The 565,527-nt window shown below is 45.9% G+C and overlaps 5 protein-coding genes, 5 long non-coding RNA genes, 1 other non-coding gene and 1 pseudogene across 34 annotated transcripts; 7 read left to right on the top strand and 5 right to left on the bottom strand.

Moving 5' to 3' along the window:
* Positions 1-39,039: 39,039 nt before the first annotated feature.
* Positions 39,040-42,889, bottom strand: LOC123381238. Its single transcript, XR_006588030.1, has 3 exons — positions 42,684-42,889; positions 42,110-42,324; positions 39,040-39,528 (listed from the first exon to the last, which is right to left on the bottom strand). It is a non-coding gene; the product is annotated as an uncharacterized LOC123381238 (long non-coding RNA).
* A 9,983-nt stretch (positions 42,890-52,872) lies between these two features.
* Positions 52,873-118,925, bottom strand: CDHR3 (cadherin related family member 3). The gene is made up of 19 exons (XM_045052264.1): positions 118,782-118,925; positions 109,395-109,597; positions 103,286-103,451; positions 100,143-100,240; positions 87,870-87,964; positions 86,971-87,075; positions 81,500-81,648; positions 79,093-79,282; positions 72,653-72,824; positions 71,023-71,125; positions 70,039-70,137; positions 67,925-68,151; positions 65,815-65,986; positions 64,028-64,278; positions 61,702-61,883; positions 58,991-59,004; positions 57,287-57,318; positions 54,915-54,963; positions 52,873-53,462 (listed from the first exon to the last, which is right to left on the bottom strand). Exons 1-19 carry the CDS (start codon positions 118,825-118,827, stop codon positions 53,161-53,163), a joined length of 2,655 nt encoding a protein of 884 aa, XP_044908199.1. The 5' UTR covers positions 118,828-118,925; the 3' UTR covers positions 52,873-53,160.
* On the top strand, positions 60,903-65,887 carry LOC123383846. Its single transcript, XR_006594131.1, has 4 exons — positions 60,903-61,091; positions 61,380-61,492; positions 61,643-61,906; positions 65,769-65,887. It is a non-coding gene; the product is annotated as an uncharacterized LOC123383846 (long non-coding RNA).
* On the bottom strand, positions 95,088-96,251 carry LOC101082136 (annotated as a pseudogene).
* On the top strand, positions 98,851-141,191 carry LOC123383845. Of its 2 annotated transcripts, none has more exons than XR_006594130.1 (3): positions 98,851-99,031; positions 100,233-100,383; positions 140,543-141,191. It is a non-coding gene; the product is annotated as an uncharacterized LOC123383845 (long non-coding RNA). The 2 variants fall into 2 exon arrangements; XR_006594129.1 differs by lacking the exon at positions 140,543-141,191 and adding an exon at positions 121,531-121,677.
* A 57,068-nt stretch (positions 141,192-198,259) lies between these two features.
* ATXN7L1 (ataxin 7 like 1) lies at positions 198,260-446,503 on the top strand. 13 transcript variants are annotated; one of them, XM_023250261.2, is made up of 13 exons: positions 198,260-198,480; positions 199,004-199,072; positions 284,507-284,611; positions 389,164-389,386; positions 412,211-412,494; positions 415,658-415,740; positions 416,606-416,862; positions 428,958-429,150; positions 433,597-433,718; positions 435,154-435,459; positions 438,010-438,949; positions 442,157-442,231; positions 443,802-446,503. In XM_023250261.2, exons 1-13 carry the CDS (start codon positions 198,300-198,302, stop codon positions 443,841-443,843), a joined length of 2,880 nt encoding a protein of 959 aa, XP_023106029.2. In that variant the 5' UTR covers positions 198,260-198,299; the 3' UTR covers positions 443,844-446,503. The 13 variants fall into 13 exon arrangements, with proteins under 13 accessions (XP_023106029.2, XP_023106030.2, XP_023106031.2 ...); XM_023250262.2 differs by having other exon boundaries at positions 443,805-446,503; XM_023250263.2 differs by lacking the exon at positions 284,507-284,611.
* LOC109497424 lies at positions 285,303-286,276 on the bottom strand. The gene is made up of 2 exons (XR_002153612.3): positions 285,843-286,276; positions 285,303-285,478 (listed from the first exon to the last, which is right to left on the bottom strand). It is a non-coding gene; the product is annotated as an uncharacterized LOC109497424 (long non-coding RNA).
* A 10,953-nt stretch (positions 446,504-457,456) lies between the features above and the next one.
* On the top strand, positions 457,457-457,562 carry LOC111559599. Its single transcript, XR_002740728.2, has one exon. It is a non-coding gene; the product is annotated as a U6 spliceosomal RNA (small nuclear RNA).
* Positions 457,563-462,017: 4,455 nt separating this feature from the next.
* EFCAB10 (EF-hand calcium binding domain 10) lies at positions 462,018-474,191 on the top strand. 4 transcript variants are annotated; one of them, XM_023250267.2, is made up of 5 exons: positions 462,018-462,204; positions 468,245-468,394; positions 470,285-470,449; positions 470,562-470,649; positions 473,465-474,191. In XM_023250267.2, the coding sequence occupies exons 1-5, from the start codon at positions 462,096-462,098 to the stop codon at positions 473,502-473,504; spliced, it is 552 nt and encodes a 183-aa protein (XP_023106035.1). In that variant the 5' UTR covers positions 462,018-462,095; the 3' UTR covers positions 473,505-474,191. The 4 variants fall into 4 exon arrangements, with proteins under 4 accessions (XP_023106035.1, XP_023106037.1, XP_023106036.1 ...); XM_023250268.2 differs by lacking the exon at positions 468,245-468,394 and having other exon boundaries at positions 462,040-462,204; XM_006929129.5 differs by lacking the exons at positions 468,245-468,394; positions 473,465-474,191 and adding an exon at positions 472,240-472,317 and having other exon boundaries at positions 462,047-462,204.
* On the bottom strand, positions 472,109-502,390 carry RINT1 (RAD50 interactor 1). Of its 4 annotated transcripts, none has more exons than XM_045052269.1 (15): positions 502,220-502,390; positions 501,725-501,770; positions 497,319-497,503; positions 492,727-492,968; positions 489,103-489,276; positions 488,854-489,003; positions 488,113-488,269; positions 485,445-485,555; positions 485,120-485,345; positions 484,462-484,599; positions 482,732-482,907; positions 477,799-478,013; positions 473,733-473,937; positions 473,540-473,658; positions 472,109-472,614 (listed from the first exon to the last, which is right to left on the bottom strand). In XM_045052269.1, the coding sequence occupies exons 1-15, from the start codon at positions 502,259-502,261 to the stop codon at positions 472,422-472,424; spliced, it is 2,379 nt and encodes a 792-aa protein (XP_044908204.1). In that variant the 5' UTR covers positions 502,262-502,390; the 3' UTR covers positions 472,109-472,421. The 4 variants fall into 4 exon arrangements, with proteins under 4 accessions (XP_044908204.1, XP_011278638.2, XP_044908202.1 ...); XM_011280336.4 differs by having other exon boundaries at positions 473,733-473,913; positions 482,732-482,931; XM_045052267.1 differs by having other exon boundaries at positions 482,732-482,931.
* Positions 485,239-506,843, top strand: LOC102902565. Its single transcript, XR_002740447.2, has 4 exons — positions 485,239-485,369; positions 498,770-502,603; positions 502,796-502,983; positions 504,558-506,843. It is a non-coding gene; the product is annotated as an uncharacterized LOC102902565 (long non-coding RNA).
* Positions 506,844-507,507: 664 nt separating this feature from the next.
* Positions 507,508-565,120, top strand: PUS7 (pseudouridine synthase 7). Of its 5 annotated transcripts, none has more exons than XM_045052279.1 (17): positions 507,508-507,745; positions 518,907-519,339; positions 521,501-521,585; positions 521,759-521,860; positions 524,024-524,168; positions 530,203-530,220; positions 531,686-531,797; positions 533,341-533,418; positions 544,663-544,791; positions 545,682-545,807; positions 554,578-554,639; positions 555,737-555,897; positions 556,938-557,064; positions 558,318-558,419; positions 560,913-561,042; positions 562,331-562,422; positions 564,546-565,120. In XM_045052279.1, the coding sequence occupies exons 2-17, from the start codon at positions 518,939-518,941 to the stop codon at positions 564,602-564,604; spliced, it is 1,929 nt and encodes a 642-aa protein (XP_044908214.1). In that variant the 5' UTR covers positions 507,508-507,745; positions 518,907-518,938; the 3' UTR covers positions 564,605-565,120. The 5 variants fall into 5 exon arrangements, with proteins under 5 accessions (XP_044908214.1, XP_023106040.2, XP_023106041.2 ...); XM_023250270.2 differs by lacking the exon at positions 564,546-565,120 and adding an exon at positions 562,967-564,070 and having other exon boundaries at positions 507,510-507,745; XM_023250272.2 differs by lacking the exons at positions 544,663-544,791; positions 564,546-565,120 and adding an exon at positions 562,967-564,070 and having other exon boundaries at positions 507,509-507,745.
* Positions 565,121-565,527: the final 407 nt, after the last annotated feature.

A 565,527-nucleotide genomic window follows, 5' to 3' on the forward strand; every position in this document is an offset into this window, starting at 1 on the left:
GTGGTGATTTATGATCCGAACTGAGAAGGTGGCTGTGTGACCCAGGCAGAGATCTGAGATGAGTGTATAGAACCTTAATGACAATATCATTCTCAAGAACCAGAGAGTGCTTTCCTTTCCCTGTCTCCTCCATGGCACTTGATTCACTCACCTCCTTAACCGCACCCTAGACCTTTTTACCCTAGCTGTCCCTTCTCTTGATTTTTTGACCAAAACCTGCCACCTTTTCAATTCCCTCATTCTGACCTTTCCCACTGCATCCTTTTCTCCCCCTCTCCTCGGGTTTCACTTTTCTTCCCTGCCTGGTGACTCCTCTCATGCCAGTATTCTCTACTTCCTTGGCTAGCAGAATCCCAACCACAGATCATTCCGTCAGCTTTCCCTGTTCTACGTTAAGACTGCTGAGTATTGCTGGAAAGGTCATTTGGCTGTGCAGATTGATGCTACTTCAGATGTCTAGAATTTTGCTGGGTCTCCTTAGCAATTCTTCCCAGGCAGGTCTCACCCATTCACCATTTGTATGTGTCTCCTGAGGCAGTGATAACAAATTACGATAAAGCGGATGACTTGACACAACAGAAATTTGTTCTGTCTCAGTTCTGGAAGCCAGAAGCCCCAGATCCGTTTTCCTCTGTGAAATCCACATGTCAACCGGGCTGCTGCACCCCCTCCAGAGGCTCTCGGGGAGAGTCCATTCCCGACCTTACAGCCTCTAGTACTTGCCAGCTTCCTTAGCTTGTGGCCGCACCACTCCAATTGTTGCCTACGTGTTCATGTTGTCTTCCCTTAGGTGTCTGTGAAATCTCTTTCCCTCTCCTAAGGATGATTATGATGGCAGTACAATAGCTAGCCCTGAAATATACCATCTTATAAATAATGACTTAGAATAGAAGGAAATGTCAGAAGTCAATGGATAATAGAAGCATCATTCAATAACTGATACTGAGAACATTGGACATTTAGGGGAAAAGCAAGTTAGATTCTCATGTTACTCTCCCAAATAAATTTCAGATTGATTAAATAAGTAGATGCATACTATTTAAAGGAGACACACAAACGGCTAATGACCTTGTTGGAAAACAGTTTCGTCCAACAACTATTGATCAAGTATCTGCTAAGTGCTAGGCACTCTGCTAGGTACAGGGGATACAAATATAATGAATATACTATTCCTGCAGTTGAGGAGCCTGTATTGTGCTGGGCTATTTTGCAATGCATCCCTGGAGTCTTGAAATTGCCAAAGGTAAAATGTTTTCTCACTACACTGGTATGTAACAATGTGTATCTTCTATAACTCATCATATCCATTTTTGAGGCTCTATTAATATAATCTTAGATAAATTTCTGGTAAATTCATTTGCTTCAGGTTAAACTCAGTGAATTCAATTTATAAATTTCCCCCTCTTCCTCTCCAAGATGGCATTTAGATTCTGGAGAGCTTACATTTACATATTATCATAGCTCTGAAAGGCACCATCTGTCCCTGATGGCCTTGTCCCCCCTCTGGTCTTGGATGAGGCCACCCCTAGCCCCCCATCACCCACCCCCCCCCCACCACCACCACCTGTACCAAATACCCTGAGAAGTTCCAGGAGCCAGCAACTGGTCCTGGGAGCTGGGTCTTCCTCAACCTCACCCTCGAGGTCCCTTCAGGTCGGTCTGCTTTCTCTCACTCATTTTCTCATCATACTTTTCTGGATGTTTCTGTACTGCTCAGAAACCTGATAGGCTGAAAATTATCCCAAGCCCCCTCTTCCCACACACACTTTACCAGCATTTCCATCCCACTGCCCCACTCAGCAGAAACGGGTGCTCTCTGACCTCAGATCCTCACAACTGTCTGGAGCTCTGTCATCTATTACCCAGTGTGTCCTCACCAGGTGCATCAACAGGGGCTCCAGCCCTTGGAGACTCCCAGGAGCATCCAGCTTTCCCTTTCCCCCCTCCCCCAGCCCTGGAAATCTTATTCCTATTTATTTTTCTATGTCTTTTTTTTTTTCTAATGTCATAACCAAGACTCAGTGTGCTCAAAGGGCCCAAGCTCATTAAGCCTTTTCTCTACCAAAGACTGCAAAAATATTTTTTGAATATATAGTACCTGTGCATTAACTCATTTGGTTCCCTCGACATTTCTCTGGAAACAACCCACCAAGTGTAGTGTCTGAGCTTCCTGGGCTGGTGGAACACCTTAAAGGTAAAAGGAAGCAGAGGTGGTAGGGTAACCAATGGCACTGGGAATTAAAACCAGTGTTCATTTCACCATGAAGATTTTCCTTTGGCCCTAGTAATTCCACTTTGAACATTTTTATTTATTGCTTATTTATTTTTTAAGTAAGTTCTGTTCCCAACATTGGCTTGAACTCATGACCCTGAGATCAAGAGTCGCATGCTCCACTAACTGAGCCAGCCAGGTGCCCCCACTTTGAGCATTTTAAAACAAGTGAACAGAAGTGCCTGGGTGGCTCAGTTGGTTAAGCATCTGACTCTTGGTTTTGGCCCAGGTCGTGATCTCACAGTTGGTGGGTTTGAGCCCCATACTGGGCTCCACACTGATGGTTCAGAGCCTGCTCAAGATTCTCTCTACCTCTCCCTAGCTCGCTCGCTCTCTCTCTCTCAAAATAAATAAATAAAAACTTTTAAAAATAAAATAAAATAAATGAACAGTGATGTGCTTTCTATTCTTCTCTCTCTGACAAAAGGAGAGTCTCGGGTTTGCCCCAGATTGGAGCTCTACGATCAGGAAGGTTGACTTGTGGGCTAAAGAAATCCCTTGCATCTTTTTTTTTTTTTTTAGTGTCATTATTTGTTTTTATAATTTCATGGAAAGACATTTTTATGTCTTGCAAGTTATCCAGTGATACCAGCCTAACTGCCCGTCTTGGTTTCTGGATAACATCCCCAAGATGTGGTAAACACCAAATATCCATTCTTCCTTTCTATCTCAAATTAACCAAACTCCATTTGCCCTTTGCCACCCAAGTAAAAGACTACTTCCCAGCCTCTCTTGCACCATGTGTAGCTTGATGGCTAAAGTCTGGCCAATGAAATGAAAACAGAATGTTGTATGAGACTTCAAAAATCTCATTAACATCCAATCTTAAATAAAACCCTTAAAATAAAAAATCATGCTAAGTAAGAAAACACTGGACATTTTCCTTTGAAAATTAGGAATGGGGGCGCCTGGGTGGCTCAGTTGGTTGAGAGACCGACTTTGGCTCAGGTCGTGATCTCATGGTTTGTGAGTTCGAGCCCCGCGTCGGGCTCTGTGCTGACAGCTCAGAGCCTGGAGCCTGGTTCTGATTCTGTGTCTCCCTCTCTCTCTGCCCCTCCCTCACTCATGCTCTGTCTCTCTCTGTCTCAGAAATAAATAAACATTAAAAAAAAAAAAGAAAATTAGGAATGAAGTTAAAATGCCTGCTCTCATCACTTCTATTCAGCACTTTATAGAGGTCCTGTGCAACACAATAAGTCACAAAAAGGAAATTAAACATAAGGATTGAGAAGGAGGAAATAAAACTGTCATTATTTATAGATGATATGATTGTCTAGATAGAAATCCCCTCAAGAATCTAAAAACAAATTATTAGAAGGTTTTGATAATGATAAATATAACAAATTCAATTTCATTTCCATATACTGGGCACAATTTTTAAAATAATTTATTTGTAAATATTAATATTATTTATTTACAATACTATAAAATGATAAAAATTCTAGGGGAGAAATCAACAAAAGATGTGCAAAATCTATACATAGAAAATTAGGAAATTTTAGCAGAAACATTAAAGAATATCTCAATGGAGAAATATCCCATCTTTATGGATAGGAAGACTTTATCATAAATATGTCAGTTCTCTCCATATTGACCTCCACATGTACTACAATTACAGTAAATTACAGTAAAAAATCTAATCAATTACAATGAAAAGATCGCAACAAGTTTTCTCATAGAACATGAGTAGTTGATTCTAATATATATGGACGAGGAAAAGGCCAAAGATAGACAAGATATTTTTGAATAAAAGAAAAGAATCGGGGAGGAGTTAAGATGGCAGAGTAGTAAGAGGACTCTGGGCTTGTCTCATCCCTCAAACACAGCTAGATCAACATTAAACCATTTTGAACACCTCGGAAATCTATCTGAGGATTAAGAGAACAATCTGCATAATTTGAGGGAGAGGACATGACAGCTTCTCTTAACAGACTAAAACACACCTAGGATCTAGCTTCCTTTATCTGATTTTTTTTTTAATTTTTATTTCATTATATTATTATTATTATTTTTCTTCCTCCAAAATGACAAAATGGAGGAATTTACCTCAAAAGAAAGAACAGGAAGAAATGATGGCCTGGGATTTAATCAATGCAGATATAAGTAAGATGTCTGAACTAGAATTTAAAATAACAATTATAAGGATACTAGCTGGGCTTGAAAAAAGCATAGAAGACACCAGAGAACCCCTTTCTGCAAAGATCAAAAACTAACATCTGGTCATACCAAAATTAAAAATGCTACAACCCAAATGGAGGCCATAAAAACGAGGATGGAAGAGGCACAGGAGTGAGTTAGTGATATAGAAGATAAAATTATGGAAAATAATGAGGCTGAAAAGAAAAGGCAAACAAAGGTCAGGGATCATGATGATAGATTTAGGGAACTCAGCGACTTACTAAAACTTAATAACACTCATATCATATGGGTCCCAGAAGGTGAAGGAAGAGAAAAGGGAGCATAAGATTTATGTGAGCAAATTATAGCTGAAAACTTTGCTAATCTAGGGAAGGACACAGACATCAAAATCCAAGAAGTACAGAGAGCTCCCATTAAATTCAATGGAAGTCAGCCATCACCAAGGTATATCATATTCAAATTCACAAAATACACAAAGGAAAGAATCATGAAAGCAACAAGGGGGGGGGGGGGGAAGTCCCTAACCTACATGGGAAGACAGATCGGTCTCACAGCATCTGTCCACACAAACTTGGCAGGCCAGAAAGGAGTGGTAGGATATATTCAACATGATGAATGGGAAAAACATGCAGCCAAGGATACTCTAGCAAGCAAGGCTGTCATTCAGAATAGAAGGAAGATAAAGAGTTTCCCAGACAAATAAAAACTAAAGGAGTTGGTGACCACTAAACCAGCCCTGCAAGAAATTTTAAGGGGGACTCTCTGTGTGGAGAAAAAAAAACAAGACCAAAATCAACAAAGACTAGAAAGCGCCAGAGAACATCACCAGAAACATTAACTCTACAGGCAACACAATGGCACTAAATTCATGCCTTTCAACAATTGCTCTGAATGTAAATGGACTAAACACTCCTATCAAAAGACATAGGGTATCAGAATGGATTAAAAAAAAAAAAAAACAAGATCCATCTGTATGCTACCTACAAGAGATTCATTTTAGACCTAAAGACATAGGCAGATTGAGAGAAAGCAGCTGGAGAACCATCTATCATGCTAATGGACATCAAAAGAAAGACAGAGCAGCCATACTTATATCAGACAAATTAGATATTAAACCAAAGATTGTAACAAGAGATGAAGAAGGGCATTATATCATAATTAAGGGACCTATCCATCAGGAAGATCTAATAATTGTAAATATTTATGCCCTCAACTTGGAACACCCAAATATATAAATCAATTAATAACAAACATAAAGAAAATCTTTGATAATAATACAATAGTAGTAGGGGACTTTAACACCACACATATCACAATGGACAGAATCTCTAAGCAGAAAATCAACAAGGAAACAATGGCTTTGAATGACACACTGGACTGGATGGACTTAACATATATTCAGAACATTTCATCCTAAAGCAGAAGAATACACATTCTTTTGTAGTGCCTATGGAACATTCTTCAGAATAGATCACATACTGGGTCACAAATGAGCACTCAACAAGTACAAAAAGATTGAGATCATACCATGCATATTTTTGGATCACAACACTATGAAACTTGAAGTGAGCCACAAGAAAAAATTTGGACAGTCCTCAAATACATGGAGGTTAAAGAACATCCTACTAAAGAGTGAATGAGGTTAACCAGTAAATTCAAATAAGAAATTAAAAAAATACATGGAAGCAAATGAAGGTGAAAACATGAGAGTCCAAACCCTTTGGGATGCAGCAAAGGCAGTCGTAAGAGGAAAGTATATTACAATTCAGGTCTATCTCATGAAGCAAGAAAGGTCCCAAATACACAACCTAACCTTACACCTAAAGGAGCTAGAAAAATACGAACAAATAAAGCTTAAAGCCAACAGAAGAAGGGAAATAATACAGTTTAGAGCAAAAATAAACAATATAGAAACCAACAAGCAAACAAAAAACGAGTAGAACAGAGGAATGAAACTAAGAGCTGGCTCTTTGAAAAAATTAACAATATTAATAAATCCCTAGCCAGACTTACCAAAAAGAAAAGAAAAATGACCCAAATAGGTAAAATCAGAAATGAAAGAGGAGATAACACAACAAACACCACAGAAATACAAGCAATTATAAGAGAATATTATGAAAAATTATATGCCACAAACTGGGCAATCTGGAAGAAATGGAAAAATTCCTAGAAACTCACAAACTACCAAAACTGAAATAGGAAGAAATAGAAAATTTGAACAGACCCATAACCACCAAAGAAATTGAATCAATAATGAAAAATCCCCCAACAAGTGTGCCTGGGTGGCTCAGTCCACTAAGCATCCGACTCTTGATTTCAGCTCAGGTCATGATCTCACAGTTCATGAGTTCAAGCCTCTCACCAGGTTCACAAGGAACCTGCTTAAGATTCTACCTCTCCCTCTCTCTCTGCCCCTCCCTTGCTCGCTCACACTCTCTCTCTTAAAAATAAAATAATAAAATAAAAACTTTGAAAAATTTCTTAAAAAACCAAACATTATTAAAATGCCTATGCTACCCAAAGCAATCTATATATATAATACAATCCCTACCAAAATACCACCAGCATTTTCCACAGAGCTAGAACAATCCTAAAATTTGTATGGAACCACAAAAGACCCTGAATAGCCAAAGCAATCCTGAAAAAGAAAAACAAAAACTGGAGGCATCATGATTCTGGATTTCAAGCTATATTACAAAGCTGTAGTCATCAGGACAGTATGGTGCTGGCACAGAAACAGACATATAGATCAATGGAACAGAATAGAAGCCCAGAAATGGACCCATAACTATATGGAAAGATCTAAATGTAAGACAGGAAACCATCAAAATCCTAGAGGAGAACACAGGCAGCAGCCTATTTGACCTTAGGCAGAGCAACTTCTTACTAGACACATCACCAAAGGCAAGGAAAACAAAAGCAAACATGAACTATTGGGACTTCATCAAGACAGAAGACTTCTGCACAGTGAAGGAAACAATCAACAAAACTAAAAGGCAGCCTACGAAATGGGAGAAGATATTTGCAAAAAATGACATATCTGATAAAGGGTTAGTATCTAAAATCTATAAAAACAAAACAAAACAACAAATAACCCAGTGAAGAAGTGAGCAGAAGACATAAATAGACACTTTTCCAAAGAAGACATACAGATGGCTAACAAACATGAAAAGAATCACCAGAGAAATACAAATCAAAACCACAATGAGATACCACCTCACACTTGTCAGAATGCCTAAAATCAACACAAGAAACAACAGGGGTTGGTAAGGATTCTGAGAAAGGGGAACGATCTTGCACTGTTGGTGGGAATGCAAACTGGTACAGCCACTCTGTAGAACAGTAGGGAGGTTCCTCAAAAAAACTAAAAACAGGGGCGCCTGGGTGGCGCAGTCGGTTAAGCGTCCGACTTCAGCCAGGTCACGATCTCGCGCTCTGTGAGTTCGAGCCCCGCGTCGGGCTCTGGGCTGATGGCTCAGAGCCTGGAGCCTGTTTCCAATTCTGTGTCTCCCTCTCTCTCTGCCCCTCCCCCGTTCATGCTCTGTCTCTCTCTGTCCCAAAAATAAATAAACGTTGAAAAAAAAAATTAAAAAAAAAACAAAACTAAAAATAGAACTAGCCTACAATCCAGCAATTACACTATTAGATATTTACCCAAAGGATACAAAAATACAGATTCAAAAGGGTACATGCACCCCAATGTTCAAAGCAGCATTATCAACAATAGCCAAACTATGGAGAGAGCCCAAATGTCCATCAACTGATGAATGAATAAAGGAGATGTGGTATATATACAATGGAATATTACTCAGCCATCAAAAAGAATGAAATCTTGCCATTTGCAATGACGTGGATGGAGCTAGAAAGTATTATGCTGAGTGAAATAAGTCAGTCAGAGAAAGAAAAATACCATATGATTTCATTTATATGTGGAATTTAAGAAACAAAACAGGCGAATATAGGGGCAGAAGGGAAAAAGAGGAGAGGGAAACAAACCACAAGAGACTCTTAATGACAGAGAACAAACTATAGGTTGACAGAGGGAGGTGGATGGGAGATGGGCTACATGGTGATGGGTACTAAGGAGGGCACTTGTTGGGATGAGCACTGGGTGTTGTATGTAAGTGATGAATCACTGAATTCTACTCCTGAAACCAGTACTGCACTGAATGTTAACTAACTAAAATTTAAAGAAAAGAAGAAGAAGAAGAAGAAGAAGAAGAAGAAGAAGAAGAAGAAGAAGAAAAATAATAATGAGGGGAATTATCCTAGCAGATATAACGATTTATTATAAAGTTATAGTAATGAAGGCAGTGTGGTAATGGTGTGGAACAAAAAAACTCACCAATGGGTAGAATAGAGAGCCCAGAATCAGACCTGTGCATATTTGAATTTTTAAGACACGTTGGAAGTTAGAAAGTGGGGAAAAGAAACACTGAATAACCAATGGGGCTGAAAAAAAGAAATCTGAATTTACTTCACATCATATACAAACATCATACCAAGAAGCATTAAAAACTTAAATGTCAAAAGCAAACCTTAGCCTTTAGAAAAAAATGTTAAGTGAAAATCTTTCTGATCTTAAGATTGGGAAGAGTTTTCTAAACAAGATACAAAAATACACTAATCATAAAAAGGTGTTATTAACAAATTCAGAGACATTAAAATGCGTCATCAAAACATGTCATCAACATACTGTAAAGAAACTAAAACTTACAAGTGGGAGAAGTTATGACAACACAAAGAATTAGCATGCGGAATGCATAAAGATTCCTACCAACAAATAAACAGAAAAGTAACCTAATAGAAAACTGTGCCAAAGATTCAAACAGATTTTACAGAAGAGGAAATAGATACAGCTAATTAATATAAAACACAGCTCAACCTCATTATTGGAAAAATGTAAATCAAAACCACACAGAGATATCATTGTACAACTATTAATAAAAGTGACAAAGTCTGGCAACATCAAGTTTGAAGGGAGTGTGAATCAATGTGATCACATTGCTGGTAGAGGTGTAAATTAATATAACCACTTTGAAAAATAATTTGTCATCTGAAAGTTGTTTCAGACTTTAAGACCCAGTAATTCCAGGGGTGCCTTGCTGGCTCAGTGGCTGGAGTGTGCGAATCTTGATATCAGGGTTGTGGGTTTGAGCCACACGTTGGGTACAGATTGCTTAAAAATAAAATCTTTAAAGACCCAGTAATTCCACATCTAGTTCCCCTCCCCCCAAATTAGGCACCTGTGTGATCTATAAAGTAGATGGGATAATGTTCATAACCAAAATGTTTGCATTAGAAAAAGAAATAAAGGGGTGCCTGAGTGGTTCAGTGGGTTGAGCATTTGACTCTTGGTTTTGACTCAGGTCGTGATCTCATGGTTAGTGGGTTTAAGCCCCGAGTCAGACTCTGCACTGCCAGCTCTGAGCCTGCTTGGGATTCCATCTCTCCCTCTCTCTCTGCCCCTCCACCACTCATGCTTGCACGCTTGTTTACGCTCTCGCTCTCTCTCTCTCTCTCTCTCTCCCTTTCCCTCTCTTAAATAAATAAAACTTAAAAAAAAAAACAGAAAAAGTAATAGAAACAACCAAATATCTATTGGCAGGAGAAAAGAGAAATAAAATTTGGTAGAATCACACAGTGGACTATAACACAGAGGTGAAAATTAACGAACTACAGTTTTACTAACCACATGGATGTCTCAGAATCAATGTTGCGTAAAAAAGCGCAGAAGACTAAATACGGTGTGGTCCTAATTTTATTAACCAAGCAACCAATTTTGTCTTTATTTAGGTGCACAAGCATGTTTGGAAAAATTCACTTTCAAAAGGCAAAGGAATGACCAACACCGAATTTAGGAGAGGACTGCAGGACACAGAGGGCAGAGGTGGTGGGTCAAGAGAAAACATTGGGGATATGCTAGTTCTTGGCTGGGCATTGCTTTCAGCAGACATTGATTTACAAAGAAAAACAATACGAAGTAAAATATGGCCGTGCATGCCCCAACAATGCGAGTGTGCCGTGAATCAAGAGTTTTAACTGCATTCTGTGCATTTGAAATCCATTTTTTAAGCAATTTTTTTTAAGGCTATGAAAGCTGTAAAAGAAATTTTCCTTAATCCCACTACCCAAAAGCTGCAAGCAGCTCCTCTTAAAAGTCACAGTTAATGACCTGGAACATGCTTTTATGGCTTTCCAATGAAGTGTGAAGTGTCACTGTTCTTGTCAACAAACAGTCAAGCTGCACTTCCAGCAACTCTAAGGTCAGGGGAATGATTTTGAAAACCTTGGCTGGGAACTTTAGGAAAGAAACAAAAAAGGTGTCAGCTAGGTCTCCCTAGGGACAGTTTGCAGTTTATTTTTAAAAATCTGGTTCCAAAAGTCTCATTTAAATTCTAGAAAAAACAAATAGGAGTATTGCAAAGTAAATGTTTATTTTAAATGTCAGAGTTTTAGGTCACATTTATGTTGTACCATGCCTTGCACTTTTCTTCTGTGTGATTCATTATTCACATTTTCTTTAAAACTTTGTATAGCCCTCAGTTTCCCCATAAAAACACAGAAAGGCATTTTGATTTAGAAGTAGCAACCAGGTTGGGGCGCCTGGGTGGCTCAATCGGTTAAGCGTCAGATTCTTGACTTCAGCCCAGGTCACGATCTCACAGTTTGTGAGTTCGGGTTCTGCATCAGGCTCTGCGCTGGCAGTGCAGATTCTGCTTAGGATTAATAAAATAAAAATAAATAAATAAAAATAAACTTAAAAAAAAAGGTAGCAACCAGGAACACCTGGCTGCTTCAGTCGGTAAAGCATGTAGCTCTTGATCTCAGGGTCATGAGTTCGAGCCCCACATTGGGAATAGAGCTCACTTAAAAAAAATTAGAAGTAGCAACCAAAAAAGGAGTTTGGGGGGAGCAGGGCTAGAATATATGTGCATTTAAAGCAGCACCCTCCCCCCCGCCCAAGAGGCCAGGGAAGCAAAACAATGATGTCCACCATCTTGCGGGAACACTATGCTATGGTTCAAAGTGAATGGACTTAGGAAGAGAAAGGAAACCCATACCATACGTCCCTGCTGTGGTTCCAACCAGCTATGCATTTAGAAACCTATTTCCCCATCTGTTGAACTCGGGGACCAACACCTGCCTTCCCTACCTCACAGTTAGGCTGATGACATAACACATGTCAACAGTCAGTAGTCAAGACAGACACATCAGGTCAGGAGGAGTAAAAGGAGCCCCCCTGGGATGCACACAGTCCCTTTACACCCACTTTATAGGAGCATGATTTTACTATGGATAATGACCATGGAGTTCAAAGTGAATTTATTTTTGCATTTCTTTTTATGTATTTATTTTTTAATGTTTATTTAGTTTTGAAAGAGAGCACATGCGAGCGCGGGTGGGTGGGGGGAGGCAGAGGGAGACAGAGGATCCGAAGCAGGCTCTGCCCTGACAGCAGAGAGCCCAATGTGGGGCTTGAATTCACAAACCGTGAGATCATGACCTGACCCAAAGTCGGACACTTAACCAACTGAGCCACCCACGTGCCCCTATTTTTGCATTTCGGATAGAAGTAATCAAATCATATCTAATGTGTTTGAGGCCCGGTCCCTAATCAGGAATGTAACTCCAAGTTTATAACCTTGGTCCCATGGTATAAAAAAAAAAAAAAAAAAATATATATATATATATATACATATATATATATACACACACACACATATATATATACATATACATATACATACATATATATGTATATATACATATATACGTACATATATATACGTATATATACATATATACGTATATATACATATATATACGTACGTGTATATATATACATATATACGTACGTATATACATACATATTTTTACATATACCTATATATGTATATGTATATATATGTATGTATACACACACACACACACACACACATATATATATATATATATATATATATATATATATATAATCCACTTTGCAGAAACCTGTTTTATGATATCCAGTTTACATGGTGGCTTCTAGAAAAATGTTATGGCAACAACCAAGGATTGCCTATCAAGGAAATATTAATTACATAGTCAATGTAGAGCAACACATCTGGGCTTCACTTTATACAGTAGATGGGAAGATGGGAAGAAACAAATACTTGTCCCCATTACTTCACATTATCATTTCAAAAGCACTTCATCTTCCTTTCCGCTTGATCACCCTTTGAGGATGGTACTCCTGAAATGTCAGTTCAAAATCTCTCTGCCCTTCAGCCAGTTCCTCTGACAAGTAAGTTAAGGATCAGTAAATAAATCCTTAAATATCCTCAGGAAGCTGCCATTTGAAGGAATCCTATTAGAAACTGAAGAATCCTTCTGAAATGCAAATACCTTCCTTGTTATTGAACTGGCCTCAAGTTTTCCACGGGGCTTTCCGGGGCTTTCCTGGGCAGCAACCCCCTTGTGGAGCCCAGGGCTTTCTTTCAGTGGCCCTCATTGTCTTTCAGGAAAGACGAGGGAAGAAGCATCCTAGAAAATCTTTATCTCTTGTTTTTTCAAGAGGAGTAGGAGGAAGATCGAAAATAGTTAGGTCTGGCAGCTTAATCTGGGTTGGCTGTTTTTGCCAGCAATCTGTAAAATGTGTTTTTCAAGGATAAGAAGTTTGGGCCCCAGGCCAAAGCTCATGTCTGTCATCGGCAGGAAGATAAACGATCCCTTTAACCCACTGCTATGCTCCGTTTACCTTTGTGCTTGAACATGAACACCATGCCTGCCGCAGGCCTAGAGCTGCTCAGAGGGGACCCTTTCCTTCATGTCCTGCAGGTGGGCGAGTGTAGCAGGGCCCACATTTTGTGGGGTGAAACCAAACCAGCACCCGTTCCTGGGGTTGGTATTTAGTTTCTCGTGCTAAGACGCTCAGAAAGAGAACTTGAAGCACTCCTGCTTTTTTAATGCCCGGAAAGGTCATTTCCTAAGGGGTCGGAAGATATATGCCTACAAGGTACCAGTGGCTGCCAACCACAGAGTCTCTGGGGCAAGAACTCTCTGGGTGGAATCTGGCATTCATTCATTATGCAAAACCTCATTCTAGCCTGTAGCTAATTTGTGCCGTCCGGCTCAGGGCTACACCTGGGTCTTGAGGGGATGTCTGCTAAACCATGTTTCCTGTTTCCTCTAGAACTTACCACAGCAGCGGGGAAGGTGTCAGCTAGGAGTAGAGGGTTGGAGGCGTGAACAAGAGATAGTATTGACCACATGGCAGGGGCTTGATCCCTCCCTCTTCTCGTCACCCTCCCTCCCTCCCCTGGAAAGCTGGGGTGGAAAGGCAGGGGGCTCCTAGCTCCTTGGAGAACTGCTCAAGGCAAGTTCTCCTTTCGCAGACCAGGCAAGGATGGGGTTCCCTGCCTCCTGTTCCCCACCTAGGCCCTGAGCTTCTTACTCCTGCCCTTGAAGACCAAGTGGACCACCCTGGCAGAGAACTGAAAGAGAGAGAGAGAGAGGGGCTCTGACCGACACGCCCTTTGAAAGAAAGACAGAATGAATAGGTCACCTGCTCAGCCCAGCTCCCCCAGACCCTGCTTCTCAAGCTGGGCTACTGAGTATCTGAGAGGACAGACTGTGGGCCTGGAGGATATGGCGGTGTTGCAGGACTTTTTTACCTAATACCCAGAGTTCGTTGTCTCACTGCTTCAAAGAATGAAGAGGTGGACACGAAATGAGCAGCAGGCAGAAGTTTATTAGAGTATAAGATCAGAAAGGAGGAATAGTAGGAAAGCCCTCTTTCCTGAGAGGGGACATTCGAGAGTGAATGCTCAAGGACCTTGTTATATAAGGTTCTGGTCAGCACCCCCATCCCTTCCCCCTCGTTCGTTCTCAGATTCTACCTTTGCTGGCTGGATCACTCTAGGTACTGGATTGTCATTCCTTTTTATATATGTATATATTAATTTTTTTAATTTTGAGAGAGAGCGAGAGAGTGTGAGTGGGGTAGGGGCAGAGAAAGAGGAGAGAGAGAGAATCCCAGGCAGGCTCTACGCTGTCAGCACAGAGCCCGATGTGGGGCTGGAACTCACGAAACCACAAGATCATGACCTGAGCTGAGATCAAGAGTGGACACTTAACGGACTGAGTCACCCAGGCACCCCCGGGTTGTCCATTACTGATTGGCTCCACTCCACTGTGTGAAGAGTCAGACTGGTCATACTGTCCCATGGTTTAGCTAGGTATTGTGGTTTAACTAGGTATTTTGATTGTCAAATTCCTGAGAGATACCTGAGGGGGAGTAGGTGGTGTCTCTTACATTATTTTTTTTTTAACGTTAATTTATTTTTTTTTAATTTTTTTTAACCTTTATTTATTTTTGAGACAGAGAGAGACAGAGCATGAATGGGGGAGGGTCAAAGAGAGGGAGACACAGAATCCGAAACAGGCTCCAGGCTCTGAGCCATCAGCACAGAGCCCGACTCGGGGCTTGAACTCACGGACCGCGAGATCATGAACTGAGCCGAATTTGGACACTCAACCGACTGAGCCACCCAGGCGCCCCAACGTTAATTTATTTTTGAGAGAGAGACAGAGCATGAGCAGGGGAGGGGCAAAGAGAGGAGGAAACAGAATCTGACGCAGGCTTCAGGCTCCAAGCCGTCAGCACAGAGCCCAACATGGGGCTTGAACCCACAAACCATGGATCATGAACTGAGCCGAAGTTGGATGCCTAACCAACTGAGCCACCCAGGCAGCCCGTGTCTATTACATTCTTAAGAGGGACCTTATGCCCAAGGGGGTTTGCTGTAGTCAGACATTTCCAGCACCTTAGGCCCTAACTTTTCCCTCTCTGCCTATTTTGTCCTATCTTTTCCTATCATATTGGGGTTGGAAGGATGAAATGGCATGATCTCAGGTCTACTCAAAGATTCAGAAAGGGGGAAGATTGAGTTTTTAAACCTATAATGTTGCTTTTTAATGACACTTTTTTTTTTTCTGATTGTGGGTCCAGCTAAGTCCCCCATCATTTGTATTTAAGAGTCAATGACCCAGAGGTGCCTGGATGGCTCAGTAGGTTAAGCACGGGACTCTTGATTTCTGCTCAGGTCATGATCTCATGGGTTTGTGAATTTGAGCCCCACGTGGGTTCCTCGCTGAGAGTGTGGAGCCTGCTTGGGATTCTGTCTCTCTCCCTCCCTCTCTGCCCCTCCCAGGCCCGTTCTTTCTCTCAAAATAAATAAATAAACTTAAAAAGAAGAAGAAGAAGAAGAAGAAGAAGAAGAAGAAGAAGAAGAAGAAGAAGAAGAAGAAGTGACCCAATAACAGAGCTGGCCATTCGTGCCCCATCTTGTGGCATCCACCTGGCTAAACGCCCATTCTCACGGAGCTCCCACTGTGTGCCAGGTGGGGAAGGTGCCATTCTCCACTCAGAGAGCTCCAAGTATAGCTAGGAGGAGACAAGATCACAGTGTCCTTCAGTGTGAAAGGCTGGGACTCTGACAGGATCTGCAGGGGGTCAGGGACCTCAGGGAGAGCTAGAAAGAGGAGGCAGAGCACAGGGTCGGGTCAGGAGAGAGCTCGCTACTAAGCAGTTAGGCTACCCTGGTCAGGCCCCCTGCTGTTCCCGGGCCTCTATTTCTTCACCTGCGGGGTTAAGGAGGTAGAGGCTCTGGGGATCTCTGGACTCTAAGCCTTTGCTGGCTTGATCTGTGGCTCCTTTCACCTGCACCTCTGCAGGGCTGTTGGCTCTCAGAAGACAGAGCCCAGCCCCAGGGCAGTCCAGGTGGTATGTGGTAGAGGTGAGATGAGCCGGGCTCTGTCCTGACTCTCTAGGAAGCAAAAACAGCCATGCTGGGCCCAGGGGGTCCCAAACTGCCTTGGGGGTGGGGGAGGAAGTCTGTTGGCAGCATTGATTCTGAAATCCTGCCAACCCGGCTGATGAGCAGGCCTGGTGGAATTCAGGGCATGTTCTCGACAGAAAAACCAGAGTGGATTCTCTGTGGCAAAGGTGCTGAAGATTTGTTCCCCAGCCAACCCCACCCTAGAGAGCATGCGCCCACCGCCCCCCAGCCCCTCAGCCCTCTCTTCCCATTCCTTGCTAGGCAGCACCTGAGAGGAATTTCACCTCATCTGGGCAGCTAGGGGTGGGCACATCTGTAGGAAATGTCACATCCCCTCCCCCACCAAAGCACACACACCATTTTGTGTAAAGGTGAGACTTGAGGGGCTCCTCCTTCAGAAGTGCACCTGTCTGTCTCCTCCAGGCCATTTTCAAGGCCTATATTTACTTCCTAAGGAATTCCTGCCCCTCTGTCAAGATTTAGCCTCAGTAGCCTCCTCCTGTCCAACGAATGGGCTTCCCTAATCCCATGTACACATCTCCACTGAGCTTAAGAGCACCGCCTTGCGGTCTATCTGTGGATGTTTCTCCCCACCAGGCCCTGAGCAGGTTCTCAAGGGTTCAGTGCAGGGCATCTATCAGCTAATACCGAGGCCTCTACCAATACCCAAGTACTGGGAATGTTGCAATCAATTCCAAGCACTCTGTTCTCAACTATTCTCATATTACTTTTTATGGTCTCAGTTCCTTCCACAGCAGTGTACTTTACTTATTTAGACCTCATCTGTCTTATTAATGATAACGGTGGTGTTGGGTCATCTGGGGTGAGAAAGTCAGGAGAAAAATGCTGAGGCTCTGGCTACTACTGTTTCTAGGAGTAACAAACTGTCTTTCTCTGGCCCCAGAGTCTCATTTCTTCCACCAACACCCATGAAATTGTGGCAGGCTAATTTATTGGCCTATAAGTAAGGCAGAATCCCAGGCCCTTCACAGTTCTTGACGGCACTGGGCGTTGCAGGTAGAAGAAGCAAAGCCCCTGAGGCCTGAGGGAGCACAGTCTGTTCTAGGAATTGCCAGATCAGAATGACTATGGCATACACTTGGGGCAAGGAATTTCTTCCTTCAAACTTCTGCCCAAATATCACCTCATTAGAGGTGATCTTTCTTGACTATCCTATGGTCATCCTGTTCATCTGGGAGCTATCGAGAGCCTTTAAAGTATTTTGTGTTTACCTTTCAGGGCAATGATCCCTTTCGCAGTGCGAGGAATTCACTGAAAGAGAGTAAGACCGTGGGAGGCTGGAAAACCAGGAAGGAGATTGTTGCATAATCTAAGAGGAGCATGCTGGTCTGGATTTAGGATGTTAGAAGTGGAGAGAAATGGATGAGTGTTAAAGCTCTTAAGGATGTCAAATTGACAGGACTGGGTGATTGACTGGAGGTGGGGTGCAGGGAGTAAGGGCCACGCTTCGGAGGAGAGTTTCAAAATGGCAGAATTAAAAAAAAATTTTTTTAACATTTTATTTATTTTTGAGACAGGGAGAGACAGAGCATGAACAGGGGAGGGTCAGAGAGAGGGAGACACAGAATCTGAAACAGGCTCCAGGCTCTGAGCTGTCAGCACAGAGTTCGACGCGGGGCTCGAACTCACGGACCGCGAGATCATGACCTGAGCCAAAGTCAGACGCTTAACCGACTGAGCCACCCAGGCGCCCCTCAAAATGGCAGAATTTTTGCTTAATATTGTCTGCAAAACTGTGGGGAAAGCCTGGAAACATTGCTTGACATAAATCCAATGGCAAGTGGTTTGTTGCTGATGCCAGAGTCAGAATATGGCTCAGCAGAGAAGACGCCAAGGAGAAGCAGGTTACGGGGCTTTCTGAGGTCTCAGGCCAGCACCAGGTTGGACAGTCCCCATTTAGCTTGACCTTTTCACACCTTCTTCGATTTCTCTTTTCTTTTTCGATACTGTTATTGACATAATAAAAATGTTCAACTTTTGTTCACATGCCGTAGAATGGGTTCTCGAGTGCATACCTCTATGAATCATTAGCTATTCATACACTCATAGAGCCACCACTCAGACCAAGATGCAGAACATCCCATCTCCCCAGAAAGTTCTCTGTGCCCCAAGGTGACCCCTAGGTCACCACTGTTCTGATTTCTATTATCTTAGATTATTTTTTTTTTAATTTTTTTTTCCAACGTTTTTTATTTATTTTTGGGACAGAGAGAGACAGAGCATGGACGGGGGAGGGGCCGAGAGAGAGGGAGACACAGAATCGGAAATAGGCTCCAGGCTCCGAGCCATCAGCCCAGAGCCTGACTCGGGGCTCGAACTCACGGACCGCGAGATCGTGACCTGGCTGAAGTCGGACGCTCAACCGACTGCACCACCCAGGCGCCCTATCTTAGATTATTTTTGATGACACTGGAACCTCAAGTAAATAGAGTCAGATGGTATTTACTTCCTTGTGTATAGCTTCTTTCTGTCAGTATGACTGTGAGGTTCATGTTATTACATGTTTCAGAAATTTGCTCTTTTTATAGCTGTGTCATATTCCATTATAGAAATATACCACGATTTATTTTCCATTCTCCTGTTGGTAGGCATTTGGGTTATTTGGAATAAAGCTACAAGAACTTTTCTTGTTCAAGTCTTTTGTGTCCGTTCTCATTTGACAGTTTCAGGGATGCCTGTGTTTGCCGTGTATGAATGGGGGTTATTAAAGGAAACCCTTCCTGACAAGGCCTTGCACTTGCTGTGGGTCTCTGCCTGAGGTAGTAGCCTTAGGGTCCAAGGAGCACTGGACAGGAACTCAGTTCTTCATGACCGAGGCTAATGTCATCTTAATTGTTTCTGTTTTATCAAAGATCAAGAGGATTTGGGCGAAACACACTAGTGATCTCGAGCCACTATTTTCATGCACTTAGGAAACTTGTACATACTTCCCAAGGACCAGAGTGGGGAAAGGAGATGAAACCAGGTTATAGGATGGGCCCTATGGACCCAGAGAGTGTCACCGAGCTACCCACAGCCTGTGGCCCTAAGTCGAGGAGATGGTTTTCCTGTATATAGAAAATATTTTCACTTTTGTGGAATCACACAGTGGACCCATGACAAGGCTTCAGATGAAAGAGATAATCTCCTCATTTATGTTAAAGGACTTCTCACACCCCTGATTCCTGGTAACAACATGACATTCTCATAGACTCCATTTCCATTGTAAGCCCCTTCCCAAACACTTCTGATCTCTCAGACAAGTCCACCAGTAAATGCGGAGAGATTCCTAATGCTAGGTTCCTTCTCAGGCATTGCAGATTTTTTTTTTTAAGTTTATTGATTTATTTTGAGAGAGAGAGAGAGAGAGAGAGAGAGAGAGCAAGCCAGCAGGGGGTGGGGGAGGAGAGAAGGAAAGAGAGAGAGAGAGAGAGAGAGAATCCTGAGCAGGTTTTGTGCTGTCAACGCAGAGCCCGATACAGGGCTCGAACTCTCAAGCCATGAGATTGTGAGCTGAGCCAAAATCAAGGGTCAGACGCTTACTCGACCGAGCTACCCAGGTGCCCCTAGAAGCCCAGATTTTAGAGGAGAAAGGGAATTCTCCTTGATTAAGCCCTGGCTATGTGCCAGGCATTGTGTGAGGGAGTTTCTATTGCTTTTCTTATTTAATTTTCACAGCAACATAGTGAGATGGAGCGTTATCTTTCCCCTTTGACAGATGAGGAAACACAAGTGCCGAGAGGTTAATTAACTTGTCCAAAGTTACACACCAAGCCAGGATTGAGCTCAGATACATTGGACTCTTTCTTGTCCAACACATGCCCCTTCGAGACTGTGTGTGTCTGGCCAGACCCCCTAGCCTGACTCATACTATCTCTGGGTCCCCCCTCCAAAAAAAAGTGCTGTTCTTTCAAATGACTATGTGGAATTGTACTGTTCTTTTATAACTTTATAACATGGAAAATAATCATAGGTCTTGAGAACCCAGGATCACATGTGGCCCAATGCCACATGAATCACATGTGGCCCAATGTTAAAAAGCTTAATGTGATACCAGGGTGTGATGGGGACTTCCACAAATCTGCAGGTCAAAGGGGATTCCCTTTGGGGGAACTCTCTTAAAGCGTAGAACATTCTACTCAAAGCATAGACATCTCCAGAGCTGGCTTCTGTGGCCTTTCTCTCACACTACGTCCCCCTCAGAGAGGCCTGGGAACAAGACTTAGTGCCCCTTCACCACAAGGGAAAACTGCATCCTCTGGGTGGGTGGGGGCAGCTTCCGGTCATCTTCCCAGCTGCCAGGATGGTGTGGAAGGGCACAGCCCAGCTCGGGCCTGACCCCACTGACTGCTGACAGCCCCACAGAGCTGTGATCAGGGCCGCCCCGCTCCCAGGAGCCCTGCACATTGTCCTTCAGTAGCAAAGCTGTCATATAATTTCATGACATTTCTGAGGGTAGTGAATCCATTTCCCCTCCTGTTTGCCTAGAAGAAGAGCTTACGTAGATTAAAGCCTCCGGGAAAGTCATAGAAAATCACTTAAGAAAACAAGAGACTTGTAAACACGAGTAGTCTGCACGGCGCACGCTAAGGTTGTGAGAGGCCTTCCAGAGGAGGGAACAAACACGCCCCAGATCATTCTAGGTAGGAGCCCCAGGACCCTGGAGTTCAAACAGCAACAGTGAGCCCTGGAGAGAGAGGAAGAGGGTGCTTCAGACTTGGCCCTCAGACGTACTTGAGAGTATCTTAGGCAAAGTCACTCACGTCACCATGGGCGGCAGGGCCCTGTCTGGGGACAGTCTACCAGGAGGCCCCCTGTCCACTGGAGGTGTCGGCCTGCTTGCTCTAAGAGACAAAGGACACGGGTTGGGACTGGGAAGAGGGAGCCCCTGTGAGGAAGAGGGGCTACAACAAAGTGAATTCCAGCCGCTGTAGGAGGCGAAGGGCCCCAGAATGGCCAGACCCAGAGAGAAAAAGCGTCCCAAGAGGCCTCACCCTCCAGTCCAGCCGAGTGTACCTGGGAGCAAGCCGCTGGCTCTGGCGGCCCTGAGCAGTTTTCCCTTTTAGAGAAGGAAAAGGAGGGGAAAGGCTGCGAACGCTGGCCTGGCTCCCAGAACCCAGGCTGCTGCCAGAGTGGAAACAGCTGCTCACCCGGGCCAGTGGGCTTGGCCAGCGCAGGTCAGCACTGCCACCAGAGCCAGAGGCGGAGCCCAGGCCCTGGTGGCTGGCCCCTGTCCCTCACTTGCCACCACCACGCCCACCCCACCTCTTCAAGACACGGCTCACAGCCCTGGGCTGGGAGCTTAGGTCCCCGGAGGACCCTCTGGTCCTCTGTGGGGTTCGGCCCAGCGGTCGGCTTGCCCTCCCCACCCCACCCCTGTGAGGGCCTCCTGCAAAGTTCATACCCCCAGCGCTTCCCGGACCCACAGGTACATGGAGGTATTTACTGCCTGGTTAATAATGAGCCCTGTCGGAGCCCATGATTTGAGGCCCAGCGCATCCGGGTTCCAGCTGGAGCTGAGAAGCTGACTTAAAAGCCTCCTCTCTCAGGCTCGGGCTTCCTTGGACATAAAATTCGGCTAATACTTCACGGACCTGATGGGTGGGTTAAACCAAGTAACCTATGGCGAGCAGGAGGGGACCCAATAAATAAATGAGAGTTCATTTTCCAGGCAATTGGAATCCTCCTAAAAAGAGCGTGAGAAGCCAGTTGAGCCCATGGGGGGAAAGCCCCCACTGGTTTTAGGGTCACATCTGTCAGTCTGGGGAGTCCATGGCCCATCTGCCTGGTGCCCACTTAGCTCGGAGAGGGGACTGGTACTGAGGCTGTTTCCCCGCTGGGGAGGCGTGTGTCACCAGGCCCTGTGTAAACACAGCACGGTGTGAGCCCCTACCCTGTGGAAGGGCCTCCTGCACCCCAATCCTGAAGAGCTGTGCCTTCTCTGAACTTCTCATCTGTTGGTGGGAGTGGGGGAAAGAGAGGGATAGGTCTTTTGAATATCTTTTTTTTTTTATGTTTATTTATTTTTAAGAGAGAAAGAGACAGTGTCAGCTGGGGAGGGGCAGAGAGAGTGGAAGACACAGAATCCAAAACAGGCTCCAGGCTCTGAGCTGTCAGCACAGATTCCGACGTGCGGCTCGAACTCACAAACTGTGAGATCATGACCTGAGCCAAAATCGGACGCTTAACCGACTGAGCCACCCAGGCGCCCCGGGACAGATCTTATATAATTTTTTTTTTTTGGAACAGAGTGGAGGATTTTCAATACACGTGTCCTTTCAGGGAGAGGGAATTTTCACCCCTGATTGTCCTGTCTAAACAAGCCTCCTGGTGATTCCTGCTGGTGGGACTCCACATGGCAGTCCCTGCAGGGTTAATGGATGTGCATGTCACTTTAAAGATTACAAAGCACACTCAGTACACTATTCCTGTGATCCTCTCTATAAACCAGGGGGGCAGGCAGGAAAAGAGTTCTCCCCTTTTTACAGACTAACGCATTGAGTCCCAGGGAGGTCACATGGCTTACTGCTGGAAGGACTGGAAGGCATTCCCCTGTGCAGAGTTGACCCACTACAGGCAGGGAGGAGGGAGTGTCTTTGTTCAGCCTCGTGCCCTGAGCACTGATAAGACATTTTGCAAACACACACACATGGACATACACGTGCTCTGTTTCTTCCCAGGTTTGGCTTCCTGTCACTACGGGCAGGGAAGGGACATGGAGAGTACCCTCCCCCATACTGCACACCACACTTTGGGAAAACAGTACACAGGGGCTGCGGCAGTGGTGGCTTCTCTAGAACCTGAGACCGCCTTGAATCTTGCCCCAGGCACGTTCAGGCTGTCCCCACAGAGCTGGGGTCTCACCTGGGCAGTGGAGCCACAGGTGCTCTATCTCAGGCTGGTGGTGCCTGCCAGGGGCCAAGCCACGCCCAGGGTAGGGGCTAAGCCACGCCCAGGGTAGGGGCTGAAAGACGCCACCAGGCAGCCACTGCCAACGCCAGGCTGTGGTGTGCAGGGCAGGTGAGGCCGTCTGCACAAAAGGGGGATAGTGGTCATTTCAGACCCACTAAACTCCTCTCGTCACCCATACGTTCAGGGGCCACACACCCGCTCACTGCGGTGTGGTACAGCCCAGGGGCTGCGGAGTGAGTGTGGAGGAGGGTCAGGGCAGAGTCAAGGGACATAAAAACAAAGACACCAGAGTCCCCTGGTTTCAGATTCAAATCCTGACCCCCTTTCTTAGCAGTGGGTCAATCTTGGGAAGTCACAGAATCTCCCTCTTTGGCAGTTTCCGTATTTGGAACCTGAGGAGTCATAATAGCACCTACCACATGGGATTTTAGGTGATTCAGATGAGATAACGCGCCTAAGTCACTGGACGCAATGCCTGCTTGTGCTGATTGCTCCGTCCACGTTCATTGTCACTCAGTGGTCAGTGAAGTTATCTCTTTTCACTGCTCCCTGCCAGGCAGGTAGAAGCTGTTCTCAGAGCTGCTCATCACATTCCGTGTCATAGGTTTCACCTGTTATTTTGTTTATGTCCAGTCTCCCCAGCTGGAATAGCGTTTCCATGAGGGCAGGGGTTTGTGACTGTTCACGGATGTGTCCTCAGTGCCTAGAAGACCATCTGGCGCAAGGTGAAAGCTTGATTTGTTGGCTGAAAGAAAGACCAGAGAAAAGAGAGAGATCCTGCGAAAGAAAGCAGTAAAATCTCTTTGGAATGCAGTTGACAAGAATGGTCCATGGAGCCACTGCAGACCAAAGAGCTATCCTGCCTGCTGCTTTTGTTTTCTGTTTGTTTTGTTTCTGTTTTTTCTTTTTTAATTTGGCTTTAAAAAAATCATGATTATTAGAACTCATGATGTATTGAGAAACATTTGCAGCTGGAATAAGAATCAGGAGGTGATCTGCTGCCTGTGGCTCCGTTGAGATGAGCTGGTAAAAAACAAACAGAAAAACTTGCATTGGATGAAGTTGTCAGGTTCTAGATTTTTTGCTCTTTCTGCTTGAGGCTGAAGGTCCTATCACTTCCTCTTCACTCCTGGATGTTGACTCTGTCACTGTCAATACGACATCTTCTTTAAGAGGTGTTCTGTGGTGTCGTTCTGTAAGAGGCTTGCCTCGGCCATTAGAGCCAGGCCAAAGTGCGCGGTCATTAGTGCTGTGTTCCTGCTGCTGAACTATAGCTGGCGTTCTTTTAGCTGCCTCCTGGATCACCGAGTTATTATAAGAGGATAAAACTCAGGAGGGGCCAGAGGGAAGAGATGCACAGGACAAGGTACAGGGAGAGGGTACCCCCCTCTTCCATACCTTCCAGGTGTGCCTCTCCCCCCGAATCTCCATATCTCTATGCATTCACCATCCCCAAGACTCCCCTGCCTGCTGTTTATATTTATAGAGACCATGGCAACCGTGCTGGCCTGAGCTGGCTCGGAATCCACATGTGGTGGGAGATGAGGGGGATGGAAAAAGGAACCATGATCCAGGTTCCCGAGAGCGGAGCAGCAAGGGAAGCCGACAGCAACCATGGCGCCCCCTCAGTCTCACCACCTCCTAAGAGCAGCGAGTTTGGAAGCGGTGTCCAGACCCCACTGCTTAGTGTTTATTTGTTGGACACCTAATTATGCAGACATTCCCTACAGGCCAAGCTGCATCTAGTTCTCGTTCCAAGTGTGGATATTCATTCAGGATATTCTTTTAGCTGCCTGTTTAGTTCTTCAAGGCTGTGAACCAGGTGAGTCCCACAGGAAAAGTGCAAGCCAGACTCTGAGCGGGCAGACCAAGGGGGCAGTTTGTGGGAGGGGGGCCCCTCAGGGCCGCCACGGTCTGCACGTGCTCCTTGTCACACGGGGCATCCACTGCAGCCAGTGGTACAACGCCACTGCCCCCGGGGAGGAGGAGGCGCTTGGGGTCAGCTGGGGGGAGTCCCTCTTTCACCTGGACTTGATCTGGAAAGTGCTAACTGTCAGCAGATTTACTTTGTCATAGTCTGCCCTGAGTTCCCCATGGGCTTGCGGGGTGAAGCAGACTGAGTTTCTGTTTGAAAAGATGTCCTTACGGCCCCATTGGCCAGGCTGAAACCTGAGAGAAGAGCCACCAGAAGGCACTGAGAGTGGGGGTGGGGGAAGGATCTGCTGCCCACCCCCCAACACGGTGAGAGGAAGGGAAAGGGCAGGGGTCCCACTCAGGCTCTTGGGGGGGAGGGTGCTTCGGGGGACGATTTAGCAGAGGCCCTGCAGAGCCCAGCAGGTCAGGCTTCCCAGGGAAAGGCCCAGAGTCACTGAAAAGGATGCCTGCACTAGAAAAACGCATCTCATCGTGGTCTGGGATTGCATTTCCCGGACACTGCCATGGCTGACATTTCCATATGTGTCCTTAGCCCTCCGTATTTTGACTTCTGTGAAATACCTGCGTGTCATTTTTGCCCATTTTTCTATTGAACTGCTGGTCTCTTTCCTACTCCCTCCATCCCCACCTGTTGTCCCCAGACCCTTGATCTATTCTTGAGTCTAATCCTTTGTCACTTAGGTGTTATACAGGTCTTTCCCCAGTTTGTGGCTCTTCTTCCGAAATTCTTTAAAGCACCTGTGATAAACTGAGGTTCTCAGTGTAGTTGAAATCATGAATCCTTATGGCTTGTGATTTCGTGTGTGTGTGTAGTTCCATTTTTTTCTGGTCGGATATCCCCTCAGGAAGCTGCTGCCATATAGGGACCTGTCCCCGTGCCCCAAGCGGGGGGATGCGCAGGCTCTCAACTACCTTGACACCAGGAACACCACCATATAAGGGTCCCGCACAACTTTAATGGCGCCACGGCCATCAGCCCGCACAACGATGGGCACTGGGCACAGACTTCTGCCCCTGTGCCATCCCTACTCCTGTTCTGGGTCAGCACAAAGGCGCCAGTGAATTTGAGTCCATAGGGATCCGTGGGGAGGAAGCGGCAACGCATCCTGGATGGTTTGGATCCAGCATCCAAATGGGGGTACTCGAAATACTGTGGCCAGCACAGAGCTGTCTGCTCACCACATGCCAGGATCTGCCAGGGACCATCTCACAGCTAATGACAAGCCCTCCTGTCAGGGCCACAAAGCAGCGCTTTGTGATGGCCGTGGTAGCCTGCGTCCTCCCAGGGCAGGGCTCCAGGCGGGGCTGGTCAGCCCAGGCCACGGTGGACAATGGAGCCACAGTCGGGTCAGCGCTGGCAACGCCAGTCAGTGTGGAGAATGGTAACCAGAAGCAAGCTCGCCAGCAGCGGCCAGGTCCACCCACGCCTCCCGAGCAGGGTGGCAGGCAGGGCATGATTCCCCAGCGCAAACGGGGCGACCTGTGTCTTGAAAATCTGCTCGGCACCCAGGCAGGCTCCACAGACACCCGCCTGGGCCTGACTTTCCTGTTCTGAGTTTCCCACGTCCAGCAGGAAGCCCTTTAAATATTCGGTGGCTTCGCCCCGGGCCCTCTCCTGGAGGACATGCTTAGGCAGTGAAGTGAGGAGAAGCTGAGCAGAGGCCCGGAAAGGAACGCCAGCCCTCAACCTCTCCTTTCTGCTCGCGGTTTGACTTGAAAGCCTCCTGGGGGAACCACCCACCTGCAGGTCTGACCACCTGAGGTTGGTGCTGGGGTTTTCTGAGCCCCGCTCTCAGGGCAGGACGGGGAAGTCAGGCTTCCAGAGGTGACACTGGTTAATGGGGTATTTAATTTGGTATTTTTAAAACACCAATAGCAAATAGAGTAGTCGCAGGGTTGTTTGTTTGTTTGTTTGTTTGTTGAAAGATGCAGAATTGAGAATTTGCATCTTTCCTGTCCAAGGAGCGAGGAGGGAGCCTCGTCTCCGTCTATGGCCCCACCTGAGCAGTCCCGGGCCTGGTCTCACTTCTGCCTTCTCGCTTTGCTGCTGCCCACAGCGGCTTCTGCCTTGGGGCCATCCCCTGCACGACCCACATGTATCAGACTTCTCCACGCCTCCTCTCTCTGGCCACAGACCATGGTTCTGACCATTTTGAATATAGTTTCCCGTTTAGTGCAAAATATTTGACCTACACTTCCCCACCGCATTGTAATGGACTTATATGGAATCTAATATATGTTAGACTAATTATATGTTAGACTTATACAGAGCATCCAATGGGTGACAAACAATATACTGATGAAAAAGGCCATGAATTCAGTAACCGCATTAAGCGCAACAACATTTTCCTTATCAAAGGAGCATCCGGGCACCTTTGAAAAGGAGCAGTAGGGGCGCCTGGGTGGCGCAGTCGGTTAAGCGTCCGACTTCAGCCAGGTCCCGATCTCGCGGTCCGTGAGTTCGAGCCCCGCGTCAGGCTCTGGGCTGATGGCTCAGAGCCTGGAGCCTGTTTCCAATTCTGTGTCTCCCTCTCTCTCGGCCCCTCCCCCGTTCATGCTCTGTCTCTCTCTGTCCCCCAAAAAATAAATAAAACGTTGAAAAAAAAATTTATAAAAGCAGCAGTAAAATACAAGCAAGATTTGTGGTCTGTTCGGTCTAAGGACAGCCGGGAGCGTGCCTGTGAGTTTGCAGATGCTCACAAAAGCTCTAGTTTCTTGAAGGGAACCCCAGTGTCCCCAGGCCTAGAAGTTCAGGGCACTCCCTGGGCTCCTCCACCCGAGAGGACAGGGCATACAGACCCAGGTCTCCAAGGCTATGGATACAATCCAGGCTGCCTGCCACCATCTGGCCTTGGGTGGAGAACCAGTTGGACCGGAAGTTCTTTGCTGGTTTTTTGTTTTGTTTTGTTTTCTTTGTTTGTTTGTTTGTTTGTTTGTTTGTTTGTTGGAGGGGGGAGAGAGGGGACCTAGACTTCTTGGAGTGAAACTTTGGAGATTTTCTCTGAAAAGTGCATTTTCCAATTCAAGGGATTCCCAGAATCTTGTGGATGTTAAGGACCCCACGTGGCAATCAACTAGATTGAGAGATCTCAGAAGTTCCAGTTCTAAGAGTCTGTGGTTTATGATTTGCTTAGTGCCTGCTGGACTTTGATTCCCTGGAAGAATGCTTTGAGTGGTGGCTTTGGTCTTTGCCTCCTCCTCTACTATCAGCACGCTGGGCCAACGGTGACTGTGAGGAGGGGCATAGAGCGACCGTTCTGACTTCATTTCTTACTACTCTCCCACTTGCTTGCTCTGATCCAACCACACGGGGCTCTTTACCTTCCTGCCTCAGGGCCTTTGCATTAACTGGTCCCACTGCCTGGAGGTCTGATTTCGAAGCCATTTGTGCGAGTGCAGTTTGTACTGTCATATTAGGACACATTTTTATGAAGATTTTTTTTTTCAAGTAGGCTTCACACCTGGTGTGGATCCCAGTGTGGGTTTTAAACTCTCCACTGTGGGATCAAGACCTGACCCGAGATCAAGAGTGAGACACTTAACCAATGGAGCCACTGAGGCGCCCCTATGAAGATGCTTTTATTCTCATTTGACCTTAGATTGAGAAAATATCACATGAGTACATAAAATAATTTTTTGAGGGGCGCCTGGGTGGCTCAGTCAGTTAAGTGTCCGACTTCAGCTCAGGTCATTATGTCACAGTTTGTGAGTTCCAGCCCGCGTCAGGTTCTGTGCTGACAGCTCAGAGCCTGGAGCCTGCTTTGGATTCTGTGTCTGCCTTTCTCTCTGCCCCTCGCCCGCTCACTCTCTGTCTCTCTCACAAAAATAAATAAACACTAAAAAAAATTTTTTTAAAGAATTTTTTGACATTTGAGGCAGCTTTAAGATAAAGTTAGTGGGGCACCTGGGTGGCTCAGTCGGTTAAGCATCCGACTTCGGCTCAGGTCATGATCTCGCGGTCCGTGAGTTCGAGCCCCGCGTCGGGCTCTGTGCTGACAGCTCAGAGCCTGGAGCCTGTTTCGGATTCTGTGTCTCCTTCTCTCTGACCCTCCCCCGTTCATGCTCTGTCTCTCTCTGTCTCAAAAATAAATAAAATGTTAAAAAAAAATTTTAAAAAAAAAAGATAAAGTTAGTGAAGATAATAGAGAGTATATTAGTCAGCTCTCATCACGTTTTGCTGCAATAACGAACAACTTCACAATCTCAGCGGCTAACAACAACAAAAGTTTTTACCCCCAAGTTATTTATTCATCGTGAATCAGCTGTGGCTCTGCTCCAGACACTTCTTCATTGCAGGATGAGGGGCTAATGAGCTGCTGCTCAGTTTCTCATTTACTCCCTTCAAGGAGAGAGTGACACTTAACAAAGGAGCCAAGGAGCCCCCCACTTCCTTCCCATTAACGACCTTTAAGAGGAAAGGAAGTCCAAAGGGTTGTGGGTTAGAAACTTCCTCCAGCTATCAGGATACTAGGCTCTGTCCTACACAGTAGGACTGAAATGGTCACTGCCCCAAAGCGGGAGTGGCCTATGGCCATCGGGGAGGGGAGCCTTTCTGCCTCAACTGCCCAAAGATGGCTCCTGGATGTGATTAGAAGGCTCCGGGCAAAGGCAAAGAGGAGGAGGGGCAGAAAGAATGGTAAGGGAAACAGAGGCCAGGAAGAAAGGGAAAGAGGGGGTCATAGCACACGTGTACTCTGAGAATCCAGGCTTCTTCAGCTCAGAACAAGTGGGGCCAGCACAGAGAGCCCCAGAAGCTCTCTTCTTAAAGCAAGTGCCAGCAGCCTGCGGTTACCCCTAAACCTCTGCCTACCCCTCACCTGAGCCTCCTCCCACAGGGAATGAATGGGCATTAGAGCTAGAAAAGCATGGGGTGATTTGTTTCTCCTTCCCTTGAAAGATCTCTTTGCTCAGCCACGGGAAAACAAGTTTCAAAGTGGATTGGGAAAGGGGGGTGGGGTACAGATATGGAAAGAATGAGGAGGAAACAGATGGTGCCTGCTAAGGCGACCAGATTTTTTCCCCCAGTTAATCTGGGAATGACCTAATTTACATAGTATTTGCATAAATTTCCATTTCAAATTAAAGCTGTCCTCACTTCAAGTATAAGGGAGAAAAATCTAGGAGATGGGGCGATCTACTGTAATTGAACTCAAGGAGACTTCTGTGAGATGTGGGCCAAGCTTTTAAACCCTGGCAGATGAGGAAGGAAGCTTGCCTGTTGTCCGTTAGTGGGGAGGGGGCTGGAGGAACCTCTCTGCTTCTGAAATTAGAAAAAGTTACCTCAGGTGGGGCCAGAGAAGTGGTAACCTGAGGAAATTCAACGTCTTCTTTGGGAAGAACCAAAATTAGGAATGGGGTAGAAAAAAGTAGGGACTCTGTCCTGAAGCCGGGGTGATGGGCTTTGGGCCCAGCACGTCCAGACCCAGCAGACTGGACGCCTGTATGGAGAGCGGGCGTCGCTTCTAGGCCTCCCTGACACGTGTCTGGCTGCTTGTCTCTCCATCCATTCATTCTCATCCTCACCCATGCCAAATCCCACCACATGCCCTCATAGACGCACAAACGTATGTGCACACACAGGAACCCTCACACACACACACACACACACACACACCCAGTCCCAAATCTGGAAACGGGCGCCATGGAACCCGAGGACGTGCAATCCCCTCAGCACACCCAGATTTTCCCAGGTCAGACAGGGGCCCACCAAATGTCCAGGCCCCTCTCTCTGTGTCTGGTAGTAAATAGATCCAGGCAGTGACTCCTTAGGGCAGGTCAGATGGGACAGCCACAGTGGAGGCCAGGATGGTGTCATACACCATAGGGATGTGCCAGCTGCACAAGATGTTCCCATGAACAAAGGCCCTCCAGTGGCCCTGAGTGGTGCTTGCTTACGTGCAGGCTGAAGGTCAAGGTGGACTTCCGTTCCAAGTCCCCAGTGCTGGACCCTGTGTCTTCAGGGGCTGTGTCTCCCTCCCTCAGCCTACTGATTTCTCTGCACAGAGGATCCCTTTCTAGTTCCCACCCTCTTAAGCCCAGAGAATGGAGGTGAGGGAGCCTTGCTCCTTCCCGTAGTGCTCCCCAAAACAGTTTTTGCTGAGAGTTTTCAATGCTTCCCCATCCTTGAGGCTAAAGCCAGAGAGGGTCCCTGTCCCCTCAACCCCCAATTCTCTTGAGACAGGAACACAGAACAGCCTGGCCGTGGGAGACCAAGGTGGGGGTGTCTCCCGGAGGCTTTGGCCTTGAGTTTGAGGAGTGGGAGGGGTTTTCCAAAAAAATAAAAAAGGCATTTATGAATATTTCAAACGATTCTGCCCCATACTTTGTTAGGAAGTTGTGACCTAGAGGCCTTACAAGCTCAAAGTCAAATAGAACAAGACTAGAGAAAAGAGTTGCCAGCAAGATGAGAGGGAAGAGAGGGGTGCCTGGGTGCCTCAGTCAGTTGGGCGTCCGACTTCGGCTCAGGTCACGATCTCACAGTTCATGGGTTCGAGCCCCGCGTCAGTCTCTGTGCTGACAGCTCAGAGCCTGGAGCCTGTTTCGGATTCTGTGTCTCCCTCTCTCTCTGCCCCTCCCCTGTTCACGCTCCGCCTCTGTCTCAAGAATAAATAAAAACATCAAAAAAAAATTTTTTTTAAAGATGAGAGGGAAGAGAAAGGTCAAGTGGAGAAATCAGAGTCCAGTGCTGGCTAATTTTTCAAAAGGCGCTCTCTCTGAGCCCCAGTCCAGCCCCAGCCTCCAGGCCAGACCACGCAGTGCCTGAGAGTCAGGAGTCTCTGAGCAGCTGCCCAGGCTGTCATGTGGTTCTGGTTCCTCCACCACACCAGCCTGATGCTCCTGCTGGCCTAACGGGGGGCTCAGAGGAGACCATGGCAGAACAGATGTTCGAATTAGCTGGTCTTCAAAAGGTCCCACGGCAGCAAAACCATTTCTTTGGGGAGTCACCCCATCCCTAGCATAAGAAATGCCATGCTTTGAACCCAAGGCAAACCCTCGCTGGAAAGGGCCCCACAGCAAGTACTTTAGGCTTTGCAGGCCGTGCCGGGGTCTGCATTGCAGTGTAAAAGCAGGCCACGGACAGCACGCAGACAAACGAGTATGGCCGTGAGCCAATCATTAGAGACACGGAGATTTGAATTGCATAGACTTCTCAAATGTTGTGAAATTATATTCTTATTTTTATTTTCTCCCCCCATTTAAAATCATTCTTAGCTCACAGGCCTACAAAAAACAGGCAGAGGGCTGGATTTGGCTGAGAGGCCGTACTTTGCTTTGAGCAAACCCCAAAGCAGAAGGTTGGGTCTTCATCAATGCAAATTAAGAGGAGGTTGATAAGATTTCTAGAAGAATCTAAGCAGAGGATGTCTTGAATGCACTTAAAATAAGATTCGATGGCAACTTCTTCCTGCCACACACAGCGTTGGTTACCCTTCTTCCTTTCCGTACCTTGATGTTTCTCAAACCGACATTTGCCATCCATTAGTGGGATGCAAAATTCATGAACAGCATTTTGGAAAACATAGGATAGAACGAAAAATATATCAGAGTCCATCACACGTAGCAAAGCTTATATCTTACAAAATGTTGCCAGCCGTGTGTACGTTCGCATATATACACTTAGATGCCTACGTGTGAGCCAGATTGTAGTGTCAGACATATTTCTGATAGCGGATCATGGTCAAAGCCAGTGCTCTGATGAATACTGGGAAAGAGACAGGTTCAATTTCCAGCTCTCCGAGTCTGACATTTCTCTCTCTCTCCCCCTGCATCCCTGTGCGTTTCTTCTCTGATCAACCCTGAGAACCACTGGTCAGATGTCCTCACCATGATGCTCTGGTACAGGGGGTACCAGGGACAAAGGCACAGGCCACACCTCACTGCCGTTCTCTGCACTGCACCGCCACACTGAGCGTTGTTCGCTCAGCACCTTGGAGACAGAGTGCCTGGTGCTTAAGGGAAGCTTGGCAGATGTGTGTTGGATGCATCCCAGACAGCAGGGTTACGGGCGCAAAGGCTCTGCGGCTTACGCGAGCACAGTGCGATCGTGGAACCCAAAGAAACTCACTGCGAGAGACCTTAGGAGCTGTCTTCCCAGGTATCCCACCGCCTGAGCTTACACAGACAGCTCATTAGGGCTCAGTGGGGTCTGAGGCAGAATGCACTCCTCCTCTCCTTTGACAGGGAGCAAGGCTTCTTTTCCAAGGAACATGAGGTCCATGCAAACGTTTGGAAAAGCTCACCTTGGCACGAGGAGAGGGCCATCTGCATCCCTCAGTGAGAAATGCCAGCTATCACAAAGGCTCAGAAAGATGTAGAAGTGTATCCCAGCAACCCAGCAGAATTCTCTGTTTCCCGGAGAGTTTGAGAGGTGTAAGGCAGGCCGTGATGGGCACAGGCAGGGGTGGGCTTGGCGGGGCAGGAGACTGAGGAAGACTGTTCCAGAAGCACTGGCAGAAGCAGCCACAGCTCTTGCCCTTACAGCTTGCAGAAGTCCTCTTCCTGAGCCCCTTCCAGATCCCTACCCTTCCTCTGGCTTTGTGCCTCCAGGCCTGGTGACAGCCTTGAAGGTGCTGTTCACAGTCACTTGTAAGTGCAGGGGCTGCAGGCGGCCCCAGAGAGTGACTGCCACTATCTGGGTTTCCTCCCTTCAGGAACCGGGTTTGGGACAATTCCATCACATCACACAGCAGAGAGGAGGGAATAGGCTTTGGGAAGGGAGAGGGGAAATCACGAGGCCAAAGGAGAGCAAGCAGGCACAAGCAGGCACATACCCGCCATTGTGCCATCCTTCCTGGGGGTCGGCGGGGAGGGTGAGCTGGGGCTACAGGCTGGGTCTGCGTCCTGGGTCCGAGCGGAGGGCCGTTCACCCAGGGGCGTCTGGGCCAGTACACAGGCTACCTGGCTTCAGGCAGAGGGAGGTACTGGCATTGTCTCGGGGTCCCCACTGCTCCCTGGGCACCTTGATGGGCAGACAGGAAGCATCGTCGTTGGGGGAGCCCTCACCCAGCCACTTTGGCTGGGTGAGGGAGACTGGTCCAAGCTAGCTCCCACCCAAGCATGCAGAGAGATCTCCCAGAGACTCCCTCTGATGCCCTCGCCTTTTGCTCTGTTCCCTCCCCACCCCCGTTCCCCAAGGTCCCAGGAAACCGTGCTCCTTGGCATCTGAGTTGCCTCCTGCCCAGACAGCCTGTCCATTGAGACCCTCCATTTGCCAGGGCCTCCTGAGTCCTTCAGGATTTTGGAGAGGCTGTTGTGTGTGTGCTGATGGCCTCAGCCACAATCATGTCACACAAATTAATGGGACTCATGACTGTCTAGAGGCCACCAGGCTGGTGGCCCCCCAATGTACACTTGCAGTGGACCCCGAGGAAGCAAGATGTGGAGACCCAAATTTTCCCTTCCTGCTTTTATTTTTATTTAAAAAAAAATTTTTTTTTAACGTTTATTTATTTTTGAGACAGAGAGAGACAGAGCATGAATGGGGGAGGGGCAGAGAGAGAAGGAGACACAGAATCGGAAGCAGGCTCCAGGCTCTGAGCCATCAGCCCAGAGCCCGATGCAGGGCTCGAACTCACGGACCGCGAGATCGTGACCTGAGCTGAAGTCGGACGCCCAACCGACTGAGCCACCCAGGCGCCCCGCTTCCTGCTTTTAGAGCCAGTGTTCGGTTGCAGTATTTTGTTCTGTCTTGTTTTATTATTTTATTTTCGTTACGTGAAACAAGCTTCTGGTGCACAGGTCTTCATTTTAAACACCTCTCCCACCTCCTGTGGGTGTTGTGACCCCCCCCCCCCCCGTCCTATCTGGTGTGTTCATTTGAATATGAACTTAATGGACGCTAAGTAAGTCAGCAAAGATGCTGTTTTATGTGGTGGAGCAGATGTGTGTCTGAGGAGACGTGCTTATACAGGCAGCATCACCCGAAAGGCACATCCAGGCAGTGCCCTGCCGCCCATTGGGCCCCCAAGACAAACCACAGGCACAGCCAACCTTGGAAGGTGCCCCAGAGGAGGCTCTCCTAGGGAACCGAATGTGCGAGTGCCCCCCATCTCCCTCCCTTCCTCAAGGTGCTAAGGACAGCCCCTGACCTCGAGTGGCACGTGCCAGTCCAGGGTTGGGAAAACAGCCTGTGCTCAACAATTTTGATGGATTAAAACAAGTGATAAATCTTTTAAGTTCCATCCACATGAAGTTCCAGCACTTTTAGGGAATTCTGGGAGAAGCAGGACAGGCCAAGGAATGCTCCCGCAGTCTGGACTGACTCATCCTCAGGGTTGAAGAATTTTTGCCTGAGGTCTGACATTCCCAGTTTGGAATTTGCATAGACCCAAAGGGATTCCTTAGCGCAGCTGAAAGCTGGAGCAAACTGGCTTTATCCTCGGCCCCCATAATCCCCCTGCAAGGACAAGGGTGTGGCCCAAATGTTCCTATGGGCTTTTGGGGCACTTGTCTTCTCACCAAGCACAGATCTCCCCTGCATCAGGTACAGAGCAAAGTGGTAGAAGGACAGAGGTTCCAGGGCTGAGCCTAGCACTGCTCCTAATGGGCTGGGTCACCTTGTGGTCTCTGGGATTTCCTCCCTTTATTTGCATAACAAAGGGGCTCACGTAGAGGACCTCAAAACTTTTTGCAGATTTAAAACTCCATGGACAGTTTTCTGTCTCTAAACTCTGCCCAATGCATGGTATTGTTCCGAGATTGTCATGAGGTGTGTGAAAGCCCCAGACAAGCTCTTCTAATGATGACAGGTCTGTGAGCCCAGGATCGCCTGGGCCATCACCTCGCAGATACTGTTCTTAATGGATTTGCCAGCTCCTTAGATCTGAGATTTAACAAAAGCCTGGCTGAGCCCAGATTAGGTTTTTTGGAGAGTGGACTTGGGGCCTGTTCTGTTGAACCACTTTTGCACAGCCAGGAAACATTCACAGACCAGGGTGGACAGAAGCAATGGGGGCTCCTCCCCGACGTCCATCCCTGTACTGAAAGTCCTGTGCATCAAGCAGCAATCAATATGCACTAAAAGAAAACCCCAAAGTGAATAGTGGTGGGTCACTCAGTGCACACTTTCAAGTGGGTGAATGTCCAAGTCCAGACTTGCATGTTCCAAGTTGGCCATTGTCTTGGCCTTCTTCTCTGGAACCAGTGACGTTTGGCCTGAGGCCCCTGGAAAGGCAGGAAGAATAGAGTCCAGAGGAGGATCCCATAGCACCGGCTGTGAAGTTTCTGTCACCTTCACTGGAAGGGCCCCAAAGTGTGCAAGTCCCAGCAGGTCTCTAGGAAAAAGGGATGATGCTCCCTAGGGAAATCCCACCTAACTAGAAAAAACAGTGAATTTTTACTGCTTATTGTGTACATGATCTCATTTAATATACACACACCAGTAGGGGGCAGACTTTTGCCATCGTTGTCATCATTATTATCATCATCATCAAAATGGAAGCACAAAGGTGTTAAATAACTTACTCAAGGTCACAAAGAGCCAATATTTGACCACAACTGTATCTTTTTTTTTTTTTTTTTTTTTACTTAGAGGAAGTTTTATTTATTTATTTATTCGTTCACTTATTTATTTATTTAATATTTAAATCCAAGTTAGTTAACATATAGTGTAATAATGATTTGATTTCAGGAATGGAATTTAGTGATTCTTATGTGTAACACCCAGTGTTCATCCCAACAAGTGCCCTCCTTAATGCCTGTCACCCATCTAGCCCTTGCCCCCCACCAGCAACCCTCAGTTTGTTCTCTGTATTTAAGAGTCTCTTATGGTTTGCCTCCCTCTCTGTTTTTTTATCTTATTTTTGCTTCCCTTCCCCTGTGTTCATCTGTTTTGTTTCTTAAATTCCACATATGAGTGAAATCATGTGATATTTATTTGTCTTTCTCTTACTGACTTATTTCACTTAGCATAATACACTCTAGTTCCACCCATGTTGCAAATGGCAAGATATCATTCTTTCTGATCACTGAGTAATATTCCATTATATATATATATATATATATATACATATATATATATATATATATATATACACACACACACACCACATCTTCTTTATCCATTCATCCATCGATGGACATTTGGGCTCCTTCCACACTTTGGCTATTGTTGATGTGCTGCTATAAACACCGGGGTGCATGTGCCCCTTAGAAACAACACACCTGTATCCCTTGGATAAATACCTAGTAGTGCAATTGCTGGGTCATAGTACCCATAGTACCCTCCATTTTTAATTTTTTGAGGAACCTCCCATACTGTATTCCAGAGTGGCTGCACCAGTTTGCATTCCCACCAGCAGTGCAAAAGGGTTCTTCTTTCTCTGCATCCTTGCCAACATCTGTTGTTGCCTGAGTTGTTAATGTTAGCCATTCTGACAGGTATGAGGTGGTATCTCATTGTGACACCAAGTCTATCTAGTATCAGAGCCGACATTCTTTATCACTAAGCTATGTCTTCTCCACAGTGGGGACAGGTCAGTTTGGTGGCATTCACATTGACTAGAGACCATTTTTTTCTCTTGAGACAGTGTTTGGCAGCAAACTGAAAAGAGTCACCAGAATTTGGTGGATTAAATAAATAAAGTTTGAACAAGGATCTGGAAGTGTTAGAGAAATGAGCTATTGAGGTTTGAGAAGTCATGTCTCTAGGATTCTAGGAGCCTTCAAATACAAGGAGGAATTAGACTATTGGGACAGCATTCTAGGCCTGGGCAGAAGTCAGTCCAGGCAGAGAGGTCCAGGCAGAGAAGCCGCTTTCCCAGTATAACACTCCAGCCCAACCAGGGACAGTGCCAGGCCAAGGGAAACTCCAAGTTGACATGGCCTGAGATAGGTCTCCAAGGTATGAACCTCCTGGGTTTTTTTGTGGTTTTGTGTGTGTGTGTGTGTGTGTGTGTGTGTGTGTGTGTTTCGTTGTTGTTATTTTTTAAAAGACGTTAAGTAATCTGTGCCCAACATGGGGCTCGAACTTACAGCCACGAGATACGCTTCACTGACTGAGCCAGCCACATGCCCCCTCCTGGTGATTTTGAAAGCACTTTGGCTTGAAGCTGGAGCCTCTGGAGTTGGCCTTTAGAGGGTTGATGGAACACTACAGAATAAACCAGGTGGCAGCTGGGTGCTCTGTGTCAGGGAAAAGGAGTATTAAAATGATGCTCAGCAACCCCTCTCTCCCCAGAGTCCTCCAGAGAGCATGAACCTGGGCAGCCTTTGGCTTATAGGAAAATAAAATGTGTGATGCAGAAAGAACAGAGGTGTTGAAGGTGAAGCCAACCCTTTACAATGATTATGAATGTCCCCACTCCTTTCGCCATCATAATTTTAGGATAGGAGAAGGTACCAGACACGTGGATCATGGAAGCTATCATACCCATGATTCCTAACTAAGAAAAACTGCCCCAGTCACAGCCCCCAAGGAGGGAAGTGCTTCCAGCTGTTTCTCATCCAGTGTTTGAGTGCTTTTGCCACGTGACCCTCTCTTGGCCACGTGTGATTGGACAAGAGTGATGCCTCGCCCAGGATGTGCTACCCACGGACTGGCTGGTACTGTCTGATGAAGCCCAGGTCAACCAGCCCTGCCCAAATGAGAATTCGAATCAGCAAGTAGATCAATCAAATTATATCTTTCCCTCTTAGGGAATTGATTTTGGAAATAAAGAGAAAATGAGCCAGCTGGTAGCAGTACAAGAACCCTTAGAAGAGGTGCATGAGGAGTACAGTCACTAAGTCACACTGATGCCAGAGCAAGTATCCCTGCACGCGGGTTGGCAATGTACCCTCACAGGTGGGTACCACATTGTGCACAGGATGGAGGATGTACCTTTTTTTGAAACCAAAGATGTATATTGCTAAACAGTGTTTGTCAGACAGAATGTTGAAAGGAGTGCCTCAGGCAGAATGGGAGAATCCCAAGTGGCCACATGGGAGGGGAGAGCTAGAGCATAATGACAAAGTGTGCAAAGGAGCCCCAGGTTTCATAGAATGTGTGCAAGTTTGGTCCCGTGAGTATAGAAGACAGCAGTTGGGGCCATAGCACTTATCCTCAAATAAGGGATATTTGAGGGCTTGAAGAGTAACCAAGTGAATGGGATGACAAGCAGGGATGTCATTTAATCCCTTTAAAGACTTGCCCCAAATTCTAGGATATGAATGTGCACCACTGTATTAGGACCCTCTTGGTTTCAAGTGACAGAAACTCAACTCAAAGGAACTTACGAAGGAACTAGATGGCTCACATAATGGTTCACAGAACTGACTTTAGTCATGGCTGCATCCAAATGTACAATAGCATTAGGAGTTAGCCCTTCTCTCTTACTCTGCTTTCCTCCAGGTGGCTTTATGCTTTGTTTGGCAGGCTCTTCCCACACTTGACAAGGTGGTCAGCATCGGCTTCATGCTTCACGCTTCCCTCCTTACGGCTTAGCAGCCTCAGCAGGCAAAGGGTAATTCCTAGAAGTATTGCACAAGTCCCAGGGACAGCTGTCATTGGTCTGCCATGGGACATGTATCAACTTCTGAACCAATCACTGGGACCAGGGAGAAGCTGCAATCTGATTGGCCTGGCCTGGATCATGTGTTTAGCATGATGTCAGCCCCACCAGGACACAGAGCCTAATATAGAAAATGGCTGTTACTGGAGGGATGTTGAACCGGCACTAACAACAGATATCCACCTTAGCCCCAAACAAAACATCTGAGTACAATCTCTCTGGAGTAGTGATCCTTGAACTCCTGACGTTAACCTCCTATAGCTAATGTTGAATAATTTTCTGATCCCAGCTCCATGAGAGAGGACTAACTATATTTTTGGTTTATTAATAATGGGTTATTTATTTATTTTAATGTTTATTTATTTTTGAGAGAGAGAGAGAGAGAGACAGAGCATGAGCGGGGTAGGGGCAGAGAGAGAGGGAGACACGGAATCCCAAGCAGGCTCCAGGCTCTGAGCTGTCTGCACAGAGCCAGATGTAGGGCTCGAACCCATGAATCATGAGATCATGACCTGAGCCGAAGTCGAACGCTTAACCGACTGAGCCACCCAGGCGCCCCAGTAACGGGTTTATTAATGACAGTTTTTATCTACAAACAATAAAATGCACTCTAGTCTCAACAGAAAAAGAATGTCTTAAAGGATATTAGTAGCTCCTGGAATCTCTGGCAGAATCAGAGAATGGGGCGTGAGACTCTGCAGCCATGAATAATACCCTGGTCCCCACCCAGTCTGTCCAGGGACAGGCTTGAGCCCGCTGCCCTGGCCTCTTCCTACCGGGAGCATCTCTGCCCCTGCTGCCTCCAGGGGTCTCCATGTCCCCTGCCGTGCTCCACCCCCCATCAAGATGCAACCCCATGCAGCAGCTGCTTCCTTGCTTTTCATTCTTCCGTATTGAAGGTTCGTGTTGTTACTTCCAATTGGCAGAGCCTGGGACACATGCCTCTGTCGCAGCTGCAGAGTTAGTCTGGGAAACTGAGTTCTGATCTCCACCCTGGTGAAGTAATGCCTGAAACATGGCCTACTTTCTTAACTTAGAAAGGCTATTCAAGCAATGCTGGGCTGGCACCAGTATGAGCCACATCCACTACACCACACTTCAGACAGTCAGGTCTTCTGTGTCTTCTGGGTTCCAGAGAAATCAAGCCATGGGGCCAAGACTCTTTACTGCCACATGCGTCCTGCCAGTAAAATTGGTGCGTCTCTGATTTTTGCAACCAATGGAAGGCAGTTAACACAAGTAATTTGGCCATCACAGTCTGGATAAAATGCAGTGTGGGGTAGTGTTCCCTTCCCAGCCAGATTGGATCACAGAAGCTTGAGATTTCTTCTTCAGAAGGAAAGTCTTCAGGGAGGATTTTGAAGGTGCCCATAAAGCATGGTCACGAGGAGCCCTCCTAGGACTGCCAACCCACAGACATTTAACGGGCCTTTTTACAGGCTTTACAGATGCCACATCCGGCTACTGTTTAACCACAGACCATCCCCAGACATTGACAAGAAGCTTCCCCATGTGATAAATTTCCTTCAGAGTTTGGAAAGCAGCACTTTCCAGGAGACTTCCCTCCTCTGGCTCCCCACTGTTCTCAGGAGCTCAAGTTATTCAGTTAAGAAATAGATTTTGAGGGGCACCTGGCTGGGTCAGTTGGGGGAACATGGGACTCTTGATCTCAGGGTTGTGAGTTCAAGCCCCACGTTGGGTGTGGAGATTACTTAAATAAATGAACTTAAAAAAAAAAAAGAGGGGTGCCTGAGGGGCTTAGTTGGTTGAGCATCTGACTCTTGATCTTGCTCAGGTATGACTTTATGATTTATGGGATTGAGCCCCGTGTCAGGCTCTGTGCTGACAGTGCGGAGCCGGTTTGGGATTCTCTCTCTGCCCCTCTCCACCATTCGCATATGTGCACTCTCTCTCTGAAAACAAACAAACAAACAAACAAACAAAACCGAAACTAAACAAAAGAAATAGATTTTGAGCATCAACTATGTCCCATGCATTGTACTATTGTACTAACACTGGACATACTCTGCCCCAGGGAGCCTTCAGACAAGTATATTAGCGGAAGATTAACTGCAGCAACATGATGCAAGGCCAAGAATGAAAATGTCCAAGCACCATTATCCAGAAAGAGATGCATAGTTTTCATTTTTACAGGCTTACTGATCAGGGTCAATTTGGAAGCTGAGGTCTGTGACTTAATACAGGAGTATAGTCATTATATTTTCCAAACATGTAGTCTGGTAAAGAAAGGTCTCTGATCAGATCACTCATCTGTGTAAAAGCTTTTTAAAGGTATCACCATTATATACGTTTAATTATATTTAACAAATGAAAATGATAAATTCGGAGGAAATTATGACCACCTCCGAAAATCCAGCCAGGGCAGTCAGTTGGATGTACATAACTGGCCTTCCACGTTGGGGATGTGTGGAATTCTCCTCAGAGTACAGAAATGTTCTACAAAGAAAAATATGGGATTTGACAGCAAGGGAAAAGAGGAAATGTCTGGTCTAGACCCCAAATATTCTCTCGCGACCTACCACAGGTCTGGCCGTTTCCACGCGGTGGCAGGTGCTCAGGAAAACCACTAGGTGTCGCTGTGAACCCGCGAGAGCCTGGCCCCGCGCTGCGGGCCACATCAGCCTGGTCTGTTTTCAATCAACACGTTGTCAGTTTTCCTCCCGGAGGCCCCAGGGGTGTGCTAGGAATTTTTATTTCTTGAGAAATCCTGTGATTCAGCTGTCCTTTGTTGGCCCTGCTTGAGAGAATGAAGACCGCGCTTGCTCTACCAGCCCCCAGGCAGGAAGTTCCAAGGGAAGGGGTCTCTGGACCGCCAGCTACAATGCGACCTCTTTCTTTCCTCCTGGGAGCAACCCTGGCCTCTGCCTTGCTCTCCCCCTCCCTTTTTGCCTCTTCATCCCCCTTTTTTATCTTTCTCTCCCAGTGCCCGTTGACACTAATGAGCCCTCAGGGGCTCTGTGCAGAGAGGGTACCATCCTAGAAGCCTTGTCCTGGTGAATTTCAAGGCACCCAAACCAGCTCCCACATAAACTAGCTTGCAGATGCCATCCTCACCTTACACCTCCCCCTTCCCCTTCTGATTCGAGCCCTGACCTTGCCCCCTCCTTCCAAAGCAGTCACGAAATTAAGGCGGTGTTGCAGAGGGAGCAACAAGAGGCTAAGCTATCTTCCCAGGAATTCCTGACCCTAGTTCCGGCATAAAGGGGTTAGAAGCTGCACCTGTTTTCAGACCCCACCTCCCTCTGCTACTTACTGGCTCTGAGACCTTTGGCCTTACTTCGCTGTGAGAGCTTTCTGAGCCTCAGTTCTTCATAGGTAAATTTGATAGTACTTCCAGATGCATATATTAAATAAAACCATGAGTACAAAGGACCCCAAGGGACCTTGCACATTGCAAGCATTCTATAAATGCAAAGTGATTTTAATTATTATTACATGGACACTTACACAGACACATTAACACACACTCAGCCAGGGGCGCCTGGGTGTCTCCGTCAGTTAAGGGTCTGACTGTTGATTTCGGCTCTGGTCGTGATCTCACGGTTCATGAATTCAAGCACCATATCGGACAGTGCAGAGCCTGCTTGGGGTTCTCTGTCTCCCTCTCTCTGTCTGTGTCTCCCTGTTCTCTCTCTCAAAAAAAAATAAATAAATAAATAAAATAAAAATAAATTATCAATAAAATTAACAAAAAACAAAAAACCCCCACACACTCAGCCAAAGGTATAGAACTTAGGCCCTCATCTCCTGAATCCATGGCAAGATGGTGTCTTAAGGAAACAAAATCTGAGGACATTTAGTCAGAGATGCCAGCCACTACCACTGATTCTAACCCTCTCTACTCACGTCAACAGTGATGAAGTTGTTCTGAGCCCAGCTGGGAGCTGTCTTGGTCAATAGCAATAGCTTGCTTGGCAAAATGCCCTGATAGCAGTCCTGGGGCCTTCTGGGAAAAGGCCACTTGTGGGTGGAGACTCACTCCCCCCTCGAGAAGGTTTGGTACACCACTCCCTGGTTTCCAGCTACCACACTGCTACTGTGGGTTTTCGTGGGTGACCACAGGGCAGAATCCTGACTGTGGGTACCCTGTGGCTGCTGTGCAGGCCCTGAGGCCACATACCCTGGAAAGCTTGGGGAAAGGTGGAAAGAAGGCAGATCCGGTCTGTTACCAGAGGCATTTCTAGACCACTCTGTGGGAAGAAGCTAAATGGTAAAAAGAGCCCCTGCTGGTCCAGATTAGTAACAGCAGTCCCATCTGCCTTTAGAAGAAGGGGACTGTTGCTGAGTGACCCAGATCTTGATTTACTGTCTTTGGAAGGCACTAGAATACTCATAGCCAAGACGAGACTGCTTTTGTTGAGCAGCAGACAGGTAGGGAATGTGTACAGAACACAGAAAGAATAGACTGCCTTTTAGCAGCCCAAAGGCTCATGCTCTGGGCTTGGCAGGACTCCGGAGGCCAGGGGCCATTTCAGATCCCATCCCAAACCAGGCCAACCCAAGCCAGGCGGGAGATGACACTCTTGGATCACACCTGCTGGTCCAAAAGCTGGTATTAACACTGCACCCGTGCACTGGTATTGATTTCTGCAGCCCAGAGAAGCCTTAGACTTTAAGGGAAGAGAGTCATTCCGTGGATCCACCTTCATGTTGAGTCATCTGACACCTTTCCCCACCGGCAGGCAAATCGCTGAACTCTTCCCACTTAGAAGCTGGTGTCCTGGCTCCTTGACCTCTGGGCAAGTTTCCTCATCGCTCCAGCCCTCAGCTTTCTCATCTGTAAAATGCAGGTGACGGGACCATCCTCAACGGAATGCTGGGAGGATTAGAGTTCGTGTAGGCAGCGTGCCCAACACATGTTAGACACATACCTGCCATCCTGAGGTTGGTGGACACATAGTCTGCAGACCACTCACGTGCAGAGGAAGCTGCCATCAAGAAGCTCAGTGAGGTCAACCCACACTCCAGACCACCCCCAGACTCCTCATGCCACAGTAGATAGGATCTGGGAAGGGCTGAATGCCCCATACCACAACCTGGATGGGGCGAGGGCTGTCTCGCTTTCTTTAAAAATTTGTGCAATCAGGCGCGCCTGGGTGGCTCAGTCGGTTGAGCGTCTGACTTCAGCTCAGGTCAAGATCTCACAGTTGACGAGTTTGAGCCCCACGTCGGGCTCTGTGCTGACAGGTCAGAGCCTGGAGCCTGCTTCAGATTCTGTGTCTCCCTCTCTCTCTGCCCCTTCCCTGCTCATGCACTGTCTCCCTCTGCCTCGAAAACAAATAAACGTTAAAAAAATTTTTTTAATTTGTGCAATCAGAACACGTGTCTGCGTAAGAACTTGTACATGAACGTTCATTGCAACATTATTCGTAACAGCTGAGAGGTAGAAACAACTCAAATATCCACCAACTGCTGACTGGATGTGGTATGCTTATCCAGTAGAACATCACTCAGGCACTATAGGGAACGAACTACAGCTGTCTGCTGCAACAGAAATGTATCTTGATAACATTATGCTAAGTGAAATAAGCCAAAACACAAAAGGACAAATATTCTATGATTCTATTTATGCAAAATGTCCAGAGTAGACAAATCCATAACGATGAATTAGGAGGTACCAGGGCCTGGAACTGGGGAATGACTATTTATGGGATTGGGTTTATTTGGAGGGAGATGAAAATATTTCAGAATTAGATAGTGGTAATGGTTGCACAACTTTGTGAAGACACTGAAAACCACTGAGTTTTATGGTACGTGAATTAAATCACAATATGAATAATGAAATTGTCACACGCACAAAAAAGGACCGCTTAGCATGCCAGCTGGAGTATGCTTTGACCGCGGACGGATAAACGAGATGGGCAGTGTGGGAGTGGAGCTCTCGTGAGCCTTGCCTATAAATCATCTTAACCAGCTTCCCTCCCTCAGCTGTGCCTGGTTCTGAAGGGGCTACGGCAGCTGCAGAGTTTTCTCGGTGCCACGGAAATCAAAGGGCTGCTGAGGACGCTGGGGCTCAGCCTGAATGCTCGCCTCCGGCACCGGGCCAGCCTCAGATGCAAAGTTCACAGGCATGCTTTGCCTTGGTCTTAAGGTTTACAGGGATCATGTTTCCCAAACCAAAAATCAGGGCTGATAATTATGGTTTGTGCTCATGAGGATAGTAGGATATACCATGTGAAGTTAGAACTGTCTCTAAAAATCTAATCACAAGTAAAGCTCCAGTTTTTGCCGGACATACTCATCTCCCTTTTTCCCTCTAAGCAGACAAGTTTCCTAAGAACTTAGATGCTCTGGGGAGTCACAGGGATCAATTTTTTCCTACAGCCCAGGTCTCCAGGTGAAAGGTATTTGATCATGGGGCGCCTGGGTAGCTCAGTTGGTTGAGCCTTCGATTTCGGCTCAGGTCATGATCTCACAGTTCATGAGTTCAAGCCCCGCATCGGGCTTGCTGCTGTCAGCACAGAGCCTGCTTCGGATCCTCTGCCCTCCTCTCTCTGTCCCTGCCCCACTCGTGCTCTCTCTCTCCAAAAATAAATAAACATTTAAAGAAGAAGAAGAGGAAGAACTGTACAATAGTCAGCCGTTGTCTGCGACTTTGTTTTCTGAGATTTTGGTTACCTGTGGTGGACTGTCGTCCAGAAGCAATGATTCTCCTTCTGGTTTATCGTCAGAAGTTTTGGTGGTGGTAGCCCAGTGTCACCGTGCCCACATTCACGTGACTTCATCTCATGTCATCACAAGAAGGAGGACAGGACAGTAAGATTTTTTTTTATAGGACAATAAAATATTTCGAGAGAGAGAGAGAAAGAGAGACCACATTCACATAACTTTTATTGATGTGTGTATATTGATATAATTGTTGTATTTTACTATTAGTTATTGTTATTAGTCTCTTACCATGCCTATTCTATAAATTAAACTTTATCAGAAACTTTATGTATGTATTGGAAAAAGTATTACATACAGTGTTAGGTACTATCCGCCATTTCAGGCATCCATGGGTGGGACTTGGAACATATTCCCCACGGGTAAGGGGGATGACTGTCCTTTTCAGACTGAGAACAAATGTCATGCAGTGCTCAGGTTGAATGAGGTGCCTGCAACGTTTCCCAAGGCAGGGCACAGACTCCAGACCTAGAAAGTCTATGCCTGTTTCCTCTGTTTCATCGAAGCCCGTTTGGAATGTTGACAGGAAGTTCAGTGCAACAGACACACTGAGGGGTTCTCTTTTCTTGCCCAACATACACATGACCACCATCCTCGGAAAGCGACAGATCTCAGAGTAGGCATGGGGACAGTCGCATTCAGGAGGAACTGTTCAGTGTTATCTGAAATAACTGTATCTGGTATCTTCCGTTGAGGGAGTGGTTAAAGTCTCCTGGGGCACCTTTATCTAATACGGAATAGGGCCTGAGAGAACTCAGGACTTCTTTCACTTATGAGACACTCATTCAAAAACGTTCTGTAAAATTTCCACATACCCACCACCTCCATCTCTGACATCCTGGACCAACCCACCGACATTCATATCTGGATTAATCCAATAGCCACTTAATTGGTCTCTCTACTTCCAGCCCTGTCCCCTGCCTCCCAGAAGTCTATTCTCAAGTCAGCAATCAGAAAGATGCTTTAAAAAAAAATAATGAGGTGCCTGGGTGGCTTGGTCGGTTAAGTGTCCGTCTTCGGCTCAGGTCATGATCTCATGGTTTGTGAGTTCGAGCCCTGTGTCGGGCTTTGTGCTGACAGCTCAGAGCCTGGAGCCTGTCTTCAGATTCTGTGTCTCCTTCTCTCTCTGCTCCTTCCCTCCTCATACTCTGTCTCTCTCACTCTCAAAAATAAATAAACATTAAATTTTTTTAAATAAATAAGTAAATAATGAAAAAATAAATTACATCGGGGCACCTGGGTGGCTCAGTAGGTTAAGCATCCAACTCTTGATTTTGGCTCAGGTCATGATCTGACAGTTTGTGAGACTGAGCTCCCCATTGGGCTCAGCACATAGTACGAAGACTGCTGGGGATTCTTTATCTTTCTTTTCCCCTGTCCCTCACCTGCTTTCTCTCTCCCTCTCTCAAAACAAGTAAATAAACTTAAAAAAACCATAAATTATATCGCTCCTCAAAACCCTGCAAAGGCTCCCATCATACTTGGAGTAAAAGCCAAATTCCTTACAAGGGCCCACGAAGTCCTACGTGATGATCACACAATTCCCCACCCCCTCACCATACACGCCCCACAGGTGACACATTCCCAATCTTTCCCCACAGATGTATGGCCCACTTCCCCACAAGCCTCCCTCTGAAGTCACTTCTGGGCCTCATGCTCATCACTCTGTTCCTCCTACTGATCCTTGGCTTGCCCTTGCCTTTGTATTTTCAGCCTGGAGCCTCTTCCCAGTTACCTGCATGGCTCTTTCCCCACTTCCAGCAATAGATTCTCATCTTATCATGGGGGCGTTCCTTGAGCACCCTCATTAGAGTGGCTATCCCCACCCTCCATAACCCTGACCCCATTCATTTTTTTCAATGGCATTTACCACCATTAACACTGTGGATGGAGGTGTGTGTGTATATATATATATATATATATATATACACACACACACATACATATATGTATATGTATATACCCACACCATATATATACACACATATTATATAGTGTATATAATGTACAATATCTATATATATTATATATAGTGTATATATAATCCATTTGTCTATCATTCCTGTGGAAATAAATGAAGACCAACCATACGAGAAAAGCAAAGGCTACTACTTATTCATAGCTCACTGTAGCAAGGGAGTCAGCCCCATCGCTTGAATTTTAGCAGAGTTACTAAGGCAGGGAAGCTTAATACTGGACCAAAGTTGCCTTGATTGGAGGCTGTTGGCATGGGGAGGCCGCGGGTGAGCTAACTGGAAGGGTGATTGGTGAGGAGTGGATATTTGGCTTTCTGTGGTTGGTCCTAAACTGGAAGTGGATATAAAAATGAGGGAAGGTGTCAGTTATTAATCAAGTCCTGGCCATTGTGGGCAGATTGTTACAGAAGTTATCGTTTACCTTCCTAGATTGTTACTAGAGCTCACAATCTGGCTTCCTGCAAGTCTGACTTACAAAAGGCTGGCTTCCTGTGCCTCTGTTGTAGATGGCGGGGGAGGGGGGGGGAGGGGGGCGGTTTCCCGCAGGTTGTGTGTCAGAGTTCTGTTTTTATATATGGTCCGGCCACTGTTCATTTGCATCGTCAGTCTCTCATCCTTTGCCAGGATATGGACCAGCGAGAACATTGTTTTATTTACTGCTATCTCCCCAGAGCCTGAAATAGTGTCTTGTACCTAGTAGGCACTCAGCGACTGTTTGCTGTTGATTATCATGTTTGTCCAGATCTAGTGAGAAATGCTGTGACTCTGCCACGTGACCTGGGTAGAAAACTAAAGGCAAGCTTGCATGCTTCAATCCAACTCTACAAATGTTTGTTGAGTGCTTGCTGGTATCCAGTGGGCTATCTATGGCGTTATTCACTCAGGTTACACAGGACAAGCACCGGCAGAAAATTGATTGAAGTCTGAGACTCCGAATGCTTTGGCCTTTGCTCAAAATTTTTCTTTTCTCCCACCTGGAACTCATCTCTACCTTTAAGCCCCTCAGGGTCCAGGTCTCCCATTATACTCGGAGGCTGCGGTGGCCCACACCTGCTCTCTCCAGCACTTAGGACCTCGGCAGCTCCTTTAGTCGTCGCAAAGCACCTGTGTGGTAGCTGGCTGTCTTCTCCATGAGGTGGTTATCTTTTCTGTTGGATTTTGCCCTTTTAGGGCAGGAGCCACATCTCGCCCCCAATGCAGGTGACACACAGGAAGGTCTCGGGGGTCTGAGTCTCTCCCCATCCCTCCTATGTTTGACCTTTTCCCTGAGTTCCACATCAGATGTCTCACTGGCCTCAGGATACATCTATTCTCTACACACGGAAGTCCCAGCTGGCTCGGTGCTGCCATTTGGAGATGTATGCCGGCCTGGTAACCCCAGGCTGGGGGCCCCCTACTCAGGTATCTCAACTGTTTTCTTTTCTTTTTTTTTTATGTTTATTTTTGAGAGAGCAGGAGACATAGCATGAGTGGGGGAGGGGCAGAGAGAGAGGAAGATATGAATCTGAAGCAGGTTCCAGGCCCTGAGCTGTCAGCACAGAGCCTGACAGAGAGCTTGAACTCATGAACTGTGAGATCACGACCTGAGCCAAAGTCGGACGCTTAACCACCTGAACCACCCAGGCGCCCCTCAACTCTTTTCTGACAAAGGGCTCTGCGTGAAGTCTTTTACAAAAAAAATATTTAAATGGTTCTGAGTTATCTGTTCTTCCAGGAAAGTTTGGGTTCATCTATCTTTCGGCTAGAACACTCAAGGAACCAAGAAACAAACAGGCCAGGATGGGATTGGGAACAGAACTTCTGGGGATGGCCTATCAGCAGAGGCCAAGGTCAGCCGTGGCAGACAGAATGCAAGCTTCTTACGGGCAGGGATTCGGGGCAGCTGTTTACTAATGAATCAACACCTGGCTCACAGTAGATGTCCCATAAATATTTATTGGACAAATGGGAGTTATAAACATGCACATTAAGTTTGGAACGAGAAACGCCAAGTTTCAATAGAGACCACTTTCAATGTTCACTCATCTCGTTGCTTCAGTCTCCTGAGCCATCACACTGCATTAAAAGGCAAGTGACAGGGGCGCCTGGGTGGCGCAGTCGGTTAAGCGTCCGACTTCAGCCAGGTCACGATCTCGCGGTCCGGGAGTTCGAGCCCCGCGTCAGGCTCTGGGCTGATGGCTCGGAGCCTGGAGCCTGTTTCCGATTCTGTGTCTCCCTCTCTCTCTGCCCCTCCCCCATTCATGCTCTGTCTCTCTCTGTCCCAAAAATAAATAAAAACGTTGAAAAAAAATTAAAAAAAAAAAAAAAAGGCAAGTGACAGAAGTATCGATGTGAAAGAGGGCTCTGAGGAGCGAAAGTGTCATTGCCCAGTTTCTCTTCGTGAGCCATGCGTGCTTGTAACACCGTGCCCCCCACTGGAACTCCGTCATTCGCCACGTGGTTTCAGATCCCTCAACAGTTATGGGTCCCTTTGTGGTCTAATCCCTGAACATCTCTGCCCCCATTTTATGACTCAGAATCTGGGGCAACTCGACATTAGCTACAATACGTCCGTATGTGTTTAAGGCCCTCGAAAGGGAAATGTGAGAAAATCTGCACAAGATTCGTAGGACTCCCCGGCTTTTAGTCAGATAATTTTTTTTTTTTTGCCCCGTCAAACCCGGTAAATGTTAGAAAACAAATGGCCTCAGTCCTGGGCCTCAGACTTCTAATTTTCTTCATCTGGCAGTCAAATATGCAAAGGGAAAGAGCAGGTTTTCTCTTGGCCGAAGAACATTTTGCCCAGTGCCTCTGCTGACCCTGTGTCTTGGCTTCCTTGGGGCTCACATCTTGGGCTTTGGAAGACAAACGGCTCTTCCCGCCCATCACCAGGGGAGGATCTGAGCTCCTCAAACAGACCCCAGCCTTCAGGAGGTCCCTCCCTGTGCCCGACTTAAATCCCTTCTTCTGGCCGAGAAGCCTGATTCCCTCTTGGCCTGTCATCGCTGGAGAAGGGGGAACAGATGCTTGCTGCTCTCCTTTTAATCATCCTTAATGGGCTCATAAACAGTTATTAGGTCCCCCTTCAGCCTTCTCTGAGCCTCATTTTACTTGCATTGAGGCTGAGAGCTTCTGAGGAAGGCATTTTACTCAGGGCTGCACAGACTTGTGGAGTCTTAAATGGGTAATCAGCCACTTCACCCACTTTAACCTCCACAAATGAACAGCTCTGCCTCCTTTTGCAAAATTTAAATCTATTCAAGGGAGTTCCCCGGCAACCAACCCTTATTAATAAATCACGCCTGCTCTAGGCCAGGACGGGACATTTTTTTTTTTTTTTTAATGTTTCTTTCTCTTGAGAAGTCACACGGGTGCAGAGGCACACAGTAAATACACAGCTGCTCCCTCGAAGTTCTGCATTTGCAGAATCGGGAGTTCTCATCTGGCTCCCCAACTGGGTGAGGGGAGAGGGGTGCTGTTCTAATAGACTCTCGCCCGGTCCTTTCTTGTGGTGGTTGGACTAGGAACACAGCAGCTGGGGGTGGGGGTGGGGGTGTTGTTTCAGCTTTGAGAAAGAGTGATTGCGTTTCCGGAGAAATTTTAACCCAATGGCTAAGATTAAAAGGGCCGACAACACCAATTCCAAAGCAATTGGAACTCTTGGGCGTTGCTGGTGGAAGTGTAAATCAGAGCCACCAACTTTGGAATTCTTCGCAGATCCCAGCAGTGGCTCTAACAATTCCCCTCGTGGGCACATGCTCAGCAGACACGAGTGTTTATGCTCACCAAAACACCTGCACAAGAAAGTTCATAGTGATGGGATTTATCATAGTAAAATACTGGAAGCGGCCGCCCAAGTGCAGAATGGATAAAGAAACTGAGGCATACTCCTGCAAATGAGGAGGACGCACGGTGGAGGCGAGCTGGACTACTAATCCGCAGCGCAGCACGGATGAATCTCACAGACGTGATGCTGGGTGCAACAAGCAGGGCACAAAAGAGCATGTTTCGTGTGATTGCATTCCTGCGAAATTCCGAAAAGGCGATACTAATCTATGATGATAAAGATCAGCATAGCGGTTATCTCTGAGGGGAGCCTGTTATGAGTGGAATACCTTAGATCTGTGCACTTTACTGAGTATAAGTTACACCTCCATAAAAAAAGAAGAATAAAAAAAGGTGTGCGTTGTGTGTTCTTCTTCCTGGATGAATAACTCATTATATATTCATCCATTTTTTTTTCCCCCTCTGGCCTGCTTCTTTCAAAAAAGATTGCTCAAAATTTATCAGGGAGGCAATCTGAGTGATACTACACAAAGGGCAGGTAATCGAGATGAAACCAGGTGTGAGGGGAGCCCTCAGCATTCATGTCGGAAGTCCTAAGCACTTCCTAGGGGGTGAACCGAATGAAGCTTCCCAGTAGTCACCACGAAGAAGAAACACGGTTCCTCCTCCAATAGCTAACGGTCCATCTGATCAGAGGACAGAGACCCGAGAGAAATTTCACCTGTGCTGTCTCAGAAAAAGGCAACTAGATAATCAAGCCCCTGTCTGTTTAAATTTTTTTTTAATGTTTATTTATTTTTGAGACAGAGAGACGGAGTGTGACTGGGGGTGGGCAGAGAGAGAAGGAGACACAGAATCCGAAGCAGGCTCCAGGCTCTGAGCTGTCAGCACAGAGCTCGACGCGGGGCTCAAACCCATGAACTGTGAGATCGTGATCTGAGCCGAAGTCGGGTGCTTAACCGACTGAGCCACCCGGGCGCCCCGCCCCTGTCTGTTTTAAACATTCCATTTGGGACCCTGGATCTCCCAGTCCCTTCAGACCATGTTTTCACCCCTAAGGCACTCCCACACCTGCCCTCATGGAATTTAGGGAGAAGCAGCATCCCCGGGCCATCAAAGTCCCTTCGCTGTGCTGCACTGTGGGCCTCACAACCAGGTACCCATTACTTTCCTGGGTGCAGTTTGGGGGAAGCCCTGCTCGTGAGGGCTGTGTTTCTGCTCTTGGGGGTGCCGAGCTTGCCATCCTGGTTTCTGGAACTGGGGCTTGCATCCTCAGCCTGTGCTTTGCCGCTCAGCCCATCTTGCTCGCCGGTGCTCCCGGGTGGCCCGGCCCCTTCCCCTGCGACAGGTCTACTTGGAGCAGCTCCGTGGGGGCTGGGCTCTTGCCACCTTGGCATTTGGATTGAGGGATCTTTCCACTTTCTGGTTCCGGTTTTTGAGTTGAATTCATATACTGCCCCAGTAACTAGAGGGGAAAAAATACGCAACCACCATATAAACGAGGGAATTCAGGATGCTCTCTTCCTCCGTCTCCAGCCCGCTCAGTTCGTACCCTGAGGGAAAGCTGAAAGGCACTAGGAGGTGTGAATCAGGGCACAAACTTTGCCAGCCCGCCCTTTCCAGGAGCTACAGGGCTCCAACCCCACAGGTAGCAAATATCATGCCTCCCTGGGTGAGGAGGCTCAGGACAGGCTCTCGGTTGTGAGATCAGAAAGCCATATAAATCTTGAATTCCGTGTCAGTTCTGGATAAATTCAGTTTCGTTTTTAATGGGGTTACCCGTCATGTTCTGAAGGGTTTGTTTTGAGAGCCCCCGGAATCCCAGATAGAGAAAGGAAGTCACCACATAAGGAGGAAAGGGCTTTTTTATCTATGTTAGGTTAGCAGAGATTGGTAGATGCGGACACTGAGTCTGGCCTCTGTTGAGATGGTGCAGGGGAGCCATTTTTATTGTGTCAGCGTGGCAGACACTAATTGGTGTGTTTATTCACATTAGTTCAATTTGCTCATCCCCCCCCCCCGCCCCCGCCTTTTTTTTTTTTTTCTTCCGTCAACCCACAAATGTAGGTAACAGCCTTGGTCCTCCCTGGCTTTTGCCCCAGAAGCTGGAGTTTCAGGCGATCCCGGCTCTTGCCATTTCCCGGCGGCAAGAGTGGCCTCTCGGCAGGGGATCCCACCAGCACTTATGCTAATGTGGGCACATTATGGTAACAAGTACCTAATAATAGAGGGAAATTTAATTCCAGCAGCAGCAGCAGCCTCTCCTGGAGAGGAGCCATCCTTCCGAGAAGGACCGAGCCGCTCGCATGTGAGGGTGGCAGGGAGCCAGCACGCTTGCCTCCCGAGTTTGGTTTCCTTCCCTTTATTCACATCTATAATTGAGCCTTTGTAAGTGGAGGGATGTGTGTAAAGGAGCTAAATTTGGAGCTGATTTCATGGGGGTGACGGGAGCTCTGGAGGCCAGCTTTACCTTATGTTCATCTTGCCGACCAAGAAGAAATTCTTGGCCCTGATCTAGGGGGAAAAGGAGCCAAGCCTGCCATTTCTCCCTATCTCTCACTACCAATAGGATGGTGTGAGGAGCATTCAGAAAGGACCGGGGAGGTGGTTGAGCTCCAAAGAGCAGGCAGAATTCAGTCCGCTGAATTGGTTTGTGATTTGGGAAGGGAGGCGAGAGAGGGCAGGAGGCGTCAGGTGGAAATCCTCTGAGGCCTCACACATGGTCATGTGCTGGAGCGTGTGCCAGCCAGCTCTGCTCAGAGGTGATCTCACGCTGTGTTGCAGCAGGAAAGGTCAGGCGACATAACCGAATGATGGACCAACTGAGTTGAGGGCAGGAGATTGGATGGGGTCCTTCATGACTCCACCAACCTGGAATGTGAAAAACACCTTTCGTATGGCATTGCCAGTTAATTACCTGGGTCGATGGCTTCTCCATCAAAGACAGAGTTCATCTGGATCGTTTCCTATGGAGAAGAAAGAGACAGCTTCAAGCACAACCCTACACTCCTCCCCCCGGGGCCAGGCCACTCATCTTCACAGCCCGCGTACCTTACCCAGGGCCTTCTTGACACTAGTCTATTTGATAGGCGCTGTGCTAAAGGCCGAGGACGCAGCAGTGAACACGACGGGTGTGGTTACTGCCTGCACAATGCTTGCAATCAGTGGGCGCCATTGACAACAGGTGGACGATATAGAGTGATAAGGTCATGAGCGGGAATATGGCACACCCTGGGGGCCCGGGCGGGCGGGAGGACATTCATCTTGCCCTGAGTGAATGATAGGCTACAGCTTCACGGGAAGTGGAGCAGAGATGCCATACAACCCTGGCTGAGATCTACTTTGCCTGAGCGGGATCTGTCAGGCAGATGGGCAAGGTGGGCACAGGAGAGCACTCACATGCTCCCAGCGTTGGGCTATGACTGCGACCCCTTTCCTCGGCTGATACAATGTTGCCGCTGGGCGTGCCCCCCTTACCGAGGCCTTGTGCTCCTTATCTCTTTCTTCCCCTGTTCTCTGTGCCTCCCTCCAGGACCCGACCTCTGTCGGCACGGAAACACCCCCTTCCCTCCCAAGGTGCCCGCCAGTGATGCCCTTCTTTAGCACGCTGATGAGGACTGTGTTCAGAGTCTCGTGGCCTTTCCAGCGCCAGTTTGCGTCACACAGGCCATCATCTGCACACTGGCCCATGGCTACTTCACTCCAAAAACAGAGGAAGTGGAGACCATCTGGGTTTTATCCATTCAAACAATTCAGCAGCTGCACTTCTATGGTCATGGGGACTACTTATTTAATTGATTGATTTAATGTTACATATTTCTAAGGTGCTCTCTGAGTGGCATCACCAGGGGTATTGCCTTAGACAATGAGGCTAAGGAGATAAGAGATCAGCTCTTTCTCACGCTCGTAGACAGGCCCGTACTTGTAAACACTTAGGTGATGGACCTGAGGCAAAGATTCTGGTGCCCTGGACTGTCTTCTTCGTTGTGCATGTCATTCCCCAAATGTATGGGTCCGGGATCACAACAAAATCTTATTATCGGGGGCTGAGGGAGACTTGGGGAGTCACCTTCAAGTTCTGTCACTTCTCAGTGGGCAGATCAGGTTTAGTAAAGAAAAACAAGGAGGGGGGCACCTGGGTGGCTCAGTCGGTTAAGCATCCGACTCTCGATTTCAGCTCAGGTCATGATCTTGCAGTTTGTGGGCTGGAGCCCCACATCGGGTTCAGCACTGCTGGTGTGGAGCCTGCTTGGAATATTCTCTCTCTCTCTCTCTCTCTCTCTCTCTCTCAAAATAAATTAAAAATCTTAAAAAAAAAAAAAATAGGAGTGCCTGTGTGGCTCAGTTGGTTAAGCATCCAACTTCAGCTCAGGTTATGATCTCACGGTTCATGGGTTCAAGCCCCACATCGGGCTCTGTGCTGACAGCTCAGCACAGATTCCATGTCTCCCTCTTTGGATTCCAAGTCTCCCTCTCTCTCTGCCCTTCCCCTGTTCACGCTCTCTCTCTCTCTCTCTCTCTCTCTCTCTCTCTCTCTCAAAAGTAAATAAACATTAAAAATCTTTTTAATTAAAAATAAATTTTAAAAAATTTTAGTAATAAAGAAAGAAAGAAAGAAAGAAAGAAAAGGAGAAAGAAAGAAGGAAAGAAAGAAAGAAAGAAAGAAAGACAGACAAACAAGGAGGTAAGGGTGGGGGGAGACTCTCCAACTATCTTGTATCACTTTGCATTTATGTGACTCTAACAACTTTCAAAATATTTCCCCACCTGCAAGCTCAGGGCAAGTGTTGCTCCCATTTTACAGATGAGGAATTTAAAGCTTAAAGAGGCCAAGGGAGTCTGCAAGATCATACAGACAAGTGTGCAGAGCCGACCCCTGGCCCAAGCAATGTTCTGTCTCCATCACTTTTCCTCAAGGTTGTGGAACAGCAAGGAAAAAATAAATCCCACTGAAGGCTGAAGTTCCAGTTGTGGTCTTCAGCTCTTCTCCCCTAGCTCAGTCTCCCAGAGAGCTGGTGTAGATAATAAACACCACTATTCCATATTTATGAAATCCCGTTCTTCTGCAAATATATCAGCAGACATGTTCAGTGGAGGGAACAAATTCTATCAGGAGCTCGTCACACAGCAATCTGTTCCAGTGGCCAAATGCAAGCGTCTCCCTGAATGATAAATACCACCTCCCCCCACCCCACCCTCGTGGGGCTGTGGCAGGGTCTGCCTGAGAGGGGACGGGAGTGCCCCACCACACATCACCCACGCCTGTTGCCCCATGGCCAGCACACTTACCACCAAAACCCCTCTCTTTGTATTCTTCATTTCTGCAGGGAATAGAACAGACAGAAGTGAAGCTTCTTGGACACTAAATTGACCTTAAAATTCTACCTCCACAATGGGATTTCTCTTAAACAGGCTTTGAACTTAGTATTGCAGACATGACAAGGAGCTAGTTCTCTGTAGACATGTTTATTGACAGCTTTCTACCTTCTCAGAAAAATACACTCACACACACACACACACACACACACACAACAATAATAATACACAGAATTTTAAAAACGATTTTACTCTTTTCCTACTTATTGCTATTCCTGGACCTGGGAAATTAGCCTTTTAATGAAAGATCAGAAAGATCTGGTTGATACATTTGTTCATAATGTGGGGATTCTTTGCATCCATTCTCTATGCCCTTTAAAAAAAAAGTAGCTAGGGTGGTGGGTGACAGTTTGTGAAGCTCTCATTAAAATCATTTCATTTGATATGATCAATAGCCATTATAATCAGATTTCTAACCCTGCTTAGATGTGCCTTGTGCTTGTCAGAGGCGCCTGCCTATGGGGTGAGTGATTAAAGCAATCTTTTTTTAAAAATCCACTTTCCTGGGGTGCCTGGGTGGTTCAGTTGGTTAAGCATCCTACTCTTGATTTCAGCTCAGGTCATGATCTCAGGGTTGTGGGATCGAGCCCTGCATTGAGCCTGCTTCAGAGTCTTTCTCTCTCCCCCTTTCCCTCTTTCTCTAAAACAACAACAACAACAACAACAACAACAACATACACACTTTCCAGTTCTCTGTCCTGTCTCTTCCCATAGCCTGGATTCCCCTTGAGGCAGCAACTTTTGGGGCTGGGTGCGGACATCCCCTCAGGCTTGGAGTTATCCAGATGGACCTCGCTCAACTCATCCAAAGTCCCAGCTCTCCCTGCCCATCTGACTGCACCCAGCCCCCCTTTCTGACAAGCCTGATCCAAATAACTTGTGGAAATGACCAAATCCATTACAGTCTGAGCATAAAGTGTCATTTGTTCTTGAAAAAGAGGCATCTGCCCAATACAGAGCATCGGCTGTCCTCAAGAGGAGCCACACGCATCCACGTGCAGCAGCACAGTAGACGCTGTGTTTAACTCACAGACAATTCACTCCTGTCCCGCTGGAGGGGAACAGACCTTTAGGCGCTGAAGTTCAGCTGAGTGGAGGCAACTCTGGGTAGGGAACAGGCAGAACTAAAATGAGAGATCTGAGGGACGCCTGGGTGTCTTGGTCGGTTAAGCATCTGACTCTTAGTCTCGGCTCAGGTCATGATCTTACGGTTCACTAGATGGAGCCCCGTGTTGGACTCTGAGCTGACAGCACAGAACCTGCTTCGGATTCTGTCTCTCCCTCTCTCTCTCTCTGCCCCTCCCCTGCTTGCGTGCTCTCTCTCTCTCTCTCTCTCTCTCTCTCTCTCTCAAAATACATAAAAATTTAAAAAATAAAAAATAAAATGACAGGAGAGATCTGACACACTGATGGCACCATGCACCCCACCCTTCCCTTTCTGCAGCTACTTCTGACCTCTGTTTCTTTCACCCACAGATGATGTGGCTGAAAACTCACCAAGACAGAACTGCACCCTGATTCTCTGCCAGGTTGGAACCCTTTTATTTAGTACAACAGAGCAAGCAAAAATCAACAATAGTGAGAGCCACAAACAAAGAGAATAGGCCTGGTACATACCTCCTTTCTTCACCCTGCAGAGGGAAGAAAAGGGATGGACAAGAATTAACCTAAGAGTAACCTGCACTGGCGCACATGTGATAACCTGGGGCCTCTGGACAACTGTATTCCTTGGGATTCAGGGACTGATTAAAAGAGGGGCCAGCCATGGGCACTAAAATGAAGACCGGGTTCCTACCCCTGCTCCAAACACAGCAGTTCCGTCGCCGTTGGTTTGGTACTAAAGAGGTTCTGGGAGTTCAATCAAAGTTTGAAAACTATTGCTTTATAGAACATCAGGGGATACATTTTCTCTGACAGCACAGGTGAGGGCATGACCAGCCTGCCTGGCAATTCTCCTGCCTCCTGTCTCTCCCCAGCAGCCAGCTGGAGCAGAAGGCTTGGCTCACAGCAGGAAGCTTCAAGGGCTGGCAGTTAAACCCTGTTTTCCTATAACATGAAGACATGGGGGTGGATGCTGAGCCCCTTCCCATGATAACCTTGGGTTCCATGATTCTGTGACTCTTAGTTTTTTTTAATATAATTTATTGTCAAGTTGGCTAACATACGGTGTCTACAGTGTGCTCTCGGTTTTGGGGGTGGATTCCCACGATTCATCGCTTACATACAACACCCAGTGCTCATCCCAACAAGTGCCCTCCTCAGTGCCCACCACCCATTTCCCCTCTCCCTGCACGCCCCCCCCCCATCAACCCTCAGTTTGTTCTCTGTATTTAAGAGTCTCTTATGGTTTGCCTCCCTCCCTCTCTATTTGTAACTATTTTTCCCGTCCCTCTCCCATGGTCTTCTGTTAAGCTTCTCAAGTTCCACAGATGAGTGAAAACATATGATATCTGTCCTTCTCTGACTGACTTATTTCACTCAGCATAATACCCTCCAGTTCCATCCACGTTGCCGCAAATGGCAGGATTTCATTCTTTCTCATTGCCAAGTAGTATTCCATTGTATATATAAACCACATCTTCTTTATCCATTCATCAGTTGATGGACATTTGGGCTCCTTCCATGATTTGGCTATTGTTGAAAGCACTGCTATAAACAGTGGGGTGCATGTGCCCCTATGCATCAGCACTCCTGTATCCCTTGGATAAATTCCTAGTAGTGCTATTGCTGGGTCTGTGACTCTAATTTTGTTCTTTGCTGTTGGATAAACGTTGGCAGCCACAGGGTGCAACGAATTTCCAGAGAGGCCAGGCCTGGGTCTGTGTTACGAGCTAGTTTTTCTTTTTTGAGTCAACCATGTTGAAAACAATTCCCATTTAGAATGTAAGTGAGGGCAACCAGGTTCCAGGTACACTTAACCATAAATTGCTTGAGAGTTGCAGTGTCTACTGGATGACTCCCTTTAAGAACTTCTGCCCAAATCCCATTACAGAACACCACCATCCTCACAAGCTTAAGTGTCACTCTTTTGGAGTTATTTTCTTCTTCCAAATCAATTTGCGAGTACAGCCCAAACAAAAATGCCTCTTTTAATTTCAGCAGTTGCTCAAGGATTTCTTACCTTGAAGTCAAGGTTGCCAATAGCAACAAACTTCCCCGATAAATATGGCAAGATGCAGTGCACATCTTTATGCTAATGCCTTATACTTTGGTACAGTCTTTTCATCCTTGGGTTTTACATGATTTGACAGTACTAGTGAATCTTCAAAATACCTTTAAAAGGCATGTGAGATCTTATCATCCCCCCGTTTTGCCAAAACTCAGATTCCGACCCCCTGAGGTAGTTGAACGTGGAGCTGAACTTGGAATCTGGAATCCTGAGCTCACTGGGACTCAGCCACAAAAAAATGATGCAACAAGACTTTTTAAAAAATATTATATTAAGTATAGGAACGGTGCTAAGTGCTTTCTTTGATTTTGCTCATTTCATTGTTTAGTCCTCAAATAAGGAACTGAGATTCACAGAGGTTGTCACTTGTCTAAAGCCCAGATCCAAACCAGGCCGCGTCTCTCTCCAAATCCTGGGCTCAGAACCATCATGCTGTCATTGCAGGAGCCTCTGAGACTCAAGAAACTGGGTCTGGAGAAGCGTGGGACAACTGAGTGCTCTCTCTGATGTCTCACTTCAGCCAGTAAGAGACACTCCACGGAGTACAGGGTAAGAGGCGGGTTAGTGAGCAGGAGGGAGCAGGAGGGAGGGGAAATAGGCCTCCACTGACAGCCCTTGAGAGTGAGAGATTGGGGTCACATGCGAAAGAACAATGATTATTTAGTCACACAAAAGCCCAGTGAGTCACTGGAGCCAAGAGCTTAATTCCCTTATCAGTTTTCTGCGCTTCCTCTAATTCCATCCCATCCTTTAAATATTCTACAAATAACAGCACAGCATATTCCTTCACTACTCACAACCAGGTTTTTGGTGTTTTTTTTTTTTTTTTTCCTGAAGCTTTTATCCAGGGCAAGGTCACCAAGGGGTTGAAGCCCCAATTTCATTGAGAACGCATCAAGGACAGAGCAAGTGCCCAGGAAAACCAAAGCAGGCGTTTCCTGGCCCCACAGGTGATGAAGAGGGTACCAGGACTGAGGGGCGGGGGGGGCGCTGGGATCCCCTCCCCCCATCCACTTTTCCTTCCTTCATGCCAGCTGCCCTCTCTGCCCCTCTCTGTCCCGTGGAGAAAGCCTAATTCTCACCTTTCCCTCTCCCCACAGCCCCAGAAACAATGTCCTAAAGGAAGTGGTGGAAAGGGCCCAGCCCGCTGGCAACTTACAGAGTTTTCTGGGACTTCCCAGCCTTACAGGGACAGTGTCTGTGGATGGCTTTGGCCAACTGGACGAACAGGAACACCAGGAGGCCCAGAAGCAACATGGAGCCCAAAGTGATGACGAAAGGCACATACCATGCTGATGAAGAATAAACGTTTTTTCTCAGGACCTGGTGGATGACCTGCGGCTTGAATGACAGAGTGGGGGACGGTGAGTGGAGGGTGGTTTCGGGTGACATATTTGACATCAGCACTGTCTCGTGCTGAGTGTTGATTCTGCTGTTTGTTCCTGCTGTCTACACCAGGCATCTGTGTGCTCAGACTTCTTGCTGCAACCAACCCATCACCTTATTTATAGTCTTTCCAAGCACCCATGAGATCAAAACCCAGAAAATTTAGGAAACTGAAAAGCAGCTCCAAGCCTATTTTTATTCTCTTTCCCCTCTTCCCAAACGCTAAAGATCCCATTGGCTTTTTTTCCTGCCAAATCATGGCCTCACCCCGGGACTGATACAGCCATTGTCTCTCACTGGGAAGGCATGTGCCACAAAAGCTGTTCTTTTTAACACTTTGTAGGCTTTTCAGTGCTCACTCACTACAAGCTACACTTTCAGATGAGGGAGCCGACATCACAGTGAAACCCCAAGTTTGGCATTGGCTTCCTAGAGAGGGAGATAGATAACAAATAAATTATGGAGATTTCGGGGCTGGAGATGTCACAGTTGGGTCAGGTTGTAAGTCCCCAAAAGGTGGAAACTCCTTACTCAGGGGAGTCACTGGCTCGTACCACACCTGAAAGCCCTTAAGACTTTCTTATGCCTCCATCCGTTGGGGTAAGATTGACTCCGGCACATGGGAAATTGGCACTGACCAGCTCCTGGTGGGGCTCGGACAAGCAGAATTTGACCGCCTGTCACAGGTAGCTGTCTAAGGTTCTGATTACTTGTCTTCTAGGATCTGCAAGTGTGGGACCGCTGACTAAGGGCACAACTTCACTAGGAGCAGGAGGAAAGGGGACAAAAGAGTCAGCATAAATATAAGCCAGTCCCTCCCAGGAGCAGGGGGAGATAATCCTATTGCCAGATTCCAAGCCTCTCCTTTCCTTCACACCCTGGTCTGATTATGGTGCCTGCTTGTTTCTTGTTACCATCTACTGCAATCTGTACTTAATGTGCTCATTTCAATACCTGCTCGTAATCTGTCTCCCTCTCAAGATCGGTGGCTCTCAAACTTTAGTGCACATCGAATCCCCTTGGAGGCTTATTAAAAACACAGATCACTGGGCTCCACTCCCAGAGCTTCTGATCCAGTAGTTCTGGGGATGTGGTTGGGGACTCCAGGGCCCAACATCTTTCCCTGGAGGTCATGGTGATGATCACATTGGGCGAGGTGTAACTCCTTTTCAATATTCTGGGGTAGGCCTAAGCATTGGCATTTCTAACAGGTTTCCAGGTGATGCTGTTGCTGATGGTCTGGGGACCACTGACCTATATTATAAGCTCCATGACAGCAGAGATCATTTTTGGCTTGTTCATCAAAGCGCTTGGCATATTATAAGTATTCAGTCAATATTTGTAGATCGAACCAATGACTTCTTTTAGAATAGAGGTGGGGAGTAGGTACAGATTGGCACACAGGGACTCTTCAAAATAAGTGGAGAAGAATATACCTGGCAGTTACCTGCCTTTATGGACACTGACTTGCAATGGCTCTTAAGAGCAAGCACAGAAGGGGTTGCAAAGGGAGCTGCTGGCTGCAGGCCCATGAAAGTTGGCTCCTGTGCCACAAGCACCATAGGTGGTCAATACCTGACCTATCATAAATCGGTGCATAAATGCACATCCTTCTTTCCCAACATAGGTTCTACAAGTCCAAGGTCTCACTCAGATCTTAAATGTTTTATTTTTTATTTTTTTATTTTTGAAGGAGAGAGAGACAGCATGAGCGGGGGAGGAGCAGAGAGAGAGGGAGACACAGAATTTGAAGCGGGCTCCAGGTTCTAAGCTGTCAGCATAGAGCCCGATGCAGGGCTGGAACTCACGAACCGTGAGATCATGACCTGAGCCAAAGTCGGACGCTTAACGGACTGAGTCACCCAGGTGCCCCACTCAGATCTTTTGTTTACCACCCAGTGATGACTCCAATCCAGCCTCTCTCTCTCTCTCTCTCTCTCTCTCTCTCTCTCTCTCTCTCTCGCATGGTTGGCATTCCTGGCAACATCCTAACACCTCAACTCTTTTTGGCCCCTCCCATATTTCTCCTGGGTCCCGGGACTCCATCTATGTAAATCACAAGGGATGTATGTGGGGAGTCCAGGTTCCAAAGCCCTTACCCTGGAGGTTGTGGTGGCAATTGTGGTTGGGTCAGGAATGACGCTAATACTCAGCGTCACTGTCCCTGTTTCAACACGAGCCTTAGCTTTCCTCCTGCCAGACAGCAAGTTGCCATCAGTTATGTGGACGAGTAGTTTGTAGTCCCAGGTTTTGTCAAGCCCACTGGCATAGTCAAAGCGTGTCGCAAGGAGCAGGCTTGTCACGTTGGACCCAGCGCTGGGAGAGAAGGTGAAGTGACTGTTGACATTGCCTAAATGAGATGTGAGACAAGGATTGGGGGGAAAGGAAGAAAAGGGAGAAAAACAAGGGCTTAGAAGAACACCGCATTCCATCGTTTCCTCAAACACGCACACCTCAGGTGTAGACTGGTGTTTCTGATGCACCAGAGTCAGGTCAGTGATAGGACATGGGCCTTAACCACACCAGAGACCTCACGGGTACAGGGAAACTCTTGCTCACAAAGAGTGTGGCTGTGACAGGAGCAAAGCAGAAAAGAACAGCACCACACCTGTTCCAGGAGAATGGCTGCCATCTTCCTGCACACCAGGCGGAGATTTAATAATCCTGGGGCAGCCTCTCTAGCCAGTTCTTGCTGTCAGCCTTTATTTGGTAATGCTGTGTAACTCACACTCAAACCAATGGGTGGGAGGGAAGAGGCTAGAGGGGGCCACGTCTCCAGCCATGAGCCAAGTTCACTCCGTGGCCTTTCGTGGAAACTGGCTGGCCACACTGGTGGCAGATGTCCACGGATCCCCCAAAGGAAGGTACCTCCCAGCTTGACAAGGGTTGCAGTCCCGGGTCCTCCTGAATCTACCCCACACCCGCCTCCCCCACAGCTCGGCTGGGGCTCAAGGCTCAGCTTCGAGTGCCCAGGGCGGAAATGCTGCCACCGAGCAGTCCTTGCTCATTCCTCTGGTGGCTCCAGACTCATTACCGACTGAAAACCAGTAAATGGAGCAGGAGATGATGCAATTTTTACTCCCTTAGCAGTGAAGAGCTCCATCAAGGCCTGAGGGTTCTCAGTATGGATTATTTTCATCTTCGGCAACAGCAGTCTCCAGGCAGTCTCTGCCCCTGGGTTTTGTGACATGGCCTGCTCGAGAGGCTTCTTGCTGTTGGAGTTTCTGCTCTGCCAGGGCTCAGCCAGCAGCCGAGATGGATTTTTACTCTCTCACCTGGAATTGCTCTGCTGTTTGGGTTTAAGTCTCTGGCCCCAGCATTTCATTAGATGAGCTATTTTTGTCTAATTTCCATTGAGGGGTGCTCTTTTTTTTTTCCCCCACAGTGGTATATTTTTAAAGAGAGAAAATGAATGGAGTAGAAGAGAATTCCTGAGGACACATTTCAAAATGCATTTAATCTATTTAATCTATTATTATCCAGAGAGAGGACTGGGATTCCCTGCCCCCACTACTAGCTTGCAGGAAAGAAGTGGTTGAGGAGATGGACCAAAAAAACAATTTTTTTTAAACTACATTAATATGAATCACGAATAATGATGGGCTGGGAATTGTAGAGGATGGGGGTGCCATCAATGGGGTTCAATCTTCCTTCGGCCTTTGGGCAACCACGGATGGGAGCCTGGGAAGAGGTAGGTGAGACAGGGAAGCCTGAGTGAGGAGTTATGAGGCACACGACCATGATGCTCCTCATCCCTGCTTCTCTCACTTAAAACACCACCACCCACACACACTGTGCCCAAATCCGTGTGTGAGCACAGACCCCCTTCTCCCTCAACAGCTGCTGAGGCCTCCAACCAACACCAGGACCCTTGGAAACAGCATACCTGAGCCAATGGAGTAACGAAAAGACCTGGGACTGGAATCAAGGTCAGTACACGTCAGCTTGAAATTCTGAATGTTTGTGCCAACTCTCAAACCCACTGGGATGGCCAGGAAATAAGAGTTTGGGGTACAAATTGGCTTTTCATCATTTTCTTCAAGGACGTTCACAGTTACCTAGAGCAGCAAGAAGGCAGCCATGGTTAACAGCTAAAATTTACTGAGAACTTTCTGTGTGCCAGGCACCGGGCTATGCGCTTTTGGTGAGCCAGCTCATTGAACCTCGCCTGAGATAGAAAATATGGTTATTCCCATTCTACAGATGAGGAAACTGAGGCTTAGAGAGATTAGGGAGGGGAACTTCAGGCCGTTCAGTTTGGTGAGTGTCGCAGTTCAGGCAATTTGAACTCGGGTCTGTCCCCCGCCCCCGACAAATGCATCCAGACTCATGGGCTCATCCCCAGATGATGCTGAGTGGTTTTCCCAGTAATGATTGTAAATTTACGGTGATGCTCTATACTTCCTTGCCCATCACCCTTGTGAATGGGAGGTTCTGTCTTTAACTTTGGATCATAGAGCAATGGTTCTCGGCCCTGGCTCCACTTTCATGGGACCTCTCCAGACCAAACGAACTGGACTCTCTGGAGGGTGGGGCCCAGGCACTTTTTTAAATGTTCTCCAGCTGATTCTAATATGCAGCCGGGATTGAGGACCACTGGGATAGAAGGAGTCAACCAGGCTAAGCCAGGATCTCATCTGTAACCTGGACTATTAGCACCGCTCGAAGCTGGTGGCCCTAACCTGTCACAAGCAGGAGCCAGCCTATTCTCCTTCATCGTCGCCTTTTATGCTTGGTGAATTGGAATACGGCCTGGGACGCCTGCCAGCACAGAATCACAGGACGTCAGCCCTGAAAGGGACGTATGTGATCATCACCCTTTTTAAAGGCTTATGAATTTTGAATCATATTCATTCTACCTTTGAAATTTGGGGATTTCAGCTATTTCTGAGCCCGGGAATAAATTGAAATGTTCACTCTAGTTAGCTCCCAAAGTGGAGTCCATTCATTTTTTCTCAAAAACCCAGCCTAACAAACACTACAATTATCTTCAACTTGGCCCGTCTTTTGCTCAGCTAGCAATGCCGAGCCTCACACATCATTAAAAACGTGTCCCGTTAATTCAAAGCCTCTCATCAGAGGGACTGGACTATTCAGGCGATGGGTTATCAGGTGGCTCTCCATTTAAGAGAGAGAGAAATTGGACACAAAGATAAGCGTTGCTCAGACCCCCTTGGAAACTTGGGATCAAAGTTGAGAAATGAACTCCGTCTCCTGACTGAAGCAGTTGTTCCCTGTGTCACACGGGGCTGCCTGCCACTAGCTATGAGTCTATGTTGCCTTATGCTTCCTCACTTTACTGATGGGAAAGACCAAGAAATAGTTGCGTCTTCGTGGCCATCATATTACCTTCGGATAATCCGAACCACAGACAGCACAGACCTCTTCAACCTTAGCTACTCAAAGGGCAGCCACGGACCAACTACATCAGCATCACGTGAAGCATGTTAGAAATGCAGATTCTGAGGCCTACTCAGACCTGCGGACTCAGAATCTGCATTTAACCAGATGCTCAACACCAAAAGTTGAGAACCAGCATGGCCCTGGGCAAGGTGCATCACTTTAAGGTCTACCCTATCTGATGCAATGCAGGTGGGGTAGGAACATGACAAAACTACCGAGGAGGGGGGAAACACAGGGCTACAGTACCACATCCCACTTCTGGATGTACGCATCCCACTGCTAGCCTATGCCCACTGCAAAAGCGAAGAGAGATCCGCAGATGGAAGCTTGCCCCACACAGCGCTAATCAATCTTGGTGACCTCCCAAGAGGTCTACGGATGCCACAACCTTGGGTCTACGGATGCCAATCTTTATTTCCCGGGCTCTGCTAGGTGTGTCCGTGTGTGCCATCCTGGAAACCACTAGACATTTCCTGTTACACCTGCAGGATGGGCTCCATTAAGGTTCCTCATTGCTACAGCCACGGAAGGTGCCAGAGAGAGCCCACGTTAGCCAGTCGGGCTGCTATGAACACACCAACAGCCCCACTCACCGTGACTGAGCTTGTGTCCTCACTGCTGGTGGCCTGGATTCTGAGAATATAGACGGGGGTTGTTTCGTAGTCAGCTTTAGTCACCAGCTGGAGTTCTCCTGTCCGGGGATTGATCCAAAATATGTTTGGGGACTGGAAGCTGGCCCCTCCGGTGGAGATGGAGTACACGACGCGGCTGCGGGGGACGTCTTTATCAGTGGCGTGCACTTGTCCAACCCGGGTTCGAGCTGGAAGAATAAAGCACCTGAGATTAGTACTGCTTTGGGGGGTGAGGGGAGGCTCCATGAGCACACATTCTCATTGCCATGGGCAGAAAGACTTTTGGAGGTCTCTGCTGTTCAAACTCTGTATGTTTTATGTCTTCTATTCTATTAAAATTAAATCACGCTAATGAACACCCACTGGGTAACTGGCCCTAAGATCCAAGCAGTAGAGTAAGGTGTAAAAGACAATCCATGCCTTTATATAGACTCCAAGCCTGCCAGTTATGATGTGATCATAAGCAACACAGCAAAGACCATTTTCATAGGTCCTCACTTTGCCGCCCTGTTGTCCAAATGTCTTCTGCAACTTTCAAATTTTCTGTGTTGAGCATGAATTGCTCTTATAATAAACAAGATAAAAAATAAACAATTTTTATTTTTTAATGTTTATTTATTTCTGAGAGAGAGAGAGAGAGAGAGAGAGTGTGTGTGTGAGCGGGGGAGGGGCAGAGAGCGAGGGAGACACAGAATCCGAAGCAGGCTCCGGGCTCCGAGCTGTCAGCACAGAGCCTGATGTGGGGCTCGAACTCACAAACCACGAGATCATGACCTAAGCCGAAGTCTGATGCTCAAACAAGCCACCCAGGCACCCTGGAAAAGAAACAATTTTTAAAAGGGTTTAGCAATTGATGATGATTGGAGTAGAGAATTTTAAATACTGTTCCATTTTGCTTATTTTACAGAGCTTGTTGGTGGGGCTGCTGGAGTTCTGACTTGCTTGTTTTGTAGAAGATTTTTCTCATATATTGCACTCCTCAAGGGCTGACACCCCTTATTTAACTATATGGCCCCAGCACTAAGTGCTTGACCCAAAGGAGGTAATCCATAATTGTAATAAGATCTGTGAATTTATAAGAAGACTATTACCGCTGCATTTGTTGGTCACTGGATAAGATATAAGGAATTAAAAGGTTTTCTTCAGACCCTCTTTTTATGCTTTGTTTAAAACTTAATGTCAGGAGGGGCGCCCGGGTGGCTCAGTCAGTTGAGAGTCTGACTCTTGGTTTCACCTCAGGTCAGGATCTCACGGTTCATGAGTTCTAGCCTCAAGACGGGCTCCGCAGGGATTCGGGATTCTGTCTCTCAAAACACATAAACTTTTAGGGGCTCCTGGGTGGCTCAGTCGGTTGAGCATCCGACTTCGGCGCAGGTCATGATCTCATGGTCCATGAGTTCGAGCCCCGCGTCGGGCTCTGTGCTGACGGCTCAGGGCCTGGAGCCTGCTTCAGATTCTGTGTCTCCCTCTCTCTCTGCCCCTCCCCTGCTCATGCTCTGTCTCTCTCTGTCTCAAAAATAAATAAAAAAAAGAAACATTTAAAAAATTTTAAAAAAACAAACTTTTTAAAAAGTAAGTTTTCTTTAAAAAAAAGAGAGAAATCAAGGTGTCAACAAAGGGCAAAAACAGGGAATCCTATTATGGGAGATAAAATGTCTTTATTTTGTTTTTAAATGAAGGAAACCTACAAGTGGGAAATCTTTTCTCTATTTTTAAATTTCTATTCTCTGAGCGAGCTGGATAAAAATCACAGTGGAGACCAAGGGAAAACTTAGGCTACAAAAAAGGGAAGATTAGCAGAATCAGGCACGCAGACAAGGAAGCAATCAGGGGTTTGGAGAAATGCAGTTTAAACAATAGTTTTCAAAATCTAGGTTTCACCTGAAGGGCTCCTCAGCAGTGAGGACAATTTAAAAAGAAATAAGAGGTGCAATAAACACGGATGAGCTGTGAGTTGCTGTGCACAACACCACGTGGAGCCCTTGTGCTGGAGGGAACTTCCCCTCTGCTAAGGGTGCGTTTGGATGGAGGAGTCTATCAAGAGCACTGGGGTCTGGGTCTTGTCTGCTACTTACCTGGCCTTAATTCTGACACATCAAATACGTAGGATGGGCTATCAAAGACAAGAGGAAACTCATTTTCTGGCTCCGTGAGTATGTAAATGTAGATGTTATCTAAAAGCAGAGATAGAAAAAAATTTTTTTAATTGTAATACCCCATTCTCACTCATATGTTTATTCATCATGTTTAAAGCACCCGCTGTGTACCAGGCTCTGAGCAAAATAAAGAGGGTGCAAGGTGAATGAGACCTGGTGGGTCCTGCCTTCACAATGCATAGGGCAGTGGCCCTTTACTAAATACATGTACAGGTCACTGTGGACACCAGAGGGAGGGCAGGCTGGCTCACGGGGATATTTAGAGTTACACAAATGGGGCCAGGGTGGAGTGGGGGGGGGGGGTTCTGGGCATGCGCATGGATACCGAAGTATAGAACTGCACGACTCTCGCAGGAAAACTGCAAGCTGGTGGCCTTGTTGGAAAAAGGGGGAGCTTAGGGCTGGGCAACCAGAGCTGAAACCAGAGAGTCAGGCAGGGGCCAGAGATGAAGGTCCTTGTGTGCCAAGCCAGAGACTTTGAATTTGAACTTGACAGCTACCGGGAGACACTTGGAGGGCTTTCAGCGAAGAAGTGATATAATGGTATTTGCATTTCCTGAAAATCACTGTCAGAATGCGGAGTGTGCCCCGGAAAAGGGCAAGACAAAAGCCAGACAGAAAGATCCTTCAAAGACTCTTAGTGTTATAACTGAGCCAAGAAAGAAGAGGTTCTGCATTCTAGCACTGCTAGCAGATGGGGGCAGGGCAGGAGAAAGGACCTGGAGACCGGTTACACGTGCCTGGCAAAGGACAGGAGGAGGCTGGGCTGATTCCCAAGTGTTTGGGTTTCTGAGGTCTCCTTTTGAACACAAATGTCTACCCCAATACTGAGTACTGCCTAGCACAGTTTAGTTGTTGCTACCTGAAATAAAGCTTCATGAAGTCGATAAAAATGATACTTGCTTTTGTGGTAAGGAGGGGCAACATCCTGAACCTGGATTATCACAGCATACGTATTGCCAGCTGCTAGATTGCTTGTATTTTCATAATCTAGGTCACCAATCAGCTAGATTAAAACAGAGATATCACATTGCACAGAGTAAAAACAATCCTTTTAATTCAACCAACAGAGAAGACATTTTCATACACTGTTACTGGATATGTAAAACCTTTCTGGAAAGCAGGTTGCCTATTAGAGGAGCTTTAATGAGTTACATCCATAGCTTTGCTCACTGCTGGGGAATTGATTCAGAAGAATTTACCAGGAGAGGATCTATGTTTCAAGACATTCGTCAAGCACTACTGTCCAACAGTAGGGGCTCAAGGTCTCAGCTTAGTTGAAGAGAAACACAATATAGAATCCCATATGCAGGGATGTTTCCATCATTTGAAATATTTATGCAGCTGGGGCGCCTGGGTGGCTTCAGCAGGTTAAGCGTCCGACTGTTGATTTCAGCTCAGGTCATGATCTCATGGTTCGCAGGTTTGAGCCCCACATCGGGCTCTGTGCTGACAGTGTGGAGCCTGCTTGGGAGTCCTTTGTTCTCTCTCTCTCTCTCTCTCTCTCTCTCTCTGCCCCTTTTCTGCTTGTGTGTGTGCTCTTTCTCTTTCAAAGTAAATAAATAAACTAAACAAATAAATGAAATGAAATGTTTATGGAATATACATAAAATCTATGCATGGAGAAGACAAGAGGGTAATATATCAAAATGTTAGTAGTGGCTATCACTGAATGGTAATGCCATTTGTGTTTTCTACATTCTACAGTGAAGATGTATTAATTTCCTAAACAGAAAAAAGTAGAAATTATCTCTCAGCTGACACGTGTGCATTAAATTGGTCAGACTTTCTTGGGGGTGGAACAAGGGCTTGGGATGAGAGGTGGAGACAGGATGCCTGGGGGCTGCCTGTTCTCCTCCCTGAGGCTCTATCTCTGAGGCAAAGACCTCCCCCTACTCCCAGACCACGCCCCCACCTTCTTCTGCCTTCCACTTTCCTCTCCTTCCCCGTCACCCTCTGGCAGGAGCCCTGTAGGGAAAGGTGCACAGCTCATTGAGACCCGCTTTTTACGGCCAGCCGTCTGTCTTCCAATTCTGCTTCTGCCCCTGTGGAGACGCTGTGGAGTGGGGCACCTACACACCCCCATTTCCTCATTCTCTGTTGGATATCCAGTGGTTGCACGATGCTGAATTTGGCAAGATACACTCAGGGCCCTGGGCTGGCTTTCTCTCCCCTCGGACCTCTCTGGGCCAGAGACGGGCACTCAAGGAAACAAAAGTGCACGAGCCCAGAGGGCTTTAATGTGACTGCAAGCACCGCACTGAACAGACATGCCAAATTGCAATCTCAGGAAAGAATCCAGTCCTTAGCACCCCAGGCACAACTATGCATAACAAATGATTCCCGGAACTTGGGTAAAATAAAGAGCAAATGGGGAAACCAGAGTCACTATTAAGTTTGTCGGTTACCGGTTACCGTCGCTTCGAGGAAGGAGTTACCTTGGAAATTGCTCTCTACGGGGCAGCAAAAGCACTAGGCATATCACACCAGCTCCCCCGATGCCCTTTCAATGAGGCAACGACCATGAACTGACCACGATTTTCCCAGAGCCAGCTGGATCCTGTGAAAATCTGCCGCTAACCCCCACTCCAGATGGCGAGCTGAAGTTGAATCGGTTGTTTGGTGCTTCGCTGTCATCGTCAGAGCAGAACTTGTTCAGGTCCAGGAGCGACGTCCCCTTGGCTGCTCTTTCAGGCACCATAATGCTGGCGAAAAGACACGATTCAATATTTTCCCCCAACAAATGGTGATTGAGTGTTGCTCCTGACAGGGGCCCTGGGCTAGACACCTCTGCTTTAATTTCCGTTCAAAGCCAGTCCGCAGTCATTGTGGTTACCGCCTAATGGGTTCCCTGCTCTGCCCTTCCCTCCTTTCAGACTATTCTTAACACAGCAGCCGGAGGGATCCTGTTAAAATGTCAGGTCACCTCACTCCTCTGCTCCTAAATCCCACACGGCTTCTCATTTCACTCCAAGTCCTCACTTTGATCCAGGGGGCTCTTCCCGATGTGCGCCCCTGCCTTGCCTTACCTGTCTGAGCTCATCTGCTCAAAGGCTCCTTGTCTGCTCCCACCTTGAGCCTCCTGGTGGTCCTCCAACTCTCCCCATGCTCTGGCCTCAGGCCATCCCACTAGCTTCACAATGCCCTTCTTCCCACATGTCCAAATGGCTCACATGTGCACTTCCTTTAGTCTCCAATCAGTGTCACCTTCTCAAGAGGCCACCCTGGTGACCCTCTCTGAAATGTCAGCCTCTCCCGCCCCTTGCTCCCTTTCCTGTTCCCCTCCTTCATTTTTCGTCCTTAGCGTGACCGTTTTCCAATACACTACATGGTTATTTATTTATCCTGTTTATCTCCTATTTCTCCTCCTGGAAAGTAAGCTCCATGAGGACAGGGACCTCTGTCTGCTTTGTTCTTGGCATGCTCACTAATGTTTGTTGGATGAATGAATGTTGACCCAGGAGACTAGCGCAGCTGTGAAGAAGAATAATAGGGAAATAGAAATTCTGTCCTGCCTGCCAGGGGTTTATGACCCGGTTAGGGAGAATCCTGGACCCCTGCACGCCTCACTTCCCATGATTTGAAAATTGGGTATTCTGTCACCTGTGTTCTAATACCTCTGATGTCCTAAAAGCATCTCCTAACACCTTAGTATCATTCACCCAATAGAAGTGTGTGTTTTTTTTTTAATGTTTAGTTATTTTTGAGAGAGAGAGAGAGACAGAGCATGAGCAGGGGTGGGGACAGAGAGAGATGAGACACAGAATCCAAAGCAGGCTCCAGCCTCTGAGCTATCAGCACAGAGCCTGACACGGGGCTCGAACTCACAGACCGCAAGATCATGACCTGAGCCAAAGTCAGACACTTAACTGACTGAGGCACCCAGGTGCCCCTAGAAGTGTTCTTTTTTTTTTAAAATTTTTTTTTAACGTTCATTTATTTTTGAGAGAAAGAGACAGAGCATGAGTGGGAGAGGGTCAGAGAGAGAGGGAGACACAGAACTGGAAGCAGGCTCCAGGCTCTGAGCTTTCAGCACAGAGCCCAACACGGGGCTCGAACTCATGAGTGGTGAGATCATGACCTGAGCCAAGGTCAGGTGCTTAACTGACTGAGCCACCCAGGCCCCTAGGGGTGTTTTTTAATTGAAGTTTTTATTTATTTATTTGAGAGAGAGAGAGAGAGAGAGAGAGAGAGAATGAGTGGGGAGGGACAGAGGGACAGAGAGAGAGGGAGACACAGAATCTGAAACAGACTCCGGCTCTGAGCTGTCAGCACAGAGCCCAACATGGGGCTCGAATTCACGAACTGAGAGATCATGACCTGAGCCGAGGCCAGATGCTCAACCGACTGAGCCACCCAGGCTCCCCCACATCATCTCTTAATGGCATCTAATGTGGGATCTGGGCTCAACAGATGTCTGAAGAGAAACATCTGACAGCAAGGATGGTTTGGGGCTGTTGAGGATAACTGGGCTTATTTCCTGGAAAGCATTTTTTCTGACAGGTGCATCTTTGGCAAAGACAACCTCTGTTTCAGCAGAATCGGGGTCCAAATATTTTCATTCCTGTCTTGACTGTACAAAGTCATAGTTTTATTCATAAGTGCTTAGAATAGGTATCACTTATTAAACATCAACTATATACTGTATCATAACAAGCAATTTAAAAACAGTATCTCTAGGGATGCCTGAAAGGCTCAGTCAGTTAAGCATTGGACTCTTGATTTCAGCTCAGGTCATGATCTCAGAGTGGTGAGATTTAGCCCTGTGTGGGGCTCCATGCTGGGTGTGGAGCCTGCTTAAGATTCTCTCTTTGTCTTTTTCTCTCTCAAAACAAACAAACAAACGAACAAAAAACTCAAGGGGCATCTTGGGTGGCTCAGTTGGTTAAGTGTTCAACTCTTGGTTTCGGCTCAAGTCATGATCTTGCAGTTCGTGAGCTCGAGCCCCACATAAGGCTCTGTGCTGCTTGGAATTCTGTGTCTCCCTCTCTCTCTGCCCCTCCCCTGCTCATGCTCTCTCTCTCTCTCTCTCTCTCAAAACAAACAAACATTAAAAAAAGGTTTTAAAAAAAACCCCAAAAACCAAAACTGAAAAAACAAACAAAAAAACACTATCTCTAATTCTCTGACCTTCAAGAGCTTTGGATTCTTGTCTCCATTTTACAGGTGAAGAAAGAGTGGTTCAGAGTGGTTTCAAGACCTGTCCAACAAAGCTGGTCCAGGCAGGCATGCTTCTCTATTGTTTGTGTTAGTAAATTCTATTTAAGGCCCATCAGTGAATCTCCAGGCCCACAGACAGTTTGGGGATCTGGACCTCGACTCCAACTCTCTGGAAGCCAAGGTGATGCATCATCCAAGGAATCCAGGATCCCGAAGCCAGACCTGTCACGCACTCCGCCTCTCAGGGCTGCCTAGCATGTTTTCATTCTTCCCTGACGGTCAGAAATTTTCCCCCAAATGTGTGACTTGGAAAGCCGCTTCCCCCTCATTCATCAAGCCCTGCCTCAAAGGCCGCTGCCCTCCCTCCCAGCCATCTGACCACGTTCCCTTCCCACGCAAAGGTGACTAGCCCAGCAGCAGTCAGAGTGTGCTGACCTTCTCCGCCTCTGGCTCACAAACCGCTTGCGAAGCGCCTTCAGCCAAGCGCAGGACAATTTACAACCAGAGCGGGGGCTGTCACGGCGCCTTTGATGCCTCCTCCCAGCCCAGGGCTCATTCATCACCAGCCTGGGAAAGCCGCAGGGGCCTCAGCGCTAAGGGCTATCTCCATCTCTAGGCCGGCCAGAGAGCCTGCGGGGACCGTGTGACCCAGGGGGGCGGCCGGGGGCTGGGCACACAGCTGCCTACCTCGGACCCACTGCCTGCTGGCGCCCTCCCACTCTCTTCTACCTGCTCTCCCAGACTCCCCTGCCGGGACCATGCCAAGAGCCCTGAAGAAGGAATAAATCTTCAGGGACATGTGTTGTCAGAGCTGGTGGCTGCACCGTCCTGTTCTGTGTGGTTTTGACCCGCCTGGGTGCTCTGGCATGGTGGGAGTGGAGAAGGTGGTAAGGGTAGGTGGTGGGTGATGCCCCTGGAGTTTGCAAATGGGGCCAGGTTTTTGGAATCGAGACTTCCACCTCCGGGACTGCAGAAGGAGCCCTTCTGTGGCCCCTCCTCACATCTCGGCTTTCACAGGCTACCTGCAGGTTGGACAAGCCCTGAGGAGCGACATTGCTTAGAGCTACTTCAGTCATCAATACCATTAGTCCGGTTACTCCCTGGCATTGACCTTCAGGGCTAATTTAGAGAGAAGATTATCAAGAACAGAGCTCTTCATGGGCTTGCCCGGACAGTCGAGAATATTCACATTGTGGTTTTGCCAGCTGCTATGGAATGCAGTCTGCAAACCGTCATTCCACATGCCCGGGGAGTCTGGATTGCAGGAAGCCACAGGACGCGCTTGCAGAAGTGCACCAGGAGGGGAGGAAGTGCACAAGGAAGGTTGGAGACAGCGTGGTTCTCTGCAGTCATTGCTTCTCAGAGTTCTGACGCCTCAACCCACACCCTCCACTTCTCAGGGTAGCGGAGCAAAGAAAAGCAGGGAGGACCCAGCAGGGCAGGGCATTAGGACAGGAAATCCTCCCGCCCCCGGTGCACAGAGCCACCCAAGAGTGCTAGCATAGATTTCAATTTTCAAAGAAAGTGTGACCCCACATGTCATCTCTGCTCCATCCCCCGGGCCCAGACTCAGTTTCCAGAGGTGGGTTCCATTTCTGCGTGTGAGAGTGTGGAAGTCACAACCCTAACTACCCAAGGCAACCATTCCCACCCATCAAACAGACTCTTAGGTTAGGGTTGGGATAGAAGCCTATCACCTGGTCAAGGCTATTATTGACTTCATGGGGGCCTCAGCAGGCAGCAGATGGCAAATTAGGATAATTCTAGGAGGGTTTGATAAAGGGACTATTACAAAGGTGCACACACTGGGTTTATGGAAATCCCAAGGGAAGAGCAGGACTCTCAGGGCGGGTAAGAGTGGAGCTCCTTTACCACCTCTCGGCCCAGAGGAGCCTGTGGAGGGAGCAGTTCCCGAAGCTGGAAAGAGACAGATGGCTGTGCAGAGGACTGGCTTATAGGATATGGAGATTTCAGGAGGTGGGGGGACATCTCCAGCTAACAGGCATGGAGCCAGATGGGTAAATACCCCGACTTTACTCTGCCCCTTTTTCCAGGGCTTCCCATTGGCCAACCAGAAGCTGCAGGAACGGGGGCCAAGCGCTAACCACATGGGTCAGCCCCCCACAGAGCAGGGTGGTGTAGTGTGGAGGCTGGATCTGGAGACACAAGTAGGATGTGTCCAAAACTGGGTTTAATTGTTCTGATACCAGACTCTAGGCCACACTGAATTTTAGCATCATGCTGGGCATGGCAACGGAGAAAACAGGGAGACGTTCATACCCATAATAAAGGAATTTATTTATATTTCTATTGCTAACCCTCGACAATCTTTGCCCTTTGTCCTAGGGTCCTTTGTCCTTTGCATGGCCACACTATAGATTGGATCTGTGTCCAAAGTCACCTGGAGCTTAAAAAGTGACCTTGCAAAATCTGTCAAAATGAACTCAGAGGAGGACTCTCACCGTGGGGACCTCTGAAAAGGGGACCTGCTTGGACGTGATTGAACCCTGCTCCAGATGTAGGGCACTCTCCAGATACCAGTGTCACTGTGGAGGTGCCCTCCCGCCCCCGTAAGGAGCCACCTTCATCGTTCCAAAAGACTGGAGACTAGCAAGTAAGAAGCCACAGAGAAGCAAGTAACCCCGGGAATACTGATATGGCATTTAGACAAAATACTTAGTAGGGAGATAGTGCCATTTTCAAAAAGGCGTATTGAACCAGACACAAGGGGCCTTATTTTTATTTAAAAAAATTTGTTTAATGTTTATTTATTTTTTTGAGAGAGAGAGCACAAGTGGGGGAGGAGCAGAGAGAGAGAGACACACAGAATCCAAAGCAGGCTCCAGGCTCTGAACTATCCTCAAGGAGCCCGGTGTGGGGCTCGAACTCACAAACTGTGAGATCATGACCTGAGCTGAAGTCGGACACTCAACCGACGGAGCCACCCAGGCACCCCAAGGGACCTTATTTTTTTTTTTTAATTTTTTAATGTTTATTTATTTTTGAGACAGAGAGAGACAGAGCATGAATGGGGGAGGGGCAGAGAGAGAGGGAAACACAGAATCCGAAACAGGCTCCAGGCTCTGAGCGGTCAGCACAGAGCCCGACGTGGGGCTCGAACTCAGGACTGCGAGATCATGACCTGAGCCGAAGTCGGACACTCAACCGACAGAGCCACCCAGGCACCCCAAGAGACCTTATTTTTAACTAACACTGAATAGATTGTGACACAAAGAATAGGTCAAAATGTGCAAAATCACTTGTTTCTGCATTTCCCCCCTTTTGGTTGCCTTTTGTGTATGGGCAACTAAGTGGTGTAAGGTGAATTAGACGCTTTGTTTTGTTTTAAGTAAATACTTGGTTTGATTTATTCCTATTCCTAGTGGTGTGTTTCTCTGGGAGCTCCCGGCTACTGATCCTAAGTGTCAAGTATCTATTATAACTGCTAACAGCACTGTCTTGCCACTGGAGGCAAAATAAAGAAAAGGCACACTCCAGAGAGGGTCTCACAAATCCCCGTGGTACTTTTCACCAAAGAAAGTGAACACGCTATAGAAGAGAGCAAGAATTTTTTTTTTTTTTTTTTTTGGCCAGAGTACAAAAGTGGAGGAAGGAATCAATGTAAAAGAAAGAAAATAAAGAGAAGGAAGAAAAAAAGGATCAAGAAAGAAAAACCTATCAAATCAGACACCTCAAGTATGTTGGCTTACGTTCTTGAGGCCTGTCCCAGGTGCCCATGATTCTTTGATTCCTGTCAGAGAAGCCACAAGTTTGAGGACCACCAAAGAGGGGAGCCGCCCCGCACGTGACTACCTGAAGGTGAACTTGGTGCACGTAGGAGCGTTGTCATTAATGTCTTCCACAACGAAGGTTATCTGCATGCGATTCTCTTGACCCCCCGAGGGTCTGTCCTTCACCAGAACTTCCAGAGAAATGGTGGGATTTTGTCTTAATTGACCTGCATCTCGGTCTAGCCTGTGGGCCACTTGGATCGTACCGGTCACTAAGGAGGCAAATGCAAGGACATCACTCTTTGGAGACTTGAAGGCGATTGGAATGATCATTGTGATAGGAGGACTGGCTTGCATGGAGAATACCCTTTGTACAAACACGTGTTTACAAACTCATGTAAGTTCCTGGATTAGACATTGATCGGGGTGCTTAGCCTGACCCTTCTAGAACTTTTCACCTCTAACTTCAGGGTTGGGCCCCTGGCAGCTGTTCCTTACCTATAGCTGACCAGACCAGCTGACTCCAGTTTGACCCACTAGTTCTCTTACTGGGGAATGTGTAACAGAGAGACACAAGTCAGGCTAACAGGGGAGTTACAGGTCAGAGACCAGAACTCTAGCTGCAAGGGTGGTCGGGGCAGAGTCAGTTCACACCTTTCCTGTGCCTCATGAGCTACCCAGGGTCCTGCTGATATGTGTCCCCTACCTTTTTTTTTTTTTCCTCGAGCTTGGTTTGGCTTGCTTTCGTTTCTGTTACTTGCAACCAGAGTCTTTTTTTTTTTTTACTTTTTTTTTTTTAACGTTTATTTTTGAGACAGAGAGAGACACAGCATGAATGGGGGGAGGGTCAGAGACAGGGAGACACAGAATCTGAAACAGGCTCCAGGCTCTGAGCCATCAGCACAGAGCCTGATGCGGGGCTCGAACTCAAGGACTTTTTTTTTTTTTTTAATTTTTTTTTCAGAGTCTTAATACACTCCAAAAACCCACTGCGTTTGTTAAACATTGCATTTGCAATACTAGAGTGAACAGAATTCTAAGCCATGGTTGTTCATTGCTATACCATCAGACAAATGAGGTCCTTGATGACAGGACACTAGAAAGTTTTCAGAGATAAGGCACAATTATTGCCTTGGCCTGCCTCTCCTAGGACCAGACATCCTTTGCTGTAAAGCCTATGTGGCAAATAGCACATTGTGTTTCTGGGATTGTCTGATGCTGGGCTCCACAAAATCATGTAAAGTGAAGTCCTTTGGAAGGACGTGATAGAAGCTTAAGAGGTGATGTAGCCTAGGAGGGGGGCTCTGGAGCCACAGCCTTTGGTCTGTCTGTATCTCTGCTTCACAACCCACAAGCTCTGAGGCCTTGGACAAGTCACTTACCCTGTCCAAGTCTCTCTCCAAGCTTTATTTTCCTCATCTACGAAGTGTGGGTTATGATAGCATATTGGCTTGCTGTGTTGAGTTCTTAAGATGGAATACATGTACATCACCTAGTATATAGCACCTGGTGTATGCTAAGACCCCAATAAAAGATGGCTAACACAGGAGGGGGAAACTCTCCTTCTCCACACTGACATGTTTAGATGGGAAAGTAACTCCCAGCAACCCAGGAGATTGATCTAGATTGATGCAGTCCAACATGGTAACCACTAGCCACATGTGGCTCTTTAGCACTTAAATGTGGCTAGTCCAAATTGCAATGTGTGGTAAGTACAAAATGCTTTAAAGACTCGGTAAAACAAATGATCATGTTAAATATGCCACAAGTAACTCTAAAATATTAGTTACATGTTAATGACAATATTTTGGATGTGTTGGGTTCCATAAAATGCCTTATGAAAGTTCGTTTCGCCTGTTTATTTTTACTTTTTAAACATGTGGCTACTGAACTTTAAAATTACATATGTGGGCAGGGGCACCTGGGTGGCTCAGTCAGTTAAGTATCCAACTCCTGGTTTTGGCTCAGGTCATGATGTCACAGTTCATGAGTGCGAGCCCTGCATCAAGCTCTGTACTGATGACTCGGAGCCTGCTTGGGATCCTCTCTCTGTCCCCCTCTCTCTGCCCCTCCCTTGCTTGCACTCTCTCTCAAAAGATAAACATTAAAAAAATTACATACGTGGGCTTCCACTCTATTTATTTTGGACAGTGCTGATGTGGATTCTCTTTTCAGAAGACTTCAAGGTACCCTCAGGAGAGTGCACTCATCCATTGTTAGATACCCACCTGCTTCAACGGTGAAGTAGTGATGTGATATAGCCGGCCACCCTGGGGCCCCCATTCAGAGTCCCCGGCCCCTCTGCCAGCTGCTTTTAATACACCTATTACCCCGGTAAGTTATAATACTCCAGACAGAAAGGGATGCCCCAGACCAAAAGACAGATAAAATATTTGTAAAACAATCCAAATGGATAGATTAAAGATGCACAGAAAGGTGAATGAGTGTGTGTGTGTGTGTGTGTGTGTGTGTGTGTGTGTGTGACTTACACTGGTTGATCACGAAATAGCTGTTAGCAGTGGTGATGCTGTAGAGAAGGAAGCCGGTAGAACCTTTATCATCGGGGTCCTCAGCTGTGATATTGGCCACAATGGTGCCCGCATCCAGCTCCTCGGGAATCGAGTACACTCGTGCTGGGCTGGAGCAGAAGTACAGCAGACACAGCTAATTTTCAGGGGCACGGGAGGGAGGAGTCTGGGAGGTGGGTATTTTGGTTAGTGCTAAATATAGCACTGAGCTTTTGAACTTGCATCTGCTCACTCAGAAAGAGAACTCAGCAGCTGAAAGGAGGGGTGGCCGGCTTTTGTATTTCCAGAGCTCCCGTCCCTGTGGATGCGAAGAAAGTGCCACGCTGTTACTGCAACCATTTACAGTGGCCTCGGCCTCTGACTCTGCACACGCTTGATGCCTTTTCAGATCAGCCGGGGCATTAACATCTTTCGCAATAAGGATAGTTGGCCTATCCAGCCATCTTCTCTCCTTCTGCAATTCTTGTGCAAAAGCTCCCTGAATTATTTTACGAAATCCATCTGGACACAATGTCCACAGCTAACAGATTCCTGACTCCCACCCTATGGCTGGCACAGGAAGCTGTGATAATAAACTGCAAACACTTTTTATTTTTTCTTTGTCTTTTTGGTTATTTTTTAAATAATTTTTTTTAGTGTTTATTTTTGAGAGAGGGAGAGAGACAGAGTGAAAGCAGGGGAGGGGCAGAGAGAGAGGGAGACACAGAATCCGAAGCAAGCTCCAGGCTCCGAGCGGTCAGCACAGAGTCCTACACGTGGCTCGAACTCATGAACTGTGAGATCATGACCTGAGCGGAAGTCGGACACTTAACCTACTGAGCCACCCAGGCGCCCCTCCACCCCACCTTTTTTTGCCTGAGGAGGCAGAATTTACATACAGAACTTGTGCACCTTTCTGAGTTGCATTTATCTTAAGGTCAGGTCTCTGAACGGAGGAATGAGCCCCCCTCTGGCAGAAGCCAAGGTCAGTGCACTTGTCCTCCATGGATGACTTCTTACAAGATACCACCAAACCGCCAACCCACCCATCTTCCTCAGACTCCCACTGTCTTTGGAAAAGGCTGATAATAAGACAGAGAGGTTCAAGGCTTTAACTACACAACTTGGGTACATTGAGTAATTTTGAATGCACCAAGGAAGGTTTATTGTTTGGAATAACCCTGCAGGAAATCTTTTTGCCAAGGGAAATCATTTCAGTGGGGCAAATAATCACCTCTGATTTACCAGTTTTGTAAGTTAGGATTTTCCCACGTGGGATCTTCCTTTAGAGGGGAACTCTATATTTCAGGTTTAAATGATCGCATTCATTTCATGAGCTCAGAATTTTTCTTCGGTTCTGTCTCATCCTCTCTGTAGGGTAGATGGGACCAGAGGGAAGAAGGAGAGGGATCCTTCAGCCAGCATCAGAGGCAGGCAGAGAGAGGCTGCAACCAGGCTCTCTCTCACCGGGGCTTCCTCCTGAGTCCTGAGCCTGCCCCCCACCCCCGACAACATTCCCAAGGTGACCTCCTGTTGGTGCTCCCCATTGTTGGGGGGACAGTAATCTTGTTTAGGCCAAGAGGCCACCCCAGTGCTCTAAACCTCTCCCCTCCCAATGCCTCATGGAGGCTGCCCATTGATCCATTTACTTGCCTGACCCCCTTCTCAGTGAATCTGGGGGTGGCCTACTGATGGGTCAGGAATAGCTAAGTGGGGTGTGAGGGGCAAGGGGCAGGAAACAAAACTGGAGCCAGAGGGGAGAAGGAGGTAGCCCCAGCTCCCAAAGCCCCTACGTCCGTTATGTGAGAGTCCCTGTTTCTAAGGTGTTCTGTTTTTTTCTTTGGTTACTCTGAGTGGGTTCCGTTAACTTCCAACAAAGAGATTTCGAGGACCTCTGTGCTACCTTGCCTCTGCTTCTTTTTCTTTTTAATTTTTTTTTTCCAACGTTTATTTATTTTGGGGACAGAGAGAGACAGAGCATGAACGGGGGAGGGGCAGAGAGAGAGGGAGACACAGAATCGGAAACAGGCTCCAGGCTCTGAGCCATCAGCCCAGAGCCTGACGCAGGGCTCGAACTCACGGACCGCGAGATCGTGACCTGGCTGAAGTCGGACGCTCAACCGACTGCGCCACCCAGGCGCCCCACCTTGCCTCTGCTTCTTAACGTGTGGTCACTGCATGGTCCACAGGCTCCCTGGGGATTCTGGATCTGAATGCAGAACTCGGGCCAGCTGCAGACCACTGAATCGAGATCCGCATTTTCACAAGATGCCCGGGGATTTGTATGCACTTTAAAGTTTGAGAAAGAATTCTGGGGCGCCGGGGTGGCTCAGTTGGTTAAGCGGCTGACTTTGGCTCAGGTCATGATCTCGCGGTCTGTGAGTTCGAGCCCTGCGTTGGGCTCTGTGCTGACAGCTCAGAGCCTGGAGCCTGTTTCAGATTCTGTGTCTCCCTCTCTCTGACCCTCCCCTGTTCGTGCTCTGTCTCTCTCTGTCTCAAAAATAAATAAACGTTAAAAAAATTTTTTTTTAAAGTTTGAGAAAGAATTCTCGTAAGGAAACAGCAGAGGTGACAACCACAGATAGCCAACCTGTCATAGGACAGAGGACACCTTGGGAGGAGAATCTTCTTCCTCCTACCCTCCCTTCTTCCAAGACAGTGGTTCTCAGCTGGGGGTGATTATGTTGATTGTCACAACTAGGGGGAGGGGCTGCTATTGGCATCTAGGGAGTAGAGGCCAGGGACGCTGCTGAATACCACAGCCCACAGGACAGCCCCACCCCAGGAAGCATCCAGCTCAAAATGTCAAGAGTGCAGTTGTTTAAGACACCCTGTTCTGCAGCCCCATCTGGTCCATGCTGGGCACTCCAGGAAATCCGGTCCCTGTGAAGGGAACCAGTCAGGCTATTGGTGAGTGCAGAGCTCCTCAGGCACACCATTCTCTCCTTTGCTGACCTGATATTGAGGCTGGCAGAAGGCAAAATCTTTGGTTTATTTGGTCTGGGCACCCATGACCCAAGTAGGTATAAAATACCATTGAACATGGAGGTGTTACCCTCAGCCCACAGCTGAGATCTATTCAAGAGCAGCAAAGCCAGGTGTCCTGCAGCCACTGACAAGGTTAAGCTCTGATATCACTTACATTCCCACACCCTCCTCTGCTGTAACACCAGATCACCAGGACCTGGACGAGGGGGAGACAAGGGCCAATGGCCACACTCACAGGGAAGGGCATGAATCCCAGATGGCCTCAGACGGCTTCATCGTTACAAATGACTTTGCGGTAAGTGCATAGAGTGCGTGTGCCCCGCGAGACCCTAGGTTGAAAAGGACAGTGGGTAAATACAAAAGAAATGGGCAGCAGGGGACAGACTGCCCAAGTCTAAGGTAAAGTGCTCTGCAAAAAACAACAAGCATTGTGCTTGCTATGTAGAGAGTAAATAGAAGTCAAGTACTTTTATAATAACGTGCTCGACTGTAATAATAGCAGAATCCTAGAGTACACATCTCGAGTCCACAAAGCATTCAGATGTTTGTCACCACCCAGGGAGACAATGGTGAGCCGCTTTCAGCAACGCAAACAGTACCTGCTTTGGCTGTATTGATTGCAGGACCTCACCAAAGGGTAAAGATAGAAGACTTGTTTCCACATTCCACAGTCCTACGTCACATTCCAATTCCGTGTACTTGAGTCAGTTCGAGGATTGAATTGCGTTAATTCCAAATTAAGTAACTTAATGGGTGGTCCTAGCACTGGTCTGGGGGGAAAGAAGGGTCATGGCTCACAGGAACCAGAGTCAGGACAGCCACTCTGCCCCCGTGCTTCCAGGGACAGTCTCTCACAGACCCATCCCTACCCACACCCATGGATCGCTGTTTGAAACGGAGTGAAGTGATTTGTTACAAAATGCTTAAATGGTCACAAAGATCACGCTATCTGTCTGGAATGGGGCCCAACAGGTGCATTTCCAAAAATGAGAACCAGAGTTCCAGACCTATTTCTGGGGGTCCCTGTAACCAGCCAAGGTCATGTTCTCTTTCTGCTGAGGCCACTTGCTTTATTTTGGAAGACACGGTCCAAACCAGATAGTTCTGCGCCTTGGGAGAACTTCTCGTTTTCCCCATTGCGATTCCCTTAGCCTGCTCCCCCACCTCACAGATGGGAAGGTGGGGGTGACATTGCAGAACACGTTGGCTCTGGCCCTGCGGCCGTCACCCGCCTCTGGGGGTTCCTGATAAATCTGCATTGCTGTGTTGGCTAATACTTGAGTCTGAATCCAGGCTGGGATGTCACAGCTATTTATAAACTGCCTGTACTGTGCTCCTGGAGGAACCCGTCAGCAGAAATGCATTGCATCATCCTTCTGAGCTTAACCTGGCAACGGACGTTGATGGGAAGCGTTATGTGGGAGTGTATCTGCTGTCGCTCCCTCCACGTTGACATCCGGCAACAGGGCTGCAGACGGTTAGCATCCAGAAGTTTCACAACTGTGGCATGTTTTGCCAAATGGTAGCAGGTTGGCCTGCGAATGGGGTGGCCTTTATACCTCCCAGTCTCAGAACACTTCTGCAAGCATTCCGTGTAGTTCTGGGGCCCAGTGGCTTTTCGTTGGTGGAGTCTCCTGAGCTGAATTTATTCACAGCCATTACATCAGTTATTAGCACTTAGCAGGCCGGTGGTTCTGTCAGTTTCCCCGTGGCTGGCTCCGGAACCCGCCTCAGCAACCGGGGCAGGAAGAGTCTGGTAACCAGCAAGCCAGGCTGTTTGCAGGGTCATATGCTAGCTCAGAATGCCACTTTCCCCTCCTAAACCCCTACCTATGACAGGCTTGGGGCTCCCCTTTATGCCTGGGCTGGTGCAGGCCCATTCCCACAGGCTCCCCGCACCAGACTCACCTCACCTCTGCCGGGAGTAGGAGCTGCCAGATACAGCCACATCTCTTTTCTGGATCCCCCTGGCCCGTGGCGGAAGACACTCAGAGCACCCCACAGTGGGCAGGCCTCCTAAGTATCATCGAAAGAGACCTCTCCTCGGTCAGAGAGGATAAGGTTCTACCAGTGGTCTTTATAGAGTCTTGACTGACGACGCGTGCCCTAGGATCTTGCTATTATTCATGCTGAACAGTCGATTATAAAAGTACCTTTTACACGTGCCCAGTGGCCAGCTGCACTCCAGGGGCACCGTGTCCGGCCCCTCCTCCCTCCCCAGCTCACCCACAATCCCCGATGCGGAGGAAGGGGAGCCAAGGTGGAAGATGGCAGTCCAGAGGCTCAGGGAGAGCGGACACTGAAGCTCTCAGGTCTCTTGTGTCTCCTCCGGGCCGGGGAGGCCCGGGAGGCTTCCTATCGGGGAACTATCCCTCTGTCTTGTATGAAATGCGTCTGAGAGAGCTGGGCCGCCTGGGAGAGATGATGGCTGTGGCCCACGGAGCCCTGCACGCCCTCAGGCCTACCTGGTAAAGCGAGGGACTTCATCGTTGATGTTCACAATATTCACGTGGAGCGTCGTGGAAGCTTGGAGCCCTTGGCTATCTCTTACTCCAGCAGTGAGGTAGAAACTGGCAGGGAAACATTGCGTGTCAGCAAATCAAGCTTTGCTGACATTACCTTAAAACGGAATGGGGGGGGGGAATGGGGAGGGGGGGAGGGGGAAAGAAGTCTGCTCCTTTCTGGCCACCTTCCTTCACCTGCTCACACAGAGTCCGAACTGCCACGCCCACCCTTCTTTCCTCGCCTCTAAAACCCACACCTCCACTTTTCTCTCACCCCATAGTCCTTATTCCCCGGGGGCTGCTCACGTCTGCCATGTTGCACACTGGATCTCTGCTGTCCCTCACGATATCCCTGCAAACAGGTATCGTGCCCATGTGAGGAAACCTAAGTTCCCATGGATTAAGTAACTGGCCTGGTTCTCAGACCAGGCAAGGAGCCAAGAGCCAAACCTGGGTTGGACCCTTGTCACCCTGTGTGTTTGCATCCTCCAACCCTGGTCTCTCTTCACCTCTTTCCTCAGCTGCCTGCTCGCCTCCACCCTGCTGCTGTGATGTCAGAAAACAGCTCTGATGGCAACCTCTCCCAAGCCGGAAAGGCACCTGAGGCAAGCCTCCAGGTTCTTGGAGACACATCTCCCACACCTCCATTCTTGTTATCTGGAGATGAAAATTTGGGAGCGGGGAGGAGGCTTTCCAGAGAATTTTATTCCTTCTTTCTTTTGGGGGCTCACTACCCTCTGAACTCAGCAGTAAAGCAGCAAACCGCTCAGGGCCTCCCTCACTGCCCTCAGGCTGCACGATGCGTGCTGCTGGACCCTCACATAAATAGTCCTTCAAGCAAGGTCATTGGCAAAAGCTACCTTCTGTGTCCTGCTTCAAAGTCAAATTCTGTTGTGGAGAAGAGGGTCCCACTAGCAGACAGTCTGAAGTTCACTGAGGGGGATATCAGGAAATACTGAAAAACAAGGAAGCAAAGAATGTAACTAAGAGTACCTATTCATCTTTCCCCTGGAGACTAGTTTGTTCAAATCTCATTTTATATTCTTGGCCCATGGAACATTCCTGACGCATCGGGAGGCGGCCCAATGTATAGTTCTTGGACTTACCGGTTCCTGACTCAAGAAAGCTCTGGATCTGCTGCTCTGAGCCTCTGACCTGAGAAACCACACCCTGAGGAGCTGGTCCCTAGGTCCTGCCTCAATTACAGATGAGTGTAAGGGCGTCCTGTCTATGCCCTCTGTTTCTGAGTCTAGTCTCCCTATCCCTGTTGCCATGTTCTCATGTTTGCTTCTCAGGATGATGTCTGGCTTTCAATCTAGGTCTTGGCTTTAGCCAACACTGTTTAAACACAGCTACCATGCATTAGGTAATAGGACAAGACTGAAGTAAACAAGATCTGGTCTCTACCCTTAAAAGAAATTAGGATATAGTGGGGTGCAAAAACGCTCACAAACCTTGTTCACTGAAATGACGGAAGGGAAAAGGGAAGGGACAGGTGGGAGAGAAAAAAGAAAGTTAACAGGGCCTCAAGTCCAAATTGGAAGGTGGTTTAGAGCTATAGAAGGGCTGTTTTAGAATCTGATCTCAGGTTTATGGCCACTGGTCAAGTCCTTGCACATCTTGGGGAGTTAAGAGTCTCATCTTTTATGGCTCCCAGTGCCCAGCCCAGCTCTCTTGGTGGCTCCCTGCCTACCACCACTCTTTCTACCTGGGAACCAACTGCAGGACTAACTACACAGCCCATTAAGGGCCAGGCCACGGGAGGACCACCTCCGTGCTACCCATGGGTGCTCATCAAGACTGCTTCTATGCTCCCATCATGGAGTCAACAAAGCAGACAAAGGACCTGGATCAGAAGAGCTGAGTCCAAGTTCTGGTCCTCACCACAGGATCTGGGACAAGTCCGTTCCTTGCCTATAATATATGGAGAAGACCACCAAGTGCTCCTCCATGTTATTGTGAGGGTTAAATCAGAGTGAACACTTGAAAATGTGAGGATCCACAGCAACACTCGAGGCTTACGTATTTATAGCCATTTGTTCCAAAGGGCTTTAAGGTCTGAAGCTTTCATTATTTCCTAGTAGGATGAGACATGATCTATCCTAAAGGCCTTAGGTCTCTGGATCAAATAATCAGTGGAGATTTTGCAATCAGAGCCACAGCCCCTGAAGTCTAGAATCAAAGGAAACACAGCCAAGGTTTCCAACCTGGCGATTTGCTGTGTCGTGTGATCACAGCTGAGCTCCCCATAGGAGAGAGAATGCACAGAAAACAGATTAAAGGTCTTATCAGGGGCCAATAGAAGGTTTTTAACCACTTCCCTGACTGCACTAAAACATATTTTTTACACACAAATTAGGAAAGAAAGAAAAGTATTTAAAAAATACCCAATATTAGTCACCTGTAAAATCCCATCATTTTCACGAATAGCCTTCTGGGTTGTTTTGTTTTGTTTTGTTTTGTTTTGTTTTGTTTTGTAAGTAGTCTCCATGCCCAGAATGGAACCCAGCACAGGGACCAGCACAGGGCTTGAACTCATGACTGTGAGATCAAGACCTGAGCTGAGATCAAGAGTCAGACGCCTAACACATTGAGCCACCCAGGTGGCCCAATTCTTTTTTTATGCAAACTTATACCCTCCAGAACATTGAGATGATGCTCTAGTCAAAATTACATTCTCTTGTTCTTTTCATTTGTGTCTGGAGCACTTCCCCATATTCTTAACTCTTATCTTACAGCCTGATTGGTTAATGATGGCACAGCATTCTACTGTAGGGCTTATTTTACTAAGGCTTTCTTGCTGGTTCTTACCCATCCTTAAGGGGAAATATTTGGGCAGCACCGAGGAACACCCTTCTTCCAGTCCCCAAAATTGTATAAGCAGCTTGGCAGCACTCAAAGGTATGATGTTTAAATCCCAAGCCCCCACCGTCTCTCCAGCTCATAGCCTGGGCAGCAGTTGCCTAGGCCTGCAGCTGTCTGTACACACAGAGCAGTTCTGTGTCTTTGAGCAGAGCCTTCCCTGCAGAGAATCCTCACATACCCATAGATCAGAGGCTCAAGCTGTACGTGACGGGATGGCAGGATTTATAGAGCCACGGGGGGTGTTTACTATGTGCACCTGATTCAAGATGCCTTTCCAATGTGTTTAATGTTCTGGAAGATAGGTCTCCCATTCTGGTGAGTCTCCAATAGCAGAAATTCTCAGGCTACAGAGATGATACACACATCCTACTCTCCAAAAGCCGATGGTCAATGGGGGGAACATAAAAGAAGATGTGAGAGACATGCTCACAGGGAGATAAATATAGGATACGATATGGGAACAGACAAGGGGGACCCAGACCCATCTAGAACAGAAGAGTCAAGTGCGGTGGCTCTGGAGCCAGACTGCTGAGTTGGATTCCTGGTTCTAGTACTTTCCAGCTGCGAGAGCTTATGCAACAAAGAGTAATAATAATAGGGCATGTCCAACAGGCTATCATGTAAAGTTCTAGAACAGTGCCTAATACATGGTAAGCACCCAATACAGGTAAACTACTACTGGTGGTTAGAATGTAAGATCCATGAGAGGAAGGGCTTCATTTTATTCATTACTATCTCTAGTGTCTGACACATAATAGATGCTCAATAAATTTTTTTCAATCAATAAATATTTGTTAAGGGGTGCCTGGGTGGCTCAGTCGGTTAAGCAGCCAATCCTTGATTTCAGCTCAGGTCATGATCTCACAGTTCATGGGATCAAGCCCCACATCAGGCTCTGTGCTGACAGCACAGAGCCTACCTGGGATTCTCTCTCTCTTTCTCTCTCTGCCCCTCCTCCCCTCATGCTGTCTCTCTCTCTCTGGGTGTCTCTCTCTCAAAATAAATAAATAAATGAACTTTAAAAAATAAAAATAAATATTTGTTAAATGTTAAATATTGGGGTTTTCCTTTTCCTATTTTCCATCTAAGACCAGCATTCCCACCCTAAAAAATTTTTAAAGCAGGCAACAACAATGACAAAAATCTTGCCAAACTTCAAAAAAAAAAGCTGTTTTACTTGGGTAATGCTAGGCTGGAGTATGAAATCTTCCCCAGTCCTGCCGATGTCTGGGCAAGCAGGAAAAACCCAGCAGCAGACAGAAAGCGGTGACGACTGTAGGATCAGGAACGTAGGGAATTACTTTTTCATTTATATTAAGAGTTTGATTTCCTGGAATCCTGATTTTTTTTTCTTTTAGCACCAGGCTAATTTCCTTTATCCTTGAACCTACGAGCTTGTGTTAATGGGAATAGCAGGCTGGTACTTAGAAGGGAGATAATATCCATAGACTAAAAATATTGTGTCATGTGGCCATTTGCCAGCAACTCAGCAAAGCTTTCTGTAAAACCTGGCATTCTCTCCCCTTTTTAAAGGCTTGTTTAATCAAAGCTGCTCCCTTGATATTCATTCTTGGAAAACAGAAATTAAATAGAATGAGGACCGATTGCACCCCCTCTCTGCTCCACTACTGGCTGAGAAAAGTCCTGAGTAATCAGATCAATTCGGTTAACAAATGCTTGTCAGACAAGCGCTTCAGTGTCCCCGCTGGGAATATTCCTTTACCACCACCCCAGGCTTCTCTATTTGCAGCCCCTTGGCAGCTACCGTTTGCTCTGGGACACAAAGGCTTCAGTGTGGAAGACAACAGAGCCCGAGCTTCCTGCCCCATTCCCCCTTTATTGTGCCACTAGCATCAGGAGAAAGGAGGGCGGGAGGAAGCTGGCCCAGTTTCCTGAAATGTCAGGCTCCCTGGGGAGAGCTCACCACCTCCGCCTGGGCTCCCTCGCTACAGCTGGAGCTGGAGGCAGATCGGGATCCAACCTGTGCTGGTTTGCGGCCCTCAGTTGCTTTCAGGCCTGCAGTGGAATCAAGTGGGCGAGCATTCAGCCTCTAGTCTCCCAAGAACAGAGCAGTCAACCTCCAGGGGCCAAGTCTCCAGAGGGAAGGAAGGAGTCCTATCCCTCCCAAGTCCAGTAGCTCAGCAAGCCACACGCCCCCAGACCCACCCGGAGGACCAAGGTCGTGCGACACCATCTTCCAAGTGGGCTGTGGCGAGTTATAAATGTGATGCTGCGCGCCTGTGGTATTTTTCAGCGTAAGATGAATATCGTATAAAAGGCTTGATCCCTGTTCCCCCCCATCCCAGCTCAGAGGTGGGAGGTGGGGGGCAGGAGTGGGAGGGAAGGGTACCTAGGAGGGGAAAAAAACACCATAACAATCCTACTGCAAGCCTTTAACTTGTCTTGGCTTGTGTGGTATTGTTAGGAGGGTGAGCTAAGTGGGTTATAGGCAAATATTGGAATGTTTTTAAGAAGAGCCATATTTACAAATTCAGAATGCTATAGATGTGTAATCCTTTACTGGTAAAGCTGCCAGCGATCTATCCTCTCATATTCCGTCTTTCTTTTTCTGTAATCAGCCTGGGTCGTACTCGCTGATTCAGGCTTCACTGATCTTAAGGACAACAGTCCCCGTCCGCTCAAGGAAGTGTCTCAACATATGAACAGTCACCAGTGGTGATGTATTTGGAAGGGGAATAGTCCAATACCACTGTTTGTTTGTTTTTTTCCTTTGTGGAGCATTTTAACAAGAACCTGGAGTAAAACTCATTTTGCAAAGACTTCTGGCAGTGACTCCTGAGTTAGCAGGCAGATGCCAGGGGGGCACTGAGCACGTGGTGTGTGTGTGTGTCTGTGTGTGTATCTGTGTGTGTGTGTGTGTCTGTGTGTGTATCTCTGTGTGTGTGTGTGTGTCTGTGTGTGTCTGTGTGGTAGGAGTGGAGACATGTGGGAAGCAGGAAGGGCACTGTCACTCGGGACATCAAGGGACAGGACACCAAGGGCAGAATTTGCCAGAACGATATAGAAGGGAATGGGCAGGAGTTGGGCCGGGAGATCTCAGTTCTCACTAGAGTTACAGGGCCCAGGCGGAGGTCTCAGCTCGTCCGGAAACAAGGCGCCGCTCGAAGCACCTGAAAAGTCCCAGCCAGCCGGCCCCGGCATAAACGACCACTTTATTCCCAGGAAGATGGAAAGACACAGCTCACTGCCACTTCTCAGAGCCATGTGCAAGATGGAGGCGGGGAGAGAATTACTTCCCCTGTTGCCCTCCTGGTGGCCCAGCCAGTAGCAAGGTTATTGCTCTTTTAATTTAATCCTTTGTCTGCCCTGGTGAAGACAAAGCACATTTCACTTTATGCAAAAGTCCTTCCCTAATGGAAAGGCCAAGAGAAAGCTCCTTAATGGAGGAATTGCTGCTCTACATCACTTTGCCTCCAGCTGCGAAACTGATTAACGTCCTCAGAGTCTCCGAGGAGGCTTTGCTGCAGTCACGGTGGCCATTTCCGAGCAGAGGGGGAGGTGGAGCATGGGAGTTGGGTGGGAGGGGGTTGGATCTCATTGAACCTCCTTCAAGAAGTAGAGACAGGGCTGGGGGAGGGGGCCCAGAGGAGAAATGCCAGGAAATGGAGTTATTCACATACACACCACTCTGAGCCCAGTATTAACGCGTGCCTCTGAGCGTGCTCCACCTGTACCCCATCACGACACAGAAGGTGCACGGGGAGGGGGAGCTGAAGCTGGATCCAGGCCTGCGCCAAACAACACAAGCCACCAGCCACGGGCACCTGCGACTATTGAGCATTTGCAATGTGGCTGGTCTGAAAGGAGGTGAGCTGTAAGTATAAAGGACACAATGAGTCCAAAGACCCACTATAAGCAAAGGATGTAAAATATCTCATGAATCGGGGCGCCTGGGTGGCTCAGTTGGTTAGGCGTCCGACTTCGGCTCAGGTCATGATCTCACGGTTTGTGAGTTGGAGCCCTGCGTCAGGCTCTGTGCTGACAGCTCCAAGCCTGGAGCCTGCTTCGGATTCTGTGTCTCCCTCTCTCTCTGCCCCTCCCCTGCTCATGCTCTGTCTCTCTCTGTCTCAAAAACAAATTACAAAAACATTAAAAGATATCTCATGAATCGTTTTTATGTTGATTATGGATTAGAAACGATAGTAGTTTGTATATGAGTATTTAAAATGTAAGAAGTATATTAAAATTAATTTCACCTATTTTGTTCTACCTTTTCAATGTGGCTACTAGAACATTTAAAATGACACACACCACAGTCATTTCTGGCCCGCATGCCAGCTGTATTGGGCGGTGCTGGCCCAAACAACGTACAACATGCTATTAAAATTTCCTTAAAAAGGTGGGAGCAAATGCCAGAGGTCTCTGCACTAGCCCGCACTTGTATGCTATCTGTGATACACTTTCAGTTCATTAAGCTGCATAGACGTTGCAGGATTTGTCATTTTAAGGGAGTTGGGGTTTCTGGAGCTGTCCTAGAGCTATTTTTTAATCCGTTCTTCCTCCTCAGGGGTTCCCACCAGCAAGGCAACTCCTTGGAACCCATCAGGTAAGATGATAGGCACAAACCAACCCGGGGTGGCTTCATGCACATGCTTTGGTATCTTGTTTTTCTTTTTGTTTTGTTTCTTGTGGGAAGTCATGTATTTTAGTCATCACTCGGGCAATCTGAAATGGCCCCCTTCTCCCTGAGCCCCTACCATTGATTATTCACCATTGATAAGTCTGACCTCTTTCACCTTTTGATCACATTATAGACCACAGTCACCAAACAGAAAATACCACATCATGTATTGAAGGGAGTGGAGGTCCCATAATTGTCTTGCGGATCACATCTTCGCCAGGTAGATGGTTTGCTGCGTGATGATGGCAGGGGAGTGGCCAGTTTGGGGGCAGGGGGGCGGAGGGGTCTCAGCCATCCCCTTTTACACTCTTCCCTCTGAAGTCCCCTTCCAGCCAGCACCACAGCAGTCTGCATGTGACAGGCACATCTTCCAGGTGCTCAGTGCAATGACCAGCCATCAGGTACTTTGAAATATCAACCCCTAGTTCGTTCAGACCATTGCAGTACCGACCCAGTGCCCCTAACAACAGGATCCCCTCTGATTATGGTTCATGATACCATTTCTTTCTTTCTTTTTTTTTCTTAATTTATTTCTTTTGAGAGAGAGAGGGCACGAGCGGGAGAGGGGCAATGAAGAAGGGCAGAGGAAGCAGACTCCAAGCTGTAAGTACAGAGCCCACGCAGGGCTCCATCCCAGGAACTGTGGGATCGACCTGAGCCGAAATCAAGGGTCAGATGCTTAAGCCACCCAGGCCCTACATGATACCGTTTCTTAAAACACGCTCTTCCGGAGACCTGTTTTAGGATGGGTCCCCAAATGCACAGGACTCCTGGACAGCAAGGTTGTAATTGGCACCCTTCCCATCTTTATAGGTGCCGGTCACTATCCATCCAGTCTTGCCCACTGCATGGTTCTCCCCATGAACCCTGGACCGTCCAGTACTCAGTGTCATGGTTGACATCCCAGCCGGCCAAGAAAATGACACAGTTTACGTAGGCCCTGTCTGGGTTCTCGACATAGATGCCGCCTATGTAGTTATCCGTCTTCTCTGTCGCCCTTGTACTGCAGCCGATGGGCCTTTGGTGTAGATTTCTGCCACCATCTCTCTTCTGGAGAGGGAGCCATAGTCGCCAACCTACTTGAGGGTGTAGTTCTGGACGGCATGGCCATCTTTGAGTTCCGTGCAGGTTCCACATTGGTTAAGCTCCCGGTCATTGTCATACTCCCAGTCCTTGGCCTGGTAGCTGTTGCAGGCCTCGTCAGGGATGCCTTGCCGGTGGGTGTACCCCCACACCTGCAGGTCGTCGCCCCTGCGCAGGAGCCCAGGTTGCAAGCGTCCTTGCAAGGGTCCTTTACAGGCTGTGCTGCCAGCATGGCGGCGGTGGGGGATGGTGAGGGGAGCACGCCCCCTTCCTCTTGCTGTGGATCCTACCCGCCATCCTGGCTGTGGTGCTGCCATGCACCCGGCAGGCACCACAGTATGGGGGGACGGTCCGGGCCCCTGGGGAAACTGGCATAGTTGACCCTATCCACGTTGTTCCAGTCCCAGCTCTTGGGTAGATCTGACAGGGACAGGTGCTCATGAGGCCCAGGCTGTGTCCTGTGCCCCGGCTTGGACAGCTGGTCCCTCTGCGGGGGTCAGTGGCAGCTCCCAACCAACTGAAGTGGGGCCAGGCCAGCGTGCCTCCCTCCCCCCGATGTCACCCCCCCCCCTCTCCTGGCAGCATGGGCAGCAGCAGTCACAGCCGCAGCCCGGACAGTGCCAGAGCTCCCGGCTCTACTTTGGTGTTCCATTAAAGCCCCTGCTTGCTTCTTCAGTTCTGTGGTCCTCAAAGGGTACAATGTCAGAATCACCTGAGCGGTTTGTATTCCAGGAGTCCATGGTTTTTTTTAAAGCAGCCTGCAAATATTCTCACGCAGGGACCTGAACACCTTCTGAGAAACCATCCCAGCCTCTCTAACCAGAAGACTCCCCCGGGGTATTTGGCAAAGTTGCAGATTCCCAGGCCCATCCCAGACCCACAGGATAGGAAACTTGGAGAGATACTTGGGAAATTTGGGAAAACATGCCCATGGTTTTCAGCCCTGGCTGTTCAAGAGATTCACCTGGGGGCTTGCAAAGCCTGATGCCTGGATCACACCCCAGGACAGTCACATCCGACTCTCGGCAGAGTGGGACCCAGATATCTGTTGTTTTTTTTAGGTTCCTCTTCTGGTTTCAATTTACAGCCAAAGTTAAGAGGCACAGGTTCTGTGAATAGTAAATTAACCCATCTCCTTTCTCCTTATATAGAGCAAACATGTCATTTAGTACCTCCAGAGCGTCCAGAATAAAAAGTCTAAGTACAAAGGCCGTGCTGTGTCACTTCTTGAACTGCTATTCCTTTCCAATCTGAGAAAGGGTTCTTTCTTTTTTTTTTTTAATTTTTTTTAAATGTTTATTTATTTTTGAGACAGAGAGAGACAGAGCATGAACGGGGGAGGGTCAGAGAGAGAGGGAGACACAGAATCCGAAACAGGCTCCAGGCTCTGAGCTGTCAGCACACAGCCCGACGCGGGGCTCGAACTCACAAACTGCGAGATCATGACCTGAGCCGAAGTCGGCCACTTAACCGACTGAGCCACCCAGGCGCCCAGAAAGGGTTCTTTCTACATCATGCTCACTGCTTCTGCAGGCTGGAACATTCTGCACAGCTGTTAGTTCTAGTGCAGGTGTTAAATACTTCATTAACACTTTCTGCTGCACTTGAAGGGCCCCCTCCTGAAAATAACTCCTAAGCACACTGTGAAAGCTATGGGTGCAGCTAGTTCCAGGCCCCCAGCCCCTGCGGCTGAGCTCAGACCTCTTTGGATGGCACTACGTATTCTTTTAAGGGAGCAACGCCTGCTGCATTTGTTACCCACCTGGCTGCTTCCCTTGCTCTGAAAGCATAACAACTTGATCCAGGAGGGATTTTTACCTTATTTTTTTTAATGTTTTTTTATTTATTTTGAGAGAGAGACAGAGACAGAGCATAAGCGGGGGAGGGGCAGAGAGAGAGGGAGACAGAATCTGAAGCAGGCTCCAGGCTCCGAGCGGTCAGCACAGAGCCTGACGTGGGGCTCGAACCCACAAACTGTGAGATCATGACCTGAGCTGAAATCAGCCACCTACCAAATGAGCCACCCAGGTGCCCCAGGAGGTGTTTTTAAAGGGACTGCCATGGCCTTATCCCCTCTGTATAATTTGGAAAGATCTATTAAAGATGGGGATTTAAAAATAAACCTTTTTCTTGGCAGTTGGAGAGTCCTTCCACTTTGCCCCCACTGCATCTTGTACAGACTTTATAGCAATTACCTTATTGAATTATAATGATTTGGTGTGTGCACGAATGTCTCCCACCCAGACTGTAAACTTCTTGAGGTACAAAGATGTGTGTTACTCATCTCTGAGTCCATAGTATCTAATAGAAAGCCGGGCACATAGTGGATTCTTGGTAAATGTTGAAATGAACTAAATGTATAAATGAGGTACTATAATTTGGGTTGCCGACCCATCTGAAATCCTTTTTCCCTTGGTCACCATCAAGCCACAGTGCCCGTAGGACACAGTGCTGGCCAGTGAGGAGTAAACAGAAGTCCTCTGGTTAGGGGCTCCAGAAGGGTCTTTGTTTTCCTACCAAAAAAGGTACAGGCTGGGCTGGCCTGCTCCCTTCACCCTGTAGCCCTTCCTGCTTTTTTTTTTTTTTTCTTCTTTCTGCCTGGAACTTAAAGGTAAAGCCTGGAGGTACAGTAGCCATCTTGTAATCATGAGGCAAACAGAAAGAGGACAAAACCAACATACTGTGGGTGAAAGAACAGAAAGATAGAAAGAGCCCAGGTTTCTGATGGCAGCAGATGAGCCAGCCCTGGACTGCCTGCCTGCCTCTGGACTTCGTATGGGAGGAAAAACAAAATCCCACATCCGCCACTGTGATTAAGTTTTCTGTTGTTTTCAGACCAACACATTTATAACTTACATAGCAAGTATGTTACTCATAAGTGTGCGTTTAAAGCACCTAGTGTGGCTCTTAGCACATAGTAGGAATCCATTAAGTGTTTGCATATTCCACGTATTCATGCAGATAGAATCTTGAATAAATTATTTTTGGGGGACAGAAGGGTCATCTTCTGATGATAACAGTCTATTCTGTAACTTAAGATGTGCCCACTAATCTTAAAACAGCTTTGTTTCAGACCCTGCCGACTGTATCATATTAGTGCTTGAGGTTATCCCCAAGGCTCGCTTCCTCGTGTTAGAAAAAGTAGCCCTGTTGAGGCTGCAAATCACAGAGCAAACAGCCGAAACAGCCTCCCGGTGTTACCAGTTCCCCGAGTGTCATATTTCAAGCGCTCGCTTCTCTGTAAGGTAGGATTTGCCGGAGCAATGCCTGCTCCAAGGTTAGCGGGCTGGCGGGCTGGCTGGCTGGCTCTGGTTCTTTTCTTTCCGACCTGGGCTGCCCAGCTGCAGGGCGCACAAGCCACTTCAGGGGACAGAGCTGGGAGCCACAGCATCCCTGTCCTGGGGATACGCTGAGAAGCTCCTTCGCCCAAAGGTTAGCGTTTACAAGAGCTCCACCGGCAGCTGCCTTTAAGGGAGTGGATTTAAAAGGGAGAGAAGCAAGATCTCAGACTGAACCGTGAGGGAAGGTTCCAGGGCCTAGACTCTGGTTTTTCTCTGTGGGATTCCTCCTGTTCTTTGGAATTTCTGGGACTTTTTTTTTTTTTTTAACTTGGCTCCAAACAGCTTGACCTCATCTCTTGAAAACAACTGTTAATGCCGGCCTTTGGGATACACATTTTCCACTTCTTTTTTTTTTTTAATTTTTTTTTAACGTTTATTTATTTTTGAGACAGAGAGAGACAGAGCATGAACGGGGAGGGGCAGAGAGAGAGGGAGACACAGAATCGGAAGCAGGCTCCAGGCTCTGAGCCATCAGCCCAGAGCCCGATGCGGGGCTCGAACTCTCGGACTGCAAGATCGTGACCTGCGTTGAAGTCGGACGCTTAACCGACTGAGCCACCCAGGCGCCCCTCCACTTACTTTTAAAAGAATATAGCTGGGGGGGCTGGAGTGCCTGGGTGGCTCAGTCGGTTGGGCATCCGAGTTTGGCTCAGGTCATGATCTCACCGTTCATGGGTTCAAGCCCCGCATCGGGCTCTGTGCTGACAGCTCAGAGCCTGGAGCCTGCTTCGGATTCTGTGTCTCTCTCTCTGTCTCTGCCCCTCACACTCTGTCTCTCTCAAAAATAAATAAACATTAAAAAAAATGTTTAAAGAATATGGCTGGATTTGTATTAACTTAGAATTTAAAAATACTGAGCAGTTTTAATATGCCAGGCACTTGTGCTAAGTGGCTTCATGTGCATGATTTAATCCTTACAGTCCCCCAGCTGTGGAAGGTGCTTTTGTTCTTCCATTTTTATAGAGGAAGAAATGGAAGCTCAGAGAGGTTAAGAACTCGTCTAAGATCACACAGGGCCATGAATCTTATCCGGGGTATCCAGAGCTCCCTCACCCATTCCAACACCCCCTGTACTCTATGCTATGGACAGCACAGTCCTCCCATATCACTGCCCCAACGGCCCCCCACCGCAGGCCGAGGCTCCAGGCTCCTGGGTCAAAGGCAGCTTGGAGAAGCCCTTCTTGTTTAACAAGGAGACTTACACTGAGGGGTATGCTTCGGTTTGTGTCTTCTGGATCGAAGGCCTCCACCTGATAAATGAATCCAGGATTTGCTCCTTCCACTATGTACAGGTCTAGACCTATATTGGCGTCCAGAGTGGAAGAAGACACATTTTATTAGACAAAGCAAATGAGGAATTACGAAACCGGGACCAGCCGTACATGGCCGAAGGGAACCGAGTGCACCGGCATCATGGGAAAGGCGGACGCGGTGACGGAGGCGGTGAGTAAGCCCACCGGCCGGCGGGCGTGAGCGGACCGCTTATGGGAATTTATAACGCGCTCGGTGGCCAAGCTGGCAGCACCTCTCCCCACCTTTCCTTTGCTGAGAGGTGACCTTGGGGAGGAGCCTCCTGCAAGAGGCTGGTTCCTGATCCACTCTCACGTGCAAATTCCTCTGAAACCTAACCAAGGTCACCTCCGGAAGTGAACTTAGCATGTCAGCTGAAATGAATGATGTGCAGGAGGAATAAGGGAGGGAGAGGGCTGCAGAGACTCAGGGAGGGGACCAGAAATTGGTTTCATCTACTTCAGAGTTCTCGCAGCCAGGGGGAACAGCTCCTTGGCCCCACCAGCCTTGCCTAGGGGTATCTCTCTCTCTCTGAGAACCCGTCCTTCTGAGAGAGGGCTGAGAACGCGCACATCCACTCGCTCTTTGGAGGTATTGTGGTGAGGACTTATGTTTTCTCCCTTATCTTCATAACACTCTGTAAGGAGGTATTGTAATGATCTCTACTTTACAAATGAGGGAATGCGCTCTGGGAAGTGATGGGGCTGTCTCAGCTAGGAAGGAGGTGAGGGCATAAAAATTCAAACCCAGTCCACCTTCCATAGGAGCTCCAGCTCCCATTCACCTTCGTCACTGCTCGTGCTTCCATTCAAGTCAGTATTTACTGAGTTCTCACTACTGCACCAGACACGGATCCATCTACGCATTGGGAAGGCAGCGGTTCCCCAAACCCAAAGCCCTGCTCTCACTTGGCTTCCATTATAGTGGGAAGATCCAGACAAAGGAAATGAGCAAAGTATGTGAATGTTACGGAGCGATGTCACGGGGAAAATCAGGGAATGGCGTGTTGTGGGTTGGGTTCCAACGTGAAATGGAGTGGTTGTGGAAGGTTCGCGGACACTTGAGTCAAGATTCTTAAAGAAATGAGGTGCCGCCATAAATATGGGGGAGGGGCAAAGAGTAAATGCAGACGCTGACTCTGACAGGTGGTGCCTGGGGCACTGACAGTCCGATGAGGAGGCTGGGACTGCCATAGCGGAGGAGTAGCAGGAAATGTGTGGGAGAGGACATGGTGGAGGCTGGAGCAGTCTTGCCAGTTTGGATTGCCTTAAGGAGTCTCTGGCTCTCGTTTTAAGGGAGATGAGAAGTTCCTGTAGGGTTTTAAGCAGAGGGGTGCCTTGATTTAACTGATATTTCCCGAGATCCTTCTGGCTGCTATGCGGAGAACAGACTGGCAGGGGCTAGGGCAGAGCAGGGAGACCAGTTAGCCGGCCATTGCAATAAGCCATGCAGTCATGTGTGGTGACACTTGACCGGTGCCTTGTGCCTTGGTGGTAGTGACGGGGATGCCAGGCAGCGGTCAGACTGCGGGGACTTGGAAGGGGCGAGATTTCCCAACGGTTTTGATGTTGGGTATGAAGGAGAGAGGAGTCATGGCTGACTTTGAAGTTTTGGTCCAAGCAACTGGAATGCTGGAGGTGCCATTAGCTAAGAGGGGAAAGACAGGAGAAGCAGATTTTGGGGGGTGGGGGGTGGTGGGGGTCGGGAGTGGAGTGGGAGCTGAGGGTTTGGTTTGGGGGCATGTCAAGTTGGAAATGTCACGTTATGACACCGAGTCCAATGTGGGGCAGATTTTGTATACCACCAAGCAATCCTCTGACACTAGCTGGCAGTTCTACAATTCGACTCAACTCTGATACTATCTACCCAGAGACAGCATTCAGATTCCACAGGCCAAGAACTCAGTCCCACGAGACAAGTCCACCCCCCACCCCCCACCACTTCAGATGTCAATTTCCAGTTCAGGTTGTCATCTGTGCTTCTGACCCACAAGCTGTAAGTCTGAGTTTCCCACCATCCCCTCTTGGGGTTTGGTGAATTTGCTAGAGGGGATCACATGACTCGGAAATATTTTACTTACTAGATTACTGGCTTATTGCAAAAGGCTATAACTCAAGAACAGATAGATATAAGAGATGCATAGGGTATGATATGGGGAAAAGGGTACAGAGTGTCTATGCTCTCTGGGTACACCGCTCTCCAGGAAGAGAGAGTTTGTTCACCAACCTGGAAGCTTTGCCAACCCCACCCTTTTGTGGTTTTATGGAGGCTTGATTACAAAGGCATGGCTAATTACATCATTGGCCATTGGTGATTGAGCTCAGTCTCCACCCCCCTTCCCTCCGCAGAGGTGGGGACAAAGTGGAGGATGGGAGTCAGAGTTGCAACCTTCTAATCACATGGTTGGCTCCACTGGTCAACCTACTTAGGTTTGGGTGACCTGGGGACATTCCAAAAGTCACCTCACAGCATCCCAGATGCCTACTAGACATGGCAGATGGAGATATCGGGTAAGATGGCTAGATGTTTGAGTCAGGGGTTCAGAGGAGAAGACTGGACTAACATGGAGGTTGTCAGTATGGATGGCATTCAAAGGCATGAGCATGGGCAAGATTATGCAGAAAGTTACCCTATGCTCCAGTCCTTTATATTGTCCCTGCTCTGCAGCAGAGCCCAGTCACACACTGCCCTCCAGGCCTCCATGGGGAGAATTAACAAGTGAGTCAATGCCCGCAGCACACAGTGATGAGTCTCTGATGGGCTCATCCCAGCTTCCTCCAGAATGATCCACTCGAGGTCCCAGAGCCTCACTTTCCTCCCCAGGTCTGAGAGATTCCCAAGAGAAGCGACAGAGGTGAGGGGCTTTGTAAATCGTTGGGCATCATTATTGGAAGTCCTGTGCTGGAGGACATTTCATTTATTCCCTGCTCATTAAGCAGATGCCTTTTCCAGGGAAACAGCTGCTTGTTTACTTACTTGTCTGCTTTGCTCAGTCCCCCCAGGGACCTCCCCTGTGCCACCGTCTGGCCATACCGCACACCCCAGTGTATCTTACCTTTTGCCAAGTTGCCTTGAAACTCAGGCGGCTCGTTCACATCTGTTACCTGGACGGTCAGGATCTGTAGGTCAGTGACACCAACGTCATCCTTAACATAAATCTGCAACTCAAATATGTTTGGTTCCATTTCAAAGTCTAGTTGTTCCTTCCCACTGGTGACAACCTAAAAGCAAATGCAGAATTCTTAGTAACCCTGTGGAAGAAGATATGTTTGGTATGCATGCATTTTGCAAAGGGATGTTACTAGGAACGAAACAACCAGCATCCTTTCCCTCACTGTCAAAGGAAGGGGTTGTTTTTCCTTAGTCCGTCCAACAGAAGCCCCATGACACTCCACTAAAGGGGCTCCTGCATGTGATGCCACTTTTCCTGGGAAAGAAAAATATTTAGGTGACATGCTGGTTCCATCCACTGGAGATGGAAAGCCAGGAGTTAAAACCCTGCCTGTCACTACTTGGGGTTGGCGCCTAGGCAAGTCTACTCTGAATGTAGTTAGGTTTTCTGACACTGTACTTTCCTGTGATTGCTGTTAAGTTGCATCTTGGCGTAGCACGCCATGCTAACTTTCCCAAGGCCATGTCCAAGAGTAAACAAGGGAAGGATACATCTGCAGAAATAAGGAACAATATATACTTACATCAACACCCTGTTAGTGTTTTTGTACATTTCCACACATCCTTCCACGATTGGAAACTTGTCCTCTGAATTGTGTTTTGGAAATGTGGGAGGGATACCAAGAACCAGGGATAGAGAGACATCACCAGAATCATCAGCAGGAACCCGGGAAGTCCATGATGGGAGGGTTCTGCTGAGGCTAACTGGAGGCCAGCTGATGACCTCTCATGTCTACATGCACACTCCTGCCACCAGCTCAGACCACGGAGTGCCCAGAGTCCTTTCGGACATTTCATAAATCTTTTAATTATCCTAATGGAAGCTTTTGGTTGTTAATATGAATGGGGCCAGGCAGGCATTCAGTATCCTGTCGTGAGGAGAGCACTTAGTTCCAATCTCACTTTCATGGCTGAACTTTGGTGTGACCTTGGGGAAGTCCTGTACCTTTCTCTGATTTTTCTTCCACATGATTATAAGCAGGTAAATAATCCTCGCCCTAGTTAAACAGGTGAGGTATAGGACAGGATATTATAACAAAGAATAGGGGGCAGAGTTCATTGTGAGCCGTGTTTAGCCAGGGAAGGCTTCATGGAGGCGGCTATGGGTTTCATGTTTGACTTTGCAAGATCTGGGCTGCAGATCTGGGCTTGTTGAGTGAAGACAGCCACAGATGGGAATGAGTACGTGCAGTGGAGGGAGAAAGTGTGGAGGAGGGCTGAGAGAGACAAAGATGTAGTCTTGTCACTACTGTGAGCAGGGGTCAGCCTGGCGCCCACGTATGTAGAGATGACCTGTCTCTGCGTCTGACGCCTGTAAGGAGAGAGGCAGCATAAGCGAGGCGTCCAGAGCATAGACTCTGGAGCCAGGCTGACTGGCTTTAAAGCCCAGCCTTCCCATTCCTTAACCCATCTGTGCCTCCATTTCCCCATCTGTAAAATGGGGACATTAAGAGCATCTACTTTAGAGGGTTGTTGTAAGGATGAAATGAGTGAAGCCACGGAACACTTAGATCACTGTTTAGCACTGAGCAAGCACCCAGCAAATGAGAGCCAGAAACCGTGCAGTGAGCATTTGTCCCCCAGAGCAGCTCCCTCTGTCATGACCCATTCTGTTTCCTTGATTTAGACCCGAGCTTCCTGCTAAGCCCGGAGGCCTCTCCTGAACCCCAAGCTTGAGCAGATCCTTTACCACAATATTACCTACTGACAGCTCCGTGTCCTTGGGAACTAGCTCTGATTCCCCAGAGGAAGGAAACAATACAGTCAAAGAAAGAGTCCAAAATACTACATTTTGGAGTCAGAGGAACTGGGTTGCTACCAACACAAATGGGGGAGTTGTTTTTGCTGTTGCTACCAGTATTCATTAAGTGTTTACGTGCCGGGCTCTTGCCAAGCCATTTTGCCGAGTATCTTATTAAGTCGTGGCAACAACCACAGGTTGGTGAAGGTTCCCTGTGTTTCACGGGTAAGAAGACTAGGCCAGGGAGGGGAAGGTGCTCCAAAGGTCATTGCTGGGAGCAGTGGAGCCTCCATTTGGTTGCAGGCAATCTGGCTGCCGAGTTAGAATGAAAGACAATGTTTGGTCTCAGGTATGTTAAATCTGAGGTCATTCTGGTCAAAGCTCAACAAATTTGCTGGTGACAGTGGGTGAGGAAATAGGAGAGTCTGGCTGAGAGAGAAAGAGGGGCAGGTGCAGGCCTCCACACGACCTCAGAGCAATGCTTGCATGCCTGCGCAGCTTCTCAGAACTATCCTTCTTCTTCTTCTTTTTAATGTTTATTTATTTTTGAGAGAGAGGTGAGAGAGAGACAGAGAGAGAGAACAAGTGGGGAAAGGGTAGAGAGAGAGGGAGACACAGAATCCAAAGCAGGCTCCAGGCTCTGAGCCATCAGCACAGACCCCAGCGTGGAGCTTGAACTCATGAACTGTGAGATGATGACTTGAGCCGAAGTCGGACTCTTAACTAACTGAGCCACCCAGGCGCCTCTCAGAGTTATCCTTCTTGCTGCTGTTATGGGAGAAAACTCCATGACTAACAATTGGCCACATGTGGCCAAATGGGGCTCTGACATCTCTCTTGCTGGGCAATAGTGGGCCAGCGCAGAGTAGGGACTGCGAGCTAGGGTTCTTGGGCCAGCTTGCCAGATCCCAAGTCTCAAGTTGGCCACCAACTAGCTAAGTGAACCTGGGCACCCTGCTCGGCCTCTCCATGCCTCCGTGCCCCACCTCTAACATGCAAATAATAGTAGTACAGCACTCATGGTCCTATTGTGAGTATTACATCAATGAATTCACAAAAAATTTAGGGGGATTCCTGGTATATGATAAATGCGCCATACACATGAGTTGTTATCATTAGATCATTGTCACAAATTCTCCTTGCCTGCCCCCTGTCCCCAGAAGTCTCAGCAGCTGTGTTTGAAAGTAGAGAGGCCTGAGCTCTGGCGTGATTCAGAGGTCACCCTCCGAAAGCCCTGTACAATGAAGTCCCAAGGCCAACGGTAACCAGACCTCTGGACCAGAGACCCAAAAACCTCACCATTGGACTTCTCCTGCAGACTGTCCAGTCAGCCCAAGGAGGAGTCAGGTTCTACTGTGGTGGTAGCTCTTATGAACATTTGGGGTAGGAGAAAAGGATTTTTTTTTAATGTTTATTTATTTTGAGAGAAAGAGAGCATGCATGGGGGAAAGGCAGAGAGATGGGGAGGAAGAGAATCCCAACCAGGCTCCACACTGTCAGCACAGAGCCCGACACAGGGCTGGATCTCATGAGCCGTGAGTCAAGAGTCAGACGCTTAACTGACTGAGCCACCCAGGCACCCTAAGATCTTTTTGGAGGGGATAGTTGATGCCATTGGGTGGTTTCTGGGGAGAAGCAACCAATTCTTAAGAATAGCTTCAGGACTGGGGCGCCTGGGTGGCTCAGTCGGTTAAGCGGCCGACTTCGGCTCAGGTCATGATCTCGCGGTCCGTGAGTTCGAGCCCCGCGTCGGGCTCTGTGCTGACAGCTCGGAGCCTGGAGCCTGTTTCAGATTCTGTGTCTCCCTCTCTCTGACCCTCCCCCGTTCATGCTCTGTCTCTCTCTGTCTCAAAAATAAAAATAAAAACGTTAAAAAAAAAACAAAGAATAGCTTCAGGACTTATGAATGCGTGGCCAGTCCTAGTGCTGGCACAGAGTCCAGGAGGGCACCAGGGCTGGGACAGTCCCCTGAACACTGGAGCCCACATCAGTTGAGGTGCTAATAAAATTGCCATTTCTAGAGTTCAGGAATAGGATGGAATTCTTCCTTGACTGATAGCCCTGTGTGAATCCCATCAAACATGGAAAAGGTAGGTATTTCCACCTGATTTGGGGGCTTGCCAAAACAGCAACAATGTGCATGGCAATGTAAGAAAAAAAGCCTAAGATTGGTGGTCAGGTGACCTGAGTTAAGTGCTTATTTCATCTTTAATGGCTATGTGATCTCAGACAATTCAGTTAAACTTGCCGTCTCTTTATGATCTTAGTTCTGAACTGGAATAAAGCATTTTACTTTTATTTGTTTGATTTTTTTTAAAGAGAGAATGCAAGCAGGGGGGGATTTAAGGCTCCACACTCAGCAGAGAGCCCAATGCATGGCTCTAACCCACCACCCTCAGATCATGCCCTGAGCTGAAATTAAGAGTTGGATGCTCAACCGAGTCACCCAAGTGTCCCAGCAATAAAGCACTTTAAACAGTGATAATATCAGTGTCAGTAGTAACATCAAGAGATCAGGATGCATATCTGAAGCAGCACGGTCACCATCATCATTAAAGGCAGTAGACTATCGAGGCTAAGGGAGGGAGCTCTTAGTGGGAACAACCCAGATGTCTGTCAGTTGATGAACAGGTGGGCAAAATGTGGTCTGTCCAGATGGTAGAATACGATTCAGTCACGAAAAGGAATGAAGTACTGACACACGATACAACATGGGTGACCCATGAAATTTTTTGCTTCAGGGAAACTGGCCGGTCATTAAAGACCACGTACAACGCAAATCTATTCAGAGACAATGTCCAGAATAGGCAAATCCATTAAGACAGAAAGGAGATTAGTGGGTGCCAGCAACTGGGGGAAATAGGAAAAGGGGAGTGACTGCCGATAGAGTAGGGGTTCAATTGGGCATGATGGGATGTTCTGAAATTAGATTGTGGTGGTGGTCTGTGAAACGCTAAAAACCACCGAATTGTACATTTTATTTTTTATTTTTATTTTTTTAAACATTTATTTTTGAGAGACAGACAGAGCGGGGGAGGGGCAGAGAGAGAGGGAGACACAGAATCCAAAGCAGGCTCCAGGCTCCGAGCTGTCAGCACAGAGCCCAATGCGGGGCTCGATTTCACGAACCATGAAATCATGACCTGAGCCGAAGTCAGACACTTAACCCACTGAGCCACCCAGGTGCCCCCTGAATTGTACATTTTAAATGGGTGACTTCTATGATGTACACATTATATCTCAATGAAGCTGTTTATAAGACTAGTCAGAGATATGAAGTCAGGCTACCTGGGTTCTAGCTTCAGCTCAGCCACCTGAGAGCTGTGCAACCCAGGGCAAGGTATCTCATATCTCTGTTAAATTTTGCTTCGGTTTCCTGCATCTGTAAAAAGGGCTAGTAATATAAATAAAATCATTGGGTTGTTGGAAGATTACAAGAGTAAACACATGTAGAACAGGTTCCACAGTGTCCAGCCAATACCGCATGCTGTGTAAGTGCAAGCAATTGGCAGGGCTTATAGGAACAGATGAACAGCAGCTGTGGAAGATGAGCCAGATGTCAAGGGCCAGGTAGACAGGGCAGGTGAGTCACAGAACCAGCATCTGGGGCCCGGGAATGTACACTGGATACTGAGGTGAAGACCTCCTGAATGGGGTGCTGAGAATACCGTGTTCCTGCGCTCTGGCCCTCAAGTCATGGCTCCTGAATGTGAACGACTGAGTCTAAATTATCCACGAGGAAACAGTCACACAGCACAGCTGCCCATTTAGACTTGGATTTCTATGAAGGGTGTGTTCTTCCATATTAAATAAGTCTCCTCATAGATTTCCTTCTGAAAAATCACAGAATTCGAGAAAAGCAGCATCACCGGACACAAGTTCATCAGCGCCTGGCTTTTGAGGAGACGAATACCCAAACTATGCCACCTAAAGAATTTAGTTACTGTCAGTACACTTCTAACGCCTGATATCATGTAAGGGCAGTTGGCAATAAGAAACAAGACTTTTATTTGTAATAAATTGGGCATTTGGTCACTGCACTGGATCGAGTGAAGAAAGAAGGTCCCAAGTGCTCTGGCGCATCTAGCACAGAGGGCTTTACGGTGCCCCAAACAGCCCTTGTGGATCTTACTAGAGGAGAGATTGAACCAGGGAAAGAGGAGGAAATGATCACTGATCTGGAATCCCATCCACCCTCAGCTTCAGGACCCCTCTTTGTGGACAACTCCCCCTGGGAGTGAGATGTGCTTGCCTCAAAGTCGATGCCTGACAGCCAGTTCACTTTGAAGGCATCAGTGAGGGGGCTTGAGTTGATGATCAGGGGAAACCCCGGGGTCACAGGTGCCAGCGATGCTGATAAATTCACAGAAAACTTGTGCACTGAAGTCTCAGGTGGAGAATTCTCAGCCACGTTGCTTGTAGCAGGCAAATGGATTAGGCGTAGCGCTTCTCTCCCTGTGGGTTTAAGAAGGATGCAAAACAACATGAACATAAAGCCTTGTGCTGGGAAAAAGGACTTAACAGCTCGCTCTATGGTTTCAACTCGTAGCTCGGGGCAACGATGGAACCTGGTCACTCTTGCCAGGACTGGAAATGGAAATCTGAGATCTTCTGGGAGCCAAGAAAACCACCACAAAACAACCATGAAATCTGCTTTTGTCATTCTGTAAATAAAGCTGCCGCGTTTCTCTTGTCTCCCCGCACCCCTTCTCTTTTCTTTGTGAAGGGCTAGAGAAACAGAAACATGATGCCTTTGGAGACGGACATTCACTTGAAGGACCTAGTCCCATCATGACTCAGGTAGCTTACAAGAGTTTATTTGCCTCGTCTGTGTCAGTGTTTGATTCAGAGGTCATCAAAAATGGGGCGATCATGATTGGCAAGCCCCAAAATCATGTTAGATCTCCTTACATCTGTAAGTAATCTCCAGGACAATTGTTTGTTATTGTTGGATGCTGGGGGCATCATGCAGAGAGGGTCAATGAGTACATCTTGATTGATACATTAACTCCCATTTCACAGACAAGAAAACATGAGACTCAGTGAAGGCGCGTGCATTGCCTTGGACTGCACGTCAGACAGGGACTTTGACAATTTAAGAGAAAGTATGCTTCTTCCAGGAAAATCCTGGGACATTCTTAGGTCTCCTCGATACTCTGCAAGATCTTGCCAATATAGAGGAGACCAGCAGCTCCTGCTCTTTCATGCTTCCATGGTGATGCTTACTCAGGGTGTGTGTGTGTGTGGGGGGGGAGGTGAAAATTGTCCTGCCCCAAAAAAACCCACGTTCACTCAGAACCTCAGGATATACGTGATTTGGAAATAGAGTCTTTGCAGATTAACTGGTTAAGAGGAGATCATTCCAGATTAGGGAGGGCCCTGACCCACCAAATGATGTCCTTATAAGAAGAGGACAGAACACAGAGACACAGGAGGAAGAAAAGCATGTTATGCTAGAGGCAGGAATTGAACTAATGCATCTACAAGCCAAGGAGAAGCAAGCAAGCACCAAAAGCTAGGAAGCACACATGGAACAGATCTTCTTCAGAGTTTCTAGAAGGAACCAACCCTGTCCCCACCTTGACCTCAGACCTCTGACCTCCTGAACTATCGGCATTTCAGTTCCTGTTGTTCTAAGCCATCCACTGTGTGGTAGCTTACTGTGACAGCTCTAGGAACTCAGTACACTTCTCCAGTTGCCAAATAAGTGCATAAGGTAAAATCCTTTCTCTCATTTACTCCTTGAAACAATCCTCTCGCATAGGCATTAATGTCACCATTTTACAGATGAGGAAACTGAGCTGAATAATAACAAGTAACAGAACCAAACTTTATGCTGAAGTCCTACTTGTTAGCCAGCTTCCTGATCGTGGCCACCTTTAGCCCTGGGAGACGAACCACCTGGAATTCTGGGAGGAAGTACAGGGGTCAGTAAGAGGATCAGTCCTACCAAAAGGTGTACAACTTCTAGAAACAAACCAGCCATGGAAAAATGCTGGCTTTTGTAAGAGAATGTTTTTATTTCAAAATTGGGGGCGGGGCTTCAGAGAAGTAGATGCAAATGTAGGAAAAATGGAAATATAAACATACTGATACAAGCTTTCATAAATCTAAAATCATTGGGGCACCTGGGTGGCTCAGTCGGTTAAGTGTCCAACTTTGGCTCAGGTCATGATCTCACGGTTTGTGAGTTCGAGCCCCGCGTCAGACTCTGTGCTGACAGCTCAGAGCCTGGAGCCTGCTTCGGATTCTGTGTCTCCCTCTCTCTTTCTTTCTCTCTCTCTCTCTCTCTCTCTCTCTCTCTCTCTCTCTCTCAAAAATAAATAAACATTAAAAAAATTAAAAAATAAATCTAAAATCATCTTAGTTTAGAGACTAAAATACATTGTACACAAGTTATTTTTGATTGCAGGATTAGCCAGTTTTATGGACAAGGACTGTGCAAGGGCTCAGAAAAAACAGCTGAGGTTTAGGGTAACATGGATATGGATAGATTTTTTTTTTAAATCTGTCAAAATGACTTTAATATTATAGCATTCTTGTAATAAAAATTCGGAGCAAGGGGTACCTAAGTGGCTCAGTTCCTTGAGCATCCCAACTCTTGATTTAAGCTCAGGTCATGACCCCAGGGGTCAGGGGTCAGGGTCAGGTCATGGAGCCTGCTTGAGATTCTCTCTCTCTCTCTCTCTCTCTCTCTCTCTCTGTCTCTCTCTGCCCCTCCCCGCCTCTTAAAAATGGAGAGCAAAATAGTAAGCTTGGAATATTTAGAGGCAAAGAGTTCCCAAAAATAGTTTTTTTATTTAAAAAAAAAAATTTTTTTTAACGTTTATTTATTTTTGAGACAGAGAGAGACAGAGTATGAACGGGGGAGGGTCAGAGAGAGAGGGAGACATAGAATCTGAAACAGGCTCCAGGCTCTGAGCCATCAGCACAGATGCCTGACACAGGGCTTCAACTCATGAACCGCGAGATCATGACCTGAGCTGAAGTCGGACACTTAACCGACTGAGACACCCAGGCGCCCCCAAAAATAGTTTTTTTTAATGAGCAAATTAATCAATTGCTTTGGTGCTTAAGTTATTTTAGGCATAATTCCCTCTTGCTCTCTTTTTCCACAGTGGAAAATCATCAGGGCCCCCCTCCCTGTCCCCAGCTGTTCACCAGTGTTTCCTCTGTTCAGCAAGACAAGGGTAGTCCTAATAAGTAAAATGAAAGGTTGCCAATTTCAAGGGACCCCACCCCCCACCTTCGCCTGCTCCTTCCCACTCACCCCAGTAACCTGGGCCTCTCCAGTCAAGAGGAAGGAAGCTTCTGCTCATATTTAAGCAAAGCTAGAACTCCCTCAGTTTTTCTCCAGAGCAGCCTGCAGTTAGGGTGTGCCCAAATGAATAGACTGAAAACAAGTAACCACTTGCTTTTTCTAAGCTCCTACTCATCAGGCATTGTGTAGGCTTTCCTGCCTGATCTCAGCTGTTCTAAACACAATCCTGCCATGTAGGTATTACCATCACCACTCTGCACATCTGTGATTGCACTCAGTAAGGGGCTGTGGCAGGCCTGGATCACTGCCTCTGGATCTTCTAGATGACAGATGGTACATACCAACTACAGACCGTCTGTCACGTGCCCGTCGGGTGACCATGCATGTAAGGCACCATGCATCCTGATGGTGCTGGAGCCTGGTAAGAAATTGGCCCCTCCACCCAGATGTTAGATGTGGCGATGCAATCTGTAAGAGGCTGTTTGGGGGAACAGCATAAGGAATCGTGCTGGGGTATCAGCTTGACATGGGCTCAGGGTGTGAGAGGCTTGCTAGGTGCCGCTCGGGGCTTTCCACGGCCTCGCCCTGAACAGGCAGCTTACCATGGCCACCAACCTTGGCGCGACCACTCTGATGAACTGAGAAGGCCGGTCAAGCCGTGATCTTCAAATATCTCCCACTGATATCATTTAGTTTGCTTTGCAGAGAGTGTTTCCACTGATCTTGTTGTGTTCATTTTAACTTTGATAAGCCCTGGGTTCTGGAAACTAATTCCATGAAAGAACCAGCCTTCCAATCCCAGGCACCTGACTCCAAGCACAAGGCTCTTTGCACAGCCGCACACTGCCCCCTCCTATTTGTAGAGCTTTCATACTCCTCTGGGAATGGTCATATTCTACAAGGTAGTGAGGGAGATATTTTGAAGGGGGAAGGACAGAGGGAAGGTTAGAAGCCAGGGAAAGGCTCTCCCTAAGACACCACGCGCTTGCCTTCTGAAGCTGGTCTTCCAAACTTTCTCTGGCGGTCTGAGCAAGAAAGAGGCTTTAATGGAATTTGACTTACACATGCATCTTAATTAAGGATCAAATTAGAATTGCTTGAAGCGTACACTTTGAAAAAGAAAGAACACGCGGAAGATTTATTATCAGTCACCGAGCCCACTGAAACATCTCGCTTGGGGTTGGGATCTGGATGGATGATGCGCTCACTTGTTTCGAAATGAGCGAAAGAGCTGCCTTGCCAGATATGGACCAACAAGGCCTCCTCCTGGAAGCCCGTGTTGGAATAATTAAGGCCTCTGCAGCCTCAGTTGTGGGGGAAGAAGCTGGCCACCCTGGGCCTCCGACACCAAAGTGACCGTGTGGTTCAGGAAGCGTGGGTGATGCCATCTTCTCCCTCCAGGAACACAGCTGCTCTCACAGTGTGATTTCAATACAGGGCAGTCCTTGCCTGAGACCGTCACTCAGTAAGTGCCTTTTCTTTCTCTCCACTAGCTAATCAAAATGGTAGGGAGAGAGATCAAGCAGTGTTGTGAAAAAAGAATGAGATTTGGAATCGGAGCTCTTGCTTCAAGTTTCAGCTTTGCCACTACTTAACGTGTGACCTTGGGCTGGTCCCTTAACTTCTCTGGGGCCCTCTGTCCGCTTCTATCTCTCAGGGCTATGGTGCTGCTCTAATGGTAGCCATTAAACAGAGTTCAATTGCTAAACAAGACTCATAGAACCCGAGAGAAAACGCTTGCAAATCTACAGTTGATTACAGAAAAAGGAGGCAGTATAGCAACAACATTAAGTGAATATCTGCACCAGGACTAAAGGTAGCCTCATGTCTTGAGGATCAGAGAGGCCAGGCACCAGGTTTTTTCATCCTGTTTTCCCTAAGGGTCATGACAGAATGCACTTGCTCAGATCAGAGACCACTGACATATCTAATGATACCTCACAACCTGGGAACCCCAAATAGAGTCTCCACTGGACATTTTTCTATTCTGTTGGTCATGTAGGCACCATCTTGTTACATAACCAGCTTCCACAACAGGGCCTTCCAAGCCAGGTGCAAATCATCAATCTCACTGTTGTCAATAAACAATGCTTGCAGGACCATACAAATAATTCGGAAACTCCCAGGACCCGTGGGAGCGGCACCGTTAATCAGTGTGCTTCTTGCCTTGAGCAGAGGTCAGTTGTGTGCAGGAACTTCAGTGAAGCAACTCAGGCTAATTCCAGGCCTACGAGATTTCATTCTCACAGCAAAGATACCATGCACTGAAAACGCATATACTCGCCAAACCATCAGGCATTATAGAATATTGTTTCAGTATATGCAATGTCTTCCTGTGCCTTTAATTTCCAAGATGTATACCTCCCTAGGTGAGATTCTCACCTGTCTTCTTTGGGGAGCTGATCCATGCCAAGCAAGGCTAATAATAGCGGGGAGCCCCAAGTAAGATACAGAAGAAAAGATGGTGACTCTACTCGCGATTCTGGAAATTACACTGGGCCATAAGTAGCAGGAGAAAGATGTATGTGTCTCAGAGCAACCCTCTGGTGCTGGCCCGAGAAGGGCTGGTTTCTGGCAAACCTCTTCCAATTCCATGGGGGTGGAAATACAGATGGATTCCAGAGACAAAATTCTTGAACTTGAGAGAGGAAGACAACGAGATTGCCATGGGAAGGAGGTAGGGGGAGTGCCGAGAGGAGGAACACCTTTTGTTCCTCTGAGGTTGACTCTACACAGGAAAGTGATGTTACAGAAGAAGTAGAAGCCTTTTACAATGTTTGTTGGTTCCCGTATATCAGATTGATCAGCCAACGGAAAGACTTTCAGGGGATGGGCTCCATGTTCCTGCCTTTTGAAATGATGAGAGCATTAATAATGAAAGGTTGCACCCAGTTCCTCAAGGAGCCTGAGACAGTGAGCCTTAGTCCTCTTTTTGACTTCCCAGCACTGCCTAGCACAAGATCAGGAGCAATGGCCAGCCTGGGGGGTCTTCCTAGAGAGACATGAGCTAGCCTCATGCCTGGTGCTCTGCGGAGAAGACTCAAGTCAATGGCACTGGTACCTTTTTCACGTTCATGTGGATCTTCCAGCTACCAAGGAACCCTTCTTTCATTAAACACCCTGGAATTTTTATTTTTATTTTTATTTTATTTTTTTTTCAACGTTTTTTATTTTATTTTTGGGACAGAGAGAGACAGAGCATGAACGGGGGAGGGGCAGAGAGAGAGGGAGACACAGAATCGGAAACAGGCTCCAGGCTCCGAGCCATCAGCCCAGAGCCTGACGCGGGGCTCGAACTCACGGACCGCGAGATCGTGACCTGGCTGAAGTCGGACGCTTAACGACTGCGCCACCCAGGCGCCCCACACCCTGGAATTTTTAATCCCCAAGAGAGTAACACAAATGTTACTTCCCTCGAAGAACTTTCTCAAAATGTAGACAACTTTCAGCGGGCAGTGGATTTGAATACACACAGGAACACTTGCTAAATCCTCCAGCTTCAGGAATGGCGCATGGTCTTTTGGTACTGATAGAACCCGAAGACTGTTTCATCTCAACCCTTTTCCACCGGCGTGCTTGGGAGGTTTATCTGCTTTATGTTCTCGTGGGGCTTTCCTCTGTAAGACGTCGTGGGAGTGCGACACTGTAACATCTGTAGCATCCTGAAGAGAAACTGTTTGATTTCTCTCATCTTAACAGGGGGTGGGAAGGACAGAAGCTAATTTAAATGACAGTACAAGCAGGCATCTGATCTAAATTTCTGTGTTGTGGGGGAAGGTATCAGTAAATGCGTGTGTGTGGGGGGGGGGGGTGGGAAAGACCCAGAAAGGGATGATGATCCATGAAAACAACAAATATTTATTGGATCCCTTATATATGTATGTGACATGCGGGGACCACACAGCAGTAAGAGATACAAAACCTGTTATTGCAGGGCTGACATTCCCCTTGAGGAAACACGACAGACACATAACGGATGAATTCTAGAATAACTCATACTACCTTTTGTTAAGCATTCATTTCGTGTGGGGCACTGTGTTCAAACCTTGGCATACATCCCATGTGTGGGCAAGAGGAGCTCCACGGTACAGTGGGAAGAGTACCCACCAGGAGTCAGGGCAATCCAGGTGGGCTCTCTGGAGGAGGTGGAGCTTGACTTGGGTGTTAGAGGATGCAGAGAAGTTAAACCAAATGAGAGGAAAGAGGATATTGTTTGAGATTATTATGGTGATGCCTGCTTCCAACACCCTGAAAGCAGGTGCCAGTGTGGCTGCCTCCCCCCCCCCCCCCAATGTGACTCTAGTGTTTGAGAGGGAGGATAAGAATCGGGTTCTCAGACTCACAAAAGAAGGTGAGAGGGAAACAGTCTGCATCACAGCAGACCTTCCAAAAACCAAGATTTTCCCTTTGGAAGCAAAAGCGTGGTATAGTGCATGGTCTTTTGGAGATGGGGGTGGGGGTGGGGGTTGAGTGTGGTTTTGATAAGAAATTTCAAGTATTTATTGCAAACCTTTGTGATCTGTCCCTTTCACACGTCCAATAATAAGATTCCAAATGATCATATCCACTATGAGACGTTGGGTTCTTGCTAAATTCACTCTTTCCTCAATGGCAATGTCCCCTCTTAACTCAAATGATTGTGGTCCTAGAAGCCTATATTTCTGGGAAAATCTCAAATGTTTACTTCAAGTGAGAGTCTGAGCTGCTCAAGACCCAGCCTCACAGTCCCTCTACCAAGTAGAAAATCGCAAGATTCAAGAGGGTTCAATTAGAGGAAACCCAGTCATTTATTTATGTTATTAACAGACCAAAAGGGAATGCTAAATGGTCATTTCCATAAATCTGGAAAAAGCATTTGATTTAAAAACTATTTTGATTTAGAAACAAATACCTGAAAAAAGAATAAAAGTTATCTCCTTAACATGTAAAACATTTCTGTTTCACACCGAAAGTTAACATCATCCTTAATGGGGAATAAGACAAGAATGTACACTCTTTTTTTTTTAAGTTTATTTATTTATTTTGAGAGAGAGAGAGAGAGAGAGAGAAAGCACAAGCAGGGAAGGGCAGAGAAAGAGGGAGAGAGGGAGAGAATCCCAAGCAGGCCCCGTGCTGTCGGTGCAGAACCTGATGTGGTGTCCAGTTTCATGAGATCATGACCTGAGCTGAAATCAAGAGTCAGACACTTAACTGACTGAACCACCCAAGCGCCCCAACTTATCATTGTTTAACAACAGCCTGAAGGTACGGGCCTGGTAATTAGATAAGAGGAATAAATACAAAGTAGAAAAATAGGCAAGGAAGAATATAACTGTTGATTGTTTTCAAAACCTAGAAAATGCATAAGAGTCACCTGGAAAACCATTACAAATAATCAGGTACGTCATTAGTAGGGTTCGATCCATTGTACAACAATCAGTTAAAACATACAAGAGAAGATAAGATTCCTTCCACAAATACAGAAAAAGGAGAAGGAAAAGAAAGAACTAGAAGGAAACATAATCATAATCAGAATGTGCAAGATCCCTGTGAAGGAAATCTTAAAATAATCTGGAGGAAAACAAAGACTTAAACAACTGTCTAGAACAGTTGAACAGGAAGGCTCACGTCATACGTAATAAGCACTACCATTTACTAAGCATTTGCCACTCCTCTCAGTGTGTTCCTGCATAACTCATCAAATATGTAAATTATCCCTAAATTAATCTGCAAATTTCACATGATTGAATTCCACACATTCTGCATATACTACCTATTCAAAAATAAGATTTAATTTAAAAGGCTCAATTTCCATAATCCAGGCTGACAACATTAAAGAGATCACCCAGGATTCTTGAAGCTCTTGAATAAGGAAGAGGGACTACAAGAAGCAGTAGGTTCAATCCTTGGTGCTTCATCCGAAGACATTGTCTTTGCTCAAGACGAAGACAATGGCCCCTTGATACCTCAGTTTTCCCATAGGATGATCTGCCAACTTCAAGTTGCCCCCACAAGACTCCAGAGAAAGGCCAGAGTCTCCACAAAGACTGACTTGACATACGCACAAAGCTCTGTAGTGAAAACCATTCTTCCAACCTTACACCCTGGAAGGACAGGCACAGGCCAGTTACCAAGGGGAGAAAATGAAGTCTGCACAGAGACTAGACTTTAGTCTAGACTGGAGACTAGACTGTAGCTTCTTTTGGTGTGCCCCCTTCCCAGAGCACCTGCCCAGCCTCCTCAGGCTCCCCGTCATTGCATTATCTCGTTCGCCAGTGCCAATAAGCCCACCGTTGAGCAAGACCTCCCAGATGCAATTTCCTCCTCGGGGACGTTATCACTCAGTGGTATCATGCAAACAGAGAGCAGCCCAAACAAGGGACAAAATGGAGCTCCTACCTGACATGGCACCCAGGAGAGCCAGAAGAAAAACTGCCCCCTGCATACTGGATAGTTCGCTTCTGTATGCACTTCCAGGATATTACCCAGTAGCTGAATCCCGCCCGAGACCCAGCATTTATTCCAAATGCCACTCATCTTCCCTTCCTGGCTTTGTTGCCATGTGAGAAAGCAAACAGAGGCTTTGGTGGTAGCTCAGGGAGACTAAACACCACAGGACTGTTTGTTCTTTGATTACCTGCTTCTGTGACCGCATGGTTACCCAAGAGGCCAACCAGCCGGCCCTGGTGAGCTCAGAGTCCCTCTTAAAATTCTACACCCACCGTGTGTCTTGACAGAGAGCCCAAAAGAGAAGTGGAAAGAGCAAAGAAAGCAGAGACACAGAGATGATGCTAAAAGCTGGGCATAAGCATAGACATCCATGATAGTCTCAGCCGCCCTATAACCAGATGTCTTATGATTCTTTTTCTTTTTTAATTTTTAAAATGTTTAAATTTTTCTTTTTATTTTGAGAGAGAGGGCAAGCAGGGGAGGGACAGAGAGAGAGGGAGAGAGAATCCCAAGCAGGCTCCTTGCTGTCAGTGCAGAGCCCGACGTGGGGCTCCAACTCATCAAATTCACAAACCACGAGATCACGACCTGAGCCGAAGTCAGACACTTAATTGAGCCACCCAGGCTCCCCAGGCATCTTGTCATCCTTGGAGGCCGGGTAGTGAAGTGGGACTTTTTCTGCTGCCCTGAATTGATGAGTAGGGCTCTGAGTTGGGACCAGACCCTTCTCAAGGCAGACTGGCTGCGATAGACCTGGCCCTTTGACTGCATCCATAACCACCGTCCCTCTAGCCCTCAACGTGGTTTGTGGACAAAGATTACTGGAGTAGTGAGGCAGACTTCCGCCTGCTGGGAGTGATGTGGCCCATCCCTTGGGGCCAGGTGCTGCCCTATATGGTGCTTTCGTGCCCCATGTGGCCCCATGCTAGGCTCCAAGGCGTGGTGAGCGAAACATAGTCGGGCTGGAGTCCAGAGAAGGAGCAGTGGCAGGACAAGGGTGGGGCTGGCGCGGCCTGACCTCTCGGTGTGGTGCAGTGAGAACAGTAGTTGACATAGCAAAAGGAAGCCAGACTTAGACCCTCTCTCCTGCTCCTCACACCCGAGAACTGCCTGTGGCAGGAGGGGGCCCAGCAGCCCAAGGTTGGTGGCCCCAGTAGGGGGGGCATTTCCCACAAGTGAACCAGCATTTGGCTACTCAGAGGTCACCCCTGGCCATTTAGTCAGTATGAGCCCGTGGAAGGCCACAACCAATCGAGAGAGACAGAACGAGGCCAGCTAGGGGGACTCACACATCCCTTTCCCTCCACCTCCTCGGAGTCCTGCCCCAGCACAAAGGGAGGAGGCCTGACCGCACCTCATGTCCAGGCTCCAAACTCTCAGAATCCCAGCTCCGGCTTCAACAACCTTGAAATGAAACTTGAGTCAAGTTGGGGATCCTGGGGCGCTCAGTCAGTTAAGCGTCCGACTTCAGCTCAGGTCAGGATCTCAGCTTATGGGTTTGAGCCCACATGGGGCTCTGTGCTGACAACTCAGAGCCTGGAGCCAGCTTCAGAGTCTGTGTCTCCCTTGCTCTCTTTGCCCCTCCCCCCCTCACATTGTCTCTCTCTTTCTCTCTGTCAAATAAATAGACATTTAAAAAAAAGAAAGAAACTTAAGTCAAGTTTGAGATGGAAGTAAAGTCTATGATGGACTGTGAATAATTAGAAGTGACCTGGAAGCAAGACCTTAAGGGAGATATAATGGAGGCTGGTAGACGTGTTAGTTCATATGCCCCTGAACCGAGGTTGCTCTATGAACTGCTTGCAGCCTCTTCTGGGCACAAGGAGATGAGGACTCAAAAGGCTAAGTGACCTGCCCCTGGTCAAGCTGCCAGTCAGTGGTCAGGCTGGCATTCGCCTCTCCTGCTTCCCAAACCCAGGGCGGTGAGGCTGGTGTCCTTCCTTTCCACCACATGCAAGCCTTCGTCAAGCCCCTTCCAGACACCACAGGGTCGCCTGCAGCCTCTTTTCCCAATTTTGCTGCCACCGCTTTGGTTTAAGGTCCTGGCCTCTGACCTGGACCATCTCAATAGCAGCCAGTGCGTCCTATAGGAAAGTGTCAGGTTAATTTCCCAAAAGTACCCCTGCTCCCTCTGTCCTGCTTAACACAACAAGCAACTTTTCCCTTAGGAAAAGTTGACTTTTCCTGTACAAGGCAGTAAGATTCGGAATGTCAGCATGTAAGTTCCTGTCTGAAATAGGTAGATGGCAAAAAACAACATAACACCATAGGTTTTTCTGTGTGACCTTAGGCAAATTACCTTCCTTCCAGAATCTCAGTTGCACCTGTATAAATCAGGGAGAATAATCCCTGTTGTATAGCATTCTTGCAAGCCGCACATGAGATAATGAAGGGAAAGACACTGGCCCGTGGATGTGCTCCAGCGATACTATTTTTTTCCCAATAGGACATCTCCAGGACAGTGGCAAAGGCGAAAACATAGTAGGTACTCAATAAACACGGGTTGAAAAAGTATGAGTTAGTAGTTGCCAAGTTACCAATTCTCACCTCTCAGTTTTTCCTGTCATATTAGTTACTGTAAATAATCCATTTCATTATGCATAATTAAAGCTGAAGTGATGGCTCAGATGAAGTTATGGAAAACGTCAGAATAATTAAGCCTTTGAATTAAAGAAACTCACATCTGTTTAATTTTCAGCCTGACTGCACAGCGTTCCTCATGTTGCCGTTCTCACCAGGATATGGAGAATCTCCACTTCCTTCCTGGTCCAGGGATCATAAGGGTCAGGTTTTGGGGGGAAAAAATTTAAGTTTATTTATTTATTTTAAGAGAGAGAGAGCGAGAGAGAGCAGGGGAGGGGCGGGGGGGGGGGGAGGGGAAGAATCCCAAGCAGACCTTTCAGCACAGAGCCTGACACAGAGCTCGAGCTCACTAACCGTGAGATGGTGACCTGAGCCGAGATCAAGAGTCGGACACCTAACTGTCTGAGTCACCCAGGCACCCCTCGGATTTTGGAACTTGTGGGTTTGTTCTGTGATTACAGCTTCTGTTTTCAGTCCTGAGGTTGTTTCTGCCACTAGGGTGTTCTGTGATCTGTTCGTAAGCTCCTATCTTCTTCTGGAAGCACGAGGTCTGGTCCCAGGGATGCAGCTGGGCCAGAATCCCCTGGAGGCAGGACCCCGAGTCCCCTTGCTCTCCTGTGCCTGAGTCCTCCTGGTCCCACCAGGGTCTGAGACAGGTGATGTGAAAGAAGTGCCTGGAAGGGTCTGGAACACTTGGGGCAGGCTCCCCTGCATGAAAGACCTTCAGAGCCTTCTCCCATGTCGTGTCTGGCCCAGCGGTGGTTTGGGCCCTTCAGGTATTTAAAGCAACTCTTCTGGGACCCAGTTACTGTGAGAGTCTAATTTGCCAGTAAGGAAGTTGTGTTCCAAAGATTTGTTGACTTAGAATTTGGAGCATGCTTTCCCACAGATTAATTGTTCGCAGCCCAGAAACCCTTACATCAGCCATTGAAACATAGACGAGGTGAGGGAGGCAGAGAGGCATTTTTAAAAAATGAGCTCCCTCAGCAGTTCCATGGGCACGGGGCGGGGCGGAGGGGGGGTGGGTAGGCGGCCAGTGACCACTGGTCACCTTTCTATCACTGGAGGAGGGATTTCTGTCCATGACTCATGTTCATCCAGGACTGGAACTGTTGGCTTCTGGGAGCCAGGCTCAGGGACATGGCGCCCAGACTCCCCCACTGAAGCACCCCTGCATGGAAGGTCCCCCTTAGGAAGAGAGCCCTCGAGGCCGAGTACACATTCGCAGCGACGGTGGCCATGATGATGGCCTGCGGCTCCTTGTAGGTGTGGACACCAGCCCCCCTGTCTTCTGTGCGGGCCCACCGAGGCGACGGGCACCTCTCTTTTACACCACGCTCCCCAGTGCTCTCACCATCGCTGTCCAGTCGGCCCTGGCAAGCTTTCCGGGGCCAGAGAAGGTCTTCAGTCTCACTGCTTCCCAACTGCTTTGCGTTTAGCACTGTGTCAGATGTGCTCAGAAATGGGGAAATTACTGGATTTGCTTTCTATTCCCTTGCGCTGTGCCCTTCACTCCCCCACCCCAGACGCGTGAGAGCCCCTCAGCCTTCAGAGGAGGCAACAAAGAAGTGCCACAGCCCTCCTCATTCCAGAAGCCCCGGAACACTCCCTCCTGGCCCTGAACAGCATGGGAGGGGCTCATCTGAGGCCGAGGCCCTGCAGAAAAGGAAGAATAATTTCCCTCGACCCTTGTGAGCCCTTGGCTGAGACCCCTGTAATAAAAGATTGACAAGAGAAAAACAAACAGAAGTTTATTAATGTATATACCTCCTGGATACATGGGAGATAACCAGGCGGAAATGGGTAAGTCCCCAAGGGTGCTTAGAATTCAGGATTAAATACCATCTTAATAAGGAAAGGGGAAGAGGGATGTACGTGATTGTAGGAAAGAGAAATAGATTTTTCAGAAAGATGAATGAGCCCTTCCTTAGAAGAATGGATGAGAGGTATGATAGTTGGTGACCGACTTTGTGTGGTGTAGTGTTGACTTCTAGTCTCCTCCCCTGTGATAAGAGTCGAACTTGATGGAGTTGATGGGACTCCCATGGAGGTGATTTATGACATTTGGGGTGCTTTGGAGGATCTGTCTTTAGGCAGATGAGGAGAATTCAAAGAAATCCTTGCCCTGCATTTGTTGTTTTTCAAAGTGCCCTCAGATCAAAATGATCAATATTGCTGCATTTCCAGGGATGGCGTGTCCTGAAATCCTACAGTCATATGTTGGGGTGACATATTCTGCCACCCTGCAGCCCTCAGGGCCCACTGGTGGGGCCTCTGCCCTGGCCCTGGGGTAGAGGTGTGAATGAGCATGACTTCCCTTAGCTTAGCCCCACCTGACTCTAGGGAACAGAACTCTGGTCACCATGGGCCTGGGCTTGGCTCTCACTTCTGGGAAACTCCAGATCATTCTTATTTTCTATAATAGCTTTACTGAGATACACTTCATATACCACACAGTGCACTCATTACAAATGTACAATTCAGGGGCACCTGGGTGGCTCAGTCAGTTAAGTGTCCAACTGTTGAGCTCAGCTCGGGTCATGACCTCATGGTTCATAGGATTGAGCCCCACATCTGGCTCTGTGCTAACAGCAGGGAGCCTGCTTGGGATTCTCTCTCTCTCCCTGTCTCTCTGCCCCTTACTGGCTTGTGCATGTGCATGAGCACATGTGTGCTCTTTCTCTTTCAAAATAAATTGGGGCGCCTGGGTGGCGCAGTCGGTTAAGCGTCCGACTTCAGCCAGGTCACAATCTCGCGGTCCGTGAGTTCGAGCCCCGCATCAGGCTCTGGGCTGATGGCTCAGAGCCTGGAGCCTGTTTCCGATTCTGTGTCTCCCTCTCTGTCTGCCCCTCCCCCATTCATGCTCTGTCTCTCTCTGTCACAAAAATAAATAAACGTTGAAAAAAAAATTTTTTAAAATAAATAAATAAACTTTAAAAATAAAATAAAATGTACAATTTAGTGGTTTTTAAGTATATTCACAGAGTTGCGTGGCTATTGCCATAATGAACTTGAGAGCGTTTCCATCACCCCAACCCCCGTAGCGCCCATTCCCCATGTCCCACCAGCTCCCTCCCACAGCTCCAGTGACCTCTATAGACTCTGCCTCTAGACTTTCCTATTCTGGACATTTCATATGAATGGAATCACATGCTATGTGGCCTTTTTGACGGGCTTCTTTCACCTTGCAAAATGTTTTCAAGATTCATCCCTACTGTAGCATGAATCCTTTACTTCATTTTGTCTTATTGCTGAATAATATTCCATGGTATGGACATCCCACATTTACTTTGTCCATTCATCAGTGGTGGACGTTTGGGTTTTTTTCTACTTTTTGGCTATTATGAATAATGCTGTTATGAACACTCGTATAAATTTTTGCAGGGACATATGTTTTCATTGCTCTTAGATAAATACCCAGGAGTATATCATTGGTGGGTCATATGGTAACTCTGCCAGATCTTTCTCTTTTTTTTTTTTTTCCTATGGTTGGGAAAAAACCAACCAGTTTTTACTGGGGGCCCCAGGTAAGGGGGCCTCTTCCCTGTCAACAGAGACACTCGACAGTTTCTCCAGCCACTCCAAGCTTGGACCCAGGGGATCCTGGGATGCCTGGCACATGGGGTTCATGCCTATCATTTCAGAGGAGCACTAGGTGGCTTGGTTGATCATGATGGTGTGATTATTGTGGGAGCTGAAACGGGGAAGAATTATAGCAAGCCACTGATGGTGAAGGACATGACCCACGCTGGCTCTTGGCCCAGACATTCTTGAGGAACGCTGTGCATCTAGCGGCCATCTTGGCCTGCCAGATCATTCTTGTGGACAAATAGCTAATTTTGCCTTGAAGCCAGCTCCTTCTCCACTGTCCTTTGTTGGCCTTCTTAGAGTCCCTTTCCCAAGCTATACTCCTCCTCTTACTTAGTTAGTCCAAGTGCGCAAAAAAGTAAAAGTAATTAATGAAAAGTAAATCTTCCTGACCACTCCTGTTCCCCAGAAACTGTTTCTCTCCTCAGAGGCAATCATTATTGTCAGAATCTTGTGATCTTTCTAGAGGCAATCTGTGCATATGCAAACATATACTAATCTATGTAGTCTATGCTTTAGTACAAATTAAAGCATATGACATACTCTGGACTTGGCCTAGTTTTTTTTTATCTTACTGTATTGTGGAAATTCTAACATTTTTTTAAATGTTTACTTATTTTTGAGAGAGAGAGACAGAGTGTAAGTTGGGGAGAGGCAGAGAGAGAGGGAGACACAGAATCGGAAGCAGGCTCCAGGCTCTGAGCGGTCAGCACAGAGCCCGACGTGGGGCTCGAACTCGTGAACCATAAGATCATGACCTGAGCTGAAGCTGGACACTTAACTGACTGAGGCACCCAGGCACCCCTATATCGTGGAAATTCTAACATACCAGTACATGTAGAGCAACCTCATTCTTTTTAATAACCGCATACTTGTCTGTTATATGGATGTCACTTTTGATGGTTGTTTGCTTTGTTTCCAATCCTTTTCTACTACAAATAATGCTGCAATAAATATCTTTGAACATACCTAACATCACACCTGTGAAGGTATGTCGGTAGATTAAATTCCAAAAAATGGAATTGCTGAATTGAAGGAAATGTGATTTTAACCTCTTGATGGATATTACCAAAATAGTCCTCAAAAGGGCTGTTTCATTTTGTGCTCCTACTAATAACATGGGAGCATGTGGGAGAGTTCCCCCAAACCCTTGCCCACACAGTGTTACCAGACATTTTATTTTTTGCCATTCTGTTAAGTAAAAAAACCAGTGTGTTATTTCAATTTGCATTTCCCGTGTCATGAGTGAGGTTGAACATCTTTTTCCAATATTTGCCTCAAACAACTAGAAAATGTAAAAACTGTGTTAGAACTATAGAATTTTAGAGGCTGAAAGGGCCACAGAGATCTTCTAGTTGAGTATTATACAAGCCTTGCATTTTCTAGGTAAGAAAACAGTTCAAATGTTTTACCCTAGCTCATGAGCCATTAGCAGAGGACCATGAATGGATGGATGCCAAGCTTCTGCGTTCTGAGTCCTGCTGCCTTTCTCCCACTCTAAAAATGTTGTTAATAATAGTAGGAAGAGAACACCAGCAGCAGTAAGTGACTGATGTGTGTGTTACTTCATAGAAAACACTTTCATGCGCAGATAATGCCTTCTGCTGTGACTACTTCATTGACCAATGCTTAGAACGTGCCAGTTAAGTGTTCCAAGCTGCTGCCTCTCTCCCTCAACATATAATGTGAGAATATAGACATTCTGCCACAGAAGTCGGGCATGCAGAACAGTGGCTGCCTAATAAGCAGAGAACTGTGGCTGGACACGGTTCTGAGGAAGGGCCTGAAGAGCAGGAATGGATGGTCAGTCACTGGCTATTTGGACATGATTATCACTGTCATCACAGAATTTGCTGGGGCCAGCACACCTGAGGTCTCCAGCTTTGGGGAGCTCTGACTGAGAAGATAGTGGTCAAGAAGGAAGAGAAAGCTCTGCCAAAAGGTGCTTAAAGGGCCCTTCAAATGTATATATGCATGAATCTGCACGTGTGGAGGTGTCGCCATGAAATGAGACTTTTCATCTTGAATTCTCATTTGAACTGATATAGAAAACCTCACCCAACTATTTTCAGTTAAACCTACCCAGCTTCAGTGACTTCCTAGCCATTCTGGTTTCATAACTAAGTCACAATCAACATTTTATTCCCCCTCTGTCTCCTGTCCCCCCTCTTTCTCTTTATCCCTGAGACTAACACTTATATCCAGCTCCTTTCATATTCGCCAACATGGCGGCGAGGGCTTGGGATCAGGGTGGTGGCTGGGCACCTACTTCTTGGTGCTTTGATGCCCTGCTGCTTCAGATGTACCCCCATCCTGCCTGGTCTCCGAGACCTCTTCCCAGGTTTTCTGCACTCCTGTCCATGGGCTGCAGCCTTCTGACATAGTGTTCCCTCCTTCTGGGCTCAAGGCCCCATGGGCTTGCTCCTTCCTAGATATTTTCTGTGTCTCACTCAGGAGCCCTGGGTATATTCAGATGGCCATCCACACCCTGTCAGACATACAGGAAGCTCAGGCTAGCTTCTAGACCTGTATGGCATGCTGCCATTTCTACCCTACTGTTACTACACAACAATGAAGCCCCTTATGGTCTCCCTGGACTTCATCCAGGGAACAGGTCCTCTCCATTCTCAGATCTCCAAACTCAACAGGAGCTCCTGTGTGCCTCCAACAGACACACCCACATCTCTGAAGTGGCTAGTGTGGAGGCACTGGGAAGAGGCACAGCTTCCACACTGCATCCAATAGCCTCATTTCCTTCATCTCTCCTCTCTCCACTCAGGGTAAGGGTTTCATCTGTTAGCCCAGAAGTAGGGGGGGTGTGGGTGGAGATAAGACAGGGAAAAATGGGTGCTGCTTGCTCACATCTTCTTTCAGATTCTTCTGCCTATGGTCAAAGAATACTTTATGGGAAGCTAAGGCTGATGCCACCACGAACCACAGACTAGGGGGCTTCAACAACAGAAATTTATTATCCTACCATTCTGGAGACTGGAAGTCTGAGATCAAGGTTATCAGCTGGATTGGGTCCTCTTGAAGGCAGTGAGGAAAAATCTGTTCTGTGCTTCCCTCCTAGCTTCTGGGGGTTTACTGGCATCACCCCCATTGGTGTCTTCATCCTCACATCACATTCACCCCGTGTGCATGTCTGTCCTTGTGTCCATATTTCCCCTCTTATAAGGACACCAATCATATTGGATCAGGGCCTATGCTAGACTGCTCTTTAGCTTAATTACATCTGCAAATAAGGTCACCGTGATAGTTAATTTTATGTGTCGACTGAACTAGACCATGGCATCCAAATATTTGGTCAAACATTAGTCTAGATGTTTCTCTGAAGGTATTTTTTACTTGAGATTAATATTTAAATCAGTTGGCTTTGAGTAAGGCAGACACCTCTCCATAATGTGTGTAGGGGGTAAATCCAATCATTTGAAAGCCTTCACAGAAGACTGACCTCCTAGGGTGCCTGGGTGGCTCAGTTGGTTGAGCATCCGACTTTAGCTTAGGTCATGATCTCATGGTTTGTGGGTTCGAGCCCCGCACTGGGCTCTGTGCTGACAGCTTGGAGCCTGGAGCCTGCTTTGGATTCTGCCACCCTCTCTCTCTGCCCTTTCGCAGCTCACACTGTCTGTCTACCTCTCTCTCAAAAATAAACATTAAAAAAATTTTTTTTAATTAAAAAAAAAGAAGGCTGACCTCCCCCAGGCAAGAAGAAATTAGAGAAGCAGCCTGCCTTTGAACTCAAACTGCAACTCCTCCTTGGGTCCCCAGCTTGCCAGCTGTCTTTGCAGATTTTGGACTTGCCACACCTGCACAATGACCTGAGCCAATTCTTCAAAATCAATCAATTTCATAGAGAAAGAGAGAGAGGTACGGATAGAAAGATATGCTGTTCGTTCCGTTTCTCTAAAGAACCCTGACTGCTACTAATGTAATTGTATTCTGAAGTATGGGAGGTTAGAACTTCAATATATATTTTGGGGAAATTCAACCCATAACAGAAACCACTCAGGGTGCAAGTGAATGATGTGTGTGAGAATGGGGGCAAGCATTTCCCTAATGCCATGCATGTCCCACCCTCCAGGAATGCTGTCACTGTCAACAGCACCATTTTCCAGTCCCACCAGCAATGTGTGAGTGTTCAATTTCTCCACATCCTTGGTATGTCTTTTAACTCTCTTAATCCATAGGTCCCCTTCTACCATTTTTTCCCTTGGAAATTATTTGTTATTTGTCAAACTAGACCATTTTTTTTTTCCTATGGGTATTCCCTCAGTGTCTATTTTAATGATTATATTCACATGTATTGTTTCAAATATTTCCATCATCCGTATATTTCCTGTTATCTCCCCCATCTCAAGCAATGCAACCCCTCCCTCCATTCCCTCCAGCCACACTGGTTTTGTATCTCTTCAAGAATACCAAGCACTTCCTGGCCCAGGGCCTTTGCATATGCTGTTTCCTCTGTTTGGAACTTTTCCATCCACTTTCAAATTGCAGATCTCCAATTAAGTGCCTCTCTTCAGAGAGAGCTTCCTTAGTCACCCTCCCTCCAAGCACCTTGAGTCCTTATACTGATGGTTCTTACCACACTTCACTGTGTATTTCTTCATGATGTCATTTGCTGACAGCCCATTAGACCACAAGTGCCATGAAGCAGGGCCCACATCTGCTTGGTTCACGACTGGAGCCCAGTGTGTGTCACGGCACCATTAACTTCTTAACCAAATGAGTGTGTCTGCCGAGAAACGATGGACCTGAGCTCAAACCAGGGGTGAGACTGTGTAAACCTGTCGTCCCTAGATCCCAGACAGAGGTTCTCACGCAGAAGACAGTTCTAAATGAACGACCAATTACAAGCACAGGAATCAATTAAAGCCCTGTTTACATTTATTTGTTAAATTTAATGTTAATAATCACTTAATGTTTGAATTAAAGTCAGGCTCTCTGTTTACAGCCTCTATTGCACGTCAAAAGTTGATATGAATTCCACAAGCTTAAACTGCTCGATGCCCAGGGAAGGGGTCTACCTTCCTCTTCGGATGTGAAGGGACAGGCAGTAACAGTTCCTCTCATTTTCCCTCAGTAGAACCTGAAGAAGCTGCGTCTTGTTCAATCACAAAGTAGGTGGGGGCAGAGCCGGCAGCCCAGCGGCTTTGGCATTGGACCTGGCTTTGAACCCTGCTCCCCCACTTACCTGCTGTGTGATTGGGCAGGTGACTTAAGCCCCCCTGACCCTGCTTCCTCGTCTGCACAGTGGGGACAACAGTGCCTTCCCCGTTGCAGAGCTGAGTGTGAGAATCAAAGGAACCATCCATGGAAAGGGACTAGTCCTGGCAGTTGTAGCCATTCAGAAAGGGCATTCCTGTCTTCCACAGCGAGTCACAGAGCACCACCCGGCTCCCATTAGCTTTCTCAAGATCTCCTGCTTCATGGGTTGGGATGCTTTTCATCACACACCCCGCAATCATAAATAAACAAAAAAGAAGGCACTTTCCCCCTCAGATGAAAAATTATTTAACCTTAGGGCACCTGGGTGGATCAGTCGGTTAAGTGTCTGGCTCTTGGTTTGGGCTCAGCTCATGATCTCACGGTTCATGAGTTCGCGCCCCACATTGGGCTCTGCACTGACAGCATGCTTGGGATTCTCGTTCTCCCTCATTCTCTGCCCCTCTCCTATTTGTGGTCATGCATGTGCACGTGCTCTCTCTCTCTCTCTCTCAAAATAAATAAACTTAAAAAAATTATTTAACCTTTACAAAAGAACTACAAACAAGACCCTCATGGATGGATTTTCTAATTACTGTCATTGTTCAGACACTTTAAATCTTTTCTGGAAGTAATTAGGTATTTATTATAAATAAGTTATATGTTAAATTTGCTCCACACTCAGAAGCCGTGATAACTGAGTTCATAGAGATGGAAACAGAAATATTATATCACGTGATCTATAATAAGAAAAGCAAGCATTTATACAGTGTCTTCTGTGTACCAGACCCTGTCCTACGTGCTTAATATATATTAAGTCACTCAGTCCTCACATCAACACTATAAGACTGTCATACGAATGCTATGCCCCGCTTTGCTAGTTGGGGAAAAGCAGGCCGCGGGGAAGTTCAGGAACTAGTCCAAGGTTACAAATCTAGAAAGCAATGGAGCCAGGATTCAAACCCGAGCAGTTTGGGCTTACAGCCTGGGTTTCAAATCACCGCACGAACAGCCCGTGTGTCTTAAGTATTGAACTCCACGGAAAAACCACATACGTAAATAGCACATGGGGCCTCTCAGGTAAAACAGTGTCTCCCTCTCCTACCGCCTCTCCCGCAACCCTCCCCGCTAGATTCACTGGAAAGAAAAGTGACTGCAAACAGTGTTTGTGGTGGGGAGGGGTGTAGGGGAAGAGAATGGATATTAAATCTGGTTTGGTTTGGTTTGTTTTTTTCTGTTTATTGTTTGCTGCTCTGACAGGAAGTCCCCCTGCCAATCACTGAGCAGCTGGGGTTCGGTCACCAAGAAGGAATGCGTGGAAGAGGTTTCTGGGGTCTGGGTGCTCCTGACTCAAAGGGTGAGGAGACAGGCTGCTTGGTGTCTTAAGCTCAAGGGTCTCCTGATGGACCACCTGGCACTTACCAGCTTGACCCTAGGGAAAAGAGGCAAGATAAATGAATGCTTGCTGTGGGCTTTGTCTGGGGACATTAGAAGAGCCCCAAGCCCTGGTGGTTCCCAGGACAAAGGCTCAGAAAGGGGGGCTGTGAAAGCAGACGTGGGGTCAGCCAGACCGGTGCCACTGCAGCGAGCGAGGGGACCCTTAAAGGGCAATGGCTGATCTGAGGGCCACGGGGCCCCTTCTTAAGGGTGTGGGCTCTATGGCCAAGTTGGCAGTGGAATCACCCAGAAACCTAGACAGACACCTGGGGACAACAAAGGGCGGCAGCCAGAGAGCCCCCTGGCCCTGCCCTACCATAGGTGGAGGGCTCCTGGCCGTGTGGGAAGGGCAGTCTTACCAGCCTAATCACAGAGGCCTGGACCCCTTGGCACTTCATGGTATTCACCAGAGCAGCTGGATTGAGGCAAAACTGAAAAGAAGAAATTTTTTATTCAGTGTCCTCCATTAGGGACACCTCTCCAACGGGCCTCATGAGAGAATATTCTAGCAAACACTTAACTAATTATTCATGGCAGTCTATAAGTTCTCTAGGCATGTGAACTTGAGAGGGGAGGTGGGGAGGAGAGTGTCAGGTAAATATAGGTTTTCACTCAGATCTCCCCTCTTCCTACCCTGACAAGGGAGAGTCTGTGAAGGAACAATAGGCCTTTTCTCTTTGGCGTTTCTGAGGTCTTCGATTTGGCAAAGTCCTTTCTGCCTGAGAGGTCTCCACTTTTTTCTGCATTTTCTCTACCCCTGTTAAAGGGGCACAGGGAGAGGGGGAAAGGGCATGGGGAATGAGAGCGTCTGTCGGGCCTGGGCAGGGGCTGCCCATCTCTGCCCTCGGCAGAAGTAAGCAGCTCCGGTAGGCTGGACACAGGGCTCTCTTCGCCTCATCACTGTGCCTGCTTAAGGGTGCCTGGCTGATAACGTTGGTTGACACACCAGTGTCCCTGGGAAACCCCAGGCGATGCAAACAAGCACAAAAGGAAACACTGAGAACAGTCTGAGGTTTCTATGTACTCAGGCTGAAGGACAGCTCTGCTTTCATGAATCAAATCCCTGGGTTGATAGCTTATGCTGACGTTTAATTGTTACAGCCGGGACGGAGGCCAACGTGTCCCTGGAGAGTCCACCTAGAACGGGGTTCTATGACTCACAGCCTTGACAATGGGTGGTCTGTGAGGAGGGAGAGACACCACCATTCCAGACAGGGCAGTGCCCAGAGGTGGTGGAAGTGGCCATGATTGAGGAAGGTTCGACTCAGAATGTGGATTACAACGGAGAAGGTGGTATTTGCAGCAGGTGAGGTTTTAGAGAGGGAGAACAAGACATTGCTTCATTGACCTAATCACAGAGACATATTCTGTGTGCGTTCAGATATTACCATTTGAATGTACGGCCTTTGGCAGTAACTGGTGGATTGGCTTAGTCAACTACGCGTATGTATGTGGTATGCATGCACGTACCTGTGTGCGTACATGTGCACATGTGTGTGTGCACACACAGCGTGCAGATAAGGGGATTTTTTGGCAAGATACTGCACTACCAGTCGGTGGGCTTGGCAGAGACACCCCAAGGTCAGAGCCTTCGCACCTTCATCCTCTTCTTGGAGGAATTCGTCCTCCCAGGATCCCTGGAAGGAGAAGCTTCATTTACCCCTCTCGTAGCACCCCTGGCCACAGATGTCTGGAACAGGCCCCCAGGCCATAGACAGGGCTGCGCCAGTCATATTTTCTCTTTCCTTTCAAGGCATTGACCTAAGAGACGTGGAGATGGTCAGGTGATGGTGGTTACATAGAATCAAGATGGGGGAAGTGTGAGGCACCTGGCTGACTCTGTCGGTAGAGCATGTGACTCTTGATCTCAGGGTTGTAAGTTCGAGCCCCACGTTGGGTGTAGAGATTCCTTAAAAATAAAAATCTTTTAAAAAAAGGATTGGGGAAGTGTGCTGATCAGTAAGTAGAAAGGGAAAGAGAAGCAGGAGACAGAGGCAGACACTCAGATGAAAGCAGAGAGAAGAGTCTGTGCACCCATGAGAGAGGCAGGGAAGCTTGAGATCCCAACACCCCAGTTCCGCTCGGAGTGACCCAAAGAGATTTCCCTGCGAATCTCAGTGTCCAATCATTTAACCCCCATTAAACTCAAACCAGTTTGAGGTGTTTCTGTTTCTTGTAAGGAAGTAATCCCTAAAGCAGTATGATTGGACAAAATGGGTCGGTGTCCAAGACCACGAAGACAAGCGTATTGAAATGGGGGATTGTTAGGATGTCTGTGATTTTGACAGGGTAGAGTCGGTCATGTGATGTGTGTGCCGGTTCATTTAAGCTTTGAGCTTTTACTCTAAGGGCCGTCAGTTGCTCTAATGGAAAATTCCACTCTAGGGCAGTCAGCTAATATTTTATCAGAAAAGTCACACTCCAGAAATAGTCACCTCAAGTGCTTTTGTGATCGATGTCTCACTGAATACCTAAGGCTTTGTTAATTAGCATAGTGAATGTCAGAAATGGAGTTTTATTGTTTAAATTAGTGCATTGGTAAGAGGTACAATGAATATTAGAAATGGACTCTCTGGGCACCAGGGTGGCTCAGTTAAGCGTCCGACTGTTGATTTCGGTTCAGGTCATGATCCCACAGTTTGTGAGTTCAAGCCCTGCATGGGACTCTGCATTGATAGTGCAGACAGAGCCTGGTTGGGATTCTTTCTCTCCCCTCTCTCTACCCTCCCCCACTTGCGCTTGTACGTGCACGCTCTCTCTCTCTCTCAAAATAAGTAAATAAACTTAAAAAAAAAGAAAAGAAATGGATTCTTGTTGGTGAAATTAAAGGTATTCAAGATACCTGTGGATTGTCTATAACATTTGGGTCTTGTGCCATCCTTCACTGTTCCATGAGCGGCATGGTAGAGACATGGAGATGTGTGGCCCAGGTCCCCCTTCCAGGAAGGGCTCTCTGTAAGGAGTGTGGTCAGAGGGCATCTCCAGCTGCCCACTCCTCCAGGGTCAGCTTCAGCTGTAGAGAAACTCCTTGCCCACGGCCACTCTACTGGGAGCAGCCCTTACCCAGTGACTGACCCCAGTAGGGATAAAGTCCCAGCCATTTAGACACAATGCAAGACAACCCTGAAGGCAGCATTCAGTCCAGTGCTCAACATTGGGATGCCTGATGCCTCCTTGGATATACATCATCATGCATATTTTCCCTCTGCCCAGTCTCGATTCCTTCCCCCCACCTTTCTGAAGAATTTACCTTAAATTGTACTGAATTGAAATCCTTCTAACTGAAGATTCAAATAAAGCAGTTATTATTAATTAGTTAATAATAACTATTATTTGATTAGCATTCATAATACATGAAGTTATTAGCATTAATAATTCTCTTCAATTTGTGAACTATAGAGCTCCATTAATATGAACGTAGATAAACACCGAATGACATCATACTCTCGATAAACTAGTAAGGGGAAACAAGTATAATAAGTATAAATGAAGGGGTGCCTGGGTGGCTCAGTCAGTTGAGCATCCAACTTCAGCTCAGGTCCTGGTCTCGCAGTCTGTGGGTTCAAGCCCCACATTGGGCTCTCTGCTGTCAGGGCAGAACCTGCTTTTTCCTCCTCTCTCTGCGCCTCCCCCGCTTGTGTGTGTGCGCGCGCTCTCTCTCTCAGATATAAATAAACATTAAAACAGTAAGTATAAATGATGTTTAAAGATTATCTATACTCCTTGATATTTGATTTTGAGCTTTTTTTAAGAAACAGAACTAGCTGGCCGTATTTGTTCACTGGTTTCATGTCATTTGCGTTTGTTTCTGATGCTGGCTCCTTCCCCTGCTTTTACAGGGTTTGGTCCATGACAAACATTTTCCACCCCCACCTCTGTCTCGGCACCTGCTCCCAGAGACCCAGACTGGTGACAAATGGCATAGGGAGCCCCTGAGGCTTACAGCCCTGTATTAGTGTGCACATATTCACTGTCATTCGGTTCATCCCAAATCAACATGTTGGCAGAGTGGTTTCCTTCTAAGGACTGCAGGGAAAGCATCTGTCCCCGGCCTCTCTCCTTGGCTTGTCGATGGCTGTCTCCTCTCCATGTCTCCATGACATCTTCCCTCTATGCGTGTCTGTGTCTGTGTCCAAAATTCTGTCTGAGATCTCAGCAGAAGCACCATTAACAATCCTATTTCTAGCAGCATTCTGCTCACAATGATATGCGTGTTCTCTAGGATGATAGAAACTGGCTCTCTGGCCCTTTTCTTCCTGAACTCCCACCAGAACCCCTTTAACATTCGCATCGCCACCAACGACCTCCTCAAGGCGATCTAGGCTTTTTCTGTCCTGTGCTTTAAATTTGTCCACCCCCTATCCTTACCCATTCTAAAGCCACTTTCACATTTTATTTATTTATTTATGTATTATTTTTTATTTGAGAGAGGGAGAGTGCACATATGAGCGGGGGAGGGGAGGGGAGGGGAGGGAGGGAGGGAGAGAGAGAGAGAGAGAGAGAGAGAGAGAGAGAGAGAATGAATATTAAGCAGGCTCCACGCTCAGCATGGAGCCCAATAAAGGGCACGACCCACGATCCTGGGATCATGACCTGAGCCAAAATCAAGAGTCGAATGCTCAACTGACTGAGCCACCCAGGTGCCCTACTTTCACATTTTAAGACATCTGTCACACCTGCATTCCACTTCCCCAATACCAGAATCTGTATTAGTCAGTGTTCTCCAAAGAAATAGAACTAATACGAGATGAAGATATAGATATAGGTAGATTGAGATTTATTTTAAGAAACTGGCTGTTATGATTGTGGAGAGTAGTAAATCTAAAATTCAAAGGGTAGACTGGGAGACTGGTGATTGAAATGAGTTATTGTTGTAACTCTGGAGTCAACTGATGAGTCTGAAGGCTGGAAACTCAGACAGACTCTCTATTTGCCATCTGGAGTCAGAATTTCTTCTTCTTTGGGGTATCTCAGTCTTCGCTGTTAGGTCCTTCAACTGATTGGATGAGGCCCACCTACATTATGGAGGGTAATCTACTTTACTCAGAGTTTACTAATCTAAGCGTTAGTCACATCTCAAACATGCCTTCACAGTAACATCTAGACTGGTGTTTGCCCAAGCAGCTGGGCACCATAGCCTAGCCAAGTGGACACAAAATTAACCATTACAAATATGCACGCTTAGGGATGGCCCCTGAAGCTTGGTCCTGTACAGTCCAGTGTCTGTGCATTGGTTAGGGGGAGCTCTGGCCACCTGTTGCTGAGTCCCAGTATAACAGAATCCTGCCTCTGGGGTGCTGTTGCCCCACTTCAAGTGACCCTCTCATACAAGGCAGTAGTAAGAGCTCCTAAAAGAATAGAAATCTGAGTCTCCATTGAGCTTACCAAAAGTTCATGTAAACTATTTGAACCCATTAATAAAAAACAAACACCTATTAATAAATTTCTGTAATGCATTACCAAATCTGGTAGAAGATTGGTCTCTTTACAAATTGGGAGCAAAGTGAGGGGTGCCTGGGTAGCTTAGTCCGTTAAGTGTCTGACTCTTGGTTTCAACTCAGGTCATGATTTCATGGTTCATGAGTTCAAGCCCTGTGTCAGCCTCAGCGCTGCTGGTGTGGAGCCTGCTTAGTATTCTCTCTCTCTTTCTCTGCCTGTCCCCTGCTCGCTCTCTCTCTCTCTCTCTCTCTCTCTCTCTCAAAATAAATAAATAAAATATTAAAAATAAAATAAAACAAAAAACAAACTGGGAGCAAAGTTATAGGGTAGCAGTTCACCCTTATTTACGTCAATCTCTTTCAATAGCTATCATCACCACCAGGAACCTAAGAGCATCGTGACCAAACTGACTTATAATAACAATAAAGTGAGCTCATAATAATAGCTCATAATGACAATAATGTGTAGCTTCACGTTAGCTCAGAGACTCTCACATGACTTACCTTCTCATTTCTTTCAGGTCTTACTGTTCAAATGTCACCCTTTCTGAGCAGCCTTCCTTGATGAATCTAACTACAATAGCCATTGGACATGCGCACACAGCTGCACACACGTATGCCATTACCTGTCACTCTGTGCAAATCCTGCTTCCTTCTTCCTGAACTTGCCGAAAAGAAATCGGCACTTATCAAACCTGAACTATATTTAGCAATTTGTTTGTTTTGTTTTTCTCCTCTGCCGGTGTGTGAGCGTCCTTAAGGCACATGCCCTGCTCATAACTCTCTCCCTGGAGCATGGAACCAGACTGGGCATATGTTAGAAGTTAATCATTACGTATTGATTGAACCCATGAACGGACCTATGCGGAAAATCTGCACCTGTCAGGTTGTAGCTATGATGCACTGGGGCTTGACGGCACAAAAGATGTGCTTTAAACCAAGTGGTTCACTGTCAACTTTTGGTTCTGTAACTCTGGATTGCCACCCTTTCCCCTTGTTGTCCTCATCCTCTTGAACACCTTGCTTCCTGGTCTTCCACATAAGCTCACCTAGGTTCAATTTCCGGTCCCCAAGGAACAGTTCATCTGACCAGCCCATTGCATGAGAACTTTAGTAAATGTTGTTCTATGTGGGGTGGTCTGTTTTGACTCTTCATGGGTCAGCTGGTATTTATCAACACAAACACTGAAATACAGTGACAGGTTGCCAGGACAAGACCTAGGGAGTGGGGGCAGGGCTGCAAAGCAGAAAGAGTGTGCTAAAGAAACTGATACAGCAAATGAAACTCCAGAGGTACCTTAAGTTCACATAGAAGGACGCCCTGTTTTCAAAATTGGTTAAGTAGATAAGAAGCAACTACTTATCTACCAAAAAACTAGTATGTCAAATACTAATCGTTCTTCATTAAAGCAACTCTCTTATGTTTCTAAGCCGGGTACCAGTTTGTTAATATACTTGTAGCATGTAGACACAAAAAAGGAAACGAAAAGAAATGCATCTCTCGGTAGATCTCTCCTAGAATCGGTTGACGTGAAGTTTTAATTTTCAGCACCTACAAATTTAATAGCAGCTTGTGTGACTAAGTAGTGGTGGTGATGGTGGAGGAGATGGTGGTTGCAAAACGGTAGGAGAAATAATAGCTAACACCTCTGAACCCCTGTATAGACTGTGCCTGAGAGATGCGCTGTTGGGGACCCCCCCTTCCACCAGATCTGGCTTCAGACTTCTCATCTCCAGAAGTTCAGGTTTCACAGAACGCATTGGGACTAGCAGTTGTGCAGGGTTGACCTTCTGTCAACAGGTCCTTGCCTTTGCTGAGCTTAGATTTGGAGAAATGTTGCCATCTAGTGCCCCACAGGAGCCTTCACTCTTTCAGATGAGAAACCAGCCTCCCCCCACACCCCACTCCCCCCCCCCGCCCCCCCGCTTGGCTGGTCCTCTCCTAGACCAGAGGTCAGACACATCACAGGCCATTACTGGTGAGCACTGCCCCCTTACCTACAGTAGGAACCGTGGAAATGTCTCCAGAAAATTTTTTAATCCCTTTTCTCTTTACAAAATGCATAAAGAGAAAGAGCTAGATAGAGAAAGAACAGTAATAGAATTAAGATTTAGTCACGAGTCAACACTTATTGCGCATAGCATATTAAACTCAGTGAGGAATGGGGAAAAGACATCGAGAGTTCTAGACACTACAGTGAACTACATGAAGGGAGTCTTCGCATGGACTTCTCTTGCACTCTGGATCACCTCCTTTCTGAATCCCTCATATCCCTTTGGGCCCACCAAGCTCTAAACCTTCCCATCCTTGCCCCCCTAAAGCCCCAGTCTATTCTCTCAAGTTCATCCTCTTGGCTTTCTGCAGTAACAGCTAGTACATCCATCAGCTACACTGCATTCTGGGTTCCTTGACCTCCCTTGTCAGGTGCAAGAGGGATATTTTTCATGGAAACCCTCGATGACTTCACAATGATTAGCATTTCTGTAGAGAGGCAAGTGGCAAGCCAGGCTGGTGGGGGAGCGGCTTTGATCAGGAAGCTTTCTGTAGTTTCTCTCAAACCCCAGTCCTGCTCAAATTTCAACCATGATCCTATCTTTCATGGTGGATATATCTTTTTTGGAGAGAGGTAGAGAGCGAGCAGGGGAGGGGCAGAGAGAAAGAGAGGGAGACAGAGAATCCCAGGCAGGCTCAGCATAGTCAGCACAGAGCCCGATGTGGGGCTCGAACTCACAAGCCGTGAGATCATGACCTGAGCTGAAACCAAGAGCCAGACACTTAACCGACTGAGCCACCCAGCCGCCCCTCATGGTGGATATATCTTGATTTAGATTTACATAGGCATTTGTTTGCTCGATGTCAACCTCCCCATCTAGTCTGTTGGCTCCATGGGCGTGGGGACCAGGTGTGTTTTGTTCACTGCTAAATGCCCGGCTCACTGTGCCCAGCTCACTGGAATTCTCTGAAGAATGCTGGAGAAAAAAACCGGTGCCCGTCTTTAGTGATATTTGGTGCAGGGGGTGGAGACTGAGAAGAATGGCATAAGACACTGGGGCTGTCTAGTCGGAAAGGACACTGTCTAGTGTCATGACTGCCCAATTGTTTCCCCAGAGCCCTAAGTTCACTTGATCTTAAGCAGGAGCCCCTTTCCCGTTGGAAAGAAGGCCCCTTTCTCTGTCTCCTCACCCTGTCGTCCCCTGGGCCCAGGCAAGCCTTGAAAAGGCTCAAGGCAGCACAGTGTGAAAACAGCTCATTCATCCGGTCCCTTCATCTTACAGACAAAGAAACCCATGGAAAGCAGAGAAATGGGGAAAGGTGGCTGAAAAAAACAAAACAAACAAACAAACAAAAACCCCTAGTGTCTGTCAGAGAAGGGAATTGCTCTGTCACACTTCACCCCTTACAGCTCTTCACCGTCACTCCAGAACGCTCACCAAGACTTGTTTTCTCTCCTTCAGGAATTCACAGTAAGAAGCATCCAGGCTGGCCTGGAAACAAAAGCAGCCTGCAGAGACGTCAGGGGCTCAGTGCAGAGAGGAACCTGCAGCCACAGAGGTGGCTTTGAGGGTCCTGATGATGAACATGGTGTGCACACATTTGGGACACAGCAGCCACGTGGAGACGTGAGGACAAAGGCTTTTCTGTCCTTTGCCACCCGTGAGGCAGTGCTTTTCTGAGCAGCTCTGATTATAAATCCCTGTCCTGCTATGATGGGTAAACTTGGCAGCATTCGAGATCTGCCTTGTGTCTTCACTGTTTCTCAGTTGGTTTGGGTTTGGCAAAACCCCAAATGCATTCTGCCAAGTACTCTTTCCCTTAATTTCAAATCCCCTGAGTGGCTTAAGGGAAATTTCATCCATATGTTTCTGAGTCATTTGCTGTGAACTCATCTTTTGGTAAAAGAAATATGTTCTCAAGCCAGCACAGTTCAGAGAATAGCAAAAGTTTTAGGCTGAAATGGGTCATGCTTTCTTTGGGAAGAACCTCCTAAATTGTCTCAGTATAAGAAGGACGGAAGAGAGGAATATTTCCTGTTCTCATATTCCCTCCTCTTTCTGTATGAATTCCTTTAAAATTTTTTTAAAATGTTTTATTCATTTTTTTGAGAGAGACAGTGTAAACAGGGGAGGGGCAGAGAGAGAGGGAGACACAGAATCCAAAGCAGCTCCAGGTTCCGAGCTGTCAGCACAGAGCCCGACGTGGGGCTCAGACTCACGAACTGAGAGATCATGACCTGAGCCAAAGTCAGGCACTTCATCAACCGAGCCACCCAGGTGCCCCTGCATGTCCTTTCTTGAGGCTAACTTGAAAACCTCTATTATTTATAAAGCTGGTAAATGCCATATTCACATTTGGATTCTAAACGAACCATACATTTGTAGTTTTGAACACAAATTCTCATTTTTAACCTACACCGTAAAAGAAACAAGCAATTATTGAACACATACCACACAATGAGTGCATCTCAGCAGCCTGGTGAGATAGACATTATCCTCGTATGTGAGGAATCTGAGACTTAAAAATATTAAGTAACTAGAAAAGGCGTGTGCTTCCTAAAAGGCAAAGTCAGAATTCAAATCTAGGGCTGACTCCCAAGTGCACGTTCCTTCCACCTGTGCAGGCTCGCGTTCATGCACCGAGGGGAAGCCTAACACGCTCCAGTTGACAGGTATCATAGAGCTAATGAGGGATTCTGACCAGACGTGTTTTGTAAAGTCAACAGGGACTAGACTTGACATTGCCGCAAAATAGTTATCCTCTTTTCTGTTGCCTCAGGAGAATTTAAAACCTGCCTTACTCACTGTGGTGAGATGTCATATAAGTGACATGTCATGGAAATTGTCAGTCTTGTAAGTGAAGTTTTCGATATTGCTAATAATGAAGACGAGGCTCCGGGTAGAACTATCAGCTTACGGGAATTATAGACAATAGAGGAACATGTTAACCAACACCATGCGAATGCAGTCTCAAAACCCAGAATGTTGAAAACGCCGCAAGACAGACAGCCCAGGGTCTTCAGTAAATAAATAGCAAAGAAAAAAGAAACAAGATCAAGGAAGTCTATAGATTCAAAAAAACAAGACATTTCAACTAACTGCAAAAAGACAAGACATTTCAACTGAATTCGGTGTGTAGATCTTACTTGGATCTTGATTCGAACAAACTAAGAATAAAAAGAAATCACAAGATAATCAGGGAAATTTGAGCACTCCCTGAATATTTTATATTAACAAATAGTGACTTTTTAGATGTGATAATGGTTATTGTGATTATGTTTAAAAAAGAAAAGATAGGCTGTTTACAGATGAAACAATATGATGCCTTAAGTTTGTTTTATTTATTTATTTTTAAAGCTTTATTTTATTTATTTTGAGAGAGAGAGACAGAGAGAGAGAGAGACAGAGTACAAGCAGGGGAGGGGCAGAGAGAGAGGGAGAGAGAGAATCCTAAGTAGGCTCCATGCTGTTAGCACAGAGCCTGACACAGGATTCGATCTCATGAACCATGGGATCGTGACCTGAGCAGAAGTCAAGAGTCGGACACTTAACCAACTGAGCCACCCAGGTGCCCCCAAAGCCGTAAACTTGTTTTAACGTAATGTGGAATGTGAGGGGCGGCAGACAAAAGGACACTGGCCATGTGTGAACATCCATTGAGGCTGAGTGATGGCACAAGGGATTCCTTACATTAGACAGACACACATATGTTTGAAAGTGCCCACAATAAAATTTTAAAAAGTTATTATAGGGGCGCCTGGGTGGCGCAGTCGGTTAAGCGTCCGACTTCAGCCAGGTCACGATCTCGCGGTCTGTGAGTTCGAGCCCCGCGTCGGGCTCTGGGCTGATGGCTCAGAGCCTGGAGCCTGTTTCCGATTCTGTGTCTCCCTCTCTCTCTGCCCCTCCCCCGTTCATGCTCTGTCTCTCTCTGTCCCAAAAATAAATAAACGTTGAAGAAAAAAGTTATTATAATTATGATAAGAGTCTTTAAAAAAATAATTCCTATATTTTGCTTCCTGGATGAAGTTATCGAGAAAACAATTTTGAGTGATCTCAGGCTAACAGTAAAGTGAATGTATGCTGCCTCTCTGGCATCACATGAAAATGAGAATAAAAACTTTAATATATATTTGTTTAATGTTTATTTATTTCCGAGAGAGACAGACAGAGCATGAGCAGGGGAGGGGCAGAGAGAGGGGGAGACATAAAATCCGAAGCGGGCTCCAGGCTCTGAGTTGTCAGTACAGGGCCTGATGTGGGGCTCGAACCATGAATCATGAGATCGTGACCTGAGCTAAAGTCAGACACCCAGCTGACTGAGCCGCCCAGGCGCCCCAAGAAAAGAACTTTATTTATTTTTGAGACAGAGAGAGACAGAGCATGAACGGGGGAGGGTCAGAGAGAGGGAGACACAGAATCTGAAACAGGCTCCAGGCTCCGAGCTGTCAGCACAGAGACCGACGTGGGGCTAGAACTCACGGACCGCGAGATCATGACCTGAGCCGAAGTCGGCCGCTTAACCGACTGAGCCACCCAGGCGCCCCGAAAAGAACTTTAAATTACGTTGTATGTCATCACGTTTTCTTTTCTAACTTTTTTGATGGGCATTTTCTAAGATACACTAAGAGAGTACATTATGTGACCTGCTCCCATGACATCCGACTCTGGCAGTGTCAATAGCCACCTTGTTTCATCTGTTCCTTTCCTTCCCCCACGCCCGGTGGATTATTTAAAAGCAAATTCCAACACTTACCATGATAAGTAAGAGGTAACGTATAGAATTGTTGAATCGCTCACTGTTTTGTATACCTGAAACTAATAGAACACTGTATGTTAGCTGGAATTCAAATAAAAAACAATCAAAAAATTCCAAGCATCATTATCATTTCATTTGTAGAACTTCTGTATGCATCACTTATTTTTATCTCAGATTCATGGGATTAACAGACAAGCCTCAGATGGATTTGTAGAGTGTAGGGTCCGCCCGGAGATACCCGGAGATAATCTTGTGGATTTGGAGGCACGAGGAGACAGGGGCTGGCAGCTGGGGGAGGTTTCGACGAAGAAAGGCAGCAGGTGCCGCGTAAACACCGAGAAGGGCGGATCAGAGGCTCAGAGCCATACCTGGGGGCTGCAGTGTCAGGGAGGGGACTCTCCCCTCTGATGTCCAGAGCAGGGAAGGGCTCATTATGGAGGAGAGTAGGGTAACCCCGGTCCTACCTCTATGCTCGCCACCTGAGAAGTGTGATGCCAACACATCAGAGCGGCCAGGGAGCGTGCCGCGCTGGGACAGGCAAGGTTTGGGATACTGAAATTTGTTCACTCGAACTATCAAAATGTTTGTTTCCACCCCATTTGATAGAAACTTCCGTAATGGTAATACACACTTCTCTGCCTCCTCAAGGAGAGAAATTGCAGGGAATATTCAGCCTCTTCTCGAGGACTTAAAGGTCATCAAGGACGGTTTTGTGTTGAACTCAAATATGGTCGTGCCTCCAGAGACTTGAGAATGATTTTGCATGTGTGCCCCTAGGCCAAAGAGCCACTAGATTTTTCTATCTTTTTTTGTTTTAACAGGATTAGATGGAAGTGGAAGACAATCTTCTCTCCCATCAGCTGTACCTTTTACAGCTATCAAGGAACCTCTGTTCTGCTTCTGACTTGGGGCTTCTGAAGATTGCTACACCTGGGTCGCAGGTAAGAGTAAATTGGCTGTGAGAATCCAAAGGGCTCACCTCTGAGTCAAGTGCGTGGGTTTTCTGCCATCTATTTTGCATTTTCAGAGCCTCCTTGTGGCTTCCTTGTTAGTTAGTAGCTGAGTCCTGGGCAGTTAAGGCTGCTGAGTAGGTGATATATTCCTTCTGCATTGCTCATAGCTGTTTGATACAAGACCAAAAAAAGAACCTAAATCAGATCTCAGCATTTTCTGGAGATCAGAAAATGTGGCAAGGCAATAAGTAGCCTGAAAATATAGCACAGCATGGTAAAAACATCCTCCTAGAAATCCCAGGATCTCGGTGGGAAAGAGTTTCGAATGGAAATAGTAATTTTTAAAAGCATGTCTTATTCTAAAGAAGTATACGTAACCAAAAGAGACACAGAACTTAATTTTAAATAAGAACACATTCGACTATATCAAACTTCAGTGAGTCAAAAAAATATATCTGTAAGTCTGAGAGGGAAAAGATGCTCGTCCATGAAGTGAATGAAAGACGCTTTCCCAAAACATAATACGAACCTTTGCATAAAGACTGAGAGCAAGGCCAGAGGGCCATGACCCCCCCAGAGATCCATGACAAGAGTCAGTCACCCACATGAAAAGCAGGTGGTCCCTTTTCCTGTTACCCTGCTGACAGTTCCCCCTCTCTCAGCAAGGAGACCTTGTTTCCCATTTCATTTTGACCAACGACAAAGTGTAGTCAATGTGCCGGAGATGAGAGACATCTCAGGTCAGATGCTCACGGTGTTCCGGGGTTCCTCAGGACAAGAGATTGGAATGAAAGGTGCTGGCAGACAAGGGGCCTGGATGTTAGAAAGAAGGTTGTCAAACTGCAGGGAAGACAGAAGACATTTATGAACTGAGGCCTTGTAGCAGTGACTCTCAGCCTTTCCCGTGCAGCACAATTGTCTGGGGAACATTCATTCATTGAATTTCTCTGGTTGAGGTATAATTTAAATAAACTGAATGTACAGATAGTAAATGTACAACATTTAAGACCCACCCCCCACCCCCACACTGCATAGGAATTTGGACAAATGTATATGCTTTGTCACCCACCCTTTTATCAAGATATAGGACGTATCTGTCCTCTCGGAAAGATCCCTGATGCACTTCCTGGTCACTCATAGGCTGTGCCTTCCTCCAGGCAACCTCTCTTCTGATTCGTTTCTTCTTATCTTGGTTTCAACTGTTGTTGAACTTCATATAAATTGAATCACAGAGCAGGCACTCTTCTGTGTGTGGATTCCTCCACTTGGCATCATGTTTTTGAGGTCCATCTATGTTGTCACACGAATCAGGACCTCTTTTCTGTAAGTGAGCAGTGTCTTATTGTATGGATATACCACAGGTTGTTCATGCCGTCCGTAGTTGAGAGGCATGTGGGTCGTTTCCAGTTTGGGGGTATTATGAACGTAGCTGTGACGTCTCTAAGTGTATGTATGTTTTCATTTCTCTTGGATAAAACCAGATGCAGTGTTTTTGTCATTAGGTGGGTGTATGTATGTTTCACTTTGTGCAAACCTGCCAGACCAGTTTCCAAAGTGGGTACACCACGCTGGTCTCCTGGCATGACCTGTGACACTAGCACTTTGCATCCTTATGTTGTCTGGTTTTCATTTCTTCTTTGGCCATCAGTGGGCATCTCATTTCGATCTCACTTCACCTTTCTCTGATGCCCAGTGGTGTTTTCACATGCTTATTGGCCACTTACATATTTTCCTTTGTAAGGTGCCTCTGCAAGCTTTGTGGCCAAAATTTTAATGGGTCTGTTTGTCTTTTTATAAGAATTGCTAACATATGCTGCATAAAGTCCTTTCTCAGATACACCGTGTGGCAAATACTCTCTCCCAGTCCGTGACTTATTATTATCATTTTCTTCTTCTTCTTCTTCTTCTTCTTCTTCTTCTTCTTCTTCTTCTTCTGCTGCTGCTGCTGCTGCTTCTGCTTCTGCTTCTTCGTGATGTTTATTTATTTATTTTGAGAAAGAGAGAGAGAGAGTACAAGCGGGGGAGGTACAGAGACAGAGAATCCCAAGCAGGCTCCACATCAGCAGCTCAGAGCCTGATGCAGGGCTCGAACTCATAAACTATGAGATCATGATCTGAGACGAAAACAAGAGTTGGACACTTAACTGAGCCACCCAGGCGCCCTGACTTATTTCTTCTTTTACTTAACAGTCTCTTTTGATGAGTAGAAATTTTTAACTTTGATGAAGTCCATTTTTACATTTTTTTCCCTTTTATGACTATTTGGAAAAACTTAAAATAAAAAAATACCCATGCCTGGGCCCTGCCCCATAGATTTAGTTCAACTGGTCTGTGTTGGGGCCAAGCATTGGTGCCTTTTTTTTTTTTTATGTTTATTTTTATTTATTTTGAGGGAGAGAGATAGAGAGTGCATGGGGGAGGGGCAGAAAGAGAGGGAGACAGAATCCCAAGCAGGCTCTGTGCTGTCAGTGCAGAGCCCAACGCGGGGCTCAAACCCATGAACCAATGAGATCATGACCTGAGGTGAAATCAAGATTTGGATGCCTAACCAACTGAGCCACCCAGGCACCCCAGGCATCCCAGGCATTGGTACTTTTTAAAGGTTGCTCGAATCCTTCCAACGTGCAACCAGGGTTGACAACCCCAGCACTAAGAGGAAATATGACTTGAAATATAGAGAGCTCTAAAAAATGAAATTCTAGAAGTATAACAAGGTATAATCCAAATGAACTTTGAGGAGGCACCTAAAAACTTCTCTGTGTCAGCATGGGGTCCCTTTCGATGAGGGGTTTGGGAGAGGAACACAGAGCAGGGCAGAAGACAGTGGTGATGCTTGTGCAGCTCCAGCCTCGGGCCTGGGAAACACTCAGAGAACAAAACATGGACCTCAAAAAATTGTGTCTGGGACAAGAAGACGAACAAGAGGGCAAGGGCTCAGAGTAGATGAGGACCTTACCCAGCTGCAGTGGAACTGCTGTCCCTGCCATCTGGAGGCAGAATCTACAGCCCCAGGAAAACAGAACACGGATGCTTAGGAGGGAACAGGAGCTGAAGAGGATGGGGACGTGGGGAGGGAGCCCCAAGCAGCTCTGATAGAGTCACGGTCTTCGGGCCCCATGAGTTACAGTCTGGGGAACTGGGAGACCTCTCAGAGGTAACTGAGGAATCACGCTGTGATCTCTGAAAATCATGGACTAAGGGAGCAGTGCCAGAAAACCCAAGAGCAGAAAATGCTCCCCATTTCAGAACGAGGGCTGTCAGAGACTGTCAGGTCATGGCAGTGTCCAGCATCTGCCCCCAGGATGTGCCCTTGAACCCTGGGCAGGCCCAGGCAGCTGTCCGGGAAGCCTGAACTCACCCTGCCCACAGTAAAGCAGGTTTGACTACAAATGCAGTTGACAAGGCTCTCCTCACTGGGATGAATCTTATGAGCACGGGACTTGGCCCAGCCCTGCCCCACTACACTTTTAGCTTCTCTTATAGGCGTAATGATCCTATGATGAATTATTTGCATTTATTGGGTACCTATCATATGTTAGGCTAGTGTTTCTCAAATTCTAAATTCTTGAGTCCTCAAGAATACACATTCAGCCCAGACAGAGATCCCAGGATCCCTGTCTGAAAAGCACTGAGTTGAGAATTAAGAGGTAGTGAATGGAGAGCGGGGAGCCTGGGTGGCTCAGTTGGGTAAGTGTCTGACTCTTAGTTTCAGCTCAGGTCATGATCTCATGGCTTCATGGGTTCAAGCCCCACATGGGGCTCTGTGCTGGCAGCATGGAGCCTGCTTGGGATTCTCCCTCTCTCCCTCTCTCTCTGTCTCTCCCCCACTCATGCTGTCTCCGTCTCTCTCAAAATAAATGAATAAACTTAAAAAAAAGAACTGATGGCTGCATAAATAAACTATGGTGCCCCCGGACAGCAGAATATTATTCAGCACTGAAATGAAATGAGCTATCAAGACACACACACACACACACACACACACACACACACACACACACACAAAACATAGAGGAATCTCAAATGCATGTTACTAAGTAAAAGAGGCCAGTCTGAAAAGGCTAGATACTCTATGATTCCAACTACACAACATTCTGGAAAAGGCAAAACTATAGAGACTGTAAAAAGATCAGTGGTTGGCAGACGCAGGGTGGGGAAAGGAGGGATGAAGAGGAAGAGCACAGTGGATTTTTAGGGGAGTGTAGTTACTCTGTATGATACTTCAGAGGTGGATACACGTCATTGAACATTTGTCTGAACCCACAGAATGTCCCCAAGAGTGAGCCCCAGTGTAAGCTAGGGACCTTGGATGGTAGTGATGTCAGTGTAGGCCCACCAACAGTAACAAAGGTACCGCCCTGGTGGAGGGGGTGTTGATAGTGGGGGAAGGTGTGCACATGTGGTGGATGGGGTATATGGAAACTCTTGTTTTCTGCTCAATTTTGCCATGAGCCTAAAAGTCCTCTAACAACCGAAGTCTATGTTTAAAAAATAACAACAGGGAATAAAAGTTTTGTAGAGAACATCTGGACTCCTGAAAGTACAGCTGTGAACCCAGTTGAAGAGATAGTGTGTAAGGGGCTTCATAAGCGTTATTTCTAATTCTTACAATCACCAGCAGCATGCATGTTATTCTTCTAATTTTAGAGATGATTTAACTGGGACAGATTTAAGTAAGTTGACCCAAATCACGTTGCTGGTATCTGGCAGGACAGGATTAAACTTGAGTCTTCCATAGAAATGAAAAATCCACGCTCTGGACCATGGCATCCCCCTGTCTCCCCCTGCCACCTCGACTTACCTGCCTGGCTTCAGCAGCCTCTCAGACCCTTCTCAGCCTACCTGTGTTTGCATGCTTCTTCCTTCATCCCAACCGTGTTGCTGCCAGGACCCCTGATCTGCCCTCAGTCCAGTCCTCAGTCTTAATTCCCAACCTTGCCGACCAAATGCTCGCCAACTTCATTCGAAGCTCACCAGCCCCTTAACCAGCACCTCTCCTACCTCCAACTTGGATTCTACACTTACTCTCACCTGTATGCCCAGCCAATGCCTCTCGCAGCCCAGCCCCACTGCAGGAATCAGGGCCCGGTCCTGGTTTGAGGCACAGTCATAGATCCAAGGCACAGATTGAGCCATGGAATGGCAGGACTCCAGCATAACTAATGGGACCAGGTCTCCGTCACTTCCAAGAAGTGATGTTGTCATAATATCTAATATCAGTTATGGACTAACGTTGGATACCATCTATGAATCTGAGGTGCTTTGCTTTGTGAAGAGGCTTATATTCATTTCCATCTATCTCTGATGCCTTTTGGAATAAATGGCTATGATGTCAATATCTTGAGTGGTAGCTCTCAAGGAACAGGAGAAGGACAACAGTCATCAGCTGCCTTGCAAAGTAAAAAAAAAAAAATGTGAGCCCGATTTTGGCATTATTATAAAAAACAACCATCCATGAATTACAGCATCAACAACGCCTGTATCATGACCTCTTCTCTTTCCTAAGACAAGGCAGCAGATGGTCCATACTTGTCCGGGAGCCAGTTTCAATAATGCTTATTCTATTTGTCCAAGATGGGTAGCAAATATCTGTTACCTGTTTAAATACCTTCTGGAATTTTGGAGAGCACATACCTATAATATGATGTTTCAACTTTTTAATGAGTTCATTTTAAGTATAATTGCCATTCTAACTTTGTATGTGAAGTCAAGTTCATAATAAAGCTGTTATAATAGGGGGAAAAGTGAACAAAGGGTCAGCCAGCCAGTAGGAGTTAGAATTGGTGGGCGGAATTCCCGAGTCCCTGGTGGCAGCCGTTACATCTTTTCTCCACAAAGGTGAAGCAATGCCTTCTGGAAGTCAAGCAGGTGCTATGCCATAGCAAAATCAGGGATCATTAACTGCGTTCCATCTCCATGTGTCGTAGCTATGGTCTACTGAGGGAACTTGGAGAGCCTGTGAATGTCAAAGGTATTCTCCTCTGAGCCAAGGCTAATGATGAATGTCAACTCCACTAAGGATTTTGTGTTTGAGAATTAAAACATGTTCAGTCCTCGGAAACTGTGATCCTGACTTCTTTGCCCATGATGAACATTACTACTGAGCTCAGACTGGTGTGCACTGGGATACAGATCCCTTGGTAGCCACCTCCTGCCCCCACAAAGAGTTCATCAAAACCAAGTTTTTCCATCTATCTTCTTTGCTCATCTTTGTGAAAAAATAGCGCCAAGGAGCTAAGGCTATAAAATGGCTAGGAGGCTTTCGATGCCACGGTCTTACATGTCTGCTGCCCAGTTCACCAGGCCAGTTTTTGGCAGGCAGGTTCGCTACTAGATTACACTCTCAGAGGCCTACCCAGATAGGTAAGGGGTAGAATCAGACATCATAGGCTCTGGGCTCAGCCTGATCACTAAGTAAGATTTCTATGCTCACCAAGCAATGATTTTATTATAATTTGCCTTCATACAGCATTGTTGCAAGCTAAGGATGCACTAATTAGTGAACATGAATATTCTATCTTCTTAACAGTTACAGTTTTCAAAATGAGTTATTTAATCATTCTCCACTCTATAAAAAGTGAATTTGTTTCCCATTACCAGTATTAATGATTACCACAAATAGAGCAAGTTCAACAATACAAACTTATCATCTTAGAGTTCCACAGGTCAGAAATCTAAACTCCAGGTGTGCAGGGCTGTATTTTCCCAGTGGCTCAATGGGGCAATCTATTCTCTTGCCTTTTCCAGCTTCTAGAGGCCGCCTGCATTCCTTGACCCATGGCCCCTTCCTCTGTCTTCAAAACCAGCAATATTACATCTCTCTGACCTCTCCTGTGTTGGTCACATTTCTTTATGGACTGCAACTAGGAAAGCTTCTCCACTTTTAAAGACTCATGTGATTACACTGAGCCCACCCTGATAATCCAGGAAAACCTCCCCATCTCAAGATCCTTAATCATGTCTGCAAAGTCCCCTGTCCCAGGTAAAGTAACACATTCACAGAACTGTTCTGCCTGCCACAAAGATAAAGAGCAATCTTAATGCCATTCATACTTTCAGTGCCTCTCATAATCCTAGGATTTGTGAATTCGAGTTTATGAGATTGGTATCATGTATCTCAATTTTTAGAGGAGAGGTCCACCTTTCATTTATTAGACTTAATAGCATCACAGAACAAATTGTTTGTCAAAGAGTATTTGCTGAGGCCCGCAATATGAGGTGGGATTATCATCTAAAGCAAAGCAGTGCATGATCTTTTAGGGAAAAGATTTCAGTATTTATTAATTTCTTGCCTCTTATCTAAAAGGCCCTGACATGCCTCTGGATTTACAGGTTAAACACAAAACTAATAGAAGTACATTTTTTTAGCTGGTGGAAGTCAAATTTCTGGATCGTATCACCTTCAAGCATGGCATCCAGATGGATCAACACCATCCCCTACACCTCTTCCTCACTCAGCTCCAAGATGATCAGTGTTTATGCTCTGAGGCCCTCCCATAAACAAAACAGATATCAAAAATGAAAACCTTTCAGGACTCATCTCCTGGATCTTTAAAGACCTGAAGAAATGATTTACCTCTGTTCTGGCTCAGCAAACTTCCCTGGGAGAAGGATAACCCCTTTATCATCACAACTAACCCTCTCCTATCCTCACCTGGTTTAAAAACCACCAGCATGGTGACCTTGCAGGAGAAAAACTTTCTACAAATTCTTCTCCTTCAAGGAGATCTACCAGTGCTGTCCAACAGAATTTCTTCAATGAAGAAAATGTTCTGTAATCAGCACTGATCAATACAGTATCCACTAGCTACATGTGGCTACAAAGCATTTAAAATGTAGCCAGTGCAACTAAGCACTAATTAATTTTGATTAATCATTTGCTTTTTTAATTTTTATTTAGTTTTGAGAGAGCGCAAGCAGGGGAGGGGCAGAGATGGGGACAGAGGATCTAAAGCAGACTCTGTGCTAATAGCAGAGAGCCTGATGTGGGGCTTAAACTCACAAACCATGAGACCATGACCTGAGCCAAAGTCAGATGCTCAACCGACTAAGCCACCCAGGTATCCCTTGATTAATCCATTTAAATTTAATATAAACAGTCACATGTGGCTAATGGCTACCATATTGGACAGGGCAGATCTAGACCATCTGGGAAGAAGGAAAACTTGGCCATCAAGGTCACATTTTGATCCTGTAGATGCCATCTAGAGGGATAGGAATCAGGCACTCTATCATACCATGCATGGATCACTGCAAACCCGAGCATTTCCAGAGTCTGAGATGCTGAGACCAAGCCTCAAACCCACTGTTTCAACATCAACACACACAGCATCCTGAGCATCCAGAACTGTAGATTTTCTGTGCTGGCCCAGAGGACCTTGCCAGTTCATGACAGTAGGCTCAATGCACAAGAATGCCCAGAAATTTGCCACAACTCAGCCTTGCTATCTTTGCATCTCTCAGCAGAGAGCAGCAGCAAAAGGCCCAGACCATGGCCACTGCTTGGCCACCAAGACAACTCCAGGGTACACTTTCTAACACCCAGACACGGTGGCTGCACCTTATCTCTCAGTTGGCATCCACCATTACATTTTACAAATTGGAACTTCTAGCCATTCTAGAAGGAGATGCCTTCTTGATGCCACAAAATGGACATATTCAAGGAGTGTTCTTGGGTCAGCTCTTCATCTAGACTCTGACACATTCCCAGTAATTTGACCCAGTAACTAGTTGTGGGTGTAACTGGTGTTATCCTGAGCTCCCCAGGGTAGAGCCTGTCACTACAATTCATCAGATTGGCTAATGCATTTGCTAACACAGTTCATTTTCTAGTAGGCCTGCAAGAAACTCATGGTGGCTACATGTATGAAACTCATTTCATTTTTATGGATCCTCCCAATTGGGTTGCCTGGGTCTTGGAGCCTCAGTTTGTACCTCAATTTTTGCAAAGCAAAAATTAAAGATGACTTTTTCTCTATGCTCTACTACCACCCCCACCAAGCTATCACTTCTCCTCACAGTTAAATTTTCCCTCTAATACCCATTTGTTCTGCTACATTTACGCCAGTTCCTGCCAGCCCCCAAATCTCTTAAAGCTATCATGATAAAAATAACTACCAGTACAAACGTCCCATTGATAGGTCAATTTATATGTAATCTTACACCAGATCAGGCCTGTCTATAAGATTAAGTTGAACAAACTGTCTCCCTGAAGAAATTCTCCGTGTTAGAAACCTAGTACAGATACTCACCAAAATGCCCCAATTCTGCCAATTCTTCCATGTACCCAAAACTCTAAGAAGATGAGTAACACCTCTATTTCCCATCGCATAGGTCATACATTCTGGGGGACTGCAGCCATAGACCTCCCCTGAGCCCCAAATCCACCCCTTTCTTCATCATCCCCTCCTCTTGGCAACCAAGCTTGATTCTGAGTCATGACCATAACACCTGGCTGCCTCCTCTTCCGGTAAAGGGTATGAAAGGATTCAAAAAAGTTTCAGTTCCTGATGAACTAGGAGATGTGACCTAGTATTATACCTCCTACGTACATAACCTCTAAATAACAATGCCCTTCTGCCAGTAAGTATCATGACCCAATAGACTGAACTTGGATAGGGGAAAATAATGTCTCAAGGTAGAGACCATGTAAAGGGCTGGTCTTTAAAAGGGGCTGTTTTCTCATTAATATTGAGTGTATGAAGAGATGGAGTCAATAAATATTTTTTGTTTACCTCAATGTGCCACGCTCTATGCCAAGCACTAGGGATTCCAGGATATTCTCTGGCCCTCAAGAAACTCACATTCTAGAGGAGAGGCAAGCAAATATATCAATTATTACAATACAGAGTAATTATATCCCATGAAAGAAATAAGATAAGGGCACTCGGAGAAGGTCACATTCTTTATAATGGGGAGGGGGAGCAGGTGGTAGGCAGGGGAGACATGCTGAGTGGAATAGCAATTAGGTAGTTGGGGGTAAGGTTGGGACAGGTATTTCTGGCAGCAGAAGGAATATATTCGGTAGCATAAAAGAGAGCATCCATGAAATGACTACCCAGAACACAGACTACCAGAGCCTGAGGTGGGCAAAGTAAGGTGGGGTGGGGCTGGGGGGCAGGGCGGTGGGAAGTGAGGCATCCTTAAGGAGGAGCAGTTATCTCCTGCTAATGAGCTTGATTTTATTCTGAAGGTCATAGGAAAACTACTGAAGGCTTTTTAAGCAGGGGAGAGATATAATCAAGTTTGTGTTTCAAAATAAGGACCGAATCCATAGTGTGGAGACTGAATGGGAAGCCAAATCCGGAGGCAAGAGGATGGATGAGGTGGCTACATAGTGATTCTCAAGAGTAAGATGACAGGGGCGCCTGGATGGCTCAGTCAGTAGAGCACGCGACTCTTGGTCTTAAGGTCGTGAGTTCAAGCTCCACATTGGGCACAGAGATTACTTAAGACGCACACATACACACACGAGTAGGATGACAGTGGCCAGGATGGGGACAGAGCAACAGAGAGAAACAGGCAGTTTGGGGAAATATTAGAGGTATAAAGGATAGAGCTTAGTGATTAAACTGGCCATGGGGAAGCTGAGGGATCACAGGAACTCTAGGAGAACCCCACATTTCTGGCCTGGCCAATTGGGTAGTTGGTACCATTTGCTGATTCAGGGAATGAAGTTGTTCCATTACAAGACCCATCCTCATGTCAGCACCACCTTCCTGACTCTTGGGCTTTCTTGGTTTCTTAGTTTCAATCGAACATCAGCCCCCAGTCTTCTCCTGCTCTGCTATTTTGCTCCATGAAGGAACTTGTGCCTTTGTCCCATTCTTGATCTTCCCTGGCCCCTTGATGCATCCTTAGAGTGGATCCTAAGTGACCGATAGTCACGTCTCCACTGTAATTAACCAGCCCGACTTATGCATTCAACCAACCCACCCACGTTGTCACTGAAACTGCCTTCCTTCATCACCCTGTTGGCCTCGGTCCCGCCTTCCACTCCAGGCTCCATGGCGACACACTCCAGTCTGAACCAGTCCCCTTTCAGAGCCACTCAGAGCCCAATAAAAAAGTGAGTTGATATCAATCCACAGCAAAACTCTAGACTAGACTATAAAAGAGATATTTTGTGAACTTTAAAGAGGAAAGGTGATGATAACTAGGAACTCATAGGGTTTGCTAAGAATAGAATTAAATACTTCCCTTTTCAGATAGGCTTACTAGATTAATTAACCAGGAAAACGCTACGGACAGAAAAGCATTCTACCAAATTTCCCTTGTCCTTACAGATAAGACTGAATGCTCATACAATGAAGTGTGTTTGCCTTTGACTGGATAACTGTAGCCTGGGAATATGGATTAATTTATTAATTAAATGATTGATTAATCCCCCCTGCAGGTGCTCAAAGACTCTGTCCTTGGTATTATCTTCAACAAAACTTTTATCGGTGATTTGGACAAAAAGAGACATTATAACTATTAAAATATGAGAATGACATTGAGCCAGATAGTTTAATGGGCTATCAAATTGGGAGTCTAAAGGATATATATAAGTTGGGATGATAGGTCACAACCAACAAGAAAAATAATGGAGATAGATATGAAGTGCCTCTTTGAAGAAAAAGAATTCCATTTGCGAGGATACAAAATGAGTGAATTGAAAACAGTTGAGTAAAATGAACAAAAAACTAAGGGCTTTCTTGACACCAAAGTCAAAATGAGAAAAGACCTCTTCATTCCCCCTGGTTCCTCCAAGCCCACAAGGCAGTCAGAAGCCAGAGCAAAGGAGACAGAGTTCCCCTCTGCTCTGCACATAACATCCAGCTTTTAGTAGCATGCGTAAGAGGGACTTTGAAAATTTGACTCACTCCAGGGAGTAGGATGGGTGGGGTGCTTTTATACACTTGAATTTAATACTCAGCATCTATTTGCATTTTTTAAAAAAAAGAAAGAAAAATTGGGAGCATAGAGTGTTAGTTAAGAGTGAAGAATTTGGAGTCAGATTGTTCAAATTTCAATTCAGCTACTTATTACTTGTGGGAACCAGGCAGGACACTTAACCTGACTGACCCTCAGTCATCTCTCTCTCTCTTTTTTTTATGTGTATTTATTTTTGAGAGAGAGAGTCAGAGCATGAGCAGGAAGGGGCGGAGACAGAAGGAGACACAGAATCTGAAGCAGGCTCCAGGCTCTGGGCTGTCAGCACAGAACCCAATGCAGGGCTCGAACTCACGAACCGTGAGATCATCACCTGAGCCGAAGTCGGTGGCTTAACCGACTGAGCCACTCAGGAACCCCTGGCCATCAGTCATCTCTTAATACTGTAAAGATACCTACTGCATCAAGTTCTCATGCAAGATCGTGTAAAAGACATACCTGAACTCACTTTAACCATATTCAGGAAGGAACCACCCGGACTTAGAGCCCAGAAATGAGAGATTTTGAGAAGGAAATAGTGGCTCTCTTTAAGTGTTTGGGGGAGAAACAGGAGAAACGTTTTTCTGTGTTGCTCTAAAAAGGACCACTGAGACCTATAGGTAGAAACTCTTGTGGTGGCAATGCCTTTCAATTCGCCCTAAGGAAGAACTCTTTCAACTCAGACCACCTGTGAAAAGCAGTGAGCATGCCGGGGGCTGGAGGTGACCCAGGGCCAGTTGCACAACCACCTGCCGGAGATGATGTTCAAGGGAGCCTCGCCCTGGGAGTTTGGGTGGGTTAGTGGTTCTGAAACCAGGCTGATCATCAGAGGCACAAGGTTTCACGTCCACATGCAGTCCAGATGGGTCTCAAATGGTCAGGGGGCAAGGATATGCATTTTAGAAAAGTTTGCCAAGAGACTGATGAAAAGCCAGGCCTGGAAACCGCTGGATTATGACCTGTTTCCTTGAGTTTGAGAACCTGTGAGATGATACATGCTGAGTTGAATTTTGAAGAGGGAAGCTAGTGTAAATGAAGGCCAGACTGTCTGTGTAGGAAATAGAGAAAGGACCAAGAGGCTCACCCCGTTCCTGCAACAAGGCACACACGGCCAGGATCCAAGGTGGCCCTGCCGCCCTCTGACGAGGGGATGCTTAGGTAGATGTCAACTTCCTACAAACCACCAGCATACATTTTGCTTGAAAACCATGGTCACAAACAATCTCTCCCCAGCAGAATCGTACGACGTATTCCGTTTTGAGAGGCGAACTAGGTCTTAGACAAAAAGGGAGAGAAAGGGAGATGCCAACATGCTGTGGCTAATGAAGGGAATGGAGGAGAGGTGCAGGCTTTGTTACTTTTTAATTGGAAGAAGATGTTATTTTAGGCGATGAGACATTTAAGAAATGCCATTAATTGTTTATTGCTGTCACTGATGAGAAGAAGGTGGACAGGCAGGGAATGGACTTTTTAAAATGAGCCATCTTCAAAAAGTAAGGAGGAGCTCGCAGGCCTAGGGGGGCGTAGGTTAGAGTATTAAATACTAGTCAGTTACTGGTTACGGTGATAAGCCCTTCCCTAGTTATCCTAGCTCGGTAAGCACCTCCAGTTATACTATTGAGATAATCGTATTATAATTATGTGGATATATGGATATAGATATGGATAATATTATAATTATGTGGATAATAATATAATGTTGAGATACTAGCTTATTCTCAGAGCAGCACTTCCCAACTTTGGGCCAATGACATCTAAAGAACTCCAGAATATGCAAATGTGCACCGAACATGGTTTGTAGCTGCGTAATCGGTCCCCTGCATATTTTCACTACGATTTTTGAAAAATTTAAATTGTATTTATTTATTTATTTTGAGAGAGAGAGAGAGGGAGAGCGAGCGCAAGCTGGGGAAGGGCAGAGGGAGCAGGAGAGAGAGCACCCTGAGCATGGAGCCCAGAGTGGGGTTCGATCTCATCATGACCAGAGCCGAAATCAAGAGTCAGACGCTTAACCAGCTGAGCCACAAGGCGCCCCCTATTTTTGAAATTTATGTGGATAGCATTGGAATTAATAAAGCACACATGTAGACACGTAAAAACATGACTGAACTCAGAGCAGCTTTTCATCCCTAAAATTGTCCGGATCAGTGGGGACCGAAGTACAAATACTAACATCTGGGCACGCACAGACCTCCCCTGCTTGCAGGAGTGAAAACTGAGCTCCATGGTTTAGGAGGGGCCCATTCGTGTACATTTTCCTCCCATACACTCTGCAAATAGCTTTCTGTTGGTTCACGTGGAGCTGGCTCTTCAGGTGTCAGGAAACGGGAGACTTCCCTTTGTGGTGGGAAGGCTGCTCCCACCACGTAAAAATCTTCCTATATTTCTCCAGCAAGCAGCTCGCCGAGGCTACCAACATAAGTGAAATACAGTGTAATTTCGTTTATTTAAAAAAGACTCTGCTATTAGAAAGCTGAAGGATTATTGGGAAGAGGATTGCCTGAATTATTCATTGCTTCAGAAAGTAATCATTGATTTTTCTACCATGTGCAAGGTTTGTAAGCCGCCCTCCAGGAGTTTACAAAATAGAGGGGATGCCACCAGAAAAGGAATGAGGAAGAAATGTCATGCATGCCAAAACGTTGGACCCAGTAACTTATTACCTTCTATTAAATTAGATGATAGCTGTACGATTTATAAACCTTTTTCAAATTATGCAATTCGGTGCTGGCACGTTGTGGAAAATGATACATCCACCCCCTGTGGTGGCCCCGTAAATTGATAGAGTCCTTTACCAAACCAATTTAATGGTGCATTCAAGAGCCTGAAAATGTTCAGGTCCCTTGGTCCAGTAATTTATGGGAATTTTATTTTGAGTAAACAAGCCAAAGGAAGTTAAAGTTATACGCAGGAATAATTTCATGGAGCACAATTTCTAATATTGAAAATTTGGAAGAAATCAAAAGGCTTAACAATAGAGGAATATTAAAGTAAATCATAGCAAGGCTACTCAATGAAATACTATGTAGCTATTAAAACGTCAACAATAAAGAACTATACAGACACAAATGCAGAAGGTAGAGTACTGAATGAAAAAAAGCAGAATGTAAAATTGTACCGATGCCATAATTATGGTGGAATAAAAATATATTACCTATGTTACCTACAAATAATGGCTAAATGGAAACATGAAAAAATCCAAATGATTTTATTGTTAGGAATTCATGTGTGAATTTATCTGTTTTTAATCTTAGAGTATATTTACATCATTATAAAGCTTAGTACACAAAAGCAAATCTGAGCGTGAGCACAGAAAGGATGTCCCTCAGGCTCACAGTCTCCTCCACTTGCATATGATGGATTCGAGAGGCCATTATCACTAATTATCAATCTAAAATGTCCCTCCCCTTAGGTGGAGAGAGAAAATTGAACTTCCAGTACAAGGCTCTGCAGTGATAGGTTTGTCACACCAATAAGGCACTGCGTCTCCCTTCCAGTCCAGAAGTAGGTACGCCACAGTGTCTGACTCTTGTAACCGGGAAACCAGCCTGTCTCATGCAAGCCTCACAAAAACCCTACGAAATGTGTTCTTTCCAAAGGACGAAACAGACTCTGGCTTTCCACAGGCAAAAACAAATCTCAGAGAGGTTATATGGTTTGCCCAAGGTCACACGGCAAGTTGGTAGTGGAACGGATTGTGGAAAGGATTCCAAGGCCTCCTCATTCTGTTCTCGCGACCACTTGCCAGCCGGCTCTGAAGACGAAGGTGCATTGTCTGTGACAAAGCCCTAGCCAGTGTGCATGTAGGACGTCAGCCCACTTGACCCTTGAGATTTTAGGCCAGTGCTCTCAATCCTGGTGGTACATTCGAATCGTCTGGGGGTAAATTTAAAAAAAATTGGTGCCTGGACCTCACCTCCAGAGATTTCGATTTAATTGGTCTTAAGCGTAGCTAAGACAAGGGTGTGCTATAAGAACTCCCCAGATTCTCCACAGAATGAGGGCTGAGAACCACTGGCTTAGTCCCTTTGCATTTCCAGACTTTCTCCTGGAAGCCTTTCAACTGGCTCCACAATGTGAATTAGAACAGCACTCCATTCACTTTTTAAATTCTTTTATTGTAGTGAAGTACACCTGACAGAAAATGGACCATTTTAATCATTGTAAAGTGTGCGGTTCAATTGTATTAAGTACATTCACAGTGTTGTAGAACTATCACCACTGTCTAGTTCCAGAGCATTTGCGTCATCCCAAACGGAAACCCAATAAGCAGTCAACCCCCCATTCCCTCCCACCTGCTGGCAACCACCAATTTGCCTTCTGTCTCTATGAATTTGCTTATTCTGGGCATCTTATATAAATGGAATCATGCAGTATGTGGTCCTGGCTTCTTTCATTTAGCATAATGAAAGAAGGTTCATCCATATTGTAACATGTGCCAATACTTGTTATTCTTTTTTATGGCTGAATAGTATTCCATTGTACAGATATACCACATTTTGCTTATCCATTCATCTGTTGATGGATATTTGGGTTGTCTCCATCTTCTGGCTTCCATTCACTCTTCTCCCCAAATCTGAAGTCCTTTAGGGCACAGAAGACCTGGAGAGGAAGAGCTTGGAAGAGCCAAGGCTTGGAGTAGACGTGTAGTTTTCAAAGAGTGATCTCCTGGGATGCCTGGGTGGCTCAGTTGGTTAAGTACCTGACTTCGGCTCAGGTAGCAATCTCACGGTTCATGAGTTCATGCCCCACATCAGGCTCTGTGCCGATAGCTCAGGGTCTGGAGCCTGCTTCAGATTCTCTCTCTCTCTCTGCCCCTCCCCCACTCACACTCTGTCTCTCTCAAAAAAAAAAAAAAAAAAAAAAAAAAAAAAAAACATCAAAGTGTGATCTCCCAATCAGCAGCACCTAGGAACTTGCCAAAGTGCAAAATCACCATCCCTGCCCCCCCAAATCTACTGAACCAGAGTCTCAGGGGGGTTGAAACTCTATGTTTCAACAAGCCCTCCAGGTGACTCAGACACAGGCTGGCCTTTGAGAACCACTGTGTCACTGACACTGCCTGGGAGCTCCAACTTGATGCGTGTTTGCTGCCTTCACTCAGGTCAAGCTGCCCCACGCTGCGAACAAAGCACCTTCGGGGCAGCGCTGTCCAGCCCTGAGCAGCCTCCCTGGCGGTGCAGTAATAACACCCCGTCTGTCGGGATGCAAGCTGCTGGTGTCACTGGAGTTCAGCGGTGCGTGAGACAAGGTTGACACGACTCCCTTGTGTTATCACAGCTCTCTGTAATAAACAAACACATGTTGTAAGAAAAGAGACATAGCTGTATCCTAGCAGTTTTCGTCGCTGAGTGTCTCTTACACAGGGAACCACAATCAACACACTCACTTCAGAGAAGCTACCAGAAAACAATTGGCAGGGTCTCCAGAGTCGTGGGCTTTCTGCTTCTCCTTCCCGCCTGCGAGGATCTCTGCTCTTCCCTGCTCACCTGTCCGTCCCGTGGGCCATGTGTCACACCATGTCCACACCTTTGCTCAGGCTGTTTCTCCTCCTTGTGACATCCTCCTCCTCACTCCCCACTCATCAAACCCCATCCATCCTTCATTATTCATCCGACTTCCACTTTCTCTCCTGAAAGCCAAGGCGGGGGGCATCCCAGCCAATAGCCATCTCCTCCCCTGGTTTTGGTGCCTCATTCCTTATTTATCATATTGTATGGCCATCTTTCATTTGGGGTCATTAAAAAAAATAGACTTAAATTTTAAAAAAATTTTTTTAAGTTTATCCATTTTGAGAGAGAGCATGAGCAGGGGAGGGGCAGAGAGAGAGAATCCCAAGCAGGCTCCACACTGCCAGTGTAGAGTCTGATGAGGGGCTTGAACTTATGAACCATGAGATCATGACCTGAGCCCAAACCAAGAGTTGGACACTTAACCGACTGAGCTACCCAGGTGCCCCAATAGACATTTTTTTAGAGCAGTTTTAAGTTCACAGCAAACTTGAACAGACAGTATGGAGGTTTCTCCTCTACCCCTTGCCCCCCTCACACACACAGCCACCCCCATTTTCAACCTTCCCCACCAGAGTGGTACCTTTGTTGGTGAACACACAGTGACACATCATTATCACCCAGAGTCCATCCTTTACATTAGGCCTCACTCTTGTACATTTCATGAGTTTGGACAAATGTACAATGACACGTATCCACCATTACAGGATCACATAGAATAGTTTCACTGGCCTAAAAATCCCCACCTACTCATTTCTCCCTCCCCACAACCCTTCAGCAAGGACAGTTCCTTTTACTGTCTCTGTAGTTTTGTCTTTTCCAGGATGTCACATAGTTGGAACCATAAGGTACACACAGTACATAGTCTTTTCAGGTTGAATTCTTTCACATAGTAATATGCATTTAAGTTTCTCCCATGTCCTTTCATAGCTTGAAAGCTCATTTCTGATCACTTTTATCATATTACTATTTTGTCCTTAGTTTGTGAGATTTTAATTCCCAGCTATCCTGTAAGCTCTGGTATATACAACCCAGCAGGGGGGAGATGCCGTTTAAAACCATGACTGTGGCCACTCCCACACAGTAGGACATAAACTATCTTACGGGAGAGAAGCACGTTATGTGAGCCTTGATGAGGCTTTATGGCTGAGAAAATCAAGCTCTGGGCATGGCCTGGGAAGTAAAGGGGAAGATGAAGAGTGAACTAGATTCTGTTTTGTTAAGGAAGGAACTGGAATTTGATGATTGGAGCAAGTAGTGAGCTGAGCAGACAGCAGCTCCCCAGAAAGAGCAAGCCTATGAAGGTCCTGCCAAGCCAGGGCCTTAAGGGAACATGGTCAGGGATGCTGATAAGGGACAGGACATTTGGCTTTTCTGCTACTGCCTATACTATGCTGTGCCCCAAGCCTCTGCTCACACCAAACACAAAGCCTAAGGCACAAAGGATAAGGGAACTGGGGCTCTGTACAGCTGAGGGTTACAAGGGCAGGGAAAAAGCAGTCACACCTAGGCCTGACAAGCCTGGTGGGCTAAGCAGGAGACCGCTGGCCATCAGAGACAGTCTGTGGAAATCCTGAGGAGGGCCCAGCTCTCACAGAAGGGGAGACAGGACTCGGCCAATTAATCTGGATCACAAGAAGAGGAGGAGCCCAGAAGGCTGGACCTTTCTGGATCATTCTGCTGTGATGGTGGTTAAATTGGCAGACTGGGGGGGAGGGTGTGCGGAGGAGGAGGAGGCTTTAGCTGTGTTTCCTGCCAGGTGGTTTAGGGGGTCTAATATATTAGGCAAAACACAATAAAAGGAATGTGTATTGTGGATCTAATGGGTGCCATTCATGTTTTTTGAAATAGTCCAAACAGGAAATTAAGTGCCTTGATACTTTTGCAGACTAAAATTACTACAGCCATGATAAGAGACTTTTGAGTCCTTAGTCATCCATATGTCTGTGCATTCAAGTGGACGGAAGATCCCTTTCTAAGGTGGATCTTGGACCTATTCCTCTGTTTGCCCTCCCCTTTTCTGAGCCAAGGTCGTGAACACCTTCAGTTCAAGCCCTTCCATAATCTGATAATCTGTTGGTTCTATCTCATCTTGGCTAATGGAGAAACCACACTGCACCACACTAACTGAATGCACGAAACATCTGCCCCTCAGGAACTTCTCAGGATTTAGACATTTTCTTTCTTTTATTAATTTGAGAAAGCACACGTGCACGAGTGCACGAGCAGGGGAAGAGAAGACGGAGCGGAAGAGAGAATCTTAAGCAGACTCCATGCTCAGCACAGAGCCCAATGCAGGGCTCGATCCCACAATCTTGGGATTATGAGCTGAAATCAAGACTCGTACGCTCAACCAAGTGAGCCACCAGGTGCCCCTAGACATTTTCTTGAACTCACCGCTATGCAAGACCTGTCAAAGGCTCAGCTGACAAGGACTGTTACAAGGATGTTGAGTCTAACCAGTTTTCCAGAGCAACAGAGGGGCATTGGCACGGGTCCCGGAGCCTGCCTGCCTAGTGTAGGGCAGGCTAGGGATCGTGAGCTCCGTGACCCTGGGTAGCTCTCTTAATGTTTGTTCTGGGTCTCAGTTTACTCATCTGCAAAATAGGGATATCATATTACCAATCTCACACAGTTGGCGGGCTCAGAGCTCCCAGTGGCATCTCGAAATGCTCAGTAAGCATTAGCTATTATCGCCCCTGGTAAAGCACAGCAGCCAAGGACTCTATTACGTTTGCTCTCAGTGGAATGCTTTCCATTGGATTATGCTGTGGCTTGTTGCCATTCGCCTCTATTAAGGGACAGCCAGTGGCACTTGTTACTGGGTTTACTCTAAAGAAGCTGTTGCACTGTTTACAACATTGCAGTGTCCTCCTTAGAAGGACTCTAGAGAATCTTTCTTTCCACCTTAGCCTAGGAAGTTGCCTCTCCTGAGCACTCCTTTCTTCTTATGAGCGCTGTGAATGATTTAACATCAGGTTCTGTCCTCGCAGTGGCCCTGGGAAGGCAAGTGCAACTTTGCAGTAAGTATTTGTATACTGGCTTCACAGCTGGTTCCATTTTATGACCCTGCCCCTTGTTTTCCTTATGAGGCATCATTCCTTGCCTGGGAATAATAATAATTAATAATAATAATAGGGGCAGCTGGGTGGCTCAGTCCATTGAGCATCCGACTTCGGCTCAGGTCATGATCTCATAGCTTGTGAGTTCGAGCCCCACATCGGGCTGTGCTGACAGCTCAGAGCCTGGAACCTGCTTCAGATTCTGTGTCTCCCTCTGTCTCTGCCCCTCCTCCACCCATGCTCTATCTCTCTCTCTTTGAAAAATAAATAAACATTAAAAAAATTAAAAGAAAAATAATCCACTGAATGCCTTCTGTAGGTCAGGCAGGGGCTAGGAGCTTTATGTGATCTGCCATTGATGTTTGCCAAATTCCACTAGGAAGACATCATTTCCAATGTCTACATAAAGAGACCCTGGGCAGGAACATGGTAAGATCCATCCAGGTCCATGGGGAGGGGAATGGGTGCCCCAGGATTCCAGCCACACTGTCGCACATGCCTAACTGATGTTCTTTCCTAGAATGGGAGTCAGTTGTGTGTTCTGTCACAGTCCCTTAGGGAACAAGGCATGGTACAAATCAATGAATCACATTTTTAAAAATTTTTATTTTTGCAGTTTATTTTTGGGGGACAGAGAGAGAGCAGGGGAGGGGCAGACAGAGACAGGGAGAGAGAGAGAGACAGAGAGAGAGACAGAGAGAGAGAGACAGAGAGAGACAGAGAGACAGAGAGAGACAGAGAGACAGAGAGAGAGAGAGAGAATATCCCAAGCAGGCTCCACACTGTCAGCACAGAGGTCAACATGGGGCTCGATCTCAGGAACCGTGAGATCAGGACCTGAGCTGAAATCAAGAGTCAGTCGTATAACTGACTGAGCTACCCAGGAGGCTCAATGAATCACATTTTAAATGATGCTTTCTCTTGCTAGTTCCCTTATTTAACTACTGGCACTATGATTGTGGTGTTGGATGCTTCTAAGTTCCTGACCCACAGCCCTGGTGCAAGAGCACAAGTGAATTCTGCTCCTGGTGCCAGGGATATGATTTGTCTATCACAGGGGGTGTCTTCCTGACTCCAATACCAGGACTGACGGGGTTTGCGTATTCTGTGTCATCCACTACTCGCTCCAGCCTAGTTATGTCATCAGGTTACTTCCCACGTGAAAGGTGGGGTCGGGAGATGTTCCCACGTGTCCCTGGACGAGGCAGCATGACATAGCAGTTAAGACCCAGGCTGTGAAGTCTCTTGCTCAAATTTGAATCCAGGACTGCTTCTTCTCACTGTGCCTCAGTTTCCTTATCTATAAAACGGGTATAATAAAAATAGCAAAACCTGTTCGTGGGGAGGTAGTGTAGTATACTAGTTAAGAACACAGAGCCCAGTGGTCTTCGAATCCAGGCTCTGACACTAGCTGAATGACCCTGAGCAAGTTTTTTAAGTTTTATGAGCCTAGATCTTCATCTACAGAATGAGGGTGCTGGTAGCTACTCCTTCAGAGGAGAAATAACACAAATCAATGTACACTCAAATAATTTAAACTACGCTGGGCACACAGTAAGCACCATGTTAACTGTTAGCTATTATGATTGCTATTATGATACCTGCAAGGTGCTTCGAGTGGTTGGCAAATGCTGCTTGCTAGCATCCCCCCAAGTAGCACTCGGAAACTTTGGTCTCCTCCAGTGTGGACAAGGGCACAGTCTGCATGGGAAGCTTGAGTGTGAATCCTCCCAAGCCCTCTGGCCCTGCCAAAGCAAGGAGGGAAGGCTGGAAGGAGGGCAGAGGGGAGGACAAACCATCTTGGATGCACCTGGAGGAAGCTTTCTCAGCTTCTCAAGGCAGACAGAGCCTCGACCTTTGAATTTCCAAACTCAATAAACCCAGAAGCTCAACGCTTAAGCAGTATGTGCACAAATGAGCTCCAGAGCCTGACCACTGAGGATGTATTTCTTATGCAAATCCACATGAACGAACAGAATGCATTCTTCTTCCTTTTCTAAATAACTCAGCCTGGGAACAAGAAGGCATCATCTGGTTAAGCAGGGGTGAGGCTGTGGCCCAGGCAGGGTCCGTGCCAGGCCTCCCACCACCTGCTCCTCACAGCTCCTGTTCTCCTCTCTGCCCTCCTGAATCGCTTTCTCTTACTGCCTCCAGCTACCTTGGCAAATTACAGACGAGGTCAGAAATAGACACAGGGGTGTTAGAAGAATTTCTAAGGAGAGAAAAACATCTACAGAAACAGAAGCTGGAGTTGAGCAAGAAGAGAATTTTAAGGCTTCAGGTAAAGAAACAAGCATGATAGAGAAAAACATAGGAGAATAGGATCCAAGAGTCAGGATGTATTGTTATGTTTATTATTTAACCCTTACTAAATGCTCACTGTGCATGAAGCATACACGCAGCATCTCATTTGATCTTTTAAGGAAGACAGATGCTATGATCCTCATCACTTTACAGATGGGGAAATTGAAGTTTAGAGAGGCTGGGAGATTCGCGTGCTCATCACTGTGCCCAGTGTGAATCAGGAAAGATTGGGGAAGATTCAGAAAAGATCCATGAAGGGGTGCCTGGGTGGCTCAGTCAGTTAAGCGGCCGACTTCAGCTCAGGTCATGATCTCACGGTCCGTGAGTTCAAGCCCCGCGTCGGGCTCTGTACTGACATCTCAGAGCCTGGAGCCTGTTTCAGAATCTGTGTCTCCCTCTCTCTGACCCTCCGCCATTCATGCTCTGTCTCTCTCTGTCTCAAAAATAAATAATCGTTAAAAAATAAATAAATAAATAAATAAATAAATAAATAAAAGAAAAGATCCATGAAGACAAAGAGGGATCTGAAATGCACAGCTTTCATCAAGAGGCTCGAAATCCTAGAACCGTTTAGCACGGTGAAAGAGGGCTGGGGAGAGGGTATAGAGGGGAGGAAAACTTTGTAGTGATATCCATCGTCCCCTTTCCCTTTGCGTAATGGGTCCTTGAGTGTCCCAGGGACATGGCTGGGGGAATTTGCCCCACCCCCAGTTCCAGGAGAGGGCGCTAATGTGCTTAAGCTAGTCAGCACTGACCATCTCCCCCACCAGCTCTCCCACAGTGAGTGGTGCAGGGGTGAGTGGAAGACCCACTTTGTACCGATAAGAGGTATGTTTCCTGGGGTCTTCTGAGAAAAAAGCATCCGTTCCCTTTGATGGAAGCTCCTCTCTTCACCCTTCCCCCCAAAAATAACTGTATCCACCAGGGTGGAATAAGGAAGCATGTGGCCCTGAGTGGCAACAACTAACAGTTGCTTTCAAATATCCACTCTCCCTTTCTTCTTGGATATAAGAATGATTGTTCTGACTAGGCACCCTTGAGTCCAGCAGAAGATTCTATTTCCCAGTCTCCCTTGCAAGTGCTTTATGTGGCTCCATTCCAGCCAATGAAATGTAAGCAAAAGGGTTGTATGGTACTTCCAATGAGTCTCTTTACAAGTGAGAGGAGGCAAGGCTTTCTTACATTCCTTCCTCTTGCCTAGAATTCAGAGGTAATGAATGATGACAGTTCTAGCAGTCATTTTGGACCTTGAGGTGACCTGAGAAAGGGAGCCATGCCCTAAGATGTGCAACATCAAGTTAGACACCTGGGCCCACGACATGATGGAGCCACCATGCCTGCCATGGACTGCCTGTCTCTGGAATTCACTTACACGCGGGAGAAATATACATCTCTCTTGTTATAGCCACTGTAACAGTGGATTTTCCATTTCATAGAGTAGACTCAATTCTGATAGATGGACCCACACTTCTGCTTACAACCATCTTGTGGCTACAAAGGGAAGCAGACATGGAACAGGGCTGGTACCAGGGTAGCAGAGCAGAAACAAAAGAAACTAGTTCTTTCAATAGATCATGGAGCTGCTGGATCAAGCTTCTCCTAAATCTGACGTTCATCATAGGACTTTGTATCATACATGAACAAATACAATTGCTTTATTCTTGAAGCTTATTTAAATTTAGAGTTTTGCTACTTGCAGCCAAAAGCATCTTAGTAGCTATATACTTACCAATACTCTTCAGAAGGTAATACATTGGGACACCGTATTTCATTTCCACAGGAAGCAGTATAAGCAGAAGTGTATTTAAAGTGCATCTGGGGGTGCCTGGATGGCTCAGTCAGTTAAGTGTTCGACTTTGGCTCAGGTCATGATCTCATGGTTTGTGGGTTCGAGCCCCACGACAGGCTCTGTGCTGACAGCTCAGAGCCTGGAGCTTGCTTCGGATTCTGTGTCTCCCCCTCTCTCTGTTCCTCCCCTGCTTGCACTCTGTCTCTTTCTGTCTGTCAAAAATAAATAAACATTAAAAAAATAAATATATAAAGTGCACCTGGGCTCTCTTTACAGTGGACTCATTAAACACATGAATAATACCTGGATAATTTTTTTTTAAACCACCTAACATTTATTGAGTCCCTGCTATGGGCCAGGTATTTGATGTAAATTATTTTTCATCCTTGCAATGGTACCGATTGGCAGAAATTCTTATTCTAGTTTTACAAATGGTGAAATCAAGGCCCAGAGGTTTAAAGAAGTTGCTCAAGGATTCTGCAGCTCCTGTTGTTTAAAAAAAATTTTTTAATGTTTATTTATTTATTTATTTATTTATTTATTTATTTTTTAACATTTATTTTTGAGACAGGGAGAGACAGCATGAACGGGGGAGGGTCAGAGAGAGAGGGAGACACAGAATCTGAAACAGGCTCCAGGCTCTGAGCTGTCAGCACAGAGCCTGACGCGGGGCTCGAACTCACGGACCACGAGATCGTGACCTGAGCCGAAGTCGGATGCTTAACCGACTGAGCCACCCAGGCGCCCCTAATGTTTATTTATTTTTAAGAGAGAGAGAGACAGCATGAGCAGGGGAGGGGCAGAGAGAGGGAAACATAGTATCACAAAGCAGGCTCCAGGCTCTGAGCTGTGAGCACAGAGCCTGATGTGGGGCTCGAACCCATGAACCGCAAGATCATGACCTCAACCGACTGAGCCACCCAGGCACCCCATAGCCCCTGTTGTTTTAATCTTTGCCTTTGGGAACCTTGCAGCCTGGGCAATTTTGAAGAACATTTGTATCAGACTAGGAAGAGGGGTCTGCAGTTGGGTGACCCAGCATATCTTCCTGGTCAAAGATACAATCGTCCGCTCTCTTTCTTGCCTTGTCTTGCCCTCTCCCACTCTCTGGCCTTCTTGGAGGAATGGCGTATTTGGACACTTGGACTATCTCTTCCTCTTTAGGACTGGACCAGTTGTTGAGAGCATATGTCCTGGATATTGAATCCAGCTCGTTGTCTGTCTTAACACATTACTCTGTCTCCCTAGTGTTTGTTCCACTGCTCTGCTAAATGTTTGAATATTTCCTTTTCGTTTAAGATTTACAGTTGAACATTATGATCCCAAATGGCCTTGGCACCAGGTAAATAGGGCTGATTTAGTGCATCTAGACTGAGCATATCCAACATCATCCAATTCACACCGAGTTTTCGGGCCCTATTTTGTTTTGTGTTTGTTTGTTTGTTTTCTGCCTGTACACTGAAGAGTTTTGTATAATATATACTGAAGCTAAAGCATGTCACGTTCATTTGCTGACATTACATAGTTCAGTATAAAGCGAACGCCAGCTCCAGAGGTGATGTCATGTGATCTGTACTACCTGTGACTCTACACTGTGTAGAAATGATCCCCTTCTGTTAAATATTTTCAGGTATTTCAAAGTAAAAAAAAAAAAAAAAAAAGGCCAGCTAAATAAAATAAAATTTCTTTCCTTTGGCCCAGTTGCCATGTTGCTTCCTTAGATAAGTCACTTTGCAATCATCAAATGAGGTAATATCAGTGAAAGTAGCATGTACAGGAATATATAAATATCAGTCACTGCTATTTCTTAGAATGCTCATAACCTCAGACAAGTCAGAGTCTCAAACCTTTCTATACATAAGCCACCACAGTATAATTTATTGTGGAACTCTCAGTACATAAAATAATATCCAAGCAGGGTGTCTGGGTGGCTCAGTCGGTTAAGCGTCCGACTTCGGCTCAGGTCATGATCTTGCGGTTTGTGAGTTCGAGCCCTGCGTCGGGCTCTGTTCTCACAGCTCAGAGCCTGGAGCCTGCTTTGGATTCTGTGTCTCCCTCTCTCTCTGCCCCTCCCCTGCTCATGCTTTGTCTCTCTCTGTCTCAAAAATAAATAAAGCATTAAAATAATACCCAAGCAAGTTTCCCAAATATACTGATTCTCTGGAATGCTTACCACTCCCATGAAACACTTAAGAGCTTCACTAGTAGCCAGTAAAAGAAGCAATGGGGATCCTTCTGCATCCAGGAAATAGGTACTTCCCAATAAGCAACTTAAAAGCATGAAACTCTATCTTAAATATATTTTATATGCTCATACAACATCTAGCAGGCACAATTTAAATAGTGTATATTCAAGAGCACGAGAAGACAAGCCACAGACTGGGAGAAAATACTAGTGAAAGACACATCAGATAAAAGACTGCTAACCTAGGGGCATCTGGGTGGCTCAGTTGGTTGAGCATCTGACTTCGGCTCAGGTCATGTTCTCACAGTTCATGGGTTCGGGCCCCGTGTCAGGTTCTGTGCTGACAATTTGGAGCCTGGAGCCTGTTTCGGATTCTGTATCTCCCTTTCTCTCTGCCCCTTCCCTGCTCACACTCTCTCTTGCTCTCAAAAATAAATAAACATTAAAAAAAAGTTTTTAAGACTGTTAACCAAAATATACAAAAACTCCTAAAATTCAACAATAAGAAATCAAACAACCCAATTTCTTAAATAGGCAAAAGATGGGAACAGACCTCTCACCAAAGAAGTTACACAAATGGTAAATAAGCATATGAAAAGATTCTCCATATCTTCTATCAATAGAGAATTGCAAAATAAAACAATAATGAGAAACTACTCTATACCTATTAGAATCGCCAAAATCCAGAACATGACATCACCAAATCCTGGCAAGGATGTGGGGCAACAGCAAATCTCATACATTGCTGATGGGAACACAAAATGGTACAGCCACTTTGGATGACAGCATGGCACTCCCTTACAGAACAAAATATACCTTTTCCATATATCCAGCAATCACGCTCCTCAGTGTTTACCCAAATGAATTGAAAACTTCTTTCTACGGAAACCTGCACATGGGTGTTTACAGTAGCTTTATTCACAATTGCCAAAACTTGGAAACCACCAAAATGTCCTTCAGTAGATGAATGGATACATAAACTGTGGGGTATTATTTGGTGCTAAAAAGAAAGGAGTTATTAAGACACAGAAAGACATGAAGGAAACTTAAGTGCCTATTACTGAGTGAAAGAGGTCAATCTGAAAAGGTTACATACCATATGGTTCCAACTATGTGACGCTGTGGAAAAGGCAAAAGTGCAAAGACAGTTAAAAGATTTGTGGTTCACCAGGGGTGATTTTCAGGCCAATGATATTATTCTGCATCATACCGTAATGGTGGATACATTTCATTACACCTTTGTCCAAACCCACAGAATGTACAACCCGTGACTGAACCACAATGAAAGCTATGGATTTTGGATGACAATAATGTGTCAGCAAAGATTCATGAATTGTAACAAATGTAGCACTCCGGTAGGGGATGTTGGCTGTGGGACAGGCTGTCCACGTATGGGGGCAGGGGGTCCCTGGGAACTCTGTACTTGCTCCTACATTTTTCTGAACTTAAAACTGCTTGAAACAATAAAGTTGGTTTTGCCAGGTAATCGCAAAGGCTCAACCAAAGCCAACTCCAGCTAGAGACGCCACTGTATGCCTTCATTATCCTGGAGGGTGGTAGCACAGTCTGAACAGCACAAAGTAATGCGTTTCCACTGGACACAGTCATGGAAATAGAAGAAGTTTCTGTAACCCTGGAAACAAAGCCAGACATATCATTTCAGTCTAAAGGGCCGATTCTAAACAGCCCTAATGCTATCCAACGCCATTGTGAATGCCACACACGTAGTCCCCACACTACACATGCCGATCGTAGGAGGTGAGGCAGGAAAGTCCGTATGTAAAGATCAGCACCTCTGGTCTGAAATTAAAGAAATAAGTGTGGGAGAACATTGAATGCAAACCCTTTCTCTTCTAAAGCTAAGAAAGCTATTTCGTTGCCAGTCAGAAAGCGTCTTTACAACTACTGTCAGCGAAAAGACTCAAAGAAAACAACCCCATAGGGAAAATCATTTTACTGTGCTTCAACAGTTCTGAGGAAGTTCATGAACATCCACATGAAAGTGTGGTCACGTAGCTTACACATCAGGGTGTGCACTGAACTCGGGAGGTTCCTATTTTAGACGAAAATAAGCTTGGAGTGCAGCTCCCTATTGGAACCTCTACCAAGACCCAAACTTAGAGTTTTGGTTTCTTCGAAAGGACCCTGGGAGGCATTAGTCCAATCTGCCCACCAATGCAGAAATCTCTACTAAACCATATTCGATAAACCATCTTGCTGCCTCGGGCTTAGAGGGAGAGAATTTGTTGTGCCCTGAAATTCCCTATTTCACTGTCAGGACATTTTTGCTCATCGGTAGCAACACCTGCCTCCACCTAACGTCTAAATATTGTGCTATGCCCTCCTTCTAGAACCAGAGAATATGAATGATCCTCCTTCCTGGCTCTAGCCCTTAGCAGCTGTGTGTCCTTCAGCAACTTACTGAGTTCCTCTGTGCCTCAGCTATATGCATATGATGATAGCACCTACCTCCAAGGGTGGAAATGAGGATGAAATGTTAGCACAATGCCTGGATTATGATTAGCACCCCATAAATTAGCTGTTATTATAATTAGCTATTAGACACAATAACCCTTCCAATAACTGTGGAATCATGATTCCATTATTAGGCTTGCGAGGAGGCATCCTCAGATTCCTTTAAACCAATGATTGTCAACCTTTCTATGGAATACTGGGTTTGGGGGGCCATACACTTGAAGGATTTAAATGGCATCCACAGCTATCCTGGGATTCACCTGTTTGGGTGTGACTGTACTTCCCTGATAGACTCTCAGCAAGACAAGTTCTCATGTGTTCTCATTTCTTTGGTACCAGCTTGCCATCAGGTTCTACCTGTGACCTCTGACTTGTGACCAGCGAGAGGCTGGACTCTGACTGTATACATCACGTAGTGCTCAGTTCAGCAATCTCACTTTCTGGAATTGCATAACAACAGAGACACTAAAAAATAGGTAAATAAGTTTTACATCTTGCCAAAATGGGGCAGCACGCTTTGGTAGAGTTCAAGGCAATGAAGTAAGCCGTCACGCGCCAATTAAGAAGTGCTGTCTTAAGCAACGAGATTTATTTGGAGGCCACCCTGGGAAATAGAGGAGTCCAGAATCTCTGCCTCAAAGCCAGGCTTCATGGAGATTACTGCTCAATCCAGGAGCTGGAAGGTTGCTTAGGATACAATGCGCTCTAACAACTGGGTTATAACAGTAAATAAAATTGCCATCTGTTGAGCTCTTAATATGGGCCAGGCACCATGCCAAGCATTTTATAAGTGTTAGTTATCTTTTTTTTTTTAGACCTGTTTAAATTGTGAAATAAAATACTCTTAAAGTGTTCAAAACAAATGTACAGTATAATGAACAATCACAAAGCAAACTCACATAACTACCTCCTGGGTCAAGAAATAGAATACCTTCAAGCACTGCAGAATCCCTCTGCCCCAAGTATCATTGCTGTCTGTCCCAGAACCTTCCTGTCCCTTTTGTGATTATTGCTTCCCTCCTTCTCTTTGTAGTTTGCTCAACAATATATGCTACACAATATAAACTCCATTATATATACTTCAGGGCTACCAATTTTTAAATTTTAAAGTAAAATCAAATACAGTGTATTATCTCTTTTGTTCAGTATTGTGTTTGTAAGATTCATTCATGTTGTTCCTTATAGCATAGTTCATTTTTGGTGCTATATAGTACTCCACTGTGTGACTATATCATAACCTATCTATTCATTCCATAGTTGATGGATCTTTGTGACGTTTCCAGCATGAGGCTATGAGGAAAGTTACAGACAAGCTTGTATATATGTTCCAGTGTATATGAGAGGTTCTTCTGAGATACATATATCCAAGAATAGAATCGCTGGGTGGTGCAGTATGCATGTGTTCAGGTTACTAGATGATGCTGTTTTTCCAAAATGGCTATACTAACCTACATTCCCACCAGCAGCATTTAGATTTCTGGGTCTCCACCCACATCTTCCTCATCAGCACTTGTATCATCAGATTGTTCAGATTTTGCCAGTCTGATATTCGTGTGTAGGATTTAATTGTAGTTTTAATGCCTAGTTTTTTAAAAAGTTCAAATACGTTGATTCCTACTCCATACATTCATCTCCGTCTTTCTGCGTTTGCTCAACATTGCGTTTGTAGGATTCATCTGTGTTGTTGCATATGGAATCTCGCTGCATTTCCCTTATTAATGAGGTTGATTGTATTTTCATATTTTTTGCCATGGGCTGTTCTTTCTGTAGGCGCTTGTTCAAGTCTTTTGCTTGTTTGTCCAAGGCTGTCTTTTCTGTATTGATTCGTAGGAGATTTTTTCCAATTTAATCCTAGATACTGGTTCTTTAGTGGTTTTATGTGTTGCAAATACCTTCTTTCCCTCTCTCGTGTGCATCTTTCATCCTCACAACAAGCCAAAGAAGATAATGTGATGGCATCTATTTCATAGTTGAGGAGACAGAATGGAGCCATGGGAAGGTCACCGCCTTGTTGGGGGGGGGGGGTCAGCCTGCTAATTAGCCTCAGAGCTGGGAAAGCAAGCCTCCTTCCACCCACCTTGCAGCCTGGCTGATCCCCCAGGCCACGCGGGGGCGCCCCTCCAGACCTCCCCAGGCTTCGTGCTCCCTCTGCCGCTCTGCCCCAGCTTCCCTCCTCGCTCTTCTTCCTTCCTCGTGGCTTCGGCTTTCTGCCCTCTCCTTGTGTGGCCTTTCCAATGACCCCGGTTCCAAATGCTTCTCTCGCTGGGGTCTTTCCGACTCCCAGAAGGAGGTCGTCAGTTCCATGTGGCACTGTCCCCGTCAGGGGTGGGCTGCACTGCGGACCACACTGTGGCCGGGACTCAGGCACTCTCCCGGGCCAGCTGGCTGTGGCCAATGTGGCGGAATCGCGGGGTCAGCCGGCCTCAGGCGGAGCCACGGGCATGGGAGAAGGTCGGGGTAGAGGGACCCCTCCACAAAGCAGCTGTCTTCTCCGGATTTTCACTTCTCGGGCTGATCCTCCCCAGCTCCTCTGACATCTTATCATCCCCATGACAACTGCCAATCAGTGTGTCCCACACACCTGGGAGTCTTCCAGGATGCCACCTAAGCCCAGCCTGGCCTCAGTTCCTATCAATTCATGGCAAATCCTAATGGGCCCAAGTCATTCTGAAGCCTACCCACTCACTCCAGGACAGCCCCCCTGGAGCCTCCACCCAGCTTCCGCCCCCCCGGGCAGACTACCACCAAGCCTACCCCGAAGCCAAGAGCTACCTCACCTTCTCTCAGCCTCCTAATCTGTTCTCCGCACAGCAGCCACAGAGATCTGTTCAAAATGCTTGCCCGATCATGTCGGATCGTTCAAAACTTTCCACTGGCTTCCATTTCTCTTGGCATAAATACCAAAACCCATAAGATGAACCCCAAGGCCCTGCAAAGTTTGGCCCTTCCCCTTCTTCACTCTCCCCCTTGCTTCCTGCTCTTTGCTCCCCTGGGAAGCCTTCCAGTCCCATTGCTAGGCCAGGCACAATCTCCCCACAGGGCCTTTGCACTTGCTACCTGAACCACCTGGCGTGCTGTGGTCATCCCACACCACGCCCTGCCTGGGGAATTTCACACCTCAGCAGTTCGGGCCTCTCTGACAGACACGGATGATCTCCATGTCCTTGCAGACCCACTATCTCAGTCGTAGGCCAAAAATGGTTCATGCAGGCAACAAGATAGTATTGTCTTCTGCCTATCAGACAGGCAAAGATTGTGATCGTTGATAAAATCCTGTGCTGAGGCCATAAGAAAACGTGTACTCTGATTTGCATTCATTCAAGTACCACCCGAATGGTAGCAAATATGGCAACAGCTATTACTTAAATGTTTCATACTCTTTGCCCCAGCATTTCTACTTCCATGAATATATCCTTCAGAAAGAAATACTCCCACCAGTTCATGTAAAAGCTTATGTGGAACAAATGTTATGGCAACATTGTTTATAACAGTGAAAAGTGGAAACAGTACCCCTACCTATCAACAAGATGCTGGTGAAACTGTGAAATATTCATGAAATGGAGTATTACTCAGCCATTTAAAAGAACAGGGTAGATCTCTTTGTATCCATGTGGAAAGATGTCTAAGATAGATCAAGCTGAAAAAAATTAAAAAGTATGGTTCCATTTTTATGTTTTTAAAATACATGACAGGTATATTTTTAAAAGTTGGAGAAAATGCACCAATCTGTTGACAGTGGCTATCTCTGGAGAAGGAAGATGAGTTAACAGGGCATTTTTATTTTGTTATATATATATCGGTAAAGTTTGATTTTGCTATTTTATTACCACAGTTTATAACCTGAGAAAAAATTGGGGTGCTTGGGTGGCTCAGATGGTTAAGCGTCTGACTTCAGCTCAGGTCATGATCTCACGGTTCGTGGGTTCAAGCCCCACATCGGGCTCTCTGTTGTCAGCGCGGATCCTGCTTCAGATCTTCTGTCCCCCTCTCTCTCTGCCCCCTCCCCATGCGTGCTCTCTCTCTCTTTCTCAAAAATAAACATTAAAGATTTAAAAAATCTGAAAAAAATTTAATTCAGAGAAAAAGATCATAGTTACATAATTAAATCTGTAGGATCTCTCTTCTCTCTGAGATCAGCAAATGCTTTGTCCTATTCAGTGTCGTTTCCCCACAACTTAGCCATTGCCAGATACATAGAAGGTGTTCACTAAACATTTATTAATTGAATGAATGAATGAATGAATGAACGGTTTCTGTGGCCCCCGTAAAATGTGGTACCACTGAGTACTCCAGAAACAGACCATGGCTACCTCCTTTCTTGAGCTGTACTCCATGCTTTAAAAAGTTAAGGTGTTTCACCTTTTTACAGCTGTCCCGTCAGGTCGTTTGCTGATATTGAGCTCTAGGGCCTTCACACAAGTACTGATTTAGGCAAATAAGTTTCTTGACCTTCATGTCAGGGGTTCACATTTTGTCCCTGTCAAATTTGATCCTCAGAGTTTTGTTCACACCTGCCAAAATGTTTTAAAACCCAATCCCTGACATTTAGACAAATATAAGTCCTACCAGCTTCATGTTACTAACACCTGATTAATATGATTTGTATGTTAACTTCCAATTTAGTTATAAACAAAGAAAACTGCACAGGACGGGGTCTGCAACCTGTAGCCCTCTGTGAGAGGTGGCTCTCCACATTGCCTTGGAGGAATCTGGTCTTTCTATGCACGATTAAACTCAAGCACCTGAAGTTCATTCCTACCTCAGGGCCTTTGCACTTACAACTCTCTCCATTTGGAAAGCTTTGTCCAGATGGTAATTCCTTCTTGATATCCAGGACTCAGCTTTAAGTTTATCTCACTAATCAGAAAGGCCCTCCTACTGCCCAGTCTAAAATAATTCTCTTCCCAACTCCAGATGGCCTTGTTTTGTTTTCTTTAAAGCTCTTATCAATAACTCAAGTTACCTGGTTTATATTTTTTTAATGTTTTTTTTTATTTAGTATTTTTTTGAGAGAGACTGAGTGTGAGTGGGGGAGAGGCAGAGAGAGAGGAAGACACAGAATCTGAAGCAGGCTCCAGACTCTGAGCTGTCAGCACAGAGGCCGATGTGGGGCTCTAACTCATGAACCATGAGATAATGACCTGAGCCAAAGTCGGATGCTTACCTGGTTTATATTTCTTATTTAACTTTTTATTACCTGCTCCCTCCTGCCAACCCAGTGTCAGTGGGGACACCGTCCGTCTTATTCATGCTCTGTTTCCTGTGCCTGGAACACTGTAGTTCCTCAATAAATACATGCCAAGGGAATGAATAAACCAACGTGGTCAGATACCTGTGACTCTGCCTATGTGAAAACTGTCCTCTAGATCCTTGTCCCCATTTTATCTGCAAGGATGTTTCATTAGCTTTTTGGGGCTGCTGTAACAAATTACCACAAGTTTGGGGGCTTAAAACAACCACAATTTGGGGTGCCTGGGTGGCTCAGTTGGTTAAGCGTCTGACTTCTGCTCAAGGCATGATCCCATGGTTCGTGGGTTCAAGCTCCACATCAGGCTCTATGCTGGCAGCTCAGAGCCTGGAGCCTGCTTTGGATTCTGTGTCTCCCTCTCTCTGCCCCTCTCCCGCTCTCTCTCTCTTAAAAATAAACATTAAAAAAAATTTAAAAAACCAACCACAATTTATTCTCTCATAATCCCAGGGGTCAGAAGTCCAAAATCAAGGTGTGAAAAAAGGCAGCACCCTCAGGAGGCTCTGGGAGACGATCTGGTGCTGGCGTCTTCTAGCCTTTGGTGGCTGCTGGTGTCCCTCGGCTCTGGGCTGCACCACTCTAGCCTTCAAAGCCAGCACCTTCAAATCCCCGTCTGCTCCATCTGTACATCATATTCTTCCCTTTTTGTGTCATTGTAAAATCTCTCTCTGCCTCCCTCTTAAAAGGATGCATGTGATGGCGTTTAGGGCCCAGCTGGATGATCCAGGATAATCTCTCCAACTCAAGATGCTTAACTTAATCACACCTGCAAGACTCTGGCATATACTATCGTAGGTAGTGCTGTCATGGGGGTCAGAGATTAGCACCTAGTGTCCTTGGAGGCCACCGCTCAGCCCCCTGCAGGTGTCATTTGTGACTCTGAGAAGTGCCTTTGCAGAATGGAGACCCATCACGTGTCTAATTCTCTGGTGGCACCTGCCACATAGGAAAGCTCATTAAATGGAAGTTGTTCTGCTCTGCCACTCCCCGCCCCAGCTGCCAAAAGCAGGGGGAAATGGGCCTATAGTTCCTTTAGTATAGCTGGCTTCCCCAAGTCTCAGATTCTCGAGAAGCCAGAAGGGGCTTGGAAACTGCGGCATCTTTTCATGAGTGATCTCCATCTGACGTGCTGCCAATACCCGTCGGGAAGGATATATGATTAGTGAATGGGTAACAAGACTAAAATTATTTACAAACAAGCCTTGCCCACTAAAGAGGGTTTGGGCTTTGCTCACATTTGGTTTCTCTCCTCTCCAGCACTCTGAGGATGGTTGTGCCAAATTCATGCTTTGGCCTTTGCGATACTGGATAAGAGAACAGGGGGAGACCAAAGGGCACTGATTAGGCAGAAGGGAAATTAGTTTGTCTTCCCCTGATGTACTTCATATAAAAGTTTAGTCTCTGGAGAAGGGGCCACTCCAATCCATAATAGGGTCATTCCATAGTAAAAACTGTCTTCAAATCCCCGGTCTGGCTCCCAGAGTGGCCTTGAAAGCCTGGTTCCCCGCTGATAGGAGCAAGTTATCTGCACGCGTTACTTGTTAATAATTCTTTGGCAAAACCAGAGAGCAAAGGCCTACTGATGTAGGGCCTTGGTCCCCACCCCCACACTCCCACCATGATGGGGTTCTCTTGAGAAGCTGTCAGTTGGTGGGGTTTGGTATCCTGAGATTGCATCTGGGCTGGCTCCTGAAGTCCCCACTGCTCAGCAGCAGGGGAAACGCTCTGACAGCTGAGAACAGAGGAAGGTCGCCCCATCTCATCATCATGGAGGTGCTGACCATCCAACTGACATTCAACCCTCACTGGTCCTCAGGACCGACTCTCCCTCACCCTACAGGAAGGCCCTTGGATGAAAGCAGAGAGGGGTTGAGGACCATCAAGTGGGCTTCCATGAGGTCTGTAAGTGGAAGAGGATTCTCTTCTCTCCCTGCTCCCTAGAATAAACACTGAGAGGGCCACACGGACATGGGAGAGGGCCGAGGAGAGAGCAGAATGCACGGGTCTAACTTGAAAGATGAAGAAGGGGTTGAGGCTCAAATGTGGTTCAGCCCAGCATACCAGCGTAGAAGCCCAGATACAAGCTCACCCACAACAGTCCCATCGAGAACAAGATGTGCGTTTGCCGGGAGGGCCCTCCTTATCACAGAGTAGTAACACTGCCGTGGAGCCCAGGGACATCATTCCACGGAATCTACTTGCTTCAGGGGAGCAATGACAGGCCATGGCCTTTCCTGTCTCTGTTGTAATCAGAACGTGGGGTGGATGCCACGGTTTTCTTGAGAACACATCAGTGCAATTATAAAGCGTATCAGTGGGGCAGTGATTCACTCTGCAAAGAATCTAAACAAACTAGTCCTTTCTAATTTCCAGCACAGCTTTTCATGAAAGGAGGCATAACTTGTTTTGTGGTTGAGGAAAAGAATGCATATCGCCAGTTCTTACTTGCAGTAACTTATCTGTGAGGTCTGTGAAGTGATTAAACCCCTTTTTGGGAGATAGACTGAACTGGAGAAATGGAAATAAAAGTATGCCTCATCTAATACAGTGTCTGCACTGGTAAGTTTAAAACAAGGAGCTCAAGGGGTTTGAGAGCATCAGATTAGATTATGAAAATTTCTCAGGTTAGTTTTGTTGAAAACTTGGTGGTTTAAAAAAAGTACATACCCCCACAAAGGAAAAGGCTGATAAGTATAACTGTATAAAAAGTAAAAACTTCTGAATCCATGCATACGCATGCACACACACAAATCTGCCAGAAATAAAGTTAAAGGACAAACACTAAATCAGGAAAACATCTTGCAACTTATAACACAAAGGTTTATTTTATTTAATATGTAAAGAGATTTCACAATTCAATAAGAGAAAGGTGAACACTCTGATAGACAAATGAGCAATTTACTAAAAAAGAAATAAGAATCATCAATAATCAGAGATGCAACTGAAATAAATAAGAGATGAAGTTCTTTCCTATCAGGCTGAAAGATGAAAAACAAGAAAAGATACACCACAGATGAGGCCATGAGTGGGAATTTTCACACATGCTGGCCAAGTTTGACAATTTCAAAATTTTAAATGCATATCCCTTTTAACATATTAATTTCATTTATAAGAAAGCATCCCAAATAACCATGAGTATGAGAAAAGATTTAGCTACAGAAAACATTCATTACAACATTGCTAATAATATATATACAAAAGAACCTAAATTCCCCAAATTATGGATTTAAATACAGTTTAAGAACAGCCATTTACCAGGATACAATGCAGTCTTTTTCTTTTCTAAGGTTTATTTATTTACTTTGAGAGAGAGAGAGAGAGAGGGAGGGAGGGAGAGAGGGAGGGAGGGAGGGAAGGAGGAAGGAGGGAGAGCATTAGTGGGGGAGGGGGAGCGACAGAGAGAACCAAGCAGGCTCCACCCTGTCAGTGCAGAGCCCGACACAGGGATTGAACTCATGAACCATGAGATCACGACCTGAGCCGAAATCAAAAGTCCAACCCTTAACTGACTGAGCCACCCAGGCACCCCTACAATATAGTCTTTAAAAGTGATTATTTAAAAAGGGTGATTTCATCTATTTGTTGACTGTTATTATATAGTTCTCAACATATAATTTTATGTGGCATCCATATCTATATCTGTATATATGGAATGCTACTCTGAGTAAAGTCAGTTTGGAGACTGAGATTTAAAAGTACAAGGGGCGCCTGGGTGGCGCAGTCGGTTAAGCGTCCGACTTCAGCCAGGTCACGATCTCACGGTCCGTGAGTTCGAGCCCCGCGTCAGGCTCTGGGCTGATGGCTCAGAGCCTGGAGCCTGTTTCCGATTCTGTGTCTCCCTCTCTCTCTGCCCCTCCCCCGTTCATGCTCTGTCTCTCTCTGTCCCAAAAATAAATAAACGTTGGAAAAAAAAAAAAAAAAAAAAAAATTTAAAAAAAAAAATAAAAGTACATAAATATATGACAGGGGCACCTGGGTGCCTCAGTCAGTTGAGTGCCCAAGTCTAGATTTTGGCTCAGGTCATGATCTCATGGTTCATGAGTTCAATCCCTGTGTTGGGCTCTGCACTGACAGCATGCAGCCTGCTTGGGTTTCTGTCTCTCTCATTCTCTCTCTCAAAATAAATAAACTTAAAAATATACATATATTTATTTATATATATACATTTATTTATATATATATTTATATATATACTTATGACAGATAAACAGATATATAGCTATATATATCAAAATATTAAAATTTATTTCTATATTTGTGATAACTCATTTATGCTGATTGTTTTTCTTCTGAATGTTTTGTAAAAATTGCTTTGTATGCAAAGGGAAAAAAAATACAACCATTTCAAAAAGACACACTGCACTTGTGGGCAAATACCCTTGAGCTAGAAGCATCCCTTTTGGTCACTGAGGATTCACAGAGTAAGCAAAAGAAGTCCATGGTGAATCACTTAGAATTAGGATAGCCATATAATTTATCACCAAAACCAGGGCACTTTTGAATCTGAAAGGAGAAGCTATTAATAATTTTGTATAATCCAGGACTCCCCAGGCAAACGCAGCCGTGTGGTCAAGGCTTAGACAGAAACTTAGAATAAAAAGTCTGTTTAACTTGCCTTTGAAAACGACCCACAGTTGGAGGATTAGGGTAAACCCCAAACACAGAGAGTTCCTTTTTATCAGTACAGTTGGGTGCAATTTCTAAACATGCCGACCAGATGGCTGAAGAATCTTGAAAAGTTCAAGTTTCTCACCTGATGAGCTCATTCAGATCAACAGAGCCCTAATTTTGGAGATTTGCTCTTGATAAAAAGTATTTCTCAAAGAAATATGCCACTTGCCTCAGAACATACAGTATTATACTCATGTTATCTCATACTGTAGATTTTAATCTTGGAAACATTGTGTAACACTTTTAAACCCTTCCTGATTCCAAATCCCCTTGTGACTTGCCTGTTTTCCACTGAGGGCTTTGTTTTACGGAATTATTGTCTATGTGACCTGAGGCTCTCACTTAAGGCCACTGTCCCCCACGCATACTCTGCACTAGCTATTCCTGTCCTTCCTCCCCGCCCCCCCACCGTCTTTCCCAGGGCCAGCTCAAATTTCTGCTCTGTCCCAAGCTTTCGTGGCCACAAGTAACCTGTCCTGCTCTGACACCTGCAACATCTATCATCTGCACATCGGAATAGCACCTTCTCACAGGCTATCCTGTTCTCCGATCACTGGTGGCACACATGTCTCCCTCAAACTAGACTAAGCTCCTCGCAAAAGCTACCACTCACAGTCTATGCCACCTGGCACGGGGCCAGGCAAGGCCAGGCTGTCAACCTCTCTTATTCAAATCAGAAAATAAGGGTTGTGATTCCTTCAAATGCCCCACCTCCTACCCAAGCTTGAGTAATTACTAGGCATCATAAGAGACAATTTTTTTTTTCTTGATCAGCCAGAGTCTCTAAATGCTAAGGTATTTGCATAGATGGAAAAAATTACAGCCTTCTCAATTGAGGCGACCGGTGAGGCCTTTTCCCCCTAAAAGCACCATCAATGGTACACACTAAAGATTCAGAACAAAGTTAGAACAATTCTGCGGGAGAGTAGTGTCTGCATGAAAGATGGTTCCACAGCTACAAAGGACAAAAGCTCAGACAGGCTCTGTTAACACATGGGACACTATCACTCCCACCTTCCAATACTTTACTTAGATTTGATCTGCCCTGTGTGGGGCCTACACGGAGCTCATCAGCTGATCAATGCTCCAACATCTGCCCTCGCCTTCCTAAGAGTCCAGCACCTGCCATTCCGTGGCATCGATCACAAACTAGGCAACATACGTTGCTAAATCAATCATAGGTCAATCCCTAATTGAAACGACACTCTTTGCACCTCCTGCTGCCAAATTTATAAAGTGATATAACATGTCAATGTCTCCTCCTCCAAGCCAAGCTCAGGATGACTGACACCAGAACAGTAGTATGAACAACCAAGTTTACACAGCAAGATCGTTTTATTTATTCCATCACACAAGGCACCGTGTTTCCCATACAACTCCCAGCTGAAACTGCTAACGTGTATAGAGAGTTATCAATAACTCTCCTTCTTTTCTCCTAGTCCATCTAGTGCCTTCGTGGGCATTAGGGGAAGGCCCACTTTCTTCAAGAAACTTTACTTCTATTTACAAAATAGTCTTACGGTCCTGATTTTGTTAGAACAAGCCACGTTCATGCCATCTGTCTAGAAAGTTGTCACGATAAATCTATGGTGTCTGTGCTGTGAATGGCACTCCCTTAACCGCGGCACAGTTTTACAGTGCACAACCTATGCAATAGCCGTGGCCAGGTGTTTGATAACTCTGGAATTTAAGAAACCAGGAGGGAACCATGTTTCATTTTACTTCTGCTCTCCGCTTCAATTTCATCATCTGTAAGTTGGGAATAATAAGGGCTATCTAGCATGGGTGCCTCGGCACTGATCAACTTTCCCATTAGAGTAGGTAAGCAATGGTCTGTAAAAGGATTCAGAGAGTAAGAAAGAGGTGACCGTATTACTTGATTATTGCGTAACAACCATAGCTATTTCCTTTGATTCTACAAATAGTATTCCTCCAATAACATAATTTGGCTTTCATCCATTGGAAGGAAAAAGACCCTTTTTCTTCATAGCGATGGATGACAGGTCTCCCAGCCCTGCCACACTCTGACTGGATGCCTGTGTGAGGAAAAAAGCCCACGATGGCAAAGAGGTTGCTGAGGGTTAGGTGTTCATTCTCTGGAAATGAAGAAGGAAAAGAAGGAAACCGGAAATTAGTTGTCCTACATCAGGGCTTCTGGATTCTATCACTGTCATTTTGGGCTAGATAAATCTTCCCATGCATCTAATGGCAGGAATTTACAGCATCCCCGGCCTCTACCCACCAGATGCCAGGAGTACGCCCCCACCCCATCTTGACAACCAAAAAGGTCTCCAGACATTGCCAAATATCCTTGGAGTTTGGAGGGGAGGCAGCAAGACCATCCCTGGATGAGAAAACTGGCCTACAGGGAAATTTAAATTTATAGCCTTAGTATCCTTCTTGGGAAGTATTAATCTATGAACAAGATGGCCCCCAAGCAAGAGACACCTGGGCTCTACTCTACGTTCTTCAGTGATTGTCTTATGACCTTAAAGATACCAGTCTTCTATTTCCTGTCATATAAATATAACCCAAGGGCACCTGGGTAGCTCAGTTAAGCATCCCAACTCTTGGATATGGCTCAGGTCATGGCTCACCATCCATGAGATCGAGCCCCATATTAGGCTCCAAGCTGACAGTGAGGAGCCTGCTTGGTAACCTCTCTCTCCCTGTCTCTTCCCCACTTGTGCTGTCTCTGTCTCTCAAAATAAATAATCTCTCTCTCTCTCTCTCTCTCTCTCTCTCTCTCTCTCTCTCTGTTTTTCCATATATATATATCCCAAACTCTGGCCTCACATTTTCAGGATTTCCTCCTTTTGAAGGTATTGGGCTGGGACTGAGAGAAAGGTGTTAAGGGCTATTGGGGGCTGCTCACAAGCTTAGTATCCCCTGCTCACTTGGTGCCCAGCCACCTCTTGGGGCTACAGGACTGCCATCTTCTCTTGAATAATGGTGCTGCTACCACACAGGGCTGGCAGGAAGTAGAGCTAGCAACTTTTTTTTTTTTAATGCTTATTTATTTTTTGAGAGAGTGCAAGTGGGGAAGGGGCAGAGAGAGGGGGACAGAAGATCCAAACCAGGCTCTGCACTGACCGGCTGTCAGCAAGCTGGATGTGGGGCTTGAACTCACCAACCGCGAGATCGTGACCTGAGCTGAAGTCGGATGCTCAACAGACTGAGCCACCCATATGCCCCAAGGTAGCCACTTTCAACCCTACACTTATGGCTCCCATATAAGTGTAAGCCCCTAACTAGATTTCTCACAACACAGCTACCTAAGACCAGGTCATTTAAAACCTTGAGGGAAGCAAAAGAAAAGACAACACAGAAAACCTTATGACTGGTTACTGAAGGATTCCAGACTCATAGCTAGATCATCCCAGAGAGGTTCCCCTGCTGGACACTGCCTGGCCCAGCTCCCAGCCAGCAAGAGGCTCTCACCTGCCTGCTCCCCAAACCTGGGGAGCTCAGCCCTGGTCGCAGGTCTGTTCCCTCCCTCTGCTCTAGCCTTCTGTGCCCATGGCTCCTTCTTGTTGCCTTGGAATGACTGACAGATGGGAATATCCCCAGAGAGTCTCAACCACTAACCACAGGGGTTGGCCTTTTCACCCCTTTCTAGTAGGAAGAATAATCTCTCAACAATTCATTTTCCTAAGTCTAGATATTTGGTTTGGAAAATCACCTTGGGGGAAGCTTTCACCAGGAGTCCAAGCTGGCAATAGCCATTGGGCCCACCTCTATGGTACCCATGAAGTAGGCATGAAGTCAGGTTTCCAATGAACTTACCTAACATGGCCCAGTCTCCATCATGAGATGTCCTATGACAAATGGTGAACAATGACACCCGTAACATACTTCTCAGGAATAAAAAAATCCTTTTTAAGGGATAGAGTGTTATGGTCTGAACGATTGTGTTCCCCTCACCAATTCCTATGTTGAAATCCTACTCCTGAAGCTAATGGTGTCAGGAGGTAGGGCCTTTGGGGCTTGAAGGAAGATTAATCAGGTCGTGCAGGGGGGACCCTTATAAAAGAGACCCTAAAGAACTCCCTCACCCCTTCCACCACCATGAGGGCACATGGTAAAAAGGTGCCATCTACAAACCAAGAAACTGTAACTGAACTCTGAACTTTCCAGTACGATGGTCCTGGACTTCCAATCTTCAGAACTGTGAGAAATAAATTTCTGTTGGTTTTTTTTTTGTTTTTTTAATTTTTTTTTTCAACGTTTTTTATTTATTTTGGGGACAGAGAGAGACAGAGCATGAATGGGGGAGGGGCAGAGAGAGAGGGAGACACAGAATCGGAAACAGGCTCCAGGCTCTGAGCCATCAGCCCAGAGCCCGACGCGGGGCTCGAACTCACAGACCGCGAGATCATGACCTGGCTGAAGTTGGACGCTTAACTGACTGCACCACCCAGGCGCCCCAAATTTCTGTTGTTTATGAGCCATTCGGTCTGGGGTAATTTGTTACAGCAACCCGAACAGACCAAGACAGAGTATTCTCAATCCATAGTAGAAAAGAAACATTTTTTTTTCTAACACACAGCAAAATATGTAAAATAAGAGTAATTAAAACTGTGGAGCTGGTATGGAAAATTCAGGCCAAACAATGGAATAGAAAAGGGAGCTCAGAAACAGACTCATGTATTTCGGAAGCGAGTGTATGACTGGTCTCTATGGAAAGTCTAAACTATTCAATGTACGCCTGCAGAAAACTGGTAGCTGTTTGGAAAAAGCTCAAAAATAAAAATGTTTACCTCACATCATTAACCAAAAATATCTAAGAGCTAAAAGTGAAAACAAAGACCTGTAAAGCAGAAAGAAAAAATACAAGAAAATACTTTATGGCCTTAGGGGAAGAGAAGTTCTTCTTTTTTTTTTTTTTTTTTAATTTTTTTTTCAACGTTTATTTATTTTTGGGACAGAGAGAGACAGAGCATGAACGGGGGAGGGGCAGAGAGAGAGGGAGACACAGAATCGGAAACAGGCTCCAGGCTCTGAGCCATCAGCCCAGAGCCTGACGCGGGGCTCGAACTCACGGACCGCGAGATCGTGATCTGGCTGAAGTCGGACGCCTAACCGACTGCGCCACCCAGGCGCCCCGAAAAGGTCTTCTTAAGCAAGACATAAAATGCAAAAGGCCTGAAGGAAAAGTCCAATACATCTGACTACAACCAAATGGAAAAAAAAAAAAAATGTGCATAGAAAAGATGCCCCACATGAGGTTAAAAGAAGAAAAGCATCAAGCTGGAAAATTACATTATTTTCAAACAAACAAAATCTCTAAATCTAGAATGTAGACAGAATTCCTACAAACCAATAAAAGGATCTAAAAATACCAATAGCAAATCATCAAAAAATACTAACGGCAATTTACAGCGTGTAAATACAGTGGACATAAGAACGAATGCTCTAAAATATACCAGACATGAGGGAAATAGAAACTAAATAAGATTTTTTCAATCCTAATCTTGGCAAAATTAAAGTGTTTGAAAACGTTGGGCATGAATTAGGGCGTGAGGAAATGGGGGCATTCCTATGCTGCTAGTCAGAGCGTGAATCGATCAGCTACTTCAGAAGACAATTTGGCCAAACTGTGAAAATTTAAAATGCACATACCCAGTGATTGTACTTTTGGGTAGAAAGACTTCTTCATGTGCCCAGGAAGCAGCTATAAAAATAAAGATGTTGACCACCCTATGTTTTTAAAACCAGAAACCTCAATGTCTATCACTAGGACGATAGGCAGACTCTGGAACATTTTGTGGAATATTATGCAGCAATTTAAAAGAATGAGGTATTTCCATACATAATAACATGCAATCGCATATGTGAAAAAAGAAAATTGCAGAAAAATATCCACAAAACAGTCTGTTGCCCCTGTCAATCTTGTTTATGCAAGGCTTCTTTCTCAACCAAGGATAAAATACGTATTTCTACAAAATGATGTTGTTCAGGTTTAAAAGAAAATAAGAATATACATGCAGCAATATCATCTATGCCTGTAATGATAAATATATACATAGGTAAATGTTTAGAAGATGGTATGAAAAGCTGCCCTCAGATTTGGGGGTAAGGGAGTGATCTGGGGGCAGGGTAGGGACCACGTTTGAAGCAAATACTCAAAGGGCATTTCCCCCTCATCACTACTGTTTTACTGTCTCCTGGGAACACACTCATTCATGTGTGATTTTTAGGATTCAGCATTAATTTTTTTTATAAAAGACAATAAATAAATTGGGGGGGGGATAATTTGCAGAGACCCCACTCTGCTTACTATTAAGACAAGTATTTACACTGTCATGCAAAAACAGTTTTGCCTGCAACCACACTTTGGATTTTGCTGTTTCTTGAAATAACAGAAAAGTCTTGTAGGGCCCTCCCCAGAACAATAGGGACATGCATCTTGCCCTGAAATCCCTGTCCAGTGAAGTTTCAGGCAGAAGTTTCTGACAGAAGTCTCCATCAGGTGATGCAGGACAGTAGCCCCATACAAAGGAAAAGGAGCTTTAATTTCCTTTTTTTCCCCCAATTTTAATTTAAATCCTAGTTAGTTAACATATAGTGTAATAGTGGTTTCAGCAATAGAATTTAGTGATTCATCACTTACATATAATACCTAGTACTCATCACAACAAGTGCCCTCCTTAATGCCCATCACCCATCTAGCTCTTCCCCCACCTCCCTCCCTCCATCAACCTGCAGTTTATTCTCTATAGTTAAGAGTCTCTTGTGGTTTGCTTCCCTCTCTCTTTTTTTTCCTTCCCAAATGCCACATATGAGTATTTGCCTCATATGGTATTTGTCTCTCTCTGACTTATTTCACTTAGCATAATACACTCTAGATCTGTCCACATCACTGCAAATGGCAAGATTTCATTCTTTTTGATGGCTGAGCAATAGTCTATTGTATATCTATACCACATCTTTTTAAAAAAATTTTTTAATGTTTATTTATTTTTGACAGAGAGAGAGATAGAGCATTAGCAGGGGAGGGGCAGAGAGAGAGGGAGACACAGAATCCGAAGCAGGCTCCAGCAGCCTCTGTGCTGTCAGCACAGAGCGCGATGCGGGGCTCGAACTCACAGACCACGAGATCATGACCTGAGCTGAAGTCGGACGCTTAACCGACTGAGCCACCCAGGCGCCCCTATACCACATCTCCTTTAACCATTCATCAGTTGATGGACATTTGGGCTCTTTCCATAGTTTGGCTGTTGTTGATAATGCTGCTATAAACATTGGGGTGCATATAACCCTTTGAGTCTGTATTTTTGTATTCTTTGGGTAAATACCTTGTAGTGCAATTGCTGGGTCATAGGGTAATTCTGTTTTTAACCTCCTGAAGAACCTCCATACTGTTTTCAGAATGGCTGCACCAGTTCACATTCCCACCAACAGTGTAAGAGGGTTCTCCTTTCTCCACAACCTCGCCAACATCTGTTGTTTCCTGCACTGTTAACTTTAGCCATTCTGACAGGTGTGAGGAGGTATCTCATCATGGTTTTGATTTGTATTTCCTTGATGACGAGTGATATTGAACATCTTTTTATGTGTCTGTTAGCCATCTGGATGCCTTCTTTGGAAAAATGTCTATTTATGTCTTCTGTCTATTTCTTCACTGGATTATTTGTTTTTTGGGTGTTGAGTTTGAAAGATTCTTTATAGATTTTGGATACTAACCCTTTTACCCCATATGTCATTTGCAAATATCTTCTCCCATTCCGTAGGCTGCCTTTTAGTTTTGTTGATTGTTTCCTTCTCTGTGCAGAAGCTTTTTATCTTGATGAGGTCCCCATAGTTCATTTTTGCTTTTGTTTCCCTTGCCTCCGGAGACGTGTCTAGTAAGAAGTTTCTACTGCTGAGGTCAGACAGGTTGCTGCCTGTGTTCTCCTCTAGGATTTTGATGGTTTCCTGTCTCACATTCAGGTCTTCCATCCATTTTGAATTTATTTTTGCATATGGTGTAAGAAACTGGTCCAGTTTCATTCTTCTGCATGTTGTTGAAGAGACTGTCGTTTTTCCATCAGATATTGACTCCTGCTTTGTCAAAGATGAGTTGACCATATAGTTGTGGGTCCATTTCTGGGTTCTCTATTCTGTTCCATTGATCTATGTGTCTGTTTGTATGTTGTCTCGATGACTACAGCTTTGTAATAGAGTTTGTAGTCCAAACTCCTGATGCCTCCAGCTTTGTGTTTCTTTTTCAAGGTGGCTGTGGAGTTTCCTTTCTAAGTAGAAGGATCGTCAGAAGCCCTCCTAGCATCAGGAGCCCTCCTGGCATCAGAGGGTCAGCCTGTTTCTGACTGGCAGCTGTTGTCTGCACAATGTAATAATGCAATAATTGCATTAATTGCAATAATGTCATATTGCAACTGAAGTAATAACCATAGCAAACATTTACAATTGTCCTTTGTGTGCCAGGCCCCATGGGGGGCCTCAAGACCTGGCATCTCACGAGAGTCCTCACGACACTCTGAAGAGAAGAGCGTTGGTACCCATTTAATAGATGAGGAAACTGAGGTTGGGATGGATTAAGAAAGTTTCTCAAGCAAATGACTGAAGGGCAATTCTAATGCATACCTGCCCAACTGAAGTCAGTGCTCTGGCCTCCACCCTGCACTGCCTCCCCCACTATATTAGCTGGTGAGTTTGGAGGGGTGGACATGTGTCTTAAATTTTTATGTATTTCTATTTAGGTTAAGGACCAAAAGTGAATTGTACAGGAGTGCTAAAGAGATGCTCTCTCTCCTCCTGTCTAACCCCTGAGAAAGAGAAACGGAGAGAGATGGGGCAGGTTCTGCCACACTGCAGGGAGCAGAGAGGCCTCCTCACCCTGCAGCATCAGAGTGCTTCAGGAAGCCCAAGGAGATCAAAGTCACAGATGAGTCTGCCTGGGGTGGCAAGGCAGCTTTACCTCCCCATAACACATTCCCCTTTTGGCCCTTCTGCCAAAGTCAGAATGCAAGTTGCATGTTTTGTAGTTCTGTTTATTAATGGAGTCCATGTTTATTCAGAGCAGACGCATGGCTAGGGCCTTAGAGTGAAACCAATAACCCAAAGCCTGGAATGCCTATTTTCTTTCCCACTCCCATTGCTACTGGGGGTCTTTTATCCCAGTCCTCTTTGATCTAGCAACATGTGAGGGGCAGGGAAGAGGCAGGCAGCCTTGTCTAACAAGGCCAGGGAGTCAGCACACCTGCCCTCCAGATGCAGCCTGGAGCTCTTATAAAAGGTAACAACGTATGTAACAAATTTCCCCCCAATTACAATTCGGAGAGAGAGTGGGTGAGGGAAATAAATTTAGGGAGAAGAGTGGCAGATGGGATAGATGGATTCAATTAAGACAAAGAACATCAAACAATTCCAGGGATGCCTCATTTTAATGGAATGTCATTTTCCCCTCGTCGCCTCCAGGGAGCTCCCAACATCGGTCTAGGTAGGAAGTAGGGTGCACGCACAGCGCCTCGACCCCAGCAGGAGCTTAATATCCTCAAATGAGAGAGCTAATATTACCCCTTCTCTTCTTTTCAGTAATGAGGGAAAACAGCCCATGAATCAGACTAAGTGAATGCAGGCTGCGTATTAGATGCACATCTCTCCAGAACCAGGTGTTATTCAAATTAAATAGGTATTTTCCACTGTCATCTCTGTTGAAGTGATTTCTTTATTTGGTCTATGGAAGAGTCTCTCTTTCAATTAAACCCACCCCTGTTATTTTTCTAAGAAAGATAATAAAACAATAAAAATATTTACACCCCTTTTATCTTCCCAAACATTAACCATGAAGGGAGGAAGGTGTTACACCTTTGCTAGACGGTTTTATCACACAGATGTTACACTGATGTGCTTTAAATGACTTCTGCAGGTCAGTGTGAAGAATGTGTAAGATTCTTGTTGCCACTAACACGATTTGTAACTCTTTACCACCAAAAGGAATACAAGTCTGCAATAACTTTGCCATAGGTATAGTTGATACATAAGTATAGACACGTATATAATACTATATATGCACCACGCTGACCCAAATACTACTCCCGATTGACCTCAATTTTCATCTAAAGCCAAGTGTAAAAGTCCAGTGGTTTCATGAGCAACGCTTCCTTCATTCTCTGGCTCCCAGTGGTATAATTTAATTGACAGCCATGTTATCCAGTTACAAAGTCATAGGTGGGTTAGAGTTTCACAAAGTTGGTATTATTATCTCTATAGTCAGTGGAGAGACCGCGCAAGGCTGAGTGGAAACCGCAATTATGCTCCGGAAGTCTAACTGCAATAATGTATACCCATTCTGATGATCAGTTAAACAAGCAATGTATCCAATGTCTATTTCGTAGAGCTGCTAAACCACTTTTAGATTCCAGACCATACTTTCCTGTGTTACAAATGAAAATGCTCCCTGCTAGAAGGGGATGATATTTAGGCTGTCACACCAGCTTCAGGGTTCTGTGTAGAAGTAATTTCTACTTGAGAGGCTCAGCTGAGGGTGGGGGTGGGGGTGGGAGTAAACTAATGTTACAATATCAAAGCACTGCCTTGTTTCTTCTTAGACTGAGGTGCCCTGACTCCTCCTGATGGTAAGCCACTTTTGGGTTTTTGAGTGGTTTAAAATGGTTCCTGGAAGGGGAGAAATAATTTTCTGGAAGCTCTCAACCACTGGGCTTGAGTCCCTTCATCAATATACTCTCCACACACCTCAAGGATGGATGGCAGGGTTGTAACGGCCATCAGTGTGGTAGCATTGCTCTCAGTGAAGATTTGTTTCCAACAGTTACATCATGACCTTGTTGTCATTGTACAATTATTTCCATAAAGTAGTGATTGAGTTTAAATAAGAAAAACTTGGGGTGCCTGGGTGGCTCAGCTGGTGGAGTGCCTGACTCTTATTTTGGCTCAGGTCATGATCCCAGGGTCTTGGAATTGAGCCCTGCATCAGGCTCTGCACTGAGTGTGGAGCCTGCTTAAGATTCTCCCTCTCTCCCTACCCCCCCCCCCCGCCCCTCCCCTGCTCATGCATGCTCTCTCTCAAATTAAAAATAAGTAAATAAATAAAATGAAAATAAAGAAATAGCCAAAACTTGAATACCCGGGGATAAAGGTAAATTACAAAATTCAGCATAGGAGATACTAGAGTAAACCAGTCCCACTAAGCTGGCAAGGATAACACTAAACACTTTATACCCAAACCGTTGTGTATGAGTTATGTATTGCTATGTAACAAGTTACCCCAGAACTTAACAACTTAAAACAACAAACACCAATTATCTCATAGTTTAAGGCAGTCAGGAACACAGGAACACAGACTTGATTGGGGGCCTCTGCCCCAAGGTCTCTCATGCATGGGCAGGGCTGTGGTCTCATCTCAAGGCTTGACTAGAGAAAAATGTGTTCCCAAACTCACTCGACATGGCTATTGACAGGATTTAGTACCTCATGGGCTGTTGGACCCCGAGCCTCAGTTCCTCACTGACTGTTGGCCAGAGGCCTCCTTCAGTTCCCTGCCACATGTGCCTCCCCCTAGGGCACCTCACAAGATGGCAGTGGTCTTCCTTGGAGCCAGCCAGTGACAGCAGGAGTGAATAAGACAGAAGCCACAGTCGTTTTGTAACCTAGCCTTGGAAGTGTCACGCTATATCCTATTTGTTTAGCTGCAAGTTACTAGGTCCAGCCCATGTGGGAGGGGAGGGGCTCACATGAGGGCATAGATACCAGGATGTGGGGATCACTGTGGTCATCTTAGAGGCTGCCTACTACATCTTCCCTTGCAAGCAGAATAGAGGAATAAATACAAAAATGGAAGGAAAATCAGAAGGCAGTAGGGGAAAGGAAAAATGTTCCAGGATCTAATTACTTATGCCTCTGTGCTCTCTCCCTCCCCAAATCCAGCCGTACAACATACCCTTGAATGAGGTGCCCTCTTCTCCACCTGCATGGGACCACCAAAGTTCCCCACACCATGAATATTGTAGCACTGCTTCTAACCTGCTTCCCTATCCAATATATCCGGGACACCACGGCCTTTCTAAGTCACACTTTCTACTTACCTTTACACTGCAGAAAGCCCCTTCAGTGGCTTCCCATTGTCAAAAAACAAAACAACAAACAAACCCCCCCCCCAAACTCCTTAGGCCACCATTCAGTGCCTTCCATAGTTTGACCAGGCCTGACAATAATCCCAAACCCCCAACGATAACCCACCATCCCAGGTAAACTACCTTCAACCCCAAACACACCAAGCTTGTGCTCGGCTTGAAACATCTGTGACCATCGCTCTCCTTCCCTCGGCAAGACAAGCCTTCACCTATACCATGAGAAATCCCCCCCCAATGTCCAAGATGCACAGCAGATCCTATCTTCTCTGTGACACGTTTTCTGGTCATTCCAAACTAGATCTTAGTTCCTCCTATGAACAGGCACAGCTCTCAGAGGGCACACCATTCACTGCCTGGGCCTGTCACTGTATTTGTTTTTTTTCCAAGTGGCTGATAAGTTTCACACCTTCCTTCTTCCACAGAGACCACCAGACTGCATCTCCACACTGGGCTAGGTCTCATTTGTCTTCCCCTGTTGAAAACACTAGTCCATGACAGGCAATATTTGTTGAAAAGGTGGATGGGTGGATGGGTGGATGGATGGATGGATGGATGGATGGATGGATGGATATTTGGAAGGATATGCCACAGTGTCTAGCATATACTAGGTCCATAATTAATAAATATTTGTTAATAGTACAAACCCTTACAAAGAGAATTCTCCACTCATTGGCATCTTCGCCATTTAGTGGTTCCTATGTAGAAACCCTTCCAAAGACAGCAGAGGAAAATCAAACTTGTCTGGATCTGACAAAACATAAGCCCATTCATACAAATATCACAACTGGAGACCAATCCACAGCTCCTCCTTCATGGCCCATCCTAACCCTGGGTTTGCCAAGTGCAGGGGCACTGGATGGCATAGCCAGGGCAGAACTCCATCTGTGCAGAGCAACTTCCAATAAGTGTGCCTCCCCCATGAGGCAGAAGCAGAGTAGTAAGAACTAAAAGGGTACTGGGGAAAATGAAAAATATGTCAATTGTGAGGGAGTGTCCATCTATTTTAGGTAAGCCCTAGTAAACGGAAGGATTCAAAGAGAGAAAGAGAGAGATACCAGAAGACCTTTTAAGGCCTTTGTTGCCTTACCCCTAGGGGGAAAAGGGGAAATCTCAATTAAAGCATCAAACATCCCAAATCCAGAGGAAATCTAACGCTTCCTTTCTAACTGGCCAGAGTTAAGCCCGGACTGAATTCTCCCAGGAGTCGGGTTCCTGGCCATAGGTTGCAGGCGCTAATCCGGGCCACCCTGGAACCACCACCGTGGGGAGCGCTGGAAATTGCTCCAGGGGCTTGGCCCTGGAAGCATCGTTTTCCGAGAGAAGTGAATGTGCTCTCCCGCTATCCTGATCCTGGAGCAAGGTCTACGCAGTGGTTTCCCCGAGCGCCCGAGACACGCATCGCGCAGGGAATCTGGGGGCACCGCGGCCCTGAGTTTTGAGCTTTGCACGTCCCGCAGCCTCACTGAGATGGGTAGGCAACTGCCCTCGCCCCAAACTCACCTGCTTTTTAGAACCACTTCCATCTACCCATTGATGTCAGCTCCCAAAGGCATCCCCGGAATCCTCCACGGTCCAAGGTCCACCGAGACAGCGAAGAAAGGGTGAAGGGAGCGGTGGCTGGGAGGAGAGGTCACCAGGGTCCCCTCCCTGGATTTGGGATGCTCGTCGGGGGGCAGGGGGAACACCTGCGCGGCTCCTCCCCTCTCGGTCGCGGGGGCGCCTCACGGTGGACCACAGGGAGCCGGCGAGGGAAGGACACGCTGGAAGGACTGCATGCAAAAACTTTCCGTCTTCTGGCGGCCACTCCGCGGAAAAGACCACCCCGCCTACGGCCCGGGTCGTGCCTCTCCCGGCTCGCACCCCCGCCCCGCTCGCCCCGGCCCCTCCGATCCGGGCTCGGGACGCCGGGCGCAGGCGGTGGCGGCGGCGGCGGCGGCGGCGCCGCAGCAGCTCGGCGCCCGCGCGCGCTGCAGCCTCGGGCCCCGGCACGCGGCGCTGGCCCGGCGCGCGGCCCCTCCCCCGGCGGGCGGGCCGGCAGGCGGCGGGCGGGCGGGCGCGCGGCGAGCTGCAGGCGCCTCTCTGCTGCCTCTGGCGGCCGCGCACCGCCGGGCCGAGCCCTGCCGGCCCCGGGCGCCGAGCGCCGGCTCCGGCTCCTCCCCCTCGCTCGCTCTCCCCTCCTCCGCCGCCTCTCCGCTCCCTCCTCCCGTCCCTCCCTCCCTCCCCCTTTCAGAGCACTCAATGTCGGAACGTTCCGAAGATGACGTCGGAGCGTTCTCGAATCCCGTGTCTCTCGGCTGCTGCTGCCGAAGGAACAGGGAAAAAGCAACAAGAAGGAAGAGCAATGGCGACACTGGATCGCAAAGTGCCCAGTCCGGAGGCGTTTCTGGGCAAACCCTGGTCCTCCTGGATCGACGCCGCCAAATTACACTGCTCCGACAGTAAGAACCCCACCGCCTCCTCCTCCTTTTATTATCCTGTAACCTTTCCATTCACCTAGAGCCACTGGGAAAAAGTGTGTGTGTGAGAGAGAGAGTGGCCCCCGGTGTCCTCCATGCTTCTCCCTCTCTCTCTAAATAAATACACACAGAGACAGATCATCAATGCACAGAGAGAGGCCCTGCTGCCAGGGCTGTCTGTCTGTCTGTCTGTGCCCGGCTCCCCGTGGCAGCCCGCGGGGTGGGCTTTCACAGCCCCACGGTGTATCTGTTTAAAAGGCTACTCTGTTGCTGGTTGCATAGTTTTTTTTGGTACCTATCTGGGCCAGGTAGATGGCAATCCGGACTTGGGAGAAAATGTTGCATTGTCAGTTTTTGAAAGATTTTCATGTACAGTATTTATATCGATCTGTTTGCAAATAAACACTCTCCCTGCCCCCCTTGACTTTGGCTTTTTCCCCCCTTTTTGATCTTTTTTTTTTCTTTCCTCATTCTCTTTTTTTTTCCTTTTCTTTTTCATCTGCAGATGTAGATTTAGAAGAGGCTGGAAAAGAGGGTGGAAAAAGCAGGGAGGTTATGAGGCTTAATAAAGAAGGTAAGTGGAGCTACTGGCATTTTAGTGTTAGCATGTGTGGCACAATCTTCACAGGATTTCGACTATAATGTGAATTGTTCTGCTGGGTACAGAGTGACTAAGGCTTGTCAAAAATCGAGCACGCCCAGGTGACTACTGCTTCATGTTAACTTCTTTCAAAGTATAAATACAACTGGGGGGGGGGGAGGGGGGAGACTGTGGAAGGCAGAAGTTTACAGCACTTTAGTTGAGGTCCACGTTTGGACCTTCTGATGCAGATCTGCCATTCACCTTTGGAGCATCACTGCCAAATGATGGGGGGCGGGGGGGGGGTGTTGAAATCTCTGAAATGAGGAGCAGGGCTCCCCTCGCCGGCATCCCAGCCTTCCTTATAGGTAAATACAGAACAATTTAATGAGCCCCACATGGTCATTGGCTCCAGCCGCCACTTCTCCACTTTCCACTGGAAACCATTGTACACGGCAAACCTTTGCAGCAAGTTATGTTTGGCCCACTTTGTGTGTGGTCACAGATTGTTACGTGGCCAGCAGGGTTCGGGACATCTGTGTGTGCAGCCCCCAGCCGGTCGCCCATCTCTGTGTCCCCAGCGTGGAAATACAGTACCTGAAATGGGACACAGTGAGTAGATAGGTCATCCCAGACTGAGGCAGGGGAGGGGAGCCACAGCCTGCTGGAACTGGGCATCAAACACACATGGTCGTCATAAATAAATCATATCCTGTTCGCGTTTGCGGGCCTGCCATATGTAACTCTGGCCTATTCACATGGAGCGACTCCAGAGGCCACTTTCTGCCGAACAAATGGATGGGTTCATTTGAATTGTGATTTACTAACTGGGTGTCTTGTAAACATGGTTGGCTGGAATTGGGGTGGGAGGAAGGCGTGAGGGGGCAGAAGAGGTTGGTGGGAAGTGTGGAAGGAGTTCAGCCATAACTAGGCCGTGGGAGCATTGCTCATCCAAAACGAATGGAGGAAAGACTCCAAAGAATGGTCTCCCTCATAAACCAGGATATCGCCCTGTAAGGCAGTTAAAACCTACTTGGAAAGACAGACCTCATTTTGTGGATCAACACCTAAGACAGTCGGTTTTCTGTGGCCAGTGATCTCCTGACCATCCAGGGAGAGGAAAATTTGTGCTTTAGAAAAAATAGCATGGAGGTTAAAATGCATGCATATTCAAGGACAGTTCTTTAGCATAGTGTTCCTGCTAATTAAGCACTTTGGGAACGAAACCTTATTCAAAAGATGCTTGCCTCTAAACATCTTAGTGTGATCTTGCCATGTGTCTTTAGGACATGCAAGGGAGTGATGTCGAGTGGACTTACAAGTGGCAGCTTATTTGTGCTAAACGCCCATGTATGTTGACAATGGAAAGTATCACTAGGGATTGTTTTTCTTTATGAACTCTGGAAATCTTTAAGAGCTTATGGGACTCAGTGTTCAGGCCCCTGGCAATGCCAAGGTTTTCGCAGAAGAAGACGAGGTTGTGAAACCTTAAAGTTGAACAGAGGTCGTGGTAGGGCACCCATTGGCACCTCTCAGGCCTGGGTGATAGATTGTGACCATAGCACACAAAACTCATATTCTGCACCCTCCTCCCTGCTTCTGTTTTCAAAAGACTCTTGCTCTCAGATGCTCTTCGCCTTGTGAGAAATAGATTTTTTAAAGGAAAAATGAAAAGCTCTACTCTCCTCAGAAGTCACAAGTGGTACATCCTGGTTATTATAGCCTTTGTCCTGTAAAGGTACAAAGATTTAGCTCCTAATTATATGCGTTTGCATTAAGGGCACCCACTGTTCAGTGTAACGTGCAATTGCTGAGTTCACCGAATAGCCATGTATGGGCTGAAATCTCTTTGTTCGTGGGCCTGGAGGAGCAGGCTTGGGTTAGCAATCCCTGAAGGTCTCCCTGGTATGTGCATATAGTTTTCTTTACAGGGAGAGTATACAGCACTAAATACCTGTTCCCCCGTGGTGAGGAATTTAAGGGTCGAGCTGGGACTCCTTGTCGGGATGTTTGGTTGCGGGGATCTCCAGAAACACTGGTTGCATTAGTCTTGCCATGGGCCTTCTTGTTGGAGTCCCCACGTGGGTGGCTTCAAGGTGGACATGTGTTTGTGGATGGGTCTCCAGGACACAAAGGGGCTTCAATGTGATCGTGTCTATCTATGTGTGTGAAACACACACATTGACCATGACACTATTGGTAGGAAGCAAGTCTTGAAAAGAAGTTTGGGCTTTAATGGCTGTGAGTGAATAAAAGAAAGGGTAGGAATTCTAACTGAGAAATGAAGGGGCATGATCCACTTTTTAATGTGATGTTTTAAATTGTGGTAAAAAATTTTAACATAAAATTTACCATTTTAACCCACTTCCAAAAGTACAATCTGGGGATACCAAGTACATTTACAATGTTGTACAGCCATCATCACTGGACATTTTCTGAATTTTTCATCATCCCAACCAGATACCCTGTACCCATTATACAATAGCTCTCCCTCCGCCCTCTGGTAACCTCTGGTCTATCTCCTGTCTCTATTATGAAGTTGCCTATTTTAGATTCTCTCTCTCTCCCTCTCCCACCCCTCTATCTCTCCCTCCCCATCTCTCATTTCACTTAGCATAACATTTTCATCGTTCATCCACGCCGTAGCATGTGTTGGAATTTCATTCCTTTTTAGGGCTAAATAATATTCCATCGTGTGCATGTTTTATTTATCCAGCCACCTGTTGATGGACGTTGGGCTCGTTTCCACCTTTTAGCTGTAGTGAATAATGCTGCTGTGAATATTGTCACCATGTGATATGTTTTGTAGACTAAGCTCAGGGAGGAGAGTTAGCCTGGAAATGCAAAAGAAGAAACATAGTATCGCCTTCTGCTTGTGTCTGGCCACAGCTTCAGAAGACCCAGGAAGGACTTGCAGTGGTTTTGAATAACCTGATTATTGGAATATACTTCCTTCTTCATTCCTCTTTCACCTTTTTTGGCTTCCATTCACCTGTATCAGTGTGAAATGTTAACGCTTCAGAATTTCTGTAAGGAATTCTTCACATTAATGTTATTTCATCTAAAGTTAGCTAAAAGCACAGTTGACAGGAATTTGGCAAACATTTTTCCACCTTGCCAGATCAACACCTGGGTTCGGATGGTGTGCTGACCCGTGCTTGAACATGGTTGCATGGGGTTATGCGGAGGGCAGCCGGAGCGCCAAAGGAGCCCGAGAGAGGGCTTTGGGTGATCTTCCTACAGTTCCCCTATATGACCTTGGGAACATAGGTCGTATATGACCTTCCCTTCCCTGGGCCCCTTCTCTCACTTATAAAGTAAGGGAGTGGGATTAAACATTCGCCCAAGATCCCTTTGAGACTGCTGAACCTGACTTTTCCTACTGAATGTACTTCTATTTGAAATGGAGGCATGCCAGACAGGCTGTTTTTTAAGAAACAACAACAAAAAACGAAGCCTTCCCGTTAAAAATATCTGAAACTACTACACAGTGGGTCTGTCTTCTCATTGTATCTTCTCCTGGTGGTAAACATCACTGTCTTTCATAAACAAGCATATTCTGTGAATAGATTGTAAATGCCATGTGGTCTTGAGGACTCTGAGAAAACTGAGGGTCTGAATTCAAAACCCAGGGATGTGTGTTGCCTAAAGGGGAGAGTAAGTTGGCTTCAATCAGTGTGGACCAATGAGGCACTGAGATTCCTTAAGAGGAGGGGTCCCAGGAATCTTATTAGCCTAATCTAAGATGTGAAATTCAGCTAGGATAGAAAATTCCAAGAAAGGCTATTCATCTAGTTAACCTTTTAAAATAATCTTCTCTCTAGCTTCGGAGATTTATCTGAAGACTTTTTTTCCAGCTAATTGGGGAAAAGTGCTGTGATGGAGAAGGATGGTCTTCTTTTCTCATTGTCTCACCTGAACTTTTTTTAAGCTTGTCAATTCCTAACTAAGGAACGGGGTGCATGTGGTGCATAAGTGCCCCGAACTCTATACAATGGAGATAGTAACAGGGTTGTGAGGATTGACTGAGATATTACAAAAGGACCCAGCACATAGTAAGTGCTTACTGTTTGCCTTTGTCCTTTTTTTTTAACTGTTATAATGATTATGCTTATCATTTATTAATGAAGCTATTTCTAGAAAACTTTATTATTATGATTAACTTGGATTTTTAACTAACCAGTGACAAATGGAAGAGAGATTACTGTATCAGAAATTTCATTTTCATTGTAAACCAGGTTATCATAATTTTATAAAGCTAGTGATAAAAAAAAAGATTTCTGTGACATCCATGTATTTAATGGTGCACAGTGGATACGTAGTTTGATAAGTTTTTATCAAGAGGTAGAAAAAATATTTAGGCAGGTTTGGGCCTGAGGCTAAGAAGTGTTTACAGAGTTCTGAGGACAGGTGAGATGTAAACAATAATTTAGAAAATGATCGATAAGTTGTTTTATCTGGTCACTGAGACAAGAAAGTCCTCAATAGATCCTTGTTTGGGCCTTTTGGAAGCCTATGCTTGTTACTTTGGGCATTTGTGTTTTCATGTACCCAGATGTTTTGCTCTGATGGAGGTACACTTGTGGAACGCTTCCAATGTGAAAGGTGCTCAGGGTCCTGTAAGACCTTGCCCTGATGGTGAGACTTTGCTGCTCTCCTGAGATGCTGGCAGAGTTGGGGGGAACACTCTGCAGAAGCAGGGAGCATGGGAACATGTTCAGTTCAGGTTTAGGAGTCTTGCCGTTGTGGCAAATTGGAGGGAAGGATGGCAAGTGACCTGGTAAGAGTGAAGTGTTCCTGGACTCCGAGCCAGGGACCCAGCGACAGGTGGTGGAGATTTATGGGAAAGTGCGGACAGCTCCCCTTTGTCATTATACAGACACCTCCGTATCTATGCTAATAGGAGATGGGGAGAGACCAAGTCCACAGATTACACAGATAAACCTCATTTTTGCCATTAATTTCAACTTCCTTCTCCATTAAGCCTACCTGCCTCCTCTTTTGCTAACAAGCAGCAACAATTTGTTGGCTTTGGCATTTCATTATCATCTCTCTCATCTCGCCCAGCCCCAGCATTTGGGATGAAAGGACAGGCGAGACAGAGGGGCCTCCAGGTGGTAGCGAGGAAAGCTGGGAAGGAGAAGAAGGGCTTGGAGAGTGAATTAGCTTTGGAGTTGCCCCCAACTGATGGGGTAGAGGGGGTTCCAGGACCAAGACCGCGAAGCAGAGAGAACGTGTTTCCAAAGCCATCTAGTTCTGAAAATATAAAGCATCTAAAATGAGTACCTCTTTATTTTTTTATCTTCTATTTTTTATTTGAGAGAGAGAAAGAGTGCGTGCAAGCAGGGGAGAGGGGCAGAGGGAGAGGGAAAGAATCTTAAGCAGGCTCCACGCCCAGCACAGAGCCCGACACAGGGCTTGATTCCACGGCCGTGAGCCGAAATCAAGAGTCCGACGTTTAACTGACTGGGAGCCACCCAGGCGCCTCATAAAATGAGTATCCATTACACATACAAGCATTTCCATGTGCCTGTGTCTTCATGTGGACTCTGGCTCCTTTCAAAACAGGAAGTCAGACAGGGTGGGCACACTTTGAAATGCTGTATGTGAATTTGGCTTCTACGCACAGTTCCCTGTGCTGGGTTCTCATCGGATATCATTCTACATGAATAATTTTTTTTTTTAGTTTCAAGAAGATGTAGACTTTTATACATACCCACACTCATTTAAACGCTTCTTGTTTTCTTTAATAATGTTCGTGGGTTACGAAATTCAAGAAGGTGTGCAGTGAAAAGGAAGCCTCCCTCCTCCCCCTGTCCCCAGTTGCTTCCAGTAGATACGCATACGTTTTTCCTTCTCGCTTACCCAACACAGATGCTAGCATACTATAGGGACTGCCTGGTGTCTTGCCATATCCATTCATCTTACAGAGCGGTCCTTATCAGTGCATACAGAGCTACCGCATTCTCTTTTGGGTGTGCCCATGTGATGGCATCATAACTTAAGCCTCTGAGTGTCCTGCTTAGCTTGGTCTGCGTCGTGCATTTGAGACCGAGTGTGCTGTCACAGTGTGCCGGCACCGGACGAGGCCTGGGGATACGGCAATAGAAAAGCACAGCCCCTGCCTCATGGCTCTTCCAACCTAGTGGCAAAGGCAAGTGTGAGAAGTCATGGTGACCGTGGTGAGTGCTCTGATAGGGAAAATCAGGGTGCCATTGAAAGCCATGTTGGAGGGACCTAGCTTACATTAGGGGCTCAGTGAAGGCCTCCCTGAGGAAATTTTATTTACGCTAAAACCTAGAGGATGAATGGAAGTTTCCATGTGCTTCCAGGGCTGGCCAGGGTGGAGTTAAAGGAAGCAACATGCGTGAAGGCCCAAAGTGTGAGAGTGTATAGAATGTTCTAGAAAGAAAAAAGGCTGGCACTAGACTGAAGCTAGCAAAGCAGAGAATAAGAACGAAGTTTCTCAGCTGCGGTACTGCTTCTTCATGGTGGGGACTGTCGCGTGCATTGCAGGATGTTTAGCAGCGTCCCTGGCCTCTACAAGTAGAGTCCAGAGGCTCCTCTCCCAAAAACATCTCTAGACGTTGCCAAAGTTCCCCTGGGCTAGGGCAAAATCACCCTGATGGAGAATTACTGGTGTAAGGTGAGGCTGGAAAAGTAAGAACACAAGAAACGTAGACTGAGGTATTCACAGAAATACTCTGCTACCCTCTGTCTGTGTCTTAGGCCTACATTCCAGGTGAGTCGACCAAACTGAATACTCAGCAGGCGTATACAGACCTGTGACTATCCCCCAGCAATGGGCTACACTTAGGAGGGTCTAAAGAGAGAAGACCCCATCCCTCCCTCAAGAAGCTCTCCTCCCAAGGTTTCCAAGATGACTCCTTCAAACCTTCAGTTCCAATCTGTCCTAAATAGTGACAGTAGTGAGTTCAGGTTCTAATTCTGGGTGGCCCACCCTCCCTCACTGTGGGTAGAGGAGACCCTGAGGTGCTGATTCTGATAATGACGGCGTTTATTATATGGTGGCCCCTGATGTCAAAAGCACCATGATGAAGCATTAAGGATTTCAGTTTATATTTATATTTAAAGTCAGGCTGGAAATACAACTGGCGTTCTGTGCAGTTTGATTACCCATGGGATTTGTCTGCAATGGGGATGCACATGATGGAGAGCAAAGCAGCTGGTTTCAGGATTTCCGTGTTAAGGACTAGAAAATAGGAAGGGCAGAGGAAGTCTGATTCCTGAGGGCTGCTGAGCTGTGCTCCAAGTGGTCTGTGGCATTATTTAGGACCATAAGGGCATGCTCACTCCAGCCAGTGGTTGTCAGGGGCTGGCTGTCTCTGGTCAGAATTGATTTAGAAAAGTGAGGCAGATTCGGTTTCTGCATGGTGTTCTGTGGACGTTGTGTTTATATCCTTTGGGCCAACCTTCCATTCGTGACACTCCGTTTCATTTATGACATAAAGCAGTAGAGGCAGACGCAGTGAGACCCTGTCCCAGTCAACTCCCTTTTACCCAGGGACCCCATGCTCTGAGGTAGCCCACCGTTTACACTGCAAACCAGGATCATTTAGTGACTGCAATAGGAGCGATGCCACCAAGATGGTGACATGGGTCGTTCCTGACCTCACTCCTCCTCACAAGAGCAACTAACAACTATCCGTGGACAAGGCACCACTGGGAGAATCCCAGAACATGGGGGTGAGCTGACGCACCCCCGGCACCACACAGACCAAGACAGACCCCCGTGGAGGGTCAGAGGAGCCCTGCTCCCTGACCGCATTGCCCCCTCCCTCTCCACCAGGCCGATGCAGCACCGCATGGACAGATTGCCTTGAGCCAAGGCTCCACCAGGGAGAAGAGAGCCCTGGGTGAGGGGGACATCCAGCTGCGGGGGGTCCCCACTGCAGTCTCACCTCAACAGGGCAAATCTGTGGGGCCTGACCACTGGGAGTCCAAATGTGACTGCAGTAATCAAATGTAGCCATCATGGAGAGGGAGAAGCTCAGCTGGCGGGTTGGCCTTTTCTCCAGATTGTGGAAACCCAATGTCAAGGACTGACTTCCGTGTCTCTCTGTCCTAAAACTCTTGGTGCAATGTTGTGTCGATGGTGCGCTCTGGCTGATGCTGTTTGGCTGGCTCTCTCTCATTCTCTCCCGTGGCAGAACTCCGATTGGCCACTTCAGCCAAACGGACCTGGCTTGGGACCCTGAGGCACTTGAACTAATGATGACAGTCTGGGAAATCCCTTCCTGCAAGTGGGCTAAGGCTGAGGATCCTTAGCATTCAGGGGCTAGACTTGGCTTGCCCAGTTGCCTCTAAGTAAAGCTGGAATCCCACTGTGAGGAAAGCTTTTGTCTTTATGTAGATGCTTTATCCTTGTACCTGTGGTTTCATAACACAATGCCACTTGCCAATTTTAAAGGATCAGGTGCTTAAAGAAAAAGAAGGAAGCTAATTAAGTACTCACTAGAGCAGGACAAAGTGGTACCAGGTCACCATAGTGGGGAAGATAAAAGTGACTCAGGGACAGGTTCTTTGAGCATGGAAGCAGTTACCAGCCCATCCAGTCTCTGGACCTACATGGGATTCTCTGGCTGGAGTGGAGGAGCTGCCCTGCTTCAACATGCCAGTAGGTCATGGGTACCTGGGGTGGGCATGGAGAGACAGGACACCCAAACTGATGACACTAGCCAGATTATAAAGATGGCTGAGACACATTCGTAGCTTGATCCCATCAGACCAAGGTGGAATCTGGCCCTTTTTAAGAGTATGTTGGGCACGAAAGGGCAGATATTGTGTATTCCACTTACATGAGGTTCCTAGAGTAGTTACATTCAGAGAGACGTGGTAGAATGGTGGTTGCCGGGGGCCGGGAGGTGGGGAACAGGAGAGTTAGTGTTGAATGGGCACAGAGTTCCAATTGGGAAAGATGAGTAAGTTCTGGAGATGGATGGTGGTGACAGTTACAAGACCGTGTGATTATACTTCATGCCTCTGAACTGTACACTTAAAAAATGGTTAAAGTGGCACATTTTATGTTATGTATATGTTAGCACAGAAGTGCTCAGGCGTTGCAGAGTGGCGAGTTTCACGGAGCGTTTTGTAGATCTTGCCTCTGCTGCTTACTAGCTGGGTGGTGAGATACTTCTCTGAACCTCAGTTTTCTCATTTGCAGAAAATAAATGAGGTGCTATCTGGCATCCAGTAGGTACTTAATAATGTAAGCTTTTGTTATGATGATTGCTGCTCTGACCAGGCATTTGGGTCCTCTTCTTTGCGGCCACTTCTAGGCACCAGGCAGCATCCTTACTGCTCCAGCAGAGTGCCTGGGGTTCAGTAGGCACCCTTGGTCAACACTTCGTCCCTGGTTCTTTGAGGACGCCGGGAACAAAATCAAAAGGAGTGGAACCGATGTCCCTGTGCTATTAGTTTTTGAGAGTGAATCTGTTTCAGTAAATCAGTGTGGTCATTCTGGGGACCCTGCATTGAAATCTCTAGGTCCTTAGCATTCCAGGCTGTGGTCATACTGAATCAGAAGGACTAGGAGTAGAGCAAAGAAATGCATTAAAATTTTTTTTAACGTTTATTCATTTTTGAGAGAGAGAGAGAGAGAGAGAGAGAGAGAGAGAGAGAGACAGAGTACAAGCAGGGGAAAGGCAGAGAGAGAGAGAGAGAGAGAGAGAGAGAGAGAGAGAGCGAGAGAGAGAGAGGAAGACACAGAATCCAAAGCAGGCTCCAGGCTCTGAGCTGTCAGCACAGAGCCCAATGCAGTGCTAAAACCTACGAACTGTGAGATCATGGCCTGAGCCAAAGTCAGACGCTCGATCGGCTGAGCCGCCCAGGTGCCCCAGCATTATAAACAGGCTCCCCAGGTGGCTTTGCTGTTTCTCAAACTTTCTGAACCACTGTTTATTAGGTATGAAAAGTGGTTCTCAATCCTATCCACCTTGAGAATCTCTTGAGGAGCTCTTTAAAAACAAAACCACCAAGACCACTCCCAGAGATTCTGACTCCATAGGTCTGGATTAAGGGGTTCTAGGAAGCTGCTTATGTGTCTTTAAAAATAACCATCCTAGGGGCGCCTGGGTGGTGCAGTCGGTTAAGCGTCCGACTTCAGCCAGGTCACGATCTCGCGGTCCGTGAGTTCGAGCCCCGCGTCAGGCTCTGGACTGATGGCTCAGAGCCTGGAGCCTGTTTCCGATTCTGTGTCTCCCTCTCTCTCTGCCCCTCCCCCGTTCATGCTCTGTCTCTCTCTGTCCCAAAAATAAATAAATGTTGAAAAAAAAAAAAAAATAACCATCCTAGCTGACATTTATTGGGCATTGACCAGGGGCCAGGCACAGAGCTCAATGTGCATTTTTTCACGTAATCCTCATGACGACCCTATGAGGCAATTACCAGTATCAACCCCATTTTAAAGACTGGAAACAGGCTCAGAGAGGGTAAGTGATTTACCCAAGGTGATACAGCTGGGAAGTCATAGAACTGGGATTTGAACCCAGAGACAGGCTTATTCCGGAGATCACATTCTTAAGCATTGGGTCACAATATCGCCCCAGGAGCTAGGTTAGGACTAAGAGGCAGGCAGGCACCCAGGACACACATTTAAGGAGGCACTTCTCACCCTAGGACCAGCCCTGCTAGGGAGAACATGTCCCTTTAAGCAGAATGGTTCCCGTTTCCTTCCCCCTCATGTGGGTAAGTGGGTAAGCCTGCCGAAAGGGCCCCAGGGCTCCCCTGTAGTGAACCGCTTTCCTATCCCAGGGCCCCACCTTTAGGGCCTCTGTGGTCGGAGCCCTGGCCTCAGGGAAATCTCAGGAGCTGACTCAAACTGTTCTCTTTTGGGAGAAGGTGTTAGCAAAGATGGTTGCCAGGCAACCCCAGGGCCATCTATCTACCATGGTGATTTCTCTCTTTTTTCCCCCCTTTTGAACATCTTCTAGGCTGCTTTTCGGTTTCTCTGTTGTGAGTGTTTTCATGAAGGGTGCACTCCTTTGGATGATGGAACAGAGATAGCTTTTTAGTACCTGTCACCTTAGAGGTGTCCTTTTGATGGGTGATGTGCCTGCTAAGTGGGTGTGAAAGACCTTTGCTTCCTTAGCCACACTGAAACCCTAGTTGTCACTGGCTCTGAAGGGACTGGAGCAGCTGAGAAAGGCACAGAATGCGTCTCCCACATGAGGCCAGGGCCATGTGATCATGTTTGGTTCCATGACTTTGGATTTCACCTACTCTTCATTAACCACAGCAGTTAGCCTTTTAGACGTGATGACCTGGCTCGTCCTAGACGACCTGTTGTTTCTGCCTCTCTCTGTCTCTGTCTCTGTCTCTCTCTCTCACACACTCTCTCTCTCTGTCAGTGGTTTCAGAGACCGGAAGAACTCTTTATATGTGTTTCTTTTTCAGTGCTGTCCCCTCTCCTGTTTAGTCACCTCATAGTGTAGGGTTTCAGGTGACCTTTGACAGGCCCCAGACCCCTTGGTCTGCCAGCCAACGGTTTGATCCTTCTGGCAGGGGCCGAGAGCTCGTGGGATGAAGCACCTTCCTCACGTGACAGAACCTGCCCAGACTGGCTGGAAAAAAGAGAAACACCAGAAAGTGAAACTGGTCACATTTGGGTGAGGTTGACTCCATTTGGCCTACTCACCAGTGATGGCCCCATTAGCCACATCCCTAGACCCCAGGCTTCTGTTCCCTTCCACTTTGTTCTTGACCTTGACCATTGGGGCCTTCCTCACCATCTTTTGAGAAGCAGGACAAGACTGAGAGAACAGCCATGTTCTCTTCAGGACTCATTCAGATGAGTCCTGCCACCTTCAGAGGCTCAGGCCAAATACTTAATGGCAGAAGACAATTGAAAATAGAGATACCTTCAGTTTTATGTAAACCCAATAAATAGTAACCCAGCCTTAAATAGACTAGGGAGCTATTTTCTTTCCAAATGGAATTATTGGAGATTTCATTAAATAGTAGACTACCCTAGAGCATTTTGGAAATTATACTTTCTTTGCCAAAGTTTTGGTGACGCCCATTTTAATGCATCTTCTGCCGGCTCTGTGTCCTATCTGCTCCCTCCAGGGTCAGCCTAACCCCGCTCCCTACTCACACCACAGAGGTTCCCTCAGTGTGGCAACTCTGGCGTGCCTGCCTCCAGTCCTGGCCTCTTCTCCACAGAGTGCCCAGCTCACTCCTCTAGTGTGCCACACTGGACGGCCTCCCACAGGTGTCCTCACTGCACCCCAAGACTCCCCTAGGCAAGCGCAGACCTTCTTTGTATTTTCCCTTCTCCATTGTCTTCAGAAAAGCCCCCTTCCCTTCCTCCTCCCTTCCCTCTCTCGTCTGAAGAGTGATTCTCTACACCTCTCCATTTCTTTCCACTCTCCCTGCCCCCATCCTAGGCTAGCCTGCCTCATAGCTTACCTAGATTTTTTATAATAGCTGCTTAATTGGTCTCCCTGACTCCATCCTCCTGCATACCACTTCAAAATTAATCTCCTGAAAAGTCTCATTTTATCAGGTTGTTCCTCAAGTGAAAACCTTTCATCATTTCTCCGGCGACTATAGCTAATGCAGTATTCCAGGCCCTCTGTGCCTCACCCCTCCAAATGCCACAGGGGGCTTGCCCCTCACAGCCTTAGACAAGCCATGCTCCTTCCTAGTCCCAGTCTCTGACTCTGTGGGGTCCTCCACTTCTAGATCCTTCCCCTCATGTGAATGCTTCTCATTGTGCACGGCCCAGGCCACATTCTCTCTCTGAGGAAGCCTTCCCCAGCCTCTCAGGCTGCTCAGCCCAGACCTCCACTGGCTGTACTCACCATGTACTTTGGCCTCAAAGTCTTTCACTTCATGGCCATTCCATTGTCTACTAGAGCATTCCATTGTTGCCAGATGAGGCGGGGAGAGACCTTCCCTTTCTTTCCCTCAGATATTTTCAACCAATAGAGTGCTGCGTTTTGGCTATGCATCCAGTTTGTTTTACAGGGACGTGTCTTGATGTACCTGTATTTTCATTTTTTTTTTAAGTTTTTATTTATTTATTTTGGGAAAGACAGAGATAGCACGAGTGGGGAGGGGCAGAGAGAGGGAGAGAGAATCCCAAGCAGGCTCCACACTGCCAGCGCAGAGCCCGATGTGGGGCTCAACCCCACGAAGCCATGAGTTCGTGACCTGAGCAGAAAGTAAGAGTCGGGCACTTAACCAATGAGCCACCCAGATACCCCCTTTCTTTTTCATTTTTTTTAAACTGCAGTTAAATACAAATAACATAAAATTGAATCATCTGAACCATTTTTAAGGATGGTGTTAAGTACATTCACATTGTACAACCACTGTCCAGAGCGCTTGTCATCTTATAAAACTGAAGCTCTATATCCTTTAAATGATGCTCCACCTAGATTTGCACTTTTAAAAGTAGTCTGGAGATGACTTATGAATTTCTTTGATTTTCACCTGATATTTTAAAGTTGTTACGATTCTAAGAATTGGCTGGCCTCCTGAAGTTTCTGTTCCAGTGGATATTTGGAGCGACAATGCAGAAAGGTCAGCTTAGCTCAGCCCAGCTTGGGGTGCTGCAGCCTCAGGGTCCCCCGTGGGTCCCTCCACCAACAGTGAAAATTCAGATGGAAAAGTGCTAGAATTGTGGCACAAAGTCACAGACACCTCTGTGTCTCAGTTCAGATTTGATGTAACCCTAACCTGCACCCTTCTTTCTTTTTTACCCCTCCATCTTATGTTAATAGTCAAATTTTCACATGTATAAAAAAGTTGAGGGGCGTCTGGGTGGCTCAGCAGTCAAGCATCCGACTTGGTTTCGGCTCGGGTCATGATCTCATGGGCTAGTGGGTTCGAGCCCCTGGATCAGGCTCCACACTGACAGCCCAGAGCCTGCTTGGGATTCTCTCTCTCCCTCTCTCTCTGCTCCTCCCCTGCTCCTACCCTTTCTCTTTTAAAATAAAATAAATAAACTTAAAAAAAAATAGCTGACATAATAGGACTATGGTCATGCATATGAACACCACGCAAAGTTAAAAATTATCGCACATTTTATCGTGCTTTCTTATAAAGATATGTATTTCTATACAATTTGAAAATGAGTTGTAGACACTGCGACACTTCCCCTCAAAATATTTATCATGTTGACATACCTTGATTGTGTAACCTTGGGCTACTCACTCACATTCTCAGAGCCTCATGTTATTGTAAATATGTATGTGTGTTTTTGCTGAACCATTTGGAAGTATGTCACAGACAGCATGACACTTTACCCATCAATACTGCAGTGTGTACCTCCTAAAAGTGAAGGCATTCTCCTACATGATCATAATACCGGTGTCACATTCAGAAAACTAATGGTAATCCCCTAATGGCACCCAATCTCCAGTTCATATGCATATCTGCACTATTGTCCTCCCAAAAAGGTTTATAACTACTTTTCTCTTAGCTGCTTTCTTTTTTTAATGTATACAGCCAGATTCTATCAAGGTTCATGCATTATATTCGGTTGTTATGTCTCTTTCATCAGTTTTAATCTAGAACAGCGCCCCCCCCCCAAATGTGTGTGTGTACACCCGTATGTATGTTTATAGGTATATATTTTTGTTTATACATCTATAAAACGTTGCCACTTAAAATGCTTCACATTCTGTCAGAACCCTTCCACGGGGTCATTTATCTTGTTTCTCTGTGCCTTATTTTTCCCTCATCACGGAAGTTAGAGCTGAAGTCTCGGATTTAGCTCAACATTTTGGCAAGAATACATCCCAGGTGATTCTGAGTACTTCATTAAGCATCTCCCAGGGACACAATGTCAGGGCACCCCATTATTAGGTATTGGTCACTTGGTAAGGGGGTGCCCACCTCTCTGCATTGCAAAGCTATTTTCCTGCTTCAATTGGCACGTCATTCTGTAGGTGGTGCTTTGGTACCAAGTGAATGCCCAGTTCCCCAGTAAGAAATTTCTTGGAATTGGCTTGGCATCCATTGATAATCCTTACCTGAATCACTTGCTTCCTTGTTGTAGAATGGTCATTTTCAAATTCTCTCATTTGGATCTACATTTATTGGCTGACATTTTTTTTTATAAAGAAGGCCTGTTTGTTACTTATCAACAAAGGTGAAATTTTAAATTCCTCCTAAAAAGGCCAAGTTTCCCCCTCTCATTACTGATTTTCAGAGTAAGGAGCTGAGCACCCATGATCTAAGCTAAGCAGGAACAAGAACAAGCCTGGGCACACCAGCATTTCAATAGGATGCATGTGTAGTGTGAAAACCTATCATCGATAGGAAATTCTAGATATAGCGAGTTTTACATCAAATGTAGAGTGTGACCACATCTTGGTTGGTAGAGCATGAGTTTTAAAACGTTGAGTAACATTATCCCACACACTCAAAGTGACCCTCTTCTTTGATTTGAGGAAGGAGATAATTACACTTAAAATAATCCTTCTCCCGGGGCTTTTGGTTGGCTCAATAGGTTAAGCGTCCGACTCTTGATTTCAGCTCAGGTCATGGTCTCATGGTTCATGAGTTCGAGCCCCATGTCAGGCTCTGCGCTGGCGGTGTGGTGCCTACTTGGGATTCTGTCTCCCTCTCTCTGCCCCTCCCTACTCACACTGTCTCTGTCTCTCTCAAAATAAAAACATAAAAACTTAAAAAAAAAAAAAGAATCCTTCTCCCACCATTCAGCTAGAGCCCAGAATTTAACCTGGGTCCGGCAAACTGCTAAAGTTAAATTATAATTCGGGATGAATGACAGTCTGTATGTTATGAAGCTAGAGCAGTGCATCCTCTATCACTGATTCACTAGAAAGTGACCAGGTGCCCAGTTGGCACTGGGTTGGGCTCTGTGCAGGATGTAACAGTGGGAAAGCCTTGGTACCTGCCTTCCAGGAACTCTGGACCTTGCTATGCAGTGGGCTGGAAACACCACCTAGAGAGTGAGTGTGAAATGTGGCCTGAGTGCCCAGGAACTCAAGGAAGGAAGATTCCAGTCTGCTGTCTGCACAACCTTTGACCTGCAGGGGCTGTTTGGTTTGTGGTTCTATCTGGAATACTGTGAAGGGTGTGTAATAGGAGTCAAGTTAATGTTTGAAGGATGAGTGAATGAATGAATGAATGAATGCTTCATCACGGATAGGATGTAGACATTGGAGCACTCTACAGGGACAGAACAGCACAAGTAAAGCCCTGGTCAGGATTATGAGTTCCCCAAAAAGTCACTTTTAGGGAAAGGAGTTATGGAGAGCCCTGAGTCTGCCATTAATACTACGGAGAAACAGTTCATAATCTATTCCAGTTGTACACCTACTCCATACCCAACACAGTTCAGTTTTTTATGATGTAGAATTTTCAGGAAATATGGTCCTTTTTGGTTTGGTCATGTTTTGCTTTTTCCATTCAGTGTACTGGGGGAGGGTTTTTCTCTCTTTCATAAACACACACACACACACACACACACACTCACACACCTTTAGGTCCTGCTGCCCAATTAACCTGTAAGTTCTTTCCTATCATAATCAGTGTTGTTCTAGTAAATGTTTTACAACTTACTCTGTAAAGAAATTTGCATGTAGACATATATGTTTATTATACATTTTGCTGATGAGAGGCTGTTTACCATACAACTTACAAATAGTAAACAATTTGGTACTCTTTATTATAAATTTCACAGTCAGTTGATTCTCACAGAATGCTTTTGTTGATTTTTGCCAAACTCTTGGATCCCTGGCCAACCTGAGATTGAAATTGACAAACCAGTGTACCTCCGACATAAGTGTTGGTTGGTATTTTTGTGTAAGTCAGTGGGTAAGATGAAAGTGAAAGAACAAAGACGTATGTTGGAACTTCACTTGATTGTTGGTGACGAGAGTGACTTCCTTGCTGAATTGGATAATAGTTTTCAAGTACTAAGAAAATATGTCCTCATTTTTTGTGCTATGCACAACACAGCTATAGACGTGGTAGACTTTTCAATCTGCATTACTAATATTTTCTCCATCACTTTCTTAAATTTAGATAACCAAAATAATAATAATAATAATAATAATAATAATAATAATGAATCAAGCCCTGATTTGATAGCATTTGATAATTTCCATACTGTAAATTCCCAACATTTCAAGCTATTGCTGAACTCTGAGTTGGGAAGAGATGTGCATCATAACGCTTTTACATAGGATTTCCACCACACAGATACAGTAGATGTAAACAACTTTAAGAACAGCAGTTAGCAACCTATGGCCCATCGTTGAGATCTAGCCTGCCACTGTTTTTTATAAATAAAGTTTTATTGGAACACAGCCACATTCATTAAATTACATATTGTTCTGGTTACGTTTGCCTTTTAGTGACAAAATGGAGTGGCTGAGACAGATGCTGAAGACCTAAAATATTTACTACCTGGCCCTTTCTAAAAAAAGTAGTCAACTCGTGCTGAAAGCCTAGAGAATAGCAAAATGTAGCAAGATAAATAAGAACTGATAAATTTTGAGTATTCTTTTTAAGATCTATAACACATTTAGTTGTAAGCTGTTATCATATAATTTTTAACAATTTAATAATTGGCTCACCATATTCCTGAAAATTTAATAATGAGCTCTAGCACGCCTATACAGGCTGGATTCAGCTCTCCACTGCAACGCTTTGAGGGCCTCCGCTTTTAGTGCCAAAAAAGGAAACTGTCACTAATAGGAAGAAGCAGCTGACAATACCAGATTGGAGGGGGAGCCACAGCAAGAGGATTTGAACTACTTGAAATTGTGGTCTAATTGTCCATAGAAATCAGAAGAAAGCATTTTTGAGGTTAGTTTTCATATAATTTTTTTTTCCTCTTAGGGTCTGGGTTTGTTTTGGTTTTTCAAATGAGTTTTCTTCAGAGCTAATTTAAAAACTCAATACAGCATGCGTTCCTTACCAAATTTTGTGAGCATCTGTCTCGAGCCCATTTAGCCCCTGACAGACGCCCAGCAGCTTCCAGAACTCCCACAGATGTTCTGTGTCCCGAGAAGGGCCGACTTCCTGTTGCCGGCCAGGAGTGAGAGGAGAGGTGGTCCCACCAGTTGCATGGAGCAGGGGTTTTCCTTGCTGCCATTTCCTGCCAGTTGCCTTTGAATGGATTACAGATGGTCAGAGAAAGACTTCTTGGCACAGCGAGGGGACCAGTCTCCAGTGCTTTGTGGGGAAGGATTTATAACAGGATGACGGTTCATGCCTACCCAGAACGGGCCTGGCTGCTGAGGCCTTACTGAAAAACCCAGCTGCCTGTGGGGATGGGGTCTGTGGGTGGAGGGGGTGGGCAGGGGGAAGGGGATGTTTACATCTATGTGGCACCTCTCATCCAGTGGGGTCTCAAACTGTCTGTCCCGTGTCCAAAGGGGTTGGGCTCCTATGGAGATGTGAGCACCTGGGAATTAGATATTGAGGTAATGTTCTGGATGTGTCAAGCTCTTTGGGGAAGTATAATAAATCCTCATTTCTTTTCAAAGTGAGGGAAAGGAAGGTGTGCTATTTCCTTTTTTTTTTTTTAAGCCACAGTATAGAGCACATTTAACTGTTAAATTTTTAAAGATATACATTATATTTACTATTTTAACGATTTTTTTGTTTTATTTTTATTTATTTTGAGAGAGAGAGCAGGCGAGGCAGGGGCAAGTAGAGAGAGAGAGAATCCCAAGCAGGTTCCGCATGGTCAGCACAGAGCCCCACACGGGGCTCAAACTCATGAACCACAAGATCATGACCTGAGCCAAAACAAAGAATCTGGTGTTTAACCAACTGAGTCACCCAGGTGCCCCATACTATTTTAACCATTTTAAAGGGTTCAATTCAGTGGACAGTGTTGTGTAACTATTACCACTAGCCATCTCCAGAAGTTTTCCATCATCCCAGACAGAAACTCTACACCCATTGAACAATAACTCCCCATTCTTCCCTCCCCTTAGCCCTGGTAACCTCTACTCTCTGAATTTTCTTAATCTAGGAAAGTGGACTCATACAGTATTTATCCTTTTGTGACTGGCTTATTTTCTGTACTATAATGTTCTCAAAGTTCATCCATATTGTGGTATGTATCAGAATCTCCTTCCTTTTGATGAATGAATAGTATCTACCTCATTTTATTTGTCCACTTTTCCATTGATGGACACTTGGGCTGTTTGCCCCTTTCAGCCATTGTGAATCATTGCTGCTATGGCCCTGGGTGTTAGATGGAGTCAGATGGAGAAGTCAGTTTGTCTGGGATGACTCCTCAGCCCTTCCGAGGTCACTCAGCGCAGGTGCATCTCTCTGTCAAAGCTGCCAGGGACACATGTGCAAGAGGATGCTGTTCGAGGCACGCCAGCCGAGGGGTCGGAGGGGCTGAGCACCCCCTGGCCTGCATCTGCTCAGTGGGGGCACCTTTTCCTAATTTGCACAAGGATGTTTTACTACCTAGAGGAGCCCTCCTGCACCTGGAAAGCTGAGAGGCCAGAGTGCACCTGGTGCTTTTGCTTCCTGGGTGAGGGGAAGTGCTTGCTGGAGGCTGGTGTGGAGGGCTGAAGTACCTGTGTCAGGGCTCCTGGCACTGGATGTCCCTCTGCCAGAAATCAAGGCCACCTTGGGCAGTTACGGGGGCAGGGTCCACGGAGCTTCATCTGTGAGAGAGAAGAGCCGTAAGGTCCCCGCTGCACAGAGCCGGCAAAGTGTCAGAGAAAGGAGACATCCAGGGCAGTGTCTGGGTGCATTTGGGTTCTGTAATGAAATATTACAGGCTGCCAGCCTTGTAAACAACAAACACGCATTTCTCACCGTTCTGGAGGCCAGAAGTCTGAGGGCAGGGCACCAGCGTGGCCGGGCTCTTCCGGGTCACAGACCTCTCATTGTGTCCCCATGTGGCTGGGGGTGAGGGAGCTCTGGGGGGGGGGGGTCATTTTTATAAGAGCCCTAATCCCATTCATGAGGGCTCCTCCCTCATGACCAGACCTGCTCTCTTAGGCCCCACCTCCTGACACCATCACGTTGGGCATTAGGATTCCAACATGTGCACTTAAGGGGACACAAACACTCAGACCAGAGCAGGCAGGCCTCTGGGGGTGGGGGTGGGGGGTGGGGGTGGCACGAGGCCAGAGAGCAGGCTCAAAGGCTAAGAGCCTAGAACAAGATGGTGGTAGAGCTTCACGGAGGACAAGAGAAGATGGTACAAGACCTCAGGAGGGAGAAACAGGGACAGTGAGTGGCTACATTCTTTCTGACCAGGGATGGTGGCAGAGGGGTAAATAAATAAATAAAATTATTTGGCACCTCGGGTACAGAGCTCTGTGCCAGGGCACAGGAGGGACACAGAGTAGGGACGCTTGGCTTGTGAAGCCATCCAATTGCGCGAAGACTCTTGGAGGGCACGTTTTGTGCGTGCACACATTTTCTGGGGAGCAGTTATGTGGCTTTCCTGAGATCTTCAAAGGCACGGCATTCCCTCCCCCTTTGAAAAAAACATGGCGTTTAAAGAAATTTCCCACTCACAGGGGAGAGACACACATGTGCCCAGATATAGCCGCGGCGCAAGCTTCGTGGAATGGGGATCCAAGCAAGCAGGGAATGTGTGAGTTGCTTTAGGGGTTGAATTTTGGAGTTAAGGTTTCATGACACCTTTAAATCTCCTTTGAGGAAGACTCTTCCCTGGATCGGTGTAGAGAGTTGGAGAGAAGCCTGGGTAGTGAAAACACGTTAAAATCTAGCTCTGCTGACGTGATTTCTATTCAAGCTTTTTATCTGAAGACAGACAGAGATAAAGAGACAGGAAAGTAGGTGAAGAAGCCACCTTTGAATCTCATCCCTGTGTCTGGTTGCCAGTGGAGGAGATTGTTGGTAGAGAAGGAAAAACACAGGCCTTGCGGTCGGAGCTTAACTGACATCTTGGCCCTGCTGCCTGAAGGCTGTGTGACTTTGGGCAAGCGACCTCACTTCTCTGGGCCTCCGCTTGTTCGTCCTGACCACAGCAACCGGTCACAGGGAGGGTTAGGGCTCACTCGTGAGCGGGCGCCCTGTTGACGGCAAGGAGACGGCTGCTCTTATTGCCTGGCAGAGGGCACAGGTCTGAGAAGTCCAGGGGCTTCCACAGGTTAACCGCCGGCTGGGTCTGTGTAAGTTATAAGATGAGCAAAAAGTAGGCCAGAATTTGAGAGCAAAGGACCAGAGTGTTGTAGAGGAAGGTGGGTTTGGAAGCTCCAGGTGAAGGGTGGGTTAGAAGGGAGGGGGCAACTGGAAGGAGTAAGACCTGACGTGTTTTGGGGGCAGAGACTGGCCTTCTGCCCGCTTTGGGATCGACTCTCACTCTCTCGGGGCTCCCACTTGAGCTGGCCCTACAGCTTACCCTGCACAGCGGGCCCCCAGTGAGAACATGCACAGGGCCTGAGGAGCCAGGCGGGGAGACCAGGAGCTCCCGAGCGAGCGGGCCTCCTGTGGGCCAATGAGGGTTACTTTCCAAACAACAGGTCACCTGGCTCACGGACCCCTGTTCTGTGAACAGCGAGGGAACCGGGATGTTTGAGAGCAGAAGCCCTATGCTTGTTCTGTGCTAGGCCTCTCACCCCACCCAGCTTCATTTTTCCCTTCTGCAAAATGGGATAATCACAGGTACCTCACAGGCTTGTTGGGAAGATTAAATAAAGGGAACATATAGCCCCTAGCATAATTCAGAGCCCTTCATCAACGCTCTTCAGTCATTTCCTTTCACTGCCCTTGGGCATCCCCGGAAGGGGAGACAGGGGAGCGTTGTCCAGAACGAGGCACAGTGCCTTGGCTAGGGCTGTACTCTGGATGCCACTGGACTTAACAGCTCATGAGGAAACACCTTGGAGAAATGGCCCATAAACTGGGGCCCTAAGCAGGGGGCTGGCAGCACGCAAACTGGGACATCTTTCGGGTCTACGCCAACACTTCTAGGGGAAAGGATTATTTTTTTCATCGTTGTATTTCATAGGGAAAAAATACTGCCAATTGAACTACAGCCACTATCCATTCTAAGAATCCATCCGGATTTTAAAGATGTTACAGTGAGGGGTGGGGGGTGGGGGTACAGCTTAGAATTAATGAAATAGAGTAGGGCAAAAATAGAGTGTAAAGCAAAATTTACATTAATTTTTAACATAAAGCATGAAAGTTTAAGAAACACTGAAAGCTCTTGATATAGCCCCAGACTGTGAAAGCACGTGTGAGTTTGCCTCCATTTTCAGGGTGACTGTTTCAAGGGTTGAGCGGGAAGAAGGAGAGGCTAGGATTTATCTCTCTGTAAGTTTAGATGGGAAGTGTGGGGGTTGGGGGTGGGGAGGTCGAGGAAGTGACCCCAGACTCTAGAACGCTCAAAGTCATCTTGAGGCCTGTACGTCCTCAGGGAGCCATCATTTGCATTAACTTTGCGTAGAAGGAAAATCTACGTACAGCACTTTCAGGAGGAGAGAGGCATTAAGATCAGCCAGTTAAGCATCCCGCTCAGGTCGTGATCTCACAGTTGGTGAGATTGAGCCCCGAGTTGGGCTCTACGTTGACAGCATAGAGCCTGGAGGCTGCTTGGGATTCTCTCTCTCTCTCTCTCTGCCCCTCTCCCCACTCTCAAAATAAATAAACTTAATAAATGTGGGTTTTTTCTTAATACAAAAGTGATACACAATCACTGTGGGAAATATACATCAACAAAAGAAGAAAAGAAAAAGTGGCCTCATCCTGTCACCTAGAATTAACAAGTGCTGGCTTTTTTTTTGTCAATAATTTACAAAAGTGAGATAATCTTGTATTCATTATGATGAGCATCTTTTCAGGTTATTAAGTATTCCATTATATATGTGTTCCTTAATTTATTTAACCAGTTCCCTGTCACTGGATATATTGGTTGTTTTCAGTTTTTCATTACTGAAAATACGACCATTAATAAATGAATGTCCTTGAAGCTAAATTTTTTGTACTTGTTCTTGATTATTTCCATAGGATATATTTTTAGAAGAGGAATCCTGAGTCCAGGAATATGATATATTTGAGGCTTTTGATAGTCATTGCTAAATTGTCCTCTGGAAGTATTGTACCAATTAACACTCCCATTAGAGTATATGAGAATGGCTCTCTTTTTTTTTTTTATTTTATTACTTACTTTAAGAGAGACAGAGACAGCATGAGCAGGGGCGGGAGAGGTGTGTGCAGAGAGAGAGAATCCCAAGCAGGCTCCGTCCTGTCAGCACAGAGCCAGACGCAGGGCTCAAACTCAGGAAACTGTAAGATCACGACCTGAACCAAAACCTTAAGAGTTGGATGCTTAACCAACTGAGTCACCCAGGTGCCCCGAGAATGGTTGTTTTCTTGAACTTTGGCCAATACCTCACTAAAGATTTTCAAATCCTTGATGACTTAAGAAGTTTAAATTGTTACCTTGCTTTAATTAGCAGTCTCCTGATTACTAATGAAGGTGACCATTTTGTATATATTTATTACCTACTTGTGTATGTTTTGTGTGAGTTGCTTTTTTCATGGTTTTGGCTTTGTTTTCTGTTGGTCTCCTAATGTTTTTCTCAATGATTTGTAAAAGCTCCCTCTATATTAAGGCTAATCTGCCACGCCTGTATTTGTATGTGGATCGCAGATTTTTAGGAAATCTTATAGCTCAAAAATTCCGTGACTCTTTGATCTAGCTTGAAGGACCAAAGTAGCTAGGAAAATAGAAATTCCCAGATAACTCCAAAGCTGTGTGGTAGGTGTTACTGATTGCTGGGAAGGGCCACTGGTATTAATTATGCTGACAAGACAGAATGAAGTGTAAGAGCTACCATTTACTGAACAACTCTTACTTACCAGACATTTCATATATACTAGTCTTTTAATCCTATGACCCTGTGAAGAACAAACTGGGGCAGAGAACAATGAAGTACTTCCCGTGAGCTCACATGGCTAATAAGTGGCAGGGTCAGGATTCGAACTTGAATCTGCCCCTCTCTACTACACACATGCTCTCTACTCTACCAAGCTGACTTTAATTCTTAGGGTGAATCATAGTCTTACAAGTCAAGCCTTCCTCAGCTACTTCCACGGTGAGAACAGCAAGTTAGAGAGCACGTGACAACTGATCTTCACAGATGCTCTTGCAGTGAATGAACATGCCTCCCAACATAGTCCCCTCTCTGGGACACTGAGGTGACCCTGTAATTCACATGTGTGTGTATGGGTATGTTTTATAATAGCTTTATTAAAATGTAATTCATATAGCATAAAATTCACTCCTTTAAAGTACGTAATTCCATTTTCTTGGCATATTCACAAAATTGTGCAAACAACACAACAATGTAATTCTAGAACATTTTAATTGCCCCAAAAAGAAACTTCATATCCATTAGCAGTCACTCACATTCCCTCTTCCCCAGTCCTTGGCAACCACTAATCCACTTTCTGTCTCTATAGATTTGCCTTTTCTGGACATTACATATAAATGAAATCATACAATATGTGGCCTTTCCATCTGGCTTTCTTCACTTCGCATAACGTTTTCAAGGTTCATTCATGTTGTAGCATGAATCAGTCCTTCATTCCTCTTATGGCTGGATAGTATTCCATTGTATGAATATATCACATTCTGTTTATCCATTCATCAATTGACATTAGGGTTGTTTTCACCTTTCGGCTGTTGTGAATTGTGCTGCTATGAACATTTGTGTACAAGTTTTTGGGGTGGAGTTGGTAGATTGTATGGTGTCTCAGTGCTGAACTTCTTGAGGAGCTACCAAACTATTTTCCAAAGCAACTGCATCAATTTCTCTTCCCACCAGCAATGTCTGAGGATTCCATTTCTTCACATCCTTGCTTACACTTGTTACTGTCCATCTTTTTGATTATACCCATGGTAGTGGGTATGGAGCAGTATTGCATTGTGGTTTTGATTTGCATTTCTCTGACGACTAATAATTTTGAGCATCTTTTAATGTGCTTTTTGGCACATACAGCAGTCTTTTTTGGAGAAATGTGTTTAAAATTCTTTGCCCAGTTTTTAATTCGTTTTTTTTGTTTTTGTTTTTGTTTTAGTAAGTTGTGAGAGTTCTTTATTTAGTCTGGATAGAAGTCTCTTATCAGATACATGATTTGCAAATATTTTTTCCCATTCCATGAGTTGTCTTTTTGCATTCTTAATGGTATCCTTTGGAGCACAATAGCTTTTAATTTTTATCACTCCTTGTTTGTCGATTATTTCTTTTGATGCTTGTGCTTTTGGTGACACACCTAAGAGACCATTGTCTCATCTCAGGTCACAAAGATTTACTCCTGTGCTTTCTTTGTAGAGTTTTATAGTTTTAGCTCCTATATTGAGATCTCTGATCTATTCTGATGTATTTTTTGTATATGATGTGAAGTAGGGGCCCACATTCATTCTTTTTTTGTGGTTATCCAGTGGTCCCCACACCATTTGTTGAAAAGACCATTCTTTTTCCCACTGAATTGTCATGGGACTTCTATTGAAAATCAGCAGGCCGTAGATGCAGGGCTTATTTCTGGACTCTCAGTTCTATCCCATTGATATATATGTGTATCCTTATGTCAGTACCACACTGTCTTGATTACTGTAGCTTTGTAGTATGTTTTGAAACCAGGAAATAGGAGTCCTTCAGCTTTGCTCTTTTTTTAAATTGTTTCTACTTGAAACAATATGAGCCTCTTGAATTTCCATGTAAATTTTAGGTTCAGCTTGTCAATTTCTGCAAACAAAACAAAACAAAAAAACATAGCTAGAATTATTATGGAGACTGTGTTGAATCTGTAGGTCATTTTAGGGAGTATGGCTGTCTTTACAGTGTTAAGTATTCCAGTAGTGAACATGAGGTGTCCCTCCATCTTTCTAAATATTTCTTAATTTCTGTCAACTATGTTGTTTGTAGTTTTCAGTGTAAAAGTTTTGTACCTCTTGGCTAAATTGATTTATATTTTATTTTTTCGATTCAATTACAAATGGAATTGTTCTCTTAATTTCATTTTCAGATTGTTCATTGCTACTGATTCTTGTACATGGGGCTTTTATCCTGCAACTTGCTAAACGTGTTTGTTACTTCTAATAGTGTGCGTGTGTGTGTGTGTGTGTGTGTGTGTGTGTGTGTGTGTGTGTTCTTTAGGAATTTCTATATATAAGACTATGCCATCTGCAAATGGAGATAGTTTTACTTTTCCTTTCCAATCTGGATGGCTTTTATTTCCTTTCCTTGTCTTTTTTTTTTTTTTCCTAATTGCCCCTGGCCAGAACCTCTAGTATAATATTGGATAGAAGTGACAAGATTGGACATCATGTCTTGTTCCTGATCTTTGGGAGAAAGCATTCAGACTTTCATTATTAAGTATGATGTTAGGTGGTGGACTTTTCATAAACACCCCTTAACAAGTTGAGGAAGTTTCCTTTTACTCCGAATTTGTTGAGAGCTTTTGTCATGAAACGGTGTTGGATTTTGCCAGATGCTTTTTCTGCATCCATTGAGATGATCATGTGGTTTTATCCTTTACTCTGTTAATATGGTGTATTACATGGATTAATTTTCATATGTTGAACCACTCTTATATTCCTAGGATAAATTCCACTTGTTTAAGATAAATAATCCTTTTTATATGTTGCTGAATTTAGTTTGCTGGTATTTTATTGAGGATTTTTACATCTATATTAAAAAGGGATTTGAGCTGTAGTTTTTTTTTTTTTTTTAATGTTTATGTACTTTTGAGAGAGAGAGCACAACTGGAGGAGGGGCAGAGAGAGAAGGAGACACAGAATCTGAAGCAGGCTCCAGGCTCTGAGCTGTCAGCACAGAGCCCAACACGGGTCTCGAACCCACAGACTGTAAGATCGTGACCTGAGCCGAAGTCAGTCGCTTAACCGACCAAGCCACCCACGCATCCCAACCACCCTGTAGTTTTCTTTTCTTATGATATCCTTGTATGGTAGGGTAATAATGGCCTCATAGAGTCAGGAAGGTTTCCCTGTGATTCACTTTTGACCAACGGAAGATGACAGAAGTGACATCGTGTGACATCTGAGGCTAAGTCATAGGAGCCTTGTGATTTCTGCCTGCATTTTGGGGAACGTTCACTGTTGGGATGCTCCCTTTTGGAACCCAGCTGCCATGCTATAAGAAGCCCAAGCCCCTTGGGATGAGGTACTCCAGTGGACATCCCCTGCTGAACTTCTAGCTGACAGCAGCATCAAACCCCAGCCACGTGAATGACCATCTTAGACATGCAGCCCAGTGGATCTTCATATGACTGTAGCTTCAGTTGACATCTAATCCTAAGCAAATACTGCCCAGCTGAGTCTGGTCAATCTACAGAACCGTGAGAGATAATAACAAATCATGGTGTTCAGCCACAGATTTGGGGAGTAATTTATGGCACAATAATAGATCAGGAATCCATTGCTTCTGCCTGAGTCTCCCAGCAGTACCTTTCTACAAGAATTGTGGGAGCACACAGTGGTGTTTTTTCTTTCTTCTGTTTCTGGGGAAGGCCCTGAAAAGTGACAACATAGCCAAAAGGCAGCAATGAAAAGAAGAGGCAGCATGGGGCCTGGGACACCCACCCATACTTGGGGTAATCATTCTTCACCATGGTAGCCAGCGGTCTCTTTTGGGAAAGGCACTTGCCCAGTCACACCCTGCCTTTGCTTTTGGCAGAGCGGCTCAAAACGCACAGTGCTCACGCACTAGTCATCTCAGGGCCACTTTGCTGCCCCTTTACTATAGGAAGGTTTTGCTTCAGTGAGTGCCCAGCCCTGACATTGGCTGGCATTTCAGGCCATCTGCTCCCTTAGCTTACGAGATGGATCTGTCATGTGGCATTTATCCTTAGCTCCCCAGCTTTTCTCAGGTCTGCAATTGGTTTACCAGCTGAGCGTCTCAGAGCCTCTTGCTAATTTCAAGCCCTTGGACAAAGTTGGGCTGCCATCCTGAAGGTGGAGGTGGCCAAGAAGGCCCACAAAAACAGATGTGCCCTAATAACCAGCAAGAGGAACAGAGCAGGCTGGGCCCCAGATGGACGTGGAAGCTTTCGTGGGCCTGTGCAGCCTTTCCAAATCCCACCTTACCCCTAGAGGCCACCGTTTGCTTGCTACACATAGGAACTGACCAAATGTACCTGTCTATTGGGCATAATGTTTCCCGCTGCCATCTGTGTGGGGGTTAGTTTTGTACACGTATACCAAGCATACTTCTTCATCTCAGAAAAAGGGCCCGACACCTCTTTTATCTCAACTTCCATATTATCAAGAACATAAAGCTGTACTGCACATGAAAAAATGTTCAAAATCATGAATCATTAAGGAAATGCAAATCAAATCTGCAAGGAGATAGTGTTTCACATCTACTAAGATGTCTATAATACACGTATTTAGGGCTTGAAAAGGGGATAATTACAAGTGTTGGTGAGGATGTGGAGAAATTGAAACACTTCTCCGTTTTTGGTAGGAATGAAAAATGGCATAGCCACTGTGGAAAGCAGTTTGACAGTTCCTTAAAAGGTTAGACAAAAAGTTACTGTATGATCCAGCCATTCCACTCATAGGTACGCCTAGGTATATATCCAAGTTCTCACAAAAACCTGTATACCGATATTCATAGAAGCATTGCTCACTAGAGCCAAAAGGTGGAAATAATCCAACGTCCCATCAACTGATGAATGGATACACAGAAAGTAGTATATCTACACAATGGAATGCTATTCAGCCATAAAAAGGAACGGAGTACTGATACTTTTTAGGACACAGATGAACCTTGAAAACATCATGCTGAGTGAAAGAAGCTAGAAAAAAGGACCCACTATTTATATGGCTCCATTTATGTGAAATGTCCAGAATAGGCATAGAGAAAGTAGATAGTGGTTGCCATGGGCTAAGGAAGGAAGGGAATTGGGAAGAACTGGATTTTCCTTTGGGGATGGTGAATATTCTGCAATTAGATAATGGTAATGGCTGCATAATATTGTAAACAGACTAAGAACCACTGAACTGTACTCTTTAAAATGGCTAAATATAAACTTGATATTTATATAAATTTTATCTTAAAAGTTTTCCAAAAAAGATGTGTTCTGCTTTAACAATTATTGCTGTGGGATGATGATGTACATTGTTTTCCCCAAAAAGCCTCTCGCCAAGGAAGGGTGAGGAACTTGCCAGAGAATAGGTGCTTCCCAGAGGAGCTTGACGTGTCTCTAAGAGCAAGGAATTCTAGTTCTCTGTCTCATATTCCAGCCAGACAGCCTCAAGCAAGTCCCTCAGCACACCAGCACCATGTTAAAGTCATCTCTGAATTGGAGATCTTCCTTTAACGAACACTTACGAAGTGCTCATTATGTCCTAGGCATTAGTATCAGTCCCATTTTCCAGCTGGAGAGACTGAGACATAAGGAAGTCAAGTACTCGTCCAAGGTCAGCCAGCCAGTGAAAGGCAGAGCAGGGTTCTAACCCAGGCACTCTGGCCACAGGATATGTGTTCTCAAGTTCTCCTTGCAGGAGTTTGTAACTCCCCTGCCTCCCGTGTTGCAGAAATCCAATGCAATTCTACATCGCAAAACCCTCTTCTAAACATAAATGCTGTGCCGTGTACACAGGGTCCACTGTTACTCCTGCCTTTGGAACTAGCAACTAGATTTACAGGAAAAACACCTGGGGCTCATGTACCCCAGTGATCTGTCCTGGTCCCACCCTAAACGTATGTCTTGTGGACTTCACCAAGGAAATTAGAATTGTCATTTTATGTGCATGATTCTTTGGCCACAGAAAAATATCCCAGAAGGGCTTCTGGGAAGACTCCCAAGATTGCCTTATTCCATGGGGTCAGGACTTGGGGGTATGGGTAGACCAGATGGATCCTGGAATTCCTGATACCAGCTGGGGCAAGTAAACCTGGAAGGGTGACCTCACCTGCAGTAAGTTACTTGTGGTTTGTATTTGGAAAGGGGCCCATGCATAGGATCCAGCAGGGTGTGCACCCCATTTCTTCTTGGGACTTCTGGTCTGGGAGCCAGTGGAGATGCAGGGGAGGACGTGAAGGGCTTCATGGCGCAGCATTTGACAGGTGGGTAAGACGTTTGGAAGCTGTGGAAGGTGGGATACATGATCTGGAGAAGATATACAAGGTAGTGATAGAAGCCAGAATGTTGCTTGGAGTCTGGTAGGGGTGAATCTGGGGATCAGGAAGGTTCAGAAAATGTGGTCCAGAGAGCTGGTACGTTGGGAAGCTGGACCGAAATATAAAATGCACCAGCTTTTTAACCTAGCAGTGCACAGCCTGGCCCCAGGTGGGCCTCTCTCCTCTCCTGCCTGCAGTCCCAAAGCATTTCTGCTCTGGCTCCTCCCCTTCTCCCCCACAGCGGCAGCCTTTGTACACATTCTCATTCTCCAGAACCTTCATAGCAGCCTCCTAACCGACCTCTCTCCTAGTTACTGCCTCTCTAATCTAGTCTTACCATCTCCAGAGGGATTTTTCCAAAACTCGGGTCTTGATGGTTACTCTGCTTCTTAAATCACACTAGTGGCCCCCTAGGGTCTACTGAGTGAAGTGGGCAAATGTCCCCTCGCACATCTCCTGCCCCCATTCACCTTCCCCTCTTAATCCTCTGCTTCTCACTTCTGGCTTGGTCCACCTGGCCATTTCCCACGTTCAAATGAAGTTTCCCTGACCCCATCCCCCCCACCCAGCCCCATGCACAGTTTACCAAGTCCTCACCTATTTCTTGTCATAGTTCAGGTGGCTCTGTTATGGCATCTATCATATCTTATTGTTTCTTATATCATCTCTTCCTTGTGGGCTCTGAGTTCCTTTAAGACAGGGCCCATGTCTCGTATATATCCCTTTTTCCCATGCCTGGAGCATAGTAGGTACTTCATAGGTATATTTTCCTATCAGCGTTCATGGCCTGAGTTTGAGGAGTAAACTCACCAGCGTTCTCTGTCCTGCAATGCAGGGCTGGGCCTAAGACTACCGGTCCTCACGGGGCGTTGAAGCTCTTCCCTGTCTTTTGGGCACACTGAGATACAGGAGAGGGGAAAGAAGACACATCTCGTTCTGCCCTGTGCACAAACTGATGAACAGCTGCTGTTCAGATGGCCCAGATGGACTGTCCAATATAGGCCAAGTGGCCAAAACAGACTCATACGTGCTAATCAGGTACCATCTGGAACCCAGTCCAAATGGGGAAGCTGCCAGCAGTTACACCCGTGTGCCTAACAAATTGAGAGTGAAGTCCAGTAAAGTAGCGTTGGGCTGCGGCGTGGAAATCCCCATGTTGGATTTAGAGTGCTTAGGCCAGGGAGAGATGCCAGACCATCAGGCAACCATCTTCCAGGTTCAAGTTTTGATATTGGTCGAAAGTGCACAAATTCCACAAGCTTTCTTTTTTTTTTTTTTTAATTCCTGCATTCAGCAGCAACAGCTTCCTAACACATCTCTCAGCTGAGCCGCTGCCCAAACAGCGTGCCATTTGGCCTTTATAAAAGGCAACACCTCTGCATTTGTATCTAGAACACCCACAGCCGAGTGGGTCAGATGTTGTTGGATCCTTTGGTTGGTTCTTGTGCCTCCCGCTAGGGCTGGCCTCCCTAAAGTTGAGTGGGCAACTCCAAGAGTTCTTCAGCAATTGAGTCTGAACTGCAGACTGCATGTCTGAGCAGGAATTACCCTTCATGAAGGAATGGATTCCTTTGCTTTTTCTGCTGGGGTGGGAGAGGTTCCCAAGAGGCTCTTGAATGGACAGGAAGCAGAGGTGTGCTTCGGCCAAGCCTTCAGATGGAGCAGGTGGGTAGAGAACAGCTCCCTCCTAGATTCCCAGAACACCTGGCTGGCTTGGTTCCCAGGGATCCAAGACGTGGGGTCATTTCTACTTGCCTAGGGCTCTCGCCCTGGTGCCAGACTCCGACAGTAATTAGAAGGGAGTGAACCATTCAGGGGAAAATTAAGGTTGCCAATCACGGCCCCTTTTTATTGTCTCTGCAGGTTGAGCAGGGGGCTGATCCAGGTGGGATGGAGATCACTTTTATTACCTGATCTCTCAGCTCCTGCTCCTGGCTGGGATTTCACAGAATCCAGCAAATCTCTGCACGGGTGACTCCCCTCGTATCAAAAGGCTGTGAACTCCCTGGGGGTGTGGCCTGCTCGGCAGCTGTTTCTCTCCTGATTTCCAAGGATAATGTCAAGTGCCTCCGAGTGTGTGAAATTCTGGCTGAAAGTGAATGATTGAAATGCTTTTTCCATTAAGCCGTCTCCCTTCTGGTATAGGTATTTTCCTAACAACCCTTATGCAAATAGCTGTGAAAAGTAGGAAGTGGTAAAATGTCGAGTGTCTTCAGCTCCTGGCAGTGTTCTCAGCTGAAGCCTTCTGATTTTCCACCAAAAAAAAAAGGAAGGAAGGAAGAAAAGCAGACAGACCACCAGCCCTCGGTGTGGCACTGGGCAGACACAGCCAGGAGGCTTGTGTCGTTTTCTTGTCTGCTTCGTGGAGGGCAGGATTATGTTAGAACACTGAGCCATTATGGGTCTCTAGGATCACATCTTGCGCTTTATTGTCTACACAGCCAATGTAAGTTATTGATTTGCAAATGGGCAGCATTCCTTTCCAGCTCCTGTGAAGGAGGTTGGAGGGAAGCTCTTTTCTGAGAGAGAAGACTTGGTTCATTCTTTGCAAAAACATTTCCTGTGCAGCCCAGCTCCTGCTTTTAGGACCTGCGCCATAGAGAGAGAGAACGTACGGGCGCGGTGTTCATTCACGAGGGAGGCGAGCACTTGGCAGACGTTCCCTAAGGCCTGGCGCACCTGCGGGAGGCTGTGAGCTTGGCATCGGCTAGACTCGCTGTGTGAGCAGAGAAGGGTGGCCAGAGACCTGTGCCCCATGGCGAAGCCACCTTCCACAGACACCGTAAATCAGATCCACGGGGAGTCCTGCAGTCCCCAGGCCTGCTTTCTTCCATGGATCCTTTGTCGTACATTCACCCACATTCGGCTTTTCCCCTATCATGTGTAGATTCTGGACACCTGTGCCCACTTTCGTTGGTGCTGGGGAGGAGGGGTGAGGCAGTCTCACAGTTCCATACACCCCTCCCCAAACAGGTAGCATCCTATCAATCTACCGTATTTCCTTGCTTCTAAGATGCTTCTATTTTCACACGGTAGCATCTCCAGAGTTGAAATGCATCTTAAAATCGATGCTGTATCCTGGTTTAACTGGTCTGTTGGTTTTTTTCTTTCTTACCAGTACGTAAGATATGGAAGATTCTTCTTAGATCTGAAGAAATAGGGAGAAGCAAAAAACCAGTGAGTGGTCTGACAGCTGCTTCAGGATAACCTCAAATCACTGATATTCTTCCAGTATCTGTTCAGAGCCCGTGCTGTGGAGGGCAGCCCCTGCCCTTAGTGTCTCCCTGTCCCAGCACTTTTTTGGGGGGGTCCTTATGCCATCTGATCATGTTTGCCATCTGTCCCTAGTAATTCACTTCCCCTTCATCTCCTCTCTAGAAGCATCACTCTGTACTGTGCACAGGGGACCGCATTGCCCTACCCTTTAAATGCTGGCTTCCTGTGTTCTCCCTAATCGCTCTCTCCTGGGATTTTACCATGTTCATCTCATTTCTTTTGTGTGTTTTTTTTTTTTTAATTTTTGATTGAGGTACATCGACATACATTATATTAGTTTCAGATGTACAACATAATGATTCAGTATTCGTATATGCTGCAAAATGATCACCACAATACATCTGGTTAACACCCATCACCACACGTAGTTACAGAATTTTTTTTCTTGTGATGAGAACTTTCAAATCTACTGTCTTAGTGACTTTCAAATATGCAATAGAGTATTATTACCTATAGTCATCAATACTGTACATTATATCCCCATGCTTTATTTATTTTATAACTGGAAGTTTGCACCTTTTGACCCCCTTCCCCCATTTCACCCCACCCACCCCCACCCAGACAGCCATCAATCTGTTCTCTATAAGCTTGGGATTTTGGGCTCGTTTTCTGGTTTCATTTTTAGATTCCACATGTAAGTGAGATCAAACAGTATTTGTCTGTCTCTGTCTGACTCATTTCATTTAGTAAAATGCCCTCAAGGTCCATCCATATTAGTACAAATGGCAAGACTTTATTCTTTTTTTTATATAATAATATTTGTGTGTGTGTGTGTGTGTGTGTGTGTGTGTGTGTGTGTGTGTGTGTATACTACATTTTCTTTATCCACTCATCTATCGATGGACACTTAGGTTGTTTCCATATCTTGGCTATTATAAATAATGATGCATTGATCATGGGGGTGCATGTATCTCTTTGAATTAGTGTTTTGTTTTCTTCAGATAAATACCCAGAAGTAGAATTGCTGGAACATATGGTCATCCTATTTTGAATTTTTCGAGGTGCCGCCATATTGTAGTGGCTGCACCAATTTACGTTCCCACTAATAGTGCACAAAGGTTCTCACATCCTCACCAACACTTATTATTGCTTATCTTTTTATAATAGCCATTCTGACAGGTGTGAGGTGATATGGTGGTTTGAATTTGCATTTCCTTCATGGTTAATGATGTTGAGCACCTTTTCATGAATCTTTTAGCTATCAGTATGTCTTCTTTGGAAAAATTCAGGTCCTCTGCCCATGTTTTAAAAAATGTTTATTTATTTATTTTGAGATAGAGCATGTGTGCATGCAAGTGGGGTAGGGGTAGAGAGAGAGGGAGAGAATCCCAAGCAGGCTCTGATGCAGGGCTCAGTCTCACAAACAGTGAGATCATGACCTGAGCCGAAATCAGGAGTCAGACGTTTAACTGACTGAGCCACCCAGGCCACTTCTAGCCATTGTTTAATTGGATTTGGGGGGGGGGAGGGGGGATTGCTGTCGAGTTGTAGGATTCTTTATATATTTTGGATATTAATGCCATATCAGACGTGTGATTTATAAATATTTCCTGACATCCATTAGGTTGTCTTTTTGTTTTATTAATGGTTTCCTTTGCTCTGCAGAAGCTTGTTGATTTGATATAGTCCTGCTTGTTTATTTTTGCTTTTGTTGCCTTTGCTTTTGGTGTCAAATTCAAAAAGTCATCACCAAGACCAATGTCAAGGAGCTTCCTGCCTATGTTTTCTTCTAGAAGTTTTATGGCTTTAGTTCTTATATTCAAGTCTTTATTTTGAGTATATTTTTGTGTATGGTGTAAGATAGTGGTCCAGTTTCATTCTTTTGCATGTAGCTGTCCAGTTGTCCCAACACCATTTATTAAGAGGCTATCCTTTTGCCATTGGTTCCTTTGCTGTAAATTAATTGACCATATACATGTGGGTTTATTTCTGAGCTGTCTATTTTGTTGCTTGACCTGTGGGTCTGTTCTTATGCCAATACCATACTGCTTTGATTACTATAGCTTGGTACTATGGTTTGATCATCTCATTTCTTAAATTGCTTTCTGGTCCTTGGATCATTTTGTTTGTTTGGGTGACCCTGCATCACTTGTGTGACTCAGGGACTTACATTCTCAAGGTGTAATAAGACGTTCAGCTAAGTAGATATTACCTCTTCCACATGGCGGAAACACACATTGTTTACTGGCAATTATTTGCCTGTGTGGTCAGTGTCATCTGCAAATGAATCAATGATCTGAGGGCTGCGCTCTGGTGATTGGGCCTGCTGAAATCCTGGACCATTGGAAGCGCCTCATTTCTATTGCTGTTGGTGAGGCTCAAAAGTCTGTTTGCTGCCTCCAAAGTCTGTGCATTAAAGTCATTCCCTTCGCTGGGAGAGTTCCGGTTTCCAGTGGGTTTCATTTCTGATCCTGCATCCCACTATCCTCCTCCTCGAGCCCCCCAGGTCTGGAGCACTGCCCTTGGAGCACTGCCCTCCTTTGAACTTATTCGGGGATGCAGGAGTGCCTGTTCCTTCTTCCCCGCCCCCTCTCACCAGGGATAAGTCAGACCATTTTCACCTCTGAAGGAGTTTGTTCTCACACATTTACTGAAGACCCCTCGCCCCTCACTTTCATCCCTCCACCCTTTACGCAAACTTCTGACAGGTTTTTTTCTCTGTTCTTCTTCCCTCTGGGGGGAAAAAAAAAACAGATGAAAAATAAGGGTGCCACTAGCCAGACTTCCCTAGAAAGATTTTTTTTTTAAGAAAAATTACAGCCTATGTCACCAGTCCTACGAAGATCCCTTCAGAGTCTCCATTGGTCGGGTTCTACTGTCCTCTATGGAAAGCAGATCTGGTTTGGTTTCACGAAGGATCAGAAAAGCTCTTCCCAGCCAGAGTAGAAATTGCTTCCATTTTATGGGGAAGTATATTCCAAGTCCCACACAACTTACAAATAAACCTTTGGTGCAAAGGTTATTTGTAGATGCGGCCTACTGCTCCAGTGACTTAAAAAAAATTTTTTTAAAGAAAGAGCGAAAGCACAAAAGTGGGGGTAGGGGCAGAGGGAGAGACTCTTAAGCAGGCTCCGTACTCAGTGTGGACCCCACAACCCTGGGATCATGACCTGAGCTGAAATCAAGAGTCAGATGCTTAACCGACTGAGCCACCCAGGCGCCCCTCTCCAGTGGCTTTCAAAGCTGAAATCCTAGCACACTAAGGTCTAAACCGAAATACTGAGGTGCTAAATCCAAATAGTAATCCCAAAGAGTCAGCCCCACCAAACTTGTCTCCTTTTCCTCTGGGAGCTAACTTTGCTTTTTGGGGGGTTTCGTTGTTGTTTTAATTATAAAATTGTTTTAAAAACAACGACCCACAGTCCAGAGAGGCATGGAGTAAAGAAGGCAACCCCTTCCACCAGCACAGTCTGAGGATGCTGTCCCCCCGCCCCGTTCTGCATCCTGCTTGCTGCTTCCCTTGGCATCCATCCTAGTCATCTTCCCACCAGACTTCATATGGCCTGACCTCACTCTGTGGAAAGGCCACCAGAATGTTCCATTGCTTGGTGAACCATAATTTCTTTAGTGAGTCCCAGAGACCACCTTTAACCCTGGGAAAAGCTGGTTCCCAGTGGCCCAGCGGGTCTCGGGGAGACCTCGGTGTTTGCCTTCAGTCTGAAGTCCTCTCCTCAACACAGGTCATGAAGAGGCAACCTCAAATTTCCCATGAAGAAAAGTGCCTCTCGCTTTTTTCCTCCAAGATACGGCAGGATTAGTTCTGGTTATATGGTCTTTTCGCATAATGCAAGACACTTTTCTGTGCATGGCAGGACACTAAACCCAGAGATGGAGGCAGAGGAAAGCAGCTGCTTTCCTTCAAGAAATCTGCAGACTCTCCTGTTAATAAGAATATACCCATTCAATGGCTGCCTCAAGAAGGAAGTTGACAGTATGGGGGGGGGGGGCACCTGGGTGGCTCAGTCAGTTAAGCGTCCGACTCTTGATTTTGGCTCAGGTCATGATGTCACAGTTCATGAGTTCGAGCCCTGCATTGGGTTCTGTGCTCACAGCTCAGAGTCTGCTTCAGATCCTCTGTCTCCCTCTCTCTGACCCTCCCCCTCTCATGCATGCATGTGCTCCCTCTCTCTCTCTCAAAAAGAAATAAATGTCTAAAAAAATTTTTTTGAAGAAAGAAGTTGGCAGTATGTATGCATCCAGATTCCAAAATGCTATGACATTTGACCCTAGTGATTACACTTCTGAGAGGGTAAACTGAGTAAATAAACATACTTGTGCACACAGACCCATGTATGGGATTTTCATTACTCTGTTGTTGACAAAAGTGAAAAATTGAACATGGCCTAAGTGTCCAAAGATAGGAGAACAGTTAAAATAAGTTGTGGTACATCCATTCAGTGGCACAGCATATAGCCATTTGAATCCATAATTTCTTTTTTTTTCTTTTTTTTTAATCTTTATTTATTTTTGAGAGAGAGACAGAGTGTGAGCAGGGAAGGAGCAGAGAGAGAGAGGGAGACACAGAATCCGAAGCAGGCTCCAGGCCCCAAGCTGTCAGCACAGAGCCTGACGTGGGGCTCAAACCCACAAACTGTGAGATCATGACCTGAGCTGAAGTCAGACACTCAACCGACTGAACCACCCAGGCGCCCCTGAACCCATATTTTCAAAGATAGTGATGACATGGAAAAATTCAATAAAATATTCAGCAAACCATGTGGGCTACAAAGTTATAGTCAAGGTGTCCACAAATTGTTTTTTCTAACATTTTTCTAACATTCTAATTTATCAAAAATTTTCAAACATACAGCATAATTGAAAAAATTTTGTGGTGAACTCTCTCTTATAACTACCACTAGGTCTAACATTCACATTTTATTATATTTATATTGTCATATATATATGATATGTATCCATCCATCTGTCTTCCTTCTATTCATCCAATACACCACCTTGGTTTCTTCGATGCATTTCAAGTTGCAGACATCAGTATACTTTCCTGTAAATACTTCAGCAGGCGTGTCATTAACTAGTATTGAATATTTGTATTTTCTTTTATTTGAGGGAAAATTTGTATACAATGAAATATACAAACCTTATACAATCTCTGAGTTTTAACAAATGCATACTCTTATAAAGTTCAAATCCCTATCAAGATACGAACCTTGCCACCTGAAACTAATGTATCATTGTGTGTGAACTATACTCAATTTTTTTAAAAAGACATAGATCATTACAAATTATGTTTATTATTTTTTTCATTAAACACACATACTTATTTGTATGTAAGTTTGTATCTAGGGGATATCTGTATCTAGGGATCATTTTTTAAATGATATTTTCCAAATGGTATACAATGAGTACATCTATTCATTTTTTTATTCAACAGGTATTCATTGGTCATGTGCTGTGTTTCAGGCTATACCCTAAATACCAGGGATTCAGTGGTTTGGTTGTTTTAGGATTATGTTTATTTATTTATTTACTTATTTTTAGAGGGGGGGGCACAAGTGAGCGAGGAGGAGAGAGAGAGAGAGAGAGAGAGAGAGAATCCCACGAGGGGCAGAGAGAAAGAGAGAACCGCGGCTCACCTGGGGCTTGTGTTTTTACCTGAAGCAGTACCGGAGCTCCCCCAGTGTGGGGCTCAAGCTCACCTGAAACAGGGCTCATGTTCACCAACTGTGAGATTATGAACTGAGCCAAAGTCTGATGCTTAACAGCTAAGCCACCCACATACCCCTTAAGATTTTATTTTTAAGTAATCTGTACACCCAGTGTAGAGCTGGATCATAACTCCATGATCAAGAGTCACATGCTGTACTGAGCCAGCCAGGCTCCCCTGGGGGATTCAGTGGTTAATAAAACCACAAAACTTCTTACCTTTATGGAGCTTATAGTCTACTAGGTAAAAGAGTCAATAAACCAAAGATAAATGCAGCAAAGAAATAGGGAGTAAGGAATGGACTGTACGTGGCACAGAAGTCCTCTGTAAGAAGATGATATTTGACCAGAGAACTGAATGATGTGAGGAGAAAGCAAAGTGAGAGCCAGGAGAGTCTAGGAAAAAGGGATTGGCAGGTGCAAAGGTCCTGGGGCAGGAAGGGAGGACAGCTGCCATGGCTGGAGGAAACTGAGTAAGGCAGTGTATGATAGGAGGTGAGGCCAGAGTGGGAGGCAGGAACGAGCTACATGGGGCTTTGTAGGTTGCGTGAACAGTTAGGATTTTATTCTGGTGTTGAGAGAAGCCATTAGAGGGTTTTCATCAGGGGAGTGACTTTGATCTGACCTTTGTTTTTAAGAGCCCTATCTGCTCTGTGGAGTACTAGCTCTCATGGGGTAAAGATAGCAGGAGAGAAGCCAGGAAGGGAGGCTTGCAATGGGGGTAGCAGTGAATGTGATTAACAGCGGACAGCTTGTGAAGATAGAACTGACCCTCCTTCCTGAGGGATTAAAGGTGGGATGGGACAGGGCAGGGGGAGAGGTGTCAAGAATGATGCTTAGTTTCTAGGTCCAAGCAACTGGCATGAATGCTCATGGTATAACTGAGGCAGGTGAACCTGTAGAGAAGTCAGGAGTTCTGTTTGTTACATGCTGAATGCAAATTGCAAGCTTCACCTTCCACACCCTTCAGTGGAGAAGGCTGGACGAGCATGTCTGTGCCCCAGCATTAATTTTATCAAAAGGGGAAGCTGGAGCTGCCTCAGTGGGAGGTGTCCGTGTGCAGATGGAGCAGGTCCGTGTACGACCCCCATAGGGACAGACAGGTTTCAGAATTCAGCATTATTCAGATTTTAGAAAAGGCAATCAACTAACGTTCCCGGTGGGGTCTGGGCGTCCCCTGTAATAAAGCACACAAGTATTTCTTCAGCAAACTGTAATACTTCACACTTCAGTAGATAAATAAAGACTAGATATAGCTTCACATAAAGTAAGATCCAGTGTTGTCATGAAATAAGTTTTGGTACCAAAGTTATCTAAAAAACTTGATTTTAGAGCTTTTGGATTTCAGAACCGCAAAAAAGGTAGAGTGGGCCAGTATTGAAAGTTGTGAGTTTGGACAAGACAACCTAGGGGTGGGGTCAAACAGAGAAGAGAGAGGTCAGGTCAGATGCAGGGGCAGTAAGGAAGGAGAAGCCAGAGGGTGGGGCCTCATGGCGTTTCCAGAAGAAGTGACAGACCCTGTCTTCAGGAGGATCGACAAACCCCAGGTCATGAGCGACTTTGACAGGAGAGAGAAGCAGTGGGAGCGAATTTCTGGGTGGAGTGAGCTGAGAAGGAGCATGGTTGCTGTGATGTCTGAGAAGGACCAGAGGGTGCATTTTTTAAAAGTCCTTCATTCGCTTGTTCACTCATTCATTCATCAGCAGATATTTATTGAGTACCTACTAGGTCCCAGGCAGAGCTCTAAGATACAAGGGTAAGCAAGAAAGCCCCTTGCCCCATATAGGAGGGAAAGACAATCCATAAATAAGACAATCCAGGTCGTAAGAAGTAAAATGACACAGGTTTGAACTGCATGGGTCCACTTATACAGTTGTTTTTTTTCAATACAGTACAGTCCTTTCTAAACATATTTTCTCCTCCTTATGATTTTCTTAACAATATTTTCTTTTCTCTAACTTACTTGATTTTGAGAAGACAGTATTTCATACATGTAACATACAAAATGTGTGTTAATCGACTGCTTACATTATCCATGAGGCTTCCGGTCAACAGTAGGCTATTAGTAGTTATGTTTTAGGTGAGTCAGAAGTTATACATGCATTTTCTACTGCAGGGGGGAGTCCCTTGAGGAGGAGGGGAGACCTGCAGGCGTCCCTCAGTAGGGAAAGTAGGGAGCAGGCCGAGCTGGACAGAGGACACCGGCCTGGGAGGGGCAGAAGGCCAGGCTGGAAGATCAGGGCGAAAACTGTGGATGTGCTCTTAGGCCAGGGCTATGAGTTTCATCTTCTAGCACACAGGCCTGGAGCAGAGGGCAGTGTGATCAGAGATCTGCTGGAAGATGACTCTGGCGAAGCATGTGCAAAAAATGCTAGGAAGTTGGCCTCGGAGGCAGGGGGAGCCAGCTAAGAGATGATTGCGGAAGGCAGTTGGGTGGGGGGGATAACCAATTTGTGTTGTCAGTAAAAATACCTTCTTTGGTGAGTGAGTCTGTGCCCCGGCATTACAAATTTTTATTATTTTTATCAAATTCGTACATGTACATAGTTTTTAAAAATCAGACCATACTGTAAGTCTTGTAAGAAAAATCACCAGGCCCCGCCCTTCTCTCAATTCCTACTCCCAGATGCAAATACTTCCAAAACACTTTTCACCATCCTTTTCTATTCTTGGCTTCTGTAATTTACAATAACTGGCTTTTTCTGCCGCTTCTGGATTTTGAAAAAGTTTGATATTCTCTAACAACGTCCTGCCATGAGAGATGGGAGTTTATTTCTTTGATAGACACTCCACACACAGCACTCCGCCTCCATGCATCCCTCCATGATAGCTGCATGGCAGTTTTTCACTAAATAGCTACTGTGGGGCTCGTATCCTTATGACCATGTACTATTCACAGCTGAAGCAGCTAGTGCACTATTATTGCATGTCCTGTCTTAAACAACTGTGATTCCCACTGCCTTTTGCCATGGTGAGGCAGAGAGTGGGAGGGTGTAAGGTTCTATGAACTTTCTGGGGAGCTTCCTGTGGTTAGTCCCCTCCCCCACTTCCCCTCGCCACCCCCACCTCATGCTCCTCATGCTCCTGGGCCTTTCTGAGCTCTTGGGTTTCAAATCAGCCTGAGCCCACCTCCCACCCACCTGCCCCAGGCTGGGGTTTACTTAGTCCTTTACCATTTGTCCAACTGCTTTCCAGTAGGATCCAAATTTTTGTTGACATCTTAGATCTCCACTCATCTCCTCTCGTTCACACTGTTCTTAATGGGGCTCCTGGGTGGCTCAGTCGGTTAAGCGTCCAACTCTTGGTTTCAGCTCAGATCATGATTTCATGGTTCATGAGATCATGCCCCACATCGGGCTCTGCACTGACAGTGCGGAGCCTGCTTGGGGTTCTCTCTCCCTCTCTCTCTCTCTACCCCCTCCCCAATTCATGCACATGCTCTCTCTTTCTCTCTCTCAAAATAAATAAAAACTTAAAAAAAAAAGACTTGGGCGCCTGGGTGGCTCAGTCGGTTGAGCATCCGACTTCACCTCAGGTCATGATCTCACGGTTTGTGGGTTCTGCATCGGGCTCTGTGCTGACAGTTTGTGCCTGGAGCCTGCTTCAGATTCTGTGTCTCCCTCTGTCTCTGCCCCTCCCTCACTTGCTCTCTGTCTCTCAAAAATAAATAAACATTAAATAAATAAATAAATAAATGAGACTTGCTGTCATTTTAGTGCGGCTTCAGGAGACAGTAGAGATAAATGTCATGATCCATCTGCCACATTTAGCCAAAAAGTCTCCCAGAGCATTTTTTCATGCTTTCTGGCCCACAACCTTTTCATAATGGATGTCGGCAGATGTTCCTTACTTAATGATTTTTACCACCTGTTGCCCACCTCAGCCTGCAGAGTTGGAAATAGGGAGTTGGGAAGTGCTGTCATCACAGCCAGTTGCTTTCCAGGCATTTTAAATCTGTCGTGATTTTCCCAGAGCAGTCTGAGAGACCTCCTGCGTGGGTCTCATGTGCCTTTGTACTATAGTGATGGGACTACGGGGCATTCACGTCCGTTTGGCTGTTTTGAAGCAGAACCCTTCCTGCAGCCAGGGGCTGGTGAGAGGGGCAGAGTGATGAGCAGGCAGGCTGGAGCTTGGCCCCTCACCATCTGTGTGACAGTGCACAACTTACTCTCCCTCTCTGGGCCTCAGTCGCCTCATCTATGACATGACAGAGGTGGACTAGAGCACCTCATTTGTTACCGAAACCTTGCTCAGAGCCCTCGATAAAACACACACACACACACACACACACACACACACACACACACACACACAAAGGGGGACTTCTGGTTGAAGGAGGAGGGGCAGATGGCCCTGAGGTGAACTCTGAGATACTTCTGAGGCACCCCAAGGCTCCTAGGAACTGGGATTGAGAAGCACTGGACTTCAAGACGTCTGTAAACTCTCAGTAGGACAGTCCTGTGAGTCTTGCTCTTAGCAGTGTTCATTGCCCTGCAGTCAGTCTGTGATAAAAGGCTGTTTGCAAGCAGGGTCCCAGGACACGCAGCCCCGTCTGTCGCCAGGGCCCCTGGACTTGTCGGGCACAGCACGGCTGTCCTAATCTCCCTGCCCCACGTGGAGGCGAGAATGTTAGTTCTGGCTTCTTCTAGAAGGGGTGGATTTGTTGATTTATGGGTTAAGAGCCCTGGGACGGGAATCCTCCCATCACGGGCTCCGCAAGAAACAGGAATTTGTTTTCCCACATTGTTTGCTTTTGATTTACTGTTTTGATGTAGGCTGCTTTCTGAGTCAGATGTTATCTTCCGTTGCCAAATCACGTGTTAGGTATGTATAGCATTTCCCACACAGCGACATCTCATCCTCTTCCACAGTTGCCACTGGCTGCACCCCGCACCCCCGCGGCAGGGAGAGGGAAAGGAGGTACAAAAACACTTCCAGTCACAAAACAAGGCATGCCAGGGGCGTGGGGCTGTGCTTTTCAAAGTCACCGTCTTCGTTGTTGATGATGATGTTGCAGAAAAGGACCATTTCCGCCCCCTCCAAAAATCTTAATAAGCAGAAGCCTGATCAATCAAACAGATAAAATGGGACCCCCCAGCTCAGGTTGAGGGTGGGGTGAGGAGGGCTGAAGACCCCTGCCCATGTCACCATCCCCCTCCCCAGCTCTGCCAGAGAGTCCCCGGGTGTGGGGGCACACCTGGTGTCACTTCTGGTTCCACTTCCTGTGCTTGGTGTGACCTGGGGTGAGTCACTCAGCCTCCCAGCGCCTCCTTGTCCTCATCTGTAAAGTGGGCACACAGCTGCCAGCTCTGGGCGAGGGGCTTGCCGGCCCGCAGACACAGACCCTTCTCATGACCTCCCACTTAGAACCCTAAGCAGCTTTACGGGGGAGCTTCACATGGGAATGTTTGAGAAAGCCTCACTGTACCCCAACCTTAGCAGCACGTACCAGCTCACTGTTTTCTTTGTAATCCCTTCTTTCCAGAGAAGGTCCTTGTAAGGTCATTGTAACATCGGTCGTCAAGTGCTTGCGATTTTGCTTGGAATGTAAACGACGACGTTCTGTCTTTGGCCCCAGCCTGAAAGGAAGTTTAAATGTTTTCCCCTCTCGCGGAAATAGCTTTCCTTTGGTAAGTGCATTTCCATCATTTGCACCGAAGTCTGCAAATGGTCAGCCCTGAAGATGGGGAAGCTGACGGTTGTGCAGAGCTCCTCAGTGAGTGTGTGTTTGTGGGTGTTTTGTTGCCGTTAATTAAATGAATTACGTTATCATAAAATTGCGCGACTGTGTCTCCTCTCTCCTGCACGTTGGCCTACGGGAGCTTTGTCTGTGTGGGCAGTGGCTGTATTTTCACTTTGCTGTTGGAGAGCTGAGCCTGTCAAAAGGATTGATTGCCTTCTCCGAGTTGGAGAGATCGGAGGCTATATATTTGCTCATCTTCTCTTGTGAAAAAAGCAAATAAGACTGCTTGTCTGGTATTTAAATTCTCCTTTCATTTACTCTGTCAAAGGCCTTGTCCCATGAAGACATAATTTGGAAAGTAGCTTCATAGAAGATAGCTCCCGTCGCATAAGCTGTGAATACCTTTGCCGGCAGTGCTCACGGGTCTGTCCTGTAGAGATCAGTGAGGTTCACAGCCTCTTGTCTCCCTCTGCGAGTGGGATAGCTTCTAAACCCTGTGTTTTCCCTCTTATCAACTCCTTCTTCCATTTGGGCTCTGCTTCTGATAAACCGAACGGGGTGAGTCCGGCCTCAGCCACCTCCTCTGGGAAATGGGACTAACGGCTCCCTCCCTCAAGAGGCTATTGAATGGATAAAGCATGATTTGGCGCATAAAACGCTTATCGTGGTATTTGGCCTATAGTATGTGCTGGATAAGCAGCTGTTGCTGATATTTCTCTTCGTTGTCTTTTCACTTCTCACATCCGTAGTATCCGTCTCCCTTGTTACTGAGACTGGTTCACCTGGTTTCACCTGGTTCCACCTGGACTTTTCTGTGTTCCCCTCATCCCACCCTCTGTGGAATTCGGAGCAGGCACAGCTCTCTCCAAGGTGCTGTGTGCCCAGGGTCTTTCTGGCTCATGGCCAGCTGCATATAACTCCAAGCCCTGGTCTTCTAACAAGCCAGCAGCCCTTGCTTTCCAAGGACAGGAAGCATTGATGTTACCCGGCTCTCTTACCTATCAGCAGGGTTCTGCTTGGGTGTGGATACCAGGTTCCTCGCCTGCTTGTATGGTGACAGTGTAATAAATGCCCTCCCCCAACCCCAGTCCTAAACCGTAAGCCATGCCCAAGGAAGCAATGGGGCAGTGGAGTTAAGAGCCTAGGTTTGAGGCCAAACCACCTCGGGTCACCTCCTGAGCTCACCACTTACCAGCTGTGTGATTTTGGACAAGCTCCGGAATTTTGGGGGGCCTCAGCTTCCTCATCTATCAAACAGGGATAATAGTGCTGCTGTATTATTAGGGATCTGCATGTCTGAAACTCAAATACGCTGAACACTGAAAGGTTTTTCTTCCTGAGTTTGAAGCACACTTATATGGCATCAAAATCTGACCAGAACTGACATGTGCCATTTACTATACTCTTTATCCGAATTAGTATGGTTAGTCCTATGTTTCATTGTAGAAATATTAATGTTTTTGATTATAGGAGACAGCAAGTATAAGCCACGAAGTAGTCGTTGATTTTAGGACAAGCAAAAAGTTAGCACATGTGAGGAAGCATAAACCCCAATGTCTAAATTTGCTAAATGAAGATGTAGTCAGTACATATACTTGTTTTTTAATGTTTATTTATTTTGAGAGAGAGAGAGAGAACACATGCCAGTTGGGGAGGGGCAAAGAGAGAGAAAAAGAGAGATTCCCAACAGGCTTCTTGCTGTCAGCAAAGAGCCTGACGTGGGGCTCGATCCCACGAACCATGAGATCATGGCCTGAGCTGAGGTCAAGAGTCTGATACTCAACTGACTGAGCCACCCAGGTGCCCCATACACATATTTTTACATAAAAAAGGAGGTGAATGCTCCTTGGTTCTACAGTAAACATTACAGGTGGTCCTCACTCTCCAAACACTCACTCTCCATCCACTCAACCGGACGAAGCCACCCTGGGCGCCCCTAAATTTTTTCTAAGAAGCACAAGTGACAGAGCAGTCGGTTGGGTGTCCGACTCTGGCTCAGGTCATGATCTCCCAGTTCATCAGTTCAAGCCCCGCGTCAGGCTCTGTGCTGACAGCTCAGAGCCTGGAGCCTGCTTCAGATTCTGCATCTCCTCTCTCTCTGTTCCTCCCCTGCTCACACTCTGTCTCTCTCTCTGTCAAAAATAAGTAAAGATTAAAAAAAGAAAAAGCACAAGTGGCTTGGAGGTTCTGGAGAATTTTCATTTATCAGCTTGTGGAGGCCTGTTCTTGAAGCTGTCTGTTTTGTTTCGTTTTGTTTTGTTTTTTGTTTTGTTTTGTTTTGAGACTAATCTTCCCCCCTCCCTGCCAGGAGGGTGGCCTCACTGGAGACGGAAGCTGGGGACCGAGAGCATCATGTATTTTAGTGTGGCTATTCTCACTCCATCCCACTGTTTTCAGCCTGCCTGTCACCCTGACCCTCCACCACGCCTCCTGTCACCTAGTCTGGAGACTCTTCCGATTCATTTCCCTAGAAAACAAACCGTCAGACCTTCAAATAGTCCCCCGTCAGATTGCCCTGCTCATCTGAAGGGTGCGCTGTCTCCTGCTCCCAAGCCCGCCAAGGTTATGTCCCAGACAAATACACTCCCCTTGCATCCATACCCTTTTCTGGGGACATATGTAGGCCACTGTTCCCTCCCACCTGCCCATTCAGTGATCACTTTTCCAAAAGTATTATTTATTTGTTGATCTCTGCCATTTCCACTCTTTTTACGTTCACCCCATTTTCTGTACTGTCACATTGAAAGTGCCTTTGGTGAGACAAGAAAAGAGAGTGAGGGATAGTCTAGCCACCATTCATTCAGCCAGTCAGCAGACTGCGATCGGGTTCCCATTGGGTTCTAGGCACTGCTGGAGACAGAGCAGTGAACAAATCCTGCAATTCCTTCCTTCTTAAAACTTTCAATATCACGTTTACTAGAAGTTCCATGCTCTTAAATGCCACAAAATGGCAATCATATGACCAACTATAAGAAGGTGCTTGGGGAGGTGCCTGGGTGGCTAAGTCCGTTAAGAGTCCGACTTCAGCTCAGGTCACGGTCTCACTGTTGGGGAGTTCAAGCTTCGCATCAGGCTCTGTGCTGACAGCTCAGAACCTGGTGCCTACTTTGGATTCTGTGTCTCCCTCTCTCTCTCTGCCCCTCCCTGCTTACACTCTGTCTCTCTCAAAAATAAATAAACATTTTTAAAAAAGAAAAGGAAAGAAGGAGCTTGGGCTTGTTATGGATCAAGAACCAATGTGCAACCACCTGGTACCCCTGTACTTGCTTGAACCTTTGCTGCTTATAAGTGGCTACAAATGATGCTGGGATTTAGGGTGGCTCTGCTGTGTGAGCTGGGAACCACCATGTTTGCTTATCACTAGAATCCTTTTGCAAAGAAAGATGATTCATATCAACCTTAGACCCTGTAGGAGAAAACGCCTTCTGGGAATCTTTATAAAACCAAGGTTATCGCTTCACCAGGCTGGGGTGCAATCCGAAAACTACCCCTCCTTAAAATTTCTTGACCAAAAGTCACAAATGACAGCAAAAGGAAGGGAAAGGAGCAGAACAGTCTGTTAATTTTCAGGAGTAGTAAGATTCCTCCTCAGAGAGGAGATCTCCAAGCTATTTTCTTTCTTTTTTTTTTTTAATTTTTTTTTCAACGTTTATTTATTTTTGGGACAGAGAGAGACAGAGCATGAACGGGGGAGGGGCAGAGAGAGAGGGAGACACAGAATCGGAAACAGGCTCCAGGCTCCGAGCCATCAGCCCAGAGCCCGACGCGGGGCTCGAACTCACGGACCGCGAGATCGTGACCTGGCTGAAGTCGGACGCTTAACCGACTGCGCCACCCAGGCGCCCCCCAAGCTATTTTCATCGTGCAGCCCTATCAGTTAAAATCTTTGGAGCTGGTACCCCAACATATGTGGATTTAATACACTGTTCTATAATTATAATTATAATTCATAATATATTGGGAGTATTATGAAACAGATACAAGATTTAAAAAGTTATAATGGTGAGCTAAGAACGACTAGAATAACTGAAAGTGCACTAAAAAATAAAGTATTAATAACAAAGAAGAAGAAGAAATAACTGGAAGTTTCAACGTGTTTCCCCTCCCTAGTGGATTATGTTGGCCGTCTGAGCCTCACTTAGAGCCATTTGCTGGGAGAATGGAAATGAGGACTTGATCATAGATCCCACCGTTACTCAGCCATGGGCTGTTGGGCAAGCCACGGGATTCTGGGCCTCTGTTTCCTCATCTGTGAAGTCAGAATAAAAATACTGTAGTTTCCCTGCCTTCCGCAGAGGGTGTCTGTGAGAGTGGCTGGGCTGACATAGCTGAGGGTGCTTTATAGACTATAGCCAGTCAACACACAAACCCAGTCCTGTGACTAGCCGCCTCATGTCCCCGGCCAGCTGTTCTTTCTCGCCATCCAGAAATCCGGCCTGCTAGTCATAAGAGGTAATGGGGTGAAAGTGGACAAGTGACGTAGTGAAAGTCTCCCACCCTGACTTGAGGAGACAAACACCCAAAGCAACACCAGGGCCAAATCTTGCAGCTAATGAGCCAACAGTGTCTCTTCTCCATTCGCAGAAGTGCGTATTTCTCCCTGCGGCCCCAAGGGTCTTACGCTCTGCTTGCATAGACACCATAAATATTGAAAGGAAAATCTGTTGTTGAGAAGCAGTGGCAGTGTCCATGAGACTCGGAGAGTTTCAGTGTGTCCAGAACAAGTGTAAGGAAAGGGCTCCATGGCCCTGGGCAAACAATCATGAGCCGCCTGGCAGCAAGTGTCTGTACCCTCCAGCTGGTCCCTGGAAGAGGTCTGGGGCTTACACATTCTGAGTGTGTGCAGTGCTACAGTGTAGCAAAACTGCCATCTCCGGCATCAGACAAAGTAGAGGATTAATTATGCAAGGAGAAAATAAAATGTTGCAAGTACCAGCCAGCTAATATAAGTGCTGGAGAACTACAGCAACAATGCCAGTTTACCATACCGAGCACTGACTTCGCTCTTGCCACCTGTATGTGCGTCATCTCATTTCACCCTGCTTGCTTTCGTTTGCATTTTGCAGAGGAGGAGACTACAGGTAAGAGGGGCTGGAAGGCTTGTGCATGGTCCTGGTGGAGCCACCATTCCAACCCAGGTCCCTCTGTGTCCAGAACCCACGTGCCTAACTACTCTACCCTTCTGCCTGTATAATGACGTCTTGATTTTCACCTTTGATGACAACTCACCTCTCTCGGATATCTGTATAACTGATCTTTCATGGAGTTATAAGGGGACCCAAAACTGGAAGAAGCCTACAGATCTCCCAGGCCAGCTGCTTCCCTGAGGCCAAGCTGGGGTAGAACCCAGCCCCCACTGCCTGCCATGGGGGTCTTAGAGCAGCAGCAGGTAATGTGTTGGCTTATCACAGCCAAGTCTTCTGAGGACATGGAGGGAAGTTTGCAGTGGAAAAAGCCCTGCTCCCCTTTTACCCACAGCTGGAGTAGAAGTGGAAAGTGATGGCCTTTCAGCCTGACCACGCTGGAGAAGACAGCTGCGTGTCTGAGCCTTCCAGTGGTGAGAACCACAGCTGTCTGTCCGTTCAGGTGGGGGCTCCAGCTTCACCGAGGGGCCAGGTGAGCCTTGCAGGCCCCATTCTCAATGCCAGCTCCTTCCCCCACCTCGGACCCATCCTTTCTTCCGTCTTTCCAAAAAAGCTTGCTCTCTGGAAGAACACTCACCCAGCAGTCATCCATACCCCAATATAAATTTTAGGTTGATATGCTACTTCCTGATAATATGTACCTTTTAACTGTTTTCTTGAATATTAGTTTGCATGGCTTGGCTTCTATATCTGTGACCTACAAACATCAATACTAGTTGGAGTGGAGGACATTTGAATGGGAAACAACTATTTAAAGAAGAAAAATCCAGGGGCGCCTGGGTGGCTCAGTCCGTTAAGCCTCCGACTTCGACTCAGGTTCTGCTCTCGCAGTCTGTGGGTTCGAGCCCTGCGTCGGGCTCTGTGCTGACAGCTCAGAGCCTGGAGTCTGCTTTAGATTCTGTGTCTCCCTCTCTTTCTGACCCTCCCCCGCTCACACTCCGTCTCTCAAAAATGAATAAACGTTAAAAAATTAAAATGCCAGCCTTGCTTGGAAAAAATGAAAAAAAGAAAAGAAAAATCCAAAAACAAAGTTAATGCTTTTTACCTTTCTCTGATTTTAAACGTGTTTTTTTTTTTTTGTTAAATATCCAACACGAATGCAGAAAACTTCATAAAACAAATGCACAAATTTATATGAGGCCAACACTGTTGTAACCACCACCCATGCAAGTCAAGAAAGGACCTTTGGGGGCACCTGGGTAGCTCAGTTGGTTGAGTGTCTGACTTCGGTTCAGGTCATGATCTCGCGGTCCATGAGTTCGAGCCCCACATCGGGCTCTGTGCTGACAGCTCAGAGCCAGGACCCTGCTTTGGATTCTGTGTCTCCCTCTGTCTCTGCCCCTCCCCCGCTTGCGTTGTGTCTGTCTCTCTCTCAAAAATAAGAAAGAAAGAAAGAGAGAGAGAGAGAGAGAGAGAGAGAGAGAGAGAAAGGACCTTTGTAGTCATTTAGACACATCCATGTCCCCACTTTCATTTACCATTTCCCTCCCACCCCCAGAGCAACCTCCATCCTGAATTTTTAAAACAAAGTTAAATTTAATGTGAAAATTAGCCACCCATGTGTTCAGAAATAAGGGATAAATATGGGCATAGTCTTTTCTGGCTGCAAGTCTTGGGGTCTCACTTGGCTTCAATACCCTGGTTTTTTGGTAAAGTATTTCCACCAGGGTACAGTTACGAATTATCCTAATGCGTATTGACCTCAACGCCTGCTGCCGACTTACCAAAGAGTGACCAAACTTTTGGAGGCCCTCCTCCCCCTTTCTGGAATTATCTTGAAGTTGGTAAGACAATGGATGGTTCCTTTGTTTCAAACCGGAGCTGTGTTGTGCAACTGATCAGTCAGCCTTGCATTTGGGCCATTACAGAGTCAAACAAAGCCTGAAAGACTAGTTTTCTTTCACCTCAAACATTCTAAGACTGCTTTGCTGCTTTTGCCGCTAAGAATCCTAAAGCTATTCCAAAAGACAAGGATTTTAGCTCAGGCAGCTTGTTAGAGTTAGCGCCTGGTATCTGGCACTCACCCAAGATGCTTTTGGAATATTTGTGAAGGCATCAGTCATTTTCTTATGGTTTCACCTGGGATATTATCCATTCTATTTTATAGGATTTTAAGCTTGTTACCTGGAAATAACTTCAAATTTACAAAAAAGTCTCAAGAATGAGAATAGCAGCACCCTATAGGTCTTGCCCAATTTGATAACATTTTGCCCAATTCATTTTATCAATATCTCTTTAGATGGATAAATACCTGCATACATGAGGATAGAGATCTACAGATACTTATCCATATATGCTTTTTAATAGTCACACATAATATTATTCTGAACCATTTGAGGGCAAGTTATGTTTTTCATGGCAGTTTACCAATGACTTTAGTGTGTGTGTCTAAAAGGGCCATTCTCTTCCATAACCTCAGTACAGTTATCAGCTTCACAGCCTGTAACAGCCAAGCATTTAATGCAATCAGAAGAAACCACCAACCAGCAGTGGTTTATTTTCTTCTGCACACAGAGCAATAGGTTTCCATTTTCATGTGGTTTGCATACAGCAGTCTTCGAGTCTAATTGTTTCAATCTTATTAAAATCGCCTTCTCCTGTATCCACAATAGGTAGAGGGTGCATATTGACATTTCTGTTTTCAATCAAATGTTTGTTTACTCTCTGCCCTCATTAGGGTCCCTAAATACACCAGAGAGAGAGTAAAAATAAATACCCCACCCCACTCCCAAGCCTTAGAAATGAAAGAGTAAACACCAGTATGATTTAACGCTTTCCTAGTCCAGTGGGAACGTGTTGCCTTTTTATGTCTCCAGCCCTTAAGGAGGGAGCTCTCAGTTAAATATCCTTCACACCCTCTTTGCCCAGCTTCCTCTTGCTGACTGACTTTCACCATCAAATCTGTCAGCTAGGGTAAAATACTGATAAGTGACCCATGCCTGTTCTCCCTGGATTGTTTTCTAAACCCTGAGGTCACTGTTTGTGACACCTGTCATCAGCTGCCTCTCACCCTGCTCCCCACACCCTGCGGGTTTCCTAGAGTTCTTGGCTTCTCCTGCCTCGAAAGCAAACATTCCAGAACATTCCTGAACATTCCAGCTCACAGCTGGAGGCACGTCTCAGCAGACATATTTCCTAATTGGAGGCGTCCTCTTGGGCCCATAACAGATGTGGTGGGAGTGACAGTGATTTGGGGGAAATCGCTCAGTGGCTGCACCCCTCCCTGAGGGACATAGAATGTCCCTGTGCTCCAGGTGTGGGGACAAGGAGAACAGCGTTACAGGAGTGCTGCGCTTGGAAGTTTCCGGCAGCAGGAAAATCGCATTTATGGGTTCTGAATCCAAACCATTTCACGCTAAGAATTTTATAATATTTCCCTTTTGTCCTCCTCCACCTTAATCTCCCCCATTCTGAGTTTCTCTGTCACTGCATTTTCCCTATGAAAAGCTTTTTTATATAAAAATGTCAAATGAATGCATTACTTTTTAAATTAAGTTTTATTTTATCAGAGTATTGCAAAAACATAGAGTAAAAGCCAACAGCAATACCCTTCTCAGCCCCTCCCAGCCCCCCAGACTCCTTCCCCCAGAGCAACCTCTTTAAAATCTTTTAGCTGTTTCTTCTGGCATTGACCGTCATAAATTAGATGCTTACGGTGCATTTCCTGATGTGTAGGTTTCAAACATTCCTGTGAGGAAAATTTGACCCCTCGTACCTCCGTCCCTGACTTCTCCTCCCCCATCTGCCCAGTAGAGTTACCTACAAAGTGGGACAAAACCTGTGGTCATTGTTTCCAGTGCAGTGCTGATTTAACTATTATTCACTGGAGAACCAACTATTGTACCGGAGCTCTGCATCTTTTCTCATGCAACTTTTTGTTTTTCTCAGACTTAATGGTTGCCTTTAAAAGAGTGCTTAGTTGACTACATATCTGTTGCACATTCTTCCCAGACACCCCTGTAGACCTATCAAATGCCTACCAATGCCACTTCCCGGATGCTCACAAACATCAGATAATCTGTCAGTTCAACCTTGCCCCCCACCTCCCAAATCCTTCATCTTTCTGTCCCGTGCATCATCTGGGAACCTCCCTTCACTGCACCTCTATGTCTTAGATCCTCATTTTTCTTGGACCCCATGGCTTTCTCTTTTTTGACTTTAACCTTTTGCTTGGGGGGAGTACATCCCCCCAGCAACTGAGAAATAGTACACGGGAAGCAAAGTCTGAGAGGCCACATAGGTTTGAAAATGCCAGGGTCCCCCCTTAGCCTGAATGATGGTTAACTGGTTATGGAACTTTTGGTTGAAAATCATTTCCCCTCCAAATTTTGAAAGCAATGCTCTGCTGCCTTCCAGCTTCTGGAAGAGTCTAGTGCCATTCTGAATTTTTAACGTGACCTGTTTTCTCTCTGGAAGTTTATGAAATCTCCTCTTTATCATTCAGAATAATATGCATCAGATAGTTATGTTTTTCCTCCCTTCCATTCCTGCCTTTCTTTTTGATCTGCTCCTTAAGTTCGTTATGCACTGGAAAGTTTCAACCTAAAGATGCCTTTCTTTGATTCTGGAATATGTTCATATTTCACATGATTCCTTTGTTTCCCCTATTCTTTCTTTATGGAACTACCTGTTAGTTAGATGTTGGCCATACTGGACTGGCCTCAAAGTACTTTGCCTCCTCTCCTCATCCCCTATCCTTTTATGAGTCTGTTCTACTTTCTGGGCTATTTCCTTGACTTTATTCTCCAGTGTCTTCCATTGAGTTGACATATTTTTAATTTCTAGAAGTACTTTCTATTCTGATTCTTTTTCAGAACACCGTTGCTTCTGACATGTAATGTCTTATATCACTAATGATATTGATTACAGGTTTGTTTTTGTTTTTTTACTTCTCTACTTCTCTCTAGGTTTTCTTATTCTTCCTGAATTGGCTGTTTCCTTTGAGTTCCATTTTCCTTGTGATTTGGAGCTCACCTTTTTCACTTCTGGCGACATTCTTCAAATGTCTGTCGTCTCTGATCAACAAAAGGGTTCATCTCCCCCTGAAGAACATGGAGTGATTCTGTTCTCCTGCCCGAGAGGCCTAAACCATCGAGGGCAGTGGCTGGTGCTCAGTTTGCTGTTTAGAATGTTGACTTTCACCTCGTTCCCTGTTTTCGTCCAGCACCATCCTTGTGCCCCGACAGGAGTCTACCTGGAGTAATTTCTCGCAGAATAAGGCTCTCACTTCCTCGATGGCGGTGGGCAGGGGTGGGGTAAGGGTAGAGGGAACCCCTAAGGGAGAGTCTGGGCTCCAGCCTGTTTCTATTCAGCCCTGACCATAACCCTTCCCTTCCCCTCTCCCCTGCCTCCAAGGTCTGAGCGTCTCCAGCCCTGAGCCTTCCCGAGTTGATGAACTGCAGACCCACAGAGGAAGCTGTAGGCTGTGTGCCTGCAGAAGGGCAAACCAAGGGCTCTTTGCACCTCTCCATCCTCAGCGTCCAACCCGCTTTCATATCTTTAACATATTCTTCCAGGGACTTATGAGGGAAAGGAAACATAAAACATAGTAACGTGGTTGAATCAGCCATGTTTCAAGGAAACTGTTCTTTTAATTATCCCAACATATACCATTTAGAAGGAAATGGCACCACTCTTAATAAGGTCGAAAGTCAGTCTGCAGTGTGGGTACCTCTTCCTAGAGCCACCTTTGAAGTGCAAATGTGCGATTTCTCTGGTTTCTGATCTCAGATGGTCTTGCACCTGACACTTCTCCCCCCTCACTCCGTAATCCCGGGCTCTCCAGACACCAATGAGCAGTCCTCAAAGCGTCTGAGAGACAGAGAATGAGCACCCCTACTTGAGTTTAAGAATAATTTCTTCTCTTTCCCCTGAAAAGACAAAAGTGAGGTGGGGGCCAAGGGGTGGGAGACCAGCCCCCTCCACAGCCTTCCCACCCCTTCTCAACAGCAATCCTAATCCTTATATGCTCCCAGTAAATGTTCTTTTCTAACAGCCCTGTGAACTGATTGTTCTAGACTGGCAATTTCTGTGAAACAGTAATAAATACAAAGCCCCAGGAAGAAGCCGTTCAGAACATTCTCTTCTTATTTAAGGAAGAATGTATTTTTACATCAAACTTTCTGTATCTTCTCTGAATGTCTAGCCACGAGGAGGTGAGAGACAAAGTAAAATGTTATCTTTTAAACTATGCAAGTATTTTGCAACTCTGTCCGTCCCCCTCCAGGTCCTTTTCTTCTTCTGCCTTCCTTCTTATCCTTCCTTACATGTACTGTAAAGAATTCTTGAGCATTGGAGTCAGTGAGTCTCTGAAATGAGGGAGGAATTGAGAAGCAGTGAGGGAGGGGAAAAAAAACCCACCTGAAAGTCAAGTAATAATCCAATACCTATTAATAACCTATAAATATATGTAAATATAATCAAGTAGCCAAATGCATATGGGTATCCTAGCTTTTGTATTCCTCAGACATAGGCCCTGGAAAAATCTTAGTAGAAAACACTGAATTGAGAGTTTCTTCTCCCCCACCCCACCCCTTCTTCAACATCGTCATCATTAAAACCTCAAGTATGGGGGGGGGGGCGGGGAGCAGGGGCAGGGATAAGTTTAATAGAGTTTCCTAAAAAGTTTTCTGGCCTGAGATCAGTTTCAGGACCACATGGTTGTTGGCCTTGCTGGGGAGAGTGGTTGGAAGCTGGGTGAGAGAATGAACACTGGACAGGCAGAAAAGGCCCCTGGCAGAGACAGCATATCCTCAAGGGCAGGATCCAACAGCTGGTGTTATAGGAGGCTATAGGGTATGGGGAGAGCAGCAAAGTTGGTCGTTATTAGGAATTGTCCTGAGGACGCCATATTCTGTGGGTGAGACAGTGAAATGGAGGAATAGGTGAAGAGAAGGGTGAGGCTACAGAAACCTACTAAGAAGAAAGATTTGGGGGGCACCTGGCTGGCTCAGGTGGTAGAGTATGTGTCTCTTGATCCTGGGGTCATGAGTTTAAGCCCCATGCTGGGTATAGAGATTAATTAAAAATAAAATCTTTTTTTTTAAGTTTATTTTGGGAGAGAGAGCGTGCACGCATGTGCGCACAAGTGGGGCAGGTGCGAGGAGGAGAGAAAGAGAGAATCCTGTGCTGTCAGCACAGAGCCCGCTGTGGGCCTCCCATCCCACAAACTGTGAGATCATGACCAGAGCTGAAATCAAGAGTCAGAACTGACTGAGCCACCCAGGCGCCCCGAAAATAAAATCTTTAAAAAGAAGAAGAAGAAAGATTTTCTAAATGGGTTATTTACGAATATCTGCATCAGTTTGGGCTTTAAATGCTCAGTCCTTGGATCAAAATTAATGTCAACCAAGTTAAATTGGACTTAATGGTATCTGTATGGCATTGCAGGACATTTTGCCCATGGTCTGTAAATATATGTCAACTTTAAAGAACTTAGTAAGAATTCTCATAGAAAAGCTTTTATTACGTAAATATGTGCTGCATTAACGTAACAATGCACAGTTTTTCCAAAAAAAAAAAAAAGAAAAGAAAAAGAAGAAGAAAGATTTGCAGACTGTGCAGGGTGGGACTCCTAACTAGTAAGAGGAAATGGCAGTTCAGGAGAGATGGAGAAATCATGCAAGAAGACCAGTTATTGTAAGTTCAGATTTCAGAACCAGATAATGATATTCTAGGATAATGGGGAAAAAGGAGATGGAATTGCTTTTGGTGAGCTGGGCAGAGTCACAGAGAAAAAAAAAGAAGTCCCAGAAGCCAGCCGGGTTTACTGGAAATTACACACACCCAGGAGCACCTGGGTGGCTCAGTTGGTTAAGCGTCTGACTTCGGCTCAGGGCGTGATCTCGCGGTTCATGAGTTCGAGCCCCGTGTTGGGCTGTGTACTGACAGCTCGGAGCCTGGAGCCTGCTTCGGATTCTGTTTCCCTCTCTCTCTGCTCCTTCCCTGCTTGCGCTCTCTCTCTTTCTCAAAAATTAATAAACATTAAAAAAAAAAAAAGATTGTCTCTCTCCCCCTCCCCTTCCCCCTTCCCCTCTCCCTCCCACAGTCGTGCTCTCTCTCTAAAATAAAAAAAAAAAAAAAAAAAATCTTTAAAGAAATTACACACCCTGGAGAAACACCGTTTTCTTTTCTGAGAAGCTGCTGGACTGAGAGGTCAAGAAACACTGAGACAGAGTGTCCCTGATTTTAACAAGGCATTTGACAAACGTCTCTCATAAAGTGTGTGTGGATAAGAGGACAATCTCATTCTGAAAAAATCATACAAGTGGGTAGATTTTTAGCTGAGTGAAAGGCTGTATCTGACTGTAAGTTGGTGAGGGCAGGGATCTCTGTTCTGTTCACCAATAACCTAGAACAATGCCAGGCACGTAGCAGGTGCTTAATAAATAAATACCTGCTGAATGAACAGGCCATTACTAAGCCAGAGAGACAATTTTAGGGTAACGTTACAGGATTCCTTCCTGCCCCATCTTACTTAGTGTTGTATTAATGACTTGCATAGAAACATCAATGATCTGCTCATTAAAGTTTGTAGAGGGGTGCCTGGGTGGCTCAGTCGGTTAAGCGGCCGACTTCAGCTCCAGGTCATGATCTCACGGTCCGTGAGTTCAAGCCCCTGTCGGGCACTGTGCTAACAGCTCAGAGCCTGGAGCCTGTTTCAGATTCTGTGTCTCCCTCTCTCTGACCCTCCCCCATTCATGCTCTGTCTCTCTCTGTCTCAAAAATAAATAAACATTAAAAAAAATTTTTTTAAGTTTGTAGAGAAGAGAAAATGAGGCTTGAAAACTGGTATTTTTTCCTAGTTTTACTGAGATATAATTCACTTATAAGTTTGTATTCGTTTAAGGTGTACAATAGGCTGATTGATCTGATACATGTATATGTTGCAGAATTACCACAATAAGTTTGGTTAACATCTATCACCTCAGTAGTTACAAATATTTTTTTCTTGTGATAAGAACTTAGAAGACCTCCTCTCTTAGCGACTTTCAAATACACAAGACAGCATTGTTAACTATAGTCACTACATTATATTCCTAGAGCTTACGTTTATCTTATAACTGGAAGTTTGAAACTTTTGACCACCTTCGCCCATTTCCCTCCGCCTTCACCCCCCACCCTCCACCTTCCACAACCACCAGCCTGTTCTCTGTGAAAACCAGTATCTAAACTGACAAAACCAAACTCCTAAGTATTCACTAATCTGCGTCGAATCTATCGAAATAAAAGTTCAAGAGGACTATAGGTAAAATCCTATTTGTGAGACTTACAGATCAGCTGAACAGGTACAAGAAGAGGGAGAGGTACCTTAAACGTATTAAAAAGTTCGTATGTTTTAACTGACTCTAAACTTGGGGTTAACATAGGTCATGTCATCGCTGCTAGAAAAGGCCCATTTCAGTCAGCCATTTATGTATTCACTAATTTCAGCAACTGTCTATCGAATCTCTGCTCTGGGTCCAGTGCTATGGCAAGGAGCAGGCTACATGCAGAGACAGACATCCCCACAAACCCCATAATAGGAGATGAATAGCAGTTAAGGGTAGTATCAGGGTGGGGGACTTAAGAAGGGAGTATTGGGGAGGTCCCGGGCCATCACAGGGCAGTGGAGGTGGGGGGCAGGGGGCTGTCTTAGGCTGGGACCTGCGAGCAAGGGAGGGAAGGGGCAGCTGGCAGAGGAGACAGTCATGATGGGCTCAGTGGCCCAGCTGGAGCTTAGGGTGTATTGGGGAGAGAGGAGGAAACTGCGGGTAGGTCAGCAGGGAGACGTTGGCCCGCCGGGAGCCCTGGGAGCCACTGACGGGATGCAGGCTTCCAGAGTGCCAGCCCTCGCTTTTCCTCTTCCCTTAGTTCCGCGCCATCCTGACTCATTTCCTTGTTTGCACTTCTCTCCAGTCCCTCAACTTCGGATCACCCCAGGCTCGGTCGCTTGTGCCTCTTCTCTTCTCTATTTGCTTTTATCCCTTACTGATGTCACCCAGAGTTGTTGCTTTAAACACATTCTATTTGCAGACATTTCCCAAATTTCTGTCAACACCTGAGCTTTTCTCCTGCACTCAAGACTCATACATATATCCCACTGCCCATCTCCACGTCACATTTGACGTGTAGAAAACTGAACTTTAGTCCCCCCCCCCCCACCGTACTAATTTGCTAGGGCCACATGATAAAACAACAGCAACTTGGGGGGGGGGGGGGAAGGGGGCTTCAAGCAACAGAAATCTCTTCTCTCACAGTTCTGGAGGGTAGAAGTCTGAAGTGGAGACATTGGCAGGGCCGTGCTCCCTCCAAAGGCCCTAGGGAGGATTCTGTCCTGTGCCTTTCTGAGCCTCCAGCATTGCTACCAATCCTTGGCTTTCTTTGGCTTGTAGGTACGTCTCTCCAACTGCTGCCTCCTTGGTCACATGGTGCTTGCTGTCCCCGTGTGCCTTCACATCATCTCGCCTCTGGGCATGTCTGTGTCTCTTTTCCTCATAAAGATACCAGTCATATTGGGTGAGGGCCCACCCCAATGACCTCATCTTAGCTTGATTACTTCTGCGAAGACCTGATTTCCAAACAAGGTCATATTCACATGTGCTGGGGTAGGGTTTCTACACATCTTGACCCCTACCTTGCTTCATCTATAGCCCTCCCATCTCAGCTAATAGCCGCTCCACTCTTGTGGGTGCTCTGGGCAAAACCTTGGGGTCATCCTTGACTCCCATCTTCTTCTCTCACCCCACATCCAGTCTGCCAGGAAACACTGCTGACTTCATCTTGGGGTTAGGTCCAGAGTCCAACCACTTCTCCTACTCCATTTCTGATGCCCTGATCAGAGCTACCATCACCCAAAGTACTACAGAAGCCAAACATCAGGTCATGTCACTCCTCTGTCACTCAGAATCACCACTGGCATCTTCATGCTGTACCCGTGCCTCCCCGCGCCCCCATCATTTTCTTCTACTCTGGCCCTTGTTTGCTCCTCACACTGGCCTACCTGCTCTTCTTTGTACTTCCTAGTTTTGCCTACCTCAGGACCTTTGCTGTAACTCTCCCCTCTGCCTAGAGCAAGATTCCCTAGATACCCTTCTACCTCATGATTGATGCCCTCACCTTCCAGTCTTTTCTCAAATGCCATCTTCTCAAAGACACCCTTTTTAAAATTCCAGGTAGCCTTCCCACCTAGTGTTCCCAAACCCCTATTTGTTCAAGTGTGTTTTCCAGAATCCTTTCCCTTTCTACACACTATACATTATTTGAAGTACTTATTGTTTATTCTTTGCCGTTCCTACCAGAATGCAGTCTCTAGGAGGCAGGGCTCTTGTTGATTTTGTTCATTTTTGTTTCCCAAGTGCCTGGGGCAGGGGTAGAGCCAAAAGCGAACCTAGGCTTCCCCAGCTCCAGGCTTTCTACTGTGAAGGACCACTTGCAGCTACGCAAAGATGAATCCCTCAGGCACCTCCTCCCGCTTATTCCCTCCCCGCATCTCTTGCCGCCGTCCTCAGTGACTGCGGTATCTCTATTAAACATACGTGCCTGAGCTAAAACTTGTAAAACTGAAACCACTTCATTTTTGTTACGTTCGTAACAGGTGAGCTTGGGCACATCACTTCACCTCCCTGTGCCTCAAAAACAGATACTAACGATATTGCACTTCAAAGGGTGTTTGTGAGGATTCAATGAGTTCATAGATGTAACTACTTACCATACAAGCAGTGAGTATCATGTACCGTGTGAGTGTTACTGTAAGAATGTCGTATGTTTGAACCTTGAGGCCATCCTGCCACGTGAAAGAAGCCACAGAAGGACAAATGCCACGTGTTCCGTTTATATGAGGGATCTGTAAAGAGTCAGACTCGCAGAAACAGAGAGTCGCATGGTGGTTGCCGTCGTAGTTGTTCTTGGGTGTAGAGTTTCAGTTATGCAAGATGAGAACGTTCTAGAGATGTGTCCTACAGCATTCTGCATATAGCTAACAATACTGTACTGTATTCTTAAAAATATATTGAGAGGTTAGATCTCATGGTTTTTTGTTTTGTTTCATTTCGGTTTTGCCACAATAAAAAAAAAAAAAAGAAATAGTTTTAGCCACTCACCCCTTCGTTCTACTGAATTTTCTCAGGGTTAAAGCTAGTAAATGGCAGGGGGCAGCAACACGGGAGCCTCTGACTCTTGGGGCATCGGTCCTGTCCATCAGAATCCAGATTACCGAGGGGCCATGCTCTGCAGTCCCGGAGGGGCGTGTCCACACGCCCTCAGGAGAAATGCCACACATTTTGGCTCCATAGAATTCTTCTATGCCCCATAGGTTGGGCAATGAGAAATAAATAATCCAGACATTGGTGTTATTGATGGGAGGCTAAGGCTTTGCAAACAGGGGGAGTAAACAAAAGAACCATCTTCATTTCAAGCTTCATTAGAACTAGCGATGACTAAAAGTCATTTTTCAAAATGGCGGGTGATGTCAGGCATCTGTCCCCACCTGCAAGGGGTACTTGGTCTATTAAAGCAGCAGAAATAATTGTGTCTTCTGTGTCACTTGGGTAGAAGCTCCTGTCCTAATTAATTCTTATCTCCTCCTCCCTTTTTAAATATGCTTGGGGAAAGTGACATCCTAGCATTTTGTTGTTGTTGTTTTCTCCCTTCCTAACAAGGAATTCTCTTTGCTTAGGCATTTTTAGGTGCTGATTTTTCTCATGTCCTAGAGATGCTTCTAATTAGTCGATGTTTCCTTTCCATAATAGTTCACCACAGAGAGTGGGTTTGGACTGGAGGAGGGAGCAATTTTGTCACCTTATCAAAGTGCCACTGATCAGGTTAGCTTTCTTGGGTACTCATTCATTTTTATGCCTCTCTGGAAACGGAAGCAGCAGGCTCCTTGCTAAGCAAAGCTGGAGATTGCTGGGTTTTGCAGAGCCTCCTGAAAGAGCTCCTCCAGCACCCTTTGATGAAATGCTGCCTTGAAGCCTTTGCAGTAATGCTCACTAAAGAGATCATCTCCTTCCTTTCTCATCAGTGGAAAAACACTAGGCTGGGGACAATATGGCAGAAGCATATTCCTGTGTCACCTTGTCCCCAGATAACCTGGCACCCACCAGGGACTGCCTGATGGCTGGGAGCAGGCCCACCATGCATTCCAGAGGGAAGGTACAAAGAAGACTGTCCCTTTTCCTGCTCCCTCCAGGAGCACAGCGACCCTCCAGGCCAGGGACGGTGGTGCATTCTCAGGGCGGTGCTTCCATTGCTGAAGGAACCTATGGACACCAGAGAGCCAAGATGTCACCTCCACTTTTCAGAGCTCGAAGGAGAAGCTCATCTGGGCTTTTTTTCAGGACTCATATCAATCAGCTTTTGCTGCAAAACGAAGCACCCCAAAATTTGATGGCATCTTAAGACAATAAACATCATTTGTCATGATTCTGTAGGTCATCAGGGTGGTTCTTCTGGTGTGAACAGCTCAGTGGGGGCCCCATAGTCTGGGGTGGCTGCACTCATCTATCTGGGGGTTGGAGGCTGGTTGATCTGGAGCGGCCTTGACAGAAATGGCTTGTCCCCTTCTATGGGAGGCCAGCCTGAGCGTCTTCACATGAGACAACGCATCCCAAAGAGCAACAAGAGAGGGCAGACAACCCCCAATACACAAGTACTTTCTGTGTCTCTGTTTCTGTCAATTTGCTATTGTTCTATTGGCCAAAACCAGTCACATGACCAAGCGCAGATTCAGTGTGGGTGGGGAACACCCAAGGGCATGGATATGCGGGCAAATTGGGGTCATTCCTGCCACACCGGCCCAGGAGTGGCAAGTCGTAGGTATGTCCTATTCAATCCCTGCATGGCAGTGTGCAGGGTCAGTACAGGGTGGCTCTTTCCAGGAGGACAGTAATGGGACATGTTCTCTTGAGGTGGGAGAGTACAGTGGCGTTTGATACACGTGAACTTAAATTCCATACCCCATTTACTATCCATGAGACTTCAGGCAGGTGACCTTGCTTCCCCAGAAAGTTTCTTCACCTTTAAACTGCACCGTGCAAGCTTCCCTCTCACGGTTCTTCAGAAGACTGGGCAAGATGATATTTGCGAAGCAGCCTGGTGTGTGGCACTAGGTCGGCACGCAGCACCAGCTGCTTTCACTGGGCCACTGAGGGGCGCAGTGGGGGGCCACTGGGGGACCACTGAGGGGGGTCACAGTGGGGAGCCACTGAGGGGCACTCACGGTGGCAGGTTGGGGGCAGAGAGGGTGGTGGGGGTCTCCCATACCCAGGAGGCTTGCCTGAGTCCTGGGCTGAAGTGCTTTTAGGCCTTGAGGCCAGGTGAAGACCCTGGAAAACAAGGCTCTTCTGGCTTCTTGGAGACGAAAACCTTGTTCAAATGTTTGTTGTTTAAATCAAGTCAAACGGATCACCCTTTCTTAGTTGCTCATGTCCTAGCAGTGGCCACTTGCCTTCCATGACCCACCTTGTCCCCCAAGTAGCCTTTGCTCCTTGTTCTCAGAGGCACTGGGCACTCTGCAGCGTTTTCTTTCCTGATGTCTCTGTGCACTGGACTCCATTGCCTGTGTCGTCCTTGGAGCCGGCCGGTGACTCACCTTCCCCTCTGGGTGTTTCTTCTCAGCTTCCTGCACTCGCCCCTTTCCTCTTCCTGTCCTTTCCTGGTTGGTGTTTCCCCATTTCCGTCCTTGACCAAATTCTTGTTACCAATGTCCTTTCACCAGCTGACCCCCCACCACATTCCCGACTCAGGGACCATCTACATGCTCGTGATCGTCCTGATCTTTCTCTGGCCTCAGCTTGCCTCTTGAACTGCAGATCCGTTATTCAAATTTAGGAGGTTGCAAAAAAAACATACCTGCCCCGTCTGTCTGAGTTCACTTGGGCAGCCATACAGAATACCAGGGACTGGGTAGCTTGAACCACAGAAATTTACACCTCTCGGTTCTAGAGGCTGGAAGTTTGGGATCAGAATGTCAGTGTACTTGGTTCCTGGGGAGGGTATCTCCAGGTCCCATCACACTGGGAGTTAAGGCTTCAGCATATGAATTTGGGGGGACACGATCCAACCCATAACACCTCCTGGTCTCCTGCTGTGTTCCCATCCATCTGCCTCTCTTTCCAGTAACCCAAGCCAGGAGGCTCTAAGTCATTTCCCACAGTGGGTCTGTGCTGCCTGTGTCTTGGGTCCTCCCTCCTCTCCTTCCTTGTAGCCTCTTCCCCAGATTTCCCTGCCCTCCCTGCGGAAGGTGGCAGCCGTCTCAGCTCCGAACTTGTCCCAGAGCTCCTGCCGTTGCCACCAGAACAGGCCCCCATCACTATTCTCCACGCTCCCTCTCCTACACATACACACTGTAAAATCCCACCACCCGCCTCTCTGGCCCCATCTCCTCCCTTCTTCCTGCCATCCTTGTTCTCTGCTGCCCTCAGCTACCTGCAGTGCCCTGAGCAAGCCACCCCCTCCTGTGCTGTTCCCTCACCTGGGAGGTGCTCCACACTATGCTGCCCAACTCTCCCGCTCACCTGCCAGGATGCAACCCTGGGGTCAACCTGGCCAAGCCTTCCCCACCCTCTGCCACTGCACGGGCTCGCCCTCCTTTCTACTCTGTCCAGACCCCATTTATCACATGCCAGAGAGTATTGTGGCCCCGTGTCCCTTAATGGCCCATGGGTTCCTCAAGGGCAGGACTTATCTCCGTCATTTCTGTGCACCACAGTGCCTAACATACAGTCAGTGACGGTAAAGAAGTGTTGAATGAAGACGGTGAGTGAGTGCATGAGGGCACTCATGGGAACCCAGCAATCTCCTCTTTCCTGCGCTGAATCACTTCAGATGCCTCATTGGCACAGGTGCCATTGGCTGCCAGCCCATGCCCAGGATCTACCAAGCCCCGGGAGGGTGGGTTTTCCCCTTGCCGCCTCTGCCCAAGTTCACTGCTCCCTGCTGCAGCCCCCTTGGCCTCTTCTGCCGGTCCTGCTCATTTGTGACACCACTGTGGGCTCTCCTGTTGTCTAGCTGTCTGCACTGGTTTCCCCTTCACCCAGTCAGTGCCTTCTACCGTCTGGCTCGTTCATTGTTGTAAGTGTGAGTGTTGTCCTAGCTGCCCTCGTGGGCAGGGGCTTCTGTGTATGCTTCTGTACTTCCTGGGTCCTTGGATAGTCAGTAAAGGCCACTGCACAGTTCTTCATTCATAACTGAGCCCAGACTTCCAGTCATTTCCCCACTGGTTTCCTTTTCTCTGACCTGCCATCCTCTTTGGAAAGGCAGAATGGCCTGGGAGTTGAAAGTCAGCACCTCCACGGTAAATGCCTCCACCATTCCCAAGCTGTGAGACTGGGAGCCAGGAGCTTCCCACTGTGAGCTTTTCCTTCCTCTCCAGTAAAATGGAGATGCTGTCACCCCTGCAGGGCTATCGGGATTAAATGAAACAGTCAATGTCAAGCGCTTAGCACGGTGCCTAGCAAGGAGTAAATACTCAATAAATATTGGCTGCCGTGATGGATGTTGCTTGCCGTGTTATTTTATCAATACATCTTCCCCATAAGGATGTAGCATAAACCAGTCCCTGTCCCACAGCGAACATGTGGAATCAGTGTTAGTAGACATGTCAGGCTAGCATGCAGATGGTTTCAGGGGCCGTCCCTGAAACTCTACCCCTTACTCATTAGTTGGAATGCATGGCTGATTTCCTCTGCGATGGGAGGGGAAGGTGGGGGCAAGTTCCATTCATCTGCAGCCAGACCTCCTCCTCTGCAAACCTAACAGTTCTGAATCTGATCTTGGCACAGGGTGAGGTGTGCTGGCTCCTTACCCGTACATGCAAGCACCTGGGACATCCAGCCACAGGAATCCTTCTTTAATCAGGCTTTTTGAGAGATAATCAGACAGGCCCTTCCCATCCATTCACAACAGGAAGTTAGGTTTTACTTTCCCTGGATTGAGTCGATCTCGGCCTGGCTGTCACGTGTCTTGAAGGACTTTTCTTGACACATCAAGGAGGGGGAGGCAGCCTGTGGGACCTCACAGGGCATCTTGGGCCACACCTGTCCAGTGCCGGGCCGTGTCTGGACCGATGCTGTGTCTAAGGGAAGCCCTCTCCCTCTTCATTGTCCTCTTACCAATGGCGTTCTGTCCACGCAACGTGGGGGGGGGGGGGGCTGAAGCCTTAACAAGGGCATCACCTGTCCTTCACCTGTAGTGGCACCTGAGGGGACACTATTCTAGCCCCATCTCTGTTTGCTAGCGAAGCAGATCGTGCATAGGATTCTCACCCCCATGCTCTCCCTTCCCCGTCTCCGTTCATAACTGGGTGAAAGTATATAGAATCATAGACTGTTTCCATGGGAAAGTTTTAATGGGAAGTTTTTATGGGGGAGTCTAGCCCAGCACTGGGTTGAATTCACAGCTACATCAAAATCACCTGGGAAACTTTGTTCCAAAATACAGCTTCCTGGGACTCACTCCCAGAATTCCTAATTCACTTAGTCTGGATAGGAGCTAGGAGTTTGTACCTTAAAAGCTCCTAAGAGATTTTGCTGCCCAGCTTGGTGTGGAACCACAGGCCTGGTCCCATGGCCTCTTTTCACCAGCAGGGGCAAGTGTGCTCTAGGGACCCAGAGAGGCCTCGTATGTTGACAAGTTAGGGACGGAGGCCCAAAGCTCCATGGATTATGGTCCAGCCCTGCCTTCTCACAACCACCACAGCCAGATGGATGGGACCTGGGTGACTGGGTGAGGGCCAGCCGTAGGGCATGGACTCGGGGCCCCCATTCATCCATAGTCCCGGGGAAGGGCAGAGGAGAGGAGCTCTTTGACCAGTCCTTACAGAACCTGTACTTGCACTCTCAGCCCTCCATAGCCACCAGTGGCCATGTGCACAGCACCTCAAAACCCACCGTTGCTGGCATTGGAGCCCTTAAGGGTCTGGACAGTGTCCCAGCTGGGTGGATTTGACACCGAGGGGGAAGTAGAAGTTCACCAGTACAGATGACCCCAGGCCCCCAAGTGCATTGAGTACATTTGTCTTCTGCTCTGAGCATTGGGCCCTTCTCGAAAGAGGAGACTGTCCAAAGATACCCAGCCCCACTCCCCAGCAGTTCACACTGAGAAACCTCTAGCATAACAGGTGGAAACTCCACAGAGACAGGATTTGCATCTGAATCAAAAACAGCATTGAGGGGCATCTGGGTGGCTCAGTCAGTTAAGCATCCGACTCTTGGTTTTGGATCATGATTTCACAGTTCGTGAGTTCCCATGTCAGACTCTTTGCTGACAGCATGGAGTCTGCTTGGGATTCTCTGTCTCTGTCTCTGTCTCTGTCTCTGTCTCTGTCTCTTTCTCTGTCTCCCTCTCCCTAGCCCTCCCTGTGCTCCCTTTCTCTCTCTCTCTCTCAAATACATAAACTTAAAAAAAAAAAACAAAAAAAAAACAGCATTTAAACCAGGAAAACAAAAATCCTGGAGCTCTGGACAGCCCTGGAAGGGGAAAGCTGTGCAGGGTGCTAGAGGGAGCCTCCTGCCACAGAGAATTGAGGGTCCAGAGCTGCAGTCCCCTTGCGAAAGTGTCTTCCTGAACACGCCCCCCCCCTCGGGCCTTGGATGGCATTTGTGCGAGGGAGGCCTACAGGGACGGGAAGAGAGGATACGTGGCCTGGCTGTTGCTGGTGGTATTCCCGGAAGGTGGGATCTTTTTTTTTCCCCTGGTAAGTGAGAGGACGTCTGATGGCACTGTGAGAAAGCTTCCCCAGGCATGCAGACCTTAAGTAAATAAAAGCACAAAAATAGATTTTTCAAACTGTGTCCTTCCAGAGCATAGGAGGATTTACTGAGAAATTGGATTGAATTCCCCCTGACTCACCTTACTGCTGAATGGAGGAATTCAAGGGAAAAGTATGTGTCTCCCACCACCTATCTGCCCAAACATTGCCAACTGCATGGCTTGCCGCTCTTAATGGGTGACCTTTTAAAAAGCAGCTGGGGGGTGTCTGAACAGCAGGCTGGAGATTGGGCTGAAGCTTAGCTGGGCCACCCCTACACCTGAACCTTCCACTCCCTGGGATGAGAGAGAGATTTATCGTAGAGCCTCTGCCCTGTCTGGGCATTACAGATTGGTTTCCTGCAGGTGTGAAGGCCAGGAGACAGCCCTCAGGGGATTGGGGTTGTTTTTCTAGTGGCGATGAGGGATTGGCCCTGAAGCATCCATATCCTACTCTATATTCCACTTGGGTATCGACACTGCAGTTTGCCAGATGGCTAGCCTCGTGCTGGAGTTTATGCTGTGACCACAGAGCGCAAGGGAGGTTTTCTCCTGAGCCACCCCATGGGGACTTAAACACCAGAACACCATTATTATCATTAGCACCGTCTAGCAGGTAGGTTTTCAGAAACCAGGTTTTAAATGGCCCCAAACCATCCAGGGACCTAAGTATGGTGCCCAGGACCACGTTCCATAGAGTTTGGGTTCTAGAAGAGAACTTTCTTATGGAAGAGAACCAGTGGAGTGCTAGCATACCGGCCCTCCGAACAAATTTAAGAGCCCTGAGCGTATCGTTTGCTGATTTTTGAGGCGTAGGTACTCCCACTGTGGTGAATTTCAAAGAGCCAATGTGAAGCCGCTAAATGTAGAGCTGGGAAGAGAGGCTCACAGTTGGGTCGGTTCCAGCATACCACCGACTCTCTAACCCATAGATCCAAAGCATTTACAAGGAGAGATAAGTAAGAGGGGCCTACAAAACCACATGCGAAGGGTACCCACAGTGACACCCTCACATGTACAGAACACGCCTTCCCCTTGGCTAACACAGTCTCTGAACCAATGAGAGGTTCCATATCGCCAAACTGACACTCGTGTGTCACGCCATGTGTCTCCATGTTAGTAGTTTCCGTGATACGATAGTGATTGGACAAGTTTAGGGGTTATCACATCCCATGAGGAGCTGGTTAAAAGTCTGTCCTCCTGGACTCCATCCCCAGAGAATCTCATTCCACAGACCTGGGAAAGAGTCCAGACACCGACATCGGCCACCGAATCGCAGGTAGTATTCACACTTTGAGAAACCCTCATCTACTGTTTACTCACCCAGTGGCTTCAGTGACTACAAGTTCAAGGTCTGGTGGCTTTTAGCATAATGATTTCATTCTCCACATTCACTGTTTTCCCACAGTGAAACAGGATTGTTTTCTTTTTTTGTTTGTTTATTTATTTTTGAGAGAGAGAGAGAGAGCAGGGCAGGGGCAGAGAGAGAGGGAGACACAGAATCTGAAGCAGGCTCCAGGCTCTGAGCTGTCAGCACAGAGCCTGACATTGGGTTCGAACCCACGAACCGTGAGATTGTGACCTGAGCTGAAGTCGGACACTCAACCGACTGAGCCACCCAGGTGTCCCAGGATTATTTTCTTAAAGTCCCACCATGCAAAATCAGATTCCAAATCATAATAATAGCTAACACTTATTGAGAGCTTTGCAAGCAGCAGACATCAAAGGCTGTTACTCCCATCTCATCCTGACAACTGCCCTATTGTTATCCTTCCCATTTTGTGGATGAGGAAACCAAGGCCCAGAGAAATTTCCCAAGGATTCAAATCCAGTCTGACTCCAGAGCCCACATTTTAAGCATGACACTGAGCTGCCTCTGTGAACTAGTGTTCCTCTGAGGTGGTGGCTTTTGCTTTAGCTAGTTCCGTGCAATTTCATGGGCATTTAATTGAGTGCCTGTAAGGCACTGGCAATGGCATAAGTTCTCTCCTTTAATTCTCCCAACAACCTTACGGGGAAGCCATGACTACTATTTTCCAGAAGAGGTTCCTCGGCTTGCCCCGTGTTGCACAGCCAGCTAGAGGCCAAGTAGGAATTTGTCACTCATCCTGTACTACCCGACAGCTGTCCCGGCTAAGTCCCCTGGGTGCTTCCTTAGTCTAAAGTAAGGCAGCTTTGTCGCACTGGTGCTCTGTTAAGCATTTGAGCGTGTGTCCGGCACCCTTGATTTTTTACTGTTATGTGTCTGAGTCTATGTGTAAAACATCAGTGTACAAATGGGGAAGATAGGCCTGTCCACCACTCTGTAAACACCAGGTGCATAAGTGTGGCAATAAGTGCGATAAATACAGAGGAAGAGCTAGTTGTGTCTGGAAGGCTCCCTGAAGGAGGTCGCACTAACGCTGACCTGGAAGGATGTACAGGACTGCAGTGAGTGTGGAGGAGGGGCAGAGGAAGGACTCCAGGGGAGGGGGACATGGCAGAAGCTGACCACAGGACCCAGAGGCAGCGCTGGACCCCAGAGTCTCATGAGCCCCGCTAAGAGTCTCCCCTTTCTCCTTGGATGCATAACTCGCTTCATGCTTGATTTGTGATCGAAGACATCGTGATTTTTCTCCTCCAGCTGATCGATCTCATTTTCCATTAGTACCTTAAAACAGCTTTCTGTAATCCTTTCTATGCTGGATTTTTTCTTTCTGAGTCTCTGCTCAGAAGGTTGCTGGCTTTAAGCACCGGCCCATCAGTGTGTGGCTGGTTTGGGGAGCCGGTGTGTGAGGAGATGCTCCTTTTCTGTTCTCCTAGAGCAGAAGTGCCTTTCTGTACTTGGATGCAGCAGCAGGTGGAGCTGGGGTGGCTCTGTGCGCCGCCCCCCCACCCGCCCCAGTAAGCACCCTGTTCCTAGGGGGCTGCCTTGGGGTATCTGTCCACAGCTTCCTGCAGTCTGGCCGTCCCCATGGCTTGAGTGCTTCGAACACTGATTCCCAGGGACATTAAGCAGTTCTTGCCATTGTCCTCTGGCTATGCCAAGTGCATGTTTCTCATGACAGAGCCAAATGGCACATTTTCCTCTGAGCTTGGCAGCATCGTTTGGGTGATCATTGGAGTCTTGAAGGGCACTTATGGGGTTCCATAGCCTTCACAAATGGCCCTCTGGGGAAAAAAATGCCACTGTCTCTTTGCCAGTTACAGCCAGAACCAGCTCTGCTTTGCGCTCAGAGCCACTGACAAGTGCCATGGGATCTGGGGGTCTAAGAGACCCTCTGAATAGGAATGAGCTTACCACTGCCAGGGGACTCATCAAGACCACCAGGCCCTAAGGGCCCCCCCATCATTCCTGGCCATTTGTCTCATGGATTCTGAGCATCTGCAAACACACTGATGTAACTCCTCATCACGGAGCAGTGGGTCAGCATGTCTGAAATGATGGGCACATTTTCTGGGGTGGGCATTTTCTTGGCCCTGTGGTCTCCGTGGCATGTTCTGGATAGCATCGGTAACAATAATTTGATAGCTGAAGCCTGCCATGATACACTCATGAAGGCACCGTCTAGTGTCTTTAAAATGTCACATTTCCGGCATTCACGAGGCACCACTGGAGGACTGACTTCTTCAGGACCTCTGTTTTCAGCAGGTTCCAGCAACCTGCTTTCTTGTCATTCAAGAAACCTCCCAAATTTCTGTGCTGAAGCAGTAGAGCATCTCTGTGGTAAATGCTGCCTGGCCTCTCCAGTCCATTTCTAAATTAAAATCTCTACACAGTGCTGGAAGGCCTAGTGAGACATTCCTCTTAATTGTCCTGATCTTAGCAAGGGCTATGAAAACCCTCAATATGGCATGGTTTGGCCCCCACAGATAGCTGGGTGCCCCAACCCCATCCCATTCTTTTGACTGGGGCTCTCGGTCTCATTTTCATCAAGGTGGAACGAAAGCCTCTTGGCATGCAACTTTCGAGAAGCAAAATGGTGGGTATCAAGTCCTCCAGTGTGCCTCAAAGCAGCCTTTTTTAAGCTTAACATCTATTCAAGGTTCAGGGAGAAGGCTGATTCAGTTGCCTATGAAGAGAACTTTGATTCTGGCTCCTACTGTGTGAACAGAACGTGCTGGGGTGGGGAAGATGAAACTGTTCCTGAGGCTTGGTCTGTGCTCTCGTGTAGTTTCTAATGCCACTCTTGAAAACCAACTGCTACTCTTTTGGTGTGGCCTAAGTTTCTTGTTATCTTGTTTTCTTCTTTTTTTAATTTTTATTTGTTTTTATTAAAGCCAGCTCACTCTTGTCACCCAAAACTGTAGCATTTGGTGTAGCAGTGAAACAGGCTGGAACTGAATTAATTCCACTTCAAAACCACATTGCTCAAATAATGCTTCCTAAGATAGAAAAAGAGAGAATGAGATGATAGATGACAGAAAGCAAGCAAGAAAGAAAAAAAAATGATAGACATAGAAGATAGATAGGTAGGTAGGTAGGTAGCTAGAGTAGATATGATCGATATATCAAGATAGATGATTGATAGACATAGACAGATGGTTGATGAGAAAGGGTAAATGAGATAAAGACAGACAGACAGATGGCCCTCACTAACTCCTCTTAAGAATAAGCCACTTAGATTTTGTGCCTTATTTACCTTTTCTAGGGATTTCCTTTGTAACATGAATGTGTCGTCCTCCCCTCTTCCTCCACTGTTCTTCTCCTGACATACTCCCTGCTGGACCAGTCATCGTATAACTGAAAAGCCAGAAAGGATTTAAGAGACCAGTTAGTTCATCCTCCAGACTCAGTCAGAGTGCCACAAGAAGGTAGACTGTACTATATGAAAAGGCATCAAAGGAGATGTTTCCGTTGATTTCCCCTTGACCTATTGAGGTAGTTCTTGATTGCAGTGTTCTGTTCAGTCTGGAAACTATTTTTGCCCGTAACCTGTCTTGTGAGGAAAGGGATCATCACCTCCTTGTCCTCAAACCCACTGTCCTCTTCCTTGAAATATGGCGCCTGCCTCCACCTCTCAAAGATCTCTCTTGGGTGGGAGGTGGGCGGAGGTGTCACAGACTGTGCCAGGAGACCCAACGTGGACTCAAGAGATGCCCCAGGATGAAGGTGGAAGGAGTCACCCCAGAATGAATTGGAAACAGGCCTCACACAGAACAGCTCTTAAATTTCCTGTCCTGAGGGAGGCTCAAGGTAGGAAAAGCCTATTCCAAACAAAGAAGCAAAGCAAGACCTACTGACGAAGAATGAGAAAAAATGCCCAGGGAGACCTACTGATAACAACTATTATCTCTACTGTAGTCCTCACTTTGAAGGGAACGTGGGCATAAAGATTTAGGTGAACATTTAAATGTTTAAATGACGCAGGTGGGAGCACCTGAGAGGGAAGGGAGGCTGGTGACAACTTTCAGCCATATTCCACAGCATTCATAGGCCCCTCTACTCACCTAAAGCCAGAGGAAGGGACTAGAATTTCCCCCAATAGGTTGATGCTTCTCTCTCTACTTGAGTCATAGTGAACTATACAATTTTTACATAATAGGCCTTTGGTTGAACATGCTACACCCACCCTTGTCCTCTCCACAGAACTTTTCTCTCCCTGGGCCCAGGGCACTTAGGCTGACGTGGTGAGGGGGGTTGGAGGCTGTCCTGTCCATGTAGCTGATCCCTGAACCCAAGCTTGCTGTAAGCGAAGCTTTAGCTAGGACCCTTATCAGGACTCCACAACCAGCCAAAGTGGGGTTATATGTTCTTCACCTGTCCTGAGGGGCCAGAAGCCACCAGCTGACCTGGATGGAATGGTGGACAAGGCTGTGTGTGACTGGATGGGAAGGAGCCCGGGTGTCCCTGCAGCTGCTGGAAAGGGAGTCAGGACTGGGTTTATATACCTGGGAACATTTTTAGGGACATATTGTTGGCATCGCAGCTTAAGCCACACATAAGCAAAGGGGAGCCCTTTGCAAAACGCTTTTCTTAGCTACCAGGGTCACTGCTGACTGGTAGATCCTCTGCCTGGTTGGGCTCAGGTTGCTCAGTGTGCCCTGGGCTGAGCCTGGCTGCTGTGTTGGTCCAGCGTCAGACAGGACAGAGCTGACGCCAGAAGGACTGAGGGAAGTCTTGATCTTCTGGGCCCTGGATCACTGTCTTGATGTACAAGACACCTGACTGCCCCAGCATGAGGAAATGGAAAATGAGACCAGGGGGAGCATCCAGAAAACACCCCTAAGCACACCCCGAATACTGGTTCTGAGGGGGCCATCACTGGGAGTGGGATGGGGAATAGCCATGTTTGCCAGATGAGGAAGGGCCCAGCCTTCCTGAGTCGGGCACGGGGGTTGGGGGTGGAGGGGGGAGGGGACAGGAAGTAACCACTTCTTCACTATGATGGCCTGTGTGGCCCTTGCCTCCTCCCTAAAGTCAGACAGCCCGGACTTATCTCCCAAGGAGCTCTAAGAACAAACAAATAGACATAGTTATTGACCTCATAATTGTAGATAGCAGCATGGGTATTGGGGCAGTTTGTTACCATGTACAACTTCCCCCTTTGAGGGAAGAGAAAATTAAGGAGCACAAAAAGTAAATCAACTTCTTGGAACCTCCAGCCTCATTAACTAATTGACATTTATTAAGCAGCTACCTAATGTGCCAGACTGGTAGGCTGTGGACATATAAAGGGCACTGAGTCGCAGGTCCTGTCCTCAAGGAGATCCCAGTCTGGAGAGAGAGGTGTAAACCAAGTGCCCTGGTACAGCCTGGGAGCTGTGGTCACATCGTGGAGGGCACACACCAGGAGGGAGGTTGGTGGACTCTGCCTCGCCTCTGGGTGAGGCGGAGAAGGCTTCCCGGAGGAGGGGACTGGGGAAGTGGAGAGACAGGAAGAAGGCCATAGGTAATAATATTGTTTCTTTTATATCCTTACGGTGTGCCCTTCACAAATAAGTCCTTTAGCTCCAGATGGGGAAACAGTTTAGAGGGGGTTGTCATGCCAAATGGCAGAGTCAGGATTTGAACTTGAGGCCTCCTGACTCTGGAGCCCAGCTCTGGAGCGACACGTTTTACCAGGCCTACGTCTCACAGGTTTTGTTCTAAACCCTGGAGTACAGTCACCTCCTGGGTCCAGCTGCCATCCCATCACCCTTTCTTCCTTGTGCTGCAGGACAGGAGTTCTGGGTCTGAGGACAAGCCATAGGAGAGTCTGCCCAGGGAGCAACCCCTCCCCCACCCCCCCAGCCCCGGCCTCCACACAGCGTGAATGCTTGTGTGTAAAGGCCCTTCTGAGGAGGCAGGGATTAGACCGTCTCATGTGGCCGTGGCCGTGGCTGTGTTGGTTGGCTGGGCTTGTGGGTTGGTTGGGGTGGGGTCGGTTCACGCAGCCTAACACAGGAGCATCCTCCTGCTACCAGGCCTGGCTCCCGGCTGCAGCCTTGCAGGGTGGCTCCTTCCGGCCCAGCTGCACAGCAAGAAGAGGCCGGGGGCCCCCTTAGTCCCGGTCTGTCCGAGAAGAAAGGCTCTGTGCCTGCCGCCCGCACATGCTCGCCCGCCTGCCCTTATTGACGCCGCGGAGCTCACCACTGCTGCTTGCTTTCTGGTCCTCCTGTTGCCGTTGCCATTTCCAGATTTCATTGTTTTTGAAGCCCTCACAGTCAGGCCCTGGGTTTGCAGAGATCTGAAAGATGGAGAGTGACCGCTTTTTTTTTTTTTTTTTTTTGCATTTTCCTAGAGGGGAATTCAACAACATTCTGCCTGGGAAAGTGGGAGGTATTGGGTCTGAGGTCATTGCTTTGAAGACCCCACGCTGTTTTGATCTCTGAATTTAAGGAGATTTTGGAGTTGGGGAACAAATAGAATCATGCTGTCAGAGCAAAGGAGAAACGTTTTTTATATCCCCTCAAGCTTTCCATTTGACACGAGTGATTAAAATGCAGCTCAAAACTCCACCGGCAGAGAGAAAAGACGAATTAATAAAAACTGTGTAATGAGCATATTAAGATTAATGGGGGAGAGGAAAGCTCTCAGGACCAGCCTCTCCCAGTGTGAGAAGTGCCCCTCCCAAGGTGGCACGCGTCGTTCTTGTAGGTGCCTTTCTGTGTCCTGATCTGAATCTGCTTGGAGGCAGTCATGTGTGTCTTTGAACCACAGTGACTGTTCTCCCCCGTCATTTCCCCAGTTTGAGTTTATGTAAGTGGAAACCCACAGATCACAGCCACCGCCAGCCGCCCGCTCATCTTTTTGACAGTTTTCCAAGGAAGTCCAGTGGCACCTGGCTCTCCAGCCATCGCCCGTCACAGGCTTGTCACACCATCAGCTCCTAGCGAGGTCTGTGTGTCCTGTTATCTCCCACAGGCAGAGGCTCCCCTTTCAGGCAGGGCTCACGTTCACCTTCCTGGAAAGGGCTTGGTGTTTTACATAAATACAATCTCAGTGTTTTTCACTACCAGTCGTTTTTTGGAGTGAGTTAAAAGGGAAGCATAATTTTTAAATTATATGAAACTGTTGTTATACTAAGAGTATCATAGGGATTGCTCCCTTGACATTTTTGTAATTCCGATAGACAGTGGGGTGATTTCCCAACCCTGGACAAGACTTCTGGGGAAACTGAAGGACATTTTCTGGGGCTTTTTTTTTTTTTTCAGGAAACTGAAATTCAAAGTTGTCTGTTTTGCTGTCTTCCCATTCCCCTGCTGTGGGATTTTCTATCGACAGCATAGGTATCACGGATTGCTGATAAGCTGTTCCCCTGCCTTCAAAGCCAGCCTGATTCTTGCAGCTTCCCTGTTCAGCCTGCGCTCCGCTCCGCTCTACATCCCACTTGCAGAGGGAAGGCATCAGCCCTTACTCACGCCTTCTTAACTTTTTCATCTTCTGAGCTCTCACCAGTTGTTGCTTCATAATGTCAGAGTTTCAGGCTCTGGAAGGTGTCCAGGGGCAAATTCAAAGGCGCACAGCCTCTAGTTTGATCCAAATCTACCAAACCAGCCGTCTTCCCATCTTAGAAACATATCCTGTACAAACAGGGGATTGGAGATGTCACCCTGCCTTTTCCTTAACTGCAGCCATTTTCCAAACGTGAAGACTGGATGCAGCAAAAGTTCATATAGACACATGGCTTTGCGTGTCAAAACTGTTCCCCTCAAAAAGCTGTGTGTCTTGATGGGGCGCCTGTGTGGTTCAGTCAGTTGAGCGTCGGACTTTGACTTTGGCTCAGGTCATGACCTCACAGTTTGTGAGTTTGAGCCCCACGTCGGGCTCTCCGCTGTCAGCTCATAGCCCGCTTCGGATCCTCTGTCCCCTCTCTCCCTGCCCCTCCCCCACTTGCACTTTCTTGCTCTCAAAAATAAATTAAAAAAAAAAAGTTTTTTGAAAAAAACTGTATATCTTGAATAAAATGCTACTCCCATCCGGCCAATTTCATTTCAGTATTGACTTAAGAGACAGTTAAGCAACCACACCAGGACATCAGAGTTACTGTTTCACTTTCATAGAAACCATTCTGCTGTCCTGAACTTTGTCTCTCCTTCCATCACAGCTGAGCTCTGTCCCCTTCCTCCCTCCTCTGCTGTCGGGGGGTGGGGTGCATTTAGGGAAGGTGAGGCTGTGGGAACCTCGGGGACTGTCCAAAAGCATGCTGAGTATTCCAGCCTCCGTTGATAACATGAATGCAATTGACAGTCGACTCTGCCACAAATGAGAATTTTAGCAGAGGTAAGACAAGAAGTGCCTGCTTTCAAATAGGGGCACCGAGACTAGCCTGTGTGTGATAAATTTATAAACAGCATAAGGTTAATACCATGAGCCTGATCTGTGAGTAACCTCTGTGAACAACCTTTAATAAGTTGACAGACATTGGGAAGAACTCCAGTAACTTAATTCTCTACTCCCCGCTACCCCCACACCACCAACCCCCACCCCCTTCTCTGTACCAGACCGTGGGCAAGTTCTAGCTCGATGTGCTGATCTGATGATACAGAAAGCAATCAACACGTTTACCTGGCTCTGTTGTGCATAAGTTCTTGGGCTAATAATCGGTACCCCAACTGTAATTTTATATTAATATGATGCTTTCCTCCCAAGTTGACAAAAGACTTTCTGTATCCCACTGTGGTAGATGATGAATATCATTTTCTCCATTTTTGTAATTAGGGAAATTGATGCAGGGAAGGGTGATGCCACAATGGGTGCAGGTCAGTGGTATGCTGGCAGATGTTCAAACAACAGTCCTCCGAGAGGTTATAGTGGACACTGACTCACACGGTGTGAATATTCCCACCGTGGTGATTTAACCTACCAATATGCCTCACTGAGTGCTGAACTAGGAGGATGCAGTCAACTCCTGTGAGCTGTTCGGTGGGCTCCGGCATCAAATTGGCACTAATGATTCAGTTCAGGCTTCAGATTCCCAGGTGACCACCGAGAACCGGCTCAGACCCTGACTCACTGGACTGCCTTGAGAAATGTTTTTCAGACTTTGAGTTGTGACCTATGAAAGAGTCCTGAAATTTTGAAAACTCAGTGAGCATTTTTTAAATGAACTAGAATACGGGGCACCTGGGTGGCTCCGTTGGTTAAGTGTCCGACTTTGACTCAGGTCATGATGTCACAGTTTGTGAGTTTGAGCCCCCACATCCTCAGAGCCTAGAGCCTGTTTTGGATTCTGTCTCCCTCCCTCTCTCTTCTCCTCCCCCGCTCGCGCTCTCTTCCAAAAAAAATTTTTTTTTTAATTTTTAAATGAACTAGAATAGAGTAAAACCAAAAGAAATGAGTAGAACAGAACATATCAGAGTGTAATGTACATGTCCCAATGAGAGAAGATGGATGGATAGATAGATGGTTGGTTATATGGATAGATGGATGGATGGTTGGGTAGATGGATGGATGGATGGATGGATGGGTAGGTAAGTGGATGGATAGATAGATGATAGACGATTGATAGATAGATAGATAGATAGATAGATAAAGTTATATAGTGGGCTGAGGTCAAAAACCAAAAAAATACCTAGAAGTAAGTGTACCTCTGTTTCTCCCATCTGCAAAATGGAGTTAATGAAGCTTGCTCCCTCCTCACATGTTTTCAGGCCAGGAGTATGACTTAAGGTCATCTCTGTGAGTGTTATGGTGGTGGTAGCTCCCTATCTGACCTACAGTTGATCTATTTGCAGGAGCAAAATGGGGGGAAATGCAGAGGTTTGCCTTTCTGTGTTTGTGAGATGGTTGAACTGTGTTTGAAACTGGACAAAGTCTCATCATTTTGGTAACACGTTTTCCTGGAATGCAGCCACAGCCAGAGAGAGAGCCTTCCCGAAAGCTTTCAGCCTTCCTCGGTCCACACACACATTCAAGTTCTGTGGGTCAGAGGGACCTCCAGGCTTCCCAGGAGGTCTGCTGTGAGTGGTCATGAGGGAGAGGCAAAGGATGTGTTGCCTGGAGCAAAGACTGTCCCACTGGAGAGAGCTAGTTAGTTCTGAAAGATGGGAGAGATGACCTTGGTTCTCCACACTCTCTCCCGAATCCCTGGTGGAAGAAAACACAGGCTTTTACGAGCCATCACAGCAACCCCATGAACTGTAAGCCTCATTTTATGGATGAGGAAACTGTCACTGAGAAAGGTTGGGCACCTTCCCGGAGGTTGCCCAGCAAGGAGCACTGTACTCTAATCCCTCCTTCTGAGCCCAGGCCTGCACTCATGCCAATGACCTCCTCCAAGCCTTGGGACAGCCTATTAGTCATCCAGGCAACCCTTCCAAACTGGTTTCTGCATCTGTGAAATGGGACTTTGCTCTATTAATGAAAAAAGCAGCCTTTTGCTGAGGAGGGAGCCTTGCCCTTTAGAGTCAGAGTCCCAGCATCTCATCTGCACTTACAAATCACGCCCTGGGATCTCAACCAAATTATCTTTGTTTCCTTGCCTGGAAAATGGAGATGATGGCAACTTTCTAGATTAATTATGAGGATTAACTAAGATAATGTTACCACATCAGAAGGTCTAGAAGGACCCATATTAACACACCAGCAGTGGTGGGTGGTCTTGTTTCAGGTGGTTTCACTTTTCCCTCTTTTCTCATCTTTATTCTGGGGCTTCTCTCCAGAAGAGAAGACCAGACCCGATTTGTAGTCTTTGCCCCTTTCCAGGGTGTAAATACTCCCACGATGGCTGATTTCAAGCTATCGCCCTGACACCACGGAATGAGTTGGGGAGAGACATGCTGTAAGCCCACCTCAGCACACACTGCTGTTATTTTAAACTGTGCACAGAATGTGTTCTTTGGGCAGTAAATTGAGAGAGATGGGGATTGATGAACAGAATACCTAACATGTGCCGGACATAAGAGTTTTCAGTTCCGCCTGTCCTTCCTCCTCCATCCCCAAGCAAACAGTGCATGGCCCGCCATCACCTGGCCACATGAGGGGATGGTCTTCCGAGAGGCCGAGTGCCCTTATCTTGCTCCCCACCCGCCAGGCTCTCAGAACCTGGGCCTGTAGAGGAGATTCTAAGGTCAGCTGACTGAGGAATAATCAGGCAGGCTAGCAGGGGAGACACCCTCACTTTCCATGGGAGACACGCTCTCAGCAGACACGTGCAAGGTTGAAACCGCCCTAGAGGAAACCAAGAAGGGTCTCAGTGGAGCGGAGGGCCTGGAGGGGAGTGCGTACACACACACACACACACACACACACACACACACACACACACACACACGGCCAGCCAGTCTCTGGCTAGCCTAACTCATGACCTGAGAGGAGTGTGTGTACCTGGGTGGGGCAGGGAGGTGGGGGTTCTGCAGATCTCTGAAGGATTACAGAAGAAGTAGGAGTCCTGACAGGCCTCGGCCGGGTCAGCAGGTGCAGAGGCACAACTCCCCACGCCTGCAATCTGGGCCTGTCGGACTCAGCACAGCTTCCCGCACAGAGTAGGCACTCAAGAAATTTTTGTTAATGCTTGGTTTTTTTTTTTTAAAGAATGTATTTTTTTTTTTTTTTTTTTTTAGTTTACTTACTTATTTTGAGAGAAAGCATGATCGGGGGAGGAGCAGAGAGAGGGGTGGAGAGAGAATCCCAAGCAGGCTCTGAGCTGTCAGGGCAGAGTCTGATGGAGGGCTCAAATTCATGAACCCTGAGATCATGACCTGAGCCGAAATCAAGAGTCGGATGCTTAACTGACTGAGCTACCCAGGCGCCCCTGGTTTCTTTAATTAATAAGTTTCTGCTGCTCCTTTATAGCCTGATCTCTTGCACACGGGATATAAGGCACCTCAGTAAATGCTTGTTGAATAAATAAGTAAGTCTCAGCCCTCTCCAGCTCCTGGTTTCACGTGTACCTGGACATAAAATGTAACTAAATCTAAATGAGATGCACAGTGTTTATAAAAGTTGCTAGTGATTTTTTCAATGTCTTCTAGTTTTTTTGCATTTTTCAAATGTATCTTCAAAGACATAGATCGATGGATCACTTCTGTTATTTTTTTTTAAAAAAGGACCTATATTATAAAAATAAATAACCTATACTACGGAATGGTATCAACAGCGAAAGACCAACAGCTGTCCTCTCCACCCTGTGGTGCCTGAACCAGGGGCCCCGGACACATTGGGCGGGCCCAGCACGGGCCTCCTCACACTTCGGGACTCCTGTCACAGCTGGGTTCTCTCTCTGCCTCTCTTTCCACAGGCCTCCCACCCACCAGGCACTGACTAATAACGTTCCCCTCTGGTAACAAGTCTTAGTCAGAAGTGGAAACAGAGGCAAGTTCTGGAGAGAGGAAATAGCGGGCCGCGCCCAGGGCCACCGACAAGTGAGAAGTTCAGAGGCCTGCGTCCCCAGCCCCACCCCGTCCCTGCGGTGGAGGCAAGTGGGCCCTCAGGCACCTGCGGCAAGAGCCGGTGTCCCCCTTGCAGCCACACGCCTCCTCCAGGGCAGTGCGGGACTCGCTCCTTGCCGAGTGACAAATGTGTGGATTCCACTGCTCTCTGAGCTGCAGGGCTGTTCTGAGAACACAGAGCTGAGGGTGCCTCTGTGGAGGCATTTGCTGGGTTATAAATGAGCCATCCCCACATCAGGAGGAACCCGACTCTTCCCAGTGACCCAGCTCTGCAGCTGGGGGCACCATTGTGCATTTGCCCATTCTGTGTTAAAGACCTAGATGGAATCTAGAAAATGAGGGCTTTGGGCATGTGGGGAGAGGAAGTTCAGGAGGTTTGTGACAGAAAGCATACTCGTGTGTACACAGTCTCTTCATTCCTCCGTCAACCGTGTCAGTGGTTCTGAGCCTCCTGCTCTGTGATTCTACAACGATTCTAGATCTGGTGGGCTAAGAAGAGGCAAGCCCAGGTGCCCCCAGGGCTCTCTTTGCACCCTGTGGTACACGAAGAGATGTGACCATGTTTCCGCAGAACCTAACTAACTTTCTTTCATTTTTTTCTTTTTGGACTTTTATTCACATACTGCACAATTTACCCATTCAAAGTCTACAAGGCAGTGCTTTGTAGTGCATTCACAAGATTATACAACCATCACCACTGTCAATCTTAGAACATTTTTGTCACCCTGAAAGGAAGCCCTGCATCCCTTAGCAGCACCCCCCAGCCTCCCCCAGGCACCCCAGCCCAAGGCAGGCACAAATCTAATTGTTGTCTCTGATGAATTTCCCTGATCTGGACAAATGGAACCATACGATATATGGCCATTTGTGTCTGGCTTCTTTCACTCAATATAACGTCTTCAGGGTTCATCTATGTTGTACAGGTGTCAGTATTCTGTTCCTTTTCGTGGCTGAATAGTAGTCCATTACCTGGTTATAATAAATTTTGTTTATCTATTCACCAGTTGATGGATATCTGGGTCATTTCCACTTTGGGGCTGTTAATGAATAATGCTACTATGAACATATGTGTACAAGTTTTTGTGTGGTCATACACGTTCATGTCTCTTAGGCCATATAACTGATTTTTCAACACTGAATAGCGGATCGTGTCACTTTTTTGCTTAAAAAAACCTTCAGTGGCTGGGGCGCTTGGGTGGCTCAATTCAGTTAAGCATCCAGCTCTTGATTTCAGGTCACAACTCAGGTCATGCTCCCAGGGTTGTGGGATCGAGCCCCATGTCAGGCTTCATGCTGAGCATGAAGCCTGAAGCCTGCTTGGGATTCTCTGTCTCTCTCTTTGCCCATTCCCTGCTCGAGCTTTTTCTCCCTCTCTCTCTCTCTCTCTGAGAAAGAAAGAGAGAGAGAGAGAGAGAGAGAGAGAGAGAGAGAGAGAGAGAGAAAGAAGAAAGGAAAGAAAGAAAGAAAGAAAGAAAGAAAGAAAGAAAGAAAGAAAGAAAGAAAGAAAGAAAGAAAGAAAAGAAAGAAAGAAAGAAGAAAGAAAGAAAGAAAGAAAGAAAGAAAGAAAGAAAGAAAGAAAGAAAGAAAGAAAGAAAGAAAGAAAGAAAGGAAGAAAGAAACCCTCATGGGGTGCCTGGGTGACTCAGTTAAGCATCTGACTTCAGCTCGGGTCATGATCTCATAGTCCATGAGTTCAAGCCCCACATTGGGCTCTGTGCTGACAGCTTGGAGCCTGGTACCTGCTTTGGATTCTGTGTGTGTGTTTCTCTCTGTCTGCCCCTCCCCACTCACACTCTCTCTCTCTCTCTCTCTCTCTCTCTCTCTCTCTCTCTCAAAAATAAACATTAAAAAACATAATTAAAAAAACCTTCAGTAGCTTCCCTCATTTTTTTTTTTAATGTTTATTTTTTGAGAGAGAGAGAAACAGGATGAGCAGGGGAGGAGCAGAGAGAGAGACACACAAACAGACTCTGAAGGAGGCTCCAGGCTCTGAACTGTCAGCACAGAGCCTGATGTGGGGCTCAAACCCACCAACCATGAGATTATGACCTGAGCTGAAGTCTGACACTTAACTGACTGAGCCAGTCAGGCGCCTCAGCTTCCCTTGTTTTTAAAATCAGGTTCAAAACCCTTACTTGGTCCATAAGGCTTACAGCTTCTGGGCTCTCGCCCTTGTCCTCCTGTTCAGCTGAGAGGCTCCTTAGACACACAGAACTTCCTGCCTTGACAGACCGGGACTTTACCCCCGCCCCCCCCCTCCTCTGGCCCTTTGTTTACTCCCAACCTGAGCTCTCAGCCAAAATCCCCCCCCACCCCACCTCCTCAGGGAAGCCTCTGCAATGCCTCTGGCCAGGTTGGGCCCCCATGCTCTCATGGGACTCCTCCCTACATCTTAGTCCCTCAGTTATAACCAAATGATGGCTCGTGTGATTATCTGCTTTACATTTCTCTCTTCTGCCACATAAGCTCCAGGAGAGCAGGGCTCATTGGTGTTCATCAACTACCCACGCCCGTGGCACAGTGCCTGGCACACGTAGGCCTTTGGTAGATATCTGTCGGATGAGTAACAGTTAATGATGGCCCTTGTTTTCAGGCTTCCTTTTGCCTTGGGGTCAAAGGTGATGGGGAAACAGGCACCTCACCCAAGTGACCTCTGCTTCGGCAGGAATGGATCTGGGGGAGCCCCTCATCCTAAAATAACTAGCGCCCCATCGGGGGCCGGCTAACACTTGGCCCCTGTGTCAGAACAAGGTAACACCCCCCGCAGATGGGACTCGCAGCCTCGCAGCACCTCTAACACGCGGGGTTATCGCGGTCCGACCCCCGGGCTACGATGAGCAGGGAGTCCGCGAGGCGGCAGCTCCTGCGGGTGCCGGGAGCTGCGTCAGGACTAACCCCGTTCCCTTCCGTAAAGATCATCGCCTTGCTGCGCGTCTCCTTTGAAAAGCTGCCCCGGAGGAAATTGCAAGAGGAAACTGTGCACCCTCTGAGACTTAATTGCTTTTTCAAAAAAACCCTGTTTTCATTTCCCCCACAGATATGCACTTATTTGGCCATTATCCAGCACATGACGACTTCTATCTCGTAGTGTGCGGCGCCTGCAATCAGGCCGTCAAGCCGCAGGTTTTCCAGGCGCACTGCGGTAAGTGGACCCCCGCGCCCCGCGACGCGTTCGCGGCCGCGCCCCTGCGGCTCCCACGCGGGGTTGGCCCCGTGTCTGCTTTAGGCCGGGGCGCCGGGTAAGCTCTTCCTGCGGCCCTGCCTCTGCTCACAGGGGAGCTGTCTTAGGAGCCGCCGTCCTTCTTCGGAAACGCTCAGGCCTGTCAGACCAAGTGAGAGAAACGCTGCAACCCGTTTAGGGAAATGGAAGCCCGCGGGAGCCATCCGCCCAGCCTTTCGGTGGCCTCCGAAGGTGACCAAAGGAAGGGAGGAGCAGGGCCTTGAGGAATTGCTCCTGCAGCCTGACACCGTGCCCCACTGGCAGAGAGGGCCAGACCGGGTCTCCCGGGGTTCACACGAGGAGGGGCTGGAGCCGAGGGCAGCCCAGTGTGGGGCTGTCGGGGCCCTGCCCCAGGGAAATAAACGCCTGGTACTTAAAGCCTCAGGTTTAGTTTCTCTTTCTCCAAGAATGCTCTCTGTTTGTGTGTGGGAACCTGCTTTCCCTCTGTATCGTTACATCCTTGGTCTCACAAATTCCCTTCAGTAGGTCAGCAGCGAACCCTAGACCCCCTTCCATGCGGGTGCCTACAGCAGAGAAAGTCCGCCTGCCCACCCCCTCAGGAACGCGCAAGCAGCTGCTGACCTTAGGCAGGCAGTTACTTAACCTCTCTGGCTGGAAGTTTCCTTATCTTTAATTTACATGGGACGTTGGACCAGATGATTTCCAAAGCTGTGATATGTTGTGAATTCCAGAGCGGTTATTTCCCAATCTTTTTATTTAAGCCAGACTCCCTTCTGATGAACGTAATGTCTTTTACTGTTACATCTCAAAGCACGTTACATGTTGTGCCTAAAAAAAAAAAAATCAAAACAGTAATACTATTGAGCATGCTTTTGTAAATGAGACATCTCCCCCTTTCTCACACTCAGAATTTCTGACTTTCCCCCACCCCTTCAGTTATCACTATTCTGTAATAAGTAGGTTTAAAATAAAGGGAGTTGCTTGTCTGAGCTCTTCAGTAAATGTATTTGGGCCTTTAGAATAGCTTTTATGTATTCCAATATCATCTATGAATATGTATACATGTATATGATATATACATGTCTAAATACATATAATCTATCAGTGTGTGTGTATATATAGTGGCCATATTTTTGTTGTTAATACACAAAGAGAATCCAGGATTTAGGGGCCCTCTGCAAGACTTTCTTACTTACACAAGGCAGAGAGAGTCCCCGACTTAAAGTGCCATACAGAGAGCTCTGTTTTCAGAGGCCAAGTCTCCTGACGTGCCTGCAGCCAGCTCTGTGAGCTTGAGCTACTTGCTGAAGGTCTTGGGGCTTGGATTTCCTCTTCTCTTCCATGAGGAGTGATTTCCACGGGTGCTTCTAACTCTAACATTTTCATTTCTGGCTGAGTGAGCATGAAAGGAGCAAGTTGTGTGCTCGGCACGAGCTGACCTTCTTGCTCAGTGCTCTGTAGCAAATGACCCTCCCTTCCTCCAAGAAGAGAGAGAAAAGGTCAAACCTTTCCGACAGGAAACTGTCAGAGACCGAGAGGTGGTGCCACCAGCTAAGGTGACAGGTGGGGGAATCGAAAGCAGAGCAGCGGCAGGAAGATCCCACACAGCTAGTGGCTCAGTGAATCACCGTGGAATCTGTGTGGCCGATTGCTTCTGTTGGTCTCATGACGGATAATGCAGAGGCTAGATCACCCCGAATGTGATGGGCATTCCTTCATTCACAGGGATGTGCTGCTGTTGTGGGCACTGGGATATGCCTGCAAACAAGACAGACGAAAATCCCATAAGCCATCAAAACCTTCCCTGGGAACTTAATCCACTGGCAGAGTCTTTGATGGAAGGAACCAGAAAGGGACCTCGGACCCCACTATGCCCTGCAGAATTCTGCCCAAGGCAAGGAAGGCCTCAACTAGCTGGTGAAGGCAGCCTCTAGGGCTTGGCTCTGCTGACCCACATGCCTCCCTCTGTGCTAGACCTTTGGGTTAAGGAGCCAAGTCGAGCTTAGGGGGATGGCCAACGGTTTCGTGGCTATTTCCTCTGAGCAGTGACAATTAGTCTGGGGGTTTGGGGTGACTGACCCCATCACTCGAAGCTCAGACTCCATTGGGCTTCTTGCTGAACCAGCTGATAAGTAGTGATGGGAACACAACCACAACTCAGCAGATGGAGGACTCAAAACCTCCCTTGTCTTTCAGGTGTGTGTCCTGTTGATTCACAGCCCATATTTATCACGACCAAGAGAATGCAAGGCAGAGCTCAGAACCACAGCAATTCTTTGGGGGCAGTGAGGATTTCTTAGTTTCCCTGAGAATTCTTTCTATGCTTTAATGATATTTCTTTTCGTGCTGTTTTATCTCCTATGACTAGCCTTGCTCTCTTCAACAAGTTAATAAGAATGACACTGTGCTAAATGCCAGGTACTGTGCTGTGCACTTTCCCTATCTTTGAGTATGTAATCCTCTCAATGGCCCTACGAAGAGGTACCAGTATGATCCCTGTTTCAAACGTGAGGATGCCAAGGCTCAGGAGCACCCTGCCTGAGGTCTCAGAGCTAGGCAGGTGTAGAGCCTGATTAGGAATGCAGGCAGCATCACTCCAGAGGGAGGGAAGTACATAGTCTGCTGGCTTAGCCATCGTCCCTCACTGCCTGTCTGCATGCCCTCCCTGCCCTGCCCCCTCCAAGACCCACCCCATTCAATCACCACGTGGCGCGTGAGAGTACGGGTCTTCAAACTCTATTTTATTAGCAGCAGAGCTTTTTTTTTTTTCCAAAAGGAATCTCATGAAGAACCCCTGATCTATAAATATATATGCAAAGCAGACCACTGGGGTTGAACTTTGTATAGGGGCTCGAACCCCACCTACCCGGCCTCTCCTGACTCCCAACCTGCCAGGGCTTCCATAGAACAGCCTTTGCAGTTTGTTGTGATGGAGAGGACGTGGGGTGGGAGGCAGACAAAGCAATTCACGTTAACTGTGTGACCTTGGGCAGGTTGCCTCCGTCTTTCCACCTTGTCTGCCTCACGGAGTCACTGGTGCACAATAACTGGTTTGCAAATACACCCAGAGCCCGGGTTCATTTCCTCCCTCTTCCTGCATGGCCTCGTTCCCCATTGCCCCCAGTTGGATGTGATTCATCCCTCTTAATATCCATAGACTTCTGTTGTCCTGTGCCACATCTCACCTTCTGCTGTGAACTTCAGTTATCTGTGGACTGTGTCAGCACATCTGCTGGCTTCTCGGATCCTTCCAGGACCAGGGATGTGCATTTTTAGCCCTGTGTTCCCAGCCAGCCCCCAGAAATGAGTTCATCATCACCGGCCTGACCCCAGGAAGCAGAGCTATGGTGCAGGGAGAGACATAACCCTGGGGCCAGTATGCCCGGGAACAAAGCCCAGTTCAGCCCTGCCTGGCCCTGAGACCCTGGACTTGTCACATTTTAAATGACACAGGACTGGACGATATGTTCTCTTAGAAACTTATTCTCAGTACGTGTGATTCAGCCTCTGGGTTTTATGGATCCTGGCATATACAGGGAGATGGGTGAATGGCAATATGCAAGGTCTCAGTGCCCTGGGTATTTAAGTGAAATTGAAAAAATACACACGTGTATTTAGGCATTTGGCTCTGGGGGACTTTGAAGGTTGATGGTAATGTGAAACATTGAAAGCCATAGTGGAAAAATCATGAATTTTGTAGTCAAACAGACCCAGGTTAGAATCTTGACTAACATTTACTCTCTGTGTAACCTTGGGCTAATTGCATGACCTTTCTGAGCATCATTTTCCTCTAAAATGAAGGTGACAGTTCCTGCCTCGCAGAGTTTCCATGAGGAACAGAGATATAGTAGAGTTTTCTGGCACATGGGAAGGAAACAAAGAAAGGGGAGCTATTATCGTCAATAAAGTATGGCTATTTCTTATTAAGTTGAATGTTTCTTATGAAAAATGGGAAAACCGATTCGGTCAGATGCGTCCTGTCTTCATGTCTTGCCCCGTCTCTGGGGGCGTGCACGCTGAGGTCAGCCTACAGTTGCTGGCCTGTGATTCATCTTCAGCTTCACATACTCTTGAAGACAAGAATTGTCAGCCTGGAGATGATTACATTGCCAGGAGTCCCAAGGGTCTGGCTTTATAGATATGGTTTACATGCACATGAGGCCCCAGAGTCAGCTCCTTTGGAAATGCCGCAAAGCTCCCAGTACCTCTCTGGGGCCCCTGCCAGGGTCCATCCTGCTCTGGTCATGTGGCTGTACAGAATCCCCACTGCCAGGACTCTCTGCATTCCCGTCGCTCCTCACTTTGGGCCCCACGCTGATGTCCCAGGTATAAAAGGCCCTGTGCTTGGCCTGGAGGCGGAGGCTCTTTGGGGGCCACCTTCTGAGCCACCCCACCTGTGTGGCCCCTTGAGGTCTACTTCCTGAGTCCATGCAAGGGTCCTTTAGATGCTTTTTAACCCCCTGCTCAGAAGATCTAGGATTTTGAGGGATAGCTTTGTTTCTGAAGCCCCTTAGGTGAGTTGATGAGGTTATTTAGGGATAGTCACAGAAAGAGGGAAATGGAAACAAAAAGCCTCACCTTGGGAACCCTGATCCCACTCAGCAGGCATCTCTGTCCTCACAGCTGTCCAGCCCAAGGTGTAGCTTAATATGCTGCCATGATGTGACTGCCTCATGGTTGGGAATAGCCTCTCTGGAATAAGTCTGCTTGGAATCAAGTTCCAGCACAACCGTTTATTAACTGTGTGACCTTGGGCAGGTTACTTTGCCCTGCCCAAACTGTGCTTCAGTTTCCTTATTCTTAAAATGGGTAGAGTGGTTTACCTCGCAAGGTTGTTGTAATGATGAAAAGAATTTGCATTTGGAAAATACTTAGTACAATTGTGAAACAAAGTCTGGTTACAAAGAGAAAAGTCGGGGGGCACCTGAGTGGCTCAGGGAGTTACACGTCTGACCACGGCTCAGGTCCTGATCTCGCCGTTCTTGAGTTTGAGCCTCATGTTGGGCTCTCTGCTGTCAGCACAGAGCCCACTTCAGATCTTCTGTCTCCCTCTTTCTCTGCCCCTCCCCCACTTGTACTCTCTCAAAAATAAATGAACGTTTAAAAAATAATAAGAAAAAGAGAAAAAAGAAAAGAAAAAAGCTGGGGCACCTAGGTGGCTCAGATGGTTAAGCGTCTGACTCTTGATTTCAACTCAGGTCATGATCTTATGGTCCGTGGGATCAAGCCCAGTGCAGAGCCTTCTTGGGATTCTCTGTCTGTCTCTGTCCCTGTCTTTCTCTCTCTCTCTCTCTCTCTCTCTCTCTCTCTCTGCCCCTCCCCTGCTCGAACATGCGCACATGCTGTGTCTCTCTCTCTCAAAATAAATAAGCATTTTTTTTACAAAAGAAAAAAGACAAAAGTTATGCTCTCATTAACCAAATGATGAGCTGCAGAGCTTTGTAATGAAATCTTGTCCCAAGGGTCCTCACTTGTGATGAAAGCAGAGTAGGAAGGTGATGCGTGTGACTCTTCCTCTTATGTCAGTGCTGCTGTGGGTCCCACCCTCATCCCAGAGAGAGCAGTGCTGCCATTTTTCCAGAAAGACCATTCTGTGTGTGTGGTATATGCGTGCAGGTGTGCATGTGTGTGTAGGGGTCTCATCAGTGTTCCCAGGCATGTATATAAGCTCAAAACGAGGTGTAAGGTGCCTCCCATGGAAAAAATATTTTTATCACATTTAGTAGTTGCACACCCCTAACAATTAGGAATAATGCAATCAAAGAGAAGAATAATAGGCTTAAGTTGTAGTTTTGCAATTGGGTTGAACATTTAGGAAGTTGTAGGATTTGTCCAAATGAAAGGAGGATGATTTATTTTCTCTCCTTATGTCCTAATATGGTTGCATAATGTCCTACTGTCCAGCAACACTGTTCCCATCGGGGCCTGGATAATGCTCTGTGCTGTGCTGTGCAGGGTGCTGAACTGTTCTCCTGGCCTCAATCTTCCTAGATGCCAGTAGCTGCCCCTGCCCTCGGTCATGACAACCAAAACTGTCTCCAACCATTGCCGGTGTCCCCTGAGGGGCAAAATTGCCCCCAGTTGAAAACTACTGCCATAAAAGATAACACCTCCATGTGTCATAGCGTATTCTGTGCTTTTCTATATTTAAATTCTTCTCCACAGTAAAATGAGTGTGTGTGCGCACACACATGAAGCCCAGAAATAACTACTGTGAAAGCACACACACGGCAGCATGTAGAAAGTTTACTATTTCAGCTTCCATGGAGCTGGTCACCAGGATAATTTCCCATCACGTTCATATGCAAAGCATAAAACAAGCTATCTTATAGACCCATAAGCTGCAGTTTTTCCCACCTCAAAATCAGAAAAGGAGAAAAAAGGCAAAAGAAATAGCGTGTTCGTGATATACACAGATCCTTCAAATTCTCTTGGCCACATTTGGTGCTTGTTCTCCAAGCAGAGAGCCATGCAGCCCCACACTCCATTCATCAGACAGAGATAATCCCTGGATGTCGCCGCCACTTTAAAAAAAAAAGTGTATTAGAACCAAAGAACCTAGATGTCATTCAATAGAAGAGGATTAATTTTTCCCCTCTTTCTCAGAGAGGGCTTTTTATTCCCTTTCCTGATTATATTTTTGAATGCCCTTCAAGTTGCTGTTTTGCATGTTGATGGTGATGCAGTAGAATTTAATGAACTGTGAGCCAAAGCAGAGAGGCTGAGCGGGAAAATGAATGAGTGACAGCGACTCACCTCCATTCCTTCCACATGCATCCAGATGCCAGTGTCAGCTGGGTACTGAGAGCAGCACAGCCCGGCAGCACGACACGTGGGAGCCTCATTAATGAGGTTCCAGGGTTTCCTGCAATCGTTCTTTTTATTTTGTCTATCTCCAGGTGACCCCTAGTTGAGGAGGAAACAAACCATTTGTGCTTCTGAGCCATAGAGAAGGCCAGTCCCTCTGAGTGTCAGTGCCCCCTGGGCTCCTGGGGGATCATCTCCAGCTAATTATCCTGCAGGACTTCCTTTCTGAAGGTGTCGATTGCCCCTGCACAGCTGTTTGGGTTTCGGTGTCAATTCACTCGGATTTGTTTGTGGAGATTAAATTTCCGTTTGTTATTATTGTTCGTTGCCTTTTATGAGAGTGGATTATTTACACCAGAGAAGTATGAAATAATTAAAGGAAATGGTTGTCATCGAACATCTTCTTTGTCGAGTCTGACAGCACTAATCAATAAGTTTGGCTAGAGCATGTGAATCTGTGCAAATTTTATTTTGTTAGTAGGATCCTTTTTTAACTTTAATTTGATGACTGTACCCCCGATCCAGAATTAACTCCTAGACTGATAGGTCTTTTGGGCTCCTTATGATCAGAAACAGTATCTGTCATTGTTTCTTCTTATTTCATCTTTCCGTCATCCCTGGTAAAGTGTGGATCGCACAACAGGTCCTGAGGAAATCCCTATAATAGATCCTACAGAGATCCCCATGGAAAGAATGACGGACGGACTGATTAACAAATGGGCTATACCTTAAGTCAAGCATTACATCTGAGAGAATCTACAACAAAGTAGGACTACATTTTGCACCACTTCAGATGTTTGTATTTTGCACTTGCAACTGCTCAAGTTACAGTTTAATGCCAGGTCTGGAACAGAGCAGGTTGACCTGGTCCCAAACCCCGACTTTTCTTGGTCCTTTGCCAGTGGGAAACAACAGTACCAGTAACAACAATGATAACAGAGCTAATACACATAGTAAACACTTATTATGAGCTAGCCTTATTATCGTGCTGAGCCTTATTATGTGTTAGTTAATCCTCCCACCACCCTAAGGTCCGTGGTCATATTATCCCCATCACACACCAAAGGAAAGGGAAATTCAGAGGATTTGAGACATTTGCCTAAGATCAGCCTGATGTAAGTGGCAGAACCAGGGTTCCAACCTCTGTCTGACTCAAGTCACTTTAACCACTGTAGGGATTGAATGTTTTGGGTCTCGAACTCCCCTGTAACTAGACCGGGATACAGAAAGGTCGTTGTTGTCCCCTGTGGGACACTGCACACAAAATGGCAGGTGCTCTCGGGCAGCTGAGCCCCATCTTTCTCAGGTACGCTGCTGACCTTGTCTGCTTACTGGCATAGGTGAAGAACTTGGGCACAGTATTGAGGGACCAAAGAAGGGAGAAATAAATCAGCTATGGTGAGTGTGTTTAGAGTCTCAGCCGCAGCATTTGAATAGACCTTTACATATCAACAAGTGAAAAGGAGGGAGCTTGTGGAAGAGGTGGAGAGGGTATCCCCATCAGTTCTGCCTGCTAGGTTCTCCTTTATCTCCAACACATGAGCATATCCACAAGATGCACCAACAGGTGATTTCGTCTAAATCCACTGAAATTCCCTTTTTGCATGTTTCTGTGAATTAAGTAGAAATGTGAATAAATAAAAACAGCAGATGTGGGGCGCCTGGGTGGCTCAGTTGGTTAAGCGTCCAACTTCAGCTCAGGTCATGATCTCATGGCTCATGAGTTCAAGCCCCGTGTCAAGCTCTGTGCTGACAGCTCAGAGCCTGGAGCCTCCTTCAGATTCTGTGTCTCCCTCTCTGTCTGCCCCTCCCCTGCTCATACTCTGTCTCTCCCTCTCAAAAATAAATGATAAACATTAAAAATAATTTTTTTTTAGAACAGCAGATGTAATGGTTCAGCTCAAATTTCAAGCTAAATCAATAGGATCTTCATAACCTTGGGATTATTGAATTCATCTTTAATTGAAAAAAAAAAGCCCTTCTACTTGCAATCTCATTGAAGCCTGTTTCTTGAAGGCTGAGTCTTATGGATTCCCTTCTTCAGAGCCCCGTGGCTTTGACTCATTCATTTATTTGGAACATATGTACGAAGCACCTACAACATGGCAGGCGTTGTTCTGGTGCTGCAGGTGCAGTGGTGGCCAGCACAAACGAGGGCATGGCTTTCCAGAAGCTTACGTTCTGCTAGGTTAAATGACATAAACAACAATGCAATCAAGTCATAGGAAGCATGTCCCAGCAGAGAGCACAGCAGGAGAGGTGAGTGGGGACAGAACGATGGGGCCTTGGAAGCCAGAGTGCAGAGTGCGGGTTTTATTTTGGGTTCTGTGAGAAGACACTGAGGGCACTGAGTGAGCGAAAGACATAATCTGGTTGGTATTTTTAGAAGATCACTTTGGCTGCTTGGAGCCTGGGAAACCTCCTAGGGACAAATGCAGAGCTGTGCAGATAGACAGAAAAGGATAAACTTGAGGTCCGTTCTGGAAATGGAGCTGACAGAGTTTGATGATGGGCTGAATTAGAAAAGAGAGAGGTCAACATTTAGGATTAGTTAGCAGGGGATTTGGCCAGTGATCTGGCCGGAAAAGCAGCAGAGGATGACGACATGGAAGTCAAGACAAGAAAGCATTTCGTAGCGTTTCTTTCAAATGCCAAGAGGTTGAGTGAGCGGAGAAAAGAGAGGCAGCTGCTAGATTTGCCATCATAGGCTGTTAGTGACCTTGACAATAGCCATCTTAGTTGTGTCTTGAGATTTTTTTCCAAGTGCAGGTGACTTCGTTTTTACATCACTGATAGACCTCTTTTTAGGCTGATGGTGCCCTAAGTGTTTCGTCTACACTTGTGCTGAGCTCAGCTGCCTCCCACCCAAATCGTCAGCTGGTCCCTTTGTCCCCGGCAGCCCTGCGTTCTGTGGGACTGATCACTGTGCATCAGGGTCACCTGCGAACACTAGATGTCGAGTCTTCTGCATCCCTGAGTCCCAGCACAGAGCACATTTCCTGACTTGCTACACAGTCAGGTAGAAGGAAGGAGTGCACCCTTCACTTCTCCAATATTAGCATACGTGATGGCTGCTACAAATGCTTGTTGACTTGTCCCATTTCTCTCTCTCTCTCTCTCTCTCTCTTACATACATACACACACACACACACACACACACACACCCCAGACTAGAGGTAGTTTCAAGAAGCCAGGAACCCTATTGTCACGCTCACATCTCTGTGTTAATAATGAGCGCTGAATATACAGTTGGTGCTCAATATACTTCTTTTTTTTTAAATGTTTATTTTTGAGAGAGACAGAGCATGAGCAGGGCAGGGACAGAGAGAGAGGGGGAGACAGAGAATCTGAAGCAGGCTCCAGGTTCCGAGCTGTCAACACAGAGCCTGATGAGGGGCTCGAACCCATGAACCGCAAGGCCATGACCTGAGCCAAAGTGAGGCACTTGACCGACTGAGCCACCCACACGCCCCTCAGTATACTTCTTAAAAAATGACTCTTGTGAGAAAGGAGGGAGGAAGGAAACAATGAAGGAAAATTGGCTTGCTGTTTGTGAAGAAGCCAAATCCCACCTGTAAACGAGTATATTCATGTAGCAGATTCCACTCCTTGAAAGAGAAAGACTGTCTCTGTTCAGATACAGTTGGAGAGGCTGCAACGGGGAAACGACCTTCCTCGCTGAGCGCTTGGGAGGCTGCCGCTTTGATCCCTGACCACAGCTGATTTCTGGAAGGCTGTCCCTGTAACGTGACCCCCGGCTTCTGACTCATCACTGGCTACACCATTCCATTCCTGAGAGCTGTATCAACCAAGGAAAATTAGGGGAACAGTCATCGCTTTATTTAAATCCAAGGAAAGAATGTTGCCAACACTGATTCAATAGGTCGCTTTGCAATTCTCCCCATCCTGAGCCATGAGGAGAGCAGGATTTCCCAAGCAGCATTTCCTCCCCGGAGCAGAGAACCAGCACTCCGAGCGCTAGAGTTTGGGGTGACCGCGTATGCACGGGCAGCACAGCGCCCAGATCCCCTCCGGAGGTTCACAGCAGCTGTGAGTGGATTAATGTGCTCTGAGGTCTTGGAGTAAAAACCAGAAGCATCTCTTTCATTGTGGAGTCTCATCACTCTTAATTTATTAGAAGTCAGCCACAGGCACTGGGTAGTAATCATCATCATCATGCATTTTTGTTTCAAAAATGTGGCCCCAGACGCAATTCCACTTCATCCCGAGCTGGAGCAGAGAAACCTGGAGGAAAAACTGGCCACAGAGAGAGAGTCCACTCCCCGCCCCCCTACACACACACACACACACACACACACACACACAGCCATGTGCACTGTACTTTATGAACAGAAGGGCATTCAAGGGTGTGGTGATTATACATAATTTTCATCTCACACCCTGATGCTGGGGCCCAGCTCCTGTCTAAGCTGGACCCCTGCTGAACAGTTGTCCTTTCAGAAGGGCCTCCTCTCTCAAGGAGTTGATTCTCCTTAGTGTTTTGCTGGGGTCACTGAGAGTCAGTTACCTCCCAGAGCATCCCATACGAGGAGCCCATGTATAGGTTCACCTCAGGGACTTTAAAGAAGGTTCCAAGCTCTATTGCTTTTCTTAAAATGTTTATTTATTTATTTAAACATTGATTTACTTACTTTAACGCTTATTTTTGAGAGACAGAGCGTGAGCAGAGGAGGGGCAGAGAGAGAAAGAGACACAGAATCCGAAGCAGGCTCCAGGCTCTGAGATGTCAGCACAGGGCCCAACACGGGGCTTGGACTCACGGACCATGACATCATGACCTGAGCCGAAGTCTGATGCTTAACTGACTGAGCCACCCAGGCGCCCCCAGCCCTATTGCTTCTAAAATCAAAGTGGTTCTCCCCATCGTGTGCACATTTACTATGGCAGATTTCTTCTCCCCTCCTCTGGAAAAAAAGTGCTGTTAAACTGATTTGACTTCTTAACAATTAACGGTGTCCTGGAACAGAGGAACTGCTGCAGCGGATGGTTTGTGGCGGACTTTCCCCGTGGTCTTGCACAGAGCCAGGCTGTTTGGAAAAGTATGCCAGTTAGGCAGTGCAGGAGCCGCGTGGGAAATAAATGGGTCTGGGGGAGCATGTAGACTGGGGGTAATGAATGATGAGAGGCTGAGCCAACAACTTCACTGGGATGAATCCTGCTGCACATGGAATGAAGAACCTTTCTTCCCAGAGAAAGCAACCATAGCCTTTGTTTTACAAAACCGCAGCTACAGATTTCTGTCCCAGGTTTGGTTTCTGACTGACCCTGGGACAGGTTTGCTTACTAGCATCGCAGATGCTTTGCTTTTCTCCCCCAGGAATTAGTTCTTCAGATTCCTGAGTCTCCTACAGAGGTGCCTGTGGCTTCGTTCGGGTTGTGCCTATGGTTCCTGCTTATCGCCCTAAGTGGCCTTCCCCACCCCACGCGTTACCCTGTGCAACAAGTGCCTGCCTCCAGCAGGAGCACGCTGCACCCCTGCCATCGGTAGGGTCGCGCTGACGCCAGCCCAGACTGGCCCCCTCACTCAGTGACCCGCATTACCGTCAGCTCTGGGCGTCATCTTGACGGCACTATCTGCAGGTACATAGGAGTCAGGTTACCAGTGTGTTTAAGAATGGCAGCTCTTAAGGGCGCCGGGGTGGCTCAGTCGGTTGAGCGTCCAGCTTCAGCTTCGATCATGATCTTGTGGTTCGTGGGTTCGAGCTCCTCATGACAGCTGTGCTCTCAGCTCGGAGCCTGGAGCCTGCTTCGGATTCTGTGTCTCCCTCTCTCTGCCCCTCCCCTGCTCACGCTCTCTCTCTCTGTCTCTCTCAAAAATAAATAAAAACATTTAAAAAGGAGAAGAAGAAGAAGAATGGCAGCACTTCCAAATTCTTATTCTGCTTTCCCAGCTGCCCTGTCAGATCCTCACTGCTGCGACCCTCTGGGGTTTTGTAGGTGGGGCACCTCCATCCCTCTGACAGACCTTTGCCTCTGCTACTCTCTGAAGGGAGGTGGTGTTTGCCACAAGGGCCTGGGAGACCAGCAGGGAGGTCCAGAGGTGGGGGGGGGGGGATGACCCTGAGAGCTGCCCTAATGTTTGTGAGCCAGGAAACCACTGTGCTGCTTCAACTGCGACAGGTGCCCCCGACACAGGCAGAAGAGCCACGTCTCCTCTCTTTTCTCGTCTCTCTTTCTGCCTCCCACCCCCACTCCCCCGCAGAGCTTACAGACCTGTCATTAATTCGATTTGATCCACATTACCCTGATCCTGCATTCCATCCATTTTCCGTTGTTTGGTGTTTTTCTCTCTAATATTTGTTTCATTAGTCAACCAGCACTGGAATCGTGTTGGGTTGGCAGCACAGTCCAGGGGGAGGACCATCTGTCTGGTTTGGGTTTTATTTTGAGGGATTCCTGGGGGGGAAGTGCGTTCCTCCCCACAGGATAAATGGACCTGTATTTTTTCCTGTGTGTCTCGTAGGCAGCATTCCCTGACCATTTTTCAGAAGTGGTTGGCCCTGTGAAAAAGCAACCAGAAGGCCTCGTACAGACTGTCACCTGCAGTGTTTATTCCAGAACACTATTCATTGTAAGACTCCACGTCAGCAGAATAGCACCCCTGCCCAGGTGCCAGCAGCATGTCCAGGCCAGTCTCCAGCCAGCCAGCATCAGTGAGCAGAAAGAGATGGGTGTATGGTGCGGCCAGCAGGGCACGGCCTGGGGAACGAGCCAGTAGTCGCTCCTGGTGCTGCACCACTGGGTCATAACGGACCCATGCACATCCCTCTTTCGTTCCTCCTGGGACTCAGGTACCTCACCTTCCCTTTGGTTTATAATTTAGTTCCAAGCACAAAACAATGAAGCTATCATGGCTTAGGGAGTTTCCTGTGTCTGGTGATAGCCCTTGACAAATGTTATGTAAGTTAACCTGGTCCCATAGCACCTAGGCCACACATAGGGGAAAAAAAAAATCACACAGCCACAGTTTAGGAGTGTGGCTTTAGTTTTCAGATGCAAAGAGTAGTAGGGGAGGCCTTACCGTTGTTTTATTTTTTGATTTTTGGCTTAGTTTATGATGGCCAGAGAACATTAGCTATCAGTTACCCATTTTATAACTTAACGATATTTCCTTTGTAACTAGTTAGCATGTGACCATTTTTTAAAAATGTTTCCTAGGTGATTAGAAGATTTATTTAATCTCTCTTTTGTGTGCAAGGTTCCACATATTTATTATTTTGTTGTTCAGATCTTGTGTATCCTTGCCATTTTTGTCCTTTTGGTCTGTAATTTCTGAGAAAGGGGTTTTAAGTCTCCTATGATGGTTGTAAGTGTGTCAGTCTCTCCTGGAACTTGGACGGCTTTTGATCTACAGTATTGAGGCTTCACTGTTGGATACCTATAGGTTTATGACACATGGCTTTTTTGTGGTGGAATCTTCATCCTATTAACTTTTCCCTTAGGTCCTATTGTATCTGATTAACTCTCCTACCCAGTTTTCTTTTGGTCAATATGTATTTACCTTATCTCTCCAGTCTTTTATTTTCAACTTTTCTTTGTCATCTTGTCTTGGACAGCTCTCTTGTAAACAGCATATAGCTAGCTTTTGTAAAAGTCCAATCTGATAGTGTCTTTTAATAGGTGAGTTTTATCCATTTACGTTTATTGTGATTACTTTATATATTTGGACTTATTTCTATCTTTTGAGTTTCTGATTGCCTTGATTTTTGTTTGCTTATTTGTTCTCTTTACCTGTCCTCCATTAAATTGACAAAGTTTCCTTAACCTTCTCTCCATTTTTCATTTGCTAGTTTGACCACAATAGATTTTATTTCTACATCTATCTATATATAAATCTATTTTTTAATCTTATTTGGTGATTGCCATTAAGTTTTTAATATGCATACTAAACAGTAATTTGTCTTCCAAGAAAGGCTATGGTTTTCCAGGATTTCTGTGTCCTCAAGCAGCACAAACACTTTTGCACACTTTTCTCTTAAGTCAACTGGTAATGACAATAAAGAGTTGAAATCATGGCCCACAACGTTGCCATGCATTCTCAGCCTACTGACTCACAGGGGGATTAGAGGTACCCCGATTGATTTATAAAGCATGAACTTTTTGCTAATTTACTCTGTTTTACACCCTGGGGTGTTTTTGGACATCTGTCAAGTTCAGAGTGACATGTTCATTTCCAGTTTGTAAAAATCTATCTCAAAAACAAATTCTTTTAAATTGTAGTTTAACTATTTTTGTACAAATCCCTCTAAAATCTCAAAAAAAAAAAAAAGAAAAAGAAAAGAAAAAGGAGGAAAAGAAAAGAAAGAAAGAATCTGTCTCTCAAGTTCCTGAAAATGTTCTGAAGTGGCATTGGATAAAAGAGAATGCAGAATCCCATGCTCTACTGCTATGGCCTGTTCCCATAAATCCTGTTCGTCATGTGTAATGATTTTCAGTGAGAAAATGAAGGGGCTCCTCCCTGCTGACACCTGCTTACTTATCCCTTGATTCTCGAACTTTAATGTGCATATGAATCCCCCAGGGGTTTGCAAAATGCTAAATTGCTAAAATGCAGATTCTGGATTCAAGTATGTCTATATTTCTGATATGCCTCCGGGTAATATGCTGGTGCTTTTGGCACACAGACCACATTGGAGTAACAAGTGCTTGGAGAATAAAATTTAGCTAGGAAGATAGGGGCCTCAGCCCTCAGTCAGGGTTCCATGATACCTCACAGAACGGCAGATAGCAGAAGAAATACTCTCCTTGGAGTGGTTTGGGATTCAGGATCATTCGAATTCGGAAAGTCTCCTTACGGCTTTAAGGTCTGGCAGAGCCCAGAATGAACGCTCATTCTGCGCACTGTGAGTCCCTCTTGCCTCTGTCGGCTCTGCCTTCCCTCTGGAGGTCGGCACGGCACATGCTTCAAGTCTCAGGCCTGTCACTGTGTCATGTAGATGTGACACCATGAGTCAGTGCCCAAGAAGGAGCCTGCCTGGGGCCAGGGGCAAGTTTCCTGGTAATTTATGTTTAAGACAAGCTTTTAATAGAGATACACTTTTAAATAGTAACCAGGAAAAAGATTCTCTCTTCTTAACGGGTAGCCATTTATAGGACTCAGCTGTTGAGGCTCAAGGGTAGCATTAGGCTTAAGTTTAATCTTCTGTATATACCATAATTTACAGCACCGAGTAAAGCATTGTACGTACAACCATTTCAGTCATTTGCTGTGATAAATAGCTATTGCTCTTGGCGGAACAGAAACACCATCTCCGCTTTCCATTTATGAATATTGAATGGTCTCGGGCAGGCGTTCGCTATAAGTTTTTAAAGGGGAAATCCCCACTGATCGCAACTCCTCACTAGCCCCAAGTACAATTTCCCTGCTCTGCACACCAGTCAGCCCTCAATCCACGTGTGTCCTGATGAATCCTGCACAGAATGCTTCGGACAATTCCAAGTTCTCATCCTACCAATCTGTACCACATGCCTCGGGTTGTTTGGTAGAAGATTTAGCTGGTGGCAGGAAGCCACTGACAGGACTCAGGGAAATATCTTAAAGGTGATAATCTGATGCCGGAAAAATAGAAGGGATGTGATTCTGTCAGATTCCTGACAACGAGAAGGTGGTGTCAGCTAGGGAAATTGCAGCTAATGGGGGCAAAAGTGGGGGGAGTGCTGGGGGAATGTTAAGACGATAAATCTCTAGGGATCTACTCTTTAGGAACTCAGAGACACACATGCCTCCCTCCAGACTTCCTTTAGTTCAGATACCTTATTCCCTGCCCTCTGGGAGGAGGCAAAATGGATACTCAAGTATGACACTTGGTAGAGTGAACAGCTTGTCTTGGGAAGTCCCCTGGGTCTGACTCGGCTGGTCACCGTACAGTCAGGCTTCCAGAAACTACCCGCTGAGCCCCTTTCCTTCCCCCATGGGAATTTTCTGCATTAGGGATTAAAATCCTTAGAGTGGCATTCCTTGATTTGTCTCACGGTTATGAGTACCCACTATGTGTCAAGCTTTACACTGAATGGTGAGACAGGACTCAGAGGAGAACATAAGGAGGAGGGCGAACAAGGAGAAGAGCACCCCTTGGCCTCCTTTTGAGTGATGTCACATAGACCGCCTTCTGTGGCCACTCCAAATGCCACTTATCAGCAGCATCTCTCTAAGATGTTTCCTTTGAATACAGAGATTAGAGGCTTCTGTTCTCACTCCGGCCTTTTGAGAGTGATCGTATATCTATAGAAATATCTTCGATTTCTACGGCATCTTGCCCTTTACGAAGCACTCACTAGTAGCTTGTTCATTTTCACCATGATAACGACTGATAGAGGCTGGCTTCCCAGATTTGGAAGCTCAGAGAAGTTCGGCGACTCTCCTAAGGTCGCTGACGGATAGGGGCAGGGCTGGAATTAGTACTCAGGACTCCTGAATGTGAGCTCAGTACATTCTCCATGAACAGAGACCCCCGGGGGGGAGGGTAATGCACAGCAGCAGCAAAATATTGGAGGCAGGTGTACTTTTATGCAACTTCTAACCTTTACCGTCTCTAATCCCAGACCTAGAGGCAACCAGCACATCGTCCGGCTTTGTCGTGTCTGCCTCACATGGGGTCCAAGCTTTCTGTAATAACCATTTGAAACACAGTCTTACCAGTTCTGATTCTGAAGGAATAGTATTCAGTCAGCTTCTGGGTCATGATCCACCCTTTCATTTCCTGGCCAGCAGATTCCATCAGGACAAAGTTACGGTCATTTTAGCAGCCGCCGTAGGCGTTTGGTTGTGTTCTGCATGAGAATAAATCCGTTCAGCATTCTGATTAGTGACAACCAGTGCTGAGAGAATTGTGCGGGCCAGAAACTCCAAGTATGTGTTTCATGCGTGTAAACCTACTAATGAGAATGGGGTTTGGCAGAAAGCTGAGCATTGACGTTCCTGCCACCAGAGCTTAGAGTTGCTTGTTAGTATTCTGAGAGCTGGATTATAGACGCAGATACAATACAATTTGATCTTGATAACATCTCTCATTCCCAGGCCTCAGATAAGTCTGTTAAACAGGAAGAGGGGAGGAAGCAATCTGGAAAGAGAATTGTATATAAGTGGCTCAAGAGACCTGGCAATTTAGGACTCCTTTGCAACCTTGCTGTGACCTCCCGCCTCTCTTTGCCCCTCTGTGGAATGGCCATGGTGGTTCTGCTCCATGGTTATTCTTAGAAATGAATAACTTGAACACGCCTTGGCATGTGACTTGTGCTATAAATATGCCTTGCTGCCATGTGGAAAAAGGAGTTTTTAGCTGAAATGCATGATGAGGCGAGGCAGGGAACGTCAGTCCCTGGCAGCAGGCGCCTTGCCCGAGACAGGAGAGGTATGAGGGAGAGGGCCAGGTGCTTGTCTGAGAGAGGAGAACACAGAGACCATCTCTGAAGCAGTCTGGGGCAACATGGTGGAATGTTCAAAACCAACACGCACAAAACGTGGAACGTCTGGCCTGAATTTAGCAGCAAATAAGGGACTGGAGATGAGCCTCTGTCTCTTCACATTGCAGGCTCTGTGCTCCAGCTCCGGCCGTCCGCTGACTTTTAGAGGGTTGGGCCTGGGGCAGGAGGAGGACCTAGGCAAATCAGTGCCCACGTGGTGAGGTTCAGCTGCTATATTTGAAAGAGGACTGGATTAGGGAAGCACCACAGGGGTTAGGCACAAGCCAGACCCTGGAGCCAAGCTGCCTTGGTGTACTTATGGCTCTGCTCCCCATCAGCCCATCCCTCAAGCTCTCCATGCCTCAGTTTTCTCATCTACAAGATGAGGATGATATCGGTACCTGTCTTAGAGGTGGTCAGGAAGCTAAAATGAGTACACACGAGTGTAACGCTGACAAGAGCACCCGACATCTCTCTACATAAGCAGTGAGGGCTTCTCCAGCCCTGCGAACGCCAGCGTATGGCGGAGAAGAAACACAAACTGGATTGGCTGAGGAAAGTTCACCTCCAGAGGACTGAGTGTGTTGGCCATGGATTACATGGTCATTCCCAGAGAGGCAGCATCGGCTGGAAAGAAGAAGAGTCACAGCCAAACGAGAGCCAGCGTTGGCTGGACCACCGGCTGTATCCACAAAAGCAGATTCCAGTGGCCGGCATCCTAGAAATTTTTGTCCGTTTATCTCACACAAGTCTGTCTTTCCCAGCGTCATTTACTGATACTGTATCTCTGCTCTGGAATCCTACAGAATCCTTCCCCTGTTATCTGTCTGCCTCAACATGGGAAAAATCCCTCTCATCTGGAATTCCTGTCTAACGCCTGCCGTCCTGCCTCACTGCAGTGTGTGGGCAGGACCGCTCTCTGCTGCACATGCTTCGGGATGACTGGATTTCAGGCTTTCAGAGCAAGTGTCTTTAAATCCACCGGTGAAAGGAGACAGCAGTCATCTGCTGGCTGGTGTTTGCCAAAATGTGGCCTTATGACGGGATGGAGTGATGGCTCCTGGCATGAGGACCGGTTCCCCCTGGGCATACACCCAGCCTGAACAGCTCCTTTAAAACCAGAAGCAATTTGTCATCTTTTGATTCTCTTCCAGCACCGTCCCTGTCACAGGTAGATAAATGAGGCGGCATATGGGTGTCCAAACGCGGGAACGTCTAATCCCCGCGGTTTCCCGCAGAGCCGTCACTCCACGAGGGTGGAGAGCACAGCGGGGTGGTCCCTGGCTCCGGGATTGTCACCACGAGCAAATTTTTTCATCGGGTGTCCCATTTATATGCATGAAATGCTTTCTCAGAATCTCCCAGCCCCCGGTGTGCCACTGATAGGTGCGTTTCTCATTTCAGAATCCTGAAATGAATCATACATTTGTGAGCTCACCTTCTTATGTCTCTAGCTCCACAGAATGCCACCAATCAAATCGGTGTCTCGGCAGAAGCCAGCAAGCACCCCTGAATTAGAAATAGATAGGGGTTGGGCTCTGTGTTCTAAAAAGCCTTGATGACAGAAGGCCAGTGGGAAAGGCGGATGCATTTCAGGTCACCTCAAGTTGCATGCTCTGTATATGGCTTGAAAGATACCCTTCGACACGGCCCACGTGGACTTTCCATTTCCCTGGTGGTGTATAACTGAAGTCACCAGGTGATTTGCAAGAATGCGGTAAGCGGATGTGGCCTCCTGATGCCTCTCGCTTGCCAAAACGTGGGTGACCCGTGACACCCGTGTAAATGAAGGATAGTCCTATGTGGCGGATGAACTCTGCTAGCCAGGGCAGGCCTGGTGCCCATGCCAGGGTCTGAGTGTGTTGTTGGTCCTGCCAGACAGCTTTGATGTCGTCTGTGGTCATCAGTCACCCCCTTCACCCCCGTGGCTGCCGGATTAACTGGGCAGCTACAGTCACAAGAGCCCAGGCTTGGCTGGATTAACTCAAGTTCATTGCTAACCACAGGAAAATCATCTGCCCTGATAGTGTTGCAGTGAGTCATTGACCATCACTGGGGCACCCTGAGAAAAGAGCAAATGTGGAGCATTTTCTCAAGGCTGGATCTATTGAGCATGCAGCAGATTTCTCGCAGGCCACCATAAAGGCTTTATGGCCAGCTCCTAATTATCTATGGTACTGAAGGAGAAATCTAGCATGACCTTTCACATTTAAAAATAAATCCCTCTATTGAACTTGATCCAGTGGTTTCATACTAGAAATCTATTAGGGGAGGGTGGTATTTCCTTTTATGTTTTCCCATTTAACCAGTAGTTTTAATGAGCAACAAAATGACCTAACGGGGCTGGGAGTACAGCACAGGAAGGTAATTGGCGTGAGGTTAAGGGATGGGTCCAGGCCTATTTCCTGCCTCGTTCGGCCTCTGTTCTTCTACTGACTGCGTTTGTTTGCTGCATCTACTTTATAAGGTCAGGAGAAGATCAAACGTAGAAATATCCCCAAGCCTAGCCAGAGGAAGCACACAGAACATCTTAGCTGTTATGACTTATGTAGATTTACAGAAACTCTTACTTCATCAAGAGGACGAAACGACAGATGAGTTTGTTTATAAAAGACAGGTGCGAATCTAAGTGAATCTTTAAGGTAATTCTGTATTTCATTCATGGCGAAATCACATCATCTTTTTTTTTTTTTTTAAAAGCTTAAAAGGCTGAGCCAGCTGTGCATGATATATTAAATACACACATTTACTTACTTCGGAAAAGTTACGATTTTGAGAGTATGATCATTCCGGGGGGGGGGGGGCGGCAGGGACAATTTTCATATACCTCTTGTCCATTGAAAAGAGTTACATGTAAAGAATGATTTCCATTCCTTGGATTGGTGTCTTCAAATCCCTGCTTTCTTTTCAAGTGTGGTCATATAGCAAGAGAAGGGAAGACTGGGAGCTGCTTAAGGAAGGAGTTCCTTATAAATCCTCTTTGTTGTCCCAGAGTGTCTGGCAAATAGTCACTCAGTCAATGTCTTATGAATGAAGGAATCAATAATTTAGATATTTAATCCTTTACGTCAGTGATACTCAACCTTGAGCCATGCATCAGGATTGTTCCGGTGCTTGTTAAAACACAGACGGCTGGGCCCCACCCTCAGAGTTTCTGATTCGATGGGTCTGGAGTGGGACCTGAGAATGTGCATTTTCACAAAGCCTCTGGATGATGCTGATGCTGTTGGCCCAGGGCTGTACTTTCACCTGTTTCAAGACTTCCAAGAGACTAACATCTGTAGTTGTCTGACCTCGCCCTGGGTAACTAAGATAGATTTTGTAAAAATTACCGGGATTTGATCAGATAGAAAAGCAACCTGGATTTTTTTTTAATTGAAAACTACATTTTGGGGGCGCCTGGGTGGCTCAGTTGGTTAAGTGTCCGACTTCAGCTCAGGTCATGATCTTGCGGTTCCTGAGTTCGAGGCTGGCATCCTGAGTTCGAGCTCTGTACTGACAGCTCAGAGCCTGGAGCCCGCTTTAGATTCTGTGTCTCCCTCGCTCTCTGCCCCTTCCCTGCCCACTTGCACTCCGTCTCTCTCTCTCTCAACAATAAATAAACATTAAAAGGAAAAGAAAAAGAAAACTACATTTTGTTCCTTGTATAATTATGAGAGATGTGAGAATCAGATCACCACCTTCTTCTTAATTGTGGTCTCTGCTGGCAGGATGCACCCACTCCAGGAGGGTGGGAGAGGGTGGTACTCTTGCAACACTTAAGCCAGATTGTACCTCCATCCACTTTGGGAATCTCTACTTAGTGTCAGAGGTGCTTAACTGCAAAGCTGAAACGAGACATGATCTTTTCCAGAAACTGCAGATGAGCAAAAAGGGTACAGGAGATGAGCATATGATACAAAAGGGAACAAGTTCCTTGCGAAGTCTTTTCATGCTGGCTGTCGGCCTGACTGAAGTCATTAGGCCCACGGGATTCAGAAACACAGAGGGAGTTTCATGGGCTGAGGAAGGCTGCTTTCTCAAAAAAAGTTGTGCTAAGTCCAGATGTTACTTTGGACGGCAGGCAAAGAGCCAGACTTCCCAAACCCAGGCCACTGGGAAGCTCCCCCACTCCCCGCAGCCATGCATCCCCCCTCTTTTCAGGAAAGAGTCCTTGAGACTGTGAGGACCCTCAGTAGAGGCCAGGGACAGGTCAGTAGAGGGTGCCCCAGGGATACAAGACTCCCTGAACAAAGAGAAGAGATCAAAATGGAACCTAAGAAGGCAATTGAAGGGTAAGAGGGGCTAAGACCTTCCTCTGACGAGAATGCAGAAGTAACCTATTGCTATGTAACAAATGACCCCAACATCCAGCAGCTTAAAACCACAAGTATGTCTTGTCTTACACAGTTTCCGCAGTTTCCGTGGGTCACGGACCTGGAGTGGTGTAGCTGGGTGGTTCTGGCTCAGGGACTCTCATGAGGTTGCGGTCAAACTGTCATCTGTGAGTCGCTGTCATCTGAAGGCTTGGCTGGGGCCGAAGCTTGTCTCTACCAAGATGGCGCCCTCACCTGGCCGTAGCAGGCCTCTCCACAGGGCTGCTCGCCACCTAGCAATTAACTTCCCCCAGAGCCAACAACCTGAGAGCGAGGAAGTCAGAATGCTGAAACAAGTCCCTCCAGCTGGCCCCCACTCAAGGGGAAGGGAATGAGGCATCACCTCTTGAAGGAGGCATGCCGCCACAGAGCACATTCCTTTCATCCTCCTCTTGCCAGTCCCAGAAAAGCACAAGAATAACTGATACAGGGCCTTTTGGGAAAGGATGACAGGAGCTTTAAAAAGGACTCCGAAGGGCGCTGTGGCAAATTTGCCTGATCGGACTGAGGAGAGGTGGTTGTGGAGAGGAAGGGGCACTGGAAGCTCTGTGGGCTTTGAACCCACTCTCCTGTAGGGGTCTCTTCAGGCCCAGGACTACTTTGCTTACAAGGGACTGAAGTCACCTGTGAGTCCCAAGGCTCAGGTTTGGTTCCAGAGAAGAGGAAGCAGGGGCTCCTGCTGGAGAAGGAGCCATTGACAGCAATGGCATCGTCTAGGTCGTCTGGCCTGCCCGGGTCCCCCTAGGCAAAGAAGAGCAATTCCAGGCAGACGCGGTGTCCTGCAATAAAGGGGAGCTTCTGGGCTGTGCCTTCCAGGAAGGATAAATAGGGGGTGGGGCATGTTAGGAAGCAGGAGAGGGGAGCCCCACTCTTTTTTATTAAATCGACCCCAGTTGGGATGATGGCTCAGTACCGCTAGGCACAGCAGCAGTCGACCCCTCGTGGCTTTGGCTCCTGGGTCCCACACAGAGACCACACATGGGGGTACATGTTTATTTTGGCCACCTGGGCTGCGTGAATGGATCCTGTTTAGCAGTCTTAAGCTGCAGAACCGTTGGTGGTCATATTGTACTGTGTCTGTTCTTATCTCCCCTATCATCCCCAGGGAATAAGCTAATCAAACCTGCTGATGATTTTACACCAAGAAGGAGATAGCTAATAACTTGGATGACAAGTATTAGAATACAATGTGATGTGGATAAATTGGGCCCATGTATTAAGGGCTATAAAATGAGATTCCATCAAGGCATGAATAATGGTGCCTGTGGAAAGGATTAATCAAATACCCCATTAAAAGGTATGGGAATTCTGGTCAGACAGCCCCGGTTTAATTACACTCCGGCCCCCACCCCGCCCTCTCACTCGGTTCCCTCTGAAACTGCTTTCTGCTACGAGGAATGTGGGAAAGAGTTTAGAGGAAATTATAGAAAAATTGAGACATGCGTTTTGGTAGAACAAGATCATGAAGACAGATTTAAGCAACCAGTGTTTAATTTAGGAAAAAGAGATAAGGCAATTGGCGTGAGTAATCGTTTACAAATGTAATTTCCAAAGGAGCCCTGTTGATACCATTCAGCAAATGCCAACAAAGCATTTACTTTCCAAAGGGAGAAAGCAAGACAACAAGACAAATGGAGGCATCTCCAGAAATGGACCAGAGAGCAGCCAAGCCATAGAGAAGAATCAGATGTGAGAATGGGCAGTGCGGAAGGTAGACACAACATCTGAAAGCTCTTGGAGGACTGGCATTGTCTGGAGAAGGCTTCTTGGAAGAGGAGACTCCAGCAGAGCCCCGCAGTATGGACAAGCTCCCATGTACTGCAAATTCGTGAGCACACTCTGGTGACAGAGTTTAGGGAGAAAACGGGCTTGAGCGGAGCAGAGGGCATCTGTGAGATTCTTCTCTCCATTTCCACCACCACCACCCTGGTCCAAGCTGCCATCACTTCTCACCTGGAAAAGTACAAAAGCGTTTCAGCTGTTTTCCCTGCTTCCACTCTTGCTCCCCTATAGTCCATTCCACGCACAAAAGTCAGAATCAAAAAGTAAAGTTAATCATATTCTCTTGACTTATGGCTTCCCATTGCTTTTAAGCTAAAAGTAAATGATTATCGTGGCTATAAAGTTTTGCATGGTCTGAACCACATCCTCTGCTAGGCCCCCTTTCACTCTATATGCCAATCAAGCTGACCTTCAGCATGTCAGCACACATTGGGTCCTGCTGCCACTGGGCCTTTGCGCATGCTTTTCCTCCTCTGTATGATTTTTTTTTCTTCCCATCTTCTTGAAGCTAACTCTGACTCATTCTTCAGAATGCATCTTAATGATTACTTCCTCCTGGAAGAGTTGTCTGGTTTTCATAGCTAAGTCAGCACTCTCTTCTACCTCAAAAACAAATGTTCATTGTGTGACCATATGATTAATATTTATCTCCCCCACCAGGCCACATACTGTGAGAGGGAAGGGACCCAGTCTTTGCATCCCCCAGAGCCTAGCACAGTCTCAATAAATATATATTGACTGGATCATGACATTTAATTAGGAACAGTGTGACTAGTGGAGAAATTATGTTTGACCAGTATGTAGGAGAGTGCCATTGTGAATTCTTACTGGGATGAAAACCGGAATTCATGTTCAGACTCTGCCACCTGCTGGTCGTGCTGTTGTAAATAAATCACAGGTCTTCTCAGGGCCTGTTTCCTCATCTCTAACATGGGGGTACCAACAGCCACCTCACATGGTTGTGATGAGAAATTAATGAAATAATACTTATAAGCATTTTTTTTAACTGTAAAAGCAGATGTAAATAGACTTTGTCATTTTTTCCAGTGTTTGTCACTATTGGATTGATGGAGGAATGGTTGGAAGGATGGAAGGATGGATGGACAAACGGATGAATGGATGGAAGGTTGGAGGGATGGATAGAAGGAAGGAAGGAAGGAAGGAAGGAAGGAAGGAAGGAAGGAAGGAAGGAAGGAAGGAAGGACAAACGGATGGATGGCCAAACAGATGCATGGATGGAAGGATGGATGGACAGACAGATGGTTGGATGAACAAATGGCTGGATGAACAGTTAGGGAGCCACTGTGAGAGCCATGAGGGGAACCAGGCACATGAGTAGCATGATGAAAGCCAAAAGAGGAGGAAATTTCAAGAAGTAGGAGGAGGCTTGTTGATGGACCACAACATCACATAGAGCAGAACAGGCCAGGAGAATGAGGCGGGGGGGGGGGGGGGGGGGGGGAGTGGGGCATGGATCTTTTTAACTCGGACAGAAGAAAGTCATTGGTGACCTCAGGACAGGTCCTCCTCAGCCTTTTCATGTTGTCTGTGCTTTCAATGACATGCCTTAATTGTAACTTAATCACATTACTGATTTTTATCTTTTTGGGGAAAATCAAATTGATTTGCACATGCAACAAAATTGGTGAGATTACTCCAGCTGCTGCCAGCAGGTGCTGACAAGTACAGAAGTGAATGTCAGAGCATAAGAAAATACACTAAACATTTATTTTAATAAGCCCTAGTAAACCTTAGTTATTTATTAAATTGCCATGGATAATTAGGTTTCGGTTTCCAGGGTTGTTTCATTTTTAACTCCCTGTGTTCCAGTAGGAGGAACAGGGCTGGATGTGTGGGCAGGAACCTGTGTGAGATTCATCCAAGGGCAGTTTCACTGCTGTTAGCTTTTTGGGGTCTCTTTGATTATGTCTCACTTTCTACCACGACCATCCACACAGGGTAAGTCATTCTAACACACACGCACACACGCACACATACACACACGCACGCACACTAGCTGAGCACGTGGTGCTTTGGAGTGGCTGCTCCTCCAACATGGCGGCTTAGGCCTCACCCTGCCAGGCCCTGATCCAGCCAGTCTGTCTGTGTGCGGGCCCTGGGAGGGAGCAGCCCAGGCTGAACCTGAGCCCCACACTTACCATCTTAGGGCTGACTCTCGATAAGTTAAGAAACATGACGAGAGACGCCTGGCTGGCTCAGTTAGAAGAACATGCGACCTTTGATCTCATGAGTTCGAGCCCACATTGAGTGTAGAGATTACTAAAGAAAGACGTGTGGAGTACATGAAAGTCCAATGGCTACTTCCACATTCCTCTTCACCCCCGACCCCCATGCTCCAAACCTGGCTGACAAAGTTCAGAATAAACTAGAAGAAAAAGCCACTGATTATTTCATTTCCATGTAGTAGATGGTGGTGTGGAACATGGGTCTGTGGAGTAAGGAGGTGTTCTTCAAGAAAACTTTAAAATGGCTCAGGGAGGGTTTGGCAATCCCCTCTCTAGTGCCTGTTCAGCACAATGGCTCAAGAGCGTGTTGCCCATCTAAAGACGGGTCCGTGTATGTCTCTGCCTCTTCCCCACATATCCCAGATCCAGAACTTTCTGTGATTCAAACGTTTAGTCAGTAAAGTGGTTTCCTATGAACTGATGCACACAGTTTGCCCAGGAGAAATGCCCAGGCCCTGGTCCATGTGTAAATGGCACTGTCCCCGGAAGTTCCATTACATTCCAGCCTGGGAAAGGTGAGAGGTACTAAGCAGAGACCTCACACCCGCTTTCCGGTGTAGCCCCTCTTGGGGAAGCTGGGTGGTCAGTGGGGGAGGTGGGGCTGTTACAGACATGGCAGGACCCTCTCCCACGGCTGCATGGCCGGGGCAACAGAGCTGGAACCTGTGACCACTGATCTGTCCTCCCTCTGGCCCACCAGAGAATTAAACCCCAAAGCTCCTGAGTCCTTCTGATGTCCAAAAACGCGAGGGCAAAATCTCCCACCTCAGACAGAAGAACGTGGTACTTTAGACCTGGGCCTGAAAATGGGCTCACAGCTCCGCTCTGCCTCGCCTGGCTCCTGCCCTCTCCCGGCTGACATCTCCTGTATAGAAAATGTAGAAAATGCTTTCTCGGAGAGGAGGTGTGAAGATGAAATGCCATGATGCACATGACATGCTTACACTGAAGGTCAGACGCTGGGTGGCTCTTCAAGGCTGAAGTTGGGAAAATTAGGAAGAGAGGATCCCATGCTGGGTCTGGAGTAGTGGACAAGGACAGGAAAAGGGTTCGAGGAAGAGCTCTGTGGAAGTCCTAGTGCTCCAGAGATGGGCGCAGAGGAGCAGCCGGGAAGACCCGGGCTCAGACCCAGCAGGACAGTGTCACAGAGCCCGGTCAGGAAGGAGTGCCAAGGAGTATCAGATCTTTCAGAAAGTTGGCCTGGGAAGAAAAAAAGCTTTTGAATCATATTTACCTTTTCAGTGAAAGTGAATTCAAATTAATTTGGTTTTCAAATTTTTAACGCACCCATTGTCATCATTGTACCCTAGAGCGTTGTGAAAACTTACCAAATTGGAACTCAATTACCATCTACACTCTAAGAACAGGAACCCAATCTTGCAAGCAGATTTGAAAAACTCCTGGGTTGCCTGGGTGGCTCAGTCGGTAAAGCCTGTGACTCTTGATTTTGGCTCAGGTCATGATCTCACATTTTGTGACATCCAGCCCCACGCCGAGCTCTGTGCTGACAGAGCCTGCTTGGCATTCTCTCTCTCTCTCTCTCTCTCTCTCTCTCTCTCTCTCTCTCTCTCTCTGCCCACCCCCTCCCCCATTCACATACGTGCTCTTTCTTGCTCTCTCTTTCGTGCTGTATCTCAAAATAAATAAATAAACTTTAAAAAAAGAAAAGAAAGGGGCGCCTGGGTGGCGCAGTCGGTTAAGCGTCCGACTTCAGCCAGGTCACGATCTCGCGGTCCGTGAGTTTGAGCCCCGCCTCAGGCTCTGGGCTGATGGCTCAGAGCCTGGAGCCTGTTTCCGATTCTGTGTCTCCCTCTCTCTCTGCCCCTTCCCCGTTCATGCTCTGTCTCTCTCTGTCCAGAAAAATAAAAACGTTGAAAAAAAAAATTAAAAAAAAAAAAAGAAAAGAAAAGAAAAGAAAAGAAAAGAAAAGAAAAGAAAAGAAAAGAAAAGAAAAGAAAACTCCTGAGCCCAGGAAAGAAAACATTCTGTCTGTCGAATGTGCATTAAGTTCTCCCGATTCTCCCTGCTCCTTCCCGTTCCTGCATTCTCCCTACTGTTACCAGAGAGGAGGACACACCATCCTGATTTCCTTCACAAATAAAACCCCTGGGAGAACCAAGGAAAGAAATATGGACAGGGAATCAGAATGTGATCAGTTTGGGCCTCTGCTTAATTTCTTGTGTTCCCCTCTGATGTCTCTCAGGGCCCTTCCGTGGCTCTATACAGCAGTGATAAAGTTCTGAAGGTAGCGTGGGGAGCCTGTTGAGTTTGAAGGGTGCCTTGAGTTTTGAAGTTTTTCTTGTATCCATCAGTTTGGGAGCTTTTTCTTTCTGTGCAAATCAAAACAGACCCCACATGTATTTGATTTAAAAAAAATTTTTTTTAATGTTTATTTGTGTGTGTGTGTGTGTGTGTGTGAGAGAGAGAGAGAGAGAGAGAGAGAGAGAGAGAGAGAGAGAGAGAGAGAAACAGAGCATCTCTGGGGAGGAGCAGAGAGAGGAGACACAGAATCCTAAGCAGCCTCCAGGCTCTGAGCTGTCAGCACAGAGCTCAATATGGGGCTTGAACCCACGAACCACAAGATCATGACCTGAAGTCAGACATTTAACCAATTCAGCCACCCAGGCGCCCTTAATTTTAAGTGTTAAAAAAGCCTCTCATCTCCTAGTACAACAACACTGCTCATTTCTATTGTCTATTTTGTGGGTCCCATAGCCCTGGAGTAAGCAATTTAAGGTCCTGGACTTGGGACATCTGGAGGTCACCATTAAGTGCATGAGCTCTTATTAAGTCAATATTTAATAAAGCCTTTGAAAATGCTAATGATTATGTTTGTGGGACGGTCTGCTGAGATTAGAGAAAGGAAAAACTTTGTAAGTGTAACTTTTCTTGCTCCAAACCATAAGTAAATGGCCAGATCTAATCTTCCCTTCATCCATCATTTATATTTATTATATTTGGGGAGTCTGGTTAGTGGTCTACATTCCTTGGGGTTTTGCTACATCCAGGATCCTATTATACAATCATCTTTGATAAAACTTAACAGTATACAACCCCAGGCCTTGAAGGATAGCACGATGCCAAACCCCATTCCAAATGTGTTTCCTACTAAAGCAAACTATATTGAAAGGCATTAAAGAGAAGGATTCCCCAGTGACTTCCAATTGAAGAAAGAAAAAAAAAATGTCATAAATCACTAGTTCCACAGAAAGCTCCCCCATATCACATTCTCTTCCTATCTCATCACCATTCTTGTGGGAAAGTGAGTGTGGTGGGGTGTGCCCTCCTTAAGAACATGGCTTGCGTACAGGGTTTTTCTCAAGCAAGTGATCACTTGCTTTAAGGAGTGCAATTTGGGGCACCTGGGTGGCTCAGTCGATTGAGCGTCCGACCTTGGCTCACTGTTTGTGGGTTCGAGTGCCATGTCGGGCTCTGTGCTGACAGCTCAGAGCCTGGAGCCTACTTCAGATTCTGTGTCTCCCTCTTCTCTGTCCCTACCTCACTTAAGCGCGCGCGCTCTCTCTCTCTCTCTCTCTCTCTCTCTCTCTCTCTCAAAAATTAAAAGGAAAATTTAAGAATGAGTGCATTTGGACATGTTGGCATGTACCAAGGCAAAATCCAGATGGTAGAGAATGGCAGGTTAGGTGGCCTGAGTCTCCAACAGATAATTTGTAAGGAAAAGGCAGAGATGGAGAAGCTTAAAAGAAGCTTACAAGACATCTAAAATATGGGCAAGACTAACCTACAGTGGCTAAGGACATTGGGTGATGAAACCATAAGTAAACACAAGGAACTGAAGACTGGAAGTTAGGAGTGTGGTTGTTTTGGGGGGGGAGGGGGGCTGCAGTTGGGACAGATGCGTGGAGGGGCTTCTGGGGTGGCCAGCAAAGTCCTCTCCCTTCATCTGGCGGGTGCTTCCTAGGGCGTTTGCCCGTTTGCATCAATCCCGGTGCGATCCATTTGTTTTGTATGGTTTTGAGTATCTATTTTACAATAGAAACTTCTATTTTAATGAGTCCACTCGGGGTTCATATTACCTATAGTCTTGCCGGAATTCAGCTTTGGCGGGGAGTTGTCTCTAACAAAATACGTCTTCGTTTTCTCAGTGGGAGGAAAATCGTAGATCCAGCTGGAAATTCCCCAGTGGGGTTGTCTGGCAGCTTGGTCAGAACTGTGGGCCTGGGGGTGGAGCTTTTCTGGGTTCTGGCTACTGAAATCATCTGCTCTTTCTTTTTTCCCTGCTTTTTGTTTATGTAGCTAATTTTCTAGTCAATTGCTTTTAGTGACGAATAAGCACCTGCAAACCCACCTTCCCTAAACAAAAGCCAGGACCCTGATGACAGCATCCGCTCCTGCCCTTCCTCCTCCCTGATCTTTGGTAAACTTTAAAGGCCACAAAGGTTTGTTTAGGGGAACTCACCCCTGCCATGAGCCCCTACTTACTGCCCCTCATTGTCCCTGAAAATGCCAGTCTGAAGTGACCACCCTTGTGGTGTGATTTTAGGTACATTTTAGGTGATTTGAGGGTGACCTCTGACATCTCTCCCTCCAGCAGGGGCATCATCCTTTACCTGGAGGCTTTCACCCCTGTTAAGTGTAGCTCCACCAGCGCCCCAAGCCCCTTACCACGAATAAACTAGGTGAGAGCTAGTTTCAATAGCGGGTAAGTCGTGAAGAGTAGGATCATGAAACCTGAGGTCGGGCACAGTAAGGAAGACCCAAGGGGGGGTTGGTGAGAGTTTACCTTTTCTTCCTTTTCTTCTTCTCATTAGACCTGGCCTCAACATGTTGATGTTTTTCGGCTAACTCTAGGATCCCACTAAAACACAACATTTGCCTCTGTCCCTGGGGCTGCATGAAGCTAGTTCTCCAGCTCTCTCGGTGCACAAGCCTGAGTCCAAATCAGTTTGGGAAGGAAGGACAGGGACCTCATCTGGTTTTGGTCACCATTCAGTTCTCAACCCCTGGCACAGTGCTTGGCACTTAGCAGGTGTTCAGTAAACAAGATAAAATAATGTATGAGTAAACACAGGACCAGGCTCACAACCAGCTTGTAGCAAGAAAGAGCATGCAGAGATCTCTCAAGAGGAGCAGTGAGAAAGAGACTGCTGTCGCTCTGCAGGCTTTCAGGGTCACCTGCCCCCTCACCTCTGCTGCTGGGCATTTCCTCAGCAGCAGCCCAGGTAGGTAGGATCAGCCACTTCTGTGCCTCCCTGTCTTCCACAAGGGAGTCAGCCAGTACCTAGTTCTTGAGAAGTACTGGCTCTTACCACATCGTCTCCCACTTGACATCCCTCCTGGGGTCATGGGGGTATTTCCTCCACACACTGTCTAATCTGCACGACACAGTAACCCCATGAAGTAGGTAATTCCCACTTAATAGAGGAGGAAACTGAGGCCGAGAAGGACTGAAGTCACTTCTGAAGGGCAGAGCTGTAACTAGAACCTGGAACTTTGAATTTTTTTTAACATTTATTTATTTTTGAAAGACCGAGCATGAGGTGGGGAGGGGCAGAGAGAGAGGGAGACAGAGTCCGAAGCAGGCTGCAGGCTCCAGGCTCCCAGCTGTCAGCGCTCAAACACACGAACTGTGAGATCATGACCTGAGCCCAATCGGATGCTTAACTGACTGAGCCACCCAGGCACCCCTAGAGCCCAGAACTTTGGATCTCTGGGTCCAGTATCCTTCTGCTGCCCTGTCTTAGGTGCTGAGATCCAAATAAAGGGGGATCAAGAGTCAGCCTTCCCGTCAAGAAGCTTACAATCCAGTCTGAGCACAGAAAACACCCTACACGATAAACACAGCCACTTAATATACTGGAGCACTGCCTGATCCTTCCCCGGCTTTACTTCACAGAGATGCTATGAAAGATTCCTAGTGTTTCTCAGAAGGTTTCTCTCTGTAAGTTTATTTTACACAGCATGGAATGGGGTGGCTCAGCAGTCTTCAGCTGTGCGCTGTAACACGGAGGCCAAGGGGAGCCTAAGAAACAGAAACCCGCAGGAAATCCCACAGACCCTGTTTGGACCAATTGTGTCGATCTCACCCTTCAGCAGACCTCGTTAGAGCAACCACGTTGTGGATAAGAAAAAGAAAGCAAAGGGTCTAATCCATAATCGAGATCACCGTTCCCTGTAAGGGTTACTGCCCAGCACACAGAGATGCCCTTGCTTTTGGACCTACTTCCCCCAACAAGCTGCTTCACATCTCTGTCTTCTGATGCTCTCTGTGACCCCATGCAGGCAGCAGGGCTGGTGCTTGGAAACGTTACCCAAGGCCCCGCGGATTGTCGGCGGCAGTGCTGGAACTTGAACCTGAGCTCTTTCCGGCCCCCACCTCTTTTCTCGCTTTCTCCCCACAGTGGCCCCTGTTGTCCTCCTCTTCCAGCCGTCCTTGAAAAAGACCCAGCAGTGGCCTCTACCCCACCCGCGAGCCCACGGCACTCTCAGCAACTCTTGCTCATATTACGTTGGTTAAGTGCTCACTGACCACTTCGCTGCGCTATAATCATTTAATTCATCTATGCCTAGGAGGAAGAGATGCTTTATTTAGAAGCTTCCGAGGGAAAACTTCCCAGTCTTCAGGTCACTATCAGCTTGCTGGCCTTGGGATGATCTCAGGCTCCGCCCGCTATGCTCCTCTTCCGAGCAGAGGAGGATAATCAGGTGGCTTCATCTAAGGGGGAGCTGATGTGCTGAGGACTGCGGGAGGGTTGTGGCTGGTCTCACAAAGAGAGGACAGACAGATGCAGGGAGGCAGGATAATGAGAAGACCTTCGAAAAAATAAGCGGTTCTTTTTATGCTCCTCCTGGGGCAAGAAGAGAGGATTTATCTTCTTGAGCTGCAGGCTGAGGCTGGTACTCAGGTTGACAGCCAGTGTTTCTTAGCCACAACTGTACATTAGGGGGACCTGGGAAGCTTTCCCATATCCTGATAATAGGCCTGGCATCTGGGTTTTTAAAACTCCACAGGATTCCAGGGCGCCTGGGTGGCTCAGTTGGTTGAGCATGCCGACTTTGGCTCAGGTTATGATCCCACAGTTTGCAGATTTGAGCCCCACTTCGAGCTCTCTGCTGTCAGCGCAGAGCCTGCTTAGGATCCTCTATTCCCCTGCCCCTCCCTTTCTCTTTCTCTCTCTCAAATAGAAACATTAAAAAACAAAACAAAAAATAAAACACCACCACACAAGTCTGGTGTGTGTCTGAGCTTGAGAACCAGTGATCAGATGGGTAGTGATGGCTTTGTCATGCATCTGCCTAGCTAGGCTGAACTACATCTCCCAGAATTCCCTGTCCCGTGGGTTCCTAATTGGGTTGGGCCACAGAGGGATTCTTGGGAGGGCTGGAGGATGAAAGGGAAGTGGCAGCTATTTTGCAGGACATGTATCGTCGCCTGCACGCTGGCTCTCCCCATCGCCATGTGGCACTGGGTAGGCCTGTAATTACTCTACCTTTCCCTGGATCCCCCTTCAGCTTCTCTGACCCCTGGGCCAGCTGTGAGAGCTGAGTTCCATGGTGAAGGGTCCTGGCTCCTGGGAGACATCCATCCCATCAAGGTCAAAAACAACAAGAACATGCGTTTCAGTCCATCCTCCTGAGGTTCCAGTTAAAGCTGTGCATTCCAGATTGGTTTTGTTCTGCCAAGGTTTTTCCTTCCCAACCGCCTGCCCTGTGGACTTCACGCTCCAGCATCAGACGCAAAAGCAATAGACTTCTCAGGGCTGCTTAACCAGCAATTCCTGTTGTGAAAGGTGAAATACCTGTTACAGATCCATACATACAGCTACATAGACAAATACATCCGTATCCGTCCTTGTAGCTCTGCTTCTTCAACTGAACCCTGACTGATAGAGGTGGTTTGCAGAATTGTGGATCAAGGAGTTGTTTTTATCCACAGAGGGAGGCCTTCCTTAAACTGGAGGTTCCATTTAAGAAAGAGATACAAAGGGGCACTGGGGTGGTTCAGTGTGATGAGCGTCCAACTCTTGATTTCGGCTCAGGTCGTGATCTTGGGGTTTGTGAGTTCGAGCCCCGCGTCGGGCTCTGCACTGACAGCGTGGAGCCTGCCTGGGATTGTCTCTCTCCCTCTCTGCCCCTCCCCCACTTGTGTGCATGCTCTCTTTCTCAAAATAAATAAGTAAACATTAAAAAGAAAGAAAGAGATACAAGTGGCTCTGACTGGAGGAGAAGGCAAGTCTGACGCTTTCCTCTCTCAACCGCCACCCCCCAAGATGACACACGAGGGGCAATTTGAAAACCTTTGGTAGATTCATGGTCTCCAAGTCTGGAGGTGCATGGGAAACCAGACTTCTCTGGGGAGAATCTTAAATATGCAAATCCCTAGGCTTTATTTCACATCTAGGATTAAGAATCTTAAAGGATTGGGTCCGAAGTGCAAGTTTTTTAAAAGCCTCCTTTACCCCAGCCTTTCTGCACTGTTGGTACTGTTCTGTTTCTTGATCTGGGTGCTGGTTACATGAGGCTGTTTTGTACATCCAAAGTTAAAAGGTGGCATGCTTGTGCTTTGTGCCTTTTCCTGTATGCCTATCCTACCTCAATAAAAAAAAAATAAATGCACCACCTCCCACTCTCCCACTGCCCATAATCCCATATTCCAGGGACTGGCCAAAGTTGATAGCCGTGGTCTAGATGACTCCTTGTATGCCTTCTAGCAAAATTCAGAGAACATGAACAGAAAAATGTCCAGCAATTGAGAATAGTTAAGGCGCATCCATAATCCCAATGCTACAATCCTATGCATTATTATTTTTTTAAGTTTATTTATTTAGAGAGAGAGAGAGAAAGCATGCATGTGCTAGTGGGGGAGAAGCAGAGAGAGAGGGAGAGAGAGAATCCCAAGCAGGCTCTGCACTGTCAGCCCAGAGCCAGATGTGGGACTCAAACCCACGAACCATGAGATTATGATCTGAGCGATAACCAAGAGTCAGCAGTCCAATTGACTGAACCACCCAGGTGCTCCTCCTATGCAGTTATTATAGCTCTAGAGAAGAATATGAAACAGTGAGGCAGCCAGCCAGCTTCAGGCGATAGGGATGGGTTACAAGGGGAATGAGAGGGGGCAGTTTGGAAGATCACATTGGAGCCAGACCATGGAAGGCTTTGAATGACAAACTGAGAAAAAGGAAAAGCCACTTTCAAAGAGTTAAGGCTCTATTTTGAGGAACAGTGGCTGGTGGGGGAAGCAGGAAGTGCTTACAAATTTTAAGCAGTGATTGACAAAAGTGACATTTTAAAAAGTGCAATTGTAGGGGCACCTGGCTGGCTCAGCTTATTGAGTGTCCAACTCTTTATTTCGGCTCAGGTCATGATCCCAGGGTCATGAGATCGAGCCCCGAGTTGGGCTCCATGCTGACCATGGAACCTGCTTGGGATTCTCTCTCTCTCTCTCTCTCTCTCTCTCTCTCTCTCTCTCTCTCCCTCCCCCCTGCCCCTCCCCCACTCATGCTGTCTCTCTTTCTCTCTCTAAAATAAAAAATTAAAAAAGAAAGGTAAAAAGTGCAGTTGCAAGTGTAACATTATATTATCCATCACGTTTTCCTGCTCACCAGATATCTTGTTTGAATTGCAAACTGGTGAATGACAGAGCAGAGAGTGGGTCCTGGCCCTAGAAATAGGGACATGACCCTCCTGTGGTGTCAAGACAGACTTTTCAATCTACACTTCTTTCTGAAGTGCTTGCAGTCTATATATACTGTTCTTGGAATGCTCTTAAATAGAAAAAAACAAAGAGGGGTAAAGCCCCAATTCTCCCAATTGAAGGCCCAGGAGCTTCCTATGAGGCACAGCTGTCACAGGTACATTAAGAATTTTTAATCATAGTACAGGGAGAAATTTCACAGCCTGATTCATTTTTCAGGCCATAAGTGTCCAGAACAGGTCCAACAGTCGTTCTCAACAGGGCACTTGAACCCGGGTAGCAGCAGGTTTGGGGACAACAATAGAGAATCAAGTTGCATTACAGTTGTTTCTGGGGCTTTTGAAATAAAGAACAGGCCCTTACCCCAGAAGGATTCTGAAGCTTCCTTCAGTTGAAATCCGCCAGCCTAAATGCCGTCTTGTATCACTTTAATACCCAGGGATGGAGTTTTCACAGCCCCTTTTTTTTCTTTTCTCTTTTTTAATGTTTATTTATTTTTGAGAGAGACAGACAGACAGAGCATAAGCAGGGGAAGGGCAGAGAGAGAGGGAGACATAGAATCCGAAGCAGACTCCAGGCTCTGAGCTGTCGGCACAGAGCCCAATGCAGGCTCTGTGAGATCATGACCTAACCTAAGTCAGATGCTTAACCAACTGAACCACCCAGGCGCCCCTTACAGCCTCTTTTAGTGGCCCTTTTCTGGATGTGACAACTCTATGCACCTCTTTCCCCCACCTCCCCCAAAAACACCTCCAAAGACTACAACTCCTGAGCTTTCAAAATAAGGGCAGAATTAGGCTTAAACGCGTTATTTAAGAAAATCAAACCAGGGCACCTGGCTGGCTCAGTCGAAGGAGAATCGTGACTCTTGATCTCAGGGTTGTGAGTTTGAGCCCCACCTGGGGTGTAGAGGTTACTTAAATAAAACTTTAAAAAAAAGAAAAGAAAAGAAAAGAAAAAAGAAAAGAAAATCAAACCACAGGCATCATCGAACTTTTTTTGAGAGATGGACTTTTCTTTCTCATTCTTGATTGATTTATGGAGTATTTTCATTTCACCCTTTCTTACTCCCCCAAGCTGTAACCACACCCTAAACTCGATTTTGAGGATTATCCACAGAGAACTCTTTTGATTCCCCCGGGAAATTCCCTCTGGAGCCCAACACCTCCAAACATCTCTCCACCAGTGCACTGGCATGTTTAGAGGGAATGCAAACCAATCTTAACGTTAGCTTCCCTCTAAAATAATTAGCAAGACAACTGTAATAATGAACACGATAATGAGGGGTGGGGGTGGATTCCAAAGTGAAAGGCCAGTTCCTGGCTGCATCCCTGCCATTTCCTTCTGTCTCCTGCAGAGAGTTTGAGAGTTCTCTCTCCCACTGCCTGCCCCCCTCCCCAACTCAGGGCCTTTTGTGGTTTTTACTTGCCAGCATCTTTCAGGAAAGCGAAGTTTACTTTAATAGTCTGCCCTGCTGGCTCCTAAAACCACCTGACCTTCTCCTTGCTCTCCGGGGTGGGCCCACCTCCGAGGGCACAGAGGAAGCCCTGTCCACACTTGGCTCTGGGTTCTTTTACTCAGATCATGTGTAGCAGCTCTCCAGAGCACTTCACTTGGCTAATAAAAGTTGGCAGAGATGCGAGGCACAAAAGTCCCCAGCCCCGGGCTTGAGGAGGAAGCCTCTAGAAGCAGGAAGGTGAGCCTTAGCTTTCTGGCTCAGGCATGCCCAGGCTCAGGTAGCCAGGAGGACGCCCAGCTGGGTCACTGTCTGGCAGGAGGATTCCTGTGATGTCCGTGTAACATCTGCATGGATCTCAAAGGCATAGCACCCGTCCGTTTGTGTGGTCCAACAGGCAACGTCTACTCGCAACAGGACTGCGGAATGATAGAAAGAACCCTCCCTGCAAGATGACAGATCCAACCTCCGCACCCCCTTGATACAGTAGAAGGACCCGAGACCTGCTGAGGCCATGTGGGTGATTTGCCCAGAGTCCCTCAGGTGGAGAGAGAGCTGGGCCGCTCCCCCAGGTGTCAAAATCCAGCATTCCACCACTGCCCCTTGCCCCTTTTCACAAATACAGTGTCTCCCGGTAATTCTTATCAGGACTGTGGATGGTCAGGACATTAACAGGTCCAGCAGTCACAAGACCCTCAGACCTGGAAGAGTCGTGGCTCCCACGCAGGCTGGGCCTTGGGGTTGGGTGCACTTTTTTTTTTTTTTTTTTAAACCACAAGTAATCCTTAAAGCTAATTTGCCTTTGTTTCTTCTTTCTCTGTCTTCCTTTCAGTTGCTTTTTATTCAGGTCTCTAGGGGACTTTGCATATGTGGGATGTTTCTGGGAACTCTGACTGTAGGCACAAGATAAGTCTCTTAACCTCGATTATGATAAACTTTACCGAATAGTTTTATAGTTAAACAAAAGAAGTTATGGGGGTGCCTGGGTGGCTCAGTCAATTGAGCATCCAGCTCTTGATCTCAGCTCAAGTCATGATCTTGAGGTTTGTGGGATTGAGAATCCCTTGGGATTCTCTCTCTCTCTCTCTCTCTCTCTCTCTCTTTCTGCCCCTCCCCCCTTCTCTCTCTCTCTCTCTCTCTCTCTCTCTCTCTCTCTCTCTTTCAAAACAAATAAACTTTAAAAAACGTTACACACTGCACACTTAAAAAAAAAGTTATGTTCAAATCTGTATATCATGATTTTATATCTGTAACACATGTGTCTTCATATTGGTGGAAGTGTACCTTATAACATTTTATGGGAGGAAATGTGGATTTAATTGCAGGTAGACTTTTTTGCAAGAGCTGGAGGTTGGATGAGGAGTATGAGCTTCAGATAGACATCAGGGTCGAGGAGACAAATTTGAGACTTATTAGCATATAGGTGTCACTTAGAGCCCTGGGAACAGATGAGATTAGAACAGCTGCCCTGCATGTTTCTTACCATGGTTCCTCAGGAGAAAAGGGAGGGAAGGACCCTGACACCGGGGCCTCTGCCCCCTTCAAACAGGTCCCCATCCATTGCCCCAAAGGCCGAAGGGATCAGTGTGCTGTCAGAGCTGTCACTCCTTTGCAGCCGAATGCATTGTATGGTCACGCGGCGTGGAGTCCAAGAAAGCACTGTGTTGGGGGGTCAGGACCCGGAACCCAGGGCCAGCTCAGGCACGTGTCAGCTGTGGGACCATGAGCCAGAGGCCCCTCTGCACCCGGTCACATCACCTGGAAGGGTTGGAATTGGGTGGTCTCTGAGGACCCTCCCACTCTAATGTTTGCCTAGGAGTCGAGTGGCCTGAGGCATCCAAACGATATCCTTACACACCAGCCATGTGAAAAACCACATTCAAAGGACAGTCACAAAGTGAAAGGGAGACGGTGTGGTTGACTGTGGAGTGCTTTTCTGGAGGGGAAAGAAGGTAATTGCAAACTCACAGAAAAGTTGCAAAAAACAGTTCAACCTCCCCCATATATATGTGTGTGTATATACATTTTCATGTTTTTATATATTATATTTTATAGATTTTTTTTGAACTGTGTGAGAGTAACGTGCAAATACCGTGTCCCTTTACCCCTAAATTTCAATGAGCATTTCCAAAAAAAAAAAAGGGGGAGAGGACTCTTTTACATAACCATAGTACAGTTATCAAAATCAGGGAACTAACATCGCTAATGGAGACCTTATTCAAAGGTGGCCAATTACCTTGAATAGCCAAGAAAAAGTTAAACATCCAGGATTAGGTGTTGCGTTTAGTTGTTCTGTCCCTTTAGTCTCTGTGAATTGGGGACTGTCCTTCAACCTGCCATTTTCACAGCCCTTGACCCTTGTGAGTATGACAAGCTATTATCTAGTAGAATGTCCCTCAGTGTGGCTGGCCTCATGGTTACATTCGGGTTTTGTATTTGGGGCAGAAGGTGCTTTCAAGGGGGTAAGTTCTGAGTCTGAGACGTTGGGACAAGGACAGAGAGAGAGCAGGACAGTGCGACTCGTGTGAGGAGGAACCCTTTTGATGGGGACCAGACAGCTCAGAAACGGGAGGGGAAACGGAAAGAGAATGTTCACCTGGTGTGGACGCAGCACATGTTAAATACTTCCTGAGCTAGGGGCGCCTGGGTGGCTCAGTCGGTTAAGCGTCCGACTTCGGCTCAGGTCGTGATCTCACGGTCCGTGAGTTCGAGCCCCGCGTTGGGCTCTGTGCTAACCGCTCCGAGCCTAGAGCCTGTTTCGGATTCTGTGTGTGTCTCTCTCTCTGACCCTCCCCTGTTCATGCTCTGTCTCTCTCTGTCTCAAAAATAGATAAACGTTAAAAAAAAAAAAAATTAAATTAAATAAATAAATAAATACTTCCTGAGCTAATAATTTGGCAAGAAAAGGGACCCTCTCCAGGAGGTTTATTCCCCCCAATTATTCTGAGCAATTAAAAAAATCGCTGCTCTGATGTAAGGCCTGCTTGGGAGACACGCTTCCCTTGCCTGCTGTCACTTAGTCTCAGTGACCTGAGGGCCCAAAGTGTTTCTCTTGTTTTACAAGTGGAAAAGCTGAGACCTAGGGAGCTCCTGCACTTGAGGGTGGAGTCAGGCCTAGGCCTCCGGCCCGGGCCCTTTCCACTCCACAGTGCGGTTTCAAACCCGGGAAGAGGTCTTCTCCCCAGCCCGCCCTCACTTTGCTCTGCTCACAACAAGGCTCGAGTGAAGGCTCCGGCTCTATTTTCCACTCATGTCAGTGATTGCTACTTGATGAATCTTCAGGATTGCTGTCAGCTAGAGCGTAATTTTCACAGACGCAAAGACCAATTTTGTTGTTGCTGGGGCGGAAAGATCTATTTCCTCCTAAGTGATCAGACAGATTTGGAGGGAACCCGTAACCGCTGGGGCGTCTCGCTGGCTAATTCTGAAAGGAAGCTGTGCCTCATCTGGCATTCTTAGCTTTTATGGTGGGTGGGTCAGAAGGCCGAGAGCCAGAGGCCCAAGGGCACGCGTGGGGGCACCTCCTGGGCCACGCCCCCGTATCACTGTGACACTCATCAGTCTCTAAGGTGAAAAAACCTCTCAGTGATCATAGCTGCCTTTTCAGTGTCGTCCTGAGAGGCACGTGGAACCTTGGAGAAATGTCCTTGTGGCCTTTACAGACAATGGCCATCACTTCCTTATTCAATGGAAAAGCCTCATTGAGAAGACTTCCTTCTTGTCAGGAACAAGGCTGCTCCCCCACTCTGCACCCCAACCCCAGCTCTTGGGGGCAGCAATTGGAGTACTGGATCTGAGTCTGCTCTGTGCAGCACTCTACCTAACCTCTCGGGGTTTCTGGCAGTGGGAGCCATGTGCTGAGTACCTAGGCCCCGTTCCTGGCCCAGTTATGTGATCATCTTTGGTTTTTCCTCTTCTCCATCCTTTATTTTCTGTCTGCCCTCCTTCTCCTCCTCCATGTTGCTCTCCTGCTCCTCCTATCCTCTCCCTGACTCTCTTAGTAAAAGCAGTAGCTATTATTTTGTACCAAAATCACAGACAGAGAATGGGGAGGCCGAGTCCCATGCGCCTCCGACCAGGAAAGAAGATCCATCAGATCCTAGTTTGGAAACCAATGACTTTGGCCTTAGGAGGCCTTGCTTTCCCCAGAGAAGCGTTCACTTCTTCATTTCCGCTGGAGGACCAGGGCTGGAAGTTGGGGTAGGGGTGTGGTGTGTTGAGAGGGGGAAGGGCAAGCAACTGGCCATGGGAAGATATCCACTAGGGGTAGCTGTGGGATCACCAGCCAGCGACCAGCTCTGCAGGAGGGACCAGATTGTGTGTGTGTGTGTGTGTGTGTGTGTGTGTGTGTGTGTGTGTGTTATGGGAACTGGGGGGCCTTTTAAAATTCAAATTTGAAATAGCTTTCCTGGAAGTGTAAATATGGAACAATTAAACCGATCTTAGATAAATGGTTCGGAATGTGAAATGGGTTAAGAATGGAAGTATTTAGAACAACAGATGCCCCAGGATAAGCCCTCAGGCAAGTGGTAACCTTTTTTGTGTGTGTGTGGTGGCTAAGGGCATGTATTCTCCAGCCAGGTTGCCTGGGTCCACATTCCAGCTCTAACATTTCTAGTTGTGCAGTCTTGGGGAAGCTCCTTTATGCCTCTGTGTCTCAGTTTCTCTATCTGTAAAATGGATATGACTCAACAGTACCTATATGAGAGGGTTGTTGTAAACATTCATGAAAATCAAATGAATTCTTGTCCATAAGGCACTTAAGGCATGGATTAAATAACCATGCAAGAGTTATTACCTGCTGTACTGGTCAGTGAGAAGCTCACCCCTGGATATTGCTCATATCCAGACATATTTGAGAACATCAACAAAGAGACTGGTGATCTTGAACTTAGAACACAAGCTGTATTTCAAGGCTAGGTCCCTGCACCAGACAAAGCAGGGCTTCTCCGCCATGTGGTACATCACACAAGAGACAGAATGCTCTTACTCTCCTGAAAGTTCTAGTTCTTCAGGGAAGACATTTGGGTCACTTTGCCTTGTTGCGTAACAATGTGTTCTTTGAACAAGGATCTGACATGCATCAGTTTCTCAGGTCTGCTATAACAAAATACCACAATAGAAATTTATTGTCTTACAATTCTAGAAGCTAGACATCTGAGATCAAGGTGTTCGCAGGGTCCCTTCCTTCTGAAGGCTGGGGGGAGAATCTGTTCCATACTTCTTCCTAGCTTCCGGTGGTTCGGTGGCCATCTTAAACCTTCCTTGACTTGTAGATGCCTCACCCCAATCTCTGCCTTTATTTTCACATGGTGTTCTCCCTGTGTGTATCTGTCTCAGTGTCCAGATTTCCCTTTTCTGAGGACACAGTCTTTTTTTTTTTTTGAAAGAAAGAGACAGCATGTGCATGATCGGGCGGGGGGGGGGGGGGCAAAAGAAGAGACAGAGAGAGAGAGAGAATTTTAAGCAGGATCCATATACAGTGCAGAGCCCAACGCACAGCTCGATCCCACGACCCTGGGATCATGACCTGAGCTGAAATCAAGAGTCAAACCCTCAACTGACTGGGCCACTCATGTGCCCTGAGTACATAGTCATATTAAATTAAGGCCCACCCTCAGGACCTCATCTGTAATTTGACCTATTTACAAGAAAGGTCACAGGCACAGATACTGTGGGCTAGGACTTCTAACATCTTTTAGGGGAATGTAATTCAACCTGTAGTTCTCCCAGTCCCTCAACCCTTCACATCGGAATTGATGAATGTGCCTTCCAGCTGGTGGATCCATCATTCCCACTCACCTCCCACACGGTGGGTAAAGAATCATTCCCCCCGCTGCATTTTCCCCACGGAGGCACTTATTTCATTCCTGATACTGTGATCAGAAAAGAACATCAGGCCCTGTTGGGTCAGAATCGAACGCCATCAGCAGCATGTTGAAAGCCAAGCCCATACAAGGTTGTAGGGAGAGGGGATGACCTGGTTCTTGGGTAAAGAAAACTAAGGCTCTGTTTTGTGTGAGGGACTCTCCATTGGCCCAGTGCTCTGGCTGAAGTTCAGAGTGGCCAACTGGGGTCGTTTGAGTTTTCTGTGGGCTCTTTTCCTGTATCCAGAGGAGGCCACACGGTGCGGCAGAATTAGCATTTGGATTGGCGCGTCATGTCTGCTCTGCTCCTTCCCAGCTGTGTGAACTTGGACCTGGCTCTCTGGAGCTTAGTGTTCTCACTAGTCTACCGAGGAAGCTGGACTCACAATGAGGTGACTTTTGACTGAGGTCAAAGGTATATGTGGCTTTATCGTATTTAATCCTCACAGCAAGCCGCTAAAATGGGTGTTGTTATCCCCATTTCATAGTTAGGAAACCTCAAAGAAATTAAAGGCCCACATTTTTTGGTGTTAGGTGACCTCCACATCTTCAGCTCCTAGGTCCGTAGTTTTCCATCCCACTGTGTAGTCTAATTACTTGGGAGAACTTTGGGTTAGAAGCCTAGCATGTCTCAGTGTAGGGCCTTGGTACTGTACTTTTCAAGAACTCTCTGGGTAATTCTGATGTGTTTCCAGTGTTGAGAACCACGGCTTTAAATGTTCTACAAATCTCCCCTGGTCTGTAAGCTATATGAGTGCACATTGCCTCTGAAGTTGTTGCCAAATTCCTCAGCCTGGAGTCGTAGGCCGCCCACTGACCTCTTTTCTCATGTTCAACTTCCCCAACCAAAACCCCTTTCTTGTGGTTTCACACCTTGTCATCCGCTGCCCCTTGGACCCTTCCAGGAGATTGGTCATTACAGAGCTTTATGGCCTCTACCAGACAGTGCTTCCAGATTCTGGCTTTCTAGCCCTGACAAAGTCATCAGCAATTGTGTACCTAGGCTTTTCAAATTGTCTTCTGAGCCCACTAGCGGATCACGAAAACAATAAAGCAATACAGTTAAAAATAGAGAAGGGGCACTGGGTGGCTCAGTCACTTAAGCAACTAACCTTAATTTCAGTTCAGGTCATGATCTCACGGTTCATGGGTTCGAGCCCTGTGTCTGGCTGTGTGCAATAGCACAGAGCCTGCTTCAGATGGTCTGTCCCCCTCTCTCTGCCCCTCCCCAGTGCACGTGCATGTGTGTCTGTGCTCTCTCTCTCTCTCTCTCTCTCTCTCTTTCACAAAAATAATAAACATTTAAATCCTTTTTAAAAATCAGTATTATTAAATCAATAAAATAGAGAAGAAAAGAGAAAATAGAGTAGATAACATAGTAAGGTGTTTTGGAGATAGATATAAATATAGACAGGTATATAGATGATTATAGATATAGATATAGATATAGATATAGATATAGATATAGATATAGAGATAGAGATAGGTCTTAGTACTTAGTACTTAGTGAGTTACAGTGCAGACAAAAATATTTGAACTGCCCTATACTGACATATACTTACCATTGCTTTCAGAAAAAGGGAAGAAAATGCTTCTCCTCAAGTGCATAGAATGTTAGAACGAGAGACCTAGAGGTCACCTAGTCCACGGATCCCCAAAACTGCTGCCAGCCAGCTGCATGAGGGTCTTCTAGAAAACTTGTTAAAAATGCCGAATCCTCAGGCCTAGCCCTGGGAATTAAAATTCACTTGATCCAAGAAAGTGTATTTTCTTATTCTGAGTTTCATGAACCACTGATCTAATCTACTTTCTTCATTTGACATTGAGTGCCGTGCCCAAGGTCACACAGCTCATGAGTGGCAGAGCTGAGATTCTCCACCCGTAGCACGCCCCCATCATTCTATTCCACAAGCCTCTAGGGAAGACCTAACCCGGAATACATGGTACAGTTACCTGAAAATGGTTTTGTTTCAAAATGGGTGCCCTGGCCCCACCCCAGACCAATTAAGTTACAACCCCTGGGGGTGGACCTGAATGTCTGGCCATATGGGAGCCTTTTACAAACTTTAGTGTGCATATGAGTCCCATGAGGGTCTTACTAAAATGCAGATTCTGCTTCTGTGGTCTAAGGTAAGGTCTAGGATTCTGCATTTCAAAATGGGCTCCGCTGATGCTGGTCCAGGGGCCATACTTTGTGCAGCAAGTCCTTAAGTGTGGTCCCAGGTCCCCAAGAGTCTGCAGACCTTCACACATCTGCCAGTCTCTCCCTTGCCTGCCTCAGTTTATACTCACTGGATTTGCATTTGCTTACTCTTCAGCAGTGATTTTCCACTGTATCATTTATCAGAGTTGGCCTCCCTACCCACACTTTAATGTATCTTGACCCCAGGGACCTTGGTTCCAAATTCTTCACCCTTGCCCTCCTCAACCCGTCTACCAAATACCATGTTCTTCTCTAGCTGAGCTCTATCAGCAAATAGTCAACAGCACATCTGCTAAGTAGGGAAAATCATTTCTTTTTTTTTAAAGTAATCTCCATGCCCAACTTGAGGGGGCTTGAGCTCACAACCCCAAGATCAAGAGTAATTTGCTCTATCGACTGAGCCTGCCAGGCACCCCATTCCTAAGTAGATACAAAGGTATACCAGAACCATACCCACAGCCCTTCCTGGAGGAGCTTGCTGTCTGATAGGGAAGGTAACACGTGTAAAAGTCACTGTAACTCATGCCTGCAGAGAGGCACAGGCACTATGTGTAGAGGTTAAGAGTGTGGAGCCAGATGGCCTGGGTTTGAATCCCAATTCTGCTAGTAGCCATGTGGCCTTGGACAAATGACTGAGCCTCAATTTTCCCGATTCTAAAATAAGGACAAGAATAGTATATAATCCACAGGATTGTTTTGAAGAGTAGATGAACTAACAGATATAAAGTGCTGGTACACAGTGTAAGCCGTATGTCAGTGCTAGTATTATTTAATTACAGGAGGAGAGAATTGACAACAGAGTTATGACATGCTAGAGCTTGAAGGATTCCAGAGTTGGAGAAAAGGCATTCACAGTGGTGGGAAAACCATGAGCAGAGGTACAGGGGCTGACATTCAAGGACATAGGGAGCCTGGAGTTTAGCTTGACAGGTACCACCGTGGTGCCTGAAGGCAACAGAGGCTGGTGGGCTCAGAATGCCCGTTGATGTCAAGTGGTGGAAAATCCTCAAAGGCCATACTGAAACATCCAGATTTTATTCTTGTAGCAGGGCTAATCCTGGGAGATCTTTTAAATATGTCTTTTCATATAGAAGTGTGTTGTTGTTCTGAGTAGAATGGAAAAACCACTCACCTCTTTCGGGTAATTGTGGTTATTTCCTTCATCTCTCTTCACGTCTGCCTTGCGGGGTTGACACAAGCTTCTGTCATTGAGTGAACACTCAAGGCAGTTAAGTGACCTGGAGCCAGGTCATGAACAGAGTCACATAGCATGGAATCCATCTAACCTTGGAACTCACAGCCCCGAGTCTTTGGCCACTCTCTGCCGGTGGGATCTTGTCACCTCCCGGCCACAGAACTCTTAGAAGATTATTCACTCTAGTTAAGAGCTTTGAGCAGGAACACTGTTGGTCTTCCTTTCCCCTCCCCCTGAATTCTTAACCCTAAAATAATATACTCAAATGGTAGGCTAATTCTAAGCTCACACACAGGTCAGTAGGCAGCATATAGGGCTGCTGGCAAGTTGTGTAACTTCTCTGCACACCTAGATGTAAGGAATTTGTCTGTAACGTGAGGGTCATAAGAGTACCTCTTTCACTGAATTGTCATGAGGGTTAGATGAGTTAGTGCAAATAAAGCAGGTAGAACCCTGTGCCGATCACATGGTCAGTGACCAATAAGCATGAGCTCTTATCATTACAATACAGGAAATGTGAAAAGCTCATGGTCTGCAGCATTAGAACGAGAAAGAAAATGTAATTACCAATTGGGAAAAGAACAAAAGAATTGTAAAAGCATCGTATGTGACATTCTATGGCAATAAATTTGAAACTCTGGAGGAAATGCAGAATTTCCTAGCAAAATATAAATGATCAAACTATTGCCCCCAAAGAGGTAGAACACCTGACTTGACCAATAATCATGGGATACTTCAGGAAGCTTATTAAAGAGATGCTTTTTTAAAGGCCTTCATTGTCTTATAACTGGATACTATCTCGTCTTCAAAAACCAGGAATATTCTTTGTCATTCAAACTGTTTCAGGTCATAGAATAAGACGAAAATTTCCCTCGATTCGTTTTATGAAGCCAGCATGAACTCAGTATTTAAACATGAAAGGCATATGCCTCTTCTATCTCAAAAGCTTTGAGGGAAAAGATGACCCTAACAAAGAAAGATGGGCAAGAAAGCAAGACTCGGTGTGCACCAGAGCACTTGGCCTACAGCAGCAAGTTGTCAGCCGAAGGCGTGTAAGAATCACTGGGGCACGACAGGCCCCACTCCCAGAGATACTGATTTCATTCGTCTAGGGAAGCACTGGGCCATGGATATGCTTTTCAAGCTCCCCAGAACCGCTGCTTTAAGGTTGCTGGAAATTACATAAGTCCACAAAGCCTGGTTTATGGTTCCAAACTATCTCAGCACAGCAGCAGTTCAGGGAGAGACTTTTAGCCAAACCTTTGACATGATCAGGGCCAGAAGAGGCAGCCATTGGCCGTGGACATGACAAGCCTCCCATCAGAGCCTAAAGGAGTCCACAAAGCTCCAAGTGCTGTGGCTTGAGAGACCAAAGACCTAGCCAGCAACAAGGCCACCTGTATTGGTGAGTTCTGAGCCAGCAACCCTGCCAGCTGCAAAGGAAGGCCAGGAAAGCCCACAGAGGGTTTTAATCTCTGGAATCCAAGGGGATTGTAATGATAGACCTGTTCATTATGATGCTGCAAGGTAATTAAGCACACGTGGTAAGCAGTTCCGTAAATAATCAATTCACAGCGTGCACACACTCAATCCACGCTTCTGGCTTCTCCTTCATCCGTCCCCCAGTTCCTGTGATGAGAACCAGCATGAACAGCACTGTGACCACCCAGGCTGAAGCCTCCTCAGACAGTCCCGTCAGCTCCAAAGGAGAGGGAGGGATGTCCTAGATCCGTTTTCTAGTAGTTGGGGGTCCCTGACCAAGGACCCTGGAACCCCTTTCAACCACCCATCCTCTCAGATGCTAGTTTTATATCTGTCTTCAGTCCCAGTGTCAGGTGTAAATCTACTTCCTGTCCTTTGTTTCATTAAATAATAACAATGAGGCGACTTGAACAATTTTTACCATAAGACAATATAAAAAAATGAATAGGTTGTTGGCTCAGGTTTGATTAATTAACAGAGGAGAAACGCAAACTATATTCCTGTGTGTATCATACCACTTGCATCCAAGTAAAATAACCAGCAGGAAATCTTACCGGGTTCTCAGAGTGACTGCATCATTAAACAAAGTAAAAGAACACACAAAAAATTCCAAGGAGCAGTGGTGAATGGTACAGTGTCTGGGGTTTGCTTTATAATAATCCCGAAAAGGCACTTTGGGGTGGGAGTAGATAAAATAGGAATGGCAAAATATTAATTCTTGAAACCGGGTGGTGGGTCCACGTACATTTGTTGTGCTTTTCTCCTTTTGTGTATGTTTGAAATTTTCCCATAAGAAAAAAGAAAATAATACAGGAAGAGTCAACATGTTGGTAGGGATGAGCTTGCATCCACGCCTAACGGACGGAAGAGGCTGGACCCTGAAATACATGAGGGAAAGTCCCCAGAAAGGGACTGGTGTCTCTGTGCAGATAAGCTTCTCAGGCTGCATGCTGTCGGCAGTGCCTGTGTTGACACTCAGGGTCTCCCTGGCTCACAGCAGGTGCTCTATACAAGGTAACCCCCAGATAGCATCATTACTGTTACAGATGTTGCTATTGCGTGGCCCAGGACATGGGGATCCAATGTGAAAGAGGCTGAGGAAAAAAGAATCTCTCCTAGGTATTTAATCTGAAATCATTTAGCCCTTATATGGGAGAACACCCAGAAGAGGGACGAGTCTTTGTCTCCATAGAATAAATTTGCCAGCTCCGTCTGGAAGCTTCCACCTTTTCAGTTAAGGCTGACAATTTCATGCACCCCATCAGGAAGTGAGAGCATAAATATAGCAGCTAGGAAATTCCAGAGCTTATGGAGAAATCCAGTCATGGCTCTAGAAAGGATATTCTCATATGTATTCTGTCTTCACTTGCTCCCTCGGCCTCTTGCTCTGTCTCATATTCTCTTCTTTTTTCTCTCTCTCCCCTTCTTTCTCTCTCTCCCCTTTCTCTCTCTTCCCTTCTTCCCTCCATCCCACCCCCAATTATTCACTTTGATTAGACTTTGGAAGGCTTACAATATCTTCCCTTTGAAGAAGGCCTCGCCTGGTCAATGATGTTTATGTGTCAACATTCAGGAATCACTTTCATTTACTAGCAAGCTCCATCTTATAAGAAACTCCAGAGCCGGCCAAGTCAAGGTTTTTAAAAAAATATAAAAGGAGACTCTGAGGGCTGTGAAAGCTTTAGAATAGTACACAATAGCCAACAGACCCTCAGCTGGAGTGGAGGCCAGGGTGGGAAGAGCTGGTGCATGCTTGAATCAAATGTTAACCAAAGATTATTGATGGTCTACTTAATCTGCAAAGGATTACCTTGACAGGAATTGGGCTGCCTCTCCTGATTTTTGTCCAACCGTAGAATTTTTGAGTGATGGCAGCTCAGCCCCGCCAGCAGCAGCAGCTGCCTCGGGCTGTGAGGCCTACTGAGAAGCAGGCTGAGGAAAAGATCAAGTTTGGGTTTTTGTTTTGTTTTGTTTGTCTGTCTGTCTGTCTGGGGCGGGGGGGGGGGGTTGTTTTTAGCACTTTCTGCTTGAGAATCCCGCATCTGTATTTAGGATTTTGCCGTGTCACGAGCACATTTATTTTGGGGTCACCTCCTTGGATGCTCCCAGCAGCACTATATGGCAGGCTGTCCACGGGTCTCAAACCTTTGTTTACAAGTGAGAAAACTAACGCTCAGTGTTTGATGATTTTTCAGGGTCAAAAAACTAGTCAGCAGCAGAACTACAACTAAATTGAGGCACCTGGGTGGCTCAGTCGGTTAAGTGTCTGACTCTTGACTTCGGCTCAGGGCATGATCTCACGGTTCATAGGTTCGATCCCCACATCAGGCACTTCGCTGACTGCAGAACCTGCTTGGCATTCTCTCCGTCCCCCTCTCTGTTTCCCCGCCTCCCCTGCTGGCGGTCTCTCTCTCTCTCTCTCTCTCTCTCTCTCTCTCTCTCAAAATAAATAAATAAACTAAAAAAAAAAAAAGATTACCTTAAAAAAAAAAAAGGACTACAACTGAATTTTTCAGCTCTCTGCCATTAGAGAGAAAGACCAAGGGATGTACCAAATACCACTTAAACATGCACTTAGCAGGGCCTCAGAAGGATCATATGGATAAATGGATGGATGGACGGATGGACACATGGATGGATGGATGAATGAACAGAACTCCCAGATACTGGGAAGTGGGTTTTATATTCACCTTTGAACCCTTGGTGCCCACCACAGTGCTTTGACACTTCGTAAATATTTGTTGAATGAATAATCCACTTATGATGTGTATACTTTTGTACAAAGACAAGTAAGAGTTTGTGGAGAAGGTAACGTTTTGAGCTTTAAAGAATAGAAGGGACTGCGTAATACAACGTGAGTGTAATTATTACTATTTATCAGCACATATTATTTACCATACTGCAATGTAGAAAACCTCCCATGCGTTCACGTATTCATTCCAGAGATATTACTGAGTATCTGCTAAGTACTAAGTTCCAGCCTAGGTACTGATAATAAACAGTGCACACACAAAAAAAGTGGTCTCTGCTGTCACAGAAATCACCTTCTATTTGGGGATAACAGATAATAAGCAACTAACTAGACAGCATTGTTAATACAGAGAAAGGAAAAACTAAGCCAGTGAGGGGAACATAGCGTTGATGTAGGGGTTGCTATTTTAGCCACAAGGCCTTTCTGATACTGTGACATCTAAGCAGAGCCACAAAAGAAGTGGTGAGGACAAGTCATGAGGATTTTCAAAGGAAGAGCATTCCAGGAAGAGGAACAGGAGGTGCAAAGGCACTGAGGCAGGAGTGTGCTTGGTGGATTTGAGGAACAGCTGTGACCCCAGTGTGATGGGAGGGGAAGAAATGAAGCAGATAGTTACAGGAGATTAAAGGATCTTGAACAGAAGAGTGATGGAATCTCCCCAGGCCTTCCCTGCTCTGGCTGTCACCAGCTGTTGCCCACATCTAAACCAGTAGCTAGTGGGATGAGTCTGGGGCTGACGGGGTAAACTGTGAGTTACACACAAGGCACACAAAGACCCTACCCCACCTAATATAGGCTCCAGCTTGCTTAATATTGACCTACAAATATGCCCATATGGGCCTCTGCACACTTGACTTGCCAAGGCCTCAGCAGCCATCACTGGGTGCTACAAGGCCTTGGCGGTCAACTGCCCCATGCAGCTACATCCCAACTACAAATTCATTTCAGCTGTCATCTCAAGTAGTTGGCCTCCTAGTCCTAAAATCTCTCTCAAGGAAGAAAATTTCGTGATCTATCCTTGTAAATTTGAAATCTGTACTTAGATTTTGGGTTGTTTTTAGAAGGAACAGGAAGTAATGTATAAATTAAAAGAACACTTTTTGGGGGGCGCCTGGGTGACTCAGTCAGTTAAACGTTCTACTCTTGATTTCAGCTCAGGTCACGATCTCATGGTTTGCGAGTTCCAGCCCTGAGATGGGCTCTGTGCTGTCAGCCTGCTTGGGATTCTCTCTCTCCCCCTCTCTCTGCCCTTACTCCACTTGTGCTCTCTTTCTCTCTCTGAAAATAAATAAACTTAAAAAAAAATTAAAAAGAACACTTTTATAATAGACTTTATTTTTTAGGGTAGTAGATTTACGGCAACATTGGGAAAATAATACCGAAAGTTCCCGTATACCCCACACCCGGTTTCCCCTATGATTACATCTTACACTAATACAGAATATGTATGGTACATTTGTTACAATTAGTGAACCTTACTGGTACATTCTTATTAACTAAAGTCCATGGTTTTTCCAATTTCCTTAGTTTTTTACCTAATGTCTTCGTGTTCCAGGATCTCATTGGGGATACCACATCATGTTTGGTTATCACATCTCCTTAAGCTTCCCTCAGCTCTGCCAGTTTCCCAGATTTTTCTTGTTTTTTGTGACCCTGACAGCTTCGTGGAGTTCTGGTCAAGGAAGTTTGTAGGCACGCACTCTATTGAAATTTGTCTGATCTTTTTTTCTCATAACCAGACTGGGGTTGTGGGGCTTGAGGGTAAAGACCACAGAGAATGCCATTTCATCACATCGTGTCAAGGGTGATATACCTCAGCATGGTTTATCACTGTTGATGTTGACCTGGATCACTTGCCTGAGGTAGCATTGGTCAAGTTTCTCCACTGCAAAGTTATTCCCCCCACCTTTTCCATACTGTAGTCTTTGGAAGGAAGTCACTATGCACAGCCAACACTTAGGAAGTAGGAAGTTGTGCTCCCCCTCCTTAAGGATGGAGTGTCTACATATATTATTTGGAATTCTTTTGAAAAGGAAATCTCTGTCTTCTTCCCCATTAATTAATTAATTAATTAATTAATTAATTAATTATTCAATCACTTATTCATATCAATATGGACTCACGGATCATCATATTTTGGGTTCGAACCCAATGCTACTTTATTTTTTGCTCAAATTGCTCCAATTTTGGCCATTGGGAGCTCTTTTCATTGACTCCTGTGTTCTTTTGCCAGGCACCCATCATTGTAGGGATTTGGAGGGTTTTTCTGTTTGTTTGGGGAGGTGGTGAGCTCTTCCTTATTTTTTGGCCCTACCAGATACTCCAGGCGTCATCTTGTCTATCTTGCCCCTGTCCTGGAATCAACCATTTCTCCAAGGAGTCCTGGTTCCTTTTACTGAAGAATGGTATTAGAAACCAAGATCTGGGTCCAAGGTGTGCTCATTGCTACTAGGATGATGTTGCTTCTAGGCCCTCTCAGCTGACAGCACGAGAAAATATGTGTGTATACTAACTTGTGTATATATACATATTTATAAATATTTCCATGTATAACCATCTGTAAGGTAAACAAGAGTTCATGCTAATGTCTCCAACTCTTTTAAAAAAAATTTTAACATCCATCTTTGAGAGAGAGAGAGAGAGGGCACGTGCATGCATGAGCAGGGAAGGGGCAGAGAGAGGGAAGTAGAGGATCCGAAGCAGGCTCCTTGCTGTTAGTGCAGAGCCCCATGTGGGTGCAAACTCATGAACCATGATATCATGACCTGAGCCGAAATCAAGAGTTGGCTGCTTAACTGAGCCACCCAGGCACCCCTGACATCTCCAACTCCTGTCTGTTACCACATGGATCATTGTGACTTACCTGTAAATGTCCACTCCCAACAGTAGAAAACCTGGCTTTCACCATATGCTGTCTATATAACTGTTCAAGTCCAGTCTGCATCTCCAGCAGTATCAAAATTGTTAACCAGTTGCCCCCATGGGAAACAACTTTATCTACTAGAATATAGTGTAGTTTCTTTTGTCTTTAGTCTTACACACTCCACTCCTTTCCAAGGTTACTTAGATCAATACATTTCCCCAGCCCTCTTCAATGAGGTGGTTTCATACATTTGTAATACGGGTTAGACTCTCTTATCACAGTCTGCATCCCTCCCTGAGATCTAACGGGACACTTTTTTTTTTTTAAGTAAACTCTACACCCAATGTGGGGCTTGAGCTCATGACCCCAAGATCAAGAGTCGCATGCTCTACCAACAGAGCCAGCCAGGTACCCCTAGGGGACACTTTTCTTTTAAGATTTTATTTTTGTGAGTAATCTCTACATCCAATGTGGGGCTTAAACTTTCAATCCCAAGATCAAGAGTCGCATGCTCGGGTGCCTGGCTGGCTTAGTTGGTAGAGCTTGCAACTCTCGATCTCAAGACCCACATTGGGGGTAGAGATTACTTAATAAATAAATAATTTTAAAAGAAAAAGAGTTGCATGCTCTACTGACTGAGCCAGCCAGGTGCCCCAGGGGACACTTTTTTTTTAATGTTTTATCTTTAGCTAGGATAATAAATTCACAGAGAACAACAACCATAAGAAACAAAGTGGTACAATCATACCTGTTTTTCATTGCCTTGGTTTGAAAAAAAAAAAAAAGTAATTCCCATATTACACAAGTAATACTTTCATTATAAGTTAAAGTTAGCTAGGGGCGCCTGGGTGGCTCAGTTGGTTAAGCATCCAACTCTTGATTTTGGCTCAGGTCATGATCTCACCGTTTTGTGAGTTCAAGCCCTACGTCTGGCCCTGTGCTGACAGCATGGAGCCTGCTTGGGATTTTCTCTCTCCTTCTCTCTCTGCTCCTCCCCTGCTCACTCTCTCTCTATCTCTACCTCAAAATGAATAAACTTAAAAAAAAAAAAAAAAGTTAAAGTGAACTACTTAATACTACTTTAATACTACTCCAAGCCCTGTTCGCCTCCTTCGTGCTGTTCATCTGGCATGTCTATGCTCACTTTTTTTCTTGTGCATATCCTCACATATGTACCCGTAGGAAATGTGCAGTATTGCTGTGTGTGTTCTAACATGAATGGCATCACACATAACTGCTGCAGCTCTTTTCTTCAGACCATTCAGCTTCGATATCTTTCGTGTCTGTGTGTGTGTCTGGGTGTCCCGCGAGTGCCACTGCATACGATGGACATGTTGGTTACAACTGTGCGGTCTTCCCCTACTAGCACTCAAGCACTGCAGTGACACTCTTGTACATGTACAGGCCCTTCTCTAGGAACTGCTGGGTCATAGAAATACACATTTTCTGTAACAGCTCCTGTCAAACTGCCTGTCAGCATACTCAAGCTAGAGAAAAAAATCATGTTCCATATTATGTGGGTGAGTGGGACAGAGAAGAGAATCAGATTGCCAATTTCTAATTTGTCTCTAATGTTTCTCTCCAGAGAATAGTAACTAGGGGGTAAGATTCACTGTGTGTTATTTAAAAGAACCTCATGCTGTGATGATTTCCAGTGCTTTTAAAATGTTAATAGTTAAATTATTAGAAGAGGGACAGTGTGGTACAGAGGTCTACTGGGCGTGCTCTCGGTCTCTGATTCTAAGTAGATGTTTCAGCAATTGTATGACTCTTCCCGAACTCCTTATCTGCTTGACAGGGGCCTGGGGACACCACGGGCACAGAAGGACCAAGATGGGAGACACAAGGGGAGATTCTTCATGGCTTCTCTCGTGCTCTTGATGAGGAGGAAGCTCATGAGTTCATTCAGATGATCATGCTTCATCCTCTACTAAGGGCTGGCCCCTGGGATGGCCTTGTGGCATCCAGTTATCGACAGGCTAGAAATTCCCAGAAGCCACATCTGGGATCTGCATCGACAGAGGCAGCCTCTGCATTTTTGCGCCCTCATTTCCCATTCGTTGAGTGTCTGTTGGGTGCCGGGCAGGAAGCCCAGCACTGGAGAGACAGAGGTGAGGGTAACAGCTGGCCTGAGTTTGCTCACCCCTGGCTCAGCCAGCCATCACCTCGGACTCTCGTCTCAGTCTTGGTTTGCTCATACTAAGGGACTTCTGAGGAGGCACTGAGACGGGAGATATGTTAAACATCCTTAAAGAATGTGAACGGGGGTTCCATCCTCTCACATGTTCCGGATGTGCACCGTTTCCAACTTCACTCTCTCAGCCCTCCTTGTGCTCCCAGAATGATTTCCTAGGTGAGTGGGAGTTTGGATGGATGTGTGAAAGCTAATAACTTGCTGTGCTGCTATTTGATCAGATGTGGAAAAATTAAAGTTGCTCACAGTGTCCCTGTTCTGATTAATCAGAATCGGGTATATGCTTCACATTCAAAGAGCAGATTCCCTACAAAGCAGGCTCTACTCACACAACCTGTCAACTGTGGGAAATCATAGATGGTGCCCTCTGAGGAGGAGGCAGGGAAGGATTCAGACAGATTTTTTTTTAAGGTTTGCGGAGGATCTTTCGTTAGAACACTAATCATTGGGGGTTTATTCTCCCAGTGGTCCTCTAATTTGCCACAACTGGCTTCAGAGTGGGGATTGCAGAAACGGAGGGAGACTGGTTGTTTCCATTTACTGTTTTATAGCTTTTCTCAGAGCAGAGGCAATTTCTCTGGTTTCATCATTGGTCACACAGTACATTCTCTCTCTTCTCTCCTCAACTCTGTATTCTGGAACTTGTTCGTTCATCCTGCCTAAGGGGTCGAACTGTGCCCCCTAAAAAAAAGGACATGCTCAAATCCCACCACCCGCACCTGTGAATGTGACCTTATTTGGAAATAGGATCTGCAGACACAATCAGGGTAAGATGAGGTTGTACTGGATTAGGGTGGGCCCTAAATCCAATGACTGGTGTCTTTAGGAGAGAAAGGAGAGTAGGGCACCTGGGTGGCTCAGTCGGTTAAGCATCCACCTCTTGATTTCGGCTCAGGTCATGATCTCGTGGTCGGTGGTTTCGAGCCCCACGTCGGGCTCCAAGCTGACAGTGTGGAACCTGCTTTGGATTCTCTCTCTCTCTCTCTCCCCCTCTCTCTCTGCCCCTCCGCTGCTCACACTCTCTCCTGTCAAAATAAACTAAGAAAGAGAAAGGAGAAAGAGAAAGGTTGGGACCCAGAGACACACAGGGAAGAAGGCCATGTGAACCTAGAGGCAGAGATTGGAGTGATACAGCCCTAAGCCCAGGGATGGCAGGGATTCCTGGTGACACCAGGTGTGAGGGTGACCACCAGCTAGGAGGTCCCTCACAGCCTCCAGAAGAGACCCACCCTGCCAACACCTTGATTCCAGAATTCTGGCCTCCTGAACTGTGAAAAAATTAATTTCTGTTGCTGTAAGACACCAGGTTGCTGGTACTTTGTTGCAAGCAGCCCTGGAAACTCTTACAACCCGTCTTTTGGTTCTCTTGAAAAAGGAGGCTTTGAGCCCAAATATCCTGTTTCCAACAAAGACAGATTCAGGCCCACATCTAGCAATGGACTTTCAGTTCCAAAATCTAGCCTTCTCCCGTTCTCCCAGTTTTGCAGCAAAATCAAGTGCCCGTCGAGTATTTCGGTGGCTGCATGGACATTTGGAAGTCTGTTGGCTCTGACTATGTACTCCCCACTGTGAAGTCTGTTGACCCAGGTCAGCCGCCCAGCCTAGCGTAGCAGCGGCTACGGCCTGGGGGCAGAACCGAGGCCTGGGGGCGGGACTACAGTCCAGAAACAGGCCAAACAGGAAGGGTTTTGACCTCCTGGCCCTACAGCATTCACACAGAAGAGACTACAGGGCCATAGACCATCCTGGTTTGTACCAACCCGAAACACAGGGCTTGATCACAGAATGCACGCACTGGAGCCAGGAGTGGGCCGGCAACCTAGTCTTGGTTCTCTATGGCTGGCGTTTCCCTTCAACGGATCCATTCAGGATCCACTGAATCTTCCATAATATCATAAAATCTTAGAGCTGTAAAAGACCTGGGGTATGATTCAATCCAACTTTCCAGCCCGTTTTATTTATAATAATACCATCTGCTATTTGTTGAATAACAATACAAATAATACCAAGTACTTACTGAATATATACTGTGTGCCAGAAATTTTCTGAGTGCTCTGTGTATATTAACTTACTTAATCATTACAATAACACTTTGCCATAGGGACTCTCATTCTGCCCAGCCTGTAGATGAGGAAACTGAGGTACAGAGAGAAAAAGAACCTGTGCAGAGAGCAACAGCTCACAGATGGCAGAATCACATTTGCCTTACCGCTAGCGGTCTGAGCCCCCCACTCTGCAGAGATTCAACGCGATATGCCTTACTTCACCTATCCAAAGAGCTAGAGCATCAAGATCTGGAACCACAGTACCTGAAAACCAGAAGTTGGGACTATATCTTCTTCTTGTTTGTTTTGTTTTTGTTTTTTTTAGTTTATTCATTTATTTTGAGAGAGAGAAAGAATGCACCTGAGCAGGGGAGGAGCAGAGAGAGAAGGAGACAGAGGATCCCAAGCAGGCTCTGCACTGTCAGGGCAGAACCCCATGTAGGGCTCAAACTCACAAACTGTGAGATCATGACCTGAGCCAAGATCAAGAGTCAGATGCTTAACTGACTAAACCATCCTGGTGCCCTGGGACTTTGTCTTCTTAATACAGACCCAGCAGTATGCACAAGTACATGTGGAGACATATGCATGCCCGTGCACACACACACTCACACACACACACACACACACACACACACACACACACACACCTCTTTTTTAATTTTTTTTTAATTTTTTTTATATTTGAGGGAAAGACAGCATGACAGGGGAGGGGCAGAGAGAGAGGGAGACACAGAATCTGAAGCAGGCTCCAGGCTCTGAGCTGTCAGCACAGAGCCTGACGTGGGGCTTGAGCTCAGGAACTGTGAGATCATGACCTGAGCTGAAGTCAGACGCTTAACCGACTGAGCCACCCAGGTGCTCCCACACCCTTCTTTTTTTTTTTTTTTTTAAACGTTTATTTATTTTTGAGACAGAGAGAGACAGAGCATGAACGGGGGAGGGGCAGAGAGAGAGGGAGACACAGAATCGGAAGCAGGCTCCAGGCTCTGAGCCGTCAGCACAGAGCCCGACGCGGGGCTCGAACTCACGGACTGCGAGATCGTGACCTGAGCTGAAGTCGGACGCTCAACCGACTGAGCCACCCAGGCGCCCCTCCCACACCCTTCTTAAAAAGAGGGACCACCAGTCACTCCCAAGAGAACACACACTTAGAGAGAGGGCCTTAGGAGAAAGACCCAGCTGTGTTATCAGTTAAGCTACCGAGTTCCCATTAATGTAAAAACTTTCTCCAAAACGAGTTTTGCCTGAGCATTTCCCCTCCCAAAATGCACTAGTCAGAGCTGGATCGGGGTCGGGGGGAGGCGGGTGTCACAGGAAGGCCACAGCCAGCGATGTTGTCTCAGGATGAGGAGCCGGCGAAAGGGAACACAGAAGCCCGTGGGCCATGTCCTGCTGGGCAGAGCAGTGGGCTGAGGCCGCCACACCAGCCCCTAGGAATTCTTCCAGGTTTTCCTCCAGGATAGTCCTCCCCTCTGGTCTAGGAAGTTCGCTGTTTTTGCAAAATGAGGTCACAAAGGAATGACACCCAAGTCAGCGCCGGTGTCCGTTCTGCCCCCATAGCTGCCCATCCCCTTCCCCACGTGGCGAGGCCCCCAGGTGTGGCTGTGATAAGCTGTGGTACGTACGGGAGAACAGGATGCTAACAGGGACACAGACCTGCACTCCGGCTGGCCTGCAGCAGATCCGCGTGGTGGCTTCGGAGCACGGTTATTAATGATGAGCCGCTTGACGGCAAGCTGTGCCGAATGATCCAGGAATCATTCCAGCTGCTGAATGCGGCGCCTGATTGCCCCCTGCCCATCGCTATACTTCTGCCTGAGTCAGCCTTCAGTCCCTCTTCTTCTGCTTCATCATGGGACGCTGGAGGCCTTGGTGAACATCACCGGAGTCCAAGATACGGGTTGACTTCCAGGCCTCGCCACACTGATTCTCCGAGTGTGTCCTCTCTCCCTTGTTCCCACCAACAGCCCACTGGCTGGAGAGTGCGAGAGATGGGGCAGGAAGGCCCCTACCATCTGAAGCCACCGTCCTGGCCCTGCTGTTCGGCACCCTGGTGTCACCAGCATCTGGTGTCAGGTGTTTGTGTCCGTTGCTGCCCAGACTGTTGGGTGAATGAAGGGTCATCTTGCCAGAATTTCTGTGGGCTCAAAGCGCAGATAGAAAAGCCATGTGTGTGGAGCTGAGTTAAAGTTCCTGCAGCCCCAGGCCTGAAAAGAATGGAAAGGCCACGGAAGGGAACTTGAACGAGGGGCTTTGCCAAAGTGGAGGGAGGCAGGGCTGCCCCTGGAAACCTGATTGGCACTTACCAAAGTTTGGCTCTGGCTCTGCCACACAGGCGGAGAGCACCCTGGGATTTTCCAGGGGATGCCCAAAAGACACAACTCCTCTGAGGTGAAGACAGGGTACCTGGGTTACTACTGAATCAGAAAAGAGCCAGGCTTAGCCTCGCCCGTTCCAGTCTGCACTCTGCAGGTACTAATGACTGTACCACCTGCACTAAGGATAACGACCCAGAGAAACAACTGTGGTCCAAGGACGGCAACAAGGGCAGGATTTCAGCCTTCCTAAAAGGTGTTCAGACTATTGAAAGAAGCAAGAAGCAGAGTCTAGGTCCCAGATTCCAGCCCACGCCCCCAAGCTCCCCATGGCCTAAGATATAATTTGGCTTTGGCAGTTACAAGGTCAGAAGATGTTTAAGGGATTATACAGTCACCCCGGGTTTGGGAAGAATGCAAAGTTTGGGGCAAGCTGAAGAGAGTCTCCTTTCCTAGGCTCTCTGGCAGCACAGTCTCTGAATGCATTCCTGGCCAGGCCTTTCACAGCGGCTCTTTCTGTCCCCTGCTGTTTGCAGAATGGCAGAAATCTACTTCAGAAGCAGTGCTCACTCCCTGTGCGGTTGCTTTTTCTGTAAGTGGTGGGTTTTAGTCTGTCCTCTGTCTATGGAGCTGCCAAATCCTAACTTTCTGTCTCCACTGTGGGCTCCTGGGTGGCTCAGGCAGTTGAGCGTCCGACTATGATCACAGCTCGGGTCATGATCTCATGGTTTGTGAATTCGAGCCTCACGTGGGACTCTGTACTGACAGCACAGAACCTGCTTAGGATTCTCTCTCTCTCTCTCTCTCTCTCTCTCTCTCTCTCTCAAAATAAATACACATATAAAAAATAAAAAGGGGCACCTGGGTGGCTCAGTAGGTTTAGTGACTGATACTTGGTCTCCTGGTTCATGAGTTCAAGCTCCGCATCAGGCTTCACACTGTCATAGTGCGATTGGTATTCTCTCTCTCTCCCTCTCTCTCCCCTTGTGCGCTCTCTCTCTCACTCTCTCAAAAAAAATTTTTTTAATTTAAAAATAAAAATAAATAGGTGCCGGATTCGCCCCAAAAGTAATCTAATCCCTCCTTTCTGAGGAAGTTTCCACTCCTGACCGGTATCTTCTGAATTTGCTCCTGCTCCAGCTTAACAGGAAGCTCCAGGGTACCTCTCTGGAATTTCGTCAGTGTCACAAGGGTCTTGGGAATCCTAACCTACAGTCTGAACTAAGACACGGAATCATGCATGAATTTAGGAAACCACAAAGCCCCAAAGCCCCAGGTAGCAATTACGCATGTAGAAGCTCTTTAACCTGGAAAACCTTACACAAATGCCAGGGATAATGGTTTTGTCAACTTACCCATGTTCCCTAGAGAGGGCCTACCAAGCCTCCAAGAAGTGGGGTGGAGCCTACCCCACGGGGGCCTGTTGGACTGAGTGTGAGAGAAGGGTGTTCCCCAGAGGAAGACTAAGGTCTGTTATTAGAAGAAACAAGGAGAATGAATGCCCAGAAGGCCTAAGTACTGAACGTTCGTTCTCCTTACCCATCCACTCCCTTGTCTCTTTCCTTCCCTACCCTTCCCTTACTGATTGCAAAAAGAGAGGAAAATCTCTGTTGTAGTGGGCGAGGTCTGTGGATCTGATGGCCATTGTAGAGGGTCTGTGACCCAGTCTTGTTCATTTGGGATCTGGATGTAACATGGAAATGTACCCAATCATGTGATACCTGACTTCTGTTCATCATCAGTTTGTGCTGTCTTTCTACACCTGGAACAGGTGCCTCCCTGCTCAGCCCTTCCCCGCAAGATAAATCCTCTCGCCCCAGCCTGCACTTGACCTGCGCTCAGTGCTGTAGCCTCCTCTAGGCTTTTGTTTTGTTCTGGACTTCCTGTTATATTTTTGAACAGTTGTAGTTGGACACCTTGGCAGACACAGAGCCCATGTGAGTGGTTCGCATCCAACCTGAATACCTGCTCTGCAGTTAATGACCTGGGTTTGCCCCAAGTGCAGGGTGGCTGCCCGCCTCCTGGCAGTCTTCGTCCTTCACCCTCCCACCCTGGCTGGCCACACTTTCTCCTCCTGCCATCAACTGTTTAACAAGAACTGTGTGTGAAGAGGTGTTTCCTCGCCTGGGAGATTCCAGAGTTCATACTGATCGGTGCCCCCCCTCTCCAGGGAGCCCTCGGGCATCCACACCCAGTAGGCGGATGTGGCCCTGTGTCTTTGGAACAGTGGGTCAAGCAAACAGTGTTGTAGCTTCCGTAAACCTTCAGTCCTGTCCACCCTGAGGATGGAGGCGGATCACATTCATATGGGTTCTTCTGATCCCTCAGCTTACGGAACTCAGAATTTGGACCACTGACTTGCTGGTTCTAATCCAAACAACAACCTCTACAAAATGCCCTACCCTCCCTGTGGCCACTGGGGCTGGACTCACATGGGTAGGTGCCCACACAAACGCTCTTTCCCACTCAGGTGTCCTGCAGCAGATAACTGGGAAGGTACCAGGGCTACTGGGAAGGCACAGGACTCAACCTAAGAGGCCACCCTGTCATTATTTTTACGTCTGGTGCTTCGGTATTTTTGTTGTTCTTTTAAAAGGGGAGTAGGTTTAAATTTTTTTTTTTTTTTACATTTTATTTATTTTTGAGAGACAGAGACAGAGTACGAGCAGGGGAGGGGCAGAGAGAGAGAGGCAGACACAGAATCCAAAGCAGGCTCTAGGCTCTGAGCTGTCAGCACAGAGCCCAACACAGGGCTAGAACCCACAAACTGTGGGATCATGACCTGAGCCAAAGCTGGACACTCAGCTGACAGAGCCACCCAGGCGCCCCAAAGGGGAGCAGTTTTAAAACAAGAATTCTAGGGGGCGCCTGGGTGTCTCAGTCGGCTGAGCATCCGGCTTTGGCCCAGGGCATGATCTCACAGTTTGTGGGTTCGAGCCCCGCATCGGGCTCTGTGCTGACAGCTTAGACTGGAGCCTGCTTCAAATTCTGTGTCTTCCTCTCCGTCTGCTCCTCCCCCAGCTCGTACTCTGTCTCTCTCTCTCCTTCAAAAATAAATAAAAACATTAAAAAAAAATTTTTAAAACAAGAATTCTAGGATCACGTTTAGTGACAAGTATTTTTTTAATCTGATTTAAATTTCACCTGCCCCCATTTCTTCTCCCTCCACCCCCTCCACAAAACACACACACACACACACACACACACACACACACACAACCTTTTAATGCTGGATATTAACCATTTCCCAGTCTTGTTAAGAAGCAATTATAGGGGTGCCTGGATGGCTCAGTCAGTTAAGCATCTGACTTTGGCTCAGGTCATGGTCTCACTGGTTCGTGAGTTCAAGTCCCACATTGGGTGAGCTCATGCCCTGCTTTGGGCTCTCTGCTGTTAGCATGGAGCCTGCTTCGGATCCTCTGTCCTCCTCTCTCTCTGCCCCTCCCCTGCTCTCTTTCTCTCTCTCTCTCTCTCTCTCAAAACTAAATAAAAGAAACATTTTTTTAAAAAAGAAGCAATTATAATTTTCAACCTCTGATTTTAAAATATGAATATTCATACTATTATAAAAATTCTTGCAAATTAATGACAAAAAGAAAACATACTAATTCAAGAATGGATATGACTAGGCAGTTCATAAGAGAAGAAATTCAAGTAATCAATGAACATGAAAATTTTCAACCTCAATGGTGAGCAAAAACTAAAACTAAAACAAAAACTTACCAAAATGGCAAATGTTTAGAAATCAACAGTACCACATGCTAGTGAAAGGGAGGGAAAACATCCCTCTTCCCAGCTGATGGACCTGTAAATGAGGGGTCCCTTTCTGCCAGGCATTTGACTACATGTATCAAGGGCCTGGAACCAAAAATTCTGCTTCTAGGAATTTATATAAGAAAGTAAATTGTAATGTGTGCAAGAATTTACTTGAAGACATTCACTACAAAATTATCTATAATAGCAAAAAAATTGGAACCAAATCTGAATGCCAAACAGGGCTTTTAGAATACTAAGTAGACCTCTCAAAATTGTTTGTTTGTCTTTTTTAATAAAGTTTATTTATTTTGAGGTGAGGAGAATGGGAGAGGTAGAGGAGAGAGAGAGAATTCCAAGCAGGCTACATACCATCAGTGCAGACCCTAATGCAGCGTTAGATCCCACAAACTGTGAGATCATGACCTGAGCTAAAATCAAGAGTTGGTTGCTTGGGGCACCTGGGTGGCTCAGCCAGTTGTGTGTCTGCCCTCCGCCCAGGCCATGATCTCACAGTTTGTGAGTTCGAGCCCCACGTCAGGCTCTGTGCTGACAGCTCAGAGCCTGGAGCCTGCTTCAGATTCTGTGTCTCCCTCTCTCTCTTCCCCTGTGCACTCTGTCTCTCTCCCTCTCTCTCTCTCTCAAAAATAAGTAAACATTAAAGAAAATTTTTTAAAGAGTCAGATGCTCAACTGACTCAACCATGCAGCCGCCCCTCAAAACAGTTAAAAACTTTTTTTCAGAACATGGAGAATCGTCCATGATAGGAAAAATAACACCCAGTACATTTTTAAATTTTTTAAGTTTATTTATTTATTTTTGAGGGAGACAGAGAGAGAGCACAAGCAGGGGAGGGGCAGAGGATCCGAAGGCTTCACACGGTCCTCACAGAGCCCTACATGGAGCTCGAACTCACGAGCGGCAAGTTCATGTCCTGAGCCGAAGACAGATGTTCAACAGACTGAGCCACCTAGGCACCCCACACTCAATACATTTAATACTGAGCATTCAATACAATCTCATTTTTGAAAATGTGCACGCATTTGAATTTTATATAAAAAGGTGTGGTAACCATGGGTAATTTTTTTCTTCTTCATTCATATCTGAATTTTCTAAATTCTTTATTACACACATATTATTTATATGATTCGATTTTTTTAAGATTTTTAAACATTTTTTATGTTTGTTTATTTTGAGACGGAAAGAGAGCACACACACACACACACACACACACACACACACACACACACACAGGCGGGGGAGGGGCAGAGAGGGAGGGAGAGAATCCCAAGCAGGTTCCACACTGTCAACGCAGAGCCTGACTCAGGGTCAATCTCATGATCCTTGAGATCACGACCTGAGATGAAATCAAGAGTCGGACACTTAACTGAGCCACCCAGGCACCCCTTTAAGACTTTTCTTTTTAAGTAATCTCTACACCCAGCATGGGACTTGAACTCACAACCCTGAGATCAAGAGTCACAAGCCCTACCGCATGAGCCAGCCAGGCGCTCCATGTGATTCAAATTTTTTTTTTTAATTATAACAAACAAACAACATGATAACCGTGCCAAAGTCGAGGTGTATGAGAAGCACTTTGGTTTGGGAGCTTGTTAGGTGTTTGTTTGTTTGTTTGTTTCTGGGTAAGAATCTAAAAGCATCAGGAAACAAGTGGGCTCCTCATACAAAGTATCTACTATTTTTGTGGAGATTTTCAAATCCTGAAGGAATAATGAGAAGATGAGGTCTCCTCAGGTTTTCATTTTACCACCTACACCCTGTCATTGAAATTTTTCCTTACAGATATGAAGAGTAACTACTGACGTGTCCCAGTGGGATTTTAATTTCTATAACGGAGCTAGTATTACATTTTTTCTTATCTTTTAAAAAACGTTTTCAATTCTACAGGCACCCCCTTCTCCCAAGTGAAAAGCAGACTTGGTGGCAGCTGGCTTAGACAGGGATGACATAAATGCCCCCTGAGACTCCCTTCCTGCTCTCCCACATCCTTTCTTTCTTTCTTTCCCCTTACCCCCCTTTTGGAAGGGTCCCTTTTCTTTGCTTATACCTTAAGCCTGCTGCTGCCTGATGGGGATGCCCCGGCCGTAATCATCCTGACAACTGCTTCCTCCAAGTGTCTGTAGGACTGGAGACCAAAGGATTGGTTTGGCTCAGAAAGGACTGGAATCTGCGTCGTGATATTTGGTGTGTGCTTGGAGCTGATTTTCCATACCTTTATCCCCGCTCTACTTCTGGGCTATGGGATTGGGTACATTTTTTGATTAATATGCACCTGGTAACAATTTTACCAGGGAATCGTTGGCAGCAAAGCTATTGCTTGAAATGTGAATTTCCGCCTTTTGCAAGTAAGCACTCCTCCCAGCCCTTGGGGTTACAATCTTTGACAGTACTGGGGACTTGCGCCCCACAGGTGATAACAGTAATGCCTTCAGGCATTATTTACATAGCTCACCACTCCAGTTATTCAAGATTATAGCTTCCTTATTTATTTTATTTTTTTTTTTTGGAAGCAACTCTCAGTTTGGCACCAAAGGAATTCAGGATCCATACTGTTGTAAAGCATGATCCAAAAGAAGATGACTTTTAGAAAATTGGGGTGCTGGGTGTGCCCAATCCCGAGCACTTCCTGAGCTGCTAGATACGGGGCACAGGATTTTATATAGTTATCTCTCTTACTGCTCGCATGAACTCCAGGAGGTGGTATTACATTCCCATTCTTAGAGGAGGAGAAAGAGGCTCGGACAAGTTAACTTCTTTGCCCAAAGTTTCTGAGCTGGTAACTGCTGCCGGAGCTGGGTTTTGAACCGACACCTGATTCTTTCTGGGGTACCAGGCTGCCCCCCAGAACCTTCACCTAAGCAGTGAAATCTATAAAGTCGTACCGGTGCCGTTACTATCGGTCTGGCCTAGGAAATGAACTTCCATCTGGTTTCTGGATACAGGGCTTCTCCACCTTCGGCATGCAGCACACTGGCCTGGAGAGCTGGCTGGAGAAGCGCAGATTCCAATTCAGCCGGTCTGGGGTGGGCGGCCCGGGTGCCGATGCAGATGCCGCAGACCCAGAGGCCTCCTCCCGGAATAACTCCGCCCTAGGTACGGAGGCAGCACTCAGCAGGCGAAGGCTGTGTTATGCAGACTATGGATTTAAATTCTGACCGTGCCAATTAGTGGGTGGCTTGGGCAAGCTATTTAACCTCTCTGGACTTGCTTACTCATCTTGAAAATAAGGATTTAAATAGCAGCCACTTCTCAGAGTTATGAGGATTAGATGAGATAAGCCATGTGAAGTACTTACAATTGATAGTTCTCAATCAGGATTTGCTTTTATTAGTAACACATGGAGCCACACTGCCCTGGTGTAGAGGAAAGTGCTCTAGCCTCTGAGTCGGAAAGTTTGAGATCCCGCCTAGACCACTTTGTAAGCCCTGAGTCTCACTGGGGGTGGGAGGCCCCACCGAGCCCTTAGATACCTCCCGGCAGAAGGGCCGAGGGGTACCTGCATAGCCTCTTGCCCTGGGGACCAGTAAGGTGCTTGGATCCCGAGGCTTACACCCTGCAAGTCCCCTGAAGCCTCCTGACTGGGGTGTCCCACAGATGCACACATGGCTTCCAGTGACGTGGCTCAGGTAGGGAACGTGCAACAAGTGTCTTGTGCCAGCTGTCCTGCCAGTCTTAACCTTTCGCCCTTGGGCCTTGGGTCACATCGCCACTCTGCCTGATAGAGTCGAAGGGGCTCGGGCCCTGCTTCCCCTTCCGTGCAGCTTTTAACTTAATTTCTGTCTGGCAAGGGCAATTTAATTTCTGTCTGGCAAGGGCAATTTAATTTCTGTCTGAACCCGCATGCGGAAATGCAGGTTATGCTCCGGACCCTCTCTGCAGCAGCCTGGGCCATTTCACCTGTTTCTTTCCTGGAGCACATCGGGCTCCAGTGCCGGTCAGCATGTCCATGGTATGGTCATTCCCCTCCGAGCCCGGCTGCGGCACGCTGCTCTGTGACAGAGCCTTGTGACTTAGAGCCTTCATGCACAAAGGCCGCTTCCCAGATCAGCGGCATCCACACCGCCAGGCCCCCTCACTGGCTGTTTGAAGAGGTAGGTTTTATTATTATTCAGATGTGGTGAGGGCAACAGATCCGGAGATGGTTGCAAACGACAAGATACTTTGTCACTGACAGTTCCGAAGAGAAGGGGGCATGCTGTACCATGCAGGGCTACCCGAGGAGGCACCTGGGTCTGTCAGGAGGCAGAGAAAATGGGGAAAGCCTAGGCAAGAGCCTTCACTGTGGTTTCCACGGGAAGGACCAGGTGAGGCGCAGGCAGCTGCCGCAGGATTGACTAGTGGGAGATTGCAGCAGGCTCTAGGTGTACGGGCTGTCTCTGGTCATCTGTCTCTGAACCTGGGGTGACTGGGATGAGGGAAGTGTGGCCTAGACAGTAAAGGAGGTAGTGGGGTATGGGCTTTAGATCGGTTGATTTGCATATGAAAGATACACTTGCAAGTGCGTCCTTCACTATCTCTGGGAATTGGCTAGCCCGGGGTCAGCAAGGCCCTAAGATGTCAAAGCATCAGAAATACAGAAAGGGGCACCTGGGTGGCTCCGTCGGTTAAGCATCTGACTCTTGATCTCAGCTCAGGTCATGATCTCACAGTTTGTGAGTCTGAGCCCCAAGTCAGGCTCTGTGCCGATAGTGCTTGGGATTCTCTCTCTCTCTCTCTCTCTCTCTCTCTCTCTCTCTCTCTCTCTCTCCTTCTCCCCTGCTCACACACACTGTCTCTCTCTCTCTCTCTCTCTCTCTCTCTCTCTCTTTTTTCTCTCTCTCTCTCCTTCTCCCCTGCTCACACACACTGTCTCTCTCTCTCTCTCTCTCTCTCTCAAGATAAATAAATAAACATTAAAAAAAAGAAATGCAGAAAAATAAAAATGACACATGGAATCAGAATCTGTGTTTTCACTGGATCTGCAGGTAACTAATGAGTACATGAAAGTCTGAGAAGGATTCTTCTCTGATATTTTGAATTGGATCCTGCTAAAAGCAACAGACGCCCTAAGCCATGCTGTGTGCAAACAGGGATAGTGACTGCTACGGCTTGGGAGACGGGGTACATTGAAATCTTAAGGGGAGAGATAACAGAAGAATGTCCCAGATAACATTGACAATGCCTTTCATTTCTTGGGCATATGCTAATAATATTTTTTTTAATGTTTATTTATTTTTGAGGGAGACAGAGCATGAACAGGGGAGGAGCAGAGAGATAGGGAGACACAGAATCAGAAGCAGGCTCCAGGCTCTGAGCTGGCAGCACAGAGCCCAACGCGGGGCTCAAACCCACAAACTGTGAGATCATGACCTGAGCCGAAGTTGGACGCTTAACCAACTGAGCCATCCAGGTGCCGCATCATATTTTAAATATTTTTTTAAGTTTATTTATTTATTTTGAGAGACAGGGAGAGAGAGAATCCTAAGCAGGCTCTGCAGGGCTCGATCCCATGAACCCTGAGATCACGACCTGAGCCAAGATCAAGAGTCGGACATGTAACCAACTACCCAGGCGCCCCGTTCTTTTGACTGTTAGTAATGATTCGTGCACCAGTCATAGATGCTGTGGAAACAAATGTGGTACTCATCGCTGTAACAGAACTTATTTAAAAGTAGGGAACTTACCACTTCATCAGTGAATGGAGAGAAAAGCCAGTGTTTTCACCCCAGTTTACAATGGAAAAATTGGTCAATAAATTATCCAATAAAACCCAGGTTTTCTGTACTCTCAAATGAGTAGTGCTTCAATTTCTTGTAATGGGACATTAATCTCTTCCATGTGACCAGTTATCTCTTTGGGTGACCAGCACAATTTCCATTTGTCACCAACACACAGAAACTCCTCTAGAAGGAGCCTCGACCGGCCCACTCCACTTGGAGAAGAGGCAGTATATTGAGAAAGAACAGAGAGGGAGAGGAGCCAGAGCCAAGAGTGGGTGTCGCTTAGAATCACAGCGCTTGGACATAAAGAGACCTTTGAATCCATCCAGTGCAATCTCTCGTTTTAAAGATGAGAACACCGAGGCCCAAGATGTTAGTAACTTGCGTGAGGCCCTGTGACTCCTTGATGCAGAGACAGGGCAGGACGCAGGCTCCAGGCCCGGGGCCAGCCTTCGCTGTTCTCCACACTGTGGAGTCATTTTCTCCCCCTCCCCCTCCCCCTCCCCCTCTCAGCAGAGCACCTCCTTCTCTTAGATGGGAGCCAGACACTTCATGCCCAGTCTGGCGGTGCTGATGCCACAGCCGTGCATTTTATTTCTTTGCTTTATTTATTTCTACCCAGCCTTGTTGCAAAAGGATTTAAGGCCACTTGTAAAATCGCAAACAACAGAGCAAGGTAAAATAAATTTCAAATAAGTGAGAAAGATGAGACAAAGGAATAAGTAGCTTCACAGCAGCTTTGCCCGGTACCATCCTGCTAGGGCTGTTGAGCGCCCAGCCATGAAGCCTGGGTGACGTCCATGAGGCCTGTGCCCACAGCCCCTCTAACTCAACACTTTGGCAGGCTTTTCTCCCTGGCTGGTTTTAGCCCCCCTCTGCCTTTGTGGTCAAGATGCCCTTGAAGGTCACTTGGAGGGACTTGGAAATTCTCTTTAGTGGGTGACATTTGTAGGGTTGATCACAGTGGTGATGGTGGCGGTGGTAGGGTTGTTGTTAAGGCCAGGCGAGAGAGAAGCGCTCGTTGTTATTCAGACCCTTCAGACCCTTCGGGCTGTCTCAAACCAGTGTCCTTCTTGGCCCCTTTGTTACATCCCTGCAGGCTGGGAGGAGGCTGCTGAGTGTAGCCAGAATTCACGGCCATTACCTTGACTTCTCACCACCCCCTGATCATCTTTTATCCCTTTTGCACCATGCTGACTTCTGCTCAAGCTCTGATCTCTCTGTTTGGGCAGACCAGCTCCCTGGATGCCTTAGCTCCGCTTCCCCCTACAGACAGACGGGCTTTGCCTCACATGCACTCTCCCAGACTCCCTGGGCCTTGTCCCGACCCACCGCTGGTTTGGGTGTCTTCTTTGGTCTCTTTCAAGATCCTGGTGCTGCAGAGTGAATCAAAGCGAACCCCGGCAGAAGGCCCAGGACCCATGACCGCTCCCATCCCTCGACATGTTTGGAAACGTGCATTTTGTGGCTGTTGTGGGAACCGGCATTGATTGGATCAGAGGTGCTAAGTGGTCTGCAAAGCCTAGGACAGTTCCGCCCAGGGAAAAATTATCCCCCCAGAAATGCCAGGTGCATCCCTGCTGGTAAACAGCGATAAGAACTCAGAAACGCCTGAATGTTTACAGTCATACAGTAGCATCAGAACAGCCACACTGCAGATTTCTTGGTTTGTGCCAAGAGTTTAGTGGGAGGAAATCACTAAATTATTTTTATCTACACACTGTGGTTAGAAAGAATTACATTCTGAAGGGTCAGGCCCTGCTGGGAATTGTTTATTTCGTTAGGCCGAAGTCGCATGGCCGGCCGGATCAAGCTGTGGCTCTACTCGGGTCACGTGTTGCCCTGCGTCTGGGAGCCGGTAACTTCTCAGCCTAGATGGGCACCTCGGGGTTGGTGAGGGCTCCATGAATCGCCAGGACGGCCTGTCACATGGTGCCATCAGATCACCCCAGGCTCCCGAGGTGGTGCCGGTAGCTGGCACAGCACCCGTGAGTTGTAACTGGTTGCACTAGGAAAATCTCTCCAGACGTTTTTTTCTGCAACAGGCGAAAGAACAGAGCACTCAAAATTAAATAGCCTATTGCCTCTCTTCAAAACCCACTGTCGTGCTCTTAGGCCTAAAAAATAATTTTTGAGGAGCACGTGCGTGGCTCAGTCAGCTAAGTGACCAACTCTTGATTTCAGCTCAGGTCGTGATTTCACGGTTCATGGGTGCGAGCCCCACATTGGTCTCTATGTTGGCAGTGCAAGGATTCTTTCCCTCTCTCGCTGCCGTCTCCCCCTCATGCTCTCGCTTTCTCTCTCTCTCTCTCAAAATAAACTTAAATAATAATAATAATTTTTGAGCACACTGTCTAAGACAAGTTCGCTAGCCCTCAGACCACTAAAAACTGCTGGCCCGCTGATCCCTGCATTCTTTGGCTTTGCTGTGGACTGGCTAATTATTTCCTGATCTCTCCATGCATTATCTAACATGCTTTGAGTGCCTGTGATGTGCCAGGGCTAAGACAAGGTCTTTGACTTCAGCTCTTGAGGGTGTAGTGGAAAGGGGGGGGGGGAGCGGGGGCAGGCCCAGGGTCAGTGCAGAGCCCTGTACGACGCACTAAGTGGACACGTGCTTGGCGTGTCCTGGGAGCACCGAGAAGGGGACTTGAGCGCAACCTGGCAGAGGTGCAAGGTGACAGGATCTCCTATATCCCAGATGTGGTAACATTTGAACTGGGTCTTGAAAGAAAATAAAGAGTTAACCAAGGTGAAGAACGAAAGGGTGGATTCCGGGGAGAGAACACTGTGCACCAAGTCACAGAGGCATGAAACAAAAGACTCTCAGTAGTCCAGTGTGGCAGGAGGGAAGATGCCGGCGGGGGAGGGGAGGGGGGGGTACCAGAATAAGCCAGAGCGCCCGGTGCCCTGGAGACAAGCGCTGTGACAGATTCCTAGGGGCTGATTCTTCTGCAGCTCAAAGACACGAGAGGCCATTAGACATCCCTCAATGCCACATGTCAATCAAAATAATTAAAAGCAAAAGAAGTGGAAAGCTGGTTCATATATTCCAACATCCATCTAGCTTTCCTCCCCCCCAAAAAAGCTTTTGATAAAATAAGATGAAGCACCAAAAGATGTGTGTGTTCAATAGCAGGACATGAAGAGAGTAGAGTGAAAGTAATAAAAATAAAATAAAATGTTAAAAAAACTCAATCCCTGCAAAAACCAAGTGATTGCTAACTCTGGATAGCAGAGCATTACCTGGGTTCAGAGTCTGACAAAGTTCAAGTCCTAAATTCACGTTCTGCCTTTACTAACTTAAGTTTTAACCTCTCTAGACTTCGATGTCCTCTAGACATTGGGGGTGATAATACCAATCTCATCCTGTGCTTGTGAGGATTAAACCATGCCATCCCAATGGTTTTTATTACCAGCTTGTTATTTGTTGCTTTTTAAGATACTGACTTAATCCAGGGCAAGCAACAGATTATCATTAGTGGAATAAAGACAAATCACAGGTTAGTTAATACAGTAGATCCTAGAAATAAAAGAATTCCTATTCATTTATGTTATTCATTGGACAGATGTCTATCACCCACTTTTTCATGGTCAGGCAAGGCACTGTGTGAGGCTCAGGGACTAGAAGAGGAAACCAGACAGACCAGGTCTCTGCTCTCATGAGGCTCATAATCCGGTGTGAAAAAGAATATGTGTTACGGGATCCCTTCCTGAAATCTACCCATTTCAGACTCACCCAGAGGCATGCTCACTGTGGACTGACCTCGAGCTGGTTTGGCCACACAAAACTCATAGGTTCTTTTTGGTAGGCAATAGTTGCCACTGTAGAAGGTTGTGGAAGGTTGAGGCACTGAGGACTGCTTCTCCCCCATAACTCCCCTACCGGGTTGTAGCGAATTCTAGTGTCACACTGAAGGCTGCCACAGATACAGCATTTGTCAAACAAACGTGTATCAACCAACCAGTAGGAAGAAAACAATTGACTTAACCTAGTCAATAACCTTGATGAAGTCCCAGCCTCCTCTCCTTTGAGGTATTCCAACCTTACCTTACACAGAAGGTTCACTCAAGGCAGTTGCAAGAATATTCTAAACACAGGTCTCTGTTTCCCTGAATCAGCATCATTCTGTCATCAACCCTCCTACTTCCCCTGGCTGCACAAGGCAGCCTCGAGTGCCGTCCCTAAGGGTGAAGGGACAGGCCTCGCTGTATTCAAACACCCTGTTTATTCAAGGGTGGGAGGGTCTCTAAAGGTCTTTGGCCAGCCATGTATCTTGAATACCTCTAACTTCACCAAAAAGAATCCATTTCTAGCCTCCATGATAGTAAGTCCCAAGTTTCACTAACAGAATTCACCCATTTCTTATGTTCAAAATGTTGATCAAAATATGGATAGCAAAAGGACTCACAGTAACCACCTTTGGGGTTTGTTGGTGTTGTTGTTTTATTATGTTTTTTACCTTAATTCCAGTATAGTTAATATGCAGTGTTATGTTAGTTTCAGGTGTACAGGATAGTGATTCAATACCTCTGTACATTACTCAGTGCTCATCATGATAAGTATACTCCCCATCACCTATTTCATCCACCTCCCCTGAAAGTAGTCACTTTTGGAGTGTGACCTCTCAGATTAATACTAGTTGCCCAATCTGGACTTTGTATTCTTTTTTTTTTTTAATGTTTATTTATTTATTTTGAGAGAGAGTGTATGCAAGAGGGGGAGGGGCTGAGAAAGAGAATCCCAAGCAGCCTCCACACTGTCAGTGCAGAGCCTGACATGGGGATCGATCCCACAAACCACAAGATCATGACCTGAGCTGAAATCGAGTCGGCTGCACAACCGGCTGAGCCACCCGGGTGCCCCTGGACTTTGTATTCTTGGTAGCGTGTGAGCCGATTACCACTAGAGGTAAAACCTAGACTAACTGGCTCATGCACAAGAGAATACCAGTTATTTTCAAGTACTATTTTTTTCTATTTATTTTGACTCAAGTCCTTTAAAGCAAATTATAGACAGTGTTAACGATGTTCCATTTCTCTCTCCTATTCAAAAGGCATGATTCCCAGTGCTGAGCCGGGCAGGGGGGCTGGATTATATCCAAAGTGACTATAAATCCTGGATTGTTCAGGGAAGTCACACAATGTATACCTGTTGCTCTGGGGCCCATCCATTCACCTCCTTTCACTTTCGGAGGTGTCCAGTTAGGATAATGAAGTATATGGTTACTCTATTTATAGAAAATGCAGTAGCACACAACAAAGAGAACATACCCAGGAGAATAGGGTTTGATTCCTGTCTCTACCACTCCCCAGGAGGCAGGCCTCGGGCAAATTGCCTCACCCTGATAAATCTTACTTTCCTCATTAGTAAACTGAGAGTAATACACTTGCTTGCTCTCCATCCATAGTCATTTTTCTTAAGTTTATTTATTTATTTTGAGAGAGAGAGAGTATGCATGCAGGGTAGGGGCAGACAGAGAGGCGGGGGGAGAGAATCCGGAGCAGACTCCATGCCACTAGTATAAAGCCCAACGTGGGGCTCCAACCCACGAACCGTGAGATCATGACCTGAGCTGAAATCAGGAGTCGGACACTTAACCAGCCGAGCCACCCATGCGTCCCCGTAGTCCATTTTTAAGAGAGATACCAGTTATCCCATGGATGTGGATAAACTTGGTGGAGAGAACGGCACTAACAAGAGTTAGGGGTTATTCCTGTCCTTAAAGCCAACATTGGTTTATGGTTTGATTTGACTCTGGCTTGGGGGAAAATTAGCTTTGGAATATAGATCATGTCTGCTCTTACACTTGTCTTCCTATAGAATGGAGGGACCCGTGTGTAGCCTGTTTCTTCCAGGGAAGCAAGAGCCATCCCCTTACCGCTTGGGCATTTACTTTTTCCCTTAATTCCATCAGAGAAGAGAACATGAGCCTTACAAGTAAAACCATAAGCCCTTCTTTGGCCTTAAAGTGCATTAATGTAAAGAATTTCCAGTAAAGATTCAATGTACCCTTCTTTATATGTGTAGAACTCTTGAAAGTTTGAAAAGCTATCGTAACTAGTGTGAGCCAAAGGTGAAAGGCCCCACATGAGTATACCACCTTGTTGATGCCTAGCCAGGACCAAGGTTCCCATGGCAACAGTCACAACCAAGGTGGGGATAGGGTGGGGTGCCCCTCCCCAGCAGAAGTACTGTTTTGCTTAATAATGTAGAATTTTGTTTCTTCAAAATGAAAATTGATTTTTTTCTTATTATGAAAGTAATACATTGTAAACACTGCCCAAATTTCAGGAAATATAAGAAAGTAAATATTTTGGTGTAAAACTTTATAATCATGTTTCTATGTGTATGTGTTTGTCTATGTGTTGTACATGTGTATCTGTATGCATGTATCTTATATGTTAAAAAATAAAAGTGGAATCCTATTATAGACATTGCTTTGAAATCTGCCTTTTTTTTTTTCGTTTAAAATTGGTGTGGACACATTTCACTAAATATAGATCTACATCATCATTTTTATAGCTTCCTAGCATTCCATGGAATAGATGTGTCAGCAATTTACTTCACCAGTGCCTGATTGCTTGTTATTTAGGTCTGGTTAGGGGCACAGTATCTACCCCTTTTGGTGTAATTTTTTAAAAATCAATACAAGATATCTACTCCTAACACACACACGCACACACACACACACACACACACACACACACACACGCTTCTCAGAATTCCACCAGGGGATGATTCATTTATTTATTAGCTGGTGGCCTTTGCATTTAGGTGGAAAGACTTCTGCTAGTTGAAGCATAGGGCAGGGGGAGCCGGTCAGCAACAGGACACAGGGCAGCTCAAGGTGGGAAGCCAGGCCTCTGCATCGCAAAGAGCCTGGAGCAGGCTCAGTTACTTGCCCAGTAACCTCCTCATACCCCAGAGCCCGGATCTGCTCATTCACCGAACAGCACTGCTGCCGGGAGCTTCTGTCCTTTCATAGCCCTTCAGCTGCGAAAGGGCCTAATCATCAGAATACTCCTTTCAAAAAAGAAAGACGTGCCATGCAGGCGTTTGCATGTGGCGCAGCCAGTAACAACTCAGTATCACGAGCTCTGCCACCGAGTGAAGCTCCTTGGGAACGTGTCCAGGAGCCCTTGAAGAGCACCAAGTGCCATGGGGCATCCAGGGGAGCAGCCTCTGGGCTTTCCCTGAGAAACAGCTTACACTTAGCTTGTACAGGAACCTAGCACACTTGATGGTCTGATGTCCAAGTTTGGCAAATTAGCACTCTGGGCAAGACTACGGAGGCAGGCCCTGCCAGTAGAGAGAAGTGACACCAGAGTGCAGGAAAAGGGGAAAGGCACAACGTGGGGAAGCCGAAGCCCCTCTTGTGCAGGGGCAAATCACCCTGCTGCAAACTGCAGGTACTACCCATGATGACGAGGCACTTAGTTCAGGGAGACCAACATTTTTTTTTCTTTATTTTGAGAGAGACAGAGAGAGCACAGGTGAGTGTGAGTGAGTGGAGGAGGGCAGAGAGAGACACACAGACAGAATTCCAGGCAGGTTCTGCACTGTCAGCACAGAGTCAGACTGGGGCTTGAACTCACGAACCATGAGATCATGACCTGAGCTGAAATCAAGATGCTTAACTGACTGAACCACCCCGGCTCCCCATTGACCAACATTTTAAACGGCGGAATACAAGAGAAAGTGTCAGAGTGTCTTTTACTTAGTGAAGATAAATGTTATCTTTTGAAACTCTGGTCACATCCGGGTGCTCATGTTAGGGCAAAGCGTAAAATTTGTGACTTCAGGTGGATCAGGGTCAGGAAGTTTGAAGGCTACAGATGTAGGACTCTGAAGTCATCACCACTTTACAGCAAAGTTTAGAACGGAATGCCCTGAACAGTGATCTTGAGTTATAAAAAAAAAAAAAAAAAAAAAAAAAAAAAAAGGATCAAATAATGTTCAAAGTCTACCATTTAAGAGGACAAAGTACAGTGAGATGAAGATCTTTTGGAAAGATTTCAGTTACAAAGTGCCTCCAATTTTTTTTGAAGATTTAGTGTTTTAAATTTTAAATGGAAAGCCTTTCTACCTTCTCCCTAACTTGAATCACAAACATAACTTTTAAAAACACAAAATCTGAGGTGCCTGGGTGGCTCAGTCGGTTAAGTGTCTGACTCTTGATTTTGGCTCAGGTCATGATCTCACGGTTCCTGAGTTCGAGCCCTACATCAGGCTCTGTGCTGTCAGCATAGAGCCTGCTTGAGATTCTCTGTCTCCCTCTCTCTCTACCCCTCCTCCACTTGTACTCTCCCTCCCTCTCTCTCTCTCTGTCTCTTTCCCCCTCTCTCAATAAGTAAACTTAAATAAAATAAAAACAAAATTTGACTGGAGGGGAAGAAAAAGAGAAACCCGAAAAATTAAAATAATTAATTAAAATAAATTTTAATTAAAACACCAGGTCTGAGATACATTTAAGGTGAAGGCATTCACCTTCCAGGTACACCTAATAAGGTATGCATATATCTTTGTGATGGACGTTAAGAGGAATTTCACTCATTCATTCAAAACGTGTAGTGAAAACTCACAGCAGGGCTTCTATGCTTGGCTAGGCATCAACCTCCAAGATAAAGGAGACTTGGGATTGTCCCTCAAGGAACTTACAGTCCAGTAGTCCAGTTCCAGTCAACCCACATGTAAAGCCATTTTGCAAATTGTGTACAATACGGCTAAGGCTGGTTGAAATTGATACTCTCCTAAAACCCTAGGGTATGTGGCCTCCGAATGTGTACAGCCGGCCCCATGGCTTTGGTCCTGAATCCACATCAAGAAGGATTAAGCCAAAAGCCAGTCCCAGATCCAATCAGGAAGGCTGGCACAGTCCCTGTAAATCCAGGCAAAAGTGAAGAGCCCTGAGCTGGGTCGCAGGTCCTGACCTGAAAGTGTGCAGGACAACGTCAGGGGCAAGAACCCAGCTGCTGGCATGCTTATCTTGCTTTCTGTCTCCTGTCACCTCAGGCCTCTGTCTTTTTTTGGCTCTATCCTTTTCCTGACCAGCTTTCCATATATCCGGGCCATGTTTTGAAGACCTTACTGGTCCCGGACCAGCTTCCTCCTCTGTGTATGTACTCAGATGCAGCTCCCTTCGCTAGGGGGAGTCCAGATGCCCAGAGTGTGGGCCCAGGGTCCTAATTTTGTCTCCATCCACGCCATCTTCCTCCTGGATGTACTGTCCTCACCTGCCTTCCCAAAACCACTGTACCCATCAACACAGTACTACTTGGCTGGTCTAGGGTAGAACTACCTCTGTTAAGCACACCAATACTAACTACAAGTTTCTGTTAATATCCCATATCCCTCTCTTCTACTAATTGGATAATTTAATTTTGATTAATTTGATACTTTTGCTAATTCGATATTACAGATTCAGTGGTCATGCCTCATGAATTTTCACAAGTTCTGATTTTAAATCTGTCTTCCCTAAGTATACCAGTGCCTGTCAAACCACGTGTTCTACTTTTTGGCTTACGAAAAAACGGACTCTATGCTCCAAGGAGTCACAAGTTATGTGGAAATATTCTACGCATTTTGTATCTTGTAAGCAATCGAGTTTTCTTGCTGAGACTGTTCACATTTACCCAGTCCCCGTATTCTTTTTAGGCAGCATGGATGCAAATGTCATGTGGTCACCAAAACAACCTCAACTAAACCAGTCAGAGGGGCCACTTGGCATCCCCCCAACCAAGAGCCTCTCCAGTCACCAAGAGCTTGTGGATTTGGTTGGTCCTCACCATCTCTAGGCTGCTTTAGACACTTTGAACGGAAAGTCCACCTCGACACCCAGCTTCCCTGGCCTTTGGTTCTGTGTTTTGTAGTGTTGTGTTTTCAGGGAGGAAGGAGGGGGAGAGAGATTCATAAGGCAGTGACTGAACACTCGAGAACTTTGTAATCTTCACTTCCTGACTGTCACCCCTCCTGCCTTCCCCATTCGGCATCTCTGGTCATGGCCCTGAGACCAGGGTTCCCGACCAATGTTCCCATTCACCCTTACAAGCCCTATGGCCATCTGCAGGAACTCACCACCACGTCCCCTCGGAGGAAGTGCCCCAAACCTGCAATGAACTAGTTCACAATGTACCACACAATAGTAATATCATTTTCTGTCAAGCCATGAGTGTCCACTTGCCACACGCAAGGAACAGGACAGCGGAATCCTTCGTTTGGTCCAGTGTTTTCAGTGGCCTCTGCTACAAGAGAACTCAACAGAAGCATGACTCGGAAACACAACTGTTGAAGAAGATATCCACCAAATAGTGTGCTAAGCCAAATCCCTCCTACAATGCAACACAGCACAGACAGCACACCTTACAAATGTACGTGACATGACGCCCAGTGTGGCAGACCTGCTGGGACATTCCACGTGGTCTCCTCCTCAGACTGGGATTAGATGAAGAGCCAGGGATTACCATACCGGTACACTAATCAAATCAAAGAAGGACAGGGTGGAGGTCGTCGCTTCCTATTGGGATAGTAGCTCTGGAGTACAGATGTCTGAAGCTCCCAGGTGTGGAGGGAAACCCTCCTGTGTTTGAGAGTTGCAATCTGAGCCTGCTACAGAAAAACCACGAAGACAGGGATTTCTGGGAAAATCTAGTGAGATGCTGTGCTTTTATAATACAGCCACTTTTGTGGCCTTTTTAGTTCGATCATTATGTGTTCTGGAGACATGATAGAGGCAAGGAAGAAAGGCCAGGTTGGGAATTAGGAGACCCAGTGTTGCTTATAATTTGCAGTGTGGCCTTGGACGTGGTTTGTAGTCTCTCCAGAATCTCAGTGCACTTGTCTAAAAATGGAAATAATAAAGCCCGCCACTTTGAAAACGCTTTGTGAATATAAAACACCACACCAGCACTCTCTGAGCCTCGGTTTTCCTCCTTGGTTGAATGGGCCCTGCCCATTCAGGGTGTTTCTGAGGATCAAATCATATAATGTACATGTAAACCATGAGGTCTATGTGAAGGACACAGCTCACAAAAATTCTGGTGTCACTTTGTGGGGTCAGTTGCCAACCCAGAGGCCAGGGCTGGTTTGAGACTCACTTTGCCCGACCTGAATGGGTCAGCCCTTCCCGCTCCCCCCTCCCCCACCCCAGCCTTCTTCCTCCCCAGCTCCTTCCTTTGTCTGGTATGCTTTAAATTACCTTTGCTCTTCCCTTTTGATCTGTCTGGCAACTGCCCTGTTTCACTCCAGGGGTTCTCCATTTCAGATCCCAGAGAAACCCTGTCTATATATAGCTTGTAAAAAAAAATGTGATTTCCCTTGGGAGGAAAGTGGGAGCTACCATGTGCGTTCACGTCCACCATCATTATACTGGTGACCCCCAGAACGGGAGACACAACATTTACTCTCCAGAATAAACATGAATATGGCCCAAGGCTACAGTAGCTTTTATAAACAACCTGTTACTACTTACTGCTTTTCTCTAAACTCCTGGAGTGGGGAAGTGGCAACATTTTATTCTTCAAATCAAAGACAGGTGATAGATAGGGATGATAGATAGATAGATAGATAGATAGATAGATAGAGTGGACCAAGAAAGAATTCCCTGAAAATTTAAGCAAACAGGCATTTATTTGGGCAATTAGAATTGCAATTGAAGAGACAGATTCAAGTAGAATCTGGACCATGTTCTGAGGACGACAAAGAGAGGGCAGGGCTGTATACTCAAGGCTGCGAGTAGAGTTCTCATTCAGATCCTCTATGCAAAACAGGGATTGAAACTAGGTTAACTGGGATTGGTTGGGTTCATATGCAAATAAGGGATGGAAACTTGTTTGTTGCAAGGGCTCTTTTGGAAGTGAAGAGTGAGGATGATTCTGGTGCCGTGATGAGGGGAAGTTAAGTCCCAGCTGAGGGCTTGCAGCTGGCTGAAAGGTTTTTAAAAAGTTCACGGTTCCTGCGAGAAGGACGTGCACAAATTCCTCCTCCCTTATGGCCTCCTGACCCTATTTTAAAAAGAGACTTGCTTAGTTAGGCTTGCTTGCTGCGTTTTGAAATCTCCTTTGACAGAGAGGTAGATAGATAACATAGATAGATGGATGGATGGATAGATAGATAAATAATGGGAGGAGGGCTTGAGCCCACTCAGCGATTTAAAATTTTTCACTCTGGGGCATTTGGCCGGCTCAGTCAGAAGAACATGTGACTCTTGATCTTGGGATTGTGAGTTCGAGCCCCAAGTGGGGTGCAGAGACTACTTAAATGAATTTCTTCTTAACTTAAAGTCAAAGTAACGTAAAATTTCTCACTCTTACATCTACGTCCCAGTTCTCTTCGAATTCAGTTCTCTCGAATCCTCGCATAACTCTAAAATTTTATCTGGTTAATTGTCTTGGTCCTAAAATGAGACCATGCTTAATGCACTCTGGGAAAGAAATGGAAAACCTTGTTAAATAAGCGATTCAAGCATTCCTTTTTATTTTGCCAGATGAAAACAGTTTATTCACTGTCACCAAAAGAACACAGGCTGCAGTCCCGATGAAGGAGAAAGATTGACCCAATCAACCCTAGACTCCAAGGGGACAGGGAAACCTTTCTCAGGACCAGGTCAAGAAACAGCCCAGGGACACTGCCTCCTCCGTTTGCTTCCTGTGTGGCTCAGTGATCTCAAGGCACGGAGCAGGGAACTTGGAAGTCCCTTTCCTGTGTCCTGAAATCTCCATTCAGCACGCCCCTTTTTTTTCTCCTGTGGCATTTGCCAACTTTCAAATTCCGATGCTCCTGCCGTCACCCCCAGATGTGCACCAAGGCCTCAGCATTTGCAAAGTCTCTCAAGTCAATCTCTAAGTAAAAGATGCTTCAAGGAAGCACCCAGTTCCTTCTGCCTAATAACTGAAGTGTGTCATGTGACACCTGCCCCTCCCCCCCACCAATTCTCTCTGAAAACCCCCACCCACCCCACCAATAAACTAGGTTGACGTCTGTCGTTTATCTGCCAACATCTACATTTCCTTCAAGGTGGTAATCTTTTGCTTTTGTTATTGAAGTTCTGCTTGATTCTTAATTGTTACCCCATAGCTTTGGAGCCTGCATAAACAGTTAACAAAAACACGGCGCACGAGGCAGCCGTTTCGCTTTCTGTGCTTGTTGTTCTTGGCACCGGGTCAGTTCTATGAACTTCTGGTGTCCAACTGGTAGGACCTGAAACTCTGTGTTTAACAAGTGCCTGTAGTCAAAACAGTTGGCGTGTGCAAGCTCGGGCCGCTGGTACTGCTGCGGCTGGTCAGCCCGGTCCTGGACTGTGCAGAACACCGAATCACGTTGCTGCGTTTTGGGGCTGGGCTTTTGTTGTTTCGCTGTTGGGTTTGTTTTTTGTTGTTTTCTTTTTTTCCTTTTTTTTTTTTTCCTCTTTTTTGTGATGGCATCCGTGCTAATCTGGATCTCTTCAGGTTCCAAAAGTACAACATGTTTACAGTCGACGTAGAATCAGATTAAGTTGGCAGCCTGAGTCTCTCTGTAAGTGGTTTTAGTTTACATTTCTTCTGCTAGCAGGATGTTTTGCATAATTTTGCTGATCCTGGGTTATTTATAGACTTTTTTGAAGAAACGGGGATGCATGAGAGTTTTCTGTTCTAACTGTGGAAAGTGAAATCCGTTTCTGCAGTGAGGAGGGAAGGCGGCCGGGCATGTTCAGCAGAGGGTTATTTTAGCTCTTGAAAATTAATTTCTCCTCGAGGTCACTTGATAACATTCCGGAGCCTACACTCCAAGCCACTGACATCAGATACCCTGATGATTGTCTTAGGACGTGTTGTTTTCCTTTTAGTCGGTCAGAAATGGAGCAAAATGAAAGTCATGATGCCATTTCCTCCGGGGCGCTCTGGGAGGGTGGATGCAGTGATTGGGTATTGTTTCAAACGTCCGAAGTGGGTTTGCGGGGGTTGTTTCGTCCCACCCTCGGGCACTGTGTCTGCTGGCCACCGCAGCAGCCTGCCCAGAAGCCGGTTGGCGGGACCCACCGAGAGCCTGGGGGAGGGGCAGAGGAAGGACAGCCGCCGGGAAGTTAGTGGGCTATTCAAGTTTGTCCTCATCTAAATGACAGTGATACTCAGGTGTTTATAACATTTAAAAAAAAAAAAAAGTCATCAACTGCAGGATGGCTTAGTGGCTAATGCATTATCGGTTTGATCTTCTAGCCTGGGGGTAGCACCTTCTGGTAGCACCTTTGGCTACTCCCCCCCTTTGGGGGGGGTATGAATGGAAGGAAATCTGGGCACGTTCGAAACCACTACGCCAGGATGAACACTGTGTGAAAGGGTTTCCTATAATATTTACTAGAACAGTTGGCTAAAAATTGCCTTGCTTTGCCCACTGAATGGCTGTGTGATTAAATCACCCCTTGACAGTGTACCTTGAGCCCTCCCATCTCTGCGCCGGCTGCCGCCGGAATTTGCATGGGTAAGTAGCACGTTCATCAGCATAATGAGTGTGGAGTCCCCAGTCTAATGGTCCAGGAGAACGCCGTAATTGAGACACTTCATTGCGCCTCGGGTTAAATATTTTAAACCAAACAAATCGAGAAGGAGGGAGAAAACGGGAAACATCGTTTGGGCTGCGTGAAAGGCCTTCTAACTGGGGAGTCCGCCCTGATTGGGGTCCTTGGGCCCCTCACAGACAGGTCCACATCTCCTCTCACCCCCACCATCATCGACTCACACCCGCAAATGAAAATGGATGGTTGAGCCGGAAATTTCCGAGGTAGTGAAAGTGACATTGTTGTAACTGCTAAGTGCTGCCAAGAGCCGATTTTCTTCTTTCTCTTCCATGTTTCTCTCGTCGATGGGAGAGTGGGTTCTTTTTTGGAGTTGTTTTTGGTTTGATTTGGTTTGGTTTTTGGCCTCCGCTAACCTTGCAGAGAATGGCGATGAGGCTGTCTTGCTTTTGGTCCTTGAGTGTGGAGTGTGCCCTCTGCTTCCTCACGGTAGCCCTGCCGCTCTGGTGAAGGACAAGTTAAGACCTTTGGTCCCAGCAGAAAAAGACTCGTACAGCGGGGCTGAGGAGCTGGCACTCAGGCCCAGACATTTAACATCAGACCTTGGCCTCCTCGCTACCCCATCCAAACCCACGAACTGCACTGATGATGCAGGAGACCTTTTGTTCTACTGTGATTCTAATCTGCCCCCGAGGATGCGGCCCCTACGACACTTCCCTTTTCCTCCTCCTGTATTAAGATTGAGCTAGGATTTGAGGCTCACCTTTTGGAGGCCCCAGGTTTGAGGCATGTGTTGGTTTGTGTGCCTGTCAGCCAGCAGTGATTATGGGGGCTCCTGCCCTGCTGGGTAAATAAACTCATGGCCAGAGTGACTGAAGAGACATGAAGGAACCTACCTACCTTTATGACAGTGTTGAAGCAGGATGGCAGTGATGACAGAAAGGTTTCCCAGTCATCGTGCCCTGGGGCTTTTGCATTTGAATTAGCCAGACCCGCCCACTTCAGGACCGTAGAGAAAATGAAGGCACTGCTACTTGCCAGCCTCCTAGACTTTGTTGCCCCTCCCAGGCCCTCCAGACATCTGCCCGCCAACAGCTTTCAAATACCCTCCTTCCACGCTTTGGCTGCCTCTGCCGGTCTGGAGAGAGCTGTGGTCTGTGTCTGGGCCTCTTGGCAGCATTAGCATTTGTGGGTCCATCTTCTCTCCTGGCCCCCAAGGAGTGGTTCTGCTGGGCCCCACACTCAGTGGGAAACCCAGGATCTGTTAGGGTCCTGCAGTCTGCCGGAAGGCCAAGGCATCCGGGGCAGAACTTGGAGATTGGGTGGGTCCCTGGCCAGAGGCAAATTTGGGCCAGATGGTCTGAGTTGGTTTGTCAAACCTGTGAGGGTTTGGTGGCTCTCCACACTCTGGTGGCTACCTCACTCTGCTATTGGCCCACTCATCCCCAAGGTCTTAAGCTTTTCTGGAACAGCAGCAATAACATATAGATTAGGCAGAACCCCCAAAAGTAAGAGGCCGAACAAGAAAATAAGCCAATGGAAGGAGTTGGTTACTCCTTGGCTGTGGCTTAGTCACCCTGTTTCTGACCAGCCCCTCGTGCACCTGCTGACCAACTCAGCCTCAGTCCACCAAGGCAGGCAGGATTTGCCAGTTGTCAAGGACCAGTAGATTGCCCCCACTTTGACCTTGTTACAGTTTGCCATCGAAGTGGCACATCCCAGACTAAGGAGGGAGATATATTTGATCTATGCCATGTCAGAGGGTAGGAGTCCCTTGTCCCCTGTCCTCCATACTATACTTTTTCTCTCCAATCTGGTGAACAGGAAGGGCTTTTAGGTAAATCAACTGTATTAATTTGCTAGGGCTATTATAACAAAATACCACAGCCTGGGCAGCTTGAACAACAGAAATTTAATTCTTCACAGCTGTGGAGGTTAGAAGTCCAGAGATCAAGGTGCCAGCCACGTTGGTTTCTCCGGAGGCCTCCCTCCTTGGCTTGTAGATGGCCATCTTCTTGCTGTCCCTTCATCAGGTTGTTCCCCTGCCCCCACCCTCACCCCTTCCATGCACACACCTAGTGTCTCTTTCTCGTCTTATGAAAGGACTCCAGTCATATTGGATCAAGGCCCACCCTCACTGGCCTCATTTGAACTTAATCACCTCTTTAAAGGCCTTATCTGCCAATACAGTTACATTCTGAGGTATTGGCAATTGGGACTTCAACGTATGAATTTGGGGGCAACATAATTCAGGCCATAACACCAGCCAACTAAGCCTGGTCCCACCTCAGCCCCACTCATTAGCAGCATCAGAACACTGCAGTAACCGCCATGATGTAGAGGTTCATCTGTGACTTATTCCTGCACATGTGAGTGTGTAGAATCAGGCACCATCTCTCTGTGTGGGTGCACAGTCAAAGGGAACGCAATAAGAAAAAGACAAAACATGTTCCTAGTCACAAGATGAAGTCACCAGTGGCTGTGAAAAGTCTGAGTTAGCTTTCAGTGTGTTCTATTATGATCTTTAGATGACTTCAGCAGCCCACCCATCTCGAGGAAGGCTGTTGGAAGGGTGGGTTGAGCAAAGGTAGCTCACAGACCAGGGGGCCCCAGAAGTCATCTGACAGAAAGTGTTACCTTCCCTTCTGAGCCTCTTCCTCCTGGTGCCATTCTGGGCAAACTCCCTGATATGTGAATAGATTCGTTTGCATGATCTTCTCTGGGTCTTGCCAACAACTATGTATATATATTTAAATCTGCCCTCAGTGTTCATTCCCTGTGGAAGTTGGGAAACCAGCCTTCCATGGACTAGGAGAGGAGAAGTTAGCCAGTTATCATTTCCCATTTCAATGGCTGCTCTTTCCCCAGGGACTTGTGGTTGGCCATTGATCTTCCCTCCCTCTTCCCTTGCTATAGGACATCTTTGACCTGGAGATGCTAGGGGCCAGCAGGTTGACCTCTGGTAGCCCTTTCCAAGAATTTTCGCCCAAGATCTTTTCTTAGTAAAGAACATTTGTTCCCTGAGGATGCAGCCACTCTCAGCCAAGACCAGAGCAGAGTTTCTAGGGCTCCATCCTGAGAATGGCAGCCACCAAAGCCTGGTGTTCTTAGAAATTGCCAATGGGGACAGAAACCCAAGGATGAGTTGTGGTCAAGCTACAGGGGATCCTGGCTCTTCAACACCTGCCAGGTTCCTGCTGCAGATGACTCAGGTTCTGGTCTCCACGAGGGGACCATGGAGAGATAGTGTGTTCCTGCAGGCTAGTGGAGGATCTATTACCCTTTGTGAGCCAGCCTGGATTTTGGTCTGAGACAAAAGAGAAGGTGATTGCTGTAGGGAGAGGAGGTCAGGAATCAGCTGCTCCGTGCTGGCATCCTGAGTGCCAGAGGAGGTGGGATCTGGGTTATTTGTAACGGTAATAATCATAAAACTGCTCTTTTTTGTATGCATGGCCTGACTCAACTTTTAGACCTCTTTTACATGCCTGATCTCATTGGCTCCTCCTTATGGCCTTGGAGAGGCAGGTATTGTTAACCCCAGAGCATGGAAATTCTGGAAGGAGAGCCCAGGTTGAGACTCCAGCTCCTGGACACCAGTGCTCCTTCTATTGATTTCAGCTGCCTAATGTCTGTATTTGGTTGCCAGTAAGGAGGTAGTTTGCAAATCAGAAAACCTGGTTTGTGTGTTTTTTCATTATATTTCTTGTCAGTTATCAAAGCCACATTCGATTGCTCATATGTGCAATGCATCGCTCTAAGACCCTTACGCTTAATCATTACCACCACTGGTAAGAGGAGGGCTGTTGGTAGCCCCACTTGTCAGTTGTCACTGAGATCCTTACTAGGGAAGAGGAGGAAGTGTGGGCTATGTGACACACCTGCCCTGAATGGTCAAGAGTGCTGTTCACAGGTCACTGTCACGGAGGGGGATGTTGCACACTGCTTGGCTGTATCTTTTTCCACATTATAAGCAAGGGTTTGGAAGAGGAATGGTGTTGGTGGCAGGCCTATCAAGTTTTCAGGGGCCAGATTTGGGAGGGTGAATGCATACATGAATGGGTAGAGCAGTAGACTACATCCAACCAGATGACACTTTTTTTTTTTAATGTTTTTATTTATTTATTTTTTTTGAGACAGAGAGAGACAGAGTATGAGCAGGGGAGGGGCAGAGAGAGGGGGAGACACAGAATCTGAAGCAGGCTCCAGGCTCTGAGCTGTCAGCACAGAGCCTGATGTGGGGCTCGAACTCACGGGCTGTGAGATCGTGACCTGAGCTGAAGTTAGATGCTTAACTGACTGAGCCACCTAGGCGCCCCTGGATGACACTTTTAAAGGACACCTGTGGGTACGCGGCTTGGCAGAAAAATGTGTGAAATAAGACTTAGGGGTGGTTCAGTTGTCAAAAATAAAAAATCTAGGCTGGGGGTGGGGCACCTGAGTGGCTCAGTCTTTTAAGCATTCAACTCCTGATTTCTGCTCAGGTCGTGATCTCACAGTTCATGAGATTAAGCTCCGCACTGGGCTGTGCGCTGACAGTGCAGAGCCTGCTTGGGATTCTCTCTCTCCCTCTCTCTCTGCCCCTCCCCTACTCGCACGTGCATGCATTTGCACTCTCTCTCTCTCAAAATAAATTAACAACTAAAAAAATGTAGGTTGGATCTCTAGCTACATTAATAGGAGGATAATGTCCAGGAAAGCCAGCTAGGAGCTGCTTGGACCCCATCTGTAACATTCTTTCATCTGAGTTCCACAGTATATGAAGGACAGACGGTAGAGCCAAAGAGGACCCAGAGAACAGAATAGTGAAAATGATGTTTTGTGAGGAAGGGTTTAAAAAGACCTCTGGGTGTTTTGCCTGGAGAAAGATTTCAAGGAGCAAATATTTGGCAAGATGTCCCCTGGAAGGGAAATAAGACAGGTTCAAGGTGACCCCCACAGAGCAGAAATGGGATTCATGTGTGGCATTGCAAAGCAGCTCAAGTAGGGGAGACACTCCAACAGCCATGGAACCACCATGCTGTCTCACCTGGTGCACGCCTGGAAGGTCCCATTGGCACTGGGGTCTGCAGGGGAGAAGCAAGCCTGGGTGGCACCATGATCAGAGTGCTGAGGAGGCCATAACAACCCCAGAAAGGGTCTGGCAGGGATCAGGGAAGTGTGGGGCTTCTTCTGGCCTGTTGGGAGTCTGTTACTTTGTCCCAACCTCAAGCTCTAAGACCTGGGTGCCTTTCATGGCAATGATGATTCCATCACAGGAATGGTGATCCCCTTGATGGAAGCAACAGCTGTATGAGAGACGAGGGGCTGGCAGAGGGGGCTGTGCCTTAGTACCTGGTGTGTGTGTGTGTGTGACATTGTTTAAAACAATCACACTTCTTCATAGACCTGAGTTGACCTTGTTTGAGAACTACTATCTTAGAGTGCCTGACTCCTTAACTTAAAAATTACCTCCTTTAAGTGATTCCAAGAAAGGGTTTTTTTTTTTAAGTGTTGATTTATTTTGAGAGAGAGAAAGGGAGAGAGAGAATCCAAAGCAGGCCCCATGTTGATTTCATGAACTGTGAGATCATGACCTGAGCCAAAATCAACAGTCGGTCGCCCAACCAACTAAGCCACCCAGGCACCCCCCAAGAAGGGTTTTTAAGGGAACTCTTGAGTTATCCTGAAGCAGACTGTTTATAGTGATGCTATGAGCATTAGTGTTTTCAGTTCTTTTGGGTATGTACCTCAGGAATAGAATTGTTGGATTGTGTGGTAATTCTATGTTTAATTTTTTAAGGCACTACCATGCTGTTTCCCATAGAAGCTGTACCGTTTTACATCGCTACTGGCAATGCCTAAGGGTTCCAATTTCTCCACATCCTTGCCAACATTTGTTATTTTACGTTTTTGGTTGTTTTTGGTTATTGTTCTCTATATAGCCAATCTAGTGGGTGTGGAGTTGTATCTCATTGTGGTTTTGATTTGCTCCCTAATGACTAACAATGTTGAGCATCTTTTCATGTGTTTGTTGGCCATATGCATATCTTCTTTGAAGAAATGTCTGTCCAAGTCCTTTGTCCATTTTTTAATTGGGTTTAACCTGCCTGTTTCTGTATTTAGAATTAAGGTTCTAAACTTCCTATTCCTCAGATGCTAGAACAGTAGTAGTAAAAATTGCATCTTTTTATCTTAAACCACCTGTTTTCTGAGAACTTAGGCCACCAACTTACTCCTGGGCACCTGAGGTAACAGGAGAGAACAGGGTGAAAGAAGCAAGGGAAGGTGCTCCAGAAGGATCGAAGGGCTCTGAGAGAGTTGGCCGGTGGAAGCTGTTCACATCTCTGTCCTCCAGGTCATCCTGGAGCTCAGCAGAGACTAGGAAAGCTGTTGACATTTGTCTCTGGAATGACTCTGGCTCACAAGCCATAGAGCCTGCCCTTTCATCTGTGCAACATTGCAACATCCAGCAGGCCTCCTCCTGACAGTCCCCTGAGCAGGGTCAGTGTACCCATGAGCCCTTGACCCACTGGCCTCGCTCGGGTCTGGAGGAGAAGGCTCACAGCCTTACCCCTGGGAGCAGACTATCCCCAGGCAAAGCTGGAAGTGATGGTGAAAAGGGGGCTTAATGCCCCGTCCAGCAAAGCTGGGTCCAGCCGGTGGTCGGGTTATGCCGCCTCATTCCCATGGGCCCCATTCCAAAGACATGCAACTGTGGAAACCAGTGCTACTTTGCTATCCGGCACAGCCCCCTCCCAGTCAGAAATGGATTAATTCTCCTTCATTCTGGGAAGAAACTCTCTATAGGAGGGGAAAGGAAGCCAAGAACCCAGAAGCCCAAAGTCATGTTCTCTTGAATTATTCTCCCCGGAAGCCTCCCTCTCCCTCTTTCTTATGCTCTTACGGTTCCAGAGGGATGGTCCCACCATGGGACCATCTTACAAAGGCAGGTAGGCCCTGCCCAGGTTGTGTGACATGTCTCTAGATGATTCAATGTCCCCATGGTCTGAAGTTCTCCATAGGAGCCATACCTCTGACCCTTGTAAAGCTTTTGTCTCTTAAAAGCTTGTTTTTATTTTTCCTTAGGAGAAGGCATGTATTCCTTAGCCAGGACTGACTTAAGGTTTATCAGGTAATAGCCAGGTTTTGCAAAGAAATGTTGAATGAAACACGGGAGAGATCTCAGTAGAAGATAAAGTTGCCCAAATGCACCTTGCCACTGGGTGTTTTTGATTGAGGTGAAATTCACATAACAAAATTGATCATTCTAAATGTTTTACTTATTTGAGAAAGACAGAGAGCATGAACTGGGGAGGGACAGAGGGAGAGAGAGAGACAAAATCCCAAGCAGGCTCCATGCTCAGTGCAGAGCCCGACATGGGGCTCTAGCTCACAAACTGTAAGATCATCACCTGAGTGGAAATCGAGAGTCAGACCTGTAACTGACTGAGGCAGCCAGGCGCCCCACAAAATTAATCATTTTCAAGCATACAGTTCAGTGGCACTGAGTCCATTCCTGGTGCTGGGTCATCATCACCTCCACCTAGTTCCAAAACATTTTCATCAACCCCTAAAGAGACATTATAACCATTAAACAGTCACTCCCCACTGCCTTCGTCCCCAGACCCTGGCACTCACTGACCTGTTTTCTGTCTGTATGGATTTACCTACTCTGGATATTTCGTCTCAGTGGAGTCATACACCATGTTGCCTTTTGTGAACTATTGGGGTATTTTTGGGAACCATGCCTCTCCCCCAGTCTCCTTGCTAAGATCAAGGAATCAACTTTCTAAATTTTTTTTAATGTTTATTATTTTTGAGAGAGAGAGAGAGACAGAGAGACAGAGCAAGTAGGGGAGGGGCAGAGAGAGAGGGAGACACAGAATCAGAAGCAGACTCCAGGCTCTGAGCTGTCAGCACAGAGCCTGACGCGGGGCTCAAACTCACAGGCTGCAAGATCGTGAACCTGAGCTGAAGTTGGCCGCTTAACTACCTGAGCCACCCAGGCGCCCCAAGGAATCAACTTTACAAATATCCTGAATAAATGAAAACTCCCTGCTGGGATTGGTAATTAAACTGTCCCACAGAAGTTCAACCTTTATAATGATGTCTCTACTCTCTAAAGCGGAGGGCCACGCGTTGCAGTGGACTCTGTGCATCTGGCCCGTCGGCCCTGGGGGAAGGGGGAGTGGAAAGGCCTGAGCTCCCACGCACTGCCGGGACCAGGCCCAAGGGGACAGCGGCTGCAGGAACCGGTCCCCCACGCAGCTTGTACATGGCCATCAAGCCCCGGGGGCTGCGGCAAGGCCCCAGCCCTTCCCAAACACGGACTCTGCTCAAATCACCCTCGGAGGATTCTGTGCCTCTGACCACACCTTGTGTGTGTGCAGTTCAGGAAGACCCAAGTTCATCTGCCAAATTCAGGATACAGCCCTGACTGTTCCGGGCTTTTCTTTCTGCCTTTCCCTAATCGCATCTGGGCGGGCTCTCTTAAAGGGGAAGTGGTGCGTTCTGACTGGCCAGGGCCCTCAGCCAGGAGCCAGGAAACAGCTCCCACGAGTCGCGTTGCCCAGCGTGTCACTGGCTCAGCCTCCTTATCCAAACGGCAAGGCTGCCTCCCCAGGATGTGTAAGTGTGAGCGCAGGGCACGTTGGCCACACAGGATGGCGTGGGGCTGGGCCCAGGTCACGGAAGAGAGAGCCTGGCAGGCGGAGCATGCTGTCAACCCACCGTCCACTTAGCAAATCTGAGGTGTAGCGTAGACAGCACTGTGGGGCTGTGGGCTGGCACCGGAGCCGAGGCAGGGCTGAGGCGTGCAGTGGGGAGAGGAGCTGCCTCAGAAGGAGGTCAGGAGTAGGAGGCTGGGTTGGGGACCAGTCTATTTTGGACAGCCCTTCTGCAGACACAAGCCTCGGGGCCCGGGTAGGAGCGCAGTGGAAAATTTTGTAGCACACACCTCTCCTGGCGCTGGGAACCTCACCCACCCGTCACCCCCCCCCCATTCTCTGCATTTATGTGCAGCCCCGATGACACTTCGTGCGTATATCTACTCAGCAATTATTTCTGTCATTGTTAGGCTGTAATTTGTGTTGAGAAATATTTCAGGTCTCTTGCACTCAAACTTTTAAAACTGCTTGACACTCTCGACCTGTGATTTTCCTTGTTTCCTACTTGCAGATGCTCCTCAGCCCCGTGTATGCACACAGTGGGCCCTGGGCGAAGGTCAGTGGCCAGCACCGCCCCCCTCCCCCCCCCCCCCACCCCGCCCGGGCAGACTGGCTGGCTCACTCACTCAGATGATTGGCAGGGTACCTGGCCTGGTTTCCAGCTCTGGTTTTGTTTCCTGTGTGCCCATGGAGAAATCGAGGGGGAAGCTCACACACGCTCACGCCCACAGTTCCCAACTCAGTGCCCCGAGTGAGTGACTGATGGTAGGAAAACAGACCCTTTCCTATATTTTAGACTCCTCTCTCCCCTAGATTTTTGTTTGTACGGGGGTGATGGTCGATCTTAAATCGTGTGAAAGGCTTTGTGTTCACCGAAATAATTCAGACCTTCTGCTCCCAAAGAAGGGGGCAGAGGGAAACAGAAGGGGGCTGGGGAGAGAGCGGGGAGGGGGGGGGGAATGTGTCTCTGTACTCACATATTGGCAGGGCACAGCCACACCCTGTTTCAAGACAACTTCCTGTTTGCACTGCCAACTGTCACTCCAAGGAGAACAGAAACGGTTCCGTTATTAGTGGCTGCTGCGGGACCCCGACAGCCTGTGGGGTGAGTGGTTCTGAGTGACGCTGAGAGCTTAGCAGGGAGTGGAGACTTTGCACCTTCTGTTGTGGGAGGCTGTGGCCTGCACTGTGGAAATTGGAAGTCAGGACAGATAGAAACCGAGCAGCCGTGGCCTCTCCTTGCTCAGCCTCTGTTTTTTGAACAGTGCGCTCCCGTAGGATTCTTGTAAATGGAATGGTTTTAATTCAGGGGCCGGGAGAAGGCAGAGAACTACCCGCTTAGTAAAACCACTACTTGCATTTGTAAAAAATCTACACTTTCATGTGTTGGGGGCATCTTCTAATAAGCGAGTTGGCTCTGTGGTAACTGCCTCCTGTGTGTTACCACCAATCCTCACAGCACTCGTTTCAACACTGAACACAGGGCGAGACCCAGGGCCAACTGCCAGGGATAAGAGTGAATAAGACACCTGCCCTCGAGGTACGTCCAATGACAGACGCCCAGGCCGGTAAACCAGTAATGACATGTGATGTTGCTCAGATAGGGCGCTTCAGTGTGCTGTGGAAGCACCTGCCCACTTATAATCCTATAACGTGGGCATTGCTGTCCCCCCCCCCGTTTACAGGTAAGGACACTGGGGCTCAGGGGGTCATTTTATCTGCTAGTCACAGAGCTAATGAGTGACAGAGCTGGGATTTGAGCCCAGATCTCTCTGATTCCAAAGACAGTGGTGTTGGGTCTGCACTTCCTGTGACTCCCAAAGCTGGCCCAGAGCATTGAATCCCCTCGGGACCTTTTAAAAAGTACAGATTTGGGGGCCTTGGCCCTGCTGTCCCAAGACAGAAGAGCACTCTGCGGCACCAAGTGGTCTCTGAGATATAGGTACGGCCCGGACACTTTTTCTACCTTGTGCATGAGGATCCTCCCTCCCTGGCTTGCGGTGGTGTGGACAAGGATTTTTTTATATGCTTAGCCCAAGGCATCCGGGGAAAGGTTCCTGATGTTGCCACAAGACAGTATTGGGAAGATTCGGTCCAGCTGTTCAGGTGTTTGAGACACTGGGAATCCCTGCTTGTGAGTCCTCTCCCCAAAGACACACCAGCCTCTGCCTCCTGCTTCACCCAACTTCCGGCTGCCTGTCACACCTGTCCCTTTGGTGCCCCCAAGGGTGGGGAGGATGTCAGCTGTGCCATCTTAAGGTAGAGTCCAACAAGTATATCCTAAAGCTGGAAGCCCCCAGTTCCAGCCAAGCTTCGGTGGCTCTTGTGTTTGAACTCACGTGGCTTGTGCGGTGGGTATGTTGGGCAGTTACGGGAGGCAGTCACTCTGATGGAGAAGTTAATACCATGCGGGCGGTTCCTTCTCACCCCCTCCGCTATCACGTTGGCTCTGGGCACATGGAAACAGCTAGGACAATCAAAGCCCTGATATTATTATTTTTTTTATTTTAGAGAGAGTACGCACACCAGTAGGGGAGGAGGTGGAGGAAGAGAGACAGAGACAGAGAGAATCTCAAGCACGCTCAGCGTGGAGCCCAACACAGGGCTCGATCCCATGAGCCTGGGATCATGACCTGAGCCAAAATCAAAAGTCGGCCACTCAACCGACTGAGCCACCCAGGCTCCCCAAAAGGCCTGATATTATTAAGAGAATCGGGTCTCTGGCTGTAGGCAGAGTCCCGTGAAGCTGGAGTGCAATTCACTCACCTCAGGCCCTTCAGCCAGAAGCCGGCCTCTGAGGGGGAGCCTTCCTCCACCACCCATGGTGCCAGCCCAAGATTTGGAGAGTGTGTTCCCACCCCGAGGGAACCCTCTGGCAGTGACAGTGTCTTATCTCCACCATTGTATCCCAGGGCCTGGCACACAGTTATGTGTCAAGGAAATACTTTAAATATGAATGAATGAATGAGTGAGTGAATGAATGAATGAATGAAGTTGACTTGAACACATTTTACTCCTTCCTACCTTTGTATCTGCACCTGTGTTCTCTCCTTTGCCCTCTCTGGGTAAGGATGGATTAGTGTTGCCGTAGTTGTTATTGTTTACTTGTTTTATCTTTTTCTTATACGGATTTAAAGAGCTCTAACAAAACAGAGCCTATTAAGCAGTCCACCCACATCCTTCCCTTTTTTTTCTCATTTATCTACATCACGTATTCATATATATATATATGTGTGTGTGTGTGTGTATATATATACACATATATATACACACATATATTCCATTTTTGTTTTTATAATGCTCCATGTTTACATATTATTTGTTATATTTATAATTTCCTTGTGGATTTGGGCATACTATCTCATGCACACCTTTCCTTAGGTAGAGATAACCATCATTCCTGTCATTTTCAATTGTTTTATTTTAGATCATTCAGGTCAATTGTGATATTTTTTATTATTGTAAACAGCATCACTGAGAATATCTTTGAACTTTTGGAGGGTAGGGGATTATTTTCTTGAGGTGGTCTTTCCAGACTACAACTATCAGATTACCAGATTAAAGGCTGTGAATTCCTTTTTAGTTTTTGTCATTATCACCAGATTGGTCTCCAGAGAAATGTCATCCCTTGAAAGTACCCCAGCAGTGTGTGTACATGTGCTTATATCCCCCGAGGTCTCTATTTGCTGTGGTTTTTTTCTTCGAGCTAGATTCGGTGCCGAGTAAGGACTGGGGGCTTATCCCTGAGGGCTGATGGAAATATTTCAGGGCCCTGGAAAGTCCCTGGGACTCCCCACATCATGCCTAGCAGTGGATGATGCCAGAATTTTGCACCTTAATATAAATAACCAACAAAAGAATAGGTGAGGGGGGAATACTTGTAGACGGGAAGATGAAGAGAATCTCAAGTTATCTAAATTCAGATTGTGTCTCAGGCCAGGTTGTGTCTCAGGGTTGTGCTCAGGATTGTGTCTCAGGCCAGCTCCGAAATTGGGGAAGTGCTTTGTCGAGACTCGTGGCAGAACCTGCATTGCCTGAAGGTGTAGAGGGAGGAGGATATCCGAGCAGGGTGGCGTGATGGGAAGAGCATTCACCTGGGCCAGCCAGACCTGGGCTCTCCTTCCAAATGCTGAGGTCTGCATGGCCTTGGTCTTGTTTCATAATCTCGCTAAGCTTTAATTTCCCCCGTCTATAACAAGGAGGTAAACAGCATCCACTTTGCGGGGTTGTGCGGTAGGTTACATGAGCTGGAAAGGGTAAAAGGAGCTTGCAAGGTGCCTGACACACAGGCACTCAAGAATGCTCTTCTCCTCCTGAATGAATGGGCACTGGGTGACCAGATGACTGAGAAACCAACACAGAGCCTGGAGTGATTTGAGCCCTGAGCTGGCATGAGCCACCGACCCACAGTGACATTTATCAAAGTGCTCTGGACAGCGCCTGTTGCCTGGCTGTGCGTGGAAAGTGAAGAGGGTAAAGACCTCGTATAAGCTAATTGGAGGCAGGCACCCATGCCTTAAGGAGCACTTCCCCAGCCACTCAGACCCTGAAGTCTTTTAAAGAGATAGGTACTCTGGCCTGAGAAGGAGGAGGCACTCCAGAGGAGCTCACAGCACTCCTGGCATAGGAACTGCTTGGCACGGCTCTGCCTGCCAGTCACTTGACTTTGCTGTGTCTTCATTTCCTCCCCTGCTGAGGAAGGCTGATTCAATATGCCTCCTCTAACCACCATAGCACTATATTTAGTGTTTCAGTACAATTGTGGCAAATGAGACCACAAGCTCAGATTCTAGCCCCCACACTTCCACTTAATAGCCTTGTGACTTCAGAGCTTCTCAAAGGCAGTCTGCCTCAGTGTCCACAGCTGTGAACTGGGGACTAGCTCCCTCCCTGAGTGGCCGCAGGATACAACTAGCACAGTTCCTATGTGGTTTCCCCCATGCCGAGGGCTATGCCGTGCGCCTCACCTGCCAGCTCGTTTGCTTTTGGAAGAAGGTCCCTTGGAATTCAGAGTTGTCCTTTATGGAAGGCATCCTGACTGCGGCTGCGAATGCAGATAGAATCCATTGATAAAATAGAGCCCAGCTAATGATTGGCCAAGTTCCTGCCCTCAGAGGTGGGGGCTGAAAGAGAGTGTATACTGTCAAATGAGAAGGTCAGGTGCTAGCCTAAGCCCGAGTGAGTTTACACAACCGTGGCGGGCCACAGGTGACGGTGGTGCTCAAAGTCTGTTGGGAGGGGATTGGTCCCCTAAAAACCGTATTGGAAAATTCCCGACAAGTTCTTTCTAAGGCTGGTACAGGGAGCCGCACCGGGTGTTGGTGGCTGGCTCAGCCATTCCTGAGGCATCTGGGCTGACGTTTTCAACGCAGGATATTGATGTTGTGAGTATGAAAATACCTCCGTGAACAAGCACGAGGTGGGGGAGGTCCAAATTTTTTCTGAAACAGAATTGCCTGAGAACCCAGTGGATTTGGCCCGCAGGAAGGAAGGGGAGAGGATTGTGGAGACTCCAGGCTTCCCACACCTACCAGAGATTTCCAGAATGCTGGGAGGCAGTGTCTACGAGCCCTCCACACAGCCGTGTGCCCTGGAGTCCCACCTGGATGCTTAAGGCATGTATGGTGAAGCAGGTGACCAGCTGCCGAGGCCATGGTCTGGACTTCTTTTGGTAGATAGGCAAAAAAAGTAAAAGGGTTTGGTTTTTCATTTCTTTGGGCCTGGGGTCCCCAACACCCTGAGGCTGAGGTCTCAGGTTGTGGAGTGGGGTTGCTGACTGCTGACAGGTGTCTCTTTTCCTTTCCCTAGGGGAGCGGGGATGCCCCGCTGAAATTCCCATGCACAGTGGGTGGGAGGGCAGGGGGTGTCCTGAGGCTCTCCCCATCCACTGCCACATCTTCCAAGATTTCAGGGTGGTAGAGATCAGATCACAGGCTCTGATGTTTTCTAGTTCTGTAACCTTGGGCAACACTTGCGTCTCTGAAGCTGTTTTTTTCATCTGTAGAATCGAAATAATAATATCTCTCTTAGGGTACTTTAAGAATTAAATGCTGTAAGATAAATCAAGAGTTTAGTAGAGTGCCTGGTATATTAGAAGTTCTTAGTAAATTATTAGTAGTGTTGGCCAGAGGACAGAGGGGTGAGACCAGAGGTTGCTGATTCAAGATCAGTCACCAAGGCTGTTCTTGGTGTAGTGGGCACTTAATTCTACAGGTGTGTTCTCACAGTGATTTTTCTGTTTCCACTTTAGCAGGTTAAGTGGTACTCATATTAGCGTTAGCACTACAGATTGGTTTGGTCTTTCTGTCTGGAAAGAATGTGTTGCAAGAGCTATCAGCTATTGCAGTCTTTCACTTTGGGAACTATACCTCAAAGAAATAATCCTAAAACACTTTTTAAATAAATTGTTTAAAAAAAAAACAAAGCCAGATGGTAAGTAGATAATAAGAGAGGGGCTAAGTAATATAAAGCAATGATTGAATATTACTTCACCATTTAAAATGACCAGTATAGGGGCGCCTGGGTGGCGCAGTCGGTTAAGCGTCCGACTTCAGCCAGGTCACGATCTCGCCGTCCGTGAGTTCGAGCCCCGCGTCAGGCTCTGGGCTGATGGCTCAGAGCCTGGAGCCTGTTTCCGATTCTGTGTCTCCCTCTCTCTCTGCCCCTCCCCCGTTCATGCTCTGTCTCTCTCTGTCCCAAAAATAAATAAACGTTGAAAAAAAAAATTTTTTTAATAAAAAAATAAAATAAAATAAAATAAAATGACCAGTATATGGGAATTAGTAATGTATAAACAGAATAATGTTTGTTAAAAAAAGAATACTCCAAAATATCAATTAATTACAGTTTTGCTAATACATCTATGTATATTAACAAAGAATGAGAAAAATTAGAGAAAAAGCCTCTTTTTCTCTAAAAAATTTTTTTTCAAGTCTATAAAATATTTTAAGAGCACCTGGGTGGCTCAGTCGGTTGAGCATCTGACTCTTGTTTTTGGCTCAGGTCATGATCCCAGGATCATGGGATCAAGCCCTGCATTGGGGCTAAGTGTGAATGGAGCCTGCTTGAGATCTTTTCTCTTTCCCCCTCTGTCACTCTCCCCTGCTCATGTGCGCTCTCTCTCTCTCTCTCTCTCTCTCACTCTCTCTCTCAACCTCTCTAATTAAAAAAAAAGTCTATAAAATATTTTAATAGTGAATAAAAAATACAATGTCCTATAAACTCTTACTGGGCAGCACAAATGGAATTAGAAAAATTATAAGGATCTACCTTAGGCCCTCCCTTGACCAAAACAGAAAAAAAAAAGTAATCCTAGGGCAGGTGAGGACTTGTATCAGAATGATTGTGATATAAATCTGGAACACTTTACCCGGGACATCGCACCCGCACAGAAATATATTTTTACAAGAAGCCAAGACACCGTTCCTATCACCAGCCCACCGCCTCTCCACCAAAAGACAAAACCATGTAAGTTATCCACAGGCGGGTATTCACAGACTAGAGAAACACAGACTGAATGGGAATTGGGTCTTTCTGAAACATCCGCTCACTCTGCGCTACCCAGGACACCAGCTCTACCATTTTCAAAAGCTTCGGCAAGTGAAGTGTGAAACTCGCCTCCTAGGGGAAGCTCTGATCACGGTGACCCTAGTTCCCCACTTGAAATTCGTACACAGCCTTTCTCGCCTGCACCAGCGGCTGGCAAGCTTGTTCTCGAAGCTCAGGGGACAGAAGTACGGGTCTCTTTGTGGAATACCTTGAAATAGTGATGGATTTACTTTGGTATGAACAATAAGGAACGGGTCAAGTAGGAAATACTGCTTTAATCTGTTTATTACAATACAAAATCACACATGAAAAAAAAATTAAGGGTGAAAGGCTATTTTCAAGTTTTGATGAACATTCTCTCATATACAATTTGTTCTCCAATTGGTCATCTGAGAAAAATTCATGGAACTAAAATATAAAACCAAGATAAAAGCATATCCGTTGATTTCCTTTTTTCTGTGAATTTAGCAGTAGAATGTGCTGGCTGGGTCACTAAACAGAGAGGACGACTTTAGAATCACTGGTCTGGCTCATTCATTTTGTCCATAATGGCACCCTTCCTTGTGATTGGTCTTTGTTTACATGCATTAGTAGTAGTAAGTAATAGTAGTGGTATTTTAAAATTATAATTCCAGTATAGTTAACATACAGTGTTATATTAGTTTCAGGTGTACGTATAGTGATTCAACAATTCTATACAGAGCTCAGTTCTCATCACGACAGGTGCACTCCTTAATCCCCATCACCTCTTTCACTCACTCCCCGCACCCTGCCTCCAACCGCTGGTAACCATTAGTTTGTTTTCCGTAGTTAAGCGTCTGTTTTTTGGGTTGTCTCTTTTTTTCTTTGCTCGTCTGTTTTGTTTCCTAAACTCCACATATGAGTGAAATCATATGGTATTTGTCTCTCTCCATTTACTAGTATTATTTTTAACTCTTAGTTCGGCAAAACAAAATTTCTCATTTTCAAAGCTTTTCTTCCACCAGAGCTGAGGAATATTTGTTTCTGCACATCCTTTCTCCCTACCCACTTGGTCAGCTTGAGCAAGTGATAAGCAAGTGAGTAAATGAAGAAAGTTCCCAAACAGTAGTAGTAAGAATCAAAGTCATATTTTAATTTTGGAAACCCCTGCCAAAAAAAAAAAAAATTGCTAAGCAGGACACTTCCCAAGGACAGACAGAGTTATGTTGCCCCCAACTGCTCCCGACTGATAACCTCTCTGACCTCCCCCATCAGCAAGGAGATCGGACCAGGTGACTTTCGATCCAGTCCTAACCTTCCGTGATGCTAAGTCCCGCACTTCCTAGTTTCCTGGCTTCAAATCTTGGTCACGGTACACCCCATTTCCTGCCTTCCTGAGAACTGGCTAGGCCCCTGCACACAGCACGGAGGCCCATTCCTTGCGTAGCCATTGGCCCTGACCTTGGCGAGTCACTTCGCCCCTCTGGGTCTTCTTTGGCCAGTCACCCGTGAGGAGGGTGGAGACGTCTAGCAGCTTCCTGCCTGTCTCACAGGAGTCGTAAAGGCCAGTACAACTTCACAAAGGATGAATTCCTCCAAGGAAGATCCTGCCTGAGTAAAATATTTCAATACTTCAGCTGTAATTATTGCCATGATATTCAGGAATCATGAGGGATGAGAAGAGAAGGCGCTGGTGTAAGTATGTCTTGTATTTATGGTAATGGAGAAGAAAGAGACCTTAGTGGCCACCTAGGGACCCACTTCATTTACAGATAAAGACATGGAAACTGAGAATGTGTAAGTGGTGAAGTCCAGATCATAAGCTTAATAATGTGGTGTGGTTGCAGTCGGAGCCTAGATCTCTGGCTCGCAGCCCAGGGTTCTCCCACTACATCACAGAAGATGCCCTGGGATCAGCTCTTGGTTTTCAAGACTTGCAGGATGGTGCTAGGGACTGAACATGTATGCAAGGTCAGCTCTGATTCAATGAAGAAAACTTACCCAGTAAAGTTATTCAGTGTAGGCAACCTACGGGTACTGGTGAGGCCAAAGAACCAAACAATCAGATGATGCTCAAAAATCCACTTTCCCGGGGCGCCTGGGTGGCACAGTCAGTTAAGCGTCCGACTTCAGCCAGGTCAAGATCTCACGGTCCGTGAGTTCGAGCCCCGAGTCAGGCTCTGGGCTGATGGCTCAGAGCCTGGAGCCTGTTTCCGATTCTGTGTCTCCCTCTCTCTCTGCCCCTCCCCCGTTCATGCTCTGTCTCTCTCTGTCCCCAAAATAAATAAACGTTGGAAAAAAAAATTTTTTTTTTAAAAATCCACTTTCCCCCCAATTCCCACTTCATCAGAGGACTAGAGTCAATCTGCTTTGAGACAACCTGGCAGCCCATTGGTATGAGGGAACACAGAGGAACCCCAGAGTCCCATTCCTGATGGTCAGGTTGGTCTTGCTTTCTTCTCCCAGGTCAAGGTGTCTGGAATAACTGCCAGAAAGGTCTCAGTAATGAGAAAAGGCTGATCCCCAGCTTGGAGATAGAAGGACACTGTGGACTGCCATCTTTGCCTTCTACCTTGTTCATTATCACATTCAACACAGATGTCCAGATTTGTGATCTCTTGTTCTTCCCATCAGGACATTTTTTTTTTTTTTTTTAAGATTTTATTTTTGAGTAATCTCTCCACCCACTCTGGGGCTCAAACTTACAACCCTGAGATCAAGAGTCGCATGTTCTACCAACCTAGCCAGCCAGGCACCACCATCAGGACATCTGTTATAATTTCATTTATTTATTCAACACATGAATGAAGCACTAATGATAATGTGGGGCCCTGTCGTAGGCACCAGAAAGCAAGAGGGGACTTAGGATTTCAGAGCCTTCGTCTTTTGGGGGTCCAGGATTCTTTCCTATAATTGTGCATTTTTCTTGAGAGGGGTTCCTTAGCTTGGATCAAATCTGTAGACCTGTAACAGTTAAGAACTTTACCCCATGCACCTGTTTTCTTGGTCAGTGTCCTCATCCTGCCCATTGAATTGAGATCTCAGGGGCTGAGCAAGTGAGAACAAGTGAGGATGTTCATCTGGAGCTCTGGGATTTTCTGTGGAACCTCAAGAGGCTGTGCCTGTCCACCTAAACCCAGGCGCACATCTGTGACTTCTCCCTCAAGCACTGATGCCCTCCCTCAGGTCCTGGCCCAACAGCGGTGGCCCTGGACCTTGGTGAGCCCTGGAGAGGCCACAGTGTCCCATGGACAGATGCCAAGCCACTTTCTGGCACACAAAGACCCTTTTATTCAGCCCTGCTGGTCCTTCAGACCTTTCTGCTTCTGCAGAGAGGGGCGGGGGCGCTGTGGGAGGGGTTCAGGTTCAAGAATTTCCTGTTTGTTCTCTTGGGAGTCCTGCCCTACTCACTGCCCTGAGGGACCTTGTGGCCTCTGAGTAGCTGACTGGGGATTGGCTGTGTGGTTATCCCACTGTGTTCTGATGACAGCTGGTGTCCCCTCTGCTCATCCTATAGAAGTGGTTTCGCAGAAGGATAGCCTGGTAAATGCCTCCTGCGAGAACCTTGGTATATTAGTTTCACGTGTCATTTGATACAGACATTCAGAATGACATTGCTGCTTGTTGGGGAGAGAGGAGTGAATGTCAAGACAAATCGGAGTCAGGACTGGGGCTTCGGGGGTGCCGACCCGGCCAGATAAGCATTTTTCTCTTTGCCTGTGCTGAGTTCTATTCTTTCTTCCTCTGTAGAGAGAAGACACGGTTCAATGTGTAGACCTTCTCCCTCTCCAGCATCTCCACCCTCCAATTCCAGGACATCATTAGGACAGGTGAAAACAAAAGCCTGTCTCAGCGGCCAGAACTCTGCCAACAGCATCTCAAAGCCATTCAAAACGCCCAAAGACAATCTACTTACCTCCAGCAGCAAACAGCACACGGTCTTTTCTGCGAAGGGATCAAGGGACAAAGCATGGTGAGTGTCGGGCACTGGCAGCCGGCAGCTGCCTGTCCCCCACCCCCCCCCCTTGTCCCTGTCACCACAGGAAACCATGTTTACTCTCTGGCTTTGTTCCTGGGCATCGAGTCTGGGAATTTGGGGAATGAGAGGGGGAATGGGACAGAGAAGTGGAATGATGGGGTGAGAAACCCAAACTCCAAGAGGGAACCCAGGACCTGAAAGCACTACATATGCCTGACAGGGGACACTTTGCTGTCCCTGAGAGCTGAGCCAAGTTGGGTCTCAGGAAAGGGTAACAGGGAAATATTCCTCAGTTATGCGGTCATCTCTCAATTTTCTGCCCCAGTGAAGAGAAGCATTGAGGTAAATCATCAAAAGCTCAAACAGTTTGCCTAGGGGGTGTGAGGCCACGGGCCAGCCCCTCGGCCCTGGGAGGCAGGCCCCCGGTGAGCCTCCCTGCCTCAAACAGCCAGGCCTCAGCTCAGGGAATAGCTGCTCACAGAGGCACAGAGGTCATTGGGAACTGACCACTGGAGGAAAAGAGGAAATCCAAAGAGAATGGCACCCCTTTGATGGGGTGGGGGAGAGCTAGCTGCAGGGGGCCCGTGAAGCATCAGAATCTTTTGGTTCATTTTTTTTTGTTTTAATCTCAGTCTTTACCCAAGAGTCAGAAAAGGTGACCCACGGGCTGGACAGTTCAGGGACCTAACTGGAAAGGAGGACAGGAAGCAAAAGGCAAATGTCTTCAAATGCTGACAGCCTCTACTTGGAACACCTAGGACGGGCTTATGACAGAGCCTGTAGCCTTCTCGGTCGGGCGTCGTGAAGGCAGACGGGATAAGTGTGGAGCCTGCCTAATTTATATATTTAAAGGGAAAAAGTGTTCTGTTAATTAATGATCGTTAATTACACTTAAGTTCATCCCTAGTAAAGCTGTGGACTGACATCATCCATCAATTTAATTTGTCACTGCTCTCTGGAAATTATGATGACTTTGTACAGAGCTCATTATGCCAGATCAATGAAAAGAGCCTCTTGCGATAGACTAGAAAGCTTTAGACACAGGTGTCAAGGAGGGGAGTTACCTGTCAAACAGGTGGGCCTGTGGGCAAGCTGTGTTCTCTCGAATTGTTAGGGACGAAGCCGGTTAGGGAAGATCCCCCCAGAGAGTGACGGTTGGTGGCCCCTGGACCTGCTTGCACGGAGTGTCTCTATTTTATCAGTGACCTCCCAGAGCGCCTCCAAGCTTGTTTGCAGAGGCAGCACCAGGTGTCTCAACAGAAGCACAAGCTGTGGGATCCCCACCTGCCTACAGATCTCAGCTGGGTGGCTCTGGGCAAGTTGCTTGATCTGGTGTGTCTCAATTTTCCACATCTATAAAACGGAGCTGATAATAGCTCATCGTATGAGGGTTAAGAGCGCTACAAAGCAGCAAGCGCAATGTCTGGAGCAGAGCACGCATTCGATACATATGTGACAATCATGTCATTGTTGTGTGCGCCAAAGGACGGAGCCCTTATAACTGGCAATAAAGGCCGAGATGTCCAATCTCTCTGAAACACCAGAGAAATGAAGTTGAAAAAGGACAAGGATAAAGTCACTGCTTCAGAGTCCAGAACGGAGGTACCGAGAAACCCGACGAGGAGAGCTGGACAAGGGGCTCGTGAGGAATAAGCCAGAAGGAGAATCAGGAGTTACAGAAGATCCTAGCACGAACACCACAGATGTCCGATGATACACGTGGTCCCGGCAGGGTGAGACACGGCACCAAGCATTCTCGCGGGAGGCCAGCCTTCGGGGAGACCCTGGGTTAGATCAGTGTCCACACTCCGTGGAAGCCAACTCCACACGTGCTCATTAAGACCTGCTATAGGGCAGAAGGTGGTTCTGAAAGAGTCTGAAAAAAATTAGCCAGGGCCCGAAGAAGAGCAACCAAAAGTGTCTCAAGGAGGAAAATCCTTCTTACGGAGAAAACAAAACAAAAAGGGCTCAAAAAACCAGAACGCTTGCCTTGTGTGAAGAGCAGAAAGCTAATGGGTGATGTGCCCACCTTCAAGCAGACAGATCTGAAGGCGGACAAGGGGTGGGCCAGAAGGAGGCTCACTGAAGCCTCGTCCTCCTTTCTCACCTCCAGCCAGCCGGGCCGTCGTCCCCCTGCCCTCTGTCGCCAGGGGTGTGTTTCAGGAAGGCTGTGAAGACTTTTCTTGGAGGCTGGGAGGGCTCCACCTCCGTTCAGGCAGACTTCTCTGGGAGCAGTATAGAAGAGCCAGCACTGAGCCAGGGGGAAAAAAAAAAAAAAAAAAAAAGCCAATTCAAGCCCGGGCTTGGCCACAAACTTTCTGTGTGACCTGAACAAGTCACTTCACTTCTCTGAGTCCCATTTTCAAGCCTGAGTATTTTGTGATTCTAAGTCACAGTCCTCTCAAAAATTCTTAAAGGTTCCTCACTGCCTACTGGATTAAGAGTTAGGCCCCTAGCCCAACATAAGAGACCCTCTACAAACTGGCTCCAAACCCCCTAAATCGTCCAGTACCATCCCATTATCCCAGCTTACCCACTGTGTCTTCCTCTGGTACCTTTGCATAGAACATCCATCCACCTGTCTGCGCTCAATTTAACATTTAATTAGCACCTACTATAATACTATGTGCCAATTCGATAACAAGGCCTGAGGATACATAGGGACCCCAATGTCTCCTATGGCATCCCTGTGCAAGATAGAAAAAGGCCTGGATACAGCCCCGTCCTAGAGTGCACAATTGGCTAATGGTCTTCGTCACCTACTTCCTCAATCAGACATCCTAGTGTAGTGCATAACCTGTACAACTGTACACTGAAGCCTTGGGGATGCAAGATTAAATAAGACACAGACTCTCTTAGGGAGTCTGTAAAAAGAGACATAAGCTAACACAGAATGCAATGGGATAAGAGCCAAGATATTTGTAGCACAAAAGACAGGCACCTACCTTAGCCTGAGAACTCAGAAAAGGTTTTTCAGAAGGGGTCACACATGAGCTGAATTTGAGGGATAAGTAGGAATAATCTAGACAAAGAAAACTGGATTACAATGGTAAATGTTATATATATTTTAACACAATTGTTTTTAACATTTTGAGTGTGGGAAGAGGGTCCCAGGCAAAGGTACCAGAATGTGCAATCGTATTTGCATGCGGGGAGAGGCGGGCAGGGCCATATTAGAAAGTTCCACTGGGTGTGCTAAGTGTAGGGACTGGGAGGCCATCCTGAAAGCCCCATGGGGCTGTTAAAGGAGCAGCTTTGAGTTGCCCCCAGTGTAAAGGATGGCTTGAGGGGCCACTCAGGAAGCAGTGAGGGTGTTTTTGCATAATTCAGGTGAGCTGTGGTGACATCCTGTACCCAGGCAGCAGTCGTGGGCATGTGCAGAAGGAGCCAGCGGGGACAAATACTAGGGAGGAACACGCCACAGGACTCTAGTGTTCATTGCACACACAGCTTGCAATGCAAGAGAAGACTGGTCCAGACTTGGACAACTGGATGTTGACCGGTCCTGTCACTTTCTCAAGAGGAGGATAGAAAGGGCCAGAGTTTAGGGTGGGGAGGAGAGGATGAATTAAACTGGGAAGTCATTGGAGTATGAAGTACAGGCATACCTCAAACATATTGAAGGTTCGGGTCCTGCCACAATGAAGCAAATATCAGGGCGCCTGGGTGGCACAGTCGGTTAAGCGTCCGACTTCAGCCAGGTCACGATCTCACGGTCCGTGAGTTCGAGCCCTGCGTTAGGCTCTGGGCTGATGGCTCAGAGCCTGGAGCCTGTTTCCGATTCTGTGTCTCCCTCTCTCTCTGCCCCTCCCCCGTTCATGCTCTGTCTCTCTCTGTCCCAAAGAAAATAAATAAACGTTGAAAAAAAAAATTAAAAAAAAAAAAACAACAATGAAGCAAATATCACGATAAAGCAAGTCACATGAATTTTTTGGTTTCCCAATGCATATAAAAGTTATGTACACACTTCACTGTAGTCTGTGAAGTGTGTAATAGCATTGTGTCTAAAGAAAACAATGTATACACCTTAATTTAAAAATACTTTATTGCTATAAAATGTGCTAATCATCATCTGAGCTTTCTTTTTTTTTTTTCAATCTGAGCTTTCAATGAGACGTAATCGTTCTGCTGGTGGAGGGTCTTGCCTCGAGTTGATGGTTACTGAAGGTTGGGCGACTGGCAGTTTTTTTTTTAATTTAATTTAATTTTTTAAATTTGCATCAAAATTAGCATATAGTGCAACAATGATTTCAGGAGTAGATTCCTTAGTGCCCCTTACCCATTTAGCACACCCCCCTCCCACAACCCCTTCAGTAACCCTCAGTTTGTTCTCCATATTTATGAGTCTCTTCTGCTTTGTCCCCCTCCCTGTTTTTATATTATTTTTATTTCCTTTCCCTTATGTTCATCTGTTTTGTCTCTTAAAGTCCTCATATGAGTGAAGTCATATGATATTTGTCTTTCTCTGACTAATTTCGCTTAGCATAATACCCTCCAGTCCCATCCATGTAGTTGCAAATGGCAAGATTGCATTCTTTTTGATTGCCGAGTAATACTCCATTGTGTATATATATGTATATACCACATCTTCTGTATCCATTCATCCATCAGTGGACATTTGGGCTCTTTCCAGACTTTGGCTGTTGTTGATAGTGCTACTATAAACATGGGGGTGCATGTGCCCCTTCGAAACAGCACACCTGTATCCCTTGGGTAAATAACCTAGTAGTGCAATTGCTGGGTCGCAGGATAGTTCTATTTTTAATTTTTTGAGGACCCTCCACACTGTTTTCCAGAGTGGCTGCACCAGCTTGCATTCCCACCAACAATGCAAAAGAGATCCTCTTTCTCTGCATCCTCGCCAACATCTGTTGTTGCCTGAGTTGTTAATTTTAGCCATTCTGACAGGTGTGAGGTGGTATCTCATTGTGGTTTTGATTTGTATTTCCCTGATGATGAGTGATGTTAAGCATTTTTTCATGTGTCGGTTGGCCATCTGGATGTCTCCTTTGGAAAAGTGTCTATTCATGTCTTTGGCCCATTTCTTCACTGGATTATTTGTTTTTTGGGTGTTGAGTTTGGTAAGTTCTTTATAGATTTTGGATACTAACCCTTTATCTGATATGTTGTTTGCAAATATCTTCTCCCATTCTGTCAGTTGCCTTTTAGTTTTGCTGATTGTTTCCTTTGCTGTGCAGAAGCTTTTTATTTTGATGAGGTCCCAATAGCTCATTTTTGCTTTTGCTTCCCTTGCTTCTGCAGACGTGTTGAGTAAGAAGTTGCCATGGCCGGGGTCAAAGAGTTTTTGCCTCTAGGATTTGATGGCTTCCTTCCATCCATTTTGAGTTTATTTTTGTGTCTGGTGTAAGAAAGTGGTCCAGGTTCATTCTTCTGCATGTCGCTGTCCAGTTTTCCCAGCACCACTTGCTGAAGAGACTGTCTTTATTCCATTGGATATTCTTTCCTGCTTTGTCAAAGATTAGTTGGCCATATGTTTGTGCATCCATTTCTGGGTTCTCTATTCTGTTCCGTTGATCTGAGTGTCTGTTTTTGTGCCATGTGGCAATTTTTAAAGTAAGACAACAGCAAACAAAGTTTACCACATTGGTGGATTCTTCAAGAACGATTTCTCTGCAGCTTCCCATGCTGTTTGATAGCATTTTACCCACTTCAGAATTGGAATCAGCCCTCTCAAACCCTGCCACTAAATTTATGTAATGTTCTCTTTTTTTTAACGTTTATTTATTTGTGTGAGAGAGACAGCGTGAGCAGGGGTGGGGCAGAGAGAGGGGGGACAGAGGATCCAAAGCAAGCTCTGTGCTGACAGCAGCAAGCCCAATGCGTGGCTCGAACTCATGAACTGTGAGATCATGACCTGAGCTGAAGTTGGATGCTAAACCGACTGAGCCACCCAGCCGCCCCAGTTTATACAATATTCTAAATCCTCTGTCGTCATTTCAACTATTTTCTGGGCATCTTCCCCAGGAGTAGATTCCATCTCAGGAAACCACTTTCTCTGCTCATGCATCAGAAGCAACTCCTCATCCATTAAAGTTCCATCGTGAGATCGTGGCCATGCAGCCCCATCCTCAGGCTCCTCATTCTCATCTCATTCCATCTTCTCATCCTAGTTCTGCTGTTTCCACCTGTCTGCAGTTACTTCCTGCACTACAGTCTCGAACCCCTCTTAATTCACTTAATAGTGAATTCTTTCCAAATGGTTTTCAGTTAACTTTGCCTAGATCCATTAGAGGAATTACAATCTGTGGCAGCTATAGCCTTATGAAGTCTATTTCTTAAATAATAAGACCTGAAATACATAATGATTCCTTGATCCATAGGCTACAGAATGTATGTTGTGTTAACAGGCATAAGAACAACATGAACCTCATTGTATCTACATCAGAGCTCTAGGGTGACCAGATTCATTGTCAATAAGCAATCCTATTCTGGGGCACCTGGGGCACTCAGTCGGTTAAGCATCCGACTTCAGCTCTGGTCATGATCTCACAGTCCATGAGTTTGAGCGCGTGTCAGGCTCTGTGCTGACAGCTTGGAGCCTGGAACCTGCTTCAGATTCTGTGTTTGTCTCTCTCTCTCTTTCTGCCCCTCCCCCACTTGACCTCTGTCTCTCTCTGTCTCTGTCTCTCTCTCTCTCAAAAATAAATAAACATTAAAAAAATTTTTTTAAATAAGCAGTCATATTTTGGAAGGCATCTTTTCTGAGTAGTAGGTCTCAACATGGGCTTCAAATACTCAGAAAACTATGTTGTAAACAGAGTGCCGTCGTCCAGGTTTTGTTGTATTGGTTAGAGAGCACAGGCAGAGTAGATTTAGTGTGATTCTTAAGGACGCTAGGATTTTCGGAATCATAAATGAGCATTAGCTTTAACTTAAAGTCACCAGCTGCCTTAACAGGAGAGTCAGCCAGTCCTTCAAAGCTTTAAAGCCAGGCATTGACTTCCCTCTCGCTATGAAAGTCCCAGATGGCATCTTCTTCCAGGAGAAGGCTGCTTCACCTGCACTGAAAATCGGTTGTTTAGTGTAGCCACCTTCATTAATGATCTCAGCTAGATCTTCCGGAGAGTTACTCCAGCTTCTACATCAGCACCTTCTGTTTCACCCTGCCCTTTCATGTTATGGAGATTCCTTAAGCCTCATGAACCAACCTCTGCTAACTTCAAGTGTTTTTTTCTGTCACTTCCTCGCCTCTCTCAGCCTGCATAGAATTGAAGAGAGTTGGGCCTTGCTCTGGATTAGGCTTTGCTTAAAGGAATGTCGTGGCTGGTTTGATCTTCTGTCCAAGACCACTCAAACTTTCTCCTTAGCAGCAATAAGGCTGTTTTGCTTTCTCATCATTCACGTGTTCACTGGAGTAGCACTTTTAATTTCCTTCAAGAACTTTTCCTTTGCGTTCACAACTTGGCTAACTGTGTGGTGCGAGGGGCCTAGCTTTTGGTCTGTCTTGGCTTTCCACAGGCCTTCCTCACTAAGTTTAATCGTTTCTAGCTTTTGGTTTCAAGTGAAAGACGTGTGACTTTTTTTCCCTTGAACACTTACAGGCTATTGTAGGGTTATTCACTGGCCTGATTTCGATATTTTTTTTTAAGTTTATTTATTTATTTTTGAGAGCGAGAGAGAGCATACAGGAGGAGCAGAGAGAGAGGGAGAGAAAGAGAGAGAATCCCAAGCAGGCTCCGCACTGTCAGCACAGAGCCCAACGTGGGGCTCGATCTCACAAACCGTGAGATCATGACCTGAGCTGAAACAAAGAGTCAGATGCCTAAACAACTTAGCCCCCCAGGTGTCCCTTGATTTCAATAATTGTCGTGTTTCAGGGAATAGGGAGTCCCGAGGAAAGGGAGAGAGACAGGGAACAACTGGTCAGTGGACCAATCAATACACGTGTTTATCACCTAGTTTGCGATCTCGTATGGTGGTTCGTGGCACCCCAAAACAATTATTACAATAGTAACATCAAAGATCGCTGACAACAAATATAATAATAATGAAAAGATTGAAATATTGCAAGAATTACCAAAATGTGACCCAGAGGCATGAAGTAAACCCGTGCCATTGGAAAAATGGTGCCAATGGCCTTATTCACCGCAGCGTTGCCACACAGCCTTAGTTTGTAAAAAAAAAAAAAAAAAAAAAAAAAAACACAGTTTGTGCAAAGTTCAACAAAGGGAAATGCAGTAAAACTAGGCATCCCTGTATCCGAGGAAGGTCCGCATAGAGATGTTCGGTTGGTGGCATTGCACGTTTGGACCCAGAGGTCAGGAGAGAGGTGTGGGCTGGGAATGGAGCTTTGACAGTCATCAGTGGAGACACAGGCCTTCAGACCGTAGGTACAGATGCACCCTCTGGGGAAGGTACGTGGCTTGAGAGAAGCAGGGGCCGAGGGCAGGGCCAAGGAGAGTCAGGGGCCCCGGGGAAGACAGCCCTGAGGAGGCAGGGACTGCAAAGTCAAGATTCTTCCCACAGCATCCTGGCCCTCTTTCCTGGTCCAAATCCCCCACTGCCCTCACTGCCTGTCCCACTGGCCACCTTCCTCTACCTGCCGTTCACGCATTCCCTCCTTGCAGGCCACTGGTATGCTGGCATCTCCCTTTTAATTCCCAGGACCCTTCATTTTTACCTTTCCCATGACTCTGTCCATGGTCTGCCACAGGTGAGACCTCGTGTCATTCCTTCTGCTCAAAAGTAATTGCGGAATCTCCTGCATGGTGGGGCCTCACGCTCCACAAACATGGTCCCCTTGTCAGTAAATATTTGTCGAATTGAGTGAAATTGATCTGACCGTTGAAAAGGATTGTAAGATTTCTATTCTTGGGACAGTTAACCTTTTATCTACACGTGTTTGGGCTGGTGCCATCCAATGGAAATGTAATGTGTGACACGCGTGGAAATGTAAAGTTTCTAGCAGCCACGTTGGAAAAAGGGAAAGGAAACAATTTTTAATATAGTTTATTTAACCTAATATACCTACTATCTTATAATTTCAACATAAATCAGTGAGATAATTTTCTGGTTTTTTCCCTAATATATCCACTATCTTATAATTCCAACATATAACCAGCGAGACAATTTTTACTTTTTTCCTAATATATCCACCGTCTTATAATTTCAACGTATAATCAGCGAGATAATTTTTGTTTTTTTGTTCTACCAAGTCTTCGAAATCCTGTGTTTTACACCTACAGCACCCGTCACTTTGGACACCAAATTTTCATCAGAAATATTTTATCCTTTTTTAGGTTTCATAAACAACTAGAGATCATAAAATGAATTCGCAAACCCAAGTTGTTCCAGACACATTTAAACATTTTCTTTCTTTCTTTCTTTCTTTCTTTCTTTCTTTCTTTCTTTCTTTCTTTCTTTCTTTCTTTCTTTTTATGTTTATTTATCTTAGAGAGAGAGTGTGCAAGTGGGGAAGGGGCAGAGAGAGAGAGGGAGACAGAGGATCTGAAGCGGGCTCTGTGCTGACAGCGTGGAGTCCGACACAGGTCTCAAGCCCACAACATCATGATCTGAGCCGAAGTCGGACACTTAACCACCCAGGCGCCCCTAGACATTTTCTAATAACTGAATCAAACTGATTCAAATTACATAAAATTCAAAATTCAGTTCCTCAACCACTTTTTTAAATGCTCAATAGCCACAAATGGCTAGTGGCTGCTGTGTCAGACCGCACAAACCTGGACACCTTGGCCAGGTGACCCTTGGTAAGCCCCTCTGGTTCTTTGATTCACAGGTGTATGAATGTGGCTCCTGGCGTCTCTGGGATGTTATGCTCCCCGCTGGAACTGATAGATTCTAGGGTGGAAGGAACATTTGCTCTTCTCCCACATTAGCCTGCTGCTGTTAGGTGTGAGGTGGGAACCGGCCTGGAGGTCCCAGTCGGGCCGTGCAGAGACTCCCCTGCCCCAGAAGAGCTCTGTAGCAGCCCCTAGAGGTCAGAAAAGCATAAGTCTTGGGTGCAGGTGGTGGACTGTGGCCTTCAGATTAGACTTAACATCAGGTTAGGGGCACCTTTTTCCAAGTAGCTCAAACTCCCATGTACGGAAATAAAAACACCACTCCTGAGTTGAGGCTGACCTCCTGGCATCTCACGCAAGGTGAAATGGCCCCTGGGTTTGTTATTTGCTCCCTTCTGTGGATGGGGAGGTTAGAAAATGATTCCGCGTTAGAAGAAAGGGAGAAACAGAGAGGGCATCCTTGTGCTACCAAATTTGTCCCGTGCAGGTCTGCCCAGCAGCACTCCCAGCGCCGCCCCCGCCCAGCCCCCAGTCAGAGCCCCTCTCCACTGGTGCATGGTCCTGCAGGGGGTCAGGCCAGAGAATACCCTGCCCGTGGTCTTGCCATCCAGGTGTCCATGGAGCCCATAAAGGTGGAGGGAGGGGCACAAGATGATTCTGTCTCTAGGTGGAAGTCAAAAGGGATTTATGGCTATTCAGCCCTTTTGAGCTAAAATGAACATTTCAGCCTTTACTTCTGATTTCCTACTCAGCCAGGGGACTAGCCCCGCATAGGGACTAAGGCAGTCTGACTTTCCCACCTGCTGTCACTTCGGCTATCCTAGTCCAGGAAGGGAGCCATAGGGAACTGAAACCTGCAAACCCGTTGATGTGGGCGGGAGCAGGGAGGAGGCTTTCCTCCCTGCATGGCTTGTTGCCTTCTCTTTGGGCCTTATCAACCCACACGTGTGTGCTGAATGCTAAATACGCTCAGCTATTAAAAATGCAGGAGATGAGCCCGCTGCTCCAGAAGGAAAATGAGCCAGAGCAAAAGAAAAATCAGCAGGCTCCCTGGCCTCCTGCGTGTGCCCGACAGTGAGGTGGGGGAGGGTGTCCCTCTCCTTCCTCAGGCAGGGCTCCTCTGGATGCTTAGAATGAGGGCTGTGTCCCCCTGGAGCAGTGGAGGTTTGGGGAGTAGGAGTGGTGTGGAAGTCTTTCCCAGCACTCTCTGCAGAGGGGGAAGAGCTGAGAGGCCCTGGCTGAGTGCCTTGGGAGAAACGAGGCTGGCTTATCGGTTCTTGCCTGGTGTTGCCATGAAGTGGGGGCAAGACCACGGCTCCGTATTAATGGCTCCCAGAGGACATAGGGAGTCTTCTCCGGGCTCCCGCTTGGGGAATTCTCAGAGATCCGAAGTGCTGCAGACCCTCCAGGTGACCCAACTTACCCTCTGATCACCCAGATTCTTAGGATTCTTGCGGCGGCCTCTGCCTGGTCTCCCTACCCCTCACCGTGCCCTTCCCCAGTCTGCCGTCCACACCCCCCACCTGAGTGCATCATGCCCCTGCCCTGCTCACAACTCTCCAGGGTCTCTCAGTTGTTTGCCTACAGAGCAGAGGCTTAACCTCTTCGGAGGTGGACATACGATCTGGCATTTCCCACTTGTCCAACTGCTGCCGCCAACACTTTTAACTCCTTCATTTCATATTCCAGGCGTCCCAGTCTATTTGTAGCTCCTCAGACGTGCCTCCATGTGCTGGCATGTGCTGTTTCCCTTACCAGAAGCAACCTTTCTGCATGTGTGTCACTTCCTCCATGAAGTCTCCCCAGACTTTTCTTTTTTTAACTTTTTTTTTTTTAACGTTTATTTATTTTTGAGACAGAGAGAGACAGAGCATGAACGGGGGAGGGTCAGAGAGAGGGAGACACAGAATCCGAAACAGGCTCCAGGCTCCTAGCTGTCAGCACAGAGCCCGACGCAGGGCTCGAACTCACGGACCGCGAGATCGTGACCTGAGCCGAAGTCAGCCACTCAACCGACTGAGCCACCCAGGCGCCCCAACTTTTTTTTTTTAATGTTTGTTTCTTTTTGAGAGAGACAGAGACAGAGCGTGGGTGGGGGAGGGGCAGAGAGAGAGAGGGAGACACAGAATCCGGAAGAGGCTCCAGGCTCTGAGCTGTCAGCACAGAGCCCGACACGGGGCTCGAACTCATGAACCACAAGATCAGGACCTGAGTCGAAGTCAGATGCTTAACCGACTGAGCCACCCAGGCGCCCCTTCCCAGACTTTTATGCTTCTTCCTCTAAGCTCCCACTAGCACTCAAGCTACTGCTGTAAGAGCCTTCGTTGTTTATTATACTCATTTGCATCTTTATCCTCCCCTGCCTCCATCTGGACCTTTAGCTCCCTGGCCTCCTGTGGTGTAGCATGGAATCCAGCATCCCAGCAAATATTTGCTAAGTGAATGAATAATGAGTGAATGAATGAAGGAGCTTGTGAAATAGAACTGCTCCTTTCCCCCTCCTCATGCGATTTTTCTGATGCTAAAGGAAACGACAGGTATAAATAGCTATCTTTTGAGTTCTGGGTGAGAAATCAGACTGCCAGGCTCCCATCATGGGACTGTTGTCCCTGTCACAATTATGAGAGTTGGGAAGGGAGAAGTATGGTCCTGGATGATAAAAAGGAAAAACCTTTGTGCTCTGGCAAGAAGGGGAAGCTGTTTTCCCTTAAATTAAGGAAGAGGCGAGTTCAGCGCATCCTTGTACCATGGCCTCTGCCTGCGTTTGCACCCATGTCCCAGGACGCACTTGACTGCGAGGAAAACCCTAATCAGAAGGGAACCAAGGAGTCGGTATAGCATCCCACAGAAGTCCCTCCCTAGACCCCACTTACAAATGCAGCCCCTCACACAAGACATGAGGGGGGCATTCTGGGGCTGGTTTTTACCCCTAGTGGTGCAGGTTTGGGTGTTAAGGGAGCAGTGGGGCAGAGGGTGAGGGGGGGAAAGGCAGGTAGAGGAAGGGAAGTAGATGGAGGTTACTGTGATGAGCCCCAGAGGGAGGGAATGGAAAGGGCAGTCATGAGAGGATGGGAGGAACAGGCCAGAATGTTAGAGCATCCGGGGGGACCATGTCCCTTCCAGGACACAGAGGCATAGGAACTGAAACACTTGAGTGCTGCAGGCTCACTGGGTTTTCAGATGATCAAGATAAGGACAATGGACAGCTCCTTGTGTAGAAACTCAGCTGACCTTGTCAAGTCCCAAAAGTGCTCAGAAATAGGGACTAGAGTCTAGGGAAGGAACATACAGGCTAGGACAGCTGGGGAAGGAAACAAATGACATGACCGAGAAAGGGAGGAGGAGCCACAAAGATTAGTAGTCACCGTCCTCTGTGCTCGCACTGCACATGGTACTTATTAGACGCCTCCAGAGCCTCACGTCTGCTCGGTGACAAGATGAGGAAGCAGCCCACACTGATGAAGAGAATGGTCCAAGATTACAGCTGGACGATGGTGGAGCTGGGACTCTACCCCAGGACTTCTCACTGCCAGTGCTAAGATCAGGTGCACCGTCCTGAGAGCTGCTTGAAGTCAAGCCCCACTGCTGCCCTTCACTTTGCTGATTGAATGCCCTGAAGCAACCTTTCTAAACCCCAGGTTCCTCCTCTATAAACTGGGGGTGAAGGTTAGGTATGATCTTCCATAGCCTCCTGGCCAGCAGTGGCAAGTGCTCAGTATATGAGTGTCAAGAGACAATGAGAGGAGTAGTGGATGGGGGGTGGGGATCGACAAGCCCCCCCCCCCCCCCGCCCTCCTTTGTAATCACTCTGGCTCCTCCACCAGGAAGGGAGACAGCTGCAGGCTGCCACTTACCTCCAGCGTTTGTTCTGGCGGAGCACTGGTTTGGTTTTATCGTGTTATGTGACTTAACCTTCACTGAGAACATTAATTCACTCATCGACCATTCACCGAGCCCTTCCTCAGTGCCAAATAATGCATATGTCACTGAGGTAACTCCAGAGCAACATGGACACTTGGTCAAGGTCCTTGTCCTCAGGTAGCCCATTTTCTGGTCAGGCCACATTAACATAGAACTGAGACCTTGCCATTTGACATGATAAATGTGGCACAAACACCTAGGAAGGAACAGCCAGCCCTGAGAGAGAAGAGGACATTTCATCTGGATCTGGGCAGATGGGGGAGTATTCACCCGGAGGAGGGAGGAGGCCACCGCCACAGAAGGAACCGCCCAGCCCACATAAAGGCCCGGAGCCAAGCTGAGAGCTGGGTGTTTAAGGAGCGGTAAGAGCCCCACCAGGCTGTGGGGGAAGGTTCCCCAGGGCGCGGGCTGTGGGGGGCTGGGCTGTGAGGTTGGACTCTGGACAGCGGGGAGCCCGCCAAGCCTTTGGAACAGCAGGACGGCGGGGTCAGATTTGCACGGGAGCTGAGTGGAGGCTGAGAAGAGGCTGGGACGGAAAGACTGGTGGTAGGGATTTTCATCAGTGTTCAGGCGAGCAACGATAACCAGCAGGTAGACCTGTGAGTGACCGAATGTCAGGAAAGAGCCAAGGTCTCTGACTGGATGGTGATGTTGTGAACCAGAAGAGTTTGTTTTTTGTTTTTTGTTTTAATACAAAGTATTTAGTTTGGGACAAAGAATTTCCTGAGTCTGCTGTAGGTCCATGTCAAGTCTCCAGCTCTTGATGGTTTAAACAGTGTGCTCAGTGTTCTGGATGGAGGTGTTTGGGGTGCAGGGCTGCCTGCCCAGGATTCCATGTGGAGAAGAAAAGAGCAGAGTGAGTGACACCCTGGCTCCCAGGCCACTTATGAGGGAAGACGCTCCCTGGGGCTCTTCATGTGTGAAGGACGGTGGGGAGCAGAGGCTGGGGCACCCACAGGCAGCCAGGGACACCGTGCCATTTGTGCATCCCCAGTCTGCTCAGAACAAGCTTCCTGAAAGCAAAAGCTGAGGACCTGAGCCCAGGGCTTGGCTCCGGGCCTCCCCTGGCAGGGGGTGAAGGAGGATGTTCTGTGAGGAGTCCTCTCCCCTCCCCACTGCCCCCCAGTCGGTGTTGGCTCCTGGGCCCGAGAGAGACAGTGAATGTCTTGGCTGTGCTGGGTCTGGAAGGCGAGGAACAGGCCGGGCAGACGGGAGCCGCCTGCAGCTCTGGTAGCGGGAGCCAATGACCTCTGGTGGCTACAGAGGGGAGCGCTCCTGCTTGCTTCTCCAGAGCCTGTCCTGGGCTGGGGGGGGAGGGGGGAGGGCGGGGTTGGGGTTCTGTTCTGCTCTGCGCCAGCGCTCCCTCCAGGATCCACTTGCTTCCTGGTCGCTGACATCTCAAGTCCTGCCCTCAGAGGCTCTGATACCATTTATGCCTTGATGTGAATTTCACTCAGTATTCGTTTTAACTGACACTTTTAGTTGTCAGAGCAGGTGCAATTGGTCTGGCCTAGGGTTGGTCTCACACTCCTCCTGGATGCGCCACCCAAGGCAGCAGCACAGCAGGCAAGCTGGTCCAAGTGCACTCTAGAGACAGCCTGTCCTGCACGACTTACCCTGCTGTGCCAGGACTCTGTTTTCCCTTCTTCATCTTCCTCTCCTCTAGCTTGCTGATTTTTTCCCACAGTCTTAGGGCATTACGACTCACCAGGAATGGCATTTAGTGCCTGTTGATCTCCCAGCGGGTTTGGGGACCACCTTCTGAGCTCCGGGCCTTGCGAAACCCTGATTAACCAAAGTGCTGGAGAGACTTAACAGAGGCTGGTGCTGGGGCCTTCTGCCTCCAGGAGAGAACCCATGCAGTCAGTCTTACAGAAGATGTCTTAGAGCCAGAAGGACCCCCGTTACCTCCTGCTCACTTTTCCTCCAGAGTGCGTTCTCCAGCTGGGATCTCTAACCTCTTGTCCAGGCTTGGGCCGTGCATACAAGATCAGGGATTGAGAAGCAATGGGGAAGGGAAGATGTCCTACCTAGTTCTGTTTTTCCTCTTCACTACACCCCCAAAAGTGATCCTCCCCTGGGTGAATATGGTAAATATGGAAGGCCACCAGCCCCTTCCTCCTCCCGCCTTGTGTGGCCCTCCCTCCATTGTCGGACCGGAAGGCAAAGAGGACACAAGTTTCTGATGAGTTGCACCTCAGAGGTATACCCCACAAGACTCAGGGTCAGTAGGGAGAGGGGACAGCACAATCTTCTCTCCCCTTTTTATTTTAGCTCCAATTTGTTGAAGGCCAACTGTGTGCCCAGCACTTTGCTAAGCACTCCGTTTGTATGATCTCATGTAATCACCTCAAATCTCTACCATGATCTTCATTTTACTGATAGGGAAACTGAGGCCCAGAGTGGTAAGTTCCTGAAATAAGGTAGGGAGGGCAGCCCCCATATGCCTATACGAGTCTGTCCCCGCTGAGGAGGCAGGGAGGAACTGAAACCGGCACATTTCCGCTTTCCAGGTCAGCCACCCTCTTCTAATTCTCACAGAAGTCCTTACGGGCTTGCCGAGGCCCTGGACTCGGGAAGTCTGATGGCTTTTCTACCATAAGGCAACTGGCAGGATTCGCATCTAGGTTTGTCTGATGTGAAGCCTATATTCCTAACGATTATCCTAAACTATCTTGCAGCACCCCGTAGAGCAATGACATCCAACCCTCCTTGTTTCACTTGCTCCTGGCCACTTTTACAATTCATCGAAGTCCCCAGGTTCATCTCTCCCCCATTCATAATGGGCTGAAGGGAAAGTCCTACATCTTCTCAGTGGCTAACCACCTCTCCTCCGAGTTGATGGAGATGTTGGCCCATCACCCAAGTCACTGATGGAGATGTTCTAACCTTCCTGGCCGGCGACAGGCCCCTGTGAGCTCTGCTGGGTACCGCTCTGGGCTGGCACGAGACCCCGCTACCCAATCTTTTTTGCCTCTGCTGCCAGGGCCTCTCACCCCCAATAGCTCTGTGGTCTGACCACGTTTTCCCAGTTTATTGAGGGTGGGTTATATGGGAGCGAATCCAAAGCTGTGCAAAGGCCAGGAGAGAGTAAACACAGTGCTTTCTCCCTGACCACCGGACCTGACCCTCAGCCACAAAATAATATTAGATTAATCTGGCAGGTTTTTTTTTTTTTAATTTATGTGCTCTGTGGTTGATTACCCTGTTTTCTGTTTGCTTAAGGTGTTTACAAATTGGCTTTCTAAAAGTTTTTCCCAATCTGTTTTTCCAGATTAAAAAAAAAAAAAAATTGATTCATTCATCGGGATTTACATAGTGCCTCCTCTATCCATTGAGGACTTTGTAGCTCTGTTACTGAGGCTGAATCTTAGCAATTGCCTGACCCTCAGGCTTTAAGAATGTCCCAGGTATTTCTTCCACTTGAAGAATTTAAACTTGATGTAAATAATGTCCTGATAGCTGCTCCCAGAATGCATCCAAATGAGCCAAATTTAATTCCTTCTCTGAGGATCTTTTAAAATAGAGTAAATCCCTCCTTTTATTTGGGATGACTTAAATACTGTCATTGCTTAGAAGGCAGGAGGCTGGGTGAGGTGGCCTGTTCAAGGATCTGGCAGTGACTCAGAGATCCTCAAAATTCTGCCAGGCCAGTAGCACAGGCACATGGGCCTTTGTCGAAAGAATTGGTGGGAAGAAATCAGACAGCTGAGAACTCTCATCAGACACATAACCCACAGCACAAATACCATATGTCTTCGGGCTCTTGCCTGTCAAATCCATCTTTACCCTGCGCCGGTAAGTAGAGCAGAGCTGGCAACGATTTCTGCAGGCCTCCAGATTTTCTGAACCGTTCTTTTAAGACTTATCTGTTGATGATGAAAGAATAAATCAGATCCACAGGACCTTGTAGCTGGCAGGAGAGCAGCTGGTCCCGAAAGACACGGGTGGCCCTTGAAACGGCACCGTGAGATTCTTCCACCTCTGCTCTTTTGCAGACATCACCCCGGGCAGGAATCCACTTGGTGCCGGGAGAGCCATTTTTCTTAAAGCCAGAGCAGCCTCCTCGGTCCTGAATGATAAATGCAGACAGGCACTCAGGAAGAAGACATGGCAGCCAAAGCAGCAGAAAAGAAGCAAGGTGGATGTCTCCCCCACATAGCCAGGAGGCTGAGGGAGGACTTCCCAGGATCCCTTCCCCGGACCAGAGACAGAGACACAGGGCTAACAAGGAGATAACTACTCCCAGTATATTAGACACAGCAGGGGAACAAGCTGCAGCCCTGGGCTCCCTGGCAGCCAACAAAACAGGCATTATGAAAGCAACAGGGACAGAGCCGGACTCAACCTTTCCCTTTCAAACTCTGCTCCTCCAAGAAAGGACAATAGCGAGGTGATAAATGCAACTAATTGTGGGACTCGGGAAGTGTGTGAGTTGCATCCCTTAAGACAGAAAGGGAACTTGAAACTTGAGGGGCTTGGGCTTTCCTGGGGAGGGAGGCGGTAACTGCCAGGCTTGTTTATCACCTGAGCAAACAGAGTGATAAACTGCTTAGTCATCTGGGTGTTTCCAACTACCCAGCCCTCCCAGCCACCCCCCCCCCCCCGACCCCACGTGGAGATGTTTGAGTTAGTGCGATTCCATGCGGGGGAGATACCCACACTGAGAAAGCAGCGGTCAGAATCTTTTGGCTTCTTTCCAATGGAAAAAATTAAACCTGTTATTCAGGGTCCACTGCCCAGGGCTGGGACACTGTACTGGCCAGCGGTGATGGTAGGGGAAGTGGGACAGTGAGAAAGGGCACCATGGGAGAAAGCAGGAGGCAGTCGTGAGATGATGGTTTCCAGACAGCCGCACCCTCACACCCTGGAGCGTAGGCACACGCGGGATGTGTGTGTAAGTGAAGCAGGGACCAGGGCTCTCAGCTGAAACGAGATGGAATGTCTGGGATCGGTTTTCCAAATTGTGTGGCACCATCTTGGAATCATTTCCTCCTTTGTTCGTTAGTTTATGATCTGAGAGCTGTTGCCAACGGTAGTGGAGAAAAGAGACTAAATATTCCAGTGGACTGATGGCTGACATTTATCTTGGGGAATCAGGTTGGCAAGAGCAAACAGGAAGGCTTTTCACCTCTCTCTCTCTCTCTGATTCTCATTTCTTCTAAGGATGTGTTTGACCCTGCCCACCACCACTGAGCTGCCTGCTTCCCTGCTTTAACTCCCAGCAGAAGTACCTTCTCAACTCAGACCAGAGGCAGGTTACCTTAGAGGGGAAGCCCAAAACCTTAGGGACAGAGGGACAACCAAAGATAAAAGTATCCGGGTCAGGGGTGCCTGGCTGGCTTAGTCAGAATGGCATGCAATTCTTGATCCCGGGGTTGTGAGTTTAAGCCCTACATTTCGGGTAGAGATTGCTTAATATAAAGTTAAAAAAAAAAAAAGTATCCAGGTCAGTTCCCAGGTTCTCCTCCTTCACTCTATCTACAGCCCTTCTCCATTTAGTTACTGGACACCCTTAGAATTCCAACCTAAAACAGCTGAGTCTCCTATCCCCTCCCACTGCCAAGATGGGTCCCAATTACTTGGCATCAGAGACGTTTACTCAGTGGCTCAGCTCCTTACAATTCATCTGGTCTTTGGAACCCTTTGAAACACTCTTGATCAGACTTTTTTCCCTAACGCCTCCCATTCCAATGCAAGAAAACTCAATCCCAGGGAACTTCACAGTAGCCTTCTCTTCTAATTTCTGATGGGCTCCAATTCCACATCCTGCCTATGGGCGTTGGGATTGAAGTCTGGAGTTCTGGAAGCATTGGCAGTAGAGGGTGTGACTGCACCACACTTGTTATATAGTGGAGAAAGTTCCAAGTTGGGAGATCCGTCACAGATATTAGCTCACCTGGCTCAAGCTCACTCACGAACACACAGTTGGAAAGAAGCGTTACCAAAGAGATGAGTCAGCTGGCACTGTTCCAGATGGCTGGACCAAGTGGACCTGTGCTCTCGTGGCTGAATTAAGGAGCATGTTGGAGTTGGACGTTGACTTTAGGGGAGAAACACAAACTGTACCATGAGCATTTGAGGACCATTTGGCTTGGTGTTTACATTTATTTCAGTTCTTACGATTGCTCTAGATTATTCCAGCCCAACATTATATCTTTGTCGGCTGAACTCATGGGTACTCAGCATGTGCCCTGGCCATTTTCCACAGAAACTAGAGGCCTTCCCTTTACTCATACCAGCTCATGCAACAACAGCCTGAAACCCCAGGGCCCTAATTTCCTTTCCTGAATTTACTGGGCTTCACAAAGAAGGATATCAGAGAAGGCCACTCAGGCACTAGAGAATCCTCCCACCCAAAGTTGAACTTTTTATTCTAAAAAAACAGAAATCAACAGATCAGGACAAAGGTGACTAAATCAATAAGAGTTTTATTTTATTTTATTTCATTTCATTTCATTTTTCGAGAGGGGGAGAGGGAGCACCCGCGTGGGTGGGGGAGGGGCAGAGATAGAGAATCCTAAGCAGGCTCCATGCCCAGGGCATCAGGCTCCATCTCACAGCGGTGAGAACATGACCTGAACCAAAATCAAGAGTCAGACACTTAAGTGACGGAGTCACCCAGGCGCCCCTCAACAGGAACTTTTTAAGCAGGCCTTTATAATATGTGTTTTTAAAGCCAGGATATTGACATGTAATTTAAGTTCCATGAATTTTGTGATTTGTTGGGGGGGAGGGAGTGGTTTGTATTTTTACTTGTGATAAAATACGCATAAGAAAATGTGCCATTGTAACCACTTTTAATGTATAGTGTTAAGTACATTCACGTTGTACAACCAATCTCCAGAACTCTTCATCTTGCAAAACGGCAACTTTATACCCATGAAATAACAGCTCCCTGTTCTCCCCCAACCCCAGCCCTTGGCAACCATATTTCTCCTTTGTGTCTGTATGAATATGACCACTCTAGGTACCTCACAAAAGTGGAATCTTCTTCTTTTTTTTTTTTTTAATTTTTTTTAACATTTATTTATTTTTGAGACAGAGAGAGACAGAGCATGAACAGGGGAGGGTCAGAGAGAGGGAGACACAGAATCCGAAACAGGCTCCAGGCTCTGAGCTGTCAGCACAGAGCCCGACGCGGGGCTCGAACTCACGGACGGCGAGATCATGACCTGAGCCGAAGTCGGCCGCTTAACCAGCTGAGCCACCCAGGCGCCCCAAAAGTGGAATCTTCTGATGTTCGTCTTTTTCTGACTGGCTTGCTTCACTTAGCATAATGTTCTCAATGTTCATCCATGTGTCAGAATTTCCTTCCTTTTTAAGGCTGAATAATATTCCACTGAATGGATATACCACAGTTTGTGTATCCAGCCAGCCGTTAATTGTCGTTTGGGTTGCTTTCACCTTTTGGTTGTTGTGAATTATGCTGCTGTGAACATGGGTGCACGCCTATCTCTTCAAGACCCTAATTTGTATGATTTGTGTCTTTTAAAATTGAGTGAGGGAAGGAGCCTAGAAGAATCCCATGTCCCATGGTTTTACATTTTTTTACCATTCAGAAAAAAAAAAAATCAGGAATGCAGCACTAATTTCAGCAGGTAACCTCTTTCCAGCTTCTTACTGTGCTGACTTTTCAAGGGCTTCTTGTGCTTCAGTGCTTTGTGAGTACTTTGCAAGTTGCCATTAAATAGAAGGTAGCAGCAGTCGGGACATAACTCAGTGATTGAGACACTGATCAAAGATGAAATTATCAGGGACTTAGTGTATTACTGAAACCCACTGTTCCACTTTCCCTTCACGCAGGACTTGAAATCCCACACCATCCTTCCCCAGGTCAAGAAAGCACATGGTCCGAGGGTAAAGTGGGTGAAGTCCAGCGACAATCTGCTTAACCACTGAGTGCTCTTCTCACTGGCAAAGACCTATAAATAACACCTGTGATCCTGTTTCAAAGTCAGCAAAGAGGCAAGGGCTCAGGGGTCGCTAAAATAATTTCATGAACAAATTGGTCCAAAAAACGATCTGTGACTAAATCTGAGAGGAGCCAGCCAGCCATGTGGACAGATGAGACTCCTCCCCTGCAGAATCAGCCTCTCTCTCATGCCCTACATTGTCTGCACGTATGTATAAGCTATATTCTAGATCATTTGGCATTCAAATAGCTAAGTCGGCTCCTCTCAGCTCAGAGATGATTGGGGAGCTGAAGTGTTAGCGTTCTGCCCTCCTACAAGGAGGAAAGAGAACAGTTCAGGAACCAGAGAAAAGCTTATTCATCTCATCTCATCTTTCAAGACCCTGAGACAGAATCCTCCACAGCCCCCCCAGACGCAGGGTCCCCCAGCATTACATGCACAGAAATCAAACGCATATCCATTATCGGAGAAATCGCAGGGAAGTGGGGCTATGGTGACAGATTTTGAAGAGCAAACATGCACCTTTGTGCTCTGTCTTCTTAAAATTCATCCTCTCACCTGCCAGCCTTGAGAATTGCCTATTTACATAACTAGCTGCCTAAAATGGCATATTAGATAATGTTACATGGTGCCTCTCTCAGTCTGAGCCCGTCCCCAGGACAGGAGTGATCCAGAAGTCCTCCAACAGCAGGTAGCATGGCTCGCTGGCCCGCAGCCATGCCTCCGTGCGGCGTGAGCCTGTCAGCGCTCCCGAGCTAAGCAGATGTCAGGCCTGATCGCCGAGGTGGGAGACCAGCGAGCAGCAGGGGGAGGGGATGTGAGTCAGCAAGTGGCATGGTGGCACACCCTCTTCAGGGGACAAACAGCATCTCTTCTGAGCTTCACAGCGGGCACCTTGTTCTGCCCAAGGTGCTGTCTCAGAGACCGCCGACATGTCAGGGCTGAGAAGGGGGAGCTGCAGGGTCTATGAGGACAGCCGGTACAGGAGGTAATCAGTCAGCTCCGATGCCATCCCTGGCGCTGCGCCAGCCTCGAACCCCCCGTTGGCCCTTTCCAAGGCACAAATCTCCCTCCCATCAAGGGATCGCGCTGCTCGCTTATAAGAGGAGTATAAATAAGTGATAAGGAAGTGTTCTGATGAGGGTAAGCGGGTATAGCTTCTCAGCGGACCAGATGTATCAAAGAAGGCAATTGTGTGTGTCTATTCATTTATTTTTCAGCGTTCCGGTTCCTGTAGTCAGTTTAGAGAAAATCCCTAATCTAGTGAAGGCAGATGGTGCCAATGTCAAAATGAACTCAACAACCACTACTGCGGTCACCTCCTGCTCCACCTCGTCCTCTGCCGTCTCCACCCCACCTTTAATTAAGCCAGTCTTGATGTCTAAGTCAGTGCCACCCTCCCCAGAGAAGATCTTAAATGGCAAAGGAATTTTGCCCGCCACAATAGACAAGAAACACCAAAATGGCACCAAAAACAACAACAAGCCTTACAGGAGACTTTCAGGTATGTGTCTGTGTCGTTAGAGTCGGGCTCATGATTAGAGCGCCTCTGGGTCATATTCGTAACCAAGGAGCGGTGTGTTCTTACAATTAAGCAGGTCTGTTTCATTTTAAGGGGGACATGGAATTTATGTGCAAACAGGACCCCTGCCTAAAAATGCGAGGGAGAAATGGTTCTCTTATTTCCGGGTCGGACGAGGTCTCTCGCTCGACTCAGTGGGAGTTGATCCTCCTGACCCGGGAGGCAGGATGCTTTCCACCAACCACAACAGCCCATGCATTGTGATGGTCTTACCGTGTGCTGATAGGCTGGCCTGCTCCCCGGGTTTCCATGGAAGCCTCAGTGCAGGGAAGGTGGACAACCATAATGATACCCCACGGTACCTCAGGGCGGGCTCGGGACAGTCCCATCTACCCCACTCTGTCCTTTGGTCTAGTTGGTTGCCATGTTGATTCTGTGGTCTGGAGCTACCACTGCCTTTCCCACATAATCAGGTTGGAATTGCCACCCAGGAATGCTTGGACTAGCACAGCAGGTGAGGTGTTGAGGGATTTCTCCCAGATCTACTTCTTGGTTGTCTGCATAGACACTCAGGATGCCTGGAAAGGTGCACTTGGCCAGTCTTTGAGGCAATGGCTGCCCTTAGAGGCCCCCATAGGGATGATATTGGCTTTGGATTTGTTGTAGAACTAAATCTGGCAGTTCTGCTTCCTCCAAAAGACCAAGAAAAGCTATAAACTTTATAACGTCTTCACACACCATGGGCATTTATCAAATGTTGACTAGAAAAAAGAAAATACAACGAAAACCACCCTGTGAGAGAGAAACTGGGCCCTCTAGTAGGAGCATAATTCTTGATCAACCTAAGAATTGTGGGTCATTTTTATTTTGTACTTTGTGTTAATGTGTATTTTGGTTTTCCTGTCTTACATCTGTAACTTAAAAAAAAAAAAATTATTTCTTAAAAGTACTTTGGCCCCAAAGCATTCAGAAAATTTTTACCCTAAAAATGTCTCTATGTACTATTCACCCACTATCAAGGAAGGAAGGTAGGGCCTGGCAGTCTCTTGGAGCCTTGCGGGGCCTCCCTGTGTAGACAGGAGCCCCCTACTCCTGGCTCTCTTCCTGAATGGAAAGTTCAATTTCAGTCTGCAGAGCTGGGCAGTAACATCCCTGGAAAAACCAGTAGGCCCGGCTGGGCAGTGTCCAGAGGCAGAAGCGTGACCATGGCTGCCAGCCTGCACCCTGACCTGAAGTTATATGGGGGGGGGCGGGGGGGGGGGTTCTTGTTGTCTGTTGGTTTTGCATTTTGTTGGTTGTTTTGTCTCATTGGGTCTTTTGTTTCTATCTCGCTTGTTTCTATCTCGCTTTGACATTTGGCGGCCAGCTCCTATTGCCCAGCCAAGCAACCTGCTCAGTTGCGGGCCAGTGTGAGAGCTGGTGTGGATCCGGGCCCCGGTCTGACTCCGACAGGCCTGAGGGAAAGAACTCCATGGCAGGCAGCCTGGGGCCCGGCGCCCAGGCCCTCCTTGGTGGGCAGCGAGGGCACACAGGAAACAGGCGTCTCCAGGCCTCACAGTTTTCTAGTCCTAAAAGTGAAGCTAGAGAAAGGCGGGGCAGGGGGGCGGGGCGGGGGGGGGGATGGTGCCTGGCTGGCTCATTCGGTGGAACATGCAACTCTTGATCTTGAGGTTGGGAGTTTGAGCCCCACACTGGGCGTAGAGATTACTTAAAAATCAAGTCTTTGAAAGAGAAGAAGATGATGATGACAATGACAAAAACAAAAAGAGGTGGGAGGCATTTTGATAGCCAACCAGGAAATCTGTCTTGGACGTCAGAATGTTTTTTATCGAACCATCATCATCACCACCGATGCAGCCACCAGCACAACCCCCAAACCCTCTTTTAAAAACAGAACACATTCAGTTATTGTGCTCCAAGTAACCTCCTTTTAGTTTGCAGCTATTCAGACCTCTTAAGGAGACATTCCCAAATTTATATACAACCCCCGCCCGCACACCCACCCACCAACACGGCTGCCGGCCTCCCTGAATGCCCAGAAGAGCTGTGTCATCCCTGTGCTTCAGGACTCAGGTGTCTGCTGGGTGCCTTCCAGAAACAGCACAGACCATCTGAGAGGTGGACCTTTGAAGCCTAAAGGGTCCTTAAGGGATTGCCTCACTTCCCCTCCTTCTCCAGGGGGAGAGAGAGCATTGCTGTAATCCAGAAGGAGCAAAGGATCCATAAGTGGGCATAAAAAGTTCAGCGTCCTTAGAAGTAACCTCACCATGAGCCATCCACAGTCCAGGGAGAAGGCGGGAACTGGAGAAAGCCTAGCCTCTCTGCAGCCGCCCTTCAGCCCCAACAGGCTGGCTAGCCCTGGCTCATTCCCATTTGGAGCAACAGGGCCCGTGCTGGGTGCAAAGCAAGCTGGGAGACTAGCAGGCCCTGCCCTCCAGGCAACTTACAACTATGCAGACACACATAGAGCACACACCCGAACTTTCCCCCTGCCCCTGCCTACAACTCGGCCAGAACATTCCCGAATCAGGTAAACGACATTTCTGGTCAGCGCGGCTGCACGGAAAGCCTGGTGCTGAAGACATGGCAAAGCACAAGAGAGGCAGGTCACACTGACCTGTCAAGGAATAATCTCCCACTTAAATGGCTAAAAACCAGCAGGAAGGCAAGGTGGGGGGAGCCGCCCAGGACACAGTGGCCCTTGGGCCTCAGGCCCTCTTCCTGGTCTGCAGCCAGCTATGCCCAAAGTGCCAAGTACCTGGGGAACTCTTCAAGTGACATAAAGTGTGACAGCGTCAGGGCTCCTCACCCTCCGGTGCCTGCCCCCACCCTCCCCCCAGCGCCTTGTGCTGCATTTACATCCCTCCCGAAGCTGGACCTGGAACTCAGGGGTCAAAGGGGAGCGCCATTTTCCCCTGAGCGGTTCTTGAAGCATTTTAGCGGCCGGTTGGGGGAAAAAAAAAAAAAGAAAAAGAAAAAGAAAGAAAGGAAAAGAAAAACAAAACAAACAAACAAAAAACCCAGATTGCCTGACAATGTCTCACTTGTTGGTGCAAATGTGCATTTTTTTTTTAAATGTAGTCTTAATGCCAAATCCTATTTAGTCTCCTTTTTTCTTATATTTTTTGTTTGTTTCTTAAACCAGAGAGAGAATTTGACCCAAATAAACACTGTGGAGTATTGGATCCCGAGACAAAGAAACCTTGCACAAGATCCCTCACCTGCAAGGTATTTCTCTTTCCATAAAAAATACTTCCTGCTCTCGCTGGGGCCTTTGTCGAAATGTTTGCATGCCACTCTCTGCACACGGCAGGGTGTGGAACCTCGACATGACCCCCAGCTGTTCTTTGTAAGGGAAATGCTTTCTTCTCTTCCATGGTAGCAGAGTGCCTGCCTCAAGCTGGCTGGCTTTTTAAGAAGGAAAAAAAAAAAAAAAAAATAGGCTTCCCCTGTTACTTGTGAGGCCAGACAGTAAATTGTATTTATAGGCACTCACAGGCGGTTCTAAACCCTGCTACGTTTTAATGTATGCGGGAGCGGCGGCAACGGCGGCAGCGCCTGAAAGGCAGCCCCGGAGGGGAGGACGAGCGGCCGCGCCCCTGATCCGGCCACGCCGGGTGGCCACGGGGACAGCCCACGCGAGGCGGCCGCCATCGGGTAGCCCCCGGCCCCCGTATTTCACACTGAAGTGCTAGTGCTCCCCGGGCTCGAGGCCGTGGCCCCCTCTGCCCGGTGGCCGGCCGTGTGTGTCCGGGCCAAAGCCAGCCTCCCACCTGCACCTGGATTAACTCTAGCGCGCCCTCACCGTTGCCTTTCATCCAGAGAGGTTTCCGTGGGCTCTGCGCGGAAGCTGGTCATCCTAAGCCATTTTCTGGAGGAAGCTTTGGCTTCTTAACGCCAGGAGTGTAGGGCATGGTTGCGTTTGTGTGGTGTCTGCCTCTTCCCAGCCACAGAACAGGAGCCGTTGCCTTGAAGTTGACTTTTCAAGCACCTCCAAATTCCCATGAATTGCTGTTTCTGAAATGGAGGGCCTGGGGAAGCAGGTTTATGTGCTGATCAAAGAGGCTGTGCTTTTCATCTCTCTTCTCCTTAGACACATTCGCTAAGCCATCGGAGGGCAGTCCCAGGCCGGAAAAAGCAATTTGACCTCCTTCTGGCAGAACACAAAGCCAAGTCCCGCGAAAAAGAAGTTAAAGATAAAGAGCATCTCCTGACTTCGGCGAGGGAAGTACTTCCAAACCAACCGGGGCCAGCGCAGGACTCTCTGCCAGGACCTTCGGGGAGCTCTGGGCCAGAACCGAAAGTCGCATCCCCTGCAAAATCCAGGCCGCCTAACTCTGTGCTTCCTAGGTAAGTCCCATTCGGCAGTAGAAGCCCTGAGTCCTTGGTCAAGTGGCTCTGCCTTGCTGGGTCGTGTGTGGGCTGATCACGTGGCATCTGGAAGTCGTAAGAGCCCTACCTCGTAAGGCGGTTGTGAAGTGTAAGTGAGATCACGGGCATAAGGGGCTCGGCCAATGCCCACCGTATAGTGTTCAGTGGGTGTTCCTGCTGTCGTCATCCTCATCACCATCATCACCATCATCACTATCATCATCATCACCATAGCAGATCTATTTCAGACAGTATGTGTTTTTACAGAGCAAGAGTAATCTGGAAATTAATACCTGGAAAGGCTGAGCTGTATCAGCCACCGGGCAACTTTCTGGTGGCCTGGGTTTTTAGATTAGTTGGACGCTCCCGACACAGAGTGGGGTAGTCCTCACACCTTAGGAGCCCATTTGCCATGATATCTTGTGACTTTTTTTCCACGACTCTCCTCTGATCGGGGCGAAAGGAAAATTGGCATCACAGAGGCTGTTTGTCCTTACATTTCCCTCCACACCAAGAAAGCTGAGCCATCTGTTTGGGGTTTTATTTGGTTGTCCTGGACAGAAAGGAAAGAACAGAAAACAGAATTAAAACCCATTTGGATTAAGAACGATTTAAAATCTATGCGTGTCTGTTTTGATGGGCCGTGGGGTACTAAGCAGCCGACCGATTTCCAGGTAATAAGACAGGGAGCCCTTCATTCCCAAATATTTATCTAGTGCTTGCTTCATAAGCAAGGTACAGACAGACCTCGTTTTATTGCGCTTCACAGATACTGCAATTTGTTACAAATTGAAGGTATGGGGCAACCCTGCATCGAGGAAGTCTGTCGGTGCCATTTTCCCAACAGCAATCGCGCACTATGTCTCTGTGTCAACGAAGTGTCTGTTAATTAGAGTATGTAAATTAGATATAATGCCATTGCACACTTAATAGACTATAGTACAATGTAAACATAATTTTTCTATGCACTGGGAAACCCCCCCCCCAAAAATGAATTCGATTCACTTTATTGCAATATTGGCTTCATGGCAGCGGGGTGGAACCAAACCCGTGATGTCTCTGAGGTATGCCTGTACTATGTTAGGTACTTCCAAGCAGTAGTACAGAGATGAACGAAATTAGAGCCTGCTTTTTAAGAATCTAGAGTTTAGGGGTGCCCAGGTGGCTCAGTCAGTTCAGCGTCCAACTTCAGCTCAGGTTATGATCTCGAGGTTCATGGGTTCGAGCCCCATGTCGAACTCTGTGCTGACAGCTTGGAACCTGGAGCCTGCTTTGGATTCTGTGTCTCCCTCTCTCTCTGCTCCTCCCCCACTAGCACTCCATCTCTGTCTCTCTCTCTCTCTTTCTTTCAAAAATAAACATTAAAAATTTAAAAAAAAAAGAATCTAGAGTTTAGAAGATAAGACTCAAATACCCAGAACTTCATGAAAAGGAAACATTAATAATAAAATATGAGACTTGCAGATAGTGGTATTTTCAGATCATTTTTAACGCATACAGTATGAATCTCAAGGGGTAATTGTTTAGTCAGCAAGTAGGCATGAAGAGAACACAGTTGTGGGCGCCTGGGTGGCTCAGCCGATTAAATGTCCGACTCTTTATTTCGGCTCAGGTCATGATCTCACAGTTCATGAGCCTACAGTTGGGAGCCTACTTGGGATTCTCTCTCTTCCTCTCTCCCTGCCCCTCCCCTGCTCGCATACTCACTCTGTCTCTCTTTCTCTCTCTCTCAAAATGAATAAGCTTTTTAAAAAAAATTTTTTAAAGATTAAAGAGAACATAGTTATAAAAGAAGGGGATGAAGTTGATTTTTAAAGCAAAAGCAAATATTTGATGACAGTTGTTACTGATCTACTGGGTTCTCACCTTCATGCCTTCCACTGGCACAAGCCAGATCCAGTTTGATAGCCAGAGTCCCTCTGTCAGAACCGCCGACCTTGGCTTCAGGTTCAGGAGGACACAGTAGATGGAATGGCCCCACACACACATTTCCTGCATCATAACCATTGCTGTGTTGTTACTACCAACTTACGTGTCCCACCATTTTGCAGGACCATTTTACACCTACTTCTTACTGTCACGCCAGATGTTGGTGAAGGATATTACCTTTCCTTAGCTTTGGAGTTCAGCAGATGGTTCTGTTCCAAATTTCTGGGAGGGGATTCAAGCCTATGTACAGCGGCTTTCAAACTTTTTTGTGGCTGTAGGACTTTTTTATTCCTACAAAACCGTACATGGTACCCAATATAAAAGCAGACCTTGGAGCGCCTAGGTGGCTCAGTCGGTTAAACATCTGACTTCAGCTCAGATCATGATCTCACATTTCGTGAGTTCAAGCCCCATGTCGGGCTCTGTGCTGACAGTTCTGAGGCTGGAACCTGCTTCAGATTCTGTGTCTCCCATTCTCTGCCCCTCCCCTGCTCATGCTCTGTCTCTCTCTGTTTCTCAACAATAAACGTTAAAAAAAAAAAAAAAAAAAAAGCAGACCTGCCTCCACCTAACTCCAGCTCAGCTCTGCTTCCATCACACATATAACTCACAGCCTGCTGTCCCCCCAGCCCACCCGAGGGAACCCTGTCAAGTCCCCAAGGGCTCCAGGGAACCCAGTTTGAAAACCCTTCTTTATCGTATGGTTCAGGTTCACCATCAAGATGGAGGCATTTCTCACCCTAGCAGACAGAGTACCTGGTGTAACGGAGAAGCCATGGGGCAGCTGTTAAAAAAGCAAAAACAGGCAGTGGAGGTTTAAGAGCTGCTTCTTAATGTTCCTTTTTTACTTAATTTTCCAGGGAATGTTTGTCAATAGAGAAATGCCAAGTGTTTATGTTCTCATAAGAAAGCAGAAGAAAGAGAAAGAATGAGGTTAATCAGCAAAAAGAATGTCTCTGAATGGAAGAGGCAAAGGGGGTACATTATAAATGTTGGCTAACAATAATTGTTAAAGATGTTTTTCAAGGTTGAGGTAGGCACCAGAAAACTCAGGGATGAACTCTGCTCAAACTTTGTGGGAAATAATGTTATTTTTCACTTGGTTTTACTTAGGATGAAATGCCATACAATCAGGGATTGAAAAAGCATGATCAGAATTTAATGCCCTCCTTGGGGCGTCTGGCTGTCTCAGTCAGTAGAGCATGTGATTCTTGATCTCATGGTTGTAAGTTCAAGCCCCATGTTCGGTATAGAGATCACTTAAAACTAAAATCTTTAGGGGCGTCTGGGTGGCTCAGTCGGTTAAGCACCCGACTTCAGCTGAGGTCATGATCTCACAGTTCGTGAGTTTAAGCCCCATGTTGGGCTCTATGCTGACAGCTCAGAGCCTGAGGCTTGCTTCAGATTCTGTGTTTCCCTTTCTCTGCGCCCCTCCTCTGCTCTCACACTCTGTCTTTCTCTGTAAAAAATAAACATAAAAAAAAAAACTAAAATCTTAAATAAAAAAAAGAATTTTAATGTCCTCACCTAAAACATAAAACATTGTTTCCTCATATTCATGATATACAATACATATAATATTTCAGTCACGGGGTGCCTGGGTGACTCAGTCAGTTAAGCGGCCAACTTCGGCTCAGGTCATGATCTCGCGGTCCGTGAGTTCGAGCCCCACGTCGGGCTCTGTGCTGACAGCTCAGAGCCTGGAGCCTGTTTCGGATTCTGTGTCTCCCTCTCTCTGACCCTCCCCTGTTCATGCTCTGTCTCTCTCTCTCTCTGTCTCAAAAATAAATAAACATTAAAAAAAATTTAATATTTCAGTCGCAGTAATTATTGCTAATTATTGCTAATTGGCAAAAAAATTATCACATGTAAATGGAAATATTGTAATCCCTTCGCAATCATGAAATCCTTTTGTAGGAAATGCTACCACGTGTGAATTTCTTTTTTTGTTTGTTTATTTTGAAAGAGAAAGAGAGCACATGCCCGTGTGCACAAGCCGGAGAAGGGCAAAGAGAGAGAATCCCAAGCAGGTTCCACACTGTCAGCACAGAGCCCAATGTGGGGCCCAAACTCACAATCCGGAATGTGATATGGTGACCTGAGCCAAAAATCAAGAGTCACATGCTTAACCAACTGAGCCCCCCCAGGTGCCCTGTATGAATTTATTTCTTACATATTGTTTGGCAATTTTGAAAATATTTCACTTCTCATATTCTTGAACTGCAACCCGTTCTTGTCAAGGGTTCCTGAGAAAAGAACTTAGGTCTAGAGCTGGACAAGTTTAAGTCAGATAACAAGCATTGGAACAAGGTTGGAAGTGCAAACGTCAGCTCCATGCTTACTAACAAGATGAGCACCATCCTGTTTCTGGGTTTCTCCAGCTTCAAGCAGCTCATCTGTAAAGCAGAGCTAAGAAGAATTAAGTGATAAGTACTAAGCTCCTAATAAGCACTCAATTAATGGAAACTGGTAGTCAGTGGTAGTAGCATTTCATGGGAAAGCAGTGTGAGTAATAAAGGCCTTGGTGCCACCTAATTTCCAGTTGCCCATCCTTCTGGCCACTGCTTACCAACCTGGGGGCCCTTGAATAACATGCTACTGTGCTCTGTTTCTTCGTCCCGACTCTAAGGGAACATCCCAAGAGCTATGGATGACCAGCCTAACCAAAACCATGAGGATTCTTTAGGAAAGGGGGAGGAGAGCAGAGGGTTAAGCCAGGCTCTGACAAACCAGTCTCTGGCCCCCAGGAGGGAGGGAGGAAAAGATAGGCTGTGGAAGCCAAGACTGACAAAATCTAGGCACATTCCCTTCTGTCTCGTAGACGCTCGCACATCTAATCTTAAAGTATAAAAATGGCAAAATCCAATGACTCTTAGACTGACAAGGGTAGTGCGGAGACAGACAGAAGGTTCTGGATACCTAAAAAAGGGCAAAGATGCTTCTGGAGTGAAAGCGACTCCAGCTTGTGCCTCATTAGGACAAATGTTAGGGCTACACTGTAAGCCTCGGCTGAATATTTGTCCCTCTGCTTTTTCTGCATCCATTTCTCAATATGGGGGGCTTTGAAGTCAAGCAGACCGTATCAAGTCTCATGTCCACTTGTTAGTAGCTTTGCCACCCATTTCCTCATCTGAGAAGTGTAGATAGCACTTATACCCACCTAAAGCAGTGGGTCACTCGCACAAGAAAACGTACGTTGCATGCCTCGCACATAGTAGGACCCAGTTAAGGTCAGTTGCCTTGTGTTCTCTTCCTCAAAGCACTCAGACAGCCCGAGGCTCACGCCTCATCCAAGGGGTGGGGGAGGGGACTTTCTATAAGGTTCCCTGAGTGGAACTGGGCACGGACCTTTATCACGTACATTGTCTTTAGACCAGACTGGTAACTGGAGAGCGGAGGGTGATGTCGTGCTGAGGGGGATGGCAGCTTACCGAACTTGAGCAATGTTTTCAACACCTTCCCATGACTGGTTGTCCCATTCCCCATCACTCCCTGCCAAGCCTTGTTTTTCCTGAGACACAGGTTGGTTCCAGCACCCTCCTTCCCTCCCCAGGCTCTGCTGGAACGTCTTGGAAGCGTCTCCCATCATCGCCAGGAGGGTGGATACATCTCGAGTGAAACAAGCCTGGAAAGGAACACATTCAGAGCTCCTTCTTCACTGGTGCCTTGCACACCATCATCACTCGTGATTCCGGCTCCGCTCTCGGAGCCAATTCTGCTCTGGACACGGATTTCCATGCTCAGCTTCACTCTCCAGAATTCTCCTCCCCTCATCGCTCTTTTATCTGGCAAGCAGAATTTACTCTTAAGTGTTTCAACCATTTGTTTTCTTTTTTTCCTTAATGAAACTTTATTTTTTTTTTAATCCAAGTAAAATGGTCACATAGCTCAAAAGTCAAATAGAACCAAAAGACTTAGAATGAAAAATAGAGTTTGTGCCATGCTGGAAGTCTCTCCACCCACTCTGTGTCAGAGCACCTGTTTCCTGGACCCCATTGCCTTCCTCTCTCTTGGCTTGCTCCTTGATTTTGGTAGAGTATCTCCTCCATCAGTTTCCTGTGAAAAGGTTCAAGGGGGGTCAATTTTTAGAACCCTTACACGCCTGAGAAAAAATTTTTTTAATGTTTTTATTTATTTTTGAGAGAGAGAGAGAGAGAGAGAGAGCGAGAGCACATGTGTGCAAGTCGGGGAGGGGCAGAGAGAGAGGGAGACACAGAATCCGAAGCAGGCTCCAGGCTCTGAGCTTTCAGCACAGAGCTCGATGCAGAGCTCAAACTCGAGAACTTCAAGATTATGACCTGATGTCAGGCACCCCTGAATGTTTTTATTCTACCCTCACACTTAATTGATAATCTCTATGAGTATGTAACTGGATTGAAAATCATTTCCCTGCGTGGAGCACCTGGGTGGCTGTCACTTAAGCGTCCAGCTTTGGCTCAGGTCATGATCTCATGGTTTGTGGGTTTGAGCCCCGTGTCGAGCTCTGTGCTGACAGTTCAGAGCCTGGAGCCTGCTTCGAATTCTGTGTCTCCCTCTTTCTCTGCCTCTCCTCAACTTGTGCTCTCTTTCTCTCAAAAATAAATAAACATTAAAAAAAGAAAGAAAGAAAGAAAATCATTTCCCTACAGAATTATGAAGGCATTTTTTGATTGGCCTCTAGCATCAAAAATTTTTATTGAGAAGTTTGGTATCATTCAGATTCTCATTTCTTTGTGCGTGATCAGTTTTTAATCTCTGAAGCCTGGGGCTTTAAAATTTCAGGTTATCACTGGATATGGGTCTGTTTTCATTCATTGTACTGGGTACTCAGTGGATCTTTTTCATCTGGAAAACCCTGTTTCTGGGATATTTTCCTATGCTACATCTTGGCTAATTTTCTCCCCAGTATTGTCTTTATTCTCTCTATTGACTTCCCATTAGCTGGATGTTGGACCTTTTGCTCTGATGTTTTCATTCTTTTACCTCTTTTCCCCTGTTTCTCTTCATCTCTTGTTCTACTTTCTGAAAGATTTTCTTTTATTTTACCTTCAAAAGTGAATGTGAAATAATCCACTTATGATTCACTTTTTAAAATTCTAGGATCTGGTTCTTAGATAAAAAGAACTTCTAATTGCTTCTCAGAATATCATACAAGATACTATCATTTTGCAGAGGTAATACCATTCTAATATCTTTGAAGATAGGTTTTTTTTTTTTAGTTGTTTCCTCTTTCCTTTGCTATCTTGATTTCTTTCGTGCTGTGCATTTGATGTTTGGCTAGTCGGTCTCATAATGGAGATGTTCCAGGAATGTTTGGTGATCCCTAAGCATTCACATTTAAATTTTTTTAATGTTTATTTATTTTTGAGAGAGAGAGAGAGAGAGAGAGAGAGAGAGAGCGCGCGAGAGAGAGCACAAGCAGGGGAGGGGCAGAGAGAGAGGAAGACACAGAATCTGAAGCAGGCTCCAGGCTCTGAGCTGTCAGCACAGAACCTGACGTGGGGCTGGAACTCATGAACCTCGAGATCTGACCTGAGCTGAAGCGGGGGTGGGGTGCCTAACCATTCACATTTAAAAGAGAAGCACTAACAGGCTGATTGGAAGTCTTTGTGTGGGTCTGTCAGCAAAAAGGATTCTCAGAGGCAAGATCTGGAAGCTTTTTCAAGGCCATTCAGTTTCTCACGGAATGAATCCTTCATGGTGATAGGCATTCCAGAAGTGCCCACTAACTAGAGATGGCCCACAGTCACCTTGTTTCCAGCCCTGTGCTTCTCTCCTGATCTCTGCCGAGCCCGGCAGCCCCTTGTCTAGGGTCTCTCCAGTTCAGTTTCTCTGCAGAGTAAACCTTTGTTCTCTTGTTGGAGAGTTGGTTGGAGAAGGTGGGACCTGGCAGGGGCAGTGGTGCATCATCTGGCCATGTGAGGTCGTGGTGTTGACCTGTAGGTCCAGCTACCACGTGGGAAGACCTTCAGCTCTCCCTCGAGACTTAGCCCACACCTCACCCATGACTTTTGCAGCCCTAGGTAGCTCCAGGTTCTGTGGTCAGCCAGCTCCTGGCCCTGCAGTTAACACTTCTGCAGACACGTTCTGTCTTCTCAAAGTATGTTAAAATCTCATGTTCACTCTGTATCCATTGGGATGCTTCAAGTGCAAGTAGCAGAAAACCTAGTCTTCCTGATCGCTTAAATAATTAAACATTTTATCACATGCAGGGCGCCTGGGTGGCTCAGTCAGTTGAGCATCCCACTCTTGATTTTGGCTCAGGTCATGATCCCAGGGCTGTGGGATTGAACTCCATGTCAGGGTCCTTACTGAGCACTGATGGGGAGACTGCTTGGGATTCTCTCTTTCTCTCCCTCTGCCCTTCTCTCCCGCTCATGTGCTCTCTCTCTCACTCTCTGTCTCACTCTGTCTCTCTCTCTCTCTAAAAATTAAAATTAAAAAAAAAATCGTTGGGGTGCCTGGGTGGCTCAGTCGGCTGAGCGTCCGACTTCGGCTCAGGTCATGATCTCGCAGTCTGTGGGTTCGAGCCCCGCATCGGGCTCTGTGCTGACAGCTCAGAGCCTGAAGCCTGCTTCGGATTCTGTCTCCCTCGCTCTCTGCCCCTCCCCCACTCATGCTCTGTCTCTCTGTCAAAAATAAACATTAAAAAATTAAAAAAAAATTGTTATCACATGTGACAAGAAGTCCAGAGGCGACAGGGCACCAGTCCCCAAAGATGCGGAATCGGCTCATATTCCCTGCCTTTCTTTTATTCCACCCTCTTCAGTCTTCGGGCTTCATGTTCAAAGTTTTATAGCAAGATGGCTGTGGTACTTGGTACTTCCAGATGAAGGTGGAGACCACTTCCTTGTGTCTCTTTTTAAAAGTGAGGAAAATTTGCAATCTCCCCAGAGGAAAAAAAAAAATTTATGTATTTTTCACACCCTTTAACAAATCAATCATTAGCAAGATAAGTGAAATTCCCATTCTTGGTTTAGGGGTTAAATGGACTCTTAATTTCGGGTCAGGTCATAATCTCACCATTCGTGAGTTTGAGCCCTGCATCAGGCTCTTATGGAGCCTGCTTGGGAGGCGACTTCTCTTCTCCCTCTCTCTAAATAAGTAAATAAAGTTTAAAAAATATTTAAAATAATAATAATAAACGTAAAGACATTTTCCTACATAACTGTGATGCTATTAATCACACTAAATAAAATCCAGCTCACTTTTATCTCCTGTAGGACAAGGAGGTCCTAACACAGTGGGAAAGGCCTCAAAAAGAGGCTGCTAGAAATTTTGGAAACCACATAAATGTCCATCGATAGACATAGTTAAGTAATAATTCAGTCAATTATGATCTATCCATACTATGGAATATTGGGGATATTAAAAATGATCTAATTCTACCCATGGAATGATTTCTACAACATCACTAGGCAAAAAAAAAAAAAAAGCATGTCTGAAAATAGTATATACAGTGTGAGCCAGTTCTTGCTTAAAAATGCATGTGCCCGTGTATGCACAGTAGAGAAATCTGGAAGGATATAAATCAGAATGGTAATAGCACTTGATCTTGAGTGGCAGGATTATGGATGCTGCTTTCTTTCTTTATATGTTTCAGCATTATCAGCATTGTTTTCCTGTATGTGTCTTCAGCCGTAAATAGGCAATAACGTTGCCCCTTCTGATACAAGGGAGTAGGTATGTGGGAATGCACCTGGGGAGATGTGTCCTCCGGACCATACACTTTGAACATGCAGAATGAATGGCATTTTTGTTTTCATAAATATGGGAAGGTGACAGTCAGGAACAAAGTGTCACAGCAACAGAGTTCTTGTAGTAACACTAAAAAAACTACCTGGGGCCTTGGGTTTGGTTTCTTATGGGCTTCGTTACTATGGTAAAATATACATAATGTAAAATTTACCATTTTAATCGTTTCTACGTGTACAGTATGTGGCATAAGTACCTTCACCTTGTGGTGCGACCATCACCACCATCCCTCTCCAGAACTTTCTATCATCTCATTTTGAAGCTCTGTACCCATTAAACACTAACTCCCCATTCCCCATCCACCATCACCTGTAACCACTGTCCTACTGTCTGTCTCCATGAACTTGACTATTCTAGGTGCCTCATATAAGTGGAATCATACAATATTTGTCCTTTGTCACTGGCTTATTTCACTTAGCATAATGTCTTCAAGATTCATCCATGTTGTAGCACGTGACAGAATTTCCTTCTTTTTTAAGGTTTAACCTTCCATTGTATGGATATACCATTTTATCCATCCATCTGTTGATGGACGTTTGGGACCTTTGTGGCTTTGCTTTAAATGACTGTGTTTGGGACACCTGGGTGGTTCAGTCCGTTGAGCGTCCAACTCCGGCTCAAGTGATGATCTCACGGTTCGTGAGTTGAGGTCCCACATCAGGCTCACTGCTGTCAGCACAGAACCCACTTCGGATCCTCTGTTCCCCTCTTTCTGCCCCTCCCACACTTACGCTCTCTCAAAAAATAAATAAACATTAATAAATAATTAAGTTAAATGACTGTGCTTTGGGGATCTGGCTTGAACTCAGGTATTTGACAGCTGGAAAGATTTCAGAGCAACGAAGAATTCCGAGGGAAGTTGAGGGAATAGGGAGAAAATCAACGGTGCTGTTTCACACTGCTTGAAGGGGCAGCTTTCAGAGAAGAATACAGAAAACTAATTTTTTTTCTCCAAAACTTCTTTTTCTCCCTTTATTTCTCCTTGGTCAATCACCTGATGAAAGTGAAAAAGCAGAAAAAACAACTGACAGCTAACTTTGACTATTCCTCTTCTAACTCTTTTACCAACATGAATGTGTTGTTTTTGATTTTGGTTTTGCTTTGTTTTGTTTTGTTTTGTTTTGTTTTGTTTTGTTTTGTTTTTTGCTGCTTGTGAAGCATGTAGTGCTTCTGACTATGACACTGCTTTTCTATAAGCTCAGCCGTCATTGAGATGAGATCTGCTAGGTTTTGTTCATACACAAGGAACTCATTCATGCCTTCATTAAGAAACCTATTTCAGGGGCGCCTGGGTGGCTCAGTCGGTTGGGCGTCCGACTTCGGCTCAGGTCACGATCTTGCGGTCCGTGAGTTCGAGCCCCGCGTCGGGCTCTGGGCTGATGGCTCAGAGCCTGGAGCCTGCTTCCAATTCTGTGTCTCCCTCTCTCTTTGTCCCTCCCCCGTTCATGCTCAGACATGAACGTTAAAAAACAATAAATAAATAAACGTTAAAAAACAAAAAATTAAAAAAAAAAGAAACCTATTTCTTCAGAACCCACTAGAAGACAGTCTTGCCAGCCTGTGGTTCTGGTGGCTTGTCAAAAATTAAATGGACACATCCATCCTCAGAAGATACAATTGAACTACATGTGACTTGATATTAAGAAACAGATCTGGGGGCACCTGGCTGGCACAGTCAGCAAAGCATGAGACTCTTGATCTCAGGGTCATAAGTTCAAGCCCCACGTTGGGTATAGAGCTTACTTATAAAAAAAAAAAAAAAAAGAGAGAGAGAGAGAGAGAGAGAGAGAGAGAGAGAGAAAAGAAAAGAAAAAAAAGAAACAAATCTGGCTGTGGAGTAAGAGACTTGTGCTCCATCATTGGGACAAAACCTTTTTTCATGCCAGTAGGGTAACAGTTGCATAAAGCTATAATTTAAGAGTAACAACAAGTATGGGGCTATCTTCATCATCACCGATGGTCTGTTAATTGGTTTGAAGTTGTTTACTCTGTTGAACTTCCTGTCAGGGTCTACTTTCAGAGAGAAGCAACTATCTGGCAAGTGAAAATTACTTAGGTGCAAAGAGATGAGTAATTGTGACTACATTCATTAGAAGACTGGTTTGAAGTTAACTCTCTGTTACAGTACTGTATTTTATGTTCCACTTACACTATGGGAGTTTTCCCTGGTGCCTGAATTGAAGCCCGGCAGGGCCTAACTTCCATGGGATCATTTTAGAGAGCTGGTCGGCTCTCTAACCGAGAGCCAACCTGCTCTCAGCCTGAATTTTTGCCTTGTGTCAATCTGCCATTGACCTGCCTTCCTTGGTACGTCGAGAAAGCCGATGGGTCTCCTTCCGAGCTCCCTTCAGCTGAATGGGTCTTGCTGCCTCAGAAAAGTTTATTCTGTCCATTTCTCTCCTTGCCCTTAGACCATCATCTGCAAATAGCATCAGTAGCAACACATCTTCAAATCACAGTGGCTGCACTCCGGAACCCCCGCTACCCCCAGCTGGAGGTGACCTCACCAGCCGACTGTCAAGTGATGAAGGGGAGATGGACGGAGCCGACGAACCCGAGAAGTTAGACTGTCATTTCTCTACCCACCACCCCAGACCTCTTGCGGTAGGCCACCTTGTTTCCATCCATGCATTCCTCCCCCCTCCCCCGACCCAGTGCTCTGCGGGCATTTAGGTCATCATGTCAGACAGCACGCACTCCCAAGGAGAGGCTGCCAACACAGTGTTTTATGGAAAGGTACACCCTGACGTTGAATGATTGCCTTCAAAATACCCTTGAAAATCACAGAAGGAAAGGGCAGGGCTCCCTACTGGTTATAATCCTTTAAACACCTGAGTATCTGTGGGCCAAGGATGCTTGAGAAACGGTGTTTATATAAGCCCACTGGGGAGCTGGCCTTGTGGCCTTGCGCATCGGAATATGGAGCCTCTGGTTTTCCAGAGTTCGTCTGCCTCGCCTGCTTTGGAAACCGTCTGTCTTAGCGGTATGCCAGGTGCCAGCCCTAGCCGCCTTTCTCCCCTGTTGATTTGGAGTTTTATTGTTATTAGTAAGTGTGACCATATGGCAACAGAACTGAGAGAGAGAGAAAGAGAGGAGAGAGGAGAGGAGAGGAGAGGAGAGGAGAGGAGAGGAGAGGAGAGGAGAGGAGAGGAGAGGAGAGGAGAGGAGAGGAGAGGAGAGGAGGAAGCATTTCATGTCAGCATGATTGGCGATTAACATTAAGATACAATTCCTTCCCAGTTCCTTGAAAGAGTCCACTTTTGACAATTCAGAAGGTCATTGAAATCAAGGTGGGAAATGTAAGGAGGCATGAGCTGAAGGCTTGTTTATGTTTGCCCTCCAAACACTTAAGAAGGGACTGCCTAGTGCTACCATCACAGAGCTAAAGGCAGGGGGTCCTGGAACGTGGGACCCCATGGCCGGGTTGCTCTGCTCCCAGCTTGAGCCCTGCAAGGTTAGCTTCGACTGTCCCTCAATGTCATGGGCTATGTAGATAAAACCAATCCTGAATCGGGCACCTGGCTGGCTCAGTCAGTGAGACACGCGACTTTTCATCTCGGGATTGTGAGCTCGAGCCCCGTGTGGGGTGGAGAGGTTATTTAAATAAAGAAGATCTTGGGGCGCCTGGGTGGCGCAGTCGGTTAAGCGTCCGACTTCAGCCAGGTCACGATCTCGCGGTCCGTGAGTTCGAGCCCCGCGTCGGGCTCTGGGCTGATGGCTCAGAGCCTGGAGCCTGTTTCCGATTCTGTGTCTCCCTCTCTCTCTGCCCCTCCCCCGTTCATGCTCTGTCTCTCTCTGTCCCAAAAATAAATGTTAAAAAAAAAAAAATTTTTAATAAATAAATAAATAAAGAAAGAAAGAAAGAAGATCTTTAAAAAAAAAAATCAATCATGCATCAGGATGGAGTGAGTTCCTCCTCCCTTCTATCTGTGTGATGAATGAAGGCCAATTCACTTCCTATTTCTGGGGATGATGTTGACCTGTGGTTCACAAGCAGCCTAAGACTTTGCTGCTTGGCCAGTACAGAAATAGGGACAATGAGGAATGCCTTTGACTGCCCGGAATAAAAAATTGAACCCATACAGTGTATATACACTATGATTGTTTATTCCTCTCACCTAACAGGATGTCCAGAGATAGGTGGTTCCAAGCTTGGCTCAGCATCTCTGCAATATGGTGTTTCTTTCCTTTCTTCCTTCCTTCCTTCCTTCCTTCCTTCCTTCCTTCCTTCCTTCCTTCCTTCCTTCCTTCCTTCCTGTGTCTATTTATTTTTGAGAGAAAGAGCTGGGGAGGGACAGAGAGAGGGGAGGACAGAGGATCTGAAGTGGGCTCTGTGCTGACAGCAGAAAGCCTGATGAGGGGCTTGAACTTATGAACTGTGAGATCATGACCTGAGCCAAAGTCGGACGCTTAACCGACCGAGCCACCCAGGCGCCCCTGCAATATGGTGTTTCTGAGGGAGAATCCCTTCAACCCTTTCTGCCTGTCCTACATGATCTCACTGTGTCTGCAACAGCTCTGGTCACATCCTCACCCAGTAGTATTCTCCAAAGAGTGGAAAGGGACGAATGGAAAGGGAGTCTTTCTAAGAAGCCAGCTTCTGTCATTTCTCGGGGAAGAAAATCTTCCAATGAGCTCCCCCAGCAGGCTTCCATTCACATCTGGCAGAAACGGGTCACATGCCCACTCCTACACCAGTTGGTGGATGGGATTGCAGTGACACGGGATGAAAGTAGCCATGAGTCTTCTCAAGGTTCTGGGAAGAGACCCCCCTTTCCATGCTGCCTGTTCTATGTCAGATATCAGAACAAAAGTGCAGATCCATTAGCAAGGAAAGGGTGGGGAGAAGCGGGGGTGGGATGGCGGTTGATGAGACCGGCTACCAGTGGAGTCTGCCATGGTGGCCCGTGCAGTGAAGACCTATAGCTCCGCTGAGGGCACAGTGTGCGACCGAGAACAGGAGCCTCTTGGGGCATTTAACCTTGCAGCTATATTGCATGAGAGACATAGAGGGCCTCCAGCTTCCAAGTCTAAAAAAGAGACTGGGCTCTACCAGAAGGCCAGACTCCAGAGTGCAGGATATTTGTCCAAATGACAAACTGCCAGGCTACAGTGGATTAGCTCAACTCTGGGCAGGGCAGATTTGTGTGCCCTTAATGTTCTGCTGATTTAAATGGAAAGGCCATGGATTGTTTCTATGCTTTGTCCTTTCTCTCATGGTCAATTGATACATTAAATCATTTTTTGTAACGAAACAGTCATTCAGGGTGTCTTTAGCAACTGGGATGCAGGAAGAAAAGATGCCTAGACCTGGAACAGGTCCCACATGCTGCTGGGGACCAGCTTCCACATTGGAGAATCCCCTTTGTATATTTTCTTGCTCAATCAGTAAGCACTTGATAATCAGAGTGCAGAAAAGAGTTTTTCATCAGGAGTACCAGATTTGATGGGTGGCAAAATTCTAATGCAAAACCCCCAAAACATAAGCAGAAACAAAACAAAGGGAAGGTCTTGCATTTCCTCCTAAGAACTGTTCCAAAGGCTGGTTCCAGGAAGGGTTTGTGGAATGAGTCCAAACCCAGCACTGTGTCTGGGACGGAGGCCAGGGAGCTGCTGGGAGGTCTGGGGGAAAGAGGAGAAGCTGTGTTTGAGTTATAGAGTCGTATGCAGACTCGCCTGAGCTCTAGACCAGCCACATGCCACCTTCTCAGAGTCCACTTGTGTTTCTGTCTACCGGCCTTCTGCCTGCCCTAACATCATAATCCAGTGATGTTCATTAAACATCTTTACCGCTCATGTTTCAGCCCTGTGCTTTAAATGTGATGATTTGCTATAAACATTGTGTGGGACCTTGTCTCTCCAATCCATTCTTTAGCCCAAATCCCTTCCCTACCAACCTCATACTGAGGAGGAAGAGGAGAATGAGGTTTTCAGTCTTGATACCTTTATAATCAAGCCAGGTGCATAGGCAGTATTTACATAGAACGTTAAACAGCCGGGGCACCTGGGTGGCTTAGTTGGTTGGCGTCCGACTTCAGCTCAGGTCATGATCTCACAGCTTGTGAGTTCAAGCCCCACAGCAGGCTCTGTGCTGACAGCTCAGAGCCTGGAGCCTGCTTCACATTCTGTGTCTCCCTCTCTCTCTGCCATTCCCCTGCTCGTGCTCTGTCTCTCACTCTCTCAAAAATAAACATTAAACACACACACACACACACACACACACACACACACACACACACACAACAGCCATGTAGTGATTCCATGGTGAAATGTAGTAAAGTATGTAGTAGGTGTGCCGTGAGAGCTCAAAGGAGCGAGGTTGGTCAGATAAGGGCCATTGGGAATGAGAGTCGCAATTACGGCACTGGGGGAGGGGAGAATTGGGACTGCAAGAGAAGAGGGAAGGGGGTGGCCAGCAGAGAGAACAGCACGAATGGAAGCTTGGTGGTGGTGACATGTTGCCTAGAAGTGCTGAGAGGCGGACGTGAGGTCAGGACTAGGGAAGGAAGGAGTTCAGCCTAGTTGGAAGTCAAGTGGCTCTGTTGACAACAGATAGGAAAGCTCCAACCAGATGGCAGATTGCATCAGGACAAGCAGCTTCTGTGACCGTAATGAGAGGCAGGGAACCGCCGAGTCCCCGGAGAAGATGGATGGATGAGACCGTAAGCGGGCGGTGCTGAAAAATCACCCTGGCTGCTGGTTGTTCTCAGTTTGGTTTGGTTTGTTGCTGTTTTTGTTTTTTTTGTTTTTTGCGGGGATTTTTTACCCTAAAATGCTGGTTTGGTCCAGGTGTAGAGAAGGTAGCCCTCTGTGCCACAGAAAACTGAATGTCACTATTGTTGAGTCATAACAACAAGTTCTGCAGAAAATCTAAAACACAAACGAAAGCACCACAGAAATATTTTTGGCTTCGGAACTATTTGCTTCTTTATTTTGAGTAAAATTGTACCCCTGTGTGTTTTTGTGCAAATGTTATTTTTCTCTGCATGGTCTATATTAGCTTATTAACCTGTAATCAAAATTTAAATGTTTTTTTTTTTTTCGTCACAGTTTTGCTCATTCGGGAGTCGCCTCATGGGACGAGGGTACTATGTGTTTGATAGAAGATGGGATCGTTTTCGATTCGCACTAAACTCCATGGTAGAAAAACACTTGAATTCCCAGATGTGGAAGTAAGTGCGCAGTTTTCGTGCTGTATGTGCTCAGAGCTGCCCCACCATGGTCTGAACCCCAGCTTTCTAGATCAATGTTGGTAGTTGGCTTTTCGTAGAGCACAATGATTCTGAGAACAGGATCCATGATTAATTCTTTAATGTCAGCGCTTCTTAATGCCTTGCCCCCAGTTTTTCAGAGATGCGTTGGATATATGGTATGCTTTGTCTTTCTTTGGAGATCATTTTTCTGTTGGTAATCTTCTAAACTAGGTGAAAAGAGTAGTAGATAAGATCTCGTGTATGCAAGAGTGTTAAAGGGCCTTTATGCTCTGACTGAGAACATCTAAGGATACTAAGAATATGCCTCTGTTTGTAATGTCAATGCTACAGTGTCAATGCTAAAAACTTCACTATGGTTATGGACCAATTTCTAATTGTTTAATGTCCTGTGGAAAAAATATGTACAGCGGCCAACAAGGCAGAGCCCAGGTGATGTTTGAAGTTGGTTAAGCTTGTCTTTGGCCCTTCCCACCTAGCTAGATCTCTCTCCTCGCCTCTCCCTGTGTTTCTCTCCACCCTAAACCCCAGCTTCTATTCCATCTCTCTGAGCCCCCTTTGTTCTCCAACACCTCCCAATAGGAGAGTCATAAAAAGGGAAGAAAACTTCCTGATTTAGGCAAATGCCACTATGAGAGAATGACAAGCTAGACCCTCTCCAACCACGGCACATAAGGAGCACCAGTGCCGGCCACTCAAGCCCACTGGCAGCCCCCACCCCCACCCCTACCCAGGTGAGTTCTTAAGACCTCACAACCCATTAGAGTCATGGATCCCTCAGGTCTAGGCCCGGGAAAGGCCAACGCCAAACCCCTCACCCTGCCTGCCCAGGGAAGCCCAGGAAGGGCAGGAAGGCTTTCCTGAGACACGCGAGGGTGCTGTGGGTGGTGGGCCTGGGAACAGAATTCAGAGCTTGCCCCTCCCCCAGCTTCCCTCCTCTCTCCCAGGCAGCCCCTTTCACCACGACGCCCAAAGAGCTTCCGGACCCAAGCTCATAGCAGAAACAAGCCCCACAGTATGTGCCGTAAACTGGCCTAGTGGACTCCACGTTGACACTTGCTACAAAGTAGGAAAGGGCCACAAGAGAAGCTTATCGTTTCTTCCCACTGAAGCGACTGTTCAGAGTGTCTAAAAGGCACCCTTGGTTTCTGCCTGTGTCCATTCTAAACGCCAACACACGGGCGCTGCATGCGGGGTTACCGTGTTCTGTTATTTGGTTGTTTATCCTTCTGCACTTGTTCCCCCAAGATGGCAGCCCGCCCCGGTGATTCTTTCCGCTCTTTGCTCTCCTGTGTTGTGGAAGTGTAAATCCCGGACACGTGGAAGGAATGTGTTGATCTGTATTTCGCTACCTGGTGTCCTGTCAGCTCAAGCTCCATATTCCTTTCCTCCTCAGGCACAGAAACCCGAGCCACAGGGCGTCAGGTCCCTCCCCCCTTTTCAGGACTTGCCTAACCAATCTGCTGTCACTGAGCAACATTGGGGCTGCCTGGGTGTCAACTCTGGAAAGCGTAGCACCCCGCTGCCCTCTCAACCTCGCTGCCCAAACCCCAGGCCCCGACGGGCCCGAACCTGGAGGGATGGCAGCCGATGGGGGCGTGGAAGACATTAGGAAGAAAAGGAACGGCCAAGACTCTTTTTTCTTTAACAAGCATTTAACTCTGCATCAGGAGACGCCAACACAGTATTCTCTTTCAGCCAGGTCAGCATCTGGATCTCCATGCCAGCTGGCAGGGGAGGATGGGCACTGTCAGTAATTTATGCGCATCTGTGGGCTTTTGTACGGGACTTCCCTAGGCCGGCGTGCAAAGTTTAAACCAGGGCACAGTCCGCAAAGCTGAAATCCGCTGCCATTTGGCACCTAGAAAAACATATAAACTATTTAGCACGGGATGGGGGGGGAGGGGGAGGGGCCCCCCGGGACAGTGAGCCTCCACATGCCCCTCACTCCCCTGCCCTCTCTCCCCTCTGCCTCTGCTATCCACTTATGATTAGTGCGGGAAAAGAAGGAAAGGGATAGAGAGTAGGCTAAAAAGTAGCATCCATCCCAGTCCTGAGTGCCAGCTGAGCAAGACTGGGGACTTCAGCCCTGCTTGTCCACACAAGTTGAAGCACACATTTATACTATTGAATGGGAAAGTTACAAATTGGGACGTTCAGAGTAGATCCCACTGAAGGGCACTGATTGGGGTCCTCTCTAAATGAGCCATCTGGTATTCAGAAAATAACATTTATTACAAGTAACTGAAAACCTCTGCCCACGTGTATTTCTATCCACATTTTAGCTAGTAAGAAACTTGAGTCAGGGAAAGATGGAGTGGATTGCCTGTGGCACCACAGCCAGGAACAGAGACAGCAGGGAGAGTGTGCTCATGCCACACGTTCCAAGGAATCGCCCCTAAAGCGTCAGGAAGGGGTTGTGCAGTGCCAGACAGTTTTAAGGGCGTGTCTAGACCTTTCCGGTCTGATATCATGGGAGTCCTTGCCCAGCATGCTTAGTTATGTTGCTGCTGAGAATTCACCTGCCCACCCATCCAGCCACCCACCCACCTACCCACCCATCCATCCATCCATCCATCCATTCACTCATTAGTTCATTGCAACAAGAACTAACGTAGCACTGATTTAGTGTGGACAGGATCTTTTACGTTCTTTAGGCCTAAGAAAAAGTAGATTTTCGAACGTCATCGTGGCCACAGTGGATTTGGCAACACTTTTCTCTTATATTTGATCTGTTTGATCTGATGTTTTCAAGGACACTGTGCTTCTGTATTCAAGGACTCCTCTGGATTCCACCCTAAAGATGGAAACCATAGGCTCCACCAAATTGCAGGCAGGACACTGAATCTTCAGGGCAGCGCTAGGAGAGGCATTTCCTTCACAGTGGGGCCTCGTCCTGCTGCTGCAGCCAAGAGAGTGGCCTCCAAGGACAGAAGGGCTTTCGAGAGGCCTCGTCTCACGTCTTGCTCGAAGCTATGGGGGTGCAGGCCCCAAGCCTGCCCACCTTCAAGTACCACTTTCAAAGAAAGAGAGCTAGTTCCTAACTGCTGGGGTGGGGTTGGGGTCTCAGCTACACTGAAAATGATTTCCAGGCAAAAGCGGGGGGTGGGGGGCGGGGAGCAAGGGGAGAACTAGGAAAGAGCCCGTTTGAAAATACTCACCTGGCTCCTGAGGTCAGTATCCCTTCCTGCAGAATAAAATCAGGAACGAACGGTGACCCCCAAAGCCCCTATGCTCCTCCTCCTGGTTCCCAGAGTAGCAGCAATATTGACCTAGGCCATGGTTTGGACATGGGAGTCAAAAGACAGAGTTTATAGGCAGGCCCCAAGAGTGACCCGCCACTGGGTGCTGCCCTTGGTTCCACAGAGTACAGGAGACAGGGAGTTTGCTCCCAGGGACCCCCAACCTCCTGGAAGACCCCCCCTCCCCCCGACCTTGTGTTCTCCTGTGCCCACATCCTGCATCTGTCTTCAGAACAAAGTCAAAAGTCCCGATCCCCTTGTCTGGATACATGCGGGTCCCTATCTTCTCACCTCACCCTGACACAGAGATGGGGAGGCCTGTGGGAGGGCAGCCACACCCCCACTGTAGCTCCCCAGAGCGAGAGCCAAGGTTGGGTGAGGTGAATAGAAATAAATCGGCAACAGCAGCCCCAGGCTCACGTGGACACGCCTCTCTGGAGTAAACCGGAGCCTGCAGGCAGCAAAGGCCCGAGAATGCTGGCCTGGGAGCAGCGGGGGGAGGCAGGGCACAGGAGGGGCTGGGAAGCCCTGAGCGGCAGTGTGCAGGGGTGACCCCGGGGTGCCGGTGGCAAAGCCCTGTTCTCACACCTCTTACTTCAAGCCAGGACCTAACTGTGAAATGACTACTGCTCATTAAAAACCACCTTCATCACTGCCAGAAAAAAAAAAAAAAAAAAAAAAGAGAGCGAGAACACTGTTGGGGAAATTTCTATTCTAAATAACATTCGCCTTTATTCACGAAGCCAAATCAGCCATTATCCAGTAGCCAAGCGTGGAGACAAGGATGTGAAAACCTGAAAGCATTCAATATAGGTTGCTGGATGTTGCAATGGGGGGAGCCACAGGGAAGGGCCATAATTCAGAGTCCGCCATCCTCCAAGGCTTCATCCTCCATAGTCTGGTTCTACTGGGGTTCCTCTGTAGCCCTGAGGCTCACGCTTACTCGAGCCTCTGGAGCAGTGCCAAGCCTGTTTCTCACGGTTTCTCTCTCACTCTTCTCTCATGTTTAGGAAGATCCCTCCTGCGGCAGATAGCCCCATGCCCTCGCCAGCAGCCCACACCTCCACCCCCGTTCCAGCATCCGTTTTACAGCCTTTCAGCAACCCCAGTGCTGTGTATCTTCCTTCAGCCCCCATCAGCTCGAGACTCACCTCTTCTTACATAATGACATCAGCCATGCTCTCAAACGCAGCTTTTGTGGCGTCGCCGGACCCGAGCGCCCTCATGTCACACACCACAGCTTTCCCCCATGTGGCTGCAACCCTCAGCATCATGGACTCAACCTTCAAGGCCCCATCCGCCGTGTCCCCGATACCAGCCGCCATCCCTTCCCCATCCCACAAGCCATCCAAAACCAAAACCAGCAAATCCTCAAAAGTCAAAGACCTGTCTGCCCGTAGCGACGAGTCTCCAAGTAACAAAAAGAGGAAGCCGCAGCCTTCGACTTCCTCCTCCTCCTCCTCATTATCCTTGCAGACATCCCTCTCGTCTCCATTATCAGGGCCCCACAAAAAGAACTGTGTGTTGAATGCCAGTTCAGCTTTGAACTCCTATCAGGCGGCCCCTCCCTATAACAGTCTGTCTGTGCACAACTCCAACAATGGGGTGAGCCCACTCAGTGCCAAACTGGAGCCCTCAGGACGGACCTCGCTGCCCAGTGGCCCCGCGGACATAGTGAGACACGTGGGCTCGGTGGGCGGCAGCAGTGACTCCTGTCCCCTCTCTGTGCCCTCCCTTGCAGGGGACCTCTCTCTGGCCTCACACAATGCCGTGTCTTCGCTGCCCCTCTCTTTTGACAAATCAGAAGGAAAAAAGCGTAAGAACTCGAGTTCTAGTAGCAAAGCCTGTAAAATCACTAAAATGCCTGGTATGAATAGCGTTCACAAAAAGAACCCACCCGGCCTTCTCGCACCGGTGCCCGATCCCGTTAACAGCACCTCCTCTCGGCAGGTAAGGGACCCGTGTTTCCAGGGGCCTCCCGGCGCTGCCTTCACGGGCTCTGGGGGGGGCAGAGGGAGCTGGGCAGCGCCCCTGCTCAGCCAGGTAGCTCAGGTAACAGAGCAGCCTCCGTTCCGAGAACCGAGTAGTTGACGAGTACTTTGCCGCTGCGTGCTAAGTAAGCTGTCGCGAGCGAGCGCTGCGCGCATGTCACTTACTTTAAACCTCACCACCCAGCGCAGTCGGTGCAATTGTCAGCACCACTCTACAGATGGGGACGCTGAGGCACAGGGAGAGTCTGAGCTCCGCCTCCTCTTCTGTCGCTTTTGGATCTTGAGTTTTGAGCACCATTTCATTACATCTGGTCTATGGGAATCCCCTCCGTGAGAGCCCGAGGCCCAGGCAGGTCCAGTGATGACCCGGGCCACCTGGGCTATGGTAGGCGGTGCTACTGCCTCCCGGGGTGACTGGCTGTCCCCACTCTTCCAGGCAACCTCGGCCCCACCTCCTCCTATGATAAAACTGCATCTCACACCTATAGGCACAGAAGGGTCCATGCCACATGCAAATAGGAGGGTGTGTTGTGAGGAAGTCTGGGAAAGTGGGGCGTGGTCTGAGAAGAGCCCAAGACCAGCCATCCTCAAATCTGATCTTTTCCCCCAGGCGGGGGAGCTACTTAGCAAAGGCCCACCCCCTCCAGACTCTGCTAGGAGAGGGCAGAGGTGGTGGGAGGGCCCGCCCCGAGCCTGAGCCCCACCGGGGCAGCAGGGCGGACAGGGGGCTACAGCTGCCCACATTTAGAATGAAGTGGGCCGGACCCTAAGGCCAGCCCTGTCTAGGGAAGAGGACTATGGAGGGATGAGAGGCAGTTAAACAGATGTTTTAATTTTTATGTCATCTTTATATGAGACTTGTTACAACCTCACAAAGAGAACATCTGGGGGGGTGGTTCACAAATCACAGGTAAACACCTGAGAAACCGCACGTTTGGATCTCGGGGGCCAGACAGGCTGCACACTGAGGCCAAGGGGAGACAGGGGGAGATGTAGGTCCTCCCACTAGAGCCCTGTGGCTGCTGCAGATGCGCCACCATCTGACCCCTCCCGCCCCCAATTCCAGGGGTGCAGAGGAAAGGGGCTGGCACCCACAGACTAAGCTGCTGGTCCGGGCCACCTCCAGGCCTCAGGATGAAGGGTAGAACCAGGGCTTTCTAAACTTGAACTTGCACAGGCAGCCCCTGGGGGTCTTATGAACCTGCAGACTCTTTGTCAACAGGTCTGGGGTGCCACTCTCTGGCTTACAGGCCACACCCTGAGCAACAAGGCTATAGTGTCACCCATTTTATTTTTAAAAGTTTTTATTTATTTATATATTTATTTTGAAAGAGAGAGAGCCGGGGAGGGTCAGTGAGAGAGGAAGAGAGAATCCCAAGGAGGCTCTGTGCTGTCAGCACAACACCCAGTGTGGGACTCAAACTCATGAACCGTGAGATCACGACCTGAGCCAAAATCAAAAGTCAGGCACTTAACCGACTGAGCCACCCAGGTGCACCTAGTGTCACCCACTTTATATAAAGTTCTAGCCGCTAACACTTACTTCTGGGATGGGCTCTGTTCCAAGCACTTCAGATATATTAATTCCTTTCATTGTTACCTGTTATTACCCCCATTTTACAAATGAGTAAACCGAGGCACAGGAAGGTTAAACAATGTGCCCAAAGTCACACAGCAAGTAAATAGTAGGGCTGAGATTTCAACCTAGGCAATTTGACTCTGGAGTCTAGACTCTTAACCCCCATGCCTCTGTGTTAATGTTGCCCTGTTTGTTCTTGGGTCAGCAGGACTCTATGAAATATTTAGTAAACACAATGAATTAGTCAAAAATGAGTGAACGAAAAAGTTTAGTAGACACAATGCATTAGTCCTGAAAGGAGCAGACGAGCCTCCAGCAGAGTATTTATCAGGAGGGAAATCAAAAAAGCAGATTACTTGAACAGCTGCCTTGATCTAGCCAGCACTGGCTCCCTAATGCAGGCAATACTTGCCTGGGTGCTTGTCACCAGGCCATTAAGAAAAGGCTTTGTCCAGGGGCACCTGGGTGGCTCAGTCGGTTAAGCATCTGACTTCAGCTCAGGTCATGATCCCGTGTTTTGTGAGTTGAAGCCCCACATCGGGCTCTGTCCTGACAGCTCAGAGCCTGGAGCCTGCTTCAAATTCTGTGTCTCCCTCTCTCTCTGCCCCTCCCCTGCTCATGGTTTGTCTCTCTGTCTCTCAAAATAAATAAATGTTAAAAAAAAAAAATTTTTTTTTTTAAAGAAAGAAAAGGCTTTGTCCAGGGTCACCACTGGTGATCTCCAAGTGTTGGGGGAAAGGCCTTTGCAATCAGTGTTGATCCCGTTAGGAGACTGGAGAAGCATAACATAGGTTGAGAAATTCAAGGTATGGGCTTTGGGAACCAAATGGGGCTCTCTTAAACTGTATCTGGGAAGCATAAGACCAGAATTCCCACAGAGATATTAAATTGAACCATAACAAGACTGCCAATGTAAGGCAAGCGTCTTTATGCAAAGGTGAGTTAACGTAGAGGACGATGCTCTCTATAGGTCTCTATAGGCTCCAGGAGGAGCTGCCTGCCAGAAGGGTAATCACCTGAGGAACCAGCTCCCCAGGTGCCCAGGACGGTCACAGAGAAAGGGAAGGAGCCCCATAGCCACACCCACCTGCCCCCAGCACCGTTTGTCTTGTTTTCTGAAGAATAGCAAGGTGTTGGCTATGTCTTCTGGCCAAGAAAACTGACCCAGAAAAAGAGGCAGGCTTTTATCCTGAGCTAGTCCAAGGGACTCTGAGCCAGAAACCAGATGGGTCTGGGACTGCTCTGCGAGGTCAGGGATGGAAAAGCTGGGGCCTCTGCAGGGTTAAATGCCCCCCCCAGGAGGGGCCAGGCCTCTTGCCAGATGCCTTTATCCTCACCCCCTGGAACGGTCTACATCTGGGAAGCAGAATGAAGAGTTCCCCTCCATTCTGCTTTCTCTCTGGGACGGGAAGGGTGTCAGCAAGATGCCCCCCGAGGCATTTTCATCTCCTCTCCCATCTGAGATGGAAACACTAGCCATGCACCGCTCGGAGGGAGGGATGGCGCTCTTGTACCCTGGGCGGCGCAGGGTCCCGGGAGTCTTTCACGGGCTGGCGGATCTGAGTGGGCCTCGCTGGTGTCTTTCAGGTTGGGAAAAATAGCAGCCTACCTTTGTCACAGTCCAGTCCTTCAAGCATATCCAGTCCAGGACACAGCCGACAGGTAAGGTACTGAGGGGGACGTGCACAGGGTCACCAACGCAGAGGCATGGGCAGTGGGGCAGACCCTAGCTCGCATCTCTGCTCCAGCTAAGAACAAAGCTTCCTGGCTTCCAAAGCTAGGCCTTCTGGTTAGTAGCTGTGTGCCCTTGGTCGAGTTACTTAACTTCTCTGTGCTTTAGTTTCCTCACCCATAAGGGGATCATAATGGCCCCCACCTCCTGTGGCTTTTGTGAAGATTAATCTATTCACCTAAAGCCTCTAGAAAATGCCTAACACATAGCACACAAGTATGAGCCCCGATTTTTATTAGCAGCTGTGTGATATTAGGCAGAGTAACTTCTCTGGGTCTCAGTGTTTCCATCTGTTAAATAGCAAAGGTGATGCCTAACTCCTAACGTTGTTGAGAAAATTAATGGTTTTGACTGCAGGGCCTCTCTAGGGACACCCATCAGTCAGTCCTCTCTCAAGGCCTCTGGTGAGCTGTAGCTACTGTTCAAGATGTGGTTTCCTGGTGGAAACATCCAGGGTAGATGCAGCAGTTTTTACAAATTCGAGGTGTGAGAGTAGTCAGTGTACAAATGATTTGCTACGAGGGACTGTGCGTGCCCCTGGGGGAAGCCAGGGTGGGTAGGGGATGGGGGTTTGTAGGTTACACGTGACTGGAAAAAATAAACGTATGGTGGTGTTATGTTGTCTTCAACGGGCTACAGGTTTTGTAGAGAACAAATTGCTATGTGTTTGTCTGCATTTCGGCCTTTGAGGTCTCCCCACAGATGTCAGGGTGGTGTGTGGGTGAAGATTATAGGAAAACCGTTTTTGTATCCCTAGATCAAGGAGCGCGTCTCCATCATTTTGGGTCACTTTGTGCCCGAGCACCTGAAGCCTATCCTCTGTGGAGGGTAGGTGGGGGCAGGGGTCTGGGCCCTGGCAACCTGCCTCTGATCTTGACAAGCCTCCTGCACGGGTTGCTGGGTCCACCCAGAGGCCACACGGTCACCCTTAACAAATGTAATAATAATCAAATAGCCACCGTTTGTGGTGGCTTTTTCTGCAGGTGCCGCGCTGAGCCCTTTACATACATATAGACCTGTTAGCAACCCTGTGAAGGACCAGTGATGAGCCTCATGTTACAGACTGGAGATACCCGGGCGAAGAGGCTAAGTAACTTGAACCCGAAGCCTCTATGTTAATCCAACACTACACTTCTTCCTTAGATAATTCTCCGTGTGGTGCACAGGTTAGGTAGGAAAAGGTAAATGAATAGAGGCCAAAAAAAAAAAAAAAAGTGGTTAATTATTGCAGTTCTCTCTCTGGGAAGGGAACCACACCCCCACCCCACCACATGCATGTCCACGGGGTTTGCCCCTGTGTTTTCCCCCAAGCTAGGATCTTTGTGGCCACCTCACATGCCCCTCCTTTGCTCATTTGCCTCGTTTCTTTGCCCAAGGCAAGAGATGGGACGGTTGCCTTAAGGGTCACACCAGACGGAGAAAGCGGAGGCTCCGTTCTTGAGTTCTTGCGGGTAATCCCCAGTGTGTGGTTTCTACACAAGCTTTTCTTTTCTTTCCTAGAAGACCACCAACAGAACGGGCAGGATCAGGACTCTTCCGTAACAAGACTGTGAAGCCACTTCCAAACCAATGCCTGGCCACCCGGGGCTGAGGCGGGAGGAGGAGGGAGGGGTGTGCGCAGCCGGGGAGAGTCTGTTTCCTGTGCCGGCGGGTGGCTCTGGCCTTTCTTCTTCCTTTTTTAATTGACCGGTTTTTAGTTCCGAAGAGAAAGCAAAAGGCAAAAGAACGTGAATTTAAGATTCACAGAAAACAGTACCAGTGTTTTGTTTCGGTTCCTTCATTTGCCACGTGTACGCGTTCTTCCAAGTTCGGGGTCGGCCCTCTATAGCTTCCGATGCTGCTACCGCACCATCCTTTTGCTCCAGCCAGGAGAGCAGACGCTGCAAGTGTCAGTTCCTGGTTGGCGTTGTCTGAAACTCTTGAACTTGAGCACACGCCGTGCTCCTTCCCTCGACCTCTCCCACCTGTCCCTTCCATCCCCTCCCACCTGCCGCTCACGGGGTCCCCACTGGCCTTCGGGAAGGGGCTGGCTCTCACGAGCTCCCCTCTGGACAGCGTGCTGGGGGAGGGGCTTTGCTGGGAAACAGCCTGTGTCTGGGGCGCAGAGAGAGGAGAGCTGCGGGGCCGGGCTGAGCGCCCCCAGCAGGTTCCTGCGCTGCACCAGCACCGTAGGAGCCCGACGCTGTGGGCAAGTTGGAGAAAAGCGGCCACTGAACTATGTCGTTTACCCAATACCACTGTCCAGCTGTGCAGCTCAGAGAGGATATACTGGGTCAGGAACAGGGGCTGGAATGGGCCTGGAAGGTGACAGGAAGCAGAGCATATGGGTAGGGGAAGATATCCCTCAAAAGACCGAGGAAACTGGGTGACTGATCAGCGGAGCTTGTTAGGAATCCACGCTGCCAAATCCCTTCCCGGGTGCCGTGCACAAGGGCCCCAAAGCTGGGTGAGCCAGAGAAGGAGGAATCCCAGGGAAAAGGCACGAGACCCCAGTGCCCACAGCGATGGAGGTTCCTAAGCTGCCCTCCGGGGCCAGGCAAGAGGAGAAAACGCAAGGGTGGGGGTGCAGGAAGGGTCTGAGGGAAAGCTTCCGTGGAGGGTTAAGTATCCAACGCCTGGTGAGAATAAATACTAGCACTGCCTGCGCCCCTCCGTGCCCTGGGCCCCTCCGTGCCCTGGGCCCCAGGGTCCCGTGCAATCAGCATTCCCATAGATCAGCTTATACTAGGTTATCACAAGCCCCGACTCGCAGCACCCCCACCCCCAGAAAGGCATAGTAAGCCCAGCCACCGCCTAATGAGGAAGAGCCATTTGGAAGAGAGGGAAGAAAGAAGCCAGAGCCCTGCAGCTACAAAACTGTTCACACTGGAGTTTTGAAAGAAGTAGCAATACGATTAGCTCTAAGAGGGAATCATAATCAGGAATTCACAATATGACACAGGCATCCTGCGCTATTAATCATGAAACTTTGCGGACGAGATAATAGCAAGAGATCCTAGGAAGTTTTGCTTCATCCCTAAATCAGAAATGAATGCCAGTTTTACAGCTGGACCCAAACCCTCATCCCGGCCCTCAAGTTCCCCTTTTCTTCCCCATCCCCTCAACCCAAAGATCAGACTACTGTTAAGTTTCACCACATTAGATTTTGGGAAGACGGGAAGCAAACGGAGTGATTTGTATCAATGGAATTGCACTGACAGTGTTTCTTATAGGATTCCTAAAATTTTTAATATAAAATGAAGATTTTTTTAAAAATCAGGAGTTGATATTAGGTACCAGGACATTAGTTCAGACGATTTCATTTTTATTTCTACAGTGTTAAAAGTGCACTTATATGCTGGTTTATTTACGTCTTGGGAAAAAGAGACTGCAAATTGAAGGGAAGATGGTTACTCTTTCTTTTTTAAAAAAAAAAAAGTTAAGGCAGATTTTAAGACTTATAAATGTTTAAGAAATTATAAACAGGTTAGACCCTTTGGAAAAAAGTTTAGAAGATATTCTTAAAGTAAATTTTTATAGTGTTAATTTTGTAATAATTTATGTTTTACTATATTACAGAGCTAACTGACCAGAATAGTTTCAGAAACAATATGAAACGTAGGAAAGTTTAAGCAATGTTTATATTTTTAAAATGTTCTTTGAATTATGTTTTTATTGTACATTTATTCCAACTGAAAAGTATGTACATATCTTTGTTATTTTTGCACAACTTTTGTCTTGTTCGGTTTTAAGAAGTCTGTTGGTTTTTTTTTGTTTTGTTTATAATTTATTTTAAGTTGTAAAAACTTGCAGGAGTAACAAAAACAAAAAAAAAATCTCAGCAACAAAATAACCCTCTGAGTTATAAACTCTTACACTCGAAGAGGGAAAACAAAGGTTGAGAGATTAAGTGGCTGCTTCTGAGAAATAATGTCTCGACAGGGACTAACGGAGCAATTCAATAGGTTTCGATGTGTGAGCTGTCTCCATCTGGAATTGCAAGCTGGAATAAAGAGGCCCCCCACCGATGCTGCTTACTTGGTGAAAGACTGGCTCTGACCAAGGTGAGGACATTGCTGGAAAACTGAGCAAAAAAGGGAAAACCCACGGTGTTTCTTCCTTCACAATCAACCACAGGTTTACTTTTTAACGATGTATTAAAAACTCACAGCTTGAAAAGTGGAATGCAAATAAAAGGTTTTCTTTGGGTTTGTTTTAATGGAGTTCAACTGGACCAGCCTATTAAGCATTATTAGGGTGATCTCCTTTGGGTACTTCTGCTCATCCCCCCCAACCCCTCCCTTCCCAGCCCCTTGACTGCACACACACACACACACACACACACATCACCACCACCTCCACCCCACCCCCCATCTACCTGAAGATCTCGTGACTTGTCGCCAGCCATAGAGGCTCGAAAGCTCTGGTTGTTAAGCATAACACAATGCATAGACCTGTCAGCCATAAAAAAAAGCGACTTGGATAACTTGTATGCCTTCTTTTGTATCAATGTACCAATTGTAAATAATGCTGATCAACCTTTGTAGAGAATAGTTTCTACAGCATATTCTATTATTGCTGATTCTCAGTGAACTCTTGTTTTCAAAAAGGAAAAAAAGAAATTTTCTATTTACACCTTATATTTTGTTATGCCGTCGGCCCATGGCACTTTAACAAAACTCTGTGGGTTTCACGTAGCTGGTCAGTCATGGGGTATATTCAATAACTGTTGTTGCACAGACAAGAATTTGCACCTGCTCATTTGTCCTTTCCTACTACCGATTTTTAGAACCTTTTCCAGAAGAATTTTGGAGAAAGCATGTCCAAACATTCTAAACAAATGCCACACTTGTGGAGTGGGTTTCTTTTCTACGATCCATATTTTGTAACACTAAGTATTTTCCTTCTTTGTCCCATACCTTTACATATTAGCACTACCAGATAGAATTCATTCCATGCCTGTGATATTGTAAGCAGAATAAATGTCTAAAGTAGGTGTAAATAGTAAATTCTATGGCTTACAGTTTTAAAAGGAAAGAACAAACACGTATCTATTGATACTGCCATGGTTTCAGCACCAGGCCTGGAGACATTCTCCAGTGAGCGATTGTAATTTTTTTTTTTTTTTTGCTTTTTTTTTTTTTTGTAACATGGCTTTGTAAATAAAATAATTTATATGTTTGTAAAACAAAGTCTTCGGGTTTTCATAAAATTTAGATGTTTGTCATTTCTTTTTTCTTTTGGATGAAAGTGCTCCCACCTGATGAGCGTTCCTGCTAAAATACACATTTGCTAGAAGAGAGGGAATTCATTCAACGCATGTTTATGGAGCATCTTGTCGTGGCTGCCCCTGAGCTAGGCGCTCTGTGTTCAGCGAAGAGAAACAGACACAGTCCCAGCTGCTTTCTGGAAGCAACCCAGTGGGGAAGACAGTAAATAAATAAACACATGATCAAATGTGTAATTACAGATTGTGTCAAATGCCGTGGTGGAAAAGATTGAGTTCTGTGAGAGAAAAGAACAGGAGAAGCCGATGTAAAATAGGGGGGGGGGGGGGTGCTATCAGGGAGTCCTCCCTGAGGAAGTGAGCTGAAGGCACAGAGTGTGGGGGACAGAATCCCAGGCAGAGATGGTCCAAGGTTAGGAAAAACTTGCAAGTTCTTGAGGAATCTTAAGGAGCCTAAGGAAGATCCACTGTGGATGGAGCAGAGGGAGAAAGATGGACAGAAGGCAGGGCAAGGTCACACACAGTCTGGATTTCATGCTCAGTTCAATGGGAATCCTTTGAAGGACTTTAAGTAGAGGCACAGCAGAATCTGCTAAGAGTACTGGCTGCTGTATGGAGAATCACTCAGAAGCTATTTCAAGAGACCAGGTAGATATGTCGTGTGGTCCCAGGATGGTGACAGTAGAGATAAAGAGAAGTGAATGGAATCGAGATATAGCTTGCATATTAAATTGACAAGATTTGCTTAGGAACTGGATCTGAGAGTAGGGAAAAATGACTCCCAGGTTGGTGGTAGAGCAATCGTGTTGGGTGGAGAGGGCTGCCATTTCTTCAGATGTGGAAACCAGAGGAGTTTTCTAGAGGGCAGGCAGGAGGAGTGTTTGGTGAAGCTCAGAAGTCCTGTTTTGTGCATGTGTGTTGGCTCATAAATGGTGTCACCGGAACACTGAGGCTGCTGTGTCAAGGAGGCATGGGATACACATGACTGAAACTCTCAGCAGCTCCACGTTGGAGGCATCAGTTCGAGAACCTTCAGTATGTGGAGGATATTTAGAGCCACAGGTGTGAGTGGGATTTACTTGAGAGAATATAGAGCAGGGAGAGTACACATTTAGAGGTTAAGTGGAAGCAGAAAACTAGCAAAGAACCCTGAGATAAAGCATTCACAAAGAGAAGAGAGAACCCAACAAGAAGTGGTTCTCTGGAAGCCAGGACCATAAGATGCTCCAAGAAGGAACAGTCAGCTGAGTCAAATACTGCTGCAAAATGGAAGATGGAGATGGTATGGTGTTTGGAATTCTGCAACATGGAGTTCATTGGTCATTAGTTTCCTAGGGCCGCCATTACAAATTACCACCATGTGGTGGTTTAAGGCAGCATAAATTTATTCTCAGAGTTCTGGAGACCGGAAGTCCCAAATCAAGCAAAGCTGCCCTTCCTTTGAAAGCTCTAGAGGGGAATCTTTCCAGGCTTCTTCCAGATTCTGTTGACTGCTAGTAGTCTGTGGCATTTCTTGGCTTATAAACACATCACTCTCCTCTCCACCTCCATTTTCACACGGCCTTATCTCCTAGGTCTCTCCCATGTCCCAACTCCCCCCCTGCCTTTCTCTTGTAAGGGCATTTGTCATTGGACTTGGGGCCCACCCTAAGTCCTGGATGATCTCATCTCCAGATCCTTAACTTAATTACATCTTTTTCCAAATAGGTTCACATTCACAGTTTCAGGGGTTAGGACTCAAATATCTTTTGGGGGGTTACCATTCAACCCAGTACAGTGACCTTAGCAAAGCAAGTGTGATGGGGGGGTAGGGGCCACAGCCAGCCTGGAGTGGTTTGAAGGAAATTCAGATATGTAGGCAAATCTTAAGGAGATTTAGAAGGCTCAACAGAGTGTTTGGATTGTGTTTCTTTTTGTTCGTTTTGATTTTTAAAGGAGAAAAGACACGGTTATGATTCATATGCTGGTAAGACTGGGACAGTAGGGGAGGGGAAAAGCTGAAGAAACAGGGGGTGATTAAAAAAGAGAGCAGGAGCACCTGGGTGGCTCAGACGGTTAATCATTTGACTCTTGACTTTGACTCAGATCACGATCTCAGGGTCATGAGATCGAGCCTAGCATTGGGCCCTGTGCTGACATCGAGGAGCGTGCTTGGGATTCTCTCTCTCTCTCTCTCTCTCTCTCTCTCTCTCTCCCTCTCCCCCACTTGTGTTCACACTCTCTCTCTCTCAAAATAAATAAACTTTAAAAAAATAAGTGGGGGTGGGGGATGCCTGGGAAGCTCAGTCAGTTGAGCGGCTTAGGTCATGATCTCCGGTTTGTGAGTAGAAGCCCCACATCGGGCTCTCTCCTGTCAGTGCAAAGCCCACTTCGGATGCTCTTTCTCTCTCTCTGCCCCTCCCCCACTCTCTCGCTCTCTCAAAAATAAACATTTTTTTTTAAGGGGGGGAAGCTTTGAGAAGGCAAGAGGGAAGTGAACCCAACACATGTGTTTGTAGTGTTAAGAGAGAAACTGAGACCTATTTAAAAACTTTAAGGGTTTAGGGGCACCTGGGTGGCTCAGTCTGTTAAGCATCCAACTTCGGCTCAGGTCATGGTCTCACAGTCTATGGGTTCGAGCCCTGCAGCAGGCTCTGTGCTGACAGCTTGGAGCCTGGAGCCTGCTTCAGATTCTGTGTCTCCCTCTTTCTGTGTCTCTCTATCTCTGTCTCTCTCTCTCAAAAAAAAAATGAATCAACATTAAGAAAAAAATTTTTTTTTTAACTTGAAGAGTTTATATGAGCAAAAATGGATTTGAATGAGGCGGCACCAGACAGAAAGGAGCTGGGAGCACTCCACCAACAGGAGCTCAAGAAGAGACTTAACAGGGAAAAGGTGGAAGGGAAGGAAGTTTTGTGATTGGTTGTCCTTAGTGGCATTTACAGGCCCATCTTTTGGGTTGCTTACTACCTAGGCCACCAGGGCCTTAGAGCCACCTCAGTCTAAGGGCCTCCTTGTTTAATTAACAGAACGTTAGGTAGAGGGGCACTCCCTCCAGGGCAGTGGGGAAGAAGTCACCTTGTAGATTGGCTGTTGGGAAGACAGGAAACATCTAACGGCTTCCATTTTCTCAGTGACCATGGGGCAAGGTGAGTGTGTGTGAGAGCTTGGGACACGTGTGAAGAAAGAATTAAGTAATGACTAGTGAAAGCAGATTGCCCCAGTGTTGAGAGCACATTTGAGATTCATTATCAAAGCAGAGTCCTGGCCTGGAAAAGACAGTCTTGGAGAGTGGTTTGAGCACACTAAGGGCAGGGCAGGGCCATTGGAGCTCCAAAGCAAACTAAGGCAAATTTCTTAGGATTCTGCCTCACGCCCAAGTGAATGTTTTCACTGTTGTGCAGAGAAGAAAGCCAGGGAAGCAGATTTGAAACTTGGCACATAGTAAGCACCTTGCAAATCAATGTTTGTACAATTCGATTATCCACAGTTATAAAACCTCAGTGTGTGGCTTCACCAAGGACATCATATCTCCATTTGTTCTGAGCTCTGCCCATGACTGGCCACCCATCAATACATTGGCCTGGGTGACTTTTAATTCCTTTTTTTTTTTTCTTTAAGATTTTATTTTTAAGCCATCTCCACACCCAACATGGGGCTCTCAAACTCACAACCCCAAGATCAAGAGCCACACGCTCCACTGATTGAGCCAGCCAAGTGCCCCTTTAACAACTCCATTTTGAAATGAGCCTATACATTCTGTGTTTTCCAAACCCAGACTTTTGAGAAGACTGCTTCAATACTAGTCACAGGCCTGGAGAATCAATATGGAAGCCGGAAGTGATCTTAAAGACCCTCTTCTACAGGTAAGGAATTGAGACACAGAGAGGTCAAAGGAGGTACAAAAACCACACAGCTGGTTGATGGGTAAGCCTGTTCTTTCCGCCTACTGTTCTTTCCATGGTATCTCACTGCTTCCTATAGAAATAAACTCCACGTACAGACTTTTCCAGAATGGTGTTTCAAAATTCTGTGTGTCTCTTCATTGGCTTATTCAGGTCTCTGGAATTTATTTCACTAAAATATTTTCCTCCTTTTTGATTTTTCCCATTAGGCAATAACTACTTGCCCGATGGATTATTTCTTGCTTTCTGATCGGGTTGGGATTAGTCCCCAGCAGCAGGCTTTATATATTCATTACACATTCATGTTTCTGAGCGAAGTTCCCAGGAATGTATTTTAATAAGTGTGTTTTCTATTCATTACATCCTCATAAGCCATTCACCTAGAAAAGTAAATGGAGAAAGCACAAAGAAGCTGAATGCCTCAAAAACTAAATCAGTCCCACAAAAGTCTGAGTCAGTACGGAATCACTTGGGAAGCTTGCCAACAGCTCGGCGGTGTTGCATTTATTGTGACATTTCAAAACACAGATCTGATCTAAGGTCATTAATATGGGAAAAATTCTCTCAATTTAAGAAATTTTTGGAACTTTTCTGGAATTTACTTTCACCTTCAAATATTTCAGTAAATGTCTAATCCAAACAAACATCATCACAAAAGCATTTGCTTCCTCTGAGACCTGAGCAGGCACTGTGGAAGCTGCTAGAAAAATAGGAGCTTGTGCAGCCTGTATTAGGATTTTCAGCTTCTCTCAACTCCCTTCACTTCCTTATCTGATTTCCTAGCTGGTCTTATCACTCACCCTCCCCCTGCCCCCACATACACATCTCCCCACTTGCTTGAATAATCCAGACCCCGAGTTGGGGGCTGACAGGGAGAGGATAGCAATTCTGGTACATTATTGGAATGGGGTAAAGGCAGAGCCCATACAGTGAAGGGAAGTAAATGGAAAGGAAACCATGATTCTGGAGCTTTTCTTTTGGAAAAAAATCAGATGCATGTTTTTGGGTTTACAATTTTTGCAAGTCTGTCCAACTCAATCAATTGAGAAAAATTTGACATGGGCTAGATGCACATTGAGTACAGACAGGATGCCTCCAGAGGCACTCACCTTCAAGCACTTAGAGGATGTTCCCGCCAGGTCTACGCTGAGCCCAGCACTGTTCAACATTTTAATTAATGAATTGGCATTCAAAGTAACCTTGGTGAATTAAAGCCATGAATACCAACAGACGGATTTATAGAATAGCTGTTACCTTTGGGGGGCACAAGGGAGGTTTCCGGTGCAGGAAATGTTCTATATCTTGACCTGGGAACTTGTTAAATGAATATAATCATTGGCGAAATATTTATCAGGTTGTATGCTTAAGTTTTGTTCATTTCACTGGGCACTTTGAAGTTTAAAAGTTTACACACAGACAAAAAAGTAAATGGCAGACTTGGAGGGATAATTGTGTCAGCAGAAAGAAGAAAGTTACAAAGTGATTCAAGGAGAATACTAATGAGAAGCCCATTTTCTCCCCAAATCCCCCAGGCCAGTAGGAGCCATAGAGGAGAGGGTGCAGCTATGGGGTGAAAATGGCAAAAAGGGTTTGAAGATCTCACAGGAGATTGCTGGGCTCCTGGAGCCCCCCTCACCTTCCAAATGCCACCAAGTGACTGCTCTTTCTCTGCCCCCCAACTGGAAACTGAAAGGTTATTTTCTAGGAAAATGGAATGGGATACTGAGATTCGGGAATCAGGGTTACCAGGCTCAGCAGAGAAAGTTAGCTCGGGGTGGAGTCGGGGCTAGGACAAAGCATGAGATCCTCTCTTCTCATCCTTAACTGTAGAATTTTAATTTGTTACATTTTGCATGCATTGCTGTGCTGTGTGGTTTTGTTGTTGTTGTTGTTTTATAAAGTTCATTTATTTTGAGAGAGCTGGCACAAGTGGGGACGGGGCAGAGAAGGAGGGCAAGAGAGAGAATCCCAAGCAGGCTCTGAGCTGTCAGGACTCGAACCCGCGAACCGTGCAATCATGACCTGAGCCAAAATCAAGAGTGGGACGCTTGACTGACCGAGCCACCCAGATGCCCCTGCTTTGCTATTTTTAAAATTTAGGTAAGTATAATATCAGAGACCTAAGCAATGATGAAATATATGGGAGCCATTAGGCAATCTCACATTTGTGTTGACCAGAGTGCGGTGTTTGGCTGTGGGCTGGGAAGCTTAAAAAGTCTGGAAATAGGACCAGCGAGAAACTAAAAGTGAGCATATATAATTAATTACGACTCCACTTTCTGGAGGTGGTTAAAAATGGAATGCTTGGGGTGGTTTTAAAGGCAATCCTCCCTCATAGGGGACTTCCCCATGGAGATTTTGTGTTGGTAATTCATGTGGGGTGCACCGGCATTCCGGGGCTTCTTCTTTCAAGCCATGTAGGTTTCATGTTTGCTTGGACTTCAAGTTTACCTTAAGTGATCCCCTTACAGTCCCAAGGAGCTGTCTTGTTCAATGCCACATGGTTCCTAAAATAATGACAGGCATACAATGGATGTTGTCTTAAAAAATTAAGCAGTCAAAGGGCGCCTGGGTGGCTCAGTCGGTTAAGTATCCAACATCTGCTCAGGTCATCATCCCACAGTTCACAAGTTCAAGCCCCAAGTCGGGCTGTGTGCTGACAGCTCAGATCGTGAAGCCTGCTTCAGGTTCTGTGTCTCCCTCTCTCTGCCCCTCCCCCTCCCGAAAATAAATGAAAACTTTTTTTAATTTTAATAAAAAATAAATTTAAAAAAACTGCATGGGGTAAAATGGGTATCTCAATTTCGAAAATAACATACAAAGCAATTCTCTATCTTTGTTGTAAAAGCCAGCCCCAGTCTATGGGCTGTGCTCCAAATGCTTCATTCGGAACCTAAAAAATTCTTCCATTTAAATGTAATATCAAGGGTGATTAGGTTGCAGGACAACCTACAAAAGCCCATAGACCCACAGATGTACTTGAAGCCTGACACCAGTGCGGTAGGATTATTTGGGGAAATGCTTTCTCAGTTTCAGCCAGGGAAGACAGGACTGTAGGCCACCTGAGCCTGTCGCAGTCATGAGAGACCACACCCTTTGTTCGACCCCACTAGCTACCAGCTGCCAGAAGAGTAAAGACTTCCAGCAGACTCCCAGCTCTAGGCCACACCTCTGTCACTCTAGCAAAAAGAAAATGGCTAAAAGAACAGGGATTCCCAGGGTGCCTGGGTGGCTCAGTTGGTTAAGCATCTGACCCTTGGTTTCAGTTCAGGTCACAATCTCACGGTTTCATGGGTTTGAGCCCCACATCAGGCTCTGTGCTGGCAGCATGGGGCCTGCTTGGGATTCTCTCTCTCCCTCTCTCTGCCTCAAAAAAATAAATTAATTAACTTAAAAAAAATTTTTAATCTAAAAGAACAGGGATCCCCCTAGTGGTGGTAGCAATGACCCTGGTGGTGATGGTGGTAGTAATAGGCGTAAACTATAACATGATTATCTGTTTCCCATCTTTTCTCATTTCATCTTTGTGATAATCCTATCAGATAGGTGAGATTATTCCCCCCATTTTACAGATGAGGAAACCAAACTTTATGGAGGTCAAGAAATTTGGCAAAGATCGCACAGCCAGTGAGCAGGCAGCCTTTGAGAGTGTCTACACTTGCATGTTTTGTAAAATCGATTTAAATATGTGCTGGAAAAATGTTTTCAAACATTCCTTAGCATTTTAGCTTTTTTAGGTCAATGAAGAGTAAGGAAGGGCTGGATATGGCCTCTGAGTAGATGGAGCACTGTCTCAGATGACTGAATGTCACCATTTGACAAAGACTGACATGTAACTTCTGAGACCTGAGCTCCACAGCACCCCGTGTCCCTGCTAAATGACAGGTGCACAGTTAAAACGGGCTCCCGGGCTAGCCCTCCCTAACACAAAGACTAATACGGTGTCACTTTTAGACTGTGTTCTGTTTTTAAAAAAAAAAAAAAAATTTCGAAGGGCATCTGGGTGGCTCAGTCAGTTAAGCACCCACATTTTGATTTCGGCTCAGGTCATGATCTCATGGTTAGTGAGTTCAAAGCCTGCATCAGTCTCTGTGCTGACAGTGAGGAGCCTGCTTTTGGAGTCTCTCTCTCTCCCTCTATCTCTTCCCCTCACCTGCTCATACTCTCTCTCTCTCTCTCACTCAAAATAAACTTAAAAAAAAACAAAAAAAATAAAAAAACAAAAAAAACCCCTCTTAAGATGCATCATCTCACCAATGAAACAACCTGGTGAAAATAAACTCATCAGGTTCCAAAACTTACATCTGTCTTAGGATTTGCACAAGAACTTTAAGTGTATAGCAAATACACTTTTAGCTCCTCCTACCTTGCCACACAGAACCAAGAGGCTATAGTTTCTTAAAGCTGCAATACAAAATCTGAAATGTTACCCCAAAAAATCCTCCAATAGGAAACTAGGAGGACAGCCGGGGGACATACGTTATGGGACTACTGTGCTTGGTCAAGATTTCCCCCTTCTTCTTTTTTTTTCTTAATTTTTAAATATTTATTTTTGAGAGAGAGAGAGAGAGAGAGCATGAGAGGGGGAGGGGCTGAGAGAGAGAGGATCTGAAGCAGTCTCCTCACTAACAGCAGAGAGCACAATGTGCAGCTCGAACCCACAAACCATAAGATCACGACCTGAGCCAAAGTCATACACTTAACCGACTAAGCCACCCAGGCGCCCCATAATTTCCCTTTCTCGTTTTAAAAAGGCTGTTAAGATAATAATAGTAAATACTTATGTAGCACTTAGTACATACCATGTTTAGTACAGGCACCATGTTTTTATTTTATTTTTTTAATTTTAGAGAGAAAGAGGGGCACCTGGGTGGCTCAGTCGGTTTAAGAGACCGACTTCGGCTCAGGTCATGACCTCACGGTTTGTGAGTTCAAGCCCCGAGTCAGACTCTGTGCTGACAGCTCAGAGCCTGGAGCCTGCTTTGGATTCTGTGTGCCCTAATCTCTCTGCCCCTCCCCTGCTCACACTCTGTCTCTCAGTACTGAATAAAAGTCAATAATTTTTTTTTAGAGAGAGAAAGAAAGCATGAGCAGGGGAGAGGGGCAGAGAGAGAGAGAGAGAGAGAGAGAGAAAATCCCAAGCAGGCTCCACAGTCAGCCGAGAGCCTGAACCCAGGCTCAATCTCATGACCCTGGGATCATGACCTGAGCCGAAGTCACTCAACCGACTGAGCCACCCAGGTGTCCCCAGGCACCACTTTTTATTTTATTTTATTTAAAAAAAATGTTTTTTACATTTATTTATTTTTGAGAGACAGAGTGAGACAAAGTGAGAATGGGGGAGAGGCAGAGAGAGAGGGAGACACAGGATCGGAAGCAGGCTCCAGGCTCTGAGCTGTCAGCACAGAGCCCGATGTGGGGCTCGAACCCACAGACCATGAGATCATGACCTAAGTCGAAGTCAGACGTTCAGCTGACTGAGCCACCCAGGCGCCCCCAGGCACCACTTTTTAAAATAGCTTTACATAAGTGACTCGTTTGGTCCTCAAGACTTCCCTTGTAAGGTAGATAAATTATCCCCATTATATCCATGAAAGAAGCTAAGGCAGAGAATTTAGGTGTTTTGCCCAAGATCACGTAGTTATTAATGGTCAGTGGTAACAATGGATTTTAAAGAGAGGCGGTCTGGCTGCAGAGGCCATTACAGTACACTGCCTCACCTATATTTTCTCAGAACAATTATGCTTTATATATTTCCCCCTCTTTTTAACAGCAAGCAAAACTCCCAGCTGAGGCATCTCTGACTTACCCCTGTCTGAAACAGAAAACAGAGAGGGTACCACCCCACAGTCTCTTCTGGCCACTCCTGTCCCCTCCACTTCCCTTTTATACATGCTTCCCAAACATGCACACGACCCTGAGCTATGAATCCCGGGTGGACAGGAGGACTGGGGAGTCTGACGCCAAAGCAGGGCTCCTTATGCTAGCGGTCCACAAATAGGGTGACCAAGTGTTAAGCTGACCTGGGACTTTCCTAGTTTTAGCACTGAAAGTTTCCCAGAATTGTGCTCCCTTCGGCAGCACATCTACTTAAATTGGAAGGATACAGAAAGGTTAGGATGGCCGCTGCGCAAAGATGACATACAAATTCATGAAGCTTCCCATATTGGAGGGGGAGGGGGAGGAGGAGGAGGAAGGGGAGGGAGAGGAGGGGGAGGAGGAGGGGGGAAAGGAGGAGAAGGAGAAAGCTTCCCAGAACTGGATCCCTAGCAGTCCTGGGCAAACAAGGAAAGTTGGTCACTCTGAGCTCTAGAACCACCCAGGAAGCTGTTAAAAAGTTGTGCTGCCCTTGACCTCCCTCCACCCCGCCCCATCCCCAGAGCAATTATATCAGACTTCCTGTGGGTAAAAGGACCGACACTGTGTTTGTAAAAGGCTCTCCAGGAGATTCCAGTGTGTGCCCTGGGTTGAGTGTTGTGGAACCGTACCAAACACGAGCTGGGAGCTCCAAGACTCTCGGGCCTCCTGAACAACGTTTCTCAGACTTTCAGCTCCAGCCTCACAGGCTGCCCTAAGGCAGGGTCTCAGTCCTGGCTGTCCACCAGGATCACCTGGGAGGCCTTTAACAGCTACCAATTCAGGAATGTAAAATGGTACAGCCACTTTGGAAAAGAGTTTGGCAGTTTCTCCAAAAATTGCACTTACCGTATGATCCAGACAATTCCACGGCCCTCGCTATTTACCTAAGAGAAATGAAATCACATGTCCACCCAGAGATCTATACCCCAGTGTTCACAGCAGTTCTATTTGCAATAGCTCCAACCTGATAATAACCCAAATGTCTTTCCGCGGGTGAATGGATAAACAAATTGGGGTACATCCATCCCCGGAATCTTTCTCAGCCTTTCATTACCTAGCAAGGAATGAAATATTGATGATGGTGATTAATTAAGCCCAAAACAGCCTAAGAGATGGCATCAGCAGAGAATAGTGACTCCACTAGGTGGCATCTGGACACTTCTCTTTAGCATGACTTCCGCGGGAATTGTAGATCCCAGGCCTTGGCTGCCCGAGGTGTGTTGTGAGAGGGAGCATGGTGCCCACAAAGGTAGTCAGGCTTGTTGGCACAGAAAACAATCAGTGAGGCCGGAAGACGTCAGCGCGGTCCCATGAGCTCCCAGCCTGACGCCATAAGCAACCGGGAATCAGATCGCTGCATTTCAATGTCAAGGTGCTGGTATCATCTGAGGTTCAAAGAGCAGAGCTAGTTATTCAGGGACTGAGTAACCTGTGGAAAGTCAATGAAGTTCCTAAGGAGAAGACCAAATGTCTGGAGCTTAGAGCAATAAGCAGAAATCACGGTCTCCAGTGGACCACCACACAATCTTCTCTCCCTCCATTAAGGAACATTAATGGAGGCCCCTCCCCGCAACGGGGCCTTTGGCCAGTCAGTCAAAAGATACCATGACCAGCCCCCTCTGTCTTCTGCTTTCCATAACCCTTATCCCCTCCCACAGGGGACCCTCTCTGTTTTAGTCCCCAGCCATTGTCTGGCCTCTGTTGTTCTGAGCCAGAGTCACTCTCTTAAGTGACCACACATCTTTTGGTCAACCCTGAAGGGTCAAGCACTTAGGTGGTCATTATTTTGGAGGGGTGGTGCATAAATTGGGCTTTGCCATTTGTGCCTCACTGTCATCTCCAACAAGGAACATAAAGCAAGTCCCCAAAGGAAGGATCAAAACGTACTGAAGAATAAGAGAGACCACATCAGTAGTTTCAAATTCTCCCCAGAATCCATCAAGAACCAGGGGTCCCAGGCAGCCCTTGGGTCCACAGGCTCCAGAGTAATGCATCTGCTCTGTCAGCTTAGTTCTGTAAGGGCTCTCCAGGCTCCAGTGCATTCCGCCACCGGGATTACTCAGGCTGCCAGCCATGTCTCTGTGAGAAAAATACAACTAAGGGAGCTTAGATAATGGAGCCCTGTCATATGTGTGAATCCCAATGTGGTGCTCGTCTGAATCTGTTCTACATGTGGGGATTCCACGCACGATGTCTTCAAAGGATTCTGCTGCTAAAGAGTTAGAAAAGCACTCGCCTACATCATCCTGAAATATTCTCCTTCTTAGAGACCAAAGCTGTGTTGCAGATTAGGGCACACAGTTTTCAAGCCATTTCAGAGAAATGACTCCTCCTCCTTCTTGGAACTCCTCCTCCAGACCTTGAAGACAAAGAGCATTGTCCTTCCACTTTGCTCAAGGTTGTGCCAATCTCCCAACCACTGGCTATAAAGTCTCTTTCCCTAGTCCTCCGAGATGCTCAGGGCACAGAATTCTCAAGGTAGGCCCGACCTCTGAAGATTCAATCTCCCACATCCCCAGCACCTTGGCTACCTTCTGTTTCAGACTTGGTTCAGTCTCCTGGCATTGACTTTCTGGTTCCTTGTTCTACTCTCTGTTTTTCAACTGCTTAAAAATTATTGTTATTAAATGCTGATTTAAAATTTTTTTGTTGATGTGTATTATTTTTGAGAGAGAGAGGCAGAGTGAAAGCAGGGGAGGGGCAGAGAAGGAGGGAGACAGAATCCAAAGCAGGTTCCAGGCTCTGAGCTGTCAGCACAGAGACTGATGCAGGGCTCAAACCCACAAACCATGAGATCATGACCTGAGCTGAAGTCAGACGCTTAACCGACTGAGCCACCCAGGAGCCCCTAAATGCTGAGTAGATTTTAAAACCTATAAAATACATATTAAGTATAAAGAAGCTTAGTCCATTCAGGCAAAGAAAAATCACATTACCATTACCCCTGAAATCCCCAGGATATTCCTCCAAAAACCCATTCCCTTTCCTCTCCCCTCCAAGGCAAACACTATGCTGAATTTTGTGTACAATTCCCTTGCATTTCTTAATAGATTTCCTACATATGTTATAATCTGTAAACAATGTATTGTTTAGTTCTGTATGCTTTTTTAACTTTATATAAATTGATTTTTGTACTACATATTCTGAGACAATAGACAATAAGACACTTTTGAGATCCACCCATATGTTTGCAAGTAGCTACAATGCATTGTTGCAATGCTTCATAGCATTCCATTGTGTAATATACCACAGCTTTTTAAAATCCCATTGTATTCTCTTTTTTTAATGTTTATTTATTTTGTAGAAAGAGAAAGAGAGAGATCATGAGTGAGGAAGGTGCAGAGAAGGGGATGGAGGATCTGAAGCAGGCTCTGCTCTAACAGCAGAGAGCCTAATGCAGGTCTTGAACTCTCGAACCATGGGATCATGACCTGAGCAGAAGTTACCTGCTCAACCGACTGAGCCAGCCAGGCGACCAAATCAGTTGTATTGTTGGTGAACTTTGGGGCTGCTGTCAGTGCTTGCTATTATGAACAGTGCTATGAACATTCTTGTACATATATCCTGATATACCTGGACAAGAGTTGCTCTTGGAGTGGAATTTCTAGGTCATAGTGCAGAAACATGTCTCTATTACCAAGGTAATTGCAAATCATTTTTCCAACATGGATGTTCCAATTTACGCTCCCATCATCACTGTTTTGTGGTACTGTATCCTTGCCAGCCCTCGATATGGTCCAACTTCCTAATTTTTACTAGTCTGGTAGATGTAAATGGCATTTTCTTGCAGTTTTAATTTGTTCACAGAATTGCTGAAGAGGCTAAGAGTATTTTCATATGTTTATTGGCCATTTGTCTTTTCTCTCCTTGAAGTACCTGCAGTGGGCTCTCTGTTGAAGGGTAAGGGCACAGGCTTCAGAGCCTGGCCCTCAAGGACCAATGTCCCAGCCTAGAGTTCAGTTTCGAAGGTACAGTGATGATTGAGTAGAGGACCTCCTAGGTACCTGCATCCCATCTTACTCAGTGACCCTCCCTCAAAACTACTGTCAGATGGTCTCAGATAAGACCAACTCCACGCAGCCTAGTTAAGCAGCTAAGATGTTGGAGCTCAGGATCCCAGCATGTGTCCTGACCGACGATCCAGTGGAGAAAATGGGCTACCTTCCTGCCCCATTGCCAACGCTGTGCTACAAGCTGCTCACGCCAAAGATGGTACTTAGAACTCTCCACGGGTGGGGGGGCAGGTGCGCTTGGTGGGGTTCAGTGGGTTAAGCCTCAGACTGTCAGACTTGGGCTCATGGAGATCTCCTTGTTTGTGAGTTCTGGCCGCTGGAGGAGCTCTACGCTGGTGGTGTGGTGGTGCAGAGCCTGCTTGGGATCCTCGATCATTCTCTCTCTGCCCCTCCCCCACTTGCATGCACTGTCTCAAAATAATAAACTTTAAAAAAAAAAAACAACTCCACCGTAGCCTCCAGAATCGCACAAGTTCCTTCCGTTATTAGTTCATCCTCTGTTAATTACCACGTGAGGTCTCATTCATTGGATCAACAAGTACTGAGCACCAGACAAAAACAGGAAGACAATCAGGCCCGCCCTCAGCCCCGGGGGAGGGGGGGTGGGAGAAGCGGACCACCGGCTCGCAAGGGGCTGTACACGGGTCACCCTCAGCCTCCGCATAGGCCCCACCCCATCGGTGCCCCCAGCTTCCTCCTGGTGGTGAAGTGTAGAACTCCCTGTCCAGGTCGCCTTCAAGAGAGGCGCGTCACGTGACTGCGCCGGGCGCAGGGGGCGGGGCCGAACGGCCAGGCGCTGCCGGGTCGCCTAGCAACGGCGCCACGCAGAGCCATGCAGGCCCGCGGCAGCAGAGAGCAGGAGGCCAGGGATTATTTGGAAAAACATCGGATTATGGAGTTGCTGAACTATCTCACCAGCACCCTGCTCTTTTTCCGGCCAGGTAAGAGTCTTTCCCACCGCTCGGCTTTCTGTCCCACCGCCTCCGCCTCCCGGCGCGGAGCGGTTGCTAGAAATTCCCAGTACAGCCATCCCTCCGCGTCCGCGCGGCCGCCGGCCGGCTCCTCTCTCCAGTACCCCCACCTCCACGCGCACACTCTCCCCTATATCTCGGCGACTTGAGCCGTTCTGCCAACTAACGCTGTGGTTCTCAAACAAGTACTTCCTGAACGGCTTCTGTGTGCCCACCACTAGCCAGGTGCGCGGGGCTCACACAGGTGGAGGCTTGTGGCCGGTGGGAGAGAGGCTTCAAGGAGGGGCCTGCTTAGTACTACGTGCGTGTGGGCGCAAGCCTGCCCTTGAGTCTCCTCTTCTGGAAAATGGGAATAATAGTACCCATCTTACGGACACGTGGGGGAGATTAAATGAGTAGTATACAAATTAGCCCTATGCCTGGCAACCAACAGATGTTTCATTTTGGTTTTTATAAAAGTATACGTATGGGGTTTAAAAATCAAAAGCCACTCGAAGGCTTATCATGAATAACGGCATTTCCCTCCATGTCCCAGATTCTCACTCTACAGACGAAATGATTTCCCATTCGTTTAGCTATTTACCTTGATATTTCTAACTCACAGACTTGCACTGCTACTTACTAGTGCCCCCCGCACCCTAGGTTTAGGCTTAGCTTTATACTATGGAAGATGAAACTTTAACTCTCTTACACACCTGCACCCACGTGTGCACGCTCGCGCACACACACGCACTCACACCTGTTCCCACTCATCTCCAATTTCCCAAGAAAGTTAGAATTCAATTTTGGTGTGACCAGTATCACATTATTATTAGGCAAATATCCACAGCTAATCCACGTAGTATGCTATGATTATATTTCCTTTGTTCTCCCTGAAATTAATAATACTACATTTTAAATGTTTACTTAAATTGACTTTGCAATTGTCGCCAATTCATCGATACCCCTTGCTGTCACAAGCATAGATGTCCTCCCAGTACATTTAGGTTCATCCAGCAGTCCACACCCCCAGGGCCTCCCCCAGCTCTCTGCCTGCTCTAGTCTGGATGATCGCTCAACTGCCCTGCAGTTCAGCTGTGATTCAGGGTTTTCCCTCACTCTGATCCTAATCCACTTCACCTGTCTCCTGCACTTAAAGCCCGATTTCTTTTCTTTTTTTTTTTTTTTTTGATTAAAAAAAAATTTTTTTTTATTTTTGAGAGAGAGAGAGAGCCAGCAGAGGAGGGGCAGAGAGAGAGAAGGAGACACAGAATCCAAAGCAGGCGTCAGGCTCTAAGCTGTCAGAACAGAGCCCACATGGGGCTCTAACCCATGAACTGTGAGATCATGACGTGAGCCGAAGTCTGATGCTTAGTCGACTGAGCCACCCAGGTGCCCCTAAAGGCTGTTTTGTGGTGCTTGGGCCTCCTCCTTTTTTTTTTTTTTTTTTTGCTTTTTTCCCCTTTCTCTAGGGGAACATCCTCTAGTGAGCGGCTCCCTGAGAGGCTGTGCTTTGTTGGAGCATATATGAAAATGTCTCATCCTATTCTCAAACATGATGATAACCAGGGTGGATACAATTCTTGGTTAGAAAATACTGCCCTTAGAACTTGGAGGGCGTTGTTCCATTGTCTTCTAATTGCCACTGTTGCTCTGAAGAGTCTGATATCATGATGTCATCAGATTCTTGATCTCTTTAATATAAGGCATGTTTTCTTCATCTGGAAGTCTTTAGGTTTGTCTTTTTACTTTATCCCTGGTGTTCTAAATGTTTATATGCCTTAAAGGGGGGTTGTTTTGTTTGTTTCTAATTCACTGTACTAGGTGCTTTGTGGTCTTTTTTAATTTGTAGATTTTTTTCTGTCTCCTTCTTTCCTGTCCTTTTTCTCTCTAGCTCTTTATTGTGTCAACCAGTAGAGTATCTCAAGGATTGATTTTTCTCCTTTAATTTAAAAGGCTTTGAACCCATCTGGCAAAAACAGAATTCTGTGGAAGGCAGGGTGGGGGGAAGAGAATCTCAGATAAAGACAAATTCTCTTAGCAGCAGAGGATAAGGAAGGGGGAGTCTGGGAGTAGTTACACATTAATACCATAATCCCCATTACAATCACAATTTAAATTTTTTTAACGTTTATTTATTAGAGACAGAGAAAGAGCGTGAGCTGGGGAGCGGAGAGGAAGAGGGGGACACAGAATCTGAAGCAGGCTCCAGGCTCTGAGCTGTCAGCACAGAGCCTGATGTGGGACTGGAACCCACGGACTGAGAGATCATGACCTGAGTCGAAGTCAGACACTTAAACCGACTGAGCCACCCAGGCACCCCATATAATCATAATTTAAATAATGATCAGTGTAAGAAACTGAGATGCTGTTACCCACTCTAACAATATGAACTTCTTGAAACATCTGTACAAATGCCAAAGTGGGTGAGGCAGGGTGGAGAAAAGGACAGGTGAAGAAACACTGAGGAAAAACTAAGGAGGGTTTGGCTGACGTTCAGAATGCATATCAGTGCCCTTCAAAGTTCCCTGCGCAAGGCCCCCTAATGGCAGAGGAGAGGGGACTTGTACCTTTGGTGTCTGAGACCTTAGCCTGATGCTGAATAACACATTTCTTTGGAGTCACTTCTTTTACCCTAAAAATGTCCAAGTTTCATTTTTCTACAGATATATTTGTTTCTTTTTATTATAATTATTTTTTTATTTTTTTAAATGTTTATTTTTGAGAGACAGGGAGAGACTGTGAGTGGGGGAGGGGCAGAGAGAGAGAGAGAGAGAGAGAGACAGAGAGAGAGAGAGAAAGACACAGAATCTGAAAAGGCCCCAGGCTCTGAGCTGTCAGCACAGAGCCCGACCGTGGGGCTTGAACTCACAAGCGGTGAGATCATGACCTGAGCTGAAGTCAGACGCCCAACCGACTGAGCCACCCAGGTGCCCCAAGACATATCTGTTTCTTAATGTAAATATTTCATATTATCAGAGTAGGATTGATTCTCAGGAAGAAATACTGTATTTGTCTTGGGTCCTTATGAAGCCTCTGGCACAATGACAGGTATCCCAGTGTCAAAACCCTGGATTGTAAGGGATTTATGGAAAATAAGACTAGACAGTTTGATTGGGTTGTTATATCGAGGGAACAGGTCCACAATCCCACATCCTCAACTCCAAAATTCTAAAAGCCCTGGAAACCTGCAGATTTTCATAACTCATTTAACGCCAAAACCTAGCATAACCTGAAGTCATGTGGTAGGAAAACGTGGCCTCGCCTAGACTGTACTGGGAAACAGAGCCCCTGGCTTCACAGCCACTTTGCAGTGACCATTCTGTGCTATGGAAGGAGCGAGTATATGTGCTTAGGGGGTGCCTTTAATAAAATTAGAATTTCATTTTTAGACAGGAGGCAGTTGTAGTAACCCAGATGAGAGATGCTGCTGTGGAATCGTAAGTGAGGATAAGATATATCTGAGAGTGATGGAGAAGAAAAGTTCAGTAGAAACTGTCATGGTGGACTAGGTTTGGGCATTCCAGATGCTTCGTATATTTAAGTCAGTGGAGCGCGGTAAAGCCCACAGCTTTGGGAGGCACATTGCCTGGATTCATCCTAGCTCTGGGCCTTGGCAAGGGACTGTTATGAGGAACACTAGGCACGTAGAGAGGGCTCGATAAACGTTAGCTGCGATTATTAAGATGTGGAACTTGAGGTTTGTCCCCCTTGAAGAACTGATTGTTATTATCAGCTGACATTGATGTAACTTAGGTGGTTAGTAACCTTTGGATCTTCCCTTCATGTTTTAAAGTTATTTCTTTAGGGCTACCTGCCTGGCTGAGTTGTTGGAGCCTGTGATGCTTGATCTTGGGGGTGTGAGTTCAAGCCCCATGTTGGGTGGAGAGATTACTTAAAAATAAAATCTTTAGGGGTGCTTTGGGTGGCTCAGTTGGTTAAGCATCTGAGTCTTGATTGGGGCTCAGGTCATGATTTTATGGTTCGTGGGATCAAAACCCCTTGTCAGGCTCTGTACTGACAGTGCAGAGCCTACTTGGGATTCTTTCTGCCCGCCCCGCCCCCTGCCCCTCCCCTGATTGTGCATGAGCTCGCTCTCTCAAAATAAATAAACCATTTAAAAAATAAAAATAATAAAAATCTTTTAAAAAGTTACATCTATTATTTCTGTTGTAAGCACTTTCAAACATTTTTTTTTAATTTTTAGAAAATATTTATTTTTGAGAGAGAGAGAGAAAAAGACACAGTGCGAGCAGGGGAGGAACAGAGAGGGAGGGAGACACAGAATCCGAAGCAGGCTCCAGGCTCCAAGCTTCCAGCACAGAGCCCGACACGGGGCTCGAACCCACAAACCGCGAGATCATGACCTGAGCCAAAGTTGGACGCTTAACTGACTGAGCCACCCAGGCGACCCCAAAACATTTGTAGAAGCAGGCAGAGTATAAATTATAGACTCCAGACCTGAACATTATAGCACTCGTGGAGTCTAAGGGATATACGGTAATAACACACCTAGTTCCCTTAGAATTATTTACTTACTCTATCCTTAGAAAGAAATGCAGTGAATTGAAATTTGAAATTGGCCTTTTTTCTCTTTCTGAATTTGATAGACGGCTCAGGGAGAAGCAACCGAAGACTACATACATGATGTGATTGCCTTTAGTGACCCATTTGTTTCTGTAGTCTACTAAAATTTGTACGAAAAGGCACAAGAGAGATTTAAAAACATAATCACAATATGTGAATACTATTTGAATAAAAGTGTTTTTACTTTTACTTTTTAAAATGTTTTAAAAGATTTATTTATTTATTTATTTATTTATTTATTTTGAGAGAGAGAGAGAGAGAGAGCACGTGCAGGGGAGGGGCAGAGAGAGGGAGAGAGAGAATCCCATGCAGGGCTTGATCCCAGAACCATGAGATCATGACCTGAGCTGAGATCAAGAGTTGGAGGCTTAACCGAATGAGCCACTGCTATTTTTTTTTTTTTTAAGAAGTGTTCACAATTAATAAAATTTGTGGGACAACTGGAAATATTACTGCCTGGCTATATGGAGGTATTAAAATTTTTTTTTAAATGTATGAATGGTATTGTGGTAATGGCATTACGGTAATGGAAAAAGAAAAAAGTTCCCTCTTCAACAAAGGATATTGGGAAAACTGGGTAACCACATGCAGAAAAATAAAATTGGATCCCTATCTTATACTACCCACAAAAATGAACTCAAAATGGATCAAAGACTTAAACATAAAACCTGATACCATAAAACTCCTAGAAGAAAACCTAGGGAGAAGCTCCTTGACACAAGTCTTGGCAATTATTTTTTGGACATGACAGCAAAAGCACAAACAGCAAGATGAAAAATCAACAACTGGGACCACATCAAACTTACAAGCTTCTGCACCACAAAGAATCAACAAAATGAAAACGCAGCCTACAGAATGGGAGAAAGTATTTGCAAACTATGTGTCAGATAATATCTGAAATATAGAAAGAACTCCTACAACTCAATAACAAAGAAAAATCTTATTTAAAAATGGGCAGTGGGAGCTGCCTGGCTCAGTCAGAAGAGCATCCTGCTCCTGATCTCAGGGTTATGAGTTTGAGCCCCACATTGGGTGTAGCTATTACTAAAATAAATAAATAAACATTTTTAAAAATGGGCAGAGGAACTAGACATTTTCCCAAGGAAGACACACAAAAGGCCAGCAGGTACATAAAATGATGCTTAACGTCACTAATCATCAGGGAAATGCAAATAAATATCACCTCACACCTGTTAGAATGGCTATTATCCAAGAGGCAAAGATAACAAGTGAGAATGTGGAGAAAAAGGAACTCTTGTGCACTGTTGGTAGGAATGTAAATTGGTATAGCTACTGTGGAAAACATGGGGGTTCCTCAAAAAAAATGAAAACAGAACTACCATATGCTCCAGCAATTCCACTTCTGGGTATATATCCAAAGACAATGAAAACAGGATCTCAAAGAGATACCTGCACTCTCATGTTGATGTAGCATTATTCACAGGAGCCAAGATATGGAAACAGCCTAAGTGTCTGTCTGCAGATGGATGGATGATGAAGATGTGCTGTGTTTATACAATGGAATATTATTCAGCCGTGAGAAAGAAAGAAATCCTGCCATGTGCAACATGGACGGCCCTTGAGGATATGCTAAGTGAGCTAAGTCAGACAAACACTGCATGCTATCACTTGTATGTGGAATCTGAAAAAGCCAAAGTTGTAAAAACAGAGTAGAACAATGAGTGGGGGTGGGAGTAGGAGAGATGTTGTGGAAGGGTACAGACTTGCAGCTGTAAAGAAGTCTTGGAAACCTAATGCACAGCATAGTGCTGACAGACAATATTACTGTATCATAAATATCAAACTTGCCAAGAGACTCTATCTTAATTATTCCCACCCCTAAAAAGAAATAATAATTATGTGATGTGGTGAAGGTGTTAGCTAATGCTGCAATGGCAATCATATTACGAAATATAAATGTATCAAATCAACATGTTATATAAACTTACACAATGTTACATGTCAGTTGTATCTCAAAAGAAGTCCTTCTCTTTCAGAGATGTACGCTCAAATATTTATTAATGAAATATGATCACTGTGATTTACTGCAGAATAATACAGGAAAAGGGGACCTGGATGAGATGATGGTGAAATAAGACTGGCCACAATTTTTTAAAATTTATTTTAAGTTTGTTTATTTTGTGAGAGAGAGAGAGACAAGGAGGGTCAGAGAGAGAGGGAGAGAGAGAATCCCAAGCAGGCTCCACACTGTCCGTGCAGAGCCAAATGCAGGGCTCCAACTCCTGAACCACGAGATCATGACCTGAGCTGAAATCAAGAGTCTGACACTCAACTGACTGAGCCACCCAGGTGCCCCTAGACTGGCCACAAATTTTAACAGTTAAAAGTTGGTGACAGGTTCATTTTACTTTCCTGCTTTTGTATATTTATGAAATTCTCAATGAGAAAAACAAATTTAAAGAATTTTGTATATACACACGTTTATATATATACAAACATACATATACACACACTACTGTGTGTGTGGTGTGTGTGCATAGTGTGTGTAGTGAGTGGCACTCACCTAAGCTGCTGCACCTTCTTTTGGCTTCTTTTCATCATAACCTGCATTATTTCTGTAAAGTGGATCTTCATTTTTTATCTTTCGTATTGCTTAAATGAAAGATGGCCTGCTTATCCAAAATACTGCTTTTATGTTAGAAATGAACATTCATGGGTGCCTGGCTGGCTCAGCCGGTTAAGCATCTGACTTCACCTCAGGTCATGATCTCACGGTTCGTGAGTTCAAGTCCTGTTTTGGGTGAGCCACTTCTGTGCGTCTGTCTCTCTCTCTCTCTCTCTCTCTCTCTCTCTCTGCCCCTTGCTTGCTTGCACCCTCTTTCTCTATCTCAAAAAAAAAAAAAGATGGGGCACCTGGGTGGCTCAGTCGGTTAAGCGTCCGACTTCAGCTCAGGTCATGATCTCAGAGCTCATGAGTTCGAGCCCCGCATCAGGCTCTGTGCTGACAGCTCAGATCCTGGAGCCTGCTTCGGAGACTGTCTCTCCCTCTCTCTCTGCCCCTCCCCTGCTCATGCTCTATCTCCTTCTCTCTCTCTCTCAAAAATAAATAAACATTAAAAAAAAAAGTTTAAAATAAAAAAAAAAGAACATTCATGCTTCCTAATTGGAAGAGGGTATTAATTAATCCAAGAGTCCCTGTTTTTATTTATATTTTATCCCTTCTTTTAGCTGGCTGCCTTCTTCCCTGCATCATGCTCTTCCTTTTTGTTCCTTTTCCACTCTTATCTGCAAATTAGAATCACCTGAGGAGTTGGGGGAAAAAAAGCCCAGGTCCCATCTCTGCAGAACACTTATATACATAATTAATTGTTCGATGTCTTGCTTTTCTTGTAAGCAAGGCCTGTGTCCCCAGTGCCTATTACAATACCTTGAACGTAGTTATTTAATAATTGTTAAATGACTGTTTCTACTTGTGATATATCTTAATTTTATATTGGAAAGAATTGGCACTATTCTTTTGCAGAAAAACCAAGAGAGTATTTAATATCTGTATTGGAACGACTGAGAATTGCCAAGATGACAGGCTTGGCTTTTCCTTTCTTTATGGATCATTCTAACATTGTGTCTATGTTTGAAATGATGGACACTTCGAATAAAGGCACCATATCGTTCGTGCAGTACAGAGAAGGTCAGTTATCATCTCAATTAAAGCAATAGTTTGTGGCCATTCCATAACTTTCCCTAGCTGAAAATAATTCTCGCTTCGTAAATTTTCCTTTCTTCTCATTCTGACTTTACAGCCTTAAAAACCCTGGGTCTGTTGACTGCAGATGAAGTTTTAAAAGATGATGGACATGCAGTAACTCTGGATAAATTCAGACGTGAAGTGTAAGTTTATTTTTACGTGACTGATGTTTAAATAATACGGCATGACTTAAAGTACAATGAAAACAATTTAAAACATAAGTTCCTACTTTTTGACAGAAACATTTCAGTCCCTTGAAACTTTCAGCTGTCTAGAAAGCGAGGAGTGACAGCAAAATGTCAAGCCTGGGGGCAGGCGGCAGAGGGAGAAGGTGCTGGAATTAGGAAGTTTCTGGGGCACTTCCATTCTTTTCTCAGTGGGAAAGCCCAGCAGTTCTCAGAAAATGAGATGGAGAAGCCCCAGTGTGCTGGAACTAACAGAAAAGTTCTGAGCCCAAATCCCTAGTTGGGAAATTTCTGTATAAAATATGGAGTAATAGAATTTCTCTCAAAGCATTTCCTCAAAATTATTTATCACCAGGTAAGTATTTACCGTCCGTATATGTTGTGAGGCCCCTGGATGACTCAGTCAGTAGAGCATGTGACTCTTGATCTTGGGATCAGGAGCCCAAGCCCCCGTTGGGTGTAGAGCTTATTTAAAAACAAACAAACAAACAAAAAACAGTACGGGAGACTACGTGGCTCAGTCAGTTGAGCGTCTGACTCTTGATTTCAGCTCATGTCACGGATCTTGTGGTTCATAGGATCGAGCCCCACATCCGCTCCATGCCAAGAGTGGAGTCTGCTTGGGATTCTCTCCCTCCCTCCCTCTCTGCCATTCCTCCCCACATAAGTAAAAAAATAATAATAAAGAAATAGGATAGGTTGCATGCCAGCCTGACAGTTTTATTTATTTACTTATTTAAGCAGGCCCCATGCCGAGTATGGGGCTCAAACCCACCACCCTGAGATCAAAAGTTGCATGCTCTACCACCTGAGCCATCCAGGGGCCCTAGGACAATTTCAGATGCAAGTTATATTACAGCTTTAAAAGTACTAACTAAATGCTGAATCAGAAAACAAAAAAATTGGAATAACATTTGACAGTTGTAGAAGGCCTCTAACCAATGTAATTCAATTTGTTTAAATGTTTTGTTCTCTAAGGATTTATTAATCAAGAAATTGGTATGTAACCTAGTCCAAAAAGCCAAGGAAAAGTCAAAGAAAAAAGAAAGTTTAAGATTCCCGTCTCATTATCAGTTACAAAAATATTAAACAAAAACTGTTTAATTCCCATCCTTGCCCCGGGGAGAGACTGAAACACAGTGCCCTGGCCTGAAATGTTTCATCCAAAAGAAAAGGCTGCCTGCCCACTGTCCTGGAATGGAATTAGGAAGGATTTTAAATGTAAGGACATTTGTGGAATATGAGAGCAATTCTATTTTGGTCACCACCTCATAATGTTTTCTTAGAGGAAAGAGAGTGAATTTCCAAACCAGATACAGGAACTTCAATTATGAACATACATTCTAAAGTGATTTTTTTTTAATGTATTTGCTGTGTTTGATTATCTACAACAGTCTCCCTTAATTAGCACAGGAAATTGAAAATTGCTTGTAATTTATTATCTCTGCTCTTGTATCTTGTTCAACAGACATACTTAGCATTTACATTTGTAAATGGAATTACTCGGAGTTTTCATGACTTCTGAGTTTTCTGGTTTTGTTTTCTTAGGAACAAGAGGATGGAGGAAATATGGGCAGCGTTTTAATAATGCCATCAGTCCAAGATAATAAATGATTCCATAAAGTTTTCAACTGTCCAGTTTCATTAACTCAGAACTTCGTCACATAACTTGACATCCAGTTGGCCTCCTCTTTGTTAAAAACCAAAACTCCAAAATAAGAAAAGATGCTTTATTTTCCCGTGTTAGGCCAGTTTGTCCTCAAATTAAGTAGAATCTCAACATCTTGTTGAGCCAGTTTGTAAATTCCAACTTCATTTAAGGCCTCGGTGGCAGGAGGCTGCCCTGAGGCTGACTGCAGGACGTCTTTCAGAAGGAGGGCAGAGCCAATGTTCAGATTCAAAACAATACACGCTTCTTTGACACTGTTTAAGAAAAAAAAAAAGCAAGAGGGAAATGAGATATCCATTATCTGTATCATCACGTTATTCCATAATATTTTCATTTTCAGAAACTAAACAGCTTCCCTGCACTGCTAATCCACATCCCTCTCTAGAAAGTATTTATGGATTTATTATTTGGCTCTTTTAACATGTAAGGACAATGTATGCGTACAGTGTTTCTATTTCATTAGATTACTATAATGTGATAGGATCATTGTTTTCCATATGTGTGTGTTACTCTCCAAAAGGTAATATTGACACTAACATAATAGCCTATTAAATGTGGCTAAGACTTTAGGTAGATTACAATATGGGAAGAGAAACTAATAAAAAAGAAAAAAAAATTCAGATCTCTTACTAAAATACAAATCATTTTTTCATTTTATAATAACTTTAAAGGGACTACTTTATAATCTCAAACTCCCTCTCCCCAATAATTTAAATTTCAAACCAATAATTCTAAAAATGGTTTGAAGAACTTTTCTTACATTCATTTATAGTTATGCTTAGAACCAAAATCAACATAAATATGTAAGAAAACCACTTTCTTCATGCGTGGCCTACTATTAGGTACCAGGCATATTTTTAATTTCTTCTATTTATTGACTATGGTACAACTGCACTTGCCTTTATTTTCTATTTGTCTGTCCAGTAACAGGCAAATAGAAGCATGAAACCAATGCTGGGAACAAAGCCCAGCCCATAACTCAGATCCAGTTCTGATAAATTTGGGGGGGACGGGGGTCATGGGTCACACCTTAGAGTAGCTGGGTACATGATGAATGTTTTCAATTTTTAGCTGATGCTCTATTTATCCCACCACACATCACAGGGCCCCTAGGGCTGTGAAAAGAGGAATCAACATCCTGTAACGCCATCGACAGTCATTGTTAAGTTCTGAGCTTACTGTTTGAAGTAATTTTCTGGCCTCTTGCAATAGCGGGAGAACAGGGGGAACAGGTTCCGAGTCATATCAAACTGGAGCTGAGCTGCCCCTCCCTCGTTGAAATGATTGGCAAGAACGATCTGAAACAAAGAGCAGTTCGTGTCACACGTGCCTTTGCCATCAGGGCCCCGGAACGCCGCCCGCTCTTGCTTACTTCTTGGTAGATGTACACATCCAGCTTCTCCACAAGCACCTGCCAGAAGACTGTGAACAAGGAGAAGCAAAGCTGCTCCTCCAGCTGGAGTAAGCGGTCTCTCACGGTGAGCAGCAGCGGGCAGGCCGAGCTGGACAGGGACATCACCGCCTGCTCCGACTGCGACGGCAGCGACAGCCACCTGCGGGGACCAAGACCGCACCGCCTGCAGCGCGTTACATTTTACTACGGAATCTTCAAAACCTTGTACTTTTAGAGATGTGGGGAAGTGCACTGTCCTGGGGCATCTTGGGTGGATAAGAGCAAAATGTACAGCCCAACATTAAAAGCCGTCTCAGAAAATAAATGTAACTATATTGATACACTGGTTCTCCATTTAATACTCCCTTATTTAATGAGGATGACACATCATTTCCTTAATGTGACTTACTGAAATAATAAACGTAACATGTATTAGCATTGAAGACATCAGGTAATTTTATGCTCTGGTTTTCGGCAGAATAACAGGGACTAAGCACACTTGCAAATAGATTACAAATGCTCGGTGTGATGGGGACTGTGCTGGAGAAGACGGACCCTGCCTGTTCTCACAGAGTACGCAGTGTGGGGAAAGGGACAGAGACCACAGAATCACGACAGTGGATATAGAGTACCCTGCAGGCATGCATGCAGAGTACTGTTGGGGCACCAGGCCACACAGCCCCACATCCCAGAACAGTTGTGACTATCTCTGTAGTCACAACTACATCTGAGGGTTAAATTAGGATCAGTTTATTCTGATTAAGAATGTCTGAACAGGACCCCCTGCGTGGCTCAGTTGGTTGAGTGTCTCTGACTCTTGATTTCAGCTCAGGTCGTGATCTCCCGGTTCATGGCTTTGAGCCCCATGTCAGGCTCTGTGCTGACAGTGCAGAGCCTGCTTGGGATTCTCTCTCTCTCTCAGGATGAATAAATAAACTGAATAAATGTCTGAATATATTTTAGAAAGCTTTCTATCAAAAATGGTTAAAAGTCGGGGTGCCTGGGTGGCACAGTCGGTTAAGCGTCCGACTTCAGCTCAGGTCACGATCTCGCGGTCCGTGAGTTCGAGCCCCGCGTCGGGCTCTGGGCTGATGGCTCAGAGCCTGGAGCCTGTTTCCGATTCTGTGTCTCCCTCTCTCTCTGCCCCTCCCCCGTTCATGCTCTGTCTCTCTCTGTCCCAAAAATAAATTAAAAAAAAAAAAAATGGTTAAAAGTCTGTAGAGCAAAAGGCCAAACTCTGCTATCTAGACACCTTGGAAATTTGCATATATCATCTTTCAATCTTTTTTAAAGTTTTTATTTTAATCACTGATATTCATCACCAAGTGCACGCCTTAATCCCCATCACCTATTTTACCCATCCCTCCACCCACCTCCCCTCTGGTAATCATCATTTGGTTCTCTGTAGTTAAGAGTGTTTGCCCCCCTCTTTTTTTCCTTTGTTCATTTGTTGTCTCTTAAATTCCACATATGAGTGACATCATATGGTATTTGTCTTTCTCTGACTGACTTATTTTGCTTAGCATAATACTCTCTAGCTCCATCCTTGTTGTTGCAAATAGCAAGGTTTCAAAATTTTTTTATGGCCGAATAATATTCCATTGTAGATATACACCACATTTTTTTTTTTTTATTCATTCATCTATCAGTGGACACTTGGGCTGCTTCATATCTTGGCTCTTGTAAATAATGCTGCCATAAACATAGGGATGCATGTATTCCTTTGAATTAGTGTTTTCATATTCTTTGGGTAAATACACAGTAGTGTGATTCCTGAATCGTGGGGTAACTTTTTGAGGAAACTCCATACTGCTTTCTAGAGCAGCTGCACCAGTTTGCATTCCCACCAACAGTGCACAAGGGTTCCTTTTACTCCACATGCTCACCAACAGCTGTTGTTTCTTGTGTGTGTTTTAAGTTTATTTATTTATTTATTTTGAGTGAGCAAGCAGGAGGGGCAGAAAGAGGGAGAGAGAGGGAATCCCAAGCAGGCCCCGCACCGTCAGTGCAGAGCCCGACACGGGGCCTGAACTCATGAAACCGTGATACCAGGACCTGAGCTGAAACCAAGAGTCAGACATTTAACCGACTGAGCCACCAGGTGCCACGTGTTTCTCATGGTTTTGATTTTTAGCCATTCGGACAACTATGAGGTGATAGCTCACTGTGGTTCTGATTTGCATTTTCCTGGTGTTAAGTGATGATCAGCATCTTTTCATGTGTCTGTTGGCCATCTGGATGTCTTCTTTGCAGAAATGTCTGTTGGTGTCTTCTCATTTTTGATTGGATTATTTGTTTTGGGGGTGTTGTACCAGTTCTTGATCTATTTTGGATACTAACCCTTCATCAAATATGTCATTTGCAAACATCTTCTCCCATTCAGTAGTTGCCTTTTAGTTTTGTTGATTGTTTTCTTTGCTGTGCAGAAGCTTTTTATTTTATGTAGTCCCAATAGTTTTTGTTTTTTGTTGTTGTTTGCTTTTGTTTCCCTTGCCTCAGGGGACCTATCTAGAAAAAAGCTGCTATGATCAATGTCAGAGAAATTACTGCCTATATTCTTTTCTAAGATTTTTATGGTTTCGGGTCTCACATTTAGGTCCTTAATCTATTATGAATTTATTTTTGTGTATGGTGTAAGAAAGTGGCCCAGTTTCATTCTTTTGCATGCAGCTGTCCGGTTTTCCCAGCACCATTTGTTGAAGAGACAAGACAGTCCTTTTCCCTTTAGATACTCTTTCCTGCTTTGTCAGAGATTAATTGACCAAATAGTTGTAGGTTTATTCTGGGTGTCTATTTTTGTGCCAGTACCATACTGTTTTGATCCTACAGACTTGTAATAGAACTTGGAAGTCGAGAATTGTGATGCCTCAGCTTGCTTTTCTTTTTCAAGATCGCTTTGGCTATTTGGGATCTCTTGTAGTTTCATCCACGTTTGAGAAATGTTTGTCCTACTTCTGTGAAACATGTTGCTGGTATTTTGATAGGGATTGCATTAAATGTGTAGGTTGCTTTGGGTAGTGTAGGCATATTAACAATATTTTTTCTCCCAGTCCATGAGCATGGGATGTCTTCCCATTTCTCTGTGTCGTCTTCAGTTTCTTTCATCAGTGTTTTGTAGTTCTCTGAGTATAGTTCGTTCACTTCTTTGGTTAGTTTTATTCCTGGGTATCTTACTGTTTTTGGCGCAGTTGTAAATGGGAACTGTTTTCTTAATTTCTCTTTCGGCTGAGATGTAACAGGTTTCTGTACATTGTGTACACTGTGACTTTGCTGAATTCATTCATCAGTTCTAGCAGTTTTTTGGTGGAGTCTTTTGGATTTTCTATATATGGTATCATGTCATCTGCAAACAGTGAAAGTTTGACTTCCTCCTTACCAATCTGGATGCCTTTTCTTTTTGTTATCTGATTGCTGTAGCTAGGACTTCAGTACTGGGTTGAATGTGATGGTGAGAGTGGACAACCTTGTCCTGTTCCTGACCTTAAGGGACAGGCACTCAGCTTTTCCCACTGAGGACGATATCAGCTGTGTGTTTTTCACACATGGCCTTTATTATGTTGAGATATGTTCCCTTTAAACCTACTTTGTCGAGGATTTATTGTCATGAATGAATGTTGTACTTTGTCAAATGCTTTTTCTGCCATCTACTGAAATAATCACATTATCCTTCTCCTTTCTCTTATGTTGATGTGATGTATCATACTGATTGATTTGTGATACTGAACCACCCTTGCAATCCAGGAATAAATCTCACTTGATCATGGTGAATGATTCTTTTAATGTATTGTTGGATTTGGTTTGCTAGTATCTTGTTGAGGATTTCTGTACCCATGTTCATCAGGGATATTGGCCTGCAGTTCTCTTTTGTTGTGGAGTCTTGGTCTAGTTTTGAAATCAGGGTCATGCTGGCCTCAGAATGAATTTGGAAGTTTTCCTTCCTCTTCTATGTTTTGGAATAGTCTGAGAAATATAGGTATTTATCATCTTTCAACTTTTAGCAAACTGGATTTGAGAGTTAAGTAATAAGAAAATATGAAGGACTTACCTTTCTTTTGTATACAATTTTGCAGCATCTTTAACTTCTCTAAAAACATGGTCTACTTGGCGGGTCAACATGTCATGCTTTAAACGCTCCAGTAGGTTAATCATGTCATCAAAGACAGAACTCTCCATAGAGGCCAGCTGTCCCAGCTGCAATTTACTGAGGGTGTTATTCTCTGCAAAGACCTCCAGTGCTGCCTGCTGAAGTTGCAGGAAGAACTGAAAGCAAAAGTGTATTAACATGGTCATTAAGATGCTTCCTTTTTAACAGCATGAAATATAATTCATGTACTACAACTCACTTGTTTAAAGTGTACAATATATTGGCTTTTAGTGTATATTCAGAATTGTGCATCTAACACCAGTGTCAATTTTAGAATGTTTTCTTTACTCCAAAAAGATACCCCACACTTAACCATCATCTCCCAATCCCCTCCCTGCACCCTCCCACCCTAGGCAACCACTCATCTTTCTGTCTCTATCGATTTGCCTCTTCTGGATGTTTCACATAAATGGAATCCTATAATTTCTGGCTCTTTCTGACTGGCTTCTTTCACTTAGTATGTTTTCAGGGTTCATCTATGTTGTAAGATGTATCAGTACTTAATTTCTTTTAATTGCTTAATAATATTCCATTATACGGCCGTACCACATTGTATTTAGCTATTCATCAGATGACAGACAGCTGGGTTCTTTCTCGTCTATTATGAACAATACTGCAGTGAACATTTGTGTGTATGGTTTTGTGTGGACAAATGTCTCCAATTCTCTTGGGTATACTGGGAGTAGAACTGCTGGGTCATACAGTAATTCTGTGCTTAGCTATTTGAGGACCTGCAGACTCTCTTCCACAGTGGCTGTACCATCTTACATTCCTACCGGCTGTGTGTGAGGGTTCCAACTTCTCTACCTCTGCACTAGCAATTGTTATTATGTCTTTTTTATTATAGCCATCTTAGTTTATATTTAGTGATGTCTCACAATGATTTTAATTTGCATTTCCCTGATGGCTGATTTCTTTAAGTACTCATTTTCTCCGAACACAGACTGAGAGTTGTAGTAAGCAGATTTATGAGAGTTAAGAGAATTAAAATGTCATTTTTACAGCGGCATTTTAGGTAGAATATGTATTATTTTTTTCTGCCCTACAGAAAAATAACGCTGTGGATATTTAGCAAGAGATTAAAGGCAATCTAAATGCCCATTAATAGGGGACAGGATATGGCCACAATAAGTGATTGTTCAGGGATGGACATGTGAGAGGCCACACTGGTATTTTCTGCTGAACCTATCAGAGAAGAGGCACTGGTCCTCTCAGTGCCTGGACAGTGGGAGCCTGGAGCCACCTGTGGCCACACTCCCAGAGCCTGCCTGACAATGAAGCCAGAAGGGAACAAGTCCAGGGCAGCCATGCCTACTGCTTTCAGTTACACAAACAGATTCCTCACCGACTCACCCCACTCCCCCTCCCCACTCAGGCCAGCATCATTCCAGCTTCTGTCACCTACAACTGAAAAATTCCTGACTCTGAATGGCTGGGTATGTCTGGCTTGGCGCAATCTGGCAATGGACAGACAGCTATTGGTACAGAATCGAAATGAATGGAAGGTGAGCTCTGTCCACTCTTCCTTTTTTCTATCTAGGCAATACAAGAGCATTAATGATTTTTATTTTAAGCGTTCACAGGCTGAAAGACCATGAAAATGGGTAAATAACTTCTTATATTAAACAGAATTTGTAAAATCATAACACACAAGGACAAAAAATTCATTCATGATTTGAGGAGCTACTCTAAATTTGGTTATTCTTCTGTTGACAGAAGGACCCAGTTAATTCAGCAGCGCATTACAAATTTCCTAAGGACAGGGATGATGGCCAATTCATCTTCGTTAACAGACTACGGCACCAAGTAAAAGTAGTTAATGATGTTCCACAAAAAATTCGTTGAAGCTAAAAATCTGGCTTCGAATGAGTCTCTTATTAGATCATCTGGCACAAGAATCAGGAATGACAATTTGTTTTATGACAAAGCTTAGCAGAAAATGGAGCAGTGTGGGGGCTGAGTGAAAAAAGTACTTACTAAAATGAGGAAAACAACACATAAAAGTACACAATGAGAATTGTGTAGCATACGCAATAGAATACAGCCCATGTGTTCTAATTAGGTGACTTTATAAACAAATGCATTAGTCAGTACACTCTATATTCATTTTATGAAATAATTATTTTATGTCTTATCTTCCTTGCTTAGCAGAATGATACTATGAATGTGGATCTCAGTTAACATTTTTGTTGAAAAAGGCTTTTAAGTCCCAGCCAGAGTCCAGAATATAAACTATGTTTACCAGGTTTTTATCTTATTTATGTCTGTTATTACATTTATTTTTGTTTCCTATTTTTTTAATTAATTACCCTGTATGTAATTAAGATAAAGACTTTTTTGTTTATTCTTTCACAGTAAAGGAATACATTTTCTATATAATGCGTTAGCAGTATATACTTTTTGTTAGAAATTCATAATTTAAAATATATTATTTTTAATAAAAACTTAAAAAAACAAACATATATCTATTCTTATTATGTTTTCAAGACTCTGTCCTTAACCTGGACATTGAGTATTTTTAAATGCCTATGTTTGATTATATTTCATTTCTGCTTTTTTTATTACATTAAGACTTGACAATATACAGACATTTTAATTTACCTTGTCCACCTCTGTGACTCATGTGAACACACTCAAAAATTATGTTTTCTAGTATACTATGAACTTATCACCAATCCTCAGTTAATCAAGCTTTCGAATTATTCTACCCTGGAATTTTTCAATTCCCACTTTATCTACCACATTTAAAAAGTGGTATTATTAAGTCTTTAGTTAACATTATAGTTGTTTTGTTGTTTTACTTTCCTATTTTCATTTCATGACACAATCATATAATACTTTACATTTACAATGTACCTTAGTACAGTTTGTTTTTTTTTCTTTTTTTTTTTTTTAATTTTTTTTTTCAATGTTATTTTTGGGACAGAGAGAGACAGAGCATGAACGGGCGAGGGGCAGAGAGAGAGGGAGACACAGAATTGGAAACAGGCTCCAGGCTCTGAGCCATCAGCCCAGAGCCCGACGCGGGGCTCGAACTCACCGACCGCGAGATCGTGACCTGGCTGAAGTCGGACGCTTAACCGACTGCACCACCCAGGCGCCCCAGTTTGTTTTTTTTTCCATTTAATGTATACTTCACTGTTTTATGGTCATGCAAATTCTCTGTTAATACTTTCTGTCATGAAACCCACTTCATGGGACACAGTGGTGAAAACCCAAGCTGATTTCTGTATCTATACACATGATCAGGGAATAGTGATTCCAAACCCAAGAGCACCCTGTCCAAGAAGTTCCTGGAGCTCCTCTGAGGTCATTCTAATATCTAAACATCATCAAAGGAATTGATCTATGTTAAAGTTTTAAAGGCTAATTAAGTTTCTTCATTTTTGGCTAGAAATACATATTGGAAAATCTGGTTAGCAAAAGCCTTGAAAACCACTATAGTCCTTGGATTAATAAAAAGAGTACACAGAAATTATTTAATAATTGTATTTAGGCAGACCAAATGAATGTGTGTGGAGAAAGGAAGGATAAATAAAATTCTTGGAGGCAAGAGGCCTTACGGTACTTGCTAACCGGACCCAAGGTTTTGATTTTTAGATTTATTTAAGACACCTCCCACTATAAGAAATTAACTTTCTTGGATGATGTGATAATGGTATTGTGGTTATGGGTTTTTTTTTTTTTTTTAAGGAATTATTTTAGAGATACATTTTGAAATATTTATCATGAAATATACCTTAAGATCTTCAAAATAATCAAGTGTGGGATATGGAGAAGAGGCTTAAATAAAACAAAATTGGTACAAGAAGCTGGATGACAGGAACATAGGAGTTCATTTTATTCTTCTACTTACTCATGTTTTAAAGGCATTCAAAGGGTATCAAATGTTATTTTTATTACTTTTATTTTACTTTGTTATGTAATCTTTACCCCAGTGTGGGCTTGAACTCACGATCCTGAGACCAACAGGCGCAGGCTCTACCGACTGAGCGAGCCAGGTGCCCCTCAGATGGTGTTATTTTATCTTCCTTAAAGTCCTGGATTTTATGGATTTTGACACCATTTCTCAATCCTAGCTTTTTCTGAGATGGCAATTACCATACATGAATATTTCCCAAGATAAAGTCTAATTAAGAGGGAAAAGGTTCATTCTATAGACCACTATTTTATGAGACGTTGGCTTTCTTTTCCAATGATTAAACTATTGGGATTATGTAACTATTTGCGAATTGAGAAAAAAATGTAATTTAATCACACCCCCTAGGTTTGGCCTAGTTGTTATTCTACTAATGTGTAATTTCTGCTTGCTGTAAATTCAAAATTTCAAAAGGTAAAATTGTTAATACTACTAACAAAAAACTGTTTAACTAAAACTGTGAAAAATCTACGATTTAATATAAAAAGCACATTAGCGGGGCACCTGGCCGGCTCAGTCGGAAGAGCATGCGACTCTTGATCTCCAGTCGTGAGTTCAAGCCTCACATTGTGTGTAGAGATTAATTTTAAAAAATAGTAAATAGGGGCGCCTGGGTGGCTCAGTCGGTTAAACGTCCGACTTCGGCTCAGGTCATGATCTCACGGTCCGTGAGTTCGAGCCCCGCGTTGGGCTCTGTGCTGACAGCTCAGAGCCTGGAGCCCATTTCAGATTCTGTGTCTCCCTCTCTCTCTGACCCTCCCCTGTTCATGCTCTGTCTCTCTCTGTCTCAAAAATAAATAAACGTTAAAAAAAAAATTAAAAAAAAATAGTAAATAAACTAAAAGATATATATGTTAAAATAAATAAATAAATAAATAAATAAATAAATAAATAAAGAAAAGCACGTTAACTTACAACATTGTCAGCCCAGTCTGCTAGTACTGTTGAGATATAGTTCACAGCATTGAGAATTGCACAGTATCGAAAGCCAAGGGAAGCTCTAGTCTCTTCTTTCATCACCTGAGTTAACCGTATCCTGAAATCATCTACTAAGTCCTTCTGTAACTCCAGGAACTGTAGCTTTCTGGAAGCTGTGGGAAGATTTTTATATCTGTCTGTGGAGAAAGTTAACAAGACGTGAAAGTTTTGGTTCTTCCCAGGACACAGTTATAGGTTTTCCCTATTGACATGCTTTGGTACCTTTGTCAAATAATTAATCGACCATCCAAGTACGGATCTATTTCTAAACTTTACAAGGTTGCAGGTTTCACAAGTATATGTACTTGTCAAAACTCACTGAACTGTATACTTCAGATTTATGTTCTCCATTGTATATAAATTACAGCTCAATTTTTTTAAATGTTTATTTTTGAGGAGGGGGAGAGAGAGAGAGAGAGAGAGAGAGAGAGAGAGAGAGCGAGCGAGCTCAAGCAGGGAAGGGGCAGAGAGAGAGGGAGACACAGAATCTGAAGCAGGCTCCAGGCTCCAAGCTGTCAGTACAGAGCCAGATGCGGGGCTTAAATCCACGAACCGTGACCTGAGCCAAAGTCAGATGCTTAACCAACTGAGCTGCCCAGGCGCCCCACAGTTTAATTTTTTAAAGGCATGAGGAAATTATAGATGGGCCCTGATTTATTATGGTTCAACTTAAGATTTTTCAAGTTTACAATGGTACAAAAGCTATACACATTTATAGGAATTATTTGAATATTTTATTTGGATCTCTTCCCAGGCTGGCAATATGGGATACAACCCTCTCATAATCCTGGGCAGCGGGAGAGCGGCATATCTCCATCAGCCATGGGATCATGAGGGTCAACAACCAATGCACTTACAGCCATTTTGTCCTCACACAACCATTCTGTTTTTCACTGTCAGTACAGTATTTAATAAATTACATGAGATATTCAACATTTTATTATAAAGGTTAGGTGTATGAAATGCATTTTTGACTTAAAATGTTTAACTTAGGATACCTTCATCAGGATGTAGCCCCACTGTAAGTCACAGAGCTGTATGATAAGGTTTTGGGGTAATGGTGGGGTTTGGAGGTGGGTCCTGCCCCCATGCTTTAATAAAATCACCTTTTTGCACCAAAGACATCTTCAAGAATTATTTCTTGGCCGTCAGCTCTGAACCCCACCATCACCCCAAAACCTCATGATGTACATATAAAAACCACCCCATTTCAGGGCACCTGGGTGGCTCAGTTGGTTGTGTCCACCTGACTCTTGATTTCAGCTCAGGTCATGATATCACGGCTCGTAAGATGGAGCCCCATGTCAGGCTCTGTGCTGACGGTGCGGAGCCTGCTTGGGATTTCTCTCTCTCTCTCTCTCTCTCTCTCTCTCTCTCTCTCTCTCTGCCCCTCCCCCCACAAATAAATAAAAATAAAACTTTTTTTAAAATCACCCCATTTCTTCAACAAAGAACATTCAGTTTAACGTCTGACCTCAGCTCAGGTCATGATCTCACAGTTTGTGAGTTCGAGCCCTGGACTATGGATCCTCTGTCCCTATCTGTCTCTGCTCCTCCCCCACTTGTGTGCACGCATGCGCTCGCTCTCTCTTTCGTTCTTTCTCTCAAAAGAAAAAAAAAAAAAGCTTACCTAAAAGAAAGTTGTATCTTGAAAGACTTATACTTACCAGTTATAACCAAGAGTAGTGTCATAAAAGTTTCTGCACAGTCTGGAACTTTCATCTCGTCCACATCAGTGATATCCTTATATTGGGATATCCAAGCAGCTTCTGATGAAAGCATTGAGTCCATTTTTTGAAGAGCAACTGATATGCAGAAAAAGGGAACAGGTCAATTAAGTAGTTACAGTCATTCTTAATTTTCAGCACAAGTTTTTAGGAGTAATGGTTTTTCTGTAAAAAACAAACAAACAAAAAACCAAATCTACAACCTCCCACCGGTTGCACTATATTTAACACGCTCTGTGTTAGGGTTGAACAAGATTCCCTACTTCTCCCCGCCACCCCTACCCAAAATCTTCAAAATAGTTAAACTGATGAAACAAGCTACATCCAGCAGACACTACAAAGAACAGGAAGTACTATGGTACAATCTATAAAACAGCTGTATCCTATACTGGCTTGACTCTTCCATTCTAGAAACGTGGATGGTGCAAGTACAAGAAAATCTGGTCTGATGGGAAGAAAAGGCAACTTGGTAAACCTTAACCAAGAAAAATCCAGATGACTCTAGTTTCTACCCAGAGCGGGTGGAGAAAAACACCAAAAGTTAATATACACAAAAGGAGATAATATGCTCTCCACTTGATGGCTACTGAACACTTACATTTTCTCTCCACAGTCAACCACCTCTGAAAACAGGTGTCCTCTGACAGAATATGCATACAGTTGGCAAAAGTGCTGGGATAGCCATAAAGACTGTGCAGCTCCCTTTCGAACAAAAGCACCTCATCCACCAGATGACAGAAGAGATTGTCATCATAGAGCAGACATGGGATGTCTGCAGCTAACTTCTCAAGAACGAGCATCATGAGGCCCCGGGAAAATTCAAGCTGAAAGAAACATGTAAGCAGGAGGTAAGGTAAATGACAGATTATTCGCGGACACACACAACTCTAAAACTGGAACAATTTAAGAACACAGTTTCTTACCCTTGCATTTACCGAAGGGCCTACTTTGTCTAATATTGGCTGAATCTTCTCATCCAGAAACTGAGTGTGATTCCCAATCCACATAAGTACCTGAGCCAAGTACCATTCAGGCTAAGGAAGGAAGTTAAAATAGTCTGAATTCTTAAGTCATTCTGACCAGAAAGTTACAATTAAATGGTTCTAGTTAATTGTATACACATAGCACTTACACAAATTAGGTGAAGATTCTTATAAAAGAACACAATTTCTGCTCTGAACTTTAATCAGATGGTTCCCAATGTACTCCCAACAAATTCCCAAAGGTGGCATAAGTCAGTAAACTCATAAATTTACAATACTGTATGTGTTGAAAACATAGCACTTTGGAGATATGTAAAATGATGAGCATTACAAAGAACCGATGGCCTTTAATTTTGTTTTGTGTTTGGTTTTTTTGTAAATTACACTCCAAAATAACTTTTAAACCTGATTTTCTTCTGGTTTGTCTTTTCAAAAGGTAAAGTAAGAAAAAAATATGCCTTAAAACAGGGAAAATCATAGAAAAGTAAATGTAAATAGGCAGCTTTTTAAATTGTCCCTAGAGATGATTCTACAAACCTTCCAAGTTTTGTTGGACAGGCATTCAAAAACATTTACTGAGGGTAAATCCCTGTTATGTGCTAGATGCTAGGAATACAAAAGTGAGTAAGGGGCATCCCTAATCTCAGGGGCTGTGTAGTGTAGGCTTGATGACAGAGTGGAAATGTACTTTAGAAAGGAATCAACATGGGGCGCCTGGGTGTTTCAGTTAGTTAAGTGTCCAGCTTCGGCTCAGGTCATGATCTTGGGGTTCCTAGGTTCGAGCCCCATGTCAGGCTCTGTGCTGACAGCTGGGAGCCTGGAGCCTGCTTCAGATTCTGTGTCTCCCTCTCTCTCTGCCCCTCCCTTGCTCATACTCTGCCTCTCCTTCCCTCTCTCTCTTTCTCAAATATAAATATTAAAAAAAAAATTAAGAAAATAATTTTAAAAAAAGAAAGGAATCAACATAACTCACAATTTTCTAACCTCAAATTCTTACTGCCTCTCTACAGCTGTAGGTTTATTGCCTTGTCTCGCTACTTACTAATTGGTTCTATTCTTCTTTCCACCAACACCTCATCCAAAAAATGAGGAGATCCATACAGTACAACAGAATAAACTGAATTTAAGACCCAGAAATCCAATTGCCACTCAACTCCTTCCCATGCAAACATAACTCCCTATCCCTTGACCCCTTTAAAATTCTATAAAGCCTATAAACTCATTTATAAATGCCACGTACAACGCCTGGGGTAAGCCTGGTGCAGTAACATATAATTCAAAACACTGAAATGAACCACTCTGCTACTTGCACTGCATTAAATGTAGCAAAACTTAAGGATAAATAAGGTAGTTTCCACCCCCTGGCAACAGAGTTCTAATTCTCAATAAATTCAATCAAATTTCATTAAAAACAAATGCCTGATTGTTTTTCCAGTCAAGTTAAAGAAAAATCTCAAGAATATCTCCAATATAGGGGCACCTGGTGGCTCAGTCATTTGAGTGTCCGACTCTTGATTTTGGGTCAGGTCATCCAGAGTCCTGGGATCAAGCCCTGCTTTGGGCTCCACACTGAGCGTGGAGCCGCTTAAGATTCATTCTCTTTCTTTCCCTTTCTTTCTTTCTTTCTTTCTTTCTTTCTTTCTTTCTTTCTTTCTCTTTCTTTTCTTTCTTTTCTTTCTTTTCTTTCTCTCTCTCTCTCCCCTGCCCCCCCGTCCCTCTGTTCCTCCTTACTCACTCACCTCTTTCTCTAAAAAAAAAAAAAAAACAAAAACAAAGAAACAAAAAACAGAGTATCTCCAACATACATGGCTGTAATCCCTCAGCTAAAATGCTGGTGAGATGGTGAGAATTTCCTCAAAGCCAACCCCATCATTCCTTACTTTCTTGTACACACACAAATCATTTACTGTTTTAAAATTTTTTAAAGCTTTTCACTTATTTTTTAAATGGTTATCCATTTTTGAGAGAGAGAGAGATGGAGGGAAGGAGAGAGGGAGGAGGGGAGGGGGAGGGAGAGGGGGAGAGAGAGAGAGAGAGAGAGAGAGAGCAAGTGGGGAAGGGGCAGAGAGGGAGACAGAGAATCCCAAGCAGGCTCCACACCATTAGCACAGAGCCTGATGCGGGGCTTGAACTGTGAGATCATGATCTGAGCCCCAACCAAGTGTCAGATGCCCAACCAACTGAGCCACCCAGGCACCTCAGCCATAAATCATGGTAGCATCAGCACTCTGTTCAAAAGCAAATACTTGACTATCTGTGGACTTTCACATCTCTCTCTGATATATATATAAGCCTGAAGGAGCAATTCGCACAGTGAAACACGTGGAGCCAGTTGTCACAAGTGCCCCCAACAAATGTCACAGCACACCCAAGGGGCAACTTGAGACACTGGTGAGATGACGTGCTAATGAGTGAGCGGAGTCCCATGGCATATCAACACAAGTCCCAAAATAGATCTATTAAGGCAAGGACAAAACAGGAATTTAGCTCTTCAGAGAAAAAACAGAAATGTGAATGGGATCGGATTTTAACTTAAACCAGAAAGAGGATCAGGATGCTTAACAACTGCTATTAATAACAACGAAGGACAAGAGTTGGCAAAGCACACCTTGCTTATAACATTAGTCTGTCGGTTCCCTCGGAAGTGATACCTGAACCTTTTCTGAAGGGGAGTCAGCATAATCTGGATGGGCAGGATGACAGACGGGGATGCAGGAAGACAGTATTTTTCTGGAAGTTGTTTTGGCTCAGTAAGTAATTCATCTCTGACATAGTCAAGTCAAGGAAAAAGAAAAGTATACAAAACAAAATATATGCATGGATATATGGATATATACACATATATACACACATACGTGTATGTATGTACAGATACACAATATATTTTTCTAACAAATATATAAGATACTAAGTAAAATTAATTATAAGACATAATTTTACATTGCATATGATTTCGTAAAAAGTGCATGAAATATGTTATTAGAATTACCCTGTCTTTCCTAACATAAAAAACAGTAGTGAGGAAGGAAACACAATCAAGAATTCCTTTATTAACACTAGATTACTAAACTTTCCTCCCTATTGCCCATTTTTTTTTTCTGTCATCCCAAGAGACCTACGTGTGATATAAACCTGGGTCAGTCATATATTTCAGACTGACCCCGCTCCCCCCAACGCTATTCACTCTGAAGGGCACAATCCATCACTCTGCGGGTATATACAGATCAAGTCCAAACCTAGTACTACTGTTTGGCTTCTTGGTCCCTTTCAAAAAGTTTTACTCTCTAGCCACAAATCCACTCTCGGAAAAAAAAGCAATTTTAGTAAGTTTTATCTCCAACAAAGATACGAGGTTTGCAGTTTCAGAAGCTGGCAAAACAGTGTCTCCAGGTTACTGTATATCTCAGGGGCACCTGCTGGGCGACTCAAGCCAACAGTCTGAGACTGGGGGGGTGTGATGAATGGCCAGTGAAGCTGGGCTAAAACTTCCTCAAAATCACTGTAACGGAAAAAGCAACACACGTATTTCAGTAAAATACAATGGTCACCGAATATCCATGTGAAAGCACTACCATGAAATAACAGGTGAATTCCTTACCTTGTAAGTTTGTCCTTGAGGATCTTATGCCAGAATTTAACAGTGGCTCTCATGAAAGCAAGAAGATGAGCACAAGATGATTCCTGAAGCTTGATGTCAAGTTCCGCCATAGACACCAGAGTAGACGCTGCCTCTGGGACGTTATTGGTCATCAGATATTGCTGAATGTTATCACTGCAAAATGAGGCAAAGCAAACTTCAAAGATAGTCTGTCAAAATTCCAAGTGCAGCAAAAATGACATCTCCCTCCTGTGGTGTATAACGTTCCGTGCAAGGAAGAAGGAGGCAGCCAGAAGTGGCTTTCTTTTTACCAATGTGGCCAAAGCTTAACATTTTTTCTAGGAAAGCCAGAAATCAAGACATTCATGCAAAATCAATTAATCAAATCCTTTGAAACAAGCCAAATAAAAGATGTCTTCAGGACGAATTTATCCCGTGAGCCACCATTTTGGCTTATTTGACTTCATAGAGCAAAACATTTTATTTAAAAATGAGATGTTGTGTGTCAACTATACTTGAATAAAAAATTAAAGGGGAGCCTGGGGGGCTCAGTCGGTTAGGTGACTGACTTTGGCCCAGGTCATGATGTCATGGTTCATGAGTTTGAGCCCTGCATTGGGCTCTGTGCTGACAGCTCAGAGCCTGGACTCTGCTTCTGATTCTGTGTCTCCCTCTCTCTGCACCTCCCCTGCTCATGCTCTCTCTCTGTCTCTCAAAAAATAAATGTTGAAAAAAATAATTTAAAAAAATAAAAAAAGTTAAAATGAGGAAAAATGAAAATGAGATGTTTCTTTGGATAAAAATAACATCTCATAGCTTAAACAGCTAAGAATAAGGAAAAAAATGTGACCTTGTCAATAACTGACCTTGGTTCAGGAGCCGCCCCCTGTAGGAAACCTGAGGCGGGAGTGTACCTCCAGGCATCCTCTGCCGGCCGCCAAAGTGCTGGGACTCCAGTTCCCCGTTTGGTGTATGTTCCTGGGGCGCACACGGCATCCTCCTTAGGAACAGGAATGTGTATCTCCACCCTGCAGAGCTCCACTATGCACAAGCATTTTTTCCTCTCCTCTGAGAGCTGCTTGTGTTTTTCACGGTCACTGCTTCAGGCCTCAGCAAGAATACTTAGCTCATGTTTTTGTATTATTCTATTCATTCCTTTCAGCTCTTGTGGCCATCCCTTACTCCCATTCTCTCATTTTTCTTTCTTCTCTTTCTCTAATCATTTTTATTAAGATTTCCAACCAGTTTTGTCTTTTATAGCTACTACCAGAATTGAAAGCACTCTTTTGTCCCATTAGGTGTCAAGAAACCCATCATGTCTGCATTGAAAGCACCAGTAGTTTTTTGGGTTTTTTTATGGACTTGTTCTTTTCTTGTTGATTTTTAAGTTTATTTATTTATTTTGAGAGAGTGCATGTGTGTGAGGGAGGTGGAAGGGCAGAGAGTGAGGGAGAGAGAGAATCCTAAGCAGGCTCCACGCTGTCAGCTCAGAGCCCGACACAGGATTGGAACCCACAAACTGTGAGCTCATGACCTGAGCTGAAATCAAGAGTCGGACGCTCCAGTGACTGAGCCACCAGGATCCCCGTTTATGGGCTTGTTCTGATGGTCAGCATGCATGGAGCCTGCTCCCCTGTAAGGTTCTTCCCTGTGCATCATGGCAAATTAAAACCTTCTTGCTGATTTTCCACTTCAAAGAAACATAAATCCAAAGTAAGTGTTGCATTATGTTAAAAGGAAGACTGCTGTGTTTAAGAAATGTACAAATATTACAAAACAATGTAAAATGTACACAAAAGCACAGAGTAAGGGAGGATTCCTTTCCAGGACACAGTGAAGTAGCTCTCCACACAACACAGCATCATGAATGGCATTCAGAGCACAGAAAAAGCTAGGGAAACAGGGTTTGTGCATAATGACACTGTGATACTGTGGTATTCAAGAAGCAGAGCTAATAAAAGATGCTAGTTCTAAGGAAAAAACTAATTTTTTAAAAAAGAGAAAGTGCTACAGAATAAAAAGCAGGTTAATGTTAGAGAGAAATTAGATGAGGAAAATCTTAAAAACCCAAAGGAAGACAGAAATAGAGATTTATCACATCGAGAGCAAAGAACATGTTATTAAGGAGAAATAGCTATGCTCTATTTGATTATGAACTTGATTCCTATTTCTTTTTTCTTTTTTTTTTTTTTTAATTTTTTTTCAACGTTTATTTATTTTTAGGACAGAGAGAGACAGAGCATGAGCGGGGGAGGGGCAGAGAGAGAGGGGGACACAGAATCGGAAACAGGCTCCAGGCTCCGAGCCATCAGCCCAGAGCCTGACGCGGGGCTCGAACTCCCGGACCGCGAGATCGTGACCTGGCTGAAGTCGGACGCTTAACCGACTGCGCCACCCAGGCGCCCCATTGATTCCTATTTCTAATATGATGCCCAGGGCAAACTTGTCTTAAACAATCCCAACACCAGAAAAAGGCTATCCATAACCATAGTCCTATGTTAATTAACCTATTGCTTTGGCTACTACAAGAGTGAGGCTTTTAAACAATTTACTCTACTTAATAATAAGGTTATGAACCTTGCTCCTTATTGGTGTTTTCCTCCAGAGGGGCAAAGAAAAATGAAGTAAAAAGTACCAAGATTTAAAATCTGTTCACCCCAAATAATTTATCCCAACAAGGAGATGACCTAAAAAGTTTAAATTGATTTCTGGAATCACTGGTAACACTACAATCTTAGGTGTATCATTTTTTCTGTAAATGTTAAACTTATATATGCAAAACAAAGACTTCACACCATGCTGAGAGGTAAAATTCTTTAAAATCTCGGGAAATACACAGGACAAAGTGATACTGCATTACTCTTTGGAAGACGTAACATAAAATATATTAACTCCAATACACAATGGGACATTAAGACTCTTGGGTGACTTTTCTTCTTCAAGTCTTCCAGACAATATTAATAGTTGCTGACAGCTTTGAGCAAGAGTAGCTAAAACAAAGCACGATGGAACCATGCAGTATGGAGGGGCTGGGGGACTATATAAAAAACCAAGTAATTTTGCCAATCTAGGCAGAAATGTTAATTTAGCTTGTTTGAAAGACAATACCAGACATTCTCAGTTAACACTAGTGATTCAATTCAGAATTCAATTCAGAAAGAAGTGTGTACTTTTTTACCCTCTACCCACAGGTAGCAAAACTGTTACTTAAGAATACTGTACATCTCTTATTAGAGGATTCCCATTGAAAGAAATTCAAATTTTCAAGAAAGCAATCCGTTTTATTAAGTGATCGTGTCTAAAAAGTAATATTACCACGTTGAAGAGTTGTTTATTAATTTGGTATTATAAATAATAGTTTTTATTTTGTGTTCACAATACAACTACAGGACTTAAAATTTTTACTTAGATCACTTTCTTTCAAATGCAAATTAAGCTCCCTGAAAAGTTTATGTTCATTCACAAAAAAGGAAAAGAATCATTATAATACTATTTTCATAACAACCAGGAAAATTACATTATTATAATCTTTAATTAACTCAATTATTTAATGGCTTGCATGCACTGCTAAGACAGAGCCTCAAAGGAAAATAATAATTATGAGAACAAAGAAGCCCTTTTTACCTTAGTTCTTCAATTTGTGAAATCCATTTAAGGTAAGCAAGATGGCGCTCAATCTCTTCAATTTGGTTAATCATGGCCCCCAGATCTTCCATCCAGGGCTGTGCGGTCAGCAAATGGCTGTTAATGGAACTGAAGAGATGAGTTTCTTGCTCCAGAAACTGGTTAAGAAATTGCTTTGATTCTTCTGCATTTTTTAAGGCACTCTGAATTCTTTTAGGGATTTCTGATGAAATTGTAAGTACCTGATTGTAACAAAAACAAAAAACAGCAGCAATCAGATAAAATTTTCACACTTTTTTTTTTAATGCTTATTTTTGAGAGAGAAAAAGCACCACTGGGGGAGGGATAGAGAGAAAGGGAGACAGAGGATCGGAAAGTGGGTTCTGAGCACAGAGCCCGATGCAGGGCTCAAACTCAAGACCCACGAGATCATGACCTGAGCAGAAGTCGGACGCTTAACTGACTGAGCCACCCAGGAGCCCCCTTGTAATGTTTTAATTAGATTATCATCTTCAAAATACGTGTTTGTTCTAAAAGAATTGAAAATTGTCAATTATAAGCTTCAAAAGAAAGGTGCGACTTCTGCCTCCTGCACCAACCAAACCTAAACACAAAATGTCGTGCGTGGGGATGAGTGGGCAGCAGCAGATGCCCCCGTAAGCACCTCTGCATCTTTCATGAAGCTCAGCACTTTCAGAGGGTCCAGACAGAGAATTTTCTTATGCTTTATCTACCAAACACTTTCCTTCAAAAACAAATGAAGTTCTATTCTAAAAGTCTGAGTACATGTTTGTTGCAAAAGTGACCCTGGTGATTCTGATTGAAGTCTACGGCAAGAACCATTGACTTGGGAAGATAATATACAGGTAACGCCTTTAGATGTCGTATTTACTAATTCTTCTTCTAGCACATGGAAAAACATATACAAGTATTAGGTATCAATACAACATAAAAACTATTCTAGAGGAATTTCAATTGAATCAAGACTGATTAGACACTTTGTGCGAAGCACCGTGCTAGGAACAGATAAATAAGACATGGTGTCTGCCCTTAAGCTCAGTTCATATGGGAGAGAAATGGAAGCAAATAACTACTGTATTATGGGACTGATGCAATATTTTAAAGATAGATGCTAGGTACAATGGTGTCCGAAGGTAGTGCCTCCCAAACCTGAATGTACACAGGAATTGCCTAGACAGCTGGTGTAATGCAAATGTGAGTTGTTAAGTCTGAAGTAGGGACTGACATTCTGCATTTCCAACAAGCTCCCACGCTTTGGATAATGAGGTGTTGAGATGCAAGGCAACTGGGCTTACATGGCTCCTGCAAAGACCTCTACAGGGCCGGTGGGAATTTTCTGGGGAACTTTGGAAGGAAAGGACATTCCAGACAAAAGGAACGGCTCAGTCATGATGAGAGACCAGCAAAACTGAGTAAGGCACAGAATACAGTTCAAGAACACATAGAAAGAAGAGACGACGCTAGGGGCACCTGGGTGGCTCAGTCGGGTCGGACTGCAGCTCAGGTCATATCCTGAGGTTCATGGGTTCGAGCCCCACATCTGTGATGTCAGCTCAGAGCCTGGAGCCTGCTTTGGATTCTGTGTCTCCTTGTCTCTATGCCACTCCCCTGCTCATCCTCTGTCTCTCTCTGTCTCTCAAAAATAAATAAATAGGGGCGCCTGGGTGGCGCAGTCAGTTAAGCATCCGACTTCAGCCAGGTCACGATCTCGCGGTCTGGGAGTTCGAGCCCCGCGTCGGGCTCTGGGCTGATGGCTCAGAGCCTGGAGCCTGTTTCCGACTCTGTGTCTCCCTCTCTCTCTGCCCCTCCCCTGTTCATGCTCTGTCTCTCTCTGTCCCAAAAATAAATAAACGTTGAAAAAAAAAATAAATAAATAAATAAATAAATAAATAAATAATGTTAAAAGAAAAAAAAAAAAAAAAAGAAGAGACAAACCTAGATTGGTAGGGAGAGGCGAGATCAGAGAAGCATCTTGTGCCTTAGAAGGATGTGGGCTTTTTCCAACAGGCAATGGGAAGCCATTAAGAGTTTAAAAAAAATTTTTGTTAACGTTTATTCATTTTTTGACAGACTGAGCATGAGCAAGGGAGAGGCAGAGAGAGAGAGGGAGTCACAGAATCTGAAGCAGGCTCCAAGCTCTGAGCTGTCAGCACAGAGCCTGACACAGGGCTCGAACTCACTCACAAGGCAGTAGGATCATGACCTGAGCTGAAGTCGGACGCTCAACCGACTGAGCCACCCAGGTGCCCCACCATTAAGAATTTTTAATAAGGGAATCATTCAGTTAGATTTATGATTTGGAAAGTCAGGGACGGCTGGCTGGCATAGTTGGGGGAGCACGAGACTCCTGATGTAGGGGTTGTAAGTTCGAGCCCTGTGTTGGGTATAGAGATTACTTAAAATAAAAAATCTAAAAAAAAAAAGGTAACGTGATAAACAATTATGTTTATTCTCATATTATTTGTAGTACTAAAAAGTGGAAACAGCAAAAATGTCCACTAGTAAGGGCCTAGTGAAATTATGTACAACCATAGTTGAATACCATAAAACCATTCAAAAAGAGAGATCTATATACATTGATAGGAAAGCAAGTCATGTATTACATTAATTATAAAAAGTTAAGCCATGCATATTTTAAGTATACGCGCGCTTACACAATACAGAAAAGACTGTAACTATATATATAAATTTGCTTATTCACACATGAGATCATTTCTGTAATGGATAAAAATGAGCGATGGTTACTGCGGGATGGGAAGGAAGCAGAAGATGGGCAACTGCCATCCAGTGTGAGAGGCTGCAGCCCTAAACTGGGTGAACTGGGTGGCGGGCAGAGACAGGAAGGGGGCAAAGGTCAGATGTTCTGGAGATGGGATAGAGGAGGCAGGATGACCGGCGATCTTAGTAAGGTTCCCAGGCTTCAGGCCTGGGTGACAGGCAGATAGTGGCGCCATTTTCCAAGAAAGGGAAGCATGTGAAGACACAGAGCAGTACAGTTTGGGACATGCTGAATTTAAGGTTCAGTTAGGGGCTTTGGCAGCAGCTTCCGGGGTCATCGGAGATACAAGCCTGGTTGGGAAGTGGAGACAGACACAAAGAAAGGGGACTTCTTGAGGAAGCCTAACAACAAAAGGGAGGGACTAGCACTGGCTAAGAGATGAGGGGGGAGTGTTCTGTTTTCCGGAAGAGCCGTGGGCGTGTCCCTACTCTGAGGGGACAGGACTGGCTGAGGAGCAGAGGAGGAAACTATAAAACCACGAAGCAACATCACTCCGGTGGCAGGTAGAATCTGAGGCACGAGGACAGCCGTAGACTGATCTTCGGCTGAATTAAGAAGTAGACATGGCTGCAAAGAAGTTTGTGGAATGTGGGGTAGACTGTTCAATAGAGTCATGCTAAGCGGCCTTCATCTTTTCTATTTGGGAAGACAGAATGGCCAGATGGGGCAGGTATCCTGGGGAGAATTTGTAAGAACAAATGAGGGGAGTGGCAGAGGAGCCGACCTTCCCAAGGAAGGAGCCCCGGAGACCACATATCAGGGCTGGCATCCATCTGCTCAGCCTGTGACTTCCTCAGAGAGCCCACTACACCTTGGCCGCAGGCGTGGACAGAGGGGGTGGGGCTGGGCCATGCTTAGGAGAATAGGGCAGACATGGTGGAAAAACCAGAAAGGTGAGGGCTGAGGGGGTGGGGATGGGGGAACACAGGATGGCTATCAACCCAGGGCTAACACACGAACATACCCACGCACTTAACCCAATGTAGCAGTTACATGATTATGAATCTTTTATCCTTGACACACTGTTGCAAGTAAGTGGATCCACTTATTTTTTTAAGATTACATTCATTGGGTTTTTTAAATGCCATTTTAAGTAATAATTTCACTGTAAAAAGAAAACACCTGAAAATACAGAAAGATGTAAAGAAAATGAATCACCTGTTAACCAACCACTCAGAAATAACCATTATTATGTCATACTTATTTTCAGGTTTTCTCCTCATGAGCGCACATATAAAAAGTTTGGAATGATGGTGTTATGACATTTTTGTACACCATGAATTACTTCCTTGACTTTAAAAGTCACTGTACGAAAAACTCCTTAAAATGTTAGCTGTCAGGGGTGCCTGGGTGGCTCAGTTGGTTAAGTGGCCAACTTCAGCTCAGGTCATGATCTCACGGTTTGTGAGTTCAAGCCCCAAGTCGGGCTCTGTGCTGACAGCTCAGAGCCTGGAGCCTGCTTTGAATTCTGTCTTTATCTCTCTGCCCCTCCCTTGCGCTCTCTCTCTCTCTCTTAAATAAACATTAAAAAACAATTTTTTTCATGTTAGCTGTCATTATGTTTTTAAGACCTAAATCAGACCAGCAGGAACTTTGTCTTTTACATAATTTGTAAAGTACCTAGCACATTGTAGGTCCTTAAAACCTATTAAACAGTTTTAAATGACTAGACTATTTGTCATAATCTGTATCTTCAAAATTCCCTAGAACAACAGTGATATATAATAATGGTGATGTCTATATTATGTCATTGAACAATTCTGGTATTATTTCAATGAGTTTTAATACTTGCCTGTTCTTCTAACTGCATTTTATTTTCTGTCATCTGTTCTATGAGTTTATCAAGTTTCTTTAAAGATTTAAGGTCATTTCCAACTTCTTTTTCTATAAATGCAGACACGTAGGAAGTGAGATCACCATTATCTGTATCTTCACTGACTTGTTCATTTCCAAAAAGAGCTGCAATATTTATGTCATCTAAAATGAAAGAATAACAATTATTTAACATCACCAAGCACCACAGGATTAAAGGAAATACAAAAGATATACAAAGGGGGGCACCTGAGTGGCTCAGTCAGTTCAGTGTCCGACTTCAGCTCAGGTCATGATCTCAGAGTGTGAGTTCGAGACCCACATCAGGTTCTCTGCTGTCAGCATAGAGCCTGCTTCAGATCCTCTGTCCCTCTCTCTCTCTGCTTGCATGCTCTCTTTCTCTCAAAAATAAACATTTTTTTAAAAAGGAATTCTTTTAAAAAATGCCTTAAAAAAAGAAAAAAATAGTATTGAAAGATTTTGAGTCTATGAAAAAAATTGAAAAGGTGACCGAGTAAAAACTCTTCCTTATGTAAGAGTAAAAAAGTTGGGTTTTAAAAAATGTTTATTCATTTATTTTGAGAGGGAGTAAGAGAGAGCATGCATGGAGGAGGAGTAGAGAGAGAGAGGGAGAGAGAATCCCAAGCAGGCTCATGCTATCAATGCAGAGCCCGATGTGGAGATCGATTTCACAAACCGTGAATCATGACCTCAGCTGACATCAAAGTCAGACGCCTAACCGACTGAGCCACCCAGGAGCCCCGAGTAAAAAAGTTTTAAAAGCTTCAAATGCCATTATACAAAACTTTCCATGTCAGAAAAAGGAAAAAAGGGAGCTTGAGAGAAAACACAAATTACTAAGGAACATTCAAAATGACTGATGCAACCACTAAATTGCACAGTCCGACGTGAGGATCCTTCTGTGGCAAATAAACTAGACTCACACCAATCCACAGTGTACTTATTAAATGTGACAAAAACAGGTGATTCGGAGCCCTGAGCCATTTCTCGGGAAGAGTGGGAGCAGAGGCAACATGGACGGTGGCTGAGCAAACAATGTGCAGTGAAACCAGGAGCTCCTGGGTAGCTTTGCTCCCATCCCATTTAGCATGTGGGCAGATTTCCCTAAGAGCCCGTTCCTTACTCTCCGCCTGAAACCTAGCATTGCCTATCGTTTCCACGTCAGTTTTTCACTCTGCAAGCGTCTATACCTTCTTCCAGTATCCACAATGTTTAAGGCAAAATTAAGCAATTTAAGCTGCCTCTAATTCTTTGTGGAAAGAGGCAAGATTCAGATACATAAATAAAAAATGTTCAATTTTTATTTAAAGAAACGAACTTCTAGTAAAAGCTTGATTCACTTCAAAGGCAATTAAGTGAGCTTCCACTGTCCTAAATTTCTGGACCGACAGCACTGCTCCTCTCTTCCAGAGTATCTCCAGCTCTATATCTGTTCCAGGGTGGATGTGCCCTAAGCGCCAGAGAAAGTGGAAGGCCACAGCAGCTTCCTGACAAAGAAGGTAAGAGTGACAAGATTTGCAACAGCTGCTGCGTCTCTTTCCACACCACCCTGGTGTGCTGAGATACACTGTTTCCTCTGTAGTATCTGTTTCCATGTGCAGGCTATTCCCTTTTGGTAACTCATGGAATTCTTCCAGCAGAAGGATAGGAAACTCGGTATAATGGTAGCTGCGAGCGTGCCACTGTGGGGTCCCTAGACTCCCTGCTGCCCAACATGCTTGACTCCACTCGGTCCACGGTGTGAATTATTCCGCAGACGGGGCTTAATCTCCCTAGATTTGAGTAGCACCTACAGATTAAAAAAAAAAAAAAAAAAAAGATAACATAGAAGTGTAAGAGGAACAGCAATTGATTTCCAGATGAAAGTAAGTGCTATAAAATAAGGCCCCAGAGAAAAAGCAGACTTCCTGGAAACCAAACCTTAGAATAAACCTGAACATGCGGTGCATTTCTCTACCTCAGGTTTAACTAAAGGATGTGGTCCTCCCTAAACAAACCATTCACGGTGTTTGTTTGTAAACAAATGAAAAGCTTGATTGTACTAGTTTATGTTTAGTTACAAAGACTACAGCAATTTCTAAAAAGAACAAAAGAAAAAAGAAAAACAAAAAAAAGTGTGTGTGTGAGAGAGAAAGCTGGGGAAACAATACGGGAGCCTCCTGGGGAGCAATACTGGTTGAACTTTGCCTCTGTTCTTCCTGGAGCTGCCCTTGTAGAAGTTGGCTCTTCACCAAAAATGAAGTTTTAAGAAAGCAGCAATGAGAGAAGGCAAGAGGTTAGACAAGAGATTATAATCAGCCTCATTACGAAACAACTGTTACTTCTGATCAAATGAAAATATGAAAAGAGAGAGAGAGAGATGCCTAAATGCAAAATGTAACTGTCAGATTTTGCTCGTTTAGGATTAAGAGAATACATACCAATGTGTTTAGTACTGGGTTATGTTCCTCCCCCAGCCCCCAAACCCAAATTTTCCTTTGTTCTATTCAACTTATGAGTATTCAAAGTATGTCCATGTGCTATGAGAAGCAGTAGCCCACCAGTAACTAGGAGCAAAACTAGCATAAATCTATGCCTTGACTTCCCACCTATAAATTGTACCATGTGCCCAGCTGACACCTTAAGGTTATACACGGCATTAAAATCCATGTTTCCTGACCCTCAACCCAAGTTTCTTACTTTTTTTTCTCCTTCAAATATGAGAATAGGCTGGTTTGCATCAAACTTCATTAATACAGAATCCATCTACGGTTATGGACAAGAGTCACAGTGTCCTCTTTTTCTAGTTTAATCTTGAATAAAACAAGTACGTTGTACATTCCATCTGCAGACACCTAGAGGCAGGGCTTTGTGGAGGGAATATTTTCCTGTAGCTTAGGGAGCAAATTCTATCTTCATTTACTTTTACTTACTGTTTCTTTTAATAAAAAAATTTTTTTGCAGGGGTAACCTGCGTGGCTCAGTCAGTTGAGCCTTGGACTCTTCATTTCACCTCAGGTCCTGATCTCATGGGTTGTGGGATCGAGCCCCACATCGGCCGTCTTGTGGAGCCTGCTTGAAATACTTTCTCTCTTTCTCTCTCAAAATAAATACATAAACATTAAAAAAAAATTTTTTTTTTTGCACCTACTTTTAAATTCTATTCTTTTGACATCACCATTTAAATGCAATAAGTACATTCTTGGTCAAATGACGTTCTTTAAGATGACACACTGGTGATTTGGGAGGTTTTTATGACTCTCCTTTTCTGTTTCTTGTAATAAGCACCCCTAATTGCAAACAAGTTGACCAAGCCACCAAAGGAGGGATAAGGACGAAGTCTATAGTCTGTGTCTATCATTCTACTAAATGACATCTCAGTAGGCATCAACTTCTCAGGCATCTGAATGGGCAAAGGTGGGAAAGGGAAGGGTTTAACTAAAAGATAGAGGGTACTCTCCAATCTTTTAAAAAAGGAGCTGAGCTATGACCGTCAAGTGCTATGGGCTACTTAGAGCTTTCCTTCCGAGGCAGAATGTATCCACAGGCATGGTAAGGGCAAGCCTAATTCCTGAAGGCATTATGGTAATGTGGGCACCCTTCCTCCTACCACTACTCATTCCTAGACTATTTGCCATGGTCAGAAGAACCAAAAACCCTCTGATGGAAAAGCTGTTACATGCCTTTCCCCTTCCTCCCCCAATAAACTTCACTTCAAAAGCCACTGAAGATTCCCTGATTTCCAGAAGCCTGCCATGCTTAGCTCATTACAGTAAAATGACAAATGTCCACATCCCTGACATGTGCTCCTGTCCTCCATAGGAAATGGAGACGCTGACCTTTTCCCTCTTCCTTGTCCAGACCAAGATTCAGGAAACAAGTTATCCCTTGTACTTTTCTTCCCAGATCAACTTTTACTGGCAATTCACTGAAGGTAAAGTACCACTAAACAGTTACCATTTTGACTCCAATTAAGGCGGTAGTCATCTCTCCTAGATCATTAATTAGCCCCTCCAAATTCCTGATGCTTGATAAGTTGTTGCTTCATTAAGATAACATGCAGGGCCCAATTATTCTGAATTGGTGCGGGGGGCAGACTCCAGTGAAACTACACCAGTCCCTGCACTAAGTCCGGGTCAGGAAGTATAGCTTATCTTCAAATTATCCCACATTTTACAATTTTAGAAAGAAAGATAGGTGCATGATGATAACCAGTACTTAATACAATGCAAGTATATTGTACCAAAAAAAAAAAAAAAAAAAAAAAATGGAGAGATTCATCTTAAAGACAACAGGCTAGGACTCTTCTGCTCCGCAGACCCTGGAGGGCTGAGTTTAGGAGAGATGGCTGGGTAAAGAATGGTAAGGTGTTTCGAGTCTGCTTACTTTTCTCCTCGACGTCCTTCCTTTCGTTACCACTTTCAGAGCAGCACTAGAAGAACAGGTGTAACAAACACATTAAGACTGGAGTGATAGGTGGAACTCCTCAGGATTCCCAGAGGGCGCGAGGTCCCAGACTCCCTCCCCTGGGGTCTTCCTGAGGGGTCAGGGCCATCTGACGCAGGTGGCCCTGAGGACCACCACTGCCACCTCCCCAGAACCGCTGGAGTTACCTTGCCCAGCCTTCAGGGCATGTCTCTACGTCCCTAGAGACAACTATCTGTGTCATCTCATCAGGGTCGCCAGAGCCACCGCCCTGGGACCACCTTCTCTGGGAGGTCCGTGCCACCTCGCCAGATTGGAAGGCCTGTCTCCCCGGGCCACGGAAAACACGTCCCCAGGCCGCCAGGGCCACCTCACCGACGCAATCTCCTTTGGGAGATCTGTGCCACCTCCCCGGGCTACCAGCGTCCCCTCCCCGGGCCACCAGGGCCGCCTCACCGGGGCTGCCGGCGCCTTGCCGATCTCGGCGGCCGGGAGCATCCCGTCTCCGCGCGAGTCCTCGGCTCCATGAGCAGCCAGCGTGGCTTATAGAGTTCCGCTGAGGCCAGCGGCCAGACACCGGCTCTCCCTGGGAGACCGTGGGGCTGGGCGCCACCTCTACTTCCCCTCGCCGTCTCTCTGATTTCTTCCTCTCCTTCCAGAGAGGCCCTGCCCGCGCAGCCGCCAGCCATGCGCGGTGGCGCCCTCTGCTGGCAGGGGGTCAGCACGGCCGTTCAGGAAGCGGGCGCCAGCCCCCCAGGCTCTCGGGAGAAAGGGGGGCGGGCCTTCTCAACCTCCGCCACACCTCCACCTCGCGGGGGTCCTTGCGGATGGAGCTTGAAGGTACCCCCACCCGCTACACCATAAATTCCTTGTGAACTTGTGTAAATTCCTTGTGTTCAGCTTATCCTTTAGATGAGACCCCAGATGTTCTCGGAGTGTGAGGGGGCTTGTTGGCCAACTTTAATGTAATTTGGTCGGCCTGTTTAGTTGGGGGAAATTCCAATGTCATTATCTTGGGATCTTTCTTTTAAGGCTGATCAGACCCAGCTAGAGATGACCCTCCACTTTCCTGCCTGTAGGGTGCAGATCTGGTTGTAAACGACTGGGAGCTGAATAGCAGAAGAGGACTCAGCATCAAATATGCACTTTACCCCGTGCAGAGGCCCAAAAAACGTGGCCTTTGACAAGAAGGAGGAACATGAGGGATCTGGAAGCAAGAGGTAGGTAGAGGACCCAGGGATTTGACTTCAAAAACAAACATGGGAGGTGGTACCAAAAAGACTAAAACAAAGGAGGGTGGGAGGGAACAACCCATAGAGGAAACAGAAACCATTTAGTGAGAAGAAAACTTTAAAATATATATATTCTGTATACATTGTCTATATACATTGTACATAGAATATATATAATCAATATCTTGAGATGTGAGGTACCACTGCAACCATAAAACAATAAATAACAGGATACTATTTTTAAAAGAGTATTTAGAGGGGCGCCTGGGTGGCTTAGCCGGTTGAGTGTTGGACTCGATCTCGGCACAGGTCATGAGCTCACCATTCATGAGTCTGAGCCCCGGCTGGGGCTCAGCACAGAGCCTGCTTGGGATTATCCCCTTCTCTCTCTGCCCCTCACCTCCTCACTTGCTCTCGTTCTCTCTCTCTCAAAAGAAATAAACATTAAAATAAATAAATAAAAAGAGTATTCAGAGACAAATATGATTGCAGAAATGGAAAGTTCAATAAAAGAGTTGGAAGATAAATGTTGGGAAATATCGGGGGGGGGTGGGAAGCAAAAGGACAAAGAAATGAAAAATAAGAAAGAAAGAAAAAAAAGAAATTAGAGGACCACTGCAGGAGATCCAAAATCTGAAAAATAAGAGTTCCGACAGAAAAACCAATCACTCCTTAGGGAAGGAATGATCATCACCAAAAAATTCAAGACAATGTCTCCAAACTAAAAGTCACGAGTTTCCAGATTAAAAGGGCTCACTGAGTGCCCAGCACAATGGATAAAAGATGACTCATCCCAAATCATCATTGTGAAATTGTAGGACATGGGGGTGGGGGGAACAGACAATCCTAAGCTTCTAGAGAGAAAAACAGATCACTTAACAAAGAGTCAAGAGTGAACATAACTTTCAATTTCTCAACAGTCACAAAGAAAGCTAGAAGACATAGGAGCAAATTCTTTTTTTTTAATGTTTATTCATTTAAAAAAAATTTTTTTTAACGTTTTTTATTTATTTTTGAGACAGAGAGAGACAGAGCATGAACGGGGGAGGGGCAGAGAGAGAGGGAGACACAGAATCTGAATCAGGCTCCAGGCTCTGAGCCATCAGCCCAGAGCCCGACGTGGGGCTCTAACTCACGGACCGCAAGATCGTGACCTGAGCTGAAGTCGGACGCTTAACCGACTGAGCCCCCCAGGCGCCCCAATGTTTATTCATTTTTGAGAGAGAGCGTGAGCGAGGGAGGAGCAGAGAGAGAGGGGGCAGAGGATCCAAAGCGGGCTCTGCGCTGACAGCAGCCAGCCTGATTCAGGGCTTGAACTCAATAAACCGTGAGATCATGACCTGAGCCGAAGTCTGACACTTAACCAACTGAGCCAACTGACTGAGCCACCCAGGTACCCCATAGGAGCAAATTCTGTCAAATTTCAAAAGGAGATTTATTTCAAACTAGTATTCTACACCTGATGAGTCAAATACCAATCAAGTGTGGGTAAACAATAAAGGTATGTACAAACATTCAAAGATCTCAAAAAATTTCCCTTTCATTTACTTTTCCTTCCTCAGGATGCTTCTGGAGGTTGTGCTCTACTAAAATGAGGGACTAAACAAAGAAAAAAAGAAGATATAGGATATAGGAAACAGAAGATATAATGCAGGAGAAAAATGATTTGAGAGGCCCTGACAACAATTCTTCACCAGACATGGATTGGTACAGGTCCAGAAGGCCCAGAAGAGACTCCATTTTCAGATGAAACTGATAGAACACCTCGTCTGTCTAAGTCTTGGGAAGCAGAGATTGAAACAATCGTTAAAAAGTTTGGGCTTGGCTTGGTGATGGATAGTAAACCAAAATAAGATAATAACTGCAGGAAAAACAAAAAGCTGAGCAGGAGAAGAAAAGTGATCATAGTATATACTACTTGGCCCAAGATGTAAGTAATGTTTACCTAATCATAATGAAGTAAACAGAAACCTATTTAAAAAAGGACAATATAACTAGATTGAGCAGATCAAAGGATGAAAAGTGTGGTGGCAGTGGGGAAAAGGATAGGGAAAGAAAGAAGAATTAAATCCTCATTTCCCACTGAGTGAAATCAACAGATAACGCCTAGAAGTGAGAAATCGAGAAATAGCAATGCGAACATTTTATATAGAGAAATGAAAGTAAATATCAAAATAACCAGTTAAAAGACAAGGAGGGGGAAATTGGTAAGGGGGGGGGGGTACAGTCTCTGCTCTTTCATTGCAATTTATAAGATTTCTACAGAATTATTTGGCACTAAATCATAGACATGCATACTCTGATAAAAATTAAAAATAACGTTAAAGGGAAAAAAAGATTGCTCTAAACCCAGATTTTTGCTTCTGGAGAATTCACTTCTGGTAAAGGAAACAAAAATGAAAATAAATTAAGATTGAATGCAGTAGGCTCAACAACGGAAATGTTTGCAATGACTGAGGGAGCACAGAAAACAATTGACTACTATCTGGGGAGTGTAAAGAGGCAATCTTAGATGGACAGAATAGTAGGCAATAATAAGGATGAAACAAGAGATACATTGTATGTTTTGGGCCCTTACCAGTCCATAGTGCTGGTGTGGATTAAAAGCAGGATCCCGAATATTATACATAACATACATGTTAGGATGCAATTTGAAAGTCAAGGAGAACATTAAATTGTTAAATGATTATTAGAGGGAGTTGGAATTTGGGACAGGCTTTGAACACTTCTGTATTATTTTAACTATAAAAGCCAATAAAGGGCTGTCATTTTGAAAAACAGAAAACTAAAAATGCATGTTTCACTTGGACCTTGTCTGAGGCGGTTCAGGATAAAATGCAGTAAGTTTTGATCATGGATCTAGCTAGCTAACAGCCAAAGGAATGTGAATGTTCTTTCCTTCCATATGCATTTATGAGGCGTTCGGCCTCAGAGAAGATAATTTTAAAGTATACAAAAATTTAAAGTTTAGGGTTGAATTTTTACTGTGTCTGTGGTAAACATATGTGCAGTTGCTGTCATTGGGACATTAACCTATGAATTAGCCATAGCCCAGGACATGTGATTATACATGGATTAGGGACAGAACACTGTCCTCAACTGAGGTGACTGATCTCAGAGAAAGACAGTATAGAATCCTACCAGTCTGAGTGAATTATCCATACTGAGTATGGATAATGTAAACCCAGATTTTAAAAACAAGTCTACCACTACTATAGGAAACAAAGTGGGGTTGTTCAAAAAATTGAAAATAGAATTAATATACAACAATACCACTTCTGGGTATATACCCCAAGAAATTGAAAGCAAGGTCTCAAATAGATATTGGAGCACCCGTGTTCATAGCAGCATTATTCACAATAGCCCAAAGGCCGAAGCAACTCAACTGATAATAGGGGAACAAAACGTGCTATATATATATGTAATGGAATATTATTCAGCCTTAGATAGGAAGGAAATTCTGCCACATGCTGCAACACGTGTTGCATCCTTAATGGATGAACATTAAGGAAATAAGGCAGTCACAAAGGGACATATGGCTATATGATTCCACTTATAGGAGTTACCTACAACTGTAAAATTCACAGAGAGAAGAGTAGAATAGTGGTTCCCAGGGCTAGGAGGTGGGGAGACTGGGAATTTGCTACTTCCTGGATAGAGTTTCAGCTTTGCAAGGTGAAAGCCTTCTGGAGATGGATGTTGGTGATGGCTGTACAACATTGTGAATGTACTTAATGCCACTGAATGTACACTTCAAAATAATTAAAGTGATAAATTTTATGTTGCATGTACTTTACCACAGTTTAAAAAAACCAAGTCTAATAGAAATTAAAGGACTTGAAATAATATATAGGTGTTTCACTGAGGATTGAAATTTGGCAAAATAGTGCAAAAACTATTAGAGGCCAGAATTTGGTCGCGAAACGTGTGCTACTTGAAGAGCATGGAAGGGGTATGGATTTTATTTTTCTTCACACAGAAGCACAAACTTGCTATGATCAGTTTTTTTCTGGAGCCTATCCTATTGAGGAGCCGTCAAGCAGGAGGGGTAAATCGAAGAAGTCGGAAAATGCTTCTCTCGGATCCCCTGCACTTGAAGGAATAATACATAGAACAATATATTCCCTAAAGTTATTCTTTTCCTTAAACTAGCCGCATGTGGGGGGCAACACAAAACGGCCATAACCATGTGGAAGAAACCTTTATTAAAATACGTGAAGCATTCGTTAAGGCCATGGCCACGGCCACTTTAGAAGTCCTAAAGACTGTCTGAAGGACTCTTTGGTGCACGATGAAATCCCTGTTTGCCCGGGCCCTGGAGAAATCACTGTTTGCCCAGGGCCTGGACAGGCTCCTGCTGCCGTGAGCTGGCAAAGCCGCAGTGAACCAACGAGCTTCCTCCAGGCAGAGGCCACTGGGTCACTGGGCGGCGGAGAGGGGCGGGGCCTCGTTGCTCCGGGCCCGCGCGGAGGCGGGGCCGGCGGCGGAGGGCGGGCCCCGCCCCGAGGGTGGGGCAGATTAGCGGCGGCGCGTCGCTGCGCAGCACGTGTGAGAGCTCCGCGGCCGGCGAGTGCACCCGCGCGCTCCGGGCCCCAGGGGCTGAAGGCGCTGACGGCGTTGCCTATGCCGGGGCGCCCTCGCAGCTAGCTCTTCCGAGTGGCCCTCGTCGCCGCCGCCCTCCTGCGCCCAGAGCAGCGCGCCCGCCCCCTCGCCGCCCGGCCCGGGCCGCGCCCGCGCTCCCAGGCCCCGGGTAAGTGCGCGGCCTCGCCGCAGCCACCCGGGCTCCACGGCCCGGCCTCAGGGCCCCGCCCGGAGGGGCAGTGCGGCCTGGGAAGGCGTCCCGGCCGCGGCGTGAGCGCACGGCTTGCCCACGGCGCCTCCATTACTGGCCGTGCCCGCGGAAGCGCGGCTGGAGCCTGGCGGTCCTCCTCCCGCGGTGCCAGCCCCGCCCCCCCTTCCGGGGCCGATCGGCAGGGGGCGCAGTGCCCTCCCGCCTCCCTGTGGCGCTGGCCGCCCTCGGTTCCCAGCCCCTCTCCTCCCTTTCTTTGCCCCGGGAGCTCCCTAAACTCCTCTCCTCGCCAAAGAGAAAACCGGCCTCTATCCCGGGGCCCTTACAGCCTCGGTATATCGCGGGGCCGGTCTTCCGCAGGGTAAAGCCCACGTGCTTTCTCTCGTCCTCGTTTTCACCCATCACTACTTAACTGCGAGGCTACTGCAAGCCAGGCAAGCACCCAGCTGAATGCTTATTTTTGTACACGTTTCCCAGAGTAGGAGCCAACAGGTTGGGGACCAGGAGTGTTTTCTCCAGCTCTCCACCGGGTCCGTGTTTAATGAGTGGATGTTTGGAAGTGCTGCTGTGCATGTTGAAACTCATCTACGCCGAGTCCTTACCGCCAGCCCTGCACTGAGAGGTTTAGAAGTACATCCTAATTGCCTGGGTTATTGGTGCCTGCCAAGAAGTAGGGTTTGGAGAGAGTTTCGTTTGCCAGATATTTAATCCCGTTGTCAGGCCACTTTTTTTTTTTTTTTTTTTTTTTCATTTCAAAAATCTTGGATTACCAAGGGCTTTTGTTTCAAGTCTCCAGTCGTCCGTGCAGTCATATTCCATTCCCTTGGGGATACCTTGGCAATTGAGGGATCTGTCAAAGATAGGCCGTACAGTCATAGTGAAAAGGGGATGAATAGCCGATAATTTTGTTTAATCATTTAACAGCTCCTTTTGAACATCTTTTGAACATCTTTTGCTGAGGCGATGCAGTATTAATAAAAGGTATATTGACCCCAAGTAGGAGAGAGATACTGCAGTCCAGCTGGTCCGTTGACTGAAGTTTTCTCCTGTTTCAGGTCCTTTACCTGTGCTGGTCCTGCTGCCTGGAACTCTCCCCATACACATCTTTTCATGTCTATAGTTCTTTCTCCCCTTCCCTTTACTCTGCTTTATTTGTAGCTCTTACGGGTGTATGTCTCTGAGATTATTATTGTTTTCGTTGATATTTCCTTAAATAAATATAAACTCTGGGGCACCTGGGTGGCTCAGTCGGTTAAGTGTCCGACTTAAGCTCAGGTCAGGATCTCGCGGTCCGTGAGTTCGAGCCCCGCGTCGGGCTCTGGGCTGATGGCTCAGAGCCTGGAGCCTGCTTCCGATTCTGTGTCACCCTCTCTCTCTGCTCCTCCCCCGTTCATGCTCTGTCTTTCTCTGTCTCAAAAATAAATAAACGTTAAAAAAATTAAAAAAAAATAAAGAGGACAAGAAATTGCCCCTTTTCCCCAGTGCCTAAGATAGTGCCAGACTCATAAGGGGTACTCACATATTTGTGGGATGAACAAATCTAATGGACTTAATGATTTTGCATATTAGAATGTAGAGTGTGCTCTGCCCTGAAGAAAGTGCTCTTTATTATATATGTGTGTGTGTGTATTTTTTTTTTAACGTTTATTTTATTTTTTGAGAGGCAGAGCACAAGCAGGAGAGGGGCAGAGAGAGGGGGAGACACAGAATCTGAAGCAGGCTCCAGGATCTGACCTGTCAGCACAGAGCCGGATGCGGGGCTCAAACTCACAGACTGTGAGATCATGACCTGAGCCTAACGAAGTCAGACGCTCAACCAACTGAGCCACCCAGGCGCCCCAGAAAGTGCTCTTTGTAGTGAGCTAGAGGGGTTGTTGACAGTTTGCAGAGGCTGGAGGATAGAAGTATTTAAAGGGGCGCCTGGGTGGCTCAGTCGGTTGAGCATCTGACTTCGGCTCAGGTCGTGATCTCGCGGTCTGTGAGTTCAAGCCCTGCATCAGGCTCTGTGCTGACAGCTCAGAGCCTGGAGCCTGTTTCGGATTCTGTGTCTCCCTCTCTCTCTCTGCCCCTCCCCTGTTCATGTTCTGTCTCTCTCTGTCTCAAAAATAAATAAAACATTAAAAAAATTTTTTTAAAAAAGTGGAAGTTGTATTTTGAAATATAGATAGGACTAAGACTAATATGGCTTTAGATGTTCATTTTACAGAAATAATGTTAAGGGATTATCGGTGTTGTATTACAGTTTTGAAAATGTTAAACTTTTGTTGTTGTGGATGTAAAGAGAGCTTATTGGTGAATTTAGTATCTTAATGAAAAAGATTTTAAAATATTGATAAAATTGTAATATTCCTAATGTCAGTTGGGTCATTTGGAGTATAAAAGAAACAAAACCCATTTTTTTAGTATTCCCTTCGAAAAATTGCATAGGACTTTGAAGTTCACAGGTAAGTATCAGTAGATTCTCTTCTTGGTGGTGGTGTGGTCTATATTACTTGACTGATTACTATTTTGAATAGTGTATTTGTGCAGCATAGCATCTCTTTAAAAACTTTTTTTTAAAATAACATTTAAAAAACTCATAAAGCTGTACTCTCTACCCTTCCTCCCCTTTTTAAAAAGCCAGTCATTTCAGCTTTGAGGTAGCATGCTTGAATATGTATATTTGGATTTTCCTGAATGCAAAACTTTTTCTTAGGGAAATCACACCGGGGCATCCTGAGTGGTTTATTTTTCTGATTGAATTCTTCCCAGCATCTTCAATGTTCACAGGATCTGCTCGCTCCCTCCCCTCATTTAAAAATTAGATTGCAGGAGCACCTGGGTGGCTCAGTCAGTTAAATGTCTGACTCATGGTTTCGGCTCAGGTCACGATCTCCTGGTTTTGTGAGTTCGAGCCCCACATCAGGCTCTGCACTGCCAGTGCAGAGCCTGCTTGGGATTCTCTTTCCCTCTGTCTGTGCCCCTTCCCCACTTGCTCTGTCTCTGTCTTTCTCTAATAAATAAACCTTAAAAAAATCATACTGCATTTTAGTCTTCCCTTTTATATAGTTCTTGCTCATGAAAACAATGCTAATTTGAGCTCTGTCTCTCCTAGTCCAGAAGTTTGAACAGCTGTTCCAGTAAATATGTTCTCAGTTTCTAGGCCCACTGAAAGAACTTAGCAAAATACATATTAAGTGACTTATAATCATTGGTACCATGTATATTTTAATAATTAATGTGTATGATAGGGTTATTAGTTAAAGCAAATGGAAAGTATTTGTAATTTCATTTGAAACACAAAAGTGAGATTAGTTAATGAGCTTGTCTTGTAAGTTAAATATAACAAGGAAAAGAGATTAGGCAAGTGTCCACAAATATCGAGAAAAGACTGCTCAAAAATATTAAAGGCCTGTTTATTTGGTGCTGTTGGCAGTGCTTTGAGGGACTCTTAAAATTAAATGGTATTTGAAGGAAGAAACCCGTGTTTAATCATTAGCCCAGAGAACAAAAGAAGCCTAAGAAGCTTTGTTTTTTCCCCAGACTCAGCAATACAGTTCTGCTGTACAAACCATCCATAATAAATATTAATGACCAGTAGTTGAATAGGAACAGCTATTACAGACCTTTGAGCAACTCAACATTTTTCAGCTTTGCAGAGAAAGAAACCTCAGCTTAGAGAGGGTAAGTGGCCCACTCATAAACGGCAGAACCTAGATCGGGTCGAAACCAGTGTGTGATATTCGTATGTGTGATCTGCTAGTATTCTTATGCCAGGGATGTTAGGCATAACAGTGCTGTTTGAAACTTTCCAGGATTTTATTCACGAAATTACTGATGTGGGCGCAGCGGAGAGCAAGGAGTTGGGTGATGACCATGTCCTGACTTAGGTGACTGGTAGTTGGTGGCAACGTTCCCTGAGCTGGGAGGTATAATGTGTGTTGGTGGTGGGAGATGATGAGATCAATTTAGGGCATGTTGAATTTGAGCATTTGATTCAGCTCTTCCTAGCTGGGTCAGCTGGAGTAAGACACCGATATCTGGCAATGCTAATGAACCCAGAGCCATAGGGTGGAGGAGAGGCTTGAATGAGCTCACTGGGTGCACTCTGCAATTGCTCAGCTTGACAGCTATTGCTTTGGACTTAACAAGCAAACTGGGAAGTCAGAGATGGGTCTTGGCTAGAAAAATGTGAGAGTGAGAAGGGAACGGGACTGGGGTAGGAACCTAGAGATGCCCAAATTTAAGCAGCAGCAGAGAAGGAGGGGAAAAGAGTACCTCAAGAGGCAGGAAAAAAGGGGTAGAAAGAGTTTCAAGGAAGGAAAGTGGCAAACTGTGTCCAGTTGGGAAAAGATGTCAATTAGAGCCAGGCTTGAATGACTGTGGTTTTGGCACAAGGAAGCCATCGCTGAACTTTAAAAAAAAAAACAAAACAAAACACTTCATTGGTGTGTGGGAGGCAGAAGCCAGATCTTTCACTAAACGTCAGCTGCACACTGGTGGGGCGTTGATTTGATTTGCTGCAGTGTTTTTTCGCAGTGCCTGGAATACTGCCTAGCGCAGGGTGCACAGTAGGTATTTGTTAAGGGGATGAAGTGCAGCGCTTAGGAGTGAGTGTTAGAATGACTGGACTTTTAGGAGGGTTGTCTTATTTAAGGGAATGGTTATAATGAGTGGTCTAGTGCATATGCTGGAAAGAGGGGTAGACATCTGTCAGAGGAGGCCTGCAAGCAGGACTTGAAGAAGACTGTACTGACCAGGCATGGCCATGAGAGTAGGGATGGCTGTTTAAGAGGGGAAACCCCCTCACCTGCTGTGGTTTTCTCCAGCAGCATCCAGGAGCACAGACCTAGACAGTAGGTTTGATACTTGGTTGGGGTTTAGCACGGATCATGAAGCAGCACCAGTGAGCAAGAGTGTTGAGTGGTGGCTAACAGATGTGGAGGTTTGGGGCACTTGAAGAAGTGAAGGTGGAGAGGGGCACTTGGGTGGCTCAGTCAGTTAAATGACTGGCTCAGGTCATGATTTCATGGTTTCTGAGTTTGAGCCCTGCATCAGGCCTGCACATCAGATTTTTTTTTAATTATTAAAAAAAAGTGACAGTGGAGAGACGGTATCTTGGGACCTGTTTGAAGAACATGTGATGAGAGAGAGCAGAACAGAAGAAAGGGTAAAATAGTGGTTGATCAGAACACAATAGTTTGTGTATCTTTTTATACTTCATATGTTTGAAATTTTTTGTAATAAAAAGCTTACCGTAGAAGATGTGATAACCTCCCCATGTTCCCATCACTCAGTTTCAATAATCATGAACCTGGTTTCAAATCTGTAGCCCCTCCACTTCCATTCACCACTGGTAAATTATTTTGAAGCCAAATTCCAGACTTCGTAACTTTTCAACCATAAATATGTTAGTGTGTCTAAAACATAAGGATTCTGTTTTTAAATGTAACCACAGTAACATAATTGCACCTTTAACAGTTAACAGTACTACCTTGATGTCATCAAATATTCCCAGTATTTTGCATCCCTCATCATCTCAAATGCTTACTCATTTGTTTTTTAAAATTTACATCCAAGTTAGTTAGCGTGTAGTGAGTGCAACAATGATTTCAGGCGTAGATTCCTTAATGCCCCTGACCATGTAGCCCTTCCCCCCTCCTACAACACTTCCAGCAACCCTTTGTGCTCTCCATATTTAAAAGTCTCTTACGTTTTGTCCCGCTCCCTGTTTTTTATATTATTTTTGCTTCCCTTCCCTTATGTTCATCTGTTTTGTATCTTAAAGTCCTCATATGAGTGAAGTCATATATTTGTCTTTCACTGACTGACAAATTTCACTTAGCATAATACCCTCTAGTTCCATCCACGTAGTTGCAAATGGCAAGATTTCATTCTTTTTGATTGCTGAGTGATACTCCATTGTATATATATACCACATCTTCTTTGTCCATTCATCCATCGAGGGACATTTGGGCTCTTTCCATACTTGGGCTATTGTCAATAGTGCTGCTATAAGCATTGGGGTGCATGTGCCCCTTAGAAACAGCACACCTGTATCCCTTGGATAAATACCTGGTAGTGCAATTGCTGGGTCGTAGGGTAGTTCCATTTTCAATTTTTTGAGGAACCTCCACACTGTTTTCTAGAGTGGCTGCACCAGTTTGCATTCCCACCAACAGTACACAAGAGATCCTCTTTCTGTGCATCCTCACAAACATCTGTTATTGCCTGAGTTATTAATATTAGCCATTCTGACAGGTGTGAAGTGGTATCTCATTGTGGTTTTTTAAATTTATTTTTAATTTTTTTTTAATGTTTATTCATTTTTTGAGAAACAGAGTGTAAGCGGGGGAGGAGCAGAGAGAGAGGGAGACACAGAATCCGAAGCAAGCTCCAGGCTCTGAACTGACAGCACAGAGCCCAAAGCGGGGCTTGAACTCACAAACCATGAGATCATGACCTGAGCTGAAGTCAGACGCTTAACCCACTGAGTCACCCAGGCACCCCTCTCATTGTGGTTTTGATTTGTATTTCCCTGATGATGAGTGATGTTGAGCATTTTTTCATGTGTCAGTTGGCCATCTGGATGTCTTCTTTGGAGAAGTGTCTATTCATGTCTTTTGCCCATTTCTTCACTGGATTACTTGTTTTTTAGGTATTGAGTTTTATAAGTTCTTTATAGATTTTGGATGCTAACCCTTTTTGTGATATGTCATTTGCAAATATCTTCTCCCATTCTGTCGGTTGCCTTTTAGTTTTACTGATTATTTCCTTCACTGGGCAAAAGCTTTTTATTTTGATGAGGTCCCAATAGTTCATTTTTGCTTTTGTTTCCCTTGCCTCTGGAGACATGTGGAGTAAGAAGTTGCTACAGCCATCAAATACTTTTCTAAATGCTTTTTTTAAATAGTTGACTTGTTTGAAGAAGGATCCACTCGTTGCATTTCTTTGTAGGTTTATATGTAAGTTCCCCTCCCTCTTTTTCCCCTTGCTTTTTATTAGTTGAGGGAACTGTCTTTGTCCTGGTAGAGTTTCCCACATTCAGAATGTTGCTGATTGCTTCCCCATGGTGGTGGTTAACATCTTCTGTCTCTGTGTGCTGTCGAAACTACCAATTAGACATAGAGTTTCAGTCAGAATACTTCACAGCATGTGCTTTCAGGGACGTGCAGTGTCTGCCTGTCATGTATGTTAGTGGGCCATTCGTGGTGCTTGTCCAGGTCCACTATTTCATTAGGCATTTGCTACTTAGTGTGACTTTGATCTCTACAGGTGGGGAACAGTTTCAGCACCTGTTCCAAGAAATCTACAAAATGTCTATAGAAGGCTGTTATACCACTCTGAATTCTATGGCATGTATAAAAGAAATAATGTCCTCAAAAAATCTGCAGACTTCTTGAGGGGGGAAAGGGGACTAGCTTATTTTTATCCTACTATATCTAAACAGGATATAGTGTTTATCATTTCATTTAATCTTCGCGGCAGTCTTGTGATACACATGTCATTCCCATTCTACAGATGAAGAACAGGGGCTTGGAGAAATTAATTTACTTCGATGGACAGCTAGAAAATGGCAGGAGAAAAGTATGGTACCCAGGTGCCCACATGGTAGTGCAGATGAAGGGAGGTAAAATGGGAAGACGGAGTTAGTAGAGAGGAAGGCACAGCAGTCAGGACTCATGGCCTTCAGATGAGCCTTGAAGGACTGATGAGGCCAGGGGTGAACTTAGACAGGTGTGGAGGACTTCCCATTGGAGAGAGCTCATGAGCAGTCAGACTGGAAGCAGGAACTCATTGGGACTGGGCCTGAGTTGTTGCAGGTGTGTGGAAGATAATGGTACAGGTTGCTAGATGATGGGCAGTGTCAAAGCAGGAAGGAGCAGACATTTCTGCAGAGGAGGTAATTGATGTGGCTTATGACCATCAGTTGTTAAAAAGGAGCTTGATGAATTCTCTGCATTCTGGGAAGGAGGTAGACATGTGCTGACAGCAAAGTCCCTGAGCCACGATACTAATGTGGTTGTCATTGGCTGTGCTTTCCTCCCTGCTGAGAGTTCAGGCGTGGAAAGGTATCAGGATCTCCTAGTGGACCCTGGCATGCCAGCTGGGACGCCATTGCACGTTTGGGGTTGAGAGTATGTGTAACACAATGTAGTGACTGGCTTCCGGATGTTCCCAGGTACCTGTGACACCTCAGGACCATAAGTGGGCTTGTCTTCCTACTCCCTGCTTCTCTTCTGGGGTTCCGTGTTAGGAAGAGCTCCCCTGTCCTCTGAGATCCCTAAGGCAGAACACCTGAGTCATCCTAGGGTATTTCCTCTTTTTGCCCACATTTGTCATCCAGTCCTGTTCCCACCACCTCTTAAATGTCCCTGAATCCAAACTTTGTTTCTGTCACCCTTGTCTCAGTCTTAGATCATGTTATACTAATTTCTTGACTCAATTTTGGTCATACCCTCTTTTTTAACTTTTCTTTTTTTTAGTGATCTCTACACCCAATGTGAGGTTCAAATTCACAGCCCCGAGATCAAGAGTCACGCACTCTTCCAACTGAGACAGCCAAGTGACCCTCAGCTGTACCCTCTCACCGAATCTTCTATCTAACCTGTTTCTCTTCAAAGAGGCACTGCGACGGGGCGCCTGGGTGGTGCAGTCGGTTAAGCGTCCGACTTCAGCCAGGTCACGATCTCGCGGTCCGTGAGTTCGAGCCCCGCGTCAGGCTCTGGGCTGATGGCTCAGAGCCTGGAGCCTCTTTCCGATTCTGTGTCTCCCTCTCTCTCTGCCCCTCCCCCGTTCATGCTCTGTCTCTCTCTGTCCCAAAAATAAATAAACATTGAAAAAAAAATAAAAATAAAATAAAAAAAAAAAGAGGCACTGCGACACCTTTCTAACTCACGAGTCTAGTGGTGGTTTGACTTTCAGGATGGAATCCCCTCCATTCTGCTGGTCTAGCATCTGCCCACTCGCTAGCTTTACCTCCAGACTCGCCCGTTGTGTGTTTTACCCTACTTGGGCTCCCACGCCTCTGCACATGCCCGACCATCCCCCCCAAACAGCTTCCCCGCGTTCTGCGACCTCACCCGCTCCTCACAGCCGGGCTCAGGTGTTCGTTTCTGGTCTGCCATAAGGAAAGGTGTCTTCTCTGACACCCTCACCGGCATTGCCCTCTGAGGTCTTTGTTCCTGTAGTCCCCGAGTGACCTGCGCCCTTTGTGTCTCCCACATTGGTGCGCAGGCTCTGTGAGGGCAGCCTTGTTGATAGAAAGTGAGCGTGAATAGCACCAGCATTTCATAAACCATTCTTTTTCTTACTTGACCTTGCTTAGAACAAATAGAGAATAAATGCTTTCCTAATTGAATTAGAGGTAATTTTTGTATAGTTGAGGTCTACTTTTGTTCCAGATTCTTGGTTTCTTCCATTTTCTTTATTTAATTTTTTTGTCTTTCAAAGGAAATTGGTTTTACTGGCATCTTTCTGTACCTTTTCTCCCATTTTTTTGTAGTCATCATCCCTTTTTCTTTCATTTTGTGCATGTATTTGCATTCTTCTTTACATTTTCTTTCCATTCTAGATTGTTGACAGTGAGCCAAGATCAAATGTGGATTTTTTTTTTTTAAGTCATCTCTAGATGGGCCTGAAACTGATGACCCCAAGATCAAGAGAGTCACGTGCTCCACTGACTGAGCCAGCCAGGCACCCTTCAAATGTGGATTCTTAAACTTTAGCTCATTGTTGTTATTATTCTGTTGCAGATGCTTCTGTAGTTGGGTTTCTTGTTAACTAGGCTTTGGAGAACCTTAGAATGTTAGTTTTCTGCTCATTTATGTTCTTTATGAGTATGCTTAGTAAGTTCATTAGCATTTTAATTATAGCACCTCCGTATATAATTAATGTAGGAAAACTTTTATCCTTAATTTACCAAGAGCACCAAGTAAGGTCAAATTAGATAAATGTATTTATTTTGACTGCCACATGTTACCCCTCTGGCAAGCCGCCCAGTCCTGGGAGGTGTGTATGGCTTCTTAAACTTTCCCTCATTACATTGTGTGTGGGTTGCTTACACGATAGTCTGTATTGTTGTTTTTTTTTTTTTAATTTTTTTTTTGTATTTTTTTTGTATTTTTTTTTGTATTGTTTAAATTGTGGCAAAATGCACATAACACGTAGCATCATCTCCACTTTTAAGCATACAGTTCAGTAGCGTTAAGTACATTTGTACTGTAGTGGAACCAATATGCAGAACTCTTTCTAATCTTGCAAAACTGAAACTTTATAACCCATTAAACAACTTCACATCCCCCTTGCTTTTTTTTTTAATATACTAGTATGCGTTCCTGTCAATAAGTGTATTTATGCACTATTTTTATTTAATCAGGCTTTTTTTTTTTTTTTAAAGAATAATCTACATGAAACAAAGTTCAAGTGATCAACTACGGTATTCACTAAAACCAGCACGTCTCCCTGCTGTGCCCAGCCACCCATATTCTGTGCTAGAAGAAACCATCCTTCCCAGCTTCTGTTCATATTGTTTCATTGTATTGTTTAATTTACAGACGCAGGCATCATTTTTCTTAGTTTTTTGTTAACGTAAAAGTACTGAGGGGTGCCTGGGTGGCGCAGTCAGTTAAGCGTCTCACTTCAGCCAGGTCACGATCTTGCGGTCCGTGAGTTCGAGCCCCGCGTCAGGCTCTGGGCTGATGGCTCGGAGCCTGGAGCCTGTTTCCGATTCTGTGTCTCCCTCTCTCTCTGCCCCTCCCCCGTTTATGCTCTGTCTCTCTCTGTCCCAAAAATAAATTAACGTTGGAAAAAAAAATTAAAAAAAAAAAAAGTACTGAAATGAGTATCCTTAAACCTAAAATTGTAAGCACTTCAGTTATTTTAAGATACACTCTGAAAGTAGTATTTCTGGGTCAAAGGGCATACATTTTTTACAGTTTTTTTTTGAGGCATACTCTCAAATTCTATGCAGAAGTGTTGTGTCGTTTTTCTATGCCACCAAATATATACACCAGCATCAGGAAAAATTATTTTAATAGATGAGTTTTAGAACCCTAGGAACAAAGTTAACTGTGCCTCTGTTTGCTGAAACCCGCTTTAAGGAAGTGATTGTTACTTCCTGCGCTCTCTTCCTTCCTAAAAGGTTCTCTTAAATGTTTTCTTGGAGCCTTAAAAATGGAGATGACAGAAGTGACTGGTGTGTCGCTGAAACGTGGGTCTGTTGCTGTTGAAGACAATGACAGGGCGGCCCCAGCTGAGGAGGCAAAAAGACAGAAGATCTTGGACCATTGTCTGACCAAAAGTCAGAGCGAGCTGGAGCATGTCTCTCCACCCAGTGGGGTCAACGTGCCTGAGCCACCTGAGGCTGTGAGTGCCAGAGAGGGTACAAAGAATTCTGATGTGCAGTTGGAAGAAGAGGAAGAGGAGGAGGAAGATGGCCTCTCTGAGGAGGGTGAGGAGGAGGAGGAAGCTGAGAGTTTTGCAGACATGATGAAGCATGGCCTCACTGAACTTGACGTTGGCATCACCAAGTTTGTAAGTTCTCATCAGGGATTCTCAGGCATCTTGAAAGAAAGGTATGTTTCACTTACATGTAAAGTTATTTTTGTTCTATTTGTTTTTCTGGTTTTTTGTTTTTTATTTACTTAAATTATAGTTAACATACAGTACGGTATTGGTTTCAGGAGTAGAATTCAGTGATTCATCACTTACATACAACACCCAGTGCTCATTGTAACAAGTGCCCTCCTTAGTACCCTTCACCCATCTAGCCCACCCCTCCACCCACCTCCCTCCATCAGTCCTCAGTTCTCTATCATGAAGAGTCTCTTGTGGTTTGTTTCCCTCTCTTCTCTCCCCCCACTCTTTTGTTCTTCTGTTTTGTGTCTTAAATTCCACATAGGAGTGAAATCATATGGTATTTGCCTTTCTCTGGTTGATTTATTTTGCTTAGTGTAATACGTTGTAGCTCCATCCACAGTGTATTGTCATTGGAAGTGGCAAGATTTCATTCTTTTTGATGGCTAAGTAATATTCTCTTGTGTATATCTACCACATCTTCTGTAAATGTTCTTCAGTCAATGGACATTGGGCTCTCTCCATAATTTGGCATTCTATTTGTTCTTTAGAAAGAAATTAGCAAGGGGCGCCTGGGTGGCTCACTTGGTTAAGTGTCTGACTTTGGCTCAGGTCATGATCTCACAGTTTGTGAGTTTGAGCCCCGCATCGGGCTCTGTGCTGACAGCTTGGAGCCTAGAACCTGCTTCGGATTCTGTGTCTCTACCCCCCCCCCCCCCCGCCCCCCGCGTCTCCATCACCAATATGTTCTATTTAACTTTCTGTCCCCAAGAATGGTTTATTGACGATCACGAAGGAATAGGATGGAGGAGAGCTGTCTAAATGAGCAGATGAAGCCATTTCAAGATCAAATGAGTAAATAAAAAATAATTTTTGTGTCAAGCCTTGCTAATATGTAAATGAGTGCTGTTCACTTCTTTAAAATAAATTATTTTAAATGGTTTTAAGTTTTCTCTTGAATTGGTCTTAAAATCTTAAATCCTTAACTCTTCTACCTGAATGTGCCACATCTGCAGTAGAAAGAAGGTAGTCTTTGGAGCCAGAAGGATCTGGGTATGAATCTAGACTAGTTACATAGTATCCTTATCCAAAAAATGGTTCCTAATACTACCTTGTGGTTTTTGAGAAGGTTTTAAATAATGTGTGTAGAATATTTAGCATAAAGGCAAGCTTCAGGTTGGTTCATAGTAGATATACTGGGTTGTGATATATATTTTTTTAATGTTTATATTGGGGGGGAGGGGCAGGGAGAAGGTGGGCAGATAATCCGAAGCAACCCTGTACTGTCAGCGCAAAGCACCAGGCTTGAACTCACGAACCTTGAGGTTATGACCTGAGCCAAAGTCTGCTTCTCAACTGACTTGACTGAGTCACCCAGGCGCCCCAATGGGGTTCTGATTCAATTAACCATGCCATAGTTTATGATTCACTTTAGTATGGACTGTTTATATAATCACTAGGGTAATAAGCTTTGATTTATGCATTTCTCTGAAAGAATATTCTAAAGCTCAGAGGGTCTTTACGTTCTGTGTGAAGAATGCAAGCTGTGGCGTAGCATTCTTTAAGAAACCAGAAAAAAAAAAAAAAACTGCACATGAACTTAGTAATGAAGAATTAAAAAAAAAAAAATTCCTGTTTTGGGGCTCCTGGATGGCTTAGTCACTTAAGCATCTGACCCTTGGTTTCAGTTCAGGTCATGATCCCAGGGTTGTGGAGTCAAGCTCCACGTAGCAATTCTCTCCCTCTCTCTCTCTCTCTCTCTCTCTCTCCCTCTCTCTCCCTCTCTCTCCCTCTCTCTCCCTCTCTCTCCCTCTCTCTCCCTCTCTCTCCCTCTCTCTCCCTCTCCCTCTCTCTCCCTCTCCCTCTCTCTCCCTCTCCCTCTCTCCCTCTCTCTCCCTCTCTCTCCCTCTCTCTCCCTCTCTCTCCCTCTCTCTCCCTCTCTCTCCCTCTCTCTCCCCCCCCTCCCCCCTTCCCTCTACCTCTCCCCCCAACCCCCATCTGCCCCCTCCCCTGCTCGCAAGTATGCTGTCTCAAAAAAAAAACCCAAAATTAAAAAAAATTTTCGTATAACCATGAAGCTTAATGTTGATAAACTTCCTCCTAAAATTAATCAGAAGCAAAATGTTAATGCTTTGAAAGTTTGTGTTTTCTTTTCATCAGATACTCCGACTTTGTTGTTCATGAAATAGGAAAAGACGGACGCATCAGTCATTTGGATGACTTGTCTGTCCCCGTGGATGAGGAGGTGAGAGCAGCTCTCTGACAAGCCACTTTCCCTATAAAATAGCACTTCCGAGATATCCAGAACTATAGAACTCTAACAGCATTGACTTAGCATTTCCGAGAGATCCAGAACTATAGAGCTGTAACAGCTTTGAGTTCTGTGTGTGACTCACTGGGAGTTTCATTATTTTCAAGGATCCAACGGAAGACGTATTTACGGTTTTGACAGCTGAAGAAAAGCAGCGTTTAGAAGAGCTCCAGCTTTTTAAAAATAAGGAAACTAGTGTTGCCATCGAGGTAAATAGCACAAAAACATACATTTCAGGATTTTCATTGCTTCTTTTTGGGTAAAGTCTATAAGCATCTATTAGAAAAATTACAGTAGTTGACGAAATGATGACTTTGCCCTATTTGATGTAAAAGAGCATTACCCTAAAAATGTTTTGACCAGTGGCAAATAACCAGTATCCAGACATACTATAGCAAAAAAATGTTACGTCGTAAGAAAATTTTATGTGACCACAAGTCAGCAAAGAAATGCGTTGTTCCACGGGGCACCTGGGTGGCTCAGTCAGTTAAGTGTGCAACTTCAGCTCAGGTCATGATCTTGTGGTCCATGAGTTCAAGCCCCGTGTCGGCTCTGTGCCAACAGCTCAGAGCCTGGAGCCTGCTTCAGATTCTTTGACTGTCTGTCTCTCTTTTTCTCTCTCAAAAATAAATATTGAAAAAAAAAAAAGAAAGAAATGTGTTGTTCAGACCACAAAGTGACTATTCTGTCACAGTGTCTGTAGCCAAAGGACTGCCACCATCTAACAGATGTGTGGCCTAATAAGCCCTGGCCCTGGCTCTCCCTCCAGCAGCCTCTGGCTGTCAAGTGGGTCTTGGAGGGAGAGGAGTTGGGAAAGAAGTAAGGGAACATTTCTTTGCTCAACTTGACTCAGCTTCTGCTATTGAAGAAAAGGAGAGCTTAGCTACTAAATGGGCTAGTCGATGTTTTTTCAAAAGCTTTTGTTAGGAAAATTTTATTCTTCTCAGTGATGTCCAGTAGAATTATGTGAGCCATGTTTGTAATTTTAAATCTTGTAGAAACTTAAACAGGTGCAGAAACAGGTGAAATTAGAAGCGACTGAGGGTGGTTCAGTTCCACCAACTGTGAGATCATGACCTGAGGCGACATCGAGAGTCAGATGCTTAACTAACTGAGCCATCCATGTGTCCCCCGACATTTGTTTAAGTGCAATAAATTAAATAGAAAACAACGGTGTATTATACGCATTAAGGATAAATATTATTTTGTAAGATTTTTTTAAATTTTTAAAAAATGTATTATTTTGAGATCGAGAGCATGAGCAGGGGAGGGGCAAAGAGAGGATCTGAAGCAGGCTCTGTGCTGTCAGCACGTAGCCTGATGCAGGGCTCAAACTCATGAACCGTGAGATCATGACCTGAGCCAGAATGAAGAGTCAGATGCTTAATGACTGCGCCACCCCGGTACCCCTCTAGATTTTTAGTAAGGCAGGTGCATGTATATATTTCTGACTGTTGACTCCAGATGTGAAATGTATTTCTTAGTGTGAGACACATTCAAAAATTGAGCAACAGTTCCTTACATAATAAGTTTACATTTTTTGATGTTGATTTTTTTTTTTTATTACGAACAAATATATGAGAACACCATTATAAAATAATCCAGTATGGAATAGGATTCATTGTGAGGCAGTGTAGATTGGACTATTCAAGGGAGTTGAGTTTCTGATATCCTGAAAGGCACGGCTTGCCTCCATTTCCATCTGTGAGCCCTGAGGTGTTCGCCCAGCAGAGTCCCTAAGCAGGGGTATCTGTGATGGGTGGCTCTGGAGTCACAGCCTGGACTGTACACGTGGCTCTGCTGCCCTCCAGCTGTACGACCTTAGGTCCTTCTCTTAACCTCGTTTTCCTGATCTCCAAGTGGGTATACTGGTAGCATGGTAGGGAGATGATAAGGATTAACTAAGACAGTGACTCTGAAGTTCCTGGTATAGTGCCTGGCAGAGAGTCATGCCCCATAAACAGGCTCTTAAGATGTGCGGTATTATGAAGCTCTAAAAGATTGTTGAAGGGGCGCCTGGGTGGCTCAGTCGGTTAAGCGTCCGACTTCGGCTCAGGTCATGATCTCTTGGTTCGTGAGTTCAAGCCCAGCATCGGGCTCTGTGCTGACTGCTTGGAGTCTGGAGCCTACTTCGGATTCTGTGTCTCCCTTTCTCTCTCAGCCCTCCCCACCTTGCACTCTGTGTGTATCTCTCAAAAATAAATAAATGTTAAAAAATAATTTAAAAAAAAAAAGGATTGTTGAAATCATACCCATGTACCTCTGTTACTTTGCATAGCTGATAACCTGACTAGTGATTTTACTACTTCATTAGTGTTATTTCCCCATTTAATGTTTCTTCAATCAGTAGTAGCATGATTTGTTTTTAATAGGTTATTGAGGACACCAAAGAGAAAAGAACCATCATCCATCAAGCGATTAAATCTCTGTTTCCAGGATTAGAGACAAAAACAGAGGATAGAGAGGGGAAGAAATATATTGTAGCCTACCATGCAGCTGGAAAAAAGGCTCTGGCAAGTAAGTGTGTGCATGACGAGGCATTTCATCTGTCTGTTGGTCACGGGTGGCATCCTGCTTCTCGTGTTCCTTGCCTGTTCGTGTTCAAGGGCTACTTTGCTGTTATGCAGAAAAGGATATCAATCATGTCATTCCTTCAAAGAAGGTGAATAATATCACTTCAGATGCCAGCACCATCCTGCAGACTGTCTGGTTAGGGGCATTAGGTCTCTTATGTGAGTGAAGATTTGCTACATTTACAGTGGTGCCTGAGAGATAGTCGTAGCAATTTGATATGTTCCCTGAAGAGCAGAGTGGGCTCAGCGGCAATTCAAGAAGAAAATGGAAGGATGTTGCTCATTCTGTATCCTTAATGGAGGAGAGAAAGCTTTCAGATGAACAAAAAGTCCCTGTGGCACATTGCAAGAGCTGTTGCTTTACAACCCTGAGTCTCTTCTTCACTCACACATAAAAAACATGGAATACATGGCAAAGTGGCCCTCCACCCAAGCTCATCTTTCGTTGTATATGATTCATTTGAAATGGGTGTGTTGTCAGTGAATTTCTTTGATATTTATGCTCTAAAAGAATTTCTACAGCCATATATGCTTGCATATAATCTTAAGAATTTTTCTGCCAAATCAGCAGACATAATTCTAATGAAAATTAGAATGGGAAAAAGATAGTTCCTCACCCTCATTTCCTACCAATGATGGCTTCTATTAGTAAAGAGTCGTTTCTAGATAAATTTGTTAGAGGAATTCCAAGACTACATAACAAAAGACTTCGTGCGGTTAGTGCTTTATGAGTATTCTCTCAGGCTAATGCTGTGAATGGATGAAGCCTTAATTGTTTATAAGTATGATTTTAGTGAAATGGGGGAGGGTATAAAAAATGGGAGCAGAGATAAGTTTAGTTAGCTGTGTCTGCAAAAACTATGTAGTCAATTCGGTCAGTCTGGATAGTGACACAGGAATCAGAAATCTTGAGCAGCTGGGGAAGAGAAGGTGGACATTGGAGGTCACTTACCCGGAGATACCAAAAAGAAAATGAGATGATGTGTTCTGGAACAACTGAGGGCACAGGTTGCTAATCACCTCTCAAACCACAGACAAATGGCTTGGCTACTGTGTGTTTCTCTGATGTCTGAGTCACAGTATAAGATAGTACCTTAGCACGCTTTCTTCCAGCCAGGGTTCTTCAGCAGAATTAAACCCCATGGAGAATGATTCGAGTGACTCTTTTTGCATTCTCCCAAGCTTGGCAGATAGCTAGTAACTATTCTAGATGTGGAGGAGAGAGGGTGACTTAACTACTGCAGCATTCAGTCTTAATTGTCTCAAGGAGCCCAGGTTGAGAACGGCTGCTAGGGAAATGCCCCTTGTAGAAAGGCAGTCCCCATCGGTCAGCCACCCTCTTTCAAAGGCGAGAAGAAAAGGCAAAATCTTGCTCTGCAGACTCCTGCTTCTTGGAAATGATCTTTGTTTCTTAGAAGATGCCAGCCTTTGTGATCGGCAGGGAGGGATGTTAGGGCATTTGCAGGTCACGGTGGCCTTTCAGTTTTCCCACCCTTTCCCCTCAAGTGAATGGTGCCAGACCTCTCGCGTTTTGTCTGTATCCACATTCTCTAAGCTTATGCCACACCCACCTTTTTTCTTTCCCAAAGAAAAAAATTTCCTTCAGATTTTTCAGGTGAGCTGCTGAGCATGTATGATGCAAACCACCCTTCTCCATTGCCCTTACACATCTTCAGTAAAATATGAATTTCCCAGTTTAAAAAGAATCACAAAACCAGGTCACATTGGATCGTCACTTGCAAAGAGATCTAAACCTTTTGGGCTTGAGATGTGGCATTTGGTCAAAGATAGACTAGATGTCTGAACTGTTGTCTCCCACCCCCTCCTAGACCCAGGCACTGGAGAGCCTGCGTTCACCTCTTGCAGCTCTAGCTCCCTCCCAGCGAGAGTACCTTGTTAGTTAAATACCATTGGAAAAGTAGAGAGAGCTAGGATCCAGAGACTGTTCTTGCTTCTGTAGACAGAATCCAGTGCCAATGACAGCTTGTCTTCTTGGGCTGCCTTGCCTAGCATTTGAACGATTACCTTTGACTTATTTTTATAAATTTATTTTTTTATTTTGAGAAAGAGAGTGCTAACAGAGGAGGGGCAGAGAGAGAAGGAGAGAGAACCCAATGTGGGGCTTGAGGTTCATGAGGTCATGACCTGAACCAAAATTGGGGGTTGGATGCTTAACCGACTGAGCCACCCAGGTGCCCCTGAATGAATTAGCTTTTAAAGCTTCATTGCAAAGATAAGTTTATAGTGTTTTTAGCACTCCTTTCCTACCGCACCCTGATATAAATTGTTACATGCATTATCTAGCAGATTTGCAATATTCTTAACCTAAACTCTTCTCATCTAGAGCCATGCATCCTAAAACATGGGCATGGTGGATTCTAAATCATGGTGCCTAAACACTACAAATTACCAGCTGTTTTAACTCAGATGTTATTTTGTTTGTTAATCCAGTCAGATAGATAGGGCCCTATCTAAGCATAGTTTGACTCACCTACCAAAGCATACTTATGGTATTTTTCTGAAAGTATAATTATTCTAAATCATTAATCAGGGAAATTCATTTGTATTTTGAGAAGCATAGTATGTATTCCAGATGCCTCTAAGAACTTTTCAAAGACTTAAGTAAAAGAAAAAGGAAAAATATGCCGCATGATATGTAGAGGTTCTCCATACTTAGGGAAATGAATGGTTCCCAGCAGGGATACTGGATCATGGAATCCACAAGAGACCAGCAGGAGGAAGAGCCAGACAGATAAAAAGGAAACTGTCTGGGAGACTGGTGTTATGGAATCCCCAAGAAGAGTGACTGCCAATAACCAAAGTGATGAGCAGTGGAAAATATTATGGATGGGTTCAGTGAGATAAGACTTCTGAAATATATCTATTGGTTTTTAGCAACATAGAAATCATTGGTGCGTTGACCGTAGCAGCTCTAGTGGAGTAAGATTGGAAACCAGGTTACATAGTGGGTTGAGATAGAAGGCAATAAATACAGATTGCTTTTTATTTTTATTTATTTTTTAAAGTTTACTTATTTATTTTGAGAGAGCAAGAGCATGCGTGAGCAGGGGAGGGGCAGAGCTAAGGAGAGGGAGAATCCCAAGCAGACTCTGAGTTCAGCCTGGAGCCCGATGTGGGGCTTGAACTTGTGAATTGTGAGATCATGACCTGAGCTAAAACCAAGAATTGGACACTTAACTGACTGAGTCACCCAGGCGCCCCCAGACTGCTTTTTAAAATTTTTTTTTTCAACGTTTATTTATTTTTGGGACAGAGAGAGACAGAGCATGAACGGGGGAGGGGCAGAGAGAGAGGGAGACACAGAATCGGAAACAGGCTCCAGGCTCCGAGCCATCAGCCCAGAGCCTGATGCGGGGCTCGAACTCATGGACCGCGAGATCGTGACCTGGCTGAAGTCGGACGCTTAACCGACTGCGCCACCCAGGCGCCCCCAGACTGCTTTTTAAAATAAGCTATCAGCAGGGGCTCCTGGGTGGCTCAGTTGGTTAAGTGTCTGACTTCAGCTCAGGTCATGATCTTGTGGTTTATGGGTTCGAGCCCCTCTTCTGGCTCTGTGCTGACAACTCAGAGCCTGGAACCTGCTTTGGATTCTGTCTCCCTCCCTCTCTGCCCCTCCTCTGTCGTGCTCTGTCTCTCTCTCAAAAATAAACTTTAAAAACATTTTTTTTTAAATAAAATAAGCTGTAAAGAGAGACACCTGTCTGGCTCAGTCAGGAGTATGCAGCTCCCGATCTTGGGGCTGTGAGTTTGAGCCCCACGTTGAGTGCAGAGATTACATATATATATATACATAATTTTTTAAAAGGCTGTAAGGAAAAGAAGAAAGGAAAGCATCATGGTTGAAAGGGAGGCATTGGTTTGACTTTTTTTTTTTTTTTTTTTTTTTTTTGAGAGAGGGTGCAAGTGAGCGAGGGCAGAGAGAGAGAATCCCATGAAAGGCAGAGAGAGAGAGAGAGAGAGAGAGAGGCGGGACTTGTGCTCACCTGATGCAGGACTTGAACTCATGAACTGTGAGTGAGATCATTACCTGAGCCGAAGTCAGATGCTTACCGACTGAGCCACCCAAGCACCCAGGTTTGACTTTTAAAATGGAAGAGCTGTGGGCATATTGGTATCCTGAAGGGAAAGAGCCAGGGGGGAGTGGGCAGGCAGAAATTATGTTAGGAGAGTAGTAGTGGGTGGAGCAGGGTCCTGAGGGTGCTGGCAAGGTCAGTGAGCAGGGGTGCAGTCGTGGAAATGGCCTCGAATAAGGAGGAAAGAATGTTCTGCAGGCTACCCCATATGGTCATCTTTCTCAAACTACATTTTTTCCGTCCTTATTCATGAGGATCTCAGCTCAGTACATGAATCTTCCTGAATGTGGTTTCTTCTGCTGTTGGTTTCTATTTCTGCTGTACTGATGCTGCTGTATCAGACCATCAGAAGGTTGCTTACAGTGATCTCAGCCTGAGATTTTTTTGCATTCACATTTTAAATCAGAATGTCTTGCAAAAAAAGTCTCAAAGTTATTTTAAATTCTCTTCAATTACAAAGCTACTCATATCCTACTTAGAGTTCTAAGGATTCAGAGTTGAGAAAGTCAAATTGCTCAACATAAGTTGAGACTCGTTGATTTTTCTGTTATTCAAAATATTCCCAGTTAATTAATACATATGCTTGCTATTTTGTATCCTGAGTACACTTAGAAAAAGAACCTTTGTATCTGCTTTAGACAGAGGAGATAATTGCATGCATGCTCAGTGCTTGGTTTTGCTAATAAAAGATGCATGTGTGTGAGCCAAAACTCATACTCAGTTGTCATGGTCTCCCTCAAGGTGTAATAGCGTTTAGCTTTTTCACCTTGTGGCTTCATTTATTTCTCACCATTATAGTTGTTTGTGAATGCTCTGAAGGGGTTATTAAGGGAAAGTATAGCTTGCACTTCATCAGTTTTTATCACAAGTTTTTGCTAACTTTTTATTACGGACATTTTCAGACGGGTGCACAAAGTAGTACTGAACCACTGTACCCCCATCACCCATCTTCAGGACTGACATTCTGTTGTTTTTCTTTGTTCTTCTCCTCCCGCTTATTTTTTCTTGTGGAGTGTTTTAAAGAAAATTCTACATAGCACTTCATTTCACTTATCAGTATTTCAGTATGTATTTAGCAGCTAAGGCCTAAAACCCCATACCAGTATCATATCCAACATAAGGAACAATAATTTCTTAATATCTAATACTCAGGGCACGTTCAGTTTTTCCCTGTCTCAAAAATGTCTTTTACATACAGATTACTTGTCGAATAATGATAGAAACAAGTTCCGAACGTTTCATTCAATAGTTAAGTCTCTTAAGTCATCTCAAATCCCTTTTAATTTATCAGTTCTGGAGAACTGTTTCTGTAATGATTTTTTTCAAGTAAAGTTGTTGTACCTGACTGCAGGAAACTCATAAAACCCAGAAAAACACAAAGCAGTAATTACTTAGGTAATCTTAAAAATAATCTTAGGTAGTACTCTGTGAAAACAAGTCTCTAAATGTGGAAGCATTTTGTATTCAGTCTTTTTTTAAGTTCTTATTTAAATTGCAGTGTGTTGACATAAGAGTGTAATATTAGTTTCAGGTGTATGGTGTATTGTATTCAGTCTTAAACCTTTTGCTACATCCCTCGGGTACAGACAGTGTACCCATGCAACTTTGAGGATGCACTGACATGTCATTGTGAGGAGGTGAGGAGGTTGAGACAGGGAGGCTTGTCCCTGTAGGTGAGTTTTCTCCTCGTTCACCATGTGCCTCTGAGACATTCCATTGTTCGTGTCTGAATGGCTGTTAACCCACCACATGACTAGCAGGTGCCGTAGCAGTCCTCGGTAACCTGTCCATGCGATCATTTGCATGTTCACCTCTTAAGCACTTTAACATTATTCTGAATTAAACATTGCTCTCTTGTGCTCTTTATGCTGTGCATTTGGACAGAGGTCAGAACTGCAGCAGGTAAGAGCGGTTGGTGTTTCATGTAGATAAAATGAAATGCCAATGATTTTTCTCCCAAGTGCTAAGTATAGACAGTTTTATTTCACTGTAGTGAGCTGGAAGGAAAGCCAAAAATAATACTCTTATTCACAATCTTCTGAGGATGAGTTGTGAGGAATTCACACCAAGAGCCAAAGAAATACTTATTTTTTCCAAGACAGAAAAGACTCACGTTCATATTTATCAGAAAGGAAAAGCCAATCGCCTAGCATACGTGCTGTGGCAGTTTTCCGAGATGATTTATTGGTTCATTTGTTCTTTACATTGTAGCATAAATCACTGGCCTATCGAGAATGCTTTTTGCCTTGACAAAGCCAGGTGTCTTAGCAACTTCAGTGCCAGGAGTTTCTTATCTCTGTGAAGAGGAAGGATTCATGAGTTCATGCTAAAGGATTATTTTAGGGACAAAGACAAGGGAACATTTTTAAGAGAAGACGACTCTTAAGGATTGTATGAAGTATTTTTCCACAGTTGTTCTTTCACGGAGCTACAGAAATCAAGTGAATTAGATGTGTTCAAGTAACAGTGGCAGCTGTGTGTTGCTCCAGACCCATGAGTCTTATTGTACAGCGTCTGAAAGTGTGATTGTGGCTTACATATTTTCTCCCAAATATGTTGATTTTTCAAAATCAAAGTTTAAATCCTAATATTTTTTTAAAAATCTGTCTCTACATTACAGTATAGTTAAAATGTTCGTTTAAAAGAATACTTTTAAAAGTTCTCCGAAGTCTGGACAGATTTGCCAGTGTTCAGAAAGTTGAACAATCAAACTAACTGTAGTTCAGAAGTTAACGTTTAACTTGGCTTAATTTTTAGTTTCCTTTTCCCCAAGAATAATGACCCATTTTGTTTTGAATGGCAGCTGCTTGCTCTGTCAGGTAAACATTTGTAAACCAACTAGTATTAACTAAACTTTTGTGACTGAAGTAGCCTTTGGAAAATTCAAACCCGTCACTGTGGCAACTTTCACAAACTTTATCCCCGTCCCTGTGGAGGCATCCATCCGGGGTGTGTGAACACCTGGCTGAGGACACAAAGCAAGGTGTATAGATGCCAACTGGAGTGCTGATTCCCTCTGGACTGTGTGTGTTCTAGAAGGCCAGTACCCACCTAGAAGCCATCGGGGGAACGGTGGACCTCTCTGTTTCTCTGTGTGAGGACCGCTGTTTAGTCTCACTCATTTATCACACAACCTGCATTTCAGCTTTTGATTGTAAATATGGACAATGTTGAGTACCCAATCACAGGAAGTATAATTCCTATAGTCTGCACAACTGTAACCATTTAACCTGTATTTCTTGTCAGACTAGATCTGATTTCTCACTCAGAGGTTCTTTGGTAAAAAATGAGCTTGTAGGTTTCATAAGAAAAAACTTAGATCGCTTTTATTATGGTATATATAACATTTAATTTTTTTGTTTTTAAGATCCAAGAAAACATTCTTGGCCAAAATCTAGGGGAAGTTACTGCCACTTTGTACTCTACAAGGAAAACAAAGACACCATGGATGCTATTAACGTACTGTCTAAATATTTACGGTTAGTATCTTGTTCTTGTGCCCATACAAAATCCTCTTTGCACGCTAATGAAAAAGGAGTGGGAAAACAGGCAAATGGATAGCAAATGTGTCTCCCAATTATAGTTTCCTTAGATAGTAGGTGAATTCTTCTAACCTCCTTGCTTATTGCCAATGATCCGAGGTGGAAATTCTTTAAGTGGGTAGTTCACGTAGAGCCGAGAGTTACCAGTCTGTCCTGTTGAAAGTAAAAATTAACCTGCTCCCCCGGAAGCCCATGCTTCAATGTGTTTGCTGGGATTTGCTTTACTAGACTGTAAACTCTTAATTCTTGGAGATTGACTAGATTGAAAACCTGAGACCAGTCAGATTTTCTCATAGGAGTGCAAATATAGCAGAGATGGAGTCTCTGAGGATGGGCCCGGTGCCGAAGAATTTTTCTTCCATCATGGATACAGACACCGCAGCAAATCTGTGTGCAATGGAAATTTACTTTCTGATATATAGTAAACCCAGTTTAAACATGGTACACAGTGTGATAGTTTGCTGTGGCTGCCATAACAAAATATCACAGACTGGTGGCTTAAGTAACAAACAAATTTCCTCACAGCTCTGGAGACTAGAAGTCCCAAGACTTGTTTTTTTTCTGAGGCCTCTTCTTGGCCTACAGATGGCCACCGGCTCTCCGTGTCCTGCCATGGTCTTCCCTCTGTGTGCATGTGTCCCTGGCGTCTGTGTGGTCAAATTTTCCCTTCTTTTTAGAACACCAGTCAGCTCGGAAGGCCCACCCTAAACTGGCCTTATTTTAACTTAACCCCCTCTTGAAAGGCCCTATCTCCAAATACAGTTACTGTTCTAAGGTAGTGGGGGTCAGGGCTTCCACATATGGATTTGGGGGAAAAGATCATTCAGCCTGTAGGATGCAGTACTCTGTAAGTAACATTTTATTTTACTCCAGTTGTTAGCTGTCTGGGAGAGAGTCAGTGGTACCTGTCTGTACCTGAGCCTGGGAGAATAGACCACTGGGGAGGGAGTTCCTCTGAGATCTGCAGTTGGGGAGTGCACAGAGTTCAAGAAATTTTTCCTGTGGTTTTCCTTCTCATGTGGAATGGTTTCTGTAGAATACTTCTTAGTTAACGTAGTTACTTACACTTTTACATCAAAACTATTCCTATCCCTATTTTAGCATTTGGCTTTCTTAATGCAAAGAAATAGCATGTGTTTTTGGAAACTTCACATTATTATTAACTTTTTAAAAACTGAAGATGTAAAATTTTCAGAGTGGTATGTTGTCAGAAATGAGTTTCTCTTTACCTTCACAGGTGTGTAATCTAATGAACAGCCCACAATCAGTAGGAAATGCATTGTTTCCTTTGTGGTTACTGGCTAGCCAGTCTTTGAATGACATGCTACTCACTCACCACAAATGTTCTAAGTCGGGCCCTGCTAAGAAAGGAGTTATTTGGGCGGCGTTTACTTTCTTATATTTATTTTGAATCTTAAATTACGAGAAATACAGTTTCCTAATGGTGTGCAAGTTCATACGTTTGTTTTTGTTTTACCAGAGTCAAACCAAACATATTCTCCTACATGGGAACCAAAGATAAACGGGCCATAACCGTTCAAGAGATTGCTGTTCTCAAGTAAGTATAGAGTACATACTGGGACTCGTTCTGCAGAAACCCTAGCACCACCTTCCAGAGTCCTCCGCTCCCCCTTGAAACAGTTGCTTCTGCCTATTCAAAAACACATTTTTCTTTTTTTTCTTCTTATCTGTATTTTGTAACATTTTTACAGCAAACAGGTATTATTTGTGTGGTTTTTAAAGGATTTTTGTGGTAGAGCCAGGAGAATAAGTGCTTCTTTCTCTCCTTCCTTTCTGTTGTTCATTCATTATTAATACGAGTTATTTAAAATTTAATTACAAAACAGTGAATGAGCTCTTTTGTTACACACCAGGGATATACAGATGAAAAGATGGTCTCTGCATTAGAAGCAATTATAATTTAATGGAGCAGGCAGACAAGTAAATCAGAACTTATCACACAGTGCAATAAAGGCTAAAATGGGTTGTTGGGACAGACCTGACAACAAAGCGTGGGGCTTGTTTTGGGGGGCAGGCCAGGGAGGCTTGCACAGAAATTGGGATGTGTGAGTTTTCATGTAATCAGGGCTTCTTGGCCTGTGCCATAACCTTTTGAAGTGGGTAATTCTTTGCTGGGGGCTGTCCTGTGCACGTTTAGCAGTGGCCCTTGTCAACTACCCACTAGATGCCAGCAGCATTCTCCCCCAACCCATTCCCCTGCCCCCCAGCTGTGACAACCAAAAATGTCTCCAGATTTTGCCAAATGTTCCCTAAAGGGCAAAATCGCCTTGGTTGAGAACCACTGGTCCAGATTCTAGAAGGACAAGTTGGAGTTTCCTGGGGCCGTGAGGGTCTGGGGTTGCTGGTTTGAATCAAGAAAACAGCTTGTGAAAAGACGCTGGAAACGAGTTGGGGAGCGCAGCACATGGGGTACTTGGCAGGCACTTGAGTCTTGGGGAGCTAGCAAAAATAAGGCTCAAGGGAACGGCAGGATCCAGATCCTGAGGGGCCATAGGCCTCGGTGAGGATCTTGGACTTGACCGTGATATAATAAATAGAGGGATCATGTGTAGGGGCAGGAGTAGGGGTTGTGACTGGAGCAGATGGGTAACCCTGGAGATCAGGGCCATTGCAATGTCCTGGGGGTGGGAGAACGGAGCTCTGAACCCAGCCAGCTTAGTGAAAGGAAGGGGAAAAGATGTATTTGTAGCTCTGTGACGTCAGACAAATTTAGGCTTTCGTCTATGCCCCCTCCTCCCCCCAAGGTAAGGAGTGGTGGGAGGGAGAAATAAAGGGACAGGAGGAAACTTCTGTGTATGTTCATTATCTTGAATGTGGCGATGGTTTCCTGGGCCTATTCACACGATAAAACGTGTACGTTTTGAATATGTACAGCTTACCACAGGTTAATTATGCTGTAATGAAAAGTGAAGTTGTTTATACTTGCTGTTCTCGCTTAAAGTAAATACATATATTTATTTGTAATTCCCATATCTTTTCATAGAGTTGAGGTGGCATCTCCTCTGCCCCACAATCCCCTGTAGTCCGCTGCTTTCCCACTGTTTGGATTCACTTGCAGTGGTGTTGGGGTTAAGCGTCCGGTTGCACCCTGCTGCATTTTCCAGTCCTTTTCCTCCTTGACCTTGGGATGGAGGCAGGATGTAGTAGTGAAAGCAGAGTAAGAACGTCTGCTCTCCGTGACTTTACTGTGTGTGCAAATGCTGATGTGTTTGAAAGAGAGCGGCACAAGATACCTGAAGAAGTTCTACTTGGTGGCCTATTCCTTTTCTTCCCATGACACATTGAATGTGGATTCCTCCGCTGAGAGTGGAGGGGGCAGGAGTGGGGAGGGGAACTTGAAAAGAGTGTGAGGATTTGAAATCGCCTCCAGGGGGAGTGGGCCGGTGGGGGCTAATCAGAAATGGGGAACAGCAGTGATTTGAGGGCTCAGGTTTTCCATCCTCCATGGATGTGGGACACAGAAGGTTCTTGCCTTCCCTTTGGGAGCTAAAATATCATTGTAGACAATTCCTGTGTTTTCTGGCTGGCTCTGTGAATTTTTTTCACATAAATTAAAAAATAAGTATAAAAAAAAAATAAATTCATCGCCTGGCTGGCAGTCAGTGGAGCATGCAACTCTTGATCTCAGGGTTGTGAGTTCAAGCCCCATGTTGGGTGTGGAGGGGACTTAAAAACAAAATCTTTTAAAAAATAAGTAAGTTAGTTTTGTTTTCATCACAGAGAGAACGAGGTAGAAAGTGAAAGTTAAGCCATAATTGTCCTTCCTCCTAGTTGCCTTGTGCACAGCTCGGTGTGTTTTTTGTGAGCGACTCTTTTCCTTTGAACCAAAATATTTATATAGAATGTGTTCTCGTGAACAGTAAATGGTGTACCTCTTTCCCTTTTAGTACATAGCAAAAGATATTTAGATATATGGCGAATCCTAATTTATGAACTGTTACTCTATTTGGGGATGTTGACATTGTTTCCCATTTCTTGCTATTATAAGCAATTCCATGACAGACATATCGGTAGCTAAATCTTGGGCACATCTGTGAAAACTCCATTAAGATAAACTTAGCAGTGGAATTCTGACTTAAAGAGAATGTGAAACTCAGGTTTTGGGTTTTTGATACCAAGGCCTAATTACCCTATGGAAAGGCAGTACCCACTTACCACCTCTATTCTGCTTCCCCAGAATCCTCCCTAACACAACTTGTGATTAAAAAAAAAAAAAAAAATCAGGGATGTCTGGGTGGCTCAGTCGGTTAAGCGTCTGACTTCAGGTCAGGTCATGATCTCACGGTTTGTGGGTTCGAGCCCCACATCAGGCTCTATGCTGACAGCCCAGAGCCTGGAACTTGCTTCAGATTCTGTGTCTCCCTCTCTCTCAGCCCCTTCCCTGCTCACACTCTGTCGCTCAACAGTAAATAAATGTTAAAATTGTTTTTTAATAAAATAAATCATTTGCTAATTTGAGGGTCAGAACATGGCATCTCCTTCTTTTAGATTGCATTACATGATGTGAAATCTTTGAATATTTGGAATGAAGATATTTATCTCTCTTCTTGGTCAGCCACCAGGTGTCCTACTTGATCACACTGCGCTCTGTCTCCATAGCCCTTTGCTGCTTTTATCATCTTCCTGTTGACTTAGTAAGAAACCATATTAGACACCTCAGCGTTGGCCTTTGGAAAGCACATAGCACTTATCTCGCGGATGCAGGCTACACCCTTCGTTTGCTTAATGGATACCCGGGGCCAGGCAGGCGGCCTTTCCCGTGAGAACTGGTAGACAGGATAAACCCTCTCTGCCACACAGGCGTTTTAATTATTGCTGAATCGCTCAATCCTAGGGGTAAGCAGCATTGCTTTTCAGCTTCATGTAACTCTCCAGCCACCTCGTCATTTTCACAGGATCTCAGGCAGGAACAGCCTCATTCAGAATGATTTGTTTCTTTTCTTGCCTCTTCCTGCCAGTCTCCTTTTTGAACCTGGGCCAGTTTCAGTGCCTTTGTTAATAAGGGCTGATATGCAACCTGTTGCTTACGTTGGCTCCTTATGTTTGAGAGTGAGATTTTTAGTATTCCCAAGTTATTCACAGAATTCACTATGAATTTACAAACCAGAGAGCTCCATCTGAGATTGTCAAAATTACAACTGTGAACAGTATCATGAAGATACTGTCTATACCACTTTATCTCTTATCAGGGAATACCCATCCTTCAGAACGAGTATAGCTCCTGCTTTCTCCTGTGCCAGTGGGATTCAGAAATACGTGTCTGTTGTATGTTCAAGAATAGACAATAGAGGGGCGCCTGGGTGGCTCAGTTGGTTAAATGTCTGACTTCAGCTCAGGTCATGATCTCATGGTTCGTGTGTTCGAGCCCTGCATCAGGCTCTGTGTTGACAGCTCAGAGCCTGGAGCCTGCTTCGGATTCTGTCTCTCTCTCTCTCTCTCTCTCTCTCTCTCAAAAAGAAATAAAGAATTAAAAAACTTTAAAATAAAGGGATTGGCAACAGAATGTGATGCATCCATAAGAAGGAATGGAGTACTGATGCATACTACAGCATGGGTGAATCTTTAAAATGTGATGCTGAGTAAAAGAAGTCAGGCACCAAAGGCCACATATGATCTGATTACATTTATATGCAATGTCCACAGCAGGGAAAAGTGTAGAGACAGAGAGTAGGTGAGTGCTTGCCAGGGGCTGCAGCCAGCGGGAAAGGGGTAAGTAGGTGTAGGGTTTTTTGGGATCATGGAAACGTTCTGGGATTAGATAGCCGTAACTGTTGCACAACATTGTGAATATACTAAAAGCACTGAACTTTGTAACAGTTAAAATTACCAATCTTAGGTTATGTTAATTCTATCTCAGCTTTAAAAAGAAGGAAAACAACAGAGCTGTCAGGCACCTCCATGGCTCTCTCAGAGTACCCTCCAGGATCTCCCCAGAGCTGCCAAAACTTATTTTGTTTCTGTGTAGTTGTTACTGACCAAAGAGGAGTTCTGTCCTCGTCTTCCTCCCTCTGTGCATCATAATCCCTCTGCCTCCTGAATTCTTTGGGATATAGTTCCTGGATGAATTTATGCCTTGTTGGTTCCGCCAGTGTCCCCCTCTGTATGCAGTCAATGCCTGGTGCCCCTTTGCTAATGGAGCTGCTCTGAGCAGCTGGTCCAAGGCTGGACCTGACCTGCTCTGTGCTATGTGGTTCTCAGGTTGGACAAGGGGTTGGTGGTGGGGAGGGGATGGAGTACGAGCTCTGCCCGTTTCCCAACTTCTGGTTAGCTTCCTACATTTTGTGTTAATTAATGGGGCAATGACAGATTTTTTTTCTCAAATTTGGTCAGCCTGCTTCTGCACATATTGAACTAGGAAACAAATAAGCTGATTGATATGCATCAAAGAATTGATTGTCTTCAGAAAGTATAGGGAAATTTTCAGCAAAGAAAAAGAGAATTCTGTGAGATGAAATGGCAAGCTGGTATTATATAGGTGCATTTTAAGCAATTTATTTAACTCAGTAGCAGCATATTTTTAACTAAGGAGTAAGATAAAACCCAATAATTTTTCATGTAACACTGGGACTTCAGACACTGCAGGGCACGGTTCACCCCTTTGTGGGGCTGTGTCCACGATCTGCTACTTTGGGTGTATAGACCAGGCACTTTGGGGCAGAGCTCAGCCTTTTATACAGGCCTGAGGCCCAGAATCCACTTTCAGACACACACACCCACACTTACAACTCTTGTATTTCAGGCCACAGCTGGACCATGTCTCCCGCTAGCAGGAATGAGCTCAGGGACCAGTGCTGAAAACCAGTCTAGAGCGTAAAGTATATTATTCAACAAAGTGAAGCACAAACGCTCTTCATTGTAGTAGTTCTCAGAGTAGCTCTCTTTTCAGAGCAAATCTGAATTTAGAAAAACTTAAAACTGTTTTCTTATGTGCAATGATATACTATGCAGCATTATTTATAATTTTGAGAACTTGTGAACAACCCAAATGGCACAAATTGGGGAATCTTAAGTAAAAAAGTAAATTTCAATTGACGAATTATTTTCAAGCATATTGGATTATTCCTAATTTTATTTTATTTATTTTAATTTTCTTTTTTAATGTTTATTTTTGAGAGACAGAGACAGCACAAGCAGGAGAGGTGCAGAGAGAGACGGAGATACAGAATCCAAAGCAGGCTCCAAGCTGTCAGCACAGGGCTTGACGTGGGGCTCGAACTTGTGAACCAAGAGATTGTGACCTGAGCCCGTGTTGTACAATTAACCGACTAAAACACCTAGGCACGCCATATTATTTCTAATTTTAAAAAACCTCTTTACCAAAGTAGAGATGAATGTTGTCATAACAATATAAAAATATTTTAACATGACAAAATTTGAAAATCTCAAATGAGGGGCTCCTGGGTGGCTCAGTTGGTTGGCTGTCCAACTTTAACTCAGGTCATGATCTCACAGTTCATGGGTTTGAGCCCCGCATTGGGCTCTGTGCTGATGGCTCAGAACCTGGAGCCTGCTTCAGATTCTGCATGTGTGTGTTTCTCTCTCTCTGCCCTACTCCCACTCGTGCTCTGTCTCTCAAAAATGAATAAACATTAAAAATCAATTTCAAATGAAAAACCATTGTCTTATTTTTTTAAAAGTTTATTTTCTGTTTGAGAGAGCGCGGGAGGGGCAAAGAGAATCCCACACAGGTTCCACACTGTCAGCACAGAGCCTGACTCAGGGCTCAATCCCACAAATGGTAAGGTCATGACCTGAGCCAGGATCATGAGTCAGATCCCTGGGGCACCTTGGTGGCTCAGTTGGTTGAGTGTCCGACTTCAACTCAGGTCATGATCTCACAGTTCTTGAGTTTGAGCCCCACATCAGGCTGTGTGCTGAGAGGTCAGAGCCTGGAGCCTGTTCTAGATTCTGTATCTCCCTCTCTCTCTGCCCCTCCCCTGCTCCCGTTCTTTCTCTTTCTCTCGAAAATAAACATTTAAAAAATTTATTTTTATTATTTAAAAAAAAGTGTGTTGATGTTTGTTTATTTTTGAGAGGGAGAAAGACAGTGCAAGCAGGGGAGGGGCAGAGAAAGAAGGAGACACAGAATCTGAAGCAGGCTCCAGGCTCTGAGCTGTCAGCACAGAGCCCAATGCGGAGCCCGAACCCGTGAATTGTGAGATCATTAACTGAGCCAAAGTTGGACGCTTATCTGACTGAGCCACACAGGTGCCCCCACAATGTACCTTTTTAAAAGGACATAAATCAAAAAGGCACATGTGATGCTGTTATTTTAAAATGTGGAGTCCAAGCCACTGAGCTGAAGCTGACCTGGTTGCCTCTGTATGTGAAAAACACTTGCCCTTTTCTTCCCTTGACCTCCTTGTTGCTTAGCACGACAAGCTGCATAGTGTAAAGCAGGTGGCGAGAATAGGAAAACCTTCTGAGTGAGCATCACCTATCCTGTTCCTTCCTAAACCATCCACTTTTTGCATCAGAGGTGGGCTGGGGAGCGAAAAACGGAAGCTCCCCCTCAGCCCCTGGAACAACAGTGCCCAGAGTTCTGTTTTTCTCCACAACCAGTGGAAACTTGTAAAAACCCAGTAGTGAAAATTAGTGGGTTAGTGAACCCATGGAGGCCGACTCTGCTCTAAATGAGCCATGATAAAAAGTAATCACTACTCTAAGCCAAAACAAAACAGAAGTGCCCTTCTTACTAGGAAAACAACTGTAAACGTACTCTACTTAACGTACTTTAATAATAATCTCCAACTAGGAATGCTCTTTCTAAGGATGACTTAAATCCCAGACCTACTAAAACAATATTCATGAACATAACTACAGTTTTACTATATAGTCCTTATTTATGGAAGAATGCCAGCTAAAGCAGGAGTGGTAGTACAGAAAAACACTCACATCAATCCAGTAGTATTTGCTTCAGGCAATACGAATTCTCAGATACCTGAACAAGCCGATGCAAGACTGTGGGAGAGCAGGGTAGTTGCCCAGTTTTTAAAATACCACCCTTCAGTTTACTAATTACAAAGAAAGGAAGGGGCGCCTGGGGTGGTTCAGTCGGTTAAGCATCTCTGTTCAGGTCAGGATCTCACAGTTCCTGAGTTGGATCCCCACATCGGGCTCTCTGCTCTCAGTGTAGAGCCTGCTTTAATCCTCTGTTCCCCTCTCTCTGCCTCTCTCCTGCTGATGTTCTCTTTCTTTCTCTCTCTCTCAAAACTAATAAACATTTTTAAGTGGATGGATGGATGGATGGATGGATGGTAGGGGAAAAGAGAGAAAGGTCCCATTACAGTAGAAAAACCTAGCAAGTACCATCATAACCCAGTGATTAAGTTTATACCATCAGTGATGGACAGACTGAACATTAATGCCTTTTGCTGTGATACACCAAAAAAGCCACAGTATCACCTAAGTAATATGTGTACCTAAGTCTAATCACGAGGCGTCAATCAGACAAATCCAAGTGTAAAGGCATGGTGTAAAACAGCTGGCCTGGATTCTGCTAAAAGCCCGATACCAACGTAATGCAAAAGGCTGGGCAGATCCAGATACCTTAATGATGAATAACTAGATGTCCCAATGGGAGTACGTGGTCCTCGGTTAGATCTTGAATTTAAGGAGCTTAAAAAAAAATTGAAATTGTGTTACTGGGTAATTGAGTGAGTTTGGATATGGACTGCTTATTGGTAGTGTGGAATTTCATGTTAGGCTTCCTGAGCGTGACCCGCTTGGTTAGGCAGGCAACTGGCTGTTCTAGGAGACACACACACACAGCTCTCTAGGAGTAAGGTGTGATGTCTGCAACTAACTCACATGGGTCAGTCAAGTATTTACTGTGTGGGTGTTTATAGATCTAGAAAGAGATGTAAAGTAAATCTTGGGAAAAGTTAACATTTGGTCAATCTCTCTGCAAAGTATAAGGTTCAATACATTGTTGCCACTTTCTGTCATTTGAATTTTTATAATTTAACAGTCAGGAAATTTTCTGAAGTATAAACTACTCTAAACTCACAAAATGGGAGATATTATTTGCAAAACGTGTGGTAAAGAGATTACCTTACTATATAAAAACAGCAAGAAAAATAATATCAAAAATAGGTTTAAAAAAGGTGGAAGCGGAGGGGGGGGGTGGCAGCAGCAGCTGGATGACTTACTTGGTTGAACGTCCTAGCTCTTGATTTCGGCTCAGGTCACGGTCTCGTGGTTCATGAGATCAAGCCCGGCATCAGGCTCTGCGCTAACAGCGCGGACCCTGCTTGAGATTCTGTATCTTTCCTCTCTGCCCACCCCTTGTTCGTGTACACGCTTGAGCTCTTGCTCTCTCTAAATAAGTAAACACATCTTAGAAATAGGTTAAAAAAATAGGTAACAGAACAAACAGGCAGTTCGCAGTCAACATATGTAGAAATGTTTAAATGTTCCTCGCAGTAGGAAGTATGTAGGTAAAAACCAAGATAAAATACCATTCTTAACAGACTGGCAGAGCTCAAAAAGGTTTATAATATGCTATGGGAGGAGACACAGGGATGAGGCAGCAGGCACTTACATATTAATAGTGTGAACATAAATTGATAAAACTTTTTTTTTTAATTAAAAAAAATTTTTTTTAACGTTTATTTATTTTTGAGACAGAGAGAGACAGAGCATGAATGGGGGAGGGTCATAGAGAGAGAGGGAGACACAGAATCCGAAACAGGCTCCAGGCTCTGAGCTGTCAGCACAGAGCCCGACGCGGGGCTCGAACTCACGGACCGCGAGATCATGACCTGAGCTGAAGTCGGACACTTAACCGACTGAGCCACCCAGGTGCCCCGATAAAACATTTTTGGAGGGCAATAGGGATTAAAATTTTAAATCCACATCTAGGGATTTATTCCAGTCATGTACCTATATAGATGCACAAAGAAGTATGTGTAAGGTTATTTGCTATAGAATTGTGTGTGATAGCAAAAGATAGGTAGCAATTTAAATGCCCTTCAAAGGAGACTGGTCACGTAAAGGATTGAATATCCATGTAGGACAGCAGCCATCCTTGTGCCGCTGGCCAAAGAACGAGGCAGCTTCAGAAGTACTGCGTGAATAAAGTAAACCTCGGATTTTCATTGTTTTTTTTTGAAGTTTATTTTGAGAGAGAAAGTGCAGGGGGGGGGGAGGGGCAGAGAAAAGGAGAGAGCATTCCAAGCAGGCTATCAGTGCAGATTCCAACACAGGGCTCAGACCCACAAGCTACGAGATCATGACCTGAGCCAAAGTCAGACGATTAACCGACTGAGCCATCCAGGCGCCCCATCAGATACTCATTTTTAAGTGAAAAAAGCAAGATGCTGAACAATTTACAATGTAATGAAATTTGTTTTCTAAAAGGGAGGATCTGGGGCGCCTGGGTGGCGCAGTCGGTTAAGCGTCCGACTTCAGCCAGGTCACGATCTCGCGGTCCGTGAGTTCGAGCCCCACGTCAGGCTCTGGGCTGATGGCTCGGAGCCTGGAGCCTGTTTCCGATTCTGTGTCCCCTTCTCTCTCTGCCCCTCCCCCGTTCATGCTCTGTCTCTCTCTGTCCCAAAAATAAATAAAAAAACGTTAAATAAAAGGGAGGATCTGGGTATTAGTTACATGGTTGTGTTTACTTTGTGAAAATTCATCAAGCAGAATACTTATGAGTTGTGTATTTTTCCATATATATGACATTTATGTTAAAAGCTTCCCAAAAAATACTTAAAAGAGAGGAGACAATAGGTACTTACATGCTTCTATATACAGAAAGTGTTTCTGGAAGGAAACATGAGAAGCTATTAACATTGGCTACTGGTGGGGAGAGTTGTTAAGGGCTGGAGAAAGGACAAAAGTTTTTCAGTCTTCTGTTTTTCTGCGTGTATTACTACTTAGGGATTTTTCATGAACACTTTCTAATACCTTTTAAACGATAGCAAGGTACACATTCGTGGTAAGATTCCATCTCTGTCTGTCTGTCTATCTATCTGTCTATATCTATCATGTGTTTAAGAAGAAAAGACTGGAGGGGTACCTGGGTTGTTCAGTTGGTTAAGTGTCTGACTCTTGATTTCAGCTCAGGTCATGATCTCATGGTTTGTGGGTTTGAGCCCCACATCAGGCTCAGCACTTACAGTGAAAAAGCATGCTTCAGATTCTCTCTCTCTCTCTCTCTCTCTCTCTCTCTCTCTGCCCCTCCCCTGCTCTCTCCCTCTCTCTCTCAAAATAAACTTTAAAAAAAAGAGAAAGAAAAAAATGAAAAAAAAAAAGAATGGGAGGAATTACAAAGTTAGATATTAACATTTTTTTCAGGTAATGAAACTATAAATTGCCTTTCTTTGTACTTTTCCAAGTTTCCTGTAGCAAGATTACAATATTTTTCTGAAAATGGGACTGACTCTTTAAAATGTTTAATAACAATCTCTGCAGTTGTATGGGATTGCTCTCTGCTCTTATCCCCTTGGCGCACCCTTCCCCCGTCACAAAAAGTAGCAGATTGCGCCTACGTGATTGTCCCATTACTCATTATAAATAACTTGAGGCTTTATGAATATAAATATGGCCCAGGTTACATCTGTCCAATAAGAATGAACCAGTATCATTTTGCTGGAGGAACACTCCAGAGGAAAATGGAAAGTAACGCTCACCCTAGCTGCTGGGGTGCCTTTTTCACTCTTCATGGCGTGCTGCAGTCTGGTTTCAAGTAGGAACAAGTAACAAGCGTCCTGGACTATTTTTCAGTGAGGCAGTATTTCATGATCTCTTTGTGCTCCTTTTTTTATTTTATATTTTTTAGAATAACTGCTCAAAGACTTGCCCACTTGAACAAGTGCTTGATGAACTTTAAGCTAGGGAATTTCAGCTATCAGAAAAACCCTCTGAAATTGGGAGAGCTTCAAGGGAACCACTTCACTGTTGTCCTCAGGTAAAGAACTGCAGGTAGGAATGCAGACTAGAGGGTCTTGCTGGGGCACCTCACGTCTGTTTGCACCAGTGATCAACCCAGGTGAGCTGGCACTAACAGGTGTGGCAGGAAAGGAAGGCAGAGCAGAGCCCCATAGGGCCGGGAGAGCAAGTACTGCTGGAGTATTTGTGCCAACGCCCCCTCACCTCTCAAAACTCACCCCTTCCTTCGGAGAGAAGCTGTCTGCTTCCAACACAGGGTTTAAAGATCAAGAGGCTGTGCTTCCGCCTACATGCAGTACCTGGATGGGCGCACTCACAGACACAAGAAATAGAGTAGAGGTTACCTGGGGCCTGGCGTAGGAGGGGGAAAGGAGAGCTATTGTTTAGTGGGTGCAGAGCTTCCATTTACAATTTAAAAAAAAGAAAAGAGAAAAAGAAAAGAGTCCTCAGGAGGTAGAGAGAAGGCTACCAGGGATAAGGGAAAGGCAGGGAGGAGCACCTGGCTGGCTCAGTAGAAAGAGCATGTGACTCTTGATATCAGAGTCATGAGTTCGAGCTCCACGTGGGGTGTAGAGATTACTTAAATAAAACTTAAAAAAATTTTTTTAATGTTTATTTTTGAGTGACAGAGAGTTTGAATGGGGGAGGGGCAGAGAGAGAGAGGGACATAAAATCTGAAGCAGGCTCTAGGCTCTGTCAGCATAGAGCCTGATGCCAGGCTTGAACCTGTGAACCGGGAGATCATGACCTGAGCTGAAGTCAGACGCTTAACCGACTGAGCCACCCAGGGCAGCCCTAAAACCTTTTTTTAAAAAAGGGGAAAGGCATGGAAGCTAAGCCATATCATTTATATGTATCCATGAATATGTTTGACTAAATTTTTTTCTGGGAAATTTGGGCCCTTAACAGAAATATAACAGGAACTGATGAACAAGTTCAGCAAGCCATGAACTCTCTCAAGGAGATTGGATTTATTAACTACTATGGAATGCAAAGATTTGGAACTACTGCTGTCCCCACATATCAAGTTGGAAGGTTTGTATTTCATTCCTTAACTTTTGTCTGAAAGAGCTCTCATAAAAAAAGAAGAAAGATTTTTTGTTGCTGTGATTTTTAAATTTTTTTTAATGTTTATTTATTTTTGAGAGAGAGACCGTGAGTAGGGTAGGGGCAGAGAGAGAGGGAAACACAGGATCCGAAGCAGGCTCCAGGCTCTGAACTGTCAGCACAGAGCCCGACACAGGACTCAAACTTACAAACCATGAGATGATGACCTGAGCTGAAGTCACACTTAACCAACTGAGCCACCCAGGTGCCCTGTTGCTGTCATTTATAACTATTCATGTCTGGGCCAAATGAGCCAGTGTATCTCATCAACTGATCCATAATATCCTTCTGATTTTTTTGTGTTTTAAGATAATACATGTACATGGAAAAAATAAAAATACATCAGTGTTCAGAAGGGTATAACCCAAAAAGTAAGTTTTTCTCCCATCGGGGATTCTGTTTTTAGTTTCTTTTTTTATAGGTAAATCTTGGCTCAGTACAATAAGCAGTTGGGTGACTCCGACCCAGAGTAGCCTGACAGAGATGGTGTAGTTTGTGATCTCTGTTAACAAGCAGTTCCCAGTTTATTAAACCTACACCTCCACTCTCCCACCTTTAAAGACAGTGGCATAGGATATAAATTGCGTGGTAAAATTTATTTTAAGAAATCTGATTCTCTTGGGGCGCCTGGGTGGCTCAGTCATTTGAGCATAGGTCATGATCTCACTGTTCATGAGGTCGAGCCCACATCAGGCTCACTGCTGTCAGCGCAGAGCCCGCTCCAGATCCGTTGTCCCCTTCTCTCTCTGCCCCTCCCCTGGTTATACTCCTTATCTCAAAAATAAATATTTAAAAATTAAAAAGAAATCTGATTCTCTTTTAGGCAGTAAATAGGGAATCCCTCTAGGGTAAGGTAGGGTGGGGATCCCATCAATGAACACTTAGACTCTCGGCGTTATTCGAGCCCCATGTTGGGTGTAGAGGTTACTTAATGAGTAAGTAAATTAACTTGAAAAATAACTAAATACTTGGTTTCATAAACCTAAACCTGTATATGCTGCCCTGCTGTCCTGTAGACTGTGTTACATAAAGTAATCATTCTCATGGGAGTTAGGATTGTAGAGGTTATGAGTTGGTGGTAATCTGAGAGCTTACATAGTTTGCATTCTTCCTTGGGTTTCAAACCCCTGTTGTAGCAAAGGTGAAATTTAGGCTTGGGGTTTGCTGGAGCTCACCAGTTTTCCTCCATAGTCCTAGGAACAGAGGACTTTTCTGGACTTCCAGTGCATGGTTGCAGCAGCCGACTACACGAAGTTGCATCTGTTCATGTGTTTTTAAAAACACAACATGATAAAAATCTGTGATGTAGTATTCCTCTACCTCTTTAGGCAGTGTTGTAAAAGTTAAAAGCTCAGGCAGTAAAGTCAGACTTGGGTTTTGAGCCTCAGACTACTCATCTGTAAAATGGAGATCATAATACTAACCCCACAGGGTGGTGAAATGGAAGTGACATGGTGTCTATGCAGCCTCTATTTCTATGCCTTAAATACAGTAAGTGCTCAATAAGCAGAAATAATATTTTATTTGAGAGAGAGAGAGAGAGGGAGGGAAAGAGAATCTTGAGCAGGCTCCATGCTTACCGTGGAGTCTGATGCAGGGCTCCATCCCATGACCCTGGGATCATGACCTGAGTCAAAATCAGAAGTCGAAAGCTCAAACAACTGAGCCATCCAAGCGTCCCCAGAAAGTAATATATTTTTTTTAATGTTTATTTATTTTTGAGACAGAGAGAGACAGAGTGCAAGTGGGGGAGGGGCAGAGAGAAAGGGAGACACAAAATCTGAAACAGGCTCCAGGCTCTGAGCGGTCAGCACAGAGCCCGACGCAGGGCTCAAACCCACGGACTGTGAGATCGTGACCTGAGCCGAAGTCGGACGCTCAACCGACTGAGCCACCCAGGCACCCCCAGAAAGTAATATTTTAAAACTAAAGCATCCTAAGCACAGAAAGAATTTTTGCCAAGAAGAAAACTAAAGTAACTGGTAATCATTATTATTAGATAATAAATGATGATGTTTTCAATCTTGCTAAATGGCCAAAGGACATTGATAAAGATAGTGAAGATGTTAATTGTATTATGGGACAGAATATTTAAGGGAAAACTATCAACTTTTGAATTTGTAATGAATTTGGCAGAAGAACAGCGGTGGGACCCTGCAAATTTTGTACTCCAAAGATAGTGTAAAATGATTAATGAAAATGAGATCAGATTTATCAAAAATATAAAGGAACAAAAATTGCATTGCATGCCTTAAGTATACAGTATGAGTATACAGTGCATTTAGAATCCCAAATCAACAGTTTCCACAACATAAGAATATTTCCTAGCTTCAAAGAAGCCCACTGTTACCATCATAGGAAAACAAAAACAAAAAACAAAACCCTTAGTTTCGAGTTTTGGAAGGGTGACTTACATCCAGGATTTTTAAAGAACTCTTACAAAGCAAAGACACAAGGACAAATGATAGTCTAAAAACGGGCAAGTGAGAGGCACCTGGGTGGCTCAGTCTTTTGAGTGTCTGACTCTTGATTTTGGCTCAGGTCATGACCCCAGGGTCTGTGACAAGCCCACGTGGAGCCTGCTTAAGATATTCTCTCTCTCTCTCTCTCTCTCTCTCTCTCCCTCTCTCTCTCTCTCTCTCTGCTTTTGCCCCTCCCCCACTCACATACACGTGCACACTCTGTCTCCAAAAAAAATAACTAAAATAAAAACAGGTGATCTGAGTAGACATTTCTCCAAAGAACATAGATTAATGGCCATAAAGCACATGGAAAGATGTTCAACATCATTAGGGAATCACTAATCATTAGGGAAAAGCAATTTAAAACCCCAATGAGCTATCACTTCACACCCACTATGATGGCTAAAGTCAAAAAGGCTTATAATAAAAAGTCTTGGTGAGGATGTGAAGAAATTGGAACCTGCATGCCCTGCTGGTAAAAATGTAAAATAGTATACCTATTTTGGATAACAGCCTGGCTAGTCCTCTACACCAAATACCATATGACTCAGCTGTTGCGCTCCTAGGTATATACTCAAGAATTTGAAAACGTGCGTCATACAAAAGTTTACACCAATGTTTATAGCAGGCAAAAAAAGGGAAACGACCCAGATGTCCATCAACTGATAAATGGATAAACAAAATGTGATGTATCCACACAATGGAATATTATTCAACAATAAAAATAAACAATGAGCACCTGGGTGGCTCAGTTGGTTAACCCTCCAGCTCTTTTTTTTTTTTTTTTAAGTTTTATTTATTTGCAAAGGGAGAGAGAATCCCAAGCAGGCTCCATACTGTGACCACCATGTGGGACTTAAATCCACCAACTGTGAGACTATGACCTGAGCCAAAACCAAGAGTCAGAAGTTCAGCTGACTGAGCCACCCAGGTGCCCCAAGCCTCTGACTCTTGATTTTGGCTCAGGTCATGATCTCATGTTTCGTGAGATCAAGCCCTGAGCTGGGCTCCAGGCTGGCTATGGAGCCTGCTTAAGATTCCCTCTCTCCTCCTCTATCCCTCCCCTACCCCCCCTTAAAACAAAGGGACAATAAAAGAGAATGGAGTACTGATACTTGCTACAACATGGATAAACCTTGAAAACATGCTAAGTGAAAGAAGCTAGTCACAAAAGGCAAAATACTGTAGGATGCATTTATATGAGTTATCCAGATTACACAAATCCATAGAGAAAGGAAGTTGATTAGTGGTGCCTAGGTCTGGGGGAGGAGTAATAGATAGTGACTGCTCATGGGTGCAGGATTTCTTTTTGGGTGATAAAAATGTTCCAGAATTGATTGTGTGATGTTGCACAATTCTGTGAGTATACCATAAGCCATTATATTGTGTACTTAAATGGATGAATTATATGGATACATGAATTACACCTAAGTAAAACATTTTTCTTTAAAGGTGTAATAGATCTTTGCATATATGGTCAAATAACAAGGATGACAAGACCATTCAATGGTAAAGGACTGTCTTTTCAGTAAGTTGTGTTGGGGAAATTGGGTATAAACATTAAAAAATGAAGTTGGACCCTTATCATACACCATTTACCAGAATTAATATAGATCAAAGACCTAAACATAAGAGCTACAACTATAAAATTAGAAGAAAACGGGAAAACCTCATGACATTTGGTGCCAATTTCTTGGTTATAACACCAAAAGAAAAAAATAGGTTGGACTCCATAAAATTTAAGATATTTGTGTACAATATCCAGATGGCTAACAGACATGAAAAGATGCTCAACATCACTCATCATCAAAATACAAATCAAAATACAGATAGAAATACAAATCAAAAACATGATGGGATACCACCTCACACCTACCAGAATGGCTAGAATTACACAAGAAGCAACAGATATTGGCAAGGGTGTGAAGAAGCAGGAACCCTCTTGCATTGTTGGTGGGAATGAAAACTGGTGCAGCCACTCTGGAGAACAGTATGGAGGTTCCTCAAAACTAAAACTAGAACTACCCTATGATCCAGCAATTGCACTATTAGGTATTTCCCCAAGGAATACAAAAATAAAATTCAAAGGGGTACCTGCACCCCAGTGTTCATAGCAGCATTATCAACAATAGCCAAACTATGGAGAGAGCCCAAATGTCCATTGACTGATGAATGGATAAAGAAGATGTGGGGGCACCTGGGTGGCGCAGTCGGCTAAGCGTCTGACTTCAGCCAGGTCACGATCTCGCGGTCCGTGAGTTCGAGCCCTGCGTCGGGCTCTGGGCTGATGGCTCAGAGCCTGGAGCCTGTTTCCTATTCTGTGTCTCCCTCCCTCTCTCTCTCTGCCCCTCCCCCGTTCATGCTCTGTCTCTCTCTGTCCCAAAAATAAATAAACGTCGAAAAAAAAAAAAGATGTGTATATATATGTACAATGGAATATTATTCAGCCTTCACAAAGAATGAAATCTCGCCATTTGCAATGATGTGGATGAAGCTAGCACATATCATGCTAAGCAAAATAAGTCAGAGAAAGACAAATACTATATGATTTCACACATATGTGAAATTTAAGAAACAAAATAGATGAATGTATGGAAGGGGTGGGAGGAAAGGAAGAGAGGCAAATAAACCACAAGAAACTCTTAATGATAGAGAACAAACAGGGTTGATTGAGGGAGCTCGGTGGGAGATGAGATAGATGGGTGATGGGTTCTAAGGAGAGCACTTGTGATGAGCACTGGGTGTTGTATGGAAGTGATGAATCACTGAATTCTCCTGAAACCAGTATTTCACAGTATGTTAACTAAAACTTAAATAAAATTTAAATTTAAGAAAATAAAAAGTTTTTGTGTCCAAAGGACACTATCAACAGTGAAAAAGCAACCCACAGAAGGGGAGAAAATGTTTGCAAATTATATATCTGATGAGGGGTTAATATCCAAAATATATAGAGTTCCTACAACACAACAACAAAATAACCTGATTTAAAATGGGCAAAGAACTTGAACTTTCTTCCAAGAAGATACATTTTTTTAAATATTTGTAATGTTTATTTTTGAGAGAGAGAGACAATGTGAGCAGGGGAGAGGCAGATAGGGAGACAGAAAATCCGAAGCAGGCTCCAGACTGAACTGTCAGCAGAGAGACTGACGGGGGACTTGAACTCACAGACCATGAGATCATGACCTGAGCTGAAGTGAGACAACCAACTGAGCCACCCAGGCGCCCCTCTTCCAAGAAGATACATTAATGACTAATAAGCTAATAATGAAAAGATGCTCAGTATTACCAATCATTAAGGAAATGCAAATCAAAATCACAATGAGATACTATATACCCATTAGAAATGCCATTAGTTAAAAAAAAAAGACAATAAAACAAGTGCTGAACATGTGGAGAAATGGGAACCCTTGTGCGCTGCTGGTAGGAATATAAGTGGTACAGTCTCTATGGAAAATGATACGGTGTCTCTTCAAAAAATTAAATGTAGAATTAGCGTATGGTCCATAAATTCCATTTATGAGTATATATCCAAAAGAAGTGAAAGCAAACACTCAGCAGATATTTATATGCCTATGTTTTTGAGCACTGTTCACAATAGCCAGAAGAAGGAAGCAACCAACTTTCCATTAACAAGTGAATGCATAAACAAAACATGGTACATAGATTCAATGGAATATCATTCAGCCTTGACAGGAAGGAATTTGTGACACATGCTACAAGATTATAAACCTTGAAGACCTTTATGCTAAATTAGCCAGTCACAAAAGGACAAATAACTAATTCCTCTTACGTGAGGACCTAGAATGGTTAGACGCATACGCGAGGTGGAGTGCTGGTTGCCAGGAGCTGGGAGGAGGAAGAGATGGGAATTAATGTTTAATGTGTGCAGAGTTTCAGTTGAGGAAGATGTAAAAGTTCTGGAGGCAGGTAGTACTGTTCACGGCAATATGAACGTACTTAGTGCCATAGAACTGTACACTTCAAAGTAGCTAAAATGATGAGTTCAATGTTATATGTATTTTATACAATTTTTTTAAAAAGGAAGGTAAATAATAGGGTGCCTGGGTAGCTCAGTCGGTTAAGTGTCCAGCTTCGGCTCAGGTCATGATCTCACAGTTCATAGGTTTGAGCCCCTGGAGCTTGCTTCGGATTCTGTGTTTCCCTCTCTCTCCGTTCTTCCCCTGCTCATGCTGTTTCTCTCTCTCAAAAATAATAAAGATTTAAAAATTTAAAAAAGGAAGGTAAAGAGAACATAGAGAAAGTAGAAAACATCTTAATGTGTAGTGGGCCAGATAGAATGGCCTATTGTAACCACATCTGCGAATATTTAATATGGCAGTGTATATGGAACTTGCATGTATATGGTAGCATCTTAAACTTTGCAATATTTTGTACCACTTGTTGGCAGACTTGTTCTGCCAAGGGCCACATAGTAAATGTTTTAGGCTTTGTGGGCCGTGGAGTGTTCATAGAACGACTCACCTCCACTGTTAAAACAGTGTGAACCAGTCATACACAGTGTGTAAATGGCTGAGCGCAGCTGTTTTACAATAAAAGTATTTACAAAATCAAGTGGCCAGCCAGATAACAAAGGTTTTGAATAAAGACAGCGCCTTCTATGATACCTGGCAGACCAATGCCTAGTCCTGAGTTAGAACTCTCTTCTCTTGGGAGGTGTTGCAGATAGCCTAGCCAGCTATATAATGTGTCACCCAGGAGAATATTTAAAGACTGATAGAGCATGGCTTGTTCCAGGAACGCAAGGATGGCCAGTAGTAGAAAATCTGTTATGTAATTAATCACATTAGTGGATAAATAATCCATATGAGCACATCATCGGATACCAAACAGCATTTTATACACTTTAATATACAAAAGTATCCCATATGGGTTAACTTAAATATGAAAAATTAAAACCCTAGTTAACTAAAACTAAAATTAATAGGTATTTCTATATTCTTATGGTCAGGAAGGCCTCTCTAAGCATAACCCCCAAGACCAAATATCTTAACAGAAAAAAATTGCAGATATGATAGGCAAAATAGAATTTTTGCAAGGCAAAACATAGTACAATAAAAGTTAAAGAAAAAATTGTGTACACTTACAGATGTATCAAGAAAAGTCATGGGGGTGTCTGTCTGGCTCAGTCGGTGTAGCACATGACTCTTAAATTTCAGGGTTGTGAGTTCAGTCCTCATGTTGGATATAGAGATTACTTAAAAATCTTTTTTAAAAAGTCATGAAAAATACACTCTAAAGTGTTAATTTAGGGGCACCTGAGTGGCTCAGTCAGTTAAGTGTCCGACTTCGGCTCAGATCATGATCTCACGGTCTGTGAGTTCAAGCCCCGCATCAGGCTCTGTGCTGACAGATAGGAGCCTGGAGCCTGCTTCTGATCTGTATCTCCCTCTCTCTCTTCCCCTCCCGCACTCACACTCTATCTCTAAAAATAAATGAACATTAAAAAATAATAAAGTGTTAAATTAGATTACAGGTAACCTTTCTTATGTACTGTTTAATTTTTAAGAAGCATGTATAACTTATAACCAACAAAAGTAAAGATGTTTCCATTTGGGCCAGTATAATAGGGAAGGATAAAGTGTTACTCTTTGTCTAGGCAGGAAGGTATTTAACACAGGGGAGAAATTTCTTGAGAGGTTTCAAATAAGTTTTAGTACAGATTTGTACAGATACCATGTTTAACAGCGTAATGACTTGGTAGTATTTACTATTATAGCTTTTAAAACCTGTGACATAAGGGGCATCTGGGTGGCTCAGCTGGTTAAGCGACCAACTCTTGGTTTTGTCTCAAATCATGATCTTATGGTTCGTGGGATTGAGCCCCGCATCAGGCTGTGTGATGACAGTGTGGAGACTGCTTGGGATTCTCTCCCCACCCTCTCTCTGCACCCATCCTCCCTCTCTCTCTCTCCCTCAAAATAAATAAACATTTAAATAAATAAATAAAAATAGAAGTTGATGTGATGTTAAACGTTAATAAGTAAACATTCTTAATTTTCGTCTCTCTTTTGAGTTCTTTTCTCATTTACATTTGAAACCTATATCATTAGTTTTTCAGCTTATTTTTAAGTTTAATAAAATATATAGAATTTTAACACAATTTTTTACTCCATAAATTTCAGCATATAAAATTTATCTTAATGCAAAATTAAGTAAAATAATGTAAAATTAAGTAGAAAAATTAAAGTAAAATAAATGCTGTTTCATTTTAGAGCTATATTACAGAATTCCTGGACTGAAGTCATGGATTTAATATTGAAACCCCGTTCTGGAGGTAAGAATAAAATTCATGTTAATGAAAAAAAATAGAATATCTTGTTAGGTATTTGTGGAATTGCTTTGAATAAAAAATATCTGTGTATATTAGGTAGGTATTTCAGAAATTTTAAAAATTGTTTTTGGGGCTCCTGGGTGGCTCAGTCAGTTGGGCGTCCGACTTGAGCTCAGGTCATGATCTCCTGCTCTGTGAGTTCCAGCCCCGCGTCGGGCTCTGTGCTGACAGCTCAGAGCCTGGAGCCTGCTTCAGATTCTGTGTCTCCCTCTCTCTCTGTCCCTCCCCCATTCATGCTCTGTCTCTCTCTGTCTCAAAAATAAATAAATGTTAAAAAAATTTTTTTAAATTATTTTTATAGTAAAATTAAAAGGATAGTTTATTTTTTCACAAATTTTATGTATATATTTGAGATTTATAATTTGTATCCTGTGTTTAGCTCTTTAGTTCATCTAACATATTAATTCATAAACAAATATATTTCCTTTGCCCCATACACTACTAAATCCCTGAACGTGCAGGAATCCAAACACATCTCACTTGTGGTTAATTTGTTAAAGCATAGTGTAGTAGAAATTAAAAACTGGGCAAAAAGTGTTGAAGATTTTAGTTTGTTAGCTACTTTCCAGAAAGTACGTCTAAATTCATATCATCTAAAAAATGATTTAAATACTACTTTACAAATTATCAAAATATTTAGTCCCTTTGGGTAATTATTCATTTCCAAATTAAAGAGATAAAGTTGCCTACTTTTAAGGAGAGTTCCTATCAAATTTGCCAACACGGTAGAAAAAGAGAAAGGAGAAAAGGCTCCCTGGGTTTTGTCTTCTGTTAAATCAGCCGTGATAAGGGGACAGTAATGGACTTTCAATACTGGAGGTGGCGGGGGGGCTAATATCGACGAAGCTGTTTCATTCTGTACATTCTCCCCGTCCCACCTTCTCACCTCCTGACAGGTATTCTCAATGAGCAGAATCTGTTCAGAGTACCTGTGTTACAAAGAGCATTTTCTAAGTTTGTGTTCTCTAGGAAGCGCGTTAAAGTTCCGGAAATCCGTCCATTTCATAAATTGTTTTAACACAACTTTTTTTCCCCCCCAGCTGAAAAGGGCTACTTGGTTAAGTGCAGGGAAGAGTGGGCGAAGACCAAAGACCCAGCTGCTGCCCTCAGAAAACTACCTGTCAAAAGGTGTGTGGAAGGGCAGCTGCTGCGAGGACTTTCAAAATATGGAATGAAGAATATAGTCTCTGCATTTGGCATAGTGAGTGCTATTTGTGAAGTCAGGCAAATGACTTGAGGTGGCTTAATTCTTTTTAAATTTTACCTTTAAATATTTTACTAAATTTTAGAAGAGCGGAAGGTAAATAAGGATCTTTTGGTGATCTCGGAGACGTGTGTTACCTGAGTGATCCTTGTGTGTACCCTGAATGGTGACGAGGGAGGGTGGTGGGTGTGGGTGGCCTTGGCAACAGTTATTCACATGGAGGGCTGAGAAAAGCATGAAAGTGGTAAATACTGCCTACAAGGAAATTTCATTTAAATTTAATTAAATTTAACTTAAGGAATTTAATTTAAGGATATTTAACTTAAATTTAATTTTAAGTATCTTGCTACTTGAGAAATTCAGAATCCATCTTAGGGTGCACTTCTTGATCATTGTCCAGCATCAGGACTGTGACCCGCCTCAGTAAGAGGTTGCACGGGAAGCGCCCTAGTGATTACATTTTAGTTTGGTTTCTTCGTGGTTGTTCAGGAGTGGGTACCATCTTGGCAAGTGTGGCCTCTGCCAGTGTTCAGATAGCTGTGATCCCTCGTGGACTAAAGGTTAACTCTTAAACTTAATGTCTCATTTACTCTTCCCCTGGTAAACAAGAAAGAACTTTTACTGCATGAAGTCAGTTGTCAGTTCAGTCATTCAGATTTTCTCCCTCCACGGCCATTAGCAGGAAGGAAGCACTGTTTGCTGTGTAACTAACCAATGTGTGAATTTCTAGTTTGAGGGCCGTGTCTTTGGTTTAGGGTGTGAGCTCCACAGGACTTGCTTTATTTGCATGAACATGTGGGAGCTGCCGCCATGGAAGCTGACCATGAGCACCCCGTAGTCGGAGGAGTTCTGTCTCTAAAATTGGTTGCCGTGCATCAGTCGCTGTTGCTATAAGCCTTTAGAGAGATGAGATTTGAGCTACGAGCTTCTTGTTCTAGGGTCACCACTGAGCAAGTGGGAGGCCTGGGAAAGTACAGTACTTTTAATATTCAGAACATGTATTTTTTTCCTTGCCTGTTTTTTATCCTTCCCTCCAGATACCAAGAAATAATCGCTTAATGTATATTCATAGCTACCAAAGCTATGTGTGGAATAACATGGTAAGCAAGAGGATAGAGGAGTACGGACTGAGACCCGTCCCGGGGGACCTCGTTCTCAAAGGAGGTAAAAAGGCAGATATCCTCCTGACTCCACCAAACTAGGGTTCAGTCATTTGACACTAGTGCTTAAAATCCAGCCTGGCCACTGCTTGGGGAGGGTGGGGGGTGTCTAGTAAGGTTAAATGGAAAGGCATTGTAAGCTCAGACGGAACACTTTGCATCTGTATCTCTAATCAAAATATGCATATGATTTGAGTAAGCACCTGATTCTCTTCTGGGTCTCTGGGCCTCCATTTTCTTGGCTAGAAGAAGATTTGAATGGGATGTTGTCTTTAAGTCTTTTTCTAAACGTTAATCTGGGTCTAGCAAATACTCCTCTACACTTCTGGACTTGCCTTGGCACCTCAGCTGTTGTCCGCCAGTTTTAAAGAGTTTCTGTAAGTCAGCGTTCGACCAGAGCTCACTTCACACGCGGGCCGTGATGTAACAGACGCTTAGTGCGTACTCTGTGCCGGCAATGTTCATAAAACACACAGCTGATCCCCTCTGATGCTGAGCCCCCACCTTGTGTCAGGCCTTGTGTTAAGCCCTTTCCCTACCTCTTCTGGTTTAAAGCTCGCAGTATTCTGTGAAGTGTTCCCTGTGTTCTTCAGACAAGATTCACAAGATTCCACATCTGGTTAAAAAAAGAAAAGGCAGAGATTCAGAATCAAAGTCGGCCTGTTTCCAAAGTCCATGTTCTTCTGGCACACCCAGCCGCCCTTCTCCTTGTCTGAAGACGTAGCCTGTTCATCTACATGTATAGCCAGTAAATCCACTAAGGGTCCTGTTGAGAAATTTTGATTATCCTGGATTAATAGTTTTTAATCTCCTCCAATGTTGATTACATCCAGTGTGTTTTAATGTCCCATATGCCATCACATTTCATCCTCTAAACGCAGACTGATTTAAAATTATTCTTTTATCAAAATGCATCCAATGGCGATAGCTTTCCAGATAGTATTTTGTAGGGTTGTTTAAAAAGGGGAAAGCAGTTTGTTTTTTTAAAGCATTCTAAAAACATAAGGGTGCAGCTGAGAAATAAATGTTGTTTGTTTTTTGTTTTTTGTTTTTTTTTTTACTTTCCACTTGTTATGAATCCATGATTTTATTTCTTGGGTAGAGCAGAAAAGACAGAAAGGTACCTAACTTAATTTCCTTAAATTTTGTAGGCCACTCATCCTGTGTCAGCTTGCATATAATTTTTGAAGATCAAGCTCATGAAAATATCACCTATTTTCGTAGTTTTTCTTAATTTATCTGTGTGTCAATTTGCAGCTACAGCCACCTATGTTGATGAAGAAGATGTTAATAATTACTCCATCCATGATGTGGTAATGCCTTTGCCTGGTTTCGATGTTATCTACCCAAAGCATAAAAGTAAGTTCCCTGTCAGGGGAAAGTAGATAAAACAAAGCCTGACATATTTAAGCCACTTACCAGCCACCAAGAATAGAGAGAGGGGAAAAAATCAGTACTTTAAATATGATTTTAGAACTTTCATTTCTGTCAGACTTGAAAATGTTTAGATTTCAAACATTTATAAACTATGTTTACATATATAAAGTCTCCCTGAAAGGTATTCAAGTGGATAATTTTTTTTTAATTTTTTTTAATGTTTATTTTTGAGACAGAGGGAGACAGAGCATGAGTGAGGGAGGGGCAGAGACAGAGGGAGACACAGAATCCAAAACAGGCTCCAGGCTCTGAGCTGTCAGCACAAAGCCCGATGCGGGTCTCAAACCCACGAACCATGAGATCATGACCTGACCTGAAGTCGGACACTTAACCGACTGAGCCACCCAGGCGCCCCTCAAATGGATAATTTTTAAAAAATTTTTATTTTTAGGTAATCTCTACACCCAACATGGGGTTCGAACTTAAGTACCCCAAGTTCACGAGTTGTATGTTCCACTAAGTCAGTCAGGCGCCCCTGGGTAATTTAAATTAAGAAACAAAATGGTGGAGGGGCTCCTGGGTGGCTCCTTCAGCTAAGGGGCTGACTTCTGCTCAGGTTATTATCTTGAGGTTTTGGGAGTTAGAGCTCCGTGTCAGATTCTGTGTGCTGGCAGCACGCAGCCTGCTTGCGATTCTCTTTCCCTCCCTTTCCCCGCCCCCCCCCCCACCCGCCTCTCTCTCTCTCTCTCTCTCTCTCTCTCTCTCTCTGCCCCTCCCTACTCACACTGCCTTTGTCTCTTTCAAATGAGTAAAAACTTAAAAAAACAAAAAAAAGACATCTTTTCTCTCGAGGGGTCAGAATGATTATTTTGCTTATCAATGTTATGTTCCTTGTAACCATATAAGTTACAGAATGCTTAGGAATTAACACCCTTCTTTGATACTGCAAATACTGACAAAAGTTAGTCATCTGCCACTTACATATTAATCAGATTGCTGCGCTTCTAATTCTTATGTGAGGTTGACTTCACTGAGAGAAAGCAGAGAAAAGGAGGAGGGAATGAATAGGAGGGGGAGGGGGAGGGGAACAGTCTGCCTACCCTATGGCACAGGGTAATGCCATTTAAGCCATAAATTCAATACAGCTTTTGACAAAGTCTGTTCATGGAATCCTTGTGGCGAAGACAGGGGCTCGTAGACTGGATGGGCATGTGGATCGGTTACATATGCGCGCTTGGCATCCAGCAGTGCTCAATTTAGGGATCCCTGTTGTCTTAGAGATACGTTGTGAGGGAGTCTTTCCTTGACCCTGGTCTACCCAATATTTTTTATGAATAACTTGAATAAGAAATCTGCAGGGTGCCTGGGTGGCTCGGTAGGTTAAGTGTCCAACTTCAACTCAGATCATGATCTCACAGTTCATGGGTTCGAGCCCCGCGTCGGGCTCTGTGCTGACAGCTCAGAGCCTATAGGCTGCTTCAGGTTCTGTGTCTCCCTCTCTCTCTGCCCCTTCCCTGCTCGTGCACTCTCTCTCTCTCTGTCTCAAATATAAATAAACATTTTTTAAAAATCTGCTTATCATGTTTGCAAGTTATGTTACCCAAAACTGTTAATACTAATTGTATAAAAAGTAAATTTTTTAAAAGAATTACAGAAGGCATTTAATAGAGTTAAATATAAATTCTTACTTCTGTAAAGGTGCGGCTTGATAGTAGTCTATATAAAAAGTATCTGGAGTTCTTATTGAACATCATTCTGCTACCCTGAGGCAGATGAAGGGTTTTGTGGAGAATACAGCAATGTCAGAAGAGGGACAGTTGAAAGAACGTGTGTGTGGCCTAAAGAACATACGGCTTAAAGGTCCAGCACTTGTGTGAACATGTGAAAAAGGGCAGTTAACCTGCTGTGTTGCAAAGCAGTGAACAGAAGTTATAAAAAGACAGATTTCAGCTTGGAATAAGGAACTTTCTAACAATTGGTGAGCCTCACAAAGATGTTACCGTAAATGGCAACCTGCAAGCAAAGGCCGGGTGACTGTCTCTCTCAGGTGTTATAAAAAAGATTCCACATCGGGGGCGAGGGTGAGCCAGATTGTTTTCCCAGGTCTCTTATTTTTATACATTTATTTATAACTGCCTTCTTCAGGAAGAGGCCTCTGTACATGCTCTCTTCCAACTCTGAGCATGTATAAATTATAGGTTAATAACTTCTCTTGAAATGGCCTTTTATAGTTAGCTTGAGAACCTTACACCCCAGATACTGTGGCTGCTTATGAGAGATAACTTACAAGTTGCTCAAATCTAAGCTGGAGACATCTAGTCCTAGTAGTTAATCCCTAAATTTTGATTCTAGAGAACAGGCTGGATTATAAATGAGAGGGACTAATTTTGTTAGGATGCTATGAATTTATTTGTGGTCTGGCAGAAGGTGGCTTGCTCACATGCTGCATTCCAGCTAACTCTTTGTATCTTACAGTTAGTGAAGCCTACAGGGAAATGCTCACAGCAGACAATCTGGATATTGACAACATGAGACACAAAATTCGAGATTATTCCTTATCAGGAGCCTACCGAAAGATCATTATTCGTCCTCAGAATGTCAGTTGGTGAGTGATAGTCTGGAAGGAAGTAGAACTGAATTACAATGTGAGATTTAAAGCTTTTGCATCACATGTTTATTGTCCAGTGTTGACAACCTGGCATAGAAGCATTACTTGTTGTTACTATTATCATTATTACTTCTACTTGCATTTTTCGATCATCAGGAAACAAACGAGTGTAAGTGGTTAAGTTTACATTTTATAGACCTTGCTAAATTATTGAAGATCTATGCAGAGTGGGGCGCCTGGGTGGCTCAGTGGGTTAAGTGTTTGACCTTGGCTCAGGTCATGATCACGCATTCCATGGGTTTAAACCCAGCGTCAGGCTCAGAGCCTAGAGCCTGCTTCGGATTCTATGTCTCCCTCTCTCTCTGCCCCTCCCCTGCTTGCACACATGCACGCGCTTGTGAGATATCTCTCTCTCTCTCTCTCTCTCTCTCTCTCAAAAATAAAAATAAACGTTAATAAAAAGGAAGAAGGGGCACCTGGGTGGCTCAGTCAATTAAGTGTCTGACTTCAGCTCAGGTCATGATCTCATAGTTCGTGAGTTTGAGCCCACGTCAGGCTTTAAAAAAAAAAAAAAAGGAAGAAACATTTAAACTTTTTCCCTACTTTGAAAAAACTAAGATTTGCTTATAAAGCTATCCCTGAGCAAGCTACCTTTATTCCGAATTAGCTATGAGTTTCAAACACTGATCTGTTTGTTTTAATATGTTCTGAAGAAAAAAACATACATGTATTAACTCATTTAAAATATTTCAGTATATTTATTTGATAATTTTATAAAACTCAATTCTGTTTGATAATTTTAAAAACTAAATCCTGAATTAGTTGTCCATTGCCAGGAGATTCTCTCTCTTCCCTGTCTCCATCTCTGGGTTGTGGGATGAGGTTGGCCAGGTTGGATTTGGTCTTCCCCACCCCAGAGAGCTGTTTCTGGTGAGTAACACGGTGCTGTTAGAAGTGATGACCACCGTGGAGAAGATACAAATGCCATTACTAATTCACATCTTCACCAAGTGAAGTTTCCACCTACATAGAAAAAGAATTTCCATCCTAAGGAAGCATTTTATATTTTTTTTAACGTAGTCTGGCATCATTTGTCATCTTGTTGTATATCATACAAAAGCAATACTTACATGTAAAATCTGGCCCTGTTCTGTTATTGAACAACTTCCCCTTAGAATTCCTTACACAGGCCTGTGTGTTTTTTCCTTTCTAAGAAAATGGTGATGAGCAGTTTTAGTTCCTTTCATAGAAGTTTGCATTCACACTTTATTTGTGTGTTTTGAAGGGAAGTCGTTGCGTATGATGATCCCAAAATTCCACTCTTCAACACAGATGTGGACAACCTAGAAGGGAAACCACCACCGGTGTTTGCTTCTGGTAAGTTTACTCAGCCATCAGCCCTGTGTCAACTTTGAAACATTTTCTCAGACGAAAACATAAATTAAACTGCCACCTTCCACCTGCCCAGTGATTGCTATTTTGTGTTTTGTCATCTTGGTTTCGTGGTTATAGCTTGATGTCAGGTGATTAGAACAATAGATTTCACTGAAAATAAATGAACATTATGGTATTAGGTGGTTGAATATTTCCTCCCCCACTGAATGAACAAAGGTGAGGGAATATCCAGGAACAGAGTCTAAAACATGAAATCTGCATTGTCATTGTCAACTTCTGGCTGCCATTCCCTCGTCTGTTTCCACCCTGTGCCCTTCTTGAAGGTTCCAAGTAGAATTACTGTCGGGATTCAGCTGGATCATATACTTCTGATCTCACTTCTACATTTTATTCTCTGAGGCCCCACGGGAGGTGGTGCCTGCAGAAGAGCCCAGTTCTTTCCTCTCTGTAGCGATTATATGACTCGCCCCAGTCTCTCTGCAGCTGCCTTCCTTTTCTGACCGTTCTCTTCTTTCTTGCCTGGCAGAAGGCAAATACAGAGCTCTGAAGATGGATTTTTCTCTTCCTCCTTCTACCTACGCTACCATGGCCATTCGCGAAGTGCTAAAAATGGATACCAGCATCAAGAACCAGACCCAGCTGAACACCACCTGGCTCCGCTGAGTCCTTTTTCCCCAGACGAGAACATGCAGACTGGTGTTTGCTGGCTTCTTGTTCATTTTTGTCTTAGTACAGACCATAGGTGTATTTTAGATCTTTGTAGCTAAAGATTATTTGTATTTTTTCAAGTTTTTATTAGCTTAATTTGCAATATTTGTACACATAATACAAATCCTGAGGATCCTAATTCTAGCTCAGAGAATATAAATTGATCAGAATATATTTCAGGTGCTTAAATCATAGTAAAACATCAGCTTTATTTGGCTTTATGATAATTTAAAAGGACTTTCGGTTTAAACTTGCAATTTTAAGTTTCGCTTCATTCTTAAAGGACGACATGAATTTTTCATGTAGCCATGAATGGAGTGTGCAGCAATGCATTTTAAGAGAAAATGCAGCAAAGCAAATTTTGACTATGGATAAATAGACTGCCCCCACCCCGCCTATAAGTACAGTACTCATGCTTATTTAAATGATGATAAAACATGTCCAGGTTATAGATGCAAAAGTGGCTGTCATCATCTAACTCCCATGCCAGGTTTAGGTAAGTGTGGATAGATCTTTTAGTTGCAGTAGCTTTTGCATTGATATTATCGTTGCCTTGTAGGACAGTTGCGTGATAGGACCTTTTTTCTCAGTGTAAACATGTGTCGCTATTTTTATTAGTCAAGGTGTGATTTTTACTCTAGGTGCCTTTTATGTTCAGAATGCTTTCCACTGGACTGGTATTTGTCCACAAGTAAATGACAGCAGAGAAGAAAACTTTAAACCTTTACAAAAGGGCTCCTCCGATCAGCAGCCTCACCCTTTGTCACCTTCGGCTTGGGTATTTCCGTTTCTGGCATTGTGTAAAACTTTTCTCTGGTGTGAAAGGCTGACTATGCCTTGCCAAGGATGTGTGACATAATTGCACCAGTTTTTATTTTCTACCATTTCTAGAACAAAATATAATAAATATTTTTTAAAACTCCTTTCTAGTTATGGGTGGTTTTTTTTTTTAAGTTTATTTATTTATTTTGAGAGAGAGAAAGCACGAGCAGGTGAGGGGCAGAGAGAGAGAAAGAGAGAATTCCGAGCAGGCTCCACACTGTCAGCACAGAGCCCAACGCAGGGCTCAAACTCATGAACTGTGAGATCATGACCTGAGCCAAAGTCGGATGCTTAACCAACTGAGCCACCGAGGCGCTCCCTGTATCAGTTATGTTAATAAGTTAAATAAGTTATCTAAAACTGAGTGCAGATGAGAACCTTGGCCCAGACTGAGGGCAAGGCAATAAGTGATTGAGGGATCCTCAGAGATGGTGTCGACACAAAGGTGGGTGTCATGATCAGGTGTGAGATGTCATGAAAATCATACAGTTGAGTGTCCGACTGTACGACTCTTGGACAATGATGGACTGGATTCAAGGTTATTCTTACAATAACACCCCTCACTTGCTTTCCAGTGTGCTTTCTGGAGAGAAGAATGGAGAAGACCTTCTGTACCAGGAGCATCACGCCATAGCAGGGTGGGTGACATTTGTCCCGTATCTGGTACTGGACAGTTCAGGACTGTTTTTCAGCCCTTGTGTTTTAATGGCATCCATCACACTACAGAGGTGGAAAAATATTAGAAATGTCATGGTAAATAGCCCTTTTAGCTGGCTGGTTTCTAAAGAATCTCTTACCTACAAAAGTCAAATATATTAAATGTGTATTGGACTGTTTGTAGTTTCCAGTGCTCCCGAGTTACTTTCCTTCATCAGACTGATTAGTGAACATGCTTATTAAGGGGACCTGACTCTGCCTAATGCAAGTACAATCAGTAGTTCTGCATTTATAAATTTACATTACCAGAAAAAAAAAAAGTCCAAACTCAGAAATGTTCTCTTCATCTGAGAATACTTCGAGCCATATAGGTTGAGTTCATTTTCCCCTGGCATTAGCCAACTAACAGTTTGTGCATGTTTCCTCTTAAATACCAGCTGGAAGATAGTGAATCAGGCAGAATCTTAGAGCCATTTTTTTTTTTTTAATGTTTTAGTTTTGGGAGCATGCAAGCAGGGAGGAAGGTACAGAGGATCTGAAGTGGGCTCTGTGCTGACAGCAGCGAGCCTGATGTGGGGCTCGAACTCACAAACTGTGAGAACATGACCTGAGCCAGTCAGACACTCAACCAACTGAGCCACCCAGGTGCCCCTCTTAGAGCTGTTTTGAGACTCTAGGACACTATCTAACTCCAGGAATCAATCATTGCCTTAGCAGAGATGTCAGGACATTTTATTGTTAACAAAGGGGGGGATATTTCTCTGAGGCAAGTTTACAAGCCTGAAAACAGCCTCATCCCTAACTACACCTTCGTTTGTAAGTTTTTGGCTAAAAGAAATAACAAAAGACCATTATTTTTTTTATTATGATATAAACTCAGCACTATTTACTAATGGAAAT

The sequence above is a fragment of the Felis catus genome, chromosome A2, assembly GCF_018350175.1.
Source record: "Felis catus isolate Fca126 chromosome A2, F.catus_Fca126_mat1.0, whole genome shotgun sequence".
NCBI classification, from domain to species: domain Eukaryota; kingdom Metazoa; phylum Chordata; class Mammalia; order Carnivora; family Felidae; genus Felis; species Felis catus.

What these genes read in the sequence shown, in the direction of transcription:
- CDHR3 (XM_045052264.1), bottom strand. Translation starts at nt 118,827, where the DNA reads ATGCAGGGGGCAGTTTTTCTTCTGGCTCTCCTGGGTGCCATGTCAG. An exon ending in TGCCCCTCCTTACCACAAAA is followed by an intron (nt 70,138 to 71,022) that starts GCAAGTATCATT and finishes CTCTGCTTTTAG; the next exon opens with ATAACATCTACATTTACATA. An exon ending in AGGACACAAGCTCAGTCACG is followed by an intron (nt 65,987 to 67,924) that starts GTGAGTGGGGCT and finishes TTGCTGCTCTAG; the next exon opens with GTAACTGTGAACGTCCTTGA.
- ATXN7L1 (XM_023250261.2), top strand. Translation starts at nt 198,300, where the DNA reads ATGACGTCGGAGCGTTCTCGAATCCCGTGTCTCTCGGCTGCTGCTGCC. An exon ending in GGTTTTCCAGGCGCACTGCG is followed by an intron (nt 284,612 to 389,163) that starts GTAAGTGGACCC and finishes CTTCCTCTGTAG; the next exon opens with AGAGAAGACACGGTTCAATG. An exon ending in CAAGATCCCTCACCTGCAAG is followed by an intron (nt 415,741 to 416,605) that starts GTATTTCTCTTT and finishes TCTTCTCCTTAG; the next exon opens with ACACATTCGCTAAGCCATCG.
- EFCAB10 (XM_023250267.2), top strand. Translation starts at nt 462,096, where the DNA reads ATGCAGGCCCGCGGCAGCAGAGAGCAGGAGGCCAGGGATTATTTGGAA. An exon ending in CCTGCTCTTTTTCCGGCCAG is followed by an intron (nt 462,205 to 468,244) that starts GTAAGAGTCTTT and finishes CATTATTCACAG; the next exon opens with GAGCCAAGATATGGAAACAG. An exon ending in GTTCGTGCAGTACAGAGAAG is followed by an intron (nt 470,450 to 470,561) that starts GTCAGTTATCAT and finishes CTGACTTTACAG; the next exon opens with CCTTAAAAACCCTGGGTCTG.
- RINT1 (XM_045052267.1), bottom strand. Translation starts at nt 502,261, where the DNA reads ATGCTCCCGGCCGCCGAGATCGGCAAGGCGCCGGCAGCCCCG. An exon ending in GCCCTTCGGTAAATGCAAGG is followed by an intron (nt 485,346 to 485,444) that starts GTAAGAAACTGT and finishes TGTTTCTTTCAG; the next exon opens with CTTGAATTTTCCCGGGGCCT. An exon ending in ACTACTCTTGGTTATAACTG is followed by an intron (nt 482,932 to 484,461) that starts GTAAGTATAAGT and finishes CTTTCTCCACAG; the next exon opens with ACAGATATAAAAATCTTCCC.
- PUS7 (XM_023250270.2), top strand. Translation starts at nt 518,939, where the DNA reads ATGGAGATGACAGAAGTGACTGGTGTGTCGCTGAAACGTGGGTCTGTT. An exon ending in TAGTCTCTGCATTTGGCATA is followed by an intron (nt 555,898 to 556,937) that starts GTGAGTGCTATT and finishes CCTTCCCTCCAG; the next exon opens with ATACCAAGAAATAATCGCTT. An exon ending in CGTCCTCAGAATGTCAGTTG is followed by an intron (nt 561,043 to 562,330) that starts GTGAGTGATAGT and finishes TGTGTTTTGAAG; the next exon opens with GGAAGTCGTTGCGTATGATG.